This window comes from Camelus dromedarius, chromosome 14 (genome assembly GCF_036321535.1).
Source record: "Camelus dromedarius isolate mCamDro1 chromosome 14, mCamDro1.pat, whole genome shotgun sequence".
NCBI lineage: Eukaryota > Metazoa > Chordata > Mammalia > Artiodactyla > Camelidae > Camelus > Camelus dromedarius.
In genome coordinates this window covers 20,748,153-21,197,127 of record NC_087449.1, presented here as the reverse complement: position 1 = coordinate 21,197,127, position 448,975 = coordinate 20,748,153, and the positions used below count along the sequence as shown (strand labels likewise).

General features: G+C 41.0%; 5 protein-coding genes and 1 long non-coding RNA gene across 19 annotated transcripts; 3 read left to right on the top strand and 3 right to left on the bottom strand.

The window, feature by feature from the left end:
* Positions 1-10,221: 10,221 nt before the first annotated feature.
* On the bottom strand, positions 10,222-57,121 carry SLC35D1 (solute carrier family 35 member D1). Its single transcript, XM_031465340.2, has 12 exons — positions 56,510-57,121; positions 55,689-55,722; positions 55,505-55,591; positions 54,726-54,793; positions 53,084-53,155; positions 52,409-52,477; positions 50,208-50,310; positions 45,888-45,980; positions 32,088-32,155; positions 30,752-30,830; positions 28,202-28,284; positions 10,222-14,943 (listed from the first exon to the last, which is right to left on the bottom strand). Exons 1-12 carry the CDS (start codon positions 56,710-56,712, stop codon positions 14,835-14,837), a joined length of 1,068 nt encoding a protein of 355 aa, XP_031321200.2. The 5' UTR covers positions 56,713-57,121; the 3' UTR covers positions 10,222-14,834.
* Positions 57,122-67,850: 10,729 nt separating this feature from the next.
* On the bottom strand, positions 67,851-217,268 carry C14H1orf141 (chromosome 14 C1orf141 homolog). Of its 3 annotated transcripts, XM_064493477.1 has the most exons (15): positions 217,066-217,268; positions 197,084-197,221; positions 160,118-160,272; positions 135,154-135,439; positions 120,414-120,611; positions 105,369-105,489; positions 103,214-103,259; positions 101,433-102,605; positions 96,652-96,743; positions 92,750-92,907; positions 80,625-80,722; positions 79,056-79,123; positions 76,791-76,933; positions 71,706-71,889; positions 67,851-69,988 (listed from the first exon to the last, which is right to left on the bottom strand). In XM_064493477.1, the coding sequence occupies exons 9-15, from the start codon at positions 96,724-96,726 to the stop codon at positions 69,401-69,403; spliced, it is 1,314 nt and encodes a 437-aa protein (XP_064349547.1). In that variant the 5' UTR covers positions 96,727-96,743; positions 101,433-102,605; positions 103,214-103,259; positions 105,369-105,489; positions 120,414-120,611; positions 135,154-135,439; positions 160,118-160,272; positions 197,084-197,221; positions 217,066-217,268; the 3' UTR covers positions 67,851-69,400. The 3 variants fall into 3 exon arrangements, with proteins under 3 accessions (XP_064349547.1, XP_031321201.2, XP_064349548.1); XM_031465341.2 differs by lacking the exons at positions 103,214-103,259; positions 105,369-105,489; positions 120,414-120,611; ... (2 more) ...; positions 197,084-197,221; positions 217,066-217,268 and having other exon boundaries at positions 101,433-103,185; XM_064493478.1 differs by lacking the exons at positions 92,750-92,907; positions 96,652-96,743; positions 101,433-102,605; ... (5 more) ...; positions 197,084-197,221; positions 217,066-217,268 and adding an exon at positions 85,637-85,839.
* On the top strand, positions 132,610-183,202 carry IL23R (interleukin 23 receptor). Its single transcript, XM_010989008.3, has 11 exons — positions 132,610-132,698; positions 133,789-133,891; positions 136,481-136,777; positions 142,825-142,948; positions 153,487-153,647; positions 157,746-157,891; positions 162,771-162,927; positions 173,778-173,867; positions 176,285-176,390; positions 178,897-178,987; positions 182,312-183,202. The coding sequence occupies exons 2-11, from the start codon at positions 133,822-133,824 to the stop codon at positions 182,960-182,962; spliced, it is 1,893 nt and encodes a 630-aa protein (XP_010987310.1). The 5' UTR covers positions 132,610-132,698; positions 133,789-133,821; the 3' UTR covers positions 182,963-183,202.
* Positions 217,269-217,398: 130 nt separating the features above from the next.
* On the top strand, positions 217,399-288,223 carry IL12RB2 (interleukin 12 receptor subunit beta 2). Of its 5 annotated transcripts, XM_031465344.2 has the most exons (17): positions 217,399-217,470; positions 223,456-223,527; positions 227,057-227,169; positions 228,678-228,965; positions 236,227-236,341; positions 237,583-237,767; positions 237,915-238,057; positions 239,018-239,168; positions 247,960-248,039; positions 257,290-257,509; positions 265,159-265,359; positions 270,296-270,394; positions 270,484-270,642; positions 274,700-274,837; positions 277,597-277,687; positions 280,143-280,242; positions 284,544-288,223. In XM_031465344.2, exons 3-17 carry the CDS (start codon positions 227,094-227,096, stop codon positions 285,081-285,083), a joined length of 2,586 nt encoding a protein of 861 aa, XP_031321204.2. In that variant the 5' UTR covers positions 217,399-217,470; positions 223,456-223,527; positions 227,057-227,093; the 3' UTR covers positions 285,084-288,223. The 5 variants fall into 5 exon arrangements, with proteins under 5 accessions (XP_031321204.2, XP_064349546.1, XP_064349545.1 ...); XM_064493475.1 differs by lacking the exons at positions 217,399-217,470; positions 223,456-223,527 and adding an exon at positions 225,249-225,451; XM_064493474.1 differs by lacking the exons at positions 217,399-217,470; positions 223,456-223,527 and adding an exon at positions 225,249-225,523.
* Positions 288,224-295,083: 6,860 nt separating this feature from the next.
* SERBP1 (SERPINE1 mRNA binding protein 1) lies at positions 295,084-310,391 on the bottom strand. Of its 4 annotated transcripts, none has more exons than XM_031465350.2 (8): positions 309,949-310,391; positions 306,250-306,400; positions 305,467-305,607; positions 305,264-305,335; positions 304,595-304,669; positions 302,185-302,362; positions 298,711-298,884; positions 295,084-297,285 (listed from the first exon to the last, which is right to left on the bottom strand). In XM_031465350.2, exons 1-8 carry the CDS (start codon positions 310,259-310,261, stop codon positions 297,229-297,231), a joined length of 1,161 nt encoding a protein of 386 aa, XP_031321210.1. In that variant the 5' UTR covers positions 310,262-310,391; the 3' UTR covers positions 295,084-297,228. The 4 variants fall into 4 exon arrangements, with proteins under 4 accessions (XP_031321210.1, XP_031321209.1, XP_010987379.2 ...); XM_031465349.2 differs by having other exon boundaries at positions 305,264-305,353; positions 309,949-310,373; XM_010989077.3 differs by having other exon boundaries at positions 304,595-304,714; positions 309,949-310,371.
* Positions 310,392-310,605: 214 nt separating this feature from the next.
* Positions 310,606-379,384, top strand: LOC105096625 (uncharacterized). 5 transcript variants are annotated; one of them, XR_010383794.1, is made up of 9 exons: positions 310,606-311,014; positions 349,231-349,279; positions 360,759-360,829; positions 369,010-369,079; positions 371,021-371,313; positions 374,257-374,421; positions 375,978-376,052; positions 376,133-376,248; positions 377,156-379,384. It is a non-coding gene; the product is annotated as an uncharacterized LOC105096625 (long non-coding RNA). The 5 variants fall into 5 exon arrangements; XR_010383793.1 differs by having other exon boundaries at positions 377,054-379,384; XR_004140860.2 differs by having other exon boundaries at positions 376,972-379,384.
* Positions 379,385-448,975: the final 69,591 nt, after the last annotated feature.

The window sequence follows — 448,975 nt, the reverse complement described above, 5'->3', positions numbered from 1 at the left end:
CATCCTTTGGTCTGTGGCCCTCTTATTCCCGTATTTCTCTTCCTCTGAACCAGATAATTAAAAACATTGTTTCCTCTTTTTGTAGAGCAGTTTTTATCTCATAACAATTGTATTTGCTTTACTCTCAGTGGAAGATTAAGAGTGGCACTTTGTAGTGGGGGCTGGTACATTTTCATAGGCAAGATGTGTGCTGATGACCCTGGGGTGGGGGTGTAACCAGCTCTGTAGCACTGCTAAATTTCCAAATCGGTAATAAAGGGTTCCCACCTGTAATCAATATTCATGAAAAAATTCCAGTGTGGAAAACCATGTAACATGCAGGAGAACTAGGAATTTCCAAATTTAACCATAGATATATAGATAGAGATACATAAAACAGAGGAACGGTATACAGAGGGCAGACTGTATGTGTCAATTTTTCAACTGCATGGAGGGTCGGCCACCCCTAACCCTGCATTGTACAAAGGTCAACTGCACTTAAAAAAAGTCATTTTGTCCAAATTGATGGTAAAGGCTTCACATTTAAATGTCAGTGGTGACAAGTTTTCATCAAGTTTCCATGCACATTATTCAGCAGACGCTTGGGCCTGCGCTTGTGCTCGCTACTGTGCTTGGCTTACGGCTTCAGACACGTGGCATGTTCTCTTCAGGGAGGCGTCAGCAGGTAAGTACAATGGTAGACGTGTGCGCCGGGTACCAGGAGGCAGAGGGAAAGGGACAGGAGGCACGGTCTCAGGGAAGGAAAGAGTTAACTGGACTCTTCTTTGCCCTGTAATTCTAGCTAAAAAAGATTTTCCTCAAACTCAATATATTTGTTAGAAATCAGGCAACATGAAATAAATGTATGATTCCTCTTAAGAGCATTTATTTTTAACATTTCCTGCAGAGCTGATTATATAACAACAGCCGTGGATTATTCAGGACTCACCCCTTTCTCTTGTTCGCTGTCCGGGGAGCTCTACTGTAAGGCGGGGAGTCTCCTGATTTCCTGACGTTTGGGAGAGGTGAAGCCTCCTGCAAATTTGGCCAGGTTATAAAAGCACATTCACTTCTTGCTATTATCATGGTGAATGGCTGGGTTGACTGAAGAGCTGGCTGAATGTCTGCACACCAACTACAACTTGTCTGTGGAGTCAGTTGAGGTAACTTCTGAAAAAAGATGGACTTAGGGTTAGTATGGGGAATATACAGTTAAGCTTTTTAAAGAGAAAAAGAGATCTGGACCCTGAAGTAAGGTGGTTTCTTTTAGAACTGAAAGGTCAAGTGGAGAAAGGCGTCAGATGAACCCTGAGCCACTTTCCATTCCCGACCAGAAAATCTAGGTTTAGGGAAGAACTTGCCGTTAGTCTACCCTTGTCACCAGTTGTGTTCAGCTGAGGGAACATGAGAAACCAGTTCCGGCTAGGAGCTAATGACGGTGCCAGTCATTCTGAGTACGAATACTCCATTAATCCCCTCTGAACACGTATTTGTAGATGGTAGAAGTTTACTTGGATGGCTGGTGGTTCTGAGCTTTCAAACAGCCTGAATTACCAGCTTCATGGCTGCTTTGCCATGTGGCCTCGTTCTGCTGTCTGCATTTGCTTCCAGTCTTTAGTAGACAGGCATTTGCGTTTAAAAGAAATACTGTAGACAAAATTGGGCCGTGTCTACAAATTTCACAAGTGGCTAGTACTGAGCCAAAAAGAATAAGCAGCTCACTTAGCTCTCTCGTCTGCCACAGTCCTTTGTCATACCTTTAAGGGAAATGAGCAGCATGAGACTAATTTTGTTAAGACGATGTATTTTGTGTATATGTATGGTTAGAAAAAGCAATGAAGGCCAATATGCCAAAAATGATAGTTATTTCTACAGTGGTCAGGCTCTTATTAAAGACTTAAGTCTTCTGTGTCGCACTTGTCACAGGTGCCATTTTGCTTTTGTAGGATCATCCCCACCCCGCTTCTGATCGTAAGCCTCATGGGACGAAGGGCCATGTCTGTTTTCTCCGCCATCATCTCCCCAGATGCAAGCACAGTGCCTTCCACCTTACAAATAACTCAAATATTTGCTCATTGAACACATTAGCTTCTTTTCCATTTGCCTATAATAACCACTAGTCTTATCTGCTTTTAAGAGGGCCAGGCCTAACTGTTGACACTCCGGGGAGACAGACAGCCCCACCTGAATCTCCCTGTACCTTTGGATATAAATCCTAAATTGTACTTTGAATTACCACCCCCCACCCTTCTTCACTGGTGAAGGCGTATTTTCATCCAGGTATGCCTGCATTTAACCCCATTGCTGGTAAAACTGGTAAAGAGACTACCATTTTCCTTGGGTTTGGCTGTTTTTTTCTTTTTGTTTTTCTTTTTTCCTTTTCATCTCTGACCCTTAAGAATTTTGAAACCTTTCTTTTCTCAAAAAGTCCCTGATTAAATTATGCTAACAGCATCTCCCAGTGCTTCCTACACCTCCACACTCCCCCCCTCCCTAAAGCCTGTTGATTTGCAGGGGAGCGGGAGTAGGGAGGGGGTGGGGGTGGGGGGAGCAGGAGAAACATTTAACATGGAAGTCAGTGACTACCCTGAGTCACCCTCTGGGCTCCGCAGAGGGCCCAAGTTAATTTTTGTGGCTTGACAATGAGCAGTATCAGTCCTTTATGTGCTGCTTTAGTCAAATAAGTTTCCTGTTGAAAAGTCAACTCATCATCCATAGTTAAAACCCTAAGTGTTTCTGAACCAGTGTCATTTTATATCCATGCTAGCAATTTACAGGGCACATCCTGTAGCCCAACGGAGAGAGCAGTGGATTTAATGTGGCTTGGAACCACATACGTGTTTTTCGTCAGTACTTCTAAATACTGGCCTTGTATTTCCTTACCTCTGATTATACCTCATACTGCACCTCGATTTCAACCAAGGGGCAATCTAAAATATGTACAGTTGACCCTTGAACAACATAGGTTTTTTGTTTCAATAAATACAGTACCTGCATTTTCATTTTACAGATCTTCAAGTGTGGAGAAAAGTTTGTGTTTGATTAGAGATCACAATACGTGGAATCAAAAGAACTAGGGTTTGGGTCCTGATTCTATCCAGACTTCAAGCTTCCTGCCCTTGGGCGAGTCATTTACTAATCCCTTTGTCTTTGAGGCAAAGGTGGCAGTACTCGGGTTTTCTACCACGCGGGGTGGGAGCAGGCACCCGATACCTTGTTATTTCAAGAGTCAACTGCACATTATTCAGAATCCTCCTGTTCAACACACAGCCTTGATTACACCACACCACCTCGTTCCCTCTCACGCATCCACATTCAGCCGTATTTCGAGATTTCTCCTGTCGATTGGTCTGCTACTTTGTAATCTTGTGCTAAACAAACAAAATACCTCAACTCCCCATCGGTAAAACAAGCGTGACAACCCCTGCGCCAGTGTCACGGGGCTTCTGGGATTATGAAATCACACACGGAAAAACTTTTTATCTCTAGAAAGTACTAGATAAAGACCAAGTAGTGATACAGGTTTACACAATCCCTTATCCAAAGTCCCTGTAGCCTGAATTTTTCAGATTTTAGTAAGGGAGGTGATACTGTTGGGTACAGAATCTATGGTAAAAACACTTAAGTCCACAATAAAATGTTCTCATATTCACACAAATTTCAGGTCAAATATTGCTGCCAAATGAGTTTGGCAACAAACTCCAAAAAAAAACTTGCTTTTCAGAGCAATGCAGATTTCAGAATTACCAACTTGCAGCAGCATCAAATTTTTGGTAGCACTCACTTGGCAGTTGATTCCAATTGCCTTGCCTTTGTTGTTTAACTGGCAGAGAGGCTCATAAACAGGAAGCCAGAGAGAGGTAAACCAGCGGGGTGTGCTTCGAACAGCAGCAGAGCCCCGTGCACCGGGCCTTCTGCAGGGCCAGAAAGCGAAGCAGCAGCCAGGTGAGAGGAACCTGCCAAAGCCCAAATGTGGCCCTTCTGGAGCCTCCCTCTCAGGCCTCTTATTTTACAGAAGGGAAAACCCAAGGCCCCGGATGGAGAATGACTTGTCCAAAGTTCAACAGCCTTAGACGGAGCTGCTCAGACAGGGTCAGACCCCTCTGTCCTGTCCCCTCTCTACACTTGATATGTATTCATGGCAAGGGCCACGGGCTCAGTCCTTGGCCAGTCAGTCCCTATGGCCAGGGAAGTGAAGGCCTATTAGCCGCCCTTTAGCCAACTCATCAGGTGGCAGCTCGTTTTGGATTCATCTGGTAGAACAGTTGGGGACGAACCGTTCTGTCAAACAAGCACGCGAGCACACGCTGGTCACGCGAAGGGTCATTAGGCAGCTAAACCCAGCCTACTGCTAATAACTCCACAGCCCGTTACTGAGTGATTGCCGCCGTATGCCCTGTGCCAAACGCTCATAAACCAGTCTCACCCCATTACTTCCCTCAACTCACACGTGGGGAAACTGAGCCGCCTGGAGAAGTTGAAGGCGCTAACCTTTCCATTACTTTGGATTGTGTTCACTTTCTATTTCCCCAAGTTAGATCTTCTCGTTCAGAGAAGGTGCGTGTTGTAGGGAAAGCAGCAGGTGGAACTTGCCAACAACCTTTTCTCCTAGCCCGCTTCTCACAAGTCTGAGTTCGGGGAAGGAGAAAGGTCCCAAATTGGGGGCGGTGGGGGGAGGTGGGGAGGGAGTAGGTGCTGAGAAAAGCTGGAAGGCAAGTCTCGTTCTCTAGCAAGACATCAGGGGACGGATGCCTGGGGTGGAGGGCAGGCCCCAGGCGCTGGGGCTTCTGGTGGGAGGGGCTATCATCGCACCAAAGTGTTGAGGCCGTGGTGCCACCTGCCTTCAAAGGACGCCTGAGAGTGAGCTGGTCACTAAGGACTTCAGCAGTGACCAAGAAGGGCTGAAGACAAGGTCTCTCTTCTGTTTTCCAGGCACCAGGCAATTCCCTTCCATCTTGTCTAAACTTAGAGAAGGACTGAGACTGAATTTCCGGCTAAGGGGCAAGATGGGGACTCAAGCCTAATGTGATTTACAAGAATCAGTAACTTGACACTTCTTCCACCAGCAAACGTGACACAGTACTGCTTGTTCTGGGCAGCTCCAAGAACCAAGAGCAAAAGGTAGGCCTTACGGGAAGACAAATTAATGTACTGCAAAGAACTCACAATTACCACCGTCCAACAATGGCACCTTCCTGTGCCTGATTCCTCACCCCTAAAATAAGTATAATAATGGAACTTACTTTAAAGGATAGTTTAGAGGATTAAAATGCATCAATATGTGAGGTGCTAAGAAAAAAATACCTAGCATGTAGCAAATGCTCCATACATTTATTTTCACCATGGGAGCGCAGGTATCCTGTTCATTGCTACACTTCAAATGCTACCTTTCTGGAAAACACTTGGGAACCTAAGGACACACACCTTAAAAAATGTTCATGTTTGGTCCCCTGAAGTTTAAATGGTCTCCTGAAGACATGAGATTAAGGCAAAAAAGAAATTCACCACGTTTACTTATTAATGAAAAATAGAAACAGATTTCATTATCACCTGTTAATTTTACCTCCTAAAATGACTCAAACCCTGTTTGTTTTCTGTGCTTTCACAATCACACTTTAGGCCCCGTCATTTCCCACCAGGACTGTACCTCCTTCTCCCTGGTGTACCTCCCCATACAGTCTTCTCTTCCTTGACCCCCTACCTGACAGTAATCTGCACACCATCTTCAGTGATCTTCTTGTAGGGCAGATTTGATCCACAGCAGTTCCTCAGTTTAGGCAGGCTGGTAGCCAGTGGGCCAAATCTGGCTGGAGACCTGTCTTATTTTAATCTGAATGCCTTTAAGCAGGTGAGTGCCACGAGCCCCCCTGCTCCTTGTTGTATTGATTGCATTCCTGCAGATTCACACTTCTCACCTGCCTGTCAGTCTAGAGCGCACAATCCAGATTCTGCAGCCGGAATGATCTTTCTGAAGTGAAGAAGAGGCCGTGTTTCTGTCTTGCTGTGCTCAAACAGCATAGCCAGGAACTGGCTACTCTTGGTCTAGATGTATTCAATTCGGGAAATATTGACTGTGTGCCTTCAAAGTGCCCAGCACTGTTCCAGGTGCCAGGGACACTACAGCAAGTGAGACAGACTGACTTCTCTGCCTTCATTAAGCTTAAATTGATTAGAGGAGACAAGTTCTGTGGAGGCACATCACGGAAGGGGAACAGGGCGTACAGTGGGTTCATCTCAGGCTGGCCAAGGAAGGCCCACAGAGACGACGGCACGTGCTACAGGGACATCAAGCCGGGAGGGAGGGAGTTGGATGTACTCCAGACAGAAGCGGATACAGCGGCCCTGGATTGCTGGAGAGCTGTCCCTCCAATCTCTTCTCAGTTGAATCCTAGTCGTCCTTCAAGCATCAGCTCAAATGCCATGTCTCCAAACAAGTTTTTCCTACCATTCCCCAGTAGAATGGCACTCTTCCTCCCATAGATTCTTCCATACACCTCAGAGAGTTTCATGATTGTCTTACCATTTGTAGATGTTTTCATCAAAAAAATTCACTGACAAGAAATCGGTTACCTGCCGGACAGCAGACAGGATGAGGCAGTCCGATGGAACTCCTACTGCGACTTCCTGACACAGGGATGTTATCTGGAATTCTTCAGAAAGAAAAGGTTTTAGAATCAAAGTCCAGATTTATCAGCTGAGGGAAACTGGCCAAATCCCTTAGTCTTGTTTAAGCCACCATTTATACATTCAAGTGCTGTGATATGAAAAGGCGTAATAAAGGCCTGACTCCGAGAAAGTCTAAGGTACGTAGGTAATACTGCTTTCCCTCATCTTTCCCGCAGTGGCAGCTGTTGCCACAAGAGGGCACCGTCAGCACAGCTGAATCGGTGTGGCTGCTTTGTCTGCTCCTTCAACCAGCCACCAGCTCACGCCCGCTTTAAATCCATGGTGTGTGAACTGAATGGAGAACGCCAACTGACAGGCATGTGGTGGTGGCGATGAGCTTAGTACCCCCAAGCCTATTACAAGCAGACTAGGAGAAACAAGAATCTCGTGTGGTGGTAAGGAGCAAAGGGCTTTTGAGTCAGACTGATTAGGATCTGAATGTGGGTCCCACAATCACAGTGCACAATTGTACCTCCCTGAGCTTCACCCATAACACGTGGTTGTGCCAGGCTCCTGCTAGAGGCTGGGTGGTGGCCTCAGTGAGCTCAGTCTTACTTGATGGAGGATGGACAAATAGAGCTGATGAGAGCTGCCGGGAAGAAGTCGTGGGGGTACCTGGTGACTGCTCACCTGCTGTGGGTACACAAAGGCACCAGCTCTGTGCTCTCCCCTCTCAGCAGTGCCTCTTCAGTGGCGCTCCGGGTAATCAACGGCCTGTCCGCGGAAGCCAGCAAGGCCATAAACCAGCAAAGGGCTGAATGGAAGAGCACGCAGCTCGCAAATTAGAAAAAAAGTCAAGCTTTAAGAGGGTGTTTAAAAGTTGATTAAAACACATGCCTCAAGGACAGTATTTCACCAGACGGTGTCAGAAATATGGATGTTCACATGGAAAAAAAAGGAGTTGGACCCTTGCCTTACACTATATACAAAAACTAATGAAAAACAGATCAAAGACCTAAAATTATAAAACTCGTAGAAGAAAACAAAGAGGAAAAGCTTCATGACAATGGATTTGGCAGTTATCTCCTGGCTATGACACCAAAAGCATAGTCAATAGAAGTAAAAGTAGATAAACTGCACTATATCAAAATTTTAAACTGTGCATCAAAGGACACAGCCAACAAGAATGAAAAGGCAGCCTCCAAGACGGGAGAAAGATATGTGCAGAGAAATATACTTGATACGGGGTTAAAATTCAGAATATTTATAAAGAACTCCCTACAAGTCAAGAACAAACAAACCCAATTAAAAAATGGACTAGAACAGACAATTCTCAAAAAAAAAGTATATATGTGGCTAACAAACATGAAGAAATGCTCAATGTCACTAATCACTGGGAAAACACAAATCACAATGAGCTACCACTTCACAGTAAAACAGAAAATAAAAAGTATTGACAAGGATGTGGTGGGAACGTAAAATGGTGCAGCCACAATGGAAAATAGTACGGCAATTCCTTAAGAAATTAAACATAGAATTACCACGTGACCTAGCAATTCCAAAGGAATTGGAAGTGTATTTGTACACCCGGTACTAAGGAATTTGTGTCCCCTTCCCCAAAATTCATGTCAAAACCATAGTCCCAGTGAGAGTATTTGGAAATGAGGCCTTGGGAGGTAATTAGGTCAGGGTAGAATCAGTACCCTTATAAAAAGAGTCAAGACTTCCTCTCTGCTCTCCACCCTGTGAGGATGGACCTCTGCAAACCGGGAAGTAGGCTCTTACCAGATGCCAGGTCTGCCGGCATTCTGCTCTTGGACATTCCTGCCCCTAGAACTGAGAAATAAATGTTGTTTAAGCCACCCAGTCTATGGCAATTTGTTACAGCAACCCAAACTGACAGTCTGCATGTTTGGCAGTATTATTCACAATAACCACGAGGTGGAAGAAACCAAAGTGTCCATCAGTGGATGAACAGATACACAAAAGGTAGGATATACATACAATGGAACGTCATTCAGCTTTAAAAATGAAAGAAACTGACATGTGCTACAACGTGGATGAACCTCAAGGACACTGTTAAGTGATAAAAAGTCACACACACACACTGCGATTTCATCTACACGAGGCCCCTTGAGCTGTCAGACTCACAGAGGCAGAAAGGAGAAGGGGAGCTGCCAGGGACTGGGAGGAAGGAGGACGAACCGGGGAGCTGTTTAATGGTGATGGGTTTCAGTTTTGCAAGATGAAAAAGTTCTGGGGACGGCTTGCACAGCAATGTGAATATACTTAACACTAGTGACCTATCCACTTAAATGGGTAGATTTTTTTTGGTAAATTTTATGTTGCATTTTACCACAGTTTAAAAAAAAAAGCCTTAGTATATATACTTCTACTTCTGTGGAGTCTGCCGGTACCAAAGGACCTCTTCTTGATGAGCGTGTTTTATTTTGGGGTTATTTCCTAATAAAGCTACTCAAGAGGCTTAAACACCTGATTAAGCAAATGAAATATTTTGAAAGCAGAAAGGCTAGAGTACCTTTCCTTTCACTTTATCACAAATACACCAGTGACACTGGACGTTTAGTGCTGTGGGCTCTTCATGCAAAGCACCTGTACGGCTGTAAAGGGGAAACTGCCCCTGTGTTCTCTCAGTGCTCTTTCTGGTCATCAAATGTGTGGGTTTTTCCGCCACCAATCAGATCTGCTACACTGGTGGGTGTACTTCAATTCAGGTCCGACACCATCTGCCTGGAGTAAGCCTCGGATCCCGCAGGTGGGGGCTCCGTCTCACAAGACTATTCTCCCAACCCGTTTCCAATACAAACCACAAATCCAGAATGTTACCCGTGCTTCTGACCAACCGGCTATAAATCACACCATCTCTTCAAGTCTGATTAGTTAGTGGCTCACAGGACTCAGGAAAACCACTTACCTACTAAACTACCGGTTTATTCTAAAAGGATGTAACTCAGGTGGGGGAGACGCAGAGATGCACGTGGGAGGGGGTGCAGTGCTTCCACGGCTCCCTGTGAGCACCCCTCTCCCAGCACCTCTGCATGTCCAGTAATCTGGAAGCCGTCCAGACCTCGTCGCCCTGAACTTTCACGTGGGCATCACTGTGTGGACATGATTGATTAAATCGTTGGCCACCAGCGTTTGATTTAACCTCCAGCCCCTCTCCCCTCCACTTGGGGTTGGGGTTGGGTGTAGAAGGCTGCAAGTTCCAGTATAAATCAGGCGGTTGGTTCCCGCAGGGCTTTCCAAAGCCGCCTCACTAACACAAACTCAAGTACCGTTGAAGGATGCTCATCATGAGTAACAAGACACCCACCTGCCCTTTATGGTTCTGGAGCTATTACAGGAACTGGGAATGAAACTAAATATTATTTTTAAAAGATGTTCTGATAGCTCTTATGGGGAAAATTAAAAGAATATTAGGAGAAATGTGCCAGTAACAGGGACAAAGACCAAATATATATTTCTTACTATAAGTCACAGTATCACAATGGCCACCAGGGTTTTCTCCATCACTGGCTCTCAGTCAACGACCTTGGACGCCATGCCCTGAATCCAGGCAGACTTGGCTCTTGACTGTCTTGGCAGGCACTCAGAAAGACATCTGAATACACATGCTCAGGAAAAAGTATTTATTTGACATCTTTACAAAAATATTGAGGCACATAATTTTCATATTTATGTCACCTGATTTACACATCTCAATCCTCAGTACCTTTTAAAAACACTAAAATGGTCATTTGGTAAATAGAATCTATATTGAAAAAATACTGTGATAGGCCATTTGTAGACAAAAATCAGTTGATTATCAGCATGAGAAAGGAATATCTATGAACAAAATAACATTTGAAAACATTTTTGTGAGACAAAAAAATCTACCCAGTAGATTTCTTTTTAAAAAGTATTTTCAAAAAAGAAAGCTTAAAAAAAACCTCACCATATTCTGCCTCCTCATACCGTGAGGAAGTCGCAGCCTATCAGCAAGAACTAGAAGGCAGGCTGAGAAAACAGTGACAGTGCTGGGGGGTCACAGACACCGCCGCCCGGTGAGCCTGGACCCTGGACACGGGCAGCAGGACAGGAACGCATCTAACTCGGGGAAGGGAAGGAGGAACAGCCGACTGACCGGAGCTACACTAATGTGACAAACCAGGAAAGCTTTCGCTGTATCGCCGCCACTCCAAAGTGTCACTGTCTTCTTCTGAGACAGAAGGTAATTTTTCTTTTTTCTTTTTAATTTACCGAAATATGAGAGTAATTCCATTAAATAAAAAAAAAAAAAACAGGTGGAATCCCCTGCATCACACAATAGCCACAATTATATCAGGTCGGTATTTTTAAAAAGATGACCATGAACAGAAACCGTTACTTCGGCATTCTAGGGACTTACAAAGTGTAGGGAGACCTTTTCAAAGAAGTTCATGGCCCAGGCCTCTAGTATTTAAGGAACACAAAGAAAGAATCTCGTTATGCCTACGGCCTCACCATGAAATGACGACGTAACAACATCGCTGAGCATCTAATACGCACTAGGCATTGTGCTGAGTAGTCTGCATCTGCTACCTGGTTTATCCTGAATATTATTATTTTCCCTCGGGCAGGGAAGAGTCAGCACGCCTTGTTCACGAGGAGGAATCCACAGCCACGGGGAAGCAAGCACGCGTGCAGCAGAGGGCAGAGGGGCCCAGCTTCTCGGCCCACACGCCTCCCGGTCTGGCACCCGGCTCGGCGCGAGGAGGCCAGGGTCAGTCACCAGGCTCCTCCAGGATGAGAAAGGCGCTTCATTCTGCCCTGCGGCTGCGCAGGCCACGCTCACTCACAAGCTGGACTCCCTTTATCTGCTTCTCTCTCTCAGTGAGGGGCTTGTGGAAGAATTCTACATCCCTGGAGAACAAGAACCACGTCCCCTTCACCTCAGCCGCCCCGGAGCTCGGCACGATGCCTGGCAGGAAACACGCTGGGTCAGTCTTTGCTCGCTGAGCGACAGACAGCACAATGACAAGAGCAGAGGGGGGCCCCGAATCCTGGGAGCTGCTCCAAACCAGTCGAAAGGGAAACTCTCCTGTTTTTTCCAGGAAGGTCCTATGTCAGGTCTGCTGGTGTGGACTTGCATTCCTGATGCAACAGGACTACAGAAAACTGGCAAATGTGCTTTTCTCTCCTAACCTACATGCAAGTTGGATTCTACAAATGACTGACTTGTACATTGACGACCATTAAGAGGGAGGTAAAAATCACCCGACATGTTGGCAGCGTGTAGCCTGACCGATCAGGGTTGTTTGTATCAATCTGGCACTGACTGAAAATGAACTGGCCAAAGAGGACTTCACTGTCATTAATGCAAGAAGAGGCGCCACTGGTCACAGAATGTGGCTTTTGGAATTCTCACCACAGCTCAACTGCCTCAAAGAGCAAATTAAGGACAACACTCTATACTGCTTCTTCTTCTCCCAGGAAACAGTCAGTAGGTCAAGGAACTTTTGCCTTGTAAGGTGCTAGGACAGCAGCTAAGTCTCTTCCTGTGCCGTAACCAAGCCTGCACACGATGAAAGCACACTTCACAAGTGGCTGGCCAGTCTATTCAGTCTCCAACTTCCCCAGGCTTCTTTCTTTTATCTTGAAATGTCCGCAGTGGTTGAAGGGGGCATGCAGGAATCCACAGGGACAAGCCAGAAGCTGTAAACTGCTCCACGGTTTCTAGTCTGTCAGAAAGTTCAGCGCAGGCAGGGCCCTGAGGTCACGCACGTTTAGTGAAGCTACTGTAACTAAACAGCATTTTCTCTAGTAAACCTGGAGAGATGCCGAATCTTCAAAAGAACCGGATCCCCAAGAAGCAGTTCAACCCCTCATGGGGTTCCAGTCAAACACCTCTCACCACACCTGAAGGCCTTTCAAGACAAGAAATTTGACTACACAAACCATTTCTAACGTCAAAGTTTCCCCCTTCGTGTAGCTGACAGAAGGAGGAACAGAACTGCTAAAATTAGCTGTCACAGTGCCTTTCCACGGTCCCCAGGTACACCTCAGCAGCGGCAGGCAACATCACAGGCAGGAGTGTACGTCAACCGAGGCCAGCCTGGGAGGGACATAAAGCTCTGGGGTGTACAGACGAGCGACCATCACTCTGATGTGCAAAGCCTGTTCCTCTCTGATTCCAAACTCAGTCAACCGCTTGCCTCCTTGAAAGGGCTCAAGCCGGTTCGGCTAGCACCCCTGTTTCCTCACTCACTCAAAGGAGAAGGGCAGTTAGTCAGCGGCAGCATGGTTCAGTGGAAAAAGCATGACTTTTGACTTATTAGAAAGTCACCTAACTTTCTCTGAGTCTTGTTTCTCATTGGTAAAATGTGGACAATAAAACCATCTAACACAAGACAATATCCCACTCTCCCACTGGAAGTTTCTCAGCTCACATAATACTGGGAAAAAAGTGAGCCTCAGGACCTCTTACGTGCAGTTTGTAACTTGGCAGTTGGCCATGTGGTTAACTCTAGGAACCCAGCACCACTGACCAGACTCTAATAAAGACAAATCAAAATAAGGGAAACATATGAATATGAAAATGACCTCGATATTATTCTTTTTCAAAAATAAAAAGAAATCAAAACCTTCCAAGTCCCCTGCTGAGGCACTAAAACACTGATTGTTTAGGTCAACAGAGACCAGTAGATTGCAAATCTAATGAACCAGAAGCTAGCGTGTGCACCAGCGCAACACAGTGTACCCCGTACACTGACTGCACAGCTGGCCTGAGCAGACACTCAGGTACCAAGTCAGTGGATGTCTCTAAAGCCAAGTCATGCTACTGTGTTTGATGTAATACTTGATCCACCCAAAGAGGCCAATTCAGACAATGCCCATCCGCAGCTGCTCTCCCAGGATGGGGCACTGGTCTTTGGAGAAGCAGGCATGCTCAGTAAGTGACCGACGGACATGGGATGTAGGCGGGAGTGGCCAAAGGAAAGAAGTACGCTCGCGACCTTTAAGGAGAAAGGTGATGGCTCCAACACTGACACGGCCAGACAAAGTCAAGCCTCGACAACCCAAAACCTCTAACCAGCCTTTCCCCTCAAACCCATACGTTCAGAAAGGTGAGACCTAGTCATACTGATTCAAAGAGGAGTAAGAAGGGTAGCAACCAAACCCAGAGGCGGGAAGCATGGGGAAACAGATGGTGGTCACCTTCCTGCACGCCATCCTCACTCCGAGAAGGCTGAGCTGCGTGGTTTATTTACACATGCAGCTTTTCCCATGCATTTGATCTACATGGTAGCGCTTGGTTTCCCATGGCTGTGGGGCTGCTGGACAGGGGCTTCCAACCCCGTTTACAGATCTGCAATTTCTGAGAGCTGAAAAAGTTTCTGTGACTTGCTCACAGTCACAACGTCTTCTGAATAAATCAACAGAGCTCAGTTCTCTGTCTTCCCTTCAGTCACTATAGCAGGAGCGAGATCATGCAATTACCTCCAGAAACACCTCCTTCCCACCCCAGCACACTCAGCACAATGCCTGGCACATATTACATACTCAGTATAGTTTAGTTGGATGAATGAATCAGACAGATGAATGAATGAGGAAAGGGCGTACTCTCTCCATCCCATCATGACCCCCATCCTATACAACAAAAAGGGAACAGCGTATTTTCAAGGAATGCACTCTGCTTGTCCCATGAGGTGTAAGCGAGGCCAATGTGGAAGCCAATACACTTCAAAGCCCCACATGTTTCCTTGGTGCCAAAGGTGTCATCTTTGGCGAAATCAGTGATGATATCCTTACAAAGAAATTGCAATGGTTAAGAAAGAAAATTTAGAAAAGAGACACTTCAGATACTTGGCTGCATTTCTGACTAAAGTGCCTTCCGACGCAGTGAAGATGTGCACGACGGGCTTCAGCTGGAGCACTTTATAGATGCAGCTCTCAGGGACACCTGAATATCAAACTATGGAATAAAATATTTTCAAAACACTGATGTCTCACTGTCGGCACAGAAGAAAAATAAATTAAAAAGCCCAGTACATTTTCCAGTCTGATATAAATTAATTCAAACGGCATATTTAAAAGAGTCAATTCTTTCTCTCATAAAATTTTAAAAGGCAGCAATCAATCCTCAGATTGTACAAGTGCAAAGGAATGGTATTTTCTCCGTAATCAAGAACCTCGGTATCTGTGTCAGAATCTCCAGTGTTCCAAATTGATCAAAAACTTGGGCCTATGTAGCTGACGCGAGTCTCTGGTCAGACTGCTCCTTTCCCCTTAACGTCCAGCTTGTTACTGGCCTCTGACTGTTTGCTCAGCTGCTCTTCAGAGAAAGTGATGTAGGAATACACCAGGCTCCCAGCAATGCTGCAAAACAGAAAACCACCATCAAGGAGGAAGGAACGGCAAATGTAAGGGAGACTGGGGTGAGGGCTGGAGCTGCCTTCACAGACTGAGAGCGAGTAAAGTTACAATAGAGACAGCATTTTCGTCTACCACACTCAAGACCTTCCCTCACCCTGATATTATCTACTGTCGCTGATGCTTTGGGAAAAGGGATGTTTGCACATATTTGCCAGTAGGAGTGACAATTTTATACAACCTTTCTGAAAGACAATTTGAAATAAAAATCTTAGAATCCTGCTTATTCTTGGACCTAGCAGTCTACTTTATGGATGAACTCTATACATCTTCATAGACTTACTGACAAAGTATTTACCACAAAATTTATAACTGCAGAAAATTTGCTAAAAGATAAATGTCCCACAATAGGGAATTATGTAAATTCATACAACAGAATACTATACAACCATTAAAATGGTAAAATATGAAAACTGGCTATGACACCCAAAATGAAAACTTAAATCCCACAAAACATTAAGTGTTTTCTGATCCCACTTTATTTAAATGGACGTGAATATGTACATCAATATGAAAAAAGTAGAAAAAAGTCTGGAAGGAACAAAACAAGACTATTAACAATGGCTGCATCTGGACGGTGAGATTGTAAGTGATTTCTACTTGTATTTTCTGCATTTTCAAAAATAATCATTCAAGACAGATACTACTTTTAATAAGAATAAAAAACAACCCAATTAGTAAATAGACATGTAGACCCCGGGAGATTCACAGAGCTGGTTGCTCAAGTTCATGGTGGAAAAGCTACCATCTGAGCCCTTAGGCTCTGAGCTGGTTGCTTCTATCCCTCACACTTGTCTATCATACTTACCGCCTGGAGGGGTCCCTCTCTGGGGACAGTGACTACTCCAATCTAATCCCTGCAGGGATCTCAAGCCCACTGGGCTACACAGCCTTCTGCCCCATCACGGAACTAGAAGTAAGCTGGAGGAAAGTTCAGGGAACCAACAAGCTAACTGCCCTGACCCTTGCTCTCCCACCAAGCCTGCCGCCAGTGACTCCCAGGGGTCTCCCACCAGCAGCCGGACCTGCACCCTGCCTTCAGATGTCCCTGGGTTTGGCCCCCACCTTCCGCCTGACTGCTCGACTCATAAACTTGCTGCTTATTTGAAATTAATTCCATTCTCCTCTGGACTTTGACATCCCAGCCCAAGACTAGCTATAGGAGGGTGAGAGATGCCTAGCTCCCGCAAATAAGGAGCAAGATCAGGGATTCAGGTCACTGAATAATCAAATTGTGACCATTTATTAAAGTCTACTACATGCCAGGCATTTTACACACATCTCTTGCCATTGCAATATCCCTGCAAGGTGCTCATTTTACAGATGAAGAAACTGAGTCCCAGCAGACACAAGTTAACTTGCTCAGGGTCACAAAGCATCCTAACGATGGACCAGAAGAAAACCCGAGTCAGTCTGATTTTGTCCATTGAACTGGCTTCCTCCCTGTGGCCCCTGCTCCATTTGCTACTGCACATACTTGTCCTTATTTTGCTCCCTTTAGCCTAGACAGTTCCCAGGGCTTCACCCTCAGCACTACGGAGTGGCTCCCTGCACCGGCCCGGCACTTTGCAGCAGCACAATAACCGCTGAGCTGAATATCCACGTTGGCCCCATTCAAAGAAAGGAGCCTCACAAACCCAGTGCCGCTGTCCACAAGGCTTCGTCTTTCCTTCATCTGGCAGCTTTCTTCCACTTCTTTTTCATTTTTTTTCTTTTAGAATTTGATCTGACTCTTCTGGAAACTCTTCTTGTTTATTTAGTGCATCAAGCAGATGATCTCCTCAGTAGCTGGGCTAAGACCCAAGGCGATGAGGGCTGACTGCGGCTTTCCCGACTGAAGCTAAAAGCTCTTTGAGGTTCGTGTGTGCAACTACATGATAGTCAGTTTCCCTCTGCCTCCAACCCCACCCCACAAAAAAGCAGAAGGAACGCTCCCTCTGACTCTCATCCCGTCCTCCTCTGGATCCCCTCCCAGGACAACCTAAAACATAACAGTGCTCTCTTTTATGTTCCTGTCAAGACAATCTGTTACGTTCATATTAAGCCAGTCTCACCTACATAGAAATCACGGCGCAGTGCAGGACAGAAGACAAAGACTGCCCTGGAATTTACTCCAGACTTCATCCTTACAGTGATCCTACACCCACCATCCCTAAGCACAGTTAGTGGAATGAAAAACATGGAACTCTGGAGTTAGGTCTTCGTTCAAATCTTGAATATCCTGCTTACTCTGTGCCCCTGGGCAAATTTATTAATTTCTCTGAGATTCTATATTTCTGTATTAATACATAAGAATAATAATAATGTCTGTGTAGGCTTGTTTGAGGATTATATGAGATAACATGCAAGAACCAGGCCCTAATCCTGGCACACAGTAAGCAGTCAGGAAATATTTATCCGCCCACCTCCTCCCATATCAGCTTTGATACTCACACCCCAGAGCAATATGCATTGTTAACAAAAGGTAGAGTGGCACAATACGGAGATTTAATAACCTGATGCAAGAAAAGGGCATACTGTTGCCACAGAAATTGTTTAAATGACCAGAGCAAAGCCAAAACAAACAGATCATTGCTCTCAACTCTGAAGATTAAAAAGCAGACTGTTCAGGTTTTCACGAGTTCCAACATGAGGCAGTAATAAAAGACTTTCATCTCATCTTTATTCCTGACTTGATCCTTATCAAATATTTATGTTTTCAGAAATGGCCATTCCTGAATCACCTGAAGAGAAGTAAATGTTCACCAACACGGGTACTACGTGCCAAGCAGTGGTGAGTTAATGCTTTGGAAGGAATATAAAATTCTTCGCAGCAGCTCTGGGAACGAGGGGAAGCTGGGAGGAGGGGACAAGGAGGATGGAGAAAAGAAAGGGAAAAGCCCCAATTTGGGGGGGTGGGGAAGGAGGGCCTATATGTGAATTTTTATATGTCACTACCGAATGATGCCGAATCAAGATCTGCTATTTCAAAGAACTTCTCATTAATCTACTGGCTCCATAAATGTTCACATTAAAGTTGATGACTTCTGATACAAAGGAACTGGTATTTATATATTCAGCCATCCTAAGCACTCATTTTTAAATTCTGAGCAATTCTCCATCTGCCTAATATTTAGATCACAGTACTACCAACTAGTAATCTGCTGAGACCTGCTGTGGTGGACACAGCCAGGAGAGAACAGACAGAGAGGCAGAGTGATGGCGCCCTGCAGACAGGGCTCTGGTTGGAACACTATCAGACTGGCTGGCAAGCGCTGAACAGTGCCACTGCACCTGCTCTGATCCACTCATCTCCCAAAGCCAGGCAAATATGGCCTACTTCTCCGAGACCCACACAGCCATGGACGCGTTTACCAGCCTCAGACAATGAGATATCCATCCTACAAATCTACACTAAAAATGCCTCCAATACAGCAGCTCCACACCCACGGACAAGAGGTGGAAGTCAGGCTGTCTCCGTCTCGCCTTAGAGCTGACCTGTTTGTTCATGTGTGTAGCCAGGTAGCTCTGCCTCGTCGATTAGACCCTGCCTTCTCTACATTCCACATGTGAAGTCCGTCAGCCCACATCAAAACCTACGAACCAAGCAGGCTGACTTCTACTGCTATTTCCTAATACACACAATTTCTACCACGTAACTGAAGCAGGCCTTCTGAGTACATCCTGACTGTAGTGACCAGGGACACCTTGTCTTCATTCCCCTTTTCTTAACTTTCTCACCAGCCACATACAGCAGAGCTATGCTGCCTCTTTGTCTATCTTCCAAAGCTTTACAATCTGAACAAAAGGAAACACAGGTGACACAGGGTTGAGGAAAAAGCACTTAACTCTGGACTCTGACATTTACAAAGCTCTGTGATGTGGGGAAAGTTACTTAACCTCTCAGAACCTTAGTCTCCTCAACTAGGAAATGGCGATTAGAATACTATTCTTACAACAATTTAAGTGTGAATTAAATTACAGAATTTATTTATATGACAATATGTTATACATAACTATACATTAAATTATGTAATTTAACTAAATTATAGATTTAAATTATATAATAGGACAACAGATCATTTTCAAAAGGTTAATTAGCACACAGCAGACATCCAATAGGGTAAAAGTCAAAATGCTAAGGCACACCAGGGGCTAAAACTGCCAAAAAGCAAAAAGAAAGGGGTTTTGGCACTTGCTGCTCCTCCGCATCCTCGTGGCTGCATTCACACTCACCCAGAAAAATCAAGGAGCCCTAAGTGCAGTAAAGCCTCCCTCTTTTTGGTCATCCCAACTAGGCCTTAACTGTATCACGAGTAAGCAAGCCTTGACCTAACCTCTACCATCTGTAGTGTATTAGTATCTCTCAGTATCTTCCTGTTTGTGTATTCATTCTTCCTGCTATGAGATATTCAAGGCACCCTGCATTTGGGCACCAACCTACTTTTCTAAAACTGTCAGTCCTTGGCACCTGTGGATGGGGAACCCACGGACACAGAGATCTGACTCTGGGACCTGAGCATCTGCAGAGTTTGCTGCCCACAGTGGGTCCTGGAACAATTCCTGCAGATACCGAGGGACGACTGTTCTTGTGAAGCACAACTTGCTCCAGCTGTACGGGAACAGCGACCAGTCCCTCCCCGGCGCCCATTAACATCTACATTTCCAGCTCCATGCTTTTGTTCGTGCAGAACTCAGCGGCTGGAACACCCACCCCTCTCTTTCCCACCTCTCCAAATCCTATGCACTGGCCAAGGCTGGCCTAAGCACCCTTTCCTCTATGAACTCTTCCAAGCACCCTCCTGTGTGATTTTAGTTCCTGAAACTACTGGTAACAATATTGTTGCTTTGTGACCTTTGTGAGATGATGGCTGCTGAAAGCTCTTTTGAGGGAATGTATTAAGAGGGTCTCGTCACTGCTGTAATTAATGCCATTTCAATGCCTAATGTTATTATACATGCTATGTGATTCCTATATAAATGACAGCCATTATTATTAATATAGACATGTCACACTTCCCCTCTTCCTCCTGCCTCATCTCATCACAGGAGCCAGAATAATCCTATTAAAACTAAGTCAGATCATGTCACTCCTTGGTTCAAAATCCCCCCATGGTCCTCCTATCTCTTAAGAGCCACCCTAATCTGCCCCGCCCCAGTGCCTCAACACCCTTCTCTTACTCACTGCACTCCTGCTGGCCATGCCGGCAGCCTTGTTCCCTGAACACAGCAGGCACACTCCTGCTTCACATCTTTCCACCTGCTTTTCCCTCCAGGAATCAGTATGACTCAGTCTCTCCATGTTTAAGGGCTTCACACAAAACGTAACCCTCTCAGTAAGTGCCCCCACCCCTGCAAAACTCCCCAACCGCCTTCCCTCCGTTACTACGTATCACAACTACACACTCATCACTAGGGAGTATTTCACTCATTTATCTTCACTCATTTTCTGTCTCCTACGATAGAAGAACTCCATGAAGGGCAAGGGTTCTGATAGCAGCTCCATCCCCATTTTCTAAAACGATGTTTGACACCTAGCACACATCTGCTTACAAATACATGAATCTTCCCGGCTAGACTGTAAACTCCCTGAAGACAAAAACTGTTCTGTGGCTCTCTGTGCACTAAGCACTCACCTGCCTAGTGCGTGCAAAGCTGCGGCCTGCTAAGGGAGATGGGAGGATGCAGACAAGTCAGTGGTAAAGCGGGAGGTGCGCAAGCAGACTTGGGAGATGCTCAAAACAAAGAGGGACCACTTTGATCTCTTAACGTGGCTACATCATAGGACAGATTTTGACAGTCAGATCAGGGTTAGACTCTCAGCTCTGCTCCTTACTCTGGTAGCTGTGTGACCGTGGGGAGTCTCAGGTTCATTCTCATGTGGACTGGGGATGACACTGAAGAAGAGGTGGCCGCCATAGACTGGGCGCCCACAAACACGAACTCTCTCTCTCTGTTGCCTCCACAGATCTATACGTCTCTTCTACACTACGGTAAGTGTTGGTCTGTGCACGTACTTTAAAAATAGAAGTCCCTTACTTACAGAAGTCTGGCTAAGACGTTAGCCATTCCATCTGCCTAGGAGTTTTAGGAATTTGCCCAGGAGTAAATTGAGAAAAAAATAAAAGGCTCCCAAATCCTGTTGTGATGTCCTTTGGAACTCCTGGGCCTTGACAAGGCTACTTTTGCTTTATTACTGTAATGCGTCAGGAAAACGTTCTATTTAAGGACAAAATTCTGGTAAGTTCAACCCTATGTACATATATAGTTTTTTAAGGGACTCTGCACTAAAGAAAAGCTAAAGAAAAAAAGAATAGAAACCTAAAAAGTGTTTCCTACCTATTCTTACTGTTTAGTGTTAGTGTTTTGGAGAAGCAGGGTGGTTCTCTTACATATTTAGAAACAGCTCTGTTTTGCTTTCTTGACATCTTTGATACTATTCCTCAACTCAGGGCTGGTCCAAGCTACTCAAGCATTTCCATCATTTTCTCCCTTACTTCTACTCCTTTTTCTTTTCTGCCTCTTAAAAAACCTTAAGATGTGGGTAGAGGACGACCATCAGAACTTTTGAAAAGATAATATATTTTATGTGTACCCCACACCTGAAAGAGTCCCTTCAAAATGTCATTAGTCTCCTACAAAATAACTTTAGACCTAGTGACCACGTGGCACAGTGTCGCAGGACCTCCTCAGTACTAGGCAGAACCAGGAGAGACAACACTAGCTCAAAAACTGAGCATAAGAAAACTGACGTGGTGAAACGTGAGCTACAAATAGCTAGTGGCAGTACTCACACCAGAACGCAGACTTTTTTTTTTTGCTATGCTCCATTTTACTGTTCTTCTGTAAGGAATTATAACATAACCAAGGCTAGCTAACCTCCCTACATCCTATTCAAAAGTCCAAGTTACTCCAGTGAGATGCCAGTTACTTAAGTCTATAAATAGCCTGGTAAATGTTATAAGCAGATGCAACCAACTGGTAATACAAAACACGTCCTTTTCTCTCCCCAAATGAGAGAACAACTAAGCAGAGTTTAAAGCTCATGTCCTTATTTCAGGAGAAGCCTAGGACCAGAGAGAGTCTGCCAGGACGGAACCGTTCAGGAGGAGGAGTCTGGAACTAGGAAGCAACATACCTTTTTAAGGAAACAGGTAAAGGAGTCCAAAATGCAGGAACAGCAGACTGAGGAGCTGGGCGGGGCAGCCAGACCAGAGCCCTTAGGGACCAGCTCTGGTGGCCCACCCCAGAGATCTGGGAGACTCTGGTTTGGCCTCAGCAGCCACAGTAAAACAGTTTGTGTTACACAGAAGTAGGCTGTCTTAAGGGTATGTAACCAGGATGATGACATATCCCAAAGGGACACAAAAATAAAATTAATTCATTCATCGATTCACATTTACTAGACTGTGGTAAAGAATGAAAACTTGGAAGGCCAGTCATGGATTGAACCCTTACCAGCTGGGCGATGTGGGGCAAGTTTCTCAGCCCCTCTGTGAAATGGAATACTCACAGCATCCATCTCAGAGGGCTGTTACAAAGTTACGGATGGACTACTTGGGACTATGTCTAGTATAAGACTAAGCATAAAAAATACTGTCTGGTGTTTTGTTGTTACTATTACTACGGGAATGCCTACTATGGACCAGGCACTGATAAATACTGACACACAGGAAATCAGACCAGTGACTTCTGTCCTCAAACAGCTGAGACTCTAAGGTGGCAATCGATATATACATGGTTTACTTAGGTTACATTGTAATTAATTACTCATTTACTGAATGGTAATTAAAAAAGGCATGAGAGCTTGGACTCTGGAGTCCAATCCATCTGGGTTAAAATCCTTGCAACATGATCACTAGCTATGTGGCCCTGGCAGAGCTATGAGTGAATGCACCAAGTCTCTTGAGAGCATGATGGCTGGCATACAGAAACAGGTTCAGGGCATGTCTTCCGAATGCATTCAACTTACTTAACCTTTCTAAGCCTCAGCCTCCTCATTTATAAAACAGTGATAATAAAAGAACTTCAAAAGAGTGTTATGAAGAATTAGGCAATTCAACAGAGAAAGGACAGTATTCTCAACAAAAGGTACTAGGGCAACTGATTATCTATATTAAAAAAACATATACATAGTAAAAAGAACTTTCATTCAGACCTCATACCATATATGAAAATTAATCTAAAATGAGCTATGTACCTAATTATAAAACCTAAAACTATAAAACTTCTCAAAGAAAATATAAAAGAAAAATTGATAAATTAGACTTCATCAAAATTTTTAAATTTTGCTCTTCAAAAGAAATTAAGAAAATAAAAAGCGAGCCACAATAGAGAAATAATACTTGCAAATCACATATCTGACAAAGGATTTGTATCCACAATATATAAACTCTCAAAACTCATTTTTAAAAAAGTAACTCAATTATTTTTTAATAAGCAAAATATCTAAACAGCAGTTTTATCAAAGAACATATATGGATGGCAAATCTGCACTCGAAAAGATGCTCAATATCATTAATCATTAGGGCAATTAAAGCCACAGTGAGATACTACAGATCTATTAGAATGGCTAGAATTTGAAAAACAAAAGCAGACAACACCAAGGGCCAGGACATGGAACAGTTAGAACTCTCATACACAGCTGGAGGTTATGTACAGTGGTACAGACACTTTAGAAAATAATCTGGCAATTTCTAATGGAGCTAAATATACACTTATCATACAGCCCAGGAATTCCACTCCTAAGTATTTACCCAAAAAATGAAAACCTATGTTCACACACAAATTTTTAAGCAAATATTTTAGCAGCTAACACAAAACAGCTAAAAACTGAAAACTACCCAAATGACTTTCAATTGGCAAATGGGTAAACTGTATCACACAGAAGACAAGCTTATGGTCACCAAAGGGGAGGGGGTAGGGGGCATAAACTATGACTTTGGGATTAGCAGATACAAACCACTATATATAAAAAAGATAAACAGCAAGGTCCTGCTATATAGCACAGGGAACAGTATTTAATATCTTGTAATAAACTATAATGGAAAAGAATCTGAAAAAGAATACGTGTGTGTTTATATATATGTGTATATATATATATAAAAAACTGAATCACTTTGCTGAAACTAGCACACAACATTATAAATCAACTATACTTCAATTTTAAAAAAAGGAAAAAAAACCCCTGACATATCCATAATGGGATACTACTCAGCAGTAAAAAGGTACAAACTACTGATATGTGCAAATCACAGAATCTCAAATACAACATGGAATCTCACACGCAGTACCTTAAATGAAAGAAGTCAGACGAAGAGTTACATAACATTATGCATCCTTCTATGACATCCTGGGCACCATTTGGATAGAAAACAGATATTCGCGGGGTTTAATGTAAAGGGACACAGGGAGATTTGGGGTGTAATACAATTGTTTTATATCTTGAATGTGGTGGTGGTAGTTAATTAGCTGTGTGCATTTGTCAAAACTTGCAGAACTGTCCATGAAGAGGGGGGAGTTTTACTGTATTTAAATCATGTTAACTTTTTTTTTCATGGGAGGAAAAAAAAAGGATCACAGATAAAGATGAGCTCCAGAGATTCTGAGATTGCTAGCCTGGGATGATGATGTCATTATCTGGAAAAGCTACATGACTCGGCCAAAGCCACAGGCCTGAGCCCAACCTCTGATGAAGTACAGAAGCTTGCTCTGTCACCACCCCGCACTAGTCACTCCCCGCTCGCTCTGTTGCTTTTCTGGGCTTGGGTGAGCACTCAGTAATTGCCCCTGGAAAAGGCATTTAGGGGAGTTGGAGACAGTCAGGCTCTCAAAAGAGCCCTATGGAAAAAAATGCCTTCTTAAATCACAGAGCCTGAGAAGTTTCCAATGCAAACCTGTTTCTTAGACTTGAATCATAACAGAGAAGGGGCTACTTAAACTTTTCTTAAAACAGCAAAGATACTGGCAGGGTGGAGGGAAGCTAGATGTATCTGAGTTTCATCACAGAATCCTTTAACAGCAAAGTTCAATTAGGGATTTCCTTTAAAGTGCAATCAGCCAAGGATGGACAGACACCGTTTCCAATCAAAGTAAAATCTAAGAAGAAACCAATATAAGTTTGGTTTCTACAATTAAGAAAAAAAAGTAATGTCCACAACCTATGAATCTGCTTACTACCTAGTGGAAAAGTAAAAAAAAAAAAAAAAAAAAAAAAAATAGAATCATAATTTTAATTTTAAAGAGAAAAAGTAAAAGAAAAAAAAATAGGGGGGCAGGGTATAGCTCAAGTGGTAGAGTGCATGCTTGGCAGGCTGAGGTCCTGGGTTCAATCCCTAGTACCTCCTCTCAAAATAAATAAAACCTAATTACCTCCCACCCAAATAAAATAATTAAATACAATAATAAATAAAAAATATTAAAAAGAAGACAATATATACTTTCCTTTACAAATGCTAAAAAAAAGCACATTGTAATAGAAATAGTATTTGAACAGCAGGTCACCAGGATTCTAATCGCAACTCTGCAAATAATTTGAATGCTGACTGGCTAAGTACACCACTTGTTCTCCCTAACCATGTAATGAAACAGAAATTAAAAACATATGTCAAAAAAACCAAAACAAAAAAACCAAAACAAAACAAAAAACATATGTCATGGCGAAATTACTACAATAAAATGAGAAATCAATTAGAACTGATTTAAAATATTACATAGGGACAAAGTACCAATGACATCATTATCAACTAACCTTGCTAACAATATGGTACTGTTTAAACAGAACTATAATGCACTACGTAACACACAAAGAAACTCCACTGGAAGAGCTTTCAAGATGTGGGACTTAATATATGTTTGATATACGTTATAATATTCCAATATACTCAGACACTTAGAAGTCTTATTTTTAAATAGACTACAATGTGAAATAAAAGATACCTAACATTTCTTACAAGATACCATGTGACCTTATAAGAGATTTGAACTGCGTATGTCTGAAAGCGCAAACAGCAGCTTTTACTTCATTTTGATTATGATGTTCTTATATGAAGGGGACAAAAAGACAATTAAGGCATCTCTGCGTCAGGTCTGTATCATGTTATAATGATTCATTTAATCCAGATTTTTAGAAATGAATCAAACTCATTAGGCCACATCCAAAGACAGAACTGGTTCACCATGTTGCTCCTCTTACCCTGGCCCTTCCTCACAGATACTAATGAAAGAAACTGATTATTTACAAGCACAGGTATCAAGCAATGAATCAGGTACTTTACATTCACCGGGTGATTTCAACTCAGCAACTCTAACAGATAGGTATCTTTACCCCAAGCACATAAGGAAACTGCTGCTCAGAAAAGATACACAACTCACTCAAAATCACACAGATGGCAAACTTCAGAACTGCAGTTCTGAACAAGATCCAAGGCTCAGCTCCTCGTCCTCCTCCCACCATATGGGGTCCTCGGGAGACTTACACCCCACCCAACCACCCACCCTCCCACCAACTCCTATCCCCACAAATAACAAAGGACTTTTCCTCTCAAAGACAAATAACAATACTGGCAAATGAAAATCAGAGAAGGGGAAATAATGAATTATTAACCTATTAATAGTATCAGTATTAAATTCTCATATTAGTTCATAAGAAAAGCAGAATAGGCATTATCATTTATTTACATCTGAAGAAAAAAAGGCTCAGAGAAGTTATATAATTTGCTGACAGTTAAAAAGATACCACCATATTCTAGTAAAGAGCTTTATAGTTTCCAAAGTGCTTTTTCACCAATCCATATAAAATTCATCAAGCAAATATTTATTAAACAACAACTAGGACTCAATCTAGGAGCGTGGGAAACTTGAATGAATAATATATATAGGCAGAGATCCTTGACCTCATGGAACTTACATTCTAGCAGGGGAGATAGAAAACAGCCAATAAACATAAATATAAGTAGAAGAACAGAGTAAGATGATGTGGGAGTATCAGAAGAGGAAGAATAGGTTGCAATTTTAAACCAGGTGGTTGGGGCAGCCTTCCTTGAGAAGGTGATACATGAGCAAAAACTTGTAAGCATATAGGAGTTAGCAGTGCAGTGTTCTAGGCAGAGGAAACATCCTGTCCCAACACCCTGAAGACAGGGCATGCCCTGTATTCTAAAGGAACCGCAAGGAGGTCTGTGTGGACGAAGGGGAGTGAGGAGCAGAGAAGCATGGGCTGAAACTGAAGGACAAGACAGGGGCAGATCTTGTGAAGCCTTTTCAGGACTCTGGGACATGCAGAGCCATGGGGAGAGGGGAGTAAAAAGAGTGCCATGTTCTGACTTACCTTTTACAAGGAATACACTGTCTGCTCTGTTGAGAACTGACTAGGAGTGGGGTAGGGGGGATGCGTCAAACCAGGGATACGAGTACAGAAGACTAGGCAGTAATCTAGGCAGATGAGACGTGGCAGGAGCAACACAGACGGTGAAAAGTGATCATTTTCAGGATATATCATGAAGGTAGCACCAACAGAACGTGCTACCACACTAGACAGCGCTAACACACTGGGTGCAAGATTGCAGAGTCGAGGGGGACTGCAAGGTCTTTGAACTGAGGGGCTAGAAAGATGGAGTTTCCATCAACAAAGATGTGGAGGCTGTGGGTGGAGCAGACTTTGGAGGAAATAAAAGTTCAGTTCAAGTGGGCTGTTCAATACACAAGTGTGAGTTCAGGACAGAGGTCTGCCCCAAACACAAATTGAGCATTTTAAAGCATATAAATAGTATTTAAAACCGAGAAATTAAAAATTCTCAAACTGAAAAAGAGCTTTCACGCAAGTCACCCTCATCACTGAAGATAAAGCCTAGAGAAATGCAGTGATGTGTCCAAGGTTAGACACATGTAAAGTAACTCTAACAGAGCTGGTGTTCTTTAGCCTGGACGGTTCTTGGGAACACTGCAGTGCTGTGTAAGCATAAGACATAAAGGACTGTTCTTTGAAGGCCAAGTAAAAGGAGTTCAACTTCCAGAAAAGATACCCCCAAATTGTATAAAATATGGAACCATTTTCTCCCCTTTTCTTAAAAGCACTATCAAAAGACAATATGCGCAGGCACTCCATAAATGTTTGTTTACAAGTGAATGAACAAATCTGCCGTTAAACAGCCCAAGCTTACTGTGACACTATTTGACAATCCAAATCCACTCGTCAAAGTGGCTGCATTTAAATATTTTTACTTACCTGATATTTAAGCCAATGAAGTTTGTCCACGTGAAAATATAATCTCCACCAAAGACCATCCCAATGTAAGTTATTAATATATTCTAAAAAGAAAAAGTGGCAATATACTGTTAACATTCATACAACCCATCCACACAACGACCCAAATATCTATCCTTAAAATACAAAAGCAAATAAACAGACAATAACAAAAGCACAATGATCCTAAAATGAGTGTAGTGTGAGCATGAACTCATAAAGAAACAATGACATTAGTGTCTTCCCAATCTCTCTCTCCAGAAGCGTTCGCTTTCACCGATACTGAAGAATACTAAAAAGATCCTCAAACCTTCCCCGCCCTGTGGAATGAGGGCTGCCGTTAGAAATCTAAAAAGAGAAACACTGCTGTTACGAGGGGTAGAAAACACCAAGGCACGTTTAGCAATCTCAGAAGAGAAAGCTTTTTCCTCCTGTGGTGGTAACAGCTGACTTGTGGGTGGAGGGGGAAGGGGGAAAACCTGCTTACACGCAAGCATCTTTTCCTCTTTTTGGAAAAGGGACAAGGGGATGGTGGCGAGTTTACCAAGACTCCTTCTAGAGGACTTTTCCTTCATGCCTTAAAAAAACACACGGCAGGTCACCTCAAAGCGGCGTGCCCCTCCTGGCTCCCCTCGGCTCCCAGGTGTGAACAGCTGCTGCTTATCTGGCTCCCTTTTAATCATCCTCAGACCACAAACGTGAAATACAACTTCCCAAAGTTGAAACTATTATTCGGCTCTTCCCTAACCTCCCTTCTTGCACATTCTTAAGTCACTGACTGTCTCTGCTGTTACAACGGCAGAGACGGTAAATGTCACGAGTACTTTCAGGACCTGGGTTCTCTTAGGCCCATGAAGCAGGGAGTGCCACGGTGTTTCTAAAAGGCCAAAAATAAACTGCAAAATTGTTTTTATAGTGGAGTGCCCTTTGAGAGAGCATTCAAAATTATGTCAGTGTCTCTTCTAGGTCTAAGGATGGAGACAGAAAGTTACTTTAGAGCATATTTTCTTATTATTTGAGGGGAAAAAATAAAACTAAATACCATGTTACAGTAAAAGAGGCTGGCAGGCAACTTGGGAAAATGTGCAACAGGCCCTCTCTTGGAACACAGAGATCCAGGGAAAAGAGAGATTAGGCTGCATAAACTGGCCAGGGAGCTTCAGAAAGGGAAAGAACAGAGACCCCCATCCTTGTTGCCCAGCATCAGTCAGAAGTCAGAAAAACTGTAAGTACATATTAGGGCATCCTAAACAAGGTTTGCTGTCAGCAGACACTCATGCCACGAGAGTGGAACTTACCAGGAAGCACAGAGGAATCTCTGCTGGTATCTCAAAACTAAGACTGCAGTCCTCAAACTGGCATACCTGAGAATCAGCTGGAAACCCTGCTTAAAAATGATGATTTCACGCTCTACTTTAGAGAGCCTGATTCAATACATCGGAGATGGGCCTAGGAATTTTCCATATCTAACTTGGTACCCTAAGTAATTTTCCCACCACACTTACAAGGAGAAACAAGGAATGCTGACCAAAGGGTTCATGGGGTGAGGATCCTCATGCAGAAGGAAGCTTAAAGCCCACTGGGTAACAGACTGAGCTAAGAGGGTGTAACTGGGAAGCTAATGAAAGGAGCTCCGCTGTGGCCCGAGAGACTCCAAACCAGCAAAGACATCAGTTAGGTAGACACAGCTCCATTGGGAGTCCAAAGGAAAACACAGCAGAACAGTCAAAGCTTTACTTCTGCAACCTCTTCCTTCACTATTGACAAACGGGGCATCAGAAAGGAAGTCCCAAGGGCAACTGCAGTCTCTCCTCCAAATGATCAAGGACCTACCTCTCTCTAGCTTGCTTCTTTAGAAAACAAGTCTACCTTGCTAATTCTTTTGGAATTCAGGGATGTTGTGGCCTCTCGGATCTTAAAGCACTAGAATCACAAAGTCAGATGAAAGAGGCCTCAGGCTTCAAGCCACCAACTGCAGCTCAGTATTCAAGTCAACTGGCTCTCCAGGCTGAAGACAAATAAGCCTCACTCAAATAGAACGGATTAGGAGGAAATGACATCACTGGAAATGTCAGACACAGCTTTTACAAGTGGGCCATTTAAGGCTTGGCTCACGCATAGGAAAACTCTCTTGATTAGCTTCTGGCAGGCATCTTTTTCCTACAAACCAGCCAGAACTCAGTGAGGCAGAGAAGAGAACAGTTCTCACCGGGGGTTAAAGGGACACACCTATCACTACCGAGCCAGTCGCTTGCTGTCAGAAACAGGCCTGCTTCTCCTCCTTCTCTCTGAGGTGGCACATGCTCCTTTCTCCGTACTCCTCAGAGCTAAGGGACCTGAAAGGAGGCATTATGCTCTCCCTGAGTTCTCAGACTATTTCAGAAACCACCACCACAATTTGTCAAACTCTCAAGAAAATACGTGAGGAAATAAGAATTATGGGGCTTAAGGCTATAGCCAGACTTATTTTAGAGGAATGATTCTGAAGTAAAGCAGGTACCCAAAAGATAACAGTACTTTTTTTTAACTCACCTTAATACAGCCAACTATTGTAGTTGTAAGAGCAGAATTATACTGAGTGCAGAGCACTGTAGCGTACATCAAGATAAATCTGGAAAGAAGAAGAAAGAGGTATCTTATAAGTAAGATCCAACTGCTTACTTCATAGCAACCTCTAGCCAAGAGAAACAATCAGCGGTGGCCACGCCAACACAGTCTACTAGTCACTGACTGACTGAGGGGTTTCCTTGCCTCACTGCCCAAATCTAACGCTATGTCCACTTTGAAAGAATAGTATTTATAGTTTTTCCGGCAGAGAACCTGGAGCACAGTAGTTACTCATGAAAGAACAATCTCTTTGCAATGTTAAGAAACAAAATAAAACAATAAAATATCTCATAGTGTGGCTTCAGATTTTTTTTCTTTAATTTCATTAAAATGAAACACATGTCCATTTAATGACCAGGTGTCCTTCCCAGCTACTGCACCAAAGCCTTGAAACCACCCTCCATAACCATGAGCACTCTTTTTAGATCACAGTCCTGACTCAGATCACAGCTAACCCAGATAGAAAGCTCAGGGCTCACAGACCCTGGCCCAGGTGTCCACGTCGCATGGGGACAGTATGACTCCGGCCCAGGGTGAAGGCAAGAGAGATTCTTCAGGACCCAAGAAAAGCAAACGAGAACTGCTTCAAGAGGGGATACCGTTTCACCTAACAACTAAGTGGCAGCAGCTAGATTTACGAGGCTTCTGGGCCTGACTCCGTGCTAAGGTATCACGTCAACTTTATTTGGAGCGTCCACTCCCTGTGTGCCTAACCTGTGCCAGATGCAGTCACAAATACCACCTGAACTGACTGGCTGAGGGAAAAGGCACGACGTTAACATGGGGGTGCAGAACAGAGACACGTCTGCAGACACCCTCTTGCCTTCTACTACCTGGAGGGAGAAGCAGCCCTAAATTCAAAGGCTGCCACGGCTGCCTGTTAATTCTGCAAACTTACACTCAACTTACTTGAGTTCCGAGCCTGCTTTCTCATAGGTAAGGGGACAATAGTAACTGTTAAATGGTCAATGGAGAAAGAAAATTATCTAGTGTATGTTGAACTATAATGGTGCTTATCATACACTAGCTTACTGGGTAAACATTAGTTTTTTTCCTCCATCTTTCTAAGCATGACTTAGAGACCTGTTCAGTGGCCCTGAGAGCACATTCCCAAGGGCAGAGAAACCACATGAATCTGGAGGTTTATTCTAAGCTGATACACTCAAGAGATAGAATAGGGTGCTGAGGAACGAGGCAAAAAGCTGCTAGATAACAAATTTCTCTAGGAAAACCATCTGCTGATAAGGCAGCAAAGGCTTACCCCATCACACAGGAGAGGGTGAACTGTAGAAGAAAGAGGGTGTCAGCCCAGCCATCAAAATCCATTGCCTGTAACACAAGAGGAAGCACCCGATTTTAGAGCAGGCTCTCAAAGCTGTTCCATATATTAATCGAAATCCTACATGCTTGCTCCCAACACACAGACTCATACATACACTTCCCTGCATCACCCCAAGGACAGAGAGTGATATTCAAGAATTTCATACATATGCAGCTGAATCACAAGCAGTTTCATAAGGTTGTTTCTTTTCCAAAATGTACTGTGAGGGAGATTTGGTACTTCTCCCTGCTGGTGCAAAGAAACTGATATTTGCTTGAAGGCACAAGCCACATCCAGCTAATCTCAGCAGTTCCCCCAGATGGCTGGCATGAGAGGCTTTCTCAAACCCTAAGACAGATTTCCTCCCTCCAACATGTGAAAACTCAAGTACAGCCTTAGTTCCTCAAATTCAGCTGAGGTCTGTCCAGGGAAAATTACTACTATGAAACAGTCGATTGTAAAAGAAACGTTTCTGTTGTTTTATTTGTTTTTAAGCCAAAAGCAAAGGAATGAAAAGAAATGACAGGATACACTGATTATCTCATCTCTCACACTGGAGGGGGCGTTTCCACCTCAAGTACAAAATGTCCCTTGCAATATGAGTTTGATAAGCAAATCTGAGAACGTTTCACTTTTTATATCTCTGCCAACCTGTCCAGCGTCGACTCTTGCCACCTCAACATAAAAACCAGAGCTCCGGGACTCCAGCAGTACCAGGCTCCTTGTGGTTTATAAAACATGTAACATGCAGTTTCACACTCACATGCGGTTGCCTGGAATGTCCCTCCCCTCAACATTCGTCTGACTCCTGCTCACCCATCAAACTAAAACTCCAGCAGCTGGTCTGTGGGGCTTCCCCTGATCAAGAACTCCTTCCTCTGTGCCTCAGCAGTACTTCTCTCTAGGCCTCGTATCTCTCTGAACTGCAAGTCTTTCTACACCGTGCCTACACACTGAGCTCCCGGGGGGAGGACCCACACCGTATTAACTGAACCACATTCTGAACACAGCATGTGACAGATGGTAGACATTCAGTCTATTTATGGTTCTCTATTGAGGCATAACATATAAAAAATAAAATTCACCAATTTTAAGCATGCAATTCAGTGAGTCTTGACAAATGTATACAGTCATATAACCATCATTATAATTACGATAAAGAAGTTTCAGCCTAAAACCTTAAAACCTGAAAGAAAACAGGGAAAAACTCCTTGACAGTGGTCTTGACAACAATTTTTGGGGTATGACACCAAAAGCACAAACAACAAAAGCAAAGACAAGTAAGAGGGACTCCATCAAACTAAAAAGTTTCTGCACAGCAAAAGAAACAATACAACATGAGAAGGCAACCTACAGAATGAGAAAAAATATTTCCAAACCATGAATGTGATGAGGGGTCAATATCCAACATATATACGGAACTCATAAAACTCAACAGAAAAAAACAAACAAAAAGCCAAACAACCCAACTTAACAATGAGCAGAGGAACTAAGTAGACATTTTCTTAAAAAAAAAAAAAAAAGAGGTATAAATGGACAACAGGTACATGAAAAGGTGCTCAACATCACTAATCATCAGAAAAATGCAAATCCAAACCACAATGAGATAGCACCCCACACCTGTCAGAATGGCTGTCATCAAGACCAGATGTCAAGTGCCGGCGAGGGTGTGCAGAAACCACAAGCTTTGCGTATTGTTGGTGGGAATGTGAACCAGTGCAGCCGCAATAGAAACACACACACACACACACACACACAATAGAACATTATTCAGCCATGAGAAAGAAGGAAATCCTGTCATTTGCAACAACACAGATGGACCCTGAGGGCATTAATGTGAAGTAAGATAAATCAGAGAAAGATAAAAGCTGTCTGATCTCACTTATGTGTAAAATCTAAAAAAGCCAAATCTTTTTTTTACTGAAGTTTTATCAGTTACAAAGTATCAATTTCTGGTGTACAGCACAATGTCCCAGTCATGCATATACATATATATATATTCATTTTCATATTCTTTTTCATTAAAGGTAAAAAAACCCCAAATTTATAGAAAGAGAAAGTAGAATGGTGGTTCTTAGGGGCTGGGGAATGGGGGAAATAGTGAGATGTTGGTTTTACAACTTGTAAGATGTGTAAGTTCTGGCGGTCTAATGTATAAGCCTGATGTTATAATTAACAGTACCATATTACATACTTTCAAGTCACTAAGAGAGTACATCTTAAGTGTTCTCACCACAAAAAAGAAATGGCAGTTATACGTGGTGATGGAACTGTTAACTAATGCTACCGTGGTAATCGTTTCACAATATATAAGCATATCAACCATTGTACAACTGAAACTTACACAATATTAGATGTCAACTGTATCTCAGTAAAGCTGGAATAAGAGAGAAATATTTACCACCCTAGAAAGTTCCCTCCTGCCCCTGTACAGTCAATCCCTTCCCCCATTTACAGACTCTGGGAACCTCTGATCTAACGCTGTTTACTAGAGTTTTGCTGTTCAATCAATTTTATATAAATGGGATTGTATAGTACGTACTTTTTAATGTCTGGCTTCTTTCACTTGGCATAATTCAGATGGCTTGGTTCTTTCAGTGAATGTATCTTTAACTTTGTAAGAAACTGCCAAACCGTTTTCCAAAGTAGCTATAACATTTTGTGTTCTACTGCTCTACATTCTTAATTAACACTTGGAACTGTTTGAGACCATCCCTGTGATTAAGAAAATGGTATCTCATTGTAATTTTAACTTGCATTTTCCTAATGACTAATGAGGTTGAGCATCTTTCAATGTGCTTTTTTTGCCATCGGTACTGCTTCTTTGGTGAAGTATCTGTTCAGATATTTTCCAAATTTTATTCAGGTTATTTGTCTTCTTCCTACTGCGTCGTAAGAAGTTTGTTTTAATATTCTGGATATAAGTCCTTAATCATATTATGCAAATTATTTTCAGATCTCATCTTTGGCTTGCATTTTCTTAATGGCATCTTTTGAAAAACAAGAAGTTTTAATTTTGATGAGGCCTACCATCAAATTTGTGTTTTATAATTCTTGCTTTTTATGCCTTTTCTACAAACCCCAGATCTAACCCAAAGTCACAAAGATATTCCTCTGTGTTTTCTTCTAATTGTATAGTTTTAGCTTTACTCTTAGGTCTATGGTCCTCTTGTTCAGCCAGGGCTGCTGTAATGAAGTATCACAAACTGAGGGACTTCAACAACAGAAATGTATTGTCTCCCGGTTCTGCAAGCTAGCAGTCCAAGATCAAGGTGCCAGCAGGGCTGGTAACTTCTGAGGGCTGTGAGACAGGCTCTACTCCGTGCCTCCCCCTAGCACTGGTGCTCTGCTGGCAATCTTTGGTGTGCCTCAGTTTGTGGAGGCCTCACACTGATGTCTGCCTTCATGTTCTCACGGCATTCTCCCTGTGTGACTGTCCGTGTCCAAATTTCCCTTCTTGTAACAGCACCAGTGCTACTGGATTAGAGGTCCCCCCCAATCCATCTTAATGAATTACATCTGCAATGACCCTATTTCCAAATAAGGTCACATTCTGAGGTGCTGGGGGTAGGACTTCAACATGAATTTGAGGGAGGAAATGACACAATGCAACTCAAAATACTTTTCAAGCTAATTTTTATGTATTTCCTGAGGTAAGGGTCAAGGCTCATTTTTCTGTATATAGATGTGGTGTCCTAGAAAGGTCAGCAAGGTCGGGCTGGTGGATAGGGTTGCTCAAGTCTTCACCCTTAATGACTTTCTGTTTAGTTACTCTATCAATGACTGAAAGGGGAATGTTAACATCTCCAGCTATCATTGTGGGTTGGTCTGTTTACTCTTTCTATCAGTTCTCGCTTCATTTATTTTGAAGCTCTCTCAGCAACACGTTCAGGACTGTTACACCCACTTGCTATATAAACCCTTTCGGCATTAAGAAATGCCCCTCTTTATGGTCCAGTTTCCTTTGTTCATTCCATTTAAGGTTTATTGAATGTGTGGGTTTAGAGTTTTCATCAAATTTAGGAAAAACTCAGCCATTAATTCCTCAAAATTATTCCTGCACCCCCGCCCCACCCCTTCTGCAGAATTACAGTTACACACACGTTAGACCTCTTGGTATTATCCCACGTGTCACGAATATATTTGTTCATTTGTTTTCTATTCTTTTTCTCTGCACTTCATCTTGAATAGTTTCTACTGCTATTTCTTTAATTCACTGGACTTTTCTTGCATAGTGACTAATCTGATGTTTAATACTTTCTGCTTTAGTTTTCAATGCTGATTATATTTTTCATCGCTTAAAGTTCCATTTGGGTCTTTTTTATATCTTTCTTTTCTCTTCTCATCCTTTCTCTCTCAACAATCCTTCAGTGCCTTCACTGTACAGCTTGATACCTACTGCGTCCCAGTCATGTGCTTGGCTAAACACTAAGCTGAAGATGGTTCAGTCAGGTCTGCTGATGATGAAGACACACACAGCGGCAATAAAAACATATTGCCTTATATTTGTGGACTGCGCTGTAGTTTACAAAGTGCTTTGGGATATAGCCTGTCATTTGATTCCTAAGACAACCCTGTGAGGTAGAAAGGCCATGTCTTACTATACCCAGAAAACAATGAGTGACTTACTTTAGGTAACAGCTAATCCACGGTAAACTTGAGTCTCTGTGCTCCAAGCCAAACATTCTCTACGCTGAGCATCAAGTTTTATTCAGAAAAATACTTCAAATATATAGTGTACTATGTTCCCTCTGGAACATAATAACTGTATCTGTAGATTAGTAAAATAAATCTCACGGACATGATTCCATCTATATAAAATCTAAAAACAGAAAAACAGTTCTCAAGGACTTTTTTCTTTCCCTAAATATTCAGCCTGCTTCTGGAGAAAGCCTGTCTATGGAGGAGGCAGCCTGTTGCACCCCCCTGCTCTGCCCCAGGAATGGACCTCTGGCTGCAACAGAACAAGCAGCAGCCATCTGAAGGCATAGCTGTAGGATATATATGACCCACACAGTCCTCCAGTACAAGGGCGTCCACTCTCCCCACCAGAAAGACAGCACTGAAAACACAATAAAAGCTACTGCTTATTAACCTACTGTTTTTATGCTCCAGGCTCTGAAATATTAAGTAACTTTCCCAAAATTATTCAGAGAGTAAACGCCTGTTCAGCTGCATAACCTATCATCTTTCTGTCTGTACTACTGGGGAAAACAAGACAGTATGTTCTGAATTTTTTCTCCTAGATGGCTCCCCATGGTTACTGAGCCAAAAAGCGATAGTTCTAACTCTGCCATTAATTTTCTGTGAGGCCATCATTTAACCTTTCTAGGCCTCTACCTATATTACAAATATAGAAAACTCCTCCATCTGCCTCTTGTGAGAATCAACTGTGAGAATAAAATGCAAACATTTTAAATGTATGCATAATTTACATACAGAGAGGTTATTCACTTAAACGTCTACCACTATTATCTTTCAGTGATAGATTTCCGAGCAAATTTTTCTTCTCCCCAAGATAGGAAATAAAGAAGGCACAGTGAGAATGTACTTTGTTATTCGGGAAAACAAAAAACATTTAAAACGAAACAAAACTTCTGCATAGAGATAACACTGATAAAGAACCATTGTGAAGAAAATGACCCGCTTGGTCATTCTGTGTGACGCACAGCTAAACACGTTCCCTGCCACAGGCCTCAATCTTCAACCCTGGCTGGGTGGGACTGTGACTACAGACTGAACATACAAAGATGCTTTCTTAGGTCTTCCGTCTGTTTTAACGGAGTCACTGGTCCTACAGGGGTTGGTGTAATACCGCAAGTCAATACACACCACAGACATGAAAAGAATGTGGCATAATTAATGGGCAGATGGGTTATGTAGACCCACCACTTCCTAAAACTAGGCATTTGGTTTAAATGAGACTTTCACTTAAATAAAAGTATTTGAAAAACAAAAAAAAAGCTTACTGAAAAAAATGTGTAGTTGTTTAGGTTAAAGAATTAAGAGAGAGACTGAGTAAGATTAGGCAGTAACACTACATAATCAATAACATAGTAAAATCTAGTGAAGGTATATCTGAAACTAATACAATATTGTATGTCAATTATACTTCAATTTAAAAAAGAAAAGAAAAGAAAAGAAAATCTAGTGCAGGGATGCAGTCAGATTTTGTCTAACCAGTCAACTGATCTACCCATCTGGACCCCTTGCTTGAAAAGAAAAGTCTGAGGCTATGTGCAGGTCTAGCAAGAAAGGGCTGTGACAACTTGGCAATGTCTACAAACGTAATGTTAGCACCAAACTGCCACCCCAGTTCTAGTGAGAAGCATGGAGTAATTTCAATGAGTACCCGAGCCTTAGATGCAACCATTCTCATTCCCAAGAAAATGTGCTAAGCAAAGAACTGCCAACTTAAACTTGAGATTTGAAATAAAACCCAAAGCACGATTGAGACATTTTCTTATGTGTCTAGATACCTCCCTGCTTACTATAAAGCCTAAAAATAAACAAACCACTTAGTCTTTGGATTCATGGTAAAGAAAAAAAGGTTGATGAATGATACCCTTCTATTCAGAAAATTCTTTCCCCAAAAAACTCTTGAGAGAAAAACTGAATCCTTATCCTAGAGAGTAAACATCTAGGAAACTTGTGAAGGCAGAAGACAATGTCAGTGTTGTAAATGATCTGCATGGTTCCCCCTATCTTGGGAGAGCCAGACAAGTTGATGGGGCCAGCGGTCCTAGGCTATGACCCTCCTCTGCACTACTGTAACCATCTGCCACAATTTCTCCTGCTCTGCCTCCTGCTCCTAGTTCAGACAAGGAATATGTACCCAGATATTGTCACTACCTCTGCCCAATAGGCTCTGCCACCTATGTAAAACCTACGTATGGTGGCAAAACTACACAGTCCGGCTTACCAACGGGGTCTCTTACTCTTATTTGAACAAAGCATATCCTCAAAAGAAAGAGTGACTAAAAACATTACTTTGTCAGTCAAACAATATACAAGCAAACAAAAAGATCTAGTCATTCATAAATAAAGAATAGCTGATCCAACCCACCCCTATTTGAGAATACCAAGGCCCAGAAAGCAGAAGGATTCTGTCTCTATGAGGAGAGAACATTTTACAGTTTGAGAATCAGTCTCTCTGGTCCACAGAGTGGCCCCGAAAAGATTAATAACTCTGGACAGGCTAAAGCAACAGCCTAAGAATTCCTCACTATTTAGTAGCAACGCTTAGTAAGAGACACTCCAGGTAGACAATCTGTGCGGGAACTTTTCCTGCAAAACTCATCTGAACCGTGTAATTTAATCAGCGATATAATGAAAACATTATCCAGTGTCCCGGTGCCTACAGTACTGGCCTTGTGAGAGCCACAGCAAGGAGTCTGTTCTTCCACCCTCCGGAGAACACCTAGCCGGGTGTGCTGTCAGAAAGCCAGGCTCCAGTTCCTGGGACTCTGAATCACTGGCTTTGTGCTGCAGACATTCCCTTTTGGAGGCAGCAACCAACAAGCTCAAACACAGTCTGTCCTATCTGACTCTTCGGAAAATCATTAGTCAACTGATGCTCTGCCTTTATCTATATTAACTAGGTATCTTTAGTTAACAGTAAGCTTGCTTTTGCATGACACATTTTTTTTTTAAAGGAGAATGTTTTAAAGTTGGAAGACCTATGTTTAAAAAAACAAAGTGCTGAATATGTATTGGTTCCTTGGTTTTTGGTAAACCCAGGACTTTGCGAACTTAAACATTTACAAAAATTACACACAGACACACACACGTTTGGTTTCTCTGAATACTTTGCCAAGGACTTGCATTATGTGCTCACTGGGATGAGTTGTTCAATTGGATCTTGCCTTTCAATTTTTATGGTAGTTTAGTTTTTTCTTCCTTGGCCTTCAATTCTTGCTTAAAGGCTGGCCAGCCGCATCAACTGCTCTGTGTAACTCCTTCCTCCCTGAAGAGTTGAACTTTCAGAGTCCCCGTATTGGATTCCTGTCCTAACAGAAGGAAGTGTTCCCTCCTCTACCTACTAAAAACATTAACGGTGGGATTTTGAAAAAATTAATTTGGATCTGATTTTGCTTCAATTTGTATCCTGGGTCAGGAGTCTCCAACTGTGAATAATGAGAACAAATTAATTTGTCGCACCTCCCCCAGTTACTTTAAAATTTAGAATTCATCACAGGACAGTCATTATTTATAGAAAACTTTCTTTCCCTCATGTTCCTTTTACAATGTAATTTAAAATACATTCACACAGTTCTACGATCAAAAAATATATAAGAAGCTAAATAGTGAAAAGTCTCCCTCTCGTTCCTGTTCTACGCTTACCCTGTTCTCTCTCACACACACAGACTGGTGGTTACTTTATTAGCTTCATGTAGATGCTTCCAGAGTTTCTTTACTTAAATAGTAAGTAAATAAAATGAATGTGTTATATATTCTTATTTTTCCCTTTTTATTTTATTCAAAAGGTAGTATACCATATGCACGGTTTTACACTGTACCTTTTCCTTAAACATTTTATCTTGGAGATCTTTGCATTCAATTCACAGTGAGCTTCCAAGCAAAGCGGCTCTGGGTCAGGAAAGCCAGGAGCCAGCAGATGGGAGCTGTCTGTCAGCACTGGTTATCAGGAGTCAGGGAGGAGCTGGGCTCGTGCCCTGCCGGAAGAGCAGCCCGGTCTCCCCACTGGCATGCCTTCCACTCCTCAGGACCTGCCTCAGCCCCGAAAGGGCCCTACCTAGAGAACCAACCAACTCAGGTGATTGGCCTACTCAGTTTACACGTGACAAAGCAGGCCCGGAGCGCAGGAGGGACTTGTGGTCAAGGACAGAAGTGGAGGTTGCTAGTCTATTGCATTCTGGCTCCAAATTCTCTCCACTGTACCACATATGTCAGAAACTTTTAGAGACATGTCTGCAGAGCAAATTTCAAATTCCTGTGTCAAGCCCTGGTCCCGACTTAGAAGGAAGCAGGGTGTGGTGCAGCAGGAAGAGAGAGCACGAGGTGGAGAGTCAGGAAACCTGGGTTCTAGTCCTGAGCCCTCTGTGGGTCCCCGTTCCCTCTGTGAAGTAAGAGACTGCCACCAGATGCTCTCCAAGGTCTCCTCTAAGGGCTTCCGAGTCTTTGATATCCATCTTCTAGCCGTACTGAAGAGCCTGGTCCCTGAGGTTGTGCCCAGGGTCCTGTTATTAGTTCCACCTGGAAGGTACCTTTGTTTCTCTGTCCCCACACCTCCAGACCCACTCTGACTTCTCCCGATACTTACCTATTAAGAAAATACTCCTTGTGAACAAGCTAAGCCCTTCTACCTTAGAGCCGGCTCTTCCCTGGGCCTAGATTACTCCTTCCAAAGAGCCAAACTGGTCTCTCAAATCAGTGTCTGCTCAAATGACGCTTATAAAGATGCTTTCCCTCATCATCTTATCCAAAGTAGCACTTCCCCAGTCGTCCTCCTCCTCTGCTTTATTTCTCTTCATAGCTATTACAGAATTTATGTTTACTCTGTCTCACCCCATTGGAATGCAATGCAAACTCCTCTGAAGCAGAGACATGTCTTTTTTTTTTTAACTTCGAAGAGCACCTGACATATAATAAGCACTCAATAAATACTCACTGAATGAAACGACTATTTGTAAACAATTAAGTAACAAAAAGCCAGGCTGCAGAGACTCCTCTTCTAATACTACTCTGAGGCGTTTCTCACATTCAGTAGCTTGTTCTGTACACATGGAAGTCCCACACAGGGGGGAAGATAAGTCAGGGAGGCAGCAGACGGCTTTGGGAGATAGATGTAGTCAGGCACACAGCAAGGGATCTTCCTGGAGCCAGACAGACAGGTTCTAGCACTAACCTCTGCCCCTGTACAACCTCAAGCATGTCCTTAACTTCTAGAAATCAGATAACCTACCTCACAAGTATACAACAAGGATGAGGGAAAACGATTTATGTGGAAGCATCTTATCAGGTACAGGCATCATATTCTACAGGTGAAGTACTACTTTGAGGCCAGAAGTAGACTGAAACTGTTAATATGGGAACAGTTTTATTTAAAGATAAACTGCCTGGGAACCCTCCTACACTATTGGTGGGAATGTACATTGGTGCAGCCATTATAGAGAACAGTACGGAGGTTCCTTAAAAAACCAAAACCATAGTTACCATGTGATCCAGCAATCCCATTCCTGGGCATATATCCAGAAAAGATAAAAATTCTAATTCGAAAAGATACATGCACCCTGATGTTCACAGCAGCATTATTTACAATAGGCAAGACATGGAAGCAACCTAAGTGCCCACTGACAGATGAATGGATAAAGAAAATGTGAGGGGTGTCTGTGTATATGTATATATACAATGGAATATTACACAGCCATAAAAAGAATAAATGCCATTTGCAGCAACAGGGGTGGACGTAGAGATTATCATACTAAGTGAAGTAAATCAGACAGACAAAAACAAGTATATTGTTTTATATGTGGAATCCAAAAAAAATGATACAAATGAACTTATTTACAGAACAGAAATAGACTCACAGACATAGAAACAAACATGGTTACCAAAGGGAAAAAGGAGGGACAAACTAGGAGTTTGGGACTTACAGATACACAATACTATATATAAAATAGATAAGCAGCAAAGACCTACTATATAGCACAGGGAACTATACTGAGTATGTTTTAATAACCTCTAATGGAAAAGAATCTGAAGAAGAATTTATATATGTATAGCTGAATCATTTTGCAAAAAAAAAAATGAATTAAACTGTCACACAAAAAAAGTGTCCATTCTTAAAACACATGCACATATATGAATGCTTGTCCACTTATACATATATATGTTGAAGGGAAACCCAAGCCTAAAAGACACACACTGAAAATGAACCTGACTTACTAGAAAATTCTTACCTGAAATCCTACCACATGTTCCACTCTATAATGTGAATCATTTTTGACAGGATTTCAGACAAACAGCCTATAACGAAACTGAACTTTCCAGAGATAAATGCAACCTCTCTTAGGATACTATGTGTCCTTGGACGCATTAGGTTATCTATGGCTTCCACTCACTGTTCTTGCTGATTAACAAAAAAAAAAAATTATTCAACCACCTCTATTAAGTTATATCTCTAATAAGAACCCTGAACAGGTTAGCATTACTTGTTGCATTTGGTGGATAAGAAAACCAAGCCCCATCTCCTCTAAAAAGCCAATCTTGATATTCAACCCACACCAATTTCTTCCTAACCTGAATACTTACAGTCCTGACTGACGGGCAAGCACTTAGGTGCTGGCTCTTACACCATCTCTGTAGCATGCCAAATGTCTTCCTTGCGTGGCAAGGACTATGTCATATTTCTTATATATTCCCAAAAGAACTTAGCACAGGGCTTCTTAAGCACAAGGAAGATGCTCAGAAATACTAATCTGAGTTGAACTTAAAATGAAACTGTAATAAGCACACAAGGAATTCAGGAACAAAGGCATTTAGGAACAGAGCCAAACTCAGAATTCTCACTTCCCATCTGATGATGACAGGTCTGCTCCCCAAGACAACTGTATGGTCCTCAAAGGCAAGAATATCCCCTAGTTTGTCTTCTTTTTTTCTTGTCACCTGAGCCTTACACTCTGAGACACACAACAGTACTTAACAACTATCTCACAATGTTAGAGGGAGAGTACGTTAGGGAGAGAATGTTAAGAGAAAGAACATGAGGTTGTAAGCCTGCCTGCCAGTACGTCCATGTGTACCCCAACAAATGTTTTGTAAGAATCATACTGATATTAAGGATGAAGATGAACAAACATTTATGTGAAACCCAAAACATTGTTGAGGTTGAATACAAAGCCTCCACAATTAGTTTATTATCTCAACATGAAAGTATTTAGATACATTCTGTCATTAAAAAAAATTCTTTCAAAATAAACCTTTCTTGATTTTGCCTGGCATTTCCTTCAGAAAAAAACAAAAAGGTTACTAAAATTCCACTCCTTTGCTTAAAAAAGGAAGAAAAGAATAAGAGTAAAATCTAAATCTCATCCCGATGTAGGTGGCAAAGTTATTCTTTTCCAGGATGAGTAAACACTCTTAATTATACTGAAGCATTTTAAATGGAAAGTGTGTTACTAAACTTACAAATATGCATGAGTTTTGCTATGACCTGGCAGACAGCTTCTAGTTAAATGATCATCACTCTGGAATGAAGAAACATCTTTGGTCAATTTTTTCAAGTAGTTACAAGCTACTAGTCAAAGTTTCAAGTGAATGAAAATTCCACTTTTACCATATTTATAGAATATCTAGCCACGTTAACTTCTCCAACTTTCTCACGTGCAGACTGGCCTCAAGATTTGGAACCAATTGTGCTGCCACGAGGTGCCTGGTTACTTAACATTACGTTCTTGCCCCAAAGCTAAAGAGTGCTTCCGCCTGCGTCTGTTGGCGGGAGGCAGAACACTGGGAAAGGACCACAGCCTGTGAAGTCAGGCCGACACTCCTCTGCACCGGCAGAATGGCCGTGGGCAAGTTTAGTGTCTCTGCATCTCTATTAACGTGATGGTAAAACCTTTGGGTTAATTCAAACTTCTTAGAGCCGTTATGCGGACTACATTACATTACATACATAAAGTGACTAGTACATAGTAGAGCCTCAATAAATGTTAGCTTCTCTTCCCACTTTTTTCATAGTCACAAAAAAAGCTATTCAACACTCTATTATTCAAGCAATAGCTCCATTTCCTACCTTGGAGTCATTTTCAGGCCTGCTGGCAGCCAGGCCACAGCTCACTAAAACATTTACATATGTTCTATGCCAGTTTTAAAAGAAAGAGTTCTTGATGAAAAAAACAAAACAGCTTTATAAGCAGTCTTCTCCTGCCTTTGATTCAAGAACAAGTTTTTTGAACAGTTTAACTACTTTCAAAAACCTTTTCTTTATTTAGCTTCCCACTGATTGTAGAACTAATCACTGTCATGAGAATAAATAAGTAACACATTTATTCTGAAGAAACTACTAGTCAGGGGAATCATTAGAAGGACTCTTGGCACAGAAATCCTTGGCAGAATTCTGTTTCTATTTAGTTTGCAAAATTTTGTAATTCCAACAAAACATTATCAATTTTTATCCTATGAATATGGGGCTTATTTCAGAGAAAAATTGTCTGGATTTAGTTTGCTACTTTATTTTGGATTTATTTAGCTGAACATTTGCAGAAAATGAGTAAACTATTTTATTAGTTGTTATTTATACAGTCAAGTCACCACACAATGCTAAGTATCTCCTAAGGGAAAAGGCAGCTTGGGATTTAAGCCAGGATGACAACTGTAGCCCCAAACTGAGAGCTTCTAGAGCTGCTGAGAATATTGCTTAGATTTGAAAAATTCTACTATTTTGGGATTTTTGTTTCTCAAGGATAGTCTGCCAGTCTTCCTCATCTGTAGTTTAGCAGAAACATACGAGTTCCCTTCCTCCACCCACCTGGCACAGAAGAGGACACTAGCTGGCACACACTATTTTTATGCTGACAGCCAGAGCTACTTTAAGCTATTTCAGTACTATCCAAGAAGGTCAGCATGACATTAGTAAGCTAAAAAGTGAATTCTCAAGTTTTTGATCACTTAATAAGGACACTGCTTTTTAACAACCCCACAGTCTATCCCTTGTTCATACAAATAAGAATACAATTCAAAAACATAAGCCATTAAACCACAATTAGAAAATCCTACCTTTTGTGCATCTCCCGTAAAATATGCAATGGCCATGGTGGGCAGAATCATGAACAGTGCATTGTAGTAGAGCAGACCGTACTTTCCCAGCTCCTAGAACAGCAAATAATTAGGTGTTTCATTTCATTCTAGCAGTTAGATAGAGGCAACCCTACACAGAGTAGCACCCCCATTACACACACACGCCTTCCTTTTCCACAACATACACAGTAAATTCAAGTCAGGAGTTCTGCAAACATTAGGAAATAACCTAAGCTCCCCACCCCCCAAAAAAGCAAACCTACAAGATTTTAAGTTTATTTGAAATAAATTCCTTGAATGCTGAAGATCAGAGAAATAAAAATGACACCAACTGACTGCCTCCGAACAGCAAGCAGGGAAGAGGTTATTTTGAACACACGCATACATCTCCATAGGAACACATGCTCGGAGCCCTTCCCTTTCCAGAACTGAACCACAAGTCATCAAGTTAGTCTTGGGCTTTTCAGAACCATAACAGAGGGCGACGTAAGAGAGACGGAAGTGGGGAGGGTATATTCAGCCATAGAGCGCATGTTTAGTATGCACGGGTACCTCCAATAAAAAAATAATAATTTTTAGAAATTAAATTGAAAAAAAAGAGAGATGGAAGGACAGACCCAGACACACAGACTCACACCCAGACCAACGCAGACATAACGTCCCAGGGAGGTATTTCTGAAAATGCGTAAGTGAAGCACAATGCAAATGAAGACCACCCTACGAGTCCCAAAACAGTGTGACTGGTAGTGCCCTTAGCTCCTGGGAAGCCACAAAGGGCCGCATACACCTCCAAGCACCAAGCACGGGGAGCCTATGAGAACCCTGGGTCCCCCTTGATTCGGGCAATTCCAGGACATTCAGCAGGAAGCAGAGTCACCCGGAAGAGCAGGCCTGAGTCTGGGGGCTTCAGGGGCAAGTAGAGGAGCAGTGAGGATGGGGCGTAGTACCTGCCTAACTTCTGTGATTGAAAGGCCACCAAATGATATGAAAAGTCAAACTGCCTCCTCAAACGCAGCTTTGAGAAACTGGAAACAGACATCCAATAACAGAAAACTATAGTTGATTAGACTCTGACACAACCGTACAATGAGATACTACGCAGCCGCTGAAAATGTTTACCAACACTGACTGACAAGGAAGGTGTTTGTGAAACAGGACTAAATGGAAAACACAGGTTAGAAAACATGATGTATCACCTCTCTTCTATGTTCCTCTCATTGTTCGGAGTGCACCTACAAACACACACACAAAAGGCATCTACCAAACAGTGCCTCTCACTTGATGGTGGAATTAATGGAGATTTGTATTTTCTTCTCCGTTTATCTACATTTTCTACTACTTATAAATGTGTTATTATTTGTGTGATTTTGTTACAGTTAAAAATGTTTTAAATTTAGTAGCTGCATTCATGTCTGCATGCAACACTAAGTCTTTATGCCACATGATTCGTGCTCAAAGGACCATGATTATAAGCAGTAGGGAAATTACAGGTAATAAAATTCCTGACTTATTAAAAGCATCTGATTGTGGCCCTACTGCCTCTCAGATAAACCAAATGACTGATGCTTATGGCCACCACAAGCATCAGTGAAAACCTGTGCCTCACTTCTAAGGCAGCAAGAGAAAAACCATTGTAGGACAAAACCACCTTTAACAACAGTGTCCCAACAGCAAGAGATGTGAGTATTATCCCGAAGTAGAGGATACCCCCGCCTCCCCCCAACACACACACACACACACACACACACACACACGAACACACCCGTGTTTCACATCTTAACTGTTTTGAATATCTTCTCTCCTGCCTTCTTAAATAGGGTACACTGACTAAAATTTAACTCAGGGCATCATGATAAACATGCACTCTTGTACTGTGTTCTTACATGGTGTTGCCCATTTTTAAGTAGTTCCATCTGACTTCACAGTTGTGCTGTTTCTCTTGCAGTTAAGCTGACCTTTTATATTGGTGAGAAGCCCCTCTGCCTCTAGCAGCACTGCTGCTCCTAATCCATTCACTATGAGTAGCAGATCAATATGCCTAAAAGTTCTAATACAAGTAAGTCAGAAGTCATTCCTGAGGGAGAAATTAAAGGACTTCCCTGGGAATAAAACACCCAGAAACCCACTTGGCTCTCTCCTAGGTTCTAGGATATGCTCTAGCCTGTACTGTCCAATACTGTAACCACTGGCCAAACGCAGCCATTACAGCTGAGTTACAATGACATTAAACTACTAGTTCAGTTCCTGTTGCGCAGGTCGGGTATCAAGCACTCTGCAGTTACATGCGGCTAGTGGCTACCGTTAGTGCACAGCAGAGATAACAAAAGATTTCCATCATCACAGAGCTGTGTGGGACAGCGCTGTTTTAGGCAGCTGAGGCTGTTGGGCGAATGAAATGTTATTATCACCACCTATTTTCCAAAGCAGAAAATGGGCTGAAGAAAAAAAACAGAGTAAAACTAAATCTCTAACTGCTCCCTTTTTTTCTATCACACAAAGATAAAAATTTCTAATAGCAGCTTCCATTTAAATGCAATTATCCTACAGAGTTGTCAAGGCAAATCAGTGGAAAACAGGACAGAGAAGGCACATTTAAAGAAAATCTGTTGGAACTAGATCTACACTGTCCCTAGTTCTTCAAGGTTACCCAAAATAAATATCCTCTGAAAACAATAAAAAACTATTGGGATGGTTGTGTATTCTATGACTCTCTCCGGAAATGGCAAAGCCAGCTGCCAAGATGATACCAACTCTATAGTAATCCTACTATCGAGTAAGTAGGGCATTTGTATTTATGACTTGAACCCTAAAAAAGGACCTGAAATACTTTCAAGCATATCATACATGTAACAGAGCAGGTAGAAAACTGAGCAGGTACGGTCATCTGACTAAGAGAACACGTGGGTAGGACAATAAGATGAAGCCATCGTCAGTTACACGATTTAATTATGAGATAAAAATACACCAGCTACTCAGGAAAAACTATGACGACATCTGTGATAAACATCTCATGTTGGTTCTCATACAGGGTACACTACGACAGAAAGGACAGCACCTTCAAGAACAACCCTATGATACATGAAGCTGAGTTCCATATACTTCTGACAAGAATGCAGTCTTAGTAGGGGAGGGTATAGCTCAGTGGTAGAGTGCATGCCTAGCATGCACGAGGTCCTGGGTTCAATCCCCGGTACCTCCAAAAGTAATACAGAGATGAACCTAATTACCTCCCCCACTTTAAAAAAAAAAAAAAAAGAATGCAATCTTATACCATAATGCAGTAAAAGCAATGTGGCTCAAATGTCAGCATTCTGATGGTCTGGCTTGAACTCAAAATGAAGTTTGGTGTGTTTATATTCAAAGTATGCAGTGGACAAACAAAAAATATCTTTAAAGCCTTTGTGTGCAGGCTGCAAGTTGTAGGAAAAGAGCCGGGTATGTAAATCTCGGACATGAGATCTAGCCCAGGGAACGCCCAGGGAACTTGGTGTTGCCCCTGAAAGAGAGATTCTGATGCTGCCTCGTTTCCCATTACAGTCAGCTCTCCATTCCCACGGGTTCTGCATCTGAGGATTCAACCAAGAGGGAACGGAAAATAGTTGGTGAAAAAAAAAAAATTCCAGAAAGTTCCAAACAGCAAAACTTGAACTTGCCACCCAAGCAACTATCTACACAGCATTTATATCATATTTACAACTATTTACATAAGATACATTGTATTGAGTATCATAAGTAATCTAGAGATGATTTAAGTATACGGGAGGACATGCACACTTTATATGCAAATACTACTCCACTTTATGTAAGGGACTCGAGCTTCCATGGATTCTGGTAGTCTGGGAGGTTCCTAGAACCAATCCCCCACAGACACCGAGGGACAACTATATTTGTAGGACAAATAAACAAACTCCATTCTTGTTTGGCAGTCCCTTCCAACTCACTTCTAAAATTTGCTCAAGGGTTCCAGACACTTCTTCCTTGTCCAGGTCCCTCACCAAGTCTTCTAGAACATTTATGACACTTTCTCTAATGAATGCCCCTTACTTATATCACTATCCCGAAGTCAATACTCACTCAGTCCCTTCCAGAAAAGGCAACAGTAAAGTCCAACCGCTAATTAGAAAATAAAGTATCTTATGTGAGCACCAACGTAAAGGCATTTTACCCTCAGAGATCCCCAAGTCTTTCCCATCTCTCATAAATACTTTTCTTTATTCCCCACTCTTTCTCTGGTGCTTTGGCATCACCATTCCCAACATCAGTAAACATCTCTTAAAGAAGCTTTAGACTGCTACCTACTTTTGAATCTAATTTTTGTTTTACGTAGGCACCATTTGCTGCTGTCAGGGCATCGTTTATCAGAATAAAAACATATCCTTCCAGGTCAAATGCCAAGTCAGAGCTGCAAAACAAAAACAACACTTTAGTATCAACTAACATTTTAAAAACATGTGTGTATAATATTAAATAGGGCTGAACTACAATATTTCCAAGAACATACACTTATCTAAGTAAGTGAATGTTAGGCATTTTATCAACTACTAGTACTCTTTGGTTCCTGGTTCCAGTTTGCAATTTCATAATCAGTAAGAGAGTCTTCACAAATGAGGAGCAATACTACTTAGACACAATCATTAGCAATAACCAACCGTCAGTTAATAGCACACTGCTCTGAATTCAATGTCAGACAAGAAGAAAACCACCAAGTTCACCAAGACATACACCTGAAGCAGGCAGAAGGTATCAGAACACAATTTCACAGAAAAGGACACCAAAAGGGGGATGAAGCTGTCAACGTGTCACTTTCCAAAGGTTCACAAAAAAGGTAGGGCTGTCTTGCACAGGTGGTTGGGCCACTGGGTGGAATTTCTGAAGTGTGGATTATGGGCAGTTCTGAGATCAGGCTACCCCAGTGTCTAAGCACACCAGGCGAACTCAAATACTTAAAATAACTCCTTAATGAGCCTATCAGCTGTAACTAGCAGGACTAGGGAAACTGAAGTTTTCCTGCATTTAGTAGAGCACTGGGCCCAAGAATAAGAACTTAGTAAATTGAACAGAATAAATGAAAATCTAAGAAAATTATGCCTTCAGCATATTTTAGCACCCTAGCTAACACAGGGGCCCCATGTTCTGTGATCTTGCAAAGGTGCCATCTATTTGTAACTACTACATGGAACAGACTTCTCAGGAGCTCCATGCCACTACCATTTCAGACAGAACTAGCCTAACGTCCCCTTCTTCCAAGCAGCCTGAAAATCCTCTTCCTCCCAATTTCTTTCCCAAGTAAAAGGTTCTAGTTAGATAGGGCTGGACCAGGTAGCAATTCTCCTCAGAAACGCTATGCCGGCCAGAGTCGGCCCTGAGGAATCCCTGTTGTTTTGTTCAGCTTTAGATCCCACCAGCTTCAAGCAAATGCTTCAAAGACTGGCAGGGCACCTTTGAAAAGAAAGTTAGGAAGCTCATATAGAATTTCTCCAAGGAGGCACTATTACCTAGAGGGAAAAGCAGTCAGCTATATAACCAAATTCTGGCAACTAATTATTTTATTCTTTTTTGTTTTAAGATTGAAAGTTCACTTGGAGATTTAGGGTGGAACAGAAATTTGACGCATAATATTTCCCCCCAGCCTATACTATAGGGATATGGTGAAGATAAATGAGCCAATTCAAGAGGTACACTGGAATTGCCAGATGGAAAATAGCAGACTTTGTGGCATTAGCAAACCCATATATGCATGCTCGGGGCTCAGTAAAATGTTGTAGAAGACTTCTAGTAATCATTACAATTTTCTAAGTCTTTGGGTATCCATATTCTCCACTCATTTTAAAATGAAAATTTAAGAATAATGGAAAAAAGCTGTTGTAATTTAACAGAATATCTAAGTTAAAGGCATTTGTGATATAACTTAGGTGAAGCCAAATAAATCAATTCTATTATTTATCATTCCATAAGGCAAATACTTCATTATCGTTGGCCTTTTCTGAGACATGATTTTCTAGCATGCAAATAAAAGAATGCCACATGGTTTATAAAAGCACACAGGCCCTGGCGTCAGGCACAGATTCAAACCCCAGCCCCGCGGCTTACTAGCTGTGTGACCTGGAGCACGTTATTGAACTCATTTGAGTTTCCTCAACTGTTAATGGGACAATTATACCCATACCTTTCAGAATGGTTATGAAAAATATATAAATGATGTGTGTAAAATGCCAAACATATTGTGTGGCACAAGGTATGTGCTCAATAAACAGAAGACAGTATAACAAACTCTAAATTACATTAACTTTTAAGAATCCCAAGAACGATTTTGCCAGCCTTAATCTTATTACAGTCAAAATGATTTAACTTTTTTGAAGAGTCTCTGGGTACTTCTCAAAGACATGATTCTTATTTAGTCTATAAAAAATTCTCTCTACTGGTAATTGATCATTTATTATCAATAATTATTAATAATTTCTAATGTGCTCTCATAGGTTTTATATAGGCCCACATCTTACCTGGCAGCTACAAAGGCTCCAATAATCATTGCAAATACAGTCATCTTAATACCCCAAGAAAAAGTCTTCCTACAAAATAAATAAAAGATATATACATGTGGCTTCAGTCATTCACAAAGACTTGTTTTACAACAGAGGCAAAAAATATACGTTTTCTTTAAAAAAGTTATAAATAATATTTTAAATAATTCCAAGGAATTGGATACTTAAAAGAACTCCTTTGATGAAGCAAAAGCTTATTTTGTTATATCAAAAGTATGCTCATTTTTTTCTTATTTTTATCATTTGTTATTGAGTTTGCACTTTTGCAAATCAGAATTTCTTTAAGTAGAAGATGGTCACATACATCTGTAGTAAAAGTAACCAAGACATGAACACCATTTAAAACCTACACCGTTATTTCTGAACCAGCTTCACCCAGTGGTAGCAATAGGTACAGGAATTCTTGAAGGTATATCTCATGCTCAGACAGGTTTCTAACTCCAATTCACAACCTTCCCAACTACTGCTACCATAAACTATCAACTTCTATAGTAAAGGGAGAAAGTTGCTTAAATTTCTCAAAAGATAAAGTAGAAACAACACAAATAATTTTAACATATTACACATGTTGGGCACCTTTTCAAGGTGATTAAAGTTTTGCTAAAGACTAGATATATTAGAAATTTTGCTCACTTGAGTAAAACTCCTTCAGCAAACATTGTAAACAGGATGGAGAACCTTCTCAGAACTGTAAACATTGGCAAGCTGCAAAAAAAAAAAAAAAAAAAAAAAAAAGGTAAAATAAAATTTAACTATTTTTTCAACTAAGATTCTCCAAATTAGTATTTTAAAATAATGCTAATCTTTCTTCCATTATGGAAATTCCATGATGATTCATCTGTGACTAAATCAAATCCTTATTTTTCTCTTGAAAGAATTATTTGAAAGTCTAAAAGGGTTGCTTTTGTAAAACTACCAGAAGTAAAAAACACCAAACTAATTATAAAATGGTAGAGAACATACATCTACTATCAAAGATAATAAAAAAAACCCACTTTTTTATTTTACTCTGCTTATTATTATGTTAAACACCCGACAGTAACCATGTTAGTTTTTACAAGAGATGACTTCTTCTTTCTTTACTAGACTGATCTCCCTTCCCACCCCCTACCCTTCACACAATATCTGTAATAAATCATTTCATGAAACATTTCTTGATTGTCCTTTTGTGGAAGTAATTGTATCTTCCTCTGAATTCCCTTCTGCCTGCACTAATCAAACATACAACTTTTTGCAATATAGTTATTTCTGAATATATCTCATCTCACTCCAACGTGCCTTCTACTTAGCTAGCAATCAAAGGTAGGGTGTGAATGGATGAATGGATGGATGGATGGATGGATGAATGGATGGATGGATGACAATGGGTGAAAAAGAGCAAACTATACAAGCAGCACTTTGCAGCAGGTCTGCATTCTTTCCAAGTGGGTAATGAGATGGGAAAGGATGCCCCACCCATGATAAATTTGACTTCCATGGAACCCTCCCTGGAGATATCTTGGTGGTCATTCTGTCAGGTTTTCTTGGGGCTGAGGAAATAAAAAATGCTTGGTCTCTGATCCTCAGTGATCTCCCCACTCTGTTTTCCAATGATGCAGTATACCAGGGGTTTAGCTCATGTGGCAGTGAAGCCATGGGTTTCTGTTAAATGGCTTCCCGATGTGTATACTTTTAACATCATACACTCATCATACAACTTCTTGAGTGGAAAAGCCAAGGACTGGGGAGTTAGAGGATAAGATGACAGTGCTGTCATGGAGGAAAGAGCTACTGCTTCTTTCTGAGAGTGAAAATGCTGCCTTTATGGTCATATGGCCATGGGTTAAAATGTTCATCATATTTGTATCAGGGTTCTATCTGATGTTAATTACCTCATGTTAAAAGAAAAACTACAAAAGTTCTCATAACCATCCACTAATTTTGCTTGTGAGATCTGCCTAAAATATAATATTTATGAATTATATTAAAGAATTGAAATCTCAGAAACCTAGCATATATCCTTCACTATTACAGGTCTGGAAAAATAATGAAAACCTCCCTTTACATTTCTACCATCAAGTGAGGTGAGAAAACTCAAAATAAACAGAAAACTCTTCTTTCTCTTGAAACTTAAAGAAACTTAAACTAAACCCTTTGGTGTAACCTCTAGTCACAGAAGGTTTCTGGTCCTTTTCTTTTTCCAGAATCAATAACAATCTCTTAAATATTTGACATTCAAGTACAATTTTAAGAATACATTATATTAACCTCACTAGTAAAATAAAGTTATCCATACTTCAGTTTCTTTGTGCTGAACAGTCCCGTGATTTGGTTCCCAAAATATAGTAGAGGTAGTGGAAACGTCTAGAAAATTTAAAAAGGGATAACAAAACTCAATAATAAAGACAGCTAAAACAAGGACCTTTTCAAACAGAAACAGTTTTGTTTATATGATCAAATTATTTCCACTTAAAACGTAAGATTAGTTTTCATACACAAGTTTGGCCCCCATGAAGCACCCAATCAACATTATTCCTGGATAAATAACACTAAGCAGAAAGAGAGAGGGAAGAATGGAGGAGGAGAAAAGAAAGAAATATGAATATGATCGAACCAAATGGAACAGAAATATCATTTACTTTAAAATATGATAATGTAGTGCCTATGGCTCTAATGTCAGCAGGAAAAGGAAAGGCATTTCATCCTCAGATGGAGTCAAGCAGAGGCAGACAGAAAAATAAGAAAATAAGCCCAAAGAATAATGAATGCAGGATACACTGGCTAGATTAGATGGATGTAGAAAATATAAAATGGTTGTACTCCCAACAAGTGTTCATTAATTAAAACAGAACACAAGATTTCTAGGGGCTTTTTTCTCCTTAATTTTAAAGAGATTGTGGAACTTTTTAAAAATACACATTACTACGTTTATTCTTCACCTTCATTATACCCACTCTGGGTTGGGAAATTTCAAAGCTGCAATTTTCAAATACGTAAGGGACTGGTAAAAAAATACATACAGTGGCTTCTTTTCAGAAAATAAGGTATTACTTTTTTTTTTTTTTTTTTTTTTACCTTTCGAGGTACATTTCTGTCAAGGTCAGGAAACTTGACTACTCTGAGCGCCTTTCCCACCCAGAGAACTGCCACTGTGGCCACCATCTGTAAACAGAGAACACAGATTCACTGTTCTACATATAAAGACACACACAGAAGTTCCAAAGACAGAAACCACGTAATGCTGAAGATTCCAACTAACCTGGCCAAGTCCAACACATAGTGAGGAGGGAAATCTACAAAAACGGTAGAGAAAAAATAACAGGGTCAGAAAAAGCTCTGTGCAATTTGCACACTGGCAAATTTTGATACATAACACACCAATGTCTACCCCTTATCCAAATGGCAATCGGTGAGAAAAATCCCTGCCGGTTGTCAGGCAACCGGTGATTTTGCAGCCTCGGGCGGCCACTTGTCTCATCTTGTCCGATTCTACAATTTCAGTCGGCTGCCTGCAACGGATTTTTCATGGAAGTGAAGACATACATCTCTTCAACGGTTTCACACCTTTAAAACAAAAATGCTTCTGCCTCAGAGTCCAGTGGCAGCATCAGAATCATCTTAAATGGGCTTGAGAACGCGCGTACTTCCCCGCAGGCTGTCACCTGAAGCCCCGGACCTCGGCCCAGGCTGCGGGGAAGGGAGGACATCCCTCGCCCTGCTCCCGGCTTGGCATGCACAGGAGCCAAAAAGTCACGAAGCAACTTCGCTCCGCCGCTCGGAAGGGCAGGGTTTCCAGGGCGCTGCACGGCAGGCAGGGCAGGTGCTTTCCGAACGCGGCCCTGAACGCGTGCCTGGCCGTCCGGAGCCCCGAGCTCTGCGCTGGGAGCGGGACGCCCACCACGGGGCCGGGGCGTCAGCCGGCTCCGCCGCCCCGGCTGCGTGTCAGCTGCCCGCCCGCCCTGCCCGGCTCCCGCCCAACTTTGTTCAGCTTCAACTTTGCAGCCAAAGTCCAGGAGCCGGCGCCCAGCCGCCGCCGCCCGCTCCTCTCCGCGGCCTGGGCCGCCGCCGCCCCGGCCCTACCTGTAATTGGTGAGCACGCTCTTGTTGACCACCACGATCAGGAAGGAGCTCACGCCGTAAAAGCCGGCGGCCAGCAGCTTCAGGAACACGGTCAGCGTTTCGGCCGACGCCATCCCCAGCTCCTCCTCATGTCTGAGTGTGGAGGATTTCGCGGGGGCTTCTCCTTTAACCCGGGCATGCTGACGTCTATGAACTTCCGCCATGGCTGCGGCGGCGGCGGCGGCGGCGGCGGCGGCCTGCGAGGGGGGCGGCTGGCGGCGGGGCCGAGCGGCGCGGGGCTCTGCGGCTGCAGCTCGCGGGGAAGCCGGGGACCGGGGCCCGTGCACTGAGCCGGCTGCGCTCGCCGCCTCGGCTCCCCGCGCGGCAGCCGCCCGTCCCCGCCCAGGGGCAGGGACGCTGGGGTTCACACGCCCGGGGACTTTGGTCGGGCATTGTGTAACGCGGGGTCAGAGGGTACGCGCCGCGCCAGCTCGGCCTGCGCAGGGGTTGGAGAGGGCCTGGAATGGGGGCAGTGGCGACCCTGAGTCCGGGGCGGAAAGGGAGAAGAAGCCAATGGGGAACACTCGAGGACCCCGGGCGCCAGGCAGCAAAGCACGGCCGCCGAACGACGCGGCCGCCTCGCGCCTGCGCACGAGCCCGCGCCGGGTCTCTCCGCTGCGGCGTACCTGGGCTGGGGGTGGGGGGCTAAAAGCCGTATTCTCCAGAAAACTGCCGCAAAAAAAAAAAGCAGATCCTTCTCCACTCGGTGGTAACAGGTGGCTGGTTAAGTGGTTAACACGATATGTGTGTCTAGACTCATTCTGAGTGCTCTTTTGGTCTCTCTTGCATAGGGCCCAAGCTCTTCAAAAGTATCAGATGTGGATCAAGACTAAACACTCAATAAATATTTTAATTTTGCGTTGCCTCATTTTTCTTACGGTTTCTGAATCCAAAAACACCAAACAATATTTCCTTGCAGATCAAAGGAGATTTTTTTAAAGAAAATTATTGACATATCCAAAAATTAGCAAGATAATCAAGTGGCTTGGGGATTGGTGAAGGAGCAAGGTGTGTTGGGACCTGAGTTCCAATTCTAGGATTCCTAGAAATGCCTCCTCACTAACTGTGTGCTCGAGGGCCAGTTAGTTGATGTCTCTAAGCCTGCATCTCCTCATCTCTGGATATAAACCAGAGTTAGTTTTCATAAATGGTAAACGTTATTATATAATAAAAATCACTATTATCAGCTTAAGCAAAGAAATGACATCTAATTTTAGTGTCAAGAAAAAGTACTTTGAATTGTTTATGTAAATGTTTGTTTATGAATTATTTATGTAAATAAAATATCTTTAAAATTTTGCCATATTTTAATATTGTCAAAATATACATAACATAAAATTTACCATCTTAATCTGTTTTTTATTATGGTAAAATATGCATAATATAAAATTTGTCATTTTAACACTTTTTGGGTGTACAATTCAGTGGCCTTAAGTTCATTCACATTGTTTTGGAATTCTTAACACCACGTTTTTCATCATCTCAAACTGAGATTATGTAGCCACTAAACAATAACTCCCATTCCTCCTTTCTCCTATCTTCTATTAACCACTAGCCTACTTTCTGTCTCTGTAAATTTGACTATTCTAGGTAGCTCAGATCAGTGGAATCATACAGTATTTGTCCTTTTGTGTCTGACTTATTACATTGAGCATAACATTTTTGAGTTATTCTGGGAACACCTGTTATTTGAATGTTTCTTAGGAAAACCTGGCACACAGGATGAAATTCTTAACATGGTCCATAAGGGCTTAGATGATGCGGCTCCTGCAAGCCTCACCTTTCCCTCTCTAAGCTGCAGCTAAATCAAACTATAGCCAGTCCCCAAAAGAACGGTGGGTATTCTTGTGTCTTCACTCCCATTATTCCTTCCTCTACCTCCCCTCCCCTGTCTCCTGAAGAACGCTTACTTTTCCTTTAGTATTTAGGCAAAATATTATATCCTTTCTGGGAACCCTCCTTCACACTGCCTCTCCTTGCCCTCCACAGAAATGACATCGTTCGTTCTGGGAACCCTCCTTCACACTGCCTCTCCTTGCCCTCCACAGAAATGACATCGTTCGTTTGTGCCTCTCCCATCTCATCTTTGTGCATCCCTTTTACAGAGGCTCTGGAATGATGTGTTTCCATGACAGTCTGTTCCACTACATAATGAGCTCCTTGAGGACTGGGTGAGGCAAGGACACCTAGCACAGTTTAGATGTTTTTGCTGAATGAATCCATGAATGATCAATGTACTTTTTAACAGTGAGGAAAATGGCCACATTTCTTCCTTAACTGCTAGCAGCAAAAGAAAAATAACTAGAAAGTGTATTTTGAGAAACATCCCTTGTGAAAAAAAATTATTATGAAAATAATAATGTCCCTCATAACAAAAGAAAACAAGCAAAAATGACATGTATCACATAACTATCTTGCCCTCTTCCTTTCTTACCCTAATCCACTTTTCAGAGAAAGCAGCTGCCAACCATTTAGAGGCTCTGCTTAGAGCCATTTTCTGTCCATATACAAATACAAACATACACACATACATATGCATATACATACACACATATATTTTTATATATTTTTCAGCACAAATGCAAAGAACCAGGTAAGAACATAGATCCTCAAGCCAGATACTGCCTCTGACACTAGTTTTGTGACCTCAGGCAAGTTACCTGAACTTACAGTGCTTCAGTTTGCTCATCTGTAAAACAGGGATAACAGTAGCACCCACGTCATAGTGCAGGGATGAAACACTTCACAGGTGTTTCTAATAATAGTAATTACTATTATTATCATTATTATTAGGCAACCTTCCTCTTTTCACGTAGGATTCCTTGAAGGCCTTTCTGTGGCAGCACAGAAACTCTACCTCATTCTCTTCAATGGCTGCAGAGAATTCTTCTAGCCAGATGCAACCTAATTCATGTAGCCCTTCCCATGGACATTTAAGTTATTACCATTTTTTTCAGTCTATAAACAGTGCAGCTCTGATTATCCTTGTTTCAACTTTGTACAGGTATAAGTTTCTAAAAGTGGAATTGCTTAATTAAAGACTATGTTTGTTTTTTTAATTAACAGAATGAACAAATTGACCTCCAAAGAGATTATACAAATTTTATATTACCACTAACACTGTATGAAAAGGAGACTTTCTTTTATAAAGTCGGATGGCAATAATGGAGACCACTGAAAGAGGCCAGATAATAGTTCAAGTGCTACCCAGTGGAGTAAGAAATACCAGGTAGAAATTTCTACAATGCATCAACTGCAATGACACATTATTTTCATAATGAAAACAAATCTCCCAAAATGTACTAATCCAAGAAACTACTGTTGTTTTTCTCAGCATGATTACGTAACTTATAAACAAATATTTATTAAAACCTACCATAAACACACCAAGAACCGTGTTGGATTTTCTCAACTCCAGTAGTGATTTGTGGACCCTCAGTAAAATGCTAAGTCCAATGGAGTCAAGCATTCTTTTTAGGGTCCCATAAAGATAAGATAGGTACCCACAGTATAGTAGGGTTTTTATTATAGGTATTTAGACTTTTAGCTATTTTAGGTACTCAAATTGTTTCCTAACCTTTGTAGTATTAATCACAGAATTATGTGGGGAGTTTATACATAATGTGATAAAACTGAAGACTGAAACATATCTAAAAAAGTTGTATAAGATTGGAAAGACTGAATTTAAATGTTCTCATAGATATACAAGCCTATTCTCTTTGGAAATGTCAACATTATTGGTTGATATATTTTATATCTTGCTAGGGGTGCTAGCAGAAAAATCTTCTTTGTAATTAAATCATGCCTTTTTTTTTTAATCAAAATATTACTCTAGTCAACATGTTTCTCCGTGAAGGAAATTGGTTCTATACACTATTTGTTACCATGACTCAGATTATTTCTTTTCCCTACACTTCTTGCTTTCCCTGGCTCCCTTACCCTTCTCATAGTGGAATTTATGTAGGCCTTTTTTGGTGTTCACCTTTACTTACCAATTTCTTGTTTCATTGCCAGCCTAGATCACAGCCCATGACCCACTGTGTTGCACCACTGATTACATTACAGCCAGGGAGGAAAGGTCATAGGTGTTTCCTATTTGAACAATGTTTCTAAAACTCTGAGAACCAAAGTGTACAGAAGGACTGCTCTGCCATGCCTCATACTTCTCTGTGTTGGGCTGAACTTACTGATCACTGATGGTGAGCCTGGCAATGTAGTAAATTGAAGTTCATGATCGCATTTCATTCTTACCGCTCTAGGAAGTAGGTATGGTGAAACAACTTACAAACAGGAAAACAAAGGCTGAGTAGGAGTATTAGGTGTGCCTGGAGTCTTAGAGTTCTGAGTGACTGTACAGATTTAGCCCCAGTCTGTTCCACACTTAGTTTGTGCTCCTCCACTAGACACACCTGCCTCGTTTGAGGTAGGTGGATGTATTTGCTTTAAAGCTCTGGCAGTGCCATTACTTCCTTCAATGACCAAGCTTAGTGTTCATCCACACTATGAAGAAGAATAACCAGGACGTAGAAACAAGTCACTTAAAGTCATAGTCACTCATGACTCATTCACAAATACCATACCAGACATCAACTTAGGCATTGAAAGTACAGAGTTGTTTCAAACTCAATATGTTAACAACTGAACTTCATACAAATCTATCCAAAGTCATCTTCTATCTTTGTGAACTGGCCTCCTACCCACCTATTCACCATGGCTCTGCCCGATCTATAACCACCTCCAATCACTCTTCAGCTCACACCAAAGTAGTTTTATCCCCTCTGCTGCACTGAAGCTGCTCACCCCTAAGTCACCAATGACCCCCAGAAAAATAAACCCAGCCGACTCTCAGTCCTTTTCTTGCTTGACCACTTCACAGCTTTTGCAGTGCTGAGCCTGTCCCTTCCGTTAGCTACACTCTCTTCCTTGACTCCTGGGACAACACACTCTCTGAAGCTCCTCCTGGTTCTCTGGATACCCCTTCTCATTTGTCTTTGCTTGTTCCTCTTCTTCTACCAGATATTTAAAATAAAGTTTCACATTCTTCAAGGCTCAGTCTTGGTTTTCTCTTTGATTCTAAGTATTCTCACTAAATAATCTCATCCCTTTCCATGGCTACAATTATGACTTATCACTTTGTCAGCACTTCCTAAATCTACTCATGTGTGTTCTCTTGAACTCCAGATTTGGATATCCAACTATCTCCTGAACATCTTCACTTGGATGACTCTCTCCGAAGCTCTTCAACACATCTAAAACTAAACTCACCCTTATCCCCTCAACCCCAGCAAAATGCTTCTCTTCCATTGTTCCCTAATATATCAGGTAGTGAATCCTGACCAGCTGAGATCCTGGCTATCTTAGCCATTCAAAATGCTTACTACTTCCTGTTTATCAGATCCAATTAGCATAAGTCAATCCCTGTTGATTTTGTATGTGAATGTTAAGATGATCCAAGATCTTATGGCAGAGAGTAGGAGATTTGATGTAACACTGAGGCAAGACTGTGATGGTGTACTCCTGACCCTGCCATTTAAGAAATAAACTGCTTCCAGTTGGTCCTTATAATCTGATGAAAAGAAAAAAGCATTTCCATATTAATAGCTGCATACTAGGTGTCAGGAGCTGTAGTGTGGATCTGCCTCCGTAAAAATGCTACATGTGGGACATTAACTAAAATTGGAGTCGCTTCTCGAATAAGTTTATAATCATCCTCATATATTTTTCAGGGTCTGCCTTCTATGTTGGACAGTCAACTTAAATGGAAACATGATAGGTATCACCACTCATGCAACTTTCCAAGCTTTGATGATGGCACTAATCTCTGCAGTTCCTCTGAAGATACACTATTCTTTTTTGTTTCTATCCTAGTAGGATGGGATAGTTCCAGAGGCTTCCTCTTTCTACCATTATGGTCTTTATTCCATGGGTCAAAGAACCAATGTGAGGATTTTGCTAGTTGCCAAGTATATCTATTATGTCTAAACATTTATCTCTCTTAATTATACATTCAAGAGCTAGATAAATAACTACAGTAGATCTACAGATCTACTGGGCCCACTGTGGTTGAGATTTGGTCTAAGACTCCAATTATCACCTGACTTAGCCCCCAGTTTCACTGGTAGTCTAGAAAGATGTGGGCAGCCAGGAATTAGCATCAAGTAGCTAGTGTTTGGTAATCCTCAAAAGGGATATTTCCTTTTCTCCAGTACACAGTCACTCTAGTAGATGACTGCAGGTGCCTTTGAAGAAGACTTGGTGATATATACACAAGTGTACATGTGTGCCATGATACAGGAGTCTTCCTCAAGGAGACCTAACTCCCCCTTCAACCCAAAGGTTTTGATTCTATTAACTGGCTTATGTCTGGAAACTGAGTGAGAGACTGTGACTCCCCATTTCAGAAACTCAAGTTAGATTTTTTTGCTGTCAGTCTGGTTTTTCCTGTTATATACATCAAGCACCTTTTTAGTAGGCTTCTTTATTACATTCTTAGGGGTGTTGTAATCAATTAGCCACTGCCAAGGATTCCTGGGGATTATAACATTCTGGTTACCACCATGTGACTGCTTTCCTTTTATGGTAAATATGCCCACCTCACCTTTGGTGGTTAAGAACTGCTACTTGCCTCTGATACTCCAGGACTTCCACCATCTATACTGTAAATAGGGGAGCCCACCTCAGTAGTGTAATTTCCCATTGTTATGCCTGGCTTATGAAGAACAGCCATGACAGAACTTCTCAAGGATGCACGTGTTCTACACACCTAAGATGTTTCTCAACATGTTGATGATGGGAGTGTCCTCTGGATCCTCTCAGGATGTAGTTGAGAGATGGGTATATAGATTACTCATGATAAAGGCATTCCAATACCCCTGTCACCTAAACCTTGGAATTCGTTCATCTGCATTATAATGGAGGAAGTTTTATCTCAATCTCATTAAACAAAGGCCACTTTCCAGCCCAGGACTCAGTCAACTAATAAATTAAAGTGTTGGAATATTTCCACCTGCATAAGCTAACAAATTAAATCCAAAACTTCTGGTGTAAATTTAGAAAATCTGGCTTTTGTGTGTGTGCGTGTATACAAACTGCTTCCTCCTGTGTCAGACTCTGCACCTGCTCCCCTAGAGCACGCTGACATCTGACCTAGTTATGGAGTTAGTGGATCACTCTCAAGTGAAGAAAGGCTAATATCCTCAGACATAGGAGGACAAGCTGCTTCCACTGTCAGAAGAGGCTCAGAGTGACTTGAGAATTCAAAATTCTCAACTTGATCTAAGTCCAAGCAGAGGTAGCCCCACTTCAAGTTTTAGAGTCCTCCTTCCCTATCATTTTCCTAACTTCTTCACGAGAGACCTGGCAAGTTACTATACTGAACAGGACAAATACAGAACTTTTCCATCGTTGTAGAACATTCTACCAGACAGCTCTGGTCTAGAAGATTTCAAGATTCTTTTTTACCTCTGAGGTCCTATGCAAATCAATAAAAAAAAAAAAAAAAGAGGAAAAGAGCAAGATAGTAAGGATGCTGACAGAAAGAAAAATAAGGCACAAGAATGAAATAGAATTATATTGAGAGCTATCAGTGACCAATTATTGCCACTAAACATGTGTAGTTCATATCTGAAACAGACAGCCCATTTTTTGATTCTCACACAGAAGTGCAGTGTTTGGATCAAAATAACTATTGATCAATATTAATTAGGCAAACTGACAAACTAAATGCCTTTGGAATCTACATTGTGACTACTTGTCTGATTACTTCTTTGTCTTCTTCTTGCTGTCACCCACCTGCTCTAGCTATAAATACAGTGCCTTACCTTTTTTCTGGGCAGAGAACATATATAATGAATGTTTTCTTTAGAGTGAAATAGGCGGTAAATAGGATTTACATTTAATAATATCCCCTCAGCTTTAATAATGAGTGGTTTTGATTCTCCCTTTGGGAACTGAAATAAAACACCTTCCTACTCATACCACACCTGTGCCTAATCCTGGGCACCTGACTTCTGGAGAAAAATGAAGTGTCTCTGACGTCTCTAAATATCTGAATGGCTTCCAGGCAGAGGAGGAATGTTTTGTAAAAATTATCCATTTGTAGAAACAAGAAAGGTGACTACTAGATGTCCTTTTAGTGGAGTGCTGGGAATTGTTGGATGGATCCTTGAAGGATTAGTTAATTCTATAGGGGTATGCACCTTTGATTGGTTTTCTATTTAGAAGAGGTTAACTTGTAGATAATCAACTGTAATGCAAGTAAGTCTTGTCCATAGCAATCCAAATACATTTTATCTGTAGAGATATGATTGATCCCCTTCTGGTAGAAAAGATAACCCTAAAGTTTTAAATTTATTTCCCTTTAGGATGTTAACCAGCTTTGCGTTTATTACTAGCATATTCACTTTAACATTCTTTTGGCTGGCGTATACATCTGTCTTCTTATTTTCTTTTGAACTAGTTTTAATATCTTACTTTTTACTCATTAATGGGATGAATAAAAACCTTTGACCTGTGCTCATTTTATATTTCCATGAGAGTCATGCCTTTAACTTTTTGAAAGTTATACTTTTTCTATTTTCCCCAAATGAGAACTTTGGGATCCTTTTCACCAAATTCTTTTCACTAAAAAGAAGGAAGGAGGGAGGACGACGACGACGAGGAGGACGAGGAGGAGGAAGAGAGAACAACTATATATTTTCTTTTAAACTAACTTTTGCTGTTGAAATGAAATGGCTTCCTTTTCATTATTTTTTACTTTATAGTTTGTGTTTTCTTCTTTATCCTTTCTTTATTTTCAAATAGTTAATATATTTGGATTGTTTTATTTTTATTCCTTTCTATTGGGTGGTTATTAAAAAGTTCTCTACATTCATTAGAAGAAAAAAGTTAAGTGTTCTTGTGTAGCCCAGCACATAGTCCATTTTCTATGGACAAACTCAAAAATTTATTTTCTCTGTTTCAAGGAAGAAAAGAAACAGGGGTCTATATCCATTACACCAATTTTATTAAATGCATTATGTAATTACTCTGTATCCATACTTTCTTTGTTTTGTTTCACCTGTTTAACTCTGAAGGAAGTGAACTGAGGTCTTCTACTATAATTTTATTTTAATTACATTCTACTGGGATTTCCAATAGCTTTTGCTTTATATTATTAGCCACTTTGTTATTTGGCACATATATAGTGCACCAAAGATGCTGTTACATCTTTTTCAGATATAGCATTTTTATTATTACATAAGGCACAAGGTCATTCTTTGTCATATTTATTGTTTCTAACCCCGAATTTTAACATCTGCTATTAATAATGCCATTCAATTTCTTTTTGTTTCATTAGTCTCATATCTCCTTCCCCACTACTTTATTTTCAAGCTTTCTTCATTGCTTTAACTGTATTTCTTATAGTTTACAATTGTCCTTTTGCTTCCACAGGGGATTGGTTCCAGAATCCCCCACATATACCAAAATCCATGGATGTTCAAATTCCTTATATAAAACAATGTAGTATTTGCATAAAACCTATGCATATCCTCTCATATACTGTAAATCATCTCTAGATTGCTTGTAATATCTAATACATTATAAGTGCTATGTAAATAGTTCCTGGTTGTAGGCAAATTCAAGATTTTGCTTTTTGGAACTTTCTGAAAATTTTTTGGATTATTTTCTATTCATGGCTGGTTGAATTTATGGATGAAGAACCTGTACATACAGAGAGCCAGCTGTATAGTTAAATGTTATTTTTTTAACTCAGTCTGAGAGTAACTGTTTTTCTAATGGGAAGATGCAACCAGTTCAATTGTAGTATGACAGACATTTGTTATCAATACTTACTGATTTTATATTGTTTGCTCATTTTCCTCTTTCTTATTTTTCTTATTAATTCCATTTCCCCTTTATTTTGGAAGTCATTAGATTTTCTATTTAATTAATAGTTCCTTGTGTCAATTCAGATTATGCTTGAAGGTAATAACAAATATAATTGGCGTTTTACAGAAAATAGAACGAGTATGTCTGTGTGTGTGGTGTGCTGCACTTGAATCTACTTAAGTGCTTTTATTATTTTTCTTATCAAATTGTCCCTGCCTCCTCTGGCATCTCTATCTGTTCTATTTATTTTATAGCTGATTACTGAATGAGTTGGAATCAGCAGCATGAGGAAAGAAATGACTTTATCTTTTTAAGTTTTTTTTCTCACTGCTAATCGTACAAAATTACTGTGTTTGCTTATTCTTCCCCATCCCTAGGTGAAACCTCTAGCAAGTCTCATGATTTTGTTCCTTTCCCTGTTCCATCCTGCCTGGCTGGCCACTGTCTACTTACTGTGCCCCTTTAGATGGGTTGTTATTTTTCTTAGTTGGCTCAGGGAGGCTCAGGTCTGTTTACTGCAGTACCTAGTGGCTGTGTAAGTGGTCGAAGGTCCAGCCCTGCCCATTATGGACTGCTACTATGAAAGCAAGCAGATCACAACCCCCTGCTAGGCACCTGAAGGAAAATCCATGGATCTCTGACTTTCTAGTTTTTTCATAGGTTTAGTGGTTCCTTTTTGGTCTCCTGGGGACCAGTGAGACCAGGAACACTTACACAGGGCCAAAGACAACCTTTCCCTGGGGTAATCCACAGATCTCAACTGCCAGCTAGTCCCAGGACACAGCACAACTTCCATCAATGCCTTGTGACTCGGAAACTGGGCTAAGGGCCATACTCAGATCTCAGCATCAGGACAGAAACAACGTCTAATTTTGCACATCACTGCTTGAAGATCCCAGCATCTATGTGGCTGAGGAGATAAAAGATTAAAGCTGAGAGTAGAAGAGAACGGTGGTGAGCTTAAGTCACCATCTTCTCAGAATCCATTGCTCCCAGCTGTCCAGCTGTTTCAATGGCCAAACCTTGGCCAGATGAAATTAATTTAGTGTCTTTCTAAAGGATAAAGCTCACAACCTCCAGCAGAAATTTCCAAATGTAACACACAAAATCCTCAGTTCTAATTTGTGAATATTTTGGGCTAAAGTCTGAGTACTATAGTCAGGTTTAGCATTTAATTTAGAAAAGACTGTAGTAAGAGACCAGGAACACCTTTTAAAAAGTCATACTTACATTAAGAGCAGGAGAAAGGATGGGAATAAAAAGGGACTTTTTAATGACTGTTTATCATACTCAAGATACTCCACACTTTTTTAAATCTTGAAAATAATAATACCGTAATAATATTGTAATATTATAATATTACAATAATAATATTGTAATAATATATTGTTGTCACCATCTTAAGGTGAGAACACAGTAAACTGAGGATCAGATAGCTTACATTATTTGCCCAAGTTCACTCCTATCTGCCCACATCCAGGGCCTCTGATACTGAATAGAGGGAAATACTATCGTCATTACTTGTGCTATTATTAGGCGTATTTTCTGTTTCTTGTCATTTTTATCGTTAGTAATTAAAGAGAGTCTGTGTTTTTCCTTCTGAGACAGCAGGGTAGTTAGGGAAACTGTTTTGTTTTGCATGAGCCTGGGAGGAGGGAAAATGGGCTGGGGTGGAGGTAGGGGAGAATGAATAAAAGCAAACAAAAAGAACAAGAAGTTCAATCCCTGTTGGTGGAAAGAGAGAATGCCAACCCCACGACTTGGAGCTGCTGCTGCTGCTTCTCCTCCCCGTCGGGGACCAGAAGAAAAGCAGCCAGCCAGGAAAGCTTGTGGCTCCTGCCCTAACACCTCCTACACGCCTGAGCCACCACCTTGTCTTGAACCCTTTTCCCCCTGCTCTTCCCTCATTTACAGAGTCTCCACACTCTGCTTCTCCATCTCCATTTTTTGTCCTTGTCATTCTATGTGAGAGCCGAGACCTGCCTCTATTTGCGAAGAGATGCACACAAGTAGCGCTGACGACACAGAACAAAGAAAACCTCCAGCGTGAAATGGAAACAGAGAAACCTGAGCGAGTCTACCTCCTAACCCTTGAAAATTTACAGAAGACCTCTAAAACCTTCCTTGAACAGAAATGCTTTAATTAACCTACTTCTTCTCAAGTACTAACAAACAGTTCAGATTTTTTAAAAAAGGCTTTAAACAAATGGTTTACGAATGAACTCTTGAAATGCAACTAGTTTCTCACTTGAGTTCTGCCTTTATACTGTTTAGGTTAATAAAAAAGTTAATGAGTAAATAAAATAACAATATAATAAAAAATGTTCAATCCTTTATAGGATTTGCTACCAAAATTATTTAGCTTATTAAGGATAAGTTATTTTTTAAATTATTTAACAATGCAGAAAAAAGTCAGTTATACTTGGTAAAGGCATTATATAGTAAAGAAGTTCCAACATCTACTAAGAAAAAGATATCTGAAATTTTACAGTCTTTTTAATTGCATGAATTGCTAATGTAATACGTGTTTCCAATGATTATCCAAAATGCTGATGTACGATTAATTCCACAGGCATCAAGTTAATGGTGTATTTGTCTTGTTTGAGATCCAGTTATAGAGCAAGGTTACTGACATTATTTGGCTTCCAACAGCAAATTTTCAGAGTCAGTCTATGCCATTCTTGGTCCTGAGTCATACTTTATTTTCGGAATGCTGGTGATTGAGGGATATAACTGAGATCAGAGAAATTCCTGAACTAGTTCCTCTTGGTGACCGTTATTTCCTAATTTTGTCATCTTATTTACGAAAAGTGTTATATGATTGTTGGTTTGTAATTCCAGTTTCTATGCTTTGTTTTTTTTTTTTCTGTCATCCATTAGAACGTTACCATTTAGATAAGAATTTCGTCTATGATCTTGAAACTTTGTTACTTGCTTCTTGTTGCCCAAATATTGCTGTATAAACAACATTTTATGAGGTGCTTAATTTTTACTTGATAAATTTAACAAATCATCCAATGGTGTTACATTACTTACTTTATAGACTTTGAGTACATTTTTTGAAGGCTTTGAGCAGTATTTAACAGGTAAGGCATTGAATTTACTCATTGGTTTTACTGTAGAAAATATTTTTTCACATGTGCCAGTTTTAGCACTCACTTCTTGAATAACAGTTTTATCAAGGAAACCCACAAATTTTTTTGTTAGGCTGGAAAAAGTCCGAGAGAAATTACAGGGTTTATTCCAAGATGTGTTTTCAGATGTCTGCTTACTAGTTCTCTTCCTCAATTTATCCTCTACAACTCCGTGGCCCACTTCAAAAGGCATTGCTTGTACATCTTTCCTCTGTGCTGTAGACATAGTTCTTCTGGGCTCGGAAAGAGAAATAGATTGACCTCTAACTACACTTTTGAGCATTTCACAATTTCTTTCTAAAACAACTTCTGATCTTGTATATGGGTAACCATTAACATTTTCCATAGAATGAGGAGGAAGCCTATTTTTTGTCAAAAGCAACATTTGCACATATCCAGTCTCATGGAAAATTATGGGATTTGTGTCACTTTGTTTCTGTGGATTAAAGAAAAGAGTACTTAGTCATCAGTCTATTGAAGCCAGGAGGCTTATAAATGTTTTAAACATGAAAATAAAATGGTAAAATGTTCTAAAAATGATTACAGAGAAATTTTTAATATGAGCAATAATGGTGTTTAAACATACAAAAAACATACAAAAACAAAAAAAAAGATGTATGTGGCAGACTTCCTTCTCTTAATACTCTATTGAGATGTTAGGAGTAAAAATCTGAACCTTTAGCCTCTTAAAATCCTTTTTGAAATAAAGTGAGATATAAAGAAATGAATACATTTCTTAAATGTTTGAGGTATTGTCACTGAGAAATAGGATGGTTGGTGGGACTGAACATTGTTCTGGCATATCTTAGATTTCCATATCCAGAAATAAGCAGCATACCAAAAAAATGGATTGAGTCAAAGATCAAAAGAGACATGACTGATTAAAGGCCAAAATTACAAAGTCTTAATATCCTAGTAAGTTCAGAAAATATAAAATTATCTTTAAAACAATTATATTCATTATTGTACCCCAATACTTAGCACAATAAAAAGTGCTCAATATATATCTGTGGAATAAAATAGCCAAAGTGACATATTGACTTAAAAATAGATTATTTTTATTACAGTAGTAGCAAAATCTATATGTATGAGCTACTCACTAAACTCTTTTCCACATTTCCATCAATGGGAAAAAAGACCAACTCCACAGAAACTCATCAAATATGAATATTACCAGTATTTAATTTGTAAACTTTAAGTCAATGCTACTTTTCTTTTAGCAATATCATTAATGAAAGAAATTGGAGTCATCTAATTGTATATTAGTGTCCTTAGTGTGAAAGGCACATTAATGTTTATGATTACTGAAAAAATGACAAAAGATCTAGTTTTGCTATCCACTGGTGATGACAATTTAGCTACAGTAGTAGAGGTTTGTCACTTTTTTGGTCTGCCCAACACCTTAGGGAATTCTCTATCTTGCAAGTCTGTGTACCCTTAGGTAGAGGCAAAAACTAGCTTTATCAGCCTCTAAGGTTAGGGTATAGGTGTGTGACTAGGCTCTATGATTCTTCTCTACCTAAGACAGTCTTCAGTTCAGAAAAAGCAAGTCCTGTGAAACATAGGCACTGAGAACACTATTCTAATGAGGATGGTGGTAGAGATATCTAGCTTTGAAGGGTAGTGGTGGCAAAGGTCTTAGAAACAGTGTCTCCCACCCAGAAGCAGAGTTGTAAACTTTTTCTGTGACAACAGCATGGCCCCAGTGGAGCAATCTGGGGCTGTACCAGGGTGACTCCTGACTGGATAGCTTTCAAGCCAGACTGTCTCTCCAGCATTGCTAGAGACTCTGAGCTACCAAATAGCCTTTAATAAATGTATTTCTAGGTGAAAATAGCTAAAATAGATTGATAGAAAAATGAAACATAATCCATTCATATAAAAAACCCACATTTATATTTCTTTTATTATCAAGAAAATTTGATAAATCCTTCTTCATAAAGAAAAATACAAAAATTTCAGCTGGTGCAAAGGAATCTCCAGTTTTGGGGTGGGGGTTTTGAAAAGAACATTAAGAATTTGTGCGGTTGTCACTTCAGAATATGAAGTCAAGATAGAAGAAGAAGTTATCAAAGATTCTGGACACTGGAATACGATATTCCCACAAGTAGTAATAATACACACTTTTACTGAACAGAATATGTTTTTATTACCATGTGAGAAGTTGCTGTCTTTGCCGGACAAATGCTGATTATCTTGGCATTTGGCCTTTCCAGTTCATCCTCAAAGCACAAAGGGAGTGAGCTTCTCTTTCTTGCTGAATATTCATTTAATTGATCACTTATGATGGATTCATTTTCTTTTGCACTAAAATCATTCATCTGTGAAGATTTTATCCTGAAAATGAACAAAGTTCAGCATAAAAGTTTATAAGGCTGATTTCAGCTTGTCAGTTCTTGTCTGCCTCTCCCATTCCTCCAAATCATTGCTAACATCTCCTTCAAACCCTCTGCCATAATTTCAACCTGACAAGACCATCCTTTTCTGCTTGGTTTGTGTGAGGTGGGGGGGACTGCAAAAGCAGGGGTGGAAGCAAAACATATGTGTGCCTCTTTGGTTTTTGAGTGGGGAGGAGGTGGATTAGGTAGGTTGAGGAGAACACCAAGGAAGAGAGTATATTTGCCACCTCCTTTGTTGAGATTCTGGCACAAAAGTGCTTTGCAGGGCAGCTTCCTGCCAACACAGGGGGACCCCAGATTTGCTATCAGATTGAAATGATGTGGTTAGGCGGAGAGAACATACAGTTTCCATTCCAGGTCTCCCTCCGTTCACATGCGACGTGGGCACTGAGTTTAGGCTTGCCAACAAGCTTACCATTGCAGGGGCACAGTAACCCACAGCAGGGGCCTGGCTTGCATGAGGTGCAGACAGTCTAAGAACAGATGAAGACACGACAGAGACTAGGTGAGTTCTACCACACTAATGATAGCTGAGATGGGATCGTACCCAAGTTCAGAGAGAATAGACTGTTAAGTTCATGAACCACAGATGTCAACAGCCACAGAACATCTAGGAAAGAGACCAGCAGTACAAGCATACTGACCAAGATCCTTGGTCAAGTACCTTTTCCTCAATGCCACAAAGTCCAGGGAGCCCCTCACTCATACACTCAGATACCATCTTAGAAAGAAACAAGACTGTTAAAACTAAAGAGGCTGTGCAGTATTGCTCCAAAGTTTAAAACACAATGGATTAATATGGATTGTTTTCATTACACAGTTTGAGGATCTCATGAGAAATATTAGAATTTTATATAAAAAGAAAAAGCTGCTTTTTTCACATCCACGTTGTAATGTAATTAAATCTCTCTACTACAAAAACACAATTGTATTCTCTCCATTCATTTTTCGATGTCTTCTTCTCCATTTGACTGTGAACTTGCAGCAGATACAGAGTGTCTGAATGTCACCTTGTGTCATATGTGTGTGACCTTGTCTGAATGTGACTGTGACTAGCTAAGTAGTCTTAGAACACTCATTGGACTATAGTAGGGGCCTAAATGGTCATAATAAGCCAGAACAAATTCGTTCTGGTCTACTAGAAAATAAAAGACAGAACTCTTCTTCTTAGAAATATCACTGAACAAAATAAATGTTAAAAATTTTAACATAAATTACCTTTTAGTAACAATCTCTAAGTGACCAGGCAAGTCAAATGATCCCCTAGGGGGTTTTTTTTTTTTTTTTTTCAGTTTGAGCTGAAATTATAAAAGATTTTTAGAAAAGACATATATATATTTTAGCATTTAGAAAATATTTTGTGTAAAATATTTTACAATGTAAAATAACATGGAAAGTATGTGATATAGTGCATGATCTGTAGTAGTTACTCGGTAAAAACTTCTTACCTGAACAAGATAGCACTGGAAAGGACTGAGAAGGGGTGGTGGGAAATGGCTGGCTTCAACTTACATTTTGGAGGTAGATCCAACTGTACTGACTAGTGGCTTAGATATGGAGTATTATGGAAAAAGAGAAATCAAGGATGATTTTTCATTTTTGGCCTCATCAATTGAGTAGAGGCCACTTACAAAAGTGGGAAAGGCAAGTAGGAGAAAGCCAGGGCCACTGTTTGAAACAAAGGGTTGGGTTGAGGTTCCCTGGCTTGTGAAATACGACTAAAATCACTCCTTCCCACTGTCAACTGGGTGACTAGGAATTAAGTCAAACCACACCCAGGCCTGATGACTGGATCCGCCATATCCCCAAGATTTCCCTGGCAGGGAAGCCCCATACACAACTCTAAAATTTGGCTTGGTGTGAGGGCCCGGAGAGTTGAGTGTCAGCAACTGCAAAACTTCGGGAAAGGGGAGAGTAGGTGAACTAAATGGTGAATGGAGAGCCTTCCAAAATCCTAAAGTGCACGAAAAATGCAAAGCCAAGAAAGACAGCTAACAAAGTCAACAAGTAGAAGATAAATTTAGCAATAAAATTAAATAGAAGAATCTAAAAATAACTTTAAAATTCTTACAGTATCTGAATTCTAAGATGAATATTAGCATTGTCATAATTTGACAGTGTCAATTGCTGACATCTTAGATTCGATCAATAGGGAATGTTTAGGAACTCAAAAGACATAAAAATATCGTTAGCTCTGATAGCACCATTTCATCCTCAATAATTATCTTTTATATTTTCAAATCTAATTTCATAGGATTGCTATTTCCTTTAATTCTTGAGCATATGAATAATTATCGTCTATCTTTTCTCCTGTTTCATGGGGTACAAATTCTGTCAAAGTTTGGCCATTAGCTATTTTCTAAATTATTTCCTTTGTTTGATACAGAATTTTTGATAGGTCCCATGTTTTGTTTTCATTTTTTCTATCTACTCATCTTTGAATCTGGACTTGATATTAGTCCAAAACTAGGAGGGGTACATTTTCTTTGGATGTTCTCCCTGTTTACCTGACTATTATTAAATTCTTCCCTTAGAAATTAACAGATAAATCCAGATGTTGTTACCTTATGTTATCGATTCAGGCATTCAGCTGGCTGAGTACACTGGTGAGGGAGGTGGGGCCCTGAAAATTCATGGGGAAATTTGTTCCTATGTTTTGTGAAACCTCTTCATGACTCTAATGTGGCAGTGGCGGTGGGTACTCTGTCCATAAATGTGTGAGGTGCCACTTGAGTTCCAGTTTTTTGCCTCTCTCTTGGGGTAAGCAAGTCAGTTTGGGGAGGAATTCAGTCAAAGAATGGTCCCGTGGCTCTTGCGCTGTTTGATGGGTCGTGTGTTTTTTATTTAGACAGTTATCTGTGTGGTTATTGTTCACATTTGCAAAGATGATTCTTAAAAAATTGTATCTTGTCTCTTCTGTTGTCAACCCTCCTTTCAAGATCTTGCTCCCGCTCCCTCTAAATTAGGAGGTTTCTCCCCTAACTGAATACATCTGAAGTAATCTTAAAAACAGTGCTTGGAATGCTGGTGACTTTCAATAAGGAAAGGGATCCCAAAAGGGAGGATTTCCCCTATTTCTGTGATTCATCATTGATAATAAATCCTTTTTCTTTGCATGTGTATGGAGGGTGGTGGGGAAGTGGTGGTTAATAGAAATATTTTCAGAGTATCTTCTACTGGCTCCTTCAATAGTCTTCCTTTTTTTCTTGGAATAGAAATTGTGCATTGACTTCTGGAGTCCTTCAATCTACTTCATATTGTAATAGATATGTAGCAGATTTTCTTTGTGTTTGAGATAAAACGTCCTGGTTTCAATTTTATGAATTTTTCTGCTCTACTTTTCTTCCTTTTGTTATTCATTTTGGCCAGGATAAACATGTATTTATGTTGCCAAATTTTCCAGAAGTCTCAATTTGGGATTTTGATAAAACAACTGTAATGCTTCTTTTGTAGAAAGACTTGAGAAATTTTATAAAAGAAAACTTGCTTTGCTAAAAGGGTAGAACAGCCTGCCACTGCTATCAGGGATGGCTTCAGAGATGTGACTTCTGAGTGGAATCTTAAAGGATAATGTGCTAAACAGAGGTCTGCCTACTTAAGAGTCTTTTTTCCCCCTTTTTGTGCTAACAGAACTCTGATCTTATTCATTTTTCTCTAAGCAACTGTGTCCTTCAAGGGAGGCTGGACTCCCCCCTAACTCAAGGAAATGAATCTTGAATGATTGAAGCACGTGCTTTTCAAAATGTGAGGTAAAACCCATCAATTTAGACACTAAATCAATTTAGCATCTCCTGCCCAACATTTTAAAAAGTAGAATAAAATAGAATAGAAATGTATCACATGGATCCTTAGTAATAACTGTACAAAACCCCAAAACACTGCAATCAAGTTCAACTATAAAGAGCAAGAAATATAATTGTCTATGAACCTGAATCTTCTGTTCCATATATATGTATGTGTGTGTGTGTGTGTGTGTGTGTCGTTGCGATATAAAAAGTTGGAAAAATTGATTTAAGCTGATAATGATTTACTGGTTTAGATATGGGTGCATGACTGTATTCTAATGAAGGAAACACCAGGGGAGGTCTGCTGGAGGGCTTTGCGGATAATTTTCCTCATTGTTACAAAGAGACTAAAGAGCTTTTCTCTTTTCCAGTGGATGTTGTTACCAGTTACCTTGAACAGCAGTCACCATCTCGTACTTGTACTTTGAGCAAGCTAGGAGAACAAGCTGCTTGCTCAGACAGTTGAGGAAACTTGGCGGAGCTGGATATTTGATGGACTCATTAAACCCTGAATTAACCGGAACTGCCTTACTGATGGACTTCTTGCTATTTGAGATTATAAATATCTTTATTGTTTAAATTGCTGCTAGCAGTGTCCCAACTGCTAAAGATGAATAGGAATCTATCAGATAGAGAAGTGCATTCTAAACAGAAAGAACAGAATGGGTCAAATCACACATTAGTTGGAACAGACTGTTCATTGTGATTGGAACCATTATGAGTAAGGAGACAGAACAGAAAGCTGGAGAGATACCATATGCCATATTAAGGAATCTAAACTTCACCATCTTTGTAATAGTCTTCATATGTTATTAAGTAGTGAAATAATGTGGTAATATGATTAGATACTGATATTCCTTGGTTAAAGGTTTTCTTAATGCTTATATCTTTTTAAAAATTGAAGTACAGTTAGTTTAGAATGTTGTGTCAATTCTAGCGTACAGCATAATGTTTCAGTCATATATGTACATACATATATTCCTCAATGCTTATATCTTAAAGTTAGATGCAGTTAATTTTCAGTTATTTCAATATAAATATGCAATGTGTATACCTCTTAACAGAGTCTTTTTCCTCCTTATAAGCATTAGGTTGAATGCTGGATACAGAAGAAATTATTGTAGAACCCAAAGTTCTTCTACATTGTTGTTGTTTATGCTGCAAATGTAGCTCATGCAAGGGCTTAGCATTTTCCATCTACACAACAAGAAAAATCAGGAGTCAGATAAAGAAGATGTGGTATATATATACTATGGAATACTAATTGGCCATAAAAATGAATAAAATAATGCCATTTGCAGCAACACGGATGGACATAGAGCGTATCATACTAAGTGAAGTATGATATTTTATTCACATATAATGAAAAAGGTACATGCTTCTTTTTTGGAGGTTGTATATCATAGAGGTAAAGATCATGAATTAGATTGCTGGGTTCTTCCTGGCTCTCTTGCTTATAATTTGATTTCAGCCGAGTTCCTTACTTTTGTAACTTTTTTTCTCAACTATAAAATAGGAATAATAATAGTACTTACTTCATCAGGTTGTTGAGGGTGTAAATTACACATGTATATATATTTTGCATATGAATATATATATTTCATATATAAATACAAATTGATTATATATTATATATTTCTTTGAATATATATATATTTGAACAGTGCTTGGCACTGTTGTATATTTACTATTACTGTCATTATCCACAAGAAAAAAAAAAAAGGCAAGTAGGAACCCCAGAAAAAGTATACAAGACAGTTAAGATCTAAGTATAAGGGAAAACTATCACATGGCATTATTTTGGAGTAGCTGTTGGAGAATAAGAAGAGAGCCTATTGTTTTTACATTGTACCCATTTGGGAAAAAAAAACATAATCCTAGCACATTACTTTGTTCTACAATGTATAATTATTTACAAAAACGTCATAATAATATAAATGCTGTTTATAGCGTTTTGAGTTTTAGAATTAACATACAGACAAAGCATAAAGGCTTTATCAGAGTTGCAAGCTGCATATAACCATTGACCTCAAAAAGGTAAAAATAAAGATATACTTGACCTAGGGAAGAAAATGTGAAGGAAAGGCTAAAACCGCTAAGATCTTCATCTTACGTAAAGAGGAATCAGGAGTTAGTGATTAAAGTTGATAGAAAAGAAAAAAGCATTTAGATGTATTATTTCAAGGTACGAAAGTTAAAACAGAAGAAGCAGAAAACTAACTATCAAAGATCCAAGAAAGGAAAGAGGGAGAGAGGGGAGATGTAGAGCAGTATCAATAAGCTAATTCCAATCTTTGTTCCTGGATTTTTCAGTAGGTAATGCTAAAAGTTAATAAATTAAGAAAATCAACAGAAGCTCATTCTTTAGAATTATAGAGTTAATCTTAAGAGGAATTGAAACCCCAAATGGTTAAACACGGTTGCTTCTGAAAAGAGGAAGTTAGAACAGGAAGTTATGCGTGGAAGGATTTTGTGTTTTTGTATTATTTAATTTATAAAGTCATATGTATATATTAACTTGTTTTTAAAAAATTTAAGTGTTTTATATAAGATGCTAGTAAATTTACATTTTGTCAATATTTTAAAAAATTATAAACAGTAGAAATATGCAATAAAATTATAACATTATTAATTATGGTGCAAAGTATGTATCTCTTCATGTTTCATTCTGCATATTAGCAATAAACAAGGTTAATAATAAATACATTAACACCCAAGAGACTCTCTTAAATGACTTTCTTTTGCTGATTCTCTGTACTAATTTCTCTCTCTAGTCTCCCAAGTTAAAGCTTACTGAATGATAGCCAAGGCATGCTCAATGGTCAAGCCTGGTTGACCACTTCACAGGATGCCCATGACCCTCTGCGTAAGTGGGTAGTAAGAGTCAACAGTAAACTTGTTATGACAGTTGTTATTGTATTTATGTAAGTTAAATAACTATAACAAAAATGGTCTTGGCTACACACCAAAAGATTAATAAATGGATGTATATTTTCATATTTTATGTTAAAATAAAATATTTAAATTATGTATGTATAGTTTTCTATGAGGTCGTGTCTTAACTAACTTTATGATAACTTCTAGTCCTTATCACACTCAATAAATTCTACTGTATCGACTGTCCAACAAATAATACGTTATTTTCTCTATTATTTCTATACATAGTTTTGCATGATATCAGAGATGAAATCCCTGTAAAATTTTATGCTTCTGAATTCTAAAATCCATTTGAACTTGGGATTTGTAGAAGCATGTATAAATCTATTAGGGCTAATTGGAATTTCTCTTAAATGATTGTAAGTACACAAATTAAACCTACCTCAGTTGTATCCTTAAGATAACGAAATGATCTAATAGGTCTTGATTTTAGACTTTCTTCAATTGGCTCTAAAGAAACAAATCCAAACATAAATGATATTTCTATACTATTAGACTACTTCTAATTTAACTCAATAAACTATTTTCTCTACTTGTAGCAAACTTTTTAGAAATGTAGTTTGATAATTTTATTTGCTTACATGATGTTGTTTTTACATGTTTAGAGCTAAATATATTCTAGAATAATTTGCTTTTAAAATGAATTTCTATTAGCAGCATATAACATTCAATTATTTATTATTATATAATAAAGCTGTATTTTCTTAGGAAAAACATTCCTAAATAAAACAGAATCATACTTGATAGTCAAATAAAACTTTTCATTAATTCCTTTGAAAATAGAAATATTTCCCTCAACCTGCCATTCAGAGGATAGTCTGGATTGAGATACAAATGAAGGACTTAACAGCATTTCTATGCTATTTTGAACTACAAGACTGGGTAAGATCACCCAAGGAAAGACTGTAGAAACAGAGGCAGGCTCAGGATAGAGCTCTGAGCAAATACAGTATTTTAAGGATAGAGAAGAGAAATTAAGAAGAGAGGGTGGGAAGGGGTTAAGACAGCAGAAAAACAGGAGAGTGTTAAGAAGGAGGGAGTGATCAACTAACTATAAACTATTGAGGGGTGGAAGAAAATGAAAACAGAAAAACATCCTTTGGACTTAGCAACACGGAGATCATCAGTAGTCTTTTAAAATTTGCTTTCTTTTTTACTGAAGGACAGTCAGTTTACAATGTTGTGTCAGTTTCAGGTGTACAACACAACGTTTCAATCTGTGATCAGTACTCTTAATCAGTGTAGCTTCAGTAGAATGGTGGAGTCAAAAACCAATTTGGAGTAGGTTGAAGTTTGAACAAATTTGAGGAAGTACAGTGTATGTAAAACAAATCTTTAGAGGAATTAGATTATGAAGAGTAGCAGAGAAATGGGGCAATGTGGAATCAAGGAGCATTAGTCAAGATTGTTGATGAGAATGACACAATTAAATGTGTGTTTTTTAAAAATAATGCCAGAGGAAGAAAAACAAAGACAACACAAAACACTTAAATTCTCTGAGAATCATTATAGGTGGCTCCTACTTCATAGATGCCTTAAGTTTCTAGGAAAGTGAGTTCCTTGACAGTCTCTACAGAGTAAATTTCTATTAAGTAAGATGTTCATACTTCAGTGATTTTTTTAAAACAATAATAAGGAAATTCTTAGGATTGAGCTGAAAGAAAATCTGTAGATTTTCCTTCTAGAAAAATAAACATAAAACATATTTTTAATTTGTGAATGGACAAATTGTCCATTCTGATACTTACCATCTTTCTCTTAGGAAATTCTTCTTCATAGCTCACTGACATCTTTCACACTGCAGTTATAATCCATATACATTCAAGCAAATGCTTTCAACAGAAACACCAAATTCTAAGAACTTTTAAGACGCATATTAATAAATAATGAAGTATATAATATAAACACTCATACATCAAAGGAGAAGTAAGTGTGTTACAGAAAGCATTACCTATTGACTTGATTTCTTGAATTTTTATATTTGTTGGCACAACGTGTGGTCTTAAATTTGGCTTTTTAGGTTCAGGCTTATTTTTGAAGGAGCTGTATCTGGAAGACATAAAATTAATCTAAATTAAAATAATCCAAAAATTTACAAAACTAACCTAAAAAATAAATTTGGAGAGATGTGGTGAAGTCCCAGTTATATAGATGTGAATTGTTGCTGTTTTAATATATTATAGTACAACGTGTAAAAGATCGGGACTGATTAAGCAGGAGCTGAGAATATTAGCGGTAATCACTGGAAATAGAGAAAACCGCTGTTGTCCTAGGATTGAGGGCACTCAGGAAAGAACTGTCCACAAGCTGGATTAACCCCTTTAGAAAAATATACTGGAAATTTGTTCATTGAGATATTGGGGACATTGCCAACCCTAGTCAAAGTGGAGGGATGTGCAGTTAGGGTCAGTTCAGATTCCAGAGCAGTATACCAGATAGGATCACAGCAACTATTTATTGCAAACGTGAATTTTCCTCCACTAAATTCTTTAAATGACTATTGACAATATGTAAGAAGGTTAATGGTACTACATAATTCATGATATTTCTGACCTCCAAATGCTGGAGTAACCTATGACTCAGTCAGTCCTCAGACACTCATCCTTAGTTGATACCATCCAGTCCCACACCTTTAAATATTATCCATAGGCAATGTCCTCCAGGTTTATAGTACAGACACCAAACTCTTCCCTGAGCTCCAGATTTACACACAATAGCTACCTGACTTCTGCAGTGTGATGTGTTACGGGAATTTCAAATCTACATTCAAAAACAAATGTTTGTTTCCACTTCCTTCCCACTCTGTTCCTTACCTTGGCTTTCCCCTTTCCTTCAACCAGAGGGTTAGGCCAAAAACCCTGTGGTCATCTTTGACTTCTCTTTCTCTTACTCTTATTCCCAATCTCTCAGCAAATCTCATTGGATCTTTCTTTGAAATACATTCCAGACCCAACCACTTCTTTCCTCGTCACTTCTACCTTAGTCTGAGGCCCCTTCATCTCTTATCTGAACTATACCTATACATCCCTAGTCGTCCTCTGTCTGCTCTCTCTGCTATCACGCTTGTCCCCAACAGTCTTTTCGCAATGCAACCATGGTGACACCTGTAAAATATGAACAGGATTGTCATTTCCCTCCAACTGTTTCCTGTCAGACTGAAATAAATTTAAAACTTCTCACTGTGAGAAAGAAACCTCCCTCCTCTCCAGTTCTCGTATTTCCAAGTAGAGGAGCTTCCACTGAATGCCTCTGTGCACCGCTTAGCCCGTCTCCTCCACATGGAACCAGAGTGAATTTTTCGGCTGTGTGTTTTAAGGTGAGGAGCTTAAGCACCCACTGAAGGACCTTGACCCTTGCTCTTCCCTCTGCCTGTAACAGTCTTTCCCTAGGTATTGACAAGCTGACTCACTTAAGTCATAATAGAAGTATTTCATAAGTCTCTACTTAAATTTCCATTATTCCAGGACATAGTAAAAATTGAAATATAGACACATGAAATTGTGTTATATTTAGGTGTGTAACAAAATGATTTGATATCTGTATATGCTGTGAAATGATTACCATGTAAGTTTAGTTAGCATCCATTACAATACATGGTTACATTTTTGTGTGTGTGTGTGTGATGAGAACTTAAAAGATCTATTCTCTTAAGCAGGGAGAGTATAGGTCAGTGGTAGAGTGCATACCTAGCATGCACAAGGTCCTGGGTTCAATCCCCAGTACCTCCATCAAAAATATAAACAAGTAAACTTTATTACTTCCCCCCAGAAAATTAATTAATTAATTTAAAAAAAAGATCCACTCTCTCAGCAACCTGCAAATATGCAATACAGTATTGTTAACTATAGTCACCATGCTGTACATTACATCCCCAGGACTTACTTATCTTACAACTGGAAGTTTTATATCTTTCAATTTCACCATAGGCTCTTAGTTGTCCAGCAAATGATGACTGAGAAAGAAGATGGTAACAGTGGTCGGATAAGTAAGAAATGTTGACCTTTCTCTCTCCCTCCTCTCTTACTCCCACACAGGGAGGTGCTGGTAAATACATAATAGCCTTTCTTCCAAGTGTAGTTCCAACGTGAATGTTGGTTGATACTTTCATTTACTTTAAGAAGTAACATGAAAGTGAAACAATGAAGACATAGGTTGGAACGTCACTCATTCATCAATAGCACAAGCTACTTCTTTGCAGAGCCAGATAATTTTTGAATACTAGAATATTTTCTCGGTTTTTCATACTATTCAGAGCATAATGGCTAATGGCAAGACAAACTTTTAGGTTTAATCTTCATTGTTAATGTTTTCTCCGTTACTTTCATAAATCTAGACAAATAACAAATCAAATCCTTACTTGTGATTTTGGCCAGTTTCTGTGGTGTAAATACCCCTATAGCTGATTTCAAGCTTCAAGTGAGACTTCACTGAATATGGAATTGAGAAGAAATATGCAGTAGCATGATATTAATTATAATTCCACCATATGGATACAATGGATGTAAGTTCAAAACCATTAGGTAATGGTAAAATGTAATAATTAGGAAGTGATGAGTTTTGAGTATTATCCTTATTTTTAGTATGTTATTGAATTTTTAGTTTACATAACTGAATTTAAATAATGACTGTATTTAATAACTATCTCACAAAATTCCTACACATTCAACAATCAGCTCTAACATACTGGTGGAAGCTGGCTCTAGCACATCATTGTTCCCATACTAGAAAAAAAAAACAAAAAACGATTAACAGAGGCAAGAGGAGGAGGTGTGCTAGAGGAAGACCACACCCAGCTCCCAATCACAGGTAGGGGGACAGGAAGAATCATATTACTGGTGATACCCTTTTTGATTTCAGGTCCTCCAGTGTTGCTAGACTGGCTCCTATGGGGGAAGAGAAAGCCTCAACTAATATGTAGGACCAAAATACTAAATCGGACAGACTTTTAATAACCAAAAATTATCAGAGTGAAATTGAAGAATTATAAAACTGTTTTATGCTATATGTTCGTGAGTTGAGAATAGCTGATGAAACAGTTAATGTTTTATTTTAGATTCAAAAAAATCTGTATTTATAAGTGAGAATCCTCAATGGTTTTATATTCTTATGGTCAGACTCGAAGATGAAAGCTATTTTTACAAAAAGAATTAAAACAATTCCATCTTTGTATATGTTCAGAATCCATTTAGATAGTTCTTTGAAACTTTGAAGAAATTCATCCTTGACACAGATTCAAGGTGGTGCTTTTGTAAAAGATAGTTGACTAGTTTCTCAAAATTTTCTAGTTATTGATTTATTTTTCTTGTTAAGACTATTTTCAACATTTATATTTTCCCAGATCATCCATCACACCCACGTTTCAAAGCAGCATATATACAAATTACTCAATTATTTTCACTTCTTCTACATCTATGATTATAGCTCCTTTCTCATTACTAATATTGTGCCTTCATGTTGCCTGTTTTTTTTTTCTTTTCAATTTCTCAAATTACGGTCATTTAAACATTCTTTGGGGAGGCCTTTGACATGTTCATTTTGCAAAGTGCTCTTAAAAATTCAGCGTGCTTATGAGAGGAAAGTCAAAATTTGGTAGAAGTATTGAGAGAGGACAGTTTTCTTTTTTTTGGCCCTTTAGTAAATGCACACTTAACATAATTTATTTTAAAAAATTGAATTAAGTGCTAGATATTTGGCTTATAAAATTAACTATACACAAACTCTGCCCTCAGCTAATCACGTCTTTCCTTCCTAGTTTACATAGTTCCTCATCATGTTGTTTTCCTTCTTTTTAAAATTTTATTATATGGATTAATTTTGTGGACTTAGTTGAGGTATAACTAAATTATAAATCCTGCCACCTAGAAGAGACAGACTTATAGGATACATAAAATGGGTATATAAATGGATTATTTCTATGCCCAGAGGGATCTGGATAAGGATGGTCTATTACTCACTGAGGAATGAACTACAATTACTTGTATCACCCAGGTTTTGAGAAGGGCCAAAGGATCTATCATTCTACCCACAAGCTCCTTCCCTCCAAGTAGGTGTCAAAAACTGTGAAAGGTCTGAGATTTGACCCTACTTACAAAATAACAAGTTAGCCCACCACAGTTTCATCTCTTCTGGCAGAAGACATGAGACTCCTGGGTCGGAGGCAAAGGACTATTTATTACTCACATCAGCAGGAGCAGCACCTTCTGCATCAGTTCTGTGAGCCCCGGTTCCACAGGGCAGCAAGCAGAGGGCCAGATGACACCTGCACACACAGTGAGTTATGGGACAGGAATGGAGCCTTCAGTTTAAGGGAACCCAAATCTTTTGTAATGGACCATAACATGCCTGCTCTTGCTCAGAGGAGGGCACTTTCTCTATCTTCCAAGGCTGTTTGCTACACAAACATCCTTGAAAAGATAGAAAAAAAGGCAGCCAGTACTTCTGCTCAAAAGACGTACAGAAATACAAGAGACCCATGGAGAATTTCCCCCCAACAGTAGGAGGAAGATGGGAGGGTAAGAGTCTAGGAATAAAAGTTGAGTTCCTAGCACTGGCTTCTCATAGAATATGAGGGATGGATCTTGGAATTATAAATTTGGTGGGTTAATCCACTAGCAATAAAATTATAGATCTGTTTTTCGTAAGTTGTATTGGTTTTGGGCTGCTTGAAAAGTTTTTTAATTCATCCCCCACCCCCCCGACCCTTTTACTTATATTTAGAAAAACTCCCTGTGAAAATATGTTCTGTTGCAGTTGAGTCAAAGGGAGTACTGGTAAAGCCTTTGCTTTGGTGCTGCGTGGGCTGGGTTTGAAGGAAGGCTTCTGCACGTGCCTGGGCTGGACCACTGAAGTGGTCCTGGCACACGAAGGAAGAAACCCAGCAGAAAGGAACAGCTCAGATGGAAGCACGGAAGTTGATCTAAAAGCTGACTCTTTCCAACTGGAAATCTCGTATAGACGACTTACCTGGTAATTCTTTGGGATGTTTTATGTTTTTTCAGAACAGCCACTCTGAGATGAAAGTCCAGAGTTTTCATTCAGGCACCATGGGAAAACCTCAAATACAACTTTGTGTAATAAAGATATCCAGTTTGGATCCCTATTTTACTCATATTTAAGTTAAATGTGGATAAAATATTTCTCCAAGTAAGTTCCTCAGAAAGAAAAAAATAAGCAGATTACATTCTAAAGTCTTTCAAGTCCAAAAACTTGTCTCTCTTTTGTTCTCATGTATAAACGATGATTCATCCATATAACGAATTTCTGGATTGCTACTCTGTTCAAAAGCTGAAAATGGTTTACTGTTTTCTAGCCTCAGAGATGCAGATGAGACACATGAAACTTATCTGATTTCCTTTCCTTTATGATTAACCAGTTTTTCCCCCTGCCTTGGGAACTGAGTAATTTTACCATAAGTCTAGCACTTAGTAAAACTTTTGATCTGAAAATTTGTCTGTCCGAAACAAAGGCACTTTTTTTTTATGTTTCTTTGATTATTTCCTCATCATCTGTTTCTCGCTCTCCTGATTTTTGTATTAAAGTACATTTATATATCGAGTATCCTAAAACTGTACTAAATGTCTCTTTTCAACCTGATTTCCATTTTTGGGGGGCATTTTTATAAGATTGTGCCTTTACTTGATTTTCTAGATTATCAACTGAGTCTTCATCTGTTTTCTATTTTTAATCTCACTCAGATTCTGATTCAAAAATGTCTATTTTTTTAAATCCCTTTTCCTCCTGTTTACTTCTTTTTTTAAGAGATATTTTCTGCAGTTCTCTTCTGTTTCCTGTCATAAATCTGCCTCGTTTGGAGTCACCTGTTTTGATTGTTTGGCTTCATCTCCCTCCTTCACATGAGTCCTCTTATATGACCTGTGGTTTCTCTACTCACTTCAGTGAGTAAGGTTCCTGCAGCACCTCGGAAGGCCAGGCTATTTGGGACTCAGGGAGTAGCAAGCAGTGAGAGAGAAGATTCTTTTGCAATGCATCAGTGGCAGACAGGCTGTCATGTGAGGGTCTCTTGGCTGAGGGAGTGAGAGAGAAAGAGGCCCCTAGAAATGGTTCTCAAACCTCTAGTTGTATATTAACATCCAGGGTGCTCTGGAAAAGCCCCTATGCCCAGGCTCTGCCGCACTAGTTAAATCATGGTCTGTAGGGCAGCGCTCAGCGTATTTTCCAAAAGTTCTCACGTGAGCAGCCATTGCTGAGAAGCTTTGCGGGAGAGTCTCAGGTTGCTCCAGGCATGAGCAGTAAGTGGGAGTCCTCTTCCAGGTGTAGGGACGAGGAAGTGTCCAGCCCAAGAGTGAAGCTCTCCCCACAGAGAGCTGGAGGAGACAAGGCTGTCACCTTCCCCGAATCCTCGTGGGGACTTTAAGGAGCCTGCACCCACGTAAGAGAGAAACTGTGGGCAGTAGCAAGCAAGGCATGAATCTATTTTCACTCACTTAAATGTCTCCTCCTCCTCTTTACTTCCTGCTCCCACCCCACCCCACCTACCTGTCCCAAGTCACACTTTACCTGAGATTCTAGAAATGATTGCCATGTGTAAACATGGCTCAACTGTATCTCATTACTATCTTATTTTGAATGATTAGAACATACAATTGTATATTGCAAAAAATACAGCTTATATATTTTTTGTTGAGTTTTTTTTAAAAGTGACTACTGTACGTTAGGGAATTTTAACTCTTCACATATATTAATTCATTAATTCTCACAACAACTCTGTGGGATACCTACCATTCTTATCCCCCATGTCAAGATGAGAAGTCCGAGGCACAAAGAGGTCATGTGGCTTGTCCAAGGTCATAACTAGCAGGAAGCAAAGCTAAGATGCACACCTGGCAGCTGATCTGTATCCCCATCCTCTTAATCTCTGTCCTAATGCCACACAGAGTATGACATGTATATTGAACTACAGTAAGAAGGAATTTGACCAACTAAATTTCAGTATAGGTTGCATCGTATTCTCTAATCCTATTTCATTATCTTTCCTGCATGCAAATTTATGCTTTTGTCATAAAAATATTTCTAAAAGGAATATTCTTTTGGTTTTACATTTAGGAAAATAGTTCTTCTAATGAGAAGCCCCTATTAATCTAAAGGAAAAATATTCTTTTTTTTAACATTTTTTATTGATTTATAATCATTTTACAATGTTGTGTCAAATTCCAGTGTTCAGCACAATTTTTCAGTCGTAAATTCACCATTTTCACCTGATAATTCAGTACTGAATGCTTAGGTAATGAAGAAAGCACTTTATTTCTCTTTGAAAATTTCTTAGGTTCCAGGTAATTTTAAAAAAAGTTTTTTGTTAAAATGGGTATGGTTCTTTTGTAAAAGATCCAATTATGAAAAGTTGCAAAGAAGGGTAGATTTGGTGTTCATTGACAAACCTTAAAGACTATATATAAATGAAAGGCAAAAGGCTGAGAGAGATTTTTGAATAATTATAAAACTCTCTGCTTATCAGGAAAGTAATCCTAGGAAGGTCCTTCCAGTAAGTTTTGGGTATTTGTGGCCATCCCCTTTATCAGTTCCCATTTATCCAAGAAAAATACAGAAATCCTGAGCTAATACTAATGTGGAAAAGATGTCTCTGGGAGTAACTGAGAAAGCAGCCCTATAAATTTTAATCATTCTCAATCCTAGCCTTATGTAAGAATCATCTGGGGAATCTTAAAAAATAGTAATGCCTGGGCCCTACTCCAAACTAATTAAAGTTGAATCCAATTATTTTAAAGCTCCCCAGTAATACTAACACGCAGGTGGGTTGAAAACCACTGCTCTGAACACAAAGCTCAGCTACATTTCAACCTGGGCAGGTTTCATCAGCTAGGCGATCACAGCACTAGGGTGAGTGTTGCTATGGTACTCAGCAAGCCAAGGAGAAACAGAACACATGCTGGTGTTGGGTAGCACGACGAGAGCGGGACACAGCTAGAGCAGTGACTTAAAGGGTGGACCCTGGACCAGCAGCGTCAGCATTACCTGGAAACTTACTAGACATACAAATTATCAGGCCACCGCCCAGACCTACAGAATCGAACACTGCCAGTGGGGCTCCCCAGTTTGTCCTCCATGTTTGAGAACCACTGGGCTACAGTAGTACTTTTCAGCCATTAGTGTCGATGGAATCACCTGGGGGATCTGGTCAACTGCAGCTTTAGTCTGGAAGAGGGTCAGAGATTCTATAATTCAAACAAGCTGCCAGGTGATACTGATGCTGCTGGATGGAGGATCATACTTTGAGTAGCAAGAGGCTAGGGATAAAAAAATGAAAGAGGCATGCAGTTACCAGGAATCACTCTGGTCCTGGCAGTGGTGGTTATGATGTAAGGTTTAGGCTAAGCTGAAAGCTGTGTCATCAGATTTGACATCTGGGCTCAGTGTAGGAGTGAGGTTTGTGAGCACTGGTGGAGGCTGGTATCCTAAGTTATAATCAACATAACTTGGAGATCAGGAGCTGCATCTCAAGATCTGGAAAAACTAAATCTATCCAATATAGCCATTGTAATCAGCATATCATTGCTGATATGAGGGGAAAAAACTTGCTGCCGTATGCTCTGTCATTTAAGTAATCATTCTATTATGGCTGAAAAGGACTCACTGCAAGATGACTTGTTTCCTGGAAGAGGCAGTTTCTAGAGATACTATGAATTCTTATAAAATGAGGGAGGAGCCCTCATAAGTTTTAATGACCTCTTTTGCTATTTAACAATATTTCTATAATCCAAATGTGAGTATGCATTGCCTTGTTTAAATCCTTCAGCAGCTCCTCGCTGAAGGAAACTGTCCAGAGTTCTTTACCTGGTTCATAAGGCCCTTGCTGATGTGGCCTTATTTACCTCTTCAGCCTCATTTCTTACCAAGCCATCTCCAGTGTCTACCCCATATTCCTTTCAAGCCTAGCAACACTGAACTACTTTTGGTTCTTCACATAGGCTGGGCTTTCCTTTGTCTCTGGCTGACCCTTTGCCCATATTATTGCCTTGGCCGGGAATCTATTTCTCTCTTTTAAATCTTGTTGTCTCTTCATTAACTCTCTGGGTCTCACCTGAGGGGCCACCTCCTCTAGGAAGCTTTTGCTGATCCTCATATTTGGAATCTCTCTGTAGCAGCTGGTGTTTGCCTGTTCACTTATTTGAATCTCCCACTGAAGAGGTATATTTCACTGTTATTGTAATATCCCCATAGCAGTTACTCGAAAAACACTTGGGGAATAAAATCAATAAATGAAAATTACTGTAGTAAGTGACAGCAGAGCTATTGTTAACAAAAATTTAAAAGTTATCTAAGAATTTTTTAATTTGAACTTGGTTTAGGGACAGTCATTCCAGTATGAGTGAAATCTGCTACTATATTAAATTCCACTTCTGGAAGTAGAAAACTAGGTGGTTTGAACTAGCTATCCCCCTGAGAACAACTAGAAAAGCTGGAAAAAATATTAAAAACATTTGTTTACAGACATATGAGCACTCCCAATAAAGTAAGAAATTGAGAAGCCAAGAGCTAGGAGAAGAGGGAAACTCAGAGTGTTAAGTCTGGCATTTGAGACTGTATGTCTGTAAATTCCACAATCAGCAGCAGGGAAGCAAAAAAGCTGTGTGGCACTTCCGACAAACTTACAGGGCTACAGGAACAAAACTGGAGTTCAGGGCCCACTGAAGAGGGAAGGGTCCTAGTATACCCTTCAGGCGGGGATTGGAACCTCAGATATTTATTACCTAGAAGGTTGAATCATAGTTAAGCCCTCAAAGAAATTGAAGTTCATTTTGAATTATCTCTACCCTGATCTAGGATTGGTGATGCCCCTAGCCTAGCCACCTGCCAAAAACCAGCACAAATCCTCTCTGGATGAGAGAATATCACCTAGAGTTTCAACTTGTATCCACACTTTCTCAAACGCAGGCATGTGAGAAGATAAAACAAAGAACCCCTAAAACCAAGGAAAACAATAGATAATAGAAATAGATCCACAAGGTATCCACAAATAGCTAGGCTTAATTTGTTTAGAGAATTAAACAGTAATTTACAACACATGCTTTTCAAACATAGTAGAGAATTAACACTTATTTCACTATTTTAAATAGTTCTATATTATAGAAAAATTATACAGTGTGTTAAAACTAGGACTGTTAGCAGGAGCTCTGTCTCTTGACTGAAATATACACATCTAAAGAATTTCTTTTTTACTCTGAGGCAGTACAAAACTGCTACATGAGGAAAGCTACTTGAAAAGAGGCAAATGTCAGACAGAAGTGGTCTTAGAAGCAAAACTCAGCATCTAGAAAAGACTTATTTACATGTACCAGAGCCTCTTAATTTCTTTAACCAAATTTTATTTCTTTTGACCTGGGCTACACTCTAATTCTTGTGTAAATTCTTGAAATTTTCCTGTACATTTTTTTTTCTTGCTAGGTTTGGTCCTCTGGGCACTGATCAAACAAAATTTACTTGGTCTTTGTATCTTGAAAATACATGCCTCTGTCTTTATAATTTTGACTCTGATATCAAACTGCAAGTCAGCCAAACAAACTTAACTCAAAAGGAACATTACTCAGCTGCTGAGATGTTATCACTAAACAAAAGGTCAACGATGCCTTTATAAACTACTTATAAACTGCAGACAGGGAAGGGGAATCAACAGTATCACCCTGGAAAATACTGCCATAAAACATATTGCACATCATCTGTAAATGTGTCTAATGGACCATTAGCCATATATTATACTGTCACATAATGGTGCACACACACATATATATATATATTCAAAAATATAAACATGCACAAACATAAAATATATAATTGTATAATATATAATAATGTATAATAAAATACATTATTTTTCCCTTCTCTACATACCCAACTTCCATGTTATGCAACTTAATCTATGTATTATTAAAATACTCTAATTCAGAACGGATAGCTGTATAAATGACTTTGAAGTAAAGTTGTTGACTAAATCTACATAAAAATAAAGTATTAATGAAAGAAGTTTGTGATAAAGCTAAATTACATAAGCCACTAATATTTGTGGAAACAAACTCCATTTTCTTATGGTTGCAAAATGGAAACATGTTCTGACATCCTGCTAAATCATAAATAACAAAAATCTGAGTGAGCTGAATTTTGAGTCCAAGTGATCTTGTTTTAATTTAGATTCAGGTATGTTTGTCCAATTGTCTTCTAGAAACCACCACCTGGATGCCCCACAGGCATCTAAAACTTAACATATCCAAAATCAAGCTCAGCATTTCTCACTCTAATCTTATCCACCCCGATCTGCTCTCCATCCTGTGTTCTCTACCTAAGTACCAAACACCGTAATGCTTCTAGTCACCAAGACTAAAGCTGGAAACCATTCTGCTGAATGTGGTAGTGATAAGAACACAGGCTCTAAAATCAGACTGCTAGTGTTTAAATCTAGCTTATGCCACTTGTCAGCCCTGAGCTGGGGCAAGCTATTTAACCTCACCAACACTTGGGTTTGTCATCTGTAAACCTATGAATTATTAAACAGAGTACTGAGGTAAGAACAGTTTTTACACTATCACTGATGTCCAATTGATTTGAAGGTCTATTGGTTCTACACCTCAGTGTTTCTCTTGTCTGGGCTCTTCTCCACATTTCTGATGCCTAGAAAATTGTATAGCACACTTACACAATGCCAGTGACAAACCAATTTTTCCATGTTCAGGCTCCCTCTTGTAATTACGCAGGAAAACTTCCTTCCTTAGAAAGGGCATATCTTGTTTTAGCAGTACATTGGTTACAGTTTGAAATAAATCCTGACATTAATTTGGGGTGACACAACAAAGCTCAAGAAGTCTTTCTTTAAAGATTTAGAATTACAATTACTATGTACAATTACCATCTGCGATAGTAAAATATTATAATAAACAGTTTGTAAACTAGGAATATTCAGAGCTCTAATCTAGCGTAACTCATAACCATCATGAAATACACGTATGCATGACAAAGCTTACATTTAATATAGGTTGCATAATCTGAGACAAATATAAAATAATGCTTTAAGATTCCAAACCGAAAGTTTGAGGTAGTTATGATGATTACCTTTTTGTTTTGTTAATGCCATGTGATCTGTCTTTTGTGATCTTTGATTCTGTCTTAGATATGGGGGTAGCGATAGCCTTTTCAAATTCCAACTGAAAATCAAACGTCAGAGGTATCACTGAAATCTTTTTTCTTACTTGACCCTGAAGGTTGTTTTTCTGCAGCAAAGCCAAAATATAACACAGCAGAAAAATGAGCACTTTTCATTTAGGGAAAATCCTGTATAAGAAAGGCAAAATTAATCTCACTTTATATACACCCCCCCCCCACACACACAATTTCTGTCGCAGGCAATAATGGACAGAAAATTGGAAGCCTTGTGTACCAACTCTTCTCCTATTGCCAACTAAATGTTGGCAGTTGCCATCTACCTCTACAAGGATTAAATCAGCCTCTGCAGCTGCTGACTTTCAACACACCTGGAAAGGAGTTCAGGGTGGAGATCAGGAATGAGGCACTTTGTGCTCTGGGAAAAACTGGCAGAACAGGAATTCAGATAGTTAGATATTTTCAGGAGATTTTAAGAGTTCAAATTCTTGCATCTCCCCATATCTAGAAAAGCACTAAAATCATTAACATGACATCTGCTCCTCATGACTAGCAGCAAGCCTCTGCCAAAATGTGTGCTTGACTGCACGTACCCCCTTTCGCTAAAATCATATATAATACTGACTTCCCCCTCTACCTCTTTGGAGCAGTTCCTCAGAGCTGTCTGAGATGCTGTCCCCTGGACTATAGTCCTCATTTTGCCCCAGATAAAACTTAACTCACAACTCTCACGTTGTGCCTTTTTTCTCAGTCAACGCTGTCTATGAAATGAGGGTGTTAGACCAGATGATCATGAAGGCTCCCTCCAAATTCTAAAGTTCAGAATTGAAGAATGACCTATATATTTAGCAAGTTTAGCAATATTGATATGGAGAGCTATTGGAACCATAGCAGGCAGGTCTCTCCAACCTGCTTCTCTTCTTGAACTCACACCCACAGTAGAGCACACAGACATTCATCCGGCATGAGCCTGAAATGGAGTTAAGAAAGCAATCAAAAGAGGACTGAAGAGGAACAAAGGTGTAGATAAAGAGTGAGTTATGGAGCCAAAAATCTTCTCTAAAAAATTCTCCAAGAGCACAGCACAGAGGAATGAAAAGATGAAAACTTTAAAAGGAAGTCAAAGGATATGGGAATTTCTGCTTCTGCCAGAATCCCCCAGAGGGATTAGGTGCTATAGGAATTGCCCTCTGCTGTAAACAATCAGAAAACCAGACAACATATATGAAAACAACTACAATCAGGCATTAGGAAGCAGGCAGAGCAGGACCACAATCCCTGGAAAAAGAGACACAAATAAGGTAAACCCTACAGTAGCCTAAGGTTGTTCTTGGAGGCAGTTTCCAGACTGAGGCACAGGAGGAGGAACTCAACCCAAACCTGGTGTCTCTGACCTTGTTGAGTTTGAGAGACAGAGAGTACACCAACAATAGCAATCACAGCTTTGGGCATTCACCCCAGAGAAATGAAAGCTTACGTTCACACAAAAACCTGTACACAAATATTCATAGCAGCTTTACTTCATCCTATGTTTTTTAGCAGCTTTATTTTTAAAAGCAAAATACTGCAAACAACCCAAATGTCCTTCAATGGGTGAGCAGTTGGAACTGTACATCCATATAATGAAATACCACCAGCAGTAAAATGTATACATTATTTATCATAAAAAAGCTATTGATTCATACAAAAACTTAGATGGACCTCAAGGGCATTACACTTAGTGAAAAAGTCAGTCTCAGAACTGTACACACTGAACGATTCCATTTATATAACATTCTCAGAATTATAAAATTATGGATATGGAGAACAGATTAGTCATTGCTGGGGATGGAGACAGGGAACTGGGGGGATGGATACAAATACAAAGAAGTAACATGAGGGAGTACTTTTTAGGGTGGAAGTGTGCTGTGTCTTGACTGTGGTGGTTTACACAAATCTATAATGGGATAAAATTGCACAAAGCTACAGACACAAATAAATATAGGTTAAAAAATGATGGTAACTGAGTGAAGTCTGCAGTATAGTTAACAGTAATATACCAGTGTCAACGTTGGATGTGACTCAGACTGGCTTTGCTCTTGAACAACAACTATGTAAGATGCCACCATTGGGGTTAACTAGGTGAAAGGTACATGGAACTCTTCGTAATTTCTGCAACTTCCTGTGAGTCTATAATTATTTCAAATTAAAGTTGTTAAAAAAATTAAAAATTACCAAAAATTAAAAATTACCAAAGTGAGTTTTACATTGTATCTCATTTTCTCAATAAAACAAGAAATAGAGATAATCCACCTTTGTGAATGTATGTATGTGCATGTGTATTTATGTCATGGATATTTGCAAGCAAGGGTAAATGTATGTATATGTACATATATTAATATTTGAATACCTTTGTAAGAGTACAAAAGATGTGGATGGATAAACATCAACCACTAAAATTTGTTCGCCTCAGTGGAAAGGATTAGAGGGAAGAGGCCAAAGGGTACTAATATTTCTTTATGCAACTTTTCTTATGTATAATTTTCTTTATATATATCTATATGTTGTTTAACTTGTTTCCAAATGTATTTTTTAACTTTATAACTTAAAATATAAGAAAAGGTTTTTTAAGTGATTATATATAATTTTTAAAAAATCTCTAGGTGGGGAGGGTATAGCTCAGTGGTAGAGCACATGCTCAGCATGCGTGAGGTCCTGGGTTCAGTCCCTAGTACCTCCATTGAAAAAGTAAATAAATAAATAAATAAACCTAATTACCTCCCCTCTGCAAAAAAAATTTTTTAATTAAAAAAAAAAAAGAATCTCTAGGGAATTTTCTATTAGTAAACTATGCACAGTAACACAAAATGAGAAATCCATGGAAATACTTTTACAAAGGAAGCCTCCAGTAAAGATTAAGAATTATTATTACTAATTGTATCTTAAAATTTTATGTAAAGGGTAATTTCATGAGAAATTTAATAGATTTTATCTCTAATTATATTTTCTATAGTACATTACAATTCATTTTAAACAAAAAGTAAAAAAGCAATAAACTTTGGGGTGTCCAAGTCTAACAGGTTTGCTTTAGTTAAGTCATCCCTGATTTTCTATTTCAACATTTTGATAGCTATAACAGGATCAATTTATACCATTTTTCAATATTTCTCTATTTTCTGAATGAAAGGACATAATTATGAAAAATTAAAGAGAAAACAAATTATTACTCAAACATCAGCGTTTCATTTTGAGGTTCACAAATATGTTCATTCATGTAAGAGTTCCTCTCTTGTGTCTTCCTTGATTTCTCAAACTCCACTGCTCCTTATATATGCCTCATTACCCACATTGTTATATTATTTTATTTATTTCTGTAACTAAATTAAACTGCTCACCTATGTTAAAAAATCTGGTGCTTCAGAACTGTATTCTTTATTAATATTTTACATTGAAAATACATCTCACCTTTTAAAGTTTATTTTCTATGAACTTTATTTCTAATTTGGCTAGCTATACCAAATACTTTCTTCCTTTTAATGAACCAATGAAATCGGTTTTTATGTTTAACCTATTAGTAAGAACTACAGGAGTAGTCTTATTTACTATTTGACTGCTTCGGATTTTTTTTTAAGCAGGCTAGATACATCATAACCTAATATAGTAGCTAGCTAGACATTACCTTGTATATTTAACTAATTCTTTATAGTATCTACTTACATAAACGACTCTTTCAACTAATATAATTATTTGCTTTTTACAAATTAGTTTATGGCTCCATACGAATGTATCATTAAATAAAAAGTAAAAATAATCATTCACATTTGAAATAATAACTTTTTAATGAAAGATTGAATTTTAGTTCATATTTTACAAACCTTTGCTCTTATGGCCAAGAATGCCTTTGCTTGCTCATCCAGAATATCTAACTTCTCTAAGATTTTTTCTGCCATTGTCAGTCAGTAAATTCCTATTTTAAAAGGAGGGAAAAAAAGAAGAAATTTTTAAAACAATTAAGATTTAAACATGTAATTGATTATTTAGGCAGAAGTTAAGAGACCCACCTTTGACATACTGTTTTAGGTAAAGAAAATAACTGTATAGATCGTGGAATAAATCACAGAATTGTAGGCACTCAAGTTGTTTTGGTAAGTGCTCATATGATCAGAATTCTTAGATGCACATGGGCCCCAGGAATTTTTAAATGTATGATAAAGAAGAGTTGAAGAAAGTTCAAGATCACCATAATGAGAACCAGACGTGACTCATACCTGAAGCAAGGGCATGTAGCTTGATTTATATCTGTTTTCTTTTTGTTGTGATTTAATTTTAATGGAAGTTAATAAGAAGAGCTCATGTTTATAGAATTAATTACATTCAAATTAAATTGGTCAATGATCCAAGACTGTTAATAAAGCGCTTAGAAGGCAATCAGTCAAGCTGGTTCGGTTTTATAATAGTTCATATTTTCCAGTTAATTAATTTGCTAAAAATTTCATCTGGGGTCAGATGGTCCATATTAGGTTTGGGGGCCTAATTGTTAGCCATCAGAATCTGTGCTAATTTATTTCCATTTTCAGATGAGAAAATTAAGAGCAACAAAGAAACTTACAATGCAATACAAATAGCTAGGGAGAGAGTGGAGGCAAGGATCAGGAATATTAATCCAAAGCTCCTTCTGTTTTATTTATTTTTAAAATTTGAGTAGATATTTATGCATTCAACATATTTTCGCTCAGTGAGTTGAATGGACTCCAGCGGCATTTAAATGTAAAAGTTCACAGAAAGTATTGAATTCATTAACATTTCTAATGAAACACTAAGGTTCTTTCTAGCTCAAAAATTTGCATGCAATATCTCCCATAATGTATGGTATTCAATCAATCTCACACAGAGGCAATAATGTATGAAAAGACAAGAGTTAAGGACCCTATGCTAAAAGCTTGTATTATTTTGTAATTGATTCTTTTAGCTCTATTTCCTACTCTCTTCCTTCACCATTTATTGCCCTGGGTGTGAATCCTTGGTGCTCTGATAGTGTCTTCCCTTCCCAGCATGCCCTCTGCCATTTTGCTACAACCAAATCCTCTGCTTCCATCCCCTGATGGAGTCCAACGTGACAAAGGACTTCTGTGGGCCCCGGGGCTGCAAGCAGAGAGCCTGCCCTTTTATGAACCACATAACCTCGGGTTGCAGGCTGGAAAGGCAAGATGTAGGACAAGGGTGTTAGTGCAGTGTGAATGCCTTAGACTCTCTGGGTCTCCTACAGGAGTGGAGGGGATGGATTTTGGAAGAGAATCAAGATTACCTGGACACTATTTCAGATCCGGGAATCACCCCTCTTATATACCCTAAAAACAACTAAAGAAATTTTAGTTTCTGTGTCTCCCTTAGACATAATATGACTTCAAGTTTTGGGAAGGATCCTGTATTTCTCACCAAAATTTCTTTTACTGGGGACAAAGATTCCCATTTCTAAATAAGCAACAGAGATGTAAATAGCTAAAGGACCCAGTGCACTGAAGTGAATTTCCCAGTTTGCGGAAGGTGTACGTTACATGACGGAACGGAGACGTGCTGCTTGCTGTGAGAGGGGTGAAAAGCAGGCCTTTTAAAAGGCCTTTAAGACATGCTATGCCTTTTATTTTAGAGTCCCTCACCTTCAACATCACAGCAGACATTTTAAGCTGTACCACATCGTCCCATTTTTATACACACACACACACAAACACACACAGAGCTATAATTTGAAATAATTCTTATGTTTTTGATTTAAAAATATTTTGCTATGAGTAAGTTATTTGGCTATGATAATGATTTCTGGCAAATCAATGCTCACATCATGAGTTTTCTGAAGTGAAGAATGCAAAATTTGACACAATGAAATAGAATGTTATTAGTTTTAGTTTTGCAGTTTTATTTTCATATTTTAGAACCATATTCAAATTTCAGTTTGCAAATATTTTTATAGGTCTTTGGCAATGTGCCAATGGTTCCTAATGAATGAGGGGCTCTGGGAGAAAGTGGAGGTGACAAAGCACTACAGATTAACTTGTGTGCTTTCATCATTATATTAAGGGTACCAAGGACCTGGCTTGTGTCTCTTCAGGTAAATGTTGAAAGCAAAGGGACATCAGGTCTAATATGATGATGCATCCCGATTGCTTTGCATCAATGAAAACTAACCTTTTAATGCAAAATGCATCAAGACTGCATTAAACGTTCCTCAAAGTGACCTTCCGTGTTTCAAATCTTTCCTGATTCAATCTTTTACATTTTCATGTCTATTTTAAACCAGCATATTGGTTTCATATTTCTGCTTCATATTTCTACTTCTATGGGCATAAATTCTACTTCATTGTTCTATTTCTATGAGCATATATTTTCATTGGATGATAAACATTTCATTTGGCCTCTAGCTACTAACTCTATTACATGAAAGACACTGTGCTGGGTATTCTATCAAATTTATTAAGGAAGCTGGCACTTGACAGATATTTTTCCTGTGACTCCCATCTTCTTAGGCAAGGCAAATAGTCTCTGCTAGTTCACTAAGAACTTCTTCAACTTCCACTTCTCGTACCAAAGTATTATCTGCATCCATTCCCATCTCACCAGTATTTTAATTTTAATAGAAGTGTTGCCTCTCCCATCCAAAGAATTAGCTTTGGATGGGAGAGGCATATACTACCATATACTACCTCTGGCCTCCTAAAAGATTACTTTCATTTTTACCCCCTCTTTCCTTTATCTTTTATCTCTTTTCTTTACCAATTTCCTCTCCTTACCATGCTCAAGTCTCTTCTATTTAAAAAAAAAAGAAAAAGAAAAAATGTTCTGAACTTATTAGCCATTATTCCTTCTTATCTTCCCTTTATTGCCAAATCTCTTAGGACAGTTGTCTAGACTTAGAGTTTCTAATGCCTTATAGCCCTTTTCCTTCTCAGTCTACCATCATTTGACTTCCTCTTAAACTAGTCTTCTAAATCTGCTCTCATAGGTCACCAGGGTCACCATGTTATAAATTAGTGGGCACTTTTCTGCTCTTATTTACCTTATTCGAACGTTTAAAACTTTTGTTAATGCTGACCACTCCTTTCTGTGGCTCTCCCCTCTCTTGGTTTCTATGACATTAGTCACATCTTCGTATCTTCTCTGAAGATTCCTTGACTGTGTCTTCAACTTGCTCTTCTTCCTCAGATCACTTCCTAAATATTAGTGTTCCTAAATGCACAGCTGTCTTTCTTACTATTCCGTATAGTCTTCCAGGATGTGCTCCCAAGCCCATGGCTTCATCTGCCACCATCTATTTCCAAACAAAATCTCTCTTCTGAGTTCCAAACCTATATGCTTGGCTCTATCCCAATTTCCCACAGGTAGCCTAAATGGAGGTCTAAAAGTAAACCCATTCTTCTGCTCCGTTAGCCAAAAATCTCTTCCAAACTTTATCATCACGCAGGCATCTCTTTACTATCACACAGGTTATTCTATAGGCATCCACCTCATCTACCTAGAATTTGTAGTGGTTCTCAGTTGTGGTTACGCTGCAGAATGAACTCAAAAACTTCCAAGAAATACAGATTCCCAGTTGCCACCCCAGACCTGCTAAGTCAGGATTTACAGAGGTAGAGACCAGAGATCTATTTTTTAAATTCTGATGTTCCCCATATGAAGATTTGATCTCCACTCCCCTGGAAAACTCCCTCTTAGCCGCTCCCTAAATGTACAACAATCACTTGCTCTTCCCTATGCTATACCATACAAATCTTTTTAGTTTTTCTCGTCTTATCCATTCACATTGCTGTTGCCTCAGTTTAAGATTCCATAACCTGTTGCCTGGGTTACTGCAATAGTTTCAAAATATTTTGCTCCATTCTATTCATTTTATTCTTCACATTTGTCTGAATTTTTTTTTTTTTTTAAGGAAAATACAATCACATGCCAGCCTGATCACAGCTTCAACCTTTCCCTGCAGTTTTCAGGACAAAGGTCAAGCACCCTGATTTATCATGCAAGGTTCACGGTTTGGCCCCCCCCCCCCGACTAAGTCTTTAACCTTACCTGCCTCTTCCTCATGTAAACTTGATATCTAGTCCTAACGAACAACTCGTAGTTCTTGAATGTGTTGTATTTTCCTTTACTTTCCCTGTATTTCTAAGTCCTATTCATCCCTCAAGACTCAATACAGATAACACCTCTGCTGGGAAACTTTCCCTGATACACTGTGATTTAGATGTCCAGTGTCTGTGTTCACATGATAGCGTGCGTATACCCCATCCTAGTACTTATCACTCTCTATTAAAGCGTTTGATATACTCATTTTATTCGCCTTCTATACTGTTTCTTGAAGGCAGGAACCATGTATAATTCATCTTTGCATCCCTAATACCTAACAACCTGAATGAATTAATTAACCATCAGCCATAGAGTAAATGGAAAACTGTAAATGCTATGCTAGCTTTTAGCCTGCATTTACACTCATGAGTATGCACAAATCTGACAGAGTCCTGTTAAGGTTCTTCTAGAACAAGCCATAGCATTAAAAGGCACTGCTCTCTCTCCCACCTTCAAACTTGGAAAAGCAGCATAATATATTGGTTAAGAACATGGACTCTGAAGTCAGAGTGCCTGAGTTTGACTCTTTGGCTCTGCTACTTACCAGCTGTGCAATTGTGGGCTAGCTGCCTAACCTCTCTGTGTTGTCCTATCTGTAAAACAGAAATAACAGAAGTACCTACTTCATAGGGTTGTTACGAGGTTTAGTTGAGTTTGAATGTAAGTGATGTGTAAATGACTGATAAATAAAAGTAGTAAATATAAGTAATGATACACTTACCAGTTAGGGATAAAATGCATGAGATTACCTATAAATGCTGCAAAATGTATGCTCCCCATCTGGATATCATTTTGTTTGTCTCCGCCACACCTGCCACCATGCAATCGCCAATGGTATCCATATGTCTGATGGTCTGCTGGCTTCCTCACAGTATATTTCTTCAATTATACCTACACTAAATGCTTAGAACTTGGGAAACAATGAGAATTTATTCAGGAAGTCAGTATCTTCTATTTTAATCCAGCAATTCAGTATCTTCTGTACTATGTCATCTGATTATCTTGTTTCCTTTCCTTCTCTAATTTTTGCATAGTTTTACTTTTCAATTTTCTATGAAATTCTTATTCTGAGTTCAGCGAACAGAAACTAAAACGCATTGTCCCATAAAGCACAAGTGTAGGCCTTGAATATATAATCATTGTTTAGGGAGACTACCTTGATAAGCATTACTATGTTGCCGTACTGGAGACGCATCAAAACCCAAAATCGTTTGTGCTCAAGTAAATAGAGCTAATCATCTCCCTTTCCACTGATACATTAACTACGGGTGAAAGAGATGGTCTCACCTGTTAAATGTGTATAGACATGCCTGAAGCATTCTTATATGTACTTACAGTTGCTGGGAAATGCTCCTTTCTGAAATACGGAGCTCTTATGTGGTCACAGAAGCCTAACTCATAGAATCTTGGGGTTAAAGTGGGTCAGTAGTCTTTCACATAATTCCACGAACAGTGAGGCAACAGTGATCCCAATTGGACAAGATCTTACTGATCCTTTTGTTTATTTTCATTGCCACTGTCTTCCTTCTTACCTTCAGGTGTTCATTTTCCCTCCCCTCAGTTACTACACTCTAATTGCCCTAATTTGCGTGACTTTCACCTTTCTCTTTATCCCCCAAATATTGGTCCTTCAAAATGCCATCAGAGCTGTCTTCCTTAACCAGGACACTGATCAGGTCCAGCTCCAGCCCACAAATCCCGGCTTGCTCTCCACTGCCTGCAGAATAACATGCAAACTCTTCAGACATAAGACAGTTCAAGAAAAGACAGTCCAGGACCTGGCTTAGCCCACCTTTCCAGTTAATCTCCCACCATGTCCCACCTTCTTCTGCCATACTCTACTTCTGCTAGTCCCTGGACAATCCTGCCCCTTTCCCAGCTTTGTCCTTCACTCCTGCTTGCCTTTCCACTTGGAATGTTCTCACCTTATGTCTTCCAGTGAAAAACCTATTCTTTATCAAATCCTAATGCAAAGGCAACCTCTTTTGTGAGACTTTTCTTGACAATCTCTCATTCTTTGTCCTGGTGAGTCTCATTTTCTTTCGTGCTCCTATTACACTTTGTCCTTCACTATAGAACTTGGCACAGTGTGCTACAAAGATTTACTGTTTGACAGATCTCTTCCTCACTATATTACAATCTCATTTAAAGTAAGAATTGGGGGGAGGGTATAGCTCAAGTGGTAGAGTGTATGCTTAGCATGCATGAAGTTCAGAGTTCAATCCCCAGTACCTCCTCTAAATATAAAGAAATAAATAAACCTAATTACCCCTTCCTCCAAAATAAAACAAAATAAAATAAAAAAGTAAGAATTGGTTTACCCACCTTTGAATCTCAGGACCAGGCAAAGGATTTTACACCAAACTGGGACCTGAAAATTATAATTTGGAGATGTTCCTGAATAAAACATTTTAGGGGGAGTAATTCCAGTTTATCCGTAATGGATGATGTTAATTCATGATAATTTACTGGGGGTGAAATATGAAGTTGAGTGAATTAGAAGATGTGGTTCTTACCAAATCTAAACTAACTTGTAAAATTACTTTCACAGGAAACTTGGATTTATGTTCTTTATTACTGACTCAGTAATGACAGTTTTTTTTTTTTTTTTTTAAAGGAACACAATGAACAGAGAACTTGCCAACTAGGGCAGAGTAAAATTCCCAATCACTCTCTCAGTAAATCATCCACAGGCCTCACTGCAAAGATTTGGCTACATCAACAAGCAAATTCAAGGCTGCAGGGCCAACATTAAAAGCACATCAGAGACTGAATCATTACTAAAAATGACAATATCAAACTAAAAAGTTACTTTTAAGAGCATTAATTCATTTTAACAGTGAGCACTTTGGGGACTGAAAAAAATCCAAAAACCAACCAAACAAAAAACCCAGTGTTGCCAACGTAGTAGGCTCTCCTAAGAAGACGTCATCAGCAAGAGGCAAATGCCTCCTGCTAGAGGGAGCACTCAGGAAAACTCCAAGTGGCTCTAAACTCACAAACGAAAGAGCAGGACTGAACAATTATCTAGAAAATGGAGGCTCAAATCAAAATTTACTTCCATTATCTGGCTTTATCAATTCAAATGTTTACTTCTCGAAGGCAAGGCCTCTGTCCTATACTTGTACCTGATATAGCCTACTAAACACTGCACTGAGCACATCGTAGGCACTCACTGTCAAATGAGTACTTCTGACTTAATAATGAGATAATTGGCTGAATTTCTCCATCTCATATTCCAAGTACAGACACAAGGAATTCCCCCTTTTTTTTAAAACTAAAATGTTGATAAATGGCTCATACTATAGGCTAAATTATGTCCCCCACCCACTTGTGTGTTGAAACCCTATTCCCCCAGTACCTCTGGATGTGGCTGTATTTGGAGGGAGGGCCTTTATTTTAAAGAGATGATTAAGTTAAAATGCAGTCATTAGAGTGGGCCTTGATCCATGTGTCTGGTGTTATGTAGGAAGAAGAGATTAGGACACAGACAATATGCACAGAGGAAAGACCATGCAAGGACACAGGGAGAAGGCCGCCCTCTGTAAGCCAAGGTGAGAGACCACCTTGATCTTGAACTTATGAAATAAGACACTTTAATCTTAAGCTTCTAGCCTCCAGAATTGTGAGAAATAAATTTCTGTTGATTAAGTCACACTGAGGTATCGTGTCATGGCAGCCCCAGCAAACTAATAGAGCCTACAAATCATGAGAACTAGCTTAAAAACTCATTATTAGAACATTTAATTATTAAACCTGGTCTATGTGCGTAAGTCCACACCATATATTTTATTGTCCCCTTTTTGTTATAAGAGAGCAGGGGAGAAAATTGACTCCTCATTTTGTAAATTTACTAAAATTTGCCGGTCACCAACTTGAGATTAGATGGTAAGCTTCTAAAGAAAAATATCAATGATATTTAAAAAGTATGATGTATAGGCTCTGGGGAGTATTATTGTGAGCAACCAATCAGATAGCGATTGATAGAATCCACTGTAAATTCAAAATCGCAGAACGATTATCACAGGAGTGATAAACTCCAACCAGCCTTGTCCCAGGTCTGTTGCGTTTTTTCCTCAAGTTTGTCTTTGTTTTAAATTTATTTTATTTATTTTATTTGGGGGGGGGCGGTAATTAGGTTCATTTATTTACTTAATGGAGGTACTTGGGAATTGAATCCAGAACCTAGTGCATTTTTTTCCGCAAGTTCGAAGCATGGATCTTGCAGCCTGGAGCCGGCTCGCACCTCGTTCCCAGCCCTCCAGCTCACCTTCCCCCCAGGGAGCCTCGAACCCAGGGGCACAGGGGCGCGTGGGAAACAGGAAGCCTTGCTCACTCTATGCCTATGGCCCTTTAACGGGACGCCAAAATTGTCAAAATTAAGGAAGCTCCTCAATAGCAAGTATAGAAGAGGCAAAGTTTTTTCAGGGAACCTGGGAGAGGCCCGGAGCCCCGCCTCCCACCTGTGTCCCACGCTCACCTAAGAAGCCGTGGCTGGAGCAACCCTGCAGCCCCGCGTCACAGTGACGCCGCTCCTCGTTCTCTCTATCCCCGCTTAGATCCCGCTGGAGAAAGTTCCATGGGCCGGGGACGAAACGGTTCTAAAGATTAATAAAACCATGCATTTCTTATTTCTCCTCCCATCTCCATACAAACTTTAGTTTCCAATCTTTCAGCGCCTCTCCCTTCCCAAACCACATCCACTTCTTTCTTTTCTCCTCTGGCTCTGTAGCTATTTTCCGCCCTTTTTAGCCCCGTGGCAACGCGTCCTGTATCCATAGAAACAGTTTCCCGAGCTCTCCCTGCTTTGAAAAGGTTATGAGGACAGTGTACTCTCTCCTCCGAGGGGTTTCACCCACATACTTGCCACTAAAAGCCAAGAGACTCACCAAACTCTTATAACTATAAAGACTATTAGTGGGAGGAAAGAGAGGTTAAGGAGAGAAGAGAGGCAAGTAAAAAGAACTGGGGAGTAGTGACTTGCTTCTCTTTATTTCCTTCCTTTTATACTTTTCTGGAAACGCAGAATTTCAAAAAGGAGCTTGAAACTTCCTCCATGCAGTTTGCAGCTCTGAATGGAAGTTGACAACCTATTTTTGAATACCTGATGAAAGATTGCTTTCATGATTTATGATATTAAAAAAAAACACCCATTCTTATTCTTAAGGCCAAGAAACGGCCCATGTTATTGGTAAGATCATCTTTGTATTTTATAAGTTGTATAGCAGGTTTGGACACACACACACACACACACACAAATACACACCCTACATCATTTAAATACACCACAGAATCATAATCTAAAAATGACTGACTTGAAAACATTCTTGATTTGGCGAATAGTGGTAGAGCATTTCTACAACAATGATTAAATTTGTAGTCAAGAGTTATGTCAGTAAGCATTTCAGGAATGTACCTTAACTGATGCAAATCAAAATAAAAACAAAAGCTTTAAAACCAGCATTGATCATCATGACACAAGTCCATGCTAGTGGCAATGACATTACTTAACCAAAAAAAAAGTGGTTGGAGCTATGTAGTAATAAAAATGCAGCTAGAAATTGTTATTCATAGTCAATGCATGAAAACATTGGAATCAATTTAAATATAAGAAATACAATAAAAAAGATAGTTTAATTCTATTATATTTTTCAAACCATATCCATTCAAATACAGTGATTTGTATGGAACTGGCAACTAGAATCTACCTAGTTGATAGTGGAGATTTGTTTAATATTACTATAATGCCTTTAGTGTGTAAGTTTGCACAAAAATGAAATTAGCTTAAGTAAAGAATTGAGTTCAGAAATGTTAACCACTCACCAATTTTTAGTCAATAAAATTTATAAAGCATGAATCTTATATAAAATTCTTAGAATATTATCTTAGTTAATATTTATGGCACACAAGCTACGTGCCAGATACTAGACTAGAAATTTTTGGTAACATCTCTCATTTCATCCTTCATCTTTCATTAATCCTTAATCTTTAATTAGTATGTATGGGAAAGGTATCTTTAATTTCAGAAATGATCAAACTCAAAGAAATTATGTGATTTGCCTAATATTATACAATTAGTAAGCATTAATATAACAAAGTATTTTCTCTTTAATAAAAAACATTTGGTAAAATGTACATCAAAACCAATTTAAATGGATTCCTTCCTAACTACCTTAATCGCTCTCAGTTAAATTCGACAGGTATTTACTGAATGAGTTCATGAACCTATTATAGATAAATATCAGGTAAAGGAGCCTAATAAATGTTTTATTTAAAAAGTACACAATATCTCAACACATACACTGTATTCTATAAGAAAGTGAAGAAAGTACTATCTGTGGACTTTTTCCTATTGCGATGTGTCTAGGCCAACCGCAAAGTTGGAGGGCATCCTCCCCAAGACCACCCTCACTTCTGACACCAAGTTCGAACCCTCAGTTTCAATAATTAGCTTACATGGGCTGAAAGCTATTATCCTCAGGACGAGGGCTCATTACAGGGAAAAGACACAGGTTAAAATCAACCAAGGGGAAAAACGCACAGGGCGGAGTCCAGGAGAAGTGCCAAATGCAGAGATTCTTTTGTCCTTTTCCTGGGGTCAGGAACAGGTTACTCTCCCAGGATAGAGGAATGCCAGTACAGAAGGAGTTCTGCCAACCGGGGAAGAGCACCTGAGCTTGTGCCCAGAATTTTCAGTGGGACTTCATCACATAGGCATGACTGAGTGATTGATTACCCACATGGTTAATCTCAGTCTCCAGGTTGATTGATCCAAAGACCCTACTTTACTTCACATTGTTAATCTTTCTGCAGTGGTTAGCCCCCACCCTGGGACTACAAGGGTGTAGCCTCCACCCTTAATCACATTGTGAGACTATCCAGTATGACTCAGGCAAACAAAGACACTCTATCAGACACAATATTGCTAAGAACAAAAGATTACCCCCCAGAAGCCAAGGGCAAAGTCCTCACCTTCATTTTGGACAAGAGAGTCTTTACTATGAATTCTTTACTACATCTCTACTACATTGGCTTTAGAAAGTATCCAGATTTTTATTTAGCCAGTCAGAAATGGTGAAAATCATGTGTTCCTCACCCCGACTTCCTGTCCTCTCTAGAAAAGGGAGCATTTATTTTCTTGACCCACACAAACCATGAGGCCTGGGAGAACTGTCAACATTCTTCGACTTTCCTATTGTCCCTTTCACACCTTTATTCTTCTCTTCCTTAGGAAGTTCTCCTTTGATGAGGTTGGAGCCAACCATCTCTCCACACCTACTCACTAACAAATTCCCAGCCATTTCTTGCTTTTACAGATTTGGGAAATTTCCCAAGTCTTTCCTTTCATATTGAATCTATGAAGTCAGTAGTTTTGCCCGAACACTCATTAACCTCCCAGACTAAATCTATCTTGACTTCATTATCCACTGAAACTATAACTCTGAAACCTTGAGCTTTAATAAATGATCTGATTACAACCTCTCATCCATTTAGCCCACTACCTCTCTTACTTCTAGAAATAGGCTCTTTGGCCCTTAATGACCCCTTAATGACCCCTTAATTCCAAATCTCTCATTTGCAAATCCGGTGAACATCTTTCAGACCCTGTGCTATTTGACCTTTTCTGAATCTGACACTTTTTAACTTCTGGCTCCTTGAAATGCTGCCTTCCCTTGGCTTCAGTGATGCCCCTCTCTCCTACTTCTCCTGCCTTACTGAGAATTTCCTTATTACCCTCCTTTATGGACTCCTGTTCCTCTGCTTACTCCTCAAATATTACGGTACCCTGAGATTCTCTCCTGTCTTGATCTCCCTTTGTTTCCTTCCTGGGCTTGGCATTGTCTTCAGAACACAATCCAAATTATGCAGCATAGAGTATCTACCATCTGCGTCCAGTTTATATTCAACTCAGTTCTGAATTAAAAAAAAAATTTCAGCCAACCCATGGTACACAAAATGACAACCTTATCAGTTGATGTAAATTTTTCAAATGTTCCAAATTTTTCATACCTTTGTGTCTTTGTTCATGCTGCTCCCTCAGCACAGGCACTTCAGAAGAACTTATTCAACTCCAAGGCTCCAAGGAGGGAACATGTTATGTATGCTATGCCAGTGAGACCGCTGACTGCAACCCCCTGACCACAGTGACTGGCTCAGGGAGAGGCAGATATGTGAGGCCAGTTAGGGCTCAAGAAATTCAGTTCTGGGGCTTTGAGCTCCAGAGCCAGCAGACCCTCTCCTTTCCTAGTCTGCCTTAGGCTCTGGGGGACAGCATGAAAAGCCTGAAAATGGAGCCAATCCAGAGGAAACAAGCTGAGAAGTGGATGCTGGTGGTATCATCTGAGCCCTAGATCAAGCTACTACTTGAAAGCTAGAGCTACTGCCAGATCTTTCCATGATGAAATAAATTCTCTTTGTGCACAAACCAGTTTGGATTTATTTTTTCACTTCTTAAAAAAGGAAATCTAAAAACTGATACTGTGCTTGTCGATGAAAAATTAATCAGTCGATCCGAGAAAGAAATGGAAACTTTTATTTGAGCCAAATTTGAGGGTTATAACCCAGGTAGAGCATCTCAGAAAGCCCTGAGAATTGTTCTGCCAGTTAGAAATCAAGGCATAGTTTAATAAGTTTTTTGAGACAGAGAGCTGTACCTCAAATGATGTATTGACAGTTTACATAATCCAGATCTAAGCATCATCCTGGTGGGTCATGTGACCTCTTATAGTATCAAGAAGGAACATTATCTTTTAAGGAGTTGCTGTGTTGATGCAAGGAGAATGTTGTTCCTAATGACTGAGCAGGTAGTCCTGCCAGTAGGGGTGGGGTGGGGGGAGTTGGTCGATGCATCATGCAGATACACAATGCACAGTGTGGGGAGAGAAGGCAAAAGGGGAGAGAAGAAATTTTTACACTTAAATTTTTCTTGTCTTGCCATAAAATAGGAATTTTATTTCATATGCTCAACAAATATTTGTCAAATGAATGGAAACCATAAAATGGGTAGGTTAATGATCTCACAGGGCTGGCCTGAGAATTAAATGATTAACCAATCTGAAGCACCAAGTCCAGTGCTGAGCAAAAAGCAGATACTCAAAACTTTCATTATGTTTCCGTGCCCCAGCCCTTTCCCTGCAAAGTCCACACAATGCAATTCAAAATTGCTACCTGAACTTGATTTTATAGTACTTAAAAGGTAAATATTCTCAAATATTTGAATTATTAAATCCTAGACTTTCCACCTATAAATCTTTTTCTCCTATTAAAAAGGACAACTTTACATTTTTTCCCTTGTGTAATATCTTAAGATGTTTTGCTTGTTTTACATGGAAAAACACAATATTTAAAGTAAAAGATTGTAAGATCTGACTTCATAAATAAATAATATTTTTACATGTCAAAAAAATCACAATGTGGAGGAGGATATAGCTCAGTGATAGAGCATATGTTTAGCACGCATGAGGTCCTGGTTTCAATCCCTTGCACCTCCATTTAAAAAATAAATAAGTAAACGTAATTACCTCCCTTCAAAATAAAAAAAAAAATTTTAAATCACAATAAAATTTAAAACATGTTAAACCTGGAAAACTACCGAACATGTGTAAACAAAGAGTATCTTAAACAGCTTATGAATCATTAAGAAAAGGACAAACAGAATAATAGAAAAAAATGTGTGTTGAATACGAATAGTCTATTTGCAAAAGAATACCTACAAATGACCATTAATTTGTAATTTGTAATTAAATGACCATTACATTTTAAATATCAGCAAAATATTCAAAGCCATATGCATTAAACTAACAAAATACAACTTTTCCCTTATCATATTGGCAATTTTGGGAAAGAAACAGAGAAATATGCACACCTATGCTCTACTGGTCAAAGTATAAATTTTTAGAATGCTGATTTACAATTTGCATGAATTTTTTCAAAATATATGTAAACTTTGGCCCAGTAATTCCACTCCCAAGAATTTATATTTAGAAATTAATCACAGAAATGCACAAAGAATTAGGAAGAATGTTGTTAGAGTAACATTTTTTATAATGGTGTGAAAAATTAAAAATAGGATAATGGCATCTACTTAGTAGTTACTGAATTCCCACTTATTAAATGTATTATGTGTCAAGGACTGTACTGAATTTCATATATATTGTCTCATTTATTCTTCATTTTATAGTTTAACAATTGGATTCAGAGATGTTAAGTATCTTGATCAAGATCATAAAGCTAGTAAGTGGCAGATCTAGAATTGAAACCCAGTTATATCTGTTTTCAATCTTTACCACTATTTTCAGATTTTCTTGTCAAGCTTTTGTCCAGCCATAGGATGTTATGTATGATGCAGCTACTGAAGTGATATAAAGAAATATAAAGAAAAGTGATGTAGGAAAATGTTTGATACTGTGTTAATTGAAAAAAAAAATCAGATCATCAGACTTTACATATAGAATGATTTTTTTTTTAAACAAAGTATGGATCTCTCTTCACAGAAAAAGATCTGCAATAAAACACTCTTAAAAGATGGTTATCTTAGGGTGGTAAAATTATCTTTGGAATTTGTTTACTACTTCATAGTCTTGCATTTTCTAAATGCACAAACAATTAATGCATAGTAGAGACTCTAGATGGGTATGTATTATTTTTGCAGCCAACAAGTTATTAAAATACTTTGATATGGCCCCTAATTTTTTTCTTCTTGTGTGGTATGAAAAGACAAAGCCTCTTTAAAAAATAAAGTTTGAAATATCTTTCTATTTGGCATTCAGAAAGTTTTTATAAAAGTACATAAAACTAAAGATTAAAAAATGATAATTTAATGATTTCAAAAGTAAAGGGTAAACCAATGAAAAACAGAAAAGTTGAGAATATACAAAAAGAAAGCTGTTGATAATTTGATTGCAACCCCATTTAAAATACTTCTATTCTCTGTTCTTGGTTGTGGCACTTTTACCTGAAGGAGGGGCCAAGACATTTCTGTATGAAGAACAGGTGGAGCCTCTCCAATTGGCCTGCTCTCAAAGATATTTTACAAATATAATAGAGCAATCTGCTTTTATCCTAAGGCAGGAAAAAAATCTGAAATGGGCAGACGTTTTAACTTTGACATCAAGACTCCAAAATATAGATTGTCTCCTAGAGTGGCAATAACAGATTAGTTGCTCCTAGGACTCATAAAATCAAATGTAAATACTTGTATTGCTCAAAACTAGGAAGGATACATTCAACTGATTAAAACAATCCCTAACACTGCATTGGACATAGAATCCCTGCCTAGATGAGCTTAGTGTTAGGAATCTCATTAAAATTCCAAATTCTGTTTTTCAACTTATCTATAACATGATTCAAAACCAGTTTAATGTGATTTCAACATATTTATGTTTTATGGGAAATATTTTGCAAGGCATTCTGTTACTTTTAAGAAAAGTTCTGACAAACCTGTCTTCTAAATTTAAACTGTTCAAAAATACTCTAAAACCAAATTAGTAACATATTATCATTACAGTGCTAGTAGACCAGTGATAAATGAGGGAGGGTTAAGGGGGGAGTGTTGGTAGGGAAGACAGGAGGAAGATGAGGACAGAGAGAGAAATAAAGATGAATTAAATAGGAGGGAAGAGTGTTAAAGAGTGAATAAATAATGTATGTATAAATAGGGAAAAATAACAATGAAGATTTTGTGGTACAAATAAGAATATGCCCTAAAGAGCTCTTTTGGTATTTTCTTCTGTTTGGTACTACTTAGAGAAAGAAGGTAAAACTTCAAGAGAAAGACGTTAAGGGGAAAGGAACTAAGGCACATGTAGTGAGATATTTTCCTGGATGTTTAATCTGTGTTATTTCATTAAAGAATGAATCACTTTTAATTGGACCCTGTGTTCAGGGCGTAACCTCGTTTAGTCTTCCCCACAGGCTTAAGAGTATTATTATTTCCAATTTATAAACGGGAAAATTGACACTCGAATAGGTTAGGTAATTTGACAAAGTTACTTGGGCATTAAGAGGTTAATTTTTTTTTCTCTCAAAACTGGGATCTTTCTCCTCCCCATCACGGCATGACAATATCAAGAGCTATAGTGTGCTTCACGGGGCGAAACGCAGGCAGAGTGAATAACCTGTCTGGGACTCAAGACAAACTTCACAGACTAACAGATAAACCACCGTCAGATTGTTTGGAAATGAGTAGCATGAATTAGGATACTGTGCTGGGAGGAATTTTTGCTTTAAATGTAAAATTAAAGGTGAATTGATAATGAAAATGTAAAGATCATTAAATCTTACTTGGGTTCTTCCAAAAGCAGATTAAGCAAAAATAAGAGCTTTGGTGTGAGAACTTTATTTAGGAGTGACCCTGGGAAGTGTGATGAAGAAGCAAAGCAAGAAAAGAAGAAAAGTCAGTGCATTAATGAGTGGGTTACTGCTCTGGGCAATTCTTGGTAATTCTGAGACTTGATGGAATTGATGTAGAACCCATGACAGAACTGTCCCTTCGATGGGTGAGGAAGCTAGGGTATTTATCCACAACATTCATCCCTCATTGATCGGCGGTTATTCGGGGTCATTACATCCCTGGCACTTCCACCCTGCCCCACAAATTGGCTGAGCTCACTCCTGAGACCAGAGAAAGTCTCCAGGCAGGAAGACACAGATGCTTGAGGTAAGATGCCATTGGCATATAAAGGAATTCTTGAAGCTGCGACATTAGGAGTGAATTGAGGGGATGCAGGCAGGACATCCATAGTTATCTATAGAGACCAGTAAATAATTGTGTGTGTGTGTGTGTGTGTGTGTGTGTGTGTGTGTGTGTGTGTGTGTAACTTCAGCAGAATAAAATGCAGTTTAAGAAGTTAAGTAGGTTCAAAAGGATAAAATGAAGGGGGAAAAAAAGATCTTTCTTTTATACACCTTTCTACCACTTGATGGCAGTATACCAAAGTTTAGATGATTGAAACTAAAAGGAAGGGGAAAAAGGTAGTAATAATAATGACTTAAAATGACACCAAATATCTCATGATAATGGCTGCAAAACAACTTCCCAAAATGTGTTCTTTTTCAGCTGGAGATTAATCTACTGTTACTATATTGCTATATTGCAAGTTTTTCAGAAAGATTCTTTTTTCAGTGCTTCCCTTCTCCCCCAGCCCCTGCCCATTTTTACACCTATTATAGACTCATTCAATCACTATCACAATGCAGTGAAACTATGGAATTAATGCTTAAACCACTTTCTTACTTTGTATGTCTCTTCACTTCACTCTCTACTGAGGCCTGATTTGTCTCTTTACATTTGTATTCTTTATAGAAACAGGAAGTTCTTCCTTTTAGTAAGAAGGGAGTTTTCTTTCTAACCAAAATGCTGGGGAAAAAAAAATAATTACAAAAGCAAAACTCTTACCATTCTTTTGTATTCCCTTCTTGTGTCATACATTTCTTTTTAAACTACTTAAAATGATTTACTTAAAACCTTACAAGTTAAATTTAAAGTTTGTACTAAATACCGTTTTTATCTTTGAACTAAATGTAAAATTAAATAATGACAAACTGTTATTAATTCTAAAAGAATGGTTACTTTCTCAAACTCCCTTTCTACTTCCTTTTGGTTTTGTCCAACTGATTTGATTGTTTCTATGTGGGGCCTTCTTTCTTCTCTGACATTAAATGTTGGAATTATCCAGGGTTCTGTCTTCAGACATGAATTTTCTCTCACCCTAGTCACTTCCTCTAAGTAATCTCCTCATATCCAAAGTTTAAATTATCTCCAAGTTACTGATGGTGCCTAGATTTATATTTCCAGTCTCATCTCTTCCTGAAGCTCCAGTTTCGTTTTGTGATGCCTAATAAACATTTCCACTGGAAGTCCCATGGGCACTGCAAATTCAACATGTCTACCGGTTAATTCATGTCCCATCCCAAACATGTTCTATCCCACACCCTTTTGTCTTTTCACTGGGTTGTTGAGAATGAAATACTAGAGTCATTTTAATGTGAATAATGATAGTACTTTAAAATATTGAGTTTTCACCTTGTTCCAGGCACTGAGTCTTTTATATGCATTACCTTACTGAATGCTCAAAACAAGCCTATGAGGTAAGTACTATTGTTAAAACCATTTTACAAATGAGTTAACAGAGACTTGCTCACAGCTTCAAGGCTACTAAGTAGAGAAACTGAGATTTAAACTCAGGCAGTGCGTTTTCAGAGTCCATTTAACAGTAGCAGGACCCAATATCCGTGTTTCTAAACATTTTGTCCCCTCCATTGCAACTAGGTTGGAATCATCTATCTATTTCTGGCAAGTGAAATGGGAACAGAAGTGATGTATATCTCTCCCAGGCCAAGGCACTTAAAGAAATGGTGTTCTTCTCAATCCCTTTTTTCCTTCAGCTGTGGCAGCCTTAGAGGCCATGAATTCCAGATGGCGTAGCGACAAGATGGAGGAGACTCCATATAATTAAGGAAAAATACCTCTGTGGCAAGTTGCAGAGATTTTAGAGTTTGTTGTTATCCCAGCATGTCCCAGCCTACCCTGTCTAGTACAAGCAACATGCCAATAAATTCCCCCCTCTCCATCACTGTCTATCTGCTTAGATCAATTACCAAATCTTTCCATTCCTCCTTAGTTCTTCTTCCTTTCTGTGCTTTCCATAGTGCCTTGGGCTGAGCCCTCATTATTCCTCCAAATGGGACAGCGACCACAGCCTTCTAAATAACTGACCTTCCGGCTTCCATCCTCAGCCGTCGCCAATCAATATGCCACGGTGCAGCGAGAGTGACCCTTAAAAATGACATTATATTAATTCCCTGGCCTCACTTAACATTTTTAATGGTCTTCCCGTTCCCCAGCAGGTAATGCCCAGTCTCCGCAGCATGGGCTCCAAGACCCTTGAAATGCTTGATAAAACCTACCTCCCTCACTGATCAGTCCTCTCAACCTCACATTCATCCCAATAAGGTCCTCAAATGCACTGTATTCTGCTTTCTAATATGCAGCTCCTTCTGGGAATGCCTTTTCCATGCATCTTTTGAAATTCGACTTAGCTTTTGCCTTTTAGGAAGAAATCTCCCCTCCACTTTATTCCATCTCCTCTTTTCTGTGCTCCCATGGCCTCCTTTTCTGGCCCTTATGCCACTGCATTGTAGCTCTTGTTTCCCATGTCTTTGTTGATTTCACTAACTGTCATATTCATGTTAATATCGTCACTACCATGCACAGTGTCTGGAACATTTTGGATAATTCAATATTTGTTGAATAAATTAATAAGTACATGAATGAATGAAAAATATTTTTCTCTATAATGTGTTTCCAGATAGGCTTTAGGGAAAGCAGGATCATTAAAACAGTCACAAAATTGCATTTTCTGGCTGTGATAGCTAGTCTGCAAAGATGGCCCCCAGTGAACCATGCCTCCCAGTATTCACACTCTTATATAAACCATTCCTACATTGAGTCTGGCCTGGCCTTGTGATTCGTTTTAATCATTAGAATGTGGAAGAAGTAGGGGTGGGAAGGGATAAATTGGGAGCTCGAGATTTGCAGATACTAACTGTATATATTATATAGATAAACAAGTTTCTTCTGTATAGTACAGGGAACGATATTCAGTATCTTGTAGTAACCTATAATGAAAAAGAACGTGAAAACAAATATATGTATGTATATGTAAGACTGAAACATTATGCTGTACACCAGAAATTGACACAACATTGTAAACTGACTATACTTCAGTTTAAAAAAAAGAATGTGGAAGAAAGGAAATGGTGCAACTTCTAAAGTTGGGCTTAACATATCTGCAGCTTCCAATTTCTCTATTTGGGCTATTCCTTTTGGAAACCAACTAATGTGCTATGATTAGTCCAAATTATGGAGATGACATAGGGAGGAAAATTGAGGCACTTTAGTCAACAGTCCCAGCTGACTTCCCAGACGCCAGCCAGTACAAGCTGCCAGCCATGTGAATGAGTCATTCTGGATATTCTAGACCGGTGGAGCCACAGATAACTGCAGCTCCAGTCAACACTGTGTGGGACAGAAGCACCTCTCAGCTTAGCCCAGTCAACGCCTTCTCGCCTATTCTAGCTTCTTGTGATCATGTCTCTGATGCATGCAATGACAAAGGTGACAATTCTGCTGCCTCCCAAATCTTTGCCATGGTTACCAGTGCCTGCCAATGTCTATGCTAATGTTGCTGGTACTCGATGTTGAGAGTGCAGACATCTACAATGGGGTGCAGTCTTGGGTCACTACAGAAGTTGCTGCACGAATACTGCTGACCTCTTGTGCTTCAGGGTCCCACAGAGATCACTGTGAAACAGCCCTTCAGATTTGATTACATTTTTATTGCATTCCTTTCACTCTAGGACTCAGGCATGAATCCGTGGGGGTTGGGTCACTAAATAATGTGAGGGACAGACAGAGAGAAATGGTGCCATATTCATAATCATTTCTTCTCCTTTACACTGGCCCCTTGTCCTTCAGCTACACTTCTGTGTCAGGACATTCTCTTCCCTTGGATTAAAATCTTCCCCAAAAGGTACCAAAATCCTTCATTGTTTACACATCTGTTTACGATACTAAGCTACGAACCTCACCAGATCTTCAGACATGGCCAGAGAAGACTGAAACCAAGAGGTTCAACGTGCCCAGATTCTAGTGGAACTAAGACCAGACACCTCATTCATTCGTTTATTTTAAGTGCAGAATACCTCTTCTCTTCCCACTTGCGTTTGCTAACACCTCTCCTTCTCCTTGGGGAAACTGCCCTTCCCCCTTTCCAACTAGTTGTGGTTGGATGGTCAATTACAGTACATCACCCCACCCTAGCCCACAGGGATGAGAACACGAACCTGTTCCAGTCAATCATGCAACCACATCTCTCTAAGAAAGAGGATTGTTTTAAAGGATTAGTACAGGCCCCAAGGTAGGGCAGAAAGAGTTCTTCTCCGAGACTTCTTTTTTCAGGAACAAGACTCCTTTCTCGAGGCACAAAATAAGAAGGTTGTAATCCTGGGCTTCTATATGGATAATACTTTGAAAAAAATGAAGTCTAGAAGAATTATACAGATGAGAAACGAATGGGGTAAAACAGAGTGAGTTATGGTTGTGCTGAATTGGAAGTTTTTCTCCCTGAGATACCTGAAGTTACCTGCTCCCTACAGAAATCCATCAATTCTGTAACGGGTCCCATTCTTTTTCCACTAATTCCCATTTTTCACACTGGTAGTTTGAGTTGAATTTCTAGCAGTTAAAAAAAAAATTCTGACTATTACAAGAAAAGCATACCAAAATGATAAGAATATTTTTCTTGTTTTTAATTATCTGACTTTTATTCATAATAGGAAAGTGACTTATAGTGAAAAGAGCTGAAGTTGCAGTATATTTAAAGAGCTATTTAATAAGAAACCAATGTGCTATGGGATAAAATTTGTGGTTACTATGAGCTAAGGAGGTTAATAAATTGTTCAAGAAAAGAAAATTAGATTTTCAGAGTTTTTTGTAGCGGGAAAAATTTATGGAAAATATATGCTTTGTTGGAGTAAAATGATAATTGTAAAAGTTATTCAGCTTTACCATTTTCTCTTGCAACTGCTATGTGAAATTTTTGTGTAAAAAAATGAATATATCTATAATCTTGCCATCCAGAAAAGATGGTACAAAGTGAAGTAATGAAACTCTTTGAGAGTTCTTTACTATTGAATAACGCTATGCTCTGGATGTAATGAAGTTTTCTATTGGTTTTTAGAGTGAAACATGTACCAGGTTTAACTCTAACATACTCAATCATTCTTCTATTTAACAACTGATTAATATTAATATTAATAATTAATATTAACCTCAGCAAACTATAAAATTTCTTGTAAACAAGGCTGCAGCAAGGACCACTTATGAAATGTGTAAAGATATCTAAAGAAGACAAGTTAACTAAATTCATCATCAAAGATTTACTCTGTCAAACAAGAAAGTAGAAATTTGACAACTCAATTTATACAATAAATTACCTTTTTACATCGTATTGACAAGTCTGAACACTTTGATTTCCCAGTACTATGAAGAAAAGGAGGCACATGGAAGAAATATCCTGAAAGAGGAAGTTGGTTGACTATAAAGTTAACATCTCTCCTCAGTTTTAACAATTGAATCCCATCTGCAAGTTGTGACTGGTGAAAGACGGGGTTTAAGCCACTGCACTCTGAGCCTAACAACACACTACATGTGCTCCACTACCGACTGAAACGTGAAGTGAAAACGCTCATCGTTAGCTTCCCAGGAGGTTCTACTGAGAGAAATAGATGATAAACAACTGCTTTTTTGGTTCAACTGAATTTGATTTCAAGTATAGGGCTAATGACGTCAATGTTTTACTTTTTTTTCTGTGTAAACTTGTGCTCCATTTTATTTGAGGCTTTTTCCATTCTATAATAGCACTGGAACTCAATGTAAGAATTTTGCTTTTTTCCATTTGTTATCACCATAATCAAGAAACTAACATTTATTGAATAATTATGTGCCAGACACTATGATGTACATTTATAGATATAATCTCATACAATCCTCCCCCAGATTCTATATGGTGTGTATTTTACTCACATTTTACAGAGAAGAAAACTAATGATAAAATGGGCTTGTGACTTGTCTAAGATCATTCAACTAGTAAGTAGCCAAACTAGAATTAAACTCAGGTTTCCCGAGCTGTATTTCCCTCTCCCATTGTACCATGCTGGTAGCTTTGTTTCACAGACATAAAGATTAGAAAGTTAAAGGCAGTTGGAAAAAGGCTTATTAACTTGGAATCCTCACTTTCTCTGCAACCTAAGAGCGTTTATGGGCAAAATGACACTGTTTCAGCTTAATAACAGCTTTTATTGATTCTCCGTAGAGATGGTATCTATAAAATTCCTAGTACAGTGCTTGTTACATTGTCAGGGCTAACTAGTTCTCTTCTAGTGCTCCCTACTTTAGCATTTTAGGATGGATAAAATCTACTACTTGATATTACTGTATTTGCATTCTGTGTAATAATACTATAGAAGACTCCTGTTGTCTTGTCTGCCCAATGTCCAAGCTTCCTCTGGGAACTGTTTTGCATGTTCACCTACTGTGGTAGATTAAGTGACTTAGCTCATCCTTCCTGCATCCCACGCTGACTCCAGCTTCAGTGTGGGCAGGAAGTATTTCCCTGCCCCTTGACTTAGTGTTTAGCCACGTGACTAGATTGATCAGCAGCATGTGGGTGGGAGTGGCAGTGTTAGGATGGTTCCCAGTCTAACCTTCAGAAACCTCCCATGTGCCGGGACTAACTGACCTGCTCTAAGAGGCAGATGAACAACATGCAGAATACTGCCACCCTTGTCACTGCACCCTGAAGCAGAGCTGCCTCAGCCAATCTGCAGATCAGTAGAAATAAACGAAAGTTGTTTTCAACCACTAGTTTGGGGTGCTTTGTTTTATGGCATTAAAGTGGTAAAAGCTAACTCATTACCTCCCACCCCACCCCACTCTCAATCATAGGGTTCCCACAGGACTTACCAAGTTCATCTTACAAAATCTGACCCCTTGTAATATCTCCTTACGAAATCCTGTCATCAGTTGGTCCAGAGGTCACCTGGGCTTCTTAGAGCTCTTCTCAATGTTTTGAACTTGGAGGGAGAACATAGGGGCACTCTTTCTGTGGCAGGACGTCTAAGGTGTAAAACCTGAGAGGTATCCTCAGCCATGTTGGCCACTCTGTGGGGAAAGCAGATTTGCAGTGAGAAAGATGAGTCAGGAGGTGAAGGGCGACACCTAGAGGCGCTTTGAGTCCCTAGTTGCAGTTATCCAGGCTCGCTGCCTCCTTATGTTCTCTAGACCAGTATGTTCTCCTTTGTTTGACTAAACTATTTTGGTTGGGTTTAATCACTTACAATTGAGTGAGTATTGGCCTATACACATTTTTTCTTTTCCTTTTTTAAAAATTATGGTTAAAAAACATATTATGTAAAATTTACCATCTTAACCATTTTTAAGTATGCAGTACAGTGATGTTAACTATTTGCACATTGTGCAACAGAACTCTAGAACTTTTCTGTCTTGCAAAACTGAATCTCTATATCCACTGACCAGCAATTTCTATTTTTCACCTCCTTCCTTCCCCTGGCAATCACCACTCTACTTTCTGTTTGTTTAAGTTTAACTGCTTTAGGTACCTCATATGTATGGAGTCGTGAGGTATTTGTCTTTTTGCGACGGGCTTATTTCACTTAGCATAATGCCCTCAAATTTCATCCATGTTGTAACATATTACAGAATTTTCTTCTTTTTAGGCCTGCGTAATATTCCATTATATGTGTACTCCACATTTTCTTTATCCCTTCATCCATCGATGGACATTTAGACTGCTTCCACCTCTCGGTTATTGTGAATAATGTTACAACGAACATGGGTGTGCAAATATAGACATTTTCTTCATGGATTCAAACCCATAACTTATTTGTGCAATCTCTGCTTCTCTACTTTGGGAAGAAAAAAATGAAAGAAATATGAAGGACAATTAAAATATTTTGAGGACATAAATACCCATCAGTGAAACACACTCCTGAGCTTTCCCAACCCAGGGCCCTTCTACCTGTCAAATCCCATCCTACCCATATTTCAGGGGCTATCTGTCCTCTGTGGAGCTTCTAAGACATTCCCAATGGAGAATCACTTTCTTTAGCTTGAACCTCTATGAGGTATTTCTGCCTCTCTGTGCCTCTTGTCACATTTTACTTCTCTCATTCTCCCTTTTTCTGTTGTAATCTTTTCTGTTGTAATCTTTGTATTTCCCAAATTACACTTTCAAATGTCTTACACATAATTGGCTCCAAAAATCTGTGGAATTGAGTGGTCCCTCATCCAAACCCCCGAGTTAAAACTAGATCTAAAACTATCTTCTTTTTTCTTGGTAATCTCACTCATGCTTGTGGCTTTAAATTCCATCTATGTGCAGAAAACACTCAGATTTTTTGTACCCCACCTATATCTCTGCTCTGAATTTCAGGCTGATATGATGAACTGCCTATTCACCAGCTCCGTCTGGATGCATCATAGGCATTCTAAACCTAACATGTCCTAAAATAAATTCCTAATTCCGTTCCCCATTCCTCTGCAAAATATTTTCCTCTTCAAGTTTTACCCCATCTCAATTATTGGCCACTTTACGCAAACTTTCTAGTTGCTTAGGCTAGAATCCTTGAAGTCAAATCACTGTCACTCCTTTTCTTAAAGCCCCAATAGCTTCTCATCTCAATTGTTGGAAGGGCCGAAAGCCCACGGAGCCTCACATCACTGCCCACCGCCCTTCACTGCAGTTTCTTCTCTGACATCGTTTCCTTCTGATTTCATCTCCCGCTTTCACCTCCCCTTGCTTACTAAGCTCCTCCCACACTGGCCTCCTCACCTCTACTCAAATGCCCCCCAGAGTTTGTTTTCTTCCCCCTCACTGCCCACTACTGTTCCATCTGCCTGGAGCTCACTTCTTCAAATTAACTCCACGGCCCCTCGCTCAAGTCTACCAGGTCTCGAATGCTATATTCCACCAAGCCCTTCTCCCAGCACTCTGAACCCTTTCTGTCTTTTCCACTTTATTTCTGTCCAAAATAAAATTATATTTCACTTATTTATTTTACTTACTGTCTGCCTCCTCACACTAGAATATAAGTGCCATGAGGACTAGATTTTTTTGTTTTGTTTACCCCTTTATTCTCAGTGCTGGAATAATTACTGGAACATAGCGAACACTCAATAAATATCTCTTGAATAAATGAATGTTCTCTAGGAGATAAGCACATAAGGTCAGAACAAATATAAGCAGAACAAAATGATGAAGAATAATTTCCTTTCACTCGAATTTTACCTTTCAATGAATGTGTCTGGATGGCAAGAATGACTCCACGGTACATTTTACATTGTTAATAAAGATGCTCTCATTCAATGATTTTTAAAAAAAATACATATGGGTGGAATGGCAGACAAAATGTAAAAAAGTAAAGCGAAAAAAAGATTTTTTTGTTCTCTAAAAATTTATTTTGCTACAGAGGATACTCTAAACAAGTTTTCTTAGTGCAGAGTGTGTACTTCTGGTACAAATGAATAATTTTAAATGGTATACAAATAAGTATTTTCATTTAATAGCCATGTGCTCATTTTAATGTGTTAGGAAATATAAAACTAGCATATCACAACTGGGATTTTCTGGATGTGATATTTTAGGGTGAGGCTAAAGCAGAGAGAGCTGTGGTAATCTGTACTCCACAGGAACCGCAGGCATGGGACTCAGGCCTGCCCATGGTCATAGTGAACCTCCACGACCCAGTCTTCTGGAACTGTTCACAGAATGCAGAACTTCACTAGCATGTTTTCTTACATACTGAATTTTCAAGCCCATTCCTGCATTCTTTTCAGCACTAAATTGAAATGTCACTTTGGGAAGCTGATGACTGTTGGGTACCAGAGTATGAAAACGATTGCTCTGGAAGCATAATCTAGTCGCTGTTTGGCTGCACCAGCAAAAAACCCCTGAGAGCACATTTGAAATTGAAGAGGAGTATTTAAATGATGCCTTTTGAATTGTCAGTCATATCATCTAAAGTCCTCTTAAGTCTCAGATTTTTGCTTTTCAAAGAGATGAACAGAGGCAATGAAAATCACTGAAGATCATTAGCTTCCATGCACCCAGGTCCTCACTCTTTCATTTGAGTTGATAGAATTCTAAATCTTTCTCTAGGAAACCTTCAAACTTCAAAATTGGTTTCATGAATAGATTTGAAATTAGAATATCTTATTGGTATCTCTGCTAATTTAAACAACCTAAAATCACCCTTATAGTGCGAGCATCCATTATAATTATTCGTGAAAGCCAAGTGAATGAGGATCCGGCAAAACAGTGATGAATGTGTGCCTTGATCATGCTATGTTCTATTGTTCTTTATCTGAAAAATTCTCTAAAAATATTTTGAACATTGTGAAAGATTTCATAAATATTTCTTCCCACTGATGGGCAGCAGCAAATAAAGAAAACTTTTTTCTTTAATTTTTAAAATTTATTTTCAGAGGGGAGGTAATTAGGTTTACTTATTTAGTTTTAGTGGAGGTACTAGGAACCGAATCCAGGACCTTGCGTATGCTAAGCATGCGCTCTACCACTTGAGCTATACCCTCCCCTGACTTGAAATGAATTAAAGGCTTAAATGGGACCTGAAACCATAAAACTCTTGGAAGAAAACATAGGGGAAAATCTCCTTGACAACACTGGTCTTGGCAATGATTTTTTTGGATATGACACCAAAAGCACCAGACAACAAAAGCAAAAATAAGCAAGTGGGGCTAAATCAAACTGAAAAGCTTCTGTACACCAATAACAAAAAAAAATCAACAAAATGGAAAGGTAATCTGTGTAATGAGAAAAAATAATTGCAAACTATATATCTGATAAGGGGTTAATATCTAAAATATAGAGGAACTCATACAACTCAATAGTAGAAAACAATCTGATTAAAAAATGGACAGAGGAACTGCATAGACATTTTTCCAGAAAAGATACACAAATGGCCAATAGGTAAATGAGAAGATGCTCCACATAACTAACCATCAGGGAAATGCACATCAAAACCACAGTGAGATGTCACCTCACATTTGTTAGAATGACTTTTATAAAAAAAAAAAAGATAGCAAATGTTGAGGAGGATGTGGAGAAAAGGGGACACATATACTGTTGGTGGGAATGTAAAATGGTACAGCCATTATGGAAAACAGTGTGGAAGTTCCTTAAAAAATTTTTTAATTGAACTACCAAATAATCCAGCAATCCCACTCCTGGATATATATCTGAAGGACCTGAAATCAGTATCTTGAAGAGATATCTGCACACCTATGTTCATTAACTTTATACACAATATATGCAATTACCAAGATATGGAAACAACTGAAGTGTCCGACAAGATAAATGGATAAAGAAGATGTGATACATATTTATAATGGAATATTAGTCAGCCATTAGAAAGAGAGAAATCCTCCCATTTGCAACATGGATGAATCTGGAGCACATTACACTAAATGAAACAAACCAGACAGAGAAAGACAAAATACTATTTGATATCACTTATAGGAGAAATTAAAAAGAAAAACCAAAAAGAGTCAAACACATAGAAACAGAGAGTAGAATGGTAGTTCCAAGGGGCTGTGAGCCAGGGGAAATGAGGAAATGCTGGTCCACGAGCACAAACTTTTATTTACAAGATGAATAAGGTCTAAGGATCTAATGTGCAGCATGGTGAATCTAGTTACTAGTACCATATGTATACTTGAAATTTACTAAGAGAGCAGGTCTGGAGTGTTCTCCCACACACACACACAAGATTAACTATGTGAGGTGATGAATGTGTTGATTAAATTGATTGTGGTAATCATTTCACATATATATTCATATACCAAATCATCACATGTACACCTGAAACATATACAATTTTATTTGTCAGTTATACCTTAAGTTTTGAAATGTTTATTATTACTGCATATCTGATATGGCCTTTTTTTCTTTGAGTCACTGAAGACTCAAAGTCTCTTTGGAAGAAGATGACAGAATAATGATGGAGAGTTTAATGGGATAAAAACTCTCCCCCTCCACTTGCAGTTGAATATGTTTAAATGAAATGTGTACATCAGTAGACATAGCAATCATTTCCTCCAGCTGCCTCATATTTTAGAATCAACTAGGAGGGAACCTCCCATTTATATTCCTTCCTTTAAAGAGTTCCTGTCCTTAATGTGTTTAGTATTTTTTAAATGTTTTAAAATAATCATATATAATATAATCATCCTGAAAAATAGGAAATTACAGAAAAAGAAGAAAAAATAACTGTAATTCCATAATCCAAAGAAACCACTATTGATATTTTGGTGTATTTTTCCACGTATGTTTTTTGTTTGGCTAGTATAGGTGAGCACTAGTGCAGTGGTCCTCCAAGTACTTTCTTTAAATACTGTTAAATTAAACTTTAAAAATTATGAACCTCTTTTCATATTTTTAAATTAACATCTAAAATATTGAACATAAGTCTAAAGTTAACTTCCTTTTAAACAGACAATAGAAATTATTGAACGTTTTAGAAGATGAAATAAGTGAGACTAGTCTGTAATAGGAACAAATATGCCATGATACAATTTGATAATATAACCTTTACTTTCAATCAAGTACAGCAAATTTGAAAATCAAGTAAAATTTTACACACCAATTTTATACAATATGTGTAGAAAAAAATGTGATAGTCCATCAAAAATCTCACTTACATTTAAGAGTATAACCAGTAAGTTCCCCACACTGCTTCTGATGCCCAGCATTCAGACTATTCCAAAATGGACCCAAATAGTCCCAAATTGGCTAAAATTTAGAGTATGTCAACCTGGGCTGAAATACAAGTATTTTAGTAAGCTTCACTTTTCTAAAAAATGTATACAGTGCTGGAAAAGATTAGAAGCCGTATGAGTTTAAAGTGCCTTAATTAGTTATCCAAAAAGTCCTCTCTGAAACCAGTATTTCCATTTCTCTCTTTGTTTGGGAACCTGGAACTAATTACACCGAGGGCAGTGCACAAAACTGAGATTTGGGATAGCGGGATACTGTTCTTTATGCAGTGAAAAAATGACTACTGTGAACCCCGGCTCATTCTCAGAGAAATCAAATTTAGGAAAGGGCACACTAGGAACTCGAGAATCTGAAAATTGATCTTAAAAGTACACATGAAGTCTCCAGGAGCTAGAGTTGTACACTGAAAGTTTTGAATTCACTCCATTACTTAGCATTCTTAAGTCTCTAACAAGCTCATAGGAAATAAGGTAAAGTTGATCTTTAATGCACACCTCACAGGAAATGGTGATGATTCAGCCAGTAGCATCCGTTCCTCCAAATGAGCTGAATAAGCCATAAGGTGTTCAATGCTGAGAAATATCGAGCAGCTGCATGAAGGTATCATCCTTTGGATGAGTCAAAAGATTTATGGTCTTTACTTCTCCTCAAAGCATCTGCATAACTCTTTATGAATAATGTCATTATTAATTCAGTAGTTCAGAAAAGTAGTAAAGTGACACCTTATTTATCTGGCATATTTGAAGAATGAGGTTTTCCAGGTTAAAGTATCCTTAAGATAATTAAAACATATCACTTTGAGGCCATGAAGTTAGAAAAGTAAGTTCAATATTTTGGATAAAAAGTTTTCTGAAATGAGTAATATTTTCTGTTACCTTCTTAATAAAGACTATAGAACCAAAGTTGTACTTTTCGTAATTACTCAGAGTTCTGAGTGCTGAAAAGTAGGGCAGGCCCAACAGTGAGCTAGGCACGACTGGTGAAGCCAAGTGGATATGGTGTGGTTCACACCTGACTGGAGATAATGGGGTAGCAGTAGCGGCAGCTGAAAGAGGGATGCTGGTACCATAAAAAGGCAAAAGATTTATGCGATCTGAAGAGAAACCAGAGTATCTGGTACCACAAAATCTAGTTCAGAGTCACAAGCGTGAGCTCAAACTGGAGGGAACAGGTGAGTCATTTACCCAGATCAGGTAAACTTTGCCCTATAGGAGTTGGCACTCAGGGCTAAAGCCTGATAAAGTGTGGAACTGAGACTCTCACATATTTCTCTCTGCTCCCCTGTGTTCATATCTTTCCATTAGCATTTTATTATTTTTCATTGTGATTTTTAAATACAACTTTCTTTCCCAATTCAGGGTCCTCAAAAGCCATTCACATCCTCTTCTGTAGTCACAAGCGGGTCTATGCTGGCACACAGAAGGCACTTAAGGAATATGCAGCCCCTTCATTAGGCCTGTAACAACTGGAAGGCAGGAAGGCAATTATCCAACTAAGTCTTCACTTCAATGGCACCTACAATCTACATTATATTGAAGAGTGCACAAGAGTTCTTTACTCCAGGATCAAGCTCCTTAACGCAGTAGATACAGAAATAATCTTAAATAGGTCCAAGGAGTGGCTCACTGCCCAAGTCCATCCGCAGTCACAGTGGGCTTTTCTTCTCTTGTCCTCAGTTTCAGGGGGCTCACACATGTGGTTGCCTCTCTTTTGGTTGTTTAAAGGAACTTGGAGGACGAAACCACTTTCCTAGCCAAACATTTATTAAATAATTAGAGTTTCATTCTACCATGAATTGGGAAATCATTTCAAAACATTTTAAAGGCCCTCTTTTGTCATCTTGGGTTGATCTGTGACTGCCCAAGGAGGAAGGGGATGTGTGTCCTGTCCTGGGCAGGGAGTGGGGAAGGATGTAGCCACACTCTAGTCCTTGTGGTACAGTAAGCCTTCTCAAATGTGGCTGATTTGAAATGAAGCTGTTGCCCATCTTCTTGCCTTCAAAAAACAAGTCATCCAACCACCCCTCAGGCTTCCCGCCCTCCCATAATATTGATTTCCCTATTCCAAACAGAATTGCTAGATTACTTTGGCACAAAATTTGAAGCCTTTCAAATCAGGTCACCCTAATGGGATTTCCATAATCTGCGGTACCTTCAAAGGGATGGTTTAGGAGCTTTACACATGATAATATTCAGACACTCTCCCCTACTAAAGCCACTTCAAAGAAATGCAGTAATCTGAGTATAAACAGTGTACCTCTTATGCAAGCACAAGTTCAAGGCAGTTCCCTAGTCTTCCTCTCTAACCAGATTATCTGCCCTAAACCAGGCCCATTTAACAGTGCTGGGGCTGCCATCAATTCCCTATACCAAGGTGGTAGGTTTTCCACCTCTATTCAGAATCAGGGAGTCACTAAGTTGCCATTTCAGGGATCAACAGGCCACTCCTTGTTCTGCTCATTCCCACCCATATGTAGCATCTGAGTCCTGAAGACAGATCCCTCTAGGCCTGCTCTCCAATGAGTCGACCAGTGTTGCTAGGCAACAGTTTAACATTCCAGGTCTTGGTCCAGCTATACTTCTTAAACTGGGGGATCCTAATCAATCCACTTCAAGAAGTTCCTTCTAGTAGTCAGTCAGTTTATTGCAATATCTGTTGCCTCTGGATAGGGAAACTGGAGATACTTTCAATCCACAATAGGCAGGTAAATTTATAGAAAAGCACAACTGCATAAGGACTACAGTTCTAGCTGTTTCCTTCTGAAGTTCCCTAAAGTGGATTTAAAAAAAAAAAGAGTTGGGAAAAAAATCTAAATGTTGCATTATAATGTACTTACCCTGATGATGTGTTAACTTAAAATATACTTGCTAATTTAATATATGTTTTCAAGCTCATGCATTTTACACTCAGTCACCCTTTTATACCTCTCAGCCAACAACTATTCCACACTTTAAACAAATGCTAGAGAAAAATTTGAAATTGTGTGACTTTTAGGAAATAAACAAGGTTTATTACTCTCAGTCTTATAAGAGGGTGCCAATATATCTTCCAAACTGGAATAATTTTGAAAATAAAATGCAATGTTACATATAATTACTCTGGAACAAGTTTAGATCTGACTGTCCTGGGCACCCAGATGGCAACTCTGCCTATGGGGTGAAAGCGAAGACAATGAGTCTTGATGCTTTCTGATTAGCAAATGAAGTCAAACTACTTACAGATGAGATTTTATACAGTTGATCTGCATCCTTGCATCCTTCTGCTTCTGTATTTGTGAATTTATCTACTAACTAAAGTTTGTTTGTAACAACAGAATCAATTCTTGCAGCACCTTGTTGGTCATTTGCAAAGATTTACAGAATGGTGAAGGACTTGAGTCACCCCAAGTGCAAGTTCCCTGCTAACAAACTTGTTTCAGCCCTCATACTGTAAACAAGTGTCCTTTCTGAAGTCTATTTAGTGTTATATTTTTCACATGTTGTACCTTTTGCTGAATGTGCGGTTTAAAATGCCCCCCAAAGTACAGTCCTGAAGTACTGTCTAGTGTTCCTAAGTACAAGAAGTCTGCAAAGCACCTTATAAAGAACATCTGTGTTACAAACTACTATATAGAAAATAAACAACAATGTACTACTGTCTAGCACAGGGAACTATATTCAATAGTTTATAATAACCTATAATGAAAAAGAATATGAAAAAGAATATACATATGTATGTATAAGTGAATCACTATGCTGTACACTGGAAATTAACATAACATTGTAAATCAACTATATTTCAATTAAAAAAAAGAGGCACCCCCCCCCAAAAAAAAACACCCGAAGAACATCCATGTTAGTTAAGCTTTGTTCAGGCATGAATTATAGTGCTGTTAGAGTTCTATGTTAATGGGTCAACAATATAGATTAAATAAGGTGTTTTTAAACAGAAACACACATCACACATGAAACAAGATTATGTATTGACTCATTGATAAAAATGTAAGCAGAGGTTCACAGGACAAAAAAAATCATTAAGACAATGAATGAATTGGAATTAATCAAAATTTTAAAATTCTCTCAAAAGATGTTGATAAGAAAATGAAAAGATAAGACACAGACTAGGACAAAATATTTGCAAAACAGATATCTCATAAAATACTGGTTTCCAAGCCTTATAAAGAACTCTCAAAACTCAGTAACAAGAAAAACAATAAACCATTAAGAATGGAAGAAAGATTTGAACATACTATTCACCAAAGAGATGCACACGGCAAGCATGTTTGAAAAGATGTTTAAGAACTACCACCAGCCCCCATTAAAATAAATAAATGGATCCTGATTTGCACTGAGCTGTCCATCAATCTCATCTCCACTGTCCAAATTCCTGAGAGACGTCTTTTTCTTTATTTTCTAGTCTAGCTCACTGCAATCTCCCTTCTTACCTTCATTTCTTTTCTGAAACTGTTCTCAGGGAAGACTGACTATTGTCAAACCCAACACTTCCTTTTAGTTCCTATCGTGTTCAATCTCTGACCGTTTGACACTGGTCACACACTCCTTGTATATCTTCTTGCCTTTTGGTCAAGATTTGCTGGTTCTGGCCACCAACTCCCTTCCCTTATCTCTCTGGATGTTCTCTCTGCGTTCTCTTATTCTAATCTTACTTTTAATACTATTGACATGCTGAAATATTCTAAATTTGGATCTCCAGATCAAACTTCTCTTGCAAGTTTAGCAATGTCTACCACAGCCTACCAGACAGTTCTCTCTGAACATGCTGTAAGCCCCTCCAAGTCACCATGACCAGAACCAAACTCATCACTCCCCACCCTCACTCCTTTTGTGTGCTCAGTTAATGCTGTTATCTACTGGGTCAGCAAAAATAGCTACCAGAGTCCATATTCACGCTCCTGGACTCTCAACCCCCATGCACAGGTTGTTCACTGCACAACTCCTGTCCAGTCAGCCTCCTCAGAACTCTCAATTGTGTCTCCTCCTCTCAGTTCTCACTGCCTTTGCTTTGCTTTAGACCTTCATCAGTTTTGCTTTTTCCATAGCCTCCTAACTGGACTCTTCATCTTCATTCAATTCTCCACACAATAATTAGAATTATCTTTCTAGAATTCAATCTGATTACGTATTTCTCTGCCTAACAATCTTTGTTATCTCTGACTGACTTCCAGGTAAAGGTGGCACTACTTAGCAGGAATACAGAGCCCATTACATTCTGCCACTGACCTAATTTTCCAGCTCAAATCCTTTTCCCTTCAACCTGTAGAAACAGTTTCCAGTCCCAAAGCATCTGTATCGCTTGCACCTTCTGTTCTCAGCATGTGAAATGTTTTCCCATGCCCTGTCCTTCACGGTTTAGAAAATTGTTACTAATTATTATAACGCAGTTGACAAAGACACTCTTACCTGTGTATTCCAGTGGGTCTCAGCCCTGATCTTTCATTATAATCACCTGGGGTAGCGCTTTTAAAAATATCTGTGCCCAACTTCTACCCACAGAAATTCTGATTTCATTGTGTACAGTGAACATAGGAATGTTTTAAATATTCCCCCAGAGTATTCTAATGTGCTAGGTACTAAAGATACTGAACATTAAAAAGACAGTATGAAGTTTCTGACTTCAAGAGATTCACTGTGGAGGAAATAAGTAAATTAACTGTCATTCACAATAGAAAGGAGTACATAGAGTGAAAAGAAATTCACGTGGAATGAATAAAGGAGGCAGGAAGAAAAGGAACCCCAGGAAATGCCCCTGGTGATGCTTACTATAAACCAACCAAATAATTTAGTAATTTTTAATTTGGTCATAGAATTCTGCTAAACTATGACCAGTAGTTCAAAGCCACTGAACTGTATTTTCATCACTATAAGCAATACAATAAAGGAGCTGTTCTATAATTAATCACCATTATATCTTTAATGCCCAGAACAATACCTGGCACGTATTAAATGCTCAAAATGCTTGTTAAATACATAAACAGTCAAGAGAAGCATTTAAACTTTCTCTTCTTAAGAAACAGGTTTATAGTGGATATGAATGTTGGTTGCAAATTAAAACTGAGCATCTTGTTTTTGGTGCCAAAGATTTTCCTAGATAAAGCATATATATGTGTTCTACTTCTTGAATGAGACAAAGATAATTTTAAAGTAAGATCAGAGGAAGAAAAGTACTGACAAGGCAGTTCACTTTCAGTAATCTGGGTTTTCCCAGATAGTGACATAAGACAAAAGAGCCAGTCATTTTGAGTTGGACAGTTTTGAGTTCCTCTTCAAGAATCTGAAATGTAGGTCAGGGCTTTGCTGACATTTCCATTTGCCTCGTGGCTGAAAATCTGAAGTGATCATTGACAGGCAAGCAGTGAGGGAAGAAGACGTGGCACCGGCGACAAGGGCAGCAGCCTGGCTCAGAGGTGGAATGATGCACTTCAAACAGGTTGGAAGGTAAAGAGACAGTGATCATCCAAATACTCAAACCCAGCTGTATTTCCTTTTGGAAATACATGGGCTAAGCTGTTTTCTCTTATAAGTTCTTGTGATATTTCATATAGTGGTTACTGATAAAAGTTGAATCTGTAACATTGTCTGGCATCACATTGCTTTAAATATTATTGCATATATTCTATTTGGTGTGTAGTTAACTCCTAATCAGGAGCATTTTAGGGCATGTTTTGCCTATTATTTATAAAGTGAAGACCTACTATTGTTAACAAATTATGAAAGGATCCTTATTTTCATAAGTCATGGGGACCCCAACTTTTAAAAATGTTATCCGATATCTTGTGCTATTTAATGAGTCATGAGTTTTGTTGTTTTAAATGAAAAGCTCAGGTTTTACTAAACACATTAAAAATAACTGAATAACACTGATTATTGAGTAACTGAATTATTCAATAATAGGAGTAGCTAATTAACTGATTAATGTAACTCCAATTGTAAACTAATGACAATATTGCTTGGAATTTCTATGTGTTTCTTTTGAGCTCTCTACAGATAAAACGGCGTTCTGTCAATTTCACTAGTGATAGTACATAAAAGCCGTGGCCTCGCTTCCTCTTTCTTCATTTTGAATGCTTTTTCTCTCGAAGTTCTGATATTTTTGGCTTTACCCAAGTTTTACTCATCAAAGATGGATATTTCTGGGCCTTGACAGGCATGTAAACCCAGCCTGGAGAACTGAGCATCAGAAATTAGAGCAGAAAGAGATTTCTGACGAGAGACTAGATTAGGAGGAATTATACTTTATCAAGGGTCAAAATGTCTTGGTAGGGTGATTCACAGTGGTTTTGGAAGGGGATAAAATTCTATTCTTTTGCTTTTCTCCTCAACTCGTATTGTACCTCCTTACATACCAGTGACCCTTCTTTGCCTTGTTTCCTTCCCTCCTGCCTTCCTTCTTTCCTTTCTTCTAACTGAAGGTCTCCTAACCAAAGGTTCTCATCAAAAACAACTGTTAGAAAAAAGGTTATGCTTTGTCAATCATTATTTCATTAAGATATTACAATTTAAACATTTTTCATTATTTTTTTCCTAGAGGGCGACAAAGAGCTTTTTCCCGCTTTGAGACATGAATCAGGTCACAATTCAATGGGATGTGGCCATAGCACTTTACATATTCTTCAACTGGTGTCATGGAGGTAAAGTATTTTGAGTACCCATTGCTATCTTTTATTCAAATGAAACAGTGAGTGTTTATTATGTTCAAGGCATTATGCATCTCTGAAGAATCAAAAATTATTAGATTGGGAAAAATTACCACATACGTGAAAATTGTGTGGAATGAAACAAAGTCCAACCTCCTTCCTAACGCAGGATTCCTTTATTAAGCAGCCTTAATGGACAGACCTTTAATTCATATATCGACATATCCATGAAAGAGCTTATTACTTTGGCATGTTCTATCTTTAAACAATTTTAACTTATATGATAACTCATAAAATATTTGAATTTAATCCAGTTCCACAAACCATCTGTTGATGGTTACTGTGTGTGAAGTGCTGTGCTAAGCTTTGTGTTACTCACAACAGCTATGTGCAGTAGTATTGTGTGCTGTTATTATTCCTATCTTATAATTTACACAAACATCTGGCACTATGACAAAGGCATAGGCAGCTTTGAGGAATCCAGGAAGGAGACCATCAGAAGTTTAAGAAGGGCAGTGTTGGCACTTGGAAGTTTCTGGTGGGGGCATAGTGTCTTGGGCAGGTGACAGGGATTTATTTACAAGGAGACAAGCAACACCAAGGCAGGGTTCTAGACCTCAAAGGAAGCTTCGCAAATCATGCAGGTTACTCAGAATAGTGACAAAAGCAAAACTGTCTTCTGTAGGTTTGGATACATTTATGTTAGAGATACAGATGTAGCCCCACCAACAGAACTAGAACAAAATATTGGACACTTCCAGAGTCAGACCAACAGCTATCCAAGAAGACTTAGGAGAAATAAGACACCAGATACTTTTTCCAGCCGGAAATATGTAAACTATAAGTAGGACTTCTGTTTATACATCCAAGTGATTAATATAAAGCATAGAGAAATACGACAAGCCCGTGTGATGTGGCATTAGAGACCGACTTTCCATCTGTCTGTTAGAAATTATTTCATATAGTATTATTCAATCTGCTATGAATATTTTTAATATCATCCAGACTACATTTTCCAAGTTTTCTACTAGAATATTGTTACTGCTTTTTCAATAGCTTTGCTGAAATAAAAATATACTGTTTAGTATTCTTCTGATCAATCTAAAAAAAAGAAGAAATTATCATATTTATGACTTATTTTAACATATTGAAAAGAGAAATTAACATATTTTTATATAACTTATTCTTATATAATGCATGTTGACTCCTACTAATTACTGGTTTTTACCCTAGGTACTGAAAAATCATTGACTTACTAATTCATTCCTGAAGGTTGTGAAGCTCAGTGGTCCTGTGTTTCTGGGGTTCTTCTTTATTCCATTTTTGAAAACCAGGACAATATTTGTCCAAATCTGAAGTCTTCTGACATTTTTGTCATTTTCTATGCATTCTCAAACACTGCTCACAATGGTTTCATGACAGGATTCACATATTTTTTTGAGGTGCTTGAGATGCAGTTTGTCTGATCTTGAATTGCTGAACTTATTAAAGTAGTCAGGTGCTTTCTTAAAACTTCCTTTTCATGTCTTTGGCTTCAATTCCCTATTGATAATGATGGAATTGTTTTTATCACTATTTTGACATTTAAATATTTATAATTTATATGTAAATGCTCATTACATAAATGGACACATTAAATTACATTTATATCATACAGGAAGTTAATTCTTCAAGCTTTGAATTCCAAAAATAAGGTCTTTGTAAAATCAAATACTGACCTGCAATAATCACTATTTTGATTAGGTTTTAAGATATTTTAATACAAGTATTTCCAGAAAAAGCCTAGAATAAATTTTCCTTGAAATGGATTTAATTGATGTTGCATTACCTTGTCATTTGAGTTTATTTAAAAATAAAACATTCATTATATACTTTTAAAACACAAAAATATACATGGTAGTGAAAAACATTAACACACAGAGATTATCATTGTTGATATCTTAGTGTATCTCCTTAACTCATTCATCTATAGTTATTTTTAGCATTGAGCCTATATTAAATATGTTGTTTTCCAACTTGCTATTTAACTTAAAAATATATTCTGAACATTTTCCCATATTATTAAATTAATTATGAATTTTAAGTGGTTACCAAGCAACAAATTTTTGCCATTAGTAACAGTACAATTTTATTCATTAAATTTATAATTTTCTGATAAAAGTAGGCTTTATCTGTAAAAGAATGAAAGATTGATTGAGTAGTTAGAGAATTTAGATTTGGATTTGGGTTTGCATTCTGCAGTGCTAATTGTTATTTCTAGTGTTACCTTTGAAAAACGGGGTAGCCTCATAATGCCTCAATCCTCATCTTTAAAATAGGAATGCTAATTGTATTCGCTCTTTAGACAGAAAAGCTTAAAATCTGACTCTAGTCTTAGAGAACATCAACCGAACGTGGTAAAAACATACTATTAATAAACTAATCGATTAACTAATACACTGAGTCCTTACAAACTCTTTTCCAATGTAAATCATTCAACTAACAACAACAAAAAAATTTTTAACGCAATAGCATATTCTTCTGAATCTCTTGTTTTAATATTTTACGTGGAGTTTTTTTTTTTTAACTATTTTTTTTTTCCAGGAATTACAAATATAAACTGCTCTGGCCGCATCTGGGTAGAACCAGCCACAATTTTTAAGATGGGTATGAATATCTCTATATATTGCCAAGCAGCAATTAAGAACTGCCAACCAAGGAGACTTTATTTTTATAAAAATGGCATCAAAGAAAGATTTCAAATCACAAGAATTAATAAAACTACAGCTCGCCTTTGGTATAGCAACTTTCTTGAACCGCAAGCCTTTATGTACTGCACTGCAGACTGTCCTGAATATTTTCAAGAGACACTGATATGTGGAAAAGACATTTCTTCTGGATGTAAGTGTCGGGGCACATTCAAAATCCAAATGAAAGTCAGTCTAACAATTAACTGGAATTACCTATCTTGCCTAAAAATAGAGGAAAATTTAATATAATTTGCTCCTTATATTAGTTTAATGTAGGAGTTACAAACTCTAATGTTTCCACAGACCAGGTTCATGAAATTTGTGAGTTAAGGATGTGGGTGGGATCTGCGCAGAGAGGAAACCAGATAGTCTACGAGGCACAGCCTCTGTCCAGCTCCAGGGCAGGAGGATCCAGTATTCCTACATCTTTTGATTCTTCAAAAGAAAATGGGTGTGAATTTTCAATTGTGAATGCTACAAATTTCTTGAATGTTGCTAATGCATTCAAAAAAACAGCTTTCCAACACTAGTCTGACCAAACAGCACAAGTGAGGGGCGGCACCCTCAGATTCTAAGTGCTGCTCTTTCATCTCTTTTTCACTTAACGTTTTTCGTTTTCCAAATTAGTATCATCAAACTTGAAGCAGATCCGACTGAGAAATTTTGAGGTGAAGATTGAAGAAGGGAAAAAACAGCTGGCAATATTAGCTTTATGTCCTCACTATAGTTCTTACCAGCTGTGTGACCTTGGGCAAGTTGCTTAACCAGTCTGAGTCTCAATTCTGTATCTGTAAAATGAGACTACTTATACTGGTAAGCACTGAATTTCAGTAATTTACTTGAAAATACACCACCAATGTGCCCAAAGCCTTTAAAATGCATCCTTTTGATAAAACATGGGGGGAAATTCTGCTACAATTCCCTGCTCCTAATGTCACTGCCCCAACTATAAATCATTATTTGTTACTACAGTTACTAAGAGAAATTTAATCAAGTTAATCTAAAAAATATTTGCTAAATTCAATTTGTGTTCATAACATTCTGGAGATGTTTAAGTTATTATAGTAATATGTGCTGACTTGTATAATTATATATTTAATTCTTGGTTCCTCTATTATGAAGGAAAAACTAGTAAGTTCAGCACTGTTTTAACCCAGAGACTCCCTATGGCATCTGGACCTATTTTCAGTGAAGATAGAGGGCTTTGAGTCTTTGTCATGCTCCCTTTCTCCATACTTTTGAGAATCAAATCTGAGTTCTTCCTCATCTCCGGTCCGTAGGTAAGGAGAGCAAGAGAACCCTAGAGGAGATATCCGAGAAGCAGGAGGCTTCCTTGTTCTAAAATAAGGCCATTGTCCTGCTTAAATCTGGGCACCTGATCTCCATCATTTTCAAGGGAAAGTGACAGAAGTGAACTGAGGAAGGATTTTAGCAGGTTTTGGAGTCAAAGAATAAACCTGGCAAACTTAAGCCTTAAACTGATAATAACATATGAAACTTGCCCTAAATTGTGGGAACTGAAACCCCAAGTAGACATCTTATCTGATGGATGAGGCCTTTTTAGCTTGTCCACATCCTCAGGAAACTCTTCAGGCTTAAACAACTCTTCATGCTTAAATTCTTTACTATCTATCCTTTGGGGGTTGGGTTGGGGTGTTGAGAGAGTATTTCTTTGGAGGGCAAATGAGCAACTTTCACAGTTTTCAATTTAAGCCAGAGGAAGGAAGAGGCAAAAGAAGTATGGTCTCCTTCCCTGTGTTGCAGATTACCGACAGATCACTGCCAACTGCTCTCTCAGAGTGGGCTGAGGCCCTCTGCCCCCAAACACAAGCATCAGGCAATGTCTAGGGTCAGGGAATGGCCTTTGCTCCCCTTCTAGGACAACGTATTCGAAGCACTTATAGTCTCTGCTGATGGCTGCTTAGAAAGAACATTACTCTTTCCACTTACTTGCTTTGTGACTTTTAACTTCTTACATAGACCTTGGGTTATGAGTGTGAAATTATAACTGCCATGTAAGAATTTACTCAACCCCCTGGATTCAAGAACCCCTGTGTTCTCAGACTCTGCATTCTTAGCAAACAAAACTTCCTATTTAAGTAGGTCAAGTAAAGGTTTTTGAGGGTTTTTGTGGTATTCTAGAAATCACATTGCTTTCACTGGATCACTGATTACAGGATATTCATCCTGTGAGCTTTACTGTGTCAAATGATTATCATCACTATTTTGAACCAAATGATAATGTGTATTTTTTTAGACTGGAGACAAATCATAAAAGAGAGAAGATAAATGAGTCTTTGCTTTCCCTAAAAAGATGTCGAAACATATTTAAAAGGCTCTGTACTTTCATATGTAATTTCTACAGTATAAATTTTTATTATTATCACAATTCTCATTTTTAGCCATAATTTTTAACAATTCTTAGGTTCTTATCTGTGATTAAATGCACACATATTATAAAAAGTTTGTTCTATCAGAGTCGCACCAATCATGGGATAAAACACTACAAGAAGTCTTTATTTATTTAAAAACACCAAATTAGAATAAACCACTCATGGAACAGTCGTATTTCCAATTAATCATTTATTTAAAAGTTTAAATACCTTTGACTTAAATTTTAACCATCTTTGATGATGATGTCATGATGAAAGCAGATTTGTTATCCAATCACAGGCCATGAATATTTGTCTTTAACATTGCTACTAAGTATCTTTAGTGATACAGTAGGCTAGTCTGCACACTCCTTGGGTAAGGAATGATGGAGTGGTCTTTGCCAGAAGCATTGTCCCTCTCTTTATTTTAAATTCTTCTCATTATCAAGACAATCAAGTCATGAAATAATCTTTATGGGGTGGTTAGTATGCACCAAAAAATGTGTTAAATAATAGATATTCAGAGAAGAGGCTTCTGCCTTCAAGAAGTTCTCAGTAGAAAATAATCCTTGTCTGGACTCTGAATTAACAAGAAACCTCGCCTGTGAACAGTGAGGGCCCCAAAAGTAGGGGAGGGATGCGAGCAGCAGGAGAGAGCAGGGTAATCTCTGGTACCTGGCTGTACAGGAGGTTTTTATCCGTGGACGCTGAATAACTTGGCAATGAAATCTAACAAAAGTCCGGTCTTACTCTCATAACCATACTCACATTCTCATCTTTAATAGCTCATCTTTTAATAGCTTCACATTAACAAATACTGCATTTATTTGCGTGTGTATATAATCTATTTGATCTTTTGCAAAGTTGATTAGCTGCCTGACATAACCCTGAGCATTCATGTCAGAGAAAATGCTGTGGAATAACATAGCCCAAAAGATGGACAGTTGCCTTTCATGATGACCAAATTAACGACACTGTCTGAAACCAGAAGAAAAAATAACTTCAGCACAAATCACTGTAAGCAATGAGGGACCCCAACTCAATCAATATCCACAATGATTTATATTTATGTTTCCATACTTACCTCCTTTAAGACTCAAAAAATTTTTAATTTCTTTCATCTTACTTGGAGTCCAGTTTCTCCCCATTGTTAAGTTAATGCTACAACTCACCAAAATGTCTTAAAACACTTTAGTGTGTTTAAAAATACGTTTAATCGTAAAATCAAATTGCATTCATGTAGAAAGTTTCTAAAAATTTGGACCATCGAAACAGAAACAGCCATCATCTCTATAATCCTATAATCTCACCGCTAATAGAAACTCTCTTTAGTAATTTTGAAAGTGTCTTTCAAGTTTCAGTTTCTCTCTTCCTGTCTGTCTTTCTTTCTCTCTCTCACTCTCTCTCTCCTCCTCTCAGACCTTTCTCTCTCTAACTTCCTCTCAGATGAGACCACTACACTATGTTATTTTGCAACCTGTATTTTTCACTTTATCATATGGTTTGTACTTCCTTACATAATCAATTTAACATATTTCTAGATGTTTAAAGATACAAAATTGTCTTCTCCACAACTTTGTTTTTGGATGTATTTGGAGAGTGTATTTTGAGGTATTAAGGTTGTTTGCAATTCTTCCATTATTATGAACAACACTTTGAGGCAAACCCTTTTAGCCAAATAACTACAAAATTTTGTTAAGGATGCATTTCTAGATGTAAAATTCCTGAGTTGCAAGATATAATTCCTTCTTTTAAAGACTGTGGTATGTAAAGTGCTCTCTCTAAAGACTGCAGCAATTTGCATTCCCACCAGCAGTGTGTTAGAAGATTTCTCTGAGTCCATTCCAGCACTGTGGATGAGCATTCTTCAAAATCCTTGACAATTTGACAGGTCTAAACGACATCTATTATTGTTTTAATTTGCAATGAGGATAAACTTAATCATATATATTTTTTCCTACTTTATAAATAATATTCTTGGTAGATGATTTGCAGGTAAAGTGTAGGAATATATTTGTATTTAAGATAAATCTTCAGCTATAACTTCAGATGCACAAATGTCTGCATTTTTATTCTTTTTGAGTCCCCATCCTCTCATTTTTCTTGTCACTTTCTGAGTAGTCGAGTTTCTTAGGCAGTATCACAAATGTCAGGACAGGCTGAGAGAGCCACACCTGAAAAGTGAGTATCTGGTAAATGCTCAGTATTTCTACACTTCTTTTTTGATCTTGATTCTTGGTGATTTATTATTGGATGATGTATCTGAAAAATCCAGACACAGTTCCTGTAGTTGTTGGGGTTTCATGGTCTTCAGAGGCTCCAAGGCTCAAACAGTGTCATCAGAACTCTCTCATCTTTTCTCATCTCTTGGGTTTTGTTTTCTCCTGTACTGGCTTCATTCTTAAATTGACTGTTTCACTATGACAGCAAGATGGCCCTCAGCAACTCACAGCTCACGTTACTCAGAGGCAGCAAGTTCAGAGGGGAGAAATCACCTCTTTTACGATGGCTCCAGAACAAGCCCCTTTGATAATTCTGATTGGTTCATCTTGAGTCATGTGTTCATTCCCAAGGGAAATACTCCAATTAGTCAGCCTAGGTCAAGGGCACACTTCTGTGTGATAGACAGACCTTGGGGCAGGGGTGGAGTGGGGATGAGGCTGGGAGTGAGGGAGATGTCAAAAGGGAAAGATGAAAGCCGACAAAAACTAACGATGTTCTCCATAAAATGACCAGTCAGAGACAGAGCTGATGGGGTGAGAGAAGGGAGCTAGAGAAACTTGAAATACAATTCTGTGAATGCCAAAATTTTAAAGATATTTTTTGTGGTAAAAGACACATAACATAAATGTAACATTTTAATCATTCTTCAGTGTAGAGTTCTGTGACATTAAGTATACATTCACTTCACTGTGCAATCATCACCATCATCTATTTCCAGGACTTTTTTCATCTTGCAGAACTGAAACTCTAAACAGCTCTCCATTTCCCACCTCCCCTCAGCCCCTGGCAACCAACATTCTACTTTCAGTCTCTATGGGTCTGACTGTTCTAAAGACTTCCTGTAAGTAGAACTATATAGTGTTTGTCCTTCCGTGACTGGCTTATTTTATTTAGTGTAATGTCACCAAGGTTCATTCATATTGTAGCATGTGTCAGAATTCCCTTTCTTTCTAAGACTAAATCATACTCCATTGTACAAACACCAGGCTTTTATTTCCCTAGTGGAATAGATGCCAGAGGAAGAGATATTTGTCAGAGTAGCAGCAACACACTGTAGAGAACCTTTCACATGAACCAAAAGGCAGAGAGTTTTCAAGGTGGGAGTGCCCCAAATAGCAAACGCCGCAGAGGTTAAGAGTTACAATGACTGCAAAGAGATCATGGGATTTATTGATTAGAAAGCCACTGATGACCTTAGCAACAGTGCTTTTTGTGGAACTGTGGGTCTAAGTCTTGATTGTTTGGGGTTTAAGAGTAAATGGGAGATGAGGAAAAAGACCAGTATAATAGATTTCTTTTTTTTTAAGAAGGCACTTAAGAAAATGAGAAAAATACATTGGCAGCTAAGGGGACTTAATATGGGGAAGGATCTTTTTTTTTTTTTTTTTTTTTTGACTGGGAGGAACTTGATCACCTTAATATCCCCAAAAGTTGGAGAAGATAGTAAAGTATACAAAGGAAAGTAGCAACATTTGACGGCAAAGAGGGCTGCAGGATGAGGTGGCCTGGTTTTCCAAATCAACTGGAAAGTTTAATCAACTAACTACTTTATAAAGAACTTTATGTTTCTGTGGTGGCTCCTAAATGATTCATTTTGTTGCAGATCCACCAGATGTCCCCGACAATGTAACCTGTGTCATTTACGAATATTCAGGCAACATGACTTGCACCTGGAATACCGGGAAGCCCACCTACCTAGACACAAAGTACGTGGTGTATGTGAAGAGGTAGGTTCCCTCCTCAACAGTCCCACCTGAGCAATTCCACGCCAGTCCAGCCAGCGCTGTGCCTCCAGCAGAGAACCAAGAAACCAGCCTCAAACATTGAATGTGTCCTTATGATCCCCAACTCCCTAATTGTGACCAAGGAAGCTACCAAAACCCTCTTCAGACCACTGATATTTTTACTCTGTGGGGCAGTGTGTTCCATACTCTTTCTACCGTTTTTAGTCACTGGAGGTAACTGGGGGCAGGGGCCTAATGGGAAACAGCACAGCACAGTTTTTAAATGATCTTTGCTTAACTCTCAGCTCTATCTTCCTTCGAGGGTTTAGGCAACTTAATCTCTCCAAATTGCCATTTCTTTATCTTCAAAGTAGTTTAAAAATAGAACCTAATGCACAGGCTAATTCTAATTATTATAAGTGGAGTTTGGCTTTTGAAATGTGTATCCATATGTTGGCACTAGACTAATGGAAGCTATTAATTATTAATAATGATCCTCAAATCTTTAATTTGGTGTCTGTATGGCCTGACCATCCTTCCTGGTTTGCCTGAGACTAAGGGGATTGCCGGGACACAGGGCTTTCAGTTTTAAAACCGAAAATAATAATTGAATGAAAGTAATAATTTTCTAATTTGAGTTGAGGAGGGCTTTGTGGAAATGCCCTTTTGTTATGTTCTAACAATAACTAGACTTCAGGAGCCAGACAATCATGCAGCCAAAATCTCTTCAGTTTTATGCTTTGAGACAAATGATCATAAAAGTTATATTACTTCATACAAAATTTCACTATATCCATGTATGTCAGTCTGTTTTGGACTCCTCTGCCAGGGTTAAAGATGGAAAGAATACCATTCATTTGGGGGAAAAAATTGTGAGCAAACTGGGCTAGGTTGGTCACCCTATCCTGTTTTGTTTCATTTATTTTTTTTTTAAAGAATGCCTCCAGTTTTATACAGTTGACCCTTGAAAAATGCAGGGGCTAGGGGTGCCGACCCCTGCATGTAACTTTTGATTTCCCCACTTAACTACTAATAGCCTACTGCTGACCAGAAACCTTACTGGTAACATAAACAGTTGATTAATACATATTTTGTATGCTACCTGTATTATATACATTGTATTCTTACAATAAAGTAAGCTAGAGAAAAGAATATATTATTAAGAGAGTCATAAGAAAGAGAAAATACATTAATACTGTACTGTATTTATTGCTACCATAAGTTTGTGTTGTCTGTTTACAAGATGAATCATGTTAGTACCTACATCAATACCATCTTACATGATACAAAACACTGCAGTACTACTAACACTAGACAACAAAAATTAAAAGGTCATGTGAGAAAGCAATTCATGTTCATTTACAGGTATAGCAATTCATGCCTTGATAGGGAAGCAGCAGCAGTGTGATTGTTTTACAGTGGCCTTGTGCAACTGATACGATCGCATCACGGTAGCCTAGCATACATTAATGAATAAATCATCATAAAAATTTTATGGCATAGAGTATCACAGTCATATTCATAAAACAATACTGCACACTTTGTTACATTTAAAAAAAACACCTGTGATGATTGGCTGATACACAGTTTCTCCAATTATGAGAAAGAGTCATACCGTATGGTGATGTAATTATTTGAAAGCCAAGTTATAAAACAGTAAGAAAACTAACACATTAATTTTATATTAAATATCACTCACCTATGCCTATGTAAGGATAGACTAGTATCTACATATATTTTATGCACTTATGACATTTTTTTCTTAATTCTTTTGATATTTCTAGGTATGCAGTTATTCTGAGTTTTTTTCAAATTGTCTCAAATATCCCCCAAAATTTCCAATAACCTTATTGAAAAAAAATCAATAAGTGGATTTGTGCAGTTCAAATAGTGTTGTTCAAGGGTCAAGTGTATTTGAAGTATACTTTTTTCCTAGTGATGAGAAAAGTTTCACAAACTACTTCTTTTTTTTAAAAAGCATTTATTGGACTCCTACTGTTTGCTAAGCGCTGTTTGCAAAAGCTTTATATGAGCTACCTCATTTAATCCCGTATACAGCCTTGTGTGGCACATGGGATTATTTTTCCGATTTTTGTAGATATGATGACTGTGACAACCCGTTGGCTAGGTTAGGTGATGTGTCCAGGGTCACGCAGCTAGAAAGGGAGACGTGAAATTTGAACCTGAGGTGGCTTGACTGCCTTCTTCCTAATTTGGACTTTTCTGCTGAACTGCTGTGGGGACCCAGATCACAGGGTGTATTTGAGAGATGCCATCCAGGTGTCTTGACTTCGGAAGGGAATAATCTTCCAGTCCTGCTCTCTTTCTCTCCACCTGTTAGATACTCAGAATAATTTTGATTAAGTGAAACATGAAAAGTTAACACCTATCCATTTTAGAAATTCTGGGTAAAAACTACACAGATATTATAAATATACTGCTAAGCCTGGAGTTACTGGCTGCACGCCATGGGCAAGAAGCTCTTAGTTTTCTCTCTAAGCAGATGTACGATCAGGTATGAGAGGGATGATGGAAGCACTGAGGTCAGGGATGGGTTGTGTTGACAAATAATACACAGTAGGCTAAGCACTGCACCCCATACTTCACGTGCATTACATCTTCAGTTCTCAACCTGTACAGTAACTATTATCATTGTCCCCCTTTTACAGAGCGTGTTACTTCCCCAAAGTCCCTTGGCTATGATGTAAGGGAGTCAGGATTCTCACATGTGTCTGAGGCTTAAACTCTCCTCCTTGCCTCTGGGGTAAGGTAGTCCCCTGGAGATGGAAAGAGGCCATGAGGACAAGAAAACGAGAGTCTCACTGCAAAGGCAACTTTAGGAATGTGTGAATGAGGGCAGCATGGGGGCAAACCCCACAGTTCAAACTCACAGAAAAGCCAAACAGTGCCAGACTCACAGAGAATGCCTAGTGCCTTGCTATCTCCCAGAACTTTTACTATCTCGTGGACTCACTGATCTTGGTTGGTTGGTTAATTCTTTTTCTTTTAATATAACAGCTTGAGTATAATTTACATACCATACAATTCATCTTATTTAAAGTGTACAATTCAATGATTTTATTATATTCACAGAGTTGTGCAACCATCACCGCAGTATTAGAACATTTTTATCAAGCCAAAAAGAAACCCTGTCTCCATTAGCAGTCACCTCCCATTTCTCCTCAACTCTCCCAGCCCTAGGCATCCTCTGTGGACTTGCCTACTCTGGATGTTTTGTATTAAAGAAATAATTCAATTCATGGTCTTTCATGACTAGCTTCTTTCACTTAGCATAAAGTTTTCAAGGTTCATCCACGGTGTAGCATGTATCAGTACTTCATTCCTTTTTATGGCTGAATAATGTTCCATTCATATGGCTATATTACATTTAATTTATCCATTCATTAGTTGATGGACATTTGGGTTATTTCCACTTTTTTGGCTACTATAAATAATCCTCTACTAACATTCATATACAAGACTTTGTATAGATATATGTTTTCATTTGTCTTGAGAATTTACTTAGGAATAAATATGCTGGGTCATATGGCAACTCAGTTTAAACCTTTGAGGAACTGCCATACTTTTTTTTTTTTTGATGTATAGCTGATTTACAACACTATAATAGTTTCAGGTGTACAACACAGTGATTCAATATTTTTATAGGTCATACTCCATTTAAAGTTATTACAGGATAATGGCTCTATTTTCCTGTAGTGTACAATATATTTTTGTTTCTTATTTATTTTATACAATATATTTTTGTTTCTCATTTATTTTATACAAAATGTCTCTTAGTCCCATACCCCTATCTTGTGCCCCATTGCCTCTCCCCACTAGCAATCACTAGTTAGTTTTCTACATCTATGAGTTTGTTTCTGTTTTGTTATATATATATGTTTGTTTTATTTTTTTAGATTTCACATATAAGTGATAATAGAGTATTTGTCTTTGACTTATTTCACTAAGCATAACACTCTTTAGGTCCATTCATGTTGTTGCAAATGCATAATTCCATCTTTTTATGGCTGAGTAGTATTCCATCTTCCTTATCCATTCATCTGTTGACATACACTTAGGTTGCTTCCATATCTTGACTATTGTAAATAATGCTGCTATGAACACTGGGGTGCATGTATCTTTTCAAATTAGTATTTTCATTTTCTTCAGATGTATACCGAGCAGTGGAATTGCTAGATCATATGGTAGTTCTGTTTTTAGTTTTTTTGAGGAATCTCCATACTGTTATCCATAGTGGCTGCACCAACTTATAGTCCCACCAACAGTGTACTAGGGTTTCCCTTTCTCCATAACCTCGCCAACATTAGTTATTTGTAGACTTTTTGATGATAGGCATTCTGACAGGTGTAAGATGGTATCTCATTGTTGCTTTGATTTGCATTTCTCTGGTGATTAGTGATGTTGCATTTTTTTCACGTGCTTGTTGGATATCTGTCCATCTTCTCTGGAGAAATGTCTATTAGTCTTGTGCCTATTTTTAAGCTGCCATACTGTTTTCTAAAGCAGCTACACCATGACATTCCCACCAGGAATGTATGACGGCACCAACTTCTCCACATTCTTGCCAACATTTGTTATTATTTTGTTGGTTATTGCCATGCTAATGGGTATGGGTTAATTCTCTTAAATCCTGACAATGTGCCTTCTTAGGTTTCTGACAATAAAATTGTGCTGTAAATTTGGAACAGGCATACCATAATTTAAGAAAATATATTTGTTAGATAAACACTTGTCAACCACCCTCTAAATTCCTACTTAGTATCATAAAAATGTTCTCCTAATATTTAAAAAATTATTATATATTTCTTTTAAAATACATTAATGCATTAAAATTCCATATGTCTAAATTATTTACATGTGGTTTTTGAGGGACACATATACTTTATCAAGTGAGGAATACTTACAGTAGCTATGAGTACTGAGGTTGTTTTCAGTACTCAAAAAGGCACTTTGAAAGTCTTAAGAATAGATTTATTAAAGAGAAACTTTCAGAGATATCCATTGGAAAGAGCAGGGGGTTTAGAGTTTTATGTTTGATTTTCAGTTCTGAGACTTAACAGCAGGGTATCTTTTATGGTACAAATATATGAAAACCCAAGTGCTGTGACTTAAACAGACAAGGCTTTATTTATATCAGGCCCATAGTGGTAGGCAATCTAGAGCTAGCATGTTAATTCAATGATACCCTCAAGGACCTAACCTCTTTCCACCTTTCTCCTCCGCAGTCTTTAGTGTATTGGCCTTAATTCTCAGATGCTGCACATCCAGGCCTCTCATCCAGTTTTCAGGCAGGAAAGTGGTGAAGGGAAAAGGACATTCTCCCATGGACTTCCACTTGCATCTCATTGGCCAGAACTGAGTTACACGTCTACTCTATCTGGATGGGAACCTGGGAGAAGGGCATTGTGGATGGAGTTCAGTACTGCCATCTAACAGTATCTGCCACAGTTGCTAGCCAGGTGATCTTGGAAAATTTATTTAGCTTTGCTAAGCCTCAGCTTCCTGTGCAATGAGGATAAGTAATACCAGATCAAGTGTTATAAAACATAAAAGAAAGCAAATTTTAGGAAATGGCCCACAAATAGGAAATACTTAGAAACTGATAAAAAGGTAATGTTAGAGTATTAGAGTATTATGGTGAAACACAAGGATGATTCCCTAGGCCTGTTTGACTTGTTCTAAAATCAAAACCTGATTGATTTGGGAGAGATTAATGTAAAGCCATTAGAAATTATCATTTGCACGATATTATAAACAATAATTTTATTTACATAATTTTCAAGTAGCAATAATTTTGGACTGATGACTAGTTAGAAGGAATGTTAAATGTGCTCTAATAAGATTAATTTTCTAGCTGTTGTACACATGTCAATAGTAAAGTCACTCATTTATTCAAACTAGAAATGTATATTCAATGTGGGCAAGAATTTTTGTTTGTTTTGTTCAGCCATATATTGCTTGACCCTGGAATGGGGCCTGGCACATAATAAGTGCTCAATAAACATTAATTCAGTGAGTATTCTGATAACTAGAAATAGACATTGCCTGCATCCTCCTTTCACAGTCTAGTCAAATAATAATAACATAAGGTCCTATATATTTTAAAAGATTTTTATTGTCTTTCCTAAAACCAAGACTAAATTATAGCTAAACTCAAGCAAACCTAGCCCAAATTCTTAATTAACTGAGTCCAGATTAATGTAATTTTATCATATTTTAAAGAAGACATAAAAGATGTGGAGGGTTAGCATAAAAACAAATGTTCTCCTCTAGCAAATTCAAAGAATGAGCTTCTGTAAGCACAGACAAACTGGAAAAGAAAATAAACATCTGTTTGTCCTACAATTAACTAAACACACACGCATGAGTTGAAAAAATTAGAGAAGAGACACCCATTTTTCTAACTAACAGTGAAAAAGGCCTTTCTCCCTAGGAAAAAGGCAACACAATGAATTCTGCAGTGGAGGCAGTGTCAGATTTAAAAGAGGCTCTTCTAGATGCTGGGCTGTTAGGGTATTTTCCACTTAGGCAGATAGGTAGAAATTAGCATTTGCAAAGTTTCACTTCCAACTCATGTAGCTCTGTTTGCCAGTAAAATCACATACACAGAAAGGCATTTCACCTCAGCCCACCCACTTGTTTCAATCTTGGCAGAAAGGTGGCATCTCCTCTATGCAGCGTAAGGGCCATCAGGGCCTCCAATCTGGTGTCGGGTGGAAGTTGTAGAGGAATTGCGCCTTTATTTCTTTATTTTCCAGAGCTTTATTTCTCCCCAGTACCTCTGTGGTCACCCCACCAGCAGAGCTGCATGGCCATTCACATACCCTCCGCAACTCCTTTGTATTTTGCTATGTACCAATAATGGGTGGCAATAGAAAAAAAAATGAACCTCTGCTAATAAATATCTACTTACTGTTATCCCATTACCCAAAACACCTTCCTATAAATATGCTGTTTCTTTATTTTGGAAACTCCTGCAATGTCTGGCATGGTGCCTTCTGCTCAACAAATACTGGCTGCAAGAAAATAAGTGCATGACGGCCCTTCATTCTATTCCACTCAAGTCGATTTAGCTAATATTTATTCAGTATTTCATGTCTTCTCAGAACTATGTTAAACTCTAGAAACTTTTTTGTAATAGACATCATCTCTGTACACGACCAGCCCATAACTTCTTAGACTGAAACCAGTGACAGAATTTTCAGGTACTATAGGATCTTTTAATTTAGTGAGATAACATTTTAGATTCTAAAATCTGTTGCCTCCTCTGCCAGTTCACAAGGCCTGCTTGTTTTTGCCACATCTTCTTCTCCATATGCATGTTCCTAATAACCAGAGAGAGTTCTTAGATATAATTCCAAGTGTTTTTAAGGCTGTGATGTTATGTTTCAGTAACTTTTTTAGGACTTAATAATCAGTTCATGCTCTAAAATGCGTCTCCTCACACCAATTCTGTACCTGTGCTCGGGCAGCTAATTGCGACCGGGGACAAACACAAACTTACTGACTGGTACTACTTCATACTCGTGACCGCTCACCTCAGCTGGGACCAGATGGCCACCCAGTGGCCCTACTACATTTCACTGGCCAAGTCACTCCCTTACTAGCCAGGTAACGACTTCATTACTTTTTCTCTCATCTCTGGTGCCCAACACCTTCTCCCTCTCCTCACTCTTTGCTGATGATGGGCTTCCTATTTCACTGAGAAAACAGGAGTAATGAGAAATACCACCACCTCCCTCATCTGCTGACCTGTTGACATCCGTACCCCCACACTTGGTCTTCCTTCTACTCCTGTGGATGAACCACCCGTGCCCCGAGGCCAGCTCTCCACCTGTGTGCGAGATCTCACCCCGTCCACCCTATTGGAGGACACTGCTGCAACAATTTTCTTCTCTTTCTTCTGCATCATCGCCTCTTCTGTCTTTACTGGGTCTCCCCATCAGCTTTTGAAGTGCTGTAGAACTTGCCATCTTGAATATACAACCTTTCCTTGGTCCCTCCCTTCCACTAAACTGTTTCTCTCTTCCTCTTACGGAAAACTCCTCAAAACAGTCTGTACTTTCTGCCTCTACCTCCTCTCTTTTCATCCCCTCTTTAATCTAGTTTAGTCAAGTTTTTGCCCTCCACCTCCAGCTCTTATCAGTGTCACTAATTACATCCCCACTGCCAGATCCAAACAGTTTATACTCAGTCACTATCTTCCTTATCAGGAGGATTTACTACTGAGAGCATTTAACTTAGCTTTTTACTTCCTTCTTTTGGCTTCCAGGACACCACTCCCTTCTGGTTCTCCTTCTACTTCCCTGAATGCTTTTTTTCAGTCTCTCTTGCCAATTGCTCTTTATTCCAGTAAAGTAATAGTGACCCAGATCTCTATCCTAGGATCTCTTATTATCTCTGCCTATACTCATTATCTAAAAGATCTCATCCAAGTTCATGGTGTAAAACTCCCTAATTTATATCTCCAGTCCAGATATCTCTCCTGAACCGTAGCCACCAAATATTTAACATCTTACCCAACATTTCCTCTTACCTGTCTGAAAGGTATCTTCAAGCTAACATTTTCAAAACCAAATACCCAGTTTCCTCTCCCCAGACTTGCATTCCCTATCTCAGTCAGTGGCAACTCCATCCTTTGCATTATTCAGGTCAAAATCATTGGCGCCCTTCTGGATTCTTCTCTGTCATGTACCTCTCCCAACCCCATTCAACTGATCAGCAAAACCCATTTGGTCTGCCTTTAAAAAGCTGACCTCTTCTCACTACTTGGCCCAAGCCACATAACCTCTCAACTGGGGCAGTAAACTGGTGCTCTAGCCTCCAACTTTCCCCTCCTACAATCTATTATTCACAAGTAGCCAGAGTAATTTTTCTCACGTGGTCATCAGATCATGTCACTCTTCTGCTCAAAATTTCCCATTTCACTCAGCTGTCAAAGCCAGAGTCCTTCAATGATTCTAAGTGACCTTACAATGCCTTCTAAATTTCCCCCTCCTCCAGAACTCTCTTATCTCAACCCTTTCCATCTTTATCACTCTACCAAGCCTCACTGACCTCCTGACTGTTCTTGAACAGGACAGGCAAGGTCCTGCCTCATGGCCTTTGCACATTACCTAGAATGCTCTTCTTCCAGAAAGCCACAAGACTTGATTCTTCACTGCTCTAGTGTTACCTTCTCAGATTCTCAGGACTTCCCTTTAAAAAAAAAAATTCCCCCAAACTTGCTCCTAGCACTTCCTACCTGCCTTTTTTTTTCTTTCTGAATATCTGAATATTTATCACTACAAGACATATCTATTTTTATTTGTTTCCACCAGAATGTATGTTCCACAAAAGTTGGGACTTCACTTGTTTTGTTCACTGTTGTAGCCTCAGTGTCTGAAGTAGTGCTTAGAACATAGTAGATGTTAAATAAATATTTGTTGAATGAGTGATTAAATAAACAAAACACACCATTCATCATTATCACCATAAATCAGCAGTGTTTATGAAAATCTGTTAACCACAACTAGGGCTAGGTGCACTGAAAATGTCAGAAAAATATAAATCAAGCCGAATCTGTTATGTATTAACTAGCACACAAAAAATAGAAGTAAGAAAATTTAAAACTTTGTAATGTATGCAAAAACAGTCCTAAAGTACAGTCAGTCATTATGATTGGATTCTTCATCTAAAATAGTGCTCTGTGGTTGAGGTGCTAATATGAGGGTAGACTTAAAAAGAAAACTTAAATTACCTAGTAATTATAGTTAATGTCAGTTTGAGAATACATTTCCATTTTGACTTGTGGTCTCAATACGTGTGATAAGAGAATTAGCCACAAACCATTTAAGAACACGTATGTGGTTTTCTCTAACTGGAACATACTCAAAGATGCCCTACTTACTACACAGAGTTGCCATTCTCTTATTTTCACATTTGAGTTCTTCTTTAGCATTAAGTCAGCATAGCTTATTACAGAGCCCTTGCATGGAACCCCTATGCAATGCCCCTTCCCATTTAGTTCAAGCCCCTTCCTGAGTGGACTTTCCCAAATAGGCCCAGTAGAAACAGTGCCCGCCATACTTTCAGGAGTCTACGGAAATGTTTAGTTTCATTTAAAATCACAGGAGAAAATAAACCATTAGGTCAAAGAAAATGTCTTAATATGTAATGTTAACATTTTTGCTTGTGTATCAACAGTTGTAAAACAATCTATATGAATGTATATGCGTATATTAAACACACTTACACACATAGAAACTTTTTTATCTTAATGGAAGAAGGGGTCTATGGAGGCAAAAGTGCCTAGGGCCCATGAAAGTCATACTGTGGCCCTGGATGGTCTTGACTATGTTTTTAAAAATTCCGAAATATCTTTTTCCATCCTAAAAATTCTAAAAATGAAACCGATTTTGATTCATTTTAAGTAAAAGTTTACATTCTGAAAGCAAGCTAAAAAGGTAGTATAAAAATTTTAAGGAATAATTAATTCAAACCAGACAAAACTAGTGATCATAATCTTTTCATTTTTAAAGTTTAGAGACAGAAGAAGAACAACAATATCTCACTTCAAGTTATATTAACATCTCCACTGATTCACTGCAAGGTGGCAAGAAGTATTTGGTTTGGGTCCAAGTTGCAAATGTACTGGGCGTGGAGAAGTCGAAACCACTGCAAATTCACCTGGATGATATAGGTAAAGAATAAGAAATTCTACAGTGGCTTTACAAATAAACAACTAATGTGCTGACCTAGTCAAATGAAGTTTAGATCTGAAAGGAGTTCCCCTAAAGTTCTGGAAGACCATCATAAAGAAAATGAGAATTACCCATAATCTACTGCCGGAGACAACTCAAAGATAAGTCAAGGCTACCACTGTGTTATCTATCCTTCCAATCTTATTTCTACATGGGGGTATGTCTTTTCACAAATATTTTTTTGAAAACTTCTTATTATGTTCAAGCATTGTTCTAAGGGCCAGGGAGAATAAGACAAGGTACTAGCTGTCCTAAATATCTTGCAATCTACCAAGGAAGATGGAAAGAAACAAGGATTATGATAAAGTGTGATGAATGTTGTGTTGTGAGAAGTACAGCATACTAAAGCATTGTGCTGTATACACTGTTTTGGAACGTATGTTTTTTTGTTTGTTTGTTTGAAAAGTTTTATCCAAAAAGTAGAAAACTGTGGAGAATCATGTAGACATCTACATATGGACACCAGTCAGATTCAACAAAAGTTAACACTTTTTGCTTCGGGTATTTTAGAAATTGTCTTTTTAAAAAATTACAATATATAATAAACATTTCTATTAATTTAACCTATAGTATTATTTTTGATTAATATCTTTAATCATTCCCTTATTATTGTTTTCAAATTTTCACCATTATAAACTATACTGCCAAGGACAAGCTTTTCACTAAATTTTTGCAGAGTAGTTGGTTTTTTTCCTTAAGATAAACTGTAAAAAGCAACTGCCCTTGAGCCTTTTACAACTACATACCAGCCCTAAAGTCAGAGTTCAGCCAAAGAGCACCATGTGTGACTCACCTTCTATCTGGAGATTCTAGTGCCAATTATTCCTGTGTTTATTATCAAAGATGATTTCAGTAAGCTAACATTTATGGTGCACTTTCTTCAGTGCTCACTGCTTTTATACACATTATCTTATTTAACCCTCACAACAACTGTATTTTGTGGAAGATATTATAATTTATGCATGAGGAAGTGAAGGGTAGGTGACATTAAGAAAGTTGAGATTGGAGAGCTAAAAAGCCTCTAGTTCCAGCATCCTCAACTCCTCCCTTAGTCTTTATTGACAGGTACATTGCAATGTGTCCGACAGCTTTCCTGATGGCTAATGAGTTAGGGGATGTGACACTTCTCTTCGGGTACAACGTGGGTATCCACTGGGGATTACTGGGGTCTTCTAGCACAGCTAGTATCTCAACTTCTCAACTGAACACAACTATCTCAACTAATAGGATTGGTCTAAAGATCTGTCCTTACACTCTGAATGTTACATTTGAAAACTCTTGACTATGGTGATGTACAGTAACTCCACTGTATTGTATATTCTCAAAGTGATAATTCTCTGGACCATGATCTACACTTTTTTGTAAATTTACATTTTGAGGTAGGATATGGCTGTTAACATGTGCTTTTCTTATAACAGGTTCCCCTCAGTGGGTAAGTGATGTTTAAAGGTTACCATGTCCAGCATCATTTTTAGGAGTTATTAGCAGTGTTACTGCTATTATTATCATTGTGATCTTATTACAACCTTAGTAGCACTGCATCCATTTATGGAACACCTACAGAGTTCCAGGCAAGTAACATGCAAATCACATTTAATTCTGGACATAATCATACATCGTACTCCTGTGCCCATTTTACAGATGAAGGAATAGATAAAATAATTTGCTCAAAGCACAAAGCTTGTAAGGAGGGGAGCCAGATTTCATCCCAGACTTGCTAACTTGCCATAATTAACCACCACCCCACCTCCCATAAAAGGGAATATCTCGGCTGGCTAGCACCTCCAAATCTGCTTTTCACACTGAAGCAGGGAGCCTCTTGTTTTGAGTGACTCCTCCTCCTCCTTCTCCTCCTGCTCTCCTTCTTCCCAGTATCCCAAAATGGACTCTTAGAAACTCAGATTGAAAAACACGAGTTGACAGTGACAGTGCCACCCAACAAAGTGCCCAGATTATTCATGAATAAGCTATATTCATAAGAATGAGACACTGCAAGTCAGATAAATGAACTGTTCTATGAAACTGAAGCCAGGGGACTCTCCTGGGAGCAATTTCTACATAACAGCTACAGATCTGGACTGTAATTAAGTTAGGGAGGTATGCTGAAAGGCAAGGGGTGAGTTAATAGTGCAGTAACACTGTGCCAAAATGATATGTGAGAGGAATGCTTAAACTTTTCTTATAGAGAAATTAAATTCAATACAGAAAATGCTGGCTGCTATGTTGAACATTAGTTCTCCCCACTGAATAATTATAAGTAAATACATGTTGTTGGAAAGATACCAAACAACTGTAATATGGTTCTTTATTTCAACACAAGCAGAAACTAAAGATATGGCACCTACGATGGAACTGACAATTTTTAAAAACGTAAGATCTGATTGGAATGTTTGAAACCTAAGCAAAGAGAGCAAAAATTCAACATCTGAGTCTTGGGTAACAAATGAATGTGCAAGTACATATTATATAATGCATGTTTATTTGAAAAATATAAGCTCATTCAAACCTAAAGGCTTGGATCCCTATTGCACTGATCTGCTCTGTGCTGAGACTCTATCTTAAATGTGATTGACTGTTCGATCTGCATTTCTCAGAGGACTAAGCAGACTTTTGCTTCCTCCCCAGAACAATTCTTTCTGCAAAAGGGTCTCAGAATGCTTGTGCTGTTCTACCTGTGGCAGGCCAAACTCAGAGGTGAAAGACAGGAGGGGGTGGGCAATTTATAGTCTTGGGAGTGCTTAAATGGTCCCAAATGGTCTCAGAGCCCTGGAGATCCACTTCCCTGATCTAGAAATCTCTGAATTCCGATTCTTATTATAAGAAGCTTAAACTAGCAAAAGCATGCAAAACTAGCAACCACAGAATTCAGATGATAAAAGTTCAGTGCGATAAGTAAGCTCTTTAATTAGATGAATTCTGCTACTACCACTTACGTCCTATGCTAGGTTTAGCCCAAAGAATCTATTTTCAGACAGTGCTACTAGAAAGCAAATCTTTAGTTTTTATTTCTTTAAATCATTTACCTGTGCATATATAATTTTAGATAATTATAGTTATTGATGATAAACAATAATTTTCCCAAAGAATACTACATAAACTTAGAATAAACAAAAAGGAAACTAATTCATAGAGAATATTAAGCTGTAAGGATGGTCCCTAAAAACACACATACAGGTTCTTGAGTTCTTTGTTAAATAATACATCCAACAAAGTCATAGGTATTCATTTTTCTACCATGCATACAGGAGAAATGGGAAGTGCCAATAATTTTATTCTGTTTGGACAGAAGAAACTTACAAGAATTTACACAGTTTGGAAATACAGACATTCCAGTTACACCATTACTCCTAGTACAACAAAACAACTAGTAAGATAACGAAGCAGAATTTCAGTTTCTTTTTGAAAATTATAATCACAGAACATGGCAATAATTTGGAGTCTTAGAGTCTTGTGGGACTCTTTGTTCAAATTATACTTTCAAGTACAGATTTATTTTAATAGATAACAAAACAAATTAACAATAGGTATAAATATTCATATAAGTTTCCCTATAACACAAGAGAATAAAAAATATTATTGTGAAAGGGCTTAATTCAACATCTAATCAAGTAAGATTCTCTGAACTAAATTTAGGATGCAAAGCATCATTTCTTCCTAAAGAGATGCAGGTAAGAAGACACATCTTCTTTACCTCTTTTGTACACTCTTTTGTTAATAAGGCCAACTTTTGCTAATCAGTTAATAACTAATCTCATTAGTTAGGATTATGAGGGAATGGGAGGTGGGAAAAGACAAGACTGTTAGAGTTCCACTTAAAAGAAATGAAGAATGGGTGGAACAGAATTTTACTTAACAACAGCAATTTTCGCCTACATAATACACCAGACAAGAAAAATCTAATTAACTGTTAATTTGATCATGAGACTTTTTTTTAGCACTTTGGGTTTTAACATGTCTAAATATTGATAAGGAAATACGGATTTCTCCCTAGGAAAGTTTTAAGCTGCTGGATCTTTGTTTTTGTTTTTGTTTTCTAGTGATACCTTCTGCATCCATTATTTCCAGGGCTGAGGATATAAATACTACAGTGCCCAAGACTGTAATTCACTGGAATAGTCAAACATCAATTGAAAAGGTTTCCTGTGAAATGAGATACAAGTCTACAACAAACCACACTTGGAACGTAAGTAACTTTCACTATTCTTTAGCACATATATGAGTAAAAGAAAAGCCAGCCAACAGTCAGTGACCACAGCAGATGTATATATTTTACAGGTTTTTATCTGATTGTGTGATCTTCAAACCACCCTGGTCTGAATGATTACTATATACTTCCAAATAGAGAGATGTTTACTGAAAAGAGTAAAGAGTAAATAAAAGCAAAACAGTAAAGCAAAAGAGTGCTTTTTGCTAAATAGACAAATGTTCAACTAAGAGAGATCCATCTGTTTAGCTCCCTGTAATTCAGTGTCTCCTAGGATGAAGTTTACATCAGTGATCATGGGTATTCTATACTTAAATTTAACAGGCATCCAGGGAAATGAAATACTGTTCAAAAAGAGCTTCAGATTTATGGGTGTCTCTTTTTAAACGAAAATTGTGCAACTGAAAATGTAAGATTTAATACTAGTATAGCCTCAGCCTTAGATCAGCATAAGGTAAAAAGTGAACGTCTAGACAAACTAACTATCCTTAAATATCAACTGTAAGTTACCAAGTGTCATAGGAGAGACATAGGTACAAAGTTCATTAATAAAAGCACATCACATGATAGCACCTGTGACTATTTTAATAAAAAACTCACTAATTTGAACTATTAGTCTGATTGGAGAAAAAATTTCAATTTTGGTGTATTTGAGAAGAAAAGCCATTTTATTATTTTCAAGTACAATAAACTACCACATCATCAAAATAATTAAGGAAGGGAGTTTCTGGCTTTGTTTAATGATGAGTTATGTATCATGTATGAATTTACCAGTTTTCAGGGAGTTAAGTGAAATGATCTGTATTTATTCTGGTGATTAGTGTGACTCCAAAGCTTTCATCATTCTGAACATCAGTTTTGCTGTAGAGCAATGTGTTTAAAGAGTGTCAAGAAAATGAAGGTAAAATTATACAGATTTCATGACATACACCAAAGATAGCTCTTTAAAAGTAAATCCTTGATGCCAACTTGTTTATTTACCCTTTTTCATTTAAATGAGAAATGTGATCTTGTAATTGTACAGGTTACGCTTAGATGCAAGTCCATGTTCTGCATCATTTGATCAATAACCAAATGAAGATCCTGTTGAACTCCTTGATTAAATAATTGTGACATCTGTGTGCACAGCAACCCCATGCTTAAAGCATGCTTAAAAATTCACAGCCAATCTTTTGCACATGTGGAATTTAGGTAAATTTGAAGACAACCCAAATGAAATTCTCATCTTAGATTTTGAGTTAATGAGTTTTTACTCTAATAAGACACCTAGGTAGTGTCATGGTTATAGGTTGATGTTGACAATATGAAATCCCTTTATTTGGCATAAGTAGGAGGAAGTAATAAGCTATATAAATGTTTAGAAAATTGAAAGCTGTTATAGTATCAGTATCGCGGCATAGATTTTCAGAAGCTGTTTTCTGGTTGAAACGCTTGCTCTCTGCTCCCCCTGGTGGTGCTGCGTGTGCCACTGTGAGACTTGGTAACTTAGAGGTAAATTTGAGCTCCCTTTTCAAAACCTCTCTGTCAGAAGCAGGCAAATGAAGGAGTTGAAAGAATATTTCTTACCTCATTTAATTTTCATAACAATCTTCTGCGATAGGTATTGTCAGCTCCATCACAGAAATGAGGACATAGGGCTTGAAAGAGCTTAAGCCGGGTTCTCCAAACTTAGACTGTTAGTAACTAAGTGCCTCTCACAGGCCCAACATCACTTTGGGTACCCCAAAATGTTTGGAAAGTAGGGAACCCTTTCAATCCAAAAATCAGTGTTCTATTCCTTTTTACCATGATTCCTCTAAACGTAACTACTCACAGAGATGACCCAAGTCTAGTCGGTAATAGCCAGATGAAGCTTAGTTTTTCACGTGTTACCCTGTCAGTTTCATCGGGGTCATGCATAAAGTGCTGTCTTTGCCCCTTGCAGGGAGACAGGAAGTCAGAGTCAAGAAGAATGAGCAGACACAAAGGACTACGGATTTGCCCTTCCACCCCAGCTCTGCCTCCATCAGATAATTGCTGGAGGGAGGTCCTTTACTTCAAAGTGGCAGGCAGCTATGCACAAAGCCTTGCGGCTAAGCACACAAGCCCTAGAGTTCAAAGCCTGGCTCTGCCACTTTCTAGCTGTGCATCTCTAGGCAAGTTCTGTGGCTTCTCTGAGCCTCATTATTATCATAACCTAAAAGAGGAAAAAAGATAAGCACCTACCTCATATGGTTGTGGGGATGATCAAATGATGTCAGATGCTAGCCCAGGGCCTGGAGAAGGGTTGATGTTCAGTAAATGCTGGCTGTTGCTGTTACTCTTCCTCTTGCCCTCCTGGAGAACCACGCAGCAGGTGTGGTAGAGCCAAAGACGCCCACCTGAAAATCAAAATCATCTTTGTATTTCCGTTGATATTTATAATGTCTAGTTCACAGAGATAATATTTTGACACATTAGCTACTAGTCTTATTACTGTTTGCCTTTAGTGGTGCCAACAGCAGTGATAGAAAGGTAGAGAAATTTGCTGCACATTCAAGTAAATGGATTAATGACAACCAATATCTCAAATTAAGCAAGACCAGGGCATTAGCAAACGTTTTATTCAAGAGCCAAATAGTAAAAAATTTAGGCCTTGCAGGTTATACGGTCTCTGTCCCAACTACTTAACTCTGCATTTGTAGCATGAAAGCAGCCATAGACCATATGTAAATGAATGGGCATTGTTGCATTCCAGTAAAATTTTATTTTTGACATGGAAATTTGAATTTTATATCATTTCCATGCATCATGAAATAGTCTTCTTTTTATTTTCTTTCAACCATCTAAAAAATGTAAAAACCCTTCTCAGCTCATGGGCAGCACAAAACCAAGCATCCATTTTTGCTGGACTGGCTAATAGGACAGTATGCAGATAGCAAAGGGTCAAATCCTCAGCCTTCGCATTTCAAAAGTGTAAAGGCTGGTCTAGGACAGAAGCCTTGGAGACCTTGTGATTAGGCATGACTACGTATCCCCACCCCTTCCCGACTTCCCTCCTCCATTAAACACCAGATAAACATTATCTGGGCAGACAGAGGGGGAAACTGATGGGGGAGAGAGCCTGGTAAGGGTGAGGAACCAGAAGAGTTCAGACACTGGTGGGTTATTGAGCAAGGCCCCTCCCCCTGGGCCATGCCTCAGGCTGGGAGTCAGAAGTCAGGAATATAGAACTCTGAATATGCTGAGATTCTCCCCTTCACCCAAGGATGGTCGCAGAAACTCAGCTGTAACCCTAAGAGGTACCTCAAACTGATGGAGATTAAGTTTTCAGGCCCCTACCTTCAGAATTGAGGCTCTAGAGAGAAATTTGCTGCTATAAAAATAAAGTTGCATTTCTGACACTTGAGATCATACCCTCTGCACTGGCACTCGGTTAGATCCAGCTCTCTCAATGTCCATTTTAGCTTCTGAAAGTGTCATTTTGAAGCATCATCTTGAGCTTGCAAGGCCCTAAGCAGTCACTCGGATTGCCTCTTAGTAGAAACAACTGTTAACAGTTCCATAAAATTATTCCTTCTATTTTGGAATTCTGGCTGTACTTCAGGGTATTTCTCCTCTTAGAGGACTTATCTATAAACATAACAGTAAGAGACACTGGAGAATAACAACTCCTCCCCAGGGGAAGCTAATATGAAACAGAGTGCATTTGGAAGTCTAACTTTTGGCACTAGGTGAAATCTCTCCTGGATCCTAGGAGACTCTGGGGGCCTTCAGTAATACTTACAAGGGCAAAAAATTTCAAGGGCCATGGGTAGAGATGTAGCTATGGAAACTCTTAAGTGATATATTTCAGGGAGCATGATATCTCAAAGCAGGTATTTTCATGATTTTTATATTTTTAATGCATTGCAACTTCTAAAGATTTATGTTAAGATTGGGTTTAACAAAACAATCTCTAAGTGAAGTTGATACCTTGTTTGTGTGTGTGCATGTGTGTGTGTTTTAATCTTGATAGTTTTAACTGTCTCTTTCATGGTAACTGTTTTCTCCCATTTGCTGAGTAAATGCATTTCTAGGCTCTGTTTATGTTTCCTTTTCAACTGTGCTTCACGTTTTTCAGCAGCTCCACTTATTACAACACACTAAGGTGCTGTGTAAATACCGTTTTCTCTCTTCCATCTGAACCAGCTTGTCTGGGGCTTGTTTTTCATTATATTTTGTAGCAGGTTGCAGTGCCCCAGAAAAATGATATTTTAAGTTTACTCCTCAGCTATTTTCTTGCTTATCTTCCATTGGATTTTCACAGTTCAACGTTCTTATATGTTTTGTTTTGTTTTCACACATACACACAGACACATATGTTAGGCCTTGTAGACTCTGCATAAATCTGCAATAAGGACCGATTTAACAGCTCCGTTTGTAGGTAATTTTTTTCTAAAAGTTATCATTAGCAAGTGAAACTAGTTCATCATGCAGGAAGAAGTATTGATCTAAATATGCAACTGCAGAAGAAGAGAAAGAAAGATGGGGGAAGGAAGAGGGACTGGATTCAAACAATTGCTATTAGAAACCCTCTTCTCCAATTCTATTAAAATCAGCTGTTCTAAAATTAAGACTAAATTACATTTTGGACTTTCTTGAGATTTAAAAGTCTGAGAGAGTTGTCAAACAATAAGCATGTGTATTTCACTTGTAAGGTTAAATAACATATATTTGATTATTTATGACCATTTTTATACAAAACACTCCATTCCTCTTTGTTTTCCCAGGGTCTAGAAGACTCCTGAAACATAATAGGTGCTCCACACATTCCTGCTACATGGAATAACTGTTTGTTTTAAAAGCACACTGCATCATTTCTTTACAGTATTTCATTATGGTTATTCATCAATTTTAGGTTAAAGAATTCGACACCAATTTTACATACGTGCAACAGTCAGAATTCTACCTGCAGCCAAATACTAAGTATATATTTCAAGTGAGATGTCAAGAAACAGGTAAAACATACTGGCAGCCCTGGAGTTCACCCTTTTTTCATAAAACTCCTGAAAAAGGTGAGTGTACTTAAATATTTAATCTCTTAGGCCTTTCTTTTGACCTCTGTCTCTCGTTTAAGTGTACCTATTTTTTCTCCTTGACTTCTATCAAAATTGACAAAACTATTCTAGGGCACGTGGTAACATTTAAATAGTCATTCTGCTTTGAGTTTGTTAAGGCTGACTGCAGTTTTTATAATGGTTCTTAAACATACCAGGGCATACAAACCAATAAAAACCACCTGGGGGGTGCTCATTTAGAGCTGATGTTCAGCGCCCCTGCTCCCAGCGGGCCTGAGTCCACAATCTAAGGTTTCAGGGGTGGGGAGGCGCGCAAGAGTGAGCATTTCTCACAAACACCGAGTGATTGCAAAACATAATCATACTAGACCTTGTTTTGAAAAACGTTATTAAGAGTTACATTAAACTCTTTAGGTCACTCTGGTAAAATGTATTCTCCTAAGTGAGATACAAATCAAATCGTTTAATAAAGAGGGATTACCTACTACATGCAAAGCAATCAGAGAGTTAAAACTCACACCTGGAATTATTTCTTTTCTCTATAAAATCTAGCTGAGCTATTGTTTATCTTTAGATATTTCCCTGCTCTTAATATTATTAATTTTCTAGTCACTTACACATGTCATTCAATAAAATCTTAGCCAAATCGACTTCAGTTATAAGTAAATAATAAAATGAATCTATTGTCATTGTCATAATACTCCATAATGGCCCCATTATCCTGAAGATGTCCCCTTACTGTAGGTAGCTTATATACTAGATTTAAAATTTTCTTTTCAAAACTGAAGGACTTAATTGTAAATTCAGCATTGTTAATATCCTCCTGACTATAATACAACATCTTGAAGTTGTGTTTTATGTTTTCAAAGCGCTTTGACCTAGGTTATAAATATTGATGGCCACCAAATAGGGGGAGCCCAGAGCCACAGACTAGCTAAAAAGTTCTTTTGGCGCCCCCTGATGCCAAAATCTTAGAAACACATTATTAAGGGGATCATTTGCAATACTGGTTATCAGTTCTCTTTTTTTAAAGTTAGTTTTTTTAACTTAAGGTATTCTGTCTTGAATCAATATTGTTAAAATTCTTAGGATTTTAAAAAGAGGCCATTTTAGAACAGTCAGAATTTAGTTCATAATCCAGTTGTTTTAAAATGAAATCTAGAATTGCTTAGAAATATTCTTAAAATTGATAACTAACACTTACCATTTACAAAGTACTACTACATAGAAGCTTGCTTGATCTTTACTTCAGCCATATTTGATAGTGTAATTGGCGTCACTGTACAAATGAGGAAACTGAAGCTTCACTGCTAGTGAAGTGAATTTTCTTACTTAGTCTACCTTGTCGAGTTTAATGGATGCACAGCATTCCAGTTTATGGATGTAGTATAATTTAATCATTTCTCTGAACAATATCTAGGTTATTGCATTTTTTCCATGACCAATAAACTTCTTTGAATAGCTTTGAATATAAACTCTCCTTATGTCTTTAGGTCTTAATGGATCAAGAGTTAAGCACATTTTAAGATGCTTGATGCAAGTCACCAAATTGCTTTTCAGTAAATATTTAATATCAGTTGCTTTTTTAAAAGGTATCCATGAAAAGACAGTCATTCATTTGTCCCCCATGAAATATTCACTTAGCCTCTACCATGCACCTGGTACTTGCTAGGTACCTGCAGAACCTCAGTGAGCAAAGGAGACAAAGATCACTTAACTCTAGAAAAGACAGTCAATTAAAAAATGTAATAAAAAGCACACAGCATTATAAAGAAAGATATAAATAAAAGCAGTAAGAATCAAACCTCACAACTGAAGTTTGAATGGTTTCATGATTAGAAAAATAAAAAGATATAGTTTCTGTAATATTTTAGTTAACTGACTTGTTTGACAATTGGGTTTTTTTTTTTTTTTTGGCTAAACTTTCCCAGTAATTAAAGATTTGTTTATTTATGAAGAAACAGAGCCCAGGCAATAATGCTCCCTCTGTGCAGGAATCTCCTATTCAGTTCTCTAAAATTCTTGTACGTGTATCACTAGATTGATTCATCCTGAAACAATGTGTTTTCAGAATTATGCCCAGATGGCACCGTGGGACAAACAGTGAAGTAGGCATGGCTCGTCCTGCAGGCTCCCAGCAGTCTTCTGTATCACTTTCCCTCTGGGTAGTGCCTTTCCTTGGCTTTTAAAAACCTGGTCTCCCAAAGAAACCAAACAAACTCATTTATGATAAGGGTTCAATCACTTATTCTCTTTTCTTTCCTGAGAGCATTTAGATTTTAATGGAAAACAAAGCCTTTTACAGCAGTCCCCCCTTATTGGTGGGGGATATGTTCCAAACCCCCAGCAGGTGTCTGAAACCATGGATTGTACCGAACCCTGTATATACTATGCTTTTTCCTATACATACACTTCTGATAAAGTCTAATATCTAAATTAGGTACAGCAAGAGATTAATAACAATAACTAGTAATAAAATAGAACGATTATAACAATATACTATAATAAAGGTTATGTGAATGTAGTCTCTTTCAAAACATCTTACTGTATAAATCTAATGCCTTCTTCACCTTAACTAAGTACTGGCCATGCATCGTGGCTGTAACTTTTGCAGTCTGAGGTATGACAGCAGAGCTAGGACGAATTTCTTTTTCCCTTTTCACAATTTCAAGGATAGAAGATTCATTCTTACTGCACAACATAGCAACCTCAGCGTACGATCATCTTTCTTTCCTTAGTATGAACATAGTAAGAACTTGGAACGTTCTTAGGAGAACTTTTACCTTTTCACTTAAAGAAAGAACTTCAGGGCTGCTCTTTGACATATCTGAATTGTTAACATCACCACGCTTGTACTTTGGGTCATTATCACGTAAAATAAGGGTCACTTGAACACAAGCACTGAGATATCAGGAAAGTTGATCTGATAACCAGGAAGGCTACTAAGTGACTGAGAGGCGGGACCTGTGGATGATCGTATCCGGGGCGTCATGGAGCTGGATGGCACAAGACTTCATCACACTGCTCAGAACTGCATGTAATTGAAAACTTATGAATTGTTTATTTCTGGAATTTTCCATGTAATAATTTTGGACCACAGTTGACTTGGATAACTGAAACCAAAGATAGTGAAACCATGGATAAGGGGAGGCTACAGTACTAAAAAAGAAAAAGAAAAAGAAAAAAAAATCAATCTCAGAATATAATATCAGGCTTTAGCAAACACACAGGAGACGTTTCTCTAAATTGGAGACGTACTTCTCCATTGTAGCATAATGGCAAGAGGCTAATTAAGTGACTGAATCCAGGGTTACTTCAGGATAATAAACAATAATGGCTAACATTTACTGGATGCTTGTTATGTGTTAGGCACTGTGATAAGCATTGCACATGTGAACTGTCCTTTGCTCATCACTACAGCCGTAGAAAACTATTATTCAATTGTGCAGACGAAGACGAGGCTCAGGGAGGCTAAGCAGTTTGCCGAACGTCATAGAGCTGGTACATGGTAGGGCCAGGGCATGACTCAGGCTGTAGGATTCCAGCACTTGCACTGCAGCTCTGCTGGTCTCCTTCCTAAGGGACCTACAGGGGTCCTGTGTCAGCCTCCCCTGGGCCACCTAACCAGATTCTCCTCTACACATTAGCTAATAATAAAACCACGACAACAGAGCTTCATTTTTAGTGTAATGTTTGTTGTGAAATGCAAACACAAGAGAAAAGAAGGAACCATAAGATGCCATCAACTGTTCCTATTTTGGCATGAATATAAGATGTGGAAGCAGGATTGGGTTAAAGCAAGGAAAATGAAACCACAGGATGCCAGGAACCTTGGAATAGGATACGGCAGTCTGAGATGATGATGAAGTATAGGAGGAAAAGGTGGCCTTGCCCAAGTGAGGACCACCACAGAGTAATTCATAATGTGTTCTTCCAGCTGGTCCTGGTTCAGTAAAATGTCTAGAAAGCAGTGCTTTTCAGAGTGAGGTCTATGGACAATATGCATTAGAAATGCTTGGGTACTGAGTTTAAAATGCAAATTATTGAGCCACTAGCCAAGTGACAATTCTGCAATAAAGTCTACGAACCGCTGTTTTAGAGGTTGGACACACCCTTTAAGAGAGAGAAGTGTCATGAAGGATGAAGTAGGGTGTGGGCAGGAAATGTAGGCAGAAAGGGGAGAACTGAGTGCCCAAGACATTGCCTTAGTAAGAGTGGTTTTGGCGGGGCAGGAAAGGGTGGGCACGAGAATCTCAGGCCATTCTCTCTGGTACTATCTGTTCCCTCTCTGCTTCTTCTTCCTCTAAGCACTGAGCACCCCAACCCACCTCGGCAGCCCAGGATCCCAAGAAGCACAACATGTTACACACACCAGCAAACCATCATGTCCCGTTACCCACTCTGCCTAGACCCTGCCCTGCCTCTGGATGTGAGGTTTCAGCTGAGGATCTGAAAACCTCCAAGGGCTGCTGAAGTGGGAGCTTCTGGACTACCAATCTGGACAGTCTCTGCAAAAGTTCCTGGGGTCTTTAAGCAGTAAGGAAAGAGCCCTGAAGGGGAAAACATAATTTGTCATCATACAAAACCAACACTGAAAATGAGAAAATTAATTCCTTAATTTCACTATGACCCATGTAAAAAGTGTGAGAAAAGGATTTCCAGGCAGGAGTGTTTTTCAGTTCTGCACTGTAACCCAGATCCCTTTGCAATGAAGAAAAGGGACAGGCTCTATAATCCCTTTAATGACAAGTCGGAGGCCTGAGGGAAGGGCAGTCACACTTCATAATGACTCAGCTTGCTTGAATTACAACTTGCAGTAGAAAAGTTTCCCAGAGAAGTCATATTATTTTTTTCTTGACAATTCTCCAGAGGAATGCAAGTATAAGCAAGATACTAAACCACATTGTACTTTGCTCTCACAAAATATTATTGGTTGTTGCATTTCCATTGACTCCTTAAAGATTCCTATTAATTTTTCAGGACTTTAGGGGCTAAAAAAGAAAAAAAAAAAAAAAAACCACCAGGGTTCTGCAGTAAAAAATAACTGAGTTTCACAATCTCTCTGAGAGTTGCAATCCACTCATAGAGAACAAAGATTATGCATTTCCATGAGGAAGTAATAATCTCCTGTATTAGCTTCCTATTGCTTCTGTAACAAGTTAATATAAATTTAGTGCTTTAAAACAATACAAATACATTGTCTAGTAGTTCTGGAGGTGAGAAATCCAAAATAAGTATCACTGGGCTAAAACCAAGGCATCAGCAAGATTACGTTCTTTCCGGAGGTTCTAGAAGAGAGTCAGTTCCAGTGCCTTTTCCAGATTCTAGCAGCTGCCTGCATTTCTCAGCTTGCAGCCCCATCTGTCATTTTCAAAGCCCAAAGCACAACATCTTCCAATCTCTTTCTCTGACTCTGACCCTCCTGCCTCCTTCCTATAAAGACCTTTAGAATTTCCTTGGACCCACTCCTACAATTTAAGAATGATCTCCCCGTCTCAAATCCTTTTTGCCATATAAGGTAATCAATTCACAAATTCCAGGGATTAGGGCATGGGCAGCTTTGTGGGGTCATTATTTGTCCTACCATGACTCCTCACCTACCCACTTGTTACCAACAACTGCAGTTTTTACTATTCATTGTGATTAGGTGCAAGCAAAAGAAATCAAATCTGGCTCTGAAGCAGAAAAAGAATTAATGGAAAGATAGTGGGAAAGTAGTAGAAAGGCTGGCAAACTGGTCACGAGCAGGATCCAAGAGACCACAGGAGCCAAAACCACAGCCCAAAACACAGCCTAGGAAGAATCTGGTGAGGACTCTGCAGCTGGCACTGTGGTCACTGCCACCACCTGCCCTGTGCCCTGGACACGCCAGTGGTGCTGCTGCTGCTGCACCCATGTTGGATTCTAAGAGACTTCCCAGAGCTGTGTCTCCTGTGTGAGTGGAGGGAGGAGGGCACCTGGTAGACTAGGCTTAAGTCTTCTGCTTGCAGTTACCTGATGGCTGTGGGGAGAGGGAGCCTCTGCTCCACTGAGGCTTCCACAGTGGAAAGCCCCACCTGCTTCCCACTTACTCTAGGATGCCCACAAAGAAGTAAGTCCTAGTACTGGGAAACTGAAAAATGGCAAATGTCTGCTAGACTATTCAGACTCAGAAACAGGTACATCCTGGGCTTGACAGAAAAGTTGCCCCTCTGAAGAATCCTAAATCACTGGATAACACTTGGGAGCTACCTATTCTTGCACATGAGTTTTGCTGCTCTTTGACATCAGACCCTCACCTCTATGTAGTCCATGTCACTCAGAAAAATGTCTAGGTGGCTGCTACCTTTTACCTTGTCCTCTTATTCTTTCTTTTTAACAATGTGATTGACATGCATGTATTCCTTACCTTCTTCTCCCCCTATATACCAAGTTCTTACAGCCTAGGAATATAAGCATAAAGACAGTCCTTGAATATGTCTAGGCATGCCTTTCTATCCTAATATACAAGGGTGACACAGTAACTCATGAAATGATTCATCGTTTGCCTTGTTTTTCAAGGTGTGGTAATGACTTTGTTCTGACATACCGTTTTCTCTGCCCTGGGCTTCTGGTGCCTGTCTGATAGGTCTGGCCACTGTCTTTGGCTTTGCCATCTGACATGGACTAGGGTCAAATCCTCCCCCTTGGCCCAATAATGTTGAGTTCCAACCATAGAATTACACTGGCCTAGGGAGACAGCACATAAATGCTGTGAAACAGCTGAGGTTATTACAAGGAGAACAGAAAGAGAGAAACCAAAAGGAGATGCTTATGCTTTAAGAAAAACAGGACAGGAAAAAAACCTTCAATAACTTGAAAAGCACACTCTTTGTTTCTTTTAATGTGGCTCCTCTTTCTTGAATATCTAGAACTTTCTGAAAGAAAGGTCTAGAAAGGTCCTTCTGTCAGCTCTGGACAAACCTCTCAGATGTTGGCCTTGGTTAGCATGGCCTTGATACCAAGACTGGCAAGGGCAAAAGTAAACAAAGGAGCCTTGTAAATGTCCATACTCTTTGAACTGTAATTGCACTTACAAAGATCTAGCCTTAGGAAACAAACAGAGCTATGGAAAGGAGATTTATGTATAATGATATTTATTTAAAAGCTAATTACAATAAGAAGAATTTGCAACAGTCTATAAGTCCAATAATGGCAGGAGCTAATGCTTACTGAGCTTTTAATTTGTATAAGACACGGTGCTAAGTGCTTTATATGAACTTTCTCATCAAACCTCATGAGTGAAGTGCTGTTATCATTCAGTTTTACAGATGAAGAAACTAAGTCACCGAGAAGTTAAGCAGCTTGCTCAGGGCCATGCAAATCCAGGTAGTAGATCCAGGACTTGAACTGAGTTTCATCCGAGTCCAAAGCTGGTGTTTGAAACTACCAAGCCATACAGTTTCTCAATGGGGGGATGATTGGATAAATACAGTACAAACATGATGAAATATTAAATTGCCATTAGAATGATGATAAAATTTAAAATTATTCATGATATAATATTAAATTAAAAAAAACCAGACACAACATTTAGTAAAGCATGATCTCCACTAGGGTAAAGATATACACAGACTGTTAACAAATATGAAAAAAAATGATTGTTTCTAGTTTGTGAACAAATATAAAATTGTATTTTCTTTTTCATAATTTTCTATACTTTTCAAGCATCCTACAATTAGCATCTATCACTTGTATAATCAAGGAAAATAGTTGGTTTTCAGAAGAAAATAACTCTAGGCTGGAAGCGTCTAAGAATCAGTGCTCAGGGGTTAGCCCTGTCATGTCCTTTGTGGTGGGTCTCGACCCTACAAGGCCAGGCAGCTCTGACACACTGTGGCCAGCCCCCAGGTCTCAGCATGGGAGCCCTGCATGCAGGGCTGACCCAGCTGCCCCATCTGAGCCATCCTGCTACAAAAGTGAGATTATCAGTGAATGAGACCGGCGACCTGCACAAATTACAGGTCAGAACTGGATAGGAATTTTCCAGTTCTTCGACCTCTAGTGAGGTGACTTTGGACAAGTCATTTATCCTTTTTATGCCTTTATTTCCTCATCCATAAAATGAGGACAATAGTATTATCTACCTGATGAAGCTGTTGTAAGGATTAAATGAGAGAAATCATGTCTAGTACATTCTCTGGAACATAATTTTTACTCGATAAATCAACACTTAAAAAGAATGACAAAACACACTTTGCCCCATGGTAGACACAGAGGCAAAGGCTGAGGAGACTGAGTTGGCACTATCCCTAAGAAACAAGTGGAAGATATTATTGCTAAAATCAACTCCTTTTAAGTAATTTGATTAAATTAAGCTGGTATTCGATGGACCAAAGAACGTAGTTGTGTTATGCTTCTAGTTTTGTCCAAGAATAAGAAACTACTTTTTTTTTGGTTTGAAACCATTCTAAATTCCCTATAAACACACTGTCTTCTGTAAGACTTAGTCTAGTGTTCAATGTCAGTGTGTATAAGTTACACAAAAATTCTTACCAAATTAGAGATGATTTGGGGTTTCTCTATATACTCAAGTATGTGCTGTGAGAGTAATAGGCATAATTTGATATTCTGCTTCAGGGATAGAATTGTCTCTTTATGGACATAACACCACAGACATTAAATAAACACTGAAAATACCATGAGATTTTTCTAGCACATTAGGCAATACACTGATGATCAGAGCTGACATAAACAATATTTTTCAGTCATAAAGTTTCTGTGTGTGCGTACATCATTCTGTTTACGAAAGCTTTTGTATGTTAAACTGTTTGAAAATGCTATAAAATACTAATAGCAGGTGGATTAAGGCAATAAAATTAGGGGTTTTTTTTCCTCTCCCTTTTATTTTTCTTGTTAAATTCCCTTCTTCTATTATAGTTACTGCTTTTATAATGAAACATGTTAAGTATGATTTAAGGAGACATGAGCCAGCCACTTGGTGGCGATATACTGTGAAGAATATAGCCTGTGTGGCTTCGTTTCAATCCTATGCTTAAACATTTTGTCATCAGCTTGACTTCTCTGACAACCTTGTCTTACTTCAGATATCTGTTTCTTTGGGACATTACCTTCTCGTAATTAAGCATCTCTTTTAAATGACTTTACTTGAACTTAATATACCTGGTTGGTTTGAAACTATGACAACAAAAAACTCTAAAGGAAGATGGTTTATTCTCTATTAGAGCTAATAAAGGCCTAGTCATATATGAAAATTATTTTTATGTGATGCAAATAAATAATTGAAGTTTCATTGCCAAATAACCACCTGTAGTTTATACAACAGAATTATATTAACCTGTATTAAAAGTCAAAAACACACCATATATTATTTTTAAATAAAAATGCTAACTTCAAAATAGTAAAAGTGAAAATGAAAACAGGCCAACAACGTATGCTATAAACCCATGATTTTGCCAAACTGAAGTTGTTACATTTTAATGTAATATTTCTCTTCTTACATTTTTTAAATAATGTAGATGCAGATGCCTGCTTGGGCTCCCCGAGAATGAACATAGGCCTATAAAATGCTGTTTAGATGAGTAAACCCGGCTGTTGGCCACTGGGGCATAACTTTGCTCCCTCAGTTTTTGATGGAACCACATACTTGGGACCTTTACTAAGAGACTTAGTAAAGCATTAAGGAGCCAGAAAGAATTTGATTTGTCACAATTCACAGTGAAACATTTCCCTCTTGCTGTGGAGAAATGAGAATAAAAACAGGAATGAACTTTCAGCTTTTCTGATGTTTTCATCTTCTAAAATCCCCTACCCATTGTTCTTAGAAAACCACCCTTCAGTTGAGCTTGTGCTTGAACCCAGATCAGCCTTTTAAAAAAGAACTTCCAAAGACCCATAGTAACCTTTTTACTGGGACTCTGAGATATTTTTCTCAAAGAGCGTTGCCTCGGCCACATAGCTTGTTATGCAAGCCTGTGATATCTCTGTAGCAGTTAAGGATGCTTCAAGTTGCCTGTTCTCCCTGGTCCCCAAAGTAATTCTTTTAAAAGAAGAATTTGAACACTGAAATCAGAATGACTGAATGAATGGGGCTTGAGGCACTCTTGGGGATCCACAGCTTAGAACCATTTTCAGGAATATCTTCCATCAGCTGGAAGAATTGTGTCCTTGAAGTCACCTCTGGCAGCTTCTAATTATCAGGAGGGAGGAGATGGGGCAGGAAGCTCCAGAATTCTTTTGAGTTTAGCCTGTAAACAAGTCAGCTGCCAAGGCAGCTCACCCACTCTGGTCAGAAGCTTTCATGAGTAGACAGGACTAGCCAGGATCCTTGCCAGAGGGAACGGAGTAGAGGGAAGTCATTGATGGCATTCCCCCCTTGTGTTATAACCTCAAAGTGTCTGCTAATCAAAACTGGACTTCCTACATAGAGTCAAGATGCTGTTTGCAACAGCATCTCTTAGGTTGTGTAAAGGCAAAAGTCACACATCTTGAAGACTCTTAAGGAAACCTAAACTTTATTGCATTATCTATTGGAAGGAATCAAGTAGAGAGCAGTTGTCTTTTTCTGGCTCAGTGCATGAAATAAAGCCTAGAAGCCTCATGAAATTAGTGGGCACACTTTGAAGTTTTACAAACCCTAGGTAGTTCTTATTGTCCTTTGAGTGTTTCCTACTTTGGGATTTACCCACTTTAATAAAAAGAAGAAAAGACCCACACTTGACGGTTTTTGCTTTTACTTCACCTTTCAAGCATATTAAAGTTACTGGTTTACTTTAATCATCTCCAAACAAGTGAAGAAACTCTCTTAGGAAACTGAGTAACCTGAGTGCAAAACGTAAAAAACTGACACTGTTTTCTTTTTGTTTAAGTTCCCCAGGTCACACTGAAATCATTCCAACATGATACTCAGAATTCTGAGCTTTTAATTGCTTCCATTTTTAAAGGACGCCTTACTTCTGGTAAGAAAATATTACTCAGGCTCATTGAGTAGTCTTTACTAATCATCCATTTGAACCCTCCACACTGAAAAATCATGTGTCAGGCATAAGTTTCTTGATAATAAAAACATACCACATGCTTTCCATAAGAAAATATTCAACAACAATCTGTTTAAGATTGAATTTAAGGGGTGGTTTAGATAGATTTTGTCAGCTTTTGCTCTGGGTTAGATACATGTTCATTTTAATTGATGTTGGGGCTCAAGACCTCAAAACTTCTTTCTAAAAAAAAAGCACCATTATTTGAGTGTCTACCATTGAGTGTCTACCATGATACATATATCATCTTTTTCAATCTTCAAAATCTTTTTCAACCTTCAAAACAAGCCGTGAGATAAATGTTACATATCTATTTTACAGATGGGAAAACTGGAACTCAGAGAGGTTGAGGAACTTGTGCAGACTGAAAATTCAGACCCTGCTTTTCAAATCCTGAAGTCTGTGTTCTTTCTTTTATACAAATTAGCTCTCATTTTGTTAGTATGACTCAGTATTTTCCATTGATCAGCATACCTAAATGTTTTAGGCATAAAATATATTAACCTAGGTTGTGCAGTGGACAAATATAACTCTAAATACAAATTTCAAACTGAAAAACCTTAGCATGACTATTTCACCACCGACCATGGGTAGATCATTTGTTTGCATAGAAATCTGTCAGGAATACTATACAAACTTTTGCATGTGAGATTGACATTATTTGGACTTTTATTTATTCAAAAGATATTCTATGTTTCCAGGCACACATTCTATGTGCCAGGAACTATTCTGAGTACTAGGGAATCAGCAGTGAAAAAAATGAACAAAGCCCCTGTCTTCCTGGAGCTTCCGTTCTAGACAGATGTGGAAAAGTAAGGTGGCGGTACGTGCTATAAAGAAAGATGAAGCAACGTAAGGGTGCTCTGAATTTCTATTATGGGAATCAATTATGAGTCACGTGCTTAGGCTCAGACCAGATCCCTAATTACAGATGCCTACACAGACCTGCACCTTGAGATTTCTGTGGGAACTGTGGAGGCTAGAAACTCACGACTGCTCTGTTACACAGGTTTTATTATCTTTATTTTATAGAAGACGAAACTGGAGCTCCTGTTAAGTTCATAATTATGCTCTGAGGTTACAGAGCTAACACGTGGCAGCGTCCAGTCTGAACCCAGGTATCTCAGGTCGTACTCTTGGTCACTCTCTCTACTCCTTAACATCCACTTCCCTGGCCCCATGTCAACTTGGGGATTCTCCATCCTCTTCCAAGCCCTAATGCCCAAGGGTATGTGGCAGTCAGTACCTCCTGTCAGCTGCTTGATATCCTCAGCGAAGGCATTTTAGTCCTAGGAAAACAATAACTTCACACCCCACCGGGACTTTGGAGTGAACTAAGCCACACTGGTCCCGGCCCACTGGTTGGCTTTAGGAGAGGGGCTGGACAGCTTGGAGACCCCCAAGTGTATGGCAGGTGTAGCTGGGAAATAACCAGGGCAGGGCCAGTGCAGCATCTGACACATGATGGTAAGTATCCAATAAACATTTGTCAAAGGGAGGGAAGAAGGGAGAAGGAAGATGGAAGGGGCAATACCCAGCGAGGCTCAGAACCAACTCGTGTGATATGTCTCAATTATGGTCTACAGTTGAAAATAGAAAATAAGGTTTTTCATGTACTTGGGACAAAATGTGATGCGCTTGGTAGGTAACACACGTTGAATATACTCTATTAATTACTTAAAGATTTCAGATGATTAATTCCACTTCAAAATTCAAGAAAAGCATTGTTTTCAGAGTAAAATGTCAGTGCAAGATATATAGCCATTTGGCCATTTGGATTTCTGTCTTATGACATATGTTGTTCTAATTAGAGTGAATGTCCTTTTTCAGCAGGAAAAAAAGTCATGAACAATAAATTTTGAAGAATGGTGATAAGTTGTACATAACTTGTACCCTGTATAAAAAGTTACAAACAAAACAACAGAAGAACGTCAGTTGTGATTGTGGCCAGCTTTAGGCACTGTTGCAAGCAATTGGGGATTCTCACTTTTGTCAGACAAACCAAATGAGGTCTATCACTAAACCTTTTTATATAAAATATGCAATCACGAGCTCAGAGAAATGTCTAATGTCTAATGCTGTCCACGTTTGCCAGACACTCAGTTCTAGAAACCCACTGACATCAGATATGTGTAGACAAATTTTCTCAAACAAAAGGTACTTTCATGCAGTTTGGAAAGGCAGTCACTTCACAGCCCAAGGTAAAGGTTAATTTTATTTCCCCTTCCTTATTTCCTTTGAGGTCAAGGACCTTCACTTGGAGTAGAGTAACAAGAACAACGATTCTGGCATCACATGGACACTAATGCTTAGCTAAAATTATTTTTCTTTACTTTCAGACAACAGGCAACAAGACATTGGACTTTTATCAGGAATGGTCTTCTTTGCCATTATGTTGTCAATTCTTTCTTTGATTGGGATTTTTAACAGATCGCTCCGAACTGGGTAGGTTTCTGTAGATTTTGTTTTCTAATTTAGACCATATTTTTGTACCATTGAAACACAGTCAACTCAATGATTTACTCAAAAAATCCATCAACATTTTTATTCAGAGAGAGAAAAACAAAAAGATCAGTGTTTAATGAGTACCCACCCCCTCCAAACTCTTCACAAATGTCATTCATTTAATCCTTGCCACCACCCTGCCAGAAAATCTCAATGGCTTGTTTTACAGATGACTTACACAAGGCTTACAGGGGTTAAGTGGCCAGCCCAAGGGCACCAAACACTAAGCCAGGAGTCCAGACACAGCTGATGTTTCAGCCCGTGTTCTCTCTCTCAGCACACTTTCTCCTCATTGTGCCCTGACATCAATCTACAGCGCCTGGATTCTTTACAGAGGTTAAGTTGTAACCTGCCTCAAGTTCTACCCGAACAAATCCCCTGAATCAGTGTGAAGAGAAGTGTAGCAACGTCTGAATTTGTCACTTCGATACCAATCATGTTAGCGTATTAGCATCCAGCCCCAATGCCCATTCTCCTTGGCCTCCTTCAATTATTTTTTTTCTGACACGGTATGAGTAAAGATCAATGCCTTATTATTAAAAAATGAGACGTTGAGGGAAGCAAGGCCTTTGATCGCTTAAATTTTGCTAGATGTACTGTGTATTTCTAACCTGTTTAATAGAGTTGTTTGATGTGGCAGTCTCCCAGTTCTCCCAGTGACTCACAAATGTTAACACTTGGGAATGGCAGCAAGTTTCTATTTCTTGCCATCATTGCTTCATGAGATATTACTTCCTTTGAAATTTATAATCAAAATGCAATAGACACAACCTTGTAAACTAACTATACCTCAATAAAAAAGTGCAGTAGAAAGATTTAGGATAAACTATTCTAAATAGTGACTTTTTTTTAATTTACATAGGCTGTTCCCTCAAAACTTAGGTATTTAAATTACACACTAATGAACATATCCCTGGTACCCTTGTGAGGCGGCCAAACTAACATGGATCTTTACTTTACGTTGTTTTAAAATATACTTGATCGTAAAATCCTTTAAAAATATCTTAATGTTCAAATTTGTAGTGCATAAAAATATTAATATTTGTGTTGTTATCCGAAGGTGTCCTAAATAGTGTAAATTTTTAAATAATATTAGTTTGTTACTAAGATTAACCTAAAAATTAACTTCCCATTGGTAATAACAAATAAGAAAATAAAACAATTCTTTGCTAATTTAATTATTTAAATAAGTATTCTCTTTAAAAAAGAAAAGGAAACAAGAGACAATTCCAATATCACTATTTTACATGAGCAGATACTGTTGTTTACTATAATTATACATTATTTGTAAAAGACTTATTTCAGAAACAGAACTGGAAAATAGAGGGCAAAACTTTTTAAATAAAATGAAACCAAGAAAGGGTACATTTTTTTCCCCTGATTGTATCAACGTGCTACAATAGCATTCTACGCTAGTGTGAATTTACTAATTTGGTCTAATTTAGGGATACAAAGGGAGTGTGAATTAGTGAAAAAAAAAAGCTGACTCATAAAACATTGTATAAATATGTGCAAAGAAGTTATTTTTACCCTGCAGTTCAAGGTCAAACTGGGCTAGCAAAGTACATTCAGCCATTTTGGCTGTTACTTAGTAAAAGTTCTTAGAGAAGCTGCATAAACAGATAAATAAGCCTGATCTGTTGTGGTGCTTTGTTAACATGTAATTATGTGCTAGGGATCAGTGTAGTCTCTTCTGAGTTCCCAGTACCTCTTTGTTCAAATCAATTTTTATGTAAATGTAGAAAGTGCGTTCAACACAGTGGCAGTGCTAAGGGGTAGCTTAGGGGAAGAGATGGAGTGTTGACAGCTTCTCCCTCTTTCCGTCACCCCACCCCAGTGATCTTTAATGAGCACACAGCCAAAGTTACAACCAAGATCCTCTCCTTGCCCCACAAGTGCGAGACAACTGCCCCAGCCTCCGACTCCAACCACGTAAGGGAAGTGTAGAGCCACCACTATCATCTCAGTCTTACTCAGAATCACTTCACTTAGGGAAGCTGAAAAACTATAGTGTTACTATATGACATCCTCATCTTTAATATTTTTCTGTGGCTATGGTCACCTTGGAAAGTTTTACAAAATATCCCTTACGTTTTCCAAACTTTTCCACACTGGCATCTCCTGCTTATGATGGTTTGCCGTATTTAATATGTGAATAGTTTTACTTTCTGGGTGGTTTTCCCACTTATCTTGACTCTAGTGTGTTTTGAAATGTTATGGCTCATTAGGGAGAGGCAGAGCAATGGAGAGAAGAGGAAAATCTGAAAAGATATTGAATCAACTTCCCACATAATGTTTTAAAAAGAAGGAAATCTTAGTTCCTGCATTAGAAAGTTTGATTTTTATTGTGCATTCCATTCTAGTTGATTTCCTAGTCTCCCAGATGATCGCCTGCACCAATCCTAAAGTAAGACACTTCTTCTAATGTGCCATTTTTGTTTTTTAGAATTAAAAGAAGAATCTTACTGCTAATACCAAAGTGGCTTTATGAAGATATTCCTAAAATGGAAAACAGTAATGTTGTGAAAATGCTACAGGTAACCAAACACCATAAAATACAAATTAAATGGCAGCTGAGGCCAAGAGTGCAGCCCAATAATTAGAGTAGAATTTACATTCAAATAAATAAATGTATGTGCATATTTGCATAATTCTGTAAACATATGTAGAAATAAAATTATGCATATTTCAAATCATATGTAAGAGAGATGAGAGAATGGAGCTAGGAGAAGAAAAGAGAGAGGGAAGAAAGATACAATGCTATTCAAAGGAGGAAAGGGAAGTAGAAGATTGCCAGCCAGGTGCCAGGGTTACTGGCTGGCCAAGCAATCGGTAGGTGTTTTCAGGGACAAACGAAGAGGGCAGAAAATCTCAACAGAACGAGCCTCAGAGATACAGAGGGGCTTCTCTTTTACATGCGACTGAGAAGCAGGGGAATCCAAGGGGGACACCACTTCACTCCTGAGAGCCAGTGGAACCCGAGAGGATAAATGTGAGCAGACTGTGGCAGATGGTGTCACCAGGGGAGGGCCGGGTTTCCAGGTCCGCAGAGAACAGAAGGGTGACCGGGGAAGACCCTGCGGATAGAGGGGACTTTGCTGGTTACGGAGGAATTGCTGCTGCTGATGGAGGAGGGGAGGGAATCTGCTACGTGAGGTGCGCGCCTCTACTTTCTGGCACCCTGGCCTGGCCATCAAGGGGCTCAAAACCCAGTTGATGGGACAGACACATCACCCAAGCACTGCAATGCAGCGATGCAGGACAGTGACAGAAATGAGACCACACGTGATGAGAGTACAGAGGAAACATATTAAAAGACGGGAAGGAGTTGCTCAGGAGGAACAGAGAGCATTCAAAATAGAGAGGACTCACGTGAGCAAAGGCACAGAGGTGAGAAGAGTGTGCTGGGTGTTGCTTTATCGAAGCACTTGATGTGAGGAGTGGCTGGAATAATCCTGGAATGGCGAGTGGCATCAGATCACAGAAGGCCTTGTTATGGGATAGACTTCATTCTGTCAATCAGTAGTTTTCAAACTTTGGAAAAAAAATTATTTTTAACCTAGGAATCCTTTGTTCAAATAACAGGAGGAAGATGTGTATTTGTGAAACAAATAAACGTGGCTCTATTTGGAGCTCTCGTGAGCCCACTAATCAGCTCCTTCCCTAGCTCCAGATAAGTCCCTAAGGCAACAGGTCTCGGCCTTGGTTGCATATTAGAATCCTGATTCCCAGGCCACAGCCCAGACTCACCAGGGGAGGGAGGGCCTGGGGAGATCCAAGCATTGGCATTTTCCAAAGCTTCCCAAGTGATTCCACTGTACAGCAGATGTTGAGAACACTGTCAGGGGTTGAAAACCACTGCTAAGACAAAGAGGAGCTGGTGAAGGAGTTTCAGTTGGAATAGCATGGTCCTAGGAAAGAGGCAGAGAGAGAGGGTCAGAGAAATGCGCATCATGAAGGGTGGGCAACGCATCAGGAAGCAAAGCTCCTCAGTGCTGGCTTCATAAAGGGTATATAACATAAGGAGTGAACATGTCTGTGGAATGTGACAGGGAGCAGACCATCCAGGGGTTCAGTTAGAAGTGAATGGAACGTAAGGAAGTGGGGGCTGAGGGTGAAGACCTTTGATGCGTGTGGACTAGAAGGAAAGTGAAGAAAGAGGCTATGCTGGCACATGGTCAGATCCTCTCAATACTGGTGGAACTAATGAATGACAGTAGCTCCAGAGTGGTAAGGACTCAGAAGCGTGTTTGCACTAAACTGGACGGGCTTGAGAAGGACCAGCACAGAGCAAGGGGAGGAAACTGACCCAGCAAGACAAAGGGATGAGGCCGAAAGGTTCGCCTTGAGCACGAGGAGTTGTCTCTGGACAACTGAAGGAGAGAAAGGGTGTGGACTTGGCTGGTTTTGAAGGGGGAAATGCTGCCAAACAGTGGAAGGTGGCCCAGAACAACTGAACCCACGTGTATAATGAAGTACATAGTTAACAACCAAGGAAGGACAAGCATGTAGTCCCCAGACTACAGACAATGAACACTGGTCTTGTTCTTCATTCCACTTAGTGGTTCTATCTTGCTTCCCTACTCGTTATTCTAGGAAACTGGGGACCTTCTGGGGCTCAGAGAATTGCCCCTGACCTTGTTGAGATCTTCCTCCTTTATGGTCCTTACTCTGGAATAGTCCCTGTTGCTTTTCTGTGTTCTTCACTGTGGTCTGACTCCCACCCACTCCTCTACTCAGCTGCCAGCCTCAAGAGGGGAAAACGCCCTCTTCCTCTTGGTTTCCTCAAGCATGTCTAGTTCTTCGGACTTCATCTGACCCAGGACTACACGTCTGCCCCTCCCAACCCAAATCTGGCAAGTGCCCTGGGGAGGCTGAGCCAAAGAAAATTTGAATGATACTTTACGCTGGTTTATTCAAAGTCTTGGGAAGTCCAAGATCAAGACACCAGCAGATTTGGCTTTGGGTGAGCGCCCTCTTGCAGACGGCTGCCTTCTTGCTGTATTCTCACACGGCAGGCAAAGAGATCAGCTCTCTTGTATCTGTTCTTAGAAGAACACTAATCCTAGTCATGAGGGCTCCACCCTCATGACCAAATTACCTCCTAAGACTATCACACTGGGGATTAGGGATCCAGCATATGAATTTTGGAGGGACTCAAACATTCAGTCCATAGCCGGTGGCTATCATTTTATAATTGTGTTGGGTGGGAGTTATTTGCCCTGCAAAGCCAGCCATCAGCTGGAAGGCCTCAACGCCTTTTCTTACCAGAAGAGTCATCAGGCTTTTGCAAAAAATAAAAGCTTTCTTTATCCACCCTCCTGATCGATCATCACAGACATGTCTGAATTGTGAGCAGCTGCACACCTTTAGAACCACAGCACAAAGCATTTATTACAACCTTATTCTAAAATGGAAGGAAAATAGGATTCTCTGCACCCCTGTCCCCTCAAAAATTTTCTCTTATTTAAGTAACAAAATGTTTTCTTGTAAGGCTCTAGAACATTAAGAAATATTCCACCATATTCCAAAATTTAAGAGGCCTTGAAATAATATGCAAATTACTATGCAAGAGGCTTCTTTCTCCTTAAAATTTTTAAATCAAGAAGGGTGCTTAAAGCATGGATTATCTTTATTATTCCTTTGCTTCAGTCTTCTCCTGAGGGAATTTAACAAACATTTGGAATGGAGCAGGATAACAAAAGATGAAAGGAGGAAATTGTATGGGAAGAGAAACAAAATGAAGAAAAGTAAGGAGGAAAAGAAAGTCGAGAGAAAGCAGAATTCCAGTCCTTATTCAACTATCCAGTTGGCCTGTTTAAATGCCTTTTGTAAAATAAAACAATGTCTTTTCTTTCTAGGAAAAAAGTGAATTTATGAATAATAATTCCAGCGAACAGGTCTTGTATGTCGATCCAATGATTACAGAGATAGAAATTTTTCTCCCAGAAGAAAAACCCATGGACTACAGGAAGGAAAAGAATACAGGCTCCCTGGAGACAAGGGACAGCCTGCAGAAGTCACTACTCACTGACACTACAGTTGTGTATATTCCTGACCCCAACACTGGGTACAAACCCCAGATTTCAAATTTTCTCACTGAGGGAAACCATCTCAGCACGAATGACGAAACAGCTCTCTCAACTCTCAGACCACCAGCTGATTCCTTAGACCTGGGAAGGAATGCCAGGTTTAAAAACTATCCTAATTTTGCTTTTTCTATGTCAAGTATGAATTCACTAAGCAACACACTATTTCTTGAAGAATTAAGCCTCATTTTAAACCAAGGAGAATGCAATCCTCCGGACACGCAAAACTCAATAGAGGGGGAAACCGCCATGCTTTTGGAAAATGCTTCACCAAATGAAACTATTCCAGAGCAGACCCTGCTGCCCGATGAATTCGTCTCCTGTTTGGGGATCATGAACGAGGAGTTGCCAACTATTAATTCTTATTTTCCACAAAATATTTTGGAAAGCCACTTTGATAGGATTTCACTCTTAGAAAAGTAGAGTTGTATTGCAGTGAAAATTCATGTGGAAAAGCTGCCTTGCAATCTGAAGTTGGATCTCCACCTTACAAATTTAATTCTGACTTTTTTTTTAGAGAATTAAGATCCAAAGATGGAACATACATCATGGTCACAAAAGCAGCAGCAATATTAGGGACACCTCCTATGTTTAAAAAAAAATCAACTATATCTTTTTCTTTTTTTTTTAAACATTTTTTATTGATTTATAATCATTTTATAATGTGTCAAATTCTAGTGTTCAGCACAATTTTTCAGTCATATATGGACGTATACACACTCATTATCACATTTTTTCCTCTGTGATTCCCTGTGCTATACGGTATAATCTTGTTTATCTATTCTACAATTTTGAAATCCCAGTCTATCCTTTCCCGCCCTCCGAACTATATCTTTTTCATGTTCCCTCATTGCAAGACACCAAACAGATCTCTCTGTTGTCTTAAGTCTAAAATAAAATGAAATATTGTGATAGTGAAATAAATGCTGAAAATAGTTCTTTAAAGTCAAGACATTAATATTTGCTAGCAAGAGGAGAAGCAAGTTTAATTTTTATTTTATTGCTTAACAGTTCTCTTGAGTAGATAAAAATATAGTCCACAAATAACAAAATAAGTAAGGGGCAGAAACAGAGATGCAGTTAATTAACATGTTTGCCGTGCTATTTGTTCTACTACTTTCTATTCAGGTGTTAAGAATTTGATCTTCCTTATTTTGACTTTGGACTGAGAGTTGTAAAACAGTGATGTGTGGAAATCATGAGATAGCCGTCTTAATTTCAGTTAAGAGTGATAATGCTGAGTGACGGTACTGTACTTCTGTGGTGTAGTTGGTGTATTAATTACACTGTAATAGATTTATTGAGCTAGAAGATGCAAGATCAACAAGGTGTAATTATTTCTTTTGCATTAGATATATGTCAGAAAATTATTGTTAAAACAGGTATTTAACAAACAGATATGGGCAATGCTTGCCACACTTGCCACTGCCCCACATCCCACATCTCCTGTTGACATTAGTGACTCATCACCACATGCCCTTCTGCTGAGCCCTAAAGTGGCCTCAGAATCCTCTCAACACAACGCTCCCGATGGTCACAGTCAGTAAGGGCTGGGGCTGGAAACAAACTCAATCTGCCAACCAGGTCAGTATTGAAAGTGGGTGATCTTAACAACGTGAACTACATATTGTATGTCGAGAAATGGTACCCAGCAGACTTCTCTATTATGATTAATTCTTACAGTCACAGGGAAATTTTTTCTAATGATCAGAACAATTTGAAAATTGGGTGGATACCCACTGAATTTCTCTTTCTCTTCTAAGAGCTGTCAACAATAATTTATATTCAGATTAAATAGTTTAGTTTTATTATAACAAAGAAAGCAGTTAATCAAAAAAAGATCAGTGTTTATCACACAGGCAAGCTATTTTGCTTTGTTTCAGTTTTTGAAAAAGAAAAAGAGTTTTGTTGTCATTAAGTGTCCCCATGAGGAGGCTGACCACACATTCTGGTTTATCCTGGTTTTTGTCTGATGTCCCAGTGTTAATTAGGACTAGTGTGCCCTTTCACTCTCAGAAGCATCTCTTTGGATCATAAATCATTTGGTCATTCTTTCTATGAAGACTGTTTAATGCCCAACATATAACTAATTTGTCACAATTCATCTCTTTTTCTACACTTAGTCCTCTTTATTTTACTTTGTATCATTTACTAAAGCCCTTTGCTCCTAAATGAATATTACTATTCAGCGTAAGAAATGTATCTCCTGCTGTGAAATTCTATTCTATTTATCTTAATATATATACATATGTATATATATTTGTTGTACTGTACATATTCTGAAAGGGGGATACTTTAAATCACTAATTAAATGTTAATATTAAATATCTTGACTTGTAAATGACCATATGCCTTTGCTTTATTCTTACTTAACGGGAGAATGTAATAAAGCAAAGAGGCATGCAGTATTTGAGATAGAAATACCAAAAGACCAAGATGAGCCTTTGATGTTTACCAATCCGATGAAGACATCTGTTAACAAGTGAAGAGTATTTTCGTAGTGTATTTCAGTATAATTGTAACCTGCCACACATCAAAAAAGCTTTTGTCAAGCTTAAACGATTGCAGCATTATTTGATCTTCTGCGTGTGCTTTCAATGTAGTCAGTGCCTACTTTATAACTTCTCCTTCTTGTCCCCTGGAGTGCGTTCTCTTCCTGTGGTGTCTTCCCCACACCCACATCACCCTTCAGCACAAAGGAGACATGTCTAGTTCCATCTATGCCATTGGCCCTTGTTGGTCTCAGTGGACTAAAAATCGAGGCTATACCTATGACCAAAGAAATGTGTCTGCCATTGCCTCAGCTCAGAGAAAAGTTCAGCTGCTTCATCACAATGCAACCATGGTAAATGGAAAAAGGTTTTCTTTCTATGATTCTTTTATTCAACAAGTATCCACTGAAGTGTTGAATGCCCCTACTATGTACAAGGCACTTTGAACAAAATAGATATTAACAAAATCAGCCAAGTCTCTGCAGCCTTGGGGCTGATATTCTAGGGGCAAGAAGCAGATAATACATGGAGCCAAAACATTGACCTTAAAGGAGCTTACATTTTAGTGAGGAAGAGGTTGATAGGAGATGGAGGAAGGCAGAAGAAAATAAAGAAGAAAAATGCCAGATAATAAGTGCTGTGTAGAGAGGTAAAATGGGATAACGTGGTGGAGAGGGACTTGGTGGCTACTTGATGTTGGGCAGTCGGGGAAGCTCTCTCCCAGGAGGGGATGTTGACATTGCAATTTGAATCACAGATAAGAGCCAGCATATGAGACCCAGCTTGCCACTGAGAAGTCCCTTCTGTAGAAGAATCCCCCAATGGTTAATGTTTCTGCTTCGTTCCCTCCTGGACAAGCTGCCCTTAACCCCAGCCCCCTGCCATCTCTCCCTTCCTCAGCCAGAATTTTCTGTAGATTTAGGGGCCAAGTGTGTATCTTTTCATCTTCCCATCTAGTCCTTGTGCTTATTATTAACTTTCTTTCTCTGAGTCTCATATCTTTGTAAGTTGCTGCTTCCTAAACAAATATGTCATGCTTATTGGTGTGGGTTAAAAGGAAGAAAGTAGAGAGACATAGGGAGAAAAAGCCCCTTGAGGTACCATTTAGAGGAAACAAGGGGAGAGAAATACAAAGAAAGGAAAGTAGGTTAATATGCAGTGATGCTGAAGCAGAATGAACACCATGGTTCTGGACAGTACCAGAGCTGACTGAAGGACAACCGATTTCCTCCGTTCCTGTATCTTCCTCACCCCAACCTCCCTTTTCTTACGAAGAAGCAATAGAGGGAGGAACAAGTGAAGTACAACTTTTGGGATATCTTCTTGGCTGCTGTGTGTGTTTTATCCTTTCCTAAATTAGGAATCTGTTTTTACCAGAGTTAGAAATAATACTGAAGCTGTAAGAAGGCTTATGAGTTTTAGTGTGCAGTTCTCAAGTGGGTTGCCGTTTGGTCCTCCTGCTTCAGTCAGAAGGTGGTCCCTGCTCCTTTTCTTTCCTTATATTTTCAGTCATCCTCCCTTTGACATAGAGGCAACACATGCCTATGGCACAGGGGAAAGGTTTTCAAAAATAAATTTCAGCAACTTTCTCCCATTGAAATCTGTTACTGAAGCCCCAAATGTAAAACAGGTGGAAGCAGATCTTCTATTGAAACAGAGGCTGAAGTTCATGCCTGTCCACCCCCTACCACCGACCACCCCTCCTCTACAGCTGCCGCTGATGCAGCCCATCCGTCCGTGCAGTGTGGAAGTCCAAGGCTGTGAGATCTCTATTCCACACCCAGGAGACCCAGCCCCAGCCCCAGCCCAGCCTTGAGAAGCCTGTATCTCAGGATGGTACCAAACGCCTCATCTCAGCCACAAGGCTGCCAGCCCAGGTGAAGGAGACCAGAACTCCCTCAAACCTCCCCACACTCTGAACGACTGTAAAAAGGAGCTTTCTCTCCGAGACTAACAGAGGCCGTACTACATGCAATAATCAACTTGTTTCTTTGCAATTACTTCATCATAAATGTCTGGGTTTTGTTCAAGTTTATGTTCTTTTTGTGATCAGTAAAAATAAAACATTGTGTTGTGAACATAATTAGATTTTATAAACCCAAAGACTGCCGAACTGCTGCAGTTGATCTCTTTATGAAGTAATTATACCAATTATATGAGGTGGTGTTTTAATGCAAAACATTACCCACTTGGCAGACACTATTGATTTAAAATAAAAGAAGTGATTAAAAACAATTTATGGATCTCTCCTGGGTAAAAGCATGAAACCAATATAAACTAATTGGATTCTGAGTCATGGAGTGAATTATGTACAACTTTCTTGGATGCTCTAGTTAAGGCAGTATTACGAACTCTAACAAAGGTTTGATAGAATGTTAATATGTCTCTTTCCCACTGCTAAGATTACACCGTTGAAAACCAATTAATGTTTCATGTTAGGACCCTCACAGCCACTTTGCTAATTTCACTTTTCATTAATGTAGGATAAATACCCTGCATCTTTTATAGACAGAATTTCCATCAACTTTCTGAAGATGCATTTTCTTTATGTTTATGTTCAGGAAAACAACTTAATATCTAATTCTCATAATTAACATTTAGCAACAAATTAATAACTTATTCTTAAATGGTCCCTTTTTGTTTGGGGTAGGAAGAGGATTCTGGCCTAGCTTTATGAGAAAAAAAATTATATATATATATAGACAAAGCAAGTGTTGCAGAAACATAGTTCTTGAGATCACTGGTTCAAAAATTCAAGCAAAACAAAATGCTGTTTCTAACCATAAAGGCATACCTAAAATTAGTGACTTTGTCAGAGCACAGGAAGGAAATCATAAATAGTCAAACACTGGAACCCAAGTGTGAGATTACGGAAGTCAATAAACCTGACTGTTTTCTTTCTGTTCACATCCTGCCTGTGAATTTTATTAGAAGAAAGTAAGAAAGAATACAATAGTAAAATTAACATATATGTACATATATATATATTAAGGCTACATAGTAATTCATGAAAAAAAAAACACTTTAAAAAAATCTAAGTAATACCAATGTAAGTGAAATGAAAAGTGACAGTCCCTCTTCACACTCTTGCTTCCCGTGTGTCACCCCAGCATTAAAAACAGTGACTCTCAACAAGTTAGTGCTTTTCTTTCAGTTTTTTCCTATCTAAATGGTTAACCTGCAGTACTGTCCTGTGAGTCATTGTTTTCACCTATCAGGTATATCTTGGAAATCTTCACATATCATAATATTTAACCTTATTCCTTTAAACAGCTGCATGGTATTCCACAGAATAAATGTGTTTTAATATATTTACCTGTTCTCTCATTAATGGACATCTAGATCGTTTCCAGGTTTTCACTTTTATACCCGTTCCTGTAAATGAGTCCTCTTACATACGTCTGTACACATATGAGAAACTGGCAGGGAGGGATAGATGCCTAAACGAAAATAGCAAGAATGGGGAATACGAGGTCCCTGAGCGGAGGGTCAGGAAGTGCCAGCAGACGTGTGGACTGAAGAGGAGGCGGGAGAACAGGTCTAGGAAAGTTGAAAAGCGTGCCTTTTTGGTAGTGCAGGACTGCTCTTGTCCACCTAGGAAGCAGCACCAGCCCTACGTTCTGATCATACTCACGCTTTGTTTCAGCACCAGGATTCCACAGAAAACATGCAAAATCTGATTTTCAGTGGATCCTGGCTGATGTGATACTTATTCCAAACCTCTTCTCGTCTGGATTTAAACAAAGTTCAGCACCCACTTTACTTTGGTATTTGATACAGAAGATTTACTTTATCTTAGTTCCCAAAATTGACAGTCACTTGCATTTCATTAAATAGGGAGATTAGGATTTTAAGAAGCTGCCAAGTATCTGCAGGTTCACTTTTCCTTTTTTAGTATTCATCGCACATTCCAGCCAACGTGCTCCTGCCGAGATTCCATTTGGGTGAACAGAGGCAGCACGTGTAGAACCTTAGGGGCCGGGAGGGAGCTTGCTAAAATGCAGAAAAGCAGTTCTAATGCAACAAACCAACCAACCCAGAAACACTCTGGAAACAAAATAGATGATAGATTAAGCCTATCCTTATCACTTTGATGAAATGATGATTTTTTTTAAAAGCATTCTTTAAAAGTCTTATTTTTTCCCATTTTGTTTCTTTTATTTTACTAAGCAATGGAAATCCTCATATAACAAAAAAAATTTGCAGAAAAACATGTTGAACTACAAATATAACTGATGTTGCAAGCAGGTGGACTACACTTTCTTCTTTTATTTTCCCTTTAAGAGCTTGGATTGAGGTCAAACAATCAGGAGTTTTGAATTCTGAATGTACCACATGCCAAGTATGAGACCATAGACAATCACCAGAGTTTCATGGTCTCTCCCCTTGCCCTATTTTCTGGGGCAGGGATACCAATCTTGGTGTACCTTGCAAAAGAAGATTTGACTGAGTTGACTCCCCTCTTCTTCCTGAAATTCTTTCTTCACTTCACTCCAAGGACACCTCAAGCCTATGACCTCTTTCTCCAGCCACTCATTCTCAGCATCCTTTCTTGTCTCTCCTAGCCTTTCTATTATATGAGTGCTGGAGGCCCCACAGCTCAGGCCTTTGTTTCTCCTTTGGTGACCTTGTCCATTCTGTGGCTTTAAGTGCCATCTACATGTCATGAAAACACATTAGCCCAAACTCTACCCTGAACTCCAGACCCATACATTCAGTTGTTTGACATACCCATTTGCACATCCTCATGGCCTGTAAGACCCAATATAAGATGATCTCCCAAAACTTCTCTTCTCACAGACATCCTCGTCTCAGTAAATAGTACTGTCCTCTTTCCAGTGGCTCACAAATCTAGGCGTCATCCTTGACTTTTTTTTGCTCTCACTCCTCAGATCTACTCTATCAAGAAAACCCATCCACCCTACCTTTAAAATACATGCAGAAATTAAATCAATTCTTACTACTTCAAATAGACCAACCTAGTTTAAACCACTGTCATCCCTTGCCTGGATTATTGCAAAAGTCTCCTACGGTCCCTCTCAATAGAGTAACTAGATGTAACTAGATGATCCTGCTAAAATAATGCTTGTCTGTTCAAAACCTGTCAATGGCTTCCCATCCCACAAACAGCAGTAGTCCAAGTCTCTACCGTGACCAAGAAGCCCCTCCTTGTTTACTCTCTCTGTCCCCTGGTCACCTAGTAAACACCCCAAGGCCTTTGCTTTGCTGTTCCCTCTTCCCGGAATGCTCTTCCCCAAGGCCGTTGCATTGCTCACTACCACACTACCTTTAGGCCCCCACCTGGTCACTCTATCTAAAATTGGGACCTCCCTGCTATACCTTCTAGTCTCCTTCCCTCCTTTTCCTTTTTTTATTGTACTCAACATCATCTAAAACTGAAAATACTACATATTTCATACACTATTCATTGCCACCCACTACAGTGTAAGATCCAGGAAGGCAGAAATTTTGTCTGCTTTTTTGCCCCATAAATCTTTAATGTTTAGAATACTGCCTGTCACATTGTAGGGTCTGGGCCCTGTCATACATATTTGTTAAAAGAATAAATGAATAACAATGGTTCAGTTTATTAATTCCATCTGTTTCCCATGAGAAGGAAAACAGTATTACATGAAGGCATCAAAGAACTTCCAAGCCTCAGTGTGTTTTCTGAGGCTTCTCCCGTAACTCTATTGTTTTATCTCTATCATTGTTGTTTCTCTCTAAGCTGACGCTGTAATTGATGAGAAATCAATGCTACAATGCAAACATATGCATTTTTCTTTTCAACTCTGCAGTTTTATTTCCTTGGATCATTTCCACATGACAGTTGTTTTCAACCACCTTTTTTGCTTTTGACTGAAGACCTTACTTCACGTAGATTCATATGGCAGAGTTAGTAACACCTCAGTGAGTAAACAATCTCTCTCACTTCTTCAGGAGGAAATGTTCCCAGCCGCCACGCTAATTAGCCAGCTCTGTCTGATAATCAGGAGCAGGAGAACTGTGTGGTGTGCTAAAGTAAATGAGCAAACCAATAGATGCCCTCACCTTTCAGGACATTAATTAAATAGCTTACTTATAAAAACAACAGCGGAATTCTGAAAGACTTGGCATCTTCGTCATCGACAGGAACTTCAGTGTAAAAAGAGTCACTAAATTCTAACTAAAATAGTCAAGTAGAGATAATCCATAGAATGTACTTACTTTCTTGCTTGTTTATTATTGTTTTCAGTGCCATCTAATTTTGTTTCCAGCTAGCCTGTTAATTTTCTTTTTTTTTCATGCCATGTATTTATATAATCCGCTCAACAATCTTTTGGTATTCATGCAATAGGATTAAAAATGATGATGTAGAAGAATATTTAACATAGAAATAAGTTCATAATAAGAATGAGTGAAAAGGAGTATGTGCAATGTGATTGCATTTATTGCAACAAAATAGAGAAAACAGAGTATTCTCCAAATATTTATACTTATGCTTACAATCCTTTTTATACTTATAAGCTAGTTATAATCCTGTCATTTAAATATGTTAATTTTATTCTTTTGCTATCTTTATTTTTCTAGGTTTTTCTAGAGTGAATATATATTGTCTAAGAAGAAACCTGTTTTTGTTTTTGTTTTTAAGAAGTTCTTTGATTTTGCAAAGATTTACTTCAGGATTCCCGAACAGTAAATTCTCTAAGTACCTTTAGAGTTCCATTAGTAACAATATAAATCTATAACTTTTGGTGAACACATAAAATAGGGATTAAAATGAAGCACAGTCTTTAATTTCTCTTAAATTGATGGTATGCCTGGGGAATAAAAATGGAAAGAGTAGGAAGTTAAGCTTAACCATCTAAAGTTTGAAGTCTGACGATGGTGAAATGACAGTCTTTTAAGTGTTAATTTTGTGGGTGCTGGTAGTGAAGCTTTACTGTAATTAAGGAGAGAAAGAGAGGGAGGGAGAGAGATGGGGAGAGTGAGAGGGGATGGAGAGAGAGAGAAAGAGAGGAAGGAAATACTTGATTATAACACCATGAAAATACAGCCTGCTCGTTTTCTAAGTGAAGCTGGGGTTGGCTTCGTGATTTGGGCAGCGTGGCGGAGGTGGGGCACACCTCACTTTCCTGACCCCTAGTCCAGAGCTCTTTTATAACCCACACTGACCTAGCTGTTTAGAAATGGGCCAGTATCTCTCACCTGCCTACACATGAGAATTGCCTGGAGAACTAAGAATCACACAATCAAAAAAGACAGACCAACAACCCCTGAAGCCTGTCACCACTGCCAGCCTCGCAGGTCATTTTTTAGGTTCATCAGGGGTACTTTGTGCACTGCCAGGGTTGAGAAGTCGCCACTTTCTGCCTTTGCAGGTTGTTATTTGGCACCCCCAGTCCTCCCATCACCTTGTCTTCTCAGGGACAACAGGTGCCAACCAACAGGAGCCCCTTCCCTTCACCACCACCTCATCTACAAATTGCTTTCACTCATCCTCTCTCCTTACTTTCATAAAACAGAGGAGGTACGCCCTTCCCCTGTCAGACTAGCCTCTCCACCTGGCACTGGAATCGCCCCCTCATCCTGTGCTTCCTTAGGGCTTGGCTGTAGTTGACTGTCTATCTATCACACCCACCTTGTTTCCTTTTACCAGTGTCTGGCTCATAGTACATGTGGTAGAGACTTCTAGTTGTCTATTCAACATCCACTCTCACATTCCTCCTTACTGACAGGACCCCTATATTATTGAAGCAGCAATGCACCCACAGAAAGACATTTTCCAGCCTCCCTTCCACTACATGTGGCCATGTGACTGAGTCCTGTTCAATGAGACATATATAGAGGTTGTCAGAGGGATTTCCAAGAAATCTTTTTAAAAGAGACAGACACGTGGAGAAGCCTTTTCCCCTTTTCTCCCCCTTCCTCCTGCCTGATGACTGGAAAGTAGACACGATAGCTAGAGCTCCAGCAGCCATCTGGGACTACAAGGTGACCTGGAGGATAGAAGCCATGCCCTGGGGATGGTGGAGCAGAAGGATGGAAGGGGCCCACGTCCCTGATGGTTTTGAGGGGCTGCCCTGGAGCACTCACCTCTACTTTTAGATGACACTAATGTTTTCAGTTCATTGCTATCGGTGATCCTGGTATTTGTATCTGAATTAATCCTTACGGATGCCATTGGTAATCAGAAATTATTTTTTCAAAGAATGGGTGGAGTCCACCCCTGTGGTGGTCATCTATTGTCTGCCCTCTTCCCTTTTCTGGGAACTGCCCCTTTCCTCCTATCCACATGTTCCTCCAGTGTCACCCTGGTCAGCTGGCTGTCCTAAGCCAAGGCAGGACAATCTAAGGGCTTCCCAAGACTTGACTCTGGTTGCAACAACTGGGCTAGAGGTGTACACCTGACCTAAACTGGACCAACCAAGGGCCTTCTTCAGGAATCTTAAAGAAACAGAGTCTTTCCAGTGACAGAATTTTAGATACAAAGTTCAGAAGCTGTTGATAGTCATGTTTTTTTCCCCATGTGACCAGTATAAAAGGAGGATCGTCTATAGACAGAGAGCAAGAAGAATAAACAGATGAACAGGGAAGGTCAAAGACAAGAGATGGAATGAGAACCCCAAATGCCCTGGTCTTAATCATTAATAAGGTTCAATTACGTTCATGACGTACAGTATAAAATAAAACTTTATAATACAGTCTTCTTTTTACTTAAGCTACTTAGAGTTGTATTTCTGTTGTTTGTAATGGATAGTTCTAATACAACCCCCTAGAACTAAAAAGGAAAAAAAAAGCTTTGTAGCTTGCTCCCAGAATCTACATGATTTTCTTTTAATAATGATTAGCAATGGTAGTATTTGTTTATCTTGTATACTAATTTACCAGAAATTGAACAGGGCTACTGCACAAACATGTATTTGGCATTGTTTTCAGTAAATTGTTAGTAAATTGGAGTTAAACCTCAAGCCATCCTGACAACATCTTCCTACACCAACCTCTTTGCAATTACAGACACAAGAATTGACAGTAAATGCAATTCAGCTTGAAGAAAACGCCATAAAATTTAAAAGCCTGTGAAGGACCACTGGATTGCATCATCAACTCATCGTGCATCCCACCTGGAAGGCTAAAATTAGACACGAAGTTCTAATGTTTTTGTTCTTATAAATGTTTATAATTGTCATCTGTCCATCTCAACAGTTGCAAGCTATCTGTGAAGAGGAAAACACCTTTAAATTATGTGACTGAATGTGAGTAAAGTATGGCTGACCAAAATGTTTGGACAAACTGATGCAAACTTCCTTTTTTATGACTACGTAAACAAAAACTTTTTGCACAGTACCGCGCTTTATGTGGTATAATGTGTAAAAGAGAAAGCACCATATCTGTGTTTGTACAGAAACCAGGTAAACTTGTCATAAACTAGGGAAGAAATGACTTAAGTGTCACTTCCCACAACTCCTGCTGTGAACAGGCTTCGGGGCTACTAGGTGTCGTAACTATTAACACAAACTTGAGAGAAGCTAAATCTCAGTGCACAAACTAAACAAATGAGTCTCTGATACAAATGAGTCCCATGAATTCATATCATACGGGGCTCCTCCCAAACATTATTTAACTTCCCAGCAACTTGGAAGGTATTATTATCACCAGTTTACAGCCGAGGAAACTGAGTCAGAGAGCTGATGCACCCTGCCAGAGCCACCCAGCTTGTGAGATGTGGAACCTGGGTCACCCCATTGCCACCATGTGCCTCATTCAGCACTGTGCCCTACTGTGAATTTCTCAGCTGGGGTTTAAATTGTTTCCTTAAAGTAAAGTTTGCCGTGCAGGACTGGAGTTTTCTTCTTCGGAGTATTAATGTACACAGCATCTAAGAATGTAACAGTTACACCAGAAGTACATTAAAGTCAGCAGGTGTGCGTAACAGAGGAACTACAAAAAGCACACCTACGAAACATGTTCAGATTCAGCAATAACAAATGATTTAAAAACTAGGCTTGACCACCAGATATAACACATGATCCTGGACTGAATCCTATGCCAGGGTAAGCATAAAGGGCAATTTGCTATCAAGATTACTATTGGGACATTCAACAAAATTTTAATACAGGCTGCAGTTTATTTTTTTAAATGCTGTATCAATGTTAAAATTTACTGCATTTGACACCTGTACTGTGACTACTTAAAAACGTATCTTTATTTATATGAAAACACATTGGAGTATTATAGCTAAAGGGCCATGATATATGCAAGCAACCTCTCTGAGATGGCTTAGTGAACAAACTGTATCTCAAGAGAGATCGAATGAGAGAGAGAGAGAGGGAATCAAACAAAAGTGACATATTAAAAATTAAAATTAAAATTAAAAATCAAAATTAAAATTAAAAAAAGTATATGGGAATTCTTAGTATGTGTTATTTTCATGATTTTTCTACAAGTTTGAAATTACTTAAAAATATAAGTTTAATTTTAAAAGAGCACCCAAGAGTTCTGGATTCAGGCTCAGATTTCCCATTACTCATCTGAGTGACATCTGCCATTTCACATAACCTCTCTGGACCATGTGAAATACAGAAGTTATTTAACTGTGGATTGGCATTTCATTACACGAATAAATCTCAGCTCATCCGTTCCCCTACACTGGGCAGCTCTGATGTTTTCAGTAAGCAGTTGTATACATGCTTCCTTGTGCTCACGTGCAAGCTTGTCCCAGAGCTGATCTACATTACCAACAGGGATAAACTCAAGAATATAAGAGTGAGTGAAAAGAAAAAGCACATAGCAAAAGGAAACATTAAAGATTCCATTTATGCAGATTTTCAGACACTAAAATACATTGTAAGAGTATAGAAACATACACTGGATTGATATATAGCAGCTTCGCCATAGAGCTTAACTCTAGGGGTCAGGGAGGAGGGAGAGAATGGTAAAGTGGACTTTAGTTGTCTCTATAAGATTTTATTTCTTAGAGAGAGAGAGAAACAGAGGGAAAGAGACAGTGAGAGAGACAGAGAGCAATGAAAGTGTTCAGCTAAAGTATCTTTCAGTCCTTTCCAGCTCCAACAGTCTAGATTTGAGTTAGATTTGTAACCTGAACAAACTTTATAACCTTTAGCCTGCTTATGAGTGTGTGTAGACTTAACAGAATTCAACAGGCACGTACTGAGAAAATACTTTATGCAGGGCATTGAGCCACATTTCTGGTAGTCAGAGACAAGTAAAACACAGTTTAGAATGCTTTGAAGGGAAAAGAACTCTGATGTAATAAAGAAAAAGCTTGGTTAATCATTTCCTTGAGATAATGGAACTTAAGCTACAATTCAAGGGACAGTGAACATGAGGGGAAGGGCAGGTCTGGTTAGAGAAATGTTTTTAGCCATATATTCCTGATGCAAAAACAGGAGCTTTTCATTCTTAGCATTGCTGGCTCAGTGAACCACCTAAGGAAGTTACACCCCTGAAGGAAACCTGTTATTACACATTGGAATTGACTGGTCCTCCATGAATAGCTACCAATTGAATAGCATGTTTTGAAACAGTAGAAAAACACAAAGAGAAAATATTTTTGATCCAGGACTGGTATCATTTCAAGTAAAACAAAGAGGAAATCTGGTAATTATCCAGTGAATTTCTGCAACTTGATTACCAAATTGGATAGTTCGAGCAAAAAGCGTGTCTATTTGTGACTACACAGGATTACAGCAAGACATATCTCTCTACCTCTGAGGGTCACCTTATGTAAACATGGACAGAAAGGGGCTTATCCATCAGGTCTGTTTTGCTACCAAAGAGCAGAAAACCTGACTCAAATGAACTTAAGTGAAAATAAGAATTTACTGCATCAGGTAACTAAAAATAAAATTAAAAAAAAAAATAAAATAAAATAAAATAAATAAAATAAAAATAAAAAATAAACAAATAAATTAACTGAATAAAATATAAATAAAATAAAAATAAATAAATGAAATAAATATAAATAAATAAATAAATAAATAAATAAATAAATAAATAAATAATAAAATAATAAAATAAAATATCCAAGGGTAGATTTAACTTCAGGTACCTCTTGACCCAGGAGCTAAGGTGATGGCATCAAGATTCAGTTTTTCCCCCATCTCTTGGCTTGTCCTTCTGCAATGCTGGTTTCATTTTCAGGTTTCATATGGTGTCCATGATCAGGTCACTCTTACTGCTAGGAGTCCTAGGGAAAAAGAGATGGTCTCAGCTGAGTAGTTCCTACACAAATTCCAATCTTTAGGGCGCTTGGAATAACCTGTGTCACATGCTTACCTGTAAGCTAATTAATCATTGTTGCCTGGGGATGCAGTGCTCTTGTTGGCCAGGCCAAGCCACATGCCTGGGAGTCAGGGGTAGGGAGAGCTCCACTCTCAGCACTTATGGAGGAAGAGGTGTTCTCAATGACACTTCTTCCTACTTTAATGTACATTAAATTCCCAGGGGACTTCTAAAATGCAGATTCTGATTCAGGAGGTCTGGAGCAGGCCAGAGAGTCTGCATTCACAACAATCCTGGCCATATAAAACTCCCAGGGAGTATGCTAAACTACTGTTTAAGAACCACAAATATAGTCACAGGCTAGGCCACCTACATAAATGAAGGGGCACAGTGCAAAATGAACTGGAGATCCTTGTTCAAAAATTATTAAGAATTTCAAGAACTGGTGACAGCTGAGCATTAAGACTCTTCTAAGTTGGGGCCTGTGCAACCTCACAGGTTACACATCCAGGAAGCCAGCCTTGACTGCAGGCTTCTGTTTTGATCAGTGTGGGGCCAGAGCAGGATTGCTGTGAATCACAGGAGACAGGCAGACCCTGAGGTCCTTCTCTGCTCTTCCTTCAAACAGATCCAGCCTCATCTTTGAACAAATGTTGAGCATTTATTTGAAAATCATCTCCCTGAAGGAGCCTCCACTATTAGCCTGCTTGTGGAGGCCACAGCTCTCATTAGGAGAGCCCTGAAATGCTTACCCAGCTTCTTAATTGCCACTCATTTTATGCCCATATTTGGCTAGATATTCTTGCTGTGTGTCTGAAGGCATCGCACACCTTCATAATCATAGCACTTAGCACATATTATTTCTGTTGACTAATTTAGTTGTGTCTCCCCTCCAACAGGACAAGTTCAAGGAGGGCAGGGACGGTGCCTGCCCTGTTTATAGCTCATTCCTCTAGTACAGTGCCTGGGAAAATGTTTTACAAATATCTATGAGTTGACAATTATAGTAATAGTTAATACTTTTGGCATTATCAGATGTTTAAGTTTTAGCCATTCTGGTGGGCGAGTGGTGGTGGTACCCTACTGTGGTTTTAATCTGCATTTCCGTGATGGTTAATGAGGTCGAGCACCTTTTTTGTATTGATTAGCCTTATAAATACTTTCTGTATCAGCTGGTTAGGGCTGCCATTACGCAGTATCACAGATTAGTGGCTTAAACAACAGAACCTTATTTTGTCACAATTGTGGAGGCTACAAGTTTGAGATCAGTGTTAGCAGGGGTGATTTCTTCTGAGGCCTTGCTTTCTGACCTGTAGATGGCTGTGTTCTCGTCGTTCTGTGTATGTCTGTGTCCTAATCTCCTCTTCTTAGAAGGACACTAGTCAGACTGGATTAGGACCCATCCTAGTAACCTCATTTTAACTTAATTACTTCTTTAAGGAGTCTATCTCCAAATTCAGTCACATTCTGTGGCACTGGGGTTTAAGACTTCAACATATGAATGGGGGGCGCATAATTCAGCCCATAAACCCTCCTTTGTAGAAATGTCCTTTGTCTCTTGCCCATCTTTCTTTTGAGTTGTCTGCTGCCAGAAGCTCTTTGTATCCTAGATTCCATCCTATTTGCCTTCTTCTCTCAATGGACTCCAGCTACATGTATGTTAGACTTTTTATGATCTCCCATATGTACCTTACATCTTTTGTCTCTCCCTGCTTCAGTCTGGATATTTTATTCTGACCTATATCCAATTGTATTTTCTCTTTAGCTGCATCCAGTCTACTATTAAATCAATCCAATCAGTGTTTACTTTTTACTTTTCAGTTCTAGAACTTCTTTTTGATTCATTTTTATAGTTTTCAGTTCTGACAAAATTCTCCATGTTGTTAATTTAATTTCTGAAACACATTCCCATAGTTACTTTAAAGTCATGTCTAAAAACTCCAGTATTTGTCTTCTATGGCTCTGTTTCTATTTTCTTTCTGGTTTAGGTCAATTATTATATTTTGTAGGCTTCATTTTTTAAATTGAATTCTAGCCATTGTATATGAAGAAATAGGGAGGCAAGTTGAGGCTCCGGTTGACTTTTACTTTGGGCAGGATGTTTGGCCAGATGCAGATCATCTTAATGCAATCTGGGATTAAAATAATGCAAAGCTAGGCCAGAGTTCTTGTGAAGCCTGTTTCCCACTTCCATTTACTCCTAGATGCAGCCCCCCAGGGTCACAGCTGAAGGCCTGGAGCGTTTCCCAGGGAACCTCTTCTGAGCTCCACCCTTTTGCTCCTCCATTTATTGTCCCTGCAGCTCCTGAGATTCCTCACGGAGCTTTTCAGGCACATGTTTGTCACGCATATCTAAAAGGAAAGGGTCCAAATGCCAAGCTTACATATCTAGGCTTTTTTTGCTTCCAGGAGTTGGTCCTGCAAATTCTCATTGTCTTCCTGGTCTCTTGCCAGCTAGGTTTGGATGGGAAAAGAGGTAACCAGAATCAGCTTTTCAGAAGCTGACTTTGTCAGAGGATCCCACTGTGAGGACACGCTGGCTGGTCTCCTGAGCTGTGCTCGGGTGTCTCTTGGAACCAGTGCTACTGTCTCTTAAACCAGGAGCCCCATCACCAGTCTTAATGTTCTCCAACAGGCAGGATTGCACACACCAGGCGACAAGTAAGCCTTACAAATATGTTCTCTACAGAATCATTGCTTTGAAGGCATTTATTTTCCACAAGTCCTCTGCCCAATCTGTATATGTTTAAATTAGATAGTAAACTCCATTTTGAAGTCAGGTTGTTGTATGTAAGCCATATGGTCAAACCACTCAAGATGTCTATTCTCTTGCTCTTTGTATATTTCCTGCTCGACCAGTCCCTGCTTCACCTACACTCTACTCACATGAATGCTTTCCCCCTGCCCCAGCTAGTGATTATTCTAATCGTTAGTTCAAAATGGCTTCACCTGCTAGTTTACTAAAGGGAAACATCCGCTCTCGTGACGGTCATTAACCTGAGAAGCTGTGAGGGACATGCCCCAGCTGCTGGTTTCCCTGGTAACTAATAAGCCAACCTGACATCAATTCCCCTTATAAATGGTAGCCTCCTTCTCCCCAAAGTAGGGAGATTGCTGCTGCGTCCTGCCTGTCATCTGCTGTACACGGTGGGGTGTTGCTCCAGGACCTTTTGCTTCAGAAGTTTAAGATCCCCTGTCCAATAAACCGTTGGTGTCTCTGTCACTATCTCTGGACTCATTCTTCGGTCTTGAGGCTGGGCAACTACAAGGCTTGGAGGTCTGCAGGGTGCAGTCCAACATAAACACAGCGAGCAGCAATGAGCACACCATCTGAGCAGCCTGGTGGGAGAACTCTGCCTCATAGCAGTTTGAAGAGTGACTATGCTGGGTTGACTAGTTTCCCTCCAAAATTCATGTCTACCTGGAACCTGAGCATATGATCTTACTTGAGAATAGGGTCTTTGCAGATGTAGTTAATTAAGATAAAGTCATACTGGATTGAGGTGGACCCTAAATCTAACGACTGGTGTCCTCACAAGAAAATCATGTGAAGACATAAGCAGAGATTGGATGCTGCCACAGCCATGGAGATCCAAGGACTGCTGGGAAGAGACAAAGAAGGATGCTTTCCTAAAGCCTTTAGAGGGAGCATGGTCCACCCTGATTTCAGGCTTCTAGCCTCCAGAGCTGTGAGAGAATAAATTTCTGTTGTTTGGGTTATCTAGTTGTAATTCATTACAGCAGCCCTAAGGTACTAACACAATGACTGACAAATTTAATCACAACTTCTCCCATTCGACGTATTAAATCTGAGACATTGTTTTGATTGTACTTGGGATTTAATTTATAGAGGTGACTGAGTGATGACATGAAGAGGACACTGCCACTGAAAAAAAAAAAAAGCTTTTATTACTCATAGTTTCCAAGAGAAGGGGGCATACCATGCCATGAAGGGTCGCATAGGGAAGCTCCAGGATTGGTCAAGAGGCAGAAGGAGTGAGGGGTGAGATGGCTTAGAGCCTTTATGTGGTTTTCATGGGAAGGAACAGGCAAGGCAGAGTAGGCAAATTTAGGGTTAGATAGTTTGAACAATTTCAGTAGGCTCTGGGCCAAATGGACAGTCTTTAGTTGTCTGGTACCTAGACAAGGTGTGGTTGAGGGAAGGAGAAATAGTAGCGATGTGTAGAAATTAGGTAAAGGAGGTGTTTAGGGATATGGGCTTTGGATTAACCGGTGTTAATGGACTGAGTGTTTGCGTTCTTCCAAGATTCATATGTCAAAGGCCTAAACCCAGTGCTATGGTATTTGGAGGTGAGGGTTTGGGGAAGTAATTAGGTCTAGATCAAGTCATGAGGGTGGGACCTGCCTGATGGGACCAGTGTCCTTATAAGAAGAGGAAGAGAGAGATCTCTCTCCACGAACATGCACGAAGGGAAGGCCATGTGAGCACATAGCAAGAAGGCAGACATAAGCAAGCCAGGGAGAGAGCTCTCACCAGGAACAAATCTGCTGGCAGCTTGGCCTTGACTTCCCAGCTTCCAGAACTCTGAAAAATAAATGTCTGCTGTTTAAGCCATCCAGCTTATGGTATTTTATTACAGCGGCCTTAGCTAAGACAGTTGGTTTGTATATGAATTGAGTGTTTGCAGGCAAGTTGGTGACTACCTTAGGAACAAGCTAGCCCTGGGAGGAGGAGTCTCTCCTTAGGTCTGCAGGGCCGCAATATGTCAAAGCATCACAAAGCACAGAAAATTTAAAACATGATTAATACAGACAGAAGTCACCAGAGGCAGAAGCAGCAGAGAGAATTTGAGAGAGAAGACAGAATCTGAAATTACTTCTTTCTCTTCAGAAACAAATTTCTTGAAAGAATAACCTACATTTGTTGCTTATTTCTCATTTACTCCTCACCAACTGCAATTTGACTTTTTCCCCCTACCTCTAAAGAGTTCCTCTTACGCAGGTAACTGACTTCCCTAATGTCAAATCTAACTAACACTTTCACGTATGTCGCTTTCTGTGTGAATCCTTTCCTTTTCCCCGGGCCTCCACAGGTGAACTGGTGTCTGTTGCATTGGTTTTCTTTTTGTACCTTGTGGACATCCTGATCAAGCACCTTAAATATTTCATTGCACATATTATATATATATATACATACATAAAATCCCTCTACTAAAATGTAAGCTGCCAAACTCTGAATTTCTATCTTTAATGTTTAGAATTTCTCCTAAATATTTAGAACCTAATACAGACTAGGTTCCCAATAAATACTTTACAAATGAATTTAATGACTAAAAGTACTCCTCTGAAGTAGAACTTATCATTTTGGACAGTTCCTTGCCTTTTTAAGCTAGTTCCTCTCTCAGTTCCCATGGCCTCTTTTCTCTTCCTAGTTTTTCGTCAACCTCTTACACCTTCTTGCCTATCTTCTTTCCCCACATTCTTTCAAGGTTGGTGTTTCTAAGTGTCCCAAGGACTTTATAAAACCTCCCTGGATGATTTCATATACTTTCATGTTTTCAATTACCACCTTCATGCTGATGACTCCAACATCTATATGTCTTGGCTACAGTTCCAGGCTTACATAGACAGTTGTCTACTAGTTGCCTCCATTATAGCCCCAAACTGCCTCAGACTCAGCCTGTCCAAAGCTGACCTCATTACCCTCTTCTCTGTGACGTGCCACAACCTCCTGGTCAAGTCCCATCTTGAAGTCTGTTCGTAACTGTCTCTCAATTCCATATTCTACTCTGCGTCTGTCTGTCTCACTCACAGAGGACCTGTTCTCTCCTTCCTCCAGGTCATTCTATTTCAAGACTTAAAAAGAGAATTAAGTCAATGTTTTTAGTCCTTCAATAATTCTCTATACGCTTCAGGATAATTCTCCTTCCCTGAACATAACATGCCTCTTCCTTTGTCCTCCACCTGGAAGACCCTTCCCACTGTATCAGCCAGCCAGTCTCTTGTCCAAGTAATTTTAATGTGTGCCTTCTATGTGCAAAACACTGGGCTCATGTATCTTCCTTAAAAAAGCTTCCCTGATCTGCCTTCCCATTTCACAAAATGGCCATTTGCATAGAATTTATCAAACTCTATTATGATTACTTATCTACATGTCTCTTTCTTTCCCCTCAGCTTTATTGAGATATAGTTGAGAAATAAAACTGTAAGATTTAAAGTGAACAACATGATGATTTGATACACATATACATTGTGAAAGGATTTTCCCCCATCAAGTTAATGAACACATCTGTCATTTCACACATTTATTTTTCCCCTCATGGGGGTGTAGGTAAGAACATGTAAATTCTACTGTTTCAGCAAATTTCAATTTGTGTCTCTCATCATCTCTTTCCTGTGGGGCCTATCCTAATGCTCAGCCCATACCAGTCATTTAACAAATTGCCGTTGATGGAATGGATGGTTGAATCTCTCACGGGTCCTCACAAAGGGCCAAGCCTCCATCTCAGCTCACTTCCCAGCACTCCACCCCATGCATCCTTATGTTTCACGGGATGAAATTACTCAAACCCTCCCAAGCTCAGCCTCCACTTTGACTCCTTATTTCTAACCATACAATCCATCTCCAGTGATGGTTCTTCCACACTCCCTGGTCCAAAGACCTGCAGAGTTCCTAGTCATCCTTCCAGGCCCACCACCAGTGTCGCATCCTGTGTGACTGTTTTTGATTCCCTCAGAATGTGTTAGATACTCTTCTGAATATTCCCATAGCAGTGTATACAGTCTAAAACTTACTCTCGCACATATGCTACTTTTTAAAAATATCATTATATCTGTTTTCTTCACCAAAACAGGAAAAGATTGAGGATGTGAAATGTCTACCAATCTTAGTATTCTCAGCCAATTGGCACTGTAAACTGGATGGCTGACTGGCTAAACACATGTTCAAATATGGGCTTTAGAAAAATTAAATTGGCAAAAGAGTAATTAGGAGTATAATACAAAGGCACCGAACACCTGAACTAGGATGCTGGTAGTGATGACAGAAATACTAAGAATCTCAAGGTGGCAAGGTTAAAAGGAATTGACAACCCAGCAAAAGTTAAGAAGGAGAGAGAAAAAGCAAAATTAATTCCAAGTCAGCTTTATTGGGTTATGCACCGCTTTGAATATCTGAAGAAAGCTAAGGACAGCATTCCTGAAAAAAAATGCGCATATGCTCATTCACAAAGCCTTTTTTGCATAGTGAATCAAGAGATTCCTTTCTTAAATATCCCCACTTAAGTTCATACACCACTATTTTAAAGTTGTGAGACTGGATGGTTTGGAGGGTGTGATACCATTAAGGAACCTACGAACAGCTTGAAAAATAGCTAGTTTAGAGACGTGGAGGGAAGTTGGGTTCTGAGAATACAGAATCCCTTCGAGTGTGTGTGGTTCTGATTGCTTTACAGAGACCCTTGAGGAGCACGTCCTGTGCAATTTCTAAGGATGTTGAAGCCTGAGGCACTGATATATAACAAGTGGCTTAGTAGTTAGCCCAGCTGAGTGCCTAGCAAATGAAACTCAACTTTTTTACATACTAGCCCTAACAAAGTGAAAAAGATCAGCTTGTGGGATGGGTACTTGTAGAGAAAACTCATGACTTTGAAGGCAAAATTTAAATTACGAGCCAAACAATCATTTCCTCATGTGAGAATCAGCAGATATATCATTGATCTTGAATATCGAGATTTACTACATTGAGTTTGAAATGCTAACAGGCCACAAAGGCAAAGATGCTCATTAGATGGTTGAAATGGTTACTCACAGAGAAACAAACTGATACAGATTTGAGATTCATTCCTTCTAGAGTGAATTTCAAACAGTATCTAAGTATGAGATTACCAAGCATGACAGGCAGATTTCTAAAATAGTCCCATGTATTCACGTATTAATGTATTAACACTTCTGTGTACTCCTCTTTCCTTGAGTGTGGGTGGAACCTGTGACCTGTTTCTAACCAACAGAAAATGGCAGAGGTGCTAGGATATCACTCCTGTAATTCCATCACCTTATATGGCAAAGATGAAGATATTTTGTGGATGTAATTAAGGTCCCAAATCAGTTAACGATGGGTCAATTAAAAGGGAGATTATCTTGGATGGATCTGATCTAATCAGACAAGCTCTTTAAAAGAGGGACTGAGGCCCTCCCTGAGTTCAAAGAGGTTCTTCAGCTGCCCTTGAAGGAGCAAGCCTGCATTCTGCCAACAACCCTGTGAGCTTGGAAGAGGACTGCATGCTTAGAGAATGTCACAGTTCCGGTCAACACTTTGGCTGCAGCCTTGTGAGACCCTGAGCAAAGAACCCAGCTGAGCCGTGCCCAGACTCCTGACCCCATCAAAACTGTGAGATGATAAATGTAGGTTGTTTTAAACTGCTACCTATATGGCAATTTGTGATGCAGCAGCAGAATACTAATAGACCCGTGGAAAAAGAATATGAAGAGAACCAAAGAGGGTCAAAAAATTCTGAAAAGTATATCTCCATTGGAGAGACTGAAAAAAGAAATAGGGACAATAATGGGCATTCAAAATGGGTAACAGTCAGATGGTGCCTCAGTTATTTTGGGCTGCTTAACAAGAATTCTATAGATTGGGTGGCTTAAATAATAGTATTTATTTCTCACAGTTCTGGAGGCTGTAAGTTTGAGGTCAGAGGGACAGCATGGTCAGGTTCTCTCGAGAGCCCCCTTGGTTTCCTCACAATGTGAAAAGAGAGCTTAGGTCTCTTCAAACCCTTGTGAGGGCACCAATCCCATGATGGGGGCTCTATTCCCGTGACCTCATCCAAATTTAACTGCTTCTGGAAGGCCCACCTCCAATACCATCACACTGGGGATTAAGGCATCAACATATGAACTGGGGCGGGTGAGGGGTGGGGGCACAAACATTCTGTCCACAGCTGGTGCAGACTTCCTGATACTAATGTAGCAGCTGATACAGGAAGCCCGAATGTAAAGATTTCTGCTATTTTTTAAAATTGCTTAAAATACATAGCCAAGCCAAAAGTTACAAAGAACAACCCCATTTGCCAGAAATGAAGAGAGGCCCAAAGTGAAAGCCCTGAGTAGGAGCTAAGACAGAACAACTCACAGGGAAAAAGGAAACAATTACAGAACTTTGGGACTTACTACTTGTAAGAAGAATAAGCAAATAGCCCCAGACCCATGCTTGATGGAAAGCTTGAACATTCCTGTCAACCACACAAGGTTGACTTGTTAGTGAAAATGGAACAAGGAAAACTCCGCCAAACCAACACAATAAGGCAATTAAAAAGTAAGAAGTACAAAAATTAGAAGTGAAGAGACAAAAGGTTTCATATTTTTAGGTGGTATAATCATTTACATGAAAAGCAAGGTAAGCTATGATAACCAACAGGATAAACTACTATAAAGGACTGTTGTAATAATTTACCAGAACAATATATAAAAACCATCAATGCCCCTTGGTTCTAGCAATCTCCAATTAGAAAACATAATTAAAAGATTTCATTTATAATAGCAACAAAAAATGAAGTTGGAATTAACATAATAAGTAATGCCAGAACTCTATGGAGAAATTGTTAAGTAAAAATTATAAAATAACTATAGCATACATATAGTTTGAAATTTTAAAATACACAAAGAAAGAAATATTATTTTTAAATGCCCTCCCAGCCTTCCTCAGCCACTTAATTCCCTTTCCCAGGGAAATCACTCGTGGTTTCTTATGCATTCTTTCAGAGATATCCTAGGCATACACAGGCAAGTATATTTTTTTCTTACATTTTTTACAAAGTGACAGCATAGTGGAACATTGCTCAGCACCCTACCTTTCTTCACATATTAATTATCTTGAAGATAATTTCATATCAGTGCGTATGAAGCTGCCTCATTCTTTTAAAGTGTAGCATTACACTTTAAAATTGTATTATACTTACATAACCAGTTCCCTGTTAATGAAAATTGGTACAAACAATGCTATTGTGTAAAATCCCTGTACATAAATCATTTCCCATATTTCCAGGTACAAAAATATATTGTTTAAATTGCTAGAAGGGGAATTGTTAAGTCAAAGGTTATGTGCATTTAAAATTCTGATAAGTCAAGTAGCCAATAAATCTCCTGAGAGGTCGTGCTAATTCACATTGCCACCAGCAATGTAGGTTAGTGCCTGATTTCTCCCAATATATTCTCCATTTCAGTGTTTTTTCAAAATTTGATCTTTGTCAATATGGTAGGTAAAAAAATGATCTCATGCAAATGAAAACACACACAGTAGTATGGTTATAATAAAAAAAGACAGATAAAAAGTTTTGGTGAGGAACCATTATATGCTGCTGATGGTAGGAATTTTAAATGATGCAGCAACCTTGGAAAACAGATTGTAGTTTTCCAAAAACTTAAACATAAAGTTACTATATTCAGCCCAGTAATTTCAATCTTAGGAATACACTGAAGGGAAATGAAAGCGTATGTCCACACAAAAATTTGTACATGAATGCTCATAGCAGCATCATTCCACCAAAAGATAGAAACCACCAAAATGTCCATCAGATGATGAATGGATAAACAAAATGTGGTATATCAATACTATAAAATAATATTATTCAATTATAAAAAGGAATAAAGTACTGATACAGCTACAACACAGATGAACCTTGAAAACATGCTAAGTGAAAGAGGTCATTTGCATTTATATGAAATGTCCAGAATGGGCAAATCTACAGACACAGTAGATTAGTGGTTGCATAGAGTCAGGAAGGAAGGAGAGGTTGGAAGCGACAGCTGAAGTTTATAGTGTTTTGTTGGGAGATGATGAAAACAGTCCAAAATTGATTACAGTGATGGTTGCACAAGTCTGAATCTACTAAAACCAATGAATTATATACTTTAGATGAATGAGTTATATGGTATATTAACTATATCTCAAACTGTTGCAAAAAATATCTCATGTTGTTACCAAAAAATGGTCTCAGTGCACTTTAAATTTGTGTTCCTATTATTAAAAGTGAAGTTGAGCATCTCTCCATATATTTATTGGCATTTCAGGTTTTTCCTTCCGTGAATTGTCTGTTTACATTCAGTACTAATTTTCTATTCCTTTTTTCATTACCAAATTTATCGGAGTTCTTTGTGCATTTTAGGTACAATAAGATGTTTTACAAATTGGCCAAAAATATAAAGTTGGTATGATAGGTAGAAAAATGGCCCCCCAAAGATACTTAAATTTTAATCCCCAGAACCTGTGAATATGTTAACATTACACGGCAAGAGAGAATTAAGGTTGCAAGTGGAATTAAAGTTATTAATCAGTGGACTTGGAGAGCAGGAGATTATCCAGGTGGGTCTAATGTAGTTACAAGGGTCCTTCAATGTAAAAGAGGGAGGCAGGAAAAGGAGTATGAGTGATGTGATGTGAAAAACACTTGACTGGTCATTGCTACCTTGAAGACGAGGGGAGCCATGAACCAAGGAATGTGAGTGAACTCCAGAAGCTGGGAGGGCAAGAAAATGGACTCTTCCTTAGGGTCTCCAGAGAAGAGTACAGCCTTGCCAGCAAATTTATTTTAGCTCAGTAAGACCCACTTTGGACTTCTGACCTTCAGACCTTCAAACATGTGTATTATTTTAAACCACAAGGCTTGTAGTAATTTGTTACAGAAGCAGTAGGAAACTAATACAATTGGATGATACAAAATTCTGAAAAGGATGAGGAGAAATGGATATCCTCAGGTGCTACTCATGTGACTGCCAACTGGTACAGCCAATTTTAAAGAACAATCTTGTACTTGGTGCAGTTGAGCATGTGCATCACTTACAACACAGCACTTCTATTTCTGGGTGTGCACCTTGGAGAAACATCCTCATACATGCACAAGAGACATACACAAGAATGTTCAAGGTATTATTTGTGGTAGCAAGAAGTTGGAACCAACTAAGCCTATCAATATGAGTATGGATGTAGAAATGTGGGTTATGCTTTTGAAGGAATTCTATGCAGTAGACTGAAACAATGAACCAAAGCTGCTTGCAACATGGATTGATCTCAAAAACATGATGTTGAGAGGGAAATAAAAGTAAAAACAGTATTAAATTTATAAATTCATTTAAACTTTTACAGCCACAACAATGTTAGATATTTATCACAAATTCATATGTATGTAAATAAACACATAGAATATGGAAAGACATACACTATATAAATGAGAGTGTCAATGGGATGGGAAGTAGAACAGGACTGGAAATAGACAATAAGAAAGGGGGAAAAAGTAGACAAAACAAAAAGCTACAAGGGGTGTGAACTAGACTCACCAAAATAGAGAGAGATAACTCAAATAAAATCAGAAATACAAGAGGAGACATTACAACTGATATCACAGAAATACAAAAGCTCATAAAAGACTACTATGAACAATTATATGCAAAAATTGGACAACCTAGAAGAAATAGATAAATTCCTAGAAACATACAAGCTACAAAGACTGAATCATGAAGAAATAGAAAACCTGAACAGACTGATTACTATTAAGGAGACTGAATCAGTAATCAAAATCTTCCCAGCAAACAAAAGTCCAGAATCAGATGGTGAATTCTAACAAGTATTTAAAGAAGAACTAATGCCAAGTCTCCTCAAAATCCTTCCAAAAAAACAGAAGAGGAGGGAATATTTTCAAACTCATTTTACAAGGCCAGCACTACCCTGATACCAAAACTAGACGAAGCCACTGTAAGAAAAGAAAATTACAGGCCAATATCCCTAGTGAACATAGACGTAAAAATCCTCAACAGAATATTAGAAAACCAAATTCAACAATATCTTAAAGGATTATATGCCATAATCAAGTGGGATTTATTCCAGATGTACCAAGATAGTTCAATATTGACAAATCAATCTGTGTTATACCATATCAACAAAATGAAGGATAAAAATCATATGATCATGTCAATGATTGCAGAAAAAGCATTTGACAAAATTCAACATCCATTATTAAAGACTCAACAAAGTGGATATAGAGGGAACATATCACAACATAGTAAAAGCCAAATATGACAAGTCCATAGCTAACATAATACACAATGGTGAAAAGCTGGAAGTATTTTCTCTAAGATCAAGAACTAGGAAGCCTACTCTTGCCACTTTTATTCAAAATAGTACTAGAAGTCCTAGCCAGAGCAATTAGGCAAGAAAAGAAAGGAAAATGCATCCAAATTGGAAAGGAAGAAGTAAAACTATCACTATTTGCAGATGACATGATACTATATAGAAAATCCTAAAGACGCCACCAGAAAACTGTTAGAACCAATAAATGAATTAATTCAGTAAAGTTTCAGGATAAAAAATCAATATATGAAAATCAGTTCTAAGAAAACAATTCCATTTACAATTGCATCAAAAATAATAAAATACCTAGGAATAAATGTAACAATGGAAGTGAAAGACCTGTACACTGAAAATTATAAGACACTGATGAAAGAAACTAAAGAAGACACAAATAAATTGAAAAATATTCCATGCTCATAGCTTGGAAGAATTAATATTGTTAAAATATCCATACTACCCAAATAATCTACAGATTCAATGCAATGCCTATCAAAATTCCAATGGCATTTTGAAAAATAGAACACACAATTCTAAAATTTATATGGAACCACAAAGGACCCAGAATAGCCAAAGTAATCGTGAGAAAGAACAAAGCCGGAGATATCACGCATCCTGATATCGTACTATATTACAAAGCGATGGTAATCAAACAGTATTGGCATAAAAACAGACACAGATCAAAGAAATAGAATAGAGAGCCCAGAAATAAACCCACACATATATGGGTTTATGACAAAGGTGTCAAGAATATACAACAGGGAAAGAACAGTCTCTTTGACAAGTGATTCAGGAAAAACTGGACAACCACACGCAAAACAATGAAACTAGACCACCCTCTCACACCTTACACAAAACTTAGCCCAAAATGGATTAAAGGCTTGAACGTAAGACCTAAAACCATAAAACTCCTAGAAGAAAATATAGGCAGTAAGCTCCTTGACATTGATCTTCGCAATGATTTTGGGACTACATCAAGCTAAAAAGCTTCTGAAAATCAATGGAAACCATCAACAAAATGAAAAGGCAACTTACTGAATGGGAGAAAAAACTGCAGATCATATATTTAATAAAGGGTTAATGTCTAAAATATAAAAAGAACTCATACAACTCAATAGCAAAACACACAAACAAACAAAAACTTGATTAAAAAATAGACAGAGGATCTGAATAGGCATTTTTCCAAAGAAGATACACAAATGGCCAACAGGCATATGAAAATGTGCTCAAGATCACTAATCATAAGTGAAATGCAAATCAAAACCCCAATGAGATGTCACCTCACCTATTAGAATGACCATTATCAAAAAGGCAAGAAATTACAAATGTTAGAGAGGATGTGGGGATATACCGATGTATTAATTGGAAAAAAGGAAGGAGGTGAAGTAGGACTTTAAAAGACAATTGTATGCTGTGTGCTCCATGTACAACAATTACACTCAACACAATTCTAAACATTTAGGGCAAGGTCAGCAAATTTTTTTCTGTATAGGACCGGATAGCAAATATTTTAACTTTCAAAATCACATGACATTTACAATCTCTAGGATTCAGTAAAAAAAATTATACTAGATGGGCAAAGAAGCACAATTAATGTGACTCATAAGTAGGAGAAACATCAGACAATAAAAGAAACCCAGAAATAGCGATGAGATGATAGAAACAGCAGACAAGGACTTCACTATAACTACTATAAATGCACTCAAGGATTTAAAGGAAAAACTAGTAAGAATAGAAACAGAAACTATACAAAATAATAAATCGAACTTCCAGAGCTGATATTTTAACATCTTATATAAAACTAATTGGATGGATTTAAGGTTTGACGCTGCAGAAGAAAGAGCAATAAACTTGAAGTAGTCAAGTATGGAATACTTGTAGCTATTGAAAACATGAATTAGATCTATTATGTACGTTGTGGAATAAAGTTTATGCCACGTGGCAAAGAAAAACAAAGTAGATAGATAGACAGACAGACAAATGGATAGCCTGGCTCAATTTTTTAAAAGTAAAAAAAAAAAAACTACTATGCTTTTATACATCTATAAAGGCATGAAGTAAAATGCAGAAAGATTCTCACAAAACTATTATTTTAGAGGAAGAGACTGGAGGGGAGAGGACAAATTATTAATTTATCCTATTATTACTCCATTGTGTTTGACTTAAAGGAAAGGATACTTAACTGAGATTCTTCCCGTCTGTTTTAACAGAGGTCCTATAGACCAAAATCAAAAACTTTATTACATCACCCAGCAGACAGCAGTGCTTCAGACCAATGACTTCTGACTCCTGGTGTCTCACATTTTTCTTTTTCAAAGGCGAGCACTCATTGCTCCTGTTCCACCACTTCACACCTTGTGTGAGGGAGTAGGGTGCAGGTAACATATGTTTGAGGATTGTAGGCAGTAGATCAAAGGAGTCTTATCCCACTAGGTAGCCACTATTCCTCATTTCCCAGAGAGCCTGGCTCTGAGCTGGACACGGTGAGCTGACAGGATTTGAACTTATCTCACTTTGGAAATCAGAGAATATTTTCTATGTATGAGAAGCATAGAGTAAGGAGATTTTTGATGCCTAAAAGACTGATATATAGAAAAGAATGTTAATGCTCACCAAGCATCTATATTTCAGAATGCCCTTTAAGAGACTTTTATTGACCAATTCTGTAACTAACCAACTAAATAAATACGAAACATCTGTGTGGTTTTGTGTAGGAATGTTTGTAAGAAATTTGTCTTTTATGTGAATCACTCTCCTCTTTAGAAGAACCTACAAAACACTTTCTTCTGGGCCACCAAAAATTCTGCTTCTGATGACCAGATTACATCATCATATTATGGAACCTGTGAATCTTGCAAATAATGTCTCTTAGATTTAGCTGTTGAGAATAGCAGAGCCAGACTGTGAATCAAATTTATATTGCATGGGGCCCTGTGGCTGTCAGGGTTTTACATTTGCCTCACATCTCATTTTACTCTTTAACCTTTATTTTCATTTAATAAGGCTCCTCTTGAAAATGCATTGCTCCTATCCAAGAGACGGCATTTTCCATGTGGTTTGTTCATCTATAAACAACATCTGTGCTTGATGAATGTCAGTTGTGGAAAACATACAACTCTGCATTTTATGAATCTTTGGGGATTACCAGTAATTTACGAATCTTGCACCACAATATTATATATAACCCTTTCAATATATGACAGTACATGTATATTTAGGAGTTATATTGGTGTCCTATAAGTGTAACATTTTGGACAGCTGAGTAAAATTGATAATTAAGCAAAAACTTTCAGAAGTGGAACTTTTGCTAAGTGAAGCAGTAAGAATAAATAATCTTAGACTCTAATTTCCTTATTAAAGGAAAAGGTTAAAATGTATGTCAAAACCTTCTTACCAAGCTTAACTGGTGCCAGAATTTGTCTGATGCACTAAATCACTACTTTGGCAACCATCTCTTATTATTTATTCTGACAAATGACACTCAGTTGTTCACAGCACAGTGTGAGTATTTTCAGGACTTTTGGTATCAACAGTGAACCAAAATAGGCATTTAAAGGAATGGAAAAGTACCAGAAATGGAAACTGAACTAGTATTTCCTAGAAAAGTCTTTGTCACTGTCACTGTGGTTATTCACTTAACTGAGCTTTTGATTTGCAAGTGCACTCATCTAACTATGGCCAGGCAGACGGCCATCTCACATCCACACAGTTAAAAATAAGCATCGTAACTCTCACAGGTTGATACTTTGGTTTGTATGCTAGGCTCTTTTCTTGTGTGTGTGGAGCTGACTTTTAGTTGGGGTCAGACAAAAAGCAGCGCAGGGACATTATGTAGTATGTTTGAAGGTGACACATGCCACCTGGGAAACAAAAGTGACTGCAGGGGGCGGAGTGGACAGTTGAGTGGGATAGTCAGGAGGAGGGCCTTGCTGAGAAGGTGACAGTTAAGCAGGAAGGTAAGAGAGCAGGTGCCCCTTATGTCTCCAGACGTCTCCAGGCAGAAGATGAGAGAGGGCAAGGCCCTGAGGCAGGAGCCTGCCTGGTCTGTTTGGTGAACAGTGAGCAGTGTGGCTTCAGTGGTAAGCAGGAGGTGAGGATCTTGGAGGCTCTTGCTTCATCAGGCATTCTCCACTGTCTAGGGCTTGTTCTCAGAAAACAAACAAGATTTTTTTCCCTCTAACTAGATAGTTAACCACTGCCAATCACCATTTATCTATTAGGGAAACTCTCCAGATATTAAAAGAAGGAGGAAGAAAAGGAAGAGAAGAGAAGAAAGACAATAGAAAGACCTCTACAGATGGTTAGATTCCATATGGAAGGGTCACTGACTTGCTAGGAAAAACTATATACAATTTTCCAACTATTCTTGTTTTAACTCTGTTGGAAGTCTGAAGATTCAACACCACTTATAGCCATGATGCACCAAAGAGAATGTGATCTCTCCAGAACAAACCAATTCAACTCAATAAATATTTGAGCCCTGTCCTATGCCACTCACAGTGCCAGGTGCTGGAGATAAGGGAGCAAACAAGACAGATGTGGTCCTTGCATTCATGGAGATTGCAATAACAGGGAGGACGCAGGGAGGATGGGAGAACTGCTGTTATCAATAACTATTAGCACAAGCCTTCCCTCAATATTTAACCCTAAATTGAATGATACACTGATGGACTTGGAAGATGATAGCTTCTCTAATAATACTTATTAGATTGGTCATCTTCTGAAATATCTGCATCTAGGGAAAAAAGAGAATAATGGAGGCTATTACTGTTGCCTGCATCTTATAGTTGTAACCTAATTTGTTTTGCTTCATTAACAGATTCAACTCCTTTGTCCAATACCTCTCATCTGTTTCCCTACAGAAAATGGCTCAGATGCACTGGAACACCATCTTGGGTCTGACTTAGCAACTTTATAAGATGCTACAATTAGAAGTTAATAGACTAGTGGTCTTTAAACATTTTAGATTGCACATGCCTTAAGAAATAAGGGATTTGAGACTACCTCCCCAATACGTGTTCAGTTTTCTTTTTAGTTTACTTATAAATTTATATATATGTAAATGAATATATATTGCAAATATACATTTACAACATATACGTTGTGAAAAGTACACAAAAACAAATTAATTTTAAAATGAGATAAAGAGTAAAATACATTTTTGGAATATTTATTAACAAAATAAAAATGTTTCTTCCCACTAAAAATTATAAAAAAAAATAAGCTAATCCATGAATTATACAAGCTTATTATTAACATTTGGTTACCATCATTTTATTACAACTGAGATTTCACACGGAGCAGAAGCTGTGCATTTTCAACAAATGGGTTCAAAAATTCACTCAATTACTCAACTGAAAAATTGAAGCAAGACAGTAAATTGTTTCCAAGTTTTTTAAAGCTTTTTTTTGCAGGTAAAAAGGTTACATAATTTTTAGCCAAAACCCCCGCCCCCCAAACATTTTGAAATTTTTTGTTTTCAAATGTTCTCTTTATAGCACTTTCTCACTCAGTGTTAAATGTTATCTTTCCTTCAAGGGACAAAGAAGCCTTGTTTTCTTGTTTTTGTTTTCTCCCAGAAAAATCTATTAGATTCCATATTATCAAGAGACATATCACTACAGAAAAGACCAGCAAATTTAGAATATTTGCCCTTTTTGGTAAAAGGAAAAAAATAACTTTTAACTAAAATAACTCTTTTAACTTTGTTGTAAAGAATTTTCACAGCCACTTAACCATCTCACTACACAAGTGTTAAGATTCTAAAATTTAAAGGATTTGTTTTTATCAAATTATTCGCATAGCTAATTGCTGAAGTAGGTAAACTACAATATGTTACAGCCTCAAAAAAGCAATCAATGTACACTGCTGAATTCTAAGATGTACTTTTTTTTCCATATTTAACGTCTTATGTCTACTGCCCAAACAGTATGGCCATATACTCGGCTCTGCGCATGCTCAGCAAACCTGGCTCGGCTTTAGGGAACTGGAAGAACATTCCAGAGGTAACAGTGGGACATTCTTTTAAGAAATGTGGCCTTATTAATAATCGTATTACTGACGATACTGGGCGAAACAAAAAAAGTGATCAGGAGTGTTAGACACTAAATGTGCACGTATCTAAAGACGATTTTAACCAAGTTTATTTTGCCTAAATTTTCCTTTTTCTTTTTGAATTAGCAAGAGTGATAGATGATAAACATGTATGCCTAAATAAATCTAAGAGATATTTTTTAAAATTTAATGAAAAATATTGTAAGTGACAAGGAAGCATCATGTCATAATTTTATGTGACAGGTCTTTTTATTTCTTACTAGTATATAAAACACGGTATGTCTTACAGTTTAATTCCTGGATTCAATGAAATGTTCTAAATAAAAGCACTGCTGTCATCCCCTCTGCACTTTGGACAGTTTCCCCTCTTCCCTCAGAACTCCACTTACATAGAACATGGGACCGTTTACGGTCGGGGTCATGCCATCTATTAAATGTTAATTTTCTCTTATTTTTTAGTTACCAAACATAAATGAAAGTTCTAGTATTTTCTTCCCACACCCAGACTTGCACACAACCCACTGTGGAGACCACGGCACAGGGTGTGGTAAGAGGTGGGCAAGCACAGAGGAGGAACATCTCTGAGGAAAGTTCTCTAATGAGTATCAGCGAAGCGCCACTTCTGCGTGGCTGTGAAAGGCGGGAACACGATTCGGCCGGGCTTTTCATACCTGGGCGCATAATTCACCGCACCGAGCCGGTCAGTGGTCGCTCAGGCTTCGGAGCTCGGCTTTCCTGCCCGCACGGTACCGGAGGGAAACCGAAGGTGCGCAGCGATAATTACCTTGCTCCCGGCGACACAGGCACAGCCGGCCAGTGGCGGAACCAGACCCTGGCCCGGCTGCTTCGACCATCCGCCGCGCAGCCGCTCGCCCTCCGCTACGGCCCGGGCCCCGCCCCCCGCACGTCCGCGCGCGCCTCGGCGCCCGAGCGCCCACCCCGGGGCCACCAGGGGGCCGGGCACGGGCTCCGGGACGCCCGGGGCGCACACGGCCGGCGCGGCACGTGCGCCTCGCAGCACCCGGCCACCGGCTCCGCGCCGGCCCCGCACCCGGCCCGCGGGCTGGCGACGCGCGGTGAGTGACCTGGGATTGGGGGGCGGGGGGGGGTGTCGGGAGGTGCCGGGGACGCCGGGCTTCCGTGCCTCGCTTCTCCCCGGGGTGGAGGGAAGGATGGGATTGGGGGCGACCTCTCTTAGTCAAGTTCCCCCCTCTCTGGGCGTGATGTTCGCTTGAGGGTGCTGGTTGGGGTTGGGGAGGGGGCGCTCAGACTGAGCCTCCAAGGCGCTCGCTGAGACGGGAAGTAGAATGGTGGGCGCATGAGGAAAGGAGGGGATGGCGTCTGGAAAGGGCAGCGGGCATGCCTCAGGGTCCAGCTTTGGTCCAGGCCCACGGGCATGACTCGGGGCTTGAAAGTGGACCTTTGGGTGAGCAAGATATTGGGGAGTCTTCCTTAGTCTTGCGTGGAGGTGAATTGTCCCTCTCTCGGCAGCACTTTCCTGGGGCCTCTGTGGACACACACAGTCCTGCTGGCCAGTTACCAGCAGAATGCTCTGGTACTAGCCGAGCCTTATGGCTAATGTCAGTTTTCTCATCTGTGAAGTGTCTCTATAGAGAGGCCCTTTTCGCCTAATTGAGGGGCACTAAACAGAAGCATTGGAAGGGATTAAGTATCCCCGTGATTAGATCTGGGTCTTACAAATAGCAATCCAAAAGCATACAAAAAGTTTGTTTCCTGGTATGTCTAAGAACAGGGCAAAATTAGTCTCTGTTCTTTTTTAAACTCCTGGTGATTGTTACAGTACCCTCCGTGTATATCCTGTGTGGATAAAAATCTTTATTGATTTGTACCTAGCCCTTGAGTATCATTGTTATCCACTATAATTCTTTCAAAACTAAGTGAAGTGGTTATTAGTATTCCCATTTCACAGATAAGGAAACTTTTGCACTTTCGCAGAGGTAGTTAGTTACAGGTTTCTGGCTTCAGACTCCATGTTCCTTGCCTTTGTGCCTCTTACTCATAACACGATATCCACCTCCACTTGGACAAACCTTTGATTCTCATTCCCATTAACAAGGGCTGGCACAGTGCTCTGTTTCTCTGTCCAGCATGTACCTGAAAGGACCTTAGTGGCTAAGAACTGACACTCTTCTCCATTTTAATGTGAGATCCTCAATTCATTACTATCACTTTCTTGGGCGTGAAAAGCTCTAGAAGAGTTTGCAGTGTTCTTTTATGATGCATCGTATTTCTTGAATGTTATGATGTTTACATAAATTCCCAAATGTTGGCAAGCTCTGAGTCTTCTCTGTATTAGAATGAGTTTTAGTGTGGAAAAAATTCTAAAGCACACATGAGATTTTTATGGGAGAAGAATCCTCGAAGTACAGGAGATGCTGCACATCATTTCTCAGCTGTGGACTTATTTTTTAATTACTGCCCTTGCTTTGTTCTCTGACCAGTTATTTGTCATTTTTGCAGTTGCACTCACAGCACTGCTTTTGACTTCCACATGTAAATTTGTGTAGGCTAACCTGAAAAGAAAGCCAAATCCCAAAGAAGCCTTGTCTAATTTCTTTGGTTCTTGGAATCTTGTGGTGCTCTTTTCTAATAGTAACAATGGTTTTTTAAAGTACAGATGTGTGTTGACCATCTCTTACGTTCAAGACATTGTGCTGGTCACTGTAATAAATATGAAGACATGAGAGTCCCTGTCCTCCAGGAGTTAAAACTATTTGGGAAGACAGTAATTATGAGAACACTTTACTGTCGTCAATGATAGATGGCATAAAGTCATCTGTTATTAAGGAAGCATGGGATCTAGTTTTAATCAAATTAATCTTTCAATGGCAAGCTAGATGAATGGGCCAAGAGAGAGGTCAAAATGCCTAACTTAATTCCAACATGTCGTTGATAAGTGATGTTAACCTTTTTCTTATTATAACGATGGCAGATGATAATATTTATTGAGCTCTTACTATATACCAGACAGTGTGCTAAAAGCTTCTCGTTTAACTGCCATGATAATCCCGTGAGGTAGGTGATATTTTTATTCTCATTTACAGTTGAGAAAATTCAAGCATAGAAGGTAGTTTAAATGTATCAAATTCTGAATTTACTTCTGATTTTTCTGTATTATCATCGTCAGCTTGCAGATTTCCCCACCTGTAGGATAGAGATACCCATAGTTACTTTACTTAAGACCAAATATTAACATCTCAGTCATATGCTCTGCATTGTGACAAATTGCTAAGTAAATGCCTATAAAAGATTATTAAGATTAGAATCTTAACTTATATCTCTTTTGCAGTAATATGCAGAGGAAAATGTTAAGAAAAACATCAGGCAGAGACGCTGAGACATGGGGTTGTTAGTGTAGAGATTTCAGTTGAATTTTTAGTTTATAGAAGAAACCTTGATGAATATTGTGGGTTGGTGATCAATAGTCTTAGTCCCCTCACCTCCCCTGAGGTGCCTCCAGTTATCTTAAGATAGTTGTGAAATTCCTAGAAAACTCTTAAAACAAAGTAATTGTAATGTGCTTTAATATTTTTAATGCCTCATTGCGCTAATGAAAGACTCAGGGGCTGATGTTACAGATCTTGCCAGGATTTCACAATACTCAAGACCCAAGGATAGACCAGCCAACCCCACGCCGCTGTCCACAAATAGACTTCAAGACTGAATTTGCTCAAGGAGAGACATTTCCAATAAATTAAGGAACAAAAGTTAGTGAAAAGATTTAATTTCCTCAATAAATGTGGATTTCCATTTTTTAAACAGGGAGAAGGGGCTTTGAAAGGTGAAATTACTTGCAACGATGACAGGAAGAAGTAGAGAAGTAGACCCAGGGTGGTCCTCTGGCCCCAGATACCATGCTCTTTCCAGTACATCATCCTTTCCAATAAACGATAGCTTATTTTATTTATAGCTCTTGAAGGATGCAGAGAGTAGAAGTAGAGAAGGTTGAGTTGTTGAAACTTAATTGAACATGTGTCATGAAAATTGTAGCCTTATGGAGCTAATTAAAGAAAGGAAAAACAGCAAAAAACACCAGTCGATTTGAAAGTACCTTGTTTCTTCAAGACTCTATCCATGTCTTGTTTCTTCTTTCTTTGTTTCCTTTTCATTGTTCTATTGTGTGAATGCTTGTTCAATTTACAAGACAGTTTATAGTACACATGATTCTGGGGTTGGGGCCTGATAAGATTCCTTAATACATTTTAAATGTAATTTGTTCACACAAAACATTTCAGGAGTCTCTTATATCTGGTGTAATAGATCTGAAATGGAAAGAAAGACAAATAGGACTGATGGAAAGAACATTCCAGAAAAACAGAAAAGAAGGGAGGAAAGCCCAAGGAAACCTTTGTTAAGAAAAATGATAAAGAGGTCGTAAAGAGGGAAAGGAGAAGACACTATGACTGAAATTTAAAAAAAAAAAAAAAGAACCAAAACTTCAAGCAAGAGAAGGAACTTCTCTTTCTTTTCTTCTCTGAGTAAAAGTAGGACTACAAATTCTTCCCAGTAGATGAGAGAAAATTCAAGAGAGCCTCAGCAGCTGCAAAAGACAGGGAAACAGGTGTGCCTCCAATTCAGCTCATGTCATGGGAGTTGGAACTGTTGGTTAGAAAGACGAAAAAGCAGAGGGGAGTGATGTGGTTACTTTCCTTCCCCTTCAAGCCATGTAACATGGCATTATGAAGGGGTTGATATGATGATCGGCGAGCTGGCAGGCCAGGATTTGTCTATGTCATGGCTTATTAAGATTTTTTTCACCAAATGGTAGACTCAGAAGGAAGAGGGAGATAATGGTTCACTCAGGAGGCTGTTCTTCATGACGTAGCTCATGGACAGGCACGGAGAAGAGAAGGATGGCTCCAATGACTTATTTGCAAGTTAGCTACTGGATGGATTTGATTTCCCTTTCCATCCTCATAATGGAATAGATCATTAGAAATGGTTACATACTGTATGTACACCTGGGTTTTTTGGTCTGTTTGATCCTCTTGATGGAGGCAGGTATCAGAAATAATGATTCAAGCTTCTGAAGATTAAAGCATTAGGCATTGTAAGTGCTTTACTAGATGGGTATCATGAATTTTGTACGTAATGTGCATGAACGTCATAAGAGATCGGTGGACTGTAGCATTAGCATTAGGGCAGTATTAATATTAGTGTTATTGTTAGTATTATGCTGCTACTGTTGCTACTGATCAGAAGCAATCTCACATGCTAGAAGTAATGTTGGATTAGAAATTGGGAGCACCTTCTGGTCTGGATTATTCATGTGGCCTTTGGCAAGTCCCCTCTTCTCTCTAGGACTCAGTTTATCTATCTATAAAATGAGAAATGGAGAATAAATGATTTGCAAATTGTTGTCTTTAAACTGGTCTGCCACCAACGAGACTTTTCTGTCAGTAGCCTTGCCAGCAGAAGGGATGGATTTTGTACCCTGCCTCATTGAGTCGAGTGGGTAATTACTGGCATGTATTTGTAAGGCAGATGGCCTTAATGCACGTTCAAAACAATCATTTGGTTGTTCTGCAGTGGCCCAGGCTCAAATGTCAGCTGTTGGGAGGGGAAAGGAACAGCAGGGCATGGTAATTACTAGCTAACCTTTGAGGTTCCTCTCTTCTCTGGCTTATTAAATGCTTTGATAGCCAGGCTTAAGATTGCCTAACATATAATGTTTTACCTAGTCTAACAAAACATACAGTACATTGCGGTCATAAAAGTGATTTATTTAGAAAAGAGATTCAAAAGCTGGACCCAGAAGGGGAATGGGAGCTAGCCTCAGTGGAGTGCCTACTCTGTGCTGGGTATTCTCATGGGCGCATGGCACTAGCATAGCCATCTTCCTGGTAACTTTGTGTAGGTGGGTATTGCTATACTTACTGCGTAAATGAGGAAATGGCACCCTTACGATTAATAGCACACAGTGGAACTGAGATTCACTAGCCTTTTTCTTTTCCACAATACCATGCTGCCCCTTGAACTTACTGTGGTGCTACAGAAGAAAAGTAACATGGAAATAGGAAGTATTCCTGCCTGCATGAAATTATCACCGTGGTAAGGGTTTTTCTTAGCCTAGTCAAATGTGATTTTGAAGGAGCTTTGTATTTTGTGCTTCTTCCTGGAGAAGTGAGGGAAGAGACTCACTGAGGGGGTGACTGTTGTCTTTGTCTTCCTGCCACTTGCTGTGTTTCTGCCTGGTCCCCGCCCCCCTCCCTGAGACATTGTTTTCACTGTCTGGAAACTGTCACCACTTGAGTGATGAGTCAATGACATAGCACACTTTGATTTTCTGATTCAAGACAGGGTTGTAGTTTTAATATCGACCCCCCAGGCAGGCTGTATGAAGGATGTTTACAGTTGACAGGTTTCATTTTATTGGAAGATACCTCATTTACTTGAAGGACTTCAGAGTTCTGAGTTTCTTATAAATGAAGAAGCTGTTTTACCTGGTCATTCGGAGAAAATGAGCATGTTTGTGTTTGGATCAATGTACTATCTAAACTCAGATTTAGCCTCTACTTTCATATGTAGGTGTGTATATATATATATTTCATATATATACACTTTTCATATATATACATTTTTAAAATTCTTGTAATAACCAATTGAATATTTTACTATTTGGAGAATGTTATAGCTCCCTAAGTTGCAATACACCTTGAGAGATACCCTGTAGATACTCTTTGCAGTTAGGAAACAGAAACATATTTAATCCCTATGTATCTGTCCATTCAGTTATCTTCTAATTCAATTCATAATTTCCTTCATGCCAAAATATTCCAAATTTTAAAGAAGCAACTAAGGTAGCTATAATAAACAAAAACCTATTAATGATGTTGAATACAATGTAGCAGGATGAAATTTAATGTAGTTTTACTGTATTGTAGTTACATTAAACTGAACTATAAGTAAAAAATGGAAAAACCACTTAAGTTTCTGCCTACCATGTGCCACAGAGTGTGGCCTCTGCCTGTAAGGAGCTTGCAAGCTAATGGGGGAGACAGGCAGATACCTAATTAAATTAGTTTTACTTACTATGGCAGGTGCTAAGATAGGAGGATGCCAGGATGCTATGAAGACTCTCACAGGAGGCTTCAGTCTGACCTGGAGATTTGGTAAGCCTTCCTAAGATCTGGCCACTTCTTTCCATCTCCACTGTTGTCACCGTGATCCACATCACCATCATTTTCTAACTGGATCTCTGCAATTGCTTCCTGATGGGTCTGCTAGCTTCCGCTCTGGCCTCTCTGTACGGGGCCAAGATGAGTTTTCCTGTTTGTTTGCTTTTGTATGTTTGTGTGTTTAATGTAATTCATATCGTGGGACACCCAAATTAAAACCCAGTAAATAAATAAATAAAACCTCTAAATATACACCAGTGGCTTCCCATAGATTTCAGAGCAAAATCCAGGCTCCTTTCCATGACAGACAAGCCCGTGGTGGACCTGACTTCTGCTGCCTTCTCCAGTTTTGTTTCATACCATTCTCTCCACAGTCACTTTCCCCAGCTACCCTGACCTTACTTCTGTGCCTCACCCACAGCAGGCTCGTTCCTCTGCCGCCAAGCTTTACAAAGCTCACCGTTTTCTCTGTCGTAAAAATTCTTTCTGAGTTTTTGCCTGGCCTGGACCAATCTCAGCTTGAGTTTCACCTCCTAGAAACGCCTTCATTCACCGTTTTCTCTCCTCCCCAGTTTCTTCCTGTAGCCTTTTGTCATTATCTGAATTCATGTGTGTGTTATGTGTTTATTTTCTGTCTTTCTACTCCAAAATGTTGGTTCCATGAGAGCTAAACCCTGTCTATCTTGTCCTCCACTCTCTCTCAAGCCCTAAGCATATAGCAGACTGCTCAATATGTATTTGCTGAATAAATGAATAAAAGGTGTCTGAGCTGAGTTGGGAAGGATGAGTAAGACTTGGCCAGTCTAAGAACAGTGGAAAGGTAAGAGAATAGCATGAACAAAGACACAGAAGCATGGACTGGCCTGGGGTGTGCAGAGGAATAGAAGCGCTCAGTGCTACCAGACAATGGAGTGTCAGTAGTGGTGGACGTGGCTGGTGACAACGACAGGAATTTGCTCACAGAGGCCATCATGTGTCGTGACCTTGAGCTCTATGATTTAGAGGGTGTGAAACTGTCAGACTTCAGCTTAGATCAGTGTTTCTCAAACATTTTTAACCAAGACTCACAGTTTACATTTTATTTGTAAACTGAGATTCATCCCTCAGTTTTAGAGGCCACCACATTCCTTGGCTCAGGCCCTCTTCCTCCAACTTTGAAGTCAGCGGCAGCAATCCTGACATCACAGCTCTGACCAACTCTCTGCCTCCCTCATCCACAAGGACTCTTAGATTTTTAGGGCCTACTTGCATACCCAGGATAATCTTGCCACCTCAAGGTCCCCAGCTTTAATCACATCTCCAAAGTCCCTTTGTCATGCAATATAAAATATTCATAGTTTCTGGGGATGAGGGCATGGACATCTTTGGTGGGTCAGCTCATGTGCCTCCCTCCACCTCCCCTTTCCCTTCTTTCTTTCTCTCAATAAACATTTTTTGAGTACTCTCTCCCAATGCCGAGTGCTGGCATACAGCAGTGAGCAGGACAGTCAGTGTTCCTGCTCACATGGTGGCTGAAATCTAGCACAAGGATAGATGACAAACAAGTAATCAAGTAAATTAACAAGGTAAGTACAGATTCTACCATGAAATCAATCAATAAATAAGGTGATGAATAGAAAGGAGCTGGGCAAGACCACTTTGGCTAGGTGGTCAGGGAGGGGCTCTCTGAGGAAGTGACACATGATCTGAGATCTGAATGATGTAAGTCAGTCAGCCACTAAGAGCCGGGGGAAGAGGATTCTAGCAGAGGAAATGAAAAGTGCAGAGAACCCGGAGCAGCAAAGGGCATGTCTTGTTCAAGGAACAGTCTGAAGGCCAGTGTGAATGAAGCAGAGCTGGGAAGGCAGAAAAGTAGAGCAAATGATGGTGGCGAGATGGGAGACGTGAAGCCGTGCAGCGGCTGAAAGAGTCCTGTGTGGTGAGGACTTCGGATTTTTCTAACAGCAGTGGGACCCTTGGACAGGGTTTAAGCAGTGGTGCTGTGAAGCAGGTAACATAATCTGATGTATGTTTTTAAAAGGTAGTCAGCTATGTGAAAAATGACTTAGACAGGGGCAGGGATGGATTGGAGAGACACATTAAGGAGCTACTGTAGTCACCTAGAGGAAAGATGATGATGGTTCAGACTAGGGTGAAGACGGTAGAAATGGAGAGAAGTTGCCTGATCTGTGACACATTCTGGAGGTAAAATTGACAGGACTTAGTGATGGTTTGGCTATGGGGCATGAGAAAGAGGGTGGAATCAAGGATGATGTTGAGTTTTTGAGCAACTTAAGGGATAAAAATGTTACTCCCTGAGGTAGAAAAGGCTAGGGGAAGAACCAGTTTGGAAAAGGGGAACCAAAAGTTCAAATTGCACATACTAATATTAAACAGTCTGCTAGATGTCCAAGAAGTGATGCAAAGGAAACAGACATGTGAGGCTGGAGCTCAGAGCAATATCTGAGTTGCAGAAAAGCATCTGAGAGTCTTTAGCATAGAGGTGATACCTAGAGCCAGGGGACCAGGTGAGACCCCTTGGGAGAGAGTAGAAATAGAGAAAAAAATAATGTCTTGAGTGCGCTAAGGTCCTCCAAGACTTAAAAGTCAGGAGGAGGAGGAAGAGCAATGAGTAAAAACTATTGAAAAGATGCTAATATTATTTGGGAGCTTCCCTGAGTGATGACTGGGTTAGAGGTGGAGGAGTCAAAAGAGCAAGTGGACATGGTCCTAGAAGCCCACCGGGGCAGAACTGTTGTATCTCCAGCACTTAGCTCCATCCTGGCACATGAATGGCAGCCATCTCTGTCCAGTGAACGAGTGAATTTTTCTGAGGCTCTCCAGTCCGTTCTGGCACATTTCTAGGCGTGGAATTGAGGTGAACGTTTGCATTGACTTGTTCCCAGTGGCCTGACATCACAGGACTTTCCAGCCTACTTCACGAGTTTTTTGCCCACCTTTAATAGAATTTAGAGAATTTGCTAAAGTCTCTCCTTAGGTTTAAATTGTAAACAGATAATTGCATTTTTCCAAATCATTCAAGATTCAAGTACTTAGTAAAATAAATAAGTAGTGAGTAAGCAAGCAAACAAACAAGTGAAATTGAACTTCTGTAGAAGACCCGAACAGCCCCCTCAGAACTCGTGGGATTCTTTTCTTACAGCCAAGGAGATCAATCTTTTACTAAATTCAAGGGCAGGGAAGGGTTGGGGAGTTATCAGCCCTTTTGAATCTCCTGTTACTTCAAAAAGCACATGACTGGGTCAGAAATTCTCACTACTCTTGGAATTTAAGTCTGAGTTTGACTATAATGATGCAGCCCTGTTTGGAAGAAAATAAGTTTTGTGTGAGACTGAGGCTCAGAAGGTTAAGTGACTTGCCCATAGTCTCAAAGTATTTAAACCCAATTCTAAAAGACTTCATTAAAAAAAAAATCTTAACAATATGGAGAAAATTAAAGGGACATTTTATCTTCTAAATGGTGTTAGTTCTGGTATTTTCTGAATGTCTTTAACATGAATGAATTTGTGGGTTTTTTTAACAGGGAAAAATACAGAGGTGCATTCCAGAGTTGACTGTTCATGGCACTTACAGTTAGAGGATGCTCACTGGCACTTATTTTTGTCATCATGTCACTGTTGGTTAAGGCCAAAATAGGTAAGCTATTTCTGGAATCTGATCCGTGGAGGGATTTTTGGTTTAAAGTCCTCAGTTTCAGATGAAATATGTATGTGTGGCACATGTCCTGGTAGTTGGTCTTCTGTAGTCAGTTTCCTCTCATGGGTAAGTGGGTAAGTCTGGTTCTATGTCTGTAACTAATATGTATTTTATTTAATTTATACCAATGATTAAGAGTCCAGTCATATCATTTCCTCTTAAGAAAGTGACTAGGTAACCAAACTAGATATCATGAATGAATGTTTTATGTTATTGTGCATTTTAACAGATGGTGTTCATGAACAGATTCAATTATACTAAAAAAAAAAAAAAAGAAGGTTGGCATTTTCTTTGCTTATTTTTTACCTGCTGGCCCATTAGGATCAAAGAAAATCAAAGAAACAGAAACATAAGAGAGAGAAAGAGACTTTTAGTTTTAGTTCTGAAAATTAAAACTTTTCACTTAAAATAAATATTCAGTATTTCCTTTATTTGATTTGAATAACTTTTTTTAACCAGTTTCTGTTTATGGTAGTTAATCCAAGCAACTTTATAATTACCAAAAAAAAAAAAAAATTGGTGGAGGCTTTATCTCACATCTAAAAATCCAGGGTGTATCTATAGTTCTGAGGTTTTTTTCATTTTTCATTGACAGTTACTGAGTACTACCTTAAACTGCTAATTTGTGATTAGTTGTCATATTTACATATACAAACTTATAGAGAGTAAGAATGATCTCTCTTTTAACTAAGAGTTTAATGTGGGACCTGGCACATAGTAAATAATACGGAAAACTCTTTTTAAAAGAAGAATACATTCATGTAATTTCATATTAGCTGTATTGGGTAATGGTTCATCCAGTCCAGGGTCTTACATCTTGAAGGAATAGCAAAGTATGGCAGGTTAGACCTAATTTCTATCCTTGATGCCAACTGCAAACACACCAGAGCCCCTGAATATTTTCTCCTTGTTATAAAATAAATGTAGAGGTTACACATACATTATATCCCTAATGTATTCCCACATCTGCCCCTTAACATTTGTAATAGCCTTTAAAATGTTTTTAATAGCTTTTATAATCTTTTTGGTATGAGTATTGAAGTAAGTATTATAAATTATAAATGGAAACAAATGTGATTTTTTCTGGGAAGTACTTTTTAGTAGTCTAGTGAATAATTTGCGTGTAAGAGAGATTGGTTTTTCTTGGAACTGTGTTCCTGAATGTTCTTCCAACTCTATTTTTTCACCACTTTCCTATTTATAGTTCTGGTTGTAGTATTACTGTTTTGAGAAGGCTGTGTATTTTAATTCAAATACAGTTAGACTTTTAGAGGGTTGCCTTCTGTCCTCACTGTGCTTCAGCAGTACAGCCAGAGCCGTGTAGCTTATGTCTGTTTCTACGATTTGATGGGGTTAGTTTTACCCAGCTTTAGGGAAGTACACAAACCCTCCATCTTGAAATGGGTTTCCTATGTGCTGATTGGGATTGCGTTTGTGTCTTATTGCAGATGTGTGCAAGAGGGGAGATGTGACTGTGGGACCTTCCCACGTAATTTCACTTGGATCAGCTGTCAATATTTCGTGCTCTTTGAAGCCCCAACAAGGCTGCTTGCGATACCCCAGTTTTAACAAGTTAATCCTCTACAAGTTCGACCGAAGAATCCATTTTCAGCATGGTCACTCCCTCAGTTCTCAAGTCTCAGGTCTTCCCCTGGGTACAACTCTGTTTGTCTGCAAACTGGCTTGTAGCAGTAACGAGGAGATTCGAATATGTGGGGCAGAGATCTCCGTTGGTGGTAAGCATTCCATTCTGAGTTCCTAAAAACTGGTCATCGTCTGGTATTTGTCATGTATTAAGCAGAAATCCAAATATAGGACAGTGTTCTTTCTTCTCCCACCACATGGATGTATTTCATCTTTTTTTTTTAATTGAAGTGTAGTTGTGTGTGTGTGTGTGTTCTTTTTCAGGTTCTTTTCCATTATAGGTTACTACAAGATATTGAATATAGTTCTCTGTGCTATACAGTAGGCCCTTATTGTTTATCTATTTTATACATAATAGTGGGTATATGTTAATCTCAAATTCCAGATTTATCCGTCTTCCCCACCCCGTTCCCCTTTGGTAATCATAGTTTGTTTTCTATGTCTGTGAGACTATTTCTGGTTTGTAAATAAGTTCATTTATATCATTTTTTCCTCTATTTCTTGAATAGGCAGTTTACAGTGTTGTATCAATTTCTGGTGTACAGCATAACGTTTCAGTCATACATATACATACATATATTCCTTTCCATATTCTTTTTCATTGTAGGTTACTATAAGATACTGAATATAGCTCCCTGCGCTATGCAGTATAAACTTGTTGTCTATCTATTTTACATATAGTAGTTAGTATCTGCACATCTCAAACTCCCGGTTTATCCCTTACCACCCCCTTCCTCCCTGGTAACCATAAGTTTGTTTTCTATGTCTGTGGGTCTGTTTCTGTTTTGTAAATGAGTTTTTTTGTATCAATATTTTTTAGATTCCACATGTAAGTGGTATCATGTGGTATTTGTCTTTCTCTGTCTGACTTACTTCACTGAATATGATAATCTCTAGGTCCATCCATGTTGCTGCAAATGGCATTTTTTTTTTCTCTTGGATGTACTTAATCTTGAGAGTAATATGAGCACCTTGATGTGAGAAGTCCGAGTCAGTAGAACTGGGATCTCTTTTACTCAGTTTCCTTCTCCTCTCTTCTTGCCTCTCCTCTTCTCTCCCCTTTCCCCCACCCCCTTTCTTTCTCTGTCTCTTTTTCTCTCCTCTTTTTGGCCATTAAGATCATTTACCTGTTGCCCTTGGACTCCAGCGGCAGAAAAATGGTTTTCCACAGCTGAGTCTTCATGCCTTCTTGGCTTGTGAGAATTTGTTCAAAGCCACAACTTCCTAAAAAGAAGAAAGAGATGTCCCTCTTGACATCTGCAGCCCAGGATGACTACCCAAGGCTAAGCACTTCTTCCCTAACTTAATGCACAAAAAATAGTTCTTCCATCCACCCTCACTCCTGACCACTGGCTGTTGTGCTTAGCAGAGGTAAAAGAGAACTATCATTATACTTACTATCCTTTCCTTGGTTTCCTAGAAAACTTCCTGAGGCAGAACTGGCATGCTAAGACTTCTTGGGGAGAGGGGAGTTGCTTCCAGGGAAGCAAGAACGAGGGAGTGAACCAGGACAGGAGCAAAGCAGACTCGAGGTAGTTAAGTTACTGAGTTGGCCACAGTGTCAACAGAAAATACAACTGGTTACTTGGTCACTAGGGACATCCCCAGAAAGAATATATGAAAATATAGTGACAGGTGAGAGAATTTAACTGTCTGCCATTGGTCAAAGCTCACCCACAGGGTGAGCTCCCACACACTGCTGCCTTGCATTGCTGGTGCCTCCAGGCAGCTGCTGGGGGTAAGAACTAATATGTCAGAGTTGGCGTCTGCAGCCTGAGCCACAGTGCACAGGGTGAGCCAGCAGCACACCTTCCTGCAGCTTGCAGCCTGCAGCCTCGAGGGCCCATGAGCATGCGTAGGCCCTGAGCAATCCCACGGCACTCTGTGCCCCTGTGGTTCCAGGGAAGCTCCCGAGTGGCAGGTGAGAGGCATGAGGAGAGCAGGAGGAACTGCTGCAGTGGACTGGCTGACCACGGTGCAAGGACAGGGTCCCTGCAGGAAGACAGTTAGAGAGAGCTCAGTGAGACCTTTCAGGAAAGATGGAAGCCTCTTCTCTGTGACCCATAAGGATATGGTTGGTGCCAGGCCATTTTCCTGGAGGGCCACCACAAGCGTTGAGCAGAACACCAAGCAAATGGCCAAGCAAGTCATTTAGGGGTCAGAAGGCACAACCTGGATCCAGTACTCGTCTTCCAGCTCAGGGGCTCCTGCTCACATCACTCATGAATCACATACTGTCAGCTCTGACAGCCTGTGGTGTAGTGGAAGGAGCAGGGGCTTTGAGTGCCACTAATGGCAGACCCATAGTTTCAGTTGTGTGAGCCTCAGTTTCTCCATCTGTGTTATGAAGATACTAACACCTACCCCGTAAGATGGTTGTAGTGATTAGGTGACGCCTTGTATGCAAAGTGCTTAATCTAGTACCAGGCACATAGGAGGCACTTAAATGTTGAGCACTCGGGTTGCAATGCCATCAGTTTTGCTCTTTCCTTCATGTGTGCAGCATGCTGGGTAGCTGAGCATGTTTCTCTTGACAGGAAGTACAAGCAGCATTGATTATAGGCAAAACAAAAAATTTTCTAAAAAGTACCATTGATCCTCACCTCCCTTGTCCTCAGAACACCTGAATATTTCATCCAGGTAATTCTCCATCCTACTAGACCAACATACCATATTGGCATTAGACATCCTCAGCCCTGTGATATCAGTTCCCGGCGTCCGCAGTGCTGCAGGAGGCTGACAATGGCCTTGAAAGTCAGTGCCCTGCAGATGTCCTTTCTTGGCCATTCCATTTCTTGTCTTTGCTCTGATGCATCAGAGTGCTGCAACCCCTTTTCGTTTGTTTCCTTTTCCACCCAGAGTATGTGGATGGGTCTGTGACACTTTGCAGCATCGGAAGACCTAGGGAGATGGTGAAGAGTGTCTGACTGGTGCAGCTCAGCTGGACGCTGCTGCTGGAATGCTGCCTTGTGCAGCGTGCTCAGGTGGTAACCACACCATCAAACGGCTGCTCTTTGAACAAGCTTAGCACCTTTGAGGTGAAGGACTGCCTGGAAGCAACACCTTTTTCTGAGTATGGCTAGTCATTCCAAGAAAAGACACAATGAATGTTGATTTTCCCCAGTGCAGTAAGCCCAGTCCTAGCTATTGAAGGAGCCAGTGGCCCGTTTTCTTTGTCTGTGACAAGTAGGAGCCCCTAGGGCCATTGCATGTCCTGAGAGGGCCTGCCATAAAGTTGGCTGACGCGTCAGAACTGGGAATGGGTAAATGGCCTTTGAACTTTCTCCCCTCGGCCTCTTGCCTGGGCTCGTGGTGCTCTCAGAGCTCGTCCAGATGTGTAGTAGCTAAACAACCAGTGCTCTATTTAACCTCCGAGCATTGAGCCGCAGACTGTTTGGACAATCAAGGAAATAAATGAAAGACAGTAGATTCTTGCTTAGTTGTTTTCAGTGTACTCTTGGCTGTTGATATTTCTGAAAGCCATTTTTCTAAGACTTTTTATTTCCCGTAAGAAGTAGGGCTTTAAAAAATAATAACAAGCATAGTACTTATAACAACTGATTACATTGTAAACTATTTTAATTTTCAGAGACTTTGATTTCTGTCCTTTCCTTGGCATCAGCTATTGTAATATATACATATTATATTATAATTTGTATTGAAGAGAATTAGGTCTGGCTTCCCCTGAGACAGACAGTCTCTGACCAAACCAAGTCCTAGCTGAAGTAGACACATTGATTTCATGGTCCAGCAAACTCACGTTGAGAAAGTTGATTTGTGATTAAAAGCTATGGTCTTTAAAATGAAATGCTCTGCCGACGTTAAGGAGTAAAGGTGAGGATGTGACTGACTTTTTCATTATGTGAAAGCGCCAAGTACTTTATATCTCCTTCGGTCATCAAAAGACCCTATAAAGTGTCAGGGTAAAGATGTTGGTTTGAACACATGTATTTACTTTTATTCCCCCTGAAATATAGCCAAGATGCAGTAAAAAGACAGTTTTCCAGAGGCGCAAACCCTAAAGAACAAAAAGAGTGGGAGGGGAGACTCAGCAACAAAGTTTTGGAAGCAGGAAAGCATGTGGACCAACCATAACTGGCTTAGCCTACGGCTGGCCGTGAGAAACGTCAAGATGCAACCTGAGTTAATGCAGAAGCTCCCACCCCAGAAAGACCCGGAAATTGGTGATACCATGTACTTCTGGGAGTGAGGGTAAAAGTAGGGATAAAAATGGGAGACTTTATAAAACATGTCCTCAGCTCCCCTTCCTAATTCCAAATAGCCAGACAGCCACTGCTCCACTACGCCGGCGTGGGTGTCAGAGGGCCGCTGACATTGTAGGGCCATGCTGAAAAACAGAGGGACTGAAGGAACATTGACATACAGCTCCTTTCAGGCCTGTGCCGACCTCCAGGCAGATTAGAAGATCCTTTTCTGGAAAATCTGACCAGGCTAAGAGGAAGTATCTAAAATTATTTGCAACAGAGATTCCTAAGAAATTCTAGCCAGATCACCTTGGAGTGAAGCCCAGGGTCAACAAATGCACCTCAACTGACATGCCTGCAGAGCTGCAATTTATAATTTAGTGCCCCACTCCCATAGATGAGTAAAAATACAAAGATCCGAGGAAAATGGCCAACATGAAGGACAGAAATCAAAATAAGCATGTGGGGAAAAAAGCATATAAGCAAAGCAGAAGTGTATTCAGGGAGAAGAAATGTTAAAAAAAAAAAACTATCCTTGATACCTTAGGAATTAAGAGAAAATACTGCATACAGAACAAAAATAGGATGCTGTAAAGAGAAAACATTCAGAGAATAGAAAACATGCCCCACCCCCCAAAAAATTGATAAGTGGAAATGAAAAACTCAATAGGAGGGAATAAATGTAAACTGAGGAGGTTTTCCCCCATATTACAGCAAAAAAGTCAAGAGTTTTAAAATATAGGAGATAAAACATTAAATTAGAGGAAGGTCCAACCTATGAAAACTAGGGATTTTTAGAAAAAGAAAAACAAGAGAGGTGAGGATTATCAGAGAAACAATTCAATAATGTTTCCCAAACTAAAAAATAAAAGTTCCCAGAATGTATGAACTCTTTGAGAATCCATGAGAATGAAAGAAAATAGACCTCATTAAGCACATCTTTGTGAAAATTCAGAATAGTGAGGACAAGGAGAAGATTCCACAATCTTCTTGTTTGTTTTTGTTTTGTTTATATTTTTCCTTTTTAAAAATTTCCTCAGTTTCTTTTTTTCCCTTTTTTAGTTGTTTTTTTTGGGGGGGGGGTAGAATTAAGTTTATTTACTTATTTATTTTTAAGGGAGGTGCTGGGGATTGAACCCAGGACCTTGTGCATGTTAAGCATGCACTCTGCCACTTGAGCTATACCTCCCCACACAATCTTCTGAAGAGGAAAAATAAAGTATTCCAATGGTTCAAGATTCAGAATGGCTTTAGCTTTCTCAAAATCCATCTAGAGTATAGAAGACAGTAGAGCATAATCTACAGAATCCTGAAAAATTCTTTTCAAACTAGAATTCTATACTCAGCTAAAATATCAGTCAAGTGTCAGGGTAGAATAATGACGTTGGTAGCTATGTTCAAAGTACTGCCTCTCCTGCACCTTTTCCTAAGGAACTGCTGGAGGGTATAATCCAACACAAGTGGTTAAATCAAGAAAGAAGAAAGCATTGGATCTAAGAAACAGGAGATCCAACACAGAGGAAAAAACAGGAAAAAAAAGGAATTTCCAGGACACTGAGGACTGGCAGTTCTAGAAAGCTGTGTGCAGGCATAGAAGCAAACACATCTTTTTGGAAAGTTCACAAGGCTCCAAGAAACTATTCTTCCAGCCAAAGAAACTAATAGAATTCTCATCTGAATATGTTGAATAATGATTCAGATAATTGGCTTGAGAGTTTGGAATTATATTAGTAAGAAAACTAAACAAATGGAAAAACATACCAATTAATTACTACCTCCAAGATAAACAAGACATTGTACATAAAATGAAAAGTTAACATAGTATTTTACATGGCTTAGTCATAAGTAGTTGTATATACAGATTGTATAAAGTGTATATATAAATGTACTTATGTGTATCTATATATACACATACAATAGTCTGTTATTTTAGGAAAAGAAAGGGTTTATTATTCCATTAAGCAAAACTATGTGAGCTACATATTGTTATACCCATTTTATAGATGAAGAAACTGAAGCTCTGAGAAGTTCATTTGGCCAAAGTCACACAGTGGGCAATTATAACACCCAGATCTATGGTGTGTGCTAAGGACAAAACAACTTTTATTCCATCAATTACAGCTTTTTTTTCTGAGCAGACAATAGCTGGGGCATTAGTGGTGTACTTGTTTTATCTCACCCAAAGAAAGCATCTATCTACATGTGGGTCTCAGTACTAGGGTAGAATGAAATAATCGAGTAACAGAGTATTTTCTCTTACCTCCATTAAACCCAAGAAGCTCCTAGCTTTGAGGTCCGTCTTTGACTATAAAATCGCTTCATTAAATATATATACCTTCTAATAGAAGGGACCGTGCCTGCCTCATGCACCTTTACATTTCCACAGCTAGCACTGTGCCTAGCACCTGGAATGTTGTCAATGTCTGTGTACATAAAAAATTAATTTATAAGTGTTCATAAAGTGATCCAAGTGATGCTGCAGAAATTAGATTTAGGTAGTACAGCCCAGGAAGGCATGACTAGGGTCAGTGGGTAGAAGTGTCTTGGCAGCAAATTTCAGGTCAATGGAGAGAGAAAGCCCCTCATTTTGAAAGGTTTCTAATGTTTCAATGGGCTTCATCCTAAAAAAGTAAACTCATCATGACCTGGGGCGCTGGAGCTAGCACCGGATGTTCACCTGTCAGGGAGAATAGTAGCACATGGTGGTGACAGGCTTGGACTCAAGTCAGCCACGCCTGGACTGGAGCCCTGAATCTGCCACTTCATAGTTTTGGAATCTTGGGCAAGGTACTTCGCCTCTAAGTCTCAATTTCTTTCCTCTTCAATAAAATGAGGATAATAGTGGTAGGTACGCAGTGTAGCTGCTATGATGTGCAATTGAGAAAAAGTACACATAAAACACTTAGCATAGGACTTGTCATATAGTTAAGTGTTGGATCCATATTCACTGTTACCGCTATTATTATTGAAGGAATTCATGCCTATGAGGCAAATTTGAACTTGATGAATTTTGAAATAGTTTCCAGCTCATCTGGGTATGGGAGACACAGGGGAAGTGTTGTTATCTTGTTGGCAGATAGGTACAGTGTAATTGAAATATCACCTGTGTGCTATTTAAAATAGAAAGTTTTGCTCTTTCCTTTTAAAGTTGTTCCAGAACAGCCTCAAAACTTATCTTGTATACAGAAGGGAGAACAAGGGACCATGACCTGCACCTGGGAGAGAGGACGAGACACCCACCTGTATACTGCATATACTTTACAGTGAGTGAGACTGAATTTTTGCAGTTTTTTTGGTAGGTCTTCTTTTGGATGATATTTAGAAATATCTAACAGTCCTAGTTTTATCAGAGAGAAGGAGCAATAGACACATCGAATTATATAATTAGATACTTAAAAAAAATTCTAGTGTTCATCAGTTAGAGTTGGTTCACTCATCTGAAGTGTGAAAACTTCTGTCTTGGGTCTGAGGACTAACTCAGAGTGCCCTTCAGGGCATCCAAGGCCAGCTGTGGACATTCTTCCCTGCTCTCTAGGGTTAAACTGGCTGCATTATATCCCTTCTCTCTTTTGCAGTTGCAGACTCTTGGGGTCAAGATCTATAAATAGACTCTTTTCTGTAGTAGCTTTCCATTAGCCTTGGAGGAGTTTCTTTTTATTTATTTTTTTTTAACTCCAGCATAATTTTTAAAAATTTTGTTGAAATATAGTCAGTTTACAATGTTTTGTCAATTTCAGGTGTACAGCACAATGTTTTAGTCATATCCATACATACATTCATTTTCATATTTTTTCACTATAGGTTACTACAAGATATTGAATATAGTTCCCTGTGCTATACAGAAGAAACTTGTTGTTTATCTATTTTATATACAGTAGTTAGTATCTGCAAATCTTGAGCTCCCAATTTATCCCTTCCCATCCCATTTCTTCCCCTGGTAACCATAAGTTTATAGGATTTTCTTTTTAAAGCACCTTTGCCTGACCTGAGAGTCCACTAAAAGAGAGAGTCTGGGAGATTCTTTTCCTTTTGGACTTTATTGCATAATCCCATGCAGAGATCCAGCTGGTAGCACTGTGCCTAAGTGAGCAGGAGATGGGGGAAAGGAAGTGGGGCCCAGAGTTCTGGTCTGTACTAGGATCTGGCACTTCTGTGCAGTAAGCACTGAGGTGGTGGTCATGGATCCTTTGGATGATTGGATCTGCCCTAAGGAGCCAAGATGTCTGCCAGGGTTTTGGGAATTCAGGCTATATAGAGATGGTTACTCATCTGTATGAATGTCAAAAAAATATCAATCCTACCAATAAGAGGGAAGAGGGGTGAAGTATGGTCCTGTTTATGACCACAGAATACAAATTTTCCCATAGTGTATCCCCTAGTAGTAAGACTGACCTTAAAAAAAAAAGTCTAGAATTTTAAATATTTGAACATTTTACTCTTCTGTACTAAAAGGAGGCAGTAGCACATAAAGTATCCTGCTAAACACAGTGACTTTTATTTCCAGGTTAAATGGGCCAAAAAATTTAACTTGGCAGAAGCAGTGTGATTATCATTATTGTGACCATTTGGACCTTGGTATCAACCTAACCCCTGAATCACCTGAATCTAGTTACACAGCCAAGGTGATTGCTGTCAATAGTCTGGGGAGTGCTGCTTCGTTGCCATTCACATTCACATTGTTGGACGTAGGTACGTATCATTTCACTTTTTGTAGGTGTCGATCATGGCACATAGACATTATTTTTAAAATCACTCAAATGTTCAGCTCTTTATAGCTCATGTCAATTTCTGATCCTGGAGCTGGAATCACAGTTTTTTGTCTGTCCTGGTTACTAGTGCGGCCTCTTCCTCCGTGGGACATTAGGATCAAGTTTGTAAACGCTTCCGTGAGCAGGTGTACCCTTCAGTGGAGAGATGAGGGGCTGGTGCTGCTTAATCGACTCAGATATCGGCCCATTAACAGCAGGTCCTGGAATATGGTAATGGATTTAGAGTGCAGGGGAAAACCAGGGAGGGGTTCTCGGTAGCACTGCCCTGATCTCTCTTTTCACTCTGGCGAAATATGGAGTTTAAGAATATTTAGCCCAAAAGTACACACACACGTTTGAGATATACCAGAAAGTCACATATGCTTCTATTTATTAAGAAATGTCTTAAAATTTGATCGCTGATGCTGAAATTTTTAAGCCATGGGCTTCTTGTAAACCCACATTAATTTTCTACAATTTATTTCTAGTAAATGACTCATTTCTACTTATTATTGTATTCCCTATCGCATTATTACTTTGTATTAATTTTTTTTAACATATTAGGAAGAGAAATATTAGGAAATGTTCAGAGGCTTATATTAATTCGATATTCCAAAGGTAAAGCTTTGGTATAATATTAAGCATTAAATTTTTTATAATAAAAATACAGGATAATACTCCTTTCAGTATTTTTGTAAAATATAGTGGCTTATAATAATACGAAAGGATCAGCTTCACATATAGAGAAGTATAATAATAAAATTTTTCTTATATAATTTTCTTATATAATTAAAGTTTCCTTTTGGAACCAGTTCTGTGTCTGCGTTAAAACATTCATCATATTCTAGTTGTGACCAAGTAAAAAGTAATCTCTAGTGTAGGAAGAAACTTCGTCAAGGCCCTTTTGAAAACTGGTAGTTTCCAATCTTTATTTTTCAGCTGGCCTCAGGATTCCCCTTGGAATCCATATAGATGGGTTCTTAGTCCCAGGAATTTTTTGGTTTTGTTTTTTAATGAGAAGCATTGTTTCAGATTAACATCATGTGTATTAAGTAGACCAGTCACTGATATTTCTTCTCATTGAATGACAGATTTGAAAAATAAGAAGGGCTATCTAGTCTAGTTGTCTTATCTTTTATTTAAATTAATCTAGTATTAACCGGTGCCTTTTTAAATCTTGTTGGGTTCAAGGTTAATGCTACAAATGCCAAAGGAAGACATGATTTGCTGGATCTGAAACCCTTTACAGAATATGAATTTCAGATTTCCTCTAAGCTACATCTTTATAAAGGTAGTTGGAGTGATTGGAGTGAACCACTGAGAGCACAAACACCAGAAGAAGGTATGTGTCAAAAAAAAAGGGGAGGGCGGGGAGGGGAGGAAAGACAGGAGAGAGAGGAAGATGCAATTATTTCCTTGGAATAGAATTTCTAAAGTACTGATACTGAATCAAAAACTATGAGTGGATTAATTAACAAGCTCACTTTGACATTGACTGAAGTATTAAAGCTTCCAGGGAGATATGTTTATACTGCTAGGAAATTTTTAACGTTAGGTAAATCTTATTCCTGTTTGCCACATGTTGTCATGTTGGTTGCAAGCTTATGCCTCAGTAATGTTTCTCTCTCTTATTTCTGTTTCACTTACAGGAACGCACTCTTATTCCGCAAAGCTATAACCAGTAATTTCATTCCTTTATAATTAAACTTTGATAATTTTACCTTTTGGATTCTATGAATATTAATATGATCTTATAAGCCATACTAAAAGCTTGACAAAAGGTAGATAGTTTTCAAAGCATTCAGTTATGATACAGGATACAACTTCATAATTTCTGTAAATTTATCTCAAAGGAAAAATAATTGGTGTATAATCCATTGCTTTATTACCTGGAGATTTTGAAGCATTAATGTGAGAAAACTAATATTTGTGAAATTTATAGATATGTGTGCATGTAAACTAGCCTCATGATTTAAGTTATATTCATCTCCTGTGAGCTAATAGTGATTTCTGGTAACTGATGACACTTTAACACTTCTCAAATGACTTTCAAGGATCTAAACTATTAATAAAATAGATAATTAATATATAAATTATAGAATAACTGCATATTTTTCCTTTCTTCTTATACTAATTACATTTCTCCATTTTCAAAAGAAGTTTAAAAATGAATTCATTCAACAAATTATAATGAATTCATCTTATTTTATGATAAAAATCTCTTAAATTAATGTTGAGCCACTTACTCTCTATTTAAATGTGTGTCATTTTTATAATCCAGAGCTTACTCTTATTATCCTTTTATTACACTTGAAAAAGTAATGCCTTTTCTAGAATACCTCATGGATTAGATTTTGTTTATACATAGTGCAGATAAAATTCTTGAAAATGGGCTGTATTTTATGTCCAAGTCCAAGGTAGTAAATAGGCTGAGACATTTTTAAGTTATATCACATTAAGCTAAACTATAAACTGGGGAAACTCTGGGCTTGTAAATTCCTATCATTTTTGCTCACACTTGATAATGACCTGTTTAGAGATGTGTGAAAATGTTTTTCTTTCCTTCTTTTTTTTTTTTTTTTTAAGTATTTATCTACTTGAATTAAAAACCCTTTAAGGCAGGCTGGGATGGTAACTTTCTCATATCCTATAAAATAAACCACCATCATAACAATGAGCGCAGTGACTTGTGATGGCTATGAACTCGTGGATTGTTATGAATGGAACCAAGGAAGCTGGCTTATTCAGAGTGATTACAGGCATTCATAAAGATAGAAACCCATACTCTGAGATACACCACGCTTACCAAGCTCTGCTGGCTTCCTTTCTGTGCCTGAATCTCCCTTTTTTGTGTTTGATCTTTCTGTGGGTTGTTGTAAGATCTCTTTTCTCTTACTCTAAGCTCTATGGTTTTCACCTCTTACCACTGTTTCTGTCATCAGTTTCTGTATGAAACACCAACTGATGTCAACCTAAAAGGTGTGAAATTTTTTTAACACTTCTTCCTTTTAACCCTTGAGATGTGTACTCATATGTAACTTGGCGTTTAAAAACATACTAGTAAGCTTTTTTTTCTAAATTTACTCACTAAAACTGAATGATCTTATGATAGAGTGCTTTCTTTGCAGCCCTTGCCACTCAAAACACAACAATATGTTATCTCCCAGTAGATTAGGTGCAGTTTTTTTATAGCATGCCAGCAGAGAATGAGGGCAGTATTTACTCCATGTGGCCCCTTCCTGTGTCATTAAATTCAACCCCTATCATGATCCTCCATGAAAAACACTTTTAAAATGACCACAAAGTAAGGGGTAGGAGGAAAGAAATCACTGCCCTGTGTTTAGGAGGACGGTCCAGCAATCAGTATCCATCAAACATGAGCCTGATACTGGGAAGCGAGCAATCATGTTTTGCTTCTAGTGGGAAAACTTTGGGCTGCATGGTGTCCAGAAATGCCTGAGAATATTCCCAGGTGTTGGGGGAAGATGATCACTCACCACCTCGAACACCCAGGAGGAGAGTCCAAAATAAAGATGAGTGAGCTATTCCTTAGCGCTGTATTACCAATTAGGTGTTTCTGTCTGTTCATTCGTCCTTTTTCAAAGTCTTATTTATATGTTTGGTCTTGCTGAACTCAACTGTGGACAGGTAATAAAAGAAGTGTTAAATCCTCATACAAGTGCCTGAGCGGTAAAGAGCAGACCTCCCTCCCATCATGGTGCTGGCATGGGTGGTTGCTGAGAGCTCCCCAAAGAGCGAGAAGATGCAGGGTTACCAGCTGCAGCCACCCCTCCTCATATTGAGAAGCTAGGCAAGTATTCATTCATTTGGGATTTTGAAATATTGCTAGGAAAGGTTAGACGTGAACAATTAAATACTAGAAGTTATTGTACCAGCTTGGTTAGGAAGCAAGATGGTAAGTCTAGCTTAGAAGCTAATTTCTGTAACAATTTCTATAAAGGTCCAGATAGTAAGTATTTTCAGCTTGGCAAACCATGTGCTCTCTGTCACAACTGCTAAAATTTGCTTTTATTGCATGCAGTCAGTCATTGACAGTATACAAATACAAAGACAAAGCTTTGTCCAAAATTTTATTTTTGCACACTGAAATTTGAATTTTATAAAATTTTCATGTAACTAAAGGTGATTTTTCTTTTGATTTGTTTCCAACCATTTAAAAATGTGAAAATCATTATTATTAGTTTATTATTGTTATTATCCTGGGAAGTGAGTCAGATTTGACCCATGGACCATAGTTTGGTGACTTTTAAATTAGCTAGACCTGAAAGTATCATACTTGTGTCTTTTTGCCTAAGGCTTGAGGAAATGAAAATGAGTGGTTCTTTACTTTTCTCAAGGGATGTACCTACAGACATTTTCACTAGAGGAATATTATGTTTGATATCCAGTAAGAGTCCCTACCCTCTTTTCTTCTTGTGGTCTCTTCTAAGCCTAGCACCTACCCTGGAGAAAGTAAATGCCTAGGCTTAATTATCTGACAAGATGGTGATTACCCCAGTCGGAAGAAATGCTTTCCAGGAAGCCCAGCAGAAACCAATGGAAAAAAACATGCTTCTCTGGATGGTCTGTGAGGAATGTATGTGTATCAGAAACTATACCAGCTGCTCAGACATAATGATAGCCAGTCAGATCCTCAGACTCAAGGACTTATAGTCTGTCTTGGAACATCAGAAAAGATATCTGGAGGAGATGACACCAAGAAAAGATGCAGAATCCAAGGGGAATCTTGTGGCCTTCCTCTGTCTGGAATATGTGACCTCCAAGGTCTTTGCAGTAGGAGTAAGGAGCTATTTCCTCCTGAAAATACTTGATTCTCTTGAATTCTGTGAAATCTCACGTTCCTGGTTTTTATTCTACCTTGTTGGCCAGTTATTCTTGGTCTCTTTTGCTGGTTGTCTTTCTCTTCTCAGTCTCAATCTGTACGGCTTTATGCTGGGCCCCCTTCTTTTCCCAGCTGACCTCATTCCCAGCTGGCCTCAGCTGCCTCTAAAACTAGATAGCTAGGTAGGTAGATAGAGAGATAGAAAGAATATAATTTCTGTCCTGGACTCTCGCCACAACTTCAGGTTTGTGTTCCAATCACCTATTCCTTATCTTCACTTAGATGTCAGCAGACATCCCAAACTTCACATGGCCTAAACAGATACTTCTATTTTTTTCTCCAAAACAAAGTGTTTCCAAAATGCCTCTGTTTCAGTCTTTCCTATCTTGGTAAATGACCCCATAATCTTCCTGGATATTCAAGTCAAAAGTTGAGGAATTATTCTTAAATTCTCCTTTCTCCCATCCCCTCATATCAGCAATTGACTCTCCTAAACATGTTCAGAATCTGTTTGTTCTTTCCGTTGCCACTATCACTATCCTAGTTTGAGCTACTGTGCCATTACCAAGCATAGCAACAAAATGAACACTAAGAATCCAGCCATTCAACTTAAATGCTATAGAACTGCCAATATAGTCTTAGCCCAGTCATACTTCCCCAGAGTAACCACTGTCCTGGGTTGTGTCCTTACATCGTCCTCATACTTCTCTCATAGCTCTCAGAAGTATGTGCCTCTAAACAGTGATTAGTTTTGCTTGCTTTTGAGCTTAACCAAAATTATATACTGTGTGTAATCTTTTGCAACTCACTTTTTTTTTCCCATCAGCACTCTCTAACACAATGCCTCCATTGATTTTTACTATGAGTGGAACATCCCTGCTTCTATTAAGAAGCAAGTTCTTCACTTGTGATCTAGATGTTAAAAGGTTTCTTAAAAAAAAAAAGTAACGTATGACCTCCTATGTCAAATACTACCAGTAAGTCCAATGAAATAAGGCTACAGAAGTGACCAATAGATTTGTCAAACCAGCATTCATCACCAACCAGGAGCAGCCTCAGTAGAGTACTGGGGACAGACTCTCAGTTGCCACTTTTAGAGAGTGAAGGTGAGGTGAGAAATTGAAGACAGTGACAGTTCACAACTCTTCATGAAGTTCCATGAAGGGAGCAGAGATGTTGGGCAGTAGCTGGAGTAGGACATGGTATTAAGAAATTCCTTATTTTTGTTTTTAGGATCAGGGATAATACAGTGCATTTGTAAGGTGATGATAAGGGCCCAGCAGACAGGGAGAAATTAACAATACAGGAAGTAGGGATAAAGGTGGGAGAGAAGTTCTTGATAAAGCAAGAAGGTGGGATCCAGAACTCAAGTTAGGGGGTTGGACTTGGATGGAAGTGGGGATGCTTCATACACAGTAAAATCAGTCGGGATGCTGTGTTAGGGAGTTGATGGGGACACTGAAAAGTTTCCATGGTGGAAAGACTAGGGAATCCCTGTCTGATTGCTTCTTTTTGCTCAGTGAAGTGTGAGGCAAAGGTATCAGTTGAGAGAATCAGCTCATTGGAAGTGAGCAGGCAGAGGGACTGACAGGACCAGCCACTGGGAAGGAACACCCATGTGTGTGAAGAGCCACCAAGAATAGTGACAGAAAGAAGTAGAGAGAGAGAGAGTGAACCCAGTGTTGACAGTCTCAAAGAGGAGGAGGGATGGAGGAGTCTGTGTAGGGCTTCCTATGGAGACATAACAGGTGGTAATGTCTGAAGGCAAGAGCCTACCACTAAAAACTTGTTTAATGAAGCAGGCGTTTGTAAGATCTGTTTGAGTTGAGTTATTCGAAACTAGATTTTAGATAAATGTATCACAGCCCAAGGAGTGGACACCAAGGTGGTGAATAACTTATTTCTGTCTTGCCCTGTTTGGAGCATAGTTTGGGCCAAAATATTCTCACATGTTTAATTTAGTCCACTACTTGAAATCTCTCAAGATATGCCGTTTCCATATTTACTTCGTGTTAAATTCTCCATTTCCACTGTCCTTGGAGATCTTTCTACTCTGCTCCACTGCCTGCTAAAAATTCTGTGGAGGGACTGCTTTCCACTTGTAATTCAGTTGCTCTTGTCCATGCCTTGCACCTGCCTTGGCTTCTGATGTGGATGCTAATCTCAGAAGCAGCACATGGCTTGGTCTTGATTTATTTACCATCCATACTGTTTCATAGAATTCTGCAATCTTGGGATTTAGAGTTAAAAGAACTTTGGGGGTCGTTTAGGTCAGTTAGGCCCATCTTCTGATTAATTTAGGTTGTCTTGTCCTCTTTTTTCATATTGGTGACTCCCTCCTCTTTAACCCACAATTTTTCTCTTTACAAAGGAGGTGCTTTCATCTCAGGAAAACCAACTTCCGTTTCTTGATGTTTGTATTTTTAATAATTGGCACCCATCTTTTTTTTCTTATCACTTGGACATATTGGCCTTTGACTTTCCTTTTCTCACCCGCTTATAGTAGTTTTATCTGTCTTTCATTAGATATCACTGAGGTTAGGACTTTCACTGATTTTGTTACAGTTGCATGTCAAAGATTCTCTCTAATATTAGCCCTTACATTGCTTTAAGCAGCAGTGGTTTGACATTCCTGGTCATGAAGTTTTACACTTTGAAACTCATACAGATTCAGCTAATGATTTCTCTCCCATAGAGGCTTACACTGCAGGTGGGCAGCCATTAAAATTTCAGCTTCACTTGCAGTTTATCCTTTAAAGAGAATATGTTTCTAGAATTTGATTCTTAGCTCTGTAATAATCTGGTCGGTTGTAGAGGCAATGGGAGACAATGAGACAATGAGTGTTCCTTTTAAATTTCTTACCAATATAAATTAAGTGAAGGCATTTATTACCATGAAACATGTCAGCTGACTTTGACACTGAGCACACTTACATTTCCAAATCCCAATTATATAGTCAGTGTCTGGATTATCTATCTCGTTGAGTGTTCAGATCTTTGCTCAACATGGTGAACTGTCATGGAAGAGCAGGGTCTTTGGAGACAGTGAGACCTGGGCTCAGCTCTCAGCTTTGCCGTTACCAGCTCCACAGTTTTTGTAAATCATTTAACCTTTTTAGGCCTCCTTGTCCTCAGCTGCGAAACAGGTGTCATCATCATATGCACCCTCTGCATTGTGTGAGGATTAAGTAAGATAATGCATTTAAAATGTCCAAATACTACCTGGCACATGGCAGGTGGTTAACAAATGTCAGGTTCCCTCTCCTTCTGTTGCTTCTGTGTTTGTTTGTTTGTTTTTTCCTTTCTGCATCTAGACTAAAAGAAAAAAGTCCTGAGATTGACTCCTTGGTCACTCTTCATACCCCTGAAGGACTGAGAGCACTTTCAGAATGTCTTCTGTAAACATTTCTTACCTCTAAGTCCTCACTGCAAGGGTAAATACTACCACTGGTGGGAAGAGAAGAAGAAAAGAAGTGAATGTTTAGAAATAAAAAAAAAAGATGAGGGTGAGAGAGGCAGGAAGAGGAAGTGACAAAGGAAGAGTTTAGAACACAAAAGAGTGGTGTGTGATGGAGGATGTAAATATTATAAAGAAATCATAAGCCTTTGCAGAGCCGGGCAACTGCGTGGTGCAGAGTGAAGACCACGGGCTACTCGGTAGAACAGAGGTATGTGAAAAGCCTGGCTTGTCCCGTGATTAGTTCTGGAACCTTGAACAAGTTCTTTAACTTCTGGGCACTTCAGTTTTCAAATGAAGAAAACACAGCAGCTGAATTTACTGAGTGCTTACCAGCTGTCAGCACTCCTCCATTCATTTATATTCTCCCAGCAGCCCCATCTGATGTATAGATTTAGGATCCTCATTTGACAGAGGAGGAAAGTGGCTTAAGGATGTGGTTAGCATTTGTTCAAGATCACAGAGCTGGGATTTGCCCACAGGTGGTCTGGCCCTGGAACTTACAGTTTAACCGCTGCATTGAAGCTGTGTACGTCACAGGGCTGGGAAGGACATGAGATGTAAGCGTGAATGGCCCACATGGGACCTGCTCATAATATGTGGTGGCACATGTGCTCCCTCCTTTTTCTTCTTTCTCTTCTCCCCTCCCTGGATGCTTGTCTTCTGCTGTCTAGGCGGGATTTGTTTTTCTGAAAATTTCCAGGTTAAATGGAAGTTGCTGCTCCAGAAGGAGCTCCAGCCTAGCCTCACCCCAATATACTCTAAGTGTCACTGTTACACAAGTCACACTGGTGCAGTTGAAGCCTGTTTTCAGGGTTTTTTTCTGTTGATTGCACCCTGGCTGTAAATCAAAACAAATCTGACAGTGGAAGAGATAAAAACTACTTCACCCACTCACAGGTGCGCATACACACTGTCTTTTTTTTTTTTTTTTTGGTTATTTTTTAATTTATTTAATCAACCAAACTCCATAGTTTACATCAAGGTTCACTCTTAATGTTGTACATTCTATGGGTTTTGACAAATGCATAATGACATATAGCCACCACTGTGCAGTCTTGCACACAGGAGTGGATTATTCATTTTCTTTTCAGGTACATTTTATTGACTTTCTCAAATTAAATTAGGTCATATTTGACCAATGTCTTATGGATTTGACAGTTTTTTCCTCTACCGGTTCAGCATCTGTTTCAGCATCAAGTAGATAATATTGCCTGATTTGTTCATTAGCTCATTCGTCATTTAACAAAGAGTTATTGGGATCCTGTTTCATTCTAAGCACTTTGCTAGGCATGAGGAATATTAAGATCAATGAGATAGGCTTTCCTTTCAAATAAATTATGATCTAATGATCATAAAACCAAATAATTATACCACAACATGATAAGCTCAGGAATGGAGATGAACACAAAGTTTATCATTTGTATTTTTACCGGATCAAAAATGTTTCCCTTATGGTGTGTGTCTCTTTTTCTGTTAAGAATTCTTTCTGAATTCTAATAGAAGAGAAGTAACCACACATATTTTCTTTGAGTTTATTTTACTAATACATGTTTTAAGAGAACGTTAAGAATCTAATTTCCTCCTCATTATTTTTTACAATTTTTTTCTAAAGTAACCTTGCCTTTTCTGACTTCTGTGGCCAAAGGTACACATGTTTGTTATTTAACAGAGGAAAAAGGGAAAGTTCTGGGGCACAAACAAAATTGAAATTATTCTGTAATCCTAGTCTCCCAGAATCATTTATAACCAATTGACTTTTAAAGTTTTTATAGTGTATATATATATATATATATATATATATGAAACTCTGGTTTTTCCTCTTTAAAACAGAGCCTGCTGGGACGTTAGATGTCTGGTACATGAAACAGCAAATTGACTACAATAGACAACAGATTTCTCTTTTCTGGAAGGTGAGTTTTCGGTATCCATTTAAAAATCAGGAGAATTATATGTTTGGGTTTTTGTTTCGTTTCATTTTTATGGATATAATTGACATATGAAGAGAATTACATATTGAATGATAGGTTTCAAGGCCAGAAAAAGCTTCTATTTCCACAGTGGCTTTGATGTGAAGCTTCAGAGACTCAGTTGGAGCTCCTCTTCTCAGCCAGATCCTCATAATACTTCGTGTCATTTACTTTTGCCAGACGAAGGAGAGAGCTGAGGCTGAGTTCCTGCCTCCACACGATTACATCTTTCCCTTGGCCACTTCCAGTGTGATCAGGGTCCCCTCTCGTCCCCAAGCATGTCGGCCCTCTGACCCCACACCCTGCACCATCTCTTCTGACTCTTGTCTCCTCGCTGCCCACCCCTCCGTCCTGCAATATGCCCAGCAGTGACCACGCCACTCACTCACTTCTGGGGAAATTAAAGACGGGCAAGCTGTGGCTGTGGATATTGAGGAATATATTTTCTGTGAAATATATTTTCATTGAAAAGAAAGAGGGTGGAAAGAAAGCTAGCTGCTCTACCTCAGGAATATTAATAATAGTAGAAAATAATAGAAATAGCAATAGAAAGCGGTCCTTTCTCAGGAATAGTAGTAGAATAATGGTAAACCGAGTAACCTTCCAGAAAACAGTGAGGCCCTAACGTTATCACAGAGTGTCAAAGTTTACAAAGTGCTGACAGCTGTCATTGTCATGTCATCTGATCCTTACAGAAACCCTGACAGGTACGCACTAGTATCCCCCCTTAACACTTGAAAAAGCTGAGTGTCAGAAGGAGGAAGTTCTTCCCAAAGTCCCCCAACTACTGAGTGCAGAGCTGGGACTGGAATCCCATCCAGAGCTCTTTCTGCAACATTATGACTCATTTTTGTCCCAGGAAAATACTATTTGAATTGAGCTGCTGATTGGCATACTCATAAGAAGAGGTTTTATTATTTCCCCAAACCTACGTCCCTTTTACAATACCTCTTCCAGTTAAGAGTAAATAAACAGTTTTGTAACTTTGAAGCTGATGAGCGTGAAGCCAGAAGAGTCAAGGTAATAAATATAAAGTCCTCTGATTCGGGGGGTCAGCATGGTCCGTTTTGATAATTTAATCTTATTCAGTTTTAAGAAATGAGCTCTTTCTCCCTCTTTCCCTTTCTCTCTCATACACAAAATGTCTGGTAAAAGACGGGACTACTATAAATAGCTTTGTGAGTCATAATCAAATTCTTCACTTTGAAACTAAAACTGCAGCTTAACATTTATTTTAAAATAAAGCATTTCTAAGAGCAAGATTATTCTTAAAGCAAGACATTTAAAGCAGCCTTAACTTGTGAATATTATAGAAAAACCCAGCTCAATTCCTGGCTGCTGGTTTTCGTTTTCACAAGTAAGTGACTAGTTGAAACCAAAATTCCTCCTCCCATTAAGATCCCTCCTCACCACATGTCCTTTAAAGTTATCCAAAAAGACACACTGTTCTGGTCCCATTTCACTCCTCTCTGCCCCAGGGTTTCTCTCAGTAGAATGAGGGTAATGATCCTGGTATCTGCAGAACTGACAAGACCATTGTGGGGCCCAGTAAATGAAAAGACTCAAACCCCCCAAAATCACTGGGGCCACCAAGGAAAAATTAAATGGTACTATGTTGTGATTTTTACCCTAATAGTGAAAGCAACACACCCAGTGCCATGCCTGTGTGTTTCTCACTGTCCCAAAGAGAATTTAGAACAGGCATGAGCATGGTCCTCTGAAGCCAGCATCAGAGCAAAGTTAGAATAACTGTTAGCCACCGGCGATGCTTAGCGAACTTGCATGTGCGCATTCCTCTCTGCTGCTCATCTTGATCTTGTCCTTAATCCTCACAGAGCTTAGGTTCTAAAATGACGTCTTGGAATTCAGAGGGGCTTTAAAGCTCTTATAGTGCACCCTTTCTCTCATGAGTATTGCTCCCACTCCAGCTGGGACAGACAAGTGTCCCTGCTGGGACCTTCTGGGATGGGGAGAGCGCCACTACATGGGCAGCCCGTGCCACAATGGCGTCTCTTATTGTTAGAAAATCTTTCCTTTTGTAGAGCCAGAACTGTGGGCCCAAGAAGGATGCTTTGGACTGGAACTGATTTGAGTAAGTCAGTTTGACTAAGAAACCAAAATGTAAATACTAGAAGCTTCTACAGCCTTGTGCCAGATGGTGGTCCTGACAGGGTACCTTCAAAACCTTCAGTGTTGTCCTTATTGAGAAAGGAAAGTTGGATCCAGTCTTCCGTCTTACAGGGTCATTACAGGACTTAGTCCTTTTCTGTCGAATCCTGGGCTTCGCATCCAGTGGCTCTAAACGGGCCACCCACCTGGGAGTGGGAATTAAAGCCCAAGTGGAGTTACTGAGATGACAGTCGTGCTCTGGACCCCAGAGCCATCAATCCCACACCTCTAGAGCCAAAGGGGATTTAACCAGCATGCAGTTCAACACTCATCTTACAAAAACGGAAACTGAGGTCCAGGGAGGGGAAGTGATTTCCCACGAGAAGATTTCTGTAATGTGGTGCTTGCTGCTGGGAGCCTTTCCTGGGCAGGAATCACTGCCCTTCTGTTTGGAACCACCCCTCTCCCATTCGAGCGACTGGGGATTCCTCTTGCCTCCCTCAGGCAGGCTTGAGAGCTGATAGGGCAGCGCTATGACATGAGGAACCCACCTCAACCTCAGACGAGAAAGAAAAGATGCAGCCAGATCAGATGCTTTGTGGTGGGGCCCCAGTCAGACCTCCCCGGGGAACGGAAGCAAAGACATGCGTGCAGTGGGTAATTTTTCTTTTTTTACTCTGATCAATACTGGGAAACCCGATGAGAGGGACACCCCGCCACAGCCAAGGGGGATTTCAGGTCTTAGCACCAAAGGAAGCCCCAGGTAAAACCCCGTCAGCCTGTGAACACAGAGAGAGCCTGTTTCTCTGGCAGCGGGGGAAATATGAGATGACCTTTCATTTTTGTAGGATGTTTACACTAGAGGGGAACCACTCGTGCTGAATGGGCACAGCCCCTGCGCCTGGGGAGGTGGGGCTGTGTGAGTGTGGGCGTGTGGAGTGGTGTGTGAGGGCAATATGTGTGTGAGGGACATGAGTGGGTGTGAGTGTGAGGGCGTATAGGTTGTGTATGTATGTGAAGGTCGTAGTTCAGGCTTGGTAATAAAGTACCTTAGACTGGGTGGCTTCTAAATAACACAGATCAATTTCTCACAGTTCTGAAGGCTGGCCGTCTAAGATCAGGGCACCAGCATGGTCGGGCGAGAACCCTCTTCTGGGTCTCAGACTTCTCCTTGTGTCCTCACACGGTCGTGTGACGAGGGGCAAGACACCGCTCTGGGTCTCTTAGAGGGCACTAACCCCATCCATGGGGGCTCCACCCTCATGACCTGATCAGCCCCTAGGGCGCCCACCTCCTGACACCATCACATTGGGTGTTGGAGTCCAATGTGTGAATCGCCCTGGTGGTGAGTGTGAATGGGTGAGAGTGTGGAAGTGTGTGCGGGGGGTGTGAATGTACGTGTGTGTCTACAAATGTGCATGTGCTGCAGGTGAAGAAGGCCTTTGTTGTCTGGTTCTCACATAGTTACTCATTTTCCCACACCTTGGTCCTCCTAAAAGCTCCATTTCCTCAAAAATACCCTATACTATTTTTTTTTCTTTTGCCATAGCTGCTTTTAACAGAAAAAAATACTTGCTATGTTGAAGCAAAAAAGCAGAACCTAATCTATAAATAAAGCAAAAACAACTGGCTGCTGTTAAAACAGTAAATGCAGTAACAGGGAGAAAACTTTGCCTTGTCACCAGCAGCCCCAGGGCTGTGTTAGAGCCCTTCGCAGGGGGAGTTACCACTTCTTTCTGTCAGTTTCCGTCTATCATCTCCTTTTCTGCAGTTTCGTATTGTTTCCTTTGCCTTGATCAAGCATTTCAACTTGTGATTCCAATGCACTTTTTCCTTCAGTTAATACAGCTTCTGTCCTTTAAGAAGAAAATCACCTTGAATATATATGTAGATGACGTATGAAAAGATATGACAACGGGTTAAAAAGACATTAACCTTTCCAGTTTCCTCTGTCAATTTCTTTAGAGTCCTCTCAGTGTCTTGATCATAGCAAATCACAAACTTTCTGAAATGGTGGTGAGGCCAGGGGTGTGGGAGAGAAATATCTGTGTGCAGACAAAGCTGAATTCACTCCCTTCATTCACTCACTCATTCATTCAATTATTCATTCAAACAAACACATGAAAGCCCCTCTTTAGACCTGGACACCGTGCCGCATGCTGGGAATGTGGAAGTGAGCAAGCCAAATCCAGACTCCACGTTCTTGAGATCACAGTCCAGCAGATGGACAGAGATAGCAGTGAGGGTGGTAGGGGCACTCAGATGTTCAGGAGGAGTTCAAGGTTCAGTGGAGGGGGATGATGGCCAGGCTTGCCCAAGAGAGCTGGGAAAAAGGTGAGGAATCAGAGAGGACCTTTCAGAAGGTAATACTGGAGCTGGCTCCAGAAGAACAAGGTAGTCAGGACAAGGGTGGAAGAACATTTGGCAGGAGACCCCCTGGGGACATGGCTTTGGCATGTGAAGGGTCACACAGTGAAGCTCTAGCCCACAGAAATACAAAGCAAGCACAGATGCAAGCCATGTGCATAATTTAAACCTCGTAGCCACATCGTAGAGGGTAAAAAGAAACAGGTGAAATTAATTTTAGTGGTAGATTTTACTTGACACAAATATATCTGGAATGTTATCATTTCAAATGGAATCAATTGAAAAATTACTAATGCATTATTTTACATTCTTTTTTTCCTACTATGTCTTAGACAACTGGTGTGTCTACTAAGTGCCAGTGTGGTGCAGTGGCTAAGAGCTCACCCTCCAGAGCACAGCCCATCTCGGGTCAGAAGAGCCCCATGTCGAGGGCTGCATGGCTCACCCCGATAGTGGACAACAAGGCTCCCCAGCCTTGACAAGCAAGACAGAAGAGAGTGAGGGACACTCCTGGTTCCAAAAGTGGGGAAAAGATTGGGTGTTTTATATTCACTTGTTAAATGAAGTAATTCATTTTGATAAACAGCTCCCCTCCAACCATGGAAGGTGAGAAGAAGGAGCAAATAGCCAGCCCTGTACACCAGTTTACAACCTCGGAAGGACTGTTGTGACCAGAAGCAACTTATGCAGGACATTCACCTGGTCTCTCTGTCCCTTTATTTGTCTTTGTTGAATGAGGAATATTCCAGCCTGTATCATGCTGCTCCAAAGGGATGAATTCTTGGCCTCCTCATGTCAAAGAGATTCAGTAAAAGTAGGAAGTATTATTTGTATCCTGGTTTATATTGATGTGGAACAGAAGTCTATTGTAAATCCCCAGGGAAGATTGGCTGCCAGGAGCCTAAGGCCCTTATTTAATTATAGGAGGTATCCAACCTCAGAATCAATATTTAAATACAGCAGCAGCAGATGGGAAGATTTCATTAGTTTTGTTGCAATATTCAGCTCTTCTCTTCATCCCATTCCCAACCCTTGTCCCATCACAGCCTGGCACAGCATTTCTGGAGATATTTTTTGACAGAACAGGTTGCTGTCCCTTGCTTACTGGTAGCACATACTATACCAGCTGCAGGACAGGGAATTTGGGTTGGATAGCAGAGAGTGGTCAGTGACGAAGATAAGTAAGTAGCAGAGAATTAACAGAAGGTAGAAATCAGAGATGGAAGGAGAGTTAAAGTTTTTCTCTAAAAGTTTCCATTATTTTGCTGTTTTCTAGCTGCAAAACAAGATAGAAATTATTTTGAAATGTGTCAGATTTTGTCCTATCTTGGATTACATTCACCATGTTATTTTTGATGCTTGAAAGCCTTTTCAGGCAGCAGAATTCTTATAATATTCTTATAATAGGTTTATAAGGGAGCTGTTCACTCTGCTTCTCGGACAAACCTAAGTCAGAAAGGCTACGGTCACTAAGTTTAGATCATTTTCCACAGGACAAAGTAGAAAGAAAACCTAAGGGAGAGAGGCAGTAGGACAGCTTTTCTCTTTTGGTGTATTCTTACCAGTAGGAGAGGGTGACAATGATGGTAGGACCACTGGCTTGAAACTCGCTCTCAGCACTGCCCCAAAAGGGGCAAGAAAGATCCTGTCTTTGAGATTCTCCCAGGGCCCCAGACTCTGGATATCGCCTCCTCTCTCACATCCACTAGGGGGCGCACTAAAATCTCACATTACTTTTCTGTGGGTCCTTCTTAGTTGGTTTCTTAACCTCTTGAAGCTTCAGCACCCTCATCAGAATGGGGAGTTATAAGGAATAAATGTGACGATAGATTTACAATAGACAAAATGAAAGATTCCCCCTTCTCACTCACCCTTACAAATACTAGAGTAAAAATAAGTTTATCTGAGAAGACTCAGCTGGCTCCTCAGGCCGTGGTTCTGCTGGGTTCACAGCTTGTCTCCTTGTGACTCACGGCTTGTTGCCTCTTGAAAAAAAGAATTCTGGATCTCCACCCTCCCCAGATTGCTGAGCTCGTGCCCACTGTTGATGTTCCACATCAGAATGTACCACAGCCTCACAATTATAGAGGCTGCTTTGCAACTCTGGGCCAGAAGGGTGACCGGAGATCCTACTATGCAACATGGCGCCCGTACTCACCAGTTCATTGTCTCAGGCTTGCCAATAGAAGGAGCAGCGAGTCAGAATGGAGGGGTCTTGAGTCCAAAAGTGAGGAGCCCTGGATTCTACTCTCAGCTCCTCCGTCTATCCCTTAAGTGGCCTTAAGCAAGTTGCCCTATGTCCCTGGTGCTTACTTTCCCTTATTGAAGTGATAAAATGAAACATTGAAGTAATTGTTGGTCTGTAGAATCCTTTCCAGTTCTGTTGTTCTGTGATGATATTCCATTCTATCAGGGCCAGGTGCAATCTAGGGGTGATGGATTGTATATATTATTTGCAAACTTGATGTTACTGATTTTTTAACCAACCTAACCACACTGTTTTCAGTTGCTTCAGGAGACCGAGTGCCCTGCTAGCTAAATACTTGTTTTCAATTGGCTCACTGGACTCACTGAATCTTTTGTTCTGTGGACCTTGTTGGATAAATTAGGCCCATTTTCCAATTTGGTTAATCAGACCAATTACCTGAGAGATGTTGACCTTTATTCCCAAATTTGAGCTTGACATTGTATACAAGCATAACTCAAGGGATACCATATTTGTCTAACTACCTTGGGCCCACCCTTACTTTCTCACTGATATTTGCAACTCAAAAATATGAGATATGGAAAGAAATTGCAGAATCTGGGTCCAGGCCCTTCGCTGCCCTCTGGGAACTTTCACTCATCTTTCCGACACACACCTCTGTTTTCTCGATCACTGGGATCAGCTAGATTTCCCAAGCAGTCACTAGGCAGGTCTGTTGGATCTAAGAGGACTTGACATTTTCCCCTTCCTTTCAGTACTTTACCATGGGAGCAGGTGAGATTGCTGAGGTGTCTGTAAAGGACAATGAGAGGGAGGTAATACAGGCTGATTTGCAGGGTGTTTTTTCCACTTAGGACTCTGTATCCTTTTAGTTGCCCTTTGGGAGCCTGGCAAGTATGGGGAGCTTTGTGAGCTTGGGGAGTGCCTTAGGGTGGGGGTGCATGGGGTGTGGTGAGAGTCCTCCCTCTGGAGCTGCAAAGGAGACGGGTAGGGAAGGACAGAGTGAGAGAGAGCTAAGGGAATGGTCTTCCCTAGCCAACTCTCGCTATAATTTATCCTGTTTTTTCTCCTATGACAAAGGGCATGTTTATTAATAGCTTTTGAGAACATCATAATGTCAAAAGCACTCACCTATTTTAATCCACACAAGAGGCCTGTGAGATCAGCTGTGATGGATATTTGCATTGCTAACTCTCTTGGTTCTTGCCAGGACACGAGGTGTCTTCTAGGGAAAAGCTGCACGTGCACCCAGAAGTGCCCCCAGTGACATGGCACTTACCTAGTGCATGGACCATGGTTTATGATCCAGTCTCGGGCCTTGTGGATCCAGAAGGGCACCTAGGACAGGACTTGCATTAACCAAGCTCCTGAGACTGAAGTGTAAAAAGCTGGATATTCGTGCATTAATTTCTAGTGAGAAATGCAGCTGTTGGGCCAACCAGAAGGCTCGAGTCAGCAGAAAGGAACATCCTCTCCCACCATGCTGATTATTTCAGGAGCCAAATTATAATCAGAAGGCCGACTTTTTCACATAAAGTGAAAGATACAAATTTTATGTGAGCCAGATGTTCATGTTAGCCCAGCCTCTCCTGACAGATACATGATGTAGGAAACCGAATTATTAGAAGATGGCTTAGGGAGCAGGGAACCAGAGAAAGGGGCACTGGTCAATCCTAAGGTGCGTCTTTCAGCAGCTTGAGGTTACCCCGCACCCCATGGAAGGAAAAGCCTTGCCAAGAAAACTGATCCTTAAGTCTGGTGTGCGACGCCTCCCTCTCCTTGCTCTGGGCATGGACGGGCACTGCCAGCACAGGCCTTGGCAGCACCCCACTTCCAGTGCTTCTGTTTCCTGTGGTCCTTGTCCAGACAGGGTTACAATACAAATAATTTGTTTTCTGCTTACTTGTGGAGATTGTTGCCAGACGATCTCAACTGGAATTCTTGCAGTTGCAAAACTCGTTAGTCACACATGTATAAACAGCATCTTAGTTTCCTAGCACAGATGGTGAATCCAGTTCACACAGTGTGGAGTTTTACTAGTTTAACTCTTGAAAATCTTGTTTTTGATTTCAGGAGCAGCATTGTACTTTCCATATAAAAACACATGCAAATTTAGAAATGAAGAATCAGAGGTGCTGAGTGCCTTGCCCGGAGTCACACAGCTGGTGGTTGGTAGAGCTGGAACTCAAACCCAGATCTTGTTCAGATCTCTCACTTGTTCCATTGGATGTAATTGAATTTTCTACTATTAGGAAGTTTCAGTTTGAAGCAAGAAAGGGAAATCAGTGTATTTTTAAGAATTAGCTTTAAAAAAAAATGCTAACTGATACTTTTTTCTAAATGGCAGGGATGGGTGGAGGCATAAAAGTGTGCAGAGGAGGAGATGAGAAGATGTAAATAAAAAGGTCACTCAGATGTAGCCACCTGCTGCAGTGGGTCCTGAGACCCTGGCACAGAGCATCCAGTGACCTTGTCTGAGACTACATAGTAAGTGGATGTGTTTTGTTGCAGAATCTGAGTCTTTCAGCGGCAAGAGGAAAAATCCTCCACTATCAAGTGACCTTGCAGGAGGTGGCAGAGGGAAAAGTCACACTACAGAACATCACAAGACACACGTCCTGGACTTGGGTCATTCCCAGAAGTGGGAACTGGACTGTGGCTGTGTCTGCAGCCAACTCAAAAGGCAGTTCCCTGCCCAGTCGTATTAACATAACGGACCTATGTGGGGCAGGTAAGTACCAAATTTTCTTTCATGTTGCCTGTGGGAAACTGTGTCTTATTTATCTCTTATCTCCCATAGGCCCAGCCCAGGGCCTGGCATGAATAGCACAGGAGTTTAAACTTTGGAGTCAACAGCCTCCAGAGGCTGTGTGAAATTTCCACTTGGCCAGTGAGTGGCCTTGGACAAGTTAACCTCTCAGAGCTTCAGGTTCCCCCTCTCTAGAGGGGATTATCTTACCTGAATTGCAGGTCATTGGAGACTAAATACAGAGACTAATATATAGCACATGCTTTGTAAATATCAGTTGAGGAAATGTTAGTTACATTAAACTGAACACTAATATCTGGCTAATTTTTCCAGAGGCAGGAATAGTATGTGTTGTCAAGTTCTAGAAAAAATGTACCTACAGTTGAAACATATTTTAAAACCAATACTATTAAAATGAAATTCTGGCTGTAATGGAATGATAGTAAAATTTTGCTATACTACAGCTCTTTATTACACAAATTTAGATATGTATCTAATTATCTACACTGAAAACCTCCCAGCTAGCTATACACATTTTATAGTTGCATCCTCTGAAAACTAACTTGTCACAGTGAAAGCCCCATAATTAGTCAAGAAAATAGATATTAAACTTATTTCTCAACATCTATATTATACAAGTATTTCACGTCTAGATCATTGGCCTAATTTTTTCCAAAAATGCCTGATAGAATAAAACTCTATGATTAGATTCCTCCTTAAAATTCAGTGTAAATAGTTTTATCTACATGTGGGTCTAGCAATTATCATTTGAAGAAGTTTCTACCAAAAATAGTTATCTTATCAATACTGTTAAATCTTGGTTATATATCTTTTCAGTCATATGTCTGTAGAGGTAGATTTAATATAGTAGATAAAAATACAAGTAAATATTGATATATCCTTGGGCCGGTATATGAGTTAGGAATTGCTCTTAGGAGGAAGGGTTGCTTTTACTAGAGGCCTGACTACGGTGACTTATTTATTCTCTTATATGAAAGACGTTTGGAGGTAGAGAGCCCAGGGCTGGTGTGACAGCTTCATAACAGCATAAGGACTCCAGGCTCCTCCTTCTGTACCCAAGGCCAAGTTGGCTTCCATCCACAAGATGGAAATGGTCCAGGATGGCTCTGGGGCTCTAGCTGTTTCCTTCTAGGCAGCAGAAGAGAAGAAAGGAGAAGCCTCACCCCTCACTCATGAGGGAGGGGCTTCACCCCTGGTCACATGACAACACTTGCAGTCATTGACTCTAACTGGTCACCTGGTCACACCCAGCTGCAAAGGAGGCTCAGAAGTACATTGTTCCCTTGCTAAAGAAGATGGGGAGAGGGTGTCTGGTTGGTAACTGTTGATCTCTGCCTCATGTGGAGAAAGCATCTAAGGCAGAAACCTGCAGGGAAAGATGGAGTAACTATGGGGAATAGAAGCTTAAACTTTATGCATAGTAAAGCAAAAATTTTTAAAACACCATAAATGGCTTTAAAATGCAAATAGCAATTTAGGAAAGGTATATGTACATTTTGACAAAAAGAGGATTGATTATCTGTATCTAACTTATTCAAATAAATAAGAGATTGTGGGATATGAACAGGCAGCTGAAAAAGTAAATATGAAAGGAGCAATGAAAGTATGAAAACATGCTCAGCTAGCAATCAATGAGATACAAATTTTGAAAAAAAAAAATGAGAAATCAAATCAGACCAAGAAAGTGTAAGTAGAATTAGCGTAACTCATACTGGTGAGAGGGTGGGGGAAAGACACTCTTGTAGACTGCTGGTGGGTGTTTAAATTGGTACAACTTTCTGAAGAGAAACTTGGCAATTTGTAACACTGTCAATCTTTAAATACGAACATATCTTTTGACCAAGAAATTTTTCTACTGGAAATGTATCCTCAGCAAATAAGGCACGTGCTTAAACATGTGGGCACAAAGAGGTTTGTTGAAATGTTTCTGAAGTAATGAAACACCACAAACAGCCTAAATATGGGATAATTGAGGATGGATTGGTTAAATATATTGTGACCCTCACTCACCTGAATCCCTTCCCAGCATTAGAGTAATGTTGTAGATCTGTTTTTATTGACATTGGAAAGATACACATAATAAAGTGAAAAAGTAGGCTTCAAAAGTATACATGGGACAGTGTCATTTAAGATACATATTTACACAAATGCGCGTCTTAGCATAGTAAAACAAACAGGAGAATGTGCAGGGAGGTACTAACAGAGGTCATATCTGCATTATGGTATTACAAGTGATTTTTGTATTTAAAATTTTTTCTTCAATGGTTAAGTAAAACATATGTAACTTTTAAAGGAAATTCCGTTGGGGTGGGGGGAATTGAAATCTTACTGCTGTTTAGTATCCTGCTCTTGTTAAAATATAGTATGTCAAAATACCTTACTTTGTTCAATACTTTGAACTTTCTGGGCTCATTTCAGTTCCTTTATTTAGAGTTGGAAACAACTTCTCAAAAGGCCACATTCATTATTTTAGTGTTGGCCTCTATTCGTTCCACAATAATTTATTGAGATTACTATATAGGATCACTGGAGTCCAGCAATAGGTAAAAAACACAGTTAGGGTCCCACAGTTACATTTTGTCCAGTGAGGAGGCAGACACAGACAGGTAAACTGCAGTGCAGTGTAAGTGTGAGATTAAAGGTATGCACAGGACACTCCCGGAGCAGACTCCCCATGGGCTTGGAGAGGAGGCAACATGTGAACAGAGTAGAGAGACAAGTTGGTGTCAGCCAGGTGAAGGAGTGCAGGTGTGCAGGTGTGCAGGTGTGCAGGTTTGTTTTTATGTGAGATCTGAGCAGGCGTATACATTGGAAAGAACTGGGGTAAGAAAGAGTTGAAGATAAAAGGGGAAAGAGGGTGAACATCAACGGAATGGAGTCCCTGAGGAGCTGGAAGATGATGGGATCCAGTAGCAAAAAGATGTAAGAGGAACACTTCCTCCTCTCAGAACGGAGAGGTGTTAAATGAGGGTGAGGCTCAGTGAGGAGGAACGTGGAGGGTTGGTAAAGCAGGACATTGAAACAGTTCTCTAGAACTGAGCTGTCGCCGAGAGGGTCCTGGAAAACTTGGGACCTCAAGAGCCTATTGCCTCTCCTGAGGCCATACCTAAACTATCCAGTAGGAGTCGTTGTGCATCCCAGGGTGACCTGGGGGACAGATTGGCAAATCAGTCACATGGTACCATCCCGGAGCCCCCTTGTCTCACACCAGTTCTGCATCTTCTGTGGAAATAACACCATGTTATTTGTCTCTCTCTCTTTCAATATATGTTCACACTACTCATGTAAATAACTTTCCTTCCAGAAAGGGAAAAATAATACCCCAACAGGTGGAATTATGTTGATTTTGAGAAAGCAGGGACAATTTTGTTATAAAAGGCATATGCCATAGTGCTGCATATTAAGAAGCACAGGAATGATTTTGTTAGTTTATGATGAAAGTTGAAGGTGTTCTAAACCCACCAGTCAACAAGTAAAGCATATTTAATATTTCAGACCAGTCCCTGTGCTCAAGAATTCTTGAAACTACGGCCAGAGTCAGAAGCCAGTGTAGCCGTAGACAGAGGCCCACACAGATGTCAGAGACTGAGGCGCCAGGTGGTGAAGTAACTTAGCCAAGATCACACATCCAATTAGTGGCAGAGCTGGACTGAAAAACCAGGCCACCTGTCTCTTAGGTGGGCACTTTTTCCAAATGCCTTATGAACTGCATAACTCTATGAAAATGAAGATGGGGAGTTGAATGATGGAGGCTAAAGGAATAATTCTGAGAGGTGTCAGAGAGGAGAGTTGCTAGCAGAGTTCTAAAGGAGAGAGCATGCCTTGGCAGACATCATGGGGAGGAAATCTAGGCTGGTTCCTGGCAAGTGTGGTAACTCAGAGGCTGGGCAATGCCAGGCTGGTTTGCTTCGTTAATTCCAGAGAGAGCACTGATTAGAAAGGTTCCTTGGCTGCGTGAGCCCCTCACCTGGCAAAGGGTCTTGCAAACTCTTGGTGCTCAGTACATATTAACTGAATGAATCCTTTACTGTCTCAAAACAAACAAACAAAGCAAAAACAATCTTGTGGCATAGCCAGAAAATAAGATACTAAGGCAAATGAAGGTAAAGAACCACAGCTGGGGAATCCCAGTTCCTGGCAAGACAGGTTCTGGGCTCTCACCACCAAGCCCGCCCCGACAGTGCCACAGGAGAGGTAGGACGGGATGGCTGAGTGCCTGTGAATGGGGAATAGTGATGAGGGGAAGGCTGAGGTAGCACTTGCTGATCCCACTCCTTTTTCTTGCCTGTGTTCCCTGAGATGTCCATCGCCCGGGCATTTTTACTGTGGGACAGGGAAGTCTGGAGGGCAGGGCAGAGTAGCTTCACAGAAGCCCTGGAACCTAACAGAGAGTGCCTGAGATTTTCTCCCGCCATCTACCCCAATGCCCTGCAATTACAGAAGAGAATAAAAGGCCCACTCCCCCATGAAAAGCAGTCCCGGCACAGAGGGATGGGAAGGTTCTGGAGCTGCCAGGTACACGACGGGCCACAGGCAGAGCTCAGGCTGCATCATCGCGGGCTGTCTTGCCTTCCGTCCTGAAAAGCTCCTCCTCCTCACCCACACTGACCTGGAGGAGTATGAATTACAGCTAAGCTTTCCCTCCCCCCCCCCGCCACCACCACACACACACAAAAATAAAGACCAAGGCTGCCGATCAATCCAAGAAAATGAAGTGTGATCCCAGAAGAGAAAATTTGGAGAAATCTGAGGGGCACAAGTTCCGGGAAAGAAGGACATCAAATGGGACCACCTGTACTGGAGGAAGTGTAATCAACACAACAGAAAGAGCAGGAGTTTAGAAGCATAGTAAGTATCCTCAGAAGGATAAGGGAGGAAGCTGGAAACATGAACCAGACATAGGTGGTTGTGGAAAAGCCCCAAATAGAGATTCAGTGTGGAAAGTTCAGTTGTTGAAATAAAGAGCTCAGCCAGTGGGTTGGATAGCAGAAGGGACTTATCTGAAGATTGAAGAAGAGAGTGGAAGACTGGGTGAGAAACTCTTCTAAAAAGCATCAAAAGAGGAAGAGAATTTTAAAAATGAGAAAACTTAAAACACTGAAAGAATAGAAACAGAAGTAATGACAGTCACCTAAAAAAAAAAAAATTCCCACTAAGAGAAAAAAGTAAATGAAAGGGAAAAAAAACCACTTAAAAATATTTTTTAGAATGTACTGCTCTGGTACAGGATGTCGATAGTGGGGAAGCAATGTGTGTCTGGGGTCAGGGGCATATGGATGATCTCTGTACCTCCCACTCAATTTTGCTGTGAACTTAAAACTGCTTAAAAAAATAAAGTCTATTTTAGAAAGAAAGAAGAAAAGGAGTGCCAAATAATCAAGCAGTTTGATCCCAAGAATACAAAAATTGATCAGGATCAGAAAAATGTAATTTATTACATTAATACCGAAAGAGAGGAAAAGGAATATGTTCTTAACAGATGTAGAAGAGTATTTAGTAAAACAAAGTTTTTAGTAAACAAGTAGTATTTTATAAAAAATAAAAGCTGTTTGAAAACTATGAATAAAAGAACTTTTTTGCTTTTTTAAGACTTTCTACCCAAAATATGCAGCAAGCATCACCTTAATAAAGTTACACAGGAAAATTCTCCTTAAAATTAGCAACAAGATAAAAAGAAATAAGAGATTTAATTTAAAGATTGAAAGGAGGAGATATTTTAAGTGTGCAGCTAAAAAGATTATTGCAGGGAAAATTTAACAAGGGCAATAGACAAATTATTAGAACTAATTAGAGAGGTATACCAGAATAAGAATAACACACAAAAATTAATAGTAGAAAAAGCAGTACAAAATAAAATGCCATTTAAATAGCAAACTAAAAGTATAAAGTGGCGAGGAATTAACCTAACAGAATGCATGAAAACTTTAAGGAGGAATTTTTTAAAATTCCGTTAAAATATATAAAAGGAGGCCCAAATAATTTTAATGAAACAGCATATTTACTAATGGGGCGATTTAACATTGTAACAGTATCAGTTTTCCCTGAATTAAGCTATAAATTTGATATAATTCCAATACAAATAACACTGAAATTTTTGAAGACTCTGATACTCTGATTCTAAAAGCTCTATTGAAGAATAAAATTTCATGAATACCCAAGATCACTTTGAAAAAGAAGAGCAAAATAAGAAAGGATGTTACCAACCAAACAGGTGTCACAGAGCCAGTGATGTGAACAGCGTGTGCTGGTGAAGAGGACCGGACATGGACCCGTGAATGTGTGGAACTTGGTGTGTGACAGGGATGGTAACACATTTGGAAAAACTGACTTGCCACATGGAAAAAATAATAAGTTTGTTCCCATTTAAAAAGAAAAAAAACCCTTTAGCTAGATTTGGATTAAAAACCTAAATGTGAAAGGTAAAACCAAAAGTCAACAGGAGAAAATGTGGTTGTGTATCTCTGTGACCCCAGAATGGAAGAATTTCATAAATAAAACTCAAAATACACAAACCATGGGTGAATTTACCTACATCGAAGTAACTATGTGCAACAAATACATCGGAGAGTAACAAATAAATCAGAGAGTTGAAAGACTGAAGTAAGATATTTTTAGTGTTGAAAACTGACAATTAATATCTAGCATATAAAAGCTATTTCTGCAAATCAGGAAGAGGACAGGAAACACAACAGAAAAAAATGAGCGAAGTATAAGAAGGGGAAAGTCAGACAGCTAGTAACATGTGAAGAGAGGCTCAGCCTCATAAGAAACCAGAAAACGAAAATAGAACCACAATTAAATACCAATACCACCTTACACGCACCAGACTGGCAAAATCAGAAAGTCAGGAAATGCCAAGTGTTGATGGGGAAATGAGAACCCTCATGCTTTTCTTGTTGGAGTGTCAACTGATTGGCTATTTTAGGGATCAGTCTGGCCATATTTAGTGAAATATGTGAATTTACTCCATAATTGAGCAGTTCTTTGCATATTTGTATATAGAGAGAGAGGGCAATACTCTTGCACAAGGACGTGCAAGATAATGTTCATTGCATCCTTGTTTGTGTTAGCAAAAAGTTGGAAGGAACCTACTGCTCGTCACTTGGCGACTGGACAGAGAAAGGGTTGAGGCAGCCGACAGAAGGAATAAGCTAGATTTACATATGGCGGCAGGATGGATATATCCCAGAAACTTAATGTTGAGTAAAAAAAAAAAAAAAGTCAGAGCATTACATTTACCCCAACACGTTTTATGAAAATACAACACATAAGCACAAAGCAGCATAATTTTCAAGGACACATATATGTCTAAATAAACATATGGGAGGTAGATTAGAAGGATGCGTATTATATTCACTAGAGCTGGTGCCTTTGGGGACACAGGAATAGAAAGTGAAGTGGAAGGTGAAGGGGAAAATAATCCCACACGTAACACTACACAGGGTCCTGGCCCTGATGCCGGGTCTCGGAGAAGTAGGATGATCACATCTGTGAACCCGAAGTCCTTAAAAAGAAATTGGTTCTTGCTGCAGCTTTGCTGGGATGAGTTGTTTTGTATGTGTTTATCCTCTGTGCTTTTGTCTTTGCCCCTCCCTCTCTTCCCCACCAAGGGTCGCTGGCTCCGCGCCAGGTCTCTGCAGACTCGGGGGGTGTGGACAGCCTCGTGGTGACGTGGGCGCCTCCAGGGAAAGCCGCCTGTGCCGTGGGGGAGTACGTGGTGGAGTGGAGGGAGCTCCACCCAGGGGGCGGCGCGCAGCCCCCTGTGAGCTGGCTGCGGAGAGCCCCCTACAACCTGTCCGCTGTGATTTCAGGTACTTAATTATTCACCTTCCTTCTAGAGAGTTGCTAAGTTCACATTTTGCAAGGAAGTTGGCAGGCAGGAACCCAGAGCCATACCTTGAGCTACAGGCGGTTGCAGGAGAAGAGGGACAGTGGTGACCTAGAGTCCATCAGGATGCACCACTGCAGCCATGGAAGACCCACTGATTGACTGCAAACCCTGGTGTTCATGCAAAGCCCGCATGCCTAGTACCGCGCATGTACTATGCAAGATGAATGCGTAATTGAACCAAACAAGCAAGGCTGAGGGCTAAGTAGTAGCCAGTCAGTGCAATGGACCCTTCCATCTGGGAATTCATTTAATTCTGAGTACAATCATGTGTAGCCAGAGTTATTATACCCGTTGTACAGATGAGGAAACCAGGAAATGTTTCATTCCCAATTCTGCTAGTTATTATTTGTGTGGTAATAAATCCACAATTATCTATGCAATAATTGGTTCTCTAGTCCTCAAACTCTGAATCTGTCAGTGGTTAAAATCAAGTGCTTACAATAGAAAGCATCTGAAAATGCATTTAAATGATTGGACAGAACTTTAATCAGTATCTTTTTTTTTTACACTGTCATTTTATGCTTAGAGCAAATCCTAAATTTCTGTATCATATTGTATGAATTTAAAGAGAAATCCCGCAAATAGTCAACCAGTCAATCCTGAGTATAAGCAGCACTGGACAATAGGAAAATGCAAGATGGCCAAAGGCTTGTTTAATCATTTTTACAAATGACTGTAAAAGACTGTACATCTTCCTCCCATCGGTCTGACTCTTGCCCTTTAGCTATCATTGCAGCAACCCCAAAACAGGCTCGCTGTTCCTGACCAGTGCAAAGAATCCTTAACTTCTTCTCTCAGAGGAGAGATTGAGTCTTAGTCACACTGCAGGCAGTTGACACTTGCTGAACAAACATTAAAGGGCAAGGTCTCAAGTTCTCAGTTCACAAACTCTGAAGTCCTACTCTGTCTGTTAGCCACAGTCAGCTTCTAACGTCGTTTTGTGTTTGAAATACTCAGAGACCTCCAGGACTTACCAGGGAATATGTTAGTAACAACCAAAAACCCTATTAGTAGAAATTCCTTCTTCTTTTAATTTTCCCAAAGAGAAATGGGATTCCTGGCATATTAAAGTTAGGTTAGTTAAGGGGTCACCTGCTTGGAAATCTTGTTCCAGGATGAATTTTGATGAACAAGGCACGTGTGTGTACATTCTGACATGTTCAGAAGCCGGAACTACAGTATTTTGCTCCTTCTGTTTTTCTCCTGCTCATTGTTGTCCCGTAATAATTCAAAATCATCCTTAAGAAAATTAATATTAATCTAGGTCAGCAGTAGCACCCCAAATTAAAATGTTGATAAATGTGTCTTCTGCATGGCAATGAGTGTGTTGAGGTGTTAAAAATGTCAACGCGATTTTTAAAGTGTAAGCTCAGCACCATGATTAAAAGTTCTGCAGCCAGATTATCTGGATTTGAATTCTGGCTCTGTCACTTATTAGATTGTATGCTCTAGGGCAAATTACTTAACTTCTTTGTGCCTCAGTTTCCTTATCTGTAAAATGGGGGTAATAATATTACCTACCTCACTGGGTTATTATGAGGACTAACTCAAAGAGAAATCATTTTGAATGATGCCTAACACATCTTAAGTGCTTAATAATTTAGCTTATTATTTTTATATGTGATGCAGCTAGGACTGTAATAGGTTTTCAAACTCTAAATCCTATACAGTTTTCATTCTACCATAACAACCATTACACCTGTCCAAGGGGATACACATGCCCCACTTAAGGAGACAAGACTTTCACAAATGAAGTAAACAGAACACACTCTTGATAATACATGAGCTGTTCCTTAACTGTGGGCCTCTTTTCGAGTCTAGCTGCTCAGACTTCTAGTGGGTTGTGTTCAGTTTTAATAACTGTACTTAAAGAGAATGCTGCCTGGATGACCCAGCGAGCATCAGAGGAAGGTGAGCAAGCCATCAGGGGTCTGGAACTTTTAATGTGGAAACCATTTAGCCTGCAGAAGAGAATTCTAGATGGGGGTGGAGCAGTGTGACGGCGGTTACTGACTTTGACGTGTACATAAGAAAGAGGATGTGTCCTTTGTTGGTCTGGAGCCCAAAACTAAGGTCCCCTGCATAGAAATGAGAAGAAGACAGGTGTCAGTTCAGTTCTGAGAAAGAACTCCCCTTACACATGATGGTCTCTAATAGGACAACTGATTGCCGCCAAGGTGGTGTGTTCTCTGTCCCTAGAGTGGAAACCACTAGAGTTGTTGCAATGGGGCCAATTTTCCTTAAGGGCCATTATACCCATCAAGTCAGATGAAACAACAAATAGAAAAGGCATTTACTGAACTCCAAACTGCTATATAGTTGTAAACTCCTATTATAAACTGTATTAGGATTTACCTCTTTGGGATAGTTTGAACCATATGGTTACTACAGTTCTTTCCTTTTAGATATTCTGTAATTCTACACAAAATGCATAAAAGAGATGACAAGACAGAATGTTTTCCATACCTAGGAAACTAAGATGTTTTTAAGCACTTTAGACATACTCATCTGACTAAAATGAATAATACTGGGTAAAATAATTATATTAATTCAAGTTGTTCTCCTACTTGAAAACACTTAACCATTAGTTTGTACTGATGTTACATTCTGGAAATGAATATTTAACACTTAACTAATTCATATTTATCATGAATTCAGAGTAATCCCCTCCAGTGGGTGAGATGACCCATTGCCATCAGACCCTCACCAGTCTTTTCCCAGCATCTGGCTGGGGCAGAGGTGGGTGTTTTGGAGCTGGTCCCAGTGCAGTCCAACTCCTGGATTGTAGGTCAGCGGGGCCTAGGCTAGAGACCATCAGTCCTGCCTTGTGTGGGTGAAAATGGCTCCAACCTTACAGAGCGACTCCTTTTGCAAACGTGTAGACATCACGGTGTCTAGAAAACCTTCCCTGATGCCTAGCTATTCAGGTCCCTCTTCTGCACGCTCCCCTCATACCTCCTCTGACTACTCCTCGTTACTGATCATTTAATGTTTGCCTTCTTCCACATTTAATAGATGAACCACCTAAGACATGGTTTATAAACGGAGACACAGCCTTTGCCCAAGGATGCCAGGTGTCTGTATGCATGGAGTCTCAGGAAGTGAGCCTGTAAGTTGAGGCTAGAAGGTAGAAAGAAATGAAAATGTTAAAGAGTGTGGGCTCCATCCGCTGAGCAGCAAAGGCTAAGGAATTTTTGAGGTGGGGAGCAGACATGATTACGGAGTGTTCATGTCAGAATTTGCCAGTAAAACAGGAGTTTGTAAGGTCAGAAGCGGGGAACGAGCTCAAGAGGACACTACTCTAAGGGAAACGCCAGCCAGGTTATAACCACCCTCTCCTCCCTCCCCCACTAGGGGAGGCTTCACAAGAAGGAGCCCACAGCTCCCGATGCAGCAGTTCCCAAGGCCTCTGCCCTGAACTCACGCTTTGCATGGCAGGATGCAGCGAAGCTGTCTGCCCAGCAAGCTCATCCGGAACTCCCACATGGCGCAGGGGTTGGTTGGGCCCTTCCAGAACTAGAGACAGAGCAGCCAGGCACCAGCACCTCCCAGATGAAATATGATTCCAGATTTCCTGTCACCCTTTGGGCTTCTGGGTCTGGATGCCACCCACAAAGCATCTTTGGATTACAGGACTAAGCTGATTGCAGCCTTGCTCCATTTAGCTTGGTTCATGAATACAAAGTGGGACTCACCCATGGTGTGAGCGTTGATTTCCTCATGGTCCCTTCTCATAGCACTGTTTGCACGTCTGAGTTTTATATACTGCCTGGTTGCAGTATATAAATTGTGTGTGTGTGTGTGTGTGTGTGTGTATTTAAAGGACAATGGATTTTTATATAAAACACACACCGTTTAGTAAATTATTCTGTGATGTAAAACTCCTCTTCCCAGAATGAAAATGTGCAGTGCTAATCAGCTGTCAGAGTAGGGGACCAGGTGTCTCTCCGGCAGGACTTTGGACAATATGGGAGAGAGTCCTTACTCTGACTGCATGATGCTACCATTGCCTGGTAGGAATAACCATTTTCCTTTACATTTTCATTGGGACTTTAAAGATATGTGATGGACAGTGTCTATGAGAGGGGCCTTTTTACAGGAAGTAGAAATCTGAGGTTGATGGAAATAAAGAGTTTTGGTAGGGAAGAATGACTTGCCAATAAACTTCATGGCTGACAGAAAATTGCAAAGCGTGGCGGTTTAAAAGCTAGGAAGGAGTAGTCACATTCCCAGGTATCTTCCAGATCTTCCCAGGCTGTGAAGCACCTGGGATCTGAGTGGAACATGGTGGGGGAAAGGGAGGGAGGGGGAGGAACGGGGGTACATTGCACTGAGCCTGCCCTGATTAGTCACGCCCAAAGGTATCATCCCACGCTGCGGTCAGATCCTGATAAGCATCTCCGGAATTAGAAGAGCCAGTCAGGTTCTATGCCTGCGAAGTATCAGCCGTACTTTTCTGTAAACAGCAGATAATTTATTTGAAGAAGTCAGATTTTTTTCCTTGAAAGTGGGTTTTGTTTCAAAAGCTGTCTGTGTGGTTATCTTTAAATCCTGTTGGAACCGGAATAGCTTTTGCCTCCTCGATCACAGTGACCCTGGCAATAACTCAGGTTTGCTTATTTGTTCACCATGAGGACATTTGTTCATCATCGGGAGCAGTGGCTTCCAGAAGACGGTGCCATAGCAAATACACTGCTGACACTTTGTATTTCGGTCATCCCTTTACCGTCAGTCCAGACTGTGCTTGAACTATCTTCAAACTAAGAAGAGGCAAGAAATACCATGATTTAAATGGCTCCCTTTAGTGACTTACATGTGATGTTAACAGCTGTTATAAGACTCCCTCTTCTTTACAGAAAACATAAAACCCTTCGTCTGTTATGAAATCCACGTGCATGCGCTTTCAGGGGACCAGGGAGGATGCAGCTCCATCCAGGGTGACTCCAAGCACAAAGGTGAGTTTTGGGACCTTTGCCCAACTTTGCTCTAGTTTAATGGTTTGGATTTGGAGGGTGACAATAGCCTCCTGTGTTCTACTTCACAGCACCGCTGAGTGGCCCCCACATTAATGCCATCTCAGAGGAAAAGGGGAGCGTTTTAATTTCATGGGACGAAATTCCAGCCCGGGAGCAAATGGGCTGCATCCTCCATTACAGGATATACTGGAAAGAACGGGACTCCAATTCCCAGCCTCAGCTTTGTGGTATGTGTGAGACACAAAGGCAGCGGGGCCTCTCTCGTTTAGGTGTCAGGAAAACACAAGCATGTGCAGGTGCTGACACCCTGCCTGGCACTTAGTAGGTGCTCAGTAAATATTTGTGAAATTAACTGAATGAAGAAGAATAAAAGACATCTAAACACACACACACAATTCACATACACAAAGCTACTGAGTCTATGTTACATGCCAAGCAAATTGAAGAAATGAAGATAATAGACGAGGCTTTCAAGGAGCTTACTCGTTTAGGGAGATAGAATTTCAAAAAGCAATAAAAACGCTTCGGTGCTATTACATTAGGCCCTTGAGGTTTGCAGGGAATGCATTTGGAGAACCTTTTGAATCCCTGCATTTGCAAATATCATCATAGCATATTACTTTCTCCTTAAATGGATAAAATACAATTTAAGTAACTCCTTATGACCCATAATTATGCTATAAGACTAAAGCAATTAAATTCTGGCTGGAACATTATCTCAAATGATTTCATCACTCATTCACAGAGCAGCTCCAAGTTACTTGGCAGATTTAATATTCTAATCTTTGATTTACTCAGAGTTTTGTTTTGTTTTTCCTGGCTTGAGCTTCTCTTTAGTATTTCACGGGCAGCTGGCTTTCTTTCAGAAGCATTTATCATAAAGAAGCAACAATTTTATTCCTTCATAAGAGCTCTTAGGTCCAAGAAGAATGTAACAAAGCCAGCCTGAGATGTGGGTGCCAGAGGGCTGCCTGCAGAGTGATTTTTACCTGGGGAACTTGAATAATTAGTCCTCTCTCTTGACCTTAGAGCTGCAGTATTGCTTTCCTAAAAGTTATGACCTTTAAGGCTAATTAATTTCTTATTATATAAATAATATTTGTGAATAATAAAAGCATTCAAATAGTTCAGAAAAATATAAGGTGGAAATTATCCCTTCCTACATATTTAGGTTATTAGCAGTTCTTGGTATGTTCTTCCAGAAAAAACTTAATGCATATACTAGCGTACATTTGGAATAATTATCTGTATTCTGATCTGCACCTTACTTTTGTCTTTCAATAATATGTACTGAGACCTTTCCACATCAGTCCATGTGGACTTGTCTCATTCTTTTTTTTAACAGCTCTGGAGTATTCCACTGTAAGACCTTACAGTAATTCACTGAATAACCCACCTTGCTAAACGCAATTTACCACTGAACAGAGCTGCTCCCCACTGTCAGGGTAAGTCAGTTCTGAAATGCAACCCAAAAGATGATGAATCAGTTGATCTCATCATGGGCCGTTTGGAATGCTTCCAGTGAAATTTGCTCCCCCGAAAATTTTCATTTCGACAGAATTTAAACCAAGATGACTTTTTACAACACAGTTAGATGGTTCTTAAACCTGGTCTTGTAGATGTTGAAGAAATTACCTACCTTATTTGCAACAAATCTGATGAATATAGTCTATGTAAGTGTATTTTAAAATAAGTTTAAAGTGGAGACAGTGCAGATTCAAAGCCCTATTTTACACTAGTATAGATTGTTTCCCTTTTAACACTGATAGATGAACAAGACCTGTTTGCTCCCTACCTTCAGAGAGCTCACAGTCTACCCAGGGAGATGGAAAAGTGCACAAAAGTGATATAAGTGCTATGATCAAGGACTGAAAACTGCCTAGTGCATTTGGCAGCCAGAAATTATTGTGGTGAGCCCACAAGTGCAGTTTCTAGAGAGTGGTAGAGGGCAGTAGGTTGAGGAAGAAGGAGAAAGACACCAGAAGGGCACCCCAACAGCGAAAGGAGGATGGTGTTCGGGGTGGGGGGGCCCTGTCTGGGGTGTCTCTGGCTCTGCCCACCATGAGGCCATGCAGAGTGTGGCAGGAGCACTTGGCCCTGCCTGGGGTTGGGGGGGTGCGTGGGTAATGCTGGGGCACAGCCACTCCTCTGGAAGCTTGTTGGTGCTGCCATGTGCACCCGTAGCAAGTGCACTGCTCTGCGGGCTCACACGTTCTGCGTGCTATCCCTTGGCTGTTTTGGCCAACAGGAGGGTGGAAGCCATGGCAATTTGTTCACCGTTGTCTCCCCTGTACCTACAACACAGCCAGGAGCACAGTAGGTGCTTAATAAGACAGTATTTTTTCAATAACAAGGGGGTAAGTACTGCCCTGCGCTTTGTTAAACCAATGCAGCTGGTTGGGTGAAGGCTGATTTCTAGTCGCCATGCAGCTGCTTCACCTGGCACCACTTGACCTTCTTACTGGCGACCTTTCAGATGATTGGCAGCCACCGCGTATTCCTGAACTGGTGCCTTTGTCATTTAACCACCCTGAGCCTCAAGTTTCAGATTGCGAGGGCTGAATGGCCTCCTTTATCTCTGCCAGAGATCATAGTCCAGACCCAGGAGTCGAAAACCAGTATTTCCTGTGTGACTTCTTTCTCCCATTACTCAACTTAGCCTATCTGCCAACCACACTGCTGACACCATCGCCCCCCTCACTGCTCCCCGCAACCCCGTAGTTTCTATTTTTATTCTTCAGATTTACACATGTGTATGTGTGTGTTTGTGTATAGACTTTTTTGGCCTAGCAAACCATTCAAACCCCTTCTCCTCTGTTCCAGCGTCTCATTCACTCCCAGAGTTAAGGATGCCCTCACACGATTAGACAGCGGACTCCCTGATGCTCTCCTGTGCTTTGCTGCAGCAAGATGAGCAGAAGGCCTCCCCCAAATTAACTTTGTAATCCCCTGCCTTAGGAGTGAGAGACATTTTAGTTCAGTCATATAGCTGAAATCTGTGCAAGAAGTTTCATCAGGGTAGAGTAGGCTTTTTTCACCATAGGATGTGAAATTGCTCTGATGGTCATAGCTCTTAAATGATCTGCCCAGGCCTTTGGGTGGAGTGGATGCAACAATGCAGGGCTCCATCCTGCAGTAAATAAGCACAGGTAGTGGAGTGCAAGGGGTCTGTTTTCCCCATTAGATTGTAAACCCTTTGAGGCAGATTCTGTGCCTTGGTGCCTTATCCAGGGCAGACGCTCAGTAAATATTTGTGACTGTTAAAGTAAATTCAGCAAAAGGGCAAAATCTGACTTGCCCTGGGGTTTATCAGCCAGGAATGATGTTAAGGCACACGGTGCTGAATTCTGGTTTCCACGTTGATCATTAGCACAGGTGCAGGTCGGCTGAGCAACCCAGGAGGCCTCACCTGTCAAAGTTCTGGCCTTGATTTTACAGTCCTCACCAGCTTTTGAGGGGTCACTCCAAAACTCCCACCCAGAAGATCCCTGCAGGAGGAGACTGCCAATTTACTGAAGGCCACTGATATTCATGCTTCTTGGAGAAAAAAAATGATGTCAATGCATTGCTCAAAAAACAAAATCTTCCCTGCTGAGACTCTGCAGGGGTGTTGAGAGCATAAGGAACTGTCAGTCTAGGCTTAAACTGCCAAAATAAATCTAAGTACCATTGCTCTCATTTTTAGATTTTATGTCAAATTTAAGTAGATTGTCATATTAAACTCACTAAGACCAGTGCCCAGAAATCACAAGAAAGGAAGGAAGGAAGAAAGGAAGGAAGAAAGAAAGAAAGGAAGAAAGAAAGAAAGAAAGAGAGAGAGAAGCAGGAAATCAAAATTAGTAAATGTTACTTAAATGACTATTTCATTAATTATTAAACTTAACTTTCTTAAGAATTCCAGTGACAACAATTTGAACATTTAATTTCCTCCCCGAGCGTTCTCAGATACACCTGATAAATGTTGGAAACATTATAGTCATGGGAAACAAAAGGAGTTTCTGCAGCTAAATAATTTCAAAAACAAAATGATAAAAAAAATTCTTTCAAAAGATTTTACCACAGGAAAAAATGGTTCTTTTGATAAGCTGTGAAGTGGGGCCTCCATAAATGACAGTGTCCAAGGCCTTTTAAAATATTAAGTACTAATGAATTAAGATTATTTTAAGACAGCAATGTGCTTTTCTCTTTCAAATTAAATGAAACATCAACAAATAAAAATGAGTAAAAGCCCACATTCAAGTATTTCCTTTAATATGTTGCTTTCCTTCTTTATCTTTCTTTCAGAAATTCCCTACAGGGACTTCCCAAATTCACATCCCATAGACAGCCTGCGCCCCAGAGTGACATACGTCCTGTGGATGACAGCTCTGACAGCGGCTGGCGAAAGCCCCCAGGGAAATGAGAGGGAATTTTGTCTGCAAGGTAAGAACCGTCTTTAGAGGTGGGAGTGCACGCTGGCTTCCTCCATAGGCATGGAGTCCCACTACCTTTGATACGGAGATGATTGGATTTTTCTTTAATTCACTAACTACTTTCTTGCTGTTCCACCTTTGCACTTGCTGTGTCCTCTAACTAGAGTGCCCTGCCATTTCATTGTCTGCTTGGAGACCATGTCTACTCATTTTTCAAAACTCAGCAAAAAACAAAAAGCAACTCAGCAAAAATATCATTCCTCCAGAAAGCCTTCCCAAATGCACGTCCGTATTTCCGTCATGATGTGCTACACTTGACCCCTGTTGAAAACTCTGAATCCACTAGGCAGGGGCTGGTACCTGTTCTTCTCATCGTCAAGGTCTAGAACGGCACCCGGCACATTGTGCTTGTTCTCTAAATATCTGTTCAGTGAATGATGAGGACAACCTCAACAGCGACAACACAGCTGTTGCGTATCAGATAGTTGTTACGCGCCAGGCACTGCCTCAAGTGCTTTGCATGCTGTGTTAGTTTGCTGGGGCTTTTGTAACAAGGTACCCACAAACCCAGTGGCTTAAACCACAGAAATGTATTGCCTCAGAGTTCTGGAGGCTGGGAGTCTGAGATCAGGGTGTCAGCAGAATTGGTTTCTTCCCAAGGCTGTGAGAGATTCTGTTCCCCGCCTCTCGTCTCCTGTCGGGGCAGTCTTTGGCATTCCTTGGCTTCTAGATCTCCACCTTCATGTCACCTGGAGTCTTCCTTGTGTGTGTTTCTGTTCCCCTTCTTGTCATGCTGGATTAGGGGCCACACTACTCGAATCTGAGCTTATCTTAACTAATTACCTCTACCAATGACCCTTTTTCCAAATTAGGTCACTTTCTGAGGTTCTAGAGGTTAGAGCTTCAGTATATGAATTTTGGGGGTGGGAGGACACAATTCAGCCCACGTAACCCATACTTTTACTCATTTAATCCTGATCACAACCACGTAAAGCACCTGCTGTACATAATCTTACCAGCTACACCACCAGGCACTCAACATGGAATGAATAAAGGAATGGGGGACTGGGATGCCTTTTTGTAAGTGTGAGGGTAGAAAGATTACCCAAGATCATAGAGGTGGCAAGTGGCAAAACTACAAATCAAACTCAGACTGAGTCTCTGAAGTTAAACTTGAGAATAGGAGGAAGTGACCCAGCTCACCTGCGTTTCTCGCCGCTGTCTAAGTTACATTGTTTTCTCCGGCAGCACCTGTTTGCATCTGCTCCAAACATAAAACAAGCTGTTCTTGCTTTGTGACATGGAGTGTCAAGTAGATCATTCAGGACTTTGTTGTTCTATGCCAGACGGGGAAAACCGACAGGCCCTCTTCACATCCCCCAGCACACCCATGATAGTTAACTTGTGTGCAGTTAATTGGATTCAGGACTCAACGTTTTTCTACTCCTGGTACTCCAGACTTGGCCCATCTGCCCAGGAAGGAAGGCAGATGCTAATGTCAGATTGTACCAATTGTGTGGGGCGGTAACAAGGCTGCCTCCATTAACTCCCCCGTTTCAGCCCTGGGAACACACCTCTCATGGGGGCTGGCAGGTCTCTGGCCACTAGTCGCCCTGCTTGCCCTCCCTCCCAGCCCAACCTTCACTCTGCCAGGGGAAGAATCTTTCTGCAGGATCCCTGCGCTGATGTTCCACCAGCTACTGCAACACACCAGTGGTTCCCCAAGCTAGAATTCAAACTGCTTCGTTACCAAGCCCTGCACGACCTGGTCCTGTCCACCCATCTAGCTTCGTCCTCTGCCGTACACTCGTCATTTATACTGGAAAGCAGGACCAGACTGTGGTTGCGGACATGTTCACTGTTCCCTCTTTCCATGTGTTCTTTCTCCCCTAACTTGTCCAATTAGCCAACTCCTACCCACCCAACTCTAAACTTTGGCATCCTGCCTTTAGGAAACCTTCCTGGGCTGCTCATAAAGCCATTTCCCGTGCTATTCTCTGTGACACTGCCTTGTACACGCTGTTTTTGTGTGTATCCCATGGCATCATGGTTTACTGTGCACATGTTTACACATCTGTCTCCCGGACTACATTCGTGACTTCTTAAGACAGCAGAGCCCACGTTCTATTCATCTTTGTATCCCAGCACCTAACTTGGCCTGTTACATGGTTTAGACTCAATAAATGTTGGACGAATTAATGAAGAATTCCAACACATAGTAAAATAAACGTTCATAGGAAGGAATCAGCAATTTCAAAGACCCTAGTTAGATAAAGGGCTTATCCAATGGTTTGGTAAGATTAATAGCTACCATTTCTTGAGGCCCCCTGTGTTCAGATACACTGCTGTGTGCTTTAAATACACCATCTCATCTTCACAACCACCTTTAAGGTAGATATCATCATCCACCTATTATAGATTGAGAATCTGAGGTCCACAGATCACACGTCAGTCAGTGGCAGAGCCAGGACTAGAACTCAGGTCTCCCAGTTCACAGCCAGTGCTCTGTATACACACTCCCTTCCTTTCTGCCCCTGTTAGAGGAAGGAGCCCTTGCAGGGCTGGAGTTCCTCCCTAAAAACCATGGAATTGGCCCCTTTGGGTGTCTCTCTACTGAATGGGCAAAGGTGAGTTGGCCTTGTTTCTGAGCCCAGCTGCCCACTACCCACAAGCTGTGGGTAAAGCCCAGTGGGTTCACACAACAGTCAGTATTTTGAAATGTTCATTGAAGATAACTCAGTCACAGGGTTTGCTAACTTTTCCTTTCAGGGAAAGCCAATTGGAGCGCCTTTGTGGCACCGAGCGTTTGCATTGCTGTCATCCTGGTGGGCATTTTCTCAGTGCGTTGCTTCCGGCAAAAGTAAGTTTGTTACAACTGCCAATTTTGGTAAATGTATTTTTTTTAAATGATAATAGCGATTGCTGCTATCCGTCAAAGAAAAGGACACTCTCATAAATTGTTGGTAGCAGACTTAATTTATTCAACTTTTTTGGGTGACAGTGTGTGTTAATTTTTTTAAATGTTAAAACTTAGACCTAGCAATTCCCAACTAGAAACTTATTCTAAGTATATCATAGGTGTATGCAGATATTTTATGGCAAATATGTTCACTGAAGTATTGTTTATAAAAGGAAAACAATTTGAAGCAACCTAAATGCCCAGTGATACGGGATTGGATAAATAAATCACAATATATTTATTTCATGCTATACAGCATACCATGCATTTATTAAAGATGTAGAAGAAAATTAAATGGTATGAGTATTTGCTATATTATATTTTAAAAAGCAGGTTGCAAAGCAACATATACTTTCATTTTTATAAAATAGTGCATACACACATGCATGCACACAGGCTATATCAGTTAGCATTAAATGTGGTTGTGTGTAACATAAAAAGCAAAATAACAGGAAAAACTAGCTAAGTTTCTTACACAGGTAAAGGAAGTAAACACAGGTAAAGGGCTGGTGTACCAGCTCCCTAGTCATCAGGGACCTAGGCTCCTTCTCCTTCTGCTCCACTGTTCTGACATGGGCTTCCATCCTCAAGTTCACCTCACAGTCCAATGGCTGCAGGAACTACAGCCGTCATGCCTGCATTCTACACCTGCAGCAGAAGGAAGGTGCCCCCCGTCTACCTTTTCAGGAGCCTTCACGTGATGAAGTCACACATGACGCTTATGATTACCTCTCACTGGCCAGAACTTGGTGAGGCAAGGGAGGCTTAAAACTGTGGCCGTTTAGCTGGGCTTATTGTCGTCCCAGTAAATCGGGTCCCCTTCCTAAGAAAAAGGTGAAAATGGGTATGGGATGGCAGTTAATACTCTCCACCCCAAGGATATACACCAAAATCTTAATGGTGGTTATATCAGGGGATAGAATCATAGGTGATTTTGACTCTGTTTAACTGAATTTTCTAAAATTTCTTTAAACGTGTATTACTTTGTGAAGAACATTTTTAAGTGAGTTATTCAGTAGTTTTCTTCAGATGTTGTGTAAAGTAGGGGGAGAGGTCAAAATAAAACTAGCTCAGAGTCATTCCACTGGCCAGTGAACTTGTCTAAAAGGTTTTACATTTATTGAAGCTTTCCCATACATGATCGATACTTCAAAACAGAGCCCTCTTTAGGTAGACTTTGAAAAAGTAGAACTCAGAGAGGCAACTAGGATCACGTGATCCTCTTCATGGAAATAGTATCAGTTAAGGTGGAGGCTTCTGCTGTTAATGAAAAAAGAAAAGAAAGGAAAAAGATGGCCCCAAATGTAGTGGCTTTAATAAAATAGTTTATTTTTCTCCCATGTAATAGTCCTAAGGTAAATCATCCAGGTTGGTTGGCAGGTCTGCTCCACACAGTCATTTCAGGATCCAGTTTTCTTCCATTTTATTGGTCCACCACCCCTTGGTGGTCCTCATCTGCATGATCTGTACTGCATCACAGATACCTCTGCTCACATGTCTTTGGAAAACCTTAGTTACATGGCCTCATCTCATTTTGAAGGGCTAAAGACACAACAAACTTTTTTTTAAATTAAACACCAAAGCTTATTAAAATCAAGCTTTTAAAAATGTTTCATATTGGTGTTGAATTTTTTTAAAAATAGTCAAAATATTTAAGTTACATGCATATAAGAAGCATTTTTAGGATTTTTTTTCTTCTGTATCATAAAAGTAATATAAACTCACTTAAAAAAATTTCAAAAACAGAGAGCTGTAGAAGGAAAAAAAAAGACATGTATTTCCTCTGATCACCAAATGCTGTTAACAGTCTGGATGTTTCCATGTGGTATTTTTTTCTTGGCATTTTTTTAAAACTTGGTTATGTCCAAGCTGTTTATACCACTTGTATCCTGTTTTATTCTTTGTTTTTTCACTTTTAGCAAAACAGTTTACTTGTTATTACGAGCTCTTTGTAAACATTCTAATTAACTAAACATAAATAGTAATCTCCCCAAGGGTATTGCCCGTGTCCTCTTGTTTGCTGTTTTATCCCCAGCAAGTGGCACTTTGCTGGTCATACATTAGAGGTTCAATCAATGTTTGTTGAATGAGTACTTGGGTGGACAGTGATAGCTAAACATTACATTAAGCAAAAGTTCCAGAGTTTATTTAGCAAAGCCTAAGTGGTTGCATCACGGGTCTTTATCACCTGTCTAAACTTCACAGAAGATTAATCCAGCCTCAGGTGGTGTGTCGTCTTTCTCCTGCAGTGTTCGTATGTTGCTCATTTGCATACCCCTGCACTGAAGTCACTGTACTAGGAACCCGTGCTTCCGTGTGTGCACGTCTAACGAGATACTGTTTTCTTTGCCTGCAGGGTATTTGTTCTCCTTTTGGCCCTCCGACCTCAGTGGTGCAGCAGAGAAATTCCAGATCCAGCGAACAGCACTTGGGCCAAGAAATATCCTGTTGTGGAGGTAAGGCATGAAGCCTGATGACCAGTCGTGGGGCTCTAGGGACCAGCACACCTGGGTCTCCCATTGTAGTTCCTGGGAACCCCACGTGCTTAGGTCAGCTGGATAAGCTGCAGGCGTGAGTGCTGGGTTACCATCAGAGTCATCACTCCCGTGCACAAGAGTTTTCTGACGCTTAGAACCAGAAGACTGAAATACTGAGAGCTTTTTATTCCTCTCCATGCCTTCTGTTCCCCTCCTCACTTACTTCATGTCCGCCACCTCAGCTTACTTCAAGAGAAAGAAAAAAGCAAGTGTATTTGCCGAGCACTAGCCTGAGCATTGGCTCATCCAGGTTCAAGAGAACTGAAGCTTTACGGTGACGTTCCCAGTCCTATCTGAGCACAGAACAGATGAATAGAGCCCAGACTATTTTGGTCTCGGCAGGAAGCCAGTAAGTCATTCCACTGTGCAAGGAGAAAGTTTCAAGGAAGGAGAGGCAGCTCAGAGGAAACCGGGAGCTGCTGCCGCACAGTCCTAGGAGGGGAGAGCAGCTCACGGTGGGCCAGAGGGTCGACCTCTGGAGCACGGTCTGGAAGCTGAAGGCATCTGAACAGGGAGCAAGACCGTGCCCTGAAGGGGAGCCACAGGGAGGAGAGCAGATGTCCCTGTCCTTGTCACTGCCCGGGGCCTGGGCAGCCCCACCGTCTCACACCTCACAGCCCTCCCTCCTCCTCCAAGCTGCTTCTCCTCAGTCACCCGTGCATTCTCTCAGGCACACCCTTCCTCAGGCCAGAGGCCAGCACTACCCACCCTGCTCAGGGAAAGAGCTGGTCCCAGCCGTGTCTGTCTCAGCTGGAATTGAAGTCACCGCAGTTTTGTGCCTCTGAAATAAGGCCACCTCTACCACTTACTATGTCGATGACCTTGAGCAACTTGCCAGATGATATGAGCGCTCAGTTTCTCCCTCTGCAAAACAGGAATTGACGATCTCTCTCATGTACACTGTTGTGAGGACTAAGTAAGACGCCATGTCAAGCACATGGGTCACACAAGGCAGGGATGGTTCATTTTCTTCCCAGGAAGATTTATACTTGAGGTCTCCTCTTTCTCTTGAGGGATTTTGTCCCTGTTAAGTTACAATAGCAAGAATGACAGTTATGTGTGTATGTCATGTATGTGATATACATGGCATGTAATTACATATGCTATATAATAGTATTACATAGTGTTTGTGTTTGTATATATAAATATAACGTATATTACTTTCTATATGCCAGGCACTTTAAAAACAGTTTTCATGCACTAACAGCTAATCTATGCAACAGCTTTCTGAGGTTGTAATATTATTACCCTCATTTTTCAGATGAGGAAAGTGAGGCAGAGAGGACTCAGTAACTTACCCGGTGTTAGTCAGCTAGTAACTGGTGGACCGTGGACTCACATACAAGTAGGATGTGCCATCTGCCATCCCGCTGTACGTTCTGAAAGGTCTTGCGCACAGGGTGAGAGGAGTGTCTCCAGCAGTCAACACCTCTGAGCTGAATACACTAACTCAAGAGATATTCACACTCTGGCCCTCATTTGGTGGCAGTATTGCAATGAGCTAGGGGAATGCACTCAAGAGGCTGCCACTGTTAGTATTAGAGGGGACTCAGTTACCAGGAGTTGAATCAGCTGAGCTCTGCGATGTCTCTCTCCCAGTGCTGAGATTCCACAGCCCCATGTCCTAAAAGCCTGAAATAGCCCAGTAGGGAAGCAGCTCTGGGTCAGTCGCGGACATCTCGCTCCCAAGCGGGTAGCTTTGGCGGCGTGGTCTCTTTGCCTCTGCCTGGGCATGAGGGGATAGAGAGGCATGTGGAGCCACCGAGGAACCCACAAAAAGCCTAGAAGAAATGCTGAGAAAGACACATAAAGGGTTAGAAAAAGTAACACAGGGGAAGAAATAGCAAATTGTGCCCAAAGTTGTACAATATAAGTATGTTCATTGCAGCATTAGAAATAGAAGCCAAACGCTGGACATAATGTAGCCTGCCATCAGGGGACAGGTTAAACTTACGAGTGTATCCATACAACAGGATGTTATGCAACTACTAAAAAAATGAGATCTGTGTGTCTAAAAAATCTCTAATATAGTTAAAAGTGACAAAAGCAAAGTTCATAATAATTGTCTAAAGTGGGTTCTCATTTCTCTAAAAAGGAGGATGATTTTGTACACACACATACACGCACACATGTGCACAGGATATTTCTGGAAGCCTAAATATGAAACTGATAATGATGATTGCCTTTGGGGAGGTGGTTGAAGGCATGAGGCCACTTAATTTTCATTACAAATTCCCTTTGAACTTAAAAAAATTTTTTATAAAACTATGTACATGTATTTCTTTTGCAAAAGTAACCAATGAATCAGAAAATTTAACTTAAACATGCCATCTATGCCGAAGGCCAGGTGGCAGCCTCAGAGCCCCAGGTCACTTGACCCTTGAAGGGGTAGACTATTTTTAAAGACCCAAACTGCTCTCCTGGTGCCAGGCTGAGGCAGACATCAGAAACACAATAGTGTTTCACCTCCAACAAAATGTGCTTTGAGTTCTCAGGCTTTGTGTCCCACAACCATTTTTTAAGAAGTGGCTAAAAAAACCCACAGATTTTAGCTCTGGAGGAAAAGGCTCAATCATAAAGGGATCACGGGGATGTTACCCATTTTGAGCTTGTAAAAGCTTTAAATAGTTTCCATGATGTACCTGAGCTAATAGTAAGTGGTCCAAGAGGCCCTTGCCTCAGGACTTGTCGTCCAGGGGCCTGCTTTGTAGAAGCAGCCTCTGTTGAGGCTTTCCCAAAGGCAGAGTGAACGCCTCGCCTTGTGAAAACGAGCCTCACCCTGTGTGATCTCCTCCACATCGGTGGTGGCAGTGCTTTGGCAGCTGCTGGCCATATTCCAAGCCAGACCACTGTGCCACGGCCAGTTTGCACAGCGATAGGAGAAGAGCAGGCTCCCAAAACAGAAGGACACATACCCTCTGCGTGGTCAGGGCCCTTTGAGGCCATCTGCCCTGAGAAAGCACCGTCATGTACTTTTTGGACACTTGCCATGCTTCAGGCAAGAGGGAGGGCATCAGAGGCCTTCCAGACCAAACCATTCTTGCCCAGCTTGGCATCTGACGGATGAGGGAACCCAAGACCAGGAAGACAGATTGAGTTTTCCCAAGTTGTAGAGACTCAGAGTTGGGACTAGTCCTCAGGGTTTGCCCTATCCCAAGACTATTTTTTGTCATCCTACTCTTCCCTTAAGACAGTCTCTGCTTGCATATAGCTGACGGACATGTTTAAAAAAAATTGACAGTATAAAGGCTCTTATGCCAAGAACCTAACAGGTGGTTTCTTCGCTGCTGTTGGAATCCAGTGGAGAAAACAGCCACTAGGGACTTCCTGAAAGTGGGCTTTGGAGCTCTGCTTCAGAAAGATCAAGCAGTCAATGTAAAAGGTAGTTTGGAGGATGTAAAGAGAGACCAATAAACCTATAAAAAGAAATGTTAAGCGAGTGCTTGAACTTGGACTCAGGAATCAGCAATAAGTTTGGGAGGAAAAGATGTGACATTGAAGAGCTGGTAACGAATTAGATGTTGAGAGAGATAAAGCAAGAAAAGTAACAGATAAAATTAGCTATAGGGAAAAAAGGATGAAAATTTCTTCCAGAAAAGTTATTTCAGTGAGGTCTTCCTTAAGAGAAGAACTGACAAGGATATTACACTACCAAAAACCTTTCAGAATTTTATCAAAGTTCAGAGTCCTTAGCATCCCTTGAAAGTCCCTTCATCATGTGACCTCCATCTATTTCTGAAGCCTCAGTGTGCCTGTCATAAAAAGAACTAGCAGGTTCCGGAGTAGACCAGTTCTCCTTGCCCACCACGTCTCTACCTGGAAGATACTATACATTTCTCAGCATTCAGCTCTAGTGTGACCCTTTAAAAGTCTTGCCTCCTCCCCAGACAGATGCAAGCTCAGCCTTTCCTTTGCACCCACTGTGCCCTCTATGCTAGAGAAGCAGCAGCTGGTGCAGTTTGACTCACCAGAAACAGTCTAGCTGAAGGTTGAGCGGGACGGTGAATCACTCACTGGTTGCGGGTTGGAAGGAGTCCATGGCTCCTGCCTGTCTGCCTCCCCAGTGGTGTTAACTGCTTCTCCTACCTACCAAGTCAAGGCCCACAGTGTTCTGCCTTGAGCTGACTAGCTTCGTGGAGGCCTTATGTACCCTGGAGTGGTCGGTTGTCAAGGCTGCTTACTCAGTGTAGCCATATGAGCTTCTTCCTCCTCTTTCTCAGGAGAAGACGCAGCTGACCTTGGATAGGCTCCTGACAGACTGGCCCACTCCAGAAGAACCTGAGCCCCTGATCATCAACGAAGTCCTTCATCAAGTGACCCCGGTCTTCAGACATCCCCGTCACCCCAACTGGCCAGAAAACGGACAAAGAGTCCAAGATCACTATACCTCTGAGGAAGACACAGGATACAGTGCCTCGAGCCCACCCCCTCCAAGAGCTCTCACAGCAGAGGCAGGACAAGTGGTAGATCTGTACAAGGTGTTGGGGAGCAAGGGCCCCAACTCAAAGTTGGGACACCCAGCCAGCCCCTTGACAGTCCTCCAAGTGGACTACCTTCCTACCCACGAGGGCTACTTACCCTCCAATATAGATTATCTCCCCTCACATGAGGCTCCCATAGCTGACCCTCTGGAAGAACTGCCTCAGCACATCTCTCTTTCTGTTTTCCCCTCAAGTTCCCTTCACCCACTCACCTTCTCCTGTGGTGACAAGTTAACTCTGGATCAGTTAAAGATGAGGTGTGGCTCCCTCATGCTCTGAGTGGCAAAGCCTAAAGTTTGGAAAGTCAGTGTGCCCCCAGCCAGCACAGCATGCCCCATCTGCCATCCTCCCAGCCCCCTGCTCCAGTGCTCATCACCTTGAGTGCTGCCATCAGGTCTGGCTGCAGCCAGAGGGCAGGTAAGCCAGCTCAGGATGAATCTCAGGAACTAATAGTTGGCTGTACCCCAAATACCTCATCTTGCCTTCTCCACAGCCTTACGATTACATTCTTTACTGTGTGGACTTGAGACTACAATCTGGGTACTGCACTGGGGCAGGTGGTGCGGTGGTCAATGCCCCTAACCTCCATGTTGTCCAAGGGTCAACTGTATAAAGCAGCTACTACAAACCGGGTCTTATGTCTAGATCAGTACTGTCCAGTACGCCTGAGATACAAGTATTCTATGTATATCTGCACTGTTCGGTACAGTAGGTACTAACCACATTGGCCACTGACCACTTTGGAATGTATCTCTAGTATGACTGAGGAACTGAATTTTTATTGTAATTAAAGTAGTCACATATGGCTATTGGCTACTGTGTTGGAGAGCACAACTCCAAGTGATGGACATGTTAGTGAGAATTATTGGTTCCCTTCAAAACAGATCAACCTCATTTTACATATGAGGGCATAAAAGATCCTGGTGAACACCAATATAGAAGGGCTCCCAAGACGGTCATGGCTATTCTTATTTGTAGAAGCCTAAGAATGTACCTTTCCCTTAGTTTTGATAGTTTATTTTATTAGTTTATTTTGTCTTCACCTTTTTTCAGTGAGTCAACAGATGCTTGAAGGAGGAAAGCTACTACTAAACCCACTATAGGACCTTGGGCAAGCAGCCTCCCCTCTCTGAAATCCGATGTTTTGTAAAGAAGTGGGCCCCTTGTGTTTCCTCTCCTTTCTGCTGCAGCTGATGCTGCCTTTAAGATCACAGCTACCTCAGGGTCTAATACCCTACTGCCAAGATTGCACTCATAAATTGTCCCTTCTGAAGGCATTCTGCTTTCTTTCCTCAGGAAGACTCTAAGCTGGTCCTCAGACAGCTCAAATTGAGCCTAGAAAATTCTCTTTTCCCCAGCACGAACTTGGAAAGCTCTCTGGCTTGTCACCCTCCCTTCACCCATCATTTCTTCTGTCCCTTAACTACAGGCACTTCTGCTAAGCTGGTAGAGAAGAATCTCAGTCTAACTGCTAATTGTACCCTTCCCAAAAGAACAGGATGAAAGGTCCAGGAACCTTTTTCTCAAATCCCTGTCAAGCCTGGGTCCTACACCCTACCACCATCCCACCCAAACACTGGATCTGAGGTGGCTCTGATTTACCAGATGTCCCTTAGAGCTCTAGACACTGAAATGAGCATTTGCTCTGCTTGTTCATGTTTAACTCTTCATCCATGCTTCCTACCATTTATTCCAGACTTAACTTCTTTAGTTCACCCAGGCTTTATTTGAAAACCTTGTTTCTTCCTTACATCTCCATTCTACTCTATTTAGCTGCTGTGTAGAAGCCCCCACCATGGTCCCTTGCATCTCCGCAGCTTCAGCACTGGCTTTTCCACACCCAGGATGGGGAGCCCCTTGTTGACTGTTTGCAATGGGCCACAACAAAGCCGCCACCTCAGAAGCAGGGCAGTCTGTCGCTTCTTGACAATGAAAGCCAACTTCTTTCTTGTTAATACCTGCTTTTTCATTTATTTGCTTTCCTTTTGATAACCTGATAACCACCTTAAATCACTCTTCCCCACCACTTCTGGCCTCAACACACAGGTCCCAGTCTCCCTTTTATCCCCCTCACCCCTTCCCTTCCCTTAAAGCCCCAGCTGGTACTGCAGTCCTCATTTGTTTTCCTTAAAAGGTTTTTTAAAAAATTTAAAAAGGGAGACTTCTTGACTCCTGAAGTCTCCTTCTAAGGATGCAGAGGCCTCCTCAGTGCTCCCCTAGCACGATGCACTTACTTCCTCGACTGGACTGTGAATAGCTTGAAGGCAGGAACCATGGCAATCTGTTTCTCCAGCACTGTGCCTGGTCCATAGTAGGCTATCGATAAAAAGCAAAAGATGTCTCCTGCCATCAGTTCCATCTTGTTCCTTGTTACAGAAGCGAGTCTGGTTGTGTCTCTTCCTCTTTAATGAGACAATTGAGTTTGCTTGTAATCCTCTTCATTCCCAACCGCATTCTACCCTACCATTTACTGACAGCACCACTATAATACATGTAGCAGTTCATTACTTTAAAAATATTTGAGCATGCTCTTGGCTACTCACTCTGCCAGATAAAAAGTCCTCTTGCCACGAATGACAGGATGGGTAACCTCATCCTGCCCTTGCCCCAGACAGCTTTTACAATCCACCTTCCCGCCCACACACAGTCAAAATCCCATCAGATTGCCTAGTTTACTAGGACTGGGTAGGGCTCAACAATATTCATATAGTCAGGCTTTCATTCCTCAGGAAAATTAGCAACGCTATAAATCCTTACTCCTGATGTACATCTGAAAGCCAACCCAGAAATCTCTGCTCTATTGAAACACATCAAATTCCTTAATTCTCTGGGACCTAAATACTATAAAGAGAGTCCAAGTTCATTGTCATGAATTCATGAGAATCGCCACCAATTCTTGTGTACCGATCATTACCTTGAATTATTCCTTAAAAGGGCCAGCAATTCTATTTTCCTGGCCTCTGACTTCCTTATAGGGAATCTAGTTCTTTCCCTTTGGTGCCTTTTCCCCTCCACCTCATCCCAGTTTCTCAGCTTCCATTAATAGCTTACAGCTGCAACTCACCAAAGCCCAGAGGCCAGTGAAACACATGCCAAACTAGGCACCTTTTAGTCCATCCCCCATGTTCGATTCTTGGTTTTTCTACATCAAGCTCTTTTTCTTTCACCTGACGTAGTTGTCGTCTATCCCAATATCGCTGCTGAAACCCTCCAAAGGAGCCCTGTTTTTCTCTTCCTAATCTGCAGAACTCAAGGACATTCACAATATCCACCCTTATGAAAGGCTGATAGGTGAACCCTCAAATTAATCACTCTCTAGAATGAGATCAGAAAGGCCTCTTCTTCCCCCTAAAAAAAAAAAAAAAAAAAAGATAAGCAATTCAATCAATTGGCCAACTGGAAATAAACAAGTCAGATTTTTACATCACAGTCTATCCTGGAATAAACTTCTAATTAAAACTTTGCAAAACACAAGTTAGATAAAAACATTTGCAAGATATACCAAGATAACTTAATAAGGTGCTCTTACAGATCAATATGAAAAAAGCCAGTGCTTCAAAGAAAAATGGACTGAATGAGAAACTCACAAAATACGTGTGAAATACTCAATAAGCATGAAAAAAAACTCACCTGTAATCAAAGAAATAAAAATTAAATACCATTTTTCCCTTACCAAATTAGCAACATTAATGAAAAAATTAGCCAGTATTAATCAGAGAACTGCATTTGGCAACCAGGAATGTTAGCTGGTTCCTTTCTGGAGACAGCTGGGCAGTATTTAATAAAATGTGAATAAGCAACTCCACTCCTAGCAATGTAGACTTAAAGAACAGTACAAATATAAACTGAATAAAGGATTTATCACAGCGTTGATTAGAGGAGCCTAAATGCCCTTCAGTAGGGATCTGGTTGAATCATCTATACAATAAAACACTGAATTTCATGGAGTCTAAGACTCCACCAATTTTAGGACGCCCCATTATTTTGTTATGAGTAGGAAAAAATGTTCATTAAACAGTAATAGGCCATTGATTGCTATGGTGCACATTTCCCCCCCATCCTCCCACACACATTTTAACATACCTGAAATGAGGATAAATCTGAGAATTGATGAAAAGCATGCTAGTCAGTCTTTTAAAAAATATAACACAATTTGACAAGGAAATGGTTAATTACAAATGGCTGAATAGAATAATGTCACTTTTATATAAATCAATACAAAAAAAATCTAAAGAATATACACTAAAATGCTAACAGTGGCTACATCCAGCCATAGCTTTTCTTAATTACAATTTTGCATTCTTTTCATCACAAATACTCATTTCTCTTGTAACTAGATAAAGTTAATGAAATAGAAAATATTACCAATTCCTTTCCAAAGACCTGAGGCAGTGGGTCCTAAAGACAGACTACCAACTACTTTCCTTATGGCCCACATCTCTTTCAGCCTCCACCTTCTCTGGCACTTCCACCCTTGATACTCTTGTCAGAAGTCAGAAAAGACAAAGTAGCTGACACACTAGATGAGGGTGGGGGTTGGGGGTGTTAAGGTAATAACTGAAGGAATGGATCTTTCAAATACAAAATTTATATAACAAGCCAATTTTTGCCTTATTTCCATTCTAATAGGAATTAATAATGATCAATAACCTCTAACACAGTACTTAATACATGCAGTTTTTAACGGCTGTAACTCAGTTCTCACCACGACTGGTTAAGGTAGGTGTTATCTCCACTTGAGAGATCAGGAAACAGATACACATTAAGTAACTTAACCAAAGTCACACAATTGATTCCAGATAGTCGAGTTTTGGAGCATAACTTTCAACTACTCTGTAATTCTTTTCTATGCAAATGACTGCACTACAAATTTACATCAATTGGGGTTCTGACTATAGTTGACTATAACTATGATTCTATAAAAATCTTTGAAGCTACTGGTACTAAGTAGCCAAAACCTGGCACTTCCATGCTTCTAAAGCTCTAGCTCCTTCTTGGTACTTGAGAAATCTACCTAAAAAGCAGGTAAATCTTAAATGACACCAGGACAAATCTGGCACTCCTGAATTTGCTAACTTACCCACCCAGCTAATCTAAATCCTACCATACAAGGCACACTGTGTAGGCCATAGATGGGAAATAACACCCCTGAAGAAGTCCAATTTAACGAAATTGTTAAGTGGAGTATATAAAACTATGAATAAAAGACATTATGCTTTTCAAATAACCAGAGAAGTTTGTCTTCTCAAATTAAAATATCTATAACCCCACCCAACTTACCTGATTTTTTCCAAACATGGCTATTTCTTAAGCAAAAAATTATTAGGGCTGCATTTGACTCAATTTTGTTGTTTATATGAATTGTTGAAGCATAAATAAATGCCTTTCCTTCATTCTCTGGTAATTGGTTCCACATTTAATAGTCCTTTTTTAAATTTACAAGTGGCAAAACCATTCTTAAATTCGTTCTGTGATTTCAGTCACATCTCCAACATACAAACCTAGTATGTGCTGCCATGGCGTCCCTTTCAGTCAATTCAGGCCATTTTCAATTTCCACAACTGTAAGGAATTCTGCTACTAGAGACCCTGGTCCTGCCTAGGCAAGAGAATGTCAAGTGAGGCTCAAAATACCTTCCTTTTTCCAATTTCAGGTATTTTACTGCCCATAGGTAATTGGACCCAATGAAATACTATAAAAGCTATTATGAGATTCTTACGGAGACTGTTTTCAAAGGCCCCAAATTTTCACCATTGAGGAACAAGCCAGACATTTTTTACTAGTTCAAAAAAACTGCAAAACTAGTCTTTTGAAATTGGATGAAAATTATAACAAAAAACACTTGTTCTTTTAGGAAACAAAACCTCAATTCATTTGCTAAAATGGCAATTATGTATCTCTCTGCACATTAGCCGAGAATCCAGCCCATGTTAACCTGAGGGTTTTTCCTGTTACCGAAAGCAGAGCCTGGAAACCTCATTCCCTAGCCAAAAAACTCTCCCAAGGTGGTAATAGGATGTCACGAGATTTAATTTAGAAGCAGAAATCTTTATCCCATCATAAATGGAGTAAAAGACCATTTGCTTTTTTTTTTTTTACAACACTATAGAAAACACCTGCTTCCTAAGTTTTCTTTTGTCTCACATTCCTACAACTGCGTATGACTGGATTCCTTTGCATTCCTGTAAACACTCCCTTTACCTTACCCTCTCTGGTCTATGGCAGGATAGCTTTCAGAGTAGTTACACAGTTTTTTTTTTTTTTTTAAACACCCACTTTTGACCTGCTTACAATAGATTAAAATAATTTACAAGGATAATTAAGTCAATAAGTAATTTCTTCAACTACAGATGCACTCTCCAAATCAATTCAAAAATTTTCCTCTAAAAATCTGTAGTTGTTTTTAAAGTTTAATAACTCTATAAGTAGCAAGAAATTAATGATCCTGAAAAAAGGGAGGAGGGTGGACATCCATGCTGTCCTGTAATTGGGAGGTGCTGGTTAAAGTTCTTCAAGCCATAGTATAATGGCAATTTCCTCTTAATAAACTGTCCATTTTCTTCTGAAGTGAACTTTTTCCTCAGATGATTTGTAAGTATTTTCACTTAGCATTATATGGCATCCAAAGCCCTCTCAAACGGTCAACGTGACTTCCAGCTCTACCATTTGACTCAAGATGCTAGGGTGAGTGAGGGTGGGCCAATCCAATTGTTAATTAACACTGTTCATCCACTGGATTTTGCTGATACAGGGACAAAGTACCACTCAATCTTCAAGGTATACTGTTATGAACAAAATACAGTGGTCTGAAACACACACAATATACCAGGCTGGGTATGCTGATTTTCTTCATGTAACTAGTGACCAACGAACATCTGTATTAAAAGTGCTTTTATCCAGTCTCAGCCTTCCTATGCATTTTTAAGAAGCTACTAAAATTTTAGTAACTAAGTCTTGATAAACATATGTACAAAATCAAGCTGAAACCAAATTATCTGTAGTTTTTAGGAAAAATTCTTTTTACTGGGGAAAAAGATGTGGAAGCATCACTAGAAATTCAGAATTTCCAGGAAGACAAACTGTCTCTAAACAGAAGGATATGTGTTTTGTTCATTTCACCAGTCATATAAGCCTAAACATTTTCAGCTATGAAATTGGGGGAGGAATCTCCCATCTTCTTTGATGTGTTTAGCCAATTTCTATACAACCCCTGGCAGCCTGAGCACTTTGACAAAGTATCTAAACATCTAACTTTCATCAGAGTGTGGTTACCAAACAAAGCAACATTTCACTATGAATGTTTCACACTTTGGGTGTAATAATCCAATGTGCAAAGTTCCTAGAACAAAATTTCTGACATTATTCATCAGTTAATAAAGAACTTTAGTCTCACTCTAATAAAATTCTGGGCAATATCAAGAAACAAGTTTATCTGGATCACTTCATACTAGGTAGGCGAAAACCAGTGCCATTTCTTCAAACTGGAAGTCCTAAAATCCTTAAGACAAATCAGCTACATCTGCAGTTAAGGTGATACAGTGTAAACAATCTGTCCAAAGATAAACTACTTCCCACTTCCCTGGCTCAGCTCTCCAAATAACAAAATCCTAAGTATCAGCCCTTTGCTTTTCTCATTTCCATACCAGTAACACTTACACATCTATATAAGGAATAAAGCCACAGGAAGATCAGTTCAGAGCAACTGTTTCATCACCTGGTATTGTCTTAATAGTTTTTAAAAATCCGTAAGGAACCAGAATTGTCAGATAGTAGTTTTCACCAGGTATCTCTTTTGTCTTCCAAGCACGAGACTTAGAATATACATTCAAGTACACCAGGAATGGTCATACCCACCCCCGGTAGCCAAAAGGGACAAATGTTACTAATTTAACACTACCTACATTAACACCTCAAGCAAAAACGTAATTTGGTAAATCATTTTCTAACTTGTATGAGTAATTTCTCACCTTTTCTTTCCTTCCATTTAGAAGTGAACAATGGACTCTGTTATATAAGACAGAAGTAATGGCACAAAAGCTAAATTCTGCCCAAATGGATAGCCTCCTGACTAAGCTGAAACACACTCCTCAGAAGCCATTAATTCCTGCCCCAGTTCAACCTATGGAGTTAATTAAAATGGACATTTGTTTTCTTATCTATACAAAATGTTCATAATTCTCATTTTATGGAAAAATCAATTTAGTTCAACAGAAAGATGTCAGCATTAAGTGATGAGAAGTGCCACTAAATGTGCAAAACTATAATCATGGCATTAACTGTACAGCAAATTTATACTTTGACAGCTTTTCAGAATATACTTAAGTTGCAAGCTACATCTTTTTTAAAAAAAAAAAAAATACCATCTTTACTAAGAAGCTGCCTGGTATCTTGCCCTTATTCTGACTGGGGGCTAAGAGGTTAAAAAAAATTGCTTTCAGATATTTATTAATTTCACAACCTCCCATGGGGTAGGGTGATTTTATCTGCACCTAGAACTAAACTTTAAAATTTTTGAAGAACTTACATGTAGACCTGGGAGTGATGGCTTAGATCAGGGGTCAGCAAATACTTTCCATAAAAGGACAGGTGTTTTAAGCTTTGTGGGCTACATACATCTTTGCAGAATATTGTTTTTAACCTTTTTAAAAATGTAGAAGCCATTCTTAGTTCAGGGACTGTACAAAAACAGGCCACAGGCTGAAATGTGTTGTCCCCTGGCCTAGATGTAGCACTTATTTAAATAATCCTCATTTCCAACATTAGTACTTTCCTCTGTGGCCAAAATCTTAACAGCTCCAATAATGTATATCCTAGTCACTTTCTGAAATTAAGCTTCTTGTCTTTTACGTTGCCTTTCCCTGTATTACTGATTTAATGAACTTTCAACCACTTTTCATGTAACAATCTCTGTATTTGTCTAACTTAAATCAAGATTCTCAAGTTGAGAGAACATGTAATAGGTAAACCCAGGCTGAGCAAAAATTAAGCCCAAATTTCTGAAAGCTGACACTTGATATAGCTCAGTGATAAAACCTGACAATTTTACGTTTATAAATTATTTCACTGATTACTAGGTCTTGACGTTTGACTGCGGATTTTACTGCCTGTTACTAGATATACTCTGCAAAACATACTAGTCATCATGTTCTGGGCTCTCCTGTTAACTTGGGGATCTGGGTTTTAAGTGTTCTGACCCCCTAAACAATTATATTTTAATCTCAGTAGAATTACGAATGTCTCAGAATCTTTTTCTAAGCATGTGTTTACTTTCCTTACAAAATAAGAGTTGCAGGCACCTGAGAGGCTTAGAACTTGCTTTACCAATTACTTCAATGTTGGGATAGATGTCCATTAGTATACCTAATATCATCTTACCTTGAAGTCAGAATCACCCACAGTAGCTTTTCACATTTCTCCCTAAATTTAACCTTTTAATATTTGTTTACTCTTTCCATATGCTAGTGCTCGCAAAGATATATTAAAAAAAAAAAAAAAACCAACACGGAGAATTTAGACTTTCTATGCAACTCCCTAACGGCATTAACATTTTTCTATTTCAGGACATCCCTCTATAGCAATCTGAAAATAACACAATGAGACTGAATACTTAATATTCTCCCTCCACACCCACACCAAAAACAAGACCAATGTATTTACAACTCTAGATATGTCCACCTCCACTTTTTAAATAAAACTGTGTAAAGCAACCTAGATGTATAGTGCCTTTTAAAATCTTTCATAATTCCAGAGGTCTCAAAATATTTAACTATAAAAAAAAGACAGACCTTATCCCAATTATCTCAATGCAAACTGAAAATATCTTAATAGAAAATACAAATTCTGGCATTATTTCCATTTAAAAGTATCAAGGTAAAAGTTCACTAAAACATTTTATCAGCCACCATTATTATTTAGATATCTGTATCCATTAAGGGATTTTCTTTAGAGTATTACACTCTGTTTATAAAAACAAAAACAAAAATCCCCTGACATTCAGTATGATTAAACTTCACATTCAAAACCTGGTTCACTAAGAAATGTCATTGTCAAGTCAATCCTTGAAATTCATTCTACAATAATTCAAATTATAATTAAAATAGGTATCCCTTCCAAATGTTACTCGACAGCCTGGTTTAACAAACACCCCACACATAAATAAGACCTAAGTATAAGGAGAAAAAATGAAATATAAGCATTACCTTGGGGGTGCACACACAGGTCAGAAAACACATGACAATAAATGGGCTCCTATTTGATTGTTTTTATGACTTTTAAGAAGTGAGCATGAAAATAAAATCTTTATTTTCAGTTATTACCCACCAATAAGAGAAAAGTTAGGTTCACAGTTTTAGCTCTTGACACAAAGTGAACTAGGAGGCAAATTTACATCCATCAGAAACAGCTAATGGACCAACTTTCTAAATCCAGGCTATCTTGAAAGCTTGCAACATACCAGATATTGCTGTGTATTCTCTAGTGACAGAATGCCAGCAATGGCTGACAATGAGAACTTGTGAAGTGTTTTTAATAGGTGTTTTCTATATGCTGCTAGAAATCAAGAGGTTTATAAACATGTTACTTGTTAAGATACTTTAAAGTCTAAACACACCTTGTATGAGTGTGTTTAGGAGGACGTATGTTGCAATCTCAAGAGGGGTCATTAGTCCATATGGACTAAGTTAATACTTGCCTCTGGGTAGCAGGTATGTTTGTAAATATAAAATTATGTCAAACATTAGCACCAGTGCAGAACATGCTCAGCATCATAAGATCCAAAACACCAGCACAAGTTTATCCATCATTAAAAAAACCAATTACCTCCGTCCTAAGATGTCAAACTAGTAGGTAACTAGATTAATAAATCTAATCCCAACAAGTAACTCTTGTACTATACAATCTCTCTTTAGAAGTATAAGGGAGAACTAATCAGCTAAATAGACATTTTATGACTTAAGATCTTCAGTATTTTTAAAACTGGACATTACCAGACAGATAGAAAATTACTAATAGACAAAAAGATCTTTAAAACTGTAAATAAAACCCCTTTCCTATTTATCAATAAATGTGGCAGACTAAAAAAAAAAAATTCCTAAAAAACCTGTTTATTGATTATTCTTTCCATATGTTTTAGTAAATGGTGATGCTCCTGATCAATAAATCCATTATTAACCTAATTTTCTAATGGAGGAACAGGTAAAAGGTACTTATCACCTTCTGTGGAAACTATCAACTTAAGACCAAAATTAATAACAATATAGGAAATTCAGAAACAGTAAAATTTTTGGTTTGTATTTCATGGATGGTGCTGCTGTTCCAACCTTATAAAGTAAAGCTGTCTGCTTTCCAAACTCCAAAAATTAATATTCCCCCCCACCTTACCATACTAACCAGTGCCCTTTGGTTTCTTTAAAACAAGGAGGGGGTAAAGGGTTGTTGGTTATGGATGTACAATTTTGATTTGGGACCCTTTACACATACAAATCATACTGAGCGGCCACTTATTTTACAGAGCAGTTTAAATATTACGCACTAACCAAATCAATTTGTTCCACCCACCCTGCTGGAGGAGGAAAAACCCAACACCCATAAAACTACTTCAATTTGATAGTATCTATCAACAATAAGTAGCTGAAACAACTTTCACCAGTAAGGTGTCTAGACTGGTTTTTAAAATGGTAAAGTGACACGTTTTAAAAGTAAATATAATTGAAATTGTGAATCAATTATAATTTGAACCTAATGAACCATGCAGGAGCAAGGGTTAATAAACCAATGTGCTTTGAATTTGTTCAAGTACTGATATTTCAGTATATAAAGATTTAGCATATATAACAGCTAACATGAGAAGTGAAGACTTTTTCCCCAGAAATGAAAATATTAAAACTAAGTTAAAATACATAAAGTAGTTAGTATTCCACACAGCATAAAATTTGACAAAGTTTACACGTCCCAGCTGACCATGTGTGAAAATGCAAAGCAAGTATTAAAACTGGTATTATGTCTAATATTTAAAATCAGTTTGTAATTGGGGGAACATCTAAATCCTTAATTAAAAAACACAAATGAAGTGAAAGCTTTAAACTGGTACACACTGTTCACACCTATATTTCAAGTTTGGAAATGCATATTTGCAAGCAGCAATACAAAAGTATTCATGAAGAATGCATAATCTCTGAAAATTATGAAAACATCCCTGCTACCAATACATTTCTAAATACAAAACTGACTACCATATTGTTACTTCTGTGTAGCAGGAGAAGTTCATTTTCAAAACAGATAAAATTCAGTCTTTAGGTGTGAATGGTATGAATGACAGTCTTTTTTTTTTTTTTTTTGAAATTTCTTAGTTGTTTGGGATCCTTAAGCATGCAAGCCTCAAAGAGGAAGGTCCACAAAGGAACCAGGGTTGTCTTATGGCATCCAGTTAGGCCAGAGCTGGGAATGCCTCTGGGTCATCCACATCAGGAGCAGAAGCACTTGACTGAAAAAGAACAGAACCAAAATTAACAACCTTATTGTCAAATCTTAGTAACATATTGCCAGTGTCTACATTTAGATACAAAATTCTAAAAAATCTTAGTTACAGTAAGTAAAATGTGTCAAAGCTTTTACTTAAAAAAGGCAAAATTATGGTTCAGAATAGGACTACAAATATTTACAATGGGCCTTATCCTAAATTTCTAAGACCTAGGAAAATTTCCTAGTAATAGCATGGGTTATTTTGCTTTTTCCAATAAATTACACAACAGATTCACACGAGATATGTATGTGCATTCTTACTTTGTTGTTCATTATTTTTATATTTTCCCCATTTGCTAAATAAGAATGGCATCAATTTGAAAGTAGGATAAGAAACCAATTATAATTATTTAATCAACATTCATCATTGTTAGAAAGGAACCCAATGGCTATTTACAAAGTACAAATTACAAAACAAAAAAGTATTGAAAAGATCCATATACACACTAGCTTCAAAAAGAACTGATGTCACAGAACAAAACAAAACAAAGTATCACCACATTGTTACAGATGACCATAAAATCTAGAAAATTAAATTACCACCGTAATCAAATACTGACAGACTCAATCAAGCAGATGAGTCTCTCAATTTGTGTATCAGGTGTTGAGAACTCAAGAGGATATTATGGTTGTTTCCTAGCTAGACCGTAAAAGGAAACAACGAACTAACCCAAGTTATCTCTAATACTTTAATAGTATCTAGTCATTAAAACCATGGAATTTAGCTTCAGAAAGATCAGAGTTCAAATCTACCAATTATTAGGACTTCTATCAAAATATTTCAGAAGAACCTGTTATTTCAGAAGAATCTGTTTTCTGTCATACACAGTGAAAGGCAATGGAGGTTACAGAAAACAGGATTCAAAAATAAATCCCAGCTCTCACAGAACAGTCTAATAAAAATATCAACAACAAAAAAGGTGTCAACAGTCATCCAGTCAATGTCACACAATTATACAATGGACACAAAGGTTATGTTAAGCTGAGACCTAAAAAACAGTGAAGATTTGACAAAGCAAAGGAAGTAGTTGACAAGTCAGGGCACCTTAACAAAAGCCAAGAATTACCTTGGCTTTCTGTACCTGAATTTCACCGTCCGTAAAAAAAAGGATGTAATGTACTAAGTATGATGTAATACACAAAATACCTAGCACAGTACCAGGACCATCGAATAAATACCTAGTAAAGGGTGGTAAACTTAACTACTGGCAGCACTATTCAGTTGTTTAACAGCTTTAAACAAAACTATAACCTAAAACGTAGTTTCTTGAAGGCATGTCTACCTCTTTTTCTTCTTCTACTTATGTCCTCAAGAGGATCTAGGTCAGTGATTTATCAAAAGAGGTCCTTGAATTACTTAAAAGGGTAAAAGAAGTCTTAAAACTACCTTGTCAGTCCTGATGCCACGGTTTGGACGTCCACCACGCCCACGGCCACCTCGTCCTCCCCTGCCACCACGTCCTGGGCGGCCAAGGTCTCCAAAATTTATCTCCAGCTGAGACGTTATATCATTTGCTGGCTTCCGGAAATGGTGATCCATAACCAAGTCTTCAGCATGAGCCTAAAAATTTAAGTGAAGGTCACTGGGTGATTAATAGGAAAGTAATGTTGCATACTTCTAAATAACAAGCCTTCTCCTAAAAAACCAAAAATCCAACCTGTACTTTGTGTGAAAAACTATATCAACACTTCTATAGGTATTAAGTGAGCTTTTAGATCAGCAACAGCAATCTAGGAGGGAGAATTCCTTTCACTGTTCTCTATTTCTTATTCCCTTAACTTTAACTTATGTGTGATATATTAGCAAGTCTTGATTAGAGGTATAATCCCAACACCTCAAGTGGCTGGGCCCCATCTCAAACCTACTTCATAACCTTTAGCAGTGAAGTATGGACAAGAACATTTAAAATATGCCGTCCAGATTAGGATTCCAATGTGAACTCCCGATGAAGACTTTGGATAGATGGTATGTGAAGTTTCTACTACAGATATTACTGAATCTCTTTAAAAGTTTTAAAAACTTTTGCTCCACACTCTTCCAATTATGACTTGGGAAAAGAAATTGTGTAATAGACTTCTCAAACTGCTCTTCTCTTCATATATAATGTGTTCTTCCATATAAATTCGAGAGCTAAAGAGTCAAGTGAAACACATTATATAAGAAAGGAATCTTGAAAAGTGGTGCAAATAAAACCATGCCTTTAATATACAAAAAAAAAAAAAAACAAAACTTAAAAACGAAGTCCTGTTTGTGAAATTCAGATCCTAAGCTACACGACTAAGTCCGCAAAAACAGCCAGAGAATTTTACACTGCTTAATGCCTGATTTCTTTTGTGTTTGGGATGAACGGGTTTTTAATCTTCTAGTTGAAAACTTCTTAAAGTATGTTTCACTTTTACCAAATACATGTGTAATCCGCTTTTCTGAAGGAATTATTTTGTTCTAAATATCTTGTAATATTACAACTGTTTATAACTACCTCTTAAAGTACAAATAAATTTCCATTTGTATACATGTTTTCACCCCTTTAATCATCTAATATCCAAATTAAATGTTATCTCTTTGTGCCTTCCTTTAGGTTAAATTTAAACTGAACTTAAAGGCAATAGAAGGCTGTTTATTAAATATTTTTAAAGGAGCCTAAAACGTAAATGCAAACCCACAAAATCACTAGCAAATTAAAAGTCAATTATATATACTGCCTAATTTTATGTTAGATATTACAAAGCAATGATATCAGTTTATTAATTATAAGCATTTACAAATTTCTACATACAGCAGAGACACAAAAAAAGCATAAACACCTTGAAGGTTTTACTAAAAAAAATTAAGAGGGGGGCAAGTTTATAAGTCCAGAGTCTATCCTTCAAGTTAACTAGTAGGATAGATCTGCAAAAGTTTTTTTCTAGAGCAGTGTATGATAATCAGGAAATAAAAGCTCTGGTCTCAGCTCTGTCAGTAATTCAGTTCTCTACTTCCAGAGTTTCTTCTTTTGCCTGCCTACTTCATATTTGCTGTGAAGATGAATATAAGAGAAAGAGTATTTGAAGTGTTGTATACAACAAACTTGAAGACCTATTATACACAACTTCCTCAATTTACAACAGGGTTGCATCCCAATAAACCCAAAATATCTTCAAGTCAAAAATACATGTAATACACCAACCCAACATCGTAGGCTGGCCTGGTCTACCTTGTATGTGCTCAGGCCACTTATATTAGCCTACAGTTGAACAAAATTATCTAACACAAAACCATAAAGCCTATTTTATAATTAAGTGTTGTCATGTAATTTATTAAATGCAGTACTGAAAGAAACAGAATGGTTTAAGTGTATCAGTTGTTACTGGGAATTGCAGCTCACTGCCCAGCAACACAAGAGTACTGCATACTGCTAGCCTGTGAGATCAAAATTTGAAGTATGGTGTGTAAATGTGTATTGCTTTCACATCATTAAGTCAAAAAACCAAAGGTTCTAAGCTGAGGACAGTCTACATTTAAATGTAAGGCCATATATGCCAATAAGGCGAGATGACAAGACACCATAGCTGTAAGAGTCCAAATATATAAAAGTGGCTTGATAATGAAAATATCCTGGTTTCAAGGTTTTTCATAACCAATTTCACATTTTATAATTAAAAAAAATTTCTAATTACATACCTCACCTTGCATAAGAATTATTTCTAAAAAATTCAATGTAAAATAACACAATACTGGGATACCTAACCTGCTATCTATAAAATGCATGAAGAGGCTTCAGGGTATTAATGATAATGATATAATCTAAAATTGTATCAGAATTTTGTATAGGTATGTGTCTTGTTCTGGAGAAAACTTCTTTCAGGACCCCAAAAAAGTTATGAGTGCCAAAGTACATCTTTTTCACATTAACCTAAGCAATTCAATAATTCATTCAAAAGAACAATCTCCTCAAAGTGAACTTTCATGGCTCTTTAAATCAAGACTTCTATTTGTTTTACAGATACACAAAACAATTTTATCTGCAAAAACCAAAACAAACAAACAAACAAAAAAAACTGAAAGTTCCAATGAAGCAAAATACCTTTTTCTTTTCCTATAGAAACTGACAGTTAAAACAATGGTCTCATTTATACTACTTTCGTGAAGGTCAGTGATCAAAAAAAAAAATCATTGCTAAACCTCAATTTTATTTCAAAATATTTCCAAGTTTGTTTCACCGTTATTTTTTTCTTTGGAAAATTAAAACAGGGAAAGGATTTTATTGAACCTTTTTATTACAGACTGACTTCTTAACATTTCAATTTAACTTTGTGACTAAAATCTCATACTTACACAAATACTAAAAGGATATAGCAGCGACAGTCTAAGAATGTGCTTCAGGCTTAAATAGAAGCTACCAAATCAAAAGCTACACATCTTTCTCAAATATGTTCATTAGTTTCCATGTTTCCTATGTAATGGAAACCTGTAATTTAATTCTCCTGTCTTCACATGACATTACTCCTCCATAAAGAAGTACCATTTACTAAAGATTCTTGAATATTATATATGGCAAAGACAGACAGTTTCACATTAAACCACATGAAAATGCCAACCTTTCAACCCAATACAAGTCTTTTAATGATTCCCATTTGCGTAAGATTTTAAAAAATATTATTGCAGCTTTGAAAGACTGATTTCTTAGAATATATGATAAAGCAGTTTATTTTCCTCTTTGGGCAATTAATTAATTCACCCCAAATAATCCTATGTAAAACTTTAAATAAAAAAAATTTTTTTATAAACAAATTACCCATATGAAATTTTAGAACAAAAACTGTATAAATACAATTCAAGACACATCTGAACATTTTCAAACACCACAAAACTTCATTTTACCTCTTCACTCTTTGACTTATGAAGAACAAATCCCTTCTTCCACTGCCCATCAGCACCTTCATTTGGTTTTCGGATATTAAACTCTACTTTTGCCCGATCCTTATTTTGAATAGCCTTCCATTCATCCAAAGTCATTTCTTTTGGACCCTCTTCCTTTACTTCCTCAACTTCATTCTCCCTGTGAAAAGATGTTTAAGTTTTATACCTGACAGGGGGCTGATAAAATCCATACAACTTATGATTACAAGTAAGGAAGTTAATCTTGGCTGGTTGTTCATCTTCTAGAAGATTATCCAAGGATGGGAGAATCAGTTTTCTTTGTAACCCAATGGCTAACACGTGACTTGGTAGAGACCAGGAATTCAATGCTTGCTGAATTAGTGAAAGCGCAGGTAACTAAGGAACATTGTCATAAACTCTGAAATGATCATCTATCAGTAATACAATCTTGAATTGGCTTTATCAAACCTAAAACACATTTCTTAAAACCACACTACTTTGTAAAACTGTACATTTATGTGATTAAAATCCTTGGCCTAGCTTCTCCTAAACACATTTTTAATTTCCCAAAATACGTAACTTATATATTAAGGTAATTATCGATGCCTGTAAGCAAGCCAAGTTTCATATCCTATTAATTATAGAACTGTTCCCCTATCCTTTATTTAATGCTTAAGACAAATCTTTAATTTCCATAAATCTTATTTACTCCAACTTTCAAACCATCTGTATATGGATAGCAGAATAAAGTTTCACTAGTAATGGAATTTTCCACAAAACACACTGGTTTCAATAGTCAACACTACAATAGTTATTTCTAAATATAATTCTCAAGTTATAACTATTATATATTATCCCGTTCCCTTTTTACAGAAAAAAAAAAAGCATGGGCCTAGAAATCCACTATTTAATCTCAATTCCCAATTGTCACCAAACAAGTTGTCTGCTATTTTGGGAGCCCTGCTTCTTTCCAAAGATAGTAGGTGATTCAGTTGGCTATAGAGCTCAGATATCTCCCATCCATGCTACTCTTTTCTGTTTGACAAAACGTATCTTGTAACTTCCTAAACCAAGTTTACACTAAATTGATGAGATCTTGGCTGTCAAGTCTGACCCTGTCAGTTTACAGAAGAGAAAATTAAGGATCAAAAAAAATGGTCAGTTACTCATAAATTTTAACCCAGCCAAGAACAGAACTCAGAAAACCTACCTTCAAGGGTTGTTTTAAGAATCAAATGAGACAAAACAAGCTCTAGTAACTATACTCTAAGGGAGCTAATCAAATTCAGCCAAAGCTGTGCTTCTTAAATTTACACTCGCGTATCCAAGATAAAATATTATGTTCAGATTCTCCTCTATTCTGGTGTTAAGAAGCTGTTCTAATGTCATCATCACGGTCTTTAGATCAAATACCCTCAATTTTACTTCTGGGAACTGAGCTAAGAATTTGCTTCCGATATCCTATCAGTATTTCATTTCCTTCTGGTAAACAGTTAAAATCTTGGCAGATTACTCTTAAGGTGATTTAAACATCTCTTTATTAAGGGAACAACAGCTGTGTTGAGCATTGTAAAGTACTTACTATTACATAAGGTTCATTTAACTTACCTATCACAATTTTATTGTTTACCACACAATTAAGATTCCACAGTTTTGTACAAAGGAATTTATATTACCAAGTCCAGCACATCACTTAATACCATGTATTTTTATCTACTTTCTCCAATGGTGAATGTTATTATTTCATACAGAAACAAACCCATGAAATATGGTTTTCCAATCACTAATAATGGTTCACTATAAGAACAATTCTTTCTGGAAAAAAAGGAAAGTTTAGAAAAGCATACCCTTCCTAATTGGTATGAACATGCCTGGGTTAAGAATTACTGACCTAAATAATCTATAATGTGAGATTATATATAATGTGAGACTTGAAACCACATACTGAAAGAAATGACTGGCATATAACTTTTGCTTGTTATTGACAAAAACTAGAAGGCATTAAATTTTTTCCACCAGCATAACTGAGTCTTTAAAAGTCATCCACCCTTGAACAAAAAATTTCCAAACCATCTTCTACCTAAAAACTCAGGAACTGAAAAATATTAAGAAAGCTAGTGAAATGATAACATTTTCTGGCCCTTATTCTCCTCACACATTTTAAAACAAACCAATAATGCTATGTTCCAAATTCTATGTTGATGGGAAAAAGAAATTCAAAAACGGAGAAACAAATTTTAAAATGGTCATGTGTAAAGCATGCCTCTAAATACTATTTGAGGGAACAGAGTACAATAAAGTCTCTCATGTTAAAAAGCAAATAACAGCATTGAACCTATAGGTTGTTTTCTTGGTAAAACCCCAAACATTCCAATGTTGGAGCACTACCACTACACACAAAAGCACTTACTTATTTTCAGTGTCCGCAACTGGATGTTCTTCACCTTCAGGTGTTTCCTCAGTCACATTTGATTGCTCCAAGTCACTGCAATTATAAGATATTTGTTTCTGAATGTATTTGGGGGATTCTCTAAGGAAAGAAAGAAAAAAAAAGCATCTAGGTCCATTTACATGTAGCTGGAAGATTCTTTATACAGAAATACTTTAGAATTCTCACATTCCCAAAATTTTTTCCTACTAAATTTACTCCCCAGTAGACCACTAACAGAAAGTAAATTTAAAAATATATACTGATGCAAGTTATAGTTCAAGTACTTTACTCAAAAATACAACAGAACAGTTAGTTCTAAAATGAAGCCTCACCAGGCTATCAAATTTTTATAATCACCAATAATCAATAGCTAGAATAAGAACTATTAAAGCAATAAATCCATATGAAAAGAAAAAAATCACATATTTTTAAATACAGAAAAATTGGTCATTTAATACACTGTAACACAAATATATCCAACAAGGTATTATCTTATAAGGATGCCTAGAAAGCATCCATTCTTGTCCTAGGGATAAGTAAAAATTTAACAGAATTATGGGCCAACTTCAGGTAGGGTATAGGATCAATTTTATTAAAACTACTCAAAAAAAAACAAACCAAAACAAAACCAAAAACAAGAATACCAACGTTAATTCGTCTTTGACAGTTCCCCAGTTGTGAGATCCGCTACCTCCACGTTTGTCCTCATGCTTCAGGCCACTGTAATGTGAAAAAGAACTAACAAAACTGAGTTAACATAATACTCTTTAGTTCTAGAAATTCAAATTTTGTTTTATTAAAGAAATAGATTCAAATATAAAAATGTAATAAAAACCAATATTAAGACTTACGATCTATCACTTCCACTATGCCTATCAAATTCACGTTTGCCACGAGAGTCAAAACCATCACCTCGGCCCATTCCACGACCACGGCCTCCTCGACCTCTTCCAAGACCACCACGGCCTCGGATAGGCCGGTCAATAATCGGTCTACAACAAATAAAAAATTATATACTTCCAAGGTTTCTGGAAAAAGGAGTAAGGGAAATTCAGAAGTTCAAAAATGCAGAAACATATTTACTGGCTCATATTCCAACTGTTAAATACATATTTTAGAAAATTCAAAATAGTCTATTTCTAAACACTTCAAGGAAATCAGAACTAGGAAGCTCCCCAAAGCAAAAAAATTATTTTCACGTTGTCTAAAAGCTTACTACTGATGCATATACTTTCTCATTGTTACTCATTTCACATTATAATACAGTAAAATTGCTATTCACCAATACTTAAAAGTTAAAACACACACATCTAATCTGCATAATATGAATAATCTATTTTGCTATAAACAATTAATTACACATTAGTACTTTCCTGTTAACATCTGGGGACAACAAGGAAAAGAAATTGTCATCAATTCAACTGAAGTATTTCATTACAAGAAATGTAAGTCTGTATACTAAAAACTGTTACCAAAATGTCTGAAGTATAACACAAACACTGAGATGTTTCTCTGAAAAACTGAAAAATTAACCAGCCACAGTTTCCTGGCAATTATGCTTAATTTATAGCTTTGCGTTAAGATACGACTCCATAAACTGACAAAACATGAAGAGACTAAAAAGACAATCTTGCCTGTCAACTGAAAATTCTCCTCCTTCACCCTTTTCTTCAAGTGGCTTTTCAAATCGTCTTTCACGAGGTGGTCGCCTTTCTGGTCTCCTATCAATTATCTTCCCTTCACCCTGCAGTTGTTGATCAGGTCTTCTTCCAACGCGTCTTATTCCTAAAATGATAAAGAACGTGTGTAAGCAAGTTATTTTTTGCAACACAAAAAATTCAGGCCTAGACTGTCACAAGAAAAAGAAAAATTACTACTCCCTTCCTGTTGAACAAGGCTAACACTGGGCATCTCTAAAGTGTAACAAAGTACTTCAGAAGAATTCCTAAACAATAAGCTTGTTTCAAACTTCTATTTAGTTTGTCTAATCATTTTTCCCCCTAAAGCATTATTTCTATGTTATGACTTACTTGGGAATCTTCTGGATAGCCATTATTTTTCTCACTTTTCAAGATGCCACTCTCTTAATTTAGAATTCTAAATTTAAAGAAATTTTATGCAAATGATACATTTTGGTTTTAAAGATACCAAAGAAGATAACACCAGTAGCCATTTATAAATAATAACCAAGCAAACCCACAACAGATAAGGACCCTCAGAAAAATAGTGAAAGCCACATTTTATTTTACATAATCTAGAGGGGGTAAAAACACAATACAGTAAAAAAGATTGATGATTCTATGAAATTACAAAACTGAAAGGAAAACAAATGCCATTTAGGATTACATTTCCATAGTTGAAAACAGCTATTTAACATGGAGAATCTATTAGTTTATATACACGTATAAGTATATATACACACACATATCACACCTAACTTTAAAAAAAAATACTGTTACACAACCACTAAAAAAATAGTCCAGTTATTTTATTATCATGGAGAGATCATTTTTGGTTTGCCCTTACAAGTATCTTGTGACCAAAGAATCTTTAAAAACTATATACACACACAAAAGGACTCCTTTAAAGCAAGACTTAAAAAAAATAAAAACTTCTGGCACTAAGTGATGGCTGAAGCATTTATTGATTTCCCTGTTTACTTCTTTTTTTCTTGTTAGTATCAGAGGTGAAAAAGGAAACCAATATGCATTACTGGTGGCCTTAAGGAATAAGTAGATTGATGGTGAAATTCATGACTGTAATATTTTAGGTGTGCTCTAATTCCCAGACCACAGTTTCTGACAGTAAAAAAGCACCTGAGGAATTGGTTTCACAAGAAATTAAGTTGATTCACTCTGGTTCTTTGTATCAAAGTGTAACACCATTAGGATGTACCCAATTATTCAGCTGCTTGTAGCTAGAGTCAACTGGTAAATGTCAAACTCTTCAATGAAATTTTAAGGTCCATTCCACATAAACCCTCAGGACAGACCACAAATGTAAGATCTTACACCAAGGCGTTTTAATAAATTTCATCAGAGGTAAGTGTACTGGGGTGGAGCTTTGGAACCAGTCCTTACAATATCTAAGCCACACACACCCAAAAGAACAATGGCTTGCTTCCCCAAGCCAATATTCAATGTTAGACTTACAGCATCTAACAAACTTACAAATAAATTTAACCAATGATTGACATTTAGAAAAGCAAGCTTCTCTTTATTTTCACTAGATTCCAGGCTTTTAATATTTAAAAAACAAAAACACCTTGGGGTGCTCTCAGTGAAATTCTGTGGTGTCAGTTCTCAAGTTCTTCATGTGGGCAAAAAACGAACTACAAGACTAATTCATAAAATATAAACATTAAATACATATCTAAAGCATGACTAGAATTGTACCAGGACCTCTATTCAAAGACACTGAACACATGATCAGGGTAACAATCTTTCCCACTATAAGAGGCAGGGACTTCGTTTACACGTCTGTCTTTCCCAATGCCCAAAACATTGATAAGTAGCAGGATCTCAAAACAACTTTTTTTCACTCCAAATTTCCCGTATATTTCTTAGCTTGTGCTTTATGCAATTTAAAGTTAAGCTTGTTCTGAAATGCTGACATAAGGAAAATGTTTATAGATAATAATGGAAGTTTTCCCAAGGAAAGACTACTGAACAGTGAAGTTACTCCTAGTATTAAATTTACTAAACAGTTTTCTAACTTTGTAATTTAAAAGACTAGTTTTCAGGTAAGAGCTTATTTCAACTGTAGGCTTTATGATCAAAGCAAATGAGGAGTTTAACATGCTTCATGCTTGGAACAATCAAAATGGGTGAACATACTTTAGATTCAATTTTTTTTTTGTACTGTCTTTGCATCGTTGCGACCAAGGAAGTAAACCTGAGCATAATTCAAATAATTACACAAGCCAGTATTCCTTAACACAGAAATTAAATGATTTATTAGACTGTGCTACAGGTTGCCATAAAGCATAGCTGACTGAATACTTCGCCTAAGCAATGTATACATGTTTTCTAATTCTCAAACTTGTGCTTCCCTCCCCAACCTGTAATTTTAATGCAACTGTTTACTTACCACCTAGGTTCTTCACCCCAAGCCTCATAAATCTAAGTATTAAAAAAAAACCCAAAATTAAACCAAAACCTAACACAATTGTTTTGCTTTTTACATTAGTTGAATCTTATCAAATTCAACTAAAGCTAAGGTGAACTCCTTTCAGAAGCACGTGGTAGCATGGTAGCAAAGGAAAATTTCAACTTTCAACACATAAAGGAAACCTCTACTATTCACAGCTTAGGTCCTACACCTACTTGCTATGGATGACCATAACAAACCAGTAAGGAGAATGCAAAAACCAAGTTCAAGACAATCCTGCGAAGTTTAGAGACCTGGAAGCAACTGCCCGCCAATGAAATTCTGACCATGCTTCACGCACATGGGGAGCCTCTGCGGAGGCTACCGTTGTGACAGCCTAGACACTGACTGCCTCACGAGGCCCAGGCCAGGCCACACCACATGTAACACTGCGTGCGGGGGTCGGGGGAGAGAATCATGACCCGAGGGCGAGCCTCAGAATTTCCTGCAATCACCAAGTCTTCATTCAGAATTCCCGCTTCTGCTCAATCCAGGGTAGCCAAATTTCTCTTTCCCAATAGCTTCACTCACTCCAGCAAGCGATTAAGTTTCTAATAGCTGAGGGGGCGAAGGGGGAACAATAAAGCACATGTGGCAACTAAAATGCCAGCTTACTCCACAATACCGATCTGCAGCTTAACTGGAAACTCCGACCCCCGCTTTTCTCGGGGGTACCCCGCGCCATCCTGGGACAAGATGGCAGGACAGGAGCCTAAGAGAGACGGCTGCATTCAAAGCAGCAGGTTGAGGGAGATCTCTTGAGAAGGAAGAGGCCGTGGAGCCCCCGCTGCCCCATTAACTACAAAAGCTCCTATAAGTGGCTCCCTTCCCCGAACCTCGGTCCATGCGCCCGCCCGCCAAGGAATCCGGCGGGAAGGCAACAGCCTCCCAGGATCCCGAGCACGCTGGCGCAGCAGCTCGCCTCCGGACCAGGCTCCTCCGCTCAGAGCCTGAGGCGGGAAGGGGGTGGCTCCAGAATCCTTGCAGGCGGCGGTTTGAACTTGGGGCTACCACGCTCCCAGCACCTTCGCAGGACCTGCCTTTGTCGTGTGGGGAAAACGCAAGAAAATCGGCGGCAAAGTCTCCCGCGGACCCTCTGAGCCCCAAAAGCAAGTGGCAGTCGCCAAGTCCCCTCACTCCTTCCCTCCATCCCGGGTCTCCCCCACCTTCCACCACAGCTTTACCTTCTTTCTTAAGCGCCACGGGCGGCTGCGTCTCCTCCTTCTTGTCAACCACGCCGATGCTGGGGGGCAGCGGGTTCTTGCGGTCTTTCTGCGACTCTTTACGCAGCTGTTTGCCCGCCGCGTTAGAGTTGGTCTGCGCTGCGGCCTGAGCTGCGCTCTTGGCCCCAGGGCCCCCAACGCCGCCCCCGCCGGCTTCTTTTTTCTTGTTCTCTGCTGCCTTCAACACCTCGAAGGGGTCCGATTCGTCGTCAAATAACTGGTCGAATCGGTTGGTGACCACGCAGCCGAAGCCTTCCTGTAAGTGCCCAGGCATGATGGTGGCTCGGCGGCGCGTTCCTCCACGGATTGCAGTGGGCCGCGCCGAGCCAAAAGAGCCTGCTTCAGCTCTTCCCACAAGATGGCCGAGCCGAGAAAGGGGGGCCGTCGTCTCTTCCGGCGCCAGGCACACATCCGGGAGCGGCCAGCGCCGCAGGGCACCATGGGCTATGTAGGCCAGAGTCGCTTTTCCCGAGGCGGCTCCAGGCTTCAAGACTACAATTCCCAGGATACACGGCGCGGCAACTCTTCGCGCGCACCTCAGAGGCGGGACCTCGGCGAAGGAGTGGAGCTTGAGAGCTGAGGGAGGTGAAGCGCGTTGGTGGGCGGAGTCCTGCCACCTGCTCTCGCCGCCCTTAAACTCTCTGGGTATAGAGCTACGCTGAAAACAGGAAAACGTGACGGCGTGTTTTGCTCGCGAAAGTTCTCAGTCTTCGGTTTTACTCCCCGCCTCCGGCCCAGGCTAACTTTCCCCACCTGTCGGGGAGGGTCAAGGTGACTCCCAGTCTTACATGTGGAGACCCACAAACTTCCGGGGCTGGGAGACGGCTGAGGTGCAGCACTGGCCGAGCGAAGGCAGGACCCGCTCTGTTCCAGGTCCCTAGCTGCTCAGTTGCTGGACTCGCCCTCCTGCACCCCCAATAATGAATCGACGCTCTTCTGTTTAATGTGAAGCGGAATAAGCTGCTTCTCCTGGGGACATGAACTCGAGTAGGAGAATTAAGCCAAAAGATAAGTTGAACTATCACATGTGAGTGTTGCGCGCTTTTCTTGGATGAGAAATGCCGTGTTGTGACTGGTGCTTTAATTGCTGTTAACTCCTGACGGTGCAGCACTAGCCAGACACTGGGCAAGCCTCGAAAAAGCACTGTTTGTAGAAACACTTTCGAGAGTCAGTCCAATTGTCCATTAGTGTCGGGCAAGCCAAGGATTGGGTGTTAGTAAAATGTGCTCCAGAAACGACATTTTAGAGCTCTCAACGTGTGTGCTGAGAGGTGCACTGAGGGAAAGAAAATAGGTCAACGAATTAATTGTCATTACTAAAAGCATTGATATTAGTTGAAAATATTGAAGTCCGTAATAGAGTGTCAAGGCATTTTCAAGCATATTTGGTAACACTGTAAGTTTGAATATATCATCCAATTTCTAAACCTTTTTCCATTAACACAAAATATAGCAAACACATCTCTAATATTCTAGGTGCTGTAAATAACCTTAATGTGAACAACTTGTTCAGGTAGTTTCCCTTTTCACGAATGGTGAAACTATTTCAGAGGTGAAATGACTTACCAGGTTCACATTTCTATAAGTACTAGTGCCAGGAGTTAACCCAGTCTTCTAACTCCACTGTAAGACTCTTAACATTAACTGTCTAACCCAAGCTCTGCCTTCTGACAGAAGTCAGTCAATTAAAAGTTAATTTCCAATGTTTAATAAGACTTAAATACTGTTGCATGTCAGGCAGGCTATGTAATATATGGCTAAATATGATCTTACTAGTTTCCAGGCAGAATTTCTATCAATTCCTTAACAGGGAAAATAAGAGTCATATTACAGGCATGTGGCAGTAAGCCTAGTGGTTTTCTTACTTCTAAATCCAACCCACATTCCTGAAAGTCACCTATTTCTCTGTTGCCTACATCCCTGGCTCACACACTCCCATCTGACACACTGACCCCACCTCCTTCCACAAGCTCTGGCTCTTGTGGCTCCTACCAAGACAAAGGACAGGAGTTTTTGACCATACTCTTCTTGACCCTTTGAAAATCGCTCAAGTGCAACTTGGAAGATCTCCATGCTTTGACAAACTCTTTCTCTTTACCAAGAGATAGATGTTAATATCTACATCTTTGAGACATCTGCTATCGCTCCTCTTCTTACCTCTTTCTGGCCACTGCCACAATATTAAGAGCCAAAACTTGATATTATACTATGTGCTTGGTGCACTTTACATGTGTGGTCTCATCTAATCCTCATGTCAACTCTATGGAAAAGGTATTATTATTGCCTTTTTAAGATGAGGAAAGCAAAACACAAAGAGACTAAGTAACTTACCCACTCCTACCACAGTCTGGGGAGCAGGGCAGGCCTGTCCTTGGTCATTTTGATCCTATGTACAGGTGTCATTTCCTCAAACAGATCTTTATGACCACCAAACATTATTACAACAGGGATGCTTACAGATAAACTACACATAGGGGAATTGTATGACTATGAATTGTTGAGGTTCACTCATGCTCCTCAGGGAGTTTGCATATTACTATTACATAAAAATATGAATAAACATTGGGGAAAATGGGAAAAACTGGTAAGCAGTTTCAACTTCCTTCTCTGCCTTTCATCTTTCCTGGAATTTTGGTTAATTCAGGAAAGTTTTAAAGCCCTTTTTTTTTAGGTTTTTTTTTTTTTTTTTGGTTAGTTTTTTTTTTTTTTTTTTTTTTTGGTGGGGAGGCAGTTAGGTAATTGGATCTATTTATTTATTTATTTAATGATAGTACTGGGGATTGAACCCAGGACCTTGTGCATGCTGAGTATGCACTTTACCACTTGAGCTACACCCTCCCCACTAAAGTCCCTTTTTAAAGTAAATAAAGCTCAAAATCCTAATTCTTTTACATCTCACAATCAATTTTATTTTATAAGTAATTACTTTCACTAATTTTTCCTTTCTCCTGAGAAGTTAAAATAGTCTTTAAAAATATTTTAAAAGTTCCTGCTACTCTCCATAGAAAAAATATTGGTGGAATAAACCTCAAGACAGAAGCAAAGGAGACTTCTTGGCAGACTGTTATTCAAATGAAAGTCAGGAGTTGTAAAGTGACAAGTTATACCACTGGTTAGAAATGTAGCCTAAAATATCAGCTCTCTGAAGCAATGCTTGAATCACATATTGTTCTCTGAAAAATACTTGTGCGACTTCACAGCCTTATCTATAGCAAGCTTTCTAGAGAGTTTTCTAGCAGGAAATGCTGAAAACTATTGACATATCTTGATTATAAATCCTATATAGTTGTCTAATGTTAATGAAACTGAGAAACAGAATATTATACCGTCCAGCCCTCATTTGTTTTTAGGATGCTAATATTCAATTCTCAACCACATTGCAACTTGTTTTTACCCGTTTCTCAGTGATCTCAATCCCTGTTACTAACTGATGCTCTGTAATAATAATTACTAACAACAACTACAGTTTGAGCATTTTCTATGCACTTGATGCTGTGCTAAGTACCTTATACGAATCATTTCCTCGAATTCTCAGAACAATATTATGGGTTAAATAGTATTACTACCTCTACTCCACCTGTACACATGGGGGAACTGTAGTTAAGTGCCTCTCCCAAATTCACGTTACCTGGAAGAGTTCAGTCTGATCTCACAGCCCAAGAACACGATTGTTATACTTGTGAGGGACATCGTAAAGGGAACAAAGTCTTTCATTCTTACATTGCTACCACCTGTAGCAAAAACTATCAATTCTCTTATAATACTTTGGGGACACTGGACACAGGTATCATATAAATGTAAATAAGAAAATCTAATTTTTAGTGTACTCTAACTATATAGTGCATTTTAAAAACAAAAGAAATAAAGGTGGTTCTTATGAAGAAACGGGCAAATCCTCTTATGTCTGAGGATGGAATGCTAAATATAATATTGCAAGTCTAGGCTCTTACTAAAGTTAGAATATCAAAGCTAAAAATAGAAATATTACACTGTATTTTGCTGCCTCAAACTTTCTCTGAAGGTTGATTCTCTTGATTTTAAACTTCTCTTCCTTTTTTTCCCTACATTATATTTTTTTCATTGAGTATAGTAGGTTTACAATGTTGTGTTCTTTAAAAAAAACAGCTTTATTGAGACATAATTCACATGCCATATAATTCACCATCTAATTCACAGAATTGTGCCATTATTACCATTATCTAGCTTTAGAACATTTTTGTCACCCCGAAAAGAAACCCATACCCATTAACCGTCAGCCCCTATTCCCTCCATCCCCAGCTCTGGGCAACCACTAATCTACTTTCTGTCTTATAGATTTGCCTATTCTGAACATTTCATATAAATGGAGTCATGTAGTCTTTTGTGACTGGCTTCGTTCACTTAGCATAATGTTTTCTAGGTTCATGCATGTTGTAGCATGTATTTGTACTTAATTCCTTTTTATGAATGAATAATATTCCGTTGTATGGAGAGACTACATTTTATTTATACATTCACCAGTTGATGGGCATTTGGGTTATTTCTGCTTTTTGACTCTTATGAATAATGCTGTTAAGAATATTTGTTTACAGGGCTTGTGTGCACATGTGTTTCCATTTCTCATGAATGTATATCTAGGAACGGAATTGCTAGGTCATATGGTAACACTATGTTTAACATTTTGAGGAACCAAACTCTTTTCCAAAGAGGCTGCACCATTTTACAATCCCACTAACAATTATGAGGGTTGAAGATTCTCCACATCCTGTGTGTCCGTCTTTTGATTATAGCCATCCTAGTGGGTGTGAAGTGGTCTCTCACTGTAGTTTTGATTGGTGTTTCCCTAATGGCTGTTGATGCTGAGCACCTTTAACATGCACATTGGCCATTCATATATCTTCTTTGGAGAATATCTATTGAAATCTTTGCTGTTTTCTAACTGGTATATTTTTTGTTATTGAATTGTAAAAATTCTTCATATAGTCTAGATTCAAGTGCCTAATCAGTTAAGTAAATGAATACATCACAAATAAATAAATACATCATGGATAACATTTTCAGAAAGTAATTCATACTATGAGAGCATAATGTGAGGGAGGGACAACTTTTTTGTATTGTATGGTCAGAAAGCCTTCTAAGCTGAGGCCCGAACAATAAGAAATTAGCCTTGCGAAGATTTGAAGAAAGAGCCAAAGAAACAGCAAGCAAGGGAATGTGAAGTAGGAAGGAGCTGGTAGATTCCAAGACAGAAAACAAAAGCAAAAATAAAAATCTCTGAGTGTCTGTAGCCAAATGAGTATGAGGAGTGGTGAATTGGAGGACGTCCTACAGTGAATACAAAGTTAGTTAAGTCTGTGTGTGCTTTCGAGTTGCTTCCAGTTTTCTTCACCAAGAAAAATCCCTCAGCTAACATGGTATTAGAGCTTAACATTTAAAATGTTCTATAATCGAAATCCTCATTTGTTATTCTGAAAGAGGCCAGATCAACACATTCTTGAAGTTTTAACCTGATACTTTAGGCGTTGAGAGGGCAAGGGCATTCATATTAATCCAACAGGAGCTCAAACATTGCTCTTTTTTTGCTATCTAAGAGAAAAGTTCCCCTTTCATACCCCGCCTGTTCTTGGCTTCTGTGAAGTGGATTAGAGGCAACAATACCAAAGAGTGTTGGCAGAAGCTTTCTCCATGGTGATATCATATTATTTACCAGGAGCTCCCCAAAAGCTGAGACAGTACGTATCCAGGTGGTATCCCTAAAACTGAAAAATTAGAAGAGATAATTGATCATAAGCACAATGGCACTGAATGAGAGCCGTTATCACAATTGCTTACCCCAATCTTCAGAGATACTAACTACTCTTGATTGCTGGCTGGAATCTCTTAGGTTTCTGCTGCTCTCAGAGGAAACAAGTGGTAAAGATGAAGAAGATGGAGCCTCATGGCTGACATTCACATGTCATGGCTGGAGATTATGTGTAGAAGCAATGGAGCAAATTGTGTGTGTGCAGAGACCTCAGGTCAGGCAGAGACACAGGAGTGAGGGCTACAAGGTCTTACTGCCCACCATCGTCACCCAGACTTTCTTCCTCTAGTGCCAACTTTGTAGAGATTGGGTTTGAGTTTATGAAGGATATTCCTTTTAAGTGTAAACCGGGGCCTCTGCTTGCCTAGAAATTGCATAAAAATTTTTGCATATTCCCAGGGTAGAAAGTTACTTTTATCAGATCTTCTGAAGATTTTAAGAGCAAATCTGCAGAAACAGAAAGGAGATTAGTAGCTGCCTCCACCTGTGGAGGGGCATGGGGAAGAATGGGCAGTGACTGCTAATGCGGGACTTCTCTTAGGGGTGATTAAAGTGCTCTAAAGTTAGATTGCGGTGGTGGTTGTACAACTCTGTGAATATACTAAAAAACAATAAATTGTAAACTTTAAATGAGTTAATTGCTGGTAGGTGAATTATAAACTTTATTAAGTTTTTTTTTTAATGAAAATCTTCTAAGACATTCCAGAGACTAAGAACCACTGCTGTCCAGTGTAAATCTCTGATCATGTCTTATTTTCTGATCCCAGAATACAGCCATCATGTACTGAATGCTTACTATGTGCCAGGCACTGTACAGGTGCTTTACATGGTTATAGTATTATGTGACAAACCTTGAGGTAGGATTGCTATCTACACTAAACTTAGAAACCAACAGATGATAGAGACTAGGTTTGACTTCAATCCCATCCAGATGAAAAAACTCATATTCTTTCCATTATGCCGCCGGTACTTCTCAAACTCTTCCAACTAAGTACCCATTGTAGCTAGAAAGATGTCACTTTTGAGGCTGATGCGGGATATCCTGCCCTTCCGTTCTGTTCTAATCAGTCATCACATTCTAACAATTCTTCCTATTATCTCCCAAATATCTCTTCTCCATCTCCGTGGCCAGAGCTCCAGTGCAGGCCTTGATATCTCTCTAGGAGTACCGCTGTGGCCCTGACTTCAAATTTCACCTGGTCTGATTTATCTGATCGTATTGCTTCTAGACAGCTTTTCATGGCTCCCTGTTGCTTACAGGATAAAGGCCAAAATCCTCAGCCAAGCACTGAAGGCCTTTAGCAATCTGGTGCTATCTTCTTTCCAGCCTCCTCAGCTTCTTCCTGCCTCCCGCCCCCTATTCACCCTATTCCTTAAGCCATATAAGACCACTCACTCTATCTCATGCACATGCACACGCTCCATGTCATTTATATACCTTACAATTCGCATACTGTTCTGGTAATTCATGTGGCAAATTCCTTCTCATCCAACAGGTCTTACCTTGAGTCCACTTCCTGTAAGAAGCCTTCTCTGACCTTCAAACATCATGTCCCCCTACCCTTGCTTGTGCTGTAACATAACTCATTTCTACTCCATTTGGCCGTACTTGTTACACTGCGTTGTCATTGTTTGTTTACCTCCTCTGGTAGTTTGTAAACATTTGCAGTGTGGGGGGGTCTTGTTTAGCTGTTATGTCCCCCCACACCCCCAACACCCCTCCCACCCCCATGCCTCGTGCTTAGCACATGAATGGATCTGTTGAAGGAATATGCCCTGCATTTCCTGCTAGATTTCAAGTCCTTTTATTTCCAGTGCTAACATACTTCTATTTCCTAAACATCTGTTCAATGATACTTCGTGTTTATTGAGCATTTACTATGTGCCAGGCACGGTTCTAAGTATTTAACATAGGTTAACTCATTTAAAAGTCATAATAACTATGTGAGGTCAGTGTTATCCCATTTTGTGCAAAGGACTGGAGGCACAGAAATATTCAAATATAGCTGTGTGACCTTGAGCAAGTAAATGGCAAAGCCACGATTCAGTCATCTGGTTCCAGTGTGTGCATTCTGACACTATGCCATATTGCCTGTGTGTGAGTGTCTGAAGTGAGGGAATGAATAAATAGAATCCTTTTCAACCCCTACCGGAGCAAAAGCCCAAGAGCCGTGAATAGTCATTCAAGAAGGGAGAATAGAAAGTCCACTAGGAACTGGAATGCACTTGATTTCTTATGGGAGTAACATCCGATTTCATTGGGATTGGTTGAAATACTGTGAGAACTTCAGGCATAGTACAGGTGGTATAAGCAATTGTGAGTGGGCCCATCACACTGGGAGGTGGCAGAGCCTGGTCTTGATTCCAGTCCTGTGTGAACTTGACTCTACTAGGCTGTTATGGAAAAAAGGCCCTCCCATCAAACCATCACCCCGCTTAATAGCCATGTGACCTGACGCCGGTTCTTAACCTCTCTAAGCCTCGGGTTTCTTACCTGTTAGATAGGCATATAATTGTTAGAGATCTCTTAGGATGGTGAGGATTCAATGAGTTAACACATGTAAAACACTTAAAATAAAGCAGGGCATGTATTTAAGTGCTCAAAAAAAAAAAAAGAAGGAAAAATTGTTTGTTTTTTTTTTGAAGAGGGTCACTACAGCCAAATTATCATTTCAGTGGTTTGAGGGAGGAGAAATGTTCCAAACTTAAGCCAATTCTGCTTCTTTTCATCAAGTTTGGGAATTAAATGTTAGGAAAGGGAAGGCCGCCATTGTAAACATTTGCTAAAGGGAAATGGTGGGGACACAGCACAAAAAAATCTCCTCAGGGATTCTCCGTAGCTTCTCAAGAGGTGCCTGACCATATATTTACACTTACAGAATTCCTCTCTTTTGAGGAATTTAAACAGCTTTTAAAATTAGACAGAATCTTTCTAGCTAAGGGGATTCTGAATTCTGTTCGTTCTAAGGGCTCTGTTTCCTCCTTTCCCTCACTCGTCTTTTCCCTCTCTTTCCCCTCTAGCTACAAAACTTTCCTCACAAACAGCTTTTTAAGATGCTTTCCACTAGTAAAATCCCTGAGTTCTTTTTTTTTTTGTTTATTTTGAGAGGAAATGGTTAAGAAAGAAAGTAAAAGAAAACACAGAAATACTCTGTTCCCTTGGCTGCCTGCCAGGAAAAATACCAAATGTCAGATCAGAGGCCTTGCGGAAAGCTCCCCAGCCACAGCACGAGGGGCTGGCCCACCACAAGATAATCCTCCAGGGAAATTTATGTCAGCTGCCTAAAAATTGGGTGGGTTTAGGAACTCTTCCCCAGCAAATTCTTGCAACCAGACTTGATAGTAAAATATTAGGATCTTAAGCTCCCAAATCAGTTGCTAAACAAGAGCCTGGGATCTCAGGTCACATGCAAAAGATTCAGATACATGCATGCTTTAATCTGTCTGGGGGCTGTATAACACAATGGTGAAACACAGGCCCTGGGACCAGAGAGACCACTCTTTTGGATCCTGGCCCACTACCACCTTGATGATTTTGCACAAACCCTGCTTATTCTCGCCCAACTACTGTTTCTTCATCCTTAATATCAGAAACAAAATAGTGCTCGTCTCAGAGTTGTAGTGAGGGTTAAACCGAAAGCTCCTAGCACATTTAAGTACTCTGCTCAGGAAATGTTAATTACCTCTAATACTAGTTTTGTCAGCCTTCAACATTGGCAGGTGGAAACCAGCACCTTCTAGTACAAAGGCTGCAGGACCATGCCACTCTTAGGGTACTTTCATTATGTCTACATCAGTAGGTCACTCTAGAGGATCAGGTTGGGTCTAATAATTCAATCATTAGTTTGGCAAAGGGAACCTAAAAGGCAGTGACCTGAATCAAGGACACGTGATACACTTCGTAACAGTACTTATTTCAGTACCTAATACAGTATCCTACTTGAACATCACAATAGCCCCGACGGGAGTATCATGAGTCCTACTTTATAAATAAACTGACGCTCTCAGAGTTCTCTCTATCAAGGAAGTGGTGGAATTGGGATTTGATCCAGGATTATCAACCACTAAACCTTCTTCTCTTTCATCTCCACTGTAAGGTCTTGGAGTTGAAAGCTGCAAGATTAGGAATGTAATGTAGTAAAGCTCAATATTTCTGCTCAACATGAACTGTGGCAAAAACTCCCACAATAGTTCCTCCTAGCAGGCCCTTACTCCACCTCAATACCAGAATCTCCCTTAAGCACACCTCTCATAGGCACTTGCTTGATTTGAAGATATTCTGAGCAAGTCTCAGTTAAAAAAATTTTTTTTTTAATTGAGGTATAGTCAGTTTACAATGTTGTGTCAATTTCTGGTGTACAGCACAATTCTTCAGTCATATGTGAATATATATAATATTCATTTTCATGTTCTTTTTCACCATAAGCTACTACAAGTGATTGAATACAGTTCCCTGTGCTATACAGTATAAACTTGTTTATCTATTTTGTATATACCATTCAGTATCTACAAATCTCAAACTCCCAGTTTATCCCTTCCCACCCCCATCCCCCCTGGCAACCACAAGTCTGTATACTATGTCTGTGAGTCTTGTTTCTGAGCAAGTCTCATTTTAATCATATTAGACAGACACCAAAAGACAGAGCTGATACCCTGAAGCTGTCTTGTCTTCCCACACTTGGTCATGAAAGCCTACCAACAGGGCAGAGCTTGCAGGGAAGCCTGAGAGAGGCAGAGCCGTCAAGCAAAGCAACGACGTGCCCCAGATAGTGCTGTGGCAGCGTAGAGTGTACTTTCCAAAGATGAACAAAACAACGCCTCATCCCACGTGCTTTCCTGCAATGTGATCTTGCAACTCCCCATCAAGAGGTGGAGTCCAATGCACTTGCCCTTGAGTCTGGGCTGGCCTTCATGACTTGCTTGACCAATAGAATGTGTTGCAAGTGATGCTCTGATTTTTCCAAGACTGAGTCATAACAAGCATTTCAGCCTCTGCCTGGATCTATGGGACCCCTCACTCACAGAGAAGTCATGTGTGGGGATTTCAGGCAATGGCCTCAAGGGAACTCCCAGTTGACAGCCAGGATCAGCTAGCAGCTCTGTGAGTGAGGCATCTTGGACGTCCACCCTAGTTAAGTCTTCAGATGACTGTGGCCTTAGCCAGGATCAGCTCCGTAATTTGCAAAGCCCAGTGCAAAATAAAAATTCTGGGCTCCCTGCTCAAAAACTTCAGAGAATCAAGGCAGCAAAAGTGGGACATTGAACCAAGTATGAGGCCCTTCTAAGCATGGGGCCCTGTGTGACTGCACAGGTCACAGCCATGAAACCCGCCCTAGCCCTAGCAGATTCTGACTGCAACCAGTTAAGAGAGCCCAAGTGAGAACTTCCCAGCTGAGCCTAGCATAAGTGATTGGTTGTTATTTTAATTCACTAAGTCTTTGGGTGGTTTGTTATGCAGCAACAGATCATGAGAACATTCCCACAAAACAGCTGCAGGTAGCCTTCATCAAAAAATGCTAAAGGTAGCATGTCTATGAAAGTACCTTCTGCTCAAATACACACAGAAGGTTAGCTTTATACAATAAAACTCATAAATCCCAGATCCAGGAGTAGTGCTACCCTGAGGTCAAAGATATTTTTCTCCTTTCAGCAGACTTTGGGAGAAGGCAGGCAGTATAGCTGCCTCAGAAATAGCTGAAAGAATTTAATGCCATTGCCATTAAAAGCCAAACAAAAAAGGGAATAAAGTGTACTCTGCAATTAGATTTATTGCAGCAATGGAAAGAAGCTAAAAATGAGGGAGGCATTAGATAAACAAGTTTATACTGTACAGTGCAGAGAACTCTATTAAATATCTTGTAGTAAGTTAGGGTTAAAAAGAATATGGGAATGAATGTATGTATGTTCCTATGTGACTGAAGTATTGTGCTGTACACCAGAAATTGACACAACATTGTAAACTGACTATACTTCAATAAAAATATTTTGGTTATCTCACGAAGAATCAGGGAGAATGAAAAAGTTTTCTGACGTGTATAAGTAGTTTAATTTTCTAAAAAAGTGAAAAAGTTCACTTCTGCAAGCTACAGTTTAGTTGCTACTTCCAGGATCATCCTGGGCTAGACTCTGGAATAGCATGTTCATGGAATAGTTGTGAATTACTAAAAGAGAAGAACTGATCACTAGGATCCCATGCTGACTCATTTGGAATAAGTCATGGTAGACACGGCTTAGCACACAGCAGGCCATCAAAAAACACTTGCTCTGTGAACTAATTTTGCTTCTTTTTTTTTTTTTTGGACGGAGTTACCACACATTTTGTAAAGAATTCAAGGCATTTAGCAAAGCATTTCATGAATTTCTTGAAGGAAAGAGAGAGAAATGTGTGCCACAGGACAGTGGAGTTAGGTGATTTGTAACTGGTTCAACAATCAGTTACAAATGCTTTGTAAAAGTCAGAAGGAATAGACCACCTGGCCTACCCAGTATAGTGGAATAAAGCATAGATTTTGAGGTCATTGTCCTGCCATTTGCTAATCGTAGGACCTTGGGCAAGTTACCTAACTTCTCTCACCCTCAGTCTCCTTGCCTGTAGAGAGGGAATAATAACCTTCGTGGGATAGGCCTGAAGCAGTTAAACAGAAAACCTCAGGACAGTTGGCCCCGGGAGAACCAGGGCAGGTGGTTCCTCTGTCAGGGAGACAATTACAGTGAGAGGCAGGAAACAACCCAAGAGGAAAAGGTTGTTGAGTAAGAGGAGAGTCTTCCGGGCAGCACTTGGCTCAGAAGACAGCCTTCTTTTCAACACACATTAGACACAGAGGTCCCTAGCAGCCTGTCCTTCCACTGCAGGTCTGAGAAGAGTCGCTGGCATTCTAGAGTCTTCGGAGGGAGTTTTGACTGGGGGGAGACCCATGGCTCCTGATATGTGTGGGTCTCTTCTATAACTACTAGGTACAGAAACAAACATAAGAATAATATAAGTTTAGCAACAGGAATATGTAAGGCAAGGAAACCCGGTACTTGAAAGACCCAACTTTGGACAGCTTCCGAGACTGAGAGTCCTTTGCACTTGGCAGATCAGCATTAAAATGGAAAAGCAAACAATCCAGGGATAGTCCGGGAGGCCTGATGCAGGGCTTGAGCTGTATGTTCTAAGACCTCCAGTGCAGACTTTTGATGTCATCTCTAAATGAGGTTATATATTTGATTGTCCTGGAGGTCTATTTACAGAATTGAAAGAGGGTCATGTTCACCATGCAGTTTTAAACTTGGGTTTCATTGCTGGACCACACCACCTATAACGTGTTATCAATTAATGTTTTTAATAATATTAATCAATGTATTAAGAAAATCCTGTAGTTATTTTGTGCATAGCTTTTATCATATGTTAACAAAACTGTTACTAAAACTGCTTACTGTAAACATGACCACAATTTTTGTAACCCTATTTTAGCATTTTAAAAAACCTACCAAGATTCTCAAAAATCATACATGGCCTGGGCTTCTCGTAGCCTCTGAGAGAAGGTAGATGAAAGTCAGGTTCAGGGTCATGACAGAAAAAGTATATGATTCAGGCCAGGACAGCGTAAGTACTAGTCCCTGGTTGAATTTCTCCAGAATCAGAGATAAGACTTGGTGATACTGGCCTGAGCTTTATGAATTAACCATTTGTGTGTTTGGAGGCTCTTCCTCTGTGGACGCTAGTTTTCACTCTTTGAAAAGGGGAAAATGTACTTAATGCAGAAAAATATGTTAGAGATCATTATATCCAACATCTTTCCCTTACATAAAAATGTTGTGCAGCTATTAATACCTAAGTCGAGAAAAGTGGTCCTCAATTTATTTACCCAAAACCTTCATAGCCAGAGGTTTTCAGAATTCAGAACCTCATAGATTTAAGAAAGATAAAATGTGCATATAAAGTATATTATATAACACTCTAGTGGGGTATACAGCAGACCCAGAATTGTAATCAAACATTATTTCTGCAGCAAAGTGTATGAATATTCATACTAAGTGGGAAATAAAGACTATAAATGGCCGCATAACATATGAGCTTATTTCAGGTTTTGCCACTAAATAAATTCAGATCAGATTAGGTCTTGCCAGGAATGAGTTACAAAACCAAACCAAACCAAACCAAACACCACCAACTTTAAGCTTTCAGAACTTTTCGAAAGATTTGAGTTATGCAGTTAACCCCAGTCCCACTCTAAAAGTATGTCTTTATATTAAACAGAATTTATGGATATCTAAATCTGTTTCACTAATACTTAACAAACTGTAAATTGATCATGTTAGAATATGCCCTTTGCTTTTTCATCCTTGATCATTTTTGTTTGTTTTCGTTTTTTCTGTTGTAAGTTCCCAAGGTAAAAGAAGTCCTTCAGATATGGAAAAAGAAAGATAACTGGTAATTGCAAAACTAGTTTTCCATACACAAGGATACCATGATGCTATTTTTAAACACCAAAACACCAGCTATTTGTTGGTATATTTTTTTAAAAAAAACTAAAATTGAATCATTTGTTTATAGAGATATAGCCAAAGAACTATACACTGGATTAAAATGTCAAGTCAAACAAAGGTACATGTATTCTGACCATATGCCTCCTCTGCTTAAAAACTCCAAGGGTTGTTAGCTTTGTTTTAAATTTCCATTTCCCAGGATTCCAGAGAAGTTGGCAGCTTTTCTGATATTTATTAGGCATTTGCACTTCCCCCAAAGCCTGTTTTTTCCTGAGGGAGTCCTTTCAGAATGCAGGGTAGGGAGGGTGAGTGGTGGGTAGAGAAGGGTTGCAGAAAGTGTATAGGTGGTGGTCTAGGGGATGGTGAGGAGGGGATTGGGGAGGAAATGGGAGGAAAGTAAGGGAGGGGAGGAAAGTGCCAGGTCCGTTTCCTGTCTTGTCCCTGCAGCCTAACCGCCTTTCCTTCCCTGGGTCTGACTTTCCTCAACGCTCCTTTGTCTTCCAGAGTCAGATCCATTTTCTCACAACCTGACTTCACTACACTCCTAGGATATCTTATTTTAATTGGGGTCTTCCTCCCTAGGCATAGGCATTCCACCAGAAGAGAGTAAAGGGTAGAGTTACCTAGTCCTGGACGTTGGTCTTTCCCACATGGAAGAGCATCTGAGGACCAAGTGTAGAAGGCAATGAGGACGTATCTTATCCAAGTATGGGGATACCAATCTCATCATTTTCCCTTGGTGTTGTAATCCCTGCAGTCTTGAGTTATTCATTATACTCAAGAACTGGCATTTGCCATCAATTTCCTAGGAGACCAAATGAGATCCTAGTTGGAAAATCCCAGTGGGTCTACTCCAGTCTCTGACTGTCTTCACTAACCTACACGGATAAAGAACATTCTTTGAAGGGAGGCTGAGATGCCTTTAAGTAGGTATTGAGCCTCAGTTTTCTTATCTATAAAATGTGGGTTTAAAATACTCACTGCTGTAAATCGATATGCAGTAGAGATAAAGAATGTAGCATGCTGAGGACAGCGGCAGTGCATATTAAGTGTTTACAATGTTATTTTATTTTTTCCCCTTATGAGAACTTGTGGCCCCAGCACACTGATGAAGAGATTATAGAAAACAGACAAGGGAAGGGAGAAATATGGGGCCCTTGAAATTACAGGTCTTCTTAGAGAGACCTAAAGAGAAAGTTGGCTGATATATCCTTTTTAGGTATGAAAGCTGTTGGACAGGGACAATTGACTAGAATCTAATTGTTTTCCCCAGTTTATCTAACACTTTAGACACAGTCCCTTGCCTTTATCTCATTTTATTGCCTTCGTGACTCTTTTGACAGAAACATGCAACAGCAAAAACAATAAAGTATCATCTTTGTGATCTTCCCTGAAGGCAGATGGGCATGAGGTCAGCGGTTAGCAACCAAGTCTAGAATCAGATAGACTTCTTTCCAGTCCCAGCTCAGCCATTTATTGTGTGATTATGGGCAAATCACAAAGCCTCCATTTCATCATCAGTAAAAGGGTATAATCTTACCTAACTCTTAGGGTCATTAATTTAGTCAGGAATTTTTTTTTTAAAGCACCCACCACATGCCAGGCACTGTATTAGATGTTACCAATAGACAGTTAACAAAACAAAATCCCATCCTTACAGACCTTGCATTCTAATGGGAGACAGAGAATATACTAAGAAAATTAAGCATGTCAGATAGTGACTATGGAAAAAAACAAAGCCAGATAAAAGCACTAGGGGTGAGGGAGCAGGTTACTCTTTAATATAGGGTGGCCAAAAAAGCCTCCATAAGTAAGTGCCCTTTGAGTAGAGACTAAAGAAAGCGAAAGAGTAAAGTATTCCGGGATGTAGTGAGATTTTAAAATGAGGTAATACAGATAAACTCTTAACATGGCATCTGGAATACACTGGGCACTATATCAATATTAGCTGTTTATATTATTAAAGAAGATATTGCATTACAGGGAAGGTGAACATTTTTGTAGCTCCACCCGAGACACTCCTGAAGGACCCTTAACCATTGTGAAAGACAAGGGTGATGGCTCAGGGGACTTTGTACACATACATTTTATTTCTAGCAATAAAATGCCAATTATAAGAGCAAAAGTACTTCTGTAGGAGTGGAATGTTTTAAGCCAGTAAAAAAGAGAGTAGGATAAGATACACTCCATAGAAGAGTGTTCAGATTCACATTCTCTGTAATAAATATGCCCAATTCTGAAGTTTGCCTGTATGCTAAACTGTTCCCCATCATCAACAGTAATAATGGCAATGATGACATTAATTATGCCATTTATAGGTTTGTAAAAGCTTTTCTTTCAAAGACCTCAAGTGTTTTATGGACATGACCTAATTCACCTCCGCAAAGGAGGTCTATTCCCATTTAATAGGTGAGGAAACTGAGGTATAAAGAAGCTAAGTAACTTCTTCAAGGTCAAACAATTACCTACGCAACTCTGACCTGGATCCCAGACTTAATTTTCAGGTCATTTTTGCCTGGCTCTTCATCTGTCTGGATCTCAGAGATGACAAGGTGGGGTGAGATGAAAGGAAGCCATGATGTCAGATGTCAAAGTGCCCACCACTGCTCATCACATAGTCAGTGATCAGTAAATATTGTTTTGTTGTTTTAAAAAAGCTCTTTAAGAAGGGACTTCTTTAGTGCTACCAAAATATTAACTATCTAATAACTACCTCATGCTTTTATGTCAAGAGGATATCAATAAAGACAAACCTTGGTTAATGAGAGAGGGCTAATTTGGAAATATCCATATACTTAAATGCAGATATTTGGTTTCTCTCTGTGAAAGTCAACAGAAACATAGCAAGGAAATTTATTTCTGTTGATCACCTTCTCTAGCCTAAGCCTTTTATATGTGTAATAAGTTGTTTAATCCTTACTTTTACAAGAAAAATAACTGACCACACTTTACAAATTAGAAATAAGGTACACAAAAAGTTAAGTAATTTATCTGATGTCATATATCTTATAAATGACAAATGGGGTTGAAATGGATTTAACCCCACATCTATCTGACACCCAAGTCTAGATATCTTCCATAAAGCCAACCTGCACATTTATGTTGCCTCACTCAGAGCACCTGCAGTCCAGTGATCCAGTGTAAGCCATTTGTGACCCATTTTCCTCTTTACATGAAATACTAGCAAAGAATAAAATCAGCAGGTAAAATCTGAATAATGTAATTTTGCTATTTTTAAACTTTCTTCCTAAAACTTTAGCAGGTTTGTACATGCAGCTAAACTTTAGAATTTTGAAAGTTCTATCTGGATTTTAAGTATCTAATCTATCCCATTGCTCACAGCATGGAAAATTGGTAGCTTCCTAAACATTGCAGAGCATTTCTTTTTCCTGTGGTGGTGATAGCCTGGGTTTCACAGGCAGGCACCTCTAGAGACATGAGGATGGTCTGAAATCTAGACTTCAGTGACTTCAAGACCTTCTTAGGTGCCAGAGGTGATGTCTTGTAGTTAAATGCTACACATTATGGAAAAATTTCATTTATAATTCAATAATTCTTATTATTCAAACTGGTAAACTGATGATACCAGTTGTTAAGTGATGTGTATATAATACATAAGCAACTATCAAAAAAGCTGTGCAATAAAATATACTCCAAAACACTACAGATAAATCAAAATGGAATTCTCAAAAATGTTCAAGTAATCCACAAGAAGGCATAGAAAAGAAAACAGAAAACAGAGAAATGAAACAGAATAAATAGAAAATAAATATAAAATGTCAAACATAAGCTCTCACATATCAATATTTATATTTGATCTAAAGACACCAATCAAATGACAGAGACTGGCAGAGTGAATTGAAAAATATGATTCCAATATGTTGGCTATAAGAAATTCACTTCAAATATAAAGATACAGGCAGGTTGATAGCAAAAGGATGGAAAATGGTATGTCATGCAAACATTCATCACAAGAAAGCATGCGTGGCCATATTAATATCAGAAAAAGCAGACTCCAGTAAAAGAAAATTATCAAGGAAAGAGAGGGACAATATGTAATGATAAAAGGGACACTATACCAAAAGGACATAGCAATCCTAAATATGTATGCACCTAACAACAGAACTACAAAATATATGAAGCAAAAAACATAAAGCTGAAAAGAGAAATATACAAATTCACAATTATAGTTAGAGACTTTAATACACCTCTCTCAACAATTAGTAGTACACTCAGACAAAAAATTAGCAAGAAAATAAAAGAACCCAGGAACACCATCAACCAATAGGATTTAATCAGCAATTATAGAATATTCCTCACAACAACAGAAGACACATGCTATTCAAGTGCCCATGATCATATACCAAGATAGAATGCAGTCAATTGGTTGACATATCCAATGTGTTGTATAGTTACACTTCTCAAAGGGAATGAGTAAATGGCACCCTAGGTTTTGTAAATACGTCTCTCTTAGCTTTTGATCATATCTTGGTGTACTTGTAATTCAATTTATGAGCCTTTAAAGGGGATAAACTTTCCTGGAAATCTTCCTTCCTGGACTATACCTAATTAATGCCACCATCTGGTAACTCTCTAGTTGGTCAAATAGCTTTTGTGGCCCAAGTCACATCCAACTTTACCCCAGGTCTTTCCACTCAGGTGACAATGACATCCTAATGAAAGATCCTACTGCCTGTATTTGACTTCCCTTAGAGAGAAGGAACTCCATATTCATGAGGTTGCTTCTTCACTCTTGGATTGGTGCCTTTAGGCATGCTAAAACTTGCCTCCTTTTCCTTTTCTTCTCTTAGGTCCTTGTTCTTTCCCTTGGGGCAATGCTGAGAAATTTTAAGCTTTGGTTTAGTTAAGCCAATGATAAAAACCTAAAATACCAAAGTAAAATGAAATAAAATAACCAAGTAGGAGCAACAATATTATCTCTGCATTCTTATTTTCCTTTTGTGATAATTAAAAAGGAAGGGAAGTACAAATATAGCAATCATCATCCCCATCAAAAACCTCACCAGAGGGGCAGTCCCAGGAGAGGAGCCTCCTAGGATCTAGAGCTGCAAGTCAGCAGCGGTTACCCTCCCACTCTGAAGTCAGCAGGGCCAAGCGCAGACTGTATCCCCAACAGCGTCATTACAGGTGCAGAAGAACTGACATTAGTACAGCCTACTTAATAACACATGCTATCTGTCAGGATACTGGATTAAGAAGGGAAGGACCAGTGGGACCTGTTTGTCAAGGTCCTAAAATGGAAACTGTCCTGGTTATACACACAACACTGAGTACCAGCAGCGTTAATCGTGGCAAGAATGATGGGACCAAAAGCTGGACTCCTGGTCTGCTCTAATTATGAGATGATCTATCCCCCAAGTAGGCTGGCAGAATTCACATTTCTAACTTAGAAACAGTCTACCTCTTACTGTAGACTTAAGATGTTTGTTTGGCTCAAATTATATTTTGTTGAAGGTGATTTTGCATTAATTCGAGAGTGTTTAAACCTCGAGAAGCTTATGGGTAAGTTTATAAAAACTGTGGGTGCCAGAGCTAGAATGTTCCAAGCAGCTGCTTGGAGAGGATGATTGAGAACTTTAGGTTCCTCAAATAGGTGAGTCTGTCTTTTCTACATTTGAATTTTCTCCCTCCCTCTCGGCTTTTAATTCCTGTTGAGATGCTGAAGTGGTCTGAATTTGGAATACTAAACAGCACATCGGGGGTTGGGGGGAGGCCACCGGTAGGTTTTGAAGCATTTGTGACTGTGGTTCCTAGAATGATAATAATAATTGACACAGGATGACCACCCAGGCCTATCAGGCTAAACATCTTTCCTGGTTCTTTCCCTCAGTGACACCCTCCTTCCAATCACCTAGGCTGAAAGACTGGGGCTAATTTTCTTCCCTTTTTCTCTTTTCCCACCTCCTTCTGATTGTGCTTTATTTTGTTTTTGTTTTGTTTTGTTTTCTTTTTTTGTTGGGGGTGGTAATTAGTTTTATTTCTTTCTTTATTTTTAGAGGAGGTACGGGGATTGAACCCAGGACCTCATGCACATTAAGCTTGCACTCGGCCATTCTTGAGCTATCCACTCCCTCCACTCCCGATTGTGATTTGAAACATTTTTTTGTATCAGTCCCCTCCTACCCAAACCTCCTATCAGTATTCTTGACCTTTCCCGTGTATCATGGCGAAAGCCTCCACACTGAACGGGACGCCAGCCGTTAACCCTTGTTATCTCTGGTCTAGAGATTAAGAGGCCCTTTTATGTTTTTAGCTATACATTTATATGGTCCTTGAAACTTACAACTGGCATGAACTGCTTTTGCAATCAGAAAAGCATTTTTCAATTTAAAAAGGACATGGGAATGGGGTAGTTTACTCAAAGAGGCCCCTTTGATGAGCAGGGACAGGAGTGGCACAGAACATTTGAGAACAAGCACATTTCTGTGAGTTTTTTACATGTAACATAACCCAGAACCGAACTTTAGTTCCTGTGGTGGCTAAAGCAGCACAACTGTCTTCTATAAATAGTCAGAAAAACTCAGTCTGGATTCTTATACAGTATCATCTGACAGACAAGATGGAAAAGGCATGTTAGCCTGATGTAAGAAAGGGGAGTAAGGAATGAGGAATAGAAAGCCCTGAACAACTTATAACAAGAATTAGTTCCTCTACTACTCAGCCATAAAAAAGAATAAAATAATGCCATTTGCAGTAACATGGATGGACCTGGAGATCATCATTCTAAGAGAAGTAAGCCAGAAAGAGAAAGAAAAATACCACGTGATAGCACTCATATGTGGAATCTAAAAAAAAAAGATAAATGAACTTATTTACAAAACAGAAACAGACTCACAGACATAGGAAACAAACTTATGGTTACCGGGGGTTAAAGGGGGTGGGAAGGGTTAAATTGGGAGCTCGAGATTTACACATACTAACTACTATATATAAAATAGATAAATAACAAGTTTCTTCTAGGAAATTATAGGAATTCTAGGGAATAGCACAGGGAATTATATTCAATATCTTGTAGTAACCTATAATGAAAAAGAATATGAAAACAAATATATGTATGTATATGTATGACTGAAACATTATGCTGTACCCCAGAAATTGACACAACATTGTAAACTGAGTATACTTCAATTTAAAAAGAAGACTATATATCTTATGTTAAAATTAACGTAACATTATAAACCGACTATACTTCAATTAAAAAAATTTTTTTAAGTTAAAAAAAAAAAGAATTAGTACCTAAAGGGACTCCTCCGTGTTACACCTAGGTAATAGAAACTGGTTTTTCCTGCCTCATTATTTAGTCTCACCGGTTTACAATCACTGAGGAGAGCCCGCGTGTTTTCCTGACCCACCCCCTTCCACATATCACAGGTGCTATTTAAGGACCTGCTTGGCTGAGCCGTCTCCGGGGTTCCGCCCCAAGGAGACCCTGTGTACTGTGATACGGTCTCTTCAGGTTGGGCAATTTTCAAGACTAACCAGCAGCTGCTATTAATTTTTAAGAAGCAGTGCTGCCAGGGCGAGGGAGAGGACAACACAGAGGCCTCCTGGGGAAGGAATACCTTTATCTGGCTTCCTCACTTCTGACTGAAGCCAGGCTGGAAATGTAGCACACCAGCTTCTCACGAGCCCAGAGCCTGAAGGCTGAGGCCATCACTGGGCTTCATATCAGGCTCCTTTGAGCTCACTGTCCCTGGAAATCGGGCTAATGGGGACTCTGGAACTGGGCCACGGACTTGTGTTTGCTGAGGTATGGGGAGGGTTCTGGAAGCCTTTTCCAAGCATGCCTTCACTAATGAGTCCCTGTCTCAGCAAGAGCACATGGATTATATTTACAAGCAGGGAACTAAGAAAAGACACACTCAACATATATGTCTGCATGACTAGTAGAACATGGTGGTCAGAACATAGGCTCTGGAGGCAGCCTCCCTGGGATTCAAGTCCTGCTTGGCTGGGTGACTGTGGCAAAGCTGAAGCTCTCCAAGTGAGAACACCTACTTTCTAGTCTAGGCTCTAATTTAATAACTGAATTTACCTGGTCAAGCCGTCTCATTTCTCCAAGTCCCAGTTTTCTCATCCATAAAATGGGATAATTATACCTGCCTTGTCTACCTTAAAGGGTTGTCAGTAGGATCAAATGAGATAATGCCACAAAAGTCCTTTGTGAATTAGAATATACTGTACAAATGCAAGCTATTATTACATTTAATTCTAGTGACTGGTGAATTATAAACTGGTGAAATCAACAATCCCTTTGTCACCAACCTGAATCTTACACAGCAATTTCCCAATTCCACCCACTCTACCTTCTAGTCACTTCCACCAACCTTCCCCCACGACGTCAGTAAAAAGCAAGAGAGAGTGCCGTGATTTCCTAATTAACTTTTTCAATCAGGGCCCTATGAAAACATATCCAAAAGAAAAGAAGAATGAATAGGAGAGCGTGTAATATTTCTTTTAGGTCAGCTCTTTATTCCTGCTATGTATTGGGGGGTTCTGTGTTTGTTATGGTGCTGTGAGTCTGCAGTTCTTTTCACACTGTTATTTGGATGTCTATCAGCAGGCTAAGGTTCTGGCCTCCTTTTGGCCACAGTTGGCTAGGTGGCATGCATGAGTTACATTCCTCTCACTTTCTCCCATCTGTAAATTTAGGGGTTCGAGTAGATGACTCGTTGGTCCCTTCCAGTCTTAAGGGTCTCTAATTTACCTGGAATCAGGTTCCACAACTCCTCTGCCCACTCCAGACAACTTTCTTCACACTTTTTGGTATTGGGCGTGTGTGATTTATGCTGGGCTGAGGTTACGAGCAAAGGAAAAGCTACACACACAGCAATCACAGGAGGCATCTGTTAAGCTTCTTTCACCAAGTCCTTTTCTCATCCTCTCTTGTAGCTCTTCTCTCGATTGGGTTAAAAAAGCCCTTTCAAAGGAGGTGGAAGCCAGAGTTGGGAGGTTGGAGCGCATTTGGAGTGAGAAACTGTCAGTCCAGTTTATATTTTCTGCAACTTTGGGCAAGGTAATACATTAGTTCCAGTCTCAGCTCCAGTCTCAGTTACCTCATCTTTAAAATGGGGCTAATACTTTATTTTATAGGCTTGTTCTCAGGGGTAAGAAAAAAAAAACCCAAACCAACAAAAAAAAACCCCAAAATCCTGCTTAATGTCAAAGTGCTTTGTCGTTATTATTTATAATACAACAGAGATTGGTTCTGGAATCTGAGGGCATCTGGGGCATTTAGATCCAGGCTGACTAAATGCAAAATAGAATCACAACTGCACAGAGCCTAGAATCAAAGCATTACTTGCTGCCTCCCCATCTTTCCCTTCTCCATAGCAAATTCTTCCCAGGACCTTCTCGAGTTAGTTGTCATATGTTCCTGTTCTCAGATGATTCTGACTTACTTCCTTAAAACGCCTCAGATGTCTAACACATAACTACCACTGCATTTAGAAACCTCTAAGCAGAGCCGTGGAATTTGGAACTGCTTCCAGCAGCCGAGCTCTGTAGTTGCAAGACACAACTCCCAGCCACTCCTCATTGCCAGTCAACTTGATCCAATTGCACCAACAGGCCGAATATAGGCCACCGGCTGGGTTCACGTTGGCTGGGTGAGCCAGCTCACAGACCTGAGGAGCTCTAGCGAGGACAAGTCACTTCACCACGTAGCCTAATTACCCTTAATGGATTCAGGGCTGTCAACCTGGAGGAATGGAACAACTTGCGAGATTCTGTGAATATATTTTCCTCTTCCCACTCCACACTCTCCCCAGGGTGACCTCATCCATTCCTGCCTTTTTCTGATGACTTCTATATTTCTGCATCAATCAGATGTTTTACCTGATGTCTAAGCTACCATCTGTTGACTGCTTATCTCACTTGGATGTCCCACTGACACCTCAAACTCAACAGGTCCCAGGTTGATGTCCTCCCTCACCCATCCACAAACCAGCTTCTCCTCTCCAGGTGCTTGCCCACGCCTGTGAGCCCTACCTTAGGGGATGATACTCCATCTACCTGATTGTCCAAACAAAGTGGTGGAACCTTGGCTTCTCCCTCCCACAGCCCGTCTTTGATCGAGCCCTAGCAGTACTACTTACTAAATATCTCTGGACATCATCTGCGTCCATCCATCCCTACCGCTTTCCTAATTCAGGTTATCATTATATTTTACTTCAGTTCTTGCAGGAGCCTCTCAACTGGTTTTCTTTCTGTTACTCCTGCCCCGCTCTAATGCATATTCCACAGCAAGGATGTTCTAAAGTCTGCAAGTCTGATCGTGCCATTTTTTTTACCTTGCTTAAATGTGTAAATAGCTTCCCAGTGTTCAGAGAAGAAAACTCAAGCTTCTTGACACAGTCTTCCAGGTTCTGGGAGATCTGGCCAAGCTCGCATCCCCAGCTTCACCTCTCACCACTCCCTCCCTTTCATCCCATGTTCTGGTCCAGCAGTTCTCAATCCTGGCTACACATGAAAGTCACTTGGGAAGCTTTTAAAAATACCCAAGGCTGGGCTCCATCCAAGACCAATTAAATCAAAACCTCTGGTGGTGGAGCCCTCAAAATGCTTCTGTGTTCCTGCAGAGCACCATGCCTTCTTGTCTTTCATCCTTGGCACATGCTCTTGGCTTTGCCTGAAACCCTTCTCTTTAACCTTGCCTCCCCTCCTGCTACCTGCCTGACTCATTCATCCTTCGAGCCTTACCTGGAGCATTGTGTTGTCTCCAAGAAGCCCTCCCTGAGCCCAGTGCTTTGAGTCTAAGTGTCCTCTTCCATGTGCTTCCAGGTGAATCACCCTGCATCTTCCCTCTGGCAGTAGCGTCGATCACGCTGTATCATCCCTGCCTGTACACCCTGACTTTGAACTCTAGGAGCACCTGCCGTCCCACCCCTGCATCCCCAGCATCTAGCACAGTGTCTGGCACATACTCAGGGAATTTGCAGTAATTATTTAGTTAATTTGATAAAGTCATTCTGGTTACTCCAAACTTGCTAATCCCTCATAGCAGCAGGTCTCTAGTCATTTCTGAGTTCCTTTATTCAGTCATTCATAAATTCTTCTAGCAGATATTTGAGAACCTGCTAAGTGATCTGTAGTAACCATCCTGAATTAGGTATCTCCTCAAATGAAAAATTCCCCACAACTGGGGCCTGAGACACATCTGAGGAGAGGCAAAGAAAAGGTTCCCCAATTTCACTTTGCCTGGGTCATAGAACTATAACCAGGAGATGTAGGCAGCTTCACCTGTTGGCACCAACCCCACCCCTCCGCAAACGGGAAACCAGGCCAAGAATTACTCATGATCATTTCCAAGGATTGCCTCTCCAGATGCCTGAGACCTTGAACGAGATAGGCTAAAAATTTGAAGGGATTGTAATAAGCCCTGAGTTGATGATCCCAATGGGTCGAAGCTGGCTTCTTAAGTATCTAGTAAGTGAAAACATGGTTGAACATCACTCCAACACATATGCTCAGAGGCTCTCTGCCCCTGCCTCCAACAGCCTTAGAAGCCTATCTGTGGACACCAAACAGACAGAGCCTGAAGCCCAAAGGCTGATGTGCAAGGTTCCTAGGGAGTCTGGGAAGCTCTTAGCTCTTCTCCAGTCTACATCAAGCTGGTTCTATCCAGTCAGAACTAGGTACTACCACCGAGAAGACCGGGCAAGGCCCCAACTTCACCTCATATAAATGAACCAGGGAGAGTACAACTAACCAAATAGGAGTGGAGGTGGGGAGAGAAGAACAGGCAGGAGGCAGAGGCAAAGAAGGACCTGTAATTATGGTAGTGATAGTAATGAGGCCGGCTGACATTGATGGAACACTTAGGATGTGCCAGGCATTGCGCTGAGCTCTTTTAATCCTCACAACAAACCTCAAACCCCAGTCACTGGTGTGGCCACAACTCTGTGTTCCCAGCCATGATGCCAAAAATCTGTGCAGGGAGTCAAGTTGAAAAGAAGCTAATAGGCTTATGGATTTGGGAAGGATTATGAAGCTGGAATTCCTGCTTTAATGGAGGTGACTGGCAAAGGAGGCTTGGAAGATGTGAAGGTTTCGAAGAGAATAAAGGGGTTTCAGACTGGTGGTGGTTGAGCAGGAGCCCCGGCGTATGAAGATGAAGGCCAAAGTAAGGCTCTGGTGTCTGGGTGGTGGAGGTGGGAAATGAGAAGGAACCAAGCGTTGTTGTCAAAGATGGCACCGGGGGGAAGAGCTTCTTTCTTCCTGTTTACAATTAAGGATTGAGCTCGGCTGTGTGTCAGGCAAGACGCTAGACTCTGTGGATAGTGGTGAACAGGAAAGCTAAAGCCTTGTGATCATGGGGTTTATGTCCCTGCGTGAGTGACAGACAACAACAATCAAGGAGCAAGTACACAAGAAAAAGTCCAGAAAGTGATTAAGTGCTGGCAAGTGATGGACTGTATACCCATTCAGATTTGGACTACGTGGTGCAGGAAGGTCTTGAGAAGGTGACATTTGAGTGGGATGTGAAAGGCAAGGAGGAGTCAGCCATGCCTAAATCAGGGGGAAGAGCATTTCAAATACAGAGACCAGCTGGTGCAAAGGCCCTAAGTGGGAAAAATCCTGAAAGAAGACCAAGGCCAGGGTAGCTGGAAATAATGAGCATCCAGAGAGTGGTGTGGAATGAGTTCTGAGAGATGGATAAGGGCCAGATCATGGGAAACCTTATCGTCCACAGTTTGCTGTTTGGATTTTAATCTAGGGACAGTGGGAAGCTGTAAAGGTGTTTTTTGTTTTGTCTTTAATTTTTATTTTTTGGAGGGAGGAGGTACTTAGGTTTATTTATTTATTTATTTTAATGGAGGTACTGGGGATTGCACCCAGGACCTCATGCATGCTAAGTATGTGTTCTGCAGCTGACCTATACCCTCCCCCTCAAAAATTTAATTTAGATGAAGGATGGTCTAATGTGTGTGTGTGTGTGTGTGTGTGTGTGTGTGTGTGTTTTTACTAAAATGATCTTAATTGTGGAGCAGCAATGGATGAGAGAGGGGGAAAAGGGCCCCAGCAGAAATAAGCCATCTTTCACAAGACGTTGTTAGCTTTGGTTTGGTTTGGTTTGGTTTTTTTCAGATCTTGAAGTAGAATGCATTTCTAAGGGTCAGCTCCCAAGGTCAAGAGTAATCTGAGGAGTCTGTCTGCTCCCTGTGGTTGTTTGTGAGGAAGTCAGAGGGAGGCACAGAACCAAACCTCTTATTGTGGAAGAGAGGGTGTGTGTGTTTTTCCTCTCCACTGAAAATCGGACAGCAGAAGAAATGTGTTTATCTGAATCTCTCCCTGCAAAGGATGTTCTACCCACTGTCCCCTCTCCCAAGGGATCTAGAACCCCTTTCTCAGTGTGTCTTTAGCCTTCCAATGATTTAACAAATTAAGCCCTGTCTAATTTCCTAAGCTGATTTCCCAAGAGCTCTGGCTTGGGGAGTTCCCTTTCCTGTCATAGGAACCAGCTAACTGACTTTGTTTTCCTTTCCTGCCCCCATCAGTAGGGCAGTGGACTGGGAGTCACTTCCCTGACTCCAAACTACCCCCTCCTCAGGCTACATGTTGCCCCTCTGTGGCCTCTATTCCCCATGCTTCCTTGGTGGTCCAGACTCCTCAATTTTGCCACATTTCACTCGGACAACATGCTGGAGTGAGGGAGGGAGTGACTCGGACGAGGGCAACCCGAAGAGATACTTTACACCCCTGGCGGCTGCCGCCCTGGCTCCCCTGGCCCGGAGCAGCGGGCGGGCTGTGTCTGGTTCCAGCCAGGGTTCCATAAACCACCTACCGTGAGGCTGCTGGAAGAGCCCCTGTGCAAATGTGGGTGATTCAGGGCAGGGGGCCAGCTTTTTCCGACTCTTCCTTTTGTTCTGGTTGCCATGACCCTGCACCTGAAACAAGGGTGGCTCATCCTGAGTGAGGACACACCATGGGCCTGGCCCTGCACTAAGATCTCTGTAGGCCCATCTCATGAGACCCTCACAATCTTCCTACCAAGAAGGGATCTTCTTTATCTCCATTTTTATAGAGGAGGCTCTGAGGGGTTGAGTAGCCTGCCTTCCCTAAGTAATGAGATAGGATTCTAACCCAAGAATCAAGCTCCAGAATCTCAAAGGGCTTAATCATGATGTGCCTACCACAGCCTTAACCTTCATTTCTCCTTCACCAGGATTTCAGTCTCAAGGTAACATTGCAGTTTACTTTCGGGATCCCAATTACAAAATCTTCCCACCACGGACTAACTACCCGCATCAAGATTCTTTCTCAGTGTGGGCCCTGGGGTGATGTGGAGGAGGTTCTGATTGATGATGTCAAATCCAAGGTTCCAAATTTCTCACAAACAGCCTTGTTTTCTCAATTAATGGACTTTTAAATGCCATACATGAAAGTGTTTGCAGTGTTTGGAATTCGAAATATAATGTTGTCAATACTTGTTCTTTCCGGATTTTTTTTATTTATTTATTTATTTATTTATTTATTTATTTATTTATTTATTTATTTGCATCAAAGATGCATTTATTTTACTATCAGGAAGGGGAAAAAAGGGAACAATGGAAATAAAATAGGGGAAAAAAGAAGAGAAGAAATTGCTCAGACTTGTCTCTGGCCATTGGTGCTAACAAGTTCCCTGTGGAGAGGATCTTAGTGCAATCACATAGGCCATCCTTAGACTGAGATTCTTGCCTGGCTTTAGACCAAGATTTATGTCTGTAGTGCATGGTCAGCACCCTTGAACAGAGATGGAGCTCAACCAAGAGTGATGGGTTTAATCAGATGTGGTCCAGGATACACAAAGAGTGCCCATTTTTGGCCAGTTTGAGGTTAACAGTCTCACTGATTTATTCCCTGTTGAGGTGTGAGATCATTTTTAGTGAGACTCAGATTTTACAGACTTGAGAAGAAAGCTGATGTCATGATTCAATGAGTTCCTGAGGAAACACATGGACTTTTCTGGCCATTTATTCTCAGCTTTTGGGTTCATTTGTTGTAACGCCATGCTAAATCTGAAAGCCAATGTCAGGCATAATTATTATATATGTAGAAATTCACCTCCAAGGGACTCATGTTCCTCATCTGGAAAATGAGCGGGTGGACCAGATGCTCCCTAAAGGGCTTTCTAGCACTTGTGCTCTCTGGTTTATGTATTTTGGACATTGTATTTCACTTTTTGTTTACTAAAAACTGAAAAGAGTGAAGGAGAATATCCAGCCTCCAACGTCCCAGCCCTGTTACAGCTGACCCACAAATTGGATGTCTGAAGGATTATGTTACCTTGGACTAAATAAAAAGACTAGGTCAGCATTCTGAGAAGACGCCTGGACCGTAGCCTTCCAGATAAGCCCTGTGCCCAGGCATTTGCAGCAACTGCCCTTCTTCCATGCTTTTCGAGTGTATATATGAGAAGGAATTAAAATAAGGTACTAAACAGAGGATTCTTTCATGCTTTTCGAGTGTATATTTGAGAAGGAATTAAAATAAGGTACTAAACCAAAGCCCACTAAAATATTTAAGAACTTCTAATTTTGTTTTCACCCAGAATGTGTATGTTGCTTTTTGGTTCTTTTTGTGTCTTCTTATTCCTTATTTTTCAAAAGCAAATAATCTTTGAATGATACTTACTTAGGCCTCTTTTTTTTTTTAAGTCATACAATATTGCAAATAAGCTCTCCAATGCTCATGTATATGTGAGGTGGTATTTAGTGAGAGAACAATGTAGTGGTTAAGAGTAGAAGTCTTAATCTCTATTTTGCAATTAGCTATGGGACCTTGAGCAAATTACTTAACCTCTCTGAGTCATCTATGAAATGGCGATATGAATAGTTCCTCCCTTCCTTCCTTCCTCCCTCCCTTCCTTCCTTCCTTCCTTCCTTCCTTCCTTCCTTCCTTCCCTCCTTCCTTCCTCCTATTTTCCCTTCAACAAATACTTTTTTGAGTACCTGCAAAGTATGATTCAAGGCTCTGGGAATAAATGTAGGAGTGAACAAAGACTCATGTACCTAAGTTCTTTTCTCATGTCCCTAAGAATCTAGTTGAGTGAAACGGATAATAGATAAATATGAATGCCAGGTGCAATGAGCAAAGCAGAGTAAGGGATACAAGGGATGGAAGGAAGCTATTTAGAAAAGGTGGTTGAAGGCCACTCTGAGGAAGTGACATTTAAGCTGAAATATGAACTAAGTGTAGAGAAGAAGATTCCAGGTGGGAGGAGCAGCATGCAGTGACCCTAAGGTGGAAGGTTTGCTTTGAGTGACTGAGAAAGAGTAAGAAGAAGGTCAAGGTGGTTGGAACATTACTCCATGTTAGGCCTTTAGATTTTACTCTAAATGAGTTGGGAAGCCACTGGGGGGTTTGAGCAGAATAGTAACATGATCTGTTATATGTGGAAGAGGGTCAACTTTCCAGATGTTCTACCATGTGATTTGATTATGTGTTTAAGAAGTGACTTCTCAGGCATGTGGTGAGATTGACATGAGTTTACGAGCCACTGTATATGAATTGCTTAGCCCTGTGTCTGGCAGTAGATTGCACTCAAGGGGCAGCTTTTATCATTACTCTACCAGTGACGTTGATAATCCATCACGAAGGTTCTGCACTGATGAGGATGAGGCATCTCTCTGGAGGCCAAGGAAACAGGAAGAGAAAAGCAACATTTCTTGAGCACTTACTTTGTGTCGGGTCTGTACATGTTTAGCCCAGATACAATATAGGACAAAGCAGCATGCTTTGGGGAAGGGAAAACAATGGCTTTGATCCCAAAATAGCTCCTCTGCCTTGTACCAGTTGTGTCATAGTGCACAAAGCTAGTCACAACTTTGGATTGAGGTCACTAGTAAAGTGTACATTTTAACCTGGCATGTTAACATCAGGCCCTGTTCATCTGTTTTCACCTTGATGAGATTTCATGGATCAAATGAACTAGCTAGCCATCACAGTGACTCTAGAATGGCTTGAGGTCAAAATCCAGCTCAACCACTTATTAGCTATGTGGCTTTGAAACACTTACTAAACCTCTCTGTGCTTCAAGTTTCCCATCTCAGGGATGATGGTGATAACTCTTAGTGTTTACGTGAGCTAGTGTGAGGCAATACATGCAAAATACTTTATCCTACATAACTATATTATTTGCACAGATAACTTAATGAGCCAACCAGAAGAGCTGTGAGGGAATGGAACAAAGGACTGGTAAGTTTTCAGGAGAAAGCAAGGGACCAAAAATATGGTGCAAGGATATGAAGTTTTGCAGGATGAGCACTTCCAGGAGTAGGAACAGCTGGTAAAAAGATACTAAACATAAAAAAAAAAAAAAAAAGACCTAACTAAAGTCTTTGCAAATTCTCACCACGGAGGCAGAAGATTCAAGTGATCCAGCAAGAATTTTGATCAGTGTGCTGCAGGGTGATGCATATAGGAAGCCCAACAATGAGATGGGTCATAAAAGGAGTTCAAACAAAGCAAGAAAAACACTGAAATGTGGGAAAGGACAGAATCAGAAAATTCACAGAGTAAGAAATGCAACTAGAAAATAAATTAGTGGGAAATAAAGTATGCCAATCAGGTTAGCAAGAGTTTAAAAAATTAATACAAATTCCCTTTCAATTATGACAACAAAAGGGGGCATACTTATATAGTCAATCCACTGGAGATTGTTTCCAGGAACCCCACAGATACCAAAATCTGCAGAAACTCAAGTGCCTTATGTAAAGTGGCATAGTATTTGCATATTATCTATGCACATCCTCCCCTATACTTTAAATCATCTCTAGATTACTTACAATACCTAATACAATGTAAATATTTTGTAAATAGTTGTAAATACAATGTACGGGCATACCTTGTTTTATTGCGTTTTGCTTTACTGTGCTCCAAAGATACTGGTTTTTTTACACATTGAAGGTTTGTGGCAACTCTGTGTCGAGCAAAGTATCAGTGCCCTTTTTCCAACAGCATTTGCTCACTTCCTATCTCTGTGTCACATTTTGGTAACTCTCACAGTATTTCAAACGTTTTCATTATTAATATATTTGTTATGGTGATCTGTGATCAGTGATCTTTAATGTTACTATTGCAAAAAGATTACAACTTGCTCAGGTAATGGTTAGCATTTTTAACAATAAAGTATTTTTTAAAGGTATGTCATTTTTTTAGACATAATGCTATTGCACGCTAATAAGACTACAGGATAGTGTAAACATAACTTCTATATGCACTGGGAAACCAAAAAATTCATGTGACTTGCTTTATTACAATATTCGCTTTATTGCAGTGGGGTCTGGAACCAAACCCAAACTATCTCTGAGGTATGCCTTTAAATGCTGTGTAAATAGTTGCCAGTGTAGAAAATCAAGTTTTGTGTTTTGGAACTTCCTGGAATTTTTTTTTCTGAATATTTTCTATCCAAGGTTGGTTGAATCTGTGGATACAGAAGGCCAGCTGTATATACTGCTGAAAGGAGCACAAATCAATAAAACCATTTGAGAAAGCAACGTGGTGAAATACCTTTAAAACACTTACTCGCTTTGGTTTAATATTTCCATTTTTAGAATGTTATATACCCATTTATAGATTTTTCTGTTTTATTAGTGTAGTTAAAATTTAATTCTAGATGCAGAGTCTTCATAGAATTTATTATAGCAGCCTCAAATTAGAAAGATGAAAATATCTTCAAATAAATGGCATATTTTGCAACCATTAAAAAAGACATCTATACCCACATGCAAAAGAATGAAGCTGGACTCCTTCGCACCATACACAAAAATTAACTCCAAATGGATCATAGATTGAAATAAAAGAGCTAAAACTATAACCCTTTTAGAAGAAAATACAGGAGTAAATGTTTGTGACCTTGGGTTAGGTAATGTCTTCCTAGATATGACACCAAAAGCACAAGCAACAAAAGAAAAAAAATAGACAAATTGGATTTTATCAACATTGAAAACTTTTGTGCTTCAAAGGACACCATCAAAACAGTGAAAAGACAACCCACAGAATGGGAGAAAATATTTGCAAACCATTTATCCGATAAGGGACTTGTATCCAGAATATATATTTTTAAAAATTAGAACTCAAATATAAAGAGACAAATAAAAAGGCAAATGTTCTGAATAGACATTTCACCAAAGCAGGTATAAGAATGGCCAATAAGCGTATGAAAACATGCTTAACATCATTAGACATTAGGGAAATGCAAATCAAAATCATAGTCAGATACCATTTTATACCTACCAGGATGGTTATATAAGGAAAGACAGGTAATATCAAGTGCTGGCAAGAATGTAGAGAAATTAGGACCCTCATACCTGCTGGTGGGAGTGTAAAGTGATGTAGCCATTTCGGAAAACAGTATGTCAATTCCACAAAAGCTTAAACATAGAGTTACCATATGACCCAGCAAGTCCACTCCTGGGTATATACCAAAGAGAAGTAAAAACATATACTTGAATACAAATGTTCACAGAAGCATTATTCATAATAGTGGAAACAACACAAGTGTCCATCAAGTGACAAACTGATAAATAAAATGTAATGTATCCATATAATAGAACATTATTTGGCAATAAAAAGGAATGAAGTATTGATACATGCTTTAACATGAATGAGCCTCAAAAAATTATGCTGAGAGAAGCCAGTCACAAAAGACTATATATTATATAATTCCATTTATATGAAATGTCCAGAATTGGCAAATCTATAGAGACAGAAATAGTGGATGCCTTGGGCTGGGATTAGGGTGGGAATGAAAATGGGGAGTGACAGTTAGTGGGCACAGGTTTCTTCTTGTGGTAATAAAAATGTTCTCAAATTGATTATGGTGATGGTTGCACAATTCTGTGCATACAAAAAACTACTGAACTGTATACTTTAAATTGGCAAATCGTATGGTATGTGAATTACATCTTAGTAAAACTGTTAGAAATACATTTGTGTAATGTGCATTCTAATAGAAGAAATGTTCATAAAATGTGAATGATTTGGGATTGTGTTTTGAAAACTATGATTATAATTATTTGGAAAAGAGATAAAAAGTTCTGACAAATTCTGGCAACAGATCTACCAAAGTGCTAAGGAAGGTTACCTTTGGATTGTGAACTAAAGTTGATAGCTTTTTTCCCTTTGATGAGCAGGCCTTACTTTTATAATAGGGGAAACTTAAAAAAACGAAACAAGGAGGTCTTATTTCCGCAACAGTCCTTGGGTATTATTCTTATTAAATACTGCCAAGCACAAAGCAACTGAAGAGTGTTTCAACTGTCATTCTTCAGAAAACAAAGTCTGATTGAGACCAAATAGGACGCTTCCCACACTCCCTCCTACCTCCTGTTTTTCTACCCCTCGGCCCGGAAATGCTCTGTGCTTAAGTCTGGCAGCCTCCTGCCCTGGAGGTGAGGGGCAGGCAGCTACTCTCCAGGGCTTCTGACGGTGAAAGTGGAAGGAGACAGGCATCTGTCCCAGCTGCGGGCAGCAGTCATGGCTCGTGCCAGGTACAAGGAGCACACACCATGTTCTTATCTTTACTGAGGAAACCAGCTTTTCCTTCTCACCTTCCGAGAGGAGGAGCCAGTACTGGCTCACGTCCCTGGACGGGGTTACACTTCCCAGCTGGCCCCTCTCCAAGTCAGCCAGTTGTCCATCTCTATCTCCGAGGACCAGCTTTGACAAAGACCTTGGCCCTGTTTGAAAATTCCCTTTCCTTTGCCCTCCCAAACAAGATTAATTTGAAACGGTCCAGTTCATCTGACATTTCCTCCTCTGAGGAGCGTGTGTTCATGTGAGGGGGAGGGTATCCTGGAGACAATCCCTAGGCTGTCTGCTTCAGTCCACATCCCTCCCCAACGCTGATGACCTGCAGTGCCTTCAGAAGCACGCACCTGGGATGGAGAGGGCCCTGGGGGCCCATTTTCTGGGGAATGGTTGAAGGACGTGGAGCTGCTTAGCATGGAGAAGAGAAAACTCAGGGGGATCCTGAGAGTTGTCTCAATGAGCTGTTACCACGAGAAAGGTTTATTTTGGAATGTCTCGAAGAAAAATGGAAACCAATATGGAGAAGTTGCAAGGAGGCAAATTACCTTCACAGCAGAAAGAAATTTTAATGACTAGAATTTTCCAACAAGCAATGGGCTCTAGAGTGAAGGAGATAAGTTTCACCCCAGGAAATCTATACAGCAAGTTTGTTTCAGGCGTCACCAACTTGTGTGTACAAACTTTTTTCTTTTTCAACGATTACACTGTGCTTCTTATGTGCCAGGCACTGTTCTAAGTACCTTACATGTATAATTCCTGGAATCCTCACAACAACCTTCTGAAATAGTATATTATCATCTCCCATTTACAGATGAGGAGAAATGGGCTCAGAGAGGTTCAGTAACTTGCCCAGGGCCACACCGTGACTCAAACCCAGGTGGTCTAGCTCCGTTCATATTAATACCCCAAGATACAACTGTAGGTCCCTACATGTCAAATTATAGAGTTTGTCCCCCTAACCCAGAGGTGCCTGGCTCATTTCCAGGACTCTCCAGGGACTACCTACCTCTGCCTCCAACCTAGTGCCTGCAGGCCCCTGTCATGTGCCATGGCTTCCCTCTCAGTGACATCTCAGCTCTCAACACTGTTCAGACAGATTTGCTGTTCCCTCTGCCAACTGTGCTAGTTGTGAGAACACCAGTATCTGTGCCGAGGGGGCTTCCTCACAACGTGCCCTAGTCCCGAGGGCTCAGAGTCCCTGTGTGTCGCTGGGTCCTGAGAGCTTAGAGAATGGTCCCACTTCTGTGCCACAGTTTGACATCCGAGTCCCCAAGAAACACACCTTTTGGCCAGAGTCCTCCACATTTCTCCACAACAGGATGCCTCTCTCAGCTACTGGCCCTCACCCCCTTGGTTACAGAGTTTCAGAGAAGTCCAACATTTGGAGTTGGGTTATACAATATACTGTCCCTCCCCTGTCACCTTTACTTCTCTCTCAACTGACTAGTGTCAAAGCAAAATAAATAAAGCTCTTCTCCCCTAGCCACAAAACACAGAGCCTCCATGTACCAGCTGAAGAGATACTCTGAAGAGATGTAGCCTTGCTTCGCCCAAGGCCCTGCCTAGCTGAAAAGGGCCTGCAATACCTGCGAACAGAAGCAGAAAGGCTGTTGGTCACGGGCGCCGGGGGAAGGGCTGCTGGGTCACGTTGAGGCTGGAAAGAACGGCAAAGGCTTGTCAACTCTGAAGCGTTACAATCCTAAGTCCCAAGTTTGATAGAAACAGAATTGGTCGGTCTGTTTCCTCAAACAGCGCCCACTGGGTTTGTTTAGGGAGAAGTAAGCGGTGTTTCCAGGTAAAGTTCTTAGCAGTTTCTGGGTTTGTCTTCATTTATGGAAGATGAAGAGTGGAGCAACTGGCCATCCAGTGCTGCTCACCTTTGGGCAAATGAAGGAGGATGGAGATTTACTGACGGGGAGCGACAAATGGTTGTCTAATATGCCGTCTCCTTCAGGGAGAGTTTTGGAGATGAGCTTCCTGTGTCTGTACCCTAGTCTCTCTCATACTCTGGGTAAAGGTAGCAAGGATTCATTTAATTTTTTTTTTTTAACATCTCTGTATTATCCATGAAACATTCTTATTGTCTTTTATGGGTAATGTGTGGGGTTTGGGACATTCAAATTCTCTGAAGTTTCTGTGAAAATATGGGATAGGGGTAAGAGTGAGGCCCCTCTCACCGTGGCTCTGAAGGAAGGGCGTGGAAGCCAGCCTCAAAATGACCTCCGGGTTCCTTCCTCCCGGTGTCCATGTCTTCATAGTAACTGTTCCCATATTGAATCCATGCTTGTCTGTCTGGCCAACAACATATGGCAAAAGTGATGGAGTGTGGCTTCCTAGGCCAGGTCATGGCTTCCACCTTGGTCTCTTGGATCGTTTGCTCTGGGGGAAGCCAGCCACCATGTTGCGGAGGACACTCAAGCAGCCATGTGGGCGGGCCCATGCGGGGAGGAACTGAAGCCTCCTGCCAAAGCCAGCACCCACTTGTCCGCCAAGTGAGTGAACCACCTTCAAAGTAGATTCTCTCTCTCCAGGAGAGCGCTCAGTGACTGCAGCCCTGGTTGATATCCTGACTACAACCTCATAAGAGATTCTCAGCCTGAACTGCCTAAATTCTTCCTTACCTGAAGAAACTGTTATAGACACTGATGATTTCAGCCACTACGTTTTAAGATAATTGGTAACACAGCAATTGATAACCCATGCAAAGAGCACATCTGATCACGTGACGGGCTCCCTACTGTAACCTCTGTGGGTTGGCATCATCATGCACCACATCCTTGGGAAGGCAGAGGGCAGTTTCCCTGTTTTATAGCAGGGGTTGGCAAACTAGGGCCCATGAGCCAAATCCAGCCCTCCCTGGGCCAAGTCTGCCCATGTTATTTACATACTACCAGTGGCTGATTTCTTGCTACAATGACAGAGTTGAATAGTTGTGACAGGCTGGATGTTTCACAAAGCTGAAAATATTACTATTTAGCCCTTTATGGAAAAAGCTTGTTACTCCATCCTATAGGAATTTACAGTGTGATGGTGAAACGTCTCTCACACATACACGGTTACGCACACCGTCCCCACACAAGAGCCGGAAGTGCACACACACCACTCCACCTACCCACAGCGCCCTCTGCTGTCTGCACCTGGCCAACTCCTATTCATCCCTCATACTCAGTTGAGATGCCACCTACTTCATTCAACCCCTACCTGGCAAAAGTCCTCTCCTCCTTTAAGGTTGGCTTATATATCACTTCCTTTCCTCACCATCTCAAGCTAAGCAAATTCTAACAACAAGTTTTTCCTGCCTCTTTTAGAATTCCAATCAATCACATGGTGGAGTTTTATTTAGTGTTTTTCTCCTCCAGTGGACTATGAGTTTTTCAAGGGCAAGGACTGCATATTATTCATTTTATAACTTCAGAGCAATATGCCTTTGTTTATTCATCACAAACACTTGCCAAATGCTTATTATTTGCCAGATAATTGCTGGCATTGGGATGCACAGAAAAAAAGACCAAGTCCTTGCTCTCAGCTTGCTCTAGGATGGAAGTGGAAAAGCAAGTTGGTAGTAGGATTCGATGTGATTGAGATGTGTGCAAGCTTCATGGTGAGCATATTTGCGATAACCATATAAATATCTGCAAAAAAAAAAAAAACCAAAAACGGTTTTCCACACTTTCGTAGCATTTACTATGTTTCAGATACTGTACTATGTGCCTACATACATTATAATTTATTTACTCTTGACACCACATGAGGCAAATATGTACTACAATTATTTCCATGTTACAGAATATAGAGGCCCAGAGAAGTCAAGTAACATGCCCAGAGTCACAGAGCTAAAAATGTCAAATGAATTTCAGAGCAATTATTTAGTTGAATAATTAATTCCAAGTCTCAGTAACAATGCAAGTGCCAGGAATTGGGATAATGCTGCTCTTTTCTCTTTGAACACTAAGTGGATGGTTTCTGTCAAGCTGGAAATTCCTGCTCCAAAGTCTTTCTGATGACTTGTACTGTGGTTGGCATTTTATTTCTAGGAATTGACTTCTGGGAGATTCTGCTCTTTTAATGACCGTGCAAGCCTGGTTTCCTCATTAAATTGCACCATTTGCCACTTTGAAGTCATCCAAGTTATCAGTTTCTACTTTCCTAGGGCTCTGCCGGGTAAGAACACACTCAACAGTGAGGTTACTCCCCAGCATCCAGTGTTTTTTTCTTGCCTAAGTCAGTAAGATTATGGATTGTCTACAGCTGGGATGTGAGGTGGGGCTCTGGTGCCTTCTCTCTGCCATCACTTGTCTCCAGCCATGATCTCAGCCATAGCTTAATTGGTTCAAACTTTGGGTATCATTCAATGGACTGTGTACAGTGTCTAATGAAGCTGGTTCTGGCTTAAAGAAAACCACTGCCCCCTGTGGTATAAGTCGCTTAATCCATTCTGTTTTTCTTTCTAGGACTGAAGACTTTCGAGCTCCAAAGCTGGCTACTTTTAGAAACATTCAAGTAGGTATTTTTTAGCCAATCTTTTGTGCTTCGTTCAGTCTTCCTCCCAAAAGACGTGGTGCTTTGTGATAAAGACTGGGGGAGGGGGTGGAGAGTGAGAGAAAGCCCCCACTGGGGACAGTGACAGGTGCAGAAAGCAGGTCTGTTCCTTGTTCAAGGGGCTTAGCTCAGGAATTGCCTTGAAACAGAAGAGGGCAGAGTGCAGCATGAGGAATGGGTGTCAGCATCGGCAGGAGAGGGAAAGGCCAGTAGATCCACTCCTGCTTCATCCTGTTCACCTGCATTTAACAAGTTTTGACCACATCAATTAAGCGCTAGACCCAGTTTACAATCAGGCCCTGGAGTTTACAGTGGTGGATGAGACAGACATAGTTCCTGCCCTCCTGAAGCAGTGGGGAAGATCAGAACACAGATGAAAGATTTTTGAAAAAATCATTAAAATGTATGGTAAGTGCTGATAAGAACTAAACACTGGGCTACCATAGAGAATAATCGAGGATGGGGGATGGGACGGGACCTTTATTTAGAATGAAATTATCAGATAACAGCCTCTCTGAATATGGAAAGGATGGAACTTGAAGGATAAAGCAGCCTTGGGAGAATTCCTGGCAGACAGGATGGATTGTGTGAAGGCTCTACAGCTGAGGTTGGCCCAATCTAAAAGAAGCTAAGCGGCTCTCGGGGGACCTCCAGGCTTCCTGCCTAGACTGCTTTCTCCAGAAAGTGTCCCTCTGCCCCAGGCCCAGTGCCTGTCAGTGCTTCCCTTTGTTTCATCCAAACACGCTCATGGTGAGAAACTGAGAACCAATATGGCCCACTGTTCACTGGGCTCTCAGCTCCAGCTATAGCTCCAAGGCAGAGTAGCTGACTTTCATGAAGGAAGGAGGACACTTTGGGACTTAGGATCCCTTCTCTTTTATTTTAGGGCAAGCAGGCCTAGATGAATCCTTACTGTTACAAACTATTTAGGTTCTCTGGGTTCAGATCCTGGCTTTGCCACTCGGAAGCTATAACTTTGGGCTTTGTTACTTAACTGCTCTGTGCCTCAGTGTCCTCATCTGTAAGATGGGTCTGAAAAAGGTATCTACTTCATAGGATTGTGATGAAAATTTAATTAGTTAATGTTAGCTAAGTGCTTAGCTCGGTACTTGGCATGTAAACATTCAACAATTATGTTGCTGTTATTAATACCTGTTATCACACTTTAGCTGTTGTGCCCCTGACACCCCACGTGGCAGGGGAGGTGGTATTATGCATTCCCTTGGTGCTGGGCTCCCTGGAATTTAGCCTTAATTATATAACTCAACTCCGAAATCGTTTTTATATCAGGCACTGTGTTAGACACTTTACTACACCATTTCCTTTGATCCACATAATAATCTTAAGAAGCATATAGTATTATTCCAATTTTATAGATGCAGAAACTCAGGTTTAAAGAGGTTAACTGACTTCCCCACTGCCATGAAGTTTATGTGATTCCTAGGTCCACAGCTGAGAGTCTGACTCAGCAGGCCTGAGGAAGTTGTCAGACTCTGCATTACAAGCACCTCTCCCATCCTTCCCAGTTCTGATGAGAGTGACCTCTTTACTCTGAAAAACTATGGCCTAGATGATCTCAAAGAATCCCTCTGGCTGCAAAGTCTGTGAAGATGAGAAAGTCCATACATTCAAGTGCACAGTTTAGTGGGGAAGGCAGTTTGTGGCTGTTAATGTTTTTTAAATAAGAGAGTTAACTCAGTTCAGGGCATTTTCCTGATATGGTCACTGTCTACCAGGCATTGGAACTGAAAAATGCTCCCTGCTCCTGTTTTGCATTGTGTAATCCCTGTTCACAATTTTTCATCTACTGTTCCAAAATAAAATAAAATAAAATAAAAATACTCTGAAAACCCAAAGTCTTAAGTTTGGGCAACACATTTTGCAGTCAAACTTAACTGAACTGAAGTGAAGTTGTGTGCAGATGCTATTCAAACCACCTGCTGTGAATATTTATACATCACACTGCAAAATTATCAATATGCTTGGTTACAGGGTTGCGTTATTTATTGGTAGTTACATAACAAATTACCCCAAAATTTAATGGCTTAAAACAACAAATATTTATTATCTCACAGTTTCTGTGGGTCAGGAGTTCTGAAGCAACTCACCAGTGCTGCTGGGGCAGCCGTCATCTGAAGGCTTGACTGGGGCTGAAGGATTCTCTTGCAAGATGGCTCATTCATATGGCTGTTGGCAGGAGGAAGCACAATGTCTTTTATGAGTTGGTCTCCGAAAGGTCACATTGTCACTCCTGCTTTGCCCTGTTTTTTAGAAGAGAGTCGTCAAGTTCAGTCCCCACACAAGAAGATATTTAGTTTCCACCTCTCAAAAAAGGGAGTATGGAAGAATTTGTGGACGTATTTTAAAACCACCACAAGGGTGCTACACATCCCTCCCTGGGGGTGTTCTGTTATGTACAAGCTATTTTTTTAAAATCACTTTAAATAAGCTAAAGAAATGCAGAATGTTTTAAAATATTTTCAAGCTGGAAGGAACCTCATAAATTATCCAGTAACTAGAGTTTAGTCTCATCTCCTTTACAGAGAAGTGACTTGAGACTCAGAGAGGAAAACAAAATTTGCTAAGAACATAAATACTGTGTTTCAGATGCTGCTAAGTGCGATAGGTGTATCATTTTATTAAATTCTCCCAGCTTTTCTGATGAGGAAATTAAGGATCAGAGAGGCAAGCAGCATGTCCTAGATTAGACATCAAGTGTATCTTGGAGACAGGGCTGAAACCCATATCTCCTAAGGGCCAACCAGAGTCCTGCACATGGAACACCCCCTCTTATGACCTCCTGGGATGTGACAGCAGGCTTGGCAAGCTTAGGCACCATTTTCTTGGAGGATCAAAGTGAAGGGTTTTCTCTCCAAACTTTCAGGGTTCTCTTTAGTCTCTAGATCTCACCTGACTTCTGCTTCCCCAGCTAATGTCCAACCTGAGCATCTCCTCTGGGAACCACACAAGAACTGCAGAAGTTGCAGTGACTCCTCTACCTGTTGCCTTACCCTCAAACTGGGTTTTAGAACTTCAAGCTGGGTGGATGCCGCTGAACTGTGAGAGGGTGGGTTCCCACCTTGGGACGCCTTCTCAGGTGGCCTTGGATACAGGTCATGTTCACGCTGTCGTCTAAGAGGTATTCAAGAACAGGGCCTCATCCCCAGGGGACCATGGCTGGAGACAGCCTTCCCGAGGGCTGTCAGCTTTAAACTCCATGAAGGATACACCATCCTGAGGAATCTAAGTTAAAAAGTCATAATAGCAATGGTAGTAGTAACAAAAATAAGTTAGGATTCTTTTAGTGACACATGTGAGAAAACCCAACCCAAATGACATAATCTAAAGGGATGTTAACTGAAAAGTCCGGATGCAGAGTTGATTTCAGGTGTGGCATGAAGAAGACAAAGGCTCCAGAAGGACTCGGCTTCTCTTTCGTCTCATAACTCTGCTTACTCTGTTGACTCCACTCTCAGAGGGTCTGACCTGGTCCCTGAATTAATCACTATCACCAGAAGAATATAATATCCTCATTGGTCAGGTCTGGGTTACAAGGTGCTCCTGGACCAGGTGATGGGGAAGAGCACAGACCACCAAAAAACAAAACAAAACAAACCCCGAAAACCACTTCATTTTATCGGAAGTAGAATGAAGGGATGTTGCCAATAATTTGGCAAACATTTAAGCTCTTACTACATGCCGGGCTCTGTGCTAAGCACTCTACATGCGTGATCTCATTTAATCTATATAAACAACTCATAAGATATGTATTAATATTACCCCACATAATAGATGAAGAAACTGAGGCTCAGGGAGGTTAAGCAGCATGCTCAAGGTCACCCAGCTAGTAAGTGATGTGGCTGAGTTTGAACTGGTTCTGTCTGATTCAAGATCCATTCTTGTTGCATTTCATGAAGCTGCCTGTGGCGTTTGCTTCCTCTAAGTCATGTAGGCTGGAAACATCAGAGTGTTTTACAACATCTATTCATCATCGACTTCCAATTAGTTATTAAATCTGGTTGATCCTAACTCCACCAGGTCTGAGCTGTCTCCATTGCCACTGCCCTAGGTAAGGACCTGATGATTCTTCCTGAATACTTGCACTAGCTTATACTTTCCTCAGAGAACATGCAAGGTCTAAGGACCATTATAACTTACATATTCATATTAAAGGTTAGACTCACAAAGACACCTATATCAACAGTGTGGAGATTCCTCAAAAGACTAGGAATAGACTTACCATATGACCCAGGAATCCCACTCCTGGGCTTGTATCCAGAAGGAAATCTACTTCAGGATGACACCTGCACCCCAATGTTCATAGCAGCACTATTTACAATAGCCAAAACATGGAAACAGCCTAAATGTCCATCAACAGGTGACTGGATAAAGAAGAGGTGGTATATTTATACAATGGAGTACTACTCAGCCATAAAAACCGACAACATAATGTCATTTGCAGCAACATGGATGCTCCTGGAGAATGTCATTCTAAGTGAAGTAAGCCAGAAAGAGAAAGAAAAATACCATATGAGATCGCTCATATGTGGAATCTAAAAAACAAAAACAAAAACAAACAAACAAACAAAAACAAAGCGTAAATAAAGGACAGAAATAGACTCACAGACAGAGAATACAGACTTGTGGTTACCAGGGGGGTGGAGGGTGGGAAGGGATAGACTGGGATTTCAAAATTGTAGAATAGACTACACTGTATAGCACAGGGAAATATACACAAAATGTTATGATAACTCACCGAGAAAAAAATGTGACAATGAGTGTGTATATGTCCATGAATAACTGAAAAATTGTGCTGAACACTGGAATTTGACACAACATTGTAAAATGATTATAAATCAATAAAAAATGTTAAAAAAAAAACCAAAAAAAATAAAGACACCTATATCATCCGGCATTCTTGGAAAAGCCTGGTAACACTGTGCCCGCAGCCTACATGGCAGCGATGTAACTGAGCAGCCGTTGTCGGCTGCTGCCAGGAAGGCACCCACGGTCCCCATCGCTTCTTGTCTACAGAACACCTCACTCATTGAAGTCCCTTGCCTGCCCTCCTTAGCCATCTGAGTTTGCAAGTCTAGTACCTAGTCTTGCAGCCGATCTGGGAAGAGGCCCTCTAGGAAGCGGCATTTCTGAGAACAGCAGGCCTGCCTCAGCACTGTGGAAGGAGCTGCCCCCCGCTGTCCCGCCCCCAACTGAGCTTCTGGCAAGCGTGAAGGAAACAGCCCCAGTTTTGGGTATCTCGCTCTAGTTCATCCTCCAGGGGAGTAACATTTGCTGGCATATTATGGAATATCCTTTTTTGACCTTCAGAGGCCAAGGTGTCCATACTTCTTGAAAATCCAATGGAATCTAGACCCCCAGGATTTTCTCTTGCGAGGTTCAGGCCTATCATAAGCTCCCCTACCCATTAACATCATCCAACAGTCACGGATTGAATGCCTACATGTGCCGGTCACTGTGCCAAGTGTTGAAAAGAATATAGATATGCCCTGTTTCAAAGGCATCCTAGTCTCATGGGGGTTGAGAGAGAGAGAGGGAGAGAGAGAGAGACAGAGAGAGAGAGAGACAAATCAAGGCGATGTGTGTTTAAAGGCCTAGAATCAAAGTGGCACAGGCCATAGGGTGGGTGCACAGAGGGAAACCAAGATACTTTGCCTGGGAGTGCATTCCAGACTGTGCCAGACAGTGGCCATGCCTTGGTGTCCACCCCTAGACCCAGTGCTTGGTGATAGTAACTGTCACTTACTGAGCAACAGTATGTCCCTGGTATAAAGTGTGGGATACCCATGTTGCTTAACTTAATCTTCATGGCAATCCATGAGCACTGCCTTAAATGAATTGGCACATTATAACACTTGGGCGAGCATCTGGCTCATGGTAAGTGCTCCATGAAAGTTACCTATTGTTATTCTGTATTCTGTATATTCATACATACATAATTATATATTCTATTATTCTATAGTGGATGAAAGTGAAATCAGGTGATGTGAGCTCAGAAGCCCATAGGGTCCAAGCATATGTCTTTAGTAATTTCCAAAGGAGGCCCAAAAGCCAGCTAGGGTTTCCATCACTGGCAGAGAGGATTGGTAAAAAGTGGTGGCTTCACACGATGGGATACAGTGCAGTAGACAGAAGCACTAGATTAGCAACATACATAGTGCTGGTGAGTGGGAGGACATGACCCTTGGCTCCTTCTGAAAGGGGCTCCCAGGAGGAGCCGTCTGCTGTCTCCGGGAACACAGACTACAACACAGACAGTAGAGTGACGGACTCAGCATCCATCCCTCCTTCCTGAATTGCAGGGTCTGCAAAGGTAAAATCCACCTTCATCGGCCTCCTTTACAGGTTCTGGGTATGACTAGAGCATGTCATTCAGATGTTCTCCCCGGAGGCTCAAATTAGAATCGAGTTAGGTGGGGCTGAAGGTGGTGTCACCTTGTTGCTTCACTGTGTTGCTGGTGTGGGTCTGGCTGGGGCAGGGCCAGTGCTGATCATGGCGGCTCCTGGATCCTGGGTTGCAGCTGAGGCAGTCAGGGTCTGGGGACAGCAGTTGAGATGCTATCCAGGTGTTCTGGGTGCCACTCCTGGAGACCCAGCCTGGAGCCCATTCCTCCATCAATTTTGTAAGCACCCAATTCCCTGTAATACTTTCCTGCTTAACATAGCTGGAGCTGTTTTTCTAAACGTGTCTGTTTTCAAGATTTCAATGACAAATCTCCTGATTTGTAAATATGGACTAGGACAAGGTACCTAACCTTTCTGAGCCCAATTTCCTTGTCTGCACAGTGGTTATATGAAACCACTTCCCATAGCATAGTGAGGAAGATTCATGAAATACCATTTGCAAAGTACCTGCTGGACAACAGAAAACTCTGTACTGTAGAAAGCATGGGTTTTGTGGAAATTGGGTTTGAATCATGACCACACTGCTTACAAGCTGTGTGACCACTTGAAACTTTCTGAGGTCCTGGGAGATGCGGATGATAAAAGATCTAGTACTGCATAGTCTTGTGTGTGTGTGTGTGTGTGCGCGCGCGCGTGCGTGCGTGCACGCGCTGGTTCTGGTGAGGATTAAAGAGCTCACGCATATAAAGACGCCCAGCTCAGCACTTGCCAGGCACGTAGTAGCCTCTTCACAAATGTGAATTCCCTCTTTTGTCTCCTATTCCCTCCATTTCATAGTAATTTGTAATATATTTGATAATAAATCAGACGCTTGGGAAGAAAGTAATTAGGTAAATGGTTGTAAAGAACGCAGTGACACTACCAGCCATGTGCTCCCTAAGGGAGGCCGAACCCTTTTGCCTCCATAACACAGGAAATAAAGTGGCCTCTGCCACTTCAGAGGGCGTGCCTGGGTGCTCCGGAGGCTGTGCTGTGCACCCCTCTTTCCTGCCCCCAACCGTCCTTCCTTCTGCCACCAAAGCTCTGCTTCAGAAGATAGGGCTGGCGCTCTGGGCATCTGGGGACTGCCAAGGGAGATACAAGTGGACTGGGGAAGGGAGGCCCTCTGGGCTCCTTGGGAAAGTGACAATAAGGTGGAAAAGAGAGGAGGAAGGGGTGCTGCTGGACACACAGTGGGCTGCTGGTTAGTCAGGAGTTGTGGAAGCCCGGTGTCATGCATGTAAGGGTGTGGGCAGGTGCAGAGCAGGTGTACGGAGAGTGGGAACTAGAGAACTGCTGATAGGATGGGGGGGAGACGGTGGCCTTTTTAGGATTATTTTTAGACTTTCTTGCTGTGAGAGACACTTCTTAGCACGAAGTGTAGCTGTGGAACCCAATGAAAAGCATTTGTAGAGACTGTCAATAGCAGTTAGGTTGGGTCCTGCCCACTGTGTACTCTTCTATGCACTAGAGGGAAGAATAGGGCTTTGTTTTCACTTTTGTTTATTTTTAATCCTTCCTAAAGCCTAGCAGTGGTGATTAGCACACCACGATTGACATGCCACCTGTAATTTACTGTTAGTGTGGGCAGGGCGTCTTGTGGAGAGACTTGGCCACTCAGCACACACTTGTGGAGTGCCCACGATGCTCCTGCCAGAGGCTGAAGAGAGGGAGATAAATCAAGTCGTCCCTGTGTCTAAGGAGCTGACGTCCTAGAGACAGAGGCAGAGGCAGGCGTCTGGCTGACACTAATTGAGTACCTACTGTGTTCATGCTCTTTCCAGGCTCTGGGAGTAGAACAGGTCTGGTCCCTGCTTTCAGAGATCTTACAGGCTGTGGGGGTGGGCGGTGGGTGGGAGGAAACTGTCAGGTGGCCGGCAGTGACAGTCTGGTGCCCTTCAAGCCAGGGTGGGTAGAAGCTCAAGGGGCTAAGGAGGGTCTGTTAGGGAAGAACAGGATTTGGGAGCTATGGAGCTGTGGAGCTGTCCAGGGCAGAGCGTTAAGGAGGGGCGAGCAGTACCTGTCCAGCTGACAAGGAAGGGGTCATATGTGTGTGTGTGTTTCCATCACTGATGTGGGGAGAGGCCATTTCAGGCAAAAAAGATGCACTCACCCAAGAAAAGACCTGGAGGCTGAGAACAGGTTTGCTATTGCTGGGGGTGAAGTACGAGATGGGAGGGAGTGATGGGAAGTGAGATTTGAAGCAAGTTGGGACTGGCTCTTGCTGAAACTTGTTTGTCCTGCTTAGTAAAGAACCTGAATTTTCAAAAGTTCGTGAACGATAAATGCTGCGGAGGGTGTGGAGAAAAGGGAGCCCTCCTACACTGCTGGTGAGAACATAGATTGGTGCAGCCATTATGGAAAACAGTATGGAGATTCTTCAAAAAACTAAAAGTAGACTTATCACATGATCCAGCAATCCCACTTCTGGGCGTATATCCAGAGGGAACTCTAATTTGAAAAGATACACACACCCCAATGTTCATAGAAGCACTATGTGAAAATAGTCAAGACATGGAAGCAACCTAAATGTCCATCGACAGATGAATGGATAAAGAATTTGTGATATATTTTTACAATGGAATACTACTCAGCCACAAAAAAGAATAAAATAATGTCATTTGCAGCAACATGGATGGACCTAGATATCGTCATTCTAAGTAAAGTAAGCCAGAAAGAGAAAGAAAAATACCATATGATTTCACTCATATGTGGAATCTAAAAAAAGAAAAAAGAAAAAAGGGACATTATGAACTCATCTACAAAATAGAAACAGACTTGCAGACATAGTAAATAATCTTATGGTTACTGTGGAAGAGGGTGGGAAGGGATAAATTTAGGAGTTTGAAATTTATAAATATTAGCCACTATATATAAAAATAGATTAGAAACAAACTTTCTGCTGTATAGCACAGGGAACTATGTTCAATATCTTGTAATAACCTTTAATGAAAAAGAATATGAAGATGAATATGTATATGTATATGCATGACTGGGACATGGTGCTGCGCACCAGAAATTGACACATTGTAACTGACTGTACTTCAATTCAAAAAAATTAAATTAAATTTTAAAAAAAGAACCTGAATTTTATCCTGAAGGCAATGGGGAAGTAGAAGAGATATTTTATAAATGGGATTGCATTCATTAATTCCACAAACATTTATTGATTGTTAAGTATGCATGTATTCACTACTGGCTAAATTCTGGGAACTTGATGGTGTGTAAAACAGGTCTTGCCCCTGATCTAATGTGGGAGAGACAGATTAAACAAACGGAGTTTTTGTTTGTAGGAGAATGTATTAAGGTTGTATTTATGTAATAAAAAACCATTATACACTGCACAGTCACCCAAATGAAATAGTTACAAAATAAGACAAGTGCTATGAAGGTGACTCTAAGTCAGCTGGTGGCAAAATGCCAAATAATGGCCAATAATAATAGTCACAGATATTTGGTGAGTAATCATCATGCTTCATGAAGATTATCTTCAAAGCAATCAGATGAATGAGATTTATCTCACATAGGGGTGTATGTCCGATTTGTACAATTAATTCATTGAGATTTGTACAATTTTGTACAATTCATTTGTACAATAAGTTCATTGAGATTGCATCTTTTTTACTGAAACCTAGTCGATTTACAATGTTGTGTACGACACATTGCTCTGGTGTACAGCATGGCAATTCAGTTATACACATACACTATATATATTCTTTTTCATGATAGGTTATTGCAAGATATTGAATATAGTTCCCTATGCTATACTGTAGGACATTATTGTTCATCTATTTTATACATAGTAGTTAGTATCTGCAAATCCCAGACTCCCAATTTATCCCTCCCCCCTCACTCAAGATTGTATCTTGATTTTTCTCTTTTGGTACTAGCAACTATAATATTAGGCTGGATAATGACCTCCTCCCAAATCCACGTTCGAATCCCTGGTACCTGTGAATATGTTACCTTAAGTAGCAAAAGGGATCTGCAGATGTGATTAAGTTAATAAGCTCGAAATGGGAAAATATCCTTGATTATGCAGATGGGTCCAATGGCATCACAAGGGTCCTTATAAGAGGGAGGCAGAAAAGTCAGAGAGAGAAGGGAGATGTGATAATGGAAGCAGAGGCTGGAGTAATGTGCTTTGCAGAGGGAAGAAGGGACCACTAGCTAAGGGATGCAGGAGGCCTCTGGAAGCTGGGAAAGGCATGGAAAAGGATTCTCCCCACAGAGCTTTCAAAGGAACAAAACTTCGCCAACACTTTGACTTTAGCCTCTAAATACAATTTCTATCTTCTGACCCCCAGAACTGTGAGGTAGTAAATTTGTGTCATTTAAAGCCATGGGGTTTATAGTGATTTGATACGATGGTGATAGGAAACTAATAAAGCAACTATTTTTTTTTTTTTGATACTTACTTCTGAGGACAGCTGGGTCAAAAGCCAGAACATTCAGAACATTCTGTTTCCTGTAAAAGAAGACGAAGTATTTTAGAAGCTTGTAGAAGGTCTCCAGCTGGGGGAATGAGTCTGAAAGCTAAAGGAGAGTGGAAGGGATGGGAGAGAGTGTTTTAAGTGAAGGCACCCAAAGAAAACAAAAGCAGAGAGGCAGGACATAGAAGGCACATGTCAGGGACAGCTTATAGAACATTCTGTTTCCTGTAAAAGAAGACGAAGTATTTTAGAAGCTTGTAGAAGGTCTCCAGCTGGGGGAATGAGTCTGAAAGCTAAAGGAGAGTGGAAGGGATGGGAGAGAGTGTTTTAAGTGAAGGCACCCAAAGAAAACAAAAGCAGAGAGGCAGGACATAGAAGGCACATGTCAGGGACAGCTTATAGTCTGGTTTTGCTGAAACCAGCAGGCACATCAGACGAGTGGAGTGTGACATAAGGCTGGGAATTTTGGCCGCAGTTAGACCAGGGAGCCTGACCCTTAGATTAGGAGCACTGACTAGGCAGTGGAAAGTCTTGGGAGGATCTAGGGGGCCGGGAGGGGGACATGACATAATCATGCAGTGTTTTATGAAGAATTCTCTCCACAGTTGGAAGTGGCAAGAGGCTAAGGGTGAGGCAACCAGTTCTGAGACTTTCACTGTCACCCGCCCCACATAATGTGAGTATGAACCAGCCTGGTGGCAGTGGGAAGGGAGAGGCGCTGTAAATAACACTAAGAAAAATGTTTCTTTCCACCAGCAGTTCTCCAAGTGTGGCCACTGGACCTTTGTGGTGTCCTTTCAGGGAGTCCTCAAGGTTAAAGCCATGTTGTATTCTCATTGCACAGCGCATAGTGGAGTCTTTCAGAGGTTACAGGACATGTGAAATTGCTGTGGACTCAATGCAAAAGGAGAACTAATTCAGCTCTCTTCTACTAACCTAGACATTAAAGAGGCTTGGAAAAAATGTATTGTTCTGCTTTGGAAAATATTTCACCAAAGTGTTATTTATGCTAACATACAACGACTTGTTATTTCTAAGTGAGTCTATATTTAGACATTTCTTGGAATTAATTTCTAATATGGTAAATATTGAAGGATATAAGCCATACAAACAATAGCTCTTTGGGGTCTTCAGTAAGTTTTTTGGAGTATATAAAGGGGTCATGAGACAAAAAGTGTGAGATCTGCTGTCGTACACAAATCTTTGGGCCTGACTCTGTTTATTTGTTTGAGGTAAATTCCTAAACTTTAGTCAAAGGATCAGTCTTTTAAATCGTGGAATAGGCAAGGCAGATGTGACTTCCCAACTGATGGATGAGGCTTCGTGGGGTTAAGACACGTGCGCAGGCGCACATACTTTCACGAATGGAGTAAGGGCTGAAACCCTTGTGTTTGTGCTGGTATCCTGGGCTTTTCCTATTGCTGCGAGTACCAGAGATGGGGTCAGCCTGCTGGAGGGGTCCTGGGAGGGCCTGTTGTCAGGCTGCAGCCAGCCCCGAGCGCCTGGATGCTCTCCAGGCGGGCGGTTGCCAGCCTGTGCTCAGGGCTCCCTCTAGAGGCTGACAGTAGGTTTTACTTCATTCTTGCTTTATCTTTCTACTGATTCTGCTGAACTTTTAGCCCAGGAGGAGTTTAAGTGCAGGGCTGCCAGATGCCTTGGAGCAGGGGACGGGCAACGAGTATATCTCCATTTTCACATGAGACTGTGGAGTGGAGAAGCAGCGTGTTGCAGTGATGAAGCTACTGAACTGACCTGAGTTTTGGACAATTGGGGTCACTTGATCTCTCTGGGTTTCAGTTGCTCAGGAGGACATGTGAAGAGCCTACGTGATCTAGTCACAAAGATCCTTCCAGCTCTAGCAGCCTGTTATTCTAGATGTCAATTGTTCTCATGTTCCGGGCCAGTGAGAGAGGACAGACGTCAGAGAGAGGGCGTAGTTCCCTGGGCTACTGTCCCTCAGAGCTCTCTTTGCATGTATGGGCTTGGCTCAGCCTGAATCTGACTTCAGGATGGGTCTTTGCAATTATGGAGCGCAACGATTCAGTCCTTTAACAAGTTCACTTTTGGAGACCTTCTCTACAATTTATCCATGTATTAAACAATCCATGCATTGACTGAGATATGTCTCAGGCAGCGGGCCAAGGGCCATACATGTATTTTCTTACTCGATCCTGCCAAAAACCGTATAAGGGAAGTGCTAGTATTATTCCCATTTTCTAGAGAGAATACTGAGCCCCAGGAAGCTTAAGTCACTTGCCAAGATCACGAAGCAACTGTACTGCAGAAGGAGAATTGAAAACCAGGCAGTCTGACTCCAGAGCCATGACACTATACCAAGCCTTGATAATAAGAGTTTGCATTTTTTGAGTTTGCTGTGTCCTTGGAGCTTTACATGCAATTATCTCATTTAATATAACAATTATATAAAGTAAGCATCGTCTCAGTTTTACAAGGAAGATACTTATTTTCAAGTCACTCGGATATTGAATGGCAGAGCTGAGATTTGATCTATGAGACTTCAAAAATCAGACTATTTGATTCATCATTGTTCAGAACCATGGTAAAGATGAGGAAGACCAACTGAGTCTTCAAGGAGCTTCTATTATAGTTTCCTCGTGGGATAATAGTTGCAGACATTCAATGAGCACCGTTTAAACTTTTACACATATGAACTCATTTAACCTCACAACAATCTAATGAGGTAGATCCAATTATTATCCCATTTCACAGATAAAGAAATCAAGGCACAGGGGAGGTAGGGGTTAAATAAATTGGCTGAAGTTCCTCCTACATTTGCTGAATGATAGAGTTGGGATTTAAACTCAGGGAGCCTGGCTCCAGTACCCATGCTTTTAGCCATTACATTATCCAAGAGCAAATAGTTCCTACAGAGATGAGGAGGACAGTGACCAGGGCTGAGGACAGTGACCAGGGCTGAAGACAGTTAGGGGAGCAAGCCCAGCCTGCAGAGAGATCCCAAGGAGGGAAGGGAGATGTCAGCCCTGGGCTCTGTTCCTCTTGGCCCTGGTGTTTCAGCTGCCTATAAGACTGCTGCACTTGGAATTATGCCTTCTCCTCAGATCTAAGGGCTAAAAGAAGAATTCAGTGGATTTTCCCAAATCATTCTGAATGTCACTTCCTTGCCAGTGTCATCCTTATTCTCTCACACAACCAGACCCCAGCTCTGGGGGACATTTTGTTGGTGTTCCAGGACTGCATTAAGAAAGATTCCAAGATGTTGTCCTGTCCAGCATTAGCAAGAAAGTGTGATATGATTAATGAAAACGTTTCTGTCATGGGATGGAGGACTGGACAGCCTGAGCCATGTATTTGCTATCTCTGGAGTGGGCTCTGCCCTGAGAAAGGGTTAAGGAATTGGGTCCTGGGAGCAGATGCCAATGGGTGCCAATATGAATTCACAGGCCTATGGGGGCCATGGCTGAGAACAAGGCTGTTCTTGGAAAGGGCAAGCAGGGAGCTAAGTCATAATGTCCAGGCTTAGAGAAAAGGGAATTCTGGATAAGAGGCATCAGCATGGGCACTAAGGTGAGGTTGCCAGTGGGGAAGGAAGAAGGCAGGGCCTAGAGGAAAGACAAGGAGCAGATGATTTCCTGGTCTAACACCGTGAAGTAAGGTCAAACCAGGCACACCATCGAGGATTTCTCCTGAGCTACAGAGTTCTCTCCTCTAGAAATACAAAGCAACAATGCCTTTCAAGTGGGTAGGATAGGCTCTGGGATAAATTCCAGTGGGAATGAAATCATCCAGGATGAGTGGGTAGAGGTAGAAGAGAAGAGGTTGATTGGGACTTAAATTATGAGTACAGTGAACATGGTAAGTGAACCTGAACACAACAAGGGGACTTGAAATAAGGATGGAGCTGTGACTGTCCCATGGGCCCAAAGGTGAGAATGGGCCTGGGAACAGGAACATCATGCCAGGAATGCTCAGTGCCTCCTTTCTTTGCCTCTCCACGTCCGTATGCTTTGTTCTGTCCTCTCCCTGACAGCTGTCTTCACTTCTTAGTTGGAATAAGGCTGCTTCTGGTTTCCCAGGTGCTCATGTTACAGTTCCAGCCAAGGAGTTCAACAGACTTTGGGTCTCAGTTCCTCATTTGTGGGAGCGAGAATCTGAATGGCCCATCTTTGGTCTGTTGTCCACCCCCTGCACCAATCAGCTGAGGCCAGGAAGGCAATGCAGACACACCCATTAAAGGCTCCTCCCATGGATGTGGGATGGGGGTGGGGGATTTTCCCAGGAAAAGAGATTAGAGTTGGCCTGTGGGACTAGGGAAATACTCCAAATGACATCTACTAAAGACGAGGGGGTCTAAAGACAGAGCACCGGAAAACACCAACATTGATTGGATGTTAGAGAGAAGAGATGGGGAAGGAAAAGGAGTCTCCAGACAGGAAGAAAACCATTAGAGAGAAGGGTTTATTTAAAGGAGGGAGGCATAAAGGGTCAAATGTTGTGGAACAACTGAGAAGGATGAGCAGTGTCAGACTATTTGATTACAGCCCCCAAAAACCTTTTACAAAGCACTTTAAAGAGGAAGTTGGTGAAGAAATCAGACTTCTATGGGTTAAAGGGTGGAGTTGGTTTTATTTTTATAGGTAAACATTAAAGTATTTAGCGTTAGCTGTGTTGTCAACTCTGGAAAAAGAATCCACCTGTACTGTGTTGAGTTGACATTATTCGGAATTTCACATATACTGGCATAGAAACGGTAAACATACCCCTCTCCCCGCTCCCATCATCACAGGGGTCACACACTGTATCAAATACGTAAGGTTTTATCTACATGATTTGGATTACAGAAACAATTACATATTTTCAAAATAATGTTAAAAAAAGGAGGCTCAGGAATCCAAAGTCCAATAAACATAAGAAGATGTGCTCAATCTTACTTGTAACCATGGAAATGCAGTTGAAAACAATGAAACATGATTATATACTCGCCAGATTCACAAAAATGAAAAAGCCTAAAAATTCCAAGAGCTGGCACAATATGGAACAATAGGAATAATTCTCAAAAACTGCTGGCGGGAGAACAAATTGACAGAGCCCCCAAATTGCCAACCCGTCTTACATTTAAGAGGGTGCCATTTGCATAGGACACGTAGGGTCATGGTGCCCCCTCCAGTTGTGCAGTGAGGCAGCCTGCTTTGGAAAACAGCTTGGGGATTTTTAGTTAAGTTGAAGCCTCACATATCTTATCACACTGTAGTTTCACTTTTAGGCACGTAGCTGAGTTTGAGTCTACATGCAAGAAGGCAAGTACAAGAATGCGTGTGATGCAGTTACGCATCGTAGACATAATTGTGTGTGGAATTGGAAATGGAGATGGAACAGGAAAACAAAGCTGCCATGCATTCATAATGGAGTAACAGCAAAGAAAATGAATGCATCATAGTTACACGGAACTTGGAGACACCTCACAAATGTAACGTTGAAGGAAGGAGGCAGGACACAGGAGACTATGACAGTATATGGTTCCCATTAAAAAAAGTCCCCAAACAGGCAAAGCCAAATCAAATGGTATAGGGATGACTACTGTAGGGAAAAGTGAAAAATAGATGAAGGCAAGTGAAGGATTTTTACCAAAGTCAGGATGGAGGTTACCCCTGATCAGAAGGGGCTCACCGAGATTCCTTGGGTGCTGTCAGTGTTCTGGCTTTGGCCTGGACAGTGATCACATGGACCTTTGTTTTATAATCATTCATTAAACTCTGTATATTTGTACTTAATTTTCTGTATTTATATTTTTAAATTAAAGAATGAAGAAGGGGTAAGCACTGAGTAAATTGGTGTATTGAGCATACACATTTCATTTTTTGCTCTCTCCCAGAACCGAGCTAAAAGTGTGTGTGTGTGTGTGTGTGTGTGTGTGTGTGTGTGTGTGTGTGTTATGTAGACTCACAAGGGCAGAAGAGCAAGAGAATGGATGAACAGACACACTGAAGCAGAATTCTAAACTGGGGTGACTGTAAGAGAATCAAATTCAGATTTTACGGCAATTTAAACTTAAATTTTTCTCTGCCCGTTTGGACCGTCTCTGTCCCTTTTAGTGTGTAATGTGCACCTGCATTAACCAGACCTCCTTAGGAGACAGTCTTCCTTCTTAATCCTGTAAGGAGTCACGGAGATCTATACCCACTTGTGTAGACCTGGGCTGTGTGAACTGTCATATGACCCTTTGTCTCAAAATGTATGTTACTGTGCTGTGACCTCTAGCAGGCAGAGCAGTCCTCAGAGCTTTCTGAAAGATTGTCTGCCGGGTTTCAATCCTCAGGTTGGCTCCAGTTAAATTTTCCATTTCTTTCTTAGATCGACTATTCATTAATTTTCTGTCAACAGCTGAGAACCAGCTTTATTTTCACTGCAGAGTCTTGCAAAGGTTCAGGAATTTATGGTGCCTGAACTATCAAGAAGCAGTGTTAAATGGTGTTACAATAAGGGGGACTTGGTGGCAGCTTGTTTAAGAAGCAGTTAGACCCGGAGGTTCCCTCCCCAGCCCACAACTACAGGATAGACTGCTGCTCCCTTCTCTGAGGAGCAGGTTAGAGGCTTATTTTCTGGAGAAAGCAAAACACAGGGTCTCTGGGTGGGGAGACCCCAGGCACAGGTGGGGATGGCGGCACCATAACAGCAAAATGCCAACGCCCTCACTCTGCCTTCCTCATTCAGCTCCTAGGAAGCTGGCCGCCATCAATGTCTGGTTATGGGAAGAATCTATTCTGGGAAATGGAACCCGCCCAAGTTAAGACGGAAAGGTACTGGTATTAGGAGGTTGCCATCAAATGGCTGAAGCAGATCACTTTGTAGTGAAGCCCACATCAACAGAAACCACACACAGTATAGCCAATTCCCTTTTTATCCCCACAATCTCTCAAACTCTCTCTTTTAGTTGTGTGTGCACTGTTTTTCTCTCTTTAAAAATACAGAATATTTTGGTAGGGGGAGGAAGGGATAAATTAGGAGTGTGTGATTAACAGATACACACTACTATATATAAACTAGATAAACAACAAGGTCCTACTGTATAGCACAGGGAACTATATTCAAAATCTTATAATAACCTATAATGGAAAAGAATCTGAAAAAAATATATTTATAACAATTACTTTGCTGTACACCTGAAATTAACACAACATTGTAAATCAACTATACTTCGGTAAAAAAAACCCTGAAATTCAAAAAAAGAAAAAATCGAAGAGAAGGAATGGTGTTTATAATAAAACTTTGAAATCCTAATAAAAAATATAGAATATTTCTTTACTGCAGAATATTTCAGAAATAAACAGATGGAGAGAGAACCTGGCATACACCCACTGCTCAGCTTCAGCAATGATCACCTCCTGGCCAACCTTCCTTCTTCCTTATTCTCACCTACTCTCCAACCCTGACCCCAGACTACTTAGATCCAAATCCCAGACGTCACGTCATTTTATCAGTAGATACTTTGCTGTGACTCTCTGAAGACAGAGGCTGCTCATTTAAAACAATGATACCAATATCAACCTAAAAAAATAATTTCTTACATCATCAACATCCAGTCAGTGTCCGTGTTTCCTTGATTTTCCTAAACATTTTTCCCCCTAGAGTTTGTTAGCTTGAGCTGGGATCAAAATAAGGTTTACAGCGTGATTCAGCTACTATCTGATTATTCTTTAATCTCTTAATTCTCCCATTTATTTTTTAACTAAAACAGTTGTTAAAGAAATTCTGCCACTTGCCCTACAGCACGTCCTTTAGAGTGACTTTGGCTGACGGCATCCTTGTGGTGTGGCTGTATGTTTCCCTGCATGGCCTGTTAAGTGGGAGCTAACTCTAGAAGCTTGATAAGCTTCGTCCTGTTTCAAGGCTACTTCCTTAATTGTGTTCCATCATGAGGCACGTGATTTATCTTTGTCTCTCTTTTTGTAATGTTAGCAGGCACTGATGATCATTGAATAAATAGATCTGTTAACTAATCTGGGGTTGCAAAATGATGTATTTTAATCCTATCATTCATCTTCCTTTGTTAGCTGACTTACTCAAGCAGTTCTTAGGCTGCTGTCCCTTCAGCCGTTTTGGTTGCTGAAGCTTTCTTTGATTCCTCAGAAGAGACTCCTAGAAGTAGTGCCTCCCAGGTTCTTGCATGTTCACAATAGTATGTTTGCTGGCTTTATATCTGAAGAGCAATTTAGCTGGATTTAAAATTCTTGGCTCATATATTTTTTGAATATCCTAAATCAATGGAGTAACTATTGATTTCTGGCATGAAGCACTGACGTTGAAAGTCTAATGACAATCTGATTTTTTTTCTCTTATAAAATACTTGTTCTTTTTGTCTGGTTACAAAAAGGATTTTTAAAATTTTTCTCTAAAATTCAATAGTTTCAAAATGGAGCTGCTGACGGTTGATTTTTCCAATATATGCGTAGTGTCTGTTCAATATGTGGGGGTTTTTTTTAATTTAAAAAAAGTTTCAATTGAAGTATAGTTGATTTAAATGTGTTAGTTTCAAACAGACTTATAGACATAGAATACAAACTTGTGGTTGCCAAGGGGGTGGGGGGTGGGAAGGGACAGACTAGGATTTCAAAATGCAGAATAGATAAACAAGATTATACTGTACAGCACAGGGAAATATATACAAGATCTTGTGGTAGCTCACAGCGAAAAAAAATGTGACAATGAATATACTTATGTTCATATATAACTGAAAAATTGTGCTCTACACTGGAATTTGACACACATTGTAAAATGACTATAACTCAGTAAAAAAAAGTTTAAAAAATGTGTTAGTTTCAAGTGTACAGAATAGAGATTACATATATGTATTCTTTTTCATATTCTTTTTTATTATAGGTTATTACAAGATATTGAATATAGTTCCCTGGGCTATGTAGTAGATCCTTGTTGTTTTCAATATGTGGTGGTAAGTTTTTTTTTAATTTCAAAAATTTTTTTTGTATTTTAGTTTTAATACTTTCTTTGCCTCATTCTTTTGTTTTCTTCTCAGAGGACTTATTGTAGGTCTTTTGGATTTTCTTGTTTTCCCTACTTGTCACTTTCTCTCAAGTCCTTTTTATTTCTTTTTCCTTTCCTTTTTGATTTTAAAAACTCTATTTTCCATTTCTGTTTCCCTCAAGGCATTTTTCATTTGGTTTCTTTATTCTTGTGGGCTCTTTCTAGTTTAGCTTTTATTTCTGAAATGATTTTTTCTTTATTTCCAATTCTTTTTTGAATTCTTTCATTTCTCTTTTCAAATCTTCCTTTCCCCGAGACATCCTACTTCGGAATTTTTCTCATTCTGATTTATGTAGTCTTTTATAGTTTCTATTACTTTCTGATTTTTTAAGCTCATTTGAAACATCAGGTTACAGTTTTCATGTTTTATGGCAACTTCTTTGGTATTTTCTTCATTGTCTGTAGTGGTATCATTCTGCTTCTTATTCTTTTTTTCTTATAATAATGCTGTTAGTATGTGACTATAATTCTTTCCTGTGGCTCATTTTTTAGTGAAATGAGTTTCCCTCTGCTTTCAGGAGTTAAAAATAAGAGAGCCTTTTCTAGTTTCACAGTCTACAGTGCCCCCTGCTGTTGATTTCATGATGTAGCTGTAAACACGACCTTGTCTGTTCTGAGTTCCTCTTCCCTGCTCCGCTCCCCACCCTTTCTTTTGACGTCATCTTTTCTTGGCCCTTGTTCCGATCCTGTTCAGTTTGGATGATACTCCCAGCATTTTCTCCTCAGGGTGGGGCTTCATCCTGGAAGAGTGCTTTGGCTTGTTAGCTTTATAAGCTCAGGACCCAACCCCCTGGACTCCGGGACCCCTGGACCTCTCCAGCATGAGCTGATCTTCCCATAGGCTTGCTGTACTCACGTGTGCATTAGAGCCTTCCCCGAACCCAGACCCCAGCTTTGTCACCATTCTCCAAATGTCCCACGAAACTCTCTAGTGAGCTCCTTTGGTGGCTGGAGAGGGGGGTCCTCTAGTTCTCGGCGGCATTGTTGCTGAAAGATTGGGCTCCGACCGTGACAAGCCAAATAACCCAGAGACAAGTTCCTGGAACTTAGAAGAAAAGAGGCAATTTTATTGCTTTGCGGGGCAAAGGGGACTCACAGCAGGCTAGTGCCTTCAAAACTGTGAACCCACCTTGGGGATGGGGTAGGGTGGTTACATAGCCATAGCTCAAACACAGCATTGAAAAGCAACAGAATCATTTTCTCATCAGAAGACTTAGAATGGTGACATGATGCCTCCAGGCTACCAATTCTTTAGAGGCCAGCAGTTGTCACACTTTCCATCTCTTTATCTCATAAACACCCAAGGTGTAGTCTTCTTGGCAATGCAGGCTATTTTGTAAGGTTAAAGCCTTGTGACCTTCTCCCTGGAGATCGACTCAGAGACCAAGCATGATTATAGCTTCTGATTATGGGAATAAAGCAGAATCAGTAAGATCAATAGCTTAGTTTTAACAATGGGCCTGGAACCGTGAGTAGCAACCAGTCAGTCAGGTCAGTTGACCATTTTAAGGGCAAGCGTAAGAATAAGCAATCTGTTAGCCTCAGTGCGGCCATTTTATTAATCCTCCTTCAGCGTCAGAAGTCGCTTTACTTTCCTCTTCCTTCTGAAACACAGCAGGATACTGTGGGGTTCTCCCGGGTACGAATCATTTCTGTGTTCCGTGTTTCTTGTTTGTAGGAAATAGGCTTCAATTAGCCTCCTTGATCTCTGCTGACAGCTACTTATCAGGGAAGGGAGGAAATGCAGAGACTAGGGAGGAACAGTCAAGAAACAATAGTGCAGCCTTGGGGCGGGATCTGGTTCCTCCTCAAGGAATATACATAACAATATCTTTGTGTTCTTCTGCAGGAACCAGGGCCCCCACCCAGGTGGAGGATGGCAACTTCAGGCTGAGGACAGGATTCCTGAAACACAGTTCTGTTACCACACTGCAGCTCTCACCCCAAATTTTGCCTATAAAAAGTTTTTCCCCAAAAACTATTGGGGCATCCGGGGGTTTTGAGCTTGAGCGACCAATTCTCTTTGTTTGGCCCTGCAAAAAACTGTCTCTGCTCCAAACTCCGATGTTTCGGGTTGTTTGGCTTCGCCGTGCACTGAGTACATGAACATTTCGGTAACTCTTCTGCAGTATCTGATATCAGGTGAGTCATGCAATTATTGGCAGCTTGTCCCTCCTCACTCAAATTTTGGAGTTCAAGGAAACACTGCTTGCCAGGTTTGGTTGTAGGTGTTGTCCGTGGGGTTTTGCGTTTGCTCGCCTAGTGGCTGTGGATGTTTTAGTGGTGGGGTTCGAGGAGATTCACAAAACTGCTCCACCACCTGGTTGCACAATGTGGTAAATTTACTAAAAATCATTGAACTGTACACTGAAAATAGGTGAATTTTATGATATATAAATCACACCCTGACAAAGTTAAAAAAAAAAAAAATCACAAACATCCCTGCATCATTACTGATACTGAGTAGGACTGTGTGCCCCCATCAACCCCTCATCCCACCCAACCCCTGCCTCTCGTTTGTAGAAAAGCTGACGTCCCCAGGCCTCCCCCAGTCACAGAAGAGCAGGCTCAAGCAGTTGATGAGGACAAGCCTGCAGGTGCTGGGGGATGGCAACGACTCTGACCTCCAGTCTCAGTGATTAACTGAGATTACTCCTCCATTTCCTTTTAAAACTTTCATGGTTGGTCAGAATCTTTGGAGATGGTTTTTTTTTTTGTTTTTGTTTTTTTTTTTGAGGATGCTTGATCCCCCAGGTTGCAGGCATTCTGATTAAAAGCAACTTTTGTTTTTGTTATCAAGACTATTGCCCCAGGATCCTGCCCTTCCCCTGAATAGAAACCAATTACTCTTATCTAACTCTCAGGAGGCAGCCGCAAGAGAAGAAATAAGAGTTGGTTAAAACCAACAGAGCCCAGGATGGTGGAGGATTTGACTTCTGATGGGCCTTAAGCCTCATTATAAACTCACTGTAATGTATTAGTATACTAAATGACACGCTCACCAGCTCCAAGACAGTTGACATGATGACAACGACCGGAAAAGCCCATACAAGGACTGAAAAGCCCGTACGAGGACTTGTTGGCTCCATCGTGCCTGGAAGAAAGGCGTGACGGCAGAAGCCCTCCATGAAGTCCACGTGGCCCGACCTGGGCTGGAGCTGATCCACTGGCCACCTGGGCTGGCGGCTCCCCGCTTGAGCACTTTTCTTTCCTATTTCCTGCTCCAGCACTTTCCTTCCTTTTCCCCTTTTGAGAAATAAAAGCAGCTTTTTCACTTTGTCCCTCCGCCTCTGCTGTGAAATCTTTCACAGCAGGCAGCAAGGACCCACACTTTGGTGGGCCTTCTAATTTAGGGGTCTCACTCGCCACTAACATCACCACTGACATCTTACCACAATTCCCCTTGTCCCGAATCACGTCAACAACTAAGTACCAGTAGACATCACAGAAAAGTCTCAATGACAGAGATCACGAGTGCTCCCCTGGTCCCCTTCTTCTCTCCTGCCTGGGCACGGGGAGAGATCACTTTGCCCAGCCCTGGGACTAGCTCTAGGCAGTGAAATTTGATCAGAAGTGACATGTGCTCCTTCTGGGCTGAGATGTTTAGAGCTGGGGTGGTGCTACCTTGACACTCACTCTTCCTCTACCACCCTTGTAAGTGCTGCAACCTGGCTCCTTCCGTCCTGCCCAACTCTGCATCTACCGGGAGAGACAGTGATGGAGGCAAACAAGGAGAAGGAGAGGGCAGCTCGGAGGAACCAATTCAGAGAGAAGACAAACAGAACAGTCAAAGTGTCTTATAAACATTTCCATCCTGTCTCATTTGTCTCACCTTGCAACTCTAAACATTCATATCCCAGGTTTGCCTTATAAAAAAGTACACTGAAGTGGACCCAAATAGACAGCTTTTCTATTTTAAGGCCATTATGCCCCCAGCTAGGTGCGATGATCTCCTGCATAAACAGCTCACTAAGCGGCCAGTCTTGCAGAGCCAGCATGACACTGGCCACCACCGTCTACCCCATTCGTCATTTCTAGGAGTGCGAGTGGAGCCAGAGACACCTCTTCTGAGTTTCCTCATGGCCAAGACCTTTCCTTTTCTAACACTAGGTGAATGGTAGGAAACCACACATCTCCTTTTTGGTGAAAGACAGCCAAGATGTGAAGAATAACATGTGGGAAACAGGGCAAACTGAGCTAGAGCACCTGGAACTAAAGGACAGCTGTGCTAGCTGTGGTCCCATCACCAGGGGGATGAAGTTCTGGGCTGACGGTGGAGGGCAGTTCAGCTTAGCGGTTAGACCTTGAGACCTGGGGTGAGGCAGGTTTAAGTGGCCTGCCCACCTCTACCGTTTATTAGCTGTGCTGCATCAGGCAAGTTCCTCACCCTCTCTGTTCCTCATCTTCCCTGCTTTGTTGTTTAGTTCTAAGGATTAAACAAGATAGTACATACAAAGGATTTAGTGTACTGCAGGTACCACAAAGCATTGGTTAAATACCAGGCTGGTTCTCCAAGGTGGTGAGTTTACCTCTTAAAACTCCCTGCTGGGAAAGAAAGTCATCCATCCTTGCAGGCTGACCTCCCTGGTCAGAGGTCAGGGGATTGGGTACTGCATGTCCTTCAGGACCTTTGTAGTTTCATAAGACTTGGAAGAGCCCACATGGAGTTGGTGCAAAATAGAATTGCAGGCAAATGTCTGCAGGGAGCAGAATTGCAATGGAGAAATGACTCCATCGTTAGCTGTGCAATTCAACCTAATCACAGTAGCTATATTCCCCGAAACGACTCTGTAGTAAAACAAAAACTTGCACGCTGTGACCCAACATTCCACAAAAACCACCGCTGATGGGGTGGGTGTGGTCATTCTGTGCTGTGGAAACACACCTTTTGTCTGCTGCCCAGGGAGCCTGTTGTGGGGCCAGGCCGGGCTGAGCTGCGGGCTTGGAAAGGTAACCAGGAAGGGCAGGGGAGCCGCCTGAGGGCTGGCTGTGGGCTGTGCACATGTGAAAGTTGCTGCCTCTGCAGGCTGTTTTGATCTTCCAGGCACAAAACATTCGCGTGCTCTTTGCAAAACCTCTTTTCAGGACTCACGTTGATGATGCAACGCCATTCCACAGAGGCAGTGAACAAAGGACGTTGGCTGGACCTCTGGGTGTGACATTTCCCCAGACCCCTCCGCTCAGTGTGTCCTTAAGGACACTCATCACCTGCCTCCCAGACCTGTTCCTCCTCCTCCATTCTGTAGCCCAGTGAGTAATTAAGTCCCCATGTTTAGTCACCATGCTGAAAACTGGGGTGTCCTCTGGCCTCTTCCCCTCCCTCTCACCTGCCTCCTCCTCTCCCTGTGTCATTCATAAAATCCAGCTGACTCTGCTTGGAAACACTCTAGTGCTCACCACTCCTCTCCATCACCACCAGCATGCTCAGTGTTCCTCTCACCTTGACCTTGGCCGTGGCCCAGTGGACACCTGCCCCAACTACGTTCACCCCACCATGCCTTGCCTTCACAGTTCTCCAGAGCCTTCTTTCTAAAGCCAGGAACACACCCCACTAAAACTTCAGTGACCTATTACTAAAAGAAGGGGAGTGTAGACCTAGGAAACAGTCTTAGTCACTCATAGTATGAGCCAGGTGCCGTGCCAAGCAATTTACATGAATCTCTCACTTAATCATCAAGTTTCCTGAAATTATCGTGCAGGACACTGCTTCAGTGCCATTCTTTCCCTTTCTGCCCAATGAGCTTTTTCCCAGGTACAACTTCCTCCTGAGGCAGCAGCCAGGGATCTTTGCTAAGGAGCAGGTGAAGTTCCCTTATGGAAAATGTTATCTTTATTCCCTATTCAACAAATGAGTGAGGCTCAGAGAGGGTAAGTAACTTACCAAACGCCACACATAAGTGACGAAGCCTTCATGTTACCTCAGGTAACTGGACTCCTCAGGGTGCGTGTTTAACCACGAACAGCATACTAGGGATGAGTAATGAGGCCCTTGTGCCTTGGGAACACTGGGGCTAGCAGGAGAGATAGAAATAAGCAAATAACACCTATAAAGCACGACTCCAACATTCATTAGGTATGACTGACACTCTGAGGAAATAGACGGCCAGTTCTCTGCACAACTCAGGACTGGGCTTCCTCTCTGCATCAGCATGGTCTTCACAGTCTTCAGGTCTAAATATTCCCTTACAAATACTAGAAAATACTGTCCAACTGGAGACTGGACGCCCCTAGTGCACTCCTGTGCACCCCCATGTCGCACCCCTGGTCGGTGTAGGGCTTTTAATTCTGCTGTTGGGATCCTCAGCAGATTCTGCCAGGCTCTGTTCTCAGGCTGCTGGTGACATTGCAAAAGGTCTCCCTTTGGGGGTTGCAGCAGACAGTCAGCTCATGAGAGCAAACCTCGAAGATCCATCCATCAGCTCTTCTCTCTCAGAAACATACAGTTGGTCACTAAGGGGGCCAGGTCCTCATTTCCACGGGGAGCAGAGTGTGGGTGTGTCTCTGAACCGGGGTCCTCCTCCCCTCCCAGCAACCCCTCCTCTTTCACTCCCTCTCTTCCTTCCTCTTCGAACATGTGTTAAGCACGGGTTTCAGTACTGGGAGCTGGGATGCTGGGGCGAATAAGACCCTAGACTTCATCCCTCAAGAGACCAGGAAGACCATGGACTTTAGGGCCTGAGTGTCTCAATTATAATTCCAGCTACACTGCTTTCTAGCTGTGTGACCTTGACAAGTTACTTAGCCTCTCTGGGTCTTCGTTTCCCCATGTGTCATATGACACGATGGAGGTATTACCTCCCTTACAGGATTGTTGTGTGGCTTCCGACGAGAGGACTACATATAAGGCACGCGGAACAGTGCCTGGCACGAGGCGGCACTAGGTGAGTGTTTACTTTTGATGTTTGCACACACTGCAGAACTGTCCTAAAAGCTGTGCTTTGATCACTTTCTCTCTCCCAAGGTAAAGCACACGGCGTGCTGCGCCGCCTGGGACGTGGTAAGCTCTGGGTCGGTAAAGCAGCAGTCATCAGAACTGTCGTTATTGCCATTTGAATGGAAAATTCTGGATTGTGTTAGGTGAGTTGTTACTTCTTTCCTTGTTGCTGAGGAGTGAGGAACACAGAGCTGACCTGTTGAGGGAATTTTCTGGGCACCTTTTGTGTCAGGAGACAAAACAATGGTGAGAAGAGAGGCTGGAAGGCTTAACTACAGAAGGAGGATTACCATCTTTGTTGGCCCGGAGTGAATTCTCTCCCCGGGAAGCCAGAAAGGGGTGGTAAGGCACGTGGTTAAACCCGACGAGACTGACTCGGTGGCCCCCTGGCCTTGTGGGGGTTGGCAGCGCGGCAGCGTTTAGTGCTCCCCGGCCGGCAGAGGGGGAGGGAGACCAGCTCCCCGAGCTTCCCTGCCCCCAGGATGCACACCGTCTGTGTTGTGTGTGTGTGAGAGAGAGGGGTGTGTGCATGTGGGCTGTGTGGGTCTGTGTGTCTGTGTATCTGTGTGTGTGGGGTATGTGTGTCTGAGTGTACTCATGTGTGGTGAGTGTGTGAGAGAGATGTGTGCGTGTGGGGTGTGTGGATCTGAGTGCCTCGTATCTGTGTGGGGTGTGTGTGTGTAATACATGTCTGCGTGTGTGCTGTATGTGTGAGAGAGAGGTGTGTAGGCAGTGTGTGTGTGTGTGTGTGTGTGCTGGGAGTGCAAGGGCAGGAAACTCATTCCTGCACGACTCTTGATGAGGCAAGCATTTTAAATTATTCTTGGATTGAGTGTTTTCTGTTAGTCGGACCATTTCTTTTACAGGTGCTGGTAGGAAGCATTATTACTCTCCTGGGGACTTAATTTTCTTCTTAAAAAGTTAAGTAATCATATGTGTTTGAAGTAGGTCAACAAAGAGGAGCTGTCTGGTTCTGCTGTCTAAGTGATGCTGCCTGTATTGTCGTCTGCATGACTTTTTAATTAAAGCGCCTTCTGCGTTCACGAGTAGGAGCTGCACCCCCGTGCCTGAAACCACAGACCCGTTTGCACCGCACACGGCCCAAGAGCGGTGCGTCACAAAACAGCAGACAGGAAGATCCTGCGTGCTCATGTGACTTCAGGCTTTGGCTCCAGGGTTTCTACAAAGGCTAGCAGGACAGAGCGGCCACTATTATCTCAGAAACCATGATATTGCTTATGATCTCAAAAACCGAAATAGAGTGATGCTGCGGGTGAGTCAGGAGACAGACGGACATTCTGATTCCAGCTGCACCACTTACTGTGTGTCTTGGGCAAGTTTCTGAACTTCTCTGAGCCTCAGTTTTTTGTCTCCAAATTGGAGCAAACACTACAGCCCTACAATATCTTATCTACAATCCCCAAATCCCAAAGCGATGAAAAAAAAAGGACCTTGTTTTTTCATTTGGCAGTGAAATCTAAATAATCTGAATTAATTTGCTGTAAAATCCTTCCTTGAACGGACACAAAGCTTTTTGCAGTCTGTGCATATTTTATTTAATGTGAACATAGATGTTTTGCTACAGAATTGTAAATATATTTGTTATGGGGGTATAGCTCCAGACCAATGGGTACAGAATAGAACAGAATGCTTACAACATACTATTGCTCTAAAATCCAGAAATACCTGAATTCCAAAACACATTGGCCCAAGGATTTTTGATAAAGGACTGTGGATCTTTACCTTCCTCATAGGAGTGTGAGGACTGCGGAGCTAGCGTGTCAGCGCCCCTGGGTCAGCCCCTGCTGGGTCATGTCCCACCCACATTTGCCCCCATGAGCCTTTCCCAGGTGCAAACCCCCAACCCCAGGCGGCACTGGAGATCCTCACTCAGCAGCTGGTGAAGCTACCACACTTGGGCTGCGGGCCTCCTTGCTCACTGGTCTATAAACAACTCCAGGGCTGGGATTGCATGCCACTGGTTAGCAGCTCAAAGTCCATGTTCAACAAATATTTAAAAAGGGAATTCAGAGCTCATTTAGTAGGCGTCTCCTGGGCCTCAGGGTCTCCTGATTGCCTGCCAGGTAGAGGGAGTTGACTTCAGGGGCGAAAGAGAAGAGAGGCATGGGGTCTTGGGAAGGCCAGTGGGGGAGGCCCGGCCTGGGGAGGCCCTGGGAGGGACCCCCTGCATCTAGCTTTTCCCGCCCAGCCCTGGTGTGGCTGTTACCAGAGGATAATTGTTAACTCTCACTTTTACTCTTTTATCCTCAAATGTGTCCTCTTTTGGGTAGTATACCACGTGGTCCCTCCATGCAATGAGCAAGAGCAGGAAGTCTTACGGTGCAAGGCTTTTTTTTTTTTTTTTTTGCCTTTCTTTTCACTGAAAAGCGGGGGTGCCAAAAATGGGAAGGACTCAGGGGTAGAGGAGACTCAGAGGAGAGGGTTGCTAGCAATAGTCTTGGCCCCTAACAATGATTAAGAGCTCTGCCTCCATAACGTATCAACTAAAGGACACGGGGGAGTGGGCTGGCTGGGTGCTCCACCAACGTCCCCCTCCAAAACATATGTTCACCTTCGTACCCCAGAAACCTGTGAATGTGACCTTATTTGGAAAAAATGTTTTTGTAGATGTAATTAAGTTCACTGTCTTGATGTGAGACCACCCTGGATTATCTAGGTGGCTCTACATTAGATGACAAATGTCCTTATAAGAGAAACACGGGGAGAGACACACAGGGAGAAGCCATGTGGAGATGGAGGCAGAGGCTGGGGTGATGCAGCCACAGGCCAAGGACAGACTGGAGTCCCCAGAAACTGGAAGAATTCCCAGGATTCTTCCCTGGGGCTTTTGGAAGGAGCCACCTCGATTTCGGACTTCTGGCCTCCGTAACTGTGAGAGAATAGATTCTTAAGGTTTTAAGCCACCAGGTTTGTGGGAATTTGTCACAGAGGCCCTAGGAGACTAGGACACCTAACCATCGTGAACCTCAGTTGTCTCATCTGAAAATGAGGACAAGACTGGACCTGTAGCAGAGAATAACTTTGTTTTGTTGGAGGTTTACAGAGATACCATGACCTGGCCCACGGGGATGGCTGCAAGAACAAAGAATGCCTGCAGCAAGATTACAACAATCAACCACACCCCCTCCCTTATTTTTCCTCCCCCTCCCTTATTTTTTGTATAAAAGGAGCCTGCGTTCTGACTAGAGCAGGATGGTTTTCCTAGACATTGGTCTGCCATCCTCTCGGTCAGCCAGCTTTCCGAATAAAGTCACTATTCCTTGCCCCAACATCTCGTCTCCCGATTTATTGGCCTGTCGTGCAGTGAGCAGAATGAGTTTGGACTCAGCCACAGACCTACCTTATAGAGTTGCTTGGAGGAGTGAAAAATTATACGTGTAAATCGCATGGTACTAAGTAGGTTCTAAGCAGATGGAAGCAGCTCATGAGCTGCAGGACTGAAATGCCGCCTTCGTCCAGCAGATGGCACAGGTGGATTTGCAAACCAGAGGCCTTCTCAAAGCGTACTGCACGCGACCTAAAGTAGCCTTCCTGGCTCACAAACTGAAGAGGATTAACCCTCACCATCTCAAAGCGAGCTTTCAGCTGCGTAGACATTAAATTGAGTTATCCTCTGACCATCATACACTGTAGAGGCAGGCGTCAGTGACTACAGAGAGTGGATGCAACAAAACCCACCTGGGTCTTAGGCCCTGCTCTGTGACTTCACTAGGACTCAGTTTCCCCATCTGTAAAATAACCATAAAGTGAAATACGAAATGCAACATAAATTAGAGGGCTGTTGTGAGGCCAAAATGACCCAGTGTGTGAAGGAGCTGGGAAAGCAAGATGCTGTAAAGAGCAGAGGGGCCAGCCCAGTGGGAATTAATTCTGCAGAATCACAGGGTCGTTCGTTTATTCACTTTGCAAACACTGATTTGTGCCGGGCATTGGGCTAGGTCCTGGGAGCACCGTCTGGAGAAGCTCCCATTCTAGTTTGGGAGGACAAACACATGACAAATGTGTGCACAGCATACCCTTTTCCTCAGATGCTGGGAGAACATTCCAACTCTGGCTTTTGGCTTAAGAAGCACATTTGAATGAACAGTCCCCTTGGTAAAATGTTTATATTGCCTTCTAAACTTCTTTAAAATTTTTCATCCTTTAAAAAAAATCTACTGTTTACGGTTAAGTGAAGAAAAATTGCAGGCCCACATCACAGAAAGCTCTTAGTGTCTGCCTGAACAGTGGCCACCTCTGGGAAGGGGTAGAGGTGGTATTTAGAAAAACCGGGCTTTTCTCTTTTGTTTTCTACACTTCTGTAGCATTTACACTTAAAAAATAAGCACATATCGCTTTTCCCATTACAAAATAATAATATTTTTAATAACCCTGTCCCCCCCCAAACTCTTCTGCCTTTGCTTGGCTAATTCAAACACTGTGTTGTACACTAATGATGGAGTGAGTTGTCTCCCTTTTTGAAACAAAATTAAAAAGAAGAGTCCATATTTGGTCTTCTTTGTACTCTTGTGAAGAGGTCATCTAACCGGAAGTGATCCAAGCAGTTTTAAAGCCCTTGTCCTCTTTTAAAGTGGTTTGCAAACATTAGCTCAGCCACCCTCAGGGCCTCCTAGTGAGATGGGCTCATATAAGAGGCCGGTGAGTCACTCGGAAGTGCCAGGCTGTGGGTGCCCTGTGTCAGCAAGACACAACGCCCCTAACGTGAGGCCACGGTTTACAGCGTTCAAAGGGCTCTCCACTGCATTATCTCACATGGCCCTTCTGTGACCCGTGGGAGGTCCGGTTGGTACTGCTCTTCCTACATGATAGATGGAAAAATGGTTTTGGAAGGAGAAATGACAAGCCCAAGGTGGGAAAGCTAGACAGCAGCAGGGTTTAACATCACTTACATGTCAGTTACTGCTCCGCACAGGAACGATGACTGCTCATGTCAGATTCTCGTATGACATGCCTTTGTGTTGGGGGGTGAGGGAGGGAGAAGAGGAAGAGAAGATGGTCTTTCTGTCTAATCCTATCCTCCCATCCTTCTTTCTTTTCCTTCCTTCCTTCCTTCCTTCCTTCCTTCCTTCCTTCCTTCCTTCCTTCCTTCCTTCCTCTTTCCTTCCTTCTACTCAACTGGGAAAAGAGGTGAGGAAGAGGACCCTATCAGAGAAGAAATAGATAATTACGATTCAGGAATCAAGTTCTGTGTGCAATTTTTTTTAAATTATGCCGCCGATTTGAAGGAATGTGGTATAAATATATTAATTAAGCCTCATTTATGTGCAAAATATTGAAAAACTGAGAAGCTTCTGAACTTACAAATCAGTTGAGTTGCTTAAGTCGAATGCAGGTGAACTTGGTCATTTGCAGATAATGTTCACACTTTTGCCACACGGGGGCGCCCCCATGGCTGGTAGATGGAAATACATGCCCGTTAGGTCAGGCTTGCTCCTGAGTTATGGCAGCTTTGCATGATACAGGGTTTTCAGGGATGACTCCTCCCTTCTCTCTGGCCCCCTGCTCAAATACATCCACTCTGTTCAGTGTGATAAAGGCCAATGTAGACAGAGCTCAGAGAAAAGCACCTAACACAGCTTGCAAAGAAGAAGGATGAAGTGGCTGTCGGAGGACGTGATGCATGAACGTGGTCATGGATCCTACAGTGATGGGAATGATGTCCATTCACGTGCGTCCTTCTCTCCATTCCCGCTGTCTCTCACATGCACTTGTGCAAGCCAGCGAGGTGGCCTAAGGGGAGAGCAGAAGCAGGGGCGCCCCACCCCCTCCCCCGGGTGCCCCCTGGAGCCCCCACTTGCACTGCTTCTCCCTGTTGCTCTGTTGCAATGACCACTAACACACCTGTCTCTTCCACCAACCTACGAATTCCTCAGGGCTAGCGCCTGAACTTCTTCTTTTCAATGTTCTCTCCTCTACCAGTGTCTGGCAAGTAGAAACTGATTAACATGATTTTTTTTTCCCTTTAAAAATATTTTTTAATAAGGAAATTGCCAAATATTTACAAAGTATAGAGAACAGTGTATGAGCTCCCGGGTACCCATTATACAGCTTCAACCACTCTCAACTCAGAGCCAGCATCTCTCCTCTGTCTTCTCCATTTCCCCACGTCCTCATCCCATTATTTTTAAAGTAAATCCTAGGAGTAAATACACAGATGTGAATATTAGGGTGTGTGAATGTTCAGCATTGTGAAAAAGAAAAGTAAGAGAAGAAATTTAACTGCTAGGCCTCTCTCACTGCTTTAGAATTGCCTAGTGGGTAGGGGTGGGCAGGGTGGGGAGGAGGAGCTTTTGTGTGGAGGTCTAAGGCTTTTATGGGACAATTCCAATAATGAGAACGACTGAGAAGGCAAAGAGGAAGGAACGGTGGTTACTGTGTGCCAAGCACTGTGCACTATTGTTTCACTGCATCCTTCCAGGAGATACAGGTATTGTTACCCCCATTTTAAAGATTAGGCTCAGAAAGGTTGAGTGCTGTCTCTAAGGCAGAGCTAAGTTTGGAACCCAGCTCTGTGTGGCTCCAGGGTCTGTGTTGTTAACCATCTGAAAGGATGACCCCGGCCACGCAGACCCGACAAAATCCACCCCTGATCTGGGGCTACTGGTGAGACTTCCCTGGGCTACACGCTCCTGTCTCCCTCTCTCCTGCATATGAAATCCAGCTTATTCCACAAGCCTTCTGGGCTGTTCTAACCTAGGAGAAGGGAGGGTTTACATGCTCAGGTTGAAAAAGGGGAAGTAAATCCCGTATTAAAAAGAAGGCCATTTCCTCCTGGTGCTTGTCGCCAGGATACGGAAGAGCTTGTGAATAAATTTGTGAAGGGTTAAACACTGAAATACACATACGCAAGCTGAGATAAGCCATTTGTGGGGAAAGTCCAAGAGATTGTGCTTAAATGTGTTCTTGAATGGATGAGGCTGGGCCCGACTGTGACCATGAGGAAGGAAACAAAGCCCCCTTTACTCTGGGGGTGGGAGGGCCGTGCTGTCAGAGACGGGCATGGCCAGCCTTGGAAGCAGAAAACGACAAGTCTCAGGGCCAGATGCCGGTGATGTCCCTCCGTTCAGTGTCCAGGGAAGAAGCAAGCTTGGCACGCAGACCCAGGCAGTGAGGTTCACGGGGCACCACCTGCCCGCTGGGGGAGAGGGCCACAGGCAATTCAGCTGAGAGTCATGGTTAATGTTTAACCACCGCCCCTGCCCTGATTCCTTGCTCATGAAGTCTCTGCTGGATAATTGGGCTGCTTCTGTATTCATTTTTCAACAGGGAAAGAACAAGGCCAGTGTGAACTTTCAGTTCTCTGGAAAGCTGATTTTCTCATTATAAGTGAATGCATTGACCACTTGGCTTTTCTGGTAGTTTGCCTCCAGGGAGGGAATGGTCTGATCTCCCTACCCAGAGTGTGCTGTCTGCCTGCCACCTTTATTTCTCTTTGTGACTTAACGAATGGGCATCCTGTGGTTTATACATCGGTCTCTTGCCTGTGCCTGGGGGCTGCTGGGATGCCTGGGGGAAGGACCCGGGTGGAGAGGCCCACCGAGTCAAGTCCCACCTGGGGAGAGAGCGGGCCCTGCAGGTGGAGGATTCATGCAGGCGGTGAAGGCTCCCTCCTTGGGCCTTCCCTGAGAATGTCCCCTGGCTCACGGTGACACATGGGCCTTGCCAGAGGGAATCCAAATTCTTCATGCCCCCAAGGAACCAAGTTTAGATCCCCTCGCCCCTCGGCAGGCCTGGTTTCTCCAATTCCATTGAGGCGCCTTCCTGCCCTACTGGGCCTGAGACCAAGTGGTTCTGCAAAGCCAAACGTTGCCGTGCTACTCCCTCACTCAAAACCCTTTGATGGCTCCCTACTGCCTATAGTATAAAATCCAAACTCCTAGGCAAAACCAGCCCTCGTGGCAGGAGGGACAGAAAGGTTATTGCTACAGTATTTCATCAAATCAAATCCCCTTATAATTGTTACCTGTAGTAGTATTTGAAGGACTAAAAAAAGAGAAAATTTCCAAACAAACTCTGATAGCCCATCGACGAGAAGACACATCCGATTTCAGGTAGGTTAAAACGTGGGAAATATTTGAGTCTTAGAATCACTGAAATCGGGTATTTAAAACAAAAATTGGGAGTTGCATTTTTTTTTCCCCGTGAGGGGATAGACAATTCATTTTAGAGGAAAAGGATTCTGTTCTGTGGGAGGAACGCATCATGACTGACCTCATTTGTTTATTGTTTTGAGGAGAGTTGGCCTGGAGTACCTGGGACTGGGTAAGTGAGGGCACCACAGACAGACAGACAGACAGAAGATTGCTCTGCATAATAAGGTAGCAGGAAGTGGAGCTTTCTCTGTCTGCCAGGACGTGAGGAAGGGGAGCTACGAGCCAGGCCTGGGCACAGAGTGGCCTCCGTGCTGTCGGCGCTCTAGAATGGCCCGGGAGCTCTGATACACCCCCGCTGCCCCACCCCCAGCGTCTGACTTAAGTGGTTCGAGGCGGTGTTGGGCATTGGCCTTTTTGAAAGCTGCTAAAAGATTCTAACTGGTGTGACGGAGAAGGTGGGGTGGCAGGAGCCTAGGAAAATACAGTTGGCTGGGAAGGACTTTCCTTTAGTGGAGGTGGCCAGGGACAGCTGGGGCCACCATGAATAAGCTGTTTCCTGTTCTGTACCATGTCCTTTTGCTCCCTCTCTCTCAAGCCTGCAGCGTAAGCCTTGCCATGACCAGTCATGGGAGGAAGAGTTGGTGCCCAGAAAGGACTGAGCGGGTGGCGAGGACAGACAGCAGCAGCAGAGGCTGAGAGCAGCGGCCAGTCCCCAGGGACCCACAGAGGCGTCCCTCCACCAGAAGCCACTGAATCCCACTGTTCATGGCTTGGCTATTTGAGCTTTTTCCATTTGAATACTGAATGAAAGGATGATTCTAGAAGGCTGGAGGACTTGGATCTATACCTTGGTTACATCAAATCTTTCATGATCTGGTTTTAGCCCATCTCATCCCACCCTCTCTGCAACTTGCAGCCCACCTCACCTCCACCCCACAGGACATGGAAAATACTCATCCATTCTTCAAGATTCAGGCCAAGGTTTACACGGTCTGAGAAGCCTTTTCTGTGCCCTCTCCTTACCCTGCCCCTCATCCCCGTGGGAGTGAATTATTCCCTCCTGCTGCCCTGCTGAATCTTCTGGAGACTTCTCTCTGTGTCCCTCTGTTCTGGGCTGAACTGTTACAAAGTTGTGCTGGAGTCCTGGCCCTCAGTACCTCAGGCTGTGACTGCATTTGGAGATAGGGTCTTTACAGAGGTGATCCAGCTAAAATGAGGTCGTGAGTGTAGTCTCCCGTCCAGTATGACCAGTGTCCTTCTAGGAAGGGAACATTTCGGACTGAGACATGCATGGCAAGAACGCCATGTGAAGACTGGAGTTACGCTGCCACAAGCCAAGGAGCCACCATGTAGAGAGGCCTGGAACAGCTCTTCCCCTGGTGCCTCTAGAAGGAGCACGGCCCTGCTGACACCTTGATCTTGGACTTCTAACCTCCAGAGCTGTGAGATGATAAATCTCTAAACCACTTAATTTGTGGGACTTCATTATGATAATGCTAGAAAACTGCTACAGCTTTCAAGATATCAGTGCCTTTGCCCTTTTTACCCCCTAAAAAGCAGAGACTGCCTTAGTCATCTCTGTACATCGCCTGACACCAAAATGTTTGTTGAATGAATCAGTGATGGCAATGCATCCCTCAGTTTCCTGAATTTACTCTCAGAAACCACACCAGCTGGCAAAAAATGCCCCGGGGCTTAGCCTGGTTGCTGTGATCGGCTCTGCCAACAGCTGTCCATGAACATCCTTAATAACCACAGGAATGATGAAAACCCCGTTTCCAGCTGGGATTCAGTGGTCATCAAATTGTATTTGAGTGACTCCCAGGGCCAGGTTCTGTGCTAGGAACTGCGGATTTCATGAAAAACAAGACCAGCCTAGACCCATGCTTCATGGAGTTTCTATTCTAACAGGAGAGACAGATGAAGTAATTATGTAATCACAGGGATGGTAAGCTCTTAGGAGGAGAAGCACAGGATACCAAGAGAATAATTCACAGAGGAATCTGGTGAATTCCAGAAGGCTTTTCAGAGAGAGTGATGTTTGAGCCGAGCAAGGAGGGATTCAGAACAAGCTAGACAAAACGGTAGCAGAAGCATGGTCCCTGTTGAGGGCCCAGCATACGTGAAGGCCACTGGTTCAACAATTATTTGTCGAGCCCTTGCTATGGGCCACGCAGGTGTTCCAGATCTGGGTGCAGCGCAGAAAAAACAACCAATACAAACCCCAGCTCTCACGCACTTACATCCCAGAAGCCAGAGGAGCAGAGCAGGGCGGATGGAGGACAGGAAAGGCATGGTGGGTGTCTTCCAGGGGATGAAATGTGACAGGCCTGACCCACTGAATCTGCTTTGATCGCAGCTGGGCTTCCCACACGGAGAACAGTGCCCGGCACACGGTAAGAGCTCGCTGCATTATTTGCTGTGAGCGAATTAGATTCTGCCAGGAGGGTGGAGCTGCGGTGTGTGTGGAGGTTCTGCTACAGCCTGGGTTGACAGGTGCCTGACAAGAAGGTGCTGTAGAGTTTGCAAGAACGCCGTCAAGCCCTTTCACTTTCCCAGTCCTGTTTGTCAACGGCTGCTAAGCCGTAGGGTTGGTCTCAATAATCCCCAAACTCTTCGGGCTGTAAGGTGTTCTCAGGTGGCAGCACGGCCTGTCCGGTTTTCAGCCCAGATTCACGGCTGTTGGCGTCCTTTGCCCAAACCAGGTTGTATGGTTCTCAAGTGCCAGGAGTGACTGTGCTTCAAAACCCCACCAGGAAAATGCTATGTCTTTTCTGTTCTGGTGGCTTCCTGCTGGTTCAGGTCCCCGCGACCAGCCCCGAGGCAGGTGGTCCTATTGTGAAGGGGACGGTTTGATGGACTTTCTGGTAGATAGATGTAGGTTCCTTCCCCCTCCTCTCCCGTCCTGTTTTTTTTTTAATAACAATCAAATGTTCATTGTAGGAAATAATATAAAATACACAAAATCAAATGAAAAATAAAAGTGATGCGTAACCCGTCCAACCAGAAAGAAACCAGTGTTTGTATCTGGCTGTGTTTCTTGCAGACTTTTCCTCTGCAGATACTGCTGGAAGGTATATGTCCATTTATGTTTGAAAAAAAAGGAGATTGTGGATCTAACACAGATCAATTTGTGACTGACTTAACCTTAGACATTTATTACAAGCAACTTTCCATGTTAATCGATATTCATAATCTCACTATTTTTAAATTCTGGCCTGGCCTGGCGTTACAACCTCCCGAATTTTCCATTTCCAATTTCTCACCAGCCTGTGAGCAGATTACTCTTCCTAGAGCGTAATCCTGATCGTGTCACTTTCCTGTTGAAATCCTTTTATGTGCTTCCCACCCCCCATTTCCTACAGATGAAGTCCAAATTATTTCACCCAAATTCAAGACCCTTCATGACATGCCCCTGCCCCAACCTGTGTCCATTTTTACCTCCAATGCTTGTCCAGATGTACTCGATGCTCTAGTGAAAGCCTGGCATTTCCCAAGGTTCTTACTATCCCTTCCCATTTTCGCTCCGACTGTTCCCTTCCCCCTGGAACACCCTCCCCTCCGGCTCCCCAGCTCCTAGGACCCCAGGCCACCTGCTAGGTCTGGCTCAGATGCCACTCTCTTCAAAAAGCCTTGTTCCTCTCCAATCAGTGTCCTAGGAAACGAGCCAAGTGCTTTTATCCTCGCTGGGGGGAAAAAGATTATTTACCACACCCTTTGCTTCTTTGGATGTGCAGGTCTGTGTACACACAAGCACACTTTGTGGTACTTGTGCAAAAAAGGGTTAGTTACTGAGCAGACTTAGAACCTAGGACTTCACTCCTACAGATGCTTTTCTCATTTCCAGAAAGTATTTGCATCCATCTACACATCCACCTGGGTCTGTACCCAGACACAGATGTGTACGTGTGCAGGCGTATGTATGCAATTGGGGGTGTGTATGTGCGTGTATGTGTGGCTGTGTATCAAGAATCTCGCCATTTATTTTCTGGAAGCTGCCACTGCTAAGGTACAAGCTAATCTTCCTACAACATCTTTAGGTTTCAGCCAACCACTGCATTTTATTAGGGAGCTTGCAAGGAAAAGGCACCTGAACCGTACTCTTCATAAATCTGTCCGCCTCAGTCGAGAATCTGGCTCCTTCTTGGTTTTTTGCTGTTAAATTGACAAATAGCTCCTAATAAGCCCACGGAGCTTAAAGAATTCAGCTTGGGGACTGTGAGGCTTGACCTCGAGATGAGGTGCTGATCGTGGGCGAGTTTGTGTTTAACCAACTAGATTGTGTGGGTTAGCTCCTTTGGGCAAGCGTTGGCACTTGGGGGCCAGATTCCCTTTCATATCTGAGAAATCAGATTTCCTTAACTTCTAGAACCAACCCTACAGGACTCCAGCATTTCAATAGTGCAATCATGTCACGGAGGAGGACGGGAAGGAGCTTACCCAAGAGACGGTCCTAGTTGCAATTGCGCCCTTCTGGGGACCTGACTTACTTCAGGGCTCTCAGGGTGTGAATCTACACCCCCCTCCCTCCCCTGAGGCTGCCTTGCCAAATTGTTCGGCTGACCTTCATCCATGGTTGGTCCTGTAAGCTTCCAGCCCTGCAGGGAAGAATCCGTGCTGGGCACATGTGAGGGTCTCCGGGCTCTCCCGGAGTCTTTGGTGGTGGTGGTGAAGGTGTTGTGAAGACTTTATCCTAGACTCTCACTCCTGTCCATTGTAACTTTCTCTTTTCCCTCCAGTCTCTCCCGACTGATCTCATCCGCCCCCACGGCTTTAATGCCACCTATAAACGTGGGAGGGGTTACCGTAGATCTCCATTTCGGATCTGTCTTCTGAACTCAGACCCCTGTATCCTGCCACTCACTCGTCATCACCATCTGGATATCCGCCCAGCATCACAAACATGGCACATTTCTAGTGAATTGTCAGCTGTCTCCTACACTCGCCCGGCCCTCCTCTTCGGTTTCCTATCCAGAGGATGACACCACCTACCACCTAGATAATCAGGGAGGAAGTCTGGGAGGTGTCATCATTGACACCCCTTCTCCCTTTTACCTCCCCTGCACCCCAGTCCACTGCATGACGAGACTGTGGTCAGGTCCTGCCAGTCCAGTAACCTCTTGAAGGGTTCTCACTTCTGTCCGTTGCTCTGCATGTCGCTGCCAGCACCCTGCTCCCAGACGCTGGACAGCAGAGCCTCTTGCCTGGACTACTCCAAAAGCCTCACGTCCGTCCTTGCATTCTCTAGACTATTTTCCATGGAGCAGCCAGAAGGATTTTTGAAAAAAACCCCAGAAATCTAATTATGTTACTTCCCTACTTAAACACTATTAGTGAGATCCTATTTCTTTTATTAAAAAATGCAAATCCTTTGCCACATCTTGCAGTGCCTTGCCTGGCCTGGCTGTACCCTCCTCCTCAGCATCCCCTGGTGTCCTCAGGCCCCCTTTCTCTGTCCTCTCGTGCCCCTGCCTCACAGGCACACTCCAGTCCCTTAGACCCTCCCTGCTGTCACGGCACGTCTTTTCCCTTTGGTGCATTCCTCTCATCTTTTACGTTCCAGCTTGAATATCCCTTCCACAGGAAAATCTTCTGCAACCCCTGGGACCAGCCCAGCCGCCAGCTGTGCTAATTTGCACAGCACCCTGCTGCTTCTCTGTACTGCTGATGACAACGACTGTCATTTGATCAATGAATTGTTTAATATTGGTTTCTTTGACTGTCAGCTCCACAAGTTAGGAGCTGTATCTTCTTTTTCAGTGGTGTCTTTCCGGCACCCAGCACAATGCCTGACATTTAGCAAGTGTTCAATGCGTGTTGGCTAAGTGAATAAAAGATGTTCTAAAGCTGGATCTTTCTGATACAGTAGAACACATTAGCAACTTCTGTGAGTGTCATTCTAGTTTGAAATGACTCCAGCCTTACTCATTGTGTGTTGATTGGTTGATTGGTTTTACTTTCTCACTGAAGGCACCATGAGCATTTTCTCTGTTCGGGGAATGCACAGGGAAACGGGAATCAAAGTTGAACTGGACTTTGATCCTACCCAGAAGTTTACGAGTTAGCAGGGTATAGCTCAAGTTCGTGTTTTCATGGGAGGACACAGACAATGGGAGGCTTGGGAATTTTCGCAGAAGCCAGAACACCTACACCCGTTATTCTTGGTGAGCTCATTCACCTAAGAGTAGGCAGGGCATCAGGGTTATGGGCCCTGGTGCCTGAGCTGTGGCCTTGGCCAGGGTCATGAGAGGCAGAGCACAGCTCAAGGACAGGCGTGCTGAGCTGACTCATCCCGCAGAGAGAGCAGTCAGAGGTTGGGCCAGGTAAGGTGAGCAGGTTGGGGCTCACCCACGAGGGAAGCAGGCATGAAGGACCGTGGCGGCTCAGTCCCTGGCCACCGGTATCTCCCTGGCGGCCACAAGGCCCACAGGCAGCTGCAGCCTGTTGTGAGCAGGCTGACGGCGTCCCAGCAAGGGCCGAGCCAAGGTCTTCAGGCAAGAGCTTGAGCCAAAGCCCTACCTTCAGGCAGAGCTGGATTTGTATTTGCCGAGTCACTCTGCCTGAGCCCGCCCCTCCCTAAGGTGACGCCCGTCAGTGAATGACAGTGCCTGTGTATAAGTGCCTGTCAGCTCTGCCCGACTCCCTACCCCTAGAGGCAGTTCTTGTCCCAGGGCGCCTCCTGGCCTCAGCTGAGGCTGTTGTCAGCCTGCATTTGGCTTCAGTCCTTCCTCTGTGTCTTCTGCTCCGTCCCCTCCCTTCCTCCAGTGTTCATCCTTCATAAACCTCCTGGCCCCGAGACTCCATCTCAGAATCCACTTTCCAGGAATGAGCCTGCGACACATTGGCTCGCCTGAGTGCAAGGTCGAGGGGCGCTCAGGCACAGCTGGGCAGAAGGTCACGCTCCATGTGATCCCAGCCTTCACAGGCCTCCTTACAATCTGGTGGAGAAGAGAGACCTTAAACAAATATGGCACGTTCAACCTAGTGATCGGGGATAGACAGGAGACGCTAAGGAAAAGAAAGGCTGGGATGGAGTTTGAAATAGGAGACTTCGTCTCAGGGTCCAGGGGGCCTCCCACGGAGGAGACCTGTAAGGTGACTTCCCAGAATGAGCAGGGAGGAGCTGGGTGGGGGACAGCTTGCCCAGGCAGAGGGGTCCACACACCAAAGGAAAGAGATTGTGCTGGAGCAACCAAAAGGCCAGGGCAGCAAAACTGTGATGTAAAGAAAGAGCTTTGTTCTGTGTGCGCCTTCCTTTCTTTGCCTCAACCCATCACCCCAAATCCCCCACTTGGGTCGGACACCCGAGTCTTTGCTCTCTCCCTCTCTTTCTCTCTCTCTCTCCCTCCTCAGACCTGCTGCTTTCCTCACATCCACCCCAGCCCCCTTTTCTCTTCCAGAATTAGTCTATTCTGACCCCCTTGGACTTTTTTTTTTTTTAATGAATCCCCAAAGTGAATGTCAGTGCGTGTTCCTTCTCAGATCATCTGGCTCCTAAGGGCGTGTGGTGCAATAACTCACTTGCAGGTGTGTGGAGGGATTATGCAGAGAGGAAACAGCGGAGGCAGAGACTAGAGCCAAGCGGAGAAAGGAAACTCTTTGCTCAAATGCCACACCAAAGGGGGTGAGGTGCGGGAGCCAGGTCCTGGCAGGAGGGAGGTGGACCAGAACCAGGAACCAGGTCAATCGGAGGCCCAGTTAACAGAGTGCCGGAAAGCGGGGATGTGAGGCAGAGTCAGCCGGAAGAAGGTTGATTTGTGGTCGAGGTGCTTTTTATAGTCCTGCCCTGTCTCCACTTGGCAGCTGCAGCCCGAGGCCCGGCCTCGTCCGCAGGTGTGAGTAATGCTGAGAATGGCAGGCCCCGGGAGCAGGGAGGCGGGCCCATGGAGCCAGGGAGATTTCTGGAGCCAGGAACCACACCTGTCTACGTTTTTCAACGCTTTATCACCTTTGCAAATTAAGCAGTTTCATTTCCACTGAGATTAAAAGTAAGTGTGAGCAATTAGGCAAATTATGCCTGATTGACTGCTCCCTAAAGAAGTGTGCGAGAGTAACCTCGAAAGCATCCCACCCAGCAAATATCTCGGTCATAATTGCCTTCTTTGGATCTTTCTTAAGCATTCTGAATTTTGTTTAGGCATACGTTTGTGTTTTTTTCTCCTTAATATTTTTGTCAAAAATACATATATGTCTTTGTCAAGACTTTTTTGTTTGTTTGTTTTCATCTTGCCATCTTACAGTTCAATGACTGGTTCTCACCATGATATTTTAGGGAGGAAACAGTGTTTTCACGTTTTCTTGTGCTGTACTAGCAAGAGGCCGGGGTCTGTTTTTTCCCTGCAGACCCTTCTGCCTGCAGCTCTCCACATCTGTCAGGGTTTCCCTCACCCGCAACCCCTGCAACTCATATTCATCCTTCAACCTTCAGCTCAAATGCGGCTTTCCCTCTTTCTTAAATGCCTCTGGCCTCCTGGGTTCCCACTGGGTGCCCCCCCTGGGGCTTCCCTGCCACAGTGGTGCCCGTGGCGGTAGTTTCCTCACTCAACTGGGTCGCCGTCTGCAGTCTGAGTTGCAATTGTTGACGGGCTGTGAAATCAAGGAGCAGGGTCGTGATCAGCATTTTGGGGTTTTGTATTATTTATTTGGGGATAATCTTTCTATGTTGTATTTGAATAGTGATAAAATTACGTTTGCTATTTAACTTTATTTTTTCCTTATTCACATGTAATAAGGAGTTTTGTGTCAGTGTGTGTGTGTGTGTGTGTGTGTGTGTGTGTGTGTGTGTACAGTGGTGAATAAGACAGATATAGGCCGGGAAGCAGTGTTTCTTTTCAAATTTTTAAACTGTGACCTTCAGTAAGAAAGCGTTTTATACTGTAACATTTCTTATACGGTAAGAAAAACACTTTATAATGTAAAATACTTCGTACCGCACACTCACACATACATATAGTTTTCAAAGCACATGTGACATTTGACTTTGATATGTGTACCTTATATGAGGGAGGTGTTTTTAACCGATAGCGACTCGATGAAGTAGAGGCTGACTAAGTGATGTGCAAGGGCCACATAGCTCGTAAGTATTGATGCTCAGGACTTGAATCCAGGATTCTGGCCCAGTAGTCTTTCTCATGCCTGTAATTTTATACACCTATACCCAGAGAGTCAACATAGGACAAGCTCAGATGTCCAATCAATAGACAATGAGTTGTCACTTATTATGTGCAATATTGTTCAAAATCTAACTGCACAAGTGTGGACTGAGCAGAGAGGTGACAGACAGCACCGGGACTTGGGAAAGCAATTTAGGGTGTTAGGCAAATAACACCTAACGTATTGTTATAAGGCGATCTTTATGTCCACCTAGAAAAGCTCATTATTTTGGTTCCGGACTCCATTAACAGAAGCCGAGCACCTGGGAGGAGAGAAGGGGTCATCTTGTACGTTTCTAAGAGCATGGCATTTCATTGTGGGCAGCACACTTTGAAACTAAAGACAAAAGAGAGATTGTTTTGAGAAGCAAGTGCCCTGAGAGGTGAGAGGGCTTCGGGCCAAGCCACGTGGGAGAAGATGCAGCATGGAGACTGGAGGGGCAGCCTGGAGGTGGGGGAGAATGAAGCTCTTCAAATATGGAAGAGGGCTAGGACTTTTGTGCCACATGACCCCGAGGGTAGGGACAGCAAGGAGACGGACTTCCATGGAGCAGAATTTAGGTAGACCTTTGTGGTGTCTGCCTTCCTTTCTTCTGGTCACAGAGCCCATGTCTTGTTCAGGGAACAGTCTCCTGCTACTAGTGGCCCTTATATTTTGGCGGATGACTCTGTCCCTCTGTCCTATGACTCTGGCCTAAGATAATCAGCATAGCCCACCATCTCTGGCCACCGTGATTGATCCAAGAATCAGCTTGTGACTCACATCAGTTCATTTCATCATGAGAAGTACATTTTGAACTTCTATGGAGTTGTTGGTGAGAAGTGCCTCCCCACACTGCGTTTGAGGCTGCACGGATGCGAGTATCTGGAAGGGGAGTCAGCACAAAGCAGAGCACAACCAAGAGAGGGGCGATGCTGTGCCCCGAATCCTGAGCCCCTAGGACCAGTGTGCCTGATGTCCCCTAGACCTTCAGTTCCAGGAGCCAGCGTGCCACAGTTTTGTTCCCTGGAAAGTGGACTCTGAGGCGGAGCTTAGGGTACAGGAGATTTATTAAGGAGTGCCTGGAGTGCTCTAGGGATGAATGTTTGAGGAAGGGAAGGAGAGGGAGCAGAAGTTGCAGAGGGAAGACTCCAGCCAAATGCAGTCCTGACGACAGCTTCAACCAAGCCCAGGAGGAGCCCGAAGTGGAGATGACCCAGACATCTATGCTCTGGCATTGATTAGTCATTGGCTGTGGGTTGCCCCAGGAAGGGCTGCCGCAGGGAAGCGATCCCAGAAGGGGTTGACAGTTAAGGTCTGCCTGCTGGCAGCGCTCCAGCAGCTGGTGCTAAAAGTCCTTCGCAGGAGGGGAAACCTGTTGCACCATGTAGTCCTTGTTTATTTGTTCATTTATTTTTTTGCTAATGGCAGTTTCAGTTGGGATTTTCTGTCACTGGCAGCTGAAGGATGTAATAAGAAAACATTTTCTAAAATTCAGAGCTGTCCATGTCTGAAAAGGGCTGCCTTGGTGGGCAGGGAGCTCCCCATCCCCTGTGGTGTTCAAGCAGAGCCTGGCAGACCACTTTGGAAGGGAAGCTTCATGCCCTGCAGGGACATGTGAGCTGAATGACCTTTTAGTCTAAGATTCCACGACTTCAATTTCCCTGGGGGACAAGCTTAAAGAGACTCTGGTTACTTCTACTGGACTGACACGTGGACCTTGCATGGACACATCGTGAGCATCCTACATTAAATCACATCTAATCAAATTTCTCCTACTTCATTTCCCTTGACTGGAGGCCTGGAGGAATTTGACTTGAATTTGGAGGAAAAGGAGGGGAAATATTATTCGGTTTGCTAAGGAAAGAAAGAAAAGACACTTTCTTTTTTGTCATTAGAAGGAATCTGAAAAGGAGTATCTTAACTGACGCCCCCACGGACAGTTTTCATCTGCCACATCCCAAAAGCCAGGTGCCATCCTCATTTAACACTATCTCAGAGCCCCTAGTCAGTTTTCCTCCCTCTGTCTGTTTCTGAGTTTTTCATGTGTGTCCTTGTCTCCAGCCTCTGGCCTCTCGTGTCACTGCCTGAGTCAGCCTTCCCCGGCTGCTTGCTGGGCTGTCTGTTCTTTAATGCCAAGACCTCGGCCTCACACAGCCCTCTGGCCCTGCCTACTGTGGACACAGGGTTGAATCTCCCCACTCGGTGTCTGAGTCCTTAGGCCCCTGCACTCCAGGCACCCCGCTCACGCCTGTCTGGTGGATCGTCCACTCCCTGCTCTGGCTTCCTCTGACGTGGCTGTTTCTCCAGCCCTGCAGTCTGAGCCTCCGCTGAGTGTCTGCAACTTTGGCAGAGAGAAGAGCAGGCACCCTAGATGAAGTATGAGGAAAGCGCTCTAGATTCAGTGCCTGGAGAACCTGAGTTTAAGCCCCAGCAGGCTGTGCCACCCACAGTGGGTCAGTCACTTCGTGTCTCGGAGCTCTAATACCTTCGTCTGGCAGGGCTGTAGTGGGAATGATGACAGTGCTATGATTGAGCTTTCACCATGTACAAGGCATTCAGTTTAGCAATTACTGTCCTTAACACTTTGAGGGTGGCATTTTTATCCTGATTTTATAAATGAGGGAATGCAGGCTCAGGGAGATTAAGCAACTCACCCAAGGTCACACAGCAAGGCTAAAATTTGAACCCTTGTCTGTCAACTCTAAAACTCTTACCACTGACACATTTCACTATAAGATGAGGAACACAGAAATGTTTTATAGTGGTGAGACATCTTTTCTGCATATCCGCATTTTTTATTATTTCTATATCATCCATGAATCTCTCTGAGTCTCAAATACATTTGTGGGCTAATTTCAGAGAAAACCATCTCCATTGAACAATCTTTCACATCTCTAATTTCTTCAGCCTCAGGAGATACATACACATCTAGCAAATGAGGAAAAAAATGACTTTTTGTTACTTAGGATAGACTGGAACATTTGAACCCAGAGCTTGGTCCCAAGATCAACTCTGAGATAACAAAGCTTGGCTGGGATGAAAATGATTAGCGTGTTTGCACTATATAAATATGCCTCCACTGGCCACAGCCCTCATCCTGCGATACAGCACAGGATGCGGTCCACGAGCAGGCCAGAGCCCCCACCAACTCCATGCTGGCCGTAGCACTTGCCCAGGAACAGAAGCAGATGCTGGGGGAACATCTGATCCCGGTCATCCAAACGCAGCACTCAAACCTGACTGGAAAGATGAAGGGAATGTTGCTGGAGAGGGGCGACTCAGAGCTGCTGTGCCGGCTAGTCGTGGAGTCTCTTCACCCCTGGGTGGATGAAGCGGTGGGTGCTCTGCAGGCTCGTCATGCCCAGAGAGAGGCTGCTGGGAGATGGGGGCTGTGGCTGCTCTTGCCTTTAGACAAGGAAAAACGGATTCAAAAGCCAAATAACTCCTCATGGGATTAATTCAGCTCAAGTTTTGAAGACTTCCTAGTTTGTCCTATGAACCTCAATACTAGGAACTATAAATTGCAATTTTAAAAGGTCATTTTGTACCAAAAAGCCAATTATGAAGCTCTTAGAATTTTTCAATTATATGAAGATATATTCTCTGGGTTCTGCTAGGGCCCGGACAGTGCTGACTTTTTTTTGTTCTAGTATAAGTTTTTATTTTCCCCCTAGGAATTGGCTTTATTTGATGTACCCAAGTCTTAAGTTTTTCAATAAAGAAAAAAAAATTCTCCATTAAAAAATTTTTTTTTACCAATCTGGGCAGGTTCTGCCAGCCATGATCCTCCCAGCCAACACCAGATGGTGGCGCCAGAGAGGCAGCAGCCGGCCTGAGGAACAGTCCTTGCAGGAGGCTCCTAACATGTGATGTTGAGTCTTCAATTTCCAAGTGCCACTACTTAACTTGCCAGGTGCTCTGCATTCCTCGTGTGTCAGCAGCCTGGCCTCTTGTGTTCCTCACCGTGTAATGAGGTGCCCTGGGGTTTGTCCATAGCTGGTCAACCAGAGTCCATCGGGAAGCGAGAGCAGTTCCCTCCTACTCCAGACACAGTATCACTCCCTTTGAAAAAGCAACAGGTCAGTCAGTACACATGGGCCCCAGAAGTACTGCCCTTGCCTCGCCACTATCACTGCCCGAGTCTGCACTGCTCCTTGTTCTTTACAGGTCTGTCTCCTCCACGTTTACAGAAAACATTAAAAAAAAAAATGTATTTTTAGGGTTTTTTGGTGGGGGGTAATTACGTTTATTTATTTATTTTTAATGGCAGTACTAGGGATTGAACCCAGGACCTTGTGCATTCTAAGCACACACTCTCCCACTGAGCTGTCCTCCCCGCGGAAAACATTTATGGAGGGCTCACATGGGCAGAGGTGGAGTCTAAGTGCTTCTACGTGTGTCTGCCCAGAACTCCCTAACACGGCATAGCAGAGCTGCAGGTGGCTCAACCCTTGATCCCCCATCCCTGGCGGTGAGTAGATTCATCCATTTTCGCCCCTAGAATTTGTGTGTTATGCCAGTAGGTAATACAAATACTATGTATCTTCTCTGGGTGCTATGAGGTGAAAAAGTTGAGAAACACTGGACTCATTTGTCCTTCACAACTTATGGGGTAGCTACTATTAACATTTCCATTTTATGTGTGAGAAATCGGATGCCCTATGGGGTTGCTTACTGCACTAAGTTCTCACAGCTATTAAGCAGCCCAGCCAGAATTTGAACCCAGAAAGCCTGCCTCTAGAATTTCCTTGCTTTTGACCTCAGACCGGAAGTTCTCAATCCTGGTTGCATAATAGAATTTGAGGAGTTAAAAAAAAAATACCAAAGTCAAGACACTGTCACAGAAAAGAAACCAAAGGAGAAAGAACATTAGGAAAAAACTGAGGAAATTTAAATAAAGCATGGACTTTAGTTAATAATAATGCATCAGTATTGGCCCCTTAATTGTGACAAATGTCCCATACTGATGTAAGATGTTAATAGCAGGGGAAACTAGGCATGGTGTTTATAGGAACGCTCTCTTTTACCGTCATAATAATTCTGTCAATCTAAAACTGCTAAAATTAAAAGTTTACTATTAAAAAAAAAACCAGCAACAGCCAATAAAGCTGGGGCCCCACCTCAGAGCAATCAGATCAGAACTACTGTAGGTGAGGCCCGGCATCAGCATTTTTATAAAAGCTCCCTGGGAGACTGAAATGTTCATCCAGGGCTGAGAACCCCTGCACTGTCTCCCTGACATAGAGTCTAAACAGCTGGAGTGCAGAGATCTTGTCTTGCTGATTTGCATTCCTCTAGCACCCAACTTAGAGTCTGGCCCAGGTGAGGCATTCAGTACATGTTTGATGAATGAATGAATGAATGAATGTATGAATAACTATTTCAACCTCTCCTCAATTCAACCCTGAGATAATCAGCTCCGAAGAGCAGAGATTAAATGAAAACATTTAACGTAGTCAGGCAACAACTCTATCAGTGGGGATTGATTATTTATTATGAGCAAGTTGCTAGGTACAGGCCATGGTAGGATCTGAAGGGAGATAAGGCCTGTCCTCAAGGTATATCCTCTAGGGAAGGGTTGCAGTCCTGTGGGGTAGTGGTTAAGCAGGCAGGGTCTGGAGTTCAAATCCTAATTTCTACATTTGGTAGCTGTATAATCCTGGGCCTTTTCCTGACTATGTGGGAGATGATGGAAGATATAAAAATGAAGCAGAAACCAAGGCTGCTGCTGTATGAAGTGGACATCTAAGAGGAGAAATTGGTTACAACACAGGGAATATAGCCAATATTTTATAACAATAGATGGAGTATAACCTTTAAAAATTGTGAATCACTATATTGTATACCATAATATTGAATAGCAACTGTAGTTTATAAAAAAATTCTTATGGCCTTTAAAAATAAATAAAAAATTGGAAGAGAATATGTTTTTGACATCATGAGAAGAAATAAATTTTTAAACAAAAGAAGTGCACGTTTAAAAAGAGTAGTAAGTCTGATTAAATTAAAACTCAAAAAAGTTGGTAAAATGGAGCACACTGAGGAGTTCTGCTTTCATTGGTTTGTTTTCTACAAGACATATTTCCTGTGGTCAAAGTTCCACCTGTGACCTGGTTGTAAATCACCTGCACAAAGGACAGGAACCTCTGTTGTGATGACGTGAGCAGCTGGGATCCCGGAGGGGTCCTAGCCTTGGGCAAGGGGAACAAAGGGGAAGTTGGGTCTGGAGCAATGAGGAAGTGGGTTCCTCCTGGGCCTGCCGGATTCTGCTGGGGCCACTGCCCCCATCGTGGGGGAACCTGGGAGGATGACCATGGTTAATGCTGACAGAGGACTGACTCTGCACCTGTAACTTTTCTAAGAGCTTTACTTGCTAGGGATCATTAATGTTCACAACATCACATGAAGCAATCGTTCTTTTATTGTCACTCCCATTTTATTGATGATGAAACTGAGACCTAGGGTTAGGTGATCACCCAAGGTCCCACAGCTTGTAAGTGGCAGGACAGGATTCAGCATGGGCAGTCTGGCCCACAGTGTGTGAACCTGACCACTACTCCACACCTGGCAAGGCAGGGATGCAGCCTGGTTTTGCAGGAAAAGCACCAACTTCAGCATTAGGCAGAGCGAGGATCTGATCTGGCTCTGTGGCCTTGGGATGGCACTTAACCTTTTGAGGCCTGCTTTCCTCATTCTTTTCTGAAGATTAAATGAGATCATATGTTTAACCATCTTCTTCCCCTTTCTCTGTTCTCAAACTTTCTCCCCTCCCTACCCCCACCTCATTTCTTTATTTCTTAACCTTTTCCTTTTTTAAAAAATTGAAGTATAATTGGTTTACAGTGTTGTGTTATTTTCAGGTGTACAGCAAAGTAATTCAGTTTATTATATATACTTTTTCAGTTGCTTTTTCATATATAGTTATTATAAGATATTGAATATAGTTCCTTGTGCTATACAGTAGGTCTTGTTGTTTACCTATTTTATATATATTAGTTTTACCTTTGCTTTTCAAAGCTAGTGAAGAAAAGCAAAGATCTTCCAGGTCTTGATCTACTGTTCTAGTGGAACAAAAACAATGAATGAATTATTAAAAATATATATTTATACATATGCAAATGTATACATATAAACACATTATATGTGTGTGTGTGGGTGGATAGATAAATAGATACAGATATGGGTATAGAGATATAAAATATTTGAAAGCCTGAGTCAGAGATCTAGTGTTATCTGTTATGAAAGATCCTTGATTCTCGTGTTGCACAGTATATGCTGGAAAGAAAAGGCGGCCATCTACTTAGTGACTTGAGCCTAACGTACAAGAAAGTGAGGCATGAGCTATATTTTCAATGGGGATTCATAAGTGGGAGTGCTCAGTTTGGCTGAAGGAGCCAGGGCCAGCTTCTCAGAGGAGGTGACACTGCTTCAGAGGGGCAGGGTGTGGTGAGGCGGAGGGCACCAGCCAATGACATGGAGAAGACCCAACAGTAGGGACTAGAAGGGGCATGCCATGAAGCTGTTGGGCAGATGCATCTGTGAGAGGGCCCAGTGAGCCGCAGCACGGGGATGAAGGTGGGCCAGGCACACTACCTTTGTTACTTCCTTTGATCATCTGGACCACTTACAGTCATATGCCCATTTTACAGAGGCAGGAACTGAGCTTCGGGGAGGTTAAGTCACTTGTCCTAAACCATAGCGTTAAGAAACAGACACACCAAGATGTGGCTGCTGCCATACAGTTTTCCACTCTGAATATATAATGGTGAGGGAGTGTGCTGATGTGACAAGAGGGACCAAGAAAACAGGAGGCTGAGTTTTAATGCTCAATGCCCTTTGTGGCCCACCCAGATGGGTTCATGTGAGATCATGCATTTTTATTTTTTTAATTATTATTTTTTAATTGAAATACTGTCAGTTACAATGTGTCAGTTTCTGGTGTACAGCACAGTGTCCCAGTCATGCATATACATACATATATTCATTTTCATATTCTTTTTCATTAAAGTTTATTACAAGATATTGAACATAGTTCCCCGTGCTATACAGCAGAAACTTTAAAAAAATCTATTTTTATATGTTGTGGCTAACATTTGTAAATCTTGAACTCCCAAATTTATCTCTTGCCACTTGCTTCCCCCAGTAACCATAAGATTATTTACTATGTCTGTGAGTCTGTTTCTGTTTTGTAGATGAGTTCATAATGTCCTTTTCTTTTCTTTTTTTTTTAGATACCACACATGAGTGATATCATATGGTATATGTCTTTCTCTGTCTGATTTGCTTTACTTAATATGATAAACTCTAGGTCCATCCATGTTGTTGCAAATGGCATTATTTTATCCTTTTTTATGGCCGAGTAGTATTCTATTGTATAAATATACTACAACTTCTTTATCCAGTCATCTGTTGATGGACATTTAGGTTGCTTCTATGTCTTGGCTATTGTAAATAGTGCTTCTATGAACATTGGGGTTCATGTACCTTTTTGAATTAGAGTTTCCTCCAGATATATGCCCAGAAGTGGGATTGCTGGATTGTATGGTAAGTCTATTTTTTATTTTTTGAAGAATCTCTACATTGTTTTCCATAATGGCTGCCCTAAACTACATTCCCACCAGTAGTGTAGGAGGTTCCCCTTTCTCCACACTCTCTCCAGCATTTATTGTTCATGGACTTTTGAATGATGGCCATTCTGACTGGTGTAAGGAGATACCTCATTGTAGGTTTGATTTGCATTTCTCTGATAATTAGTGATAATGAGCATTTTTTTATGTGCCTGTTGGCCATTTGTAAGATTGTGCATTTTTAAATGCTTTACATGGAAAGTGTACGGAAAGTGCAGATGGGGTCAGAGCATGGGGAATGAAGTTGTACCTCCCTAAGTCCCAGAAGAGCATCCAGTGCAATGACGCATACCAGAGGCTTACAGGCTCCTTAAAATTGGGGAGCAGTGGAAAGTGCATGAACTTTGGCATCAGACAGACCTGGGTTCTGGTCCTTGCTCTGCTTTACCACTCACTAACTGTGTGGCCTGGGCACATCCCTCCTCTGGGCCTCAGTTCCCTTATCTCTGAAATGGAGAGGTGGTACCCAGTGTACTCCAAGGTCTCCTCCAGCCCCCACATGCTGAGGTTCTGGGCCTGCCCTCAGCACATAACACAGCTAGGCTCAGATTCAGCTTCAAGTTGGCCTGCAGTGGCCCCAAAGATAGCCAGACAATCTCAGGAAAGGAAATACAACATTATCATAGCTTAAAAAAAAAAAAACAAAAACCCAAACCTTGATTGTTGTATTTGATTGTAAGACTGATCTATACCAAAATTCAGAAGATATTGAAAAACATAAAGAATACAAAGTCTAGAAATAAAATTTTGAGGATGCAGAAAAATATAACAATGAATGAAGAGTTCATCTAGTCTGAGACACTATTAACTTTTTGGTGTGTGTCACCAAAAGTTTTTTAATTAAAATAAATCAATATATGTTAAGTCAGTATTTAAAACCCTGAAACTCTTGTGTATAACCTTCCCTCATTAGTTAAATATAAGGGCTACTCTGCATATTGAAACTGCTTTATAAATAATTCCAGTTGGATTCATTTAACCAATCAAAATTTTTTTTGAAAAATGAGTTGAGTGTTTTTGGTGTCAACATGAATTGTTAATGTGTTTGCCCAATTGAAAGTGATAAACCTATCAGGTTAGGTAACTCACTATTCTTAAAACTCTTTACAACCTTTAAAAAAAATCAGTCAACTACAAATCTGGCAAATTAAACTTGAAGTTACATCTTTATCTTTGGCGATAGCGGTGCTAACCTCAACACTTAACGGACTGCTTTACGAAAAGCTCAATCTCTCTACAACATTCTGTTCACTAAGAAAAACTGACACAAGACAACACTTTTGGGAGAGGGTGTCTGATGTATCAGACCGGCAGAGCCAAGCTGTCTATGTCTGTCTGGAGCCTTCTGCTAGGAGCTGGAATTCTGCAGCTGTCTTCCCTTCGTGCCATAAATGGTCTGGCTCATTCAGTCTGAGATTAGCCCTGCGGGGGAAGAAGTCAGTGGCAGGTAAAACTCCCAAGTGTGCCCTGTTGACTGGGGTCAGGCAACAGCAGGAGCTGTGTGAACATTTGAGTACCATACTCTCATCCTCAGTTCCACCTGATCAGTCAGGAGAAGCCAGGTTCTGCTGGGGTAACAACGCCCCAGATCTGAGTGGTTTAACACAATAACGATTTATTTTTCACTTAATGCTTTCGTTGGTGGGCAGGTACACTCTGCTTATTTTAGTCCCTCAGAGATCCAGGCAGACAGAGGCTTCATTTCAACACGTGCTTCTAAGAAATGGGGCAAATTCTTAGAGCTTCCATCCGGAAGTGCTACATGAAACTTCTACTCACATTTTCTTGAATTAAAGCAAGTCATGTGGCTACACTTCACTTCAAATGGGGGCAGAAGTGGACTCCTGACCATTTTAGCACTAAACCTACTGTGTAAGCTCGGGTGATTCAGATATGCTCTGACTGCCTCAGTGTCATTGTCTATAAAATAGGGGATATATTCATTCATTCACCATTCATTCCTTCAACCTGTGAGCACAGGGCTCTGGGTAGGAACACACACTCTGGAGCTGGCTTACCTGGATTCATTCTCGGCTAAGTTACTCACTACTCTTACAATCTTAAGTATTTTATTTAATATCTCTGGACCTCAGTTTCATTAACTATAAAGTGGAGTGATAATAGCGCCTAGCTCTTAGAGTGGTTGTCCGGGTATAATGCATGTATTACGTAAGTTACAGAGAACAGGCCAAGTGCTAAGAGCAGTCCCTGCCTGGCATGTCATAAGAGCACTGGACTTGTTCGTTTTGTTCTTCATGTACCGTTTATTCAATGAATAATCTTCCCCAGTTATCTTTGCATGCTCTGGAGGGAAAGGGCTGGAGGGAAAAACAGATGTAAATCCACAGTGCAGATGACCATGCACCCACAGGAGAGTATCCTAGGAAGAGGTGGCATTTTTGTTGGACTTGGATTTACTTTTGCTTCCGTTTATTGAGCACCTAGTACGTGCCTGGCTCTACACTAAAAGCTTTCATAGCAACCCTAAGAGGCAGTCTTCTAAGTGAGGAAACCAGGGATTCTAGAGGCTAGGCAGCTCATCCCAGGCCCCCCGGTGGTGAGTGGTGGGGCCTCTCCAGAGTTGGAGGCAGGGTGCGTCAGCCTCACGTGGAGTCTGCACTCTGTCTCCTGAGCACACTATTAAGGATCATTTACTCCTCATTTGACCTGCTGGTTTCTCTACTAGATTGAAAGTTCTCAAAAGCAGAGGTGCTCCCCTTAATTTTTGGTATTTTTATGTTGCCCAGCAGCACACCAGCCACACCAGGGGTGGAGAGAGAATTAAGCCAGAGATCAGGGCTTTGTATTTAAATACCCGCAGCTGGCTCATGGTCTTCAGAACATCGCTTCTCCTCTTGAGCAAGACGTTCAGCTTTTAACTGTTACATCAGTTCCACAGGCCTTTCCATCCCTAAGGCTCCGTGAACCTCAGCCTCCAAACACTTAAGCCTTAATAGATACTTGCTAACTTGCAAAGAAGACAGCGCCACAGTTAAAAGGCTGTTTGTTATCAATTTTAGGTCATGTGGCTTTTCTTTGACATGCTTCAAAGCCAGAGAAGAAAAGATAAGTTCTAAGACATTACATATCTTTCTTCACCTGAGCACAAATTTTCCATTTGCCTCGGGCTCTGCCAAAAAAGGGGGTGTGGGTGGCAGGGAGAGGAAGGGGACACAGCCAAGACTGTGGAGCTCCTGAGCCTTCATGCAACATGTCCAGAAGGAGTTTCTCAAAGGCAGGTCCTCACTGGGTAAGAACGCAGACCCAGCCTGGCCTCTGGAGGAAAAGTCCCCTGGGGACAATGTCGCGGGGCCATGTCCCCACAGCAGGCCAAGGCTGCAAAGCCTACACACTGCAAGTACAATGGCTTTGGCTCCACCAAATCTTCCTGCAGATACCGGCCTGCAGAAATCACACTCTGGGAGCTGCTGGTCAGGGCAGCACGGCACGCGCTGCTCAGCCTGGCTGCAGTCGCGGTGGCACAGTGGGCAGATGTGTTCAGTGGGTGAGCAGTGAGGAGTCGGCTGGACTCACAGCCTCCCCAGATACCAGGGGATCCATGAGCTACAGCTGTCAGGCACCTCCTCGGTGTGGGAACTGCCCAGCACCCTGTAGACATTAATTTTTTTCCACCTCACATCAGCCCTCTGAGTGGGTCCCTTTTCCCCTATTCTGCAGAGAGGATCCTGAAGCTTAAAAAGGCTGCATCACTGGCCACTGTCACACTGCAAGGACTCTCACCCAGGCCCCATTCCCCAAGTCCATCCCTGAGGTTTCCTGTAGATCAGAAGTCTTGGTCAAGGGAGCCAGGGTGCCTCCAGACCAAGCCTCTGCCACCCCAGGAGCAGTGTTCACTCTTCAGGCCTTCTGCCCACCCCTGCACAGCGGGGCTCAGAGGGCCGCAGGCTGCCTGTGACGTCCTGCCCTGTCTGGGCGAAGACGTGTGTGCAGCAACCTGACTTCCTGGGGAGCTTCGGCGGCCCCGGTTTTCCGTGGGCTGAGTCATTGTAGCTGATCCTGGGGTTCTTAGCTGGAACAGTCAGAGGAGAGTGTCTGGAAACTCCCCCAGGTCTTACTGGCAAAGAATCTGTTGAAGACAGTTCGGCTGCATTCCTCAGCTTTCTAAAACCTCACCTTGCCCTGGGAGGGTGAGAAAGGCTGAGAAGGCACGTGGCGGAAAGGAGCCCTGAAATTAGGAAGGGCTTTCAGGGCCAGGCCTGGAAGCCGGCAGCTCCTGAAAACACACCCCAGCTGGCTGTGAGGCCCCAAGACAGTGAACCTGTGTACAGCGCTGTACGTCCCATGGAGAGTTTGCCAGGCTGTGCCCCACACTGTCCACCCACCCTACCAGCTAGTAACCGGCGCCTCATCTGTGCAGGGAACTGAGTGAGGCACCAGTGATGGTCACGAGCCTGTTAAGCAGATCTGGACTCAAAGTTTGGATGTGCTGCTTGTTGGCTGTGTGACATAGGGCAGATTATTTGACCTCTCTGAACCTTGTTTTCCTATTTGTCATTTATCAAACCTGAGTTTGCTGTGAGGGTTAAATGACATAATATATATATGCTCAATGTGGTGCCTCACATATCATCAGCACTCAAGTAATAGTAGCTATTTTATTATAATTAAGTACAAAACAATCATGTCAACCTTAATGAACTCAATTCAGTTCCATGAGATTCACGGAGCCCCTGGTAGGTGTCAGGAACCATGACTGGCTCTGGGGGAGGTGGAAAGAGAGACAACATCCTTGCCTTCAAGGGGCTCCCTGGAGACAGTCCTTCAGAAAATCCTGGCAACACTGTGAGGGAACTGTAGCAGCAGAGCTGTACACGGGGTGCCCTGGGGGCAGAGGCACATACGGGTCAGTAGAGGTTTCTGGAGAAGGTGATGCCTGAGCTGGTACCATGGAGAGTAGGAGTGTGCAGGTGAAGAGATGGGGGCTGCCGGGCCAGGGCAGTGGGGTAGGGGCATTCCAGAAGAGGGGACAGCTTGAGCAAAGGCTTATGCAGTACTCAAGGTACAGTGTGAATGGCCTCAAGGGAGGTGGAATGATCTAGGGCAAAAGAACTCAGGGCTTGATGTGGAAGAGCTGAGTTCAAGATCCATGTCCTTCCCTCCAGAGCTATTAACATTTGGCAAGTCCAGCCCCTCACAGACTTCATTTCCTCAGCCGTAGAGATGACACCGGCTACTTAACAGGCTGGCTCCAGTCAAACACTGCCCTGTTTGCCCAGCGACAGGTACATCTGTGGCTGTGTCTCGAACTCCAGCAGGGCCCCGGGTGACTTGAGTGCCCGCCCCAGGACTTGTGAGTGCCCCAGAGGGCACCCTCTGGCTGACGTGGCAGAGCCCTTGGTGTGCGCCAGGCCCTGTGGTGAACACTGCGTGGGCCTTGTTCAGTTAGACTTCACACACTCTCCTGATCCTCTCCCAGGCGTGTCTGGGGCTGACTGAGGGGGTCCTCAGCGTGTGAGAAATCCTGGGCACACCTGGATGAGTTGGTCACCCAACAAATGGGGACATAGAAATTTACCCAGAAAGAGTCCTGCTGCAGGACGGTGGCCACACTGGAATTTGAACCCAGGCCTTCCTGCCCTGAGCACCCACGTTCTTAGCCACTGCAGTATGACTCAAACTGACAAATGATGGCCTTTCAAAACAGCAATGGCCGAACTCTGATTCATTCCCAAACAGACGGATTAATCTTCCCTGTCTCTAAACTTACTAATTCTCCTTCCGCACAACCGGCCTGGCATTCAGTCTTGGGATATGACACCCATATTTCAAATACTTCAAATATTGTCCTGCGAATAGACTGTAAACAGAGAGGCGAGTAGAGGGGAAGAGAGGTGGGGGGCGGGCAGGGATGAGGCTGCAGCCACCAGCACCTGTCCTCCTGGGACCACAGCCCAGTATAATCTCAGGCCCTCTGCCCCCGTCACCTCGCTCCTCTCCAGAGCCGGAGGCACCAGATCCAAATACTTGGCAGGCCCACCCTGGGAGCCCTACAGTTGGGCAGCAGCTGTGAAATGAGAGTCCGGGAGGGACACCGAGCTGAGCAGGGAGCCGAGGCCACCAGGACCTTTGCTTTCTTTTCCAAAGCACATTTGAAACCAGCAGCATGCTGGTGCGAGGCTGGAGGGGGATGAACTGGGTGCCTGCTGGGCGACAGGCAGGAGTTATGACACAAGGGCAAAGTATTATTTACTCCCTGGGAACAGGTGCTGCCTGGGACTCGCAGTTCTCTCTCGCCTGACTTCTCTGCCCACGTGTCCCAGCCCTTCTTGGAGGCAGCTCCTTCCAGCCCCAGCCCTGCCTCTGTCTTCTCGGCCCCTGGCAGCCCACAGCTCATGGGCGCCTGGAGGATGTCAGTGATGGGCCGGCTCCCGTCTGAGACATGTGCTTACTGGAATCAGCTCCTTTTCTATAAGCTGTTGCTGCAGATGTCAGGTGATAACTTTTGGCCCCAATTAACCTGCAGCCGCCCTGTCTGTGCCCACGCAGACACATCACAAGGCAGCAAAGGGAAAGTCATGGAAATGGAAGGGAGAAAATAACACTGCCTGCAAATGTCTTTGTGCACTGGCACATTCACCTCTGGAAAAAGCCCTAGATCGTGAACCAAGATCAGCTTTTTTATGAGAGGGGAAACAAACAATCATGCAGGCAAACTGCAACTACCACCAGCTGGTTTTTCCTCCCCTGATTATGTGTTATTTCCTTAAAGCTCTGGCTGGTAAACAGGCAAGACTCTTCTGTTGATTCACAAAACAATACAGAAGGCGGCTAAGATTTCTTTGCACAGTTTGATTAAGGACAAATACAGAAGGGAAGTGAGTGAACAGAAGGCCTGGAGGTCTTGTTTGGCTCATGAACTAGACCACATGCTGTGTTCACCCCATGCCCTTCTTCCCAAGCCCCATGACCCTCAAAACACATCGGTGCCAACTGTGAACCAGCTCCTCAGCCCAGGGAAGCAGAGAAAGAAAAGTGTTCACAACCTGGCAGTGGAAGGAAGACAAATATACAGATAATCACAACACATGGCCCAGGGTCACAGGGCCGTGAGTGAGGGAAAACACATGCTGTGTGTTTAGAAGAGGCTAAGACTGCATGTGGTTGAGGAGGCCACATGGTTTGCTGGTTCAGACTCTCATTTTCTCCCCTGGACCATAGGAACTGTGTCTCCAACAGCTTTCCGCTTCCAGGCTTGCCCCAACTCCAATGCACCTGGCCTTTGGCTGCCAGGGGTGTCTTTCTAACTTAAAAATTGGACACAGTCCTCCTTTCATTTAAAACCCATTATTGGCCCCCATTGCTCCAGGATAAAAGCTAACACAGCCCATCACCATCTGGCCTCCATCTCCCTCCCCAGCCTTATCTGTCAAACTCATCTTTTCCAACCATTTTTCACTCCAGCAGTGCTGAACCTTATGTCTTTTGCCCTTCCTCAGAATTGAACTCCTTTTGCCCTTCCTGAATTGAACTCCTATTCATCCTTCAAAACCCACCTACCATATGACCTCCTCATAGTATTAATCATGCTATCTTCTGTGCTATCTCTCTGTCTTGTTCTTGTTATAATTATGTGGATTATAATGCTTTATTTTCCTGCTAATGTCTATCAAAAGACTGGAGATTCCCAGGGTAAGAGTCATATATAATTCAAGGCTGTATCCCTGGCATCTAGCACGATGCCTGGTACTTAGTCATGCTTAACACATGTTGGTACCTTTCCTTTCCAGCAAAGGAAAGTTGACACCCTACTTGGGGTTGGCCAAACGTAATGTCCTCAGTGCCTACCTTTTCCCTTTTGGGGGTTTTCCTCTGTAGGATTTCTAAAGCCTTAAGCTCCCTCAGTCCTTAATACCCTCCTCCCCCTGCTAGGGGGAGGAAAAAAGGCCTGGTCTCAGGTCTCAGGAGAAGATAATTTAAGTTCTTCTAACGATTTAAATTGATTAGTTCTGTTTCCAGCTTACAGCCTGTCCCTCATTATAGAGGTATTAAAGGACTCCTCAATCTGGTGGGCCAAGGAAGGGGGCCAAAAGAGAAGGGCTTAATTTTAATTGATATTCTGGTGTCTCTCATGTACCGGCTCCTTTGGTCCCACAACAACCCAAGGGATCAGGGTATTTTTTCCTCCATTTTACAGATTAAGACACTAAAGCTCAGAGACAGCAAGTGACCATCCCTAAGTCACTCATCTGATAAGTGATGGAGCCAGAATTTCAACCCAGATTGTCTGGTTCCAAAGGGCTCATGCCTTTCACTATTATGTGGAGGGAGAGTCTGTGCATCTGGGGTGTCTGATGTTCCCCAGTCACTCTCCACACACAAAAATGGACAGCCATGGTCCTGATTACTTCTCCACCCTGCAGGTCCCAGTTTGAAATCCAAGAGTCCCCTGCATGGTTCAGTTAGCCCAGGTTGACTGTCCCATTTTCTGACCTTTCCTGTCTCTCACTGTGTTGCCCAGTTAAGGATACAATCTCTATTGCACTGGTCTCTAGCTGTTTCTTGTGTATACATCTTTTCACCCCAACCTAAAGGCTGGAAACATGGCTCATGCTCCCCAGGCAAGATCTAGGACAATGCCAGGCATGTGGCAAGAAGCCAATCAGTGAATCTTTTTCTTCTGTAGATGTATTGATTCATAGATGCAGAGCCTTCAACTCCACCTTCAACTGCTTCTGTGATTTTGGAAGAGTCACTCCCATTTCTCTGGACTTCAGTTTCCTCATCTCTAAAATAAGTGGGTCGGACTGGAGAAATCTCTTATAATAATAACTAACACTTATATAGAATTTAGTGTGTGCCAGGCATTGTTCTAAGTGCTTTCCATCTACTAACTCATTAAATCCTCACAACAGCCCTAGGAGGCAGACACTCTCATGATCTCATTTTATAGACATAGGAAACCAAAGCACAGAGAGGTTAAGTAATTTTCCCAAGGCCACACAGCCAGTAAGTGGCAAAACCTGGACTCAAAGTCAAGTAATCTAGTTCCAGAGTCCATGCTCTAACCATTACATCATACTTCCTGTCTTAGATTTCTTTTTAAAATGTGAATGTCTTTCCCATTCATTTCACAGCCATTTACTCAGCCTCTACTCTGTACCAGTCACAGGTACACATTGTGATGGGGGACCAGAGATTACAAAATTCAATAAGACCTTGACCCTTTTTCGGAGTCTGCATGGTATGCTGGGGAGAGGTAGCTGAGAAACCCTGAGCCATCTAGCTGTTCTTCTGGAGGTCTAGGCTGGCTATGGCACAGACACACCTGCATGGGCATCCCCCAAAGTGCCTCTAAATTGGACTTCTCAGTGCTGTTTTATTTTCTTATGGACTCGCATTCTAACTCAGAGATCTTTACCAGGAAAGGAGATGAGGCATGGCTAACTTGTGGATGCCTTGTCCTGGCATCTGTACAGTGGTTTGTTGGACCCAGTTGCTCAGGTCTCACTCAAGGGCCCCTCCCAGTGGAGTTTCCAGATTCCCCTGTTGCCTCATCGCCCAGCGCCACCCTCCACACGACTCCCTCCATCTAGGCTGACGACTCCCTCGCCCTCCTGGCCTCAGTCCCTGCCCATCGAGGTTCTACTCATCCTTCTTGGCTCATCACAGAATCCACCTCTGTGAAGCCTCTTTTGATTCCCTTAATCAGGTGTAATCACTCCCTCCTCACCCTTCCGTGCAGAGTTTCAAGTTCCTCACAGGCAAGAACATGTCTTATAGGCAACTTTCCAGAGCGTGCAACACAGCAATTCCTGGTACAGAACAGAAACTCTGAGGCATAGTAGAGGGTACAATTAACTTGGTTGCAAAGTCCTAATTTCTAGCCTCTTCTCTAGTTAATACTTGTGTGACATATGGCAAGTCATTAATTTTTTTAGTGTTTGTTTCTTCTGATCACTAAAGAATACAGAAAAGTGTAAGGAAGGTTTAAGTTATCTGTAATTCCCACCATCCAGTGATAACCCCCATTGTTTTTTTGATATGTTTTCTTCTTTTCTCTATGCATGTAACACATACGGAAATAAGTATACTGTAAATATTGTTCTGTAACCTTTTCACTTAATATTTTAGGAATAGTGTCTTTGATTAAAATCTTTTAACTTTTTTTGTGTGTTTTTTTGTGGAGAGGAAGGGGGAATTAGGTTGGTTTGTTTGTTTAAATGGAGGTACTAGGGATCAAACCCAGGACCTTATGCATACTAAGCATGCGCTCTACCATGAGCTATACCCTCCACCTGATAAAAAATCTTTTCTACAGAAGGATTTTTAAAATTGATTGAGGTATAATTGACATATAATAGGTGCACCCGTTTTTAAGTGTGTGATTCGATGGGTTTGGTCAGCTGTGTGTACCCCTGGAACCATTACGACCATCAAGATTTAGAACCTCTCCATCATTTCCAAAAGTTCCTGAATACTGCCCACCCGCCCTTTCCCCAAGTCCAGGCAACTGCTGATCTGCTTTTACAGAATGAATTTTAATGACCACATAATATTCTATCACGTGGTATTCCCTAATTTGACTGCTTCCTGACTGTCAGACATGAGGAAGGTGCCTAATTTTCCTCCTGCAATAAATTACCACTCAGTGAACAATCTTTGGTCATACCTCTGATTATTTCTGTGAGATAAATGCTCAGACCTGAAATTGGTGAATCAAAGAGTATGTGCAGTTTTAAGGCTTATGATAAATATTTGAGCAAGTTGCTTTTAAACTCTCTGAGTCTCAGTTTCCTCATTTGCAAAATAGGGATTAAAAATTTCAATTTGGAGGAGCTGTGAGGATTACATGAGACAAGGCATAAGACACTCCGAGTCACTAGTAAACTAATCCACAGATACCCGGGGAGCTGAGTAGCAGGAAGAGCCTCTCAGTCAGATGAATCTGGATTTGCATCCTGACTCTGCCTTTTTTCTAGCGGTTGACCTTGTGTTAGCTATTTAACCTCAGCAAGCCTCAATGTTCTCACTTGTCAAATGGGAGTAACAGGTTCCATTCTCCCAGGGTTGTTTTGAAAGTTAAGTGAAATCCTCCATGTAAAGAGCTTAGAATAATTCCGAGCTCATAGCTGCTCAATAATTTGCAGTGATTAGTTCCAGTCAGGGTTCTTGGTTACAAATAAATAGGCACCAACGTTGGTTAACTTAAGGAGAATAGGAAGTAATTGAAAGGATATTGGGTAGCTCACAGGAACAACAGGAAGGCTGGAGAACCAGGCGTGGAAAATGGGCAGGAACCAAGGTAGACTGGGCAGCAGAGAACAGCCCAGGCCCTGTCCCAGGAACTGGCTTATGAGACTTGCCGCCAAGTCTGCAGCCAGAGACCCAAATCGTGTGTCTGTGAACATCTCTAGCCTTCCCCCGTCTTTGTACCACTTGCTCCAGATCTGAAGTTCTAGCTGAAGGCATCCTGAGCCCAGCACACAGATCAGAGCCCTGGCTGCCAGAGAATGTGATGAAAAGATGCCTATTTTCTTTCAGCTTCTGTAGAAGGAGAAAGGTCCCTGGTTCTTCCCTAGACCCACAGAATGAGAGCATTCCCTAACATAAGAAGCAGGCTCAGATGCTATGTAGCTGAAAATGACAAAAGTCCACTACACTATTATTTTTAATATTATTATGACAATAAATATCTAGCAAATTGCATTTATTCTGTAAACATATGCTAAATGCTGTCAGGTAAGCATCATTTTAAAGAAACTTCTTGATGGGTGCTCTGATAAGAGATACAGCAAATGTGCACATTTAGATGGTGTCATATTGGGTTTTCTTCCCCTGGGAACAGGTTTGCACAAACTTCTAGTAGTTTTTAGGGGTGTGTGTGTGTATCTGTCATGGGGGGTGGGCATGGAGAGGACAGAGGGAGATGGTAGAGTCTGATTTGCTGAAGATGAGCCCTCTTGATCAAATCTTCACATTCTACTGTTTATTTCCTTTTAGTTTGATGTGATATAAATTTTCACTAAAACTGGACAAGTCCAGTCACCTAAGATGAGCTCGGCAGTCCAGTGGCCGTAGGTAAGCACAGCCTGGGGGCTGGTCTGATTCAGTGCAGATCAATTGAATGTTGGCTGATTATTGTTATTCATCTTTTTTTTAAGCTACGATTTATTGCACCCTCAATGAGTATTGCCTTTTTTAATTCTATAGTCACCCTGTGATAGAAGATCTGAGGCTGAGAGAATCAAGATAATTTTTTTCAAGCTCACATAGCTCGTGAGTGAAAAATTGGGGATTTCAAGCCAGTTTTGCCTGCCATTGAATGCAAATCTCTTAGCTACAAGTCTAGCAAAGCAGACAGTGTTGCACATGACTGTGGGGCTCTGGGGACAGGACCACTGTGTAAACAGGCATGTTGGCCATGTGGACACAGTATGAGGACGAAGAGCGGAGGTGAGTCCTCTGGGAAGTGAGTTCTCCGACAGCCAGCCCAGGCACCCACTGCAAGTTCTCAGGGCCCTGGGCCCCCGCCCAGGGAAGTGGACTATTCATTCATATAAGAAATATTAAAAAAATTTTGTTTGTTTTTGCTTTAAAACTTTCTGTTGTAAAAGATTAAATGAGTATATATACATACATATGAAGTATTCCTGCCTCTCCTCCCCCATCCTTCCAGGTGACTGACATTGCCAGTGTTTACGTGTCCTTCCAGATTCCTTCCACACATTCACATGTCTAGGGAACTATCCACATATCCTTCTGCTTCTAACGTGAATGGTATCACACTATGTACATTATTCAACCATCGAAGTTGTTCACCTAATGTCTTAGAGATTTTTCCGTAACAGTGTATGTAACTCTATCTCATTGTTAACAGTTGCATGATTTTCCATAGCATGACCGTTGTCTGAATATATCATAATTTACCTAATACTGTCAATTAATAAAGATTTGGGGTGCTTCCATGATTTTTGGCTATCATAAACAATGCTGCGTTGACCCACAAAGGCTATTCCTGCTTCTGAAAACATATTCAGACTGGTGGCATGTATATGTGCAAACTGTTTTCCTGATTTGTAACCTCAAGGAGAGGATGGCAGGTTTAACTCAGCTCAGATCCTCCTCCGAGAAGTTTCTCTGACCGGTGGCCCCCATTCCTTGAGACGGTCACTTCTTTTTCATGTCATTTTTTTTTTTAATATGTTTTTAGTGAAGTGCAGTCAGTTTGCAATGTTGTGTCAATTTCTGGTGCACAGCACAATACTTCAGTCACATAGGAACATGCATACATTCGTTCTCATATTCTTCTTCACCATAGGCTACTACGGGATATTGGATGTGGTTCCCTGTGCTGTACAGTATAACCTGGTTGTCTATTTCTCATGTCATTCTTGGTGCGTCAGTCATGGTGCTTATCATTCTGAGATGTAATTATTTATACACTTGTGCTTTTCCTCCCAGACTGTGAGTTCCTTGAAAGCAGGGACTGTACTTTCTGAGCCTCCGGCCCAGTACCTGGATCATTAACTATTTGTGAACTGGAGCTGAATCTATGTGGTGCCTCACCCTCCACCAGCTCCTTCAAGAATTTTAAAGGCTTGGTCACTCTCTGTTTTGTACCAAACCATATAGGTCTGATATACATACAACATGGATATTCTGATGGGGAAACTAAACTAGCCTGTGAAATACTTGAATGCAGTGATTAGGAAAGACATGATGGGGTCCTTTTTTTTCCCCTCCAGTCAAAAGAAGAGCTGCTATTTACTCTCTGTATTGGTTTCCTAGGCTGTTGGAACAAAATACCACAAACTGTGTGGTTTAAACAACACAAATTTGTTGTCTCACATTCTAGAGGCTAGAAGTCCCAAATCAAGGTGTGGCCGGATTGGCTCCTCCTGAGGGCAGACGGATCTGTTCCAGGCCTCTCTCCTTGGCTTGTAGACGGCTGTCTTCTGTCTTTTCGCATTTTCTTCCCTCTATGCCTGCCGGTATCCAAATTTTCCCTTCTTAGGAGGACACTAGTTCTGTTGGATTGGGACCCACCGTCATGACCTCGTTTTAATTTGATTACTCTGCGAAGATCCCATCTCCAAATAAGGTCGCATTCTGAGGTCCTAAGGCTTAGGATTTCAACAAATAAATTGGGGGAGGATAAAATTCAATCCATAATGCTCCAATTTTGAAAATTATTTTAAAAATCCTCTCAAGGAACTGTGATCAGCAGGTGTCTTCTGGGACTATAAGAATTAATTTTTAAAAAATGGTCATTGAGTCTGTGCTTTACAGACGACCAAGGTTGGTGAGACACTCCCTCCCCAGCGGGGGTCTGTGCCTGCATCTGGGCCCACAGCACCTGGAGCCCGAGTTCTCCCCAGTCTTGCAAGCGGCAAGTGTACTGCTCACTGCTAATTAACTGCCTGCCCTTCCCCACGGGCCTGAAAATACTCCTTCGATGAAATCAAATCCAGCTCCTGTGACTGATAAGAGCTTTCGGTTTCACTTTGGTTCTCCAGGTACTTTTTCAGTTCAGGATTAATCTGACAGCCTAGCTATGTGCCATCCACACGTGTGTTTTGGTTAGGACGGGGCTCTCTGGTGGAGCCTAGCTTTGGGTCTAAAGGGGCCTGGTGCCCTGATGTGGGTTATGGGCCCCTCCTCTGTGGCCCCAGGCTCCCTGAGCCTACCTCTGACCCAGCTCCCAGGCACAGTAATCATCTCTCCATTTGTCTCTCCCAGTAGACTGTCTGTCTTATTCACTGTGTCCCCTTAACAGCTGACACTGCGCAGCTGACATCTCTGGACTAGTCAGCAAATCCCACACTGCTTGTGCAGGAACCCTGCTTCCTTAGACAGTGCATGGCTATGCTCATCCCTAGCTTATGAATGAAGAAACTGAGGCACAGAGAGATTAAACAGCTTGCTCAGAAGTGATGGAGCCAGACTCACGCTCCAGGCACATTGCATAACAACTCTGCTTTCCTTGGATCTGAGCCCCAAGTTTGGTTACAGCAGCAATGAACCCCACAGCCCCCTCAGCTGATCCTCCCCATGCACTGCAAGGAGAGTGTACTGTACTCGATAGAGTGAAGGTGTCTGCTAACCTCACTGTATAGACGCAGGGGTGCTGGGTGCAGGCAGGAAACAGGGAGGAGGGAGGCAGGAAAGTGAAGAGGCAATGACTGGGTGGCTAGAGCCACAAAGGAGAGAAGCTCAGGGTGTTACGAGGACACGGAGGAGGACCACATATCCATGGCGGGGGGAGGGGTGGGGGGAGGTCAGGAGTCGCAGAAGCCTTCCTGGAGAAAGGTAACCTGGAGCCAGGTCATCCCATGCCCCAGGGGACAGGGCATGAAAAGCTTTTCTCTCACCTCGTCTCTCTCAGAGAGAACCTTGTATGTAGCCAACTCCACTGCTGACATGCCCCATCAGTGCATACCATTTGCCAACAAATCCACTTTTAATGTCCACTAATCACTCCTCACTATTACTCTCCTTCCCAACACGTGTCTGCTTTCTTCCTACCCTCATACCCTTTCTTTCCCCCATGCCCCCCCTGAGCTCTCAAGTTGGAACAGCTAAAAAGTGGCCCCTCTGCCCAAAGCCAAGGAACCCCAGAGAGCTATGGAAGTTTTGGTGGATGCATCAGGCTTTGGTCACTGTCGGGAGGAGGATTTTGGATGTGGCAGCATATTTTACACACCCCCCTCCAAAGTCACACTGTGAAGGCAGCTGTGGCAGGGTGACGAGGCGGGTGGGGGAGCCATGCCCAGTCATCAGGCTGGTCCTGGACAGGAGACAAGCAGTCAGGAAGGAACCACGAGGCCCTGGAAGCACAAGAAAGGGATAACTGACAGCACGGTCCAGGAGGACCCCCTCTGCCTGGCCAGCCCTGAGGCTCTCTCTGCCAACCATAAATCCTGGGGTGCTGCAGCCCACAAACCCTGGCCCTTACTTTCTTCCTTGGAGAGAGGAAAAACTGGTAAGGAAGTGGGTAGCTCTTAGAAGACTGTTATGATTTCAAAGTAAAAAGTAGTTGCTTTTGATGTCTGCCCAGAGATAGAGCCAGGTCCCAGGGGGCTGCATTTGCGGTTCCAGTAAAAGGAGCGATGTTGACACGGAATTCTTGGATTGGCCTCATTTCATTAAAAACAAGCTGCCAAACCAAATGGGAAACGAAGTTCAGCAGAGAAGTATGTGCTGACTCCCCTCCCCCTACCAAACTTGGCTTCCAACACCAATCAGCATACGACTTAGGTTCTCTGACCAAAGTTCTAGCAGGGAATTTTGCTGGCAGGTCCCCGGGTTCACAGGACACGCAGTTTGCTTCTGATTGGCTTTTTCACAGCAGGGTCAACCTGTCCCCATTGCCTGTCACTTCTCAAACTTTCTGTTCTTTAGTGGAAAAAAAAAAAAACTAGGTAGGGCATTGATTGGAACCAGCCCAGCTGCCCTAAGTAGGTGTCCCAGAATCCACAGATTTCTAAAGCAGCTTCAGACTTCTAGTTCCTACTTACCACATCCCAGAGTGGGGTATCTACCAATTTTCATCGTCTGCTTCCATGGTTAAAACTCAGGCCAGGTACCTATGTGTCAATCATTGAAGACGGAAGATGGATTCCATTCCTACTTTACCACCAACCAGCTCTGTGACCTTGGATAACTTGCTTAACCTCTCTGTGCTTTGGTTCCTTCAGCTGTCGAATGGAGATAAAAGATCTATCTTATAAGGTTCCTGTGAAGATTAAACAAAAGCATGGTTGTAAAATGCCAAGACATGGCATTTATACAGATAAGCACTCAAAAATTATCATTATTAATTATTATATTATTATTATTCACATCAGTCAGTCAAAGTATGTTCTTAGTTAAGATTCTTTTGAATATAAAAAGCTAAAATGAGAACTAAAATCTACTAGATCAAGAAAAAAGTAGTGTTGGGAGAGGTGGAGTCGTAGATGCAAATAATAAGGATACAGATGATCTCATGGAATACACAGCAGGACGTATATATAGTTGAGCTTCACAGGAGTTGGAATCAGGGATTGAAAACCTGGCACTCAGGTTCTTTATTCTTTATCCTAGTGGGTCCTCTAGGCCTGCGCTGTCCAGTAGAGCTGTCTGTGCTGATAGAAGTGCTCTGTATCTGAGTGTTGCAACTGAGGAGCTGATTTTTAATTTCTAGTGTCACTTAAAGAAATTAATTTAAATGTAAACAGATTAACTTAAAGAAATCAGTTAAAATTATTTAAGTAGAGTTAAACAGCCATATGCGGCTACTGTACTGTACAGCAGAGTTCTAGATTTTGCTTCCCTTCCCCTCTTTCCCTCCGTCTCTGTCTGTCTCTCTCCATCTCTCTCTCCCATATGCACATGCACATACATGCCCCACCCTATCTTCCTCTGCATCCTTGACACATGGCCAACCACAGTTACTAGCTCTACTTTTATTGTCTCTCCTCTCAGTCCAGAGCCCGCTTTTGACTACCATGCCTCTGCTTTCTGGTTCCACATCCTAGGAGAGTAGTCTGATTTCCTTCATTTGTCTTGCCATGCCAGGTTGCAAGTTGAAGGCTACTTTCTCTATGTAGGGAACCCTCATGAGTTAGGGGTTCACTCCCGGCTGTTGGGTCATGAAATCTTATACTCTCTCAAAGAGGTGGGGTGGGGTTCCCCAGGAGGGGCTGGGCAGGGCAGGCGGCTCTAGTGCCTTGTGCCTTTTATGTGAGGCTGGCAGTGATCCAATGGTTGCGTTGGTGCTTGGCCTGGCCCAGGAACTGGATAGTTAGGGCAGGAAGTGTGTCCATGCCTTTCCCGGGCTTCTGTGGTGATTCAGGCCCTTGTTTGCGAGGAAAGCCCAAAGATCCCGTGCTAACTAGTAAATCTGGGAGGAAGCAGATAAAGTGTGAGCCGTCTCTGCCCCTGAACCCTGCTGATCCACTCCTACGCCTGAGGTGCTCCTCCTGCAGCTGGGGAATGACAAACCCCTGGAGACTTGAAAACACCAGGTTTAAAAAGAATGTTTTTGCTTTTCTCCAAGATTCCTGGAGGCACAGAGACGCAGCTTAACGTTGGTGGGCGAGAACAATGGAAAACCTGGGAACTCTGTCATCGTGAACTCTTGGCTTCACCGTGTTGATTGAGCTTGACAAGCCTTCTCGGTCAAGCAACTGACCAGGGCCGGCAAACAGCTGCTGTGTCTGTGCTTTGCTTTTAGGCCTTTAAATTGGGTTGTCTGATTCTTTGAATAAATGGAATCAATGGCTTGTTTAACTTATTAATCAAACATCAAATGTTATTAAAGGGACAGCTACATGCCCCAAACTGTGCTTGGCTTTGTGGAAGGATATAAAAATAAAACCCTCGTTGAAACGGTGGGGTACAACTCCCACCTCTCCTGGTGGAGTGACAGAGTGAAGGCTGTGCTGACAGACAGCTGGGAGGTGGAGCTGGAGCGGGCGGGGCTGCGGCTCTTCATGAGGCTTTCGCTCCTGGCGGCTCCCCTGATCTGAGCCTGCCCTCCACACTGCAGCCCGAGCCTTTGACCACGTAGATATTTGCTGAGGTTACTCTGCTGCTAAAACACTCTGATGCCTCCCCATTGTGCTTAGAATAAAATCCAAGCTCTGACCTACAAGACTCCTGCTCTGGCCCCTACCCACCTCCCTGACCCCATCTCCTCCTCCACCCCCCGGGTCACCCCCCCCCACCCCACCCCGGCCACACTGGCCGCTAACTGCACCTTTATACTAAACCCAGTCTCACCTTAGGGCCTTTGCATGGGCAGGTCCTTCCTTTTCCTAGATTTTTTTGCATGGCTGGCTCATATTCACAACACATCCTCAGAGAGGTCTTTCTGGATCATCGAATTTAAAGTATCTCCCATCACTTTAGATTGTACTTGCCTTGTTTTATTTTCATTGTGGTATTTACCATCAGCAACCTGGCATTCTCTGGGTGGTGGTCATTTGCTGAATTTCTGTCTTCCCCAGTTAGAACAATCTCTTCAATGAAAGAAGTCATTCAGGTGAGACTTTGTCCCGTTCGCCTTATATATTTGTAAATCCTAGGGCTGCGCAAAGCACAGCTGGGTCCTCAGTTATTGTTTGTGAATAAATGATTGACTTGGTGAGAGGAGTGATTGGTGGTACAGACTAGTAGTTTTGCAAAGATCCAGGGTTGTATGCTGTGTTTCATCATATGGTCTGGATTTCTTGTCTTTTCTTTTTAAAGCAAAACTAAAGGATTTACTTTGTTTTAATCCCTTAGTGTGCATGTTTTGAATCTTTCTGGGCTTCAGTTTCATCTGTTGGCAGTGTGATCACCCTATTACCATCCTAATTCACTTTTTTAAAATGCTTGGAAAGACTAATTTGGGACTGAGTACACATCCATAGGGAGCTTCAGAGTCCCCACTGAATATCTGGCTGCCCCCGGAACTCCGGCATGTGGGTGCTTGGCAGGCTCCTCCACTGTGATCAGCACCTTCCCTGCTCCTCCTCAACCCGCTCCTCCATCACTGTTCCCCGCCTCCATGAATGGCTCAGTTATAATAGCCAGAAACCTGGCCCTAGTTCTCAGTGCCCATTTCTCCCACTACCTTCACATTGAATCAGATTCTACCTCCTGTCATTTGAATCTGTCCAAATCTGCCTTCGTGTCTCCATCCCCAGTGTCCCACCACAGTCCAGTCCCCTTTTATTTCTTGCTTCAGTTACTGAAACAGTTGCCTCGTCTCCATTCTGACTCCAATGCATTCTCCTGACCACAAACATCATCAATTAAAATTCAAATCACACAGTCTTTCCTTCCATGGTTCCTCATTGTCCCTAAGTGAAAACCGAAACTCCTTAACATGACCTATGAGGCATATAAAACACTGTTATTTTACCAGCCTGACTTCTTGCTCCTTCACTCCCCCAATCTATCCTCAGCTGCTTTCCCTTCCCCGAACACTACGTATCTCTCATCTTCAGTGCTGTGTCGCTGCCATTCTCTCTGCCTGGAATATTCTTGCCTTCTCTCTGCCTGATTTCCTAACAGTTCCTTCAATTTTGCAAACTTGTCAGTGATGCAGGAAAAATGTGGGGTGAGAGGAGGGCCGTGTCCCAGGTCTTGGTTGAGTCCCTGGGATGCGCCCTGCCAAGTGTGGGTCCTTGGCTTTGTGCAGGAAAGAATTCAAGAGCGAGCCACAGTTGAGTAAAGGTAGATTTATTCCAAGAGATACACACTCCATAGACAGAGTGTGGGCCATCTCGGAAGGCGAGGGAGTGAGAGGCCACGAGGCATGGGATAGGTGTTTAGTTTAAAGTAAAAGTAGATACACACTCCACAGAGTACGGGCCGTCTCACTCAGAAGGGAGAGTGGCCGTGAGGTGTGGGGGTTGTTGGTTTTTATGGGCTCGGTAATTTCATAAGCTAACACGTGGGAAATTATTATTCCAACTACTTTGTGGAAAGGGTGGGGGTTCCCAGGAACAGGGCCATCACTCACCCTTTGACCTTTTATGGCCAGCCTTAAAACTGTCCTGGCACCTGTGGGAGTACCATTTAGCAGCTGTTGTAGGTCAGTGAGCGTATATTGAAGCTCAAGGTCTACTGGGAGTTGAATCGTCCACCATCTTGGTGCTGAGTGCTGGGTCATTCTTTGAATGGTTGTGCTCTGCCCCCTTCCCTCCTGTCTCATCAGCATTTCCGGTGCCCAGGTTTGAGATGGATGTTCCTCTCCGCACACCATAAATAATTGCTACTACTGGAACTCTACTGCTCATTTTAATGAAGAGCAGTATTGAAATAGGAGAGCTGCTTGGGGCTTAAGCAAGACAGAAGTGTGTTTCTTTCTCATTTAACAGACTAGAGGTTGGGGACTAGGCAGCAGGTCACATCTCCTTCTATCTTGTTGTTCCACCATCATCAGGGTGGTGGCCCTTGTTGGCATGGTCCCAGGTGGCTCACCACCGCCTCCGATATTCCAGCTACCCAGCCGGCGTGATGGTTGCTGTAGAATGAATGCTTGTGCCCCCCTCCCCCAAAATGTGTGTGTTGAAATCACAGTGCACAGTGTGACAGTATTTGGAGATGGGGCCTTTGGGAGGTAGTTAGGTGGTGAAAGCGGAGCCCCCGGGATGGGATATTAGCACCCTTATAAAAAGGGATGAGCACTGTCTCCCCACCCCTCCCCCACCTTGTGAGGACACAATGAGAAGATGGTTGACCACTAGGAAACCAGGAGAGGCCCTTCACCAAGACCCCGACCATGCCGGCACCCTGATCTCAGATTTCTAGCCTCCACAGCTAGAGAAATAAAGACCTGTTAACCCACCCAGTCCTTGGCATCCTCTCGTAACAGCCAGAGGGGACTACGAGAGTGCAGAAGGGGAACGGAGCAAGCCCCTCTTCCCCTCGCCCTAAGGGCATCTAAGGGGGATACGTGTGTAATTACAGCAGAGAGGAGGAGGACACATGGGACAACTGGCCAGTGTTTACAGGGCACTGCGCTGGGTCAGTGCCTTTCCCCATTTGACCCTCTCAACCACCTTATGGGGATAAATACTGTTATTATCCTCCCTCTTAGTTTTAAGCAAATCATGTTTCATCAACAAGCTGACCCTGCAAATCTAAGGAATAATATGAAGGGCTGGTCAGCCTGGCACACACACCATGTGATGGCAGTTCTTTCTCAGAAGAGTTATCATGTGATGTGCACATGACTTTGATGATTGTTAACAAACACAGTAAGGAATTCCAGCACTTTCTGTTCTTGTGTAGCTATAATTTATAATTTTGTGTTAGGATTGTCAAAGTTATATGAACAGGTAGTTAAAGAGTCAAAAAGTTCTATGTGCTTTGATACAAAAGATGATCATTATCTCCCTGTTCCCTACTCTTTCTCCAAACCCACACAGTCCAGTTTCCCATGGTCCAGAGACACCACTTTCAACACTTCAGCTGATTTCTTTTTTTGTTATTCACCTCTGTATCCCTCAATAACATGCTTATGTTGCTGCTTTGCAATTTCTCAGTGTTAGGCGTTATTTATTGGCTTCCCACCATGGGAAGATGAGGATTTGGCTGACATCAATCCCCCACCCCACATGCAACTCACACACACACACACACACACACACACACACACTTTCCCTTGGTTCTCCTATCTTCCTAATATAGATATAACTTCACTTTAGCCAGATCAGCATTTTCACAGCTGTGTCTAGCACATTTGATTTTTTACTTTTCCTGCACAATTTTTTATTTCCCCTGGAATCATGTTCTTATTTTTTAAGCTTGTTTAATTTTCTGTGTACTTAGCTCTAATTCAACCTCAAACCTGTCTACAGTTGCATAAATCTTTTCGGAGTATTTTCCAATACAATTGGGATTCTACCAATGTCCTCTTTTTGAAGCAGCCTCTCTGGGGGCCTTCTGATTGGCTCTGACGTGGGCAGGTGGCCTCTGGGCCTGGGGTACAACTGTCATCCCAAGATCCTTCACCACCACCCTGGACCTTCCTTGGCCTTGCTCTTAGGTTGGAACTTCTGATTTCTGGGTGCCTTCCTCTTTCTTAGATGAAGATTTCATTTTGCAGCATGGGAAAGAGGACACGGGAGAGTTTTTTGTCCGTTTTAACCATGTGCACACATGTTTAGCCTGCCATCTTGCACAGGAACTTTGAGCCTCATGTCAGAGATGAAGCAATTGAAATTCAGGAATAGTAAGCAACTTGGAAGTTGCCCAATTTGGTAGTGTAACCCCCGTCCGAGCACCCATCAAGTGGGTTTCCTATCTGTTTTCCTGTCTGTGCCCTGGGCTCTCTGAAGACAAGAACCAAATCTATCCTGTTCTTTTTTATGCCTTGGGTGGAGGGCCCAGCCTAGGCACTCAGCTAATATTTCCGGAGTAAACTTATCTGATTTTGGAGGACGTCATGTATGGCATCCCAGCAACATGCATTTTGTTTCTAACACCTCGAATCCAAATTATCTCTACTTGCTGTCATTCCTTCCCACTCCTGCCCCTTTGTGCTTGCTCTCATCTCAGGAGGAAGACAGATGTCTTGTCTGCACCTGAAAGAGCTCAAGAAAATTCCATGGAAAGGCCTTGTTTGTGCTTCGTTCCTGAACTGCAGAACCCTCTCCCGAAGTTCATTTACGTGAGATACACAATAGCATAATCACAAAATATTTTTTTTCCTAAAGTGAAGGCAATGCTGTATTTATGACATTTTTTTTCCTGTTTTTAGGATACCTCATGGAAAGTTGATAGAACAAAGGCTTTATTTTTGTTAGGTTAAATCTGTGCATTGGTTACTGTTTGCCTCCTGCCCGTGAGGTCTGAACATCTCAACTTGGGATAAAAAAAAACACTCTTTGATTAATAAAAACAACCTGAAACAGAACCCTTCAGCCCAGTGACTCTGTATTATGTTAAAACGTAATGTAACAAACACGGCCACAGTGCCCTCCCCAGAACCCACACCTACCACAGCTAAAAATAGCCCCTGGTCTTTCCCTGCTGCTTAAAAACAGGAACAGCATAAACTTGTTTGCCTTATTATGTATTCTGTGCAGGGATCCAAGCCCTTTCACGTCCTGGCTCTTACACGTGTGAGCAAATTCTAAGTCGGTCGTTTACAAATCCATCAGGTCCAACAATAGGAAGTGAATTTTGCACAAACATGGCTTCCCGGGTTCATAAACAATGCCCTGCTCACCCTGGGTTCCCGGATGAGAATAATAAGCAGAGCCAGAGCTAGGGGAGGCCGCTCTGAACCCTGGCCAGGCTCTGTGGGCACGGAGATAGGTTCCCTTTGTGTATTAACCCTTTTCATCCTTAACATGCATGAGGGTAAGTCCTATTATTATCTTCACTTTGTAGATAAAAGGCCCAAGGTCTCAGGAGATAAAGGCACTTGCCTGCTCGCCCAGGTCGATATAGGAGTGGTGTCCACCCCCAGCTGGGTGGGACTACGGAGCGTCAAAGCAAGGGGCCTCTCCTGTGCTCCCACAACATATGGCCATGGGGAGGGGAGGGGGATGAAGAAATGTCTTTCCTACCCATCCTAACTCTAACCACTATTGGCCCACGAAGATAAAGGCAGAAACTACACCCTCTCGGGGTCGAGTGGGACTATGAAGATCGTCTGTGCTTGAGTATCTTTCCTTCTATAGCAGATTTGACTAGTTCCCACCCAACTCCACGGGAAAATCATAGGATGTGGAATTGGCGAGGTTTGGTTTCAACTCTTAGCTCTCCCATCACTCACTTTGTCATCTTGGACCACACTGATGTTGATAATAACAAATAGGTAAAGAGTGTATTCCACGTGCCAGGCACTGGCTAAATTTTTCTTAATGTGTTGTCTCCTGCAGTCCTCAAGACACCTCTGAAGCATGTCATTGTCATCATTTTGCAGTTGAGGACCCTGAAGCTTGAGGAGATAAAGTAAGGGGGCCAGGTTAGTGTCGAGGTCAAAGGTATAGGCTATGGAATTAAGCATCCTTGATTCAGCTTCTGCTTCCTACTTTGTGACCCAGGGCCAGTTACTTAACCTCTCTGAACCTGTTTCTCCATACTAAATAGGGTACATAATGATATGTACCTCACAGTATTGTTGTAAGAATTATAGAAACTTTTGTAATAAGTAAAAATAATAGGTCCCTGAAACTTTCCCCTTTCTAGAAGAGCCCAACCCTTCTCAGCTCTAATTATTTGAAAAGCCAGTTTTTAGCATTTAAAAAACATCATTTTTTCCCTATCACATTGAGAATCTAAGTTTGATGCAGGAGCACAGGTAAACAATAGACAAAAACTTAAAAAAAATATGAAACATAATAACAATTGAGGATATTTTCTTACATGTACTTTTTCTTACAAAATGATAATGTTATCATTATGCCATTCTATACACTGATCTTTAATTATATTATAAATAGTATATTTTCTTATTTTAATAAATATTCTTGTGTATATTCTTATTGAGGTGTAATTGATGTACATTAGTTTTAGGTAAATGACATTCTCTATTTGTGTATATTGTGAAATGACCACCACAGTAATGTCTACTTGACATCTGTTACCATACATATTACAGAATTCTTTTCCTTGTGACGAGACCTTTTATGGTTTACTTTCTTTGCCACTTTCAAACACTCAATACGCTATTATTAACTATAGTCACCATGCTGTACATTATATATTATATGACATTTATATTATAACTGAAAGTTTTACCTTTTAACTCCTATTTCACCACCCCCCCCCCGACCCCTACCTCTGGCAATCACCAGTCTGTTCTCTGTATCTATGAGCTTGGTTTTTTTTTAATTGAAGTATAGTCAGTTTACAATGTTGTGTCAATTTTATGAGCTTATTTTTTTAGTTTGCTTTTTGTTTTTAGATTCCACATATAAGGGAGATCATATGATATATGTCTTTCTCTGTCTAACTTATCTCACTTAGCATTATGCCCTCAAGGTCCATCCATGTTGTCACAAATAGCAAGATTTTATTCTTTTTTATGCCTGAATAATATTCCATTATGTGTGTGTGTGTGTGTGTGTATAAATATATGTGTGTGTATACACACACACACGCACGCCATGTTTTCTTTATCCATTCATCCATCAGTGGATGCTTTTTATCCATCAATGGACAGTTAGGATATCTTGGCTATTGTAAATAATACCACAATGAACGTGAAAGTGCATGTATCTTTTCAAGTTACTGTTTTCATTTTCTTTGGATAAATACTCAGAAGTAGAATTGCTATATCATATGGTAGTTCTATTTTTAATATTTTGAGGAGACTCCATATCATTTTCCATAGAGGCTGCACCAATTTACACTCCCACCAGCAGTGCACCAGGGTTCCCTTTTCTCCACATCCTCACAGACATTTGTTATTCCCTGTCTTTCTGGCAATAGCCATTCTAACAGGTGTAAGGTGATAGCTCATTGTGATTTTAATTTGCCTTTCCCTGGTGATTATCACTGTTGAGCACCTTTCCATGTACCTGTTGACCATTTGTATGTGTTTGGGAAAATGTCTATTTAGATTTCCTGCCCATTTTTAATTGGATTGTTTGATTTTTTGCTATTGAGTTGTATGAGTCTTTTAATATATTTTGGATATTAGCCCCTTATCAGACATGATTTGCAATTTTTTTCCCATTCAGTAGGTGTCCTTTTCATTTCATTCATGTTTTCCTTTGATATGCAGAAACTTTCTAGTTTTATGTAGTTAGACTTGTTTATTTTAGCTTTTAATGCCTTTGCTTTTGGTGTCAAATCAAAAAAATTGTTGCTAAGATCAAGGGGGTTGCCTACTTTGTTTTCTTTCAGGAGTTTCATGGTTTCAGGTCTTACATTCCAGTCTGTAATCTATTCTGAGTTAATTTTTGTGTGTGGTGTAAGATAGTGGTCCAGTTTCATCCTTTCACATGTTACTGCCTAGTTTTCCCAACACCATTTATTGAAGAAACTGTTATTTCCCCATTGTGTATTCTTAGCTCCTTTGTCATAAATTAGTTGATTATATATAGGTGGGTTTATTTCTGGGCTCTTTATTCTGTTCCATTGAACTATGTGTCTGTTTTTATGCCAATACTGCACTGTTTGGATTACTATAGCTTTGTAATATCATTTGAAATCAGGGTACATGATGCTTCCAGCTTTGTTCTTTCTTCTCAAGATTGCTTTTGCTCTTCAGGGTCTTTTGTGGTACCATGCAAACTTTAGAATTGTTTGTTCTGCCTCTGTGAAAAATGATATTGAGATTTTAATAAGGATTGCATCGACTTGTAGGTTGCTTTGGGTAGTATGAACACTTTAACAATATTAATTCTTTCAATCCATGAGCATGGAATATCTTTCCCTTTATTTATTTTATGTCTTTTTCTATTTATTTCAAAATGACTTACGGTTTTCAGGTGTATATGTCTTTCAACTCCTAGTTTACACTTAAGTATTTTATTCTCTTGGTGCAATTAGAAATGGGATTGTTTTCTTAATTCCTCTTTCTGATAGTTTGTTAGTGGTGTATAGAAACATAACAGTTTTCTGTGTATTGATTTTATTAATTTTAGCAATTTTTTTTGGTGGAGTCTTTAGGGTTTTCTATGTATAGTATTATGTCATCTGCAAACAGTAACAATTTTACTTCTTTCTTTTCAATTTGGATGCTTTTTTTTCTTTTTCTTCCCTAAGTGCTCTGTCTAGGGCTTCTAGTACTACGTCAAATAAGTGGCAACAGTGGGCATCTTTGTCTTGTTCCTGATCTTAGAAGAAAAGCTCTCAGTATGATGTTAGCTGTGAATTTATCATATATGGCCTTTATTATATTGAGGTGCGTTCCCTCTATACTCACTTTGTTGAGAGTTTTTATCACGAATGAGTGGTGAATTGTCAAATGCTTTTTCTCCACTTATTGAGATGATCATATGATTTTTGTCCTTCATATTGTTAATGTGGTGTATCATGTTGATTGATTTGCAGATATTGAAAAATCCTTGCATCCCTGAGGTAAATCCCACTTGATCATGGTGTATGATCTTTTTAATGTATTGTTGAATTAATTTTGCTAGTATTTTGTTGAGGACTTTTGTACCTATGCTCATCAGGAATACTGGCCTATAATTTTCTTGTTGTGTCGTTACCTGGTTTTGGTATCAGAGTAATACTGGCCTCATAAAATGAGTTTGGAAGTATTCCCTCCTCTTCTATTTTTTGGAAGAATTTTAGGACTGGAATTAATTCTGCCTAGAATGTTTGGTAGAATTCACCAGTGAAGCTATCTGGCCCTGGACTTTTGTTTGTTTAGAAGATTTTAATTCCTGATTTGAAAGGCCTTTTTATATTTCACCTGAAAGTTTTTCTCTTGACTGCTCATCCTTTCACGGCACATCTAGCTACAGGTACAGATTCTGGACTCTGGAATGTAAAACACATAGTTTATAATTTATTCACTCAGCCAGTAGCCAGTACGCTTTTGAATGCCAGGTACTCTTCTAGGTTAGTGAACAGGAAAAGGTGTAGATTATAGTCTAAAGGTGTGTGTAGCAGGGCTGGGGGAGGGAAGTAGACAGACACTAAATAAACAAATCTAAAAATTATGCCAAGTTATGTTTCTTTTCACCAACTTTGATGAAAATGTAAGAAGATAGTGTGATAGAAATGACATGTGTATGGTGGCAGAGTGGTTCTTTAGTTTGGATGATAAAGAAAGGCCTCTCTGAAGATGCTATGCCTCAGCTAAAGCTTGAGAAGGATCTGCATACACAGAGATCTAAAGGAAGAATGCTCTAGGCAGAGCAGAGCTAGAGCTAAGGCCCCAGGACTGGAACAACCTTCCAAGTGCAGAGTACAAGGTTCACCAAGCGGTGCAGAGTGAGCAAGGGGGAGAGTCGGCAGGACACAGGTCATGGAAGACTCTGTGAACTGGGACAGGAAGTACTAATTTTATTCTAAGTCAGATGGGAAGACACTGGAAGATTCAAGGAGCAAAGAGACACAGTATGCTTTACTTTTCAAACAAATAATTTGGCAGGAGTGTGGAGAATAGATTATAGGGGAGGGGGCAGGAGAAGAGGCAGAGAGCATAATTAAGAACATTTTTGCAGTAGTCAAGGAGGAAGATGCTGCAGACTTGGTTGGGGATAGCAATAGTAGAGGGAGCAAGAAGTGGATGGATACTGGAAATATTGTGGAGAGGAAAGTGAAAAGCACTGGCTCATGGGGATGAAGGAGGGGAGGAAATCAAGGTAAGTCCTAGGTTTTGGTTTGAGTAACTAAGTAGGTGGCGGTGTCATTTACTGTGGTTGGGAAGCCTGGTCAAGTTCACGGTGGCAGGGGATGGAGAGTTGTACTTTGACCACGTTAAATTTGAAAGGTCTACTTGTTATCCACATGGAGGTGCCAAGAAGGCAGTTGGGTATGAGTCTGGAAACCGTTGAGAGGTTGGTTTTCGAGATAGAGATTCAGGAAACATAGTCTTAAATGGGTATTTGAGCTGTGAGATTGAATTAGATAACCAGAGGGGACAATTAATATAGAAAAGAGTTCCAATATTTAAACTCAAAGAGGAGCAAGCCAGCAAAGAAAGTGAAGAGGCAGAATCTGCCAGTGAAGTAGGGGTAAAACCAGGGAAGTTTGGTGTCACAGAATCTGAAAGAAAAAATTGCTTCAGGAAGGAGGGCCTGGTAAGATGTGAAATGTTGCTGTTGTCATTGGCCAGAGGTCACACTGGCTACTTTGCCAAGAGTCATCTCAGCAAAGAGGGGAGACAGAAGCTCAGAAGGCATGGGCGGAGAAGAGCATATGAGGCAGGGGAGAGAAGGCAGCAGCTGTACAGCCAGATGGAATCCCTTCTAAGATGTTTTGCAGTAGCGAAGAGTGGAGCTTTAGACCGATAGCTGAAGGGGAGTAAGGAGCTAAGAAAAGTTTGTTCTTGTTTTTATTTTATTTATTTATGTATTTGGGAACCTCGATCCTTGATCTTCTGTGGAGGGAGAGGAAGGGCAAATGGAGTGACCCATTAGAAACAAAGAAATTGATGCAGGAAAGAGAGGAGAGACTTACAGAAGTGCCGTCCAAGAGAAGGCAAGACAGGAGTCCATCTGGGCGTGAAAGGAGGGATGGGATGACCTGAGACGGGACCAGAAATGCGTCCCTGTAGAAATAGGAGGAAAGGCGCAGGATGCAGGCACAGGTTGGATTAAGTTGGAAGTTTCATCAGCAAGGAGATGAAACAATCGCATAGTTTCTCTTTTTCCCACTGAACTACAAGTCAAGGACATCAGCTGCGAGTGAAGGAAGGAGCAATGTAGGAAGTTGGAGGAGAGAAGAAAATGTGAACGATAGTTTGGGAGAGAGGGGAAAGGGAAGATACTGGAGAAGCGTTTGTCAGTCAGTGGTGAGAACCCACTTGAGATTCATGTTCATAACTGTGAAAGGAATCCTATCCTTATAATCAGTGGATTTCTCAAGAAGTTGCACCTGTTTGGGTGCAGACAGGAGTGCTGAAAAGTTGGAGCTTGGGAGTTTGCAGGGGAGTGACTACAAGAAAGAGCCACGATCTAAGCAGAGTGAGATGAAAGTGAAGTGGCTGAGGAGAAAGGTCTCAGGTTAATAGTCACTGAAGGTCTTTATGATGTTGAAAACTTACTGGACTAGAGGACCAGAGAAAGTGAGCTGGAAGCATAGAGACTGGGATATTTGAGGTTGAAATTTCAAAATTGTTGCAATTAGTATGGTTTCCAACGTGAAAAGATAGGACCAAGGAAGAGGAGGGCTCGGTAGAATGGAGGGAAGGTTCATCAGTGTGAGCTGGTTGAAGAAGGAGCAGCCAAGGCATTGGATGCATAAGCCTCAGAATTTTGAAGTAAACAAAAATGGTGGCAATCGATGGAAATGAAAGGATGCTAAAAGTCATTAGTAAAAAGGATGGGACAGGATGGACAGGAGAAGGTGTTGATCCAGAAGAGGTGGGGCAGTCTAATGAAATAAAATTCAAGGGAAGAAGGGTTGAAGGAGAAGGAAGTAAAATGATTTGGAAGTGGTCCTAGGAAGCAAGGCACAGACCCAACCCAACTCCTGGTTGTGTAGCATGGGCGGGGTACGAGAGACAGAGAAAAGCCAACCTGCTTTCAAGCAGCAGCAATGGAAGCAAAAGTTTTAGGGCAAAATCAGGCACTAGTCAGGGCAAGAGGTGAGGGAAACATTCTAATAAGGGATTAAGGATATAGGAGGGAAGGCTGCTGAAGGGTGGATAGGGGCTGCGGTTGGCCAGATGCATGGATGTGCAGAGCAGCATGGAGCTAAAGGCTGGGGTGTAGCTGGCTGACTTAGAAGGGGGCTTGACCTTCTGAAAGTGACTGAAGTGAACAGGGAGGTGGGAAATTGTGGGACTAGTGTTGATGAACTTATAGGAATCTGGCTTTGTAGCAGGAAATTTAGTGAAATCTGTTCATTTCACTTTTCTGATTAAAATGTTTTAATAGCTCTCATTGCCCTTAGGTCAAGTCCAGACTCCTCAGTGCTGAGAAGGATGTTGGTGTGGTGTGGCCCCTGCAGCTTTACCTCTGGGTCTGCTGCAGCACTGGACCGAAGCTGGCTGGATTGTCTTTTCTGCTCCCCTGATATCTCAGGCAGTACAGCAAGTGGGTAAGCACAAAGACTCTATTTCTAACAATCTGGGCTCAAATCCTGGCTCTACCTCTTCGGAGCTCTGTGACCTTGGACAAGTTTTTTAACTGCTCTGTGCCTCAGTTTTCTCATCTGCAAGATGGAACGAGTAATAGTACCTACCTTAGGGGGCTGTATGCAAGCAAAAGCACGTACATCTCTGTCACATGGACTGGTTCTAATAATTATCCCCTGTGCATATGATTCCCTTAGCCTGAAAAATACTGACACCATCCTTGCTACCCTCATCCCCACTCTTTCCTCTCCCTTCACCTGCCTACCTTCAAGGAGCACCTGAGATATCGCTCCCTTTCCTTGGCCCCCTCTAGGGGTGACAGGCTCCACTGCTGAGCTCCTGTAGCTGCCTGACCCACTGTGATTCCCTGGTGCCGTTGTCTGATGAAACGTCCTGGCTTATGTACCACTCCCTTCTCAGAGCCCACCATTCTGCCTGGCACCCACCGGGTGCTCATAAATGTTTGTGGAATGATGGAATGAATGGATGACTCCTCCAGAGAGAGAGGTAGTGGGCCCTGGGTTGCAGGGGTGCAGGGTTCGCAGACATTGTGGCACATGAGTGACAGCGTCTCAGCTCAGATCGGCCAGAGTCACCTGGGGTAAGCCCCCTCACCCTGTACATGCTTACATAGGGAGACTTCTGGGACTTTTATCGCTCTCTCTTCTTTTTAAATTGCATTTTAGTTTTTTTTTTTGAAGATGCGGACCCCTGCCCGACCTAAATTTTGAAAGTCATTGCTCTTGTTGCTCTTTAAACTCTCCTCCGGCTCCAAGTTTATGATAAGCTCAGTAGCACCCAGACTTTGAGAACTGGGAGCCCTGAGGGGTAGCATTCGTTCCTTTAGGATCCGCAGATTCAGATATTAACAAAAATTTTTATGAAGTCAGGAACACAATCAAAATGAAATGTACTTATCTACATGCATACAAAATACGGTGTATGCTTGTGAGAAGTGTATTGTTTTCTCAGCCCCTGGACAACGCTGGCTGTATGTTTGTGTGGATTCACCGCCTGCCTGTAACACCCTGACAGGGCCAAGGGGAGCAGCCCCCTGGGCTGAGTTGCCCACCTCTAGTTAATATGGCCTCAAGTTCTGTGCTCACCGCAGGAGGAATAAAGGCCCACGGCTAATTCCAGAGGCTGGGCCGTGCGAGTGTCGGCTGCCTCTAAGATTCTGGCTCAGATTGAGCAACTCACCCTGACCTCTGGTGCTGTGGGCGTGCTCCCTGCTGCCCTGGCAGCAGCTTGTTGCAACAAGCATGGAAGAGACCAGAAGCACTGCAGCCAAAGTGCAGACAGGCATTGTCCGAGAGCCAGGGTCAGGGTTCTGTTCACTTGGAGGGTGAGCTGGAGGATCAAGCATCTGGGATGAGGTCTGACAGTCTTACTACCAGGCCTAAGCCAGACTGTTGCTTCAACAACTGTCCGTTTCTTTCCTTCAAAGCAGCAGCCCCAGGGATCAGAGGTAGGTGGCATGGGTTCGGGGGCATAGACTTGATCCCCTCCCCTTGCTACCTGGGGGTATGCTGTTGTGAAAGCAGGCCTTAGACCAAAGTCTGCCAGACTTGTATTTATTAGCAAGTTAAGCACAAAACTCACAATCAGTTCTTCTAAGTATAAGAGATAGGAAGGGGGAATCCCACAAACATCCTGGTGGTACACAGTGCCACCAAACTTGGTGAGTCCTCTATCTTGTTCTGCAAGCGAGTTGAACTGTTTAGTTTGTCCGGCTAAGCTACCTGGAGTACTGCTCTTTCTCCAACAATGAATAAGTATTTTTGACATTCCTAATGCTGATTAACAAACCCCTCGTGTAGATTTCTCTACTTGAAAAGCTGAAGCATTCTCTTCTAGAGTGTGGATTTCTAAGTAGGACATCTTGACTATTCTCTAACTGCCTGGAGACTATAGATTAAAGGTGATATACACACATGGATTCCACTTCTTACAAAAGCATGTTTTTAAGCAATTGTCAGACACACAAATGATATGATCACAAAGATGCTCTAATCTTGATGGTTTTGTTCATCCAATTTTTCATCCATTCATAACATATCTGGAATTCCTATTTTATGGCAGGCACTGTTCTGGGCACTAGGGTTAGGGTGGTGAACAGGAAATAAAGCCTCTGACATCATGGAGCTTACATTCCAGTGGGAGAGCCCAATAACAAACAAATTAGAAATATATTATCTAATGTCTGGTGGTAACTCCTATGAAGGGAAATAAAGCAGTAACCGGGGCTAGAACAACTCAGTCCAGCAGAAAAATGTTGAAAGCCACATGTTTGAAATTTGCAATTTCAGATTTCCTAGTAGTCACATTTAAAAGCGTAAAGAGAAACAAAATTAATTTTAATGATATAGCTTATTTAATCTAATACAGTATATCCAAATTACCATTTCAGCATATAGTTATTAATAAGATACTTTACATTTTGTTTTTTAAACTACATCTTTGAAGCCAGTGTGTATTTTACACTTCCAGCTCATTTCAACTTGCACCAACCACATTTCAAGTGCTCAATAGTCACCAGTGATTAGTTACTGTTGTGTTGGATCGCCCAGAGCTAGGGAGTGAATGGACGGTGGCCTTATTTTAGACAAGGTGGCCAGAGACAGCCTCTTCTCTGACATTTGAATGCAGATCTGAAATGAAGTGAAGGGGCGGCAAGCCATGTGGCTATCTGGAGAGGAGAAAACACCAAGAACAAAGGCCATGCACTGGGGAGTAAATTTGGTGTGACAGACAAACCGTAAGCAGCCATGTGACTTGGCTGGCATGTGCCCTTTGCCCTTTCCCTTCCCTTTATCCTCCTTTGAATGCAGATACAGAGCCTGGAGGGGTGGCAGCCATCTTTCAACCATAAGGACAAGCATATGCTATGGAGTTAGACTGCTCAGGTCCAATCCCAGGTCTGCTACTGCTAAACTGTTTCATTGCTTCTCCAACTACTTGTGGCAAAAGAGCAGCTGTTTTTTTCCCCAATCCATTGCAGATCAATGCTTTTATAAAATGAATTACAGTTGGCCCTCTGTATCTGTGGGTTCTGCATTCATAGATTCAACCAACCATGAATCAAATATATTTGAAAAAACAAATTCCAGAAAGTTCCAAAAAGCAAAACATGCATTTACAGCATGCTGGCAACTATTTACATAGCATTTACATTGTAATTACAATGATTTACACAACATTTACATTGTATTAAGTATTATAAGTAGTCTAGAGATGATTTACAGCACATGGGAGGATATGTGTAGGTTATATGCAAATACCACACCATTTTATATAAGGTATTTTAGCATCTGTGAATTTTGGTATCCTTGGGGGGTCCTAGAACTAATCCTCAAATACTGAGGTAGGTTCATTAAATAAGATGATGAAAGTTCATTAAAAATGAGATGAAATAAAAAGAAATGAACATATGAAATATAAGACCAACTTTAAAAAATAATTTTATTCAACAGACATAAAATTGTTCTATCAAATTGCTACAAAACACTTATACTCTATTTCTGTGCTCTTTTTGTAACAGACTACTAACAAGCAATTAGGGCCAAGGACAATGCTTTGAATAGCGTAAATTATAGGACCAGAGATGGGTTGTTTAACACATCAAAGCCTCAGTCTACTCATCTGAAAAATGGAGTGAGAATAGTACCTCCTTCACAGGCTGCTTTTTGGTATGGATTAAATAAAATAACCCCTGTAAAAGCTACCCCAGCCACGTCAGGAAATGTTAGCTATTACTAGTTGTCACACGCTTGCCTCCCCAGTCGGCAGCAAGCTCTTTAAGGACAAAGACAGCCATGGCCTGACTTTATAAATCCAGCACTCTGTGGTGCCTGCAGAGTGGAGGTGCAACAAATCACTGTTGAATTCCTGAAAAGTGCTTTGAAGTCCTCAGGTGAAAGGCATTTGGAAATAACAAGTCCTATAGTTTCTTTCATTCGTTCATTCATCATCCACCCGTCCATTCCCTCAGTTCCTATGTAGCATAATGAAATGGACAGCAGCTTTGGACAGACCTAAGTTCAAGTCTAGTTTCTTCCACTCACTAGTTTGGGCAAGTCTTTACTTCTCTGAACTTCAGTTTTCACACCTGAGAAGTGGCTATAATAGCATTCCATTGAGTTGTTGTCAAGACTAAATGAGATCACATATGCAAAACAGCAGGACTCCATAAATGGAATCGATTGTCCCTGCCCCGCAGCCAGTGCAGTTAGTGCTGGGCGCTGCTGGGGCGCAGGCCTGGCGTTGCTGGTTTGGTGAGCGTTCCTGAAACTTTTTTTGGCAGCATTGAGAGATGCCGGCAGCTGGGAGCAGACTGGCACCCATGTCTGGCAGAGACATAAAAATGGGACCTCACCCTGTCAGGCCTTCTTCTTGCCCTACCCTGCCTGGAGGCTAGCTCCACACACTCCCTGCTCCTGTGGGCTGTGGGTGGTGAGAGGTGCCTGCTTTGTAGTTGGCAATTGCACCCAGAGTCTTCTCTGCTTTTAAAACAAATACCAAACAACCACCAACAATGAACCTCTCTGTGTGGCCTACCACACTGGATAAAAGTCCTGCAGTGCTCATGACATCTCTAGGGCTAAAGGTATAGAAATCCTCTCTTAAAACACAGTCTGAGGGAGATTCTAAGGTATTTGGGTTATTAACCTCTTCACTTAATGTAGTTTATGTGCCAAACTTAATCTCATTAGAGCCTCGTGAGGGTCAAATTCGTTTGTTTCTTTTTTCTTTCTTTTCTTTAAAAATTGTGGTAAAATACACACAGCATAAAAGTTACCATCGTGACCATTTTTAAGGATATACTTCAGTAGTGTTGAGTACACCCACGTTGCTGTGAACGTCCAGGACTCTTTTCATTTTGTAAGACTGAATCTCTGCGCCCGCTAAACAAAAGCGCCACCGCTGCCCCCCCCCACCACCACCACCCCGTTCTCTACTCCCCTCCCCTGCCGGGTAACAGTGCCTCTTCTTTCTGTCTCTGTGAATTTGACTACTCTAGGGACCTCACATAAACGAGATTATATGGTGGTAGTTTTCTGTGGCCGGCTTGATTCACTTAGCGTAGTGTCCTCAGGCTTCATCCACCTTGTAGTACGTGTCAGAATGTCTTTCCTTTTTAAGGCTGGAAAATATTCCATTATACACGTACACCACCTTTTGTTTATCCATTCATCTTTGATGGACACTTGTGTTGCTTCGATCCTTTGGCTCTTATGGATAAAGTGGCTATGAACATAGGTGTACAGATATCTTTTTGAGAGCCTGCTTTCAATTCTTTTGGTATACACTCAGAAGTGAAAATGCTGGATTATATGGTAGTTCCATTTTTAATTTTTTGAGGAAATGCTAAACTTTCCCCTGGTGGCTGCATTACTTTACATCCCCACTGGCAGTGCACAGAATTCCATGTTCTCCACATCTTTGCCAATACTTCTTCTTTTTCTTTTCTTTTTTTTTTTTTTAAGTAGTAGCCATCCCAAAGAGTGTGAGATAGTATCTCATTTAGCTTTGATTTGCTGGTTTGTTTTTTTAAGTCACTATTTTGCAGACCAGGAGACTGAGGCTTTGAAATTTGAGGTCATTTGCCTAAGGTTGCTCAGGTAGTCGGCAGAGATTAGCCTGCACCACATGATGTTCTTGGGGCAGTTTTGGAATGCAGCAGCTGAAGCCCAGAGGCCTGCAATGTGGGCCCTGCTACACCAAGTCCCTGTCCCTCCAGCCAACCCTCACACTCCTCTTGCCCCTTACACATAACTGCCAAATCTCTGTCGGTGTGGTGGAGTTGGGGAGCAGGGCTGTCTGCTCTGAGTCACGGCCCTGCCCCTCCCTAGCTGTAGAATCACCGGCAAGTCAGGAATCCTCCCATGCCTTGTATTCTACACGTGCAAAAAGTGCTTGATGAGAGCACCACTTCATAGGGTTCCTGCAGGAGAACCCCAGGGAACGCTGCCTGCCCTGAACCCGGGTGTAGGAGGCAACACCAGTCCTGGGAGACTCAACCAGGAACCCCATGTCAGGGTCCCTGCCTTCCTGCAGGTCACTGCCCAGTGGGGAAGATAGCCATTAACTAAATATTTACACAGACCTACGCTCTGGGGCAATGGTGATAAGTGAGTGCAGAGAGAGTGGGAACCAGTTCCTTTTGCAGTCGAAGGACAAACTCTTCCCGCCTCGTCCGAGCCCACCAGGCTCTCATTTACACAGCGGGTGAAGCTCTGGAGGACACATCATGGAGTTGGAGGGGAAAGGTTACAAGATTTACTCCAGCAGTTCCACTTTCAAATTTCTTGGCTAATTTAGAGTATTCTAAACTAATCATCTCCTTTCAGTCTTAGAGTATCATCAACTGTCTTTCTTTCAGGCAGACAGACCTGTGAGCAGGTTTTAGGATTTTTTAAAAATTTTGATTTAATTAGGAATTTTAATTCAAAAAAAATTTTCAAGTGATGCCTTTTAAGAGTAGAAGCAAGACAGCAAGGGAGCTTTGAGTTTATGGGGATCATCGGTGAGCACACATCAGCTCCGTGAGGGCAGAGCTTGTCCTGTACACCCAGGGTGTGTGACGCCCATTCTCCCTGGCCCGTAATAGATAACAAGTTTTTGTTGAATGAAAGAGTTCAATCCAACCGATATTTCAAGCAGCTGTTATGTTCCAGGCACTACTATTACTGAGTAATGTTAAGTAAAAAACGCGTGAAGAAATCTAAGACTGGCAACTCTGAGGTAGAAAGTATTATCCCCAGTTGGGCAAAGGAAGAACTAGAGGGTTCTGGGTTGAACCAAAGTGTTCGAGGGAGCTGGTTAGTGGCAGTCAGGATTGACCCCACGCCCCGTCATGCCATCACGGAACTCACTTGACCTCTGTGGATCATTAACCGCTATTCCTGCAGATCAGCCAGTGCTGAGAGAAAAGGGGTGAGAGTTGCACCGTTTCCCTGTCTCAGTCCGTTTAGACAGGTGCACACTTTTTTTTCCCCTCCACCCATAAGGACTCACAGAAATCCAGGGCTGAAGGAAAATGTGGAAGGTTCTCTCAGTGCAGAAGGCTTGGGTGGGACTTGCAGAAGCCCCTCCCAGGAGCTGTAACTAGCTCTCTGGTGAGTAGCAGGGGCAGAACCCGCCCTGGCCGGCCCGCCTGTGGTCATCGCTGGCCTTGCTAATTAGATCTCCTTTCATCTACTGAGCTCCAAGAGCTTGTACCCACATTAACTTGTTAATCTTAGCCCCATCCTTCTGATGCGGATGACAAGCATAATTAGGTCTAGTCAAGAGACAAAACAGAGCCGGGAGACAGCGGCAGAGCCAGGAGAAAAACATCAGATCACTCACTCCTCCTTCTCTCTGGCTCACTGTCTCTCCTGCTGATGGAAGTGTTTTCAGTTTGCCTTGAACTGGCTTCTACCCTGCTTTTCTATATCCCAATACTGAAAATAAAGCATAGTCGGTTTGAATCTTGATGCACAAGTTTGGATGTGCAGAAATATCACATTGGTTTCTTATCAGCTGTAAGTTCGCCTCTGTCTAGCTTGGCCGTTCACCCCCTGGGCCGATAGGAGTCTGGATCTCAGCCTGTATTGATGCTAACCACACCCCAAGTCCCCCGGAAGCAGTGTCAGTTCTTGGGCCCATAAGCAGAAAAAACTTCTTAGCGTCCCTGCCTGCAGTCTTGGATCTACGCTGGCAGTGGCCGAGATGCCCGTGATCTTTGCCTAGAGGCGCCCGCGCTCTGCTGCATGAGATTTAGGCCCGGTCAGCCAAGCCGAGTACCCAGCAGCCACTCCCTGTGGTGCTGCAAGGAAACAGGGTTTGGGTCCCCCTTGGTGGCACCCTCAGATCTTTATCAGCTCTTCACCTTAGAGAATCTGGCTCCGCCAGCCCTCCCCTTCTAGGATGTACTGCACCATCTCCTCAATGAATCTGGGCCCTTACAAGCACCAGAGTCTCTCCTAGCAGCTTTGGTTGAACAGACACCCCTTGGGTAGGGGACGCCTGGGTCAGCTTGGGAAGGGAAAGGGACCAAGACCTAGATTTCTCATTCTTTTATTTTACAACAGAGACAACAAAACACAGCGAACATGCCTACGTTTTCCCACCGTTAAAGCAATGTCCCCCAAGAGGAAACAAGGCGTATTAGTGTGCTCGGGCTGCCGTAACAAAACACCACAGCCTGGGGGCCTAAAGGGCAGAATTCACTTTCTTACAGTTTTGGAGGCTGGAAATCCAAGATCAAGCTGTCAGCAGGGTGGGTTTCTTCTGAGGCCTCTCTGCTTGGTTTGCACGTGGCTCCTCACTGTGTCCTCACAGGGTCTGTCCTGGATGTGCACGACCCTGCTGTTTCTTTCTGTGTCCAGGTTTCCACTTCTTATAAGGACCTCCATCACAGTGGATTAGGGCCCACCCTAATGGTCACACTAAAAAAAATTTTTTTGAAGTGTAGTTGATTTACAATGTTAATTTCAGGTGTATAGCAAAGCAATTCAGTTATATGTACACATATATATATCTAAATGTATATATATATTTCACATTCTTTTCCCTAATGGTCACATTTAGCTTAACCACTTCCTTAAAGACCTTATCTCCAACTGTAGTCACATTCTGTGGTACTGAGGGTTGGGGCCTCAGCATATGAGTTTTGGGGGGACACAAGTCAGCCCATAACACAAGGGTTAACAGTGTTTAAAAAAATGTCCCAGTTTAGTGCCTTTGCTCTCTGCCAGGCAATCGCTTCCTTTCAGGCTTTGGAATCTACAGACCTGGGTTCAAATCCCTGCTTCTGTGTTTCCTAGCTCTGTGGCTTCAGACAGGTTATTTAGTGTCCCCAGACTTCAGTGTCCCCACCTATAAGATGGAGATAATGATAGTATCAGCCTTGGAAAGCGTTTCAGGGATTAAATGAGATAATAAGACACTCAGCAATGTGACAGGAACATAGCGGTGCTCTGTAAGGAAAGCCATCCCCCATCCATCCCTCCCTGATGAATTCTGACTCTGCCTTGAAGTCTCAGCACAGAAGCCACTTCTCTCCAGGAAGTCTCCCCTGATGTTCCGGGCTTGGGTTGGGAGTACCTCCTAGTTGTTTTCCCAAACAGAACACTTACCATGCTGGGCTGTAACGGTCAGGACTCATGCCTGAAGCAGATCCCCAGTCTCATCGGTCTTCCTCTCAGCTGCCTGTCAGAGGGCAGTGTGTTGGTTTTGATCAGTTGCTGGGTGCTAAGAACATGCTGTAGGAAAGAAGGAAGGGAGGCTGCTTGGCTGTGGGGGAGCGAGGACACCAGAGCCGTGTCCTTCACCTCTGCACCACTGATGTTTTGGCCAGATGATTCTTGTTGTGGGGCGACTACCCTGTGCATCGTGCAGTGTTAGCAGCACCACCATCCTTATAACTGTGATGGCCAGACATGTCTCCAGACACTGCCTAATGTCTCCTTGGTGGGGAGGAGGGTAGATGAAAACATAACCCCACTTGAGAACCACTCACTGCTTTAGAGTGTCTCTAAGGCTTAGATGAGTAGTTCTCAAACCACTGCACTGGAATCTTGGAAACACAAATTGCTGGGCCACTGCTAGGGTTTGGCTGTGTCCCCCAAAGTTCACATGTTGAACTCTAACCCCCAGGTATTAGGAGGTGGGGCCTTTGGGAAGTGATTGGGTCATGAGTGCAGAGCCTTCATGAACGGGATTCGTGCTTTTGTAAAGGAGACCCCAGAGAGATCCCACGTGAGGATGCAGTTAAAAGTCTGTGACCCAGAAGAGGGCCCTGGCCCGACCACGCTGTCATCCTGATCTCAGACTTCTGGCTTCCAGAGCTGTGAGAAATAAATTTTGGGTGGTTTGTGAGCCACCCAGGCTGTGGTATTTTGCTATGGAGAACCGGACGGACCAAGACAGCCACATCCCCAGAATTTCTGACTCAGTCGTCTGGGGTGGGGCCTGAGAACATGCATTTCTAATGAGGTACTGCCGGTGCTGCTGGGCTACAGCCACTTGGAAACTACTGCCCTAGAGATGGCAAAGCACTGGTCTGAGAGCACCGAGAGACATGTGCTGAGCACCTGTTGGCCTGTGACCAGAGCTGGCAGGGAAAAGAGAAATCCCCAGACTTGGGCCCTCGGGGAACACATTTATGCCAGACTCCCCTCATGCGGCAGGCAGCAAGAAGACTGCAGGGTGGAGAGGGGAAGGGGAAGAGAGTGTCCTCAATTCAGGTCAGCCTGAGCGTCAGGAAAAAGGAAAAGGCGGGGAGGGGCTCCTGCCTGCATCCCCACCCCTGCCCCGACCCGTCTTACCCAGAGCATTCACCATCATGGCATTATTTCGTACAGATTTAGTGGGCACCTGCCAGGTGGCAGGCACTCTTTGGGCGCGGAAATATACGAAGGACATAATTAAAAAAAAATCCTAGCCCTCACAGAGCTCACGTTCCGACGAGGTGAGACAGAAGATAACAGTACTGAGCAGACTGAGCAACATGTTAAAAAGTAATGTGTTCCATGGAAACAATAAATCAGAGCGAGTGGGGCTGGGAGTGGGAAGTGGGAAGGTGGCTAGCAGGGCGTGCTGGGAAATGCCGAATAACTGGCTTTCTGGGAAAAAAATGCTGATTTGTAGCAATGGCCAATTTCAGTGGCGTAAGTGTTCTTGCAGTGGCAGATTGCAAGTATGAATGTGACATCATTACACACAAAATTAGGAAGAAGTGCATAGTAGCACAATCTTAGACAGCATTACTACCAAACAGATACAGCAGGTATAAATAACCTGCTAGAGTAGAGATAATAGTAAAATGTAAAATAATTAAGAAGGGATGAGTTTGGGTATTTTAAAATTTGATTTCTAGTACGATTTATTTAATTATATGTTTACATAATTTAATTCTCATTCACCATCGTGTATACTAACTGGCTTGCAAATTTCCTGAAAATTAAACAATCAGCTCTCAGGATCTGGTACTCGCCGGCTCAAGCCCGCCACCGTTGGTTAGGGCAGGCCTGCTGGAGAACACGACCTTTGAACAGAAACCTGTAAGAGGCGAGGGAGGAAGCTGTGTGGGTGTCTGAGATGCACACTCTGCTTCCTTCCAGGGGAAAGTAGCATCTCAGGCCTAGTGAATTCACACAGCCACGTCCCTGCACGTGCAGATCCCTGAGCCCGGAGCATCTCTGTCCTCACTGCTATGTCTAGTGACATTCTTTGTGGCCACACTTACAGATGACCTCTTGGGTAAAGTTCCTTATTTCTCACAGGCCTCCTTGAATCCTCTCTGGAAACACAAGAGGCCCTGAGGTGGTATGAATAAATCAGTGACCACAAGCAAGCACATGATTTCCTTCCATTTAAACCCAGTTGTTTTAGCCCATTTCATGATTGTTCCGTCCATGCGTATCTCCCTGTGGAGCCAGGCTCAGAGTTGCTATTTCGTAAGTGCTTAGCTATTGAATGGATCAACGCTGATCTTAATCTGGGGTGGTTTAAGGCATGAGGGGGTTTTAGTGATGGCCCTTCTCTTGAGTGAAGTCCACTGGCAGGGGCCCTTGTGCGGTGGTAACCTTGGTAGCACGGCCGCCTCTCCCTCTCTGCACAAGTGAGGCACGCGAGGGCCCAGTCAAGTCGGCCACAGTCCTGGCCACAGCCCTGGCCCTGGCCATGGCCACGGCCACAGTTGTTCACCACAGCCGACATCGCCTAGCAGGCCACAGGCTCGGAGCTTTAGGTCGGGTTACTTACTCCTCACAGCAGTCTGGCAGGTGGGAGCTCTTATCCCCTTTTTACCTGGGAGGAAAATGAGGCTGAGAGAGTCTAGGTAGGTCACCCAAGGTCACCCGGGCAGTAAGTGGCAAAGCTTTCACTTTGCTGCATGGGTTGAGTAAGAACTGGTTCCAAGTAGCAAGGAGGCCAGCCATGTCAAATATTAACTGTAATAATACCAGGCAGTGGGGCTAAGTGCTCATTAGAACCGCCAGCCACACTTGGGAGCGCGGGGGGAGAAACCTGTCACTCCCCCTGGGGCACGTGGCCAGGCAGCACCTCAGCCATAACAGCTTCAGCCCTGAGCCCGGCCTTCCAGGTAGCAAAGGTGCGGGGGCTCCGGGCCCTCCTGTGGGGAACAGGCATTAGTGGAAACTCAGGAGAGAGGTTTGCATGAAGCTGGCTCAGGATCTCCCCCAAGCGCCTTGGGCCAGGGCCATGTATTCATTTATTTATTGACCAAAACAAGCTGGGATAATATTTTTTAAATATTAACTTTTTTTTTTGCTTTCCTGGTATTTCCCCCTTGAGTCAATAGACTGGTCTGGGTCCATACCTGGGAGGGTGGAAGCCTGCAGGTCTCTTCCTGGCTTTGCTTTCCAAAACCCGAGTTCTTCAGTGAACAGAGAAGTTTGAGGTATCCCTGAAATGTCTGGGCAAAGTCCACTAAACAGAGATAAAAGGTTTCTCCAATCCAGCTGGCTTTGGGAAGGTAGAGGAAGACGTGAATGAGGGCTGGGGTTGGATGGTCTCAGGACAGGAGGGCTGGGGAGGCTACAGGTCCTCAGAAAGCTCTGGGGAGCCCTGGGGCAGTCTTCTTCACAAAGACTTTTGGGGGGCCCTGGGGGAAATGGAGACCCCATGAGGGGGTGGCTGGAGAGATGGAAGCCCAGACAGGCTCAGAGAGACTTCTGTGTTCCAGGCTGGTATGGAGACAGCAGAAGGGCCCTGGGCCCTGGCCAGGCCTGGGGGTTGTGGGGAGCCCCACTAGGCCTCGGGGGCATAGGGAACATGGCCTGCGTGGACTGCTGCCGTAGGACCAACCAGGACATCGGGGTCTCTTCAGAAGCCTGGTGGGCCAGTGAAACAGCAACCAGCTCCTATGCCTCTGCTCTGAGCCCCAGCACAACAGGATTCACTGAAATTAGCCACAATCCCAGGAGAAAGGAGAGGGAAACCCCAAATTGATTGCTTCAGTTACCATCACCTTGGGGGTATGGTGGTTCAAAATTTAAATTGAGTTACAGAGTCATAAGCCGCAGAACGTATTTACTGAGCTGCTAAGATTCTAGGCAGTAGGCTAGGCACGGGGTGTGAGGGGAGAGAATTGAGTAAAATAGGGCCTGTTTTTGGCCCCTCGGTATCCATTCCTGAAGCAGAAATGATGCCAGGGCTTGACTTCCACACGCGGTCCCCTGGCATGTGCAATAGTAACCGCTGTTGCTAATCAGACGCTTACTTTGTGCTACTCCTTGCACAAGGGTGCTCATTAACCCATTTTAGCCAGGTTCCTGGGGCTGAGAGTTTTTGCAGGACCATGCAGCCAGTGAGGTAGCCAAATTGGGGTTCACACCTAAATGGCTATGACAGACTAAATTGTGTGCCTCCTCCTGCCAAAGATGTTGAAGTCCTAACTCCCAGTACCTGTGAGTGTGATCTGTTGTGGAGGGAGGGTCTCTACAGAGGTGATCAAGTTAAAATAAGGTCTTAAGGGCGGGCCCGATCCAAATGCCTGTACCCTTATAAAGGAGGAAATTTGGATACCAACACAGACATGGACAGCCAGAGGATGCCATGTGACAATGAGGGCAGAGAACAGGGTGATGCTTCTACAGGCCAAGGGACATCAAAGATTGCCAGCCAGCCACCAGAGCAGAGGGGCACAGAACGGATTCTCCCTCACAGGCCTGAGAAGGAGCCAGCCCTGCCAACACTTTGATCTCAGACTTCTAGCCTCCGGAACCGCGAGACAATAAGTTTCTGATGGTTAAGCCACCCAGTGTGTGGTACTTGGTTACAGCAGTCCTCGGACACTGATGCAGTGGCTGAGTCAGGAGCCTGTGACTTAAACCACCAAGTTATCCAACCCATTTGCTGAGCTCTATGCTCCTGTTAGAGCTGGGTCCTCCGGAACAGATTCTGCCCCTCTTCTCTCTCTGCTCTATTAACCCTTCCTTGTCTCCTCCCATTTCCTTTACACTATTTCCCCCATATTTTTCATTGAAGTCATCTCCACCCTTTCTTCACAAAGACTTAATTCAAGCACCCTACTATTCTACTTTTTCCAGTTACTGGGAATTCCAGAAACAAACCTTGTACTCCCAGACCTCTGGAGCGTGGCCCGTGCCTCTCCCTGCCTGGCATGCCCTCCAGTGTGTGCCGGAGACCACCTGGTAAATCTTCATCATCCTTCAAGGGTAGGTTCCTCCATCTTCTGCCATAAAACCGCCCCTTCAGTCAGATTTGCTGCCTCCTTCCTCTAAGGACAGCAGCATGAACACACTGGCTCATGCAGAAACATCGCTGGTAAAGGACATGGCTGTCTTCTTTAGGAACCTGAATGCTTCTCGAAGGAGGAGGAATAGTAAGTGTTTTAAAACTTCCCCACATTCCAAGACCACTGAGTCTGTAGACTTCAGCCTGGAGTGCCTCACCCTTCTTCCTCTTTTGGTTTCTCCAATTTGCCTTCCCATGAAAAGGAAGTATCTTAGAGTTACTCTATGCTTGGCACGTATCTAACCTATTAACAGATTTTCAATCCAGGCAAGAAAAGTTTATCCCACTCTTCCTTCCTCTCCCCTTCCTGTATTTTAACAAGGGTTTGTCATCTCCTTGAGCTAGCCTCGGCAGAGATGACTTGGCTAGGGGAGCATTTTATTTTGGCATCCGAGGGTGGTGTTGGTTGCAGCCTTCTGTCCATACACTGCAGGAGAACACAAACAGAACAGAAACACTCAGTTTGAGGCCATGGGGCCTTTCCAGCTCCACACGAAGGCAGGGGCCCTGTTCCTCCAGGATTGGGGAGCTGGCTGGCTCTCCAGGAGCGGAGGAGTGGGGAGCAGAGCGGATGGTGGCCACCGCCGCCCACTGGGACACCTGCCCTTGACGCCCCTGGGGTTTGGAGGAGCTGCCGGCCTGGCCCTGGGCAGGGGCTGCGCAGAGAACTCTTCTCCTTTTTGGGAAAACAAATCAACATCCTGTGAGGAAACCTCAATCTGGACAGGTTTTCCTTGAGAAGAATCCATTCTGACGTAAACCTCTCCCTGTTGGCTCTCTGCCTCCGACCTTTGAAAGGCCAGGCCACTCCGTGCTGCTGCTAGAGCGGCTTCTCTGAGAAACCCCACAGCTCTCAGTCTTCCAAGAGCTGACCCAAGGGGCCTGACCAGGGGGAAATACGCCCCTCTTTTTCACCAACACAGCCCAGTGGGCCTCCAGGCACAATTTGATCTGATAAATATTTGTGGAGCTCCTGGAACATGCTTAAAGCATGAGGCTAGCTCTGGGGTCAGGAAGGGGGCATGCAAGTCTTCTTTTCTGTTTTTTAAAAGTCTATACCAGACAGGTAGTACTCTATGCTGATCCAACAGCAGGACCCTGACGCGCAATGGCTTGTACAAAGTAGAAGTTTGGTGCGCTTCAGGTCCTGGTCCAGACCTGGGTTGTCTGATTAGGTGGTCCTGCCCGCTTCATTGTTTATCATCTTTCTTGGGAACACACCCAAACCTCTGCATCCCAGTCAGGCGGGAAGAGAGAAAGAAAAGCGCTGGCCCAGCACTTCTGTGACTTCCACTCCCACCCCCCTAGCCAAAACATGGGAACCTGCCCACCTCTGGCTGTGAGGGACCTTGGGAAATGGAGTCTCTGGTGAAGCACCTATGCGCCTAGCTAAAAGTTTTAAAAAGTTCTTTACTGAAGAACAAATATGATGGACACAGACTAGTCTCTGCCAGTCTTTCCTGCCCTCATTCTCCCAATCGACAATTATTTGTTGCATGCCAGCCATCTATTTGGCACTGTTTTTATTCAGTTGCTTACAGTCCACCAATGTGGAGGAACATACACTCAG

What these genes read in the sequence shown, in the direction of transcription:
- SERBP1 (XM_031465348.2), bottom strand. Translation starts at nt 310,261, where the DNA reads ATGCCTGGGCACTTACAGGAAGGCTTCGGCTGCGTGGTCACCAACCGA. An exon ending in ACTGTCAAAGACGAATTAAC is followed by an intron (nt 304,715 to 305,263) that starts GTTGGTATTCTT and finishes TTCTTTCCTTAG; the next exon opens with AGAATCCCCCAAATACATTC. An exon ending in GTTGCGGACACTGAAAATAA is followed by an intron (nt 302,363 to 304,594) that starts GTAAGTGCTTTT and finishes ATCTTTTCACAG; the next exon opens with GGAGAATGAAGTTGAGGAAG.
- IL12RB2 (XM_031465344.2), top strand. Translation starts at nt 227,094, where the DNA reads ATGGCACTTACAGTTAGAGGATGCTCACTGGCACTTATTTTTGTCATC. An exon ending in GGGTGACTCCAAGCACAAAG is followed by an intron (nt 270,395 to 270,483) that starts GTGAGTTTTGGG and finishes TCTACTTCACAG; the next exon opens with CACCGCTGAGTGGCCCCCAC. An exon ending in AGAAATATCCTGTTGTGGAG is followed by an intron (nt 280,243 to 284,543) that starts GTAAGGCATGAA and finishes CCTCTTTCTCAG; the next exon opens with GAGAAGACGCAGCTGACCTT.
- SLC35D1 (XM_031465340.2), bottom strand. Translation starts at nt 56,712, where the DNA reads ATGGCGGAAGTTCATAGACGTCAGCATGCCCGGGTTAAAGGAGAAGCC. An exon ending in GGAGCCTTTGTAGCTGCCAG is followed by an intron (nt 50,311 to 52,408) that starts GTAAGATGTGGG and finishes TTTGTTTTGCAG; the next exon opens with CTCTGACTTGGCATTTGACC. An exon ending in CAATAGTTGGCTGTATTAAG is followed by an intron (nt 28,285 to 30,751) that starts GTGAGTTAAAAA and finishes TTTTCTTTTTAG; the next exon opens with AATATATTAATAACTTACAT.
- IL23R (XM_010989008.3), top strand. Translation starts at nt 133,822, where the DNA reads ATGAATCAGGTCACAATTCAATGGGATGTGGCCATAGCACTTTACATA. An exon ending in AATTCACCTGGATGATATAG is followed by an intron (nt 153,648 to 157,745) that starts GTAAAGAATAAG and finishes TTTGTTTTCTAG; the next exon opens with TGATACCTTCTGCATCCATT. An exon ending in TAAAGGACGCCTTACTTCTG is followed by an intron (nt 173,868 to 176,284) that starts GTAAGAAAATAT and finishes CTTTACTTTCAG; the next exon opens with ACAACAGGCAACAAGACATT.
- C14H1orf141 (XM_064493477.1), bottom strand. Translation starts at nt 96,726, where the DNA reads ATGGCAGAAAAAATCTTAGAGAAGTTAGATATTCTGGATGAGCAAGCA. An exon ending in ATCTTAAGGATACAACTGAG is followed by an intron (nt 76,934 to 79,055) that starts GTAGGTTTAATT and finishes CTTGTTGTGTAG; the next exon opens with ATGGAAAATGCTAAGCCCTT. An exon ending in GAAAAAGACTCTGTTAAGAG is followed by an intron (nt 71,890 to 76,790) that starts GTATACACATTG and finishes GTTCATTTTCAG; the next exon opens with GATAAAATCTTCACAGATGA.